Below are 576,716 nucleotides of genomic sequence, written 5' to 3' on the forward strand. Positions count from 1 at the left end.
CACGACTGTGTCACTGGACCCTTGCTCTTTTTGGGCTTCCAATCTGGATAAATGGCCGGAGCTAGCCACTTACGCCTTGGAGATCTTGTCATGCCCCGCAGCCAGCGTTCTGTCTGAACGTGTGTTCAGCGCTGCTGGTGGTGTGCTGACAGATAAGCGCACGCGGCTCTCCACTGATAATGTAGACAGACTCACGTTCATAAAGATGAACAAATCATGGATCCGAAACGACTTTTCTACCCCTGTGTCATCCTGGGGAGAGTAAAAGCTTGATGATTGGTTAAAATCACCCTACCAACCGTTTTAAGCTTTCAAATTACTAATCATGTTTATCTGTATCTTGGCTGGAAAATAATTTGGGCTTTGTAGCAGTGTGCAGCACTGATCCTATTAGGCCATCTATACTAAAGCTTCACCAGATTTAAAATTAATAATAATTTTTAGCTGCATCTAGCCCGGAAAATAATTTTGGGGCTCCGAGATGCGCAAGACACATAAGTGCTTTCTTGCTGCACTACCTGCAGCATGACCCTCATATTGTCAGAATTCGAAGTAATCATGACTACTGGGTTGCCACACTCTTAGATCCCCCAAACTTTTCGATCAACCTTTTCATTTTAATAAATTTTTGAAATTATAAGCATTAGCAGGTTGTTAGAAACTGAAATCAAATAGTTTTCAACTCAAAACTTTATTCTAGGTGATGTTACATTTTCACATAGGACCCCTTGTTCGAAAGGAGCTTCTGAACTCTCTCGTCCATTGAATTTGTCAGGTTTTGGATGGTTTCTGCTTCAATTGTTTTGCATGAGGACAGAATACCCTCCCAGAGCTGTTGCTTAGATGTGAACTGCCTCCCGCCATCATAGACACTCCTTTTAATGATGCTCCAAAGGTTCTGAATGGGGTACAGGTCAGGGGAGCATGGGGGTCACACCATAAGTTTGTCCCCTTTTATGCCCATATCAGCCAGAGATGCAGATGTTTTATGTGCAGCATGAGATGGTGCATTATCATGCAGAAAAATTATCTTGCTGTGAAATACACGGTTCTTCTTCTTGAACCATGGCAGGAAGTGCTGTTTGAGAAAATCCACATACATTATGGAGTTCATCTTTAGCGCCTTCAGGGATCCTAAAGGGGCCGACAATCTCTCTCCCCATGATTCCAGCCCAAAACATTGCTCCACCTCCTCCTTGTTGGCGCTGTAGCCGTGTTTGCGTGGGGTGTCCATCAACCAGCCATCCTCCACTCCATCCATCTGGACCATCGAGCGCTGCACGGCACTCATCCGTGAACAAAACAGTTTTGAAATCAGTCTTCATGTAATGTTTGGCCCACTGGAGCCGTTTCTGCTTGTGTGAAGTGGATAGAGGAGGTCGACAGGATGGCGTATGCACAGCTGCAAACCTCTGAAGGACCCTGCATCTTGTTGTTCGGGGGACGTTGGAGGCACAAGCAGCTTCAAAAACTTGTCTGCTGCTATGACAAGGCTTTTTTGCCGCTGCTCTTTCAACCTGACGTAATTGCCTGTAGGAAAGAGTCCTCAATTTGCCCTTATCAGCACGCACACGTGTGTACTGTGAATCAGCTACATACTTCTTGATTGCCAAGACAGCTTCATCCTGATCATCGCACAATGTTGATTGTAGTCATGCCTTGACCTAAACACTCCACAATTTGTTGCTTCTCAGCAGCCGACACATCCTTTTTCTTTCCCATTTTGGCAGAAAATGTAGGCTGCTTAATAATGTGAGACAGCCTTCTTAAGTAGTCTTGCCTTTCATTGGACACACCTGCCAAACTAATTAGCACAGGTGTCTGCAATTGCTTACAGTGATATAAAGAGCCCTGACACACATCACCATCAATGAGTTTAACTGACAAACAAACAAATTCTTCCCTTATCACTCCTAAACACTTTTTGCATAATAATTTGGAACGCAGTGTACATGTGCTTTTCCACAAAACACCAGTGGTTCACGTAGTGAATCTTACAGTTCTAACTTGCCAACCGTGGTCTGTATGGAGTTGTTCAATAAAGGGCCCAAAATTAAGATAACTTAGATGGGAGAGGTCTCTATGAATAGGAATTCCTAAGTATTTGATACCCTGTGAGGGCCAGGCAAAGGGAAAGTTGGACTGGATGGAATCCTATATGGATTTGGGGAGGGAGACATCGAGGGCCTCAGACTTCGCTGCATTGATTTTAAAATTTGACCATGTAACAAAGTGATCTATTTCAGCCATAACAGCATGGATGGATATATGTGATTGAGTGATATATACTAGGACATCATCAGCAAATAGAGAGCACTTGTACTCGGTGCCTCCCACCTCAATCCACCTAATATTGGGGTTATGGCGAATTGATGAGAGCAGGTGCTCCGTCACTAGGATGTATAAGAGAGGGGACAGAGGACATCCCTGCCTTGTCCCATTGGTGATTGTGAAAGGTGATGAAAATGTTCTGATGCACCCCCTGGGCCTTGGGACACCCGGAGCCGGACCCTTTTTGGTGGATGCTGGTGGTTGTAGTCTTCGTGGCGGCGACCCGGTTCCGTGGCTCAGGGTGGTCAAACCAGTGGCGGAACTATTTATGTGGTTTTGATGTTTAAATGTCCGACTACGCCACCCGTGGATTGCGGTCAGAGTGAACCGCCGCTACAGGGCAGACCACTGAGGCTGGTGTTGTGGATGCAGCAGAGCGTAGCATAACTCCCCACGGGAGGAGTATAGCCTCAGGGCAGTGCATGCGGAGGATGGGGGTGATGGTGCAGGGCAGCAGCAGTAACGACACGGAGTCAGTGATGCAGTCCAGGGCCTTTACTCACAGTTCTTATTATCCAGACCACGTCTGCAGGTAACGGCTGCCCACGTCGTACTGTGCTCACCAGGTGAGGGGCTCAGACAACTCCCAGATAACTTTGGAGCGCTTCACAGGACCCCCTTTGTGTGTCCTTTGTCTGGCCTTTCTTACCAACCCTTCTGTCCGGCTGCCTCGGGCCTCCTCTTGGTAAACTTGGCGCCAGTTTCCCTGACCCTATGTGGTGCCTTCCTAGCGGGTGTAGCGAGGGGCTGCGCCACATAAAATGTCACAGCCTCCGGTTTCTAGCTGAGGGTCGTTTCCTGCCTCCACTAGTTTCGGGGACCGGTCTCCCCCTTTGGCCTGACCCCTCCACGCAGGTGGATTCGGGCGTGCGGTGGCGACTCGCCCGTCCGCACCCCTGGGATCCCTTCATTCCTCATTCCTGGAGCCTTCTCCGCTCCTCTTCCTTCCTTCTCCCTCTTCCAGGCCTGGGCCTCTGTTACTAGGCCCACCTCCGGAGCAGAGCTCATGCAGAGCCCCTGCTCCCTGCCACTTCTGCTCAGACTTCTCTGCACTGAACTAAGATGGTGCCCACCTTTTATACTCCCTTCTCAATGCACCCAGGAACTGCTTCCTCCCTGCTCCTGCACTACAGGGTTCCCCTTCCTCAGTGTTCCCTCCCCCCACTCCAGCCAGGGACAGGGACTGTCGTGCCCATCTCAGAGGCATATTGGTCGCCCTGCCCCACGGCAATGTGGTGTAATGCATGCAGGTGTCGGGTCCTGATCCACACTCCATCCTTACCTGAGAGTGAGATATCACACCTCTGGGTGAGGTGCAATACCTCTGTAGCAACCGAGCCCTCAGGGTGCTACAGTTCCATTTATCTTCAGCCTAGGTGACGTATTGTGATACAGGGCCGTGATTTTGGCTATAAAAGGGTCCCCTAGACCCCTACCCCAAGCTTTTTAAGAGAATCATATATGGCGTGCCAGGAGACTCTATGGAATGCTTTCTCAGCATCCAACGAGAGTATCTAATTACAAATTTTTAACTGCATCTAGCCCAGGAAATACTTTGTGCCTAGTAGCAGTGTCTGCTAGTCAGCGGATTATCCCGGCTGTTAAGCAAGCTACACCACCTGTAGTTTAGACACTTAATTTTTTCAAAGGAAATGCTTCGGGACCATGGGATACTCCGTGAAGAGCATCAGGAGGCACCCCAAGGCATAGGGGCTGGGACTGGCAGTAGGATGCCTTGCGGTGGACAGCCGAGCTCGATCCTTATAAAAGCTTTTTAACTGCAGCAGCTTTAGTGGACGCTACTGGAGCTGGAATTACGCGGCTGCTGGCATGAGACTTGCCCTCCAATAGATCCTTGTAAATGGATTTAAAGTGTATTCATTCAAATTAGAGAGACAATTTAAATTAAAAAGCTTAGAGCTGCCTCCACCACAAGGGGGCTCGCTCGACCCACCAGCGGACAGGCACCAGTATTGGGAGAGGGGGGCTGGCCATCAGGGTTCACCGCGGCTCTGGCACAAACCCGGCGACACGGAGGTGGCACGGGCAGGAGCGGACTGGCCGTGTCGGCTTCTCACTTTTTGGATTTTAGAAGGGCATGACATGCCTATATCTGTGTCTCCCCCTCCTTTTACTCCTCCACCTCTTTTATTTTCGCATGACTATATGTACTTGTCACTTTTCCATGTGTTAGTTATGTCTTCTGAGCAGTTTGTCAGCTTTTGGACACCTTTGAAGGTGTTTTCTATGTGTTTCTATGTGTTTTTGTTTGCCTGCCATTGGTTTTAACGGTGTTCGAAGGTGTTCGACGAACAGTTCGACGAACAGTTCGGCGAACACACGGGTGTTCGACGAACCGAACCGAACTCGAACACTACGGGGGTGGCTCAACACTAATCTCCACAGCTTCTGCAATGGTTGCACATGAAATTGCAACACGTACTTGGTTCATGGACAAAGGGATGAAGATGTAAAGGTGGAGAAGATGACGTAACACCCCTCTGAAGACCCCTGTTGTTTTATTGTGTGTAAATTGTATTTTATTGCATGTTTTACTCTCATGAAGGCTGCAGTTTCCTGTTAGTCAGGGGTAACAGGGTTAACTATAGGGCCAGCCCATAGTTGGGGAGGAGTAGATGGGAACTAGTGTTTTTGATCCTGTTTTTTAGATTAGTAGAGAGAGAGCTGAAGAGAAAGAAAGGACACCCTCAGAGTTCTGTCATCATTGGGTGTGTGTGGAAGCAACAGACCGGCAAGGGAGCAAGGAATTTAGCACGCAATCTAAAGTGGCGGAAGTTTTCCTCATAGCAGGCACGTTGGTACACCTAATCAGGAAGACTGAAAGGAGGTCACAGTGTTAGCCAGACTTGGAGATCAGTGTGAAAGAATACAGGGTCAGCCAGGCTGGGGCACGTCAGTAAAGTGGTAGTTAGTAAGAGCTCCCTTACATTGTTCACAAGAGTGCTGGTAGGGTGCAGTCGGCACAGCATAACACATTGACCCGTGTGTTCCTGTACCGGTCAGATGGAGCTCCCCAGCGTAACCTGTTGTATATCTTCAATGTGCCGCCGTCAGAAACAGTTATGCCTAAAACTCTGTCATGTAATACAGGCGAAAAAGCCAAGCACTGTTCCTGCTACCCTTTGTATATATGTTCTCACCTCAGTAAACAAGACTTTATTTTTGTAAAACCATCCGTTTTCTTCATCGGGAAGATGAAGGGGTCCAGTGCCTCAAAAACTGTGCCAAAACGTATCCTGAAGGTGTCTGTAGTGGAACCGCAACCGTATGCACACACCCAGGGGCCCCTATCTAAGGTGATTAGGGGTGCAGGATTAGCTGCACGGTCCCACTGTCTGTATTTGGTCAGTATTTTTTCTCAGGAGTGGGAGCCAAAACCAGGTGAGGAACAATCAGAGAAAAGGTATAATAGAAACAAGTCACCAATTCTGCATTTATCACCCACTCCTGGTTTTGGCTCCCACTCCTGAGAAAAAATACTGACCGAATACTGATAGTGGGGCCGTGGCCTTACAAAGGCACTAAAAGCTCCTGTCCCATGTAGTAAAGCCTGTGTTTGTTCAAAAAAGTCCCTGAAAGAACTCCTAATATTATCTTCCCTATGGGCCACCTGTCCTCTATGTGCTCCACTGGTATAGATTCCCTGAGTAGTTCCACAGGTTGCACATATTGCATGTCTGCCCTTTGTATTGTTACGTGTTACAACCTTCCTATATCTGTTTCAAGCTTATTAGTTCTCATCAGTGTTTCTTCTAAGCGCTCGTTCAGACATCAGTCTTTCATGTATGAGTTATATCTGTTTTTTTACCTGCATAGAACTGGTACCTATCATAGTCTATGGATCCGTGTATTTTTGTGTGCCGAATGGTCCTCACGAAATCACTGACATATGTCCAAGTCACAGATCAAACTCGCCAAAGCAAGTCTTTGAGTCTCTAAAGAAATCGGACAGCACTCGGACGCCATCAATGTGTTGTCCATTTTTCATGGACTGTTTTATAGGAGGAGCTGGAGAAATCTCCATCAGTTTTTAGAAACTGATGGTAACACCTGGCACACCGGCCAAACCTGCTTAAAACCTCATCAAAATACTCATGAGATTCAGACCATTTTTTTGCATATGAGAAAAATCACTGCAGTCTGAATGAGCCCTTAAACGGGTCATTACACAATGGTGTGAATTGTTAAAATAGCAGGTTTGTGAATCTGTGGGCAAATAATGTTACAAAGAACCTGTTTCTTTTGGTATCGGACGGAGGAGGACAATGTTACTGCATGATCTGACTGCTGTAAAACCCGCTTATTCTCTTTCATCAGTACGATAGATGAAAAATGAAAATGCTATGAAGAATGCTAAAGAAAATAGATTTTATACGTTTCCAAGGTGTATTGTTGCTGTATTCCGTTATCATTTCCTCAGCCACCCGCATAGTAAAGTCCTCTCTAATGATACAGAACTGTTCACATGGTTATGTCAGCTACGGTATATCCAGCATGAAGACTACATCCTGTCAGTAAGAACACAGATATTAGGAGTAGTTGTCAGACTCACATCAGTGACATTACAATGTCCCAGCACATTGATCCATAAAATGATCATCCACGTATGTGGTCTCCAATCTGCAACTCTCCAGCTGCAGTAAAACTCCCACTGCCGGTACGACAGGACCACATCCCGGATGTAACTCTGGATACAGAACATATACACAGTGGCGACCAAAAGTTTTACATTTGTTGAATTGATGAATGGCAAGAGCATGAAGTTGTCATCATGCAAGACCTTAATTTTAACCACAATGCTTTTGAATATAGGTATGGTGATTTAATTAAAGAAAACTGACTGCCAAAAGTTTTGCATGTACTATTTATTGATCACAACATAGAGAATAATTAATTGATTACAATGCCATAACTTAGTATTTTATAGCATAACCTCATACTTTAATTATCGCACCACACCGCCGGGGCATTGAAGCCACTAGGGTATTCAAGACATCTTGAGGTATCTTTCTCCATTCCATTTGCAAATCTGCAAACAATTCATCTTTATTGCTATGGGTACAGGCCCCAACTCGTCCCCTAACTCATCCCAAAGGTGATCTGTAGGGTTTAAATCAGGTGATTGGCTTGGCCATTGCAACAGGTGAACATTTTTCTTTGCTAACCAATTTTTGATTAAATCGGATGTGTGCTTAGGATCATTGTCTAGCTGGAATTTCCATCCCCTGCCTACTTTGGTTTTACCATGTGGCAGCATTACATTCTCCAGTATATCCTGGTAGATGGCAGCATTCATATTTCCATCAATTCTATGCAGAGGGCTAATGACAGATGCAGAAAAGCAGCCCCAAACTATGACATTGCCACCACCATGCTTCACTGTAGGTGTTTGGTACCTTACATCACTACGTTTTCCAATTGGGCGGTATATAGTGCTTGCCATCACTACCAAACAGATTGAACTTGGATTCATCCGACCACAACACCGTAGACTAATCTGTCTCTTTCCATTGACTCTGTTCTTTGGCAAACTCAAGTCGGACCTTCCGGTTCTTTGCAGAGATGAAAGGCTTCTCCACTGGAACTCGTGCATTCAATCCTACTGCTCTTAGCCATCACACCACAGTTTGGCGATTCACTTTGACCCAATATTCTTCGTTCATTTCCTGCGAACTCTGTACAGCACTTTTATGGACATCACATACTGTTTTTTTTCTTAATAATGTTATCAACTCTGGAGGAAGTTTTCTATGGTCGTCCACTTCTAGGTTTGTCAGCTGTTCCATAACCTTCTCTTTCTTTCTTTAATACACGTGACACTTGACTCTGAGAACAGTTGAATTACATAGCTACCTCTTTCTGGCTTTTGCCTGACTTCACTCTCAGAATAATAATCTTCCTGACATCTGGTGATAAATTTGGCTTTATTTTTGCCATGTTTTAAACTAAAAACACCAAAAAAGAAAATTTCTGTAAAATTTGACCACCCATGATAAAATATGCAAAACATTTAGCCCAGCAAATGCTGAAAACTAACACATAGGGATAAAACAATGACAAACACAATTTTTGTCCTTATAGCTGACAACCATTTGCTTCCAGTTTACTAAAATCACCTAGAAAATGGACAACAACAACCGGACAGAAGTAATGAAACTTTAAAAAAAAAAGTAAAACTTTTGGTCGCCACTGTGTATATGTTCTGTATCCAGAGTTACATCCGGGATGTGCTCCTGTCGTACCGGCAGTGGGAGTTTTACTGCAGCTGGAGAGTTGCAGATTGGAGACCACATACGTGGATGATCATTTTATGGATCAATGTGCTGGGACATCGTAATGTCACTGATGTGAGTCTGACAGCTACTCCTAATATCTGTGTTCTTACTGACAGGATGAAGTCATCATGCTGGATATAGCGTAGCTGACATAACCATGTGAACAGTTCTGTATCATTAGAGAGGACTTTACTATGTGGGTGGCAGAGGAAATGATAACGGAATACAGCAACAATACACAGTGACTCCAGCAGAATAGTGAGTGCAGCTATGGAGTATAATACAGGATGTAATTCAGGATCAGTACAGGATAAGTAGTGTAATATATGTACACAGTGACTCTACCAGCAGAATAATGAGTGCAGCTCTGGAGTATAATACAGGATGTAACTCAGGATTAGTATTGTAATGTATGTACACAGTGACTCCACCAGCAGACTAGTGAGTGCAGCTCTGATCAGCTGCAGCTCAGTGTGCTGATTACGGGTGTGGTGGCTGCAGATCCTGCTGTGTGCTCCTGATCTCTCTGAGAACCAACACCTCTCCACCTGGGGACCTTCTCTCTCTCCTACCCAGGGAGGGAGCGGGTTTCTGGGATGAGTGATGGAGCCAAGTCCCAGGCTTCTGCTTCCCGAACCAGGCCGGCGGGGGGCAGGAGAAACCAGCAACCGGCCTGCACATCGGAGGACTCGGGGGTGAGACGCTCCACCAGGAGTCGCAGCAATGTGGCTCCTACTCCCCCCGGGACTGTGGAGACTCCCAGAAGCCGCAAGGCTTCCAGCATGGAGGTAAAGCCTGACAGCGGCGTGCATGATGGCGCTCCTTCAGGAGGAAAGCTGAGTGCTCACGGAGGTGAGGCCGACCTCACTGAGGGGGGTTGGGCGCTGCAGGTACCCCGGGAGTCTGTGTCCACCTATGCCTCCCGGGTCATGATCCACCTCCGTAAGTATGAAGATGCAAGTAAGCTGGTCAGGAGACTTCGGGAGGAGCTGCGCTGCACAAGCGCAAATGCTGCAGGGGCCTCCAAACAGAGGAAGGCTAAACTCCAGGCTAAGGTAAAGAGGCTGAGCAGTGAGATTCACCTGCTGGAACTAAGGAAAGCCACCATCAGGGAGCAGAGTGGTCCATTCAAGGAAAAGCTGATAAATGAAGACCGCTACAGAGAAATGGCTGATACCGGAGAGCAAAGGCTGATGGGGCTGCAGCCTGAGAGCGAGGTGGATGATGAGAGTGATGATGACCAGCAGGAAGCCCCACCTGGCAGCCTGCAAAGTCACCCGCAGGCCACGTGCAGCGAGCTCCCTGCAGGACAGGCAGCAATGGCATCCGGTCGCAGTTCTGCCGGCTCTGGGGAGGACAGTGACAGCAGCGGCCAGGGAGGGGTGCTAATGGCCGAGATAAAGCTCCTGGAGTCCCCAGTGTGCCTCCAAAACTTCCATCTTGGTGATGATCTACCAGAAGAGGCACCTGGGGGCCACAAAAAGGCAAAGAAGACCAAGCCAAAGCTGCAGGAAGCGGTAAGCTATGTCTATGCCCCCCTCCCTGTACCCCCTGAGTCGGCGGCAGGCTCAGCTCGCTGTATAAGCCCCGTTGCCCAGCCCAGCCCGGGTTCTGCTGTGGATCCGGTGCAAAGGCGCGGGGAGATTGCACAGCGCGGTAGTGAGGCGTAGAGCTCCGTCTCTGCTTGTAGTAGCGGGGACGCAGCAGGAGGTGCATCAGCCGAGAGGCTGGACAGTGAGGGCGGCCCGGCGGCGGGCTTTCCGTCAGGCCACGATGCTGTGGTGCACTCCTCAGTGGGAGGGTGGAGCGGCCCGGTGTCGGGGGCAGCTCTGGTAGCCTCGGCGCCTCTGAATGCTGTTGCCGCTGATCACTTAGTTGAGGAGCGGCGGCAGTGTGAGGGGGCTGTCGGGGCTGAGCGTTCCAGTCCTCCCACCAAAGTGCTATTCTGTGTTGGCGCCGCTGGTCAGGAAGATCCTGATGCTGAAGATCAGCGACGCCTCACAGCGGCTAAAGATCAGCGGCGCATCACTACAAATTCAAAACAGCGGAAAATACCGACTGATGATGTGGAGGGCACACACAAGACCAGGGGTGAGGTCGCCTCCAGTTCTATGGAGGTGACTGAGCCCCTTGTGCCTGATGCGGAGGTCAAAAGGTCATCCACCATTGTCACTGGTCCAGCAGGAATGAATGTGGTGGTGGGTGTGAATGAGGCCAATTCATTGTCTAGTGGTGTTGTTGCTGGTTTGGTGGAGGGTGAGATGGAGGTGGGTAATAGTGATGCTGTTGGGGCTGATGTAGTCACTGGTCCGGTTTCCCCCCCGGGGGTGGCAACGCCTGTCCAGAGTTATGCCAGTGTCACCTCCGGGGCAAATAGGGCATCCTCCTCGTCTCCGGGCTTTGAGGACGGCATGTTGCAACGGCGCCTTGTGGAGGCTCTAAAGAAGGGGGAGAGATCACTAATGGTAGAGGGTCGAGAAGTTGATCTATCCTTCTGGATAGAGAGGCATGGCCTCGGGGCCTTCCGAGAGCAAAAAGGGGGGGATACCGTGTGGTCCCTCCCAACAGCCGGGCCAGGCAGTGTGCTTAGGAATGTGGTCCATCTTCGGTGGAGGGGCAGTGATGCATGTCCTCCAAGGTCTAAAGTTGTGGAGCTCCTGCTGAGGATGGGCTTCAAGGCGATTGACATCTACGCCTTGATACATCCCTATTCCACGCCTGAGTTTGATGTCAGCTTTGTTCGGTTGGAGGGGCTTGAGCTCTTCTGGACGAATTATGAGTTGGCAAAAAATGAGCCCGGCTGGCGAAACTTTGCCGTTCAGACAGTGTCTCGCCAAAACCAGATCAAGAAAGTGATCGTGATGACTCGTAACGAGTCGCTTTCTTGTTATAACATCATGACGTGGCTTGGTCGGTATGGAGAGGTGGTGGAGATGCTAAAGAAAAACCGCGACGAGTTTGGTATCTGGTCAGGGGCCTGGACGTTTATGGTAAAACTTAAGCGTTCAGGTGGTACGGTTGCCCACATTCCATCATCTGCCTTCCTGGGTAGGGATCTTATCCTGGTCTTCTACCAGGGGCAACCGAAGCTCTGTCACAGGTGCGGCGACCCCACACACTTCAGTGCAAACTGCACTGTGCAGAAATGTGCGGTGTGTGGGGGTGTCGGCCATCTTGCTGCCTCTTGTGTGGAGATTAAGTGCCACCTGTGTGGTGAGTTAGGTCACCAATTCAGCCGTTGTCCTCGCTCCTTCGCTAATGCAGTCGAGACCCCGGTGGGGGAAAGCCGTGAGGCCGATTCTGCTGGGGAGGGGACTAGCAGGTGTGGGGTAGCTGAGGGACCAGGGAAGAAAAGCAATAAAAAGACGCCTGCCCAGCTGAGGCGTCTAGACAAGCGCAGACAGGAGAGGGAGCGAGGTGAGCCACAGGATACTGGGGCGGCCCCTGTCCTGGATGCCAGTGTTGCTGCTGAGGCCCCGAGGGATGATGAGTTGGATGAGGAGGTCAGGAGGATCCACAGGGAGAAAACTGCCTCTGCCTCAGAATCCTCCCATTATGAAAGTATGGATGAGGATAATAAGCGGTGGCTAGAGAACAAGCGTAAGCTCGGCACCAAAAAGAAGAGAAAGAAGGGAGACTAAACATCTTCTACCGCTCTGACCAAGGTACCTAAGGAAGGTAAAACTGACTCCCCTCTAGTTGGTCTTTCTAACCGGTTCCAAGCCCTTGATAATATCTCTGCCTCAGAAGAGGAGGCTGAGGGTGAGGTTCCGGCTTCGGCGGAGCTTACAGGGGGCGCCGAGTCTCCTTCTCCTGGGGATGCAAGGTCCTTGGGGGGAGGGACTGGCCCAGAGTCCGGAGACGAGGACGAAAAAAGAAGGAAAAATGTGGGAATGGACACCTCTGTGTCATTAAAGAGGGGGAAGGAATCCTCCTCTGAGGCAGAGGATAAGGGGAGTGGGAAGAAGAAAGCCATCTAACTCAATCACCAATGATGGCGGTACCCACTCCGTTGACGCTGGCGTCCATCAATGTGGCCAGCATTAAGTCAAATATGGCTAGATTTGCGGCCTTTGATTTTCTCAGCCGGGTTGAAGCTGACATTTTCTTTTTGCAAGAGACCAGGCTGCCAAATATGGCAGAGGTGTTTATAGCTAAGAGGGAGTGGAGACTCGGGCCCTACTATTGGTCTCTTGCGGCCGAGCCGTATAGCGGAGTGGCGGTCCTTTTTACCGCACCGGTAGAATGTCGACGGGTTATTGAGTTAGAAATGGGGAGGTGCCTGATATTAGATGTCCTCATGAAGGGACAGGAGCTTCGGCTCATTAACATATATGGTCCGCAATCTAAGTGGGACCGGATGTGTCTCTTTATGAGGATCAAGCCCTACCTTTTTACGAGTCGGCAGGTCGTTTTTGGAGGGGACTTCAACACTGTCACGAGGCCCCGTGATAGAGGAGGTTCCAGAGACAAGCTGACTTATGATAGTGTCGCCCTTAATAGTATAGCTAGTGAGGCACGGCTGGTGGTTGTCCACATCCGGCACACCGCAGGCCACGAGGGGTTCACCTATCATAGAGGTAACTGTAGGTCCAGGATAGACAGGTTTTATTTAAAGGAGGAAGCCATCTCTTCAGCAGTATCTGTTGTTGAGGTGGAGTTCTCCGATCACTGTATGATTTTGTTTTCCCTGAATGTTACAGAGACCCCCCGGATGGGAAGATGCTTTTGGAGGCTCAATTCGTCTCTCTTGGAAGAAGCGGAGATAAGACAGTCCTTTGAGGATTTTCTTCAGAGCCAGGTACCCTTACTGGATCTTTGTAGTAGTAAGTCAGAGTGGTGGGAGATGTTTAAGAAAAGGGTGGCGAGATTCTTCCGCCAGCTCTCGAGCCTCAGGAGCCTGGACAGGAACCGCCTGTATCAGGGACTGAGGAGGAAACTCGAGCATCTTGTCTCAACTGGAGGTAGCCGCGAGGAGATCTGCAGAGTGAAATCTTTGCTAATGAGGTGTCAGTATGATAGACACGCATCTTTGGTTTTTGAGAGGGATTATGGGAAGTACCGCTCGCCCGACCCTTACAGAAACTGCAAGATGTCAGTGAATAGTAAAGTTGTTACAGGACTGGTTGGCACTGCGGGGTCCTTGAATAGATCCAGATCTGAGATCCTGGAGGTCGTCAGATCCTTCTACTCGCACCTCTTGGGGAAGAGGGATCTGGATTGGGATGAGCAGAAGCCGTCCCCGAACCAGGGATAGACCCCTCTCTTGGCGTTTTGACAGAGATGATCAGGGAAGAGGAAGTTAAGTTGGCGATTGAAGGGCTTGCCCTAAAGAAATCTCCCGGTCCAGATGGCTTAACATCTGAATTCTATAAGACCTTTAAGGACGCCTTGGTTCCCCTCTTGACTGAGGTATTCAATGAGTGTCTTTCCTCGGGCACTCTGCCAAAGTCAATGAGGAGGTCTGCCCTGATCATCTTGTCAAAGGGTAAGGACTCATCTTGCATTGAGAATTGGCGTCCCATAGCGCTTCTCAATGCAGACAGGAAGGTTTTGGCAAAGGTGCTGTTTAATCGGCTGGTGAAATTTGTGCCCCGACTCCTTTCGGGAGCCCAGCATTGCTCTGTTCCGGGCCGCAGTACAATTAGTGCTGTACTCTGTGTCCGAGAGGCAGTGGAGCAGGGTAGGGCTGGCCACTGGAAGGGGTATATGCTGTCATTGGACCAGGCAAAAGCGTTTGATCGGGTTAATCATAAGTACCTCTGGTCTGTCCTTCTGAGGTATGGCCTGCTGGGGGGGTTTGTTGATTGGCTTAAGACCTTGGGAAAGGATAAACCTAATCAAAACTTACCTGCTTCCTTTGCTGATCTATCTGGGCAGTGTGTGCATCTTGCCGGAGCCTCTCTGGACTCGGGTCTACAGTTTGTTCTTCCAACTGTTATGGGGGAATAGACTGAACCTGGTCAAGAGGGAGGTTACTTACCGTACGAGGAGACTAGAAGGGTTGGGTATGGTCAACCCTGTGGTATTCCTTGTGAATACCTTCATTAAGATCAATATTGCAAACCTCTGGAAAGAGAGGGCTCCTCCGTGGGTATTCTCCTGTAGGGGATGGTTTCAGCCTTTCTTCCAGGAATGAGAGACAGGAGGGCAAGTGAAGGATCTACGTACACCGCATGGACATCTCCCGGCTTACGCTACCGTGGTTCTGAAGGTAATTCGACGGTGGGGTCTGGGAATGTGGGAGGTCAGCTCCTTGACAAAAGGGTTCTGTTGACCCATTTTCAGAGGCCTCTGGTGCTCAGGGATTGCCCAAGTCGGGATCTTGGGGTGGGTCTGCATCTTTTGAATTCTATCAGGATCCCCTCGAAGTTTTGGGGCTTGGCTTGGCGCTGCTTCCATGGGAAACTGTGTGTGAGGGACAATCTGAAGTGTAGGAGCTCTGAAGACAGGAACTGTCCTCGGGAGCAGTGTGGTACCATGCTTGAAAGCATGGACCACTTCCTGCTTCGTTGTCCCTTTAACACAGAGGTGTACAACAGGGTGGGCGCCTCCATTGGCTGGCCCCGGCTGGCCGGTCTCTCTTATGCGGAATGGGCCTATGGAGCATTCGGGGACCTGGGTGGTCGGGACCGCTGCACCCTATTTCTAGTTAGCGCAGTGGTTAGGTATCACACGTGGAACGCACGGTGCTTAGTATCGACGCAGCGGAAAATCCTCCCAGTGGACGATGTGTTTAGGACCATACTCGGTGACCTGGTGAAGGTGCGTTCTCTGGAGTATGAGAGACTGGGTACACGGAGGGCCGCTCTCCTCTGGAGGGGCTTTTCTTTTAGTGTGCCCTAGTCTGGTCATCTCCTCTCTTGGTGGTGGGCTGCTGCTGACACCATAGATTTTTGTTTTGTTTTGATCAGTAGACAGTGATGTAGGGCTGCAGGCGCCGAACTTGGGCTTTGTCAGTTGTGGTTATTGTATTGTTTGTTATTGTATTGTTTGTTTCTGTATATATTGTATATATGGGTTTGGGTGTAGGTGTTAGGTTGGGTGGTGGGAAAAGGGGGGAGGTGGGTTCATCTTGAGGGACACTGGTTATTTGGGTGAAAAACTGGCACTGCCTGATCTGGCCTATGGACGTTGGATATAGGCATGAGGCGCAGGACCAGCTCTCAGGTCAGTGCCGGGGTTGGGAATGGTGGGCTTCAGTGTGGGGTGTTTTGTTTAGTATTGTATATATTTGTATAGTTAGTATTTATTTTATATTCATTTAAAAAAAAAAAAAAGTTTGTATATATTTGTCAGCTATTGTTTATTTTGTTTATGTTTATTTTATTTATTGTTTGTGGTTATTATTTTCTTTGGTAACCGGACCAGAAGTCTGTAGTGTAAGTTTTTATTATTGTGTGTATATGTATAATATGTGTGTGAGGAGAGGGAGCGGCTGGACCAGTTCATTACATTGTTTATTTTCTGGTTATTAATTTTATGTTTTTCATTTTTATAATAAAAGATCTACAGGATGTAACTCAGGATCAGTACAGGACAAGTAATGTAATGTATGTACACAGTGACTGCACCAGAAGAATAGTGAGTGCAGCTCTGGAGTATAATACAGGATGCAACTCAGGATCAGTACAGGACAAGTAATGTAATGTATGTACACAGTGACTCCACCAGCAGAATAGTGAGTTCAGCTCTGGAGTATAATACAGGATATAACTCAGGATCAGTGCAGGATAAGTAATGTAATGTATGTACACAGTGTCTCCACCAGCAGAATAGAGAGTGGAGCTCTGGAGTATAATACAGGATATAACTCAGGATCAGTACAGGATAAGTAATGTAATGTATGTGCACAATGACTGTACCAGCAGAATAGTGAGTGCAGCTCTGGAGTATAATACAGGATGTAACTCAGGATCAGTACAGGATAAGAAATGTAATGTATGTACATGGTGACTCCACCAGCAGAATAGTGAGTGCAGCTCTGGAGTATAATACAGGATGTAACTCAGGATCAGTACAGGATAAGTAATGTAATGTATGTACACAGTGACTCCACCAGCAGAATAGTGAGTGCAGCTCTGGAGTATAATACAGGATGTAACTCAGGATCAGTACAGGATAAGTAATGTAATGTATGAACACAGTGACTGCATCAGCAGAATAGCGAGTGCAGCTCTGGAGTATAATACAGGATGTAACTCAGGATCAGTACAGGACAAGTAATGTAATGTATGTACACAGTGACTGCACCAGAAGAATAGTGAGTGCAGCTCTGGAGTATAATACAGGATATAACTCAGGATCAGTACAGGCTAAGTAATGTAATGTATGTACACAGTGACTGCACCAGCTGGATAGTGAGTGCAGCTCTGGAGTATAATACAGGATGTAACTCAGGATCAGTACAGGATAAGTAATGTAATGTATGCACATGGTGACTCCACCAGCAGAATAGTGAGTGCAGCTCTGGAGTATAATACAGGATGTAACTCAGGATCAGTACAGGACAAGTAATGTAATGTATGTACACAGTGACTGCACCAGAAGAATAGTGAGTGCAGCTCTGGAGTATAATACAGGATATAACTCAGGATCAGTACAGGATAAGTAATGTAATGTATGTACACAGTGACTGCACCAGCAGGATAGTGAGTGCAGCTCTGGAGTAGAATACAGGATGTAACTCAGGATCAGTACAGTATAAGTAATGTAATGTATGTACATGGTGACTCCACCAGCAGAATAGTGAGTGCAGCTCTGGAGTATAATACAGGATGTAACTCAGGATCAGTACAGGATAAGTAATGTAGTGCATGTACACAGTGATATCACCAGCAGAATAGTGAGTGCAGCTCTGGAGTATAATACAGGATGTAACTCAGGCTCAGTACAGGATAAGTAATGTAATGTATGTACACAGTGACTGCACCAGCAGCATACTGGGTGCAGCTCTGATCAGCTGCTAGTCAGTGTGGTGATTGCGGGTGTGGTGGCTGCAGATCCTGCTGTGAGCTCCTGATCTCTGAGAAACCAACACCTCTCCACCTGGGGACCTGCTTTCTCTCTTTCCCAGGGAGGGAGCGGGTTTCTGGGATGAGTGATGGAGCCAAGTCCCAGGCTTCTGCTTCCCGAACCAGGCCGGCGGGGGGCAGAAGAAACCAGCAACCGGCCTGCACATCAGAGGACTCGGGGGTGAGACGCTGCACCAGGAGTCACAGCAATGTGGCTCCTACTCCCCCCGGGATTGTGGAGACCCCCAGAAGCTGCAAGGCTTCCAGCATGGAGGAAAAGCCTGACAGCGGCGTGCAAGATGGCGCTCCTTCCGGAGGAAAGCTGAGTGCTCACGGAGGTGAGGCCGACCTCCCTGAGGGGGAATGGGCGCTGCAGGGACCCCGGGAGTCTGTGTCCACCTATGCCTCCCGGGTCATGATCCGCCTCCGTGAGTATGAAGATGCCAGTAAGCTCATCAGGAGGCTCCGGGAGGAGCTGCGCTGCACAAGCGCCAAAGCTGCGGGGGCCTCCAAACCAAGGAAGGCAAAACTCCAAGCCGAGGTAAAAAGACTGAGCAGTGAAATTCAACGCCTGGAACTTAGGAAAGCCACCATCAGGGAGCAGAGTGGTCCTTTCAAAGAAAAATTTATAAATGAAGACCGCTTTAGACAAATGGCTGATACCAGAGAGCAAAGGCAGATAGGGCTGCAGCCTGAGAGCCAGGTGGATGATGAGAGTGATGATGACCAGCAGCAAGCCCCACCTGGCAGCCTGCAAAGTCACCCGCAGGCCACGTGCAGCGAGCTCCCTGCAGGACAGGCGACAGTGACATCCGGTCGCAGTTCTGCTGGCTCTGGGGAGGACAGTGACAGCAGCGGCCAGGGAGGGGCGCTAATGGCGGAGATTAAGCTCCTGGAGTCCCCAGTGTGCCTCCAAAACTTCCATCTTGGTGACGATCTACCAGAAGAGGCACCTGGGGGCCACAAAAAGGCAAAGAAGACCAAGCCAAAGCTGCAGGAAGCGGTAAGATACGTATATGCCCCCCTCCCTGTACCCCCTGAGTCGGCGGCAGGCTCAGCTCGCTGTATAAGCCCCGTTGCCCAGCCCAGCCCGGGTTCTGCTGTGGATCCGGTGCAAAGGCGCGGGGAGATTACAGAGCGCTGTAGTGAGGCGCAGAGCTCCGTCTCTGCTTGTAGTAGTGGGGACGTAGCAGGAGGTGCATCAGCCGAGAGGCTGGACAGTGAGGGCGGCCCGGCGGCGGGCGTTCCATCAGGCCACGATACTGTGGTGCGCTCCTCAGTGGGAGGGGGGAGCAGCCCGGTGTCGGGGGCAGCTCCGGTAGCCTCGGCGCCTCTGAATGCTGTTGCCGCTGATCACTTAGTTGAGAAGCGGCGGCAGTGTGAGGGGGCAGTTGGAGCTCAGCGTTCCGGTCCTCCCACGAAAGTGCTATTTTGTGTTGGCGTCGCTGGTCCGGAAGATCCTGATGCTAAAGATCAGCGGCGCCTAACTGCAGCTAGAGATCAGCGGCACATTATACCAAATGCCAAACAGCGGAAATTACCGACCGATGATGTGGAGGGCACACATAAGACCGGGGGTGAGGTCGCCTCCAGTTCTATGGAGGTGACTGAGCCCCTTGTGCCTGATGCGGAGGTCAAAAGGTCATCCACCATTGTTACTGGTCCAGCAGGAATGAATGTGGTGGTGGAGGTGAATGAGGATAATATATTGTCTAGTGGTGTGGTTGCTGGTTTGGTGGAGGGTGAGATGGAGGTGGGTAATGGTGATACTGTTGGGGCTGATGTGGTCACTGGTCCGATTGCCCCCCCAGGGGTGGCAACACCTGTCCAGAGTTATGCCAGTGTCACCTCCGGGGCAAATAGGGCATCCTCCTCGTCTCCGGGCTTTGGGGACGGCATGTTCATAGAATCATAGAATCATAGAGTGGTAGAGTTGGAAGGGACCTCCTGGGTCATCTGGTCCAACCCCCTGCTCAAAGCAGGATTCACTAGATCATCTCAGACAGATGTCTGTCCAGCCTCTGTTTGAAGACGTCCATTGAAGGGGAACTCACCACCTCTCGTGGCAGCCTGTTCCACTCATTAATCACCCTAACTGTCAAAAAGTTTTTTCTAATATCTAATCTGTGTCTCCTCCCATTTAGTTTCATCCCATTGCTTCTAGTCTTTCCTTGTGCAAATGAGAATAAAGATGATCCTTCTACAATGTGACAGCCCTTGACATATTTGTAGACAGCTATTAAGTCTCCTCTCAGTCTTCTTTTTTGCAAGCTAAACATTCCCAAATCCTGCAACCGTTCCTCATAGGACATGGTTTGCAGACCAGTCACCATTCTGGTCGCTCTTCTCTGAACTTGCTCCAGTTTGTCTATGTCTTTTTTAAAATGTGGTGCCCAAAACTGTACACAGTATTCCAGATGAGGTCTGACCAAAGAGGAGTAAAGACCGATAATGACTTCACGTGATCTAGACTGTATGCTTCTGTTAATACATCCCAGAATTGTATTTGCCTTTTTTGCTGCTGCATCACACTGTTGACTCATGTTCAGTCTATGATCTATTAGTATACCTAAGTCTTTTTCACATGTACTGTTGCTTAGCTCTATTCCTCCCATTCTGTATATGCTTTTTTCATTTTTATTGCCCAGATGTAGTACTTTGCATTTTTCCCTGTTAAAAACCATTCTGTTGGTTGCTGCCCACTGCTCCAGTTTATTTAGGTCTTTTTGAATCCTCTCTCTCTCTTCTCTAGTATTAGCTATCCCTCCTAGCTTTGTGTCATCAGCAAATTTAATCAGCTTACCCTCAATTCCTTCATCTAAATCATTGATAAAGATGTTGAACAATACAGGTCCCAGGACGGAGCCCTGTGGTACCCCACTTGAGACATTCATCCAGCTGGATGTGAAGCCATTTACAACCACCCTTTGAGTCCGATCACTAAGCCAGTTATGAATCCACCTAACAGTTGCCTGGTCCTTTGCATACTTGGTCATTTTTTCAATAAGGATGGTGTGAGATACTTTGTCAAATGCTTTGCTGAAGTCAAGATATACTATATCTACAGCATTTCCCTGATCCACCCAGTCAGTGATTCTGTCATAGAAGGAAATTAAGTTAGTCTGACATGACTTGTTAGTTACAAACCCATGCTGACTCTGGTTAATCACTTCATTCTTATCCATGTACTTACATACATGTTGTTTAATAATTTGTTCAAAGATCTTTCCTGGTATAGAAGTCAGACTCACCGGCCTATAGTTCCCTGGGTCCACCTTCTTCCCCTTTTTGAAGATAGGAACAACATTTGCTCTTCTCCAGTCTTCTGGGACTTCTCCTGTTCTCCAAGAATTTTCAAAGATTATGGAGAGTGGTTCTAAAATTTCTTCTACGATCTCCTTCAGTACTCTGGGGTGTAATTCATCTGGACCTGGAGACTTGAAATCATTTATGTTAGCTAAATATTCCCTCACAATCTTTCGGTTTACAGATAACTTGGATTCCTCTATTCCTTTAAAAGGACAGTGAAGATCAGTTGATGTTACATTTTCTTTCTGAGAGAAAACAGATGCAAAATAGGAATTAAAAAGTTCGGCCTTCTCAACATCCTCTCTTACCATTTCTCCATTTTCATCCTGTAAAAATCCTATAGCATCTTTGACTTTTCTTTTACTTTTGACATACCCCCAAAATCCTTTTTTATTGCTTTTGACATCTCTTGCAAGCCTTAATTCATTGTCAGCTTTAGCTAACCTGATACGTGCCCTACAGGATCTGCAGACTGCATTATAATCTTCTTTAGATATGCCTCCCTCTTTCCATTTAATAAACATTTCTTTCTTTCTTTTTAGCACGTGTTTAAGTTCTGTGTTCATCCATCCTGGTTTCCTTAAATGCTTCCCATTCTTCCTACTTTTCGGGATTGTTAACGATTGTGCTTTGAGAATCTCATTTTTAAAAATTTCCCATCCTTCCTGGACATTTTTGTCCTTTAAGGACATCCAGCCATTGGATCCCTAATATTCTCTTTCTCAGTCTCTTAAAATGTTGCAACGGCGCCTTCTGGAGGCTCTAAAGAAGGGGGAGAGATCACTAATGGTAGAGGGTCGAGAGGTTGATCTATCTTTCTGGATAGAGAGGCATGGCCTCGGGGCCTTCCGAGAGCAAAAAGGGGGAGATACAGTGTGGTCCCTCCCAACAGCCGGGCCAACCGAAGCTCTGTCACAGGTGCGTCGACCCCACACACTTCAGTGCAAACTGCACCGTGCAGAAATGCGCGTTGTGTGGGGGTGTCGGCCATCTTGCCACCTCTTGTGTGGAGATTAGGTGCCACCTGTGTGGTGAGTTAGGCCACCCATTCAGCCGTTGTCCTCGCTCCTTTGCTAATGCAGTCGAGACCCCGGTGGGAGAAAGCCGTGAGGCCGATTCTGTTGGAGAGGGGACTAGCAGGGGTGGGGGAGCTGAGGGGCCAGGTAAGAAAAGCAATACAAAGACGCCTGCCCAGCTGAGGCGTCTAGACAAGCGCAGACAGGAGAGGGAGCGGGGCGAGCCCCAGACTACCGGGGCAGCCCCTGTCCTGGATGCCAGTGGTGCTGCTGAGGCCCCGAGGGATGATGAGTTGGATGATGAGGTCAGGAGGATCCACAAGGAGGAAACTGCCTCTGCTTCAGAATCCTCCCATTATGAAAGTATGGATGAGGATAATAAGCGGTGGCTAGAGCACAAGCGTAAGCTCGGCACCAAAAAGAAGAGAAAGAAGGGAGATAAAACATCTTCTCCCGCTCTGACCAAGGTACCTAAGGAAGGTAAAACCGACTCCCCTCTAGTTGGTCTTTCTAACCGGTTCCAAGCCCTTGATAACATCTCCTCCTCTGAGGAGGAGGCTGAGGGTGAGGTTCCGGCTTCAGCGGAGCTTACAGGGGGCGCCGAGTCTCCTTCTCCTGGGGATGCAAGGTCCTTGGGGGGAGGGACTGGCCCAGAGTCCGGAGACGAGGACGAAAAAAGAAGAAAAATGTGGGAATGGACACCTCTGTGTCATTAAAGAGGGGGAAGGATTCCTCCTCTGAGGCAGAGGATAAGGGGAGTGGGAAGAAGAAAGCCATCTAACTCAATCACCAATGATGGCGGTACCCACTCCGTTGACGCTGGCGTCCATTAATGTCGCCAGCATTAAGTCAAACATGGCTAGATTTGCGGCCTTTGATTTTCTCAGCCGGGTTGAAGCTGACATTTTCTTTTTGCAAGAGACCAGGCTGCCAAATATGGCAGAGGTGTTTATAGCTAAGAGGGAGTGGAGATTCGGGCCCTCCTATTGGTCTCTTGCGGCCGAGCCGTATAGCGGAGTGGCGGTCCTTTTTACCGCACCGGTAGAATGCCGACGGGTTATTGAGTTAGAAATGGGGAGGTGCCTGATATTAGATGTCCTCATGAAGGGACAAGAGCTTCGGCTCATTAACATCTATGGTCCCCAATCTAAATGGGACCGGAAGTGTCTCTTTATGAGGATCAAGCCCTACCTTTTTACGAGTCGGCAGGTCGTCTTTGGAGGGGACTTCAACACTGTCACGAGGCCCCGGGATAGAGGAGGTTCCAGAGAGAAGCTGACTTATGATAGCGTCACCCTTAATAGTATAGCTAGTGAGGCTCGCCTGGTGAATGTCCACATCCGGCACACCGCAGGCCACGAGGGGTTCACCTATCATAGAGGTAACTGTAGGTCCAGGATAGACAGGTTTTATTTAAAGGAGGAAGCCGTCTCTTCAGCAGTATCTGTTGTTGAGGTGGAGTTCTCCGATCACTGTTTGATTTTGTTTTCCCTGAATGTTACAGAGACCCCCCGGATGGGAAGAGGCTTTTGGAGGCTCAATTCGTCTCTCTTGGAAGAAGCGGAGATAAGACAGTCCTTTGAGGATTTTCTTCAGAGCCAGGTACCCTTACTGGATCTTTGTAGTAGTAAGTCAGAGTGGTGGGAGATGTTTAAGAAAAGGGTGGCGAGATTCTTCCGCCAGCTCTCGAGCCTCAGGAGCCTGGACAGGTACCGCCTGTATCAGGGCCTGAGGAGGAAACTCGAGCATCTTGTCTCAACTGGAGGTAGCCGCGAGGAGATCTCCAGAGTGAAATCTTTGCTAATGAGGTGTCAGTATGATAGACACGCATCTTTGGTTTTTGAGAGGGATTACGGGAAGTACCGCTCGCCCGACCCTTATAGAAACTGCAAGATGTCAGTGAATAGTAAAGTTGTTACAGGACTGGTTGACACTGTGGGGTCCCTGAAAAGATCCAGATCAGGGATACTGGAGGTCGTCAGATCCTTCTACTCGCACCTCTTGGGGAAGAGGGATCTGGATTGGGATGAGATGTCGGCTTTTCTGGCTGAAGCCGTCCCCGAACCAGGGGTAGACCCCTCTCTTGGCGTTTTGACAGAGATGATCAGGGAAGAGGAAGTTAAGTTGGCGATTGAAGGGCTTGCCCTGAAAAAATCTCCCGGTCCGGATGGCTTAACATCTAAATTCTATAAGACCTTTAAGGACGCCTTGGTTCCCCTCTTGACTGAGGTATTCAATGAGTGTCTTTCCTCGGGCACTCTGCCAAAGTGAATGAGGAGGTCTGCCCTGATCATCTTGTCAAAGGGTAAGGACCCATCTTGCATTGAGAATTGGCGTCCCATAGCGCTTCTCAATGCAGACAGGAAGGTTTTGGCAAAGGTGCTGTTTAATCGGCTGGTGAAATTTGCACCCCAGCTCCTTTCGGGGGCCCAGCATTGCTCTGTTCTGGGCCACAGTACAATTAGTGCTGTACTCTGTGTCCGAGAGGCGGTGGAGCAGGGTAAGGCTGGCCACTGGAAGGGGTACATGCTGTCATTGGACCAGGCAAAAGCGTTTGATCGGGTTAATCATGAGAACCTCTGGTCTGTCCTTCTGAGGTATGGCCTGCCGGGGGCGTTTGTTGATTGGCTTAAGACCTTGTACTCTGGGGCAGAGAGTTTCCCGCTTGTGAACGGTTGGATTGGCAGCTCTTTTGAGGTTGGGTGTGGTGTTCGCCAGGGTTGTCCCTTGAGCCCGCTACTGTACGTGTTTGCGATTGACCCACTTCTTAGGAGGGTGGAGCGTGGACCGTTGACTGGGATCGGGATGGACCGGGCAGCACCGGAAGCCACTCTGAGCGTGGTGGCGTATGCCGATGACGTTACCGTTTTTGTTTCCTCTGATGGGGAGGCAGAATGGCTGATGTCAGAGGTAAATCGCTACTCGGAGGCATCCGGGTCTAAGATCAACCGGGATAAGTGTGAGAGTCTCTGGCTGGGAGGAGGAGATCCTGGTTTTGATCTCCCGGACACCCTTCCAGAACCCAAAGTCTCTGCAAAAGTTCTTGGCATCAAATTTGGCCAGGGGGATTACCCCAAACAAAATTGGGACAGCAGGCTAGAGATCGCCACTCAGAAGGTGAACCAATGGAAGGGTTGGTCTTTGACCCTAAGGGAAAGGGTAAACCTGATCAAAACTTACCTGCTCCCTTTGCTGATCTATCTGGGCAGTGTGTGCATCTTGCCAGAGCCTCTCTGGACTCGGGTCTACAGTTTGTTCTTTCAACTGTTATGGGGGAATAGACTGAACCTGGTCAAGAGGGAGGTTACTTACCGTACGAGGAGACTAGGAGGGTTGGGTATGGTCAACCCTGTGGTATTCCTTGTGAATACCTTCATTAAGATCAATATTGCAAACCTCTGGAAAGAGAGGGCTCCTCCGTGGGTATTCTCCTGTAAGGGATGGTTTCAGCCTTTCTTCCAGGAATGGGAGACAGGAGGGCAAGTGAAGGATCTCCGCACACCGCATGGACATCTCCCGGCTTACGCTACCGTGGTTCTGAAGGTAATTCGACGGTGGGGTCTGGGAATGTGGGAGGTCAGGACTCTGCCAAGGAAGCTCCTTGACAAAAGGGTTCTTTTGACCCATTTTCAGAGGCCTCTGGCGCTCAGGGATTGCCCATGTCGGGATCTTGGGGTGGGTCTGTATCTTTTGAATTCTATCAGGATCCCCTCGAAGGTTTGGGACTTGGCTTGGCGCTGCTTCCATGGGAAACTGTGTGTGAGGGACAATCTGAAGTGTAGGAGCTCTGAGGACAGGAACTGTCCTCGGGAGCATTGTGGTACCATGCTTGAAAGCATGGACCACTTCCTGCTTCGTTGTCCCTTTAACACAGAGGTGTACAACAGGGTGGGCGCCTCCATTGGCTGGCCCCGGCTGGCCGGTCTCTCTTATGCGGAATGGGCCTATGGAGCATTCGGGGACCTGGGTGGTCGGGACCGCTGCACCCTATTTCTAGTTAGCGCAGTGGTTAGGTATCACACGTGGAACGCACGGTGCTTAGTATCGACGCAGCGGAAAATCCTCCCAGTGGACGATGTGTTTAGGACCATACTCGGTGACCTGGTGAAGGTGCGTTCTCTGGAGTATGAGAGACTGGGTACACGGAGGGCCGCTCTCCTCTGGAGGGGCTTTTCTTTTAGTGTGCCCTAGTCTGGTCATCTCCTCTCCTGGTGGTGGGCTGCTGCTGACACCATAGATTTTTGTTTTATTGATCAGTAGACAGTGATGTAGGGCTGCAGGCGCCGAACTTGGGCTTTGTCAGTTGTGGTTATTGTATTGTTTGTTTCTGTATATATTGTATATATGGGTTTGGGTGTAGGTGTTAGGTTGGGTGGAGGGAAAAGGGGGGAGGTGGGTTCATCTTGTGGGACACTGGTTATTTGGGTGAAAAACTGGCACTGCCTGATCTGGCCTATGGACGTTGGACATGGACTGAGGCATGAGGCGCAGGACCAGCTCTCAGGTCAGTGCCGGGGAGGGACTGGTGAGCTTGAGTGTGGGGTGTTTTGTTTTGTCTTGTATATATTTGTATAGTTAGTATTTATTTTATTTCATTTATTTAAAAAAAAAAAAAAAAAAGAATGTATATATTAGTTTGTATATAATTTGTCGGTTATTGTTTATTATATTGTTATTATTTGTTTGGTAACCGGACCAGATGTCATGGTGTAGGTAGTTATTATTGTGTATATATCTATAATATGTGTGTGAGGAGAGAGGGAGCGGCTGGACCAGTTCATTACATTGTTTATTTTCTGGTTATTAATTTTGTTATGTTTCTGTTATTATTATTGTTATGTTTTTCATTTTTATAATAAAAGATCTACAGGATGTAACTCAGGCTCAGTACAGGATAAGTAATGTAATGTATGTACACAGTGACTCCACCAGCAGAATAGTGAGTGCAGCTCTGGAGTATAATACGGGGTGTAACTCGGGATCAGTACAGGATAAGTAATGTAATGTATGTACACATTGACTTCACCTGCAGAATTGTGAGTGCAGCTCTGGAGTATAATACAGGATGTAACTCAGGATCAGTGCAGGATAAGTAATGTAATGTATGTTCACAGTGACTGCACCAGCAGAATAGTGAGTGCAGCTCTGGAGTATAATACAGGATAAAACTCAGGATCAGTACTGGATAAGTAATGTAATGTATGTACACAGTGACTCCACCAGCAGAATAGTGAGTGCAGCTCTGGAGTATAATACAGGATATAACTCAGGATCAGTACAGGATAAGTAATGTAATGTATGTACACAGTGACTCCACCAACAGAATAGTGAGTGCAGCTCTGGAGTATAATACAGGATGTAACTCAGGATCAGTACAGGATAAGTAATGTAATGTATGTACACAGTGACTCTACCAGCAGAATAGTGAGTGCAGCTCTGGAGTATAATACAGGTTGTAACTCAGGATCAGTACAGGATAAGTAATGTAATGTATGTACACAGTGACTCCACCGGCAGAATAGTGAGTGCAGCTCTGGAGTATAATACAGGTTGTAACTCAGGATCAGTACAGGATAAGTAATGTAATGTACACAGTGACTCCACCAGCAGAATAGTGAGTGCAGCTCTGGAGTATAATACAGGATGTAACTCAAGATCAGTACTGGATAAGTAATGTAATGTATGTACACAGTGACTCCACCAGCAGAATAGGGAGTGCTGCTCTGGAGTATAATACAGGATGTAACTCGGGATCAGTACAGGATAAGTAATGTAATGTATGTACACAGTGACTCCACCAGCAGAATAGTGAGTGCAGCTCTGGAGTATGATACAGGATGTAACTCAGGATCAGTACAGGATAAGTAATGTAATGCACACAGTGACTCCACCAGCAGAATAGTGAGTGCAGCTCTGGAGTATAATACAGAATGTAACTCAAGATCAGTACAGCATAAGTAATGTAATCTATGTACACAGTGACTCCACCAGCAGAATAGTGAGTGCAGCTCTGGAGTATAATACAGGATGTAATTCAGGATCAGTGCAGGATAAGTAATGTAATGTATGTACGCAGTGACTGCACCAGCAGATTAGTGAGTGCAGCTCTGGAGTATAATACAGGATGTAATTCAGGATCAGTACAGGATAAGTAATGTAATGTACACAGTGACTCCACCTGCAGAATAGTGAGTGCAGCTCTGGAGTATAATACAGGATGTAACTCAGGATCAGTACAGGATAAGTAATGTAATGTATGTACACAGTGATTCCACCAGCAGAATAATGAGTGCAGCTCTGGAGTATAATACAGTATGTAACTCGGGATCAGCACAGGATAAGTAATATAATGTATGTACACAGTGACTCCACCAGCAGAATAGTGAGTGCAGCTCTGGAGTATAATACAGGATGTAACTCAAGATCAGTACTGGATAAGTAATGTAATGTATGTACACAGTGACTCCACCAGTAGAATAGGGAGTGCTGCTCTTGAGTATAATACAGGATGTAACTCAGGATCAGTACAGGATAAGTAATGTAATGTATGTACACAGTGACTCCACCAGCAGAATAGTGAGTGCATCTCTGGAGTATAATACAGGATGTAATTCAGGATCAGTACAGGATAAGTAATGTAATGCACACAGTGACTCCACCAGCAGAATAGTGAGTTCAGCTCTGGAATATAATACAGAATGTAACTCAGGATCAGTACAGGATAAGTAATGTAATGTATGTACATAGTGACTGCACCAGCAGAATAGTGAGTGCAGCTCTGGAGTATAATACAGGATGTAACTCAGGATCAGTACAGGATAAGTAATGTAATGTATGTACACAGTGACTCCACCATCAGAATAGTGAGTGCAGCTCTGGAGTATAATACAGGATGTAACTCGGGATCAGTACAGGATAAGTAATGTAATGTATGTACACAATGACTTCACCAGCAGAATAGTGAGTGCAGCTCTGGAGTATAGTACAGGATGTAACTCAGGATCAGTACAGGATAAGTAATGTAATGTACATAGTGAATCCACCAGCAGAATAGTGAGTGCAGCTCTAGAGTGTAATACAGGATGTAACTCAGGATCAATACAGGATAAGTAATGTAATGCATGTACGCAGTGACTTCAACCTGCAGAATAGTGAGTGCAGCTCTGGATGCTGAGCTCCATTCAAGATACTGTAAGTTTTTGCAAAGTAACTTAATTTATTATTCACATTATGTGAAACATAGTTCATTTATTTATCTGTCTATATAATCTGTGTATATACTAGACTAAGTGCTAGAGCTACACAATGACTAAGTCACTTACAATATACATTGATATTGTCGCATTACGACGACTTGGGGTCAACTTTAATGATTTACTATGTGGAAATAGTTGCAAAACAGCCACGATCAGATTTTTTGCAGACCTACTCTTTACAATATTAAAGTCATGTGAGAGTCATAATAATGCACCAGATCCCCACACTAAAGGTTTTCAGTTGGACCCATCACGCAGAAGCTTTTCTTGCCCCATAAAGATTACCAGTAGAGCTACCGGGCTCATCTGAATATTTTCTATTGCGGATAAGTGATTGTACGGCTGCGGCCCAAGTCACTGTACTTCTCCAGGCCTTGTATTGCAGGATAATCAGTAGTGACTGGTCACAGATACGTCACCTTCAGAAGGAATTTTGAAAAAGAAAAGACGTCAATAGAAAATCAGTTTGAATAGATTTCAATCACGGACTACTTGATTAATTATGTTCAGTATCCTACTTCCTGAGTGTTTCATTGGATGTTGTATCTGCATACGCCTCCATTGGCAGTTTTAGATTGTGAAATGATACCCCAAAAACCCGTGTTCAGGCTGATTAGGTGAGTATTTTATGTTAATAGGGGAGATTAGGTTCAGTTGGATGAGAACAAGCATAACTTGTCTGATCATTGTGTCACCTAATATGGGACCATTGGACTTTTCCCATGTTGGATTGATAGAGGACTCTGTGTCATCTAGGTCGGTTGACACAAGGTGAGGTTTAATACTGGAGATAGGACCATTCTGATGGGTTCACCTTGTCGTGGTGGGATGGATTTTATGCTTATTTGATCAAAATAGTGTTAACTAATTACCCAATGTTATTTACATGTACTATTAATATTTATTTATTTACTTACTGCAGGGTATATTGTTCATTTTGTTTTTATCCTAGTTTTTTTCCTGTGTCATGTGTGCATGTACAGTTTATGTAAATGCTTTGTGACAGCTTTGTCATACTCCCCACTAAACAAATCATTCCCATGCCTGTCAGATTAGGGCTTCATACAGCAGATTATTATAGCTCCATACGAGCCCTGAGTTGTAGGGAGCAGTAGCACAGCTCTCCTATGGAGGCTCAATCTTTACCTTTCTCCCTCCTTCCAGCTTTCCTTGCTCTGTGCCAACTGTCAGCGTCTCATTCTCAACCCACGTCTTGTTCTTTCTCTCCACATCCTCTTTTCGCCTGTGTCTTTGCTCTTTTTTTCTTTGCCCTCTCCTGCCTTTTTCTTTTCTTTTCTTTCTCTGCTGCTCTCTCCTTGCCTCTCTGCTTCTGCGCCTCTCTTAACTCTTTTCATGTTATCTCCTCATCCTGCTCTCTGATTTCTCTGTTCTCACCTTCTTTCCTGGCTTTCTCCTCACCTTTCTCTGCTCTCGTCACTCACTTCTCCTCTTCCCATATCTCTCTCTTCTCTTACATTTTTCTACTTTCTGTCTCTCTTTGCTGCACTCTGCACTTATCAATCGCTTTCCTCCTCCTCTATCCTCTCCATTCTGCTGTTATCGCTTTTTTCTGGTCCTCTCCTCATCTAACTCTTCTTTCCATTCTCTCATTTCACCTTTCCCTGGCCACTCCTAGTCCATTTCTGTTCCTTTTCTCTTCCTTCTCTTCTTTCTTCTCCCTAATCCGCTCTCACCTCTCTCTTCCTGCTCCTCTCTTCTAGTTTCTCTGTTCTTTCTTCCTCTATCTGCTCTTTCTACAACTCTTTTCTCTTACTTCCTTTTCTTCTCTCCTCTTCTCAGTCACTTTCTGCTTTTTTAACTACCTCTCTTTTCCTGCTCTTCTCTCCTTATTCCTCTATGGTTCTCTAAATCTCTCTGCTTATACCATTGTTCTCCTGCTCTTCTCTCCTCATTCCTCACTGTTCTCTAAACCTCTCTGCTTATACCATTGTTATCCTGCTCTTCTGCCATCACTTCTCTCTTTGCTCTCTCTTCCAACTCATTACTCTTCACCTTTCACTGCCCTCATACTTCTTTTCCTGCTCCTCTCTCCTCACCTCCTTCGTTTTGATCCTCTCTCCTCTTTTGTCTCTGCTCTCTACTTGTCTCTCTGTTCTGGTTCTCTCAGTTTTTTTTCTGTTTCTTCCTGTTCCTCTCTCTCCTCTTTACTTATTTCTCCTCCCTTTACTTCTCACATGTTCTTTCTTTTCTCCATCTTCCAAATATCAAAAACAATCCAGTTTAGCTACAAATATCACCAATGATTTTCTCTGCTCTTCAGAAGTTGATAGGCGTCAATTTTTCTTCTGTTCGTGTTAGTGGTTCAATGAAGCCGCAGAAGTTGGCCGAGGTTTTGAACCAATCCTATAAAATCTGTCAATGTATCTGAAACAATGTGTTAGAGCATAAAGTGTCAATGAGTACAGGTCGATCTCAGAAGCTGGCAATACATTGCATGTGCTTCTTTTAAGGCCTCATTGAGATGTAATTTTTTAAATACACATTTTATCCATGTTTTCGATGGATTGAATGCGAATCCCATTATAGTCTATCAGGCTGTATTTTTATAGCCTATAGTTTATCCTTGTATTTTTATGGTCAATCTCACCTTTGCAACTCCACGAGTCCGTGATGAAATTGCACAGCAATCCGATGCCATCTATGTGCTGTCCAATTTTGACAGACTATTTGAAAAGAGAAGCTTGAAAAACCAACATCATTTTTTTTTCATTTTCCATACAAAAACAACTGATGAGACTCTGATAGTAAAACCAACACAATGACGAAACTTTGCTGAAACTGTGATCAAAAACACTTAAAAGTACAAAGGAAAAGCAACAACACTGGTAATCTGAAATAGGGGTGCACGCTTCTATGGACTTGATCCAGCCGTCACCAAGAATCAACAAATATGGTGAGGCAGAACACAAACGTCTACAGGCACTGTATGTGACTGCAAACTGCCGAATTGTGCCCGAGCTGTCACGATTCCCCAATATTCCCCGTGCAAGCGGGTGGTCACATAACCGAATATATGCGATTTGCTAACTTGCGATCATGTTCAAATTAGACTCATCTGGTTTGTTTTAATTCAGATCCAATGAGAGAAACGAAGGGAGTCATGCGCGCACCAGGTATGCCAGGGAATCGTGACAGTGTGCGCACCGCATGCTGTCACAATTCAGAAGTCTGAAGTCACATAGAATGACTACAGACTTTTGTCCCAAGCCTGGACAACAACTTAAAGATATTCCAGCACTATCAAGTCTCATTTCCATTGATACCCTGTAGAGCTTCCCCTGAAGCTATCTAAGAACAAAAACACAAAATCTTCAATAACAACAGCAGACAGATGTAAATTAATTTCTTGTTATATTCTTGTACATAAAGGGAAAAAAACTAAAAAAGTGAACTGGGATATAATTGTTTTTTTTTCAGTTAGTGTGTACTCTGTACATATAAAGGTGTGGTCTGCCTTTTCCATGAGCTGGAAACTCTATTCATCGTGCTCCCCATGTCTGTGTGTCAGGTTCGGTCTTTCTTAGCCCTTATCCACATGCATGTCACTTGACAAACAGTAAGGTTTTAAATATTAGAGTTAGGACTGTCCCGAATAGGGTCACCCTGATGTGGTGGGATGGCTTTTGCATTATTTTAATCAAAATTTTGTTAACTAAGTACCCTATATTATTTTCATGCACTATTGCGTATTATGTTTCTGTCTTTGTTTTGTACATAAAGGGGTAGAATTATAGTAGTTACAGTATAATCTTCATTTTTTAGTAGTTGTATTCTAGTGCATAGTGAGCAGTATTATAATAGTTATATTCTTGTACATAGGAGCAGTATTATAGTAGTTATATTCTTGTACATAGGAGCAGTATTATAGTAGCTATATTCTTGTACCTGGGGGCAGTATTATAGTAGTTATATTCTTGTACCTGGGGGCAGTATTATAGTAGTTATAGTCTTGTATATAGGGGTCAGTATTATAGTAGTTATATTCTTGTACATAGGAGGCAGTATTACAGTAGCTATATTCTTGTACTTAGGTGGCAGTATTATAGTAGCAATATTCTTGTACTTAGGTGGCAGTATTATAGTAGTTATATTCTTCTACATAGGGGGCAGTATTATAGTAGTTATATTCTTGTACATAGGGGCAGTATTATAGTGGCTATATTCCTGTACATAGGAGACAGTGTTATAGTAGTTATATTCTTGTACATAGAGGCAGTATTATAGTAGTTATATTCTTGTACATAGGGGGCAGTATTATATTAGTTATATTCTTGTACATAGGGGCAGTTTTATAGTAACTATATTCTTGTACATAGGAGACAGTGTTATAGTATTATATTCTTGTACATAGGGGGCAGTATTATAGTAGTTATATTCTTGTACATAGGGAGCAGTATTATAGTGCTTATATTCTTGTACATAGGAGACAGTATTATAGTACTTATATTCTTGTACATAGGAGACAGTGTTATAGTAGTTATATTCTTGTACATAGGGGGCAGTATTATAGTAGTTATATTCTTGTACATATGGGGAAGTATCATAGTAGTTATATTTTTGTACATAGGGGCAGTATTATAGTAGTTATATTCCTGTACATAGGAACAGTATTATAGTAGTTATATTCTTGTACATAGGGGACAGTATTATAGTAGTTATATTCTTGTACATAGGGGACAGTATTATCGTAGTTATATTCTTGTACATAGGGGCAGTTTTATAGTAACTATATTCTTGTACATAGGAGACAGTGTTATAGTATTATATTCTTGTACATAGGAGACAGTATTATAGTACTTATATTCTTGTATATAGGAGCAGTATTATAGTAATTATATTCTTGTACATAGGAGACAGTATTATAGTAGTTATATTCTTGTACATAGGGGGCAGTATTATAGTAGTTATATTCTGGTACATAGGGGGCTGTATTATAGTAGTTATATTCTTGTACATAGGAGCAGTATTATAGTAGTTATATTCTTGTACATAGGGAGGCAGTATTATAGTAGTTATATTCTTGTACATAGGGGGCAGTATTATAGTAGTTATATTCTTGAACACAGGGGGCAGTGTTATAGTAGGTATATTCTTGTACATAGGGGCAGTATTATAGTAGTCATATTCTTGTACATAGGGGGCAGTATTATAGTAGTTATATTCTTTTACAAAGCGGCAGTATTATAACACTTATACACATAGGATGTGGTAATATATTTATATATGTACTATATATACAGTATATGATCACATTTTTAATCCCAGTGAATTCCTATGAACATTTAGGTCCTTGGCTTTATCCTGTAAACTTGTGACAACCTGACAGATTGCCACCTCAGGTTGTGGGTGACTTTGCATTGTCAATAAGTCGAGTAACAAGGATAAAGAATAATGAAGGAAATCTTGTGAACATGATGGTAATTACTGCATCTTGATTCATGACCCTCAAACTGTTCTTGTGCCCTGAGGTGTAATTAGAATGTCTGTTTAATTCCTGTATGATAGAACAGGTTCAGGAGATCAAAAGATGCACGTACTCTCAGACCTGTGTACAAATTTGTCATACAGAAGTTTATAGTCTTATGATTATCGCCATCTATACATAAATAAAACAATAAATAAAAAAGATATAAATTTATATACAAAGCAGTAATATCGTAGTTGTATTCTTGTCATTAGAGGCAGTATTATAGTAGTCATATTCTTGTACATAGGAGGCAGTATTACAGTATTATAGTAGTTATATTCTTGTACATAGGGGGCAGTAGTATAGTAGTTATATTCTGGTACATAGGGGGCTGTATTATAGTAGTTATATTCTTGTACATAGGAGCAGTATTATAGTAGTTATATTCTTGTACATAGGGAGGCAGTATTATAGTAGTTATATTCTTGTACATAGGGGGCAGTATTATAGTAGTTATATTCTTGTACATAGGAGCAGTATTATAGTAGTTATATTCTTGTACATAGGAGCAGTATTATAATAGTTATATTCTTGTACATAGGAGCAGTATTATAGTAGTTATATTCTTGTACATAGGAGCAGTATTATAGTGGTTATATTCTTGTACATAGGAGGCAGCATTGTTATTATTATTTTTATTATTATGAAGGGGTTATGTGGCGCCCCTGAGGGTTCAGTCGCCACAGAGGTACTGCACCTCACCCAGAGGTGTGGTGTCTCCCTTCTCTCAGGTAAGGAGGGAGTGCTGCACGGAACCCCAACACCCGCATTCAACACTACACTGCTCCAGGCCGGCTGGAGGGGCAACATGCAGCGCAGCTGCTGAGCCCTGACCCTGGTTGGAGTGGGGGGAACCCAAAGGTAGGGGGAACCAGTAGTGGGTGTGGGTGGAGGAAGTAGTTAGAGGAAGCACTTTGGTAGGAGTATAAAATAGGGAAGCCATCTTAGGGTGGTGGTTAGATAATTCTGGAGAGCAGTTCAGAAGAACAGCTTGGGACAGTTCAGAAGAACAGTCTGGGAGCAGAGTCTCATTAGGAGATCTGCTCCACAAGTAGGGCCAAGTCAGGAGGCCCAGCAGGGGAGCAGGGAGTAGGCTCCGTTCTAAGAAAGGATCCTAGGGGGTACTTCGCGTGCAGGACGGCACCCTTACGCCCCGCATCTGTCAGAAAACAGAGGGATCGTAGCCGCATTCTAGTCCCCTGAGGGTCAAGCAAGTCTGTGTAACTCTGACGGACAGGAGGTACTTCAGAGTACCCGAACAGGATTCAGAGTGGGCAGCGCAGGGCAGGAGGGAGAAAGACCCAGTATGACTGAAGACGGTCAAAATAGGAACACGAGAAAGTGGGGTTCTGCCAGGTATTCCCAATCTGCCTGAGGAAGTGCCCGGTGAACGCAGCGCAACGCAGGAGGCCTTAACCTGTACAGTGCACCTGTGGACTGCCTTACGAACTGTGAGTAAAATCTCGGATGACTGCACTGTACTGCCTCCGTCCATTCTTTCATCGGAGCCATTGTTCCCCCTGCACTACAACGCCCAGCGCAACCCACGCTCTCTTACTTCACTGCCCTGAGGCCTGCTCCACCTGTAGGGAGCCGTTCCATCACAAGCTGCCCTAACATCGGCCTCAGAGGACTGTTGCAGTGCTGGTGATCCTCACCAGACACCACAGGTGGCGTCACAAACTTTCTAAAATATTCCCCCTTTTGCACTGACCGCCCTGGGTCACGGACCGGGCCAGCCACCGTGATATCCCCCGGCAACCAGAGACCCTGCTGCCGAGTACCCCACAGCCCTGGGGGCGCGTCAGATCACATACCAAATACAGATATCACTTACAGTGAACAAAACTAACAATAATAGACTGGTATGGAGGGGAGAGGAACCTGCCCTTGCGGGCTTACATTCTAAAGGATGTGGAGGTAGACAGTAGGTTGGGGGGGTTGCAGAGCTCCGGTGTTGTTGAGGTGGCAGCAAGCAAGGTCATGGCAGGCAGTAAGCTTGTTTGAAGAGATGGGTTTTCAGGTTCGTCTGAAGGATCCAAGTGTGGCGGATAATCAGACTTGTTGAGGCACAGAATTCCATAGGATGGGGGATATTCGGGAGAAATCTTGGAGGCGATTGGGTGAGGAACAAATAAGTGTGGAGGAGAGAAGGAGGTCTTAGGAGGACCGGAGATTACGTAAGGGAATGTATCGGAAGATTAGTTCAGAGATGTACGGAGGAGACAGGTTTTGGTTGGCTTTGTAGGTCAGTGTTAGTAGTTTGAACTGGATACGCTGGGCAATTGGGAGCCAGTGAAGGGATTTGCAAAGGGGGGTAGCAGAGGAGTAGCGAGGCGAGAGATGAACCAGTCGCGCAGCTGAGTTAAGGATGGACTGGAGGGGTGTGAGAGTGTTAGCAGATAGGCCCCAGTGGAGGATGTTGCAGTAGTCAAGACAGGAGATAATGAGGGCATGCACAAGCAGTTTAGTAGATTGAGGGTTGAGGAAAGGATGGATTCTGGCAATATTTTTGAGCTGGAGGCGACAGGAGGTGCCGAGGGCTTGGATGTAGGGTTTGAAGCACAAGGCAGAGTCAAGGGTTACTCCGAGGAAGCGGATTGCCGGTGCAGGGGAAAGTGTGAAGTCATTTATTGTGATAGAAAAATCAGGTGGGAAAGATATGCAAGATGGGGGAAAGATGATGACTTCAGTTTTGTCCACATTGAGTTTGAGGAAGCGGGAGGAGAAGAATGAGGATATGGCTGATAGACATGCTGGGATTCTGGACAGCAGAGAGGTGACGTCTGGGCCAGAGAGGTAGATCTGGGTGTCATTGTGGCACCCCTGAGGGTTCAGTCGCCACAGAGGTACTGCACCTCACCCAGAGGTGTGGCATCTCCTTCTCTCAGGTAAGGATGGAGTACTGCTCGGGACCCCTACACCTGCACTCAACACTACACTACTCCAGGCCGGCTGGAAGGGCATTATGCACTTCTTCTGCTGCCCCGTCCCTGGCTGGAGTGGGGGGAACCAAAATTGAGGGGGAACCAAGTAGTTGGTGTGGGTGGAGGACGCAGAACAGGACTTGAATAGGAGGTGTATATAAAGGGGGACCATCTTGGGGGTTTAGTCGGTTAGTTATTCAGTCAGAGAGAGAAGGAGAGGAGCAGAGTCTCCTCAGGAGCTCTGCTCCAGAGTGGGGCCTAGTAAGCGAGGCCCAAGAGTGAGAGGGGAGTCAGGGAGGAAGGCTCCAGTAATAGAAGGGATCCCAGGGGGTACGGTGAGTGCAGGACGGCACCCGTACGCCCGAATCTGCCAAGTGTCAGAGGGATCAGGCCGCAAGAAGAGAACCGGTCCCTGGACCAGCCGTGTTACTTCAAGTCTCGGCTGGAAAACCAGAGGCTTCTGCACTTACAGGGTGCAGTTGCCACTTTCGCACCTAAGCCGCCGAAAAGGGCACCAAGTCAGGTCCGGTAACTTCAAGTTGCCCAGAGGGATCTCAAGGTACCCGATCGGGACTTCGTGTGGCGAGGAGCAGGGCAGGAAGACCCAGCGCTGGAAGTCGGCTAAGCAAGGAACATAAAGAAAGGGGGTCCCGTTAAGTGTTTTTGAGATACTTGAGGGAGTGCTGAACCCCTGCCTGGTAAACGCAGCGCGACGTGGGAGGCTGACACCTGTACAGTGCCACCTGAAGAACCTAAATAACTGTGAGTAAACTCAGATGACTGCACCCCACTGTTTCTGTCAGTTATTTCCACCACGTTATCCCTCCTGCACTACAACGCCCAGCATCACCATCTGCACTTACACTGCCCTGGAGCTGTGCTCTGCCTGTGGAGAGCTGCACCAACCAAGCTGCCCTAACATCTGCTCCAGAGGTCGGCAGCAGCGCCGGTACCCATTACCGGGAACCACAGGTGGCGTCACGAGACAAAACTGTTATTCATCCCATCGAGTAACAACAACCCCTTTTTTAAGAGTGACCCCAGGGTACGGGCCCGAGACCCGACTGCCGTGAAATCCCAGGAAGGTAAAGGCCTGGGTACCGAGTTTCCCCCATATCCCCTGGGCTAGTCATCATCAGCGTACAGATGGTACTGGAAGCCATGGGATTTTATGAGCTGTCCCAGGCCAAGGGTATAGATTGAGAAGAGTAGGGGTCCTAGGACAGAGCCTTGAGGGATTCCAACAGAGAGGGGACGGTATGAGGAGGTAGTGTGGGAGTGGAAGACGCTAAATGTGCGGTTAGAAAGGTATGAGGAGATCCGAGATAGGGCAAGATTTTTGACGCCAAAGGAAGAGAGGATCTGTAGTAGGAGGCAGTGGTCAACTGTGTCGAAAGCAGAGGACAGGTCAAGAACAAGGAGTACAGAGAATTGTCTCTTAGCTTCGGCTGTAAATAAGTCATTGGTGATTTTGGTAAGGCGAGTTTCGGTGGAGATACGAGGCAGTATTATAGCAGTTATATTCTTCAACATAGGGAGCAGTATTATAGTAGTTATATTCTTGTACATAGGGGCGGTATTATAGTAGTTATATTCTTGTACATAGGGGACAGTATTAAAGTAGTTATATTCTTGTACATAGGGGTCAGTATTATAGTAGTTATATACTTGTACATAGGGGGTAGTATTATAGTAGAAGAAGGATATCCTTCTTCTGCTGTGGATGTTGCCGCTATCGAGTCCGTGCCCGTGATTTTCTGGTGATCTGATGATCCTTCTATTCAGTGCTCCAGTATTATAGTAGTTATATTGTTATACATAGTGCAGTACTATAGTAGTTATATTCTTGTACATAGAGGGTAAGTATTATAGTAGTTATATTCTTGTACATAGAGGGTAAGTATTAAAGTAGTTATATTCTTGTACATAAGATGGAGTATTATATTACTTAAATTCTTGAACATAGAGGACAGTATTACTGTATTTATATTCTTGTACATTGGATGCAGTATTATTGTAAGTATATTCTTGCACATAGGGGACAGTATTATAGTAGGTATATTCTTGTATGGTATGTGAAAGACATTAATATGCTAGTTGTAATCTTTCACATAGGGAGCTGTATTATAGTAATTATATTTTTATACATAGAAGGCAGTATTGTAGCAGTTAACTTCTTGTACACAGAGAGCAGGATTGTAGTTGTTATATTATTGTTCACTGGGGGCAGTATTATAGTAGTTATATTCTTGTCCATAGAGGGTGGTATTTTAGCTATTATTTCTTGTATATAGGAGCAGTATTATAGTAGCTATATTCTTGTACATAAGACACAGTATTATAGTAGTTATATTCTGTTACATAGAGGCAGCGTTATAGTACATATATGCTTGTTCAGAAGATAGAATATATAGTCTTATATATTCTATATTTTTTTTCTGCCTCTTTCCAATTTCATCAAGCTGTTTTATCAAGGCAAGGGTCAATATTCCAATTTGTAAATGAGATGAAGAGATCTCTGTGTATTAATAGATCATGGTGGTTCATTTGTGTGCAACTTCTCCAAGGGTCTATATGGGGCTGGATCCCACTATTGATGTTAAAGCTTCCATTTCTATTCATTACAGAGGTGGTGGTCTAGGGGAGATTCTAATATAATCAGCTCCAGTGTTGGAATCCATTACTCCAGCTCCAGCTACAATGATAAATGCATTCTGTCTTCTAATTAAAGCCATGTTTTTTCGTTGTTGCTCCTCAGGTCGGTCTATCTTCCGATTCTCTGTGGGATTATCGCCTTTTGATCTCTTCAATTTATAGCTCTGTGTTCTGTACACAATAGAGACAAAACAATTCACCCCATGAAGTGACGTAACAGGAGAGATATTGGAACATATCAATGGAAACATGGCAAAAACTCCATACAGGAGGGATTGTGTTCCTGTCCTTTCGGCCACTCTCCCCTCCTATGTCTGCCATCTGTACCTCGGCTTCTCAGCATTAATAAGATATATTTGATCTCTGTGCTGTCAGCCCCGGCTGTACAATGAATTGTTAAATCATATGTGAAGGGTTCGATAGATGTAGCAGAGCTCAGGTTACTTTAGTACAGATCACTGTGCTATCATTAAAATCTCTCCAAAAGACCAACTGTTTGAGAAGTCCATTCTCTCCAAAAGACCAACTCTTTGAGAAGTCCACTCTCTCCAAATGACCAACTCTTTGTGAAGTCCACCCTCTCCAAAGATCAACTATTTGAGAGCTCCACCCTCTCCAAAATGCTAAATCTTTGAGAGGTGTACCCTTTTCAAAGACCAACTCTTTGAGAATTCCATCCTCTCCAAAAGACCATCTCTCTGAGATATTCACCATCTTATCTGACAAAATCTCTTGTGAAAGATTTTTGATTCTACAATTTGTTATGTATACTGCCTACATTCTTTGAGAAGACCCTCCTTAGAAGACCACGTTTCAAAGCAATTTTTATGGTTGTGTCAGAGTTCTTACTGTATTACCCATGTTTTACTTAGGACTAATGGTAGATCATTCATTGGTGAGTAATTATGCTACACCCATCACAGTGAGAACAGGTCAATTCAGCTCTTCTACATCTATAGACATGTCAGAGCTGAATTTGTCATTTAACTATTCTATTTGTGCCATCAGAAGTTTTACCTGCAGTCCTATGTAAAAACCACACATGTTGTAAAAAATTACATTAATTCTGACAGTTGATTTTTTTTTTTTTTTTAGAAATGATCGAATAGGCCAAGAATTGAATTTGTCAAACCTCATTGATTGTACAGGAAAATTCAATTTGTAGTGAGGTTACTCTTTCAGAATTGAATGTTCCTTATTATTCACTTGGGTCTCTGCAGACCCCAGAACATAATAAACATAGGAAAACAAGAATAATTATAGTACTCAAATAAATGCGCTCACCTGTCCCGGTGCCCCCACAGCCGGCTGTCTGGTCCTCCATGCCTCGGTTTCTCTTCTTCATTGCACTCATTAATTTTGGCCACTTCACTTCCCATCGTGTCGTTAGTTGCACGATGTATGACGTAACATTGTGATGCACGAGAAGGTGCATTTTTTTAACTGCTTGTTTACTCTTTACGGTTTTGCAGAATGGTGGTCCAGCGCCTGCTATTTTGCTGATTGAATTGCAAAAAAATCTATTTTATGGAGATTACAGATTTTTGTAAAACCCTAGCAGAATTCTGAATAAATTTTCTCATCTCCAGTAACTTTCTATGTAAATGATTTACCCTGCAGATTCTGATATGTTGGAGGAGGGGAATGCGTTTCATGACCACATCCCATCTGCAGCCACAGCCCATCTGTGGACTATGGGATTGTTTTTGCTCAGGCACAGGAGGGATAAATTGCAGTTAATGTGACACGTGTTATGTAGTTTTATAACGGGGTAGTCACACAGTAAGGGCTCGTGCACAACACCGTAGTTTCCATTCGAGTGCGATCCAACAAAACATTGGATCGCACTTAGACCAATGTTATTCTATGGGGCCGTGCACATGTCCAATTTTTTTATTTAGGACCGAGCCAGTCTTAGGAAAATATTGCAGCATGCACAAGTTGCACATGATATCCAGATCACACCTGACCATGCAAGTCAATGAGTTCGTGGAAATCATCAGACTGCATTCCAATTTCCGCAAACTGGCACAATGCAGAAGATGGAGAAAAATTTTTCTCCATCTTCTCACCTGAGAGTATTAGATCACACTCTATTCACACTTGATCAGAGTTTGATCAGAGTGTCAGTTTGATAATAGACCTGCTTCTCGGGGATGAGAGAATCTACGGTCGTGTGACCCTACCCTTATGGTAAAATCGTATTGATTTTGCAGTACTGCCACAAATTCGGCAAATGTAACTATGGGTGTACCTCAATGTTACCCTATAGATAGAATGTGATTAGATTTATAATGCACTATATAATTGAATAAAACTTGGATGCAATACCAAAAACAGCCAGTAGACAAAAGTGGAGCTGTTTCCCTTATATATAATTATGACTTTAAAGTGAAGAACACTGGAAGAACATTGCTGTTCCTTAATCTTCCTGAGGATTGTACACAAGCAGACATCTCCCTTATTATCACTCAGTGGAAAACTTTTGCCCTGCGTTGCCTTTTATCTGGTGAGCGCAGGTCTATCATGCGCCTTGGAGGGGCTTACCCTGCATTCATGTCTTTTCTGCTGTTATTTATGGCATTAATACCACCAGGGGGGCTGACACTGAATCTCTTCATCACACACTAACCTCTAATTAGTGATAATACATCTTCTTATTCCTTAACACACAAGGAAATCTGACAAGTCTTTGAGGCTCTGGAAGAAACACTACCCAGACAACAACATATATGCAGCCATTTATTATTTAAATGCGTAAATCACTTTGTGCACTGCTTTGCATATGATGGGAGCACGCAGCATGGCCTGGGGTCAAGTGAAGAGATAAAAGTCTCATTTGGCCATATAAATGAGATGCAAATATAATGCAATAGAGCTATTTAGCTCCTTGATACAATCAGCCCAATTACTGCCATAGTTGGAAGATGACCATGTGCACAAATGTAAAGTTCCCCAGACATGTAAGGTTTACCATGGTTTTTGGAGTGCCAGACCTTCTCCATCCTGAAATAAGTGAGGTCAAAGGTGTTTGGTTGCTGCCCATGAGCTTAAAGCATTAAGATTCACATTTGGATTAGCTGAAAGCCCATGTAAATCAGGAACATCTCATTGACGGAATCTTTTTATGCATGTAGATAATCTGGTTGGAAAATGCCTAAAGTCATGAAATGATGACGTCTTCTGGAGTCTAAAGCCCCCCATACACTTTACATAGCTTTCGCCCAAATGATGGTTCAGCTGATCGTTCAACCGGCAACTATCTCGCCCAACTCTATCATACACGAGTGCTCCTGTGTTTTCTATGAGACATCTCTGGTGGTGACTTATCTCAGGGAAAACAAAAGGATCAGCAGTCCGAAATTGGAAATGCCGGATCATTATCTGTGCAACAATCATCTGTCGGTGGCCCCTATATATATCACAATGTTGGCATCAGCGGGCTCAGTCAACGTTAGTCTTATGTGTATGGGTTCATTAAGTGTGGCCATAAATGTTAGATAAGTGTCATCCTAACCCACCAATTTTGGTGGAAAATCACTGGTCAATCTCCGAAAGTCATTGAATGGAGCCACAGGATGGATGATCAATTCTCCATTTAAACTCTTCCGCAAAGGAGGCCCAGATTCTAGTGATCAGTGATGATCCCAGTGTTGGGATCCCCAGCAATCATAAATGTATAACTTGTCCTGTGGACCTTTACACCCCCATACTCAATCTATGCCCCAATACATTAGGTAATTCTGATCCTATATATTATCTCACCAAGATGACCAACCTTCTGGGAGATTTCATCTTAATTGATAAATTACATCTACTGGAATTGATATTGGTCTGAAAAGATGTAGAAGTCTAAATCCAACCTATGAATGTGTGGGTGGTATTGGTGCAAGTGGCGGTGGAGCAGATGGAAAGAGGGGTGTTCTCAAAGGAAAATACAAAACACATTTCTGGCATTCACCAGGACATGAGAAGATAAGAAGAGAAGATAAGTCATGCAAACGACCGTATTTTCAGTCCGAGTCTGATCCGAAAAAACATTGGATTGCACTCGGACCAATGTTATTCTATGGGGCTGTGCACAAATCCGAGGAAAAAATTGCAACATGCACTATTTTTCATCCGAGATTGCACTCAACCAATGCAACTCAATGAGTCCGTGGAAAAAATCGGAGTGCACCCCGAATGTCATCAGAGTGTGGTCCGATTTTCACGGACTGACTGAATGGAGAAGATGGAGACATTTTTTTTCCATCTTCTCTTCGTCTGAGAAAATCTGATCACACTGTCAGGGTAAAAAAGAATATATATTTTCTCTACTTTTATACTTTTATATTTTTATATGCTTTGCTTATGTACTAACCACCATTTTGTGTCTTATAACAATAAGCTTTCCTTGCCATGTGTTACTTAGATCGAAATTTATGCTAAGATGGCGCCGGTATCAGCCAGCACCTGTTTCAGAGAAATGAAACCGAATCATCAACTGACGGTTGTCTGCCCAGAGACTGAGTTAAGGAGACGTGGACCAATCAGGAGTGGCCGGATACTAGACATTTATGGCTTACCCCGCCCCGAACAACCCATTTATGGCTTACCCCGCCCCGAACAATCCATTTATGGCTTACCCCGCCCCGAACAACCCCTATCCCCTCCCCATTATGTAGTGTATTTAGGTTTGTGCATGCGGAAATAAAAGGGGAACATTGCTGAGATCGTGGCTTGCCAGTAGCCTTCTGAGCATGCTCTGAGTTTGAACCAGCTTGTTGTCTGACTCATTCTTTGAATGGTTGACCCATGCTCATAGCCTTAATTTGGAGTGACTGGAGGACGAGTGGAATGTCGCTACGACCCCGACAAATGGCGCCCAACGTGGGGCGTGGCTAGCGGTACGCCGCCCTCTCGGACCCATATTGCTGACTTCCCTGGTGGTGACCGCGGCGGCTGAATCTGAGGCCTGATCAACCTCCATCGAACACGGTAAGTCGAGATGTATTTTATATGTCTCACTTGCCTGTGTGTCAGCCGCAGCGGTTCCTGTGGGATTATCAGTTTGGATCTGGGTGGGTGACCGGTCGAGTGGTGAGACCTCAGGCGTCCCGCGCCACGTCCCGTACCAGCAACTGTGAGACCGAGTGACGTCGCATGCCTGCGCGTGCTCGTGTGAACACCACCTCCTCCTCCCCCGGTCACTGTTCTTTTCTTAGATAGCTGCCTCCCGTGACTGATAGTCGATTCCAAGCCATCCCTAGATTGTAGTGTAAGGAAGAAAGAATCTGTGACGAATTGAGAAGTGCTCTTCGTCTACCACAGAGACTGCTGTAAAGTCAAGGTTAGGAAAGGAGATAGATTGAGGTGTCTCTCTATCTCACCAGTGTATTGAGGAGTGCTCTACACTGACGGGTGGTGACCTGTAATCAGGGTGCCGTGGTGAGTCGCACTGTAAAGTCGCCATTCAAGGTTAGGGAAGGGGATAGATTGAGGTGTCTCTCTATCTCACCAGTGTATTGAGGAGTGCTCTACACTGACCGGTGGCGACCTGTGGACTGCACCAGTGATCTGAGTCGTGACAGATCATTGCATTCTATAAGAAAATGTTGCGTATGGTCAAATCTGAAAGACCTGGCAAGTTGCCGGATGGTGCAGTGGGAGTTATCCAGCTACTAGAGTCACGGGAAGGCAAGGAGGCTGTTAAGAATGTTAGGAATCTGTATTAAATGATAAGACTACCCAGTACGGGCAGACTTCAGCCTGCAGTGTAGAAGGAATGCGTTACAAAAAAAAAAAGGGAAGTTGAGTGATGAAGGACTCCTGCACCAGGCTCAGAATGCCGAGCCTTTGTTCGGATACATGAAAGCTGCAGAATGTGATTTGTTATGTGACCCTAAATTGGCCGTAACCCCGTTGATGCCTGTCACTACACCGAGCCCTCAGCCACCACCCTATAATGGCGCCGACGCTAAATCATCGGAAGGATGGACGTGTCGTATGTGCTGAGAGCAGAACCCGCCCTGGACGAAGTTCTGCTGTATCTGTGGGGCGGGCCGCCCATGGCACGATGCCCAGCCTGCCCCCAAGAACAATCCCACTCCCACTCCAACTCCTCCCTCCAACGGCCATCTTACTACACCTTTTACTTGTTGTGGGAGGCCCGGGAAGCCCCAATCCGGCCTATATCCACTACTAGATCCGTCCGGTGCTTATTACCAGCCACCAGCATGGGTGGAAAAGCCCGCAGTCCCAGAGCACCCATCTGAAACTAATGTGATACCCTCTGCTCCAGTCCACGATGCGGAGGCGCTCCCTCTGTTCCCCATGGGGGTCGCCCATAACTCTGGGGATATCCTCCTCAACTCCTCAGAATTTCAGGCCAGACTGCTCTCCCTCCGCCAACATACTGTTACTCAAGACGATACGGAGCCAGATGAGGGATGGGCTCAAGATACTCCAGCGCCCCTCCCTTTACCCCATACGTCTCCTATGGCATCCTCCACCCCACATTCATTACCCATACTCCGGCCCTTGCTCCAAGCAACTGCTGAAAGAGCACCACCCCCCAGCCCCTCAGAAGTCTGGGACCCCTGCCGCTCCCGGAACCTAGTAGACCCATCAGGATGCCCTGTCACTCTGTCAATAGGCTATGGTGACATCCTTACACATCGGGTGGGGGCCATAGTCAACCCTGCAAATACCCGTATGAGCCATGCTGGAGGATTGGCTCGTAAAATTGCCCTTGCTGCTGGTTCTACTCTGGCTGCAGAATGCCAGGCTCACTTAGCCGAAAACGGAGAGCTTTCAAAAGGCCATGGATTCCACAAAAGCAGGATCCCTTAGTACGTATGAATCCGGCCTAGAATACATGAAACAGTTAAAAGCCTGGGCTCAGGATCGCTTGTCAGATCAAGCTGGGTCTGTACAAGATGTTCAACAAGACCCTGATGAATCTGTGGAAGGATATGCTGCAAGACTCAGCATGCATTTTGAGGATCTCGGATACAGTCCTCAAGTCAAGACGCAGGCCGCCCTGTTGGTTCAGGCCCTAGTAGATGGCCTACAAGACGCTCTCAGAGATGAGGTTCTGAGGGTACGCCCCGAGATCCGTTCTTCTTCTTTTAACGATGCGGTGGACATTGTCAAAGCTTTCCAAAAAGCCATGCTAAAAATGGAAAAGGATACTAAGCCAAAGAAGAAAGCCGCTCCTGCCATGGTATATCAAGCTCAAGAAAGCTACCCACCCCCTGGCAACCAATATGGAATCAAGTGGGTAATTGTTAAAGGCACAGGTGATGATACTCCTCCCACATATAGAAAACAAGACAGAAGAAATGATAGGGGGCCACCTAGAGACAAGAGACAATCTCGTGATTCTGAAGGACGCATACTGTGTTGGGAATGTGGTAGCCCTAATCACATTCTCAGAGACTGTCCAACCCGCAGATAGTACCATGACCGCTCGTTTCATGACGGTCCACACAACCATGGACCTTCCCGTGAACCATCTCACCCACGCCAATGACGGCCCGGTCAACCAGTGTCCACTTTCCCGGCTACGCACCCCACGGCCGCCTGTGGGACTGTCACTTTACAGGTGGACCATCAACCATTGAAGTTCCTGGTGGACACTGGGGCGGCCACATCTGTCATTTCTTCTACACAGCTCCCTCCCTCGGTATCCCTATCACCGGATACCCTCACCTGTGTTGGGGTGGAAGGCCAACATATTTCCTCTCCACTCACAGTCCCTGTGTCTGCAGGACCATTCACTGGAGTACTCACAAGATTCTTGGTCTCAGAAACTTGCCCCGTTAATTTGTTGGGAGCCGATCTCTTAGAGCGGATGAAGGCAACTATTACCTTCGGAAACCATGGTATGGAGCTTCTTCTGCGAGACCCTCATTCCGAACAAGGGACTGAAGACCGCTGCGTTCTCAAAGCCTTCCCTCTCATGATGATGACCATACAACCTCACACTCTTCTTGATACCTCACAGTTCCCTCACTCTCTGTGGTCCAGCGGGCCAGAGGACGTTGGCCTCCTGCAGGTTCCCCCGGTCCAAGTACACCTCAAGCCTGGACACAGGTACCCACGGTTGCCACAATACCCCCTCAAGGCGGCACAAGAACAAAGCTTGGGTACCCAAATCGCTTCCCTCCTGGAGTCAGGAGTCCTTGTCAGGTGTGTATCTCCATGCAATACACCCCTCTTTCCTGTAAAAAAGAAAACCGCTCCGGGAGAGCCTCCAAGATACTGGTTGGTTCAGGATCTCAGAGCCGTCAATGCAGCTACCATTTTAGAAACTCCAGTGGTACCCAACCCAAACACCCTCTTGTCTCAGGTGCCTCCAACGGCCACCTTGTTTACGGTGTTAGATCTGGCCAACGCCTTCTTCAGTATACCCTTGCATGAAGATTCGTGGTTTCTTTTTGCCTTTACCTTTCAAGGAGCACAGCTTACATGGACCAGGACTCCACAAGGAGCCCAGAACTCTCCTAACCAATTCATTCATTCTATGAAGTCTATTCTGGAGCCATGGGTTCAAGAGAACCCTCAGGTCACTCTTCTACAATATGTGGATGATCTTTTACTCTGCGGCACTGAAGAAAATTTGCCAGAGATGTCAGCATCCCTTCTCTGGTTTCTTCACTCAGCTAACTGTAAAGTCTCGAAAGGCAAAGTCCAATGGTGTCTGCCCAAGGTCATTTTCCTCAGACATTGTATATCACAAGGTGCTAGACATCTGACTGAAGAAAGAAAACAAGCCATCATGGATATCACCTTCCCAACCACCTACTCCGCTATGCAGACTTTCCTTGGTCTCATCACTTACTGCAGGCAATGGATCCCGGATGCCTCAAAGCTTATGCAACCCCTGTATGACTGTTTTAAGGACGAAGGCTCCGTCTGGTTTCATGCTGAAGATCCACGTGTTTCTCACCAACGCAGACTATGTTTTGACCGCCTTAAACAGGCTGTTGTCTCTGCCCCGGCCTTGGGCTTACCAGACTATACTCAGCCATTTCACCTCTTTGTCTCTGAATCGGAAGGTCATGCCTCTGGAGTTCTAGCACAACGCTATGATCATAAGTATCGGCCTTTAGGCTACTACTCAGCCCGCCTGGACCCTGTCGCCCGAACTGCCTCCACGTGCCTTAAGGCGGTCCACGCTGCTCACATCATCCTTGACAAGTCAGCTGATATCGTCCTTGGACATGATCTAGTTATACAGGCTGGCCATGATCTCTCGGCTGATCTGCAACAAACCTCTCCGAAACATCTAACCAACCAAAGACACCTGCGGCTGCAGTGTTCCCTATTGTTGCCCTCCAATATAACATTTACCAGATGTCTGACTATCAACCCTGCCACTTTGCTTCCACCTTCTAGGGGGGAAGACGAACAGGGTGAAGGTCCATTGGTGGAACCTCATGATCCTCATGATTGTATAAAAATTTTGCAGGAAGAGACTTCTGCTCCAGAGAATATGGTGGCACATCCGCTCGCACACCCTGCCTTGCACCTATGGACTGATGGATCCCGTTTCGCAGACCCTCAAGGGAAGTTCCACACGGGATATGCTGTCACAACAGACCTAACAGTCCTCAAGGCTGAAGCTCTACCACCATACATGTCTGCACAAGAAGCTGAACTTGTAGCTCTCACAGAAGCCTGCCACCTGGCAGCTGGAACAACGGCAAACATATATACCGATTCTAGGTATGGACATGGAATTTGCAATGATTTTGGACTCTTGTGGAAGTCTAGAGGATTCATCACAGCTGCAGGTACACCAGTGAAACATGCCTCATGGATTAAGGCCCTAATGAAGGCCCTGGAACTACCCATTCAGGTTGCTGTTATCAAGGTCAAGGCTCATGGAAGACTAGATTCCAGGGAAGCCAGGGGCAACCACCTAGCTGACCAAGCAGCCAAGACTGCGGCAGTGGAGAATGTGTCATCAAAGTGGCAGGAAAAGGAAGAAGAGATGGGGGGAGACCCTGCAAACCGTAGCTGTGGCGCTCACTAGAGCAAGAGCCAAAGAACAGCCGGTGGAAGACCATACAAGTCCAGCGGAGACACGAGTGGAATCCAGGGGGGTCAGGATGCCTGAAGAAAAATTGTGTGAAGAACAAAGGAAGACCCCCACTGAAGAAGTCAAGCAATGGAAAGCGGCGGGAGCCGTGCTGGCAGGTCGCAAAGATTTAAAGGTCGACTCAACTCTTTACCAAGTGGACGGAAAACCTTGCTTGCCCAGACGCATGTACTCGGCCGTGGCAGCATGAGCTCACGGGCCTACACACAGAGGAAAGAATCAAGCCTTGGCATGTATCAAGAAACTGTACTTTGCACCCGGAATCTCTTCCACTGTGACTGCATACTCAAAAGCCTGCTCTGTCTGCGCTACCTGCAACCCAACGTGTACGGCACGGGTCCCTCTCCAACACCTGGCTAAACCAGACTACCCTTGGCAGAGAATACAAGTCGACCATATCCAAATGCCTAAAGCAGGAAAATATGAGTACGTTTTGGTAGCCATGGATATGTTCTCAGCCTGGCCCGAGGCCTACCCGGTTGTCAACATGACTACTAAAGTCACAGCCAAGAAACTGATCACTGAAATTGCCTGCAGATTTGAAGTTCCCCAAGTCATAGAATCGGATCAAGGACCAGCTTTCACAGCAAATATCTACAAAGAACTTTGGAACATGTTGGGAACAGATTTGGGCCTCCACACTCCATACCATCCTGCCAGTTCAGGCAAAGTGGAAAGGATGAATTCCACACTCAAGACCCAGCTCTTGAAAATGACCCAAGATCATCCCCTCCCCTGGCCCGACCTACTCCCTATAGTATTGTATCATATCAGACACACCCCACAAGCTAAACATGGGCTAACTCCCTATGAAATTTTGTTTGGGACCCCACCTAAAATAGGAGAAATTAGGCCCCAAGAGTTGTCTGAAACACATGATAGAGTAGTAAAATTTGTGATTGCTCTGTCTAAAGAATTGACTAACACCCGCTCTACAGTATCTGCTTCTCTCCCAGAATCCACAGGTGATGCGGTACATGATTTCACCCCAGGCGACCTGGTGTACGTAAAGAAGTTTGTCCGGAAAGACTGTCTCCAACCCAGATTTGAGGGCCCCTACACTGTGATCCTGACTACTCCTACAGCTCTGAAGCTTGAGGGCAAGAGCACCTGGATTCACGCCTCCCACTGCAAGAGAGACAAAACGAGCCTATAAAAGATGACTACCTTCTTCTATATGCTTTCCATATGCTTACTGTCTGTCCCAGGGTGGACAGCTACCACATTTTGGGTAGATACTCACGCAAAAATCAAGATGTATCGATTTGATTACTGTGACATAGTGGATTGCGCAGGAATGACATGGTATGCTGCATAGTCCCCTCATACAGGAAAGCTATAAACAATGCTGTTCCAACCCCCCATGACAGAGTCCAATTGAGAGATCTAGTTTAGGGTCAGTTGGGAGAACTCCATGTGTCATTTAGGGTAGGGCTCAATTGTTTGGGGGCGTCCCATAAGGGGGCAGCTTCTAAGATGATTGGGTGAAGAAATCCACCTCCCCTCTCCCCACACATGGACAGTCTCAAAGGCCCCGAAGCAAGGGAAAGCTTAGTGTTTAGGGGGGAATGTCAGGGTAAAAAAGAATATATATTTTCTCTACTTTTATACTTTTATATTTTTATACGCTTTGCTTATGTACTAACCACCATTTTGTGTCCTATAACAATAAGCTTTCCTTGCTACGTGTTACTTAGATCGAAATTTATGCTAAGATGGCGCCGGTATCAGCCAGCACCTGTTTCAGAGAAATGAAACCGAATCATCAACTGACTGTTGTCTGCCCAGAGACTGAGTTAAGGAGACGTGGACCAATCAGGAGTGGCCGGATACTAGACATTTATGGCTTACCCCGCCCCGAACAACCCATTTATGGCTTACCCCGCCCCGAACAATCCATTTATGGCTTACCCCGCCCCGAACAACCCCTATCCCCTCCCCATTATGTAGTGTATTTAGGTTTGTGCATGCGGAAATAAAAGGGGAACATTGCTGAGATCGTGGCTTGCCAGTAGCCTTCTGAGCGTGCTCTGAGTTTGAACCAGCTTGTTGTCTGACTCATTCTTTGAATGGTTGACCCATGCTCATAGCCTTAATTTGGAGTGACTGGAGGAAGAGTGGAATGTCGCTACGACCCCGACAACACTATGATCACATTCTGATCTGAGTGTGATTAGCATAATCGTATCAATATTCTCGGATGAGAGACAATGCTATCCTGTGACTCTTGCCTAATACTGCATTCACTGAAGTTGGACTTAGATGCAGTACCAAACTCAGCCATGTCTAACGGTGGTGCTATCCTAGGAAAGCAACCTATGCACAAGCAACAAGTGGAAATACTGTATGGAAATAATCTGTTGGAGAAAGAAACTGTAAAAATCTCCAGCTCTTGTCTGTACAAGTCTGCAGAGCCGCCTAGATTATTGGGCTGATCAGCCTCATCTGCTGAATTCCCTGGGCGCCTCTGCTCAGCTGAAGCCTGTAGTGTCTGATACATGTATACACAGTGCTGACGATCATGATGATTATTGATTTGTGTGGTTGGGATTTGGTATAAGGGTTACTATACTGGGTTTATGCCAATTTGGAAATATTTGATTCTATGGGGCTACAAAGAGGGATATCAGGATGTCCCCCTCGCTGACCCTTCATTGACAACCCAGAAGCTTGCAGCCAGTGCGATCTGCACATTCAGTGCTTGCTAATAGACTGCCTCCCTCTAACACTGCCTGTCACGTCTGTTTGTATGCTGGAATAAATGTGTCCTGCATCATAAAGCAGCCAGTCTGTTAGCAGGTCCCTCACTGCTGAGGGGGGCATAATCTTTAATAATGCAATTATTGTGTCCATTCATTCTAGTCCTAATGAGATTAGCCCTGGTGCACTTTAATGAGACATATTATGCCAGTATTAGGTGTGGGACTGGCACTCAGGAATCCAGAGGAAGGTGCAGAGAGAGGATGGAGGAGCTTGTCTCCTGGCACCTCTGAGTCCTACACACCTCTCCCTACCCTGTGCCCGAGGTGGGCAGGTCTTAGATTAACAGAAGCAGACTGCCCCTTCTCTGCCAGACACAGCTCTGTACAGAGCATCAAGAAGAAGCAAGCAGCCCTGAAAGCCATCACCCACATTAACTCTGAGGACACTGAGAATGTGAAATGAGAATTCTCCAAGAGACTGGAAGACTCAGGTGACATCAGCATATGGAGCACAGGGTCAGTCCCAGGAAGGTCCCATTACACAGTGACTGGACAAGGTGATGACAATCTAGTGGAGAAGACTCCAGGACAGTGCAGGTGTGAAGATCTGCCTATTCCCCCCATAGGGAACACTAGGTCATTGATGCAACATGAATTTCCTGGGTTCCTCTCCAACTCTTCTCTTGTTGTCTTGTTTTCTTCTGCCTCCAGGTGAGTCCAAGTTCTTTCTTGAAACTCCAATGCAATATTCAGCTCCTGTAGTGATAGAAGGCTTCAGATCTATTGTACTTTATCAAGGCAGCAGGTGATCACTGAGATATAATGTACCCAGCAGACAATGTATAGTAGGCTGCCTAGAAAGATGTGCTGGGGAGATATGATGGCACATTAGTGTGCGGCTGACAGGCATTCAATCCAGATTACGACGGGTCCTAAATACATCTGAACTCTGTTCTATAATCACCTACCCACACATTGTCACACAGTATGTCCTTCTCAAGCACAAGCAATTCGTCAGCACCATGGACAGCTCCTAAGTATGGCCATGGGCATAACATAGCAGCATAACTATCTTTTGGGACCTTGTCCCTTCAGCACCATGGTCAGCAATATGGACAGTTCGTAGGTGCAGCCAAATGGACATAACATAGCAATTTAAATCTTTTAGGACCTCGTTGTCCGTTCAGCACCATGGTCAACACCATGGACAGCTCATGTGTGCAGCTAAATGGACATAACATAGCAGAATAACTATCTTTTCGGACCCTGTTGTCCATTCAGCACCATGGACAGCTCCTAGGTGCAGCTATATGGGCATAACATAGCAGCATAACTATCTTTTAGGACCTTGCTGTCTCTTCCTCACCATGGTCAGGTCATAAATGGGACCAAATGTTCTGTTCAGACCATGGAAATCTCATACCGAACAGGATCTGCGAAGTCACTTAGCACTTTGTAGCTGTCTATGGTGCTGAAGCAACGTCCTAAAGAACAAGGGACTGACTTTTAGATAACAGGGATTGACTTCTAGATAAGAGGAACTGGATTTTCCTAATTTAGTAGGGTGCATACAATACCAGCAATCAGCAGAAAGCATACCTGTCCTATATAGTCCTTAGACACTATTCTACCTACAGAACCGAACACGTGACTCATCTGGTTCTCACAAATGCAGCCAGAAGGACTGTTCACATAGATTTACAAGGACTGATGGGAACGTATGACATAAGTTATTGTGCACACTAATATATCGAGTCCAGTTGCTGTCATCTGTCAGTTTTCCTTATCTACATCTCTGTGACCAGTCTCTTTGGTCTCACAGGAATTGTCCCTGGTGCTGAAGGGTCTTATAAGATACAATACGATACGATACAATTTATTGATCCTGAGGGAAATTACAGTATCTACAAGTGGTACAGCTGCATTTACAGATTTCTGACCAATCAGACTAATCTCGCAGATTATATAATTGGTCTGAGTTGGCCATTTACACTAACAGATATTTTAGTATTTTTCATCAGTTTGGATTAACCTAAAACTACAGCAGAGCGGTCTTTTAGATACCTGTTTACAAGCTACAATCGTTGACAGATTTTTAAGCACGTCAGATCAATTTCCGGCAGATGAGACAGATTTCAATCAGATCAGATGGCCATTTACACATAGCAATTTTGGTCTGATTGGTCAGATATCTGTATATGTAAATGCACCCTAAAGTCCTCCATACACATTAGTCTAACATTGGATGAACCCACCGATATCAACGGGTTTCGACTAACACTCTGTATGGGGTCTCCCAACAGATAATGTTAAGGATCACGTATGTCCGATTTTGGTCTGTCTGCTGATCCTTAGGTTCTCTAGAGATAAGTCGCCACCAGATGAGTTTTGGCTCTTTCTTAGAGAACACCGGATTGCTTGCTCTGCCTTTGGGAGAGTCGCCAGAGATAAATGATGGCCACCAGCCATCTGAGATGTGCGGGGGGCTTTAGTCTTATAAGACATGTATGCTGTTTGCCGATTGCCGTTATCTTATGAACTTTAATATATCAAAGTCCAGCTATTCTTATCTGGAAGTCAGATTGTCTTAGTCTCTCTTTTTAAGACGCTGCTGTCCCTTTGGCACCATGGACAGCTCCAAAGTGCAGTTGGTGGATGCAAAGCTTCTGTTCTCTGCGATAGAGATTTCCATCGACTGAAGTCTCCAGATAAGTAGCTGTATTTCATGTAGGAGATACCAGCAGCTGGCATGTGCCAGTACAATGGGCAGGTGCAGCTTTAGATAGGTAGAGCTGGTCTGTGATAAGGTAATGAGAGAAGTCCAATATTCAGAGTATCTGGATGGAGAAAAGCCATTTGACTCTTCGGGGGCCACAATATTTTTAATTACGGTTCCATGCAAGATTACAGATAACACTTTGTGCCAGGATGAAGCTTTCAGTCTTCTCACTCCAGGGATCCATGGGGTCTCCAATTTTCTTGTATCTAATTGTGTGGTATGGAAATCTGTTACGCTGACCATGCATATAGGTAATGTACAGACACAGCAGAGCTGAGTTTGTTATGTGACATATCTAGAACTATAGAACAACCTGCATCATTAGGACGAAGTAAAAAATTCCAGACTTTATTGAAGTGCGTTAAAATAGTGATTTTATCAGAAAAATGCACAAATCGGCGCCTAAGTGTTTCTTTTGCGTATAGGTGATTGAGGGTGCACCCGAAACGCGTAGGTGCTACTTGCTGATCAGCGCATTTTTTTCTGATGTTGTCACTATTTTAACGCACTTTTGGAATTTCTTACTTCATCCTCTATATCCTTAACCGTTTGATGTCCATGGCAGTGGTTACGTTCCAGGCTCCGGAGCACGTAGTGTTGCATTGGTGAGCTGTCTTTTTTTTTTTTGCTATCCTTAATTTAAGCCTTCAATAGTTAAACACTTACAGCAATGGGGAAAGGGTTAACCTGGCTCGCTTGTTCTATGTCACCATCCCTGCCCCCTCTCTGATCTGTGTGATTGGGGGCTCGCTGTACACATATATTATTGATGCCCACCCCCTCTTTTCTACTTAAAATCTTCAGTTCCCTGAGGTTGTTGGTTTAATAAGAGATGATTATTCCTCATTTTCATCTCTGGATCCCCGGGGGGACGACATCGGAAGCTGCAATATAATACTGATATTAACCTCCTCAACAACAAAACCGAGGACCCAGCACCCCCAAAGGACGGGACCCCCTATTGACTCTTCTTGTTTACAGGAGAACCAGTATGTCAGAGGGGAGCTGGTAAATGGCGCAGGCTTAATATAAAGTGCTGATATATTCCGTAGTGCTTTACAGAAAATAGAATCATTTAGACCATTTCCAGCCCCATAGGAGCTGACAATCTAATTTTACACTCACACCAGAGGCAATTTCATTGGATTAAAATGAATTTATTAGAGTCATTTTGGACTGCCTAGAAGAAAGTCCGGAGTCCATCTCTCCTGATCATACACTCGGTAGCTGACAACTATATTACCTCCATTATATACCTGCACGCGTAAACTGGCCGTTCATTTAAATGCCGTGAGGAAGAAAAGCAGATGCCAAATACCTCTGGTAACATACTCCCCAAGGAACCAAGGATGGGGCATGATGAAATCCAACATGCCTGATCCCTCTCTCCTTCTCACCCTGTAGACTGTGGAGTTGACTCCTAACACATTCCATTTTTGGGTCAGACAACCTCCATGGACATCTGGAATCAGTGGGGTCTTGTTTTAGTGAAACTTGAATTCCTATTATTTTGTTCTCACAACAGACCACAGTGTAGTCTGGAAATAATAGTGTTAAAATCCCAAATCATACAGTATTCAGGGTGCAATACTTTACTGGAACGTTCTTTTAACTATTCACTTTCCAGATGGCAACACCCAGACAGAATAGGTTGCATGAGATTGGAATTATAAGACTAGCGTTTTTTTTTACCCTAGAAACAGTGCCACTGTTGCCTGTTGGCTGCATGTGGAATTGCAACTTAGTCTCATTCATCTGAATCCTGCAGTACCAGAGATGGCCAGGAAATAAATATGGTGCTGTTGAGTTTCATCATAAAGTAAATACCCAACACTCAAAGTCTATGGTCATTAGGGCTAAGCTGCAATTCCAGACACAGCCTATGGACAAGAGAGGTGCTTTTTTGGAGGGGAGAGGGGTCTTTTTTTTATTTATATAACTTTATTTTAAGCGTTTTTTCCCACCATTTCAAATAATGACATTTTCCTAGGGTTCACCACTGATTCCCAGAGAAAAGGGGGTCACAATATTAATTTAGTCATATGACTCCTTCAGCGTTTTCCCTGCACAGTAGTGTTTGCGACCATTTTCCATGAAGGGAAGAGCAGCACGGATCCACTCCACTTCCATGGGGTGTGGTGCAGTTCTCTGCTCAGCGGGTGGCTGGGAGCGCTGCACAAGAGACTTGAATCCCTTCATTTTCTGGATCAGTGGTGGTCCCAGAGGTTGTACTCCCCCCAATCTTAGTGTAATTCCATATCTCAGTGTTACCCCATAGCATAATGTAATGGGAACAGTCCTTTATCATGTTGTCATCCTCCGGGGTATATATATATATGTCTACAGTACACCCATCCTCCAGCAGAGACTTGTACCATAGTGTCAGCTCCGGCTATAGATTTTGGAGGGTGATGCCTGAAATTCGAGAGGCGCGTAGAAATGTGCAGCCTAATCACATGAAAACAAACAGAAGCCGTAATGTTTAATCATCTCGTCGCCCAAAACCGTGAACACCTAATTGCTGCTTATTACCAGCTACATATGGAAACCCATTTGGCCGGATGCACCAGTAAGATTAATGTAGTGTATGATGGATAGGAGGAGGTCGAGGGAAGGATGTGAAAGAACATTGAATTTTGTATAGTTTATCGACACATTTGGCACAACGTGGGTTAAACATCCCAAAATCTGGCCAACCAATGAAAGCGCGACTGGTGCAGCGCCACCACAGGAGGAAAAAAGCATTGCACTGTGCTCATTGAGATCAAGCAAGGCTTGTATGCACTGTGTCCGCCAGAGCCAGATCTCTCTTTCCGTCCAGCTGATAAATAAATGGGGGTCCTGAACTCCCCTCTATGTACTCAAAATTCTCTAATACCGTGTTTGAAATTGATTTTGTAAATCAAACAATCACTTTTTTCCTCATAATAAAAAGTTCTGCAATTTTCTATTCTTCTCCATGTGTGCCGTCAGTGAATGGAGAGATACTTACTTACAGCCATGCTGTACTTGACTAAGGCCATGTGATGTAAATCACTGGGCTTTAAACGGGTGGTCCACTATTTTTTTTTTTTTAAATGGAGCCAATAAATATATATATATACAGTACAGACCAAAAGTTTGGACACACGTTCTCATTTAAAGATTTTTCTGTATTTTCATGACTATGAAAATTGTACATTCACACTGAAGGCATCAAAACTATGAATTAACACATGTGGAATTATATACTTAACAAAAAAGTGTGAAACAACTGAAAATATGTCTTATATTCTAGGTTCTTCAAAGTAGCCACCTTTTGCTTTGATGACTGCTTTGCACACTCCTGGCATTCTCTTGATGAGCTTCAAGAGGTAGTCACCGGAAATGGTTTTCACTTCACAGGTGTGCCCTCTCAGGTTTAATAAGTGGGATTTCTTGCCTTATAAATGGGGTTGGGAACATCAGTTGTGTTGTGCAAAAGTCAGGTGGATACACAGGTGATAGTCCTACTGAATAAATATGGCAATATTATGGCAAGAAAAAAGCAGCTAAGTGAAGAAAAACGAGTGGCCAACATTACTTTAAGAAATGAAGGTCAGTCAGTGCGAAAAATTGGGAAAACTTTGAAAGTGTCCCTAAGTGCAGTTGCAAAAACCATCAAGCGCTACAAAGAAACTGGCTCACTTGAGGACCGCCCCAGGAAAGGAAGACCAAGAGTCACCTCTGCTTCTGAGGATAAGTTTATCCGAGTCACCAGCCTCAGAAATCGCAGGTTAACAGCAGCTCAGATTAGAGACCAGGTCAATGCCACACAATTCTAGCAGCAGACACATCTCTACAACAACTGTTAAGAGGAGACTTTGTGCAGCAGGCCTTCATGGTAAAATAGCTGCTAGGAAACCACTGCTAAGGACAGGCAACAAGCAGAAGAGACTTGTTTGGGCTAAAGAACACAAGGAATGGACATTAGACCAGTGGAAATCTGTGCTTTGGTCTGATGAGTCCAAATTTGAGATCTTTGGTTCCAACCACCGTGTCTTTGTGCGACGCAGAAAAGGTGAATGGATGGACTCTACATGCCTGGTTCCCACCGTGAAGCATGGAGGAGGAGGTGTGATGGTGTGGGGGTGCTTTGCTGGTGACACTGTTGGGGATTTATTCAAAATTGAAGGCATACTGAACCAGCATGGCTACCACAGCATCTTGCTGCGATCTCCTCCCAGACCTGGACTAAAGCATCCGCCAACTCCTGGACAGTCTGTGGTGCAACGTGACATTGGTGGATGGAGCGAGACATGATATCCCAGATGTGCTCAATCGGATTCAGGTCTGCGGAACGGGTGGGCCAGTCCATAGCTTCAATGCCTTCATCTTGCAGGAACTGCTGACACACCCCAGCCACATGAGGTCTGGCATTGTCCTGCATTAGGAGGAACCCAGGGCCAACCGCACCAGCATATGGTCTCACAAGGGGTCTGAGGATCTCATCTTGGTACCTAATGGCAGTCAGACTTCCTCTGGCGAGCTCATGGAGGGCTGTGCGGCCCTCCAAAGAAATGCCACCCCACACCATTACTGACCCACTGCCAAACCGGTAATGCTGAAGGATGTTGCAGGCAGCAGATCGCTCTCCACGGCGTCTCCAGACTCTGTCACGTCTGTCACATGTGCTCAGTGTGAACCTGCTTTCATCTGTGAAGAGCACAGAGCGCCAGTGGCGACTTTACCAATCCTGGTGTTCTGTGGCAAATGCCAAGCGTCCTGCACAGTGTTGAGCTGTGAGCACAACCCCCATCTGTGGATGTCGGGTCCTCATACCACCCTCATGGAGTCGGTTTCTAACCATTTGTGCAGACACATGCACATTTGTGGCCTGCTGGAGGTCATTTTGGAGGGCTCTGGCAGTGCTCCTCCTGTTCCTCCTTGCACAAAGGCGGAGGTAGCGGTCCTGCTGCTGGGTTGTTGCCCTCCTACGGCCCCCTCCACGTCTCCTGGTGTACTGGCCTGTCTCCTGGTAGCGCCTCCAGCCTCTGGACACTACGCTGACAGACACAGCAAACCTTCTTGCCACAGCTCGCATTGATGTGCCATCCTGGATGAGTTGCACTACCTGAGCAACTTCTGCGGGTTTCAGAGTCCATCTCATGCTACGACGAGTGTGAAAGCACAACCAACATTCAAAAGAGACCAAAACATCTACCAGAAAGGATTGGTACTGAGATGTGGTCTGTGGTCCCCACCTGCAGAACCACTCCTTTATTGAGGGTGTCTTGATAATTGCCAATAATTTCCATCTATTGTTTATTCCATTTGCACAACAGCATGTGAAATTGATTGTCAATCAGTGTTGCTTCCTAAGTGGACAGTTTGATTTCACAGAAGTTTGATTTACTTGGAGTTATATTCTGTTGTTTAAGTGTTCCCTTTATTTTTTGAGCAGTGTATTTATACATATACAGTACAGACCAAAAGTTTGGACACACCTTCTCATTTAAAGATTTTTCTGTATTTTCATGACTATGAAAATTGTACATTCACACTGAAGGCATCAAAACTATGAATTAACACATGTGGAATTATATACTTAACAAAAAAAGTGTGAAACAACTGAAAATATGTCTTATATTCGAGGTTCTTCAAAGTAGCCACCTTTTGCTTTGATGACTGCTTTGCACACTCTTGGCATTCTCTTGATGAGCTTCAAGAGGTAGTCACCGTAAATGGTTTTCACTTCACAGGTGTGCCCTGTCAGGTTTAATAAGTGGGATTTCTTGCCTTATAAATGGGGTTGGAACCATCAGTTGTGTTGTGCAGAAGTCTTTTGGATACACAGCTGATAGTCCTACTGAATAGACTGTTAGAATTTGTATTATGGCAAGAAAAAAAGCAGCTAAGTAAAGAAAAACGAGTGACCATCATTACTTTAAGAAATGAAGGTCAGTCAGTGCGAAAAATTGGGAAAACTTTGAAAGTGTCCCCAAGTGCAGTTGCAAAAACCATCAAGCACTACAAAGAAACTGGCTGACATGAGGACCGCCCCAGGAAAGGAAGACCAAGAGTCACCTCTGCATCTGAGGATAAGTTTATCCGAGTCACCAGCCTAAGAAATCGCAGATTAACAGGAGCTCAGATTAGACACCAGGTCAATGCCACACAGAGTTCTAGCAGCAGACACATCTCTTCAACAACTGTTAAGAGGAGACTTTGTGCAGCAGACCTTCATGGTAAAATAGCTGCTAGGAAACCACTGCTAAGGACAGGCAACAAGCAGAAGAGACTTGTTTGGGCTAAAGAACACAAGGAATGGACATTAGACCAGTGGAAATCTGTGCTTTGGTCTGATGAGTCCAAATTTGAGATCTTTGGTTCCAACAACTGTGTCTTTGTGCGACGCAGAAAAGGTGAACGGATGGACTCTACATGCCTGGTTCCCACCGTGAAGCATGGAGGAGGAGGTGTGATGGTGTGGGGCTGCTTTGCTGGTGACACTGTTGGTGATTTATTCAAAATTGAAGGCATACTGAACAGCATGGCTACCACAGCATCTTGCAGTGGCATGCTATTCCATCCGGTTGGTGTTTAGTTGGACCATCATTTATGTTTCAACAGGACAATGACCCCAAACACACCTCCAGGCTGTGTAAGGGCTATTTGGCCAAGAAGGAGAGTGATGGGGTTCTACGCTAGATGACCTGGTCTCCACAGTCACCAGACCTGAACCCAATCGAGATGGTTTGGGGTGAGCTGGACCGCAGAGTGAAGGCAAAAGGGCCAACAGGTGCTAAGCATCTCTGGGAACTCCTTCAAGATTGTTGGAAGACCATTTCCGGTGACTACCTCTTGAAGCTCATCAAGAGAATGCCAAGAGTGTGCAAAGCAGTCATCAAAGGAAAAGGTGGCTACTTTGAAGAACCTAGAATATAAGACATATTTTCAGTTGTTTCACAATTTTTGTTAAGTATATAATTCCACATGTGTTAATTCATAGTTTTGATGCCTTCAGTGTGAATGTACAATTTTCATAGTCATGAAAATACAGACAAATCTTTAAATGAGAAGGTGTGTCCAAACTTTTGGTCTGTACTGTATATATACACAAATATATAAATATATATATGTATACCATATATATATATATATATATATATATATACACACATATATATACTGTGTGTATGTATGTATATATATATATATATATATATATATATATATATATATATATATATATACACTCAGACACCAGACTCCTGCCAATCCTTGGAACTGCTGTACCCTACCAGTCCCCCTTCGTTTTCTGGTAGTGGATGTCACATGACTGCTGCACCCAATCGGTGGGTTCTGATCAGCTGCAGTGGTTACATGATGTCCCTTGCTGGAAGAGGAAGCAAAGAGACTGGTGGCTCTATGTGTCATGAAAAAAAATGCTAAAGTTTTGGTAGCCCACGATACATGAAAAGTTACAACCAATCAAAACACATTTGTCATTAAAGGGAATCTGTCAGCAGGTTTTCGCTAGACCCTGATTCCAGCAATGTATCACTCATTTTCCTGGGCTGCTTGCTGCAGTTTTGATTAAAAACTATTTTATCTGCTGCAGATCTAGCAGTTCTCTGAATGTTGAGCTGTGTATGACCCCGCCCACACCACCATTGGCAGCTTTGTATGTACACTGTACATAGGCAGAAAGTTGCCAGTCAGTGGTGGGGGTATGGCTGGACTACATGGCAGCAGGTTTACTAGTCCTCTAGTGATAATCTCTTGCTGATAAAACTGTGATTTTTAAAAACTACAGCAATCAGCCCAGAAAGTGACACATCACTGGAATCAGGGTATCTGCCTCTACTTTATGCAGCTCTCTGATTAGGTGGCAAAATCCTGGTGACAGATTCCCTTTAAGTAGTTAAAAACATGTTATTAAGTAATACTTTTCACAAGTGAAGGTTTGCTACAATTGTTCCGAGACCAAGTGATCAGCAGCACAAATATTTGTCCTGCCCTGGTAGTTTGTTATAATGTATCAGTGCAGGACTTGAAGTAGTCTTGCTTCTTAGCTCACCATGGATGGTGTAAGCTGGGTACAATAGTAACAAAGCCTCAGCTCTGAAAAGTATCAGATTGATGTATTTTTTTTAACATCTGCTTGGAAGGAGAATATTTTCATTCATTGACAGCAAACAGATACCTTGAATGTGTTGAGCAATTGAAAGACAAAGATATTAGAAAATTGCATCTGTTTTCATCTGTTTATGGCATTGTTTCTCCGCATAATGTTGCCAGCTGGTGCGGCTGCTGCATGAATGGCTGGCATGTGTATGTTGGCATGGGATTGTGCATTATGCACACGGCACAGGGCTCACAGTAGCCATTCTCTCCTCCACATATCTACCTTTAAATATCAAGCCACCATCCAAATCATCTTACTCTTCCTCCGGATTTCCTACCTGCTGCGTCCATAATATCCTAACATCTGCTCCCCCTCGCCGCTGCCCCCTGTGCCATCACACATCTGTGCCACCTTGTACTCCAATCTCCTTCCTTCCACCCGCTGTTCCTCTCCACACGGATGATTGTATATTTCTGCTTTTGTGACAAGTTTTAAAAAAATTTGCATTAACATTTGGAAAATGTCATCTGTAATTACTTTACAACCTTGCACTGTATTTTCTACTCACTATATCCTTATGGCTGCTGTTTTCTGACGGACTTTCCTTTTCTTTGAAATTAATAAAACATATGAGAAACAGTGTTGTTGGCTTCCAGAGGACGTGTGGGCTGTCATGTGGACAGTTCTATCTCTATGTGGTTTCTAAGGTGTCACTGGATAATTTGGCCGCGGAAACTGAAATATTCATCTAGAAAACAGTACAATTCTGTTTGATTTTCTCTATTTTCGGATGCCTTGGTGGTCTGCAGTATGGGCAGATTATAGTCTAAAGCCACGGCCCCACTATCAGTATTTGGTCAGTATTCGGTCAGTATTTTTCTCAGGAGTGAGAGCCAAAACCAGGTGAGGAACTATCAGAGAAAAGGTATAATAGAAACTAGTCACCAATTCTGCATTTATCACCCACTCCTGAGAAAAAATACTGACCGAATACTGATAGTGGGGCCGTGGCCTTACTGGACAACTCCTATTGCAGTCGGAGCAGTGGGGCAGGGCTTCTGCTGCAGTCAGTAGCCTGACAGCCATACAGAGGTTGACGAGAAGAAGGAAGAGGAGGGATAGCCGATATCCTCAGACCTACAGTATCTCTTGTGGGTTTTCAGTCTGACATGTGAGATGATCAGGAGAAGAGGACATTAAGGGGTTTGGACCAAGTTTGGATGTTATCCCATATCCACAAAGTAAAGAATAACTTCCCAATCGCTGGAGATCCGACCAGTGGCATAACTTGAGGCTGATGGGCCTCAATGCAAAAGCTCCAACGGGACCCAAATTATTGCAGATCATTAATAGTAATGGTCTTCTTATATGAGCCAAATAGACCACGGCCCAGCGATTGCAACCCCTGCACCTATTATGGTTACGCCCCTGGATCCGACTACTTGGAACTGTATTGATCCAGAGAAACGGGGTTTTTAAGAGCCCCATGGTCTCGATAAAATCTGCTCCGTTCATTCTTATGGGAGTGCTAAAGACTAGCCGAGCCCTAAACTAAGCTATCTTCAGCGGTCCCATTTAGAATGAATGGAGCCGAGTAGATCGGCCACCGGTCCATTCACATGGGGCTCTTCAGACCTCAGGTTCTCAGGATCGGTGGGAGTCCCAGAGATTGGAAAATTATCCCCATATCTTAGAAAAAGGGGATAGCTTCCAAACTTGGTACAACCCCTTTAAGGGAAATTAGTATTTTTTGTCAACTGATTTACTCATAAAATGGAGCACATTGATTCATTTGAAGCTTCATTTGGGTCATGAAAGACCTCACACCTCTCCCAATATGGCCGTGGTCTCCAACCTTTGGCTTCTCAGCACGTCCTGACGACTTGCTGGGTGTTGTGGTTTCACCAGAGCCCTACTGTAACACCCCTGTGCCTTATGTAGGCTTTCATGTCTGGTGTCAAGCACAAGCTGTGCCACATCCCGGAGTTCATACATCTGCCTTTCTCCTGCCTCAGTGTTGCAGGCAATCATTAGGGTCACGGCTTACATTAGAGGACATCAATAACTGGCGACCCAGTATTTTCTCTCCTCTTCCCTCATGTAGAAGGCGTCTGGCTGTACACAGTCTTATATTGGACGCTCGCGGAAGAATCAGGTAATGTCCTTGACAGTGTTTGGTGCATTGTATAATTTGTATGGGAAACGCAATATCTGTAGTTGCTATGTAGAATCCCCCCCAGTAACTGCATTATTAATGTAAAAATAAACAGCATATTGCATGTAAATCTGCAGCAGGTGCCTCATACCATTCCTAGAGGGGGAGACCTTTACCCTTGGACTAATTAACCGGACATTGAGGAGTCATGTCCCTTTGTATGACCACCAAATGCAATGCAAAAAGACGCATAGGTTCATATGACGATCCAAAGCCCTCTTTGTTCTGGAAGCTTAAAAAAAGCGAACTTTGCACTGATTGTGACGTCATATAACAGGGATGCACAGAGAAAGAATAGCAGTCTTTTTCCTGTAGAAATTATTTCCTAAAGGGATAAAATAGAAAAAATATCTGGAGAGGGGTTCACTTTAACTTTTCTTCTGCTTCGCCCCACCTGTGTTATGGCATGAGGTCAAATCTGTTGGAAAACGATGGGATTTCAAGGGAATCTGTCGCTGGGTTTTAGTTACCCCATCTAAAAGCAGCATAAAGTAGGGACAGAGGCCCTGATTCCAGCAATGTGTCACTTACTGGGCTGCCTGTAGTCATTTTGATAAAATCGCTGTTTTATCTGCTGCAGATCTAGCAGTTCGCTGAATGCTGAGCTTTGTATAACCCCAACCATACCACTGCCCATGTACGCTGTACACAGAAAGCAACCAATCAGTGGGAGGGGCGGGGTTATGCAGAGGTCATAAATATGCTTGACTACCTGGCAGCAGGTTTACTAGTCTTTTAACAATAATCTCCCACCGATAAAACTTTTATCAAAACGACACTAAGAAACCCAGTAAGTGATACATCGCTGGAATCAGGGTCTCTGTCTCTACGACATGCTGCTCTCAGATTAGGTGGCAAAAACCTGATGACTGATTCCCTTTAAGCTATGTTGTCTATGGCTGGGAAGGAGCTTGCTGAATAAGTAATATGTACCCTCTGCATTGTACAAAATATGATTCAACAAAACTAAGCTCTGGCCAATTTTGCTAAACTTTGCCCCTTCAATACTCCAATACATGGAAAAGACCATTTGTTGCCCCATATTGGGACATGGAGTCTTAAAATGTTGATAATAGGGAGCTGTTTGACTTTTGTAGATCTGTTTTCACTGTCTCTAAAACATTCTGGTCACTGGTGACTTCGTTGGCCATTCTCTTGACCCTTCAAGCAAGGAATGAAGAATATGTGGACCTGATCTGATAAATATGACATTGGTGGAATAGGATGTTGGGGTTAACAGCGGTCTTAATTTTATTTCTCTTGAGTATGTATTTACCCGTTACGGAAAACTTTTAGATTATGCATGTCCCTCCTTAGAGACCGATGACCCACATACTGTACCTTCCGTAGCTCCTGCACTTTCTCCAAAGACTTTTTGTTCCACGAGGCTTAAGTTGAATTCATGAGTATTTTGATGCTGAGAATGTCAAGTAGGGATGTCATAATGGGTTAATTCTGCTTGATATTACAGTAAATTAAATCTTAAAGAATCCTATTCACACAATGTGCCACATAACCTTGAGGTTTCTATGGTTCTCTTCTCTTAAAAAACACAACATTCCCTCTTCATTGTATTCTTCTCGCTTCATCTTGCTTACATATTTCTTTATACTGACTTTAATACATTTTTTCAGCATTAAAAATTCAATGAAAAAATTAAATTGGGCTTTTTGTCCTGCACATGGGGCTGTTGGAAGCCCTGAACCTCCATCCTTTAGTGTCTCATATGTCCCAATGACCTTTCATACAGAAGCAAGCTATTTTAGAAAACCCCTGAAGACCAGCATCAATTGGGCATGATATGGGCATATTTCTGAGCCAGTATTGCAGCTGGAAATCTCAGCACAGATACACATCTAATGAATCCCTATGATGCAGTTAATTCAGGTCATCAGACTAAAGGTCGGCCAGAATTGGTGGCTGTGGTAGGAGTGCAGACTTTGTGGTCATGCAACTTGAAGGTCATGATGAAGCCTTTGGCCAGATTTCTTCCCTCTTCCCCCTTTAGTGGTAGAAGAATTATAATACATGGGCCCATCAACATGAAAGTTGTGGTTTCCAAAATTAATTTATTCCCCTAAATTCCCACCAGAAAGGCAATGCTAAAGATTTTGGTTGGTTTTCTTCTAAAGTGCAAATTACCAATTGAAAACAGGTTCTGAAATGAGAGTTGTATAGACAATCTGAATGCTCCGAGACATTTAAAACTTAGGTGAAATGTAGACGTCTTGAGAAAAACTTTCAGAAATTGGGTAATTAACAATTGGAAGCTCATATTCTCATATCAGTGTCTAAAAATAACGTGGTGCCATTAATGCTCATTTACGAGAGCTGCTGTCAATTTGCATTATGTTCGTTTCCACAATAAATGACGTTGACTTATGGACACAGGGGGTTTTTATTGAAAATTGGAGAAGATATGTATTGTCATTTTACATTATAGGAATGTTTTGGAAGTTGCCTTCCATACATCTGACCAGACATCCATCCACCATCATTATCTAACTAATGTGTTTGATTCAGTGGTATGGCATCTGTTCCTCCTCACAAGATGGACCAAACCCACCAAGATCAGCAATGACAATGTAATTTATATTGGGGATTCTGCCTGTCTACAAATAACAGAAGTAAAGGGAAAGAAGGATCCACCATATTATCGCTTAACATGTCCAATCCTTTGTTTCCCTAACCAAAGCACATTTTTTGGGGGAAGATAGATGTCAATTACCATGGCTATCTCCTGTGTATGGCCACTTGTCTCAAAGAAGAAAACAAACCATTCTCAGTTATTCATCTCCCACTCCTCCAGCAATGTGCCAAAAATGAAATCTATGGTTGGTTGGCTATTATTGATGACTAAAGTTATATTGATATATACAGAAGTACTCCGATTTGAGGGTGTAAGTAGTGGGCTAGTTGGCCTATGACCTGGGTACTATGTGTGACCATGGAAGGGAGTGATAAGCAGCTTTGCTTTTGGCAAGGTAGGTAGATATAGGACTTGGGCAATGAAGTCAATATTGACCCCAGGATATGGAAAGCTTAACTGTGATTCCTCAATCAAAATATAAAAAAACTATTTTTTTATCATTTTGGTAATTTGAGGGTATGATTTTCAGAATTAAAGTCAATGTAGCATTACCAGTCTCACCATCGAGTAACACTTAATTGTTCTTTCTTATAGCTGTGTGTCACATCGAGACCCGCGCTCATGCAGAGGAGAGATTGCTGAAAAAGCTTTTCATGGGCTACAACAAGTGGTCCCGTCCGGTGGCCAACATTTCCGATGCAGTTCTTGTGCGGTTTGGCCTTTCCATTGCTCAGCTCATTGATGTGGTAAGTGACCCGTTCTTTAACAAGAGGAGATTCTACTTTTTGATCTTAAAGGTGTTGTATTTTGATAGAAAATCATGGCCGCTTCCTTCCTAACACTGTCAACAGGTTTTGTTTGGTATTTATACTCAACCTCATTCAGTTCTATGGAGCTGAGCTACAATACTGGACACAACCCATGGACCGGTGTGATGCTGTTTCTAAAAGCTGTTTCAGTGAAGGAGGATTCATCACTCCTTTACCCCCCATGAGTATGATTGGGGGATAGTAATGATCAGAACAAGACTTGGTTCAGTGTAGGAACATCACGTTAGTAGCCTCCTTTTATTTCCCATCCATTAGATATTCCCTGATAGACGCCAACATTCCTGAACTGACTTGATAGAATTTTTCCTTAAAAACATGTTCAGGGTTAAGAGTTGTCTTATATTCTTGAACTTCATCAATCAGCTGGAATGGAGAATGGCTTTAATGACTGTCTCTTGCTCTGGAGGACCAAATATGTCAATGCATTACACAAACAGTCCATTGATGTTAATTTGAACCATGCAATGCTTCATTCCACCTGTGGAGGCAATGTTTCAGAATTGAACACTTGTGTGTTAAATCCGCTTCCACCTTTCAGCCAATCACTGAGGATCTGTGCAGCAGGATATACTGTGATTAGTTTATTAATGATGGACTCTTCTAATGAAAATCCATTGGCCCAATAAGATAACCCCTTTAATCTGATTGGACATTATGGTCTTACAAACACTCCAAATTGGTAGGCCACACCATTGCATCCTGCGGATTGGTGGACTATCCGATGGATCAGGAAGTTGTCCTTGAGTAACTTTAAGGTGGCGTCAACCAACTACTTTGCAGATGGTCAATCCTAGATGAGGCTTTATTCGGTCGATGATAACGTAGGCGTATTTGAGCATCCGTATACGGTTACACTGTAGCATGACCCAAAAACACAGGTTTTATAACCCAAACTTAGGATTTATGACGCTGTTAGTGCAGGGAGGCAGACTTACAATAAGGTCATGACGTGTGATCTTTAAGGGGGTTAAAAACAAGATATCAGCTGTCCACAGGATAGGTGATAACTTGCTTATCGGCGAGTTTTCTATCAGCACCGTTCGGCACAGTGGGGAACATTTATCCCTGTTGGGGAATTTTCATCCCTATTACATTATGGTGCAGAAAGTTGGACACCTGACCACCGCTCCTTTTATTCTCTATGGAACTGCCAGAAAACCGAGCGCACCCCCATAGGAAATTAATGGAGCACAGGTGACACATGTGCACTGCAGCTCCTTTCTGACGGTAATAAAAGTTCCCTATTCTTCCCATCGGTGGGGGTCCCAGCAGCCAGACCCTCACTTATCAGCAAATTATCACCTATCGTTGGATCCTAAAATGCGCCCATAATACGGCCATCTGAATGACGCGTAGGAGTTAAAGACTAAACCTTGTTATTCCAGAATGAGATACCACCAAGAGAGGTATGGTCGCTACACGTCGTTACTGCCTGGGCAACTATGTTCTGAATTAAAGGACTTTCCTCATTCTTCATAAAGAAGAGCTCCGTATTCTATACATTTCGGAATATTGCTGGTTCCACCTTAATAATTCATTTTTTCCCCTTTCTTTTTTTTTATCATACTGGCATCTACAGCAGCAAATGGGAGAAATGTTTCCGCAAGACTTCTCTTTAATCTCCCCCTGCTCAATCCCAAGACTTTGACTGATGCATAAATAAATATTTGGGCTCTTGTACAGATGTGGGTTTTCCCTGGAGCCACAATTAAGATGTATTTATAGTAATTAAAACACTTGTTTTTACTAATTAGTCAGGAGCTTACCCAATTTTTTAGAATCCCAGAAGGCTCCTAGGGGATAAGAGTAAAAGTCAATAAAACACAGCGGGCGAGATATGTCAAACTTAGTCAAGAGATTACAAAAAAATCATGTGTATGGCAACTAATCAGCTTGTGAGATATATAGTGGTAATGGGAAACGCCACCGTCATTTATCTTTAGCCATGAAAGCCAGTTATTTTTATAGTTAAGGGCTATGTAGATCTTGGCACTGTTTTTTTTTATGTTGTTCATTTGCTTCCTATATGCAAAGTTAAGCTACTTTCTAAATAAATGTCATTAACATTTTCTACCATTTTGCTGCTCCACAGCGAATGTAAATCTTTTATCTAGCAGGGTGATCTGCAAAAATGTTACAAATCTGTCAAAACTTCTGTTTCTGACTGCTCTTTCAGCTCTCCTTCTCCCAATGTTGGAGATAGCAGAAAGGAGGGAGAAAGGGTTGTATACAGATTTCCATGGTGTGGAGAGAGGAGAAAGTAACTACAGCCTTAGGGAGGGCAGAGAAAACAGGCCACGGATAAGTCAAGAGGAAAAATAATTGCAAGATAGAAGCACTGCTGATATATGAGCTAATAAAGATAGAAGCTCCCTTGATACTATCTTTACAACCAGCCTATATTACTGGGAGACACTGAAACTAGGATCAGGCTGCAAACTGCATATCAAGGGGTCTAGGAAAGAAGATTGCAGACTATGAAACAGTGCAATTTTATTAACTAGAGCTAACTACTAACATATGTACAAAGCCTTTGACATTAGTTGGTTACCATTGGGATCACAAGGCATTATTGAATTCAATGGTGTTTCCAAAGTAGGATATCTTTTAACTATAAGTAGGGGTAAGGTTAGGGTTTAGATGACTTGCCAAGCAGTGACACCTCCTCATATGAGAAGTCTATGAGGGTCTTAGTTCATGGATGTCATCTACAGGTATATCACCCATTGTCTTCTGGACCTTTCAAAAAAATAAGTCAAAAACACTTTGCATGAGTGGTGAAGGACATGGTTTATCTACATCTGCTGGACAGATCTTCCACCAATGGGACATAACTGGTCATGATGTTGAAGGCCAAATCATTGGCCTAGTTGATGGATCTTTAATGTGGACTACCCAAAGCTTCACATTTCAAATCTTGATCACAGGTAGTCCAAAGGATCATGTCTATATTATAACTGTGTTATGCATTGCTAGGTCTGTGCCACAAGTTTTTCATATCATATACTGTATGTGTAAATGATGGTAACTAACTCCACTCTTGTTAGGATGGGTCATTAATATCCGATTAGTAGAGGACCTGCCTCCCGCCATCCCAACCAATTAGCCGATCGCAGGGGCTGCGGCTCACCGGAAGTGTCACAGCTCCATGCGTTGTATAGTGGTCATGAATGGTAGTACAAGCTCTCATTCATTTGTATGGAACAGAGCAAGCCATAACATTCACTACCACTAAGGAGCTGTACCATTCAGAAGTTTAGGATTGATTAAGCCCATGGAGAAGCTTTAATAAAGGACCATATTGATTGTCACCCTACTTTTCAAGCCCACTTCCTTGTTATGTATTGAATGATACTTGTGTCACATATTACTCCCTTCCTGGCCACAATTATATTAATACAAGGGTTATAATATTAGTAGCCAAATATTGGAAAATACAGAAACAGAAGAATAAATGCAAATGACAGTATACAGTTAGGTCCATATATATTTGGACAGAGACAACATTTTTCTAATTTTGGTTATAGACATTACCACAATGAATTTTATTCAAAACAATTCAGATGCAGTTGAAGTTCAGACTTTCAGCTTTCATTTGAGGGTATGCACATTAAAATTGGATGAAGGGTTTAGGAGTTTCAGCTCCTTAACATGTGCCACCCTGTTTATAAAGGGACCAAAAGTAATTAGACAATTGACTCCAAGGCTATTTCATGGACAGGTGTGGGCAATCCCTTCCTTATGTCTTTCTCAATTAAGCAGTTAAAAGGCCTGGAGTTGGTTTGAGGTGTGGTGCTTGCATGTGGAAGGTTTTGGTATGGAGTAAACATGCGGTCAAAGGAGCTCTCCATGCAGGTGAAACAAGCCATCCTTAAGCTGCAAAAACAGAAAAAAACCATCCGAGAAATTGCTACAATATTAGGAGTGGCAAAATCTACAGTTTGGTACATCCTGAGAAAGAAAGAAAGCACTGGTGAACTCATCAATGCAAAAAGACCTGGGCGCCCACGGAAGACAACAGTGGTGGATGATCGCAGAATAATCTCCACGGTGAAGAGAAACCTCTTCACAACAGCCAACCAAGTGAACAACACTCTCCAGGAGGTAGGCGTATCAATATCCAAATCTACCATAAAGAGAAGACTGCATGAAAGTAAATACAGAGGGTTCACTGCACGGTGCAAGCCACTCATAAGCATCAAGAATAAAAAGGCTAGACTGGACTTTGCTAAAAAAAACATCAAAAAAAGCCAGCACAGTTCTGGAAGAACATTCTTTGGACAGATGAAACCAAGATCAACCTCTACCAGAATGATGGAAAGAGAAAAGTATGGTGAAGGCAGGGTACAGCTCATGATCCAAAGCATACCACATCATCTGTAAAACACGGCAGAGGCAGTGTGATGGCTTGGGCTTGCATGGCTGCCAGTGGCACTGGGTCACTAGTGTTTATTGATGATGTAACACAGGACAGAAGCAGCCGAATGAATTCTGATGTATTCAGAGCCATACTGTGTGCTCAGATCCAGCCAAATGCAGCCAAACTGATTGGTCGTCGTTTCATACTACAGATGGACAATGACCCAAAACATAAAGCCAAAGCAACCCAGGAGTTTATTAAAGCAAAGAAGTGGAATATTCTTGAATGGCCTAGTCAGTCACCTGATCTCAACCCAATTGAGCATGCATTTCACTTGTTAAAGACTAAACTTCAGACAGAAAGGCCCACAAACAGAAACTGAAAACCACCGCAGTGAAGGCCTGGCAGAGCATCAAAAAGGAGGAAACACAGCGTCTGGTGGTGTCCATGAGTTCAAGACTTCAGGCAGTCATTGCCAACAAAGGGTTTTCAACCAAGTACTAGAAATGAACATTTTATTTACAATTATTTAATCGGTCCAATTACTTTTGGTCCCTTTAAAAACAGGGTGGCACATGTTAAGGAGCTGAAACTCCTAAACCCTTCATCCAATTTTAATGTGGATACCCTCAAATGAAAGCTGAAAGTCTGAACTTCAACTGCATCTGAATTGTTTTGTTTAAAATTCATTGTGGTAATGTCTACAGTAGAACCAAAATTAGAAAAATGTTGTCTCTGTCCAAATATATATGGACCTAACTGTATAATGGCTGTAATATACAAGTAGATCACAATGAATATAGTACAAAAAGGAGTAAACATAAGTATAAACCATAGAAAAAAATAGGTGTGGTACCTATAAGTTATAAACCATAGATAACACATATAAGGGAGAAAGAAGGAGCCCGAAGCGTTACGCCAGCGAATGTGGCTTCTTCAGGGGTTCTATCACTCTGGTGATATAGTCATCATTGGCTGTTAGTTCTATGAGTACCATGGACTGCACGCGATAAAGATAAGCTTAACAGGGTGAGCTCTTCTCAGAGTTACCCTCTAAGTCATGCCCCAATGTTGCATAGGTCTATATTATCCCTTCAGGACCTTAGGAAAGATGGATGACCATAACACGGATTTTATCAGAGGGAAAAAAAAGAGACTTATTTTCCTTTCTAGGTAACTTAAATGTCGTCAATCACAGAGTTCTGTTGTCAAGACAGTGATGGCGTCCCCCCCTCCAAATTTTCATTCTTGTAAATAATAATGACAGCGCTTTGTGGTGTGAAGCCGCCTCAATAATTGATAGTGCTTGAGATGAGTCACTTAATGGTATTAAGGCCGCCCCTAGCTCTGTGTGTGTTTACCCATTACATCCCTCAGCCGGAATAATCAATTATCTCCGCTCTTCGTTGGCAAGTACAGAATAGGCCCAGCGTTACTGTACACACCCAGCACTACTGGCAGAACACTGTCTCACTGCACCAAGTGTTTATGTAGCAGGTGGTGTAATGGCACGAGCAGAAAAAAGCCTAGGCCTAGGGCGGGCATGAGAAATGTATAGGAGAAATTAGCTGGCACCTTCTAACTTATTCTATGTGGGGGAGGATATGTGAAGGAATGATATAAAGGCCACAACATACAACAGATGTATGAATGATCGCGCTGTGGCCATCAGGATTGGAGCCACAGATGCCAGCATGCCCTGCCAACTGAATATCATAATAATTACAAGCTAGCATTGTAAATTAAAGGGGTTCTCCACTTTACACAGTATTTATGTGGCAGGCCACGGCCCCACTATCAGTATTCGGTCAGTATTTTTTCTCAGGAGTGGGAGCCAAAACCAGGTGAGGAACAATCAGAGAAAAGGTATAATAGAAACAAGTCACCAATTCTGCATTTATCTGCCACTCCACAGTGGGAGCCAAAACCAGGAGTGGGTGATAAATGCAGAATTGGTGACTTGTTTCTATTATAGCTTTTCTCTGATTGTTCCTCACCTGGTTTTGGCTCCCACTCCTGAGAAAAAATACTGACCGAATACTGACCAAATACTGACAGTGGGGTTGTGGCCTTAGAAGAGTCATTCAATAGGCTGAATACAAGGTGTCCCACTGCTGGACTCCTAGTAACCAATTTATCAAATGTGGGGCAACTTACTGTAGCTGTTCACTTTCCCTGCAGTGCCCCCACAGGGAAAAATAAATATTACACAGGTCCTCTTAAAATAAGTTGGCTTACCTTGTAATACCTAAATATTTTGGATTTTCCCATGATCTTCATTTTGACTAATAAATGAAAGTTCTGAGCCTCTATCTTAAAGGTCAGGGGAGCATTTTTATTTTACTTAAATGCATAAGTTTTGGGTTAAAAATATTATTTGCAATTAGGTTTCATTAATTTTTTTACTTTTTTCAAGCTGTTTCACTGCTTATTGCCAATAGCAGAATGAGATTAATCAAGAGTCCTTCAGTGAGCTCGTTCAGACATAGAGTTTGTAACTCTTTTATCTGTCTTTTAACTCCTCTTTTTTCAGCTGATTTATGATCCACAAACCACATCAAAGGAAATACAGTACATCCTAAATCCACTGAGAGGAGCTCAGTACAAGGCTTAAATGAGTTACAAATAGTGTTGAGCGAGCATGCTCGACACTGCTCAGTACTCACCCGAGCATTTCACTACTCGGGATGTTCGGCGAGCACCGAGCATTTCCGGGTTACTCGGGCGGGAGCTCGGGTCTCCGCCCTGCATGTTTGGCGCTCTTTACAGAGCCAATGAACATGCAGGGATTGCCAGCCAGTCACTGTAATGCTGCAGCCATGTTGGTTGTGGGCATTACAGTGATTGGCTGGCCGCACAGCGTCACCTCGAGTATTTAAAACCGGGCGCCGCCATCTTGGATACAGTGGCTCCGGATCAGACAGTGTAGGGAGAGTGCTGCTGAGCTAGGGAGAGATTTATACTGTGAAATAGGTAGTGTAGGGTCTCTAAAGCCTGCAAAATCAAACAAACAGTCCTTCTCAGGACTAATATCCATCCCAGATATCAGGCAGGCAGGCAGGCAGGCTGTATAGGAGACGCAGTGGTTATACCAACAAACACTGCACTACAGTCCTGTGTGCTGCTGCTCTAATTGCTAGACTTAGCCCCAGGTCTCAGGGGCCAGGAAAAATCCTTTTTTTTTTTCATCTAAATCCTCTTTTTTTTTTCCTCAGTCAGACTGTACAAATACCTATTGGTATTACCCCCCCCCAAAAAAAAAAAAATTGAGTGTGTCTGTGAGTGTTCAGACACAAATATATCTGTTTAAAAGAGTCTGGTTTCGGCCAGATAACTAGAACTGTGGTTTTGCAGTTCCACGGTTCAAATCTCTGTATTATCCACTTTTTTGCCTTTTTTCCATAAAAAAAAACAATTTGATTGTCTCGCTAACTGTTCAGACACAAATATATCTGTTTAAAAGATTCTGGTGTAGGCCAGAGAACTAGAACTGTGGTTTTCCTCTTCCATGGTTCAAATCTGGGTGTAATCCACCTGTTTGCCTTTTTTACATAAAAAAAAAACAGTTTGAATGTCTCACTGACTGTTCAGACACAAATATATCTGTTTAAAAGATTCTGGTGTAGGCCAGAGAAATAGAACTGTGGTTTTCCTCTTCCACAGTTCTAATCTCCTTTTTATTACCCTTTTGCCATTGATAGTGCGAGTGTAAGCTATTTTACTTCATTTACAATGGGCAAGGTGCGTGGCAAGTAACGTGGAACTGGACGTTCTGGTGATGGTGCATGTAGAGGACAGGGCCGTGGCCAAGGGGAAAATGTGCCACAACCAACAGCCACATCTTCTCGCTTCCAGTTCTTGACCGAATTCCTAGGGAAGCACACAGCAACACCACTATTGTGAACTGATCAGTGTGAACAGGTTATTAATTGGATAGCAGATAATACTTCCAGTCACCTGGGCACCACCACCTCCAGTCTGTCTTCCACACGGTCAAGTCTTAGTAGCCGTGAGTCTCGACCGCATACTCCTCCTCACCCTGATGCTCCTTCCTCCCACCATGCCGAGTGTCGTCAGACAGCAACTGATCCCACAGTTGGACACTCTGAAGAGCTGTTCACTGGTCCATTTCCATATTTGGGCCCCTCGCCTGCTCCGCTTGAAGTGGTGGAAGAGGAGATCCCATGTAGCGATGGCCAAATATTTGAACAGCCACGGCCACAGGAAGGCGACGCTGGCAATTTGTCACAAGAGGTGGACGATGACGAGGCACGATTGCCACGAAGTGAGGAGGAGGACCGTGGTGCGGAAGTGGAAGAGGAGGAGGTGGTGGATGATCTAGTAACTGACCCAACATGGCAGGAGGACACGCAGAGCGAGGCCAGCAGCACACAGGGGGAGGGAGGCAGAGTACCCCAACAGGCAGGAAGAAGAAGCAGTGTGGCGGCCGCAGACAGAAGGCGGGCAACCGTTCCCCGTAACACCAACACGAGGGACGTTGCCAGTACAACCGGTAGGTCTTCCAGAGTCTGGAATTTTTTTAAAGACTCTTCTGATAACCCCAAAAAGGTCATTTGTACCACCTGCCAGGCCAGCATCAGCAGGGGTGACAAAATTACCAGCCTGACCACCACCAGCATGATCAGGCACATGTCAGCAAAGCACCCGACTTTGTGGGGCGAACCCCAGGGTCCACGACCAGTGTCAGCGGGTGTCACCACTGCTTCTTCCGCTGTTGTGCGTGTAAGAGAACCCCCTGTTGTGCGTGCAAGGTAATCCCCTGTCCATACTGCATGCAAAAATGCCCCCTCCTCTCAGTCTTCACTTGTTATGGCAGTTTCTCCAGAAACAGCATCAACGTCCACATCCCACCGCAGCGTTCAATTGTCCATATCCCAGACCTTTGAACGAAAGCGTAAATTCGCAGCCAACGCCCCACAGGCCACAGTCCTAAATTTGCACATTTCACGACTGCTTGCATTGGAAATGCTGCCTTTTAGGCTGGTGGAGACGGATTCCTTCCGCAACCTTATGGCGGTGGCCGTCCCTCGGTACTCGGTCCCAAGCCGACACTATTTTGCCCGGTGTGCCATCCCCGCACTACACAAGCTTGTGTCCCAAAACATCTGCCGTGCCCTCAACAACGCAGTTACTGGGAGAGTCCACCTGACAACGGACACGTGGACAAGTGCTTGTGGCCAGGGACGGTACCAGGGCCGGTGTCAGCACCCGGCGCACCCGGGCAAGTGCCGGGGCCCCGGCAGCCGGATACTTACCTCTCCCCGTGCCTCCGCAGATCCGCTGTCTTCCTGCTCTGCGCTCCCTGTGACGTCTCAGGTCAGAGGGCGTGGTGACGTCTTTCCACCGCGCGCTCCCCTGAGCCGTCACAGGGAGCGCAGAACGGGACGACGCCGGCAACGCTGGAGTCCGGACCCGAGCAGCGGGCAGCAGGTGAGGAGGAGGGAGGTGAGTATTTGATTTTTTTTTTTTTTTAATGTATGAAGGCATGGGGCATAATATGGGGGGGTAACATCTTGCATGGGGCATTATAAAGAGAGGGGGGGTGACATCCTGCATGGGGCATTATAAAGAGAGGGGGAGTGACATCCTGCATGGGGCATTATAGGGAGAGGGGGTGACATCCTGCATGGGGCATTATAGAGAGAGGGGATGACAGCCTGCATGGGGCCTTATAAAGAGGGGGAGTACATCCTGCATGGGGCATTATAAAGAGAGGGGGGTGTGACATCCTGCATGGGGCATTATAAAGAGAGGGGGGTGACATCCTGCATGAGGCCTTATAAATAGAGGGGGTGACATCCTGCACTGGGCATTATAAAGAGAGGGGGTGACATCCTGCATGGGGCATTATAAAGAGAGGGGGTGACATCCTGCATGGGGCATTATAAAGAGAGGGGGTGACTTCCTGCATGGGGCATTATAAAGAGGGGGGGTGACATCCTGCATGAGGCATTATAAAGAGAGGGGGTGACATCCTGCATGGGGCATTATAAAGAGAGGGGGTGACATCCTGCATGGGGCATTATAAAGAGAGGGGGTGACATCTTGCATGGGGCATTATAAAGAGGGGAGTGACATCCTGCATGGGGCATTATAAAGAGAGGGGGGTGACATCCTGCATGGGGCATTATAAAGAGGAGGGGTGACAGCCTGCATGGGGCATTATAAGGTGGGGAACAGCCTGCATGGGGCATTATAAGGGGGGGGGAACAGCCTGCATAGTGCATTATGTGGGGGGAATAGCCTGCATGGAGCATTATAAGGGGGGGACAGCCTGTATGGGGCATTATGTGGGGGGTAACAGCCTGCATGGAGCATTATAAGGGGGGCACAGCCTGTATGGGGCATTATGTGGGGGGTAACAGCCTGCATGCAGCAATATATGGGGGCCAGTATTCTGTATGGAGCGTTATAAGGGAACCAGTATCCTGTATGGAGCTTTATAAGGGGACCAGTATCCTGTATGGAGCGCTATATGGGGGCCAGTATCCTGTATGGAGCGTTATATGGGGGCCAGTATCCTGTATGGAGCGTTATATGGGAGCCAGTATTCTGTATGGAGCCTTATATGGGGGCCAGTATTCCGTATGGAGCCTTATATGGAGGCCAGTATTCTGTATGGAGCCTTATATGGGAGACAAGTATTCCGTATGGAGCCTTATATGAGGGCCAGTATTCCGTATGGGGCCTTATATGGGGGCCAGTATTCCGTATTGGGCCTTATATGGGGGCCAGTATTCTGTATGGGGCCTTATATGGGGGCCAGTATTCCGTATGGGGCCTTATATGGGTGCCAGTATTCCGTATGGGGCCTTATATGGGGGCCAGTATTCCGTATGGGGCCTTATATGGGGGCCAGTATTCCGTATGGGGCCTTATATGGGGGCCAGTATTCCGTATGGGGCCTTATATGGGGGCCAGTATTCCGTATGGGGCCTTATATGGGGGCCAGTATTCCGTATGGGGCCTTATATGGGGGCCAGTATTCCGTATGGGGCCTTATATGGGGGCCAGTATTCCGTATGGGGCCTTATATGGGGGCCAGTATTCTGTGTGGAGCGATTCGCTAGTTTCTGAGCTATTGTGGAATTTACAATAGATATCGCTCATGTAATGTAAGAAGTGAAAACTTTGCATTGTACTATATATATATATATTTCTCTGCGGTATCTGTGCATCATGAATCGTGGTATGTATTAAAGGGGCCCACTGAGACTCTTTCACCCGGGGCCCAGAAAAACCTGGAGCCGGCCCTGGACGGTACATCTCCCTGACGGCACACTGGGTAAACATAGTGGAAGCCGGGACCCAGTCTGACCTTGGGACGGAACACATCCTCCCCACACCGAGGATTGCGGGCCCTATGTCAGTCAGAGTTGCCCCCTCAGTGTACAGCTCCTGCGCATCATCCTCCTCCTCCTCCTCCTCATGTTCAGCCTCCATCTCAGATATCACCACATCAGTTACAAGCTGGAAGCACTGCAGTACTGCCTCAGCCAAGCGGCAACAGGCTGTGCTGAAACTCATAAGCTTAGGTGATAAACCTCACACTGCCTGTCAGTTGTGGACAGCTGTGAAAGAGCAGGCAGATCTGTGGCTGAGACCACTGAACCTAAATCCAGGCATGGTCGTGTGTGACAATGGCCGTAACCTGGTGGCGGCTCTGAGGCGAGGCGAGATCACACACGTACCATGCCTGGCTCATGTGCTTAACCTCGTGGTTCAGCGGTTTCTTAAATTGTACCCCCAGTTGCCAGATCTCCTCTCAAAGTACGCCGCCTGTCATCTCATTTTCGGAAGTCGGCTACAGCTTCCGCCGCCCTTGCTGTGTTGCAGGAGCGTTTGCAGCTTCCAGCACACCAACTGGCGTGTGATGTCCCCACACGTTGGAACTCTACCCTCCACATGTTGCAAAGGATTTGTGAGCAGAAAAGAGCAGTTGTGGACTACCAGCTGCAACAAGGCCGTCGATATTCAGGTCATACTCCACACATAAGAACTCAGGAGTGGACCTGGATGTCTGACATATGTACCATCCTGACAAACTTTGAGGAGTCCACCAAGATGGTGAGTGGCGATGATGCCATCATTAGCGTCAGCATCCCACTTGTCTGTCTTTTGCAATGCTCTCTGCAGAGAATTAAAGAGGAGGCATTGCATCCAGAGTATGATGAGATGGATCAAGAAGCCGTAGCGGGCGATTACACTCAGCCCAGCCTCATCTCATCCCAACATGCATTGGGGGACAATGAGGGAGAGGAGGAGGAGTAGACGGTAGTACCTGTACAACTGTCATACCGTCGGTTCAGCGTGGGTGGCCTGAGGACAGGGGGGAGGAGGAGGAGGAGGAGAGCATGGTCAGTCGTCATCTTAGTGAGGACACGGAAGTCTTGCCCGTTACCAGTCTGGCACGCATGGCTGACTTTATGTTACGCTGCCTTAACTGTGACCCTCGTGTTGTCAAAATGTTGGGTGACAGTCATTACTGGTTGGTGACACTTTTAGACCCCTGCTACAAGGAGAACTTTCACTCTCTTATTCCTGAGGTGGAGAGGTCTACAAAAATGGGGCAGTACCAGAAGGCCCTGCTGCAGAACTGTTAAAAAAATTCGCATCTGAACACGCTAGCGGCAGAGGTCACAGTTCGTTGCCCAACCAAGGCGTACAGGTGAGAGAGACGCAACTCCAATCCAGCAGAGGCAGGGGAACACTGTCAACGTTCTGGGACAGTTTTCTGAGATCCGCCCAGCTTACAGGCCCTGAGGCGCGGGGTACTCTCACAAGGAGTGGAAAGTTTCAAAAGATGGTGAGAGAGTACCTTGCCGACCGTACCAGCGTCCTCCGTGATTCCTCTGTGGCTTTTGGGTATCCAAGCTGGATACTTGGAATGAACTCGCTCTGTACGCCTTGGAGGTCATGGCCTGCCCTGCCGCTAGCGTGTTATCGGAGCGTGTTTTTAGTGCCGCTGGGGGAATTATAACTGATAAGCGCACTCGCCTGTCAACTGACAATGCCTCCACCACCACTATACCACCAGGGTGACCGTGGTTCGTGTTGCCAGCATTGCAAGTACCTCCGTCCTAATTTTTGGCAGCTTTTGCTTGGAAGGCATAGGCAAAGACTATGGGAGACCCACTCCCCAATAATGGGAATAATGTTTTAATATGCTGTACTGCATGGCTCTTGTAAGGGGCATTAAAATCGTCTTGTTAAGCTACTGTGACCTCCACGTCTCTTCCAAGGGTCATTGATATTGTCTTTTTATCCCACTGGGACCTCCACCACTCTTCCAAGGGGCATTGATATTGTCTTTTTATTCCACTAGGACCTCCACGTCTCTTCCAAGGGGCATTAAAACCGTCTTGTTAAACTACTCTGAACTCCACGTCTCTTCCAAGGGGCATTAAAACCGTCTTGTTAAGCTACTGTGACCTCCACGTCTCTTCCAAGGGGCATTAAAATCGTCTTGTTAAGCTACTTTGACCTCCACGTCTCTTCCAAGGGTCATTGATATTGTCTTTTTATTCCACTGGGACCTCCACCACTCTTCCAAGGGGCATTGATATTGTCTTTTTATTCCACTGCGACCTCCACCACTCTTCCAAGGGGCATTGATATTGTATTTTTATTCTACTGGGACCTCCACCACTCTTCCAAGGGGCATTGATATTGTCTTTTTATTCCACTGCGACCACCACCACTCTTCCAAGGGGCATTGATATTGTATTTTTATTCCACTGCGACCTCCACCACTCTTCCAAGGGGCATTGATATTGTCTTTTTATTCCACTGAAACCACCACCACTCTTCCAAGGGGCATTAAAACCGTCTTGTTAAGCTACTGTGACCTCCACGTCTCTTCCAAGGGGCATTAAAACCGTCTTGTTAAACCACTCTGAACTACACAGCTCTTCCAAGAGGCATTGAAATGTTGTTTTTAATTAACTCTAACCTCCACGACTCTTCCAACGGGCATTGCATTTCCTCCTAATTTTAGTCAGCTTTTGCTTTTCAATGCATAGGGGAATACTAAGGGAGACCCACTCCCCAATAATGGGTAGAAGCTTTTTAGTACGCTGTAATCCACGTTTGTTTCAAGAGGCATTGCAGTTCCTCATAATTTTTGGAAAGCCTTCCAGTCACTGCTTAGGCCAACAGTGTACAGGAGACCCAGTTGCTATAAATGGAAAAAACGGTTTAGTTAAGGCCCTCTGACCTCCATGTCACTTCCAATGGGGCATTGGAGTGCCTCAAAATTTTTGGTAGGCATTGCACTCACTGTATGCCCTATAACTGTGTAGCCAAACCGCTCCTTTTGGTACAGAAACATATCCTACCAGACATGTGTGGTTGACTGGCCTGATATTGATGTGAATGGTCCCTGTTCCTCCTGCTCTTTCTCCTTTGCCACCACCTCATCCATCATTCATCACCTGAAGCTTTGTTTTAACGGGAGTCATAGAGCTGGGATAGTAGCAGGAAAACATCCAGCAATCCTTGGAGGAGGTAGGATATGCGCCAAAACACTGACCACCTCAGGCCTAGCCGCTACTACATACATGGGCTTGCATTCCAAGGAACAGAAAGCTAAGGAGATGGATGGCCTCATGATCATGAATAATTTACTCATTGTGTAGGAGGCCGACCCTTGCTGCTGTCTACCTTCTGAACTTTGTGTTGAAGCCTGATTGACCCAGGACCTGCAATCCTCTATGTCTGGAGGACGTGTTGCATCCCAGTGTCCAACTGTGTCCCAGCTTCCACAATATTAACCCAGTGTGAAGGCGTCAGTGAGATGGACCATCCCTGGCCACATTCACTTGTCCACGTGTTTGTGGTTAGGCTGTCCTTCCCACTAAATGCACTGGGGAGGGCACAGGTAATGTTTTGGTATGCGCGCTTGTGTATAAGGCGCACCGGGACAAATAGGGGCGGCTGGGGACCGTTTATGGACACCTGGCCGCGGGGCGGCTGGGGACCGAGTATGGACACCCGGCTGCCCCCTGGCGGCTGGGGACCAAGCGTGGACACCCGGCCGCCGGGCGGCTGGGGACTGAGTATGGATACCAGGCTGCCGCCGCAGCCATGACGTGGTGGCCAGATTCCGCCTCCACATGCCTAAAAGGCCAAATTTCAAGTGCAAGCAAGCAAGCAGTATGGTATTGCAGCCTGGGGGTGGGTGGGTGGCAGGCTGCATACTTGCGCTTTCATTGCAAGGAGTGGGGAAGGTACAATTGAACAGTGCCCTGGGACAAGGAACGGGGATAGTTGCAAGTCTGCAACGACAGGTGCAGGACGGGAGGCATCTTCACATGTGCCATGAACAGGGGGTTGGCGTGCTCACACTACAGCGGAATAGGATGTCCCTCCCACTAAATGCACTGGGGAGGGCACAGGTAATGTTTTGGTATGCGCGCTTGTGTATAAGGCGCACCGGGACAAATAGGGGTGGCTGGGGACTGAGTATGGACACCCGGCCGCCCCCTGGCGGCTGGGGACCGAGTGTGGAAACCTGGCCGCCAGGCGGCTGGGACTGAGTATGAATACCAGGCTGCTGACACAGCCATGACATGGTGGCCGGTGTTTGCCTCCACAAGCCTAAAAGGCCTCATTTCAAGTGTAAGCAAGCTAGCAGTATGGTATTGCAGCCTGGGCGTGGGTGGGTGGCAGGCTGCACACTTACGCTTGTGTGGCACCCCAGGGGTCTGGTTTTCCACAGTAATGTAATGTTATGTCTGAGAGCAGGTGGGAGGTCCTTTGGTCAGGGATCCTGTGCATGCCACACCTCCTGCCCAGTCTTGGGAGGGGAAGAACTTCCCCTGTATAAACCCGGGGCTGAGGCAGGGTGAGTCAGACAAGTGGAGTAGAGACAAGAAGCAGCATAGGAAACAGCAGAGTTACAAGGAGTCAGGGGCTGGCAGCCGCAGAGCTCGCCCTGACTAAGAAGACTTCTTTCCGGACCCGGAGTCCGAGGCTGTGGGGACTAACTCCTACCCAGCAGCAGAATCCGTCAGGCAGGGGATTTCAGGTCCTCTGGCCCAGAAGCCCGAAGGCACGGTCACACGCGTGGGACCAGCACCGCCATCGTGGAGCGGAAGCCATTAGAAGGCCCCGAGTCACCGGCCATACGGGTGAGCACCACACGGTACACTCAGGGACGTGGGCTACTTACATCAGCTTCTAGCAAGGTAGCCAGAAGAGTACAGTCAGTTTGGGAGGCCTACAACTACGCCTGGCCAGGGGAGATCCCATCTGCTCAAGGACTGACCAGGCCCCGTTCGCTAGCAAGTACTCCGGGAGGGTCTATCATTGTCACCAGTAAAGACCCTGAACTACACCGTACCGTCTCTGAGTGGTTCCTGCTACCCCCATCATCCACGTCGGCTGCCCTGAGACCATACCCCTCCCGTTGGGGGTTATACTATCACGCTGCATAATCCTACCATCGGCCTCAGCGGTCTGCCCCGCAGCAGCAGCTCCCTGGCTGCACTCAACGGGTGGCGTAGTCATCAACTATTTACTACTAGTAGACTGCCGTCCAGTTTGACTCCCTGGGCACGGACCGGGTCACCGCCACGAGACTACAACCCTCCACGGATCCGGCTCCGGGTAAGCTCCCGCGTGCGCACCGCAGCGCGACACAGGCCCAGGGGCGCGTCACTTGCATTCCAAGAAAACAAAGCAGATGCTAACTTCTATCATCATCATCATGCTCCTCACCTTGGCACTCTCAACTCCCCTGATGGAGAAGCCAGGGCCCACCGGAGGAGTCTCTGGTTGTCTGATGGGCTCGTCCAATGCTGCCCTAAAGCAGGCCAGGCTAAGAAAAGTGTGGGGAAGGTTCCTGGGACAAATAGTGGTGGCTGGGGACTGAGTATGGAGACCTCGCCGCCGACGCAGCCATGAGGTAGGTAGTGGCCAGCTTTGGCCTCCTCCAAACTAAAAGGCCCCATTTCAAGTGCAAGCAAGCTAGCAGTATGGTATTGCTGCATGGGGGTGGGCGGGTGGCAGGCTGCATATTTGCGCTTGCATTGCAAGGAATGGGGGAGGTACAATTGAACACTGCCCTGGGACAAGGACTTGCATGGGGATAGTTGCAAGTCTGCATCTTCTGATGCGGCAAGGATCACTTTTGATGGGCACTCTTTTAGGCAGTGACCTGGGTGTCAGAGATGCTTCCAGGGGTCTTCCCCATGCTGTTCCCATGTCTTTTCAGCACTGAATGCATGTGTCACACAGCACATGGCCAGATAAGGTTGTAAAATGTTAAAATGACATTTCCCGGTGAATGCATTTGTCACGGTTGAAAGCAATACAAAAGTGCAAAAACGCATAAAAAATGCTACTTGTGAACATGACCCAAGGTGTGGAGGAGTATTTTTGTTTTTGTTTATTTATTTTACCTTATACACAAATTTTTACCCTGGAAAGGATGTTCCTTAACATATTTCACAGGAAAACAGTTTCAGTTTCGTTTTTGAACATTTTATTGTGAGCCCGTAAAAGTGGCTTAATACCTCTGACCACGTTGTTGACAGCAGTGACCTGGGGGTCAGAAATGCTTCCTGGGGCGATCCCCATGCTGTCCCCATGTCATTTGAGCACTGTCACTATCGTTTTGGGCTCTTTTTAGGCTTTCTACAGACTGCCGGAGGGGCCGCCGCAAAAATGCTCGGGTCTCCCATAGACTAACACTGGGCTCGTTGCTCGGGTCGAGCACCCGAGTATCACGGTGAGCTCGGCCCGAGCTTCGAGCACCCGAGCATTTTAGTGCCCGCTCAACACTAGTTACAAACGCTTTGTCAGAGCTCACTGACAGACTCTTATTTAACTTTTTCTGTAGCCTGTGCAACATGAACTACAGAAGGCAAAGGGTGTAAAATTCTTAATGAAACCTAATTGGAAAAAAAATTTCTTAGCCTAAAATACATGCATTTATGTATAAAAAAAGGTCTCCATATTCTTTAAAATTCACTGATGGGCTGTATTAAAGGGAGCCTGGCATGTCCCCAAAATGTATTAATCTGCAGATAAAGGTTTAATCTGCAGGTTAATAGCATAACGCTGTTACCTGGAGAAATTTAACTTTATTCCTCCCGGGAGCCGCCGGCTTTCAGTTATAAAGACGTGATTGTAGCCGCTTCAAATACACATGCATGACTGAAAGCCGGCAGTGCTCTGGAGGAATACAGTTAATTTTTTTCCCAGTAGCCACGCTTTCAGTATAATAGCTACTTGGGGTCACCTGTAGGAGAAATTATTACATTTCCTGCGGTTCCAACATATTCCATAGCCCTGTACACAGATTTTTACCTTTGGGTCATAGTTGTGGGTGTAGAGAACACTGAATGAGGAAACAAGGTACAATGGGTGGTCCTCAGAATGAGTTCCTTAGTTGACCCAAAAAACCATCCTGACTACACTCCCACAAGAAAAAAATCAGCTGTAATGTACAGTGATAGGAGCCAAGTGTCGCACATTTAGTGCGCTGTGAGCTGAGCGCCATCATCCTCACGCTGGAGCTGGTGATCAAGACAAGCCCAACAACAAGCCTAAAAAGAAAATACACCAGAAACTCAAAATAACCCAAAACATCACATAGCAACAAGAATGAACATGTGCAATTCATATCTATGAGAGCAATGAGGCAGAAATGGAAAAACAAGCCGACAGCCAAGAGTAACAATGCCGAGGCAGATAAGTGGCACCATATTGTGGAGATGGGTCAGTGGCCAAGAGCTCAGTGTTACATTGTCTTTCCAGTAGTAGATTATATATGATACATATAAGGTCAGACAACCTCAGCCCGGGTGTTTGATCTTTGTCCAGGTTGTCATTGTCATGATCCCTATTATTATGTCATTGACTCGTTCATGTTCTCTGCAGGATGAAAAGAACCAGATGATGACCACCAATGTCTGGGTCAAACAGGTGAGTTTCCTCAGGTGCCTTCACATGATATGGGGCTCATTGACCTAAGAAGAATCACTGCCCAAATAATCTAAAGGGGAATGTTTCTCCTTGTGGAGAGTGCCAAGCTGGCGGCAAAGGAGACTTAGGCTGCGTGCCCACTATGCGTTTTTCAAGTGTTTTTTCCATGGAATTTCCGCAGCGAAAACGCTTAAAAAACGCTTGGTAATACATGCCCCATGGTCCCCAATGATAATCCGCATGTGCTGTGCACATGTTGCGGAAATTTCCGCTGCGGATTATCATTGCGGAAAAATACGCAGCATGTCCATTCATTTTGCGGACACGCAGCGTAATTGCCGCCATTGACTTGCATTGAATCGCATAATATCCGCATCATTACATGTGCACACGCAGATATTAAGCAATTCAATGTGCGGATGGTACCCGGGTCTGGAGAAGAGGAAACTCTTCTCCAGACCTGGGTACCATAGTACCTGTAAAAAAAGAATTTAAAATAAAAAATATACATTATACTTACCTTCCGATGGGCCCCGGTCTCCATAGAGATGCATCCGGTGTGTTGGGCAGCTCGCGATGGTCTAAAAGGACCTTCCATGATGTCATTTAGTCGTGTGACAGGTCACGCGACAGCTGACGTCAGCGGTCGCGTGACCTGTCACATGACTAAATGACATCATGAAAGGTCCTTTTACACCACCGCGAGCCATACAAGAGACCGGACGCAGTGGAGAAAACACCGGGGGCCATCAGAAGATAAGTATAATCTTTATTTTTTACCATTCTTATTCTTTTTTTTAAACTATTACTTGGTCACACTATATATGCCGGTGGCATGGATTTATATAGTGTGACCAAGTTGTCAAGCACTTTCCAAGTGATGCTAAAATCTCTTGGAAAAGCGCTTGATAACCCGCATGCAGAAATGCATGCAAAGACGCTTGACAAACGCTTCTACCTGGCGGGAAAAACACATGTAAAATCCGCATGGGTTTTTCCTGCCAGGGAGAAGCGTAAAAAATATGCAGCATTTCTGCATCGTGGGCACATAGCCTTAAAGGCTATGTGATGCTCCTCTGTGAATTTAAATATGCAAATAGCCTCTTCAGTGAGGAGGCGGACTAGAACTCTAGCGTCACCTACTGGATGTAGCAATCGTAAAAATCAATATGAACCCCTTTAACAATCCTTGCCAAATGACTTAGAATAAGAAGCCAAACCAGACACTCTATTTGCATATGTGTTTCTGGATGTTTTCCCCTCATAAGTGTAAGGCCACGGCCCCACTATCCTTATTTGGTCAGTATTCGGTCATTATTTTTTCTCAGGAGTGGGAGCCAAAACCAGGAATGGGTGATAAATGCAGAATTGGTGACTTGTTTCTATTATACCTTTTCTCTGATTGTTCCTCACCTGGTTTTGGCTCCCACTCCTGAGAAAAAATACTGACCAAATACTGACCAAATACTGATAGTGGGGCCGTGGCCTTACTGGACAACTCCTATTGCAGTCAGAGAAGTCTGCTGGGCGTCTGCTGCGGTCAGTTGCTTGACAGCCATACAGAGGCTGATGTGCAGAAGAAAAAGGGGGGATAGCCGATATTCTCAGACTTAACTCTAGCTCTATTCCCCACCCAGTTCCAACTCCTTCTGCTTGACTGACAGCACAGAGGCTGTCAGTCAAGCAGGAGGAGGTGGCTTTGGGTATGCAATAAAGCTGGAGTGACTTCAGATTTACTTGAAGGCATCAGGTTTACCATAGCCATTTGCATATCAAATCAAATGCAGATTTTTCAGTAACAGAGGAACAGACTGGCCATGTAAAGGTATTTCTGGACTTGTCTTTGATAGAGCTTCATGTACATATAAATAGTTTGGGGTGTTAAATCCTGCTGATCGATTCCCTTTAATGAGTCTCACACACTAGTATTTGTAATGGTCTAGGCTTTTTTAACCATTAACACAAGATAAAAATTGAAAACTAATGTATTATAATATCCATCAAGAGCCTGTTGATGACATTTTCTATTAAAACCGATTTATTTCTAACAATGAAAATTAAACCATCTAGAAAGATGATAAATATATTACAAAAATTCCAGATTATACTGTAGAGTGCATCGCATCTAAAGAGAGCTGGTGATTTACCAATGTGTTATCTGTGCTCCCTCCTGCAGGAATGGCATGACTACAAGCTTCGCTGGGACCCCCTGGAATATGAGAATGTCACATCAATCAGGATCCCCTCAGAGCTGATCTGGAGGCCAGACATCGTCCTGTATAACAAGTGAGGCAGTCTCCATAATCTGCATTTCATAGGAATCTTATGTCATTGCTAAAGCATGACCAGGAGGGGACAACTATTGGGATTTAAGGTGGTCAATTCAGTTTGTGTTAAGAAGCCTAAATCTCCTTATAAAAGAGTTGAAGGATGGTATGCCCCTCTAATTTTAAAAGCATGTTGTGGCTGTTTAAGGTATAGTGGTTCCCCAATCTGAAATGGCAGAAGGATGCAGGCAGACACAGGAAATAATAACCTTACTTATAAGGAGACAACGCGCTTGATGGTTTCACAGTCTCACAAGAGGCAATAAGATTACTTGAACAGAGGTAGGTAATTGCCTCTTACGGCAATTTGCTGGCACTCTCATCAGCAGCACCTCCTTCACTCTGCAACAGTCTAAGTATCTCTATCTCAGCAGTACTCAAAGGACTGGTCACAACCACTCTTATGGTCACCTTTCTTATTTAACAGTTTCCTACAGTAGCTTATCTGTCACTTTGCACAATTTTGTGGTGTACTCTTCACAGTTTCTGTGACCCAGTTCCTCACAGTCAAGCACCTGACTTCTCCAACTCTGGTGTGGAACTCTTCTTCACACCAAGGCATCAGGTTACAGAATCCGCTGGTGTGGCTTCTCCTACTCTGCCTGGTCTAGCCTGATCTCCTCTCCCTGGATCAAACAACATTTGAACTACTTTATGCTCCACTGTGGCAAAGTCCTGGCATTTTGCATCTTAATGACTAGTGCCTACTCATCCCTATTTGCTATCTACTAGGATGCAGACAGTTTTTCTCTGCTGCACAACTTTTCCTGTTTTGCGTGAGTCAGTCTGACCTCAACTGGGGGGAACGTTTTGGCTTTTTTAACCCTCTGGATTCTATAGATATGTGAAGGCGCATGCAAATGCCAACCATGTGCTGCCCTCAGACCCAAGCATGTCACAAAAAACTCACATTAAATATAAAGAGTCATTCCCATGTCAACTGGAAGAAACATTGTTGTGCAGCTGTGCTTGGCTGTTTCCAGAGCCCCATAATCTGTAGCCATTGTTTGGATACTGATGCTTCCATTTCAACCATTAAAAGCTGAGATAGGAATAACCCTTTAAATGACACGGGGCAAAACCGTCGCTTCTGCTACGTACCAAACAAAACCTTTCTAAAGGCATTTCCCCTGTATTCTCACTAGCTCTGACCTTACTATTCACTCACATCACACATGCTGTGTATTCATGGTGTTAGGATGTTCTGCAGCAGCTGAAGTTTGTACTATGAGTCTAAGCAGCAGCTCAATTGTGTATTAAGGGGTTCTGCAACAGCTCAGGTGTGTAATATAAGGTTTTGCAGTTGCTTGTGTGTAATAAGAGGTTCTGCAGCAGCTTGGATGTGTATCATAATGGTCTGCAGCAGCTGAGGTAATACACACTACAGATTTTGAAGAATTCCCTTAAAGCGTGAAGGAAAACTACTTATCACTCAGTCCATGGTTGAAACTGTAGAATGAACTTCCTAGAAAGTAATCTGAGACATAAAGATGAGCAGCTTTTATGTGGCGCCGCTTATCTCTATATAATCAGCAGGCCTGACATAGAAATGGAAATTGTGATGTCAACATTCCAAAATGTGTTAAATTGAAATGTCCGATATAAGGAAATATCTCTATACTGAGGCAGCGCTGGTGCGTTTCATGTCATTTATTTCATCTGTCTGACATTTCATTTACAAAATGCGTTATCTGAATGTCATTTACTGCATGAGGAATCTTGTGAATTTAGTAAAAAGTACAAGATCCCTGCAGGGGAATAGGAAGGAGAAGAACGTTAACATGTGCTGAGTACTTTGTAGTGGGAAAGACTTTACAGGAACCCTTATAACATTTGGAGTGGACACCATAAGAAAAGCTCAAGCCGGGATTCTGCTTTATTAAAATAATCTCTTATCCCTTTTCACCCATTAACATACAGTGGAGGTATTCACATGCACTGAGGATAAACTGGATTATCTGGAGATGTTCCGAAAATAGAACATGTCATATACAGTATTTCCGAAAATTAAAGTGACCTTGGCAGGAGACTAAACCATGAGCCCAGCTAAATATACAGGTGCATCTCACTAAATTAGAATATCATCAAAAAGTTAATTTATTTCAGTTCCTCAATCCAAAAAGTGAAACTCATATATTATATAGAGTCATTACAAACAGAGTGATCTATTTCAAGGGTTTATTTCTGTTAATGTTGATGATTATGGCTTACAGCCAATGAAAACACAGAATCCCAGTAAATTACAATAATTAACAAAAAACACCTGCAAAAGTTTCCTAAGCGTGTAAAAAGGTCCCTTAGTCTGTTTTAGTAGGCTCCACAATCATGGGGAAGACTGCTGACTTGACAGATGTCCAGAAGGCAGTCATTGACACACTCCACAAGGCAGGCCCGTCGCCAGCACCCAGCGCACCCGAGCAAGTGCTGGGGTCCTAAGCAGGCGGGGGAGGGACCCGTGAGAGGAGGAGAGCAATGCCAGTGCCCGCGCCCGCCGCTTGCTCAGGGCCCCGGCACAATACTTACATCTCCCCGTGCCTCCACAGCAGCTCTGGTGTCTTCCGCGGCTGCAGCACGGTGACGTCTTTCCACCGTGCCCTCTGCTGAGCCGTCACAGCGCAGAGCGGGAAGACGCTGAGGAGTCCGGAGCAGTGGCAGCAGGTGAGAAGTGAGATGAGTATCTGATTTTTTTTTTTAATGTATGGAGGCATGGGGCATTATATGGGGCGGGGGAGAGTGACATCCTGCATGGGGCATTATATGGGGGGGGTGACATCCTGCATGGGGCATTATATGGGAGGGAAGTGACATCCTGCATAGGGCATTATATGGGGGGAGGTGACATCCTGCATGGGGCATTATATGGGGGAGAGAGGTGACATCCTGCATGGGGCATTATATGGGAGGGAGAGGTGACATCCTGCATGAGCCATTATATGGGGGGGAGTGACATCCTGCATGGGGCATTATATGATTGGGGGGAAGTGACATCCTGCATGAGACATTATATGGGGAGGTGACATCCTGCATGGGGCATTATATGGGGGGGTGACATCCTGCATGGGGCATTGTATGGGGGGGTCACATCCTGCATGGGGGATTATATGGGGGGAGAGGTGACATCCTGCATGGGACATTATAAGAGAGGGAAGTGACATCCTGCATGGGACATTATATGGGGGAGAGGTGACATCCTGCATGGGGCATTATATGGGAGGGAAGTGACATCCTGCATAGGGCATTATATGGGGGGAGGTGACATCCTGCATGGGGCATTATATGGTGGAGAGAGGTGACATCCTGCATGGGGCATTATGTGGGGGGGAGAGGTGACATCCTGCATGGGCCATTATATGGGGGGGAGTGACATCCTGCATGGGGCATTATATGATGGGGGGAAGTGACATCCTGCATGGGACATTATATGGGGGGCGTGACATCCTGCATGGGGCATTATATGGAGGGGGGTGGTGACATCCTGTATGGGGCATTATATGGGGGGGTGACATCCTGTGACTCGCCCCCTGGGCCATGGGACACTTGGGACCGGGCTTCAGGGCAATGCTGGGAGTAGTAGTGGCGACCCGGTCCCATGGCTCAGGGTGGTCAGACCAGTGGCAGCCTTTTATATGTTTTAGGTAATGTCCGACTACGCTACCCGTGGATTGCGGTCAGGGAGGACCGCCGCTGCAAGGCAGACCACTGAGGCTGGTGTTGGGGATGCAGCAGGGAATAGTACAACTCCCCACGGGAGGAGTGTAGCCTCAGGGCAGTGTAATAGGATGTTGGAGGTGATGGTGCAGACGCCGCAGTAATCACACAGAGTCCAATAATGCAGTCCAGGGTCTTTTACTGCAGGACTTATCACAGACCCACTAGGAGTACAGGGTAGGAATGGACCTGGGTGTCTGAGGGCATTCGGGTGAGCTCCACTGGCCAGGGTGAGTGGGTAGGCCTACCGTTCTCTCTCTGCCCTTGCTGACTATCTCCCCCTTTAGTGGTATGATAGCCCACGTCCCTGAGCTTGCCGTGTACTACGCCTGTATGGCTTGCGCCTCGGGCCTTAGGTACCTGTAGCTTCTCCGTGCTGTACCAGTCCCTCTGTGTGGTGGAGCCTCCAGGCTTCTTAGGCCAAGGGACCTGAAATCCCTTGCGGGTTGGTTATCTGCTGCAGGACCTGAAACCCTGACAACCTCGGACCCCAGTGTCCGGTTGTGTAGTCTCTCTCTGCCAGGACCGGCTCTCGTCGCCTCTGTCCCTGGCTTTCTGTTCCTCCTTTGCCTCCTGGACTCCTCAGCTGTGGCTGACCTGTCCCTCTCTTCTGGGAACCCTTCTGGATGCTTCAGAAGTGGGTCCTGGTCTCTCTAACCCTGCCCTCAGTTCCAGCTTTTATAGGGGCAGCCTGCTCCCCCTACTGGCCTGGGACAGGAGGTGCTGCATGCAAATGGTCCCTGGCCAGAGAACCTCCCTCCTGCTCTCAGACACAGCCTTACAAGTTTGTGGCATCCAGGCCTGGGGTGACACATTCCCTGCTAGTGAAGCTTAGTACTCCGGGACTAAACAAGAAACACGATACAGGGTATAAATTATAACATAAACATAACAGAGAAGAAAACAACAAACAAGACCACGTGCTGAGTTCTTTAGGTCACAGTATGGCCTGTGACCGGGTGTCCATTTCACCCAATAAGGCGAAGTCTCAACCGGTGCGGGGACCTGTCCAAAGCAAACCCCAAAGGTTGGCCCTGGGCGTGGCTGCAAGGTGAAGCAAACTACTTTGGACCACTCGGGACCACGCCAGACAGGTTTTTCTTCCGTGGCCGTCTTCGCAAAAGGCACAAAGTGCAACTATTTACAACTTGGTCCGGTTATCCAAAGTTCATAACCTGTCAGTCCATATATCTAGAAAAACTGGAGAAAACACTATTAGTTACAGGTAACAAACATATTAAATATATACATGGTACATTTAGATCTTGTACCTATATCCTCCAGCAAGCTGGTGTTTGACCCCTAGTGCTCCTGGTTGACCTCCTTAACCCACTGTCTGGTGGTGGACCAACCTGGCTTTCCCCACTATCATTGAGGGTACAGCTACTAGCTGGGTGTACAGGCAGGGCAGGCAGCTGTCTGCGGGTCCTTTGGCTTACCGCAGGCATGGCAGGCTCACTGTCAGCAGAGGGTTGACTCTCCTGGGCTGCTGGCGTGGGTTCTTCCGCCTCTGGGGCCGCTTGCTCTTCTTGTTCTTCCTGCCCTCCTGTAGGCTCCTGCTGGGTAGGCTGAAGGAAGTGTAGGACCGGTACCACTATTGCGCCATTTATCTGAGTCCAGGTCCGGGGGAACTCTCCGAGAACTGTGCTGATCATCTCTTCCTTGTCCTCTGCGGATTCAAGGTCATCTTGATCTTCACTTGGACTCTGTAGTTGCTCGGGGTACCGTTTTAGGTGGTCTCTGGAGACGGTGCTAGTGGTTTCTCCTCCATCCTTGGTAATCACACATACCTTCGGGTTGTCGTGGTCAGACTGCAGTACTGTGTACGGGTCTCTCTCCCACTGGTCATCCAGCTTGTGTAACCTTCTCTTCCGCTTCAGGACCTGCTCACCAGGTTCTAGGGGACCAGCAGGGGTGTGTTGGTTGAAGAGCCTCTCTTGCTTTTCTGTCGCTTGAGCCAGACTCCTCTCCACACTCTCCTGTACCTTCTTGTACTGTAGCCGCCGTTCCGTATCCCAATCCGCGTCTGGGGAGGTGTCCTCAGGTGTCAGGACTCCCATTTTCAGGTCGATCGGCAGCTTACCTGGTCTTGCTCGCATCAGGTAAGCCGGTGTGCAATTTGTAGCATTCCCCGGGATATGGTTGTACAAGTCAATCAGGTCTGGCAGCTTCTCCGGCCACAGGCTGCGTTCTTCCAGGGGTAACGTCTTGAGGAGATCAATGACGATATTGTTCATCTTCTCACACAGCCCGTTGGTTTGCGGGTGGGAAGGCGTTGTCCGAATCTTCCTACAGCCGTAGAGGTTGCAGAACTCCTGGAATACTTCAGCCTCAAACGCTGGACCTTGATCTGTCAAGACCTGTTCCGGATACCCATGTGGATGGCAGAACATAGTAACATAGTTTGTAAAGCCGAATAAAGACTTGCGTCCATCAAGTTCGACCTGTTAGTTCTGTATTTGCTAAAGTTGATCCAGAGGAGGGCAAAAACCCCAAATGATTTGGCCAATCTTCACCTGAGGAAAAATTCCCTCCCGACTCTGAAACCAGCAGTCAGAATAAATCCCTGTATCAACCTACTATTTTATTTTATTTTTAAGTATATGCTGAAATCTGCCTGGTATCTAGAAATGCATCCAGTCCCCGCTTGAACTGGTGTAGTGAATCCGACATTACCGTCTCCTCACTCAGTGAATTCCATATTCTCACTGCTCTTACCGTAAAGAACCCCTTCCTATGCTGGTGCTGAAACCTTTTCTCTTCCAGTCTTAGTGAATGCCCTCTTGTTACCGTAATATCCCTCCTTTTGAACAAATCCCGGGCAAGATCTCTATACTGTCCCCTAACATATTTGTACACATTTATTATGTCCCCCCTCAACCTTCTCTTTTCCAGGCTGAATAGTCCTAGTTTTGACAACCTCTCTGGGTATTGCAGTCCCTCCATTCCCTTTATTAATTTTGTTGCCCTCCTTTGTACCTTTTCAAGCTCATTTATATCCTTTCTATATATTGGGGCCCATAACTGAGCACAGTATTCCAAGTGTGGTCTGACCAGTGCTTTGTACAGTAGAAGAACAATGTTCTCATCCTTTGCAGCTATACCTCTTCTGATACATCCCATTACCCTGTTTGCCCTTACAGCAGCAGCCTGACTTTGGGCACTCCAATTTAGTTTGCTATCAATCAAGATGCCCAAGTCCTTCTCCATCTCTGAATTCCCCAATGATTTCCCATTCAGTGAGTACTGGTGACTTCCATTTTTCCTTCCCATATGTATGACCTTACATTTCTCCTCGTTAAACCTCATTTGCCATTTAATGCTCCACCTACCCAGCTTATCCAAATCCCTCTGTAGGTCTGCACTGTCCTCTTTTGTATTAATTGTTTTACATAACTTTGTGTCATCTGCAAATATTGATATTTTACTATTTATCCTGTTGACTATGTCGTTAATAAAGATATTAAATAACATTGGGCCTAGTACAGACCCCTGTGGTACCCCACTAGTGACGCTTACCCAATCTGAGTATATTCCATTTATAACCACCCTCTGTCTTCTATCCTTTAGCCAGTTAGCTACCCACTTGCAGACATTTTCCCCCAGCCCCATCATTCTCATTTTGTATACCAACCTATTATGTGGCACGCTATCGAACGCTTTTGAGAAGTCGAGATACACGACATCCACTGGTTCCCCCTGATCTACTCGAGAGCTAACCTCCTCGTAGAAGTCAATCAGGTTTGTTTGGCAGGAGCGATTCCTCATGAATCCATGTTGGTTCGGGATTAAAAGATTATTAGCATCAAGATGCTCCGTAATTGCCTCTTTAATGAAGCTTTCAAAAATTTTGCCCACAACGGACGTCAGACTCACCGGCCGATAGTTTCCGGCGTCACTTTTCGCTCCCTTTTTGAATATTGGCACTACATTCGCCTGTCGCCAATCAAGTGGCACAGACCCAGTCTCAACAGAGTCCTTAAATATAAGATATAACGGTCTGTCTATCACATTACTTAGTTCCCTTAGTACCCGTGGGTGTATGCCATCAGGTCCTGGTGATTTGTTTATTTTAATGTTACTGAGGTGTTTCTCTACCCCAGCTTGGGTTAGATTTGTCATACTTAGTGGAGGATTAAGCTTGTCACTTCTCATTTCTCCTGTTAGTTCTATTTCCTTTGTGAAAGTTGTCGAAAAAAAATTATTTAATAGATTAGCTTTATCCTCATCTTTCTCTATGATTTTGCCTTCCTCACTTTTTATCGGTCCAATATTATTCGATTTAATCCTTTTACTATTTATATACGTAAAGAACAGTTTGGGATTTGATCTACTTTCCATAGCAATACGTCTCTCTGTTTCCTCCTTTGCTATTTTTATTTGTTTTTTACAGGTTCTCGTTTTTTCCTTGTAACACATTAGTGCCTCCTTACTGTTTTCCTGTTTTAATCTCTTGAATGCCTCTTTTTTGCTATTTAACGCCCCTTTTACGTTCTTGTTCAACCATATTGGTTTCCTCTTATTTCTGGCCCTTTTATTCCCATACGGTATATATCTCTCGCACTGAGTATTCAGAATTCTTTTGAAGGTTTCCCATTTACTATTCGTATTCCTTTGATTAAGAACTTTGTCCCAGTCAATAAGTTGAAGGCTTTCTTTCAGCTGATCAAACTTCGCCCTCCTAAAGTTTAATGTTTTTGTTGTTCCCTTATTGATAACCCTACTGAAGGGCATTTTGAAGTCGATAATATTATGGTCGCTATTACCTAGGTGCCCCCCTATCTGTACCTCAGTTATTCTATCAGGCCTATTAGTCAATATTAAGTCCAACACGGCCTTCCCTCTCGTTGGTTCCTGCACTAGTTGGGAGAGATAATTATCCTTAATATTTGTCAAGAACCTTTTTCCTTTCTGAGATCTACAGGTTTCTGTTTCCCAGTCAATATCCGGGTAGTTGAAATCCCCCATTACAATCACTTCATTATGTTTTGCTACTTTGTCTATTTGTCCTAATAGCAGATTCTCATTCTCCTCTGTTATATTTGGTGGCTTATAGCAGACCCCCAGTAATATTTTATTATTATTTTTAGTTCCCTCTATCTCTACCCACATGGACTCGACCCCCTCTTCTCCCTCTCCTATATCTTCCCTTAGTCTGGGTTTTAGACATGACTTTACATATAAGCAGACTCCTCCGCCTTTCCCCTGTTTCCGGTCCCTTCTAAATAAACTATAATCTAATAAATTTACCGCCCAGTCGTAGCTATCGTCTAGCCAAGTCTCTGTTATACCTACGATGTCATACCTCTCCTCCGATATAAGCGCCTGCAGCTCATCCGCCTTGTTGGTCAGGCTTCTTGCGTTGGTCAGCATGTAAGATAAAACTTTGGGGTTATTTAGCATCCTATTCTTCTCTAACGATCTCTCCCCGTCCCCCTTGCTTTACATCCCACCTATTTCCTTGGTTTCCCCCCCCGTCTCTAGTTTAAAAACTCCTCCAACCTATTAGCCATCTTCTTCCCCAGCACCGCTGCACCCTCCCCATTGAGGTGCAGCCCGTCCCTACGGTAGAGCCTGTAGCCGACCGCGAAGTCGGCCCAGTTCTCCATGAACCCAAACCCTTCTGCCTTGCACCAACTCTTTAGCCACTTATTCACCTCCCTAACTTCCCGTTGGCGCTCCTGTGTGGCTCGCGGGATTGGTAGTATTTCTGAGAAAACTACCTTGGAGGTCCTTGCCCTAAGCTTCCTACCTAGGTCCCTGAAATCATTTTTAAGGACCCTCCATCTACCACTCACTTTGTCATTGGTGCCGATGTGGACCATGACCGCTGGGTCTTCGCCAGCCCCACCCAGTAACCTGTCAACCCGATCCGCGATGTGCCGGACTCGAGCGCCAGGGAGGCAGCACACCGTTCGGCGATCCCGGTCTTTGTGACAGATTGCCCTGTCTGTCCCCCTAATAATAGAGTCACCCACTACCAGAACCTGTCTTGCCTGCCCTACACTTCCCCCCTCCCCCTCATTACTGGAGCATACACTCCCCCGGCGGTCAGAGGATCTGTCGTGCTCCAATAATGCCAGTTCTGAACCAGCCTTCCTATACTTCTTCCCTCTATCCCTCCTAACTGTTATCCAGCTCCCTGCCTGTTCAGCCTGCACTTCCCCTCTATGTTCCACCCCCAGTATTGACCCATTGAGTGTCTGCTCGGTGAGCAGCAAACTCCGTTCCATGTTGTCGATGCTCCTCAGTACCGCTATCTGAGCACTTAGATCCAGAATTTGGGCTTCCAAGTGCACGATATGCTCACATCTCTCGCAGCAGTATGGATCCTCGAGCGGTTGCTCACGGAATGCATACATTGCGCAAGATGTACACTGCACGGCTCCGGCCAAAATGGACGTCATTCTAAATATGGGGATACAGTCAGTATATATATACAAGTACAAAACACAATTATTTATATATAGGTGTATGGACGGGGATCAATTAGGGATGTGCAAGTGTATCAATTAGATATCGGCGGGGGATCAGTTAAGTATCAAGTATGGACGGGGGAATCAGATAAGTAGGTCAGGTGGATTAATTAAGTAAAAAGTAAAGTAAAGTAAAGAAAGAATGAAATACAGTCAGCAATTCAGTCCTAAGTCCTCCCTTCCAAACTCCCTGAATCCAAAGTCACTGAAAAACAAGTCACACACTTACTTTCGTTCGCACTTACGCTCCGGACACATGCAGCTCGTTCACACTCGCAAACTAAGAGATTTAAAGAGTTTTTTTTTTTTCTTCCTTTTCCAGCAATGTACCCTTCACCTCAATGCACTTCCAAAAGTGTTGCTGGAAGGCTCTGGCCACTGTTTGGGCTGTCAGGTCTTTAACAGGAACCACTACCAGGAACCGGGAGTAATGGTCCACAATTGTCAGGGCATAGACGTAGCCCGACCGGCTTGGAGCCAATTTCACATGGTCCAGAGCTACCAGCTCAAGAGGCTGCCTGGTGACGATGGGCCTCAAGGGTGTCTGCTGGCTGGTACGGTCCTTCCTTCTGAGGTGACATGGGCCGCAGAATGCTCCACTTCTCGATGGCCCTTTTCATGCAGACCCAGTAGAACCGCTCTCTCAGTAGGAACTCCAGTTTCTTCCACCCGAGGTGTCCCGCTCTGTCATGGTAGGCCTCCAGGACCATTGCTGCATCTCGCCTTGGGACCACTATCTGCCAGGTCAACTCGTGCGTCCGGTGGTTGACAAGCCTTCTGCACAGCTTACCCTCGTAGAGGAATAGCCTGCTTTTCTCCTTCCATATCTGCTTGGCTTCCTCTGGAGCGTCCGGGCCAGGGCTAGCGTCTTCCTGGGTTAACATGTCTTTCACCAGGCATATTGCAGGGTCGCTATCTTGCGTTTCAGCCCAGCCGTGGTGGGGTAAGGGGTTGAACATGACGGTGGTTAAGTCTTTGTCTCTTATCCCGGTGAGAATGCTGAGTGGCCCCATACTGGTGGAACGCAGGGAGCTCTATTTCCTCCAGCTCTTCCGAGTCGTCTTCTCCTTCAGGTAGGTGGGGCATTCTTGATAGGGCGTCTGCGTTGGCGTTGGTTCTGCCCGCCCGGTATTTGATTGTGAAGTCATAATTGGATAGTCGGGCCATCCACCGCTGTTCTAGGGCACCTAGTCTTGCATTGTCCAGATGTGTCAACGGGTTGTTGTCCGTGTACACGGTGATCTTTGCGGAGGCCAGGTAATGCTTAAACCATTCTGTGACGGCCCTTACCACTGCCAAGAATTCTAGCTTGAAGGAGCTGTAGTTCTCCGGGTTTCTTTCAGTGGGCCTCAGCTTCCGGCTGGCATACGCGATCACCCTTTCTCTGCCCTGTTGGTTCTGTGACAGTACGGCTCCCAGCCCCACATTACTGGCATCTGTGTGGAGGATAAAAGGCTGGCCATAATCGGGGTAGGCCAGGATCTCATCCCCCGTGAGGGCCATCTTCAACTGGCGGAAGGACTCCTCTTCCGGCTTGTCCCACTTGAAGGGTGGCTTGTGACTTCTGGATTTAGATTGCCCTATCAGGAGGTCCTGCATAGGGGCTGCCATCTTAGTGAACCCGGGGATGAACCTTCGGTAGTAGCCTACCAACCCGAGGAATTGCCTCACTTCCTTGATGTTAGAGGGGCTTGGCCAGCTCTTGATGGCTGTAACTTTGTCGGGGTCGGGGGCTACTCCCTCTGCACTCACCACGTGTCCTAGGTATTGGACCTTCGGTTTTAACAGGTGGCACTTTGAAGGCTTCACTTTCAGGCCGTAGCCTGCCAGGGCTTCGAACACCTCGGCCAGGTGCTTTAGATGGTCCTCGTAAGTCTTCGAATAGACGATCACGTCGTCCAGGTAAAGGAGGACCGTCTCAAAGTTTCGGTGCCCTAGACAGCATTCCATCAGCCTCTGGAAGGTCCCTGGTGCGCTGCAGAGCCCGAAGGGCATACAGTTGAACTCGCTCAGTCCCATCGGGGTGGTGAAGGCGGTCTTCTCCTTGTCAGCCTCTGCCACAGGAACCTGCCAGTACCCACTAGTAAGGTCCAAAGTAGAGAAGAAATTAGCTGATTTTAGAGCTGCTAAAGACTCCTCTATCCTAGGTAACGGGTACGTATCTTTATGGGTGATACGATTGATTTGTCTATAGTCCACGCACATTCTCATGGTACCGTCTTTCTTTTTTACCAAAACCAAGGGAGCTGCCCAGGGGCTACAGTTATCTCTAATGACCCCAGCTTCTTTCATTTCTCTCAGCATACCTTTGGCGTTCTGATAATGTGCAGGGGGTACAGGCCTGTGTCTCTCTTTTATTGGTGGGTGGCTCCCCATGGGGATATGGTGTTCTATCCCTTTTACTCTGTCGAAGTCTAGCGGGTGCTTAGTAAAAATTCTCTCCTACTCCTGAACCACCCGGTAGACTCCTTGTTTTTGGTGCAGGGGAGTGGAGTCAGCACCCACATGGAGTTTCTGGCACCAGTCCTCCTTTTGTTTCTGGGAGCCATTACCCTCCGCCTGTGGAGATGGAGGCAACGGTTCCACGGCCCTGATAGCTTTGCGCTCAACAGCAAACAGTTTGGCAAGTGTAGCGTACCTGGGTAGGTGTACCTCCCTCTCCCCAATGTTGAGAATGCGAACAGGCACCCTCCCATGACGGACATCAACCACCCCCCGGGCTGTCAAAATGGTGGGCCTGCTGTCTGAGTACACGGGTTCTACCATGGCTTGGTAGTCTCTGCCTCTCAACCCGATTGCAGTCCGACACCAGATCATCATTTCACTTTTGGGAGGCATGGAAATGGAGAATGGGTCACTCATTCTTGCGCTACCGATCTCACCACCAGACAGTTCTACCTGCTGCCGTCTCATCAGGGCTCTTATCTCTTTCTGGAGGACCCTCTGTTGGCTGGAGCTCACATTCATCGCCACCTGCTGTAAAATCACAATTACTTCTGAAAGACAGTTTTCAATTACATTAGTACCCACAGTTATTTTAGGGTGACTTTCACGACGGTCAATGTCCACAATGATCACTCCCTGTGCCGGCAGTTCCACCTTACCAATCTTGATGGTCATCTCTCTGAACCCCACCTGCGGCATGGGTTGGCCATTGCTGGCAATGATGCTTAAGTCATCGTCTGGGTAGCGGGTTATGTCAGCGTCACTCCAGTACCGCTTGAAAAGTACGTAGGGGATGGTAGTCACTTGAGACCCGGTGTCCAGCAGTGCACTCATGGGGATACCGTCCAGCACCAGGGGTAAGACCGGGCGTCCCCCCACGTACTTATCACGCCAATTAGACGGAACTGATGACCTTATGCCTGGGGGTTGGCCCTCTGACCCAGGTCGGACCCATTTAAAGTACAGTACCTTGCAATGTGTCCTGGCTGACTGCAACGGCTGTCCATCCTCAGTGTAGCAGTCGGCGGGCCTCCCTCTGAACGGCAGGATCCTCCTCTGTCGACGCCACGGGACATCCTCCGGACTGGAAGCCAGCTCGATTGGTCTTGACGGTTCCACCTGCAACGACTGTACGGTCCTGGTTAATGCAGCCACACTCTTTGTTAGCTCCTGGACCTGATGGTGCAGGTCTGCAGGCTGGGATGGATTTAGGGCCTGTGCATCAGCCCCCACAAGGGGTAGGGCGCTGCCCCCTGGTGGTAAGTGATGGCAGGGCGCCGGGAAGCTACAGCGCCACCTGCTGCGGGTTCTCTGAGCACCCGGATGGCCCGATCCTTGAACTGCGCAAAAGTCAAATCGGGGTTCTGTAGGGCCATGAGGCGCAGCTGGGATCTGTGGGCGCTGGACAGCAGACCTTCTATGAACTGGTCAGTCAACAGTTTATCAGTGTCCTGCACGCTGCCAGGGTCAGCTTGTTTGATAGCTCTCAGGGCTTCTTGCAGGTTCAAGGCATAGTCTCTGATACTATCCTGGGCCCGCTGCTTACAGCCATAGAACCACATTTTTATTTCTGCTGAGGTACGGGTATCAAAAGTACTCCGCAGCCGGGTCAGAATCTCCTTTACTGTCCTTTTCTCCTCCTCTGACCATGATTTCACTTCCCGCTGGGCTGCACCGGTGAGCTGCCCCGTTAGAATGCTCACGTTCTGTTCTTCCGTCAGGGGATAAACTTTGAACAAACTGTGCAGTCTTTCCCTAAAGTCAGTTAAGGTATGGGATTCCCCTGAGTATTGGGGCAGCCAGGCTGCTCCGGGGATGTAGGGCATAGAGAACGGCATTACCGCTACTGCAGCCCTGCTGGTTGTAGAAGGCCCCTCCGTGTCCGTCATCTTCCTCCCCCCTAGTTAAGCGTGGCCTACCTTCCGACGATCCTCTTCTGTAGGCCGCGGCTCCGCTGGTGCTGTTCCATGTCAGGACCTTGCGTCGCGTCCTGGTGACGTCAGCGTCGCGCTCTCTCCCTTCCAGGACCTTGCGCAGCGTCGGTGCGTAGGGCGGGGCTTCAAGTCTCGCGCGCTTTGGATGTCCACGCCCCTCTTCTTCCCGCGCGGCGTCCTGAAGATGGCGTCCGATGGCGGGAAAACGGCTGAAGATGGCGGGAGACGGCCGAAAACGGCGGGAAACGGCTCCGAATGGCGGGAAACTTCTTTTTAAGGTAAGTGTACAGTCTTTTTCAGGCACGCAATACCCGTTTGTGGCGGGTTGGTGACAATCCTGCCGACTACGCCAAAGCTGACTCGCCCCCTGGGCCGTGGGGCACTCGGGACCGGGCTTCAGGGCAATGCTGGGAGTGGTAGTGGCGACCCGGTCCCGTGGCTCAGGGTGGTCAGACCAGTGGCAGCCTTTTATATGTTTTAGGTAATGTCCGACTACACCACCCGTGGATTGCGGTCAGGGAGGACCGCCGCTACAAGGCAGACCGCTGAGGCTGGTGTTGGGGATGCAGCAGGGAATAGTACAACTCCCCACGGGAGGAGTGTAGCCTCAGGGCAGTGTAATAGGATGTTGGAGGTGATGGTGCAGGCACCGCAGTAATCACACAGAGTCCAATAATGCAGTCCAGGGTCTTTTACTGCAGAACTTATCACAGACCCACCAGGAGTACAGGGTGGGAATGGACCCGGGTGTCTGAGGGCATTCGGGTGAGCTCCACTGGCCAGGGTGAGTGGGTAGGCCTACCGTTCTCTCTCTGCTTTTGCTGACTATCTCCCCCTTTAGTGGAATGATAGCCCACGTCCCTGAGCTTGCCATGTACTACGCCTGTATGGCTTGCGACTTGGGCCTTAGGTACCTGTAGCTTCTCCGTGCTGTACCAGTCCCTCTGTGTGGCGGAGCCTCCAGGCTTCTTAGGCCAAGGGACCTGAAATCCCTTGCGGGCTGGTTATCTGCTGCAGGACCTGAAACCCTGACAGCCTCGGACCCCAGTGTCCGGTTATGTAGTCTCTCTCTGCCAGGACCGGCTCTCGTCGCCTCTGTCCCTGGCTTTCTGTTCCTCCTTTGCCTCCTGGACTCCTCAGCTGCGGCTGACCTGTCCCTCTCTTCTGGGAACCCTTCTAGATGCTTCAGAAGTGGGTCCTGGTCTCTCTAACCCTGCCCTCAGTTCCAGCTTTTAAAGGGGCAGCCTGCTCCCCCTACTGGCCTGGGACAGGAGGTGCTGCATGCAAATGGTCCCTGGCCAGAGAACCTCCCTCCTGCTCTCAGACACAGCCTTACAAATTTGTGGCATCCAGGCCTGGGGTGACACACCTGCATAGGGCATTATGTGGGGGGGTGACATCCTGCATGGGGCATTATGTGGGGGGAGGGGAGAACATCCTGCATGGGGCATTATGTGGGGGGGGGGACATCCTGCATGGGACATTATGTGGGGGGAACAGCCTGCATGGGGCATTATGTGGGGGGGAACCGCCTGCATGGGGCATTATGTGTGTGGGGGGGGAAGCCTGCATGGGGCATTATGTGGAGGGGAAGCAGCTTGCATGGGGCATTATGTGTGGGGGGGAAACATCCTGCATGGGGCATTACGTGGGGGGAACAGCCTGCATGGGGCATTATGTGGGGGGGGGGACAGCCTGTACGTGTTTGCGATTGACCCACTTCTTAGGAGGGTGGAGCGTGGACCGTTGGCTGGGATCGGGATGGACCGGGTAGCACCGGAAGCCACTCTGAGAGTGGTGGCGTATGCCGATGACGTCACCGTTTTTGTTTCCTCTGATGGGGAGGCAGAATGGCTGATGTCAGAGGTAAATCGCTACTCGGAGGCATCCGGGTCTAAGATCAACCGGGATAAGTGTGAGAGTCTCTGGCTGGGAGGAGGAGATCCTGGTTTTGATCTCCCGGACACCCTTCCAGAACCCAAAGTCTCTGCAAAAGTTCTTGGCATCGAATTTGGCCAAGGGGATTACCCCAAACAAAATTGGGACAGCAGGCTAGAGATCGCCACTCAGAAGGTGAACCAATGGAAGGGTTGGTCTTTGACCCTAAGGGAAAGGGTAAACCTGATCAAAACTTACCTGCTCCCTTTGCTGATCTATCTGGGCAGTGTGTGCATCTTGCCGGAGCCTCTCTGGACTCGGGTCTACAGTTTGTTCTTCCAACTGTTATGGGGGAATAGACTGAACCTGGTCAAGAGGGACGTTACTTACCGTACGAGGAGACTAGGAGGGTTGGGTATGGTCAACCCTGTGGTATTCCTTGTGAATACCTTCATTAAGATCAATATTGCAGACCTCTGGAAAGAGAGGGCTCCTCCGTGGGTATTCTCCTGTAAGGGATGGTTTCAGCCTTTCTTCCAGGAATGGGAGACAGGAGGGCAAGTGAAGGATCTCCGCACACCGCATGGACATCTCCCGGCTTACGCTACCGTGGTTCTGAAGGTAATTCGCCGGTGGGGTCTGGGAATGTGGGAGGTCAGGACTCTGCCAAGGAAGCTCCTTGACAAAAGGGTTCTGTTGACCCATTTTCAGAGGCCTCTGGCGCTCAGAGATTGCCCAAGTCGGGATCTTGGGGTGGGTCTGCATCTTTTGAATTCTATCAGGATCTCCTCGAAGATTTGGGACTTGGCTTGGCGCTGCTTCCATGGGAAACTGTGTGTGAGGGACAATCTGAAGTGTAGGAGCTCTGAGGACAGGAACTGTCCTCGGGAGCATTGTGATACCATGCTTGAAAGCATGGACCACTTCCTGCTTCGTTGTCCCTTTAACACAGAGGTGTACAACAGGGTGGGCGCCTCCATTGGCTGGCCCCGGCTGGCCGGTCTCTCTTATGCGGAATGGGCCTATGGAGCATTCGGGGACCTGGGTGGTCGGGACCGCTGCACCTTATTTCTAGTTAGCGCAGTGGTTAGGTATCACACGTGGAACGCACGGTGCTTAGTATCGACGCAGCGGAAAATCCTCCCAGTGGACGATGTGTTTAGGACCATACTCGGTGACCTGGTGAAGGTGCGTTCTCTGGAGTATGAGAGATTGGGTACACGGAGGGCCGCTCTCCTCTGGAGGGGCTTTTCTTTTAGTGTGCCCTAGTCTGGTCATCTCCTCTCCTGGTGGTGGGCTGCTGCTGACACTATAGATTTTTGTTTTATTGATCAGTAGACAGTGATGTAGGGCTGCAGGCGCCGAATACAGGATGTAACTCAGGATAAGTAATGTAATGTATGTACACAGTGACTCCACCAGCAGAATAGTGAGTGCAACTCTGGAGATCAGCGGCACATTATACCGAATGCCAAACAGCGGAAATTACCGACCAATGATGTGGAGGGCACACATAAGACCGGGGGTGAGGTCGTCTCCAGTTCTATGGAGGTGACTGAGCCCCTTGTGCCTGATGCGGAGGTCAAAATGTCATCCGCCATTGTTACTGGTCCAGCAGGAATGAATGTGGTGGTGGGGGTGAATGAGGCTAATTCATTGTCTAGTGGTGTGGTTGCTGGTTTGGTGGAGGGTGAGATGGAGGTGGGTAATGGTGATGCTGTTGGGGCTGATGTGGTCACTGGTCCGGTTGCCCCCCCAGGGGTGGCAACACCTGTCCAGAGTTATGCCAGTGTCACCTCCGGGGCAAATAGGGCATCCTCCTCGTCTCCGGGCTTTGGGGATGGCATGTTGCAACGGCGCCTTCTGGAGTCTCTAAAGAAGGGGGAGAGATCACTAATGGTAGAGGGTCGAGAGGTTGATCTATCCTTCTGGATAGAGAGGCATGGCCTCGGGGCCTTCCGAGAGCAAAAAGGGGGGGATACAGTGTGGTCCCTCCCAACAGCCGGGCCAGGCAGTGTGCGTAGGAATGTGGTCCGTCTTCGGTGGAGGGGCAGTGATGCATGTCCGCCAAGGTCTAAAGTTGTGGAGCTCCTGCTGAGGATGGGCTTCAAGGCGATTGACATCTACGCCTTGATACATCCCTATTCCACGCCTGAGTTTGATGTCAGCTTTGTTCGGCCGGAGGGGCTTGAGCTCTTCTGGGCGAATTATGAGTTGGCAAAAAATGAGCCCGGCTGGCGAGACTTTGCCGTTCAGGCAGTGTCTCGCCAAAACCAGATCAAGAAAGTGACCGTGATGACTCGTAACGAGTCGCTTTCTTGCTATGACATCATGACGTGGCTTGGTCGGTATGGAGAGGTGGTGGAGATGCCAAAGAAAAACCGCGACGAGTTTGGTATCTGGTCAGGGGCCTGGACGTTTATGGTAAAACTTAAGCGTTCAGGTGGTACGGTTGCCCACATTCCATCGTCTGCCTTCCTGGGTAGGGATCGTATCCTGGTCTTCTACCAGGGGCAACCGAAGCTCTGTCACAGGTGCGGCGACCCCACACAGTTTAGTGCAAACTGCACTGTGCAGAAATGCGCGTTGTGTGGGGGTGTCGGCCATCTTGCTGCCTCTTGTGAGAAGATTAGGTGCCACCTGTGTGGTGAGTTAGGTCACCCATTCAGCCGTTGTCCTCGCTCCTTCGCTAATGCAGTCGAGACCCCGGTGGGAGAAAGCCGTGAGGCCGATTCTGCTGGGGAGGGGACTAGCAGGGGTGGGGGAGCTGAGGGGCCAGGAAAGAAAAGCAATAAAAAGATGCCTGCCCAGCTGAGGCGTCTAGACAAGCGCAGACAGGAGAGGGAGCGGGGCGAGCCGCAGACTACCGGGGCAGCCCCTGTCCTGGATGCCAGTCTTGCTGCTGAGGCCCCGAGGGATGATGAGTTGGATGAGGAGGTCAGGAGGATCCACAGGGAGGAAACTGCCTCTGCTTCAGAATCCTCCCATTATGAAAGTATGGATGAGGATAATAAGCGGTGGCTAGAGAACAAGCGTAAACTCGGCACCAAAAAGAAGAAAAAGAAGGGAGATAAAACATCTTCTACCGCTCTGACCAAGGTACCTAAGGAAGGTAAAACCGACTCCCCTCTGGTTGGTCTTTCTAACCGGTTCCAAGCCCTTGATAACATCTTTTCCTCTGAGGAGGAGGCTGAGGGTGAGGTTCCGGCTTCGGCGGAGCTTACAGGGGGCGCCTAGTCTCCTTCTCCTGGGGATGCAAGGTCCTTTGGGGGAGGGACTGGCCCAGAGTCCGGAGACGAGGACGAGAAAAGAAGGAAAAATGCTGAAATGGACACCTCTATGTCATTAAAGAGGGGGAAGGATTCCTCGTCTGAGGCAGAGGATAAGGGGAGTGGGAAGAGGAAAGCCGTCTAACTTAATCACCAATGATGGCGGTACCCACTCCGTTGACGCTGGCGTCCATTAATGTCGCCAGCATTAAGTCAAATATGGCTAGATTTGCGGCCTTTGATTTTCTCAGCCGGGTTGAAGCTGACATTTTCTTTTTGCAAGAGACCAGGCTGCCAAATATGGCAGAGGTGTTTATAGCTAAGAGGGAGTGGAGACTCGGGCCCTCCTATTGGTCTCTTGCGGCCGAGCCGTATAGCGGAGTGGCGGTCCTTTTTACCGCACCGGTAGAATGCCGACGGGTTATTGAGTTAGAAATGGGGAGGTGCCTGATATTAGATGTCCTCATGAAGGGACAAGAGCTCCGGCTCATTAACATCTATGGTCCCCAATCTAAGTGGGACCGGAAGTGTCTCTTTACGAGGATCAAGCCCTACCTTTTTACGAGTCGGCAGGTCGTCTTTGGAGGGGACTTCAACACTGTCACGAGGCCCCGGGATAGAGGAGGTTCCAGAGACAAGCTGACTTATGATAGCGTCGCCCTTAATAGTATAGCTAGTGAGGCTCGCCTGGTGGATGTCCACATCCGGCACACCGCAGGCCACGAGGGGTTCACCTATCATAGAGGTAACTGTAGGTCCAGGATAGACAGGTTTTATCTAAAGGAGGAAGCCGTCTCTTCAGCAGTATCCGTTGTTGAGGTGGAGTTCTCCGATCACTGTATGATTTTATTTTCCCTGAATGTTACAGAGACCCCCCGGATGGGAAGATGCTTTTGGAGGCTCAATTCGTCTCTCTTGGAAGAAGCGGAGATAAGACAGTCCTTTGAGGATTTTCTTCAGAGCCAGGTACCCTTACTGGATCTTTGTAGTAGTAAGTCAGAGTGGTGGGAGATGTTTAAGAAAAGGGTGGCGAGATTCTTCCGCCAGCTCTCGAGCCTCAGGAGCCTGGACAGGTATCGCCTGTATCAGGGCCTGAGGAGGAAACTCGAGCATCTTGTCTCAACTGGAGGTAGCCGCGAGGAGATCTCCAGAGTGAAATCTTTGCTAATGAGGTGTCAGTATGATAGACACGCATCTTTGGTTTTTGAGAGGGATTACGGGAAGTACCGCTCGCCCGACCCTGACAGAAACTGCAAGATGTCAGTGAATAGTAAAGTTGTTACAGGACTGGTTGACACTGCGGGGTCCCTGAAAAGATCCAGATCAGGGATCCTGGAGGTCGTCAGATCCTTCTACTCGCACCTCTTGGGGAAGAGGGATCTAGATTGGGATGAGATGTCGGCTTTTCTGGCTGAAGCCGTCCCCGAAACAGGGGTAGATCCCTCTCTTGGCGTTTTGACTGAGATGATCAGGGAAGAGGAAGTTAAGTTGGCGATTGAAGGGCTTGCCCTAAAGAAATCTCCCGGTCCAGATGGCTTAACATCTGAATTCTATAAGACCTTTAAGGATGCCTTGGTTCCCCGCTTGACTGAGGTATTCAATGAGTGTCTTTCCTCGGGCACTCTGCCAAAGTCAATGAGGAGGTCTGCCCTGATCATCTTGTCAAAGGGTAAGGACCCATCTTGCATTGAGAACTGGCATCCCATAGCGCTTCTCAATGCAGACAGGAAGGTTTTGGCAAAGGTGCTGTTTAATCGGCTGGTGAAATTTGCACCCCAGCTCCTTTCGGGGGCCCAGCATTGCTCTGTTCCGGGCCGCAGTACAATTAGTGCTGTACTCTGTGTCCGAGAGGCGGTGGAGCAGGGTAGGGCTGGTCACTGGAAGGGGTACATGCTGTCATTGGACCAGGCAAAAGCGTTTGATCGGGTTAATCATGAGTACCTCTGGTCTGTCCTTCTGAGGTAGATCGTCACCAAGATGGAAGTTTTGGAGGCACACTGGGGACTCCAGGAGCTTAATCTCTGCCATTAGCGCCCCTCCCTGGCCGCTGCTGTCACTGTCCTCCCCAGAGCCAGCAGAACTGCGACCGGATGTCACTGTCGCCTGTCCTGCAGGGAGCTCGCTGAACGTGGCCTGCGGGTGACTTTGCAGGCTGCCAGGTGGGGCTTCCTGCTGGTCATCATCACTCTCATCATCCACCTGGCTCTCAGGCTGCAGCCCCATCTGCCTTTGCTCTCTGGTATCAGCCATTTCTCTGTAGCGGTCTTCATTTATTAGTTTTTCTTTGAATGGACCACTCTGCTCTCTGATGGTGGCTTTCCTTATTTCCAGCAGGTGAATCTCACTGGTCAGCCTCTTTACTTCAGCCTGGAGCTTGGCCTTCCTTGGTTTGGAGGCCCCTGCAGCTTTTGCGCTTGTGCAGCGCAGCTCCTCCCAGAGCCTCCTGATGAGCTTACTGGCATCTTCATACTCACGGAGGTTGAATCATGACCCGGGAGGCATAGGTGGACACAGACTCCCGGGGTCCCTGCAGCGCCCAACCCCCCTCAGGGAGGTCGGCCTCACCTCCATGAGCACTCAGCTTTCCTCCGGAAGGAGCGCCATCATGCACGCCGCTGTCAGGCTTTTCCTCCATGCTGGAAGCCTTGCGGCTTCTAGGGGTCTCCACAATCCCGGGGGGAGTAGGAGCCACATTGCTGCGACTCCTGGTGCAGCGTCTCACCCCCGAGTCCTCTGATGTGCAGGCCGGTTGCTGGTTTCTTCTGCCCCCCGCCAGCCTGGTTCGGGAAGCAGAAGCCTGGGACTTGGCTCCTTCACTCATCCCAGAAACCCGCTCTCTCTCTGGGAAAGAGAGAAAGCAGGTCCCCAGGTGGAGAGGTGTTGGTTTCTCAGAGATCAGGAGCTCACAGCAGGATCTGCAGCCACCACACCCGTAATCAGCACACTGACTAGCAGCTGATCAGAGCTGCACACAGTATGCTGCTGGTGGAGTCACTGTGTACATACATTACATTACTTATCCTGTACTGATCCTGAGTTACATCCTGTATTATACTTCAGAGCTGCACTCACTATTCTGCTGGTGGAGTCACTGTGTACATACATTACATTACTTATCCTGTACTGATCCTGAGTGACATCCTGTATTATACTTCAGAGCTGCACTCACTATTCTGCTGATGATATCACTGTGTACATACATTAGATTACTTATCCTGTACTGATCCTGAGTGACATCCTGTATTATACTCCAGAGCTGCACCCACTATTCTATACTTTGTATTTGGAAACAATTGGAAACATCGTATTTCTTATATTGAAGGTGGCCAGCTACAAAGTTGCTTTTTTTCCTTTCATGTATATGCACCTTTTCTTCCCTGTGTAAACCGTTTTATGATCCACTGATGGTAAATTTGTAAATAACACAGTTCAGTATTTTTAATACAGATGTAATAATCCTCAATGTGAAGGTGTCAGTCCGGGTGAGATCCTGGGTCATAGCTATTGAATTCAGCTTTCATGCTTCAATTTACCCGCATTGTCAGAGACGAAAGGTTTCTAATTGTGCATTCTCAGAGTGTGTTATGCAGATATGGAACCGGCCCAAGACAAAGACCAGGCAATGACAAGATCCAGAACTCGCACACATCCTCATTATTGTTCCCGAACAAGCAAGTTCTTAATGGCCCTTAGTTTTGTCTTCGCAGGCAGCTCCCACTGGAGATTGTGTCTCCTTCTAGTTAAATAACCTGCTCCTGTTTGGAAATGCTTGGAACGCACTTTAAATGAGCCTCTAGTTCTGCTCCAGTCATTTAGATTCCACTGTAATTAACACGGGAAGGCTGAAGTAGAAAATACTGCTCCTGCAGCAAACCTTCTTGTGGTCTTCATTTTCTAAGAATACTACGGGGATGCAAGGGAGGCCGGCTGCTTCGATAAGTGCTAGCGAGGGAATTACCACTTATCATGAAAGAAGCTTGTGATTATCAAACGGACCTTTCAAGATCTGCTAAAATTGAGATGGGAATGTTTGTATGGGACAAAGTCTCTCTGTATTTTTCTGGATGTGTGATCGCGATTCTCTTATCTTTCTCTCTCTCAATTTGTGATTAACTTATGAATGCAAAGATCAGGCATCAGAGGAGGCGGAGGATAATCTCATAAGAACTACGTAACTATTACATTGCCTGAGAGACCGAGGATAGGATTTTATTTCTTTCTAGAAATGTTCTGTATTTTTATAATCACTTTTTATGGGATTTATCTCCATAAGAAGGTCAAGAACTCAATCAGAGCAGAGAATTATGGAGGTTACGGTAAAAGACTAGTAAAGCCAATCAATGGAGGGGTGTAAAAGGTTACATCCGAGTGTCTGGAAGACCTAACCAATGCCGTAAGTAGAGGATTGTAAAAAGTTCTAGTGGACCAAATCGATACCTTTGAAGGTTTAAGGAAAAGTGGAGTGGACCCAGTAAATGCTTTTCACAGATGGCTGCAGATGGTTACAATTTGTGACATAATTAATGATTTTGGTAGAAGATGATTTATAGTTGATTTATAGTAAAATTCTAGTACACTGAATTAATGTGTTGAGTAAAGAGATGGAAACGTTTGGTAAGAGTCTAAAAGGTTGTCTAGTAAAAGAGCCTGATAGAAAAAATAAATGCCATTCATTGGGGCTGTCGAAAGTCACAAAGATAGATCCAATCAGTACTTATTGTAGATAGCTCTGTGAGGAATATAACAAAAGTTTAATAGGCCCCATAAATCCATTTAGTAGAGGATTGTAGAAAGTTCGAGTGAGGTTCTCATAGACTAAATCAAATCCTTTAGGAGAGGATTGTCGAAGGTTCAAGGAAAAGTGAAGAGGATCCTGTCAATGCTTTTAGTAGATGGTGGATATGGTTACAGTTTTTGATCCTATCATTCATTCTCTCAGAAGTTTGTAGATAGTGTATAGTAAAAGTCTTGTATGCTTGACCAAATGCCTTGGGTAAGGTGTTGTAGAAAGCTCTACTGATGATCTAGCAGGCAATATGTCATTAGGAGTTGTTAAAATTTGTAGAAAGTTATAAAGATAGTCTGATAGACCCATTCACCACTAACTCTAGGAAGATAACAGTAAAAGTTTAACAGACCCAATCAAGACTTTGAGTAGAGGATTGTAGAAAGTTCTAGTGAGACTCAAGTAGACCAAATATACACTTACTAAACTCTTCTTCAGTCATCTATTAAACAACACTAGGTCAATTAGACACTTAGTAGAACCCTCTAGAACTTGAGATTTTCCATCCTTCTTGTACAAGTCTGGAAGATCCAATCAATGCCATGAGTAGAGAGTTGCAGAAGGATGTAGAGTACGTATAGTAGACCAAATTAATGTCTTTATTGGGGTAGTTGTAAACGGTCACCATGAGTCTGGTAGACCTAATTAATACTAAGGACACTTGGATACTTGAAGAGTGTTGTAGTTATCTTGTAAATGTCTACTAGACTTGAATCAATATCTTGATTGTAGAGAGTTGTATGAAGCATAATTAGAGTTCTAGTAATTAAATCAATATTTCTAGTTGAGGATTGTTTAAGATTGAAGTCCAATTATAATGGACCCAATTAACATTTTTAATGGGGATGATTACAAAGAGAATCTGATAGACATAATCAAATGGTGCTGTAGAAGTTTTTTAGCAAAACTTTAGTAGACCCAATCAATGTCTTGATTAGAAAATTGTAAAGTGCGGGGGTCTGATAAACCAAATCAATACCCTTCACGAATAACTGGAGATGGTTACGAGTCTGGCGGACTCAATCAATGTTTGTCATAATATTGTAGATTTATAGTAAAATATTAGTAGACTCAATCAATGTCTTGATTGGAGTTCTTCTGAAGGTTTTACTAATGGATTAGGAGAATAAATCAATACCTTTGATACAGGATTGCAGAAAGTTAGAATAAAAGGGTTGTGGGCCCAATCAATGAAGTACATAGAAAGTTACAGTAGATCAAAAAGTTACAATCAATGCCTTTGGTGGAGTTGTCGATTTAGGTCTGGTGTTAAGGTTAACTTAATGCCTTTGAAGATGTTTAAAGAGTCCTTTTCGGAACGGTTTGGCATCAACTGTATATATCACTCTAGCTATGAACTGGATTACATAATACATTCAATTAAATTCATTTAGGAGATCTATCAAATTTTTTGCTTTTGATTTTCCTCTTGACAATGAAATGCTCAGCTGACGAAGAAACGGATGTATTGGTAGCATTGATGCTCATGTACTGGTGCCTCGATGGACACAAAAGCCACATATCAGGTGGGGGCCCTGGAACAGATTTTGCATTAGACAGGAGTTTCAAGTTACACCTCTGGGTGACAACCAATATGACCACCATTAACATCCAAATGGGTCGCCCATCTTTACTAGAGTCCTGTATTACATACTGTATTTGCTTAGTTCTGCCCTACCATGTTAACTATGATACATGGACTTTACTATGCCGCTGTTAATTTAAGGTACTACCTGAAGGATATAAATTAAATGGAAGCACTCAACTAAAATGACCTAGTTCTCTCCTGTAAACATGCGGCATAATGCATAGTGTTTATTCCTTGCACACAGCATCTTAAGGTGCACCGCTAAGTGGAAAAAATGCTTTTCACATGTCCTAGAACCAGCGAGAAAACCTGAGAAAGGGCAACTATTTATAGGGAGATAATTCCCCCCTTCCTTGCACTGGCAGTTCTTCTGGGCCTCCATCTCTCTTATACACAAGAGGTTCATCCTTCTCCATCCTCCCTCCTGTAGAAGGCTTATTGTGGGGGTCAGGAAAGTGTTGGTTGTGTTATCATTAGTGGGGAATGACGGAAAATCTGCCTGTACCGGATGATAGTGACAGAAGCCTTGGAATAGAGAAGCATCTCCCTGTTTCATCATGGATTCTGATAGCGTAGAGAGCATCAGATGTCAACCTGTCTTACCCGGGAACTGAGGGATATGCTGGTGGATATAACAGACGTGATCTTCACAGACCGAAGAGCGAAACAAACTTCAGCCTCGTTATATACATATTGTCATGTCATTAATATTATATGGTATGCCAATCTGTGGCATGTCTACAAAGACAAGGAGAGTTTACAGCAGTGGTCAGCAATGAGCTTCATATGTGGCCCTGACACCGCAATCAATTCTGTGTTTTGGTAAATCACAGACCAGTTAGAAAATTATAATGGGGAGTAAAAATTGTTGGGTATTTTGGCTACCTACCTTCAGGCTTAATTTGACATCAATGGTATGTCATCAAGGACAAGCTCTACAGGTAAAATGCTAAAGGACGGCAAATAGGGCTCTATATGGACTTTTGATACAAAAGGTGTAGCATCGGCGTCTCTGCCCCCTGACAGGCAGAGACGCCATCCCCCTTACCGCCGCGCTCCTGGCCCGGCGTCTTCCGGCCCTCCTGCTGCTGCTGCCGGCGCGTGCAGCGTCCCGAGCACTGTGCTTAGGGCGCGTGCGCTCCCTCCCTCTTAAAGGGGCCGCGCGCGCCGTCCTAATGAGTCCCCGGCCAATGGCCGGAGGACCTCTCATATAAAAGGCTCCTCCTCCAAAATAGAGGTGCCCGTGCAAGGTTGTAGCTCTGTGTTCTAAACTCTGCTTGAGCCCTCAGGTCCCGCTGCTAGTCTGACTACCAGTCCAGTCCGCCAGCCTGACTACCAGTCCAGTCCGCCAGCCTGACTACCTGTGTCCGCCAGCCAAGTACACTCTCCAGCCCGACGGTCTGCCTACGGTCCTAACCCGCCAGACTGTCTATGGGCCAGGCTTGCCTGCCTACCTGGAGAACGTACCAGTTACCTGCCGTGCCTACCAGCCAGCCTACCTGGAGGCTCCTGTCAGTTACCCCTGGTGTCTGCCAGTCCGTTTTCCTGGATCACCCGTCAGCCTGCCTGCCGTTCTCATCTGCTGTACCGGTCAGTCCCTGCCTTCTGACCCGTGGGAGTCACCTGCTCTCATACAAGGACTGGTCCAGAGTAGCACCTGGTCCCTCTGCTTGGTCTTCCCTGGTTCACGGAGTCGATTGAGCCGCCGCGCGACCTTGGTCAGTCCGAGTTGATACCTAGTTACGCCCCTCTGGTCCCTCCTTGCACCGCAGCACAGAGGTTCCACCACCCGGATCCGTAACAAAAGGTTCATCCTTTCGCATCTTTCGTCCTGTAGATATAGTTGAGTATTTGAATACATGGTTTGGGCATAGAACTAAAACGTTTCTCTTTCTGAAGGAAAGCCAAACTTAGCCTTATGTAATGTATTATAAGATGATTGGAAATGTGTACTTATTGGGCATGTAGAAAGTGGACCACTGGGCTCTTGTACCAAAGAGTCACTTAACTTTTGTCATTTAGAGTATGGAGATCACAGTGACCATTTTCCTTGTGTTTCATGCCAGCAAGGAAAATATCTAGACCTTAATACATTGGAGGCAAAAGGTTATCTGAATTTTTGGGATTTACTTCCAGATGCCCCCAATAAATGACCCCTCCTCATAAATATCCACCTGCATGGATCACGCACAGTTATTCTCTTGGACTAATGTCAATAGTAATTGATGAAGTTCTCTATACAAAGTGTACATTCCTGTATATAAAAGTCATTAGATGTGATTTGGGATCACAGGTCTCGTTGCTTATAGAAATGCTGCATAGGATTCAACTATTTAGCTGTAATTTTTCATTAATGAAACCAATACACATCTTTTATTATAACGAAGAGCTGCCAAACAGCTTTTGAGTGGTCAATACATCTGAATGACCACAGGCTCCAAACCACTGGGTCCGGTGATATACTCACTGAAAGGTGTTTTCCTACTCGACAAGCCAAAAGCTTGTTCTAAATGCAGAATTACGGAAAACCTTTTACTGAGCCTTTTAAATATGCAAGACAGCGAAGGATCTAATAAGTCAACACAGAAGGATTTGTGGGGCTTAATGCGTAAGTTTTAAAATTCGAGAACGCCGCTTGGAATAAATGCCTGAAAATTACAAGTCCAGAGTAAAAACAATTTAATAAGATGCTGATACACAGCTGTACATAACCCCCTGGAGCTTAGTACTTGGACTCATAGTGTCGGCATTACCTTTCAGCTATCATCACTCCAAAGGGTTAAAGAGTTTACAGGGTTAATTGAAATTTAAAGGGGATGTCTATAATTAGAAGAACAAGGCTGCTTTTTTACTAAAACAATGCTACAACTATACACAGGCTGGGCAGAGTATTGGAGGTAAGCCTCATTCACTTCAATAGATGTGAGCTGCAATGCCATAGACAGGCGTGAAACTGGCTTATGAAGAAAACAGCAATTTTTTTTTCTAATTTTAGATTTTAGAAAAGTTGAAAAATCTATGACCAAAGGAAAAGCAAGTGCTTGGCAAAGCAGTGTATATGGAGCCTGCATGGAAGCACAATGAGTCCCAGTGGCTCCATATTGTCCATGTGACGGTGTATCTATGGGTATACGTATGGTATAGTATTATGGGGATATGCTTCAGAAATAATGCTATTGGTCAATCCCTCAGTAATATGTCATTCAATGGAACAAGCCATACAGTCCTTATCCATTTTGTCCAATATACTAAAAGCCATTTTTCACTTTTGTGATTTGTACATCCTATGAAATGTTCTCCAAGGTCAAATCTTCTAAAAATTGTTCTTTTTTTCCCTTAAGTGCTGATGGAGACTTTGCTGTAACTCACTTGACAAAAGCTCATCTCTTCCACGATGGCCGCATAAAATGGATGCCTCCTGCCATCTACAAGAGTTCCTGCAGCATTGATGTCACATTCTTCCCCTTTGACCAGCAGAACTGCACCATGAAGTTTGGCTCCTGGACTTATGATAGAGCAAAAATAGATCTAATTAGCATGCACAGTCATGTTGACCAGCTCGATTACTGGGAGAGCGGAGAATGGGTCATTGTTAATGCTGTCGGCAATTACAACATCAAAAAGTATGAGTGCTGCACAGAAATCTACTCGGACATCACATATTCCTTCATCATTAGAAGGCTTCCTTTATTCTACACAATTAATCTCATCATCCCATGCCTTCTCATCTCCTGTCTGACAGTGCTGGTCTTCTACTTGCCCTCTGAATGTGGAGAGAAGATAACATTGTGTATTTCAGTGCTACTTTCTCTGACCGTCTTCCTCCTACTCATTACTGAGATCATCCCGTCCACTTCTCTAGTCATTCCCTTGATTGGTGAATACCTTCTGTTCACTATGATCTTTGTTACGCTGTCTATTATCATCACAGTGTTTGTGCTGAATGTGCACCATCGCTCTCCTCGCACACACACCATGCCAGCTTGGGTACGAAGAATATTCTTAGATGTGGTTCCCCGAGTACTATTCATGAAGAGACCAGCAAAAGATAATTGCAAGAAACTAATTGAGTCTCTACTTGTTAGAAGGCTTAGTCCTCCCCAAAGACTGTGGACCGAGACTGAAATTGAACCAAACTTCCAGAGCTCATCTTCAGCCAGTCCCACCAGTCAGAGAGCTTCACCTACGTCTTCATGTTGCCACCAGTTGGAACAAACTGCCAACACCCAAGTGATCTGCAAGTCACCATCAGGGCAATATTCAATGCTATGTGAAGAATCAACACTGACCAGCTGTCCTTCTCCACAGAATAAGACCCATCTTCTTGGAGAACCTCAGACCAACCTAATGCCAAAAGTACGTTCTATAAGTGTCCAACAGATGTACACCCCCAAAGAAACCAATGAGGGTACAATTCGTTGTCGTTCAAGGAGCATACAGTACTGCTACCTTCATGAGGACTCTTCACAGACCAATGGCCAATCCAGCAATTCTCCATTGTCTCAGAGATGCCAAGTTAATGAAGGACAACAAGGGAGTCAAAGTTCCCAATGTAAATGTAAGCCCAAAACCCAAGAAAAACCAAGTGGTGCCAGTCAAGTTACCAAAACGATTAGTGCCAAAGAGCAGCATGTACTCCTAATGTCTCCGTCTCTCAAGCTGGCCATAGAAGGAGTCCACTACATTGCAGACCACCTGAGAGCAGAGGACGCAGACTTCTCTGTGAGTATAATAATGACAGATTGTTGAAAGTGCATTATGAAGTAATGAGCAATGCATCTCTTTATAAGCAAAATGGAAAAATATTTGTATGTAATACATACAGGAGCCCTCACTAGATGCATGCATCCCGAAGATCAATATATTGATAAGTATGCATTACTCTGAAGTAATGTGAGTACATTAAGATAAGTGGATAAGCATATGCCCCTCAGACGGAATAAAAAAGGGATAATAATTAGCAGTAGGTTTGTAAATTACAAAAGGGCAGACCCCCTTCACTTCTTCCACTTATTGGATGCATTCCTACCAAGTCACTGCTTACACAAGTTCTCCAGTTCGGACAATCCTTATTTGTTGAAACTTTAAAGGGTCCCTTGGACAAAGTGATCCCATATGAGGGTAAGTGGCAGTGTAAGGAAACATGTCCATAAATGTTCAATTTCCCTGCAGTGCCCCCATAGGAGAAATTAAGTATTACACAGCACCCATTCAAATCAATAGTATTAATGCAGGGCAGCACAATTCTTCATGATTGAGAAACTCCTTTAATAACCACATTCCACTCTAGCCAAGAAATGAGTATCCTAAATAGGGCACCTGCAGTATAACTCAGAATTCCCTAATACATTGTGTAGAAATAGACTTTCTAAACTGGAAAACCCATTTAAAGGGTTGTCTTGGATTAGGAAAATATATATATTTAGATCTATCTATCTATCGATCGATCGATCGATTTTTTTTTTTCCCCATTAACAGTGCCACCCTTACAGAATTACAGCTTAGCCCCATCCACATGAATCCCAGCAATACCAGATATAACCCATGACTTAGAGGGGTGCTGTTCATGCATAAAATCAGACAATTTTTTGTATAATCCAGTAAAACATCCTTAAGCTGGGGTCATACGACTGTATAAAAAATAGGTCTGATTATCATCCAGAAAAGTGGGATGATTTTTTTCTCATTTGTCATCCATATATAATCCGTGTTTTTACTCAGCAGCTAATTATTTACATGACCATTTACAGTAAATTAATTGCTTTGTATCTGTAAAAATTGAATACCATACTGAAGGTCCGTATGGCGTCTGATATTTTTCTCGCACCCATTCGATTTCGGAGTGAAATCGCAGCATGCTGCGATTATTTTCTCATGCCGAATACAGTTGAGAAAAAAACGCAGATCTGCACTGTCTCATAGAATAACTTTGGTCCTAGTACATTTTTCTATTGGATTTCACTCGTCTAAGTTATACGCTCTTGAGAGCAAGCCCTTAGGCTAGGGCTACTCAACAATCAAAGTTCGCTAGGTGTTGCTGCTGCATCGCGGTACAATACAAGTGAATAGGAACGCATTTCAACCCTAAAGGTACCACGACAAGCAAGTTGCAAGAAGTCCAGCTAATTCAGATTTTTTGCAACTTGTTTGTCGCAGAACCCTTGGGATCACAATTTGACCCCATTCACTTGTATTAAGCTGTAATGTGACAGAGACAACTTTGGTCACGGGACAACTGTCACTGCCAAAGTCACCATTTAGCCCCAGTCTTAAAGTTGTCTAGTATTGTCTAGATCTCCTTCACATCAGCACCATTCCAATATGATTTCCTATCAGTGGACCTGATCATGGGAACCCATGTATACAGTGTGACACATTAGACCAGTGGGAGAGGGATATGTCTATATGGTGATACTTATGCTCTTTTACCCTGAGCCACCACAGTTGGCGGTATGTATAGCAGCTCTTCATTGTTTAGTATCGGTCTGAGCAGAAGACGCTACTGACCTTGCCTCTCCATACTGGCCTGTATGATTCAGCTTCAGTCATTATGCGGCAGGTGCAAGCTGTGCTGTCTGATAACTTTAAATGGAGGCCATTGTCAGCGAGCTACTCACAGTGTGATAAAATGAGTGCACAGCCTGCAATCATTTAGTCTATTTCCATCTCAAGTGGCTGTTATCTGTCTTTCTCTCGGCGTCTTTCTCCATAGCTATCAACCCCCTCTACCTTATGGATTGTGTATGTCACATCTTCATTTTTTTTCACCTTCTCCCCACACGTCGCTTCCCTCTCTTTTTTACATTCTGCTGTTGACTGCTGTAAAAAAAGCACAGTTCTGCTTGACTTCTGAAGGCCTTCCCTTGTGTCAATCCTTGGCCATGCCTGTAGCACACATAACTCAAGACTTGTTATTGGTGCCCTTCCTACGATTGCTGTTGTGCTGCATACCCAACTGAATTCTTCATACTATAGATTGTAGAAGAAGTGTTCGAGGGACAAAGCACAGACACATAGAGCAGTATTGCCTGGTAGAGATAGTGTAACTGCTGCTGTGGTCTCATGGAGAAAAACTTCTTCCAGATGAATAATAGTAGAGGAAGACGATATCACGTGGAACAGGCTGCACTGCAGTAAATGAGAAGCCCTTTGTGTTCCAAAATATTTTTATTGTCCCAATGCATTTCGGAAATGCAGATAAAACGTCTGGTCCATCATATCATACCTAATATTTACTAAATATTTTCAAATTTGATTTGCAGCAATCTCTATACTGCAAAGACTACAATTGCCCTGAAAAGATGTAAGTAACACTCTGAGGTCAACTAGGGCTGTATTGAAACACTTTAATGCACACATTTACAGTAATGTTAAAGTAGCCTCAATATTTCTGGCTATGGGTAAATGGATGTTGACCGGTGGAAACTACAGTCAGTTTAATAACACACAGCACTGTTGCACTTTTTATGAAGTGCAAAAATGGTAAAAAAAAATACTCCTTGCAGTAGTGGGCAGATGCCTTCATTGCCGGGGTTTATACGCAGGTGGCGTACACGGAAGAAGCAATGGGTTTTTGGTAACCAGTGGTCAAAAAATTCACAACAAGTTTGTTTGGTAAATGAAGAAGCTATAGTTTTTAAAAAACCTTCCAAATATTATCCCTTTTTGGGAGCAGTTTCAGGTCCATCTACACTGTACAGGGTAGGGTTCCCAGCAGCAATACAGTATAGCTATAGAACACAATGGACAAGGAGGAGGGGTGCACTGTTTAGCGGCAACGGCAATATCAGCGGCAGTGGCAATATTAGCGGAAGCAACCGCACAGTAAACAATCTGATAGGACAGGCAAGGAGATGTTCTGCTTTGTAGGGCCAGCATCGGCAGTAGCAGCTATATACTATAGCTTTACAACACTTTTTACAGGCAGGAAATGTGTGGCTGTCTATCAGCAGTAGTAGTGGCAGAGGCTGAAAAGTATAGATTATGAGGAGAAGGGCATGGGAATGACTGACTGTGTAGGGCCAGCACAAACAGCCCCAGCAACAGCAGCAGTAGCACAGTATAGATATAACTTGATGGACAGGCAAGAGATGCCTGGCTGTGGCATTAGCACTGGCAGCAGAACTGCTTAGAACACAATAAACAGGAAGGCAGATGCTATGGCCAATCTAATCATTGACATCATACATAGGTGAATGAAAATCAGCACTGATCCATGGTTAATTCATTTTGACAAATGTAAAGTTTTACACAGTTGCGCAGGACATCCTGGTCTGCTTGGGCATGACAAAGCCACCTGCCACGCTCAACACTCTCTCTGGCAGTACACTGGAGGCTGAATATCCATGGCATACTGTGTAAGGTGGCGCGTCTCTGTTTGCTGAAGTACGCCAGTTGGTCTGCTGCAGATAAAACATCTGGTCCATCATATCATATATGCTGTAATCACTGTTGCTTCCTCAGCTACTTGTTTCAGCCCTAGTACTGACACAGGCTGGGGAATGTTGGCTTTGCGGTGACCAAAGAAGGGGTCTCCTGGTCAGATGTGTGGTCGGCAGGCGTTTGCTCAGTGAAAGCTTTTGCAAGCATTGAACATAGCTTTTCCTAATAATGCACAAACTTTCACTTGAAAAAATTCCCCAATTTTGCTTTTTCTAGCAAGGGTCTAAAAACATGGCTAACCAAAAGTCATACCTTTGCTTGATGCTAACTACTGTATATGCCTGTCATCCCACAAGTATGCAGCTTGCCATGCTCGCTTGCAAGACTGAAGGCCCCATTAGTTTTAATTTTTACACACCGCTGTTCCGGTTAGTCTTCATAGTCAGCATCGTCATCATTATCAATTTCACACTAACTGTCAGCCTTGTCATCTGCTTGTGCATGTTATAATATATTCCTCTCCGCATCCATTTGATGTTCCTCCACATCCTGCTGCAGGTAACATTGACTTTGAGAGTACCCATCAGCCAAAGGGCAACCATGAACATGTAGTAGAAGTTGCTGTTCTTTCTCAATCCTCTGTTGCATTCTTGTGAGAGTATTTTTCCAATATTAATATGAGAGGGATGGTATCTTTGATGTCACATTCTCCCTATTGATAAATTTAGTAGCCTCTTTGAAGTGCTTCTGTAGGCATCATGAGTCCTTTATCAGCAGCCAATGGTGGATTTCAAAGTAACCCAAGCTCCAGCATGCTGCATAATTAGTCACTACTTTATGTAGTTCATATAGCAGTGTTGAATTTCATTGCATTGTGACATTGCAAATCAGACAGCTCTCAGGCAGACCATTGTTTTTGCAAAGCATGGATGGCATGCTTTGCTACATAAGACCAGTTGAAATGCCCAGACACTCTCCTGGTAATGGCTACCTTCTTCTTCAAGCAGGTGGTATATTTAAGAAAGTTTTCATGATTAAATTCAGGATGTGCACCAAGCAAAGAGCATAAGTTACTTTGCCCAACCAGAAAGTTTTGGACATTGTTACTTACAACAATGCCCGTTGCAGTTCATGGGTAGCCATTCATTATGACATTTACTGATTGATACAATTGATATTCAATTGACCCATGTGAAAACTGATTAAGCCCAACATTTCGGCCGTATAAGGCCTTTCTCAAAGGTATATCTTTCTATGAAGAGGTCAGAGGGTCCTGGTGTGCGGATCTAGTCCAGCCATGACAGCCACGGCGCTACTAGATCTGCACAGCAGGACCCTCTGACCCTTTCCTACAGAGATATACATTGAGAAAGGCTTTATACGGCCGAAACGTTGGTCTTAATCTGTTTTCACATGGATCAATTGAATAAAGTTACCTTAGTGCCGAAATTTTTTCTACTTATCTGAAGACTACTTCTGACTTCATAATTTTCATATACTATCAGCCTCAAATGATGCCACAGTTAGTGCTGCACCCATATTCCCCACTATTTTATATACAATCCTATGATAAGTGAATAATTTATGTACCTCTGACTCCTTTAGGTAAAGCAGGACTGGAAGTATGTTGCAATGGTGATTGACCGGATCTTCTTATGGATGTTCATCATCGTCTGCCTATTGGGAACGGTTGGACTATTCCTTCCACCTTGGCTAGCCGGAATGATTTAATCTCAAGTACCCAAGACCATACAGACCCACATTGCCGACTGTGGGTAGGGAACATTGGACTAGGGTGGGAATATAGGGGAGCATGAATGCATGGTGTATGGAGGCAGCCTTGACCGGACCTTAGAACGGACTAAGATGCAGTCAAATCTAGGATAAGAAGAATAGGAAGAATGACCGGAGCGAGAAAGCGTGTGACAGTGTCTGTAGTATATAAATATTTAATCTTATGTCTGACTCGCATGAGTGGGCTCGGGAAGCTCCTGGGAATACCCTAGGGCAGAAAACCATTTCAGAGGCATTCCCTGCTTCTACGGACAGGGATCCTTCATTAAATATTTGCTGTACACAGCTCACTGCACAAAGCAATGGTGTACTCTAAACATGGGCAAACTCTGCTGGACCCCAGCAGGTAAGTGAATAAACATGAATTGAACCTTCAGACTTCTGTAGTTTTTCCATCAGAATCTATCTACAATTTTCTATTCATTTTTATAGCCTGTTATGGCATATCGTGAAAAGCAAAGTGCCTAGCAGTGGCTTTGAGATATCATTAGGAGGGCCTAAAATGATAAGTGTAACGACTTTAAAGTAACTATCATTTTTTTTATCGTCATGTCATTTTAGGTCCCTCATTCTGTAGTGACTTATTTATTAATATATCTTTATAGCAGTAACAGCTCCATTTTTAGATGTAGAGCTTCAAATCTCCTGTATAGACTTAGCCTGCTTTGTATCTTTTAACTACCAGCCACTACCACTAGAGGGAGCTTAGTAGCTCACTGCATACTGTGTTATTAATGAATTCAATGTATGAACTGTATGCAGTAACCTCCCTCTAGTGGTGACTGCAGGAAGACAGTATTTAAACTTTATATAGAGCATTTAGAGTGCTATAATGGTGCTCTCATTGCTATAGAAGATACTAAGTAATTAATCAGCACAGAATTTTGATGTTTGATGGACATTCCCTTTAAGTAGAAGAAAGAATCTTCTATGAAACCTTGAGCGCGCGCCAGGCCATTTTAACTCACTTTTTTAGTGCACGGCCATATCATGACTTTATACTATTACAGTGGCGGTGGGATCTTGTGCTGGTGTGATAGTCTCCATGCATTTGTTCTTTGTGGTATCCCCATGCACAAAAACAGTTTTAAAGGTCAAAAGAGAAAACTACCAAAGTATTTGCCTTTAAATCCTAATGCAAAGATGGCACGTACAAGTGTGATCACTACATCAGGTCGTCTTTTATCGGCTGCTCTGGTAGATCTTGGTAGGAGTGTAGAACAGCTCATGTTGTATGAAGGACATGTTCAAACCTCAGATGCATCCCTCACCGCAGGCAGCCTAGGCATGTGACAGCAACAAACGTTCAACTTACCAAACCCATAGGGAATTGGAGAGGAAAAAAGAAGCATAGCTGTTTAATCTGTGAAGGGCACAGTGAGTTGTAATGTTGTATTCAGATCATCTGCCTCATTGACTGTGATGTGTTAATGAGAAAGAAATAGATTTCTCCCTTTAATAATTCTCACAGTCTCCACTCCAAATTGCAACAAAAAGTGAGAAATGACTTAATGGACCTGACGTCATTTACAAGTAATTTTGCATGCACTAGTTAACACCAATAGTGTACAAGAATATAATTACAGTAAAGTGCACCATATATGCAGGAATATAACTGCTATAATACTGTCCTCTATGTACAAGACTATAACTACTATAATACGGCCGCCTATGCACAAGAATATAACTACTATAATACTGCCCCTATATAAAAGAATATAACTACTATAATACGGCCGCCTATGTGCATGAACATAATTACTATAATACTGCTCCTATGTACAGGAATAAAACTACTAAAATACTGACCCCTTCGTGCATGAACATAATTACTATAATACTGCCTCCTATATACAAGTATTTAACTACTATAATACTGTCAATATGTACAAAAATATAACTACTATGATACTGCCCACTATGTACAAGAATATAACTGCTATAATACTGTCCTCTATGTAGAAGACTATAACTACTATAATACGGCCGCCTATGTGCATGAACATAATTACTATAATACTGCCTCCTATATACAAGAATATAACTACTATAATACTGCTCCTATGTATAAGAATATAACTACTATAATACTGCCCCCTATGTGCAAGAATATAACTACTATAATACTGTCCCCTATGTGCAAGAATATAACTACTATGATACTACACCCTATGTTCAGCAATAAAATGACTATAATACTGCCCTCTACATGCAAGAATAACACTACTATAATACTGCCCCTATGTGAAGGAATAAAATTATTATAATAATGTTACCGATGTGTAGGAATAAAACTACTATAATACTATCTGCTATGTGAAGGAATACAATTACTATAATACTGCCCTTGTGTACAAGAATATAACTGCTATAATACTGCTCCTATGTACAAGAATATAACTACTATAATACTGCCTTTATGTACAAAAATATAACTACTATAATGCTGCCCCATGTACAATATAACTACTATAATACATAATACGTAAAAGAATATAACTTCTATAACACTGCCCCTAAGTACAAGAATATAACTACTATACTGTTATACTTCTCCTACGTACAAAAATATAACTACTATAATACTGCTCCTATACACAAGAATATAACTACTTTACTACTGCTCGTAAGTAAATTAATATACTATAATAATGCCCTCTATATATAAGAATATAACTACTATAATACTGCCCCTTTTATACAAGAATATAACTACTGTAATACTGCCCCCTATGTACAAGAATATAACTACTATAATATTGCCCCCTACTTACAAGAATATAACTACTATAATATTGCCCCTATGTACAAGAATATAACTACTATAATACTGCCCTCTATGTACAAGAATATAACTACTAGAATACTGCCCTCTATGATGTACAGGAATATAACTACTATAATACTGCCCTCTATGTACAAGAATATAACTACTATAATACTGTTCCTATGTACAAGAATATAACTACTATAATAATGCCCCCTATGTACAAGAATATAACTACTATAATACTGCCCCCTATGTACAATAATATAACTACCATAATACTGCCCTCTATGATGTACTGGAATATACCTACTATAATACTGTTCCTATGTACAAGAATATAACTACTATAATGATGTACTCTATGTATAAGAATATAATGACTATAATAATGCCCAAATGTGGACAAGAATATACAGTACATTCACATTACTAATTGAAACACATGCCAGCCTTAAAGGAAAAGGGAGTATATTCAAAATATAATTTTATTGTGAAGAATAATCAGTTATGAAGAGTATTTGCACAGATCCTTGTCCTAATTGAAATACTTAACTCGTGAATGGCGCTAATCTGCAATACCAGACATAGCCCTTTGACAAGAGTGGCGCTGTTTTTTGAAAAATACAAAATTCAATTCCTTCTAGTAATCTTTAGTCAATATCTGTACATTTTTGCAGTTAGATCTGAAAACATTAGACTTGGGAAATTCGAAATACTCCAGTATGGGATGTCAATTGGCCTGTCTGTCGCCCATGAGTTGTCCTAGTATTTTGGCAAATTTATTAGCATAATTGTAAGATAATGAATATTAGCGGTTTTAGTGCATAGGTCACAATCAATGCCTTTTATGAAGACATTGTGCTCAGTACAAGATAACAGAAGATATATAAAAATAATAATATAATGTGAGAGAAGGAGGCCACTAGCACACCTCTACATACAAAAGAAACATCATCCCTCTCTTCAACAGGTTCTACAGGATTAGAAAAACATGGCTGCTGTCCTCCTAAAATAGCGCCACCTTTAAACACAGGTTGGGATTTGTATTGCAGCTCTGCTTTATTCACTTCAAGCTGCGCAGCAATACCATAGACAACCCATAAACAGGAAGGCACTCTCGGAAGAAAGAAAATATATTTTCCTAGTCTTGTTCAATCTACTAGCATTTCTAACATTTCTGTGGTAATATTTGATCATCTCTTCATCCTACTTTCATGGCAGTCATACCTATCATATCTACCTGAACCCAAAAAGGTCATCATTTATGGTGAAATACAAGGTAAAGACTGAACTCCCAACTTTAAGAAAGGTGTCTTGGTTGTCGATGGATCTCCTCAAGACAAATATATATTCATCCATCCTAAAAAAGTGACATGGTGGATTCATGGAATGAAGCTTGGGTTTTGATCACCTAGAGAAGGAAGGGAGAAATGTGATGATCAACTAAAAGTCAGGGTGCACATAAAAGGCTATATTTATCAAGCTAGCCTAATTCGTGCCAAAAAACTGTCTTTCTAGACTTTCACCAGCTTTATAATGCCAGTCTTGATGAATTGGTACCTGCGTTTACACCACCTATTAGTTAGCTTAGAAATGTGAGCCACAATTTTGGTGCATTGTGTAGCATGTCAAGCCATGAACCTTTTCGGAAAAGCCATGCCCCTTTTGAATAAGGCCACACCGCCGAGCCGGGGCTAAGGGGGATAACCTCATTGAAAAGGGATGTGGCTTATCAGAAAGAGGATATGGTTTGACATGTGACACAATGTGCCAAAATAGTGGCACACATTTCTGAACCAAAGTAGGCCAAATAATAGGTGGAGTAAACGTAGGCACCGATTCATCCAAGAATGTATTTTGTACGATGCAGTAAAATGCACCATATTCATTAAGAGGGATTCGCGTCCTAATAAATTCGGTGCATCTTTTAGCTGGTAAGTGCCACCACAAGAAATGTACTCCAGTCTGACATAATCAATGCCACTTTTTGCAACGTAAATTGGATTGAGATGGAAAGAGATCAGTTGATATTTATTATGGTGACAACTTTGATTTTCCCTTCTATCCTTGTCTCATTGAATTCAATATTTAAAGTGTAACTGTCAGATGAGGAGAACTTGCAGCATAATGTCTGTGTCTGCCTCTAGCTCCTGCCCTCTCCATAGAATCTTATGAGCAGCAACTGTCATCTCCTACCTCAGTAATGGAAAAATCAGCTTTCACTAAATACCGATTTTACCCATCGACTGAGAGTAAAAGATCAATCCACGAAGGGGAAGAAGTAGATTTCTTTGATAAGATATATTACAAAGCTGCTTATTTTCACTAGCATTATTTATCTATAAAATAAGAATTAAAATGTCAGTTACTCTTCAATGGACAGGAGAACCATCAAGGCTTCAGTGACTAAGTGGTAGAAAACTGATGTTAATGGGAGGAAAAATAGAATTAAAAACAGTGTTTGTCATCTGTCTCCTCCAGTTTTAGCTATTCGACATTTTTCATGACTACCAGAACAAGTGATCATACAAAGAGATACAAGACTGTGATGTCCATAGCAAGCAGTAATTGTTTTTCTTTGCTGAAAGTACCTAGAAAGCATGGAGCTGAATGACATTCCCCTGCTGCTCCCGAAGGTCCATGATGGCCAGGGATCCCAGTAGCTCCAGGAGGACCAGGTACCCCAGGAGAACCTATAGGTCCAGGATTTCCAAAAATTTCTGTTCCTGTTTGACCTATAACATATATGAAAACCTAAGAACCTGAAGATCTTTCTTATTACAATGGACCTATGACAAAAAGAGGCTGACCTACTACACCTGGAGGTCCCGAGGGTCCTTCTTTGCCTTGCCCCGGAGCACCTTTCTCTCCCTGATATCCTTTAGGTCCTACAATAAATTGAGACAAAGACTACAGTTTGTATATTAGGAGAAGAAACACAAAATACATTCGGCACATGAGCAGAAGGACCACCTATAAATTGTGTATCTAGTAGTTTCGAACTTTAATCGAGATGGTCAAAGAAACAATGGACAGGTAAAAGTTTTGACTGTGTATGGTCAGGGTTGGTTTCAGACAAAGTGGGGCCCTGGGCAAAAGTTAAAAGTGGGGTCCCAAATGCTCACATAGTGCACCATCATACATAAACATTTGGATTGCATTTACAAGAGCCGAGTTCAGGCTGTTCAAGTCGTTGGGCTCTTGTTTCCCGGCCTCTGTACACAGGTTGACGAAGAATGATGGGCACAGAATAATCACTAATAGATCAGTCTGTCCCCATACAGTATCATGTTATCGGCAGCACATACGCAGTTTTAACCGGGCGATGTGCTGCCGAGAACAATGATTTTGTTTTGGCATAAACAACCAAATCATCCGATGAATGAGCAGCATTTTGCTCGTTTGTTGGCAGATTGCCAACATGTTTACACCTCTCATCAGCACTGCTGGTATTTATAAAATATAATTATCCACATATTGCAATCCAATTTCAAAATGTGATGTGTCCCCATCGGGCAGCAAAATACATAACATCAAAGAGAGACATACGTGCCAGGAACAAAATAACAAACAAATAAATATTAATAAAAAATATCAAACTTTCATTTAAATACAATTTAAAAAACAGCAAAAGACATGTATAAACATTGGATATAGGTAGATTAAAATTTGGCGAGTGAGCTATTGTGGGAAACCCCTATATATGATTAGAAATAAATACATGTGCAATTCTAGAAATATATACAAGTATACATATGAACACATCCCTGCAACACGCGTGTTTAATAAATATATAGCACTTCAGGGTAAACAGTGCACATAAATATACAGTAGACAAAGTAATATCAGACACTGAAATTTCCCAAATATGTCATGTCAAGGGTTAAATATCAACATCAGTCATTCACCAAACACCAGTATATCCATTGATATACATGGAGCACATATATACAAACACGTACATACAGGGACACATGTATACACAGAGCACATACATAAAGACAGGTGCTTACATAGAACACATACAAACAAATGTATACACAGCAAATACATGCATATACATACAGACATAAAAGTATACACAGAGCACAAACATGAAGACATACATGTATACCCAGGGCCCATATATATATATATATATATATATATATATATATATATATATATATATATATATATATATATATATATATATATATATATACAGAGCACATACATACAGACACATGTATACACAAAGCACATACACACTTATATCTATACACACAGTACATACAGTACATACAGAGTCATGTATACATGGAACACACACAGTACAGACCAAAACTTTGGACACACCTTCTCATTTGAAGATTTTTCTTTATTTTCATGACTATGAAAATTGTACATTCACACTGAAGGCATCAAAACTATGAATTAACACATGTGGAATTATATACTTAACAAAAAAGTGTGAAACAACTGAAAATATGTCTTATATTCTAGGTTTTTCAAAGTAGCCACCTTTTGCTTTGATGACTGCTTTGCACACTCTTGGCATTCTCTTGATGAGCTTCAAGAGGTAGTCACCCGAAATGGTTTTCACTTCACAGGTGTGCCCTGTCAGGTTTAATAAGTTGGATTTCTTGCCTTATAAATGGGGTTGGGACCATCAGTTGTGTTGTGCAGAAGTCTGGTGGATACACAGCTGATAGTCCTACTGAATAGACTGTTAGAATTTGTATTATGGCAAGAAAAAAGCAGCTAAGTAAAGAAAAACGAGTGTCCTTCATTACTTTAAGAAATGAAGGTCAGTCAGTGTGAAAAATTGGACAAACTTTGAAAGTGTCCCCAAGTGCAGTTGCAAAACCCATCAAGCGCTACAAAGAAACTGGCTCACATGAGGACCGCCCCAGGAAAGGAAGACCAAGAGTCACCTCTGCTTCTGAGGATAAGTTTATCCGAGTCATCAGCCTCAGAAATCGCAGGTTAACAGCAGCTCAGATTAGAGACCAGGTCAATGCCACACAGAGTTCTACCAGCAGACACATCTCTTCAACAACTGTTAAGAGGAGACTTTGTGCAGCAGGCCTTCATGGTAAAATAGCTGCTAGGAAACCACTGCTAAGGACAGGCAACAAGCAGAAGAGTCTTGTTTGGGCTAAAGAACACAAGGAATGGACATTAGACCAGTGGAAATCTGTGCTTTGGTCGGATGATTCCAAATTTGAGATCTTTGGTTCCAACCACCGTGTCTTTGTGCGACGCAGAAAAGGTGAATGGATGGACTCTAAATGCCTGGTTCCCACCGAGTAGCATGGAGGAGGAGGTGTGATGGTGTGGGGGTGTTTTGCTGGTGACACTGTTGGGGATTTATTCAAAATTGAAGGCATACTGACCCAGCATGGCTACCACAGCATCTTGCAGCGGCATGCTATTCCATCTGGTTTGCGTTTAGTTGGACCATCATTTATTTTTCAACAGGACAATGACCCCAAACACACCTCCAGGCTGTGTAAGGGCTATTTGACCAAGAAGGAGAGTGATGAGGTGCTACGCCTGATGACCTGGCCTCCACAGTCACCAGACCTGAACCCAATCGAGATGGTTTGGGATGAGCTGGACCGCAGAGTGAAGGCAAAAGGGCCAACAAGTGCTAAGCATCTCTGGGAACTCCTTCAAGATTGTTGGAAGACCATTTCTGGTGACTACCTCTTGAAGCTCATCAAGAGAATTCCAAGAGTGTGCTAAGCAGTCATCAAAGCAAAAGGTGGCTACTTTGAAGAACCTAGAATATAAGACATATTTTCAGTTGTTTCACACTTTTTTGCTAAGTATATAATTCCACATGTGTTAATTCATAGTTTTGATGCCTTCAGTGTGAATGTACAATTTTCATAGTCATGAAAATAAAGAAAAATCTTAAAATGAGAAGGTGTGTCCAAAGTTTTGGTCTGTACTGTACACAAAGACACATGCATACACAGAGCACAGATATATAAACTGAGCACATACATACAGACATGTAGACTAGTGTTGAGCCACCCCCGTAGTGTTCGAGTTCGGTTCGGTTCGTCGAACACCCGTGTGTTCGCCGAACTGTTCGTCGAACTGTTCGTCGAACACCTTCGAACACCGTTAAAACCAATGGCAGGCAAACAAAAACACATAGAAACACATAGAAAACACCTTCAAAGGTGTCCAAAAGCTGACAAACTGCTCAGAAGACACAACTAACACATGGAAAAGTGACAAGTACATATAGTCATGCGAAAAGAAAAGAGGTGGAGGAGTAAAAGGAGGGGGAGACACAGATATAGGCATGTCATGCCCTTCTAAAATCCAAAAAGTGAGAAGCCGAGACGGCCAGTCCGCTCCTGCCCGTGCCACCTCCGTGTCGCCGGGTTTGTGCCAGAGCCGCGGTGAACCCTGACGGCCAGCCCCCCTCTCCCAATACTGGTGCCTGTCCGCTGGTGGGTCGAGAGAGCCCCCCTGTGGTGGAGGCAGCTCTAAGCTTTTTAATTTAAATTGTCCCTCTAATTTGAATGAATACACTTTAAATCCATTTACAAGGATCTATTGGAGGGCAAGTCTCATGCCAGCAGCCGCGTAATTCCAGCTCCAGTAGCGTCCACTAAAGCTGCTGCAGTTAAAAAGCTTTTATAAGGATCGAGCTCGGCTGTCCACCGCAAGGCATCCTAGTGCCAGTCCCAGCCCCTATGCCTTGGGGTGCCTCCTGATGCTCTTCACTAAGTATCCCGTGGTCCCGAAGCATTTCCTTTGAAAAAATTAAGTGTCCAAACTACAGGTGGTGTAGCTTGCTTAACAGCCGGGATAATCCGCTGACTAGCAGACACTGCTACTAGGCACAAAGTATTTCCTGGGCTAGATGCAGTTAAAAATTTGTAAGTAGATACTCTCGTTGGATGCTGAGAAAGCATTCCATAGAGTCTCCTGGCATGCCATATATGATTCTCTTAAAAAGCTTGGGGTAGGGGTCTAGGGGACCCTTTTATAGCCAAAATCACGGCCCTGTATCACAATACGTCACCTAGGCTGAAGATAAATGGAACTGTAGCACCGAGGGCTCGGTTGCTACAGACGTATTGCACCTCACCCAGAGGTGTGATATCTCACTCTCAGATAAGGATGGAGTGTGGATCAGGACCCGACACCTGCATGCATTACACCACATTGCCGTGGGGCAGGGCGACCAATATGCCCCTGAGATGGGCACGACAGTCCCTGTCCCTGGCTGGAGTGGGGGGAGGGAACACTGAGGAAGGGGAACCCTGCAGTGCAGGAGCAGGGAGGAAGCAGTTCCTGGGTGCATTGAGAAGGGAGTATAAAAGGTGGGCACCATCTTAGTTCAGTGCAGAGAAGTCTGAGCAGAAGTGGCAGGGAGCAGGGGCTCTGCATGAGCTCTGCTCCGGAGGCGGGCCTAGTAACAGAGGCCCAGGCCTGCAAGAGGGAGAAGGAAGGAAGAGGAGCGGAGAAGGCTCCAGGAACGAGGAATGAAGGGATCCCAGGGGTGCGGACGGGCGAGTCGCCACCGCACGCCCGAATCCACCTGCGTGGAGGGGTCAGGCCAAAGGGGGAGACCGGTCCCCGAACTAGTGGAGGCAGGAAACGACCCTCAGCTAGAAACCGGAGGCTCTGACATTTTATGTGGCGCAGCCCCTTGCTCCACCCGCTAGGAAGGCACCACATAGGGTCAGGGAAACTGGAGCCAAGTTTACCAAGAGGAGGCCCGAGGCAGCCGGACAGAAGTGTTGGTAAGAAAGGCCAGACAAAGGACACACAAAGGGGGTCCTGTGAAGCGCTCCAAAGTTATCTGGGAGTTGTCTGAGCCCCTCACCTGGTGAGCACAGTACGACGTGGGCAGCCGTTACCTGCAGACGTGGTCTGGATAATAAGAACTGTGAGTAAAGGCCCTGAACTGCATCACTGACTCCGTGTCGTTACTGCTGCTGCCCTGCACCATCACCCCCATCCTCCGCATACACTGCCCTGAGGCTATACTCCTCCCGTGGGGAGTTATGCTACGCTCTGCTGCACCCACAACACCAGCCTTAGCGGTCTGCCCTGTAGCGGCGGTTCACTCTGACCGCAATCCACGGGTGGCGTAGTCGGACATTTAAACATCAAAACCACATAAATAGTTCCGCCACTGGTTTGACCGCCCTGAGCCACGGAACCGGATCGCCGCCACGAAGACTACAACCACCAGCATCCACCAAAAAGGGTCCGGCTCCGGGTGTCCCAAGGCCCAGGGGGTGCGTCAGAACATTTTCATCACCTTTCACAATCACCAATGGGACAAGGCAGGGATGTCCTCTGTCCCCTCTCTTATACATCCTAGTGACGGAGCACCTGCTCTCATCAATTCGCCATAACCCCAATATTAGGTGGATTGAGGTGGGAGGCACAGAGTACAAGTGCTCTCTATTTGCTGATGATATCCTAGTATATATCACTCAATCACATATATCCATCCCTGCTGTTATGGCTGAAATAGATCACTTTGTTACATGGTAAAATTTTAAAATCAATGCAGCGAAGTCTGAGGCCCTCGATGTCTCCCTCCCTAAATCCATATAGGATTCCATCCAGTCCAACTTTCCCTTTGCCTGGCCCTCACAGGGTATCAAATACTTAGAAATTCCTATTCATAGAGACCTCTCCCATCTATGTTATCTTAATTTTGGGCCCTTTATTGAACAATTCCATACAGACCACGGTTGGCAAGTTGGAACTGTGAGATTCACTACGTGCACCACTGGTATTTTGTGGAAAAGCACATGTAAGATTCTGCAACAGTCTCTGCTGATACTCCTGCATGCGTGCATCCCTTTCTATGACAGGAATAATTTCTGCAAATTTACTTTTGTACCGGGGATCTAACAGTGTGGCAACCCAGTAGTCAGGATTATTTCTAATTCTCACAATTCGAGGGTCATGTTGCAGGTAGTGCAGCAAGAAGGCACTCATGTGTGTTGCGCATCCAGGAGCACCAAGTCCCTGTTGTGTTGGTGGCGAGGTAGCAATCATGCTTCCTTCCTCTGTCCTCTCCCCCCAACCTCGCACAACAGAAATGTGATCAAGGTCTCCCTCATCTGATGAGTCTTCCATCAGTTCGTCCTCCACTTCTTCCTGGGCTCCTGCACCTTCCTCACTAGTTTGGCTGCTACCATGCGCCCTGGTAAAATCATCTCCCCCACCCTCACATGCCTGCCGCCCTGGTGCTGCCGACCGTCTGGACCTTGCAGATGTTAGCCCTTCCGCATACAACTCCTCCTCCTCTACTTCCTCCACCTCCTCTTGTGCCACCACCTGACTCCGAATTCTGTTTAACATGTGCTCCAGCATGTAAATCACCGGAATAGTCATGCTGATAATGGCATCGTCAGCACTAAACATCTTCGTCGCCATTTCAAAACTGTGCAGAAGGGTGCATAGGTCCCTGATCTGAGACCACTCCTCCAGCGTGATTTGCCCCACCTCTGAATCTCGTTGGCCCAGGCTATACGTCAGAACGTATTGCACCAGGGCTTGTCGGTGCTGCCACAGTCGCTGCAACATGTGCAGAGTTGAATTCCACCGGGTAGGCACATCGCATTTTAGCCGGTGAAGTGGCAGGCCCAACGACTTCTGTAGAGATGTAAGTCGCTGAGCTGCGGGATGCGAACGGCGGAAGTGAGCACACAGCGGCCGTGCCCTCTGCAGAAGGCCATCTAGTCTGGGATAGTGGGCTAAAAATTGCTGGACAACCAGGTTCAACACGTGAGCCATACAAGGCACGTGTGTGACATTGCCCCGGCGAAGGGCCGCACCCAGGTTTGCAGCATTGTCGCACACGGCCTTCCCTGGTTTCAGGTCCAGTGGAGACAACCATTCATGAAATTGGTTCTCCAGAGCTGACCACAACTCCTCAGCTGTGTGACTCACATTTCCCAGACATTTCAATGTAAAAACCGCCTGATGACGTTGAGCCCTACTGCCAGCATAGTAAGGAGGTGTGCAGGATCCCTTCTGCGCAGTTAGAAAGCTTGTGGCATGACCAGACAGGCTTTGGGTGCAGGTGGAAGACCGAGAGGAGGTTGAGGAGGCAGAAGCAGTGGAGGAAAAATGACATAAAGAGGATTGACGCACAACTCGTGGGGACGGCAAGACTTGGACAGCAGCCCCTTGTCCTGCTGTCACCATAGTTACCCAGTGCCCAGTCAGCGACATGTAACGCCCCTGTCCATGCCTACTCGTCCAAGTGTCTGTGGTGAAATGCACCCTGTCACACACAGAGTTTCTCAAAGAAGCGGTGATGTTGTGTGCGACATGCTGGTGGAGCGCAGGCACACCTTTCTTTGAGAAGTAGTGCCGACTGGGCATCTGGTACTGGGGCACTGCGACGGACATAAGGTCTCGAAAATCCTCTGTGTCCACCAGGCGGAAAGGCAGCATTTCTGTAGCCAAGAGCTTGCAGATGGTGAAATTCAACCTCTTAGCTTTCTCATGGCTAGGAGGAAATGGTCTTTTACTTGTCCACATCTGAGGGACCGAGGGCTGGCTATTGTGCTTAGACGGGGTTGATAAGGGTGTCCCCGGCAAACTGCCGGTCTGTGAGGAAGATGCAGGCGGACATGTTAGGTTGCCTTGATCCAAAGGTGGTGCTATCGATGTCGGACAGCGCTCAAGACCAGCTGGTGTTACCACCTCCAAAGAAAATGATGACCTGCCAATCACGCTGGCTGTTGCGGGTAAAGAGGTGGCAGGTCTGCGCCCCAAAACAGGTGTGACTGCTGTCCCCCCAGTCACAGAGGATGAAGAGGCCGCGGATGCACAAGATATGGCAGACGGTGGTTGGCCCGGCCGGCTAGACCGCATTGTAGCACACTGAGCTTCCCACTGCAACTTATGCTTCATGTCCATGTGCCGGTTCATGCATGAAGTACTCAAACTATGTATTTTTTGGCCTCTACTTAGCTTTTGCTGACAAATGTTACAGATAACACGAGTTGGGTCATCTTTATCGATCTGAAAAAATGCCCAGGCTATGCAAGGCTTAGCACCCATGCGACCTGAAGAGCCACCACGACTTGTGGTGAGAGGCAGAGTTGTGTTTGAGGATGCAGTTGTTGACGTGCTTCCAGTACTACGTCTCTGTCCAGGAAGGCGCAACCTGACCTCGTCGTCACTAGCATCTTCCTCCACCTCCTCTGCTGACCTCATCTCTTGGCTGACTGTGGGTTGACAGTAAGTGGGATCTCCGACCTCATCATCATCACCCTGTGCGTTATCACACCCGTCGTCCTCAGAGCCAACCTGTTCCTGCCCTGACAAAAAACTAAAGTTGTCGCTCCAATCAGGTATTTGAGTCTTATCATCGTCTTCCTCATTGTCTCCACCAACAGGAGTTACAGTTTGGGAATGAGGGTCTACATTATGGTCAGAACCTTCTGCGTCTGGTCCTGGATCCGACTCATAAAGATTCTGGGCATCAGTGCAGATCATTTCCTCGTCTGGATTCACAGAAGCGCTGGAGTCGACCTCTGATTCCCAGGCTATAGTATGAGTAAACAGCTCTGCAGACTCAACCATCTGTTCTACCTCATACTCAGACGGGCAGCTGGAGATTTGGGAGCTGTGAGGAAGCAAGTGCGATTTGGGTGACACCTTTGAGGACTGGAGTATTTGTGATGTTGAAGTTGATGTGGAGGAGAGCCCACTTAAAGGAGCACTTGATATCCGTTGAAGCACCTGCTGTTTTTGTGCCTCATCTGGAATTTGTAGCGATTGGCGTGGCCATAAGAAAGGGATCTTATCACATTGTCCGCTAAAAGAAGTAGACATTTTAGTTTGGCTGGAAGATGGTCTTTCTTCTGCACCTACCCCACGGACACAACCTTTTTTCCCCTTCCCAACACGCCTATTCCCCTTTCCACCAGCAGCAGGCTTTTTTCCACTCATTTTGGTGGTTAACTAATTCACAACTCTGGAGTTGTTTGCACAAAAAAACAATGGATGGTAACCGAGCAGAGCTGAGTGGCCAAACTGTGGTATTAGGCCAAAACTATTGGCTGGGTTAGATGCAGAAAAAAATTATTTTTAATTTGCAACCTGATGGAGGTCAGTATAGATGGACTAATAGACCAAGTCCCACACACCGCTAGAAGCCCAAATATTTTTTCAGAGCTAGATACAGAAAATTTTTTTATTCAATTTGCAACCTGATGGAGGTCAGTATAGATGGACTAATAGACCAAGTCCCACACACTGCTAGAAGCCCAAATATTTTTTCAGAGCTAGATGCAGAAAAAAATTATTTTTAATTTGCAACCTGATGGAGGTCAGTATAGATGGACTAATAGACCAAGTCCCACACACTGCTAGAAGCCCAAATATTTTTTCAGAGCTAGATGCAGAAAAAAATTATTTTTAATTTGCAACCTGATGGAGGTCAGTATAGATGGACTAATAGAACAAGTCCCACACGCTGCTAGAAGCCCAAATATTTTTTCAGAGATAAATGAAGAAAAAAATTATTTTTAATTTGCAACCTGATGGAGGTCAGTATAGATGGACTAATAGAACAAGTCCCACACGCTGCTAGAAGCCCAAATATTTTTTCAGAGATAAATGAAGAAAAAAATTATTTTTAATTTGCAACCTGATGGAGGTCAGTATAGATGGACTAATAGACCAAGTCCCACACACTGCTAGAAGCCCAAATATTTTTTCAGAGCTAGATGCAGAAAAAAATTATTTTTAATTTGCAACCTGATGGAGGTCAGTATAGATGGACTAATAGACCAAGTCCCACACACCGCTAGAAGCCCAAATATTTTTTCAGAGCTAGATGCAGAAAAAAATTATATTCAATTTGCAACCTGCTGGAGGTCAGTATAGAAGGACTAATAGAACAAGTCCCACACACTGCTAGAAGCCCAAATATTTTTTCAGAGCTAAATGAAGAAAAAAATTATTTTTAATTTGCAACCTGATGGAGGTCAGTATAGATGGACTAATAGACCAAGTCCCACACACTGCTAGAAGCCCAAATATTTTTTCAGAGCTAGATGCAGAAAAAAATTATATTCAGTTTGCAACCTGATGGAGGTCAGTATAGATGGACTAATAGAATGATGCTATGCCCAAAAGATTTTACTTCACTAGGTGCAGTAAAAAAATTGGTATTCTATACACAGGTGGTATATCTTGCAACACAGATAGGCTACTCCACTGACTAACACACTCTGCAATAGGCCAAAAAGGATTAGCTTTGCTAGATTCAGCCAAATGCTGTGAAAAAAACTTGCACAGCACTGGCACAGACCTGCCTGGCAAAAACTGATAGGAACTGATGTAACCTAGTCCTGAAAAGGACTCCAATTACAATTAGTCTTTACTCCCACAATCTATCTATTTAAGAGCACAGACCTGCCTGATAAAAGTCGTAGGAAATGCTGTAACCTAGTCCTTAAAAGGACTGCAATCACAACTATTCCCTACTCCCAAGCTATCTGTATATTTGTGCGAAAATTGGCTTGAAATTAACAAGGTATAGCGCACACAGCAACAGCGGTGCCGTCTAACACGCAGCTGCAGCAGTGAGAAAATGGTGGCGACGGGGAAAATGGCTTGGTCTTATAGGGCAAGGACATGTGACATACACTGCCAATCACACATGCCCTTGCTTGTGTGAAAAAAAGCACTTCGCTCCGTGTGTGCGCTGCTGATAGGCTGACAGATTGCACCTCCCCACTGCAAATGCGGGAAAGAGAAAAAAAAATGGAGATCTTCATTGTTCCTGCAGAGATCCATCCCCTGCCCCTCCCCCCGCCCCGTGTACACTCAAACTGCGTATTAACATTAATTTTCATCATTACTGAGAAAAAATCCAGTTATGATTTTGGTGCACGAACAGTTATCGAACATAACCTCGAACAGCCGAATTTTTCTCAAATTGTTCGTGTTCGCCGACTGGCTCGAACACCGCCCAAAACAGCTCGAATTTGAGATTGGCGAACAGTTCGAGTAGAACAACGCTCATCTCTAATGTAGACATATGTATACACAGAGAACATACTGTACATACAGACACATGTATACACAGAACACACATACACACATGCATACACAGAGCACATTCATACAGACACATGTATTTAAAGAGCACATACAGGCTGTAATGCACACGCCCGGGCTGAGCGGCGTGTGCGTGTGATTCCACTGGACCGTGCCGGAGAGTGAATGCCTGGAGGGGCGTAACTAGGTATTCACCCGATCCGACCAGGGTCGCACGACGGCATACGACGCCAGTGCACCAAGGAGGAACCGAGCAGAGGGACCAGGTGCTACTCCAGGACAGACCCCGGACACGGCTGTTGACCCACACAGGGGAATACAGGAACAGGCTGGTTAGGCTGGAGCACAGACTGGTATGCAGGCAGGCGGGTATGCAGGCAGGGGGGTACAGGCAAGCACAGCTAGAGTGCAGACAGGGAGGCACTAGCAGGTAGGAACACAGGCGGGATAGGACCCAGTACACACTGGGACTCAGGAACAATACAGGCAGAGGGGTACAGGCAAGCACAGCTAGAGTGCAGACAGGGAGGCACTAGCAGGTAGGGACACTGGCGGGATAGGACCCAGTACACACTGGGACTCAGGAACAGAACCACAGATGCGGCGGACAAACACAGCAGAGTGAGGCCGCCCAGAGAGGTGAGCGAGAACAGGGCAGGACCAGACCGCCTGGAGCGGTGAGCAAGAGTAGAGCATGACAAGGCCGCCAGGAGCGGTGAGCAAAGGGTCAGAGCTGAGCGAGACTGCCGGAGCAGTGAGCAAGAGTAAAGCAGGACGGGACCGCCTGGAGCGGTGAGCAAGAGTGGAGCAAGACTGCCGGAGCAGTGAGCAAAAGGCTAAGAGCGGAGCGAGACTGCCGGAGCAGTGAGTAAAAGGGTCAGAGCGGAGCAAGGCTGCCGGAGCAGCGAGCAAAGGAGTCAGAGCAGGCTAGAACCGCCGGAGCGGTAAGCAAAGGAGTCAGCAGGCTAGAACCGCCGGAGCGGTGAGAAAAGGAGTCAGAGCAGGCTAGAACCGCCGGAGCGGTGAGCAAAGGAGTCAGAGCAGGCTAGAACCGCCGGAGCGGTGAGCAAAGGAGTCAGAGCAGGCTAGAACCGCCGGAGCGGTGAGCAAAGGAGTCAGAGCAGGCTAGAACCGCCGGAGCGGTGAGCAAAGGAGTCAGAGCAGGCTAGAACCGCCGGAGCGGTGAGCAAAGGAGTTAGAGCAGGCAAGGCTGAGCAGGGGGGACAGGGCTCTGTTCACACGGAACAGACAGGAAGAGAAAGGCAGAGCCAGATACCCACAGGGTACTAGCAGTGAAGTAGCGAGTGGACCACAAACTCACAAACGGGAGTACAGAGACAACAAGCAGGAGTTAGGTACGAGTTCAGACTCTGCAGAAAAAGGAAGGGAACGGACATAGAGGCAAAACAGGTAAAGAATAGGAGAGAGTTCAGACTGGAACTGAGTGTACTGAGGAGACCGACACTGCAGCGGGATACAGGAGCGGGTCTGGGAATACGGCCCTCAGAGAGGCGGGACGAACAGGCAAGGAGCGTGTTCAGACAGGACAGACAAGATACAGGAGCGGGTCTAGGTAATCGGCCCCTAGAAGGCGGGAGGAACAGGCTAGGAGCGTGTTCAGACAGGACAGACAAGATACAGGAGCGGGTCTAGGTAATCGGCCCCTAGAAGGCAGGAGGAACAGGCTAGGAGCGTGTTCAGACAGGCCTGGAAATACAGCCTCCAGGATAGGCAGACAAGAGAACACAGAACGGGACCTGGCACCTTCAGAGTGCAAGCACACACTGAATGAAACACTATGCTCAGGCAGGGATTGATTGGAGCAGCTGAGTTATATACCAGGTGACAGACAGCAATAGGCTGAGGACGCACAAGGGGTGTGACCCACAGCAGGTACAAAAAGCAGGAAGTGATCGGGCGCCGCCCTTAAGCAGCAGAAACAGACACAAACAGACAGCATGGAGGGAAGCCAGAGAGACATTCTGGACTGGAGATCAAGTGCGCGCTCTTGCACAGTGGGAGATGGACCACTATGCAAGGTCGCCGCCAGGTATGTTACACAGACACATGTATACACAGAGCACATGCACACATCTACACAGTGCACATGCATACATGTACACACAGAGCACATACATACAGACATTTACACACACTTACCAGACTGTCACTTTCTTTTAGATTCTGCGGGGTACAGGACTTTAGGCAACATCACGGTCACTTGACCGTGATGTCAGCAAAGGTCCTGATGCACTCTCAACATCAGAAACTACACCGATAATGTAGGACTGCTATTATCAAGCTAGTTTCTGCTGTAAATGCTGTGAGCCCTCGGAAATTGCCCAATTTCCACCCTAACTCAAGCCCTGCATATGGTAATAGCAATGTACTAAAAAACAACCACAAACCAAACCTACAACAGATACCTTCATAAATAGAAAATTATAGGACTGGAACAACCACATATGTACAGTACAGTGCAAAAGTTTTAAGAAAGGTGTGGAAAAAATACTGCAAATTAAAAATGTTTTTAGAAATAGCAGTGTCAATAGTTCATTTTTATCAATAAATAAAAAGCAAAGTGAATGAAAAAAAGTGAAATCTAAATCAAATCAATATTTGGGGTGCCCATCCCTTCATTTGTCTTCAAAACTCTTCTAATAACACTTTCACACAGTTTTTGAAGGAAGTTGGTAGGCAGAACGTTCCAGAGAAAAACTGTGGTTAGTTATCAGAGATGTTTGGATGTAGGCTTTTGAAAATTCTTCTGTGTCTTCAATTAATCACACACAGACTCAATAATGTTGAGATCAAAGCTCTGTGGGGGCAATATCATCACTTCCAGGGCTCCTTCTTTACTCTGAAGATAGTTCTTAATGACATTAGCTGTATGTTGGGGGCAACTGTCCTGCTGCAGAATAAATTTGGAGCCAATTAGATGCCTCCCTAATGGCATTGCATGATTGATATTTCTCAGCACTGAAAACACCATTAATCCTGACCAAATCCCCAACTCCATTTTCTGAAATGCAGCCTTCACTGCCGCCTGCAGACACTCATTATTGTGCCATTTGCCAGATCTTCAGTGAACAAACTGCCTTCTGTTACAACCAGATATTTTACATTTTGACTCATCAGTCCGGAGCACCTGCTGCCATTTTTCTGAACTCCAGTTCCTATGTTTTAGTGTATAGTTCAGTCAATTGGCCTTGTCTCCCTGTTAATGCTATGGCTTTTTGCCCACAATTCCTCCATGAAGACCACCCCTGGCCAGACTTCTCCAAAGAGTAGATGGGTGTAGTTGGGTCCCACAGGTTAAGGGCAGGTCTGAAGTGATGGCACTGCTGGGCATCTTCTGATTTTAAAGTGAAGTGAACATGATTTGTGTTTCATCTGTCATTTCCTTGGCCAATCAATGTATCTACGATCCTCACCGTTGCCCATTTCTTGGTTCTTCTTCAAAAACCTTGAACAGCACATCTTGGAACCCCACTGTGCTTTGTAATCTTTGCCTGGGAGAGACATTGCTGTTGCAGTATAACTACCTCGCATCTTGTTGCTGTGCTCAGCCTTGCCATAGTGTTTGACCTGTGACATGAAACTGTCTTCCACAACCTCACCATTGTAGCAATGATTGTCTGTTCCTCACCCAGCTTTAATCCTCCTTTTAAGTTGTTTTTTTTTTGCAAACCACAAATCGAATCTCAAAATGTTTGAATTTGCATGAAACTGCAAATTTCAGGAAATTAGACTTTAACTTGATCCTCTGCGGATCGATACACTCATCTTTATCTCCTACACACCAGCTTCTGTTTCAGTAAATGACTGTGTTTCAACCTAGATTATAAAATGATGATCATTATCACCTGTTTGGTATAACTGCTTACTCATACACTTGCCTATAATCCTACAAACTCCCTGGCTTTGCGCAAGAATACCTAGAAGAATTTATGTTGTTTTGCAGGCAAAAGGCGGTCACAGCAAATATTGATTTGATTTAGATTTCTCTTTTGTTCATTCACTTTTCATTTTGTTAACTGATAACACTTCTATGTTTGAAAGCATTCTCATTTTACAGACCTGCCTAAGACTTTTGCAAAGTATTGTATAATGATGGCCTTGAGGGCTTGAAGGTGACGTCAGAGGGGGCATTATGGCAGTGAGGGACATTCAGCAGACCTCAAGGGACAGCAGGACATAGACCCAAATCTGGGATCTTCCCATGTGTATCCGAGATGGTTGGGACCCATGGATTTATTTTTTATTCACTCATAGTTGTAGCAGCCATAACTTTTTCATTTTTATGTAAGCTTCACTATATGAGATCTTGTTTTTTTGTGAGACAAGCTTTTTTTCTTTTTTCAAGAACTATTTTGTTATAACTATATGTAAGGCCATGTTATGGCAAATGTTGCATTTTTTTCTGCTGTTTCTTATCTGCATGTTTTCTGCAGGTGTCAGCACCAAATCTTCTCTGCTTATTGTATTTTTGCTGCATTTTTTACGCATTTTCCCCCTTATTTGGTGCAGATTTGAAGCAGCATTTTTAATGTGATTTTTATAGTGTAGAAAAGCTTGGATTCTGCTCTTGCAGGGCACGTCAATCTTCAATTGAATGCCCCTGACTGCTGTGCCCCGCTTAAGGGGTTAAAATGTGTCCCATGTTCTCTCTCCTCCCCTCCTGGCTGTCACCCAATACCCTTCTTCTTCCTCCCTCTTCCCCCCTTTATAAATTTAGACCCTGCCTCTTCCTGCCTCATTTTGGCTACGCCCCTTCCGTTTGGCCACACCCTGTCCGTTCCGGCCATGCCCCTTTTTTTTTTACACGCGGCAGCTGCAACCCTCCCCTCTTCTAGGGAAAAAGCAGCGCCACCATTACTGCCCACCACAAGTCCCCAAATCATCACAGCGTTCCCCCCAAACCTACTGTCCCACCTTGCAGCCTACATGGAAGGCCAGGCCAGCAGCAGTTCCTCCTCTGTGGAGGAAGCTGCCAGCACAGTGCACGCTCCTCCTGTGCTCTCTCCTCCCATGCAGAGAGCAGATGCTGCAGCTCCTGCACAGGCTGCTGTTTCTAGTGTGCTCAGTCTAAATAAAAATGTCCCCATGCCACCTCCACAACCCTTACCTCCCCTGCCAGCCTCTGCTCAACCTCAACTACCTGTGCCAAGTCACCCCCTTGCAGTGCCTCCCCCATGCCATCCACGACCCACGCCATGGCGGGTGCTGGATCCAGGGCCCTGTCTCTGCGCCGTCACGGGCGTGGTAACCGCACCGCAGGGTCACCATCTCCCTCATCATTCTACAGCCCCGATCGGCGCGGCGCCGCCGTTCCGTTAGAGGTAACAGCAAGTGGAGCAGGCATTCGTCACGCCGCTCCAGATCCTCTAGGCGTAGTCGTAGGTCCAGATCCTCACGATGGCGATCACCTTCATCCTTGGAGGTTTCATTGGATCAATCGGCAAGTTCACACAGGTCATCGCGTCACAGGTCTGGCCGTCATCACAGATCCCCCAGAATTTCTCCAGTCCGCGTTCATACCGAAGATGAGGTCAGTTCGGCGCAGGCGGCTCCGGTCCACCCTGTCCCATTGATTCCACAAGGTATCGGTAAGTACCAGTACTCGGGTGCTTGGGGGGATGGTGCGGGTGTACTTACAGCTCTTAAATCACTTTTGGGTCAGGGTGGTAACTCCCTCCCTGGCCATAAAATTTTGGTTAATCCTTTTTTACTAAATCAGAATCAACAAAAAGAACCCCCCCCTCGCGCAAGCATACATAAGGACGCCTTTTTTGTGGCATTTCCCCCCTCGGCTCACATTTAGATGACCATTAATAAAATCTGGTTCAACGATTATATTAATATTTGGTCACTTGTATCACCTGGCCAACATACGGTGGATAAAGAACGCCAAGCTGCAGACAGGCCGTTTGAACGCAAACCAAGAATCGCAAGAACCCTGAATAATTGGCTACATGCCTTTTTTGTCATGGGTTGCGTTATGGGTCAAAAACACCCAGAGCGTTGTTCTGAGATGTTCATTTACATGGACACCATATATAATTCTTACAAGGCCCATGGTGGTAGCGCCTGGTGGCGTTATGATGACAAGTTTAGAAGGCGTTTAGCCTTACAGCCTCATTTGGGTTGGGGGGTTAAAGCTACAGATAGACGGCTTTGCCTTATGCTAGCCCAGAAAGCCGCAACTCCCTTTCATGCACCGGCCCCTGGTCACACCGCCGGCACAGGGTCGGCGGCCGTCCGAAGGCCCGGCTCCTGTTGGCTATTCAACGAAGGACACTGCTGTTTCTTCAGTCTGTGCAAATACAAGCACGAATGTTCAGCCTGTGGAGGCCCCCATACTTCAGTCAAATGTCCCTGTCCTTCCACAAAGTTGCCAACGAAACCCCTCAGCCAAACAGAGCCTAAGGACCCCATGGCTCGACCTCTATCCCAATAAGGAAGCAGGAGCCCAATTACGGTTTGGTTTTTCTTACGGTTTTTTGATCCCCTTCACTTTCAATAGACATCCGTCGTTTCCATCCAACTTGAAATCAGCAAAAGATTTTCCGCTAATTCTTCTGGAAAAAGTTCAAAAGCAAGTTTTCCTGGATAGAATGGTAGGCCTTTTCCAACCCCCCCCCCCCCCCATTTTACGCACTTCCCATCTGGGAATAGTCCCCAAAAAAGACACCGGCAAGTTTTGTCTAATCCAACACCTCTCCCACCCCAGAGGGTCATAGGTTAATGACGGAATTGCTGAAAGCGACGCGTCCGTGACGTACGTTTCATTTGATCGTGCCATTACCTTGATCAGGAAGGCTGGCCCGGGGGCCCTAATGGCTAAATCTGATATTGAGCCTGCTTTTCGCCTTTTGCCAGTGCATCCAGATTGTCATCACCTCCTAGGTTGTTTCGTAGACGGTTCTTATTATTATGACACCTGCCTTCCCATGGGTTGTTCCATCTCTTGCCATTATTTTGAATTATTCAGTTTTTTCCTAGAATGGGTGGTCAAATATGAAACAGGTTCCTCCTCTATAATCCATTACCTTGACGATTTTCTTTTTGTGAGTCCACTAGATTCCGGCTCCTGTCAATTTTTGCTGGAAACTTTTCGTTTCTTCGCTTCCCATTTCGGTGTTCCTTTATCCACCAAAAAAAAACAACTTTTGGTCCCACTACGTTGCTATCCTTTTTAGGAATTGAGAGTGATTCCGTTGCCATGGTTTTTCACCTTCCCCCAGAAAAAATTTCAAAATTGCTGTCCCAGATTGAAGGTTTCTGTTCTGTCCACAAAGTAACACTACGTCAAATGCAGTCCATGCTGGTCCTCCTTAACTTTGCTTGCAGGGTAATGCCTATGGGGAGAATTTTTTCCAAACGTTTATCTCTCTCGACCAAAGGCATCAATCTTCCCCATCATAGAATTCGGATAAAACCTCCTTTAAGAGCAGACTTGCTGGTTTGAAAGGAGTTCCTCTTGTCCTTTGATGGACATACATGCTTTCAGTCATCGGAATTCACTAATGAGGATATTTCTCTTTTTTCTGATGCCGCCGGATCCACTGGCTTCGGTGTCATCCTTGGCGACCAATGGCCAGAATCTTGGCTCAAAAACCTTACTCTGTTAGAGTTATTTCCTATCGTCACAGCCATTTCTTTATGGGGCCCGTCCCTCAGGGATAAACGGATTTGTTTTTGGTCTGACAATATGAGTGTCGTGCATGCCATAAATCACCTGTCTTCCTCATCTCCCCCGGGTATCAAATTACTCAGGTTCCTGGTATTAAAAGGCTTAAGTTTTAACATCTGGTATCAACCGCGCCATGTTCCGGGTGCAAATAACGTCATTGCTGATTCCCTTTCTCGTTTTGATTGGCAGAAATTCCGGGAAGTTTCCCCCGCGGCCAAAGCGGAGGGACATCCATGCCCATCCCACATGTGGGAGGTGGTAGAGAAGGATTGATGGAGTTGGTGAGATCTTCAGTCGCCCCGTCTACATGGCACTCTTACAATAAGGCATGGAATGAGTGGCATAACCTAGTTGGGGATAAATCAGTAGCGTCATCCGACACTTCCCGTCTGGAGGTCACTATTGAATATTTACTTTACTTGTGCAGCGTGGGTGTTTCTGGAGCCGTTGCACAGAACCGCCTATCTGATGTCGGTTTTTATTTTCGCCTCTTAGGTTGGAATGATGTTACTAAGGATTTCATCATTCGCCAGGCTATTAGGGGTTGGAGGAGGGAGCACACTCGTCAGGATAACAGACGGCCCATTTCTTTCAATTTACTTACACGCCTAATCAATTCCACCCCCTCCGTCTGCTCTTCTCCTTTCGAGACTGCTCTCCTCTTCGCTGCTTTTGGTCTCGCGTTTTTTTGTGCTTTGCGCATTAGTGTATTGGTATCCTCATCTAAGCGCACTTCAGGAGGACTCCAGCATGATGATGTCACCCCCTGTGATCGAGGTCTACGTATCCGCATTCGGAAATCAAAAACTGACCCGTCTGGTATTGGTTCATGGCCTAGGGTTCACCTTCTTGCCATCCCCGGTCCAATTTGTCCTGTAACCCTTGTCAATAATTATTTATTGTTCCGGCGATCTGGGGACTCCTTTTTCTCACATGAGGATGGTTCTCCTGTTACGGTTTTTCAATTTCAATCCCTTTTTCGGAAATGCTTAGCTCTCTTAGGTCTTCCTGCCAAGGAATTTGGTACGCACTCCTTTAGGATAGGAGCTGCTACTGAAGCAGCCCGTGCTGGTTTGCGCAACTCAGACATCCAGCACACTGGTAGATGGCGTTCCTCCTGTTTTGCAAGATACATCAGACCAAATTTATTGCTTCACTAACTTTATTATATCTTTATAGGTGATGTAAAACCCACGGTGTGGATACTCAGCCACTCTTACATCTTCTGGGCATCCCAGAGAGCAGAACATCGGCCAGGTGGAAGAGGCTTTGGGTTCCACGGCATCAATGTTTTTTGGAGATGAATAAGAGGCTTGACCTGGCCTCAGGTTCTTCCTGAGGTTGTGCGTATAGCTCAGACCGCTTCCTCTTCCGTAATTCTCATCCTGCATGCGGGCGGGAATGATCTCTGCTCCTTTCGACTTGCGGAACTCCTCACAATTATGCGTTCCGACATGGATAAATTCCACGGCTTTTTTCCAGAGCTTACTCTGGTTTGGTCAGAGGTCATTGCATGCGTTCCATGGCGGGGCGCAAGAGATGCGGCGGCAGTTGACCGTTCGTGGCGCACACTTAATGCCCGCTTGTCCTGCTATATTCGTTTTAAGGCCAGAGTGGTCATCAGGCATCGCCAACTTGAGGGAGACAATTCCAGCCTTATGCTACCCGATGGTGTCCACCTGACGGAGACTGGGCTGGATATTTTTCTCTCCGGTCTCCAGGATGGAATAGAGCAGGCCTTGTTCCAAACGGGTGGGGGTCGGAGCGCAGTATGAATACTTTGCTCCTTCTTGGCGGTCATTTGCCTTATCTGTATGTTTTTCTCTGGTACGAAGTCTGACTTGCGCCTGGAGTCCGGCTGTGGCATATGGATTCGTACCTGTTTCAGTTGGCCAATAGTGCCTTAACAGAGTTTTATACCAGCTACGTGCTGAGCTCGTCTTTATGACTGTGACAGACCTCCACCCAATAAAAGGAGTTTTTTGGTTTAAAATCTGTGTGTTGTCGTTATTTCATGAGACGTTTTTGGGAAATATTGTTGTTGGGTCTCAGCAGTTTGCAGGGTATGTCAATCTTCAATTGAATGCCCCTGACTGCTGTGCCCCGCTTAAGGGGTTAAAATTATGTGTCCCATGTTCTCTCTCCTCCCCTCCTGGCTGTCACCCAATATCCTTCTTCTTCCTCCCTCTTCCCCCCTTTATAAATCTAGACCCTGCCTCTTCCTGCCTCTCTCTTCACAAGCTTGGGACCCAGAGGCTGCGTTTCCCACCCTTCCTCCCCTTTTGCTATGTACAGTGTGTTTTAATTGGTATTATTGGTTGTTTTGTTATTAAGTCACAGCAGCGGTCATTTGCCTTATCTGTATGTTTTTCTCTGGTACGAAGTCTGACTTGCGCCGGGAGTCCGGCTGCGGCATATGGATTCGTACCTGTTTCAGTTGGCCAATAGTGCCTTAACAGAGTTGTATACCAGTTGCACGTCTTTATGGCTGTGACCAACCTCCACTCAATAAAAGGAGTTTTTTGGTTTAAAATCTGTGTGTTGTCGTTATTACATGGGACGTTTTGGGGAAACATTGTTGTTGGGTCTCAGGAGTCTAAAAAAGCAACTGCTTTTTTCTCGCCCCCTCCCCTGAAGAAGCTGGGCGAAACGTGCGCATCAGGGCAGCACGGTAGAGCCATCTCATCTTTAACACCGTGTTCTACTTTATAGGTACATAAATAGCCATTTGATTATCACAAGCCCTTTGTGAATTCTGCCAAATTACATGATTATGTCACACAGCGATCCTCAGCAGTTATATTCCCTGCTACAAGGTAGGCCTAGATAATAAGCATGTGTCTGCTTTGCACATTCCACACATGCAAACATCCCTTTTAGCCAAACCTCGGTCTTAGGCCACGGCCCCACTATCAGTATTCGGTCAGTATTTTTTGTCAGAAGTGGGAGCCAAAACCAGGTGAGGAACAATCAGAGAAAAGGTATAATAGAAACAAGTCACCAATTCTGCATTTATCACCCACTCCTGGTTTTGGTTCCCCCTCCTGAGAAAAAATACTGACCGAATACTGATAGTGGGGCTGTGGCCCTAAAGGAACAGTAGGCTAGAGTTCCATATTTACTCATAGATGTTTAATACTAACAGGAATAGGAGTTGTTCCCCCCTAGGTATATCTTCTATACAGAGTATTAATTGATTCTGATTCTTTTTGCACTAAAGCACTTTAGAAATGGTTACTATTCTGGTCCCTAAGGATTCATTTTGCATAATTGTGGTATATAGAGTATATAGCCTAATCCATAACAACATTGCACAATAGCACTTTGGAGATAGTTATTATTGTACTTTAAAAGGAATTATTGGGCCTAATCTTGTGTATAATTGTTTGTACATGTAACTAGAGACCACTGCAGGTTTACCTTTAATTAAAAGGGGTTACTGACTATTGCCAACTATTTGATCTAATTCGATATATCTAATCAGAGACAATTAGGGTATGTGCACACGATGCATAAATGCTCAGGATTTTTTCCTGAGCGTTTCTGCATCTCTCTGGCAGGAAAAAATGCATGCGGATTGTACATGCGGTTTCCTGCCAGGGACATGCGGAAATGAAGCGGTCTTCACTTTCATTTCCGCATGCGGGTTGACAAGCGCTTCCCAAGCGATTTTAGCATCACTTGGAAAGTGCTTGTCAACTTCACACTATATAAATCCATGCAGCCGGCATGGATTTATATAGTGTGTGATGTCAAAAAATAAAAAATAAATCTATACGTTACCCTCTGATGGCCCCCGGTGTCCTGCTTCATCGGTCCCGGCTGCCGGCAGTGAAGACTGTAGGACCTTCCGACGTCAGCGTCACGTGACCCGTCACATGACTCAGACATCAGCGAAGGTCCTTCATTCAACCGCGAAGTGCGCGGGAAGCCGGCAGGAGCGCTGCGCGGGCCGTCAGAAGGTGAGAATTATATGTATTTTTTATTTTATTCTTTTTTTTTTAATGGTACCTGGGTCTGGATGAGAGTCCTCTCATCCACACCCGGGTACCATCCGCACATTAGACCGCATGAAAAGCGCATCAACATATACAGTGATGCGGATTCCATGCGGTCTAATGCAAGTCAATGGCGGCAAAAGAGCAGCGTTTCCGCAAAATTAATTGACATGCTGCGGAAAAATCCGCATCATGGGCACAGTACATGCGGATTTCCATTGGGGAACATTGCTGCCCTTCTACCATGCGTTCACATGCGTTCACACGATGCGTATTTCATGCGTTTCCGCGGCGTTTTTGCAGTTGCGTAAACGCCGCGGAAACGCATGAAAAACGCATGGTAGAAGGGAAGCAATGTTCCCCAATGGAAATCCGCATGTGCTGTGCCCATGATGCGGATTTTTCCGCAGCGTTAACGCTGCGGTCAAAAATCCGCAGCATGTCAATTAATTTTGCGGAAACGCGGCGATTTCGCCGCCATTGACTTGCATTAGAACGCGCCAATTCCGCAAGACAGCATTTGTACTTGCGTTATTGGCGCGTTCTAATATGCGGATGGTACCCGAGTGTGGAGGAGAGGAGAGTCTCATCCACACCCAGGTACCATTAAAAAAGCTGTAAAAAAAAGAATAAAATAAAAAATAAATGTATTCTTACCATCTGTCGGCCCGCGCAGCGCTCCCGCTTGGTTCCCGGCACTTGCAGTGAGTTGTAGGACCTGCGGTGACGTCAGAGTCATGTGACGGGTCACGTGACGCTGACGTCGGCAGGTCTTTCAATTCAAAGTTGCCGGCAGCCGGGAACTTTGTAAAGCAGGACAGCGCGGGCCATCAGAGGTAAGTATATACACTCTCTCGGGTCACACTATATAAATCCATGCTGTTTGCATGGATTTATATAGTGTGACCTAGTTGTCAAGCACTTTCCAGGTGATGCTAAAATCGCCTGGAAAGCGCTTGTCAATCTGCATGCGGAAACGCATGTCAATCTGCATGTGGATCCGCATGTATTCTGCAGGTTTTTTCTGCCAGGGAGATGCAGAAATGATGCAGAAATTTTCTGCTTCATTTCTGCATCGTGTGCACATACCCTAAGGCTGAATATCAATGATATATCATTTGCTATTTATTCTCATGCTTAGTATATATATATGTACGTTGAGCTCCAGTGCTCTTTTTTTTAGCACCTTTTCCTGTTTTATGCCTTTATATATATATGTTGTCAATAAAAATAAAAAGTATATTTTACATTTCATTTACATGTCACTACTAGCGCTTAACAGGCCATACCTGGTAAGTTTTGTTGATAATGTATTTTTTTTTTTACATGTACAGTGGCATGTAAAAGTTTGGGCACCCCTTGTCAAAATTACGGTTATTGTGAACAGTTAAGCAAGATGAAGATGAAATGATCTCTGAAATGGCTAAAGTTAAAGATGACGCAAAGTTAAACATCGTCTTTAGATGAACAGTGAATAGGAATTTTCAGAAAATCACATCCACTTTACTTGGACAGTTAAAACAGACAGATTTTCTGCACACAAAGAAATGCAGCATGTGAACTCGGACAAACTCTACAAACAAAATGAATGTGATTTCCTACCAACTGTGGTTCTAAAAAAGCGGTTTTGGTGCATTATATTTCTCTATATACTTCTGTGAGGAGCCTGAAAAAAAGTATGAAAAAAGGCGATTTTAGGTGAAGAATCAAAGCTTTTCTGTACTATAAAAAAGTATTAAAAAAGCTGCTTCAAATCTGCATCAAAACACATCAAATGGAGGGGAAAAGGCATAAAAAAACATGGCAAAAACACCATAATCCAAGAAGATTGTTATTGCGTATTGTGTTGCTGACACCTGTAGATATAAAACAACAGAAAAAATGCAGCATTTAAACTACATGTGAACACGGCCCCAGCGTTACATTTTTCTAACAATTTTTAGAAGTTTAATGTAGAAAATAAACATTCACGCATTTTTTTATGCCATTTACAGATCACCATAAATAATCTGTTCACTGTAGTGTATGGGTTGTTATAATTACAGAGATGCCAAATATGTCTGTTATTTGCGGATATGTGATATTTATTATTTTTAAACCCTTCACCCAGGGGCGATTTCTATTTTTTTGTTTTTTTCCTATCCTTCTTCAACAAGCCATAAATGTTTTTATTTGTCCATTCGCATAGTCATATGAGGGCTTCTTTTTTGTGGGACGAGTTGTACTTTTGAATGACACCATTTATTTTATCATGTGATGCCCTGGAAAGCAGGAAAAAATTCCATGTGAAATTGCAAAAATAGTTCTATTACACAATTGTTTTTGAGGTTTTTTTTACTTACTATGTTCACTATATGGTAAAATTAACCTGCCAATATGATTCTCCAGGTCAGCACGAGCATGCAGATACTAAACATAAATGCTGAAAAAAATATTCAGGAATTAAAAAAAAAAAAAAAAATTGGTAGATACGATGTTTTCATTGCCTCTTATTGCATTTTATTGCAATAAAAAAACAGCAATTCTGGCGTTTTGATTATTTTTTCGTTACTCCATTTACTGATCAAATTAATTTATTTTATATTTTGATAGATCAGACTTTTGTGATGATCCCAGCGATACCAAACATGTGTAGTTTTTTGGTGACAAAAAGGTGACACCCATTATGTTAATTTTTTTTTTATTTGAAAAGGGGGTTGATATGAATTGTTATGTTTTTTATACATATATTCTTCATAGAAGGACAAAGAAAGCAGACAGTAGACTCCTGGCTGCCATAAAATGTTATGCTCCAGCCCCTTAGGCAATGCAAGAGGCATAGCACAATGTATCAATTTTGACTGGAGTGTCCCATTAAGATACCAAAGACATCATGCCTATAGCGATTAATCATGTAAATCAGAGCCAGGCAAAGTGTGCCCCGTGGGCTACATCCAGCCCTCTGACTGTTCCAGTCCAGCCCATGGAACAAGACAAGGGTCAAAAACAGTGGTCCACGGACCGCACCCTGCCCTAACCCGCCACCCGTCTGCTGGTGCCTGTTTCCTGATGTCACCGCTATCTGCATCCTCAGATGCTGACAGCGGTGAATACATTGGTAGAGGACAGAGCCTCCTTCTTCCACCAATCAGCGAGTGCGAGTGACACAGCAGACATGACGTCATTACATAGCGCTGCTATGAGAAGTCAGTGCACCAGAGACTTGAGCAGAGCAACGGGGGATCGGGAGCAAGGCATGTGTTTTTGTTTTTTTTTTCATATTTGTATGGGATATTTGCATGTATATAGGAGGCTATGTGAGGGCTCATAGTGTATACAGAGAGGCTATGTGGGGGCTCATACTGTATGTATGTAGGAGGCTATGTGGGGGCTCATATTGTATACAGGAGCTATGTGCGGGTTCACACTGTATATAGAGGCTATATATAGGGGCTCATATTGTATATAGAGAGTATTGAGGGTGCTCACACTGTATGTAGGGGGCTGTGTGGGGGCTGCATGTGGGCTCATAAGGTATACAAGTGGATGTCAGCATGCTTAATTCTGCTTAATATTAAGTGATATTATAATAATTATTTTGTATTAATATTAATTGTAATGAATATGTTAATAATATTAATATTGAGCAGAATTAATTTCAGCCTATTGGTTCAGCCCCCCACAACAGTCACAGTCTCTCATGTGGCTCCTCGGGAAAATGAATTGCCTACCCCTGATGTAAATGATTCCTAGAGACTACAGTACCTCTCTTTCCTGGATATCCATTCCTTGCTGGTTGTCCTGGTGCACCGTTAACACCTGGTTCTCCTTGTTCCCCCGGTGTCCCTGGAGGTCCTGGTGGTCCTGGCTCCCCCACTTTTAATTCAGTATCCCAGACAGGAACAGGTTGAATATCTTGTTCTCTAAGCACCGCATCCAGCTTTATTAAGTGAGCTACAGAAAAGAGATAAAAAGCATGGTGAGCGGGGGAATAAATTACAATGTTAATGCGATTATTGTATGAGTTTTAATTATGTACTTACTTATACATTATGTGTCTGTAAGGGTGGTGGACAATGACTGTTGCGTTCCTACTCTTGAAGACACACAGTGTCATGTGTATTGCGTAATGTGAATTATGTTGTGCGTCTTTTGTAAATATCATGATGTAATGTGCCCTGTGAAGTGTAATATATAATGTAGGATGTGATAATGTAAGGTATTATAATGTAAAGTTTAAGATAGGATGTAGTTTAGATAGTGAAGTTAGTGTAAGATAGGATAAGGTTAATGTTGGGTATAGCCCACAGTGGGAGGGGCTTACTGTTAGGGAAAGAGACCACTTCCTGTAGTTAGTTGGAGTACTAGTTCAAGTGCGAGTAGGAGGTGCAGAGTGAGCAGAGCTGCCTTAAGGGTGAACCAGAACGAGAGCAGACTAAGGGCAAGGGAATAGCGAGATCCTGAAGTGATGCATGAGACAGAGTGGCCTTTTGGAAAGGGGTCCCTGAACAGGACGAAGAGTCACGAGAAACCCTGAGCTTGCAAACGCTTCAGATAACGGGCCTAAACAAGACTGAGTTCATGGGACTAATGAAGGTCCCGAGCAGTAAATCCAGGGCGCCAGTATTGGAAGAAATAGGAACCGCTGAGCGAGTAGAGAGACTAGTTGATTACGACTGTGTTATAGAAGCTGGGTTGTGACAAAGTAGGGCAAAACAGTGTGCCACACCTGCCCTGGAGTAGACTACAGGGGAAGGATACTGTGTGAGTGAAAATGCTTTGTACTGCAAAAGAAACTTCCATAAGATTTTGTACCCACTATCCCTTGTACATAACCCTTACCAAGTTACTGTTCAGTAAAGACTGGGTTCTTGAAAGGGAGTCTCCTTTTTTGAACAGCGGAATCCATGGTCTTGGCCAGCCAACACCACCGGCCTGCACAGGTGGCCTGCACTGGAACAAAGCCCTCACAACACGAGCACAAACACCCAGCCAGGACCCACACTTTCATGTAGCGTGACGGGGCGTAAAAGGAGGAGACGAGTGCCTCGCCCGCGGCTACTGCCCCACGCCACTCTACATGGACACCTCCATATTACACCTACAGGAGCTTTTATTACATGTCATTCTACAGCCATAAGCAAAATATGAATATGGTCCCTTTGCAGCTATAACAGTCCCGCTCTTCTGGGAAGTTTTTCCACAAGATTTTGGAGGTGTTGGTGGGATTTTTTGCCCCTTCATCCAGAAGAACATTTGTGAGGTCAGATATTGATGTTGGTTGAGAGGGACTGACACCCAAAGGTTGAGGTCATGGCTCAGTGCGGCCAGTCCAGCTCCTCCACACAAAAAATCCCCATCTATGCCTTTAAGGACCTTGTTTTTTACACTGGGGTACAGTAAAGGTGAACAGAAAAAGGCCTTCCCCAAAGTGTTCCCACATAGTTGGAAGCTACAATTGTACAAAATATTTGGCTATGCTAAAGCATTAAGATTTTGCTTTTCTGAAAACAAAGGGCCAAGGCCGACCCTTGAAAAACAAGTCCATAGCATTATTAGTCCACCATCAAACTTTACAGCTGGCACAATGATGTCTGGTAGGTAACGTTCTGCTGACAATCGCCAAACCCAGAATCAACCATCAGATGTTAAATAGAGAAGTTTAATCGGTCACTGTACAGAACCTGTTTCCACTGCTCCAGAATCCAGTGGTGGTGGCTTTACACCACTTCACCAGACACTTGGCTTTGTGCTTGGTGATGTAAGGCGCATGAAGCTCCTTGCCACAGTTTTCCTGGTAATGTTAATATCAGAGGTGTTATTGAGTCAGCAGAGTGTTGGTGACTTTTGTGCACTATGCTGCTCAGCATTCGGTGACCTGGTTCTGTAGCTCCACATGTTCTCTGCTTCGTGGTAGAGTTGCTGTGGTCCGTTCCACTTTTCCATGATACCAGTCACAGGTGATTGTGAAAAATTTAGAAGAGAAGAAATCTCATGAAAGGTCTTGTTACCCCGGTGATGTCCTAATACAGGGCCACGTTGGCATCAGTGAGCTCTTTAGAATGAGCCATTCTGTCACAGATGTTAATAAAGGCGAACGGCATTGCGAGCGGCTGAATGTTATACACCGGGGGCAATGGGACTGAATGAAAAACCCAAATTCAATTATTCAGATGTACCCCAATACTCTTGTACACAAGTTGCAGGCAGTTTGGAGTCTGGTTAGTAGAAAGGTATTTTACAAGAACGCCCCAGAAGGAGAGTGTTTTGCCAAGTGCTGAGCCTGCGGGGGTGGAGCATGACACGAGGATTCTCTCTTTAGTGGTCAATGAATTTTAGTGTCACGCTCCACCCCACAGGACCAGCACTAGATATAACACAGTGTATTAGTGGTGGGTATGGATATTGGGGAGGGGTGGTAACTGAGACCCACCTTGAATAAGCCTTTCGCACACCTGGTGCACCAAGTGGTACATTGTGGCAACGGACTGAGGTTCTCCCTGCGATGACAAGATGTGACCTTTACATTACACATCAGTGACATTTTTACAAGTGACCGGCAATCGATAACAGGAGCTCCGTGATGAGGACTCAGCTGGTGAGCAATGATTTCCTGTCCCTTCACATTGTACAGGATGAGGAAGATGTCTTTTATCAAGAGATGAGCAATTAGTCTTGTGATAATTGTTACTCACCTTCTCGCCCTTCTCTCCACGGGTGCCAGGCAGACCCTACCAAGGGAGAGAAAACAACAAATGATTACAGAGGGAAACAAATCAAAAGAAATAATGTGGACAGTCTTGGGGATTTTAGCCAGAGTTCCAAAAAAGGGTCTCAGAAGTTCAAGCCATTGGTCGCAATTAATATTGACACTGCATGGTGAAGGTAGTGACTATTTCTGCCCCCAGAGGTCACTACTGAGCTAATGGTTATACAAGGGGTGCCCAATGGTGGACGCAGAGGGTGTTTACCTGAAAATAAAGGGGTTATCCACTATTATAAAAACTGCCCCACTTTGGTCCATGTCTTATAATACACCTTGGCTCCATTAAAGTGAATGGTATTGAGCTGCAATACCATACCTGACCTGTACACAGGTGTGGCACTATTTATGGAAGAAAGAAGCCATAGTTTTCTAAACTCATAAACTGAGGGGTATATTGGGGTAAACTGATAAAATGCCACCTGGGACTTTCCTTCTGATAGAAGGTTGCGTGGGCACATGAAGTATGGGCGTTGCTCTTCGGGAAAGATGATGATGAGCGAAAAACACATTCGATTCTGGCATACTAATAAATTGCCCATCCAGATGAAGAGAATTCTTAATTTAACTTCTGACTCAGCCAATTTTTATTTTGTGCATTTTTAGTTTTTTACCCTCCTTCTTCCAAGAGCCATAACTTTTTTATTTTTCGACCATATAAACATATAACAAATTGCTTTTAGCGGGACGAGCTGTACTTTTACAATTACACCATTCATTTCACCATATAATGTACTGGAAAAAAGAAAAAGAACTCAAAGTGCGATGAAAAAAAAACCCGCAGTTCCAACATTGCTTTTTGGATTTTGTTTTTGCAACGCATATTGTATGGTGAATAAGACCTGGAATCATGATTCTCCAGGACACTACGGTAACAGCGATACCAGACTTGCACAAATTTTTCCCTTATTTTAGTGGTGACAAAAAATCTGAAACATCTAAAAGTAAAAAATGTGTGGTTTGTGCCTCTGTTTTCTGAGATCCGTAACATTTTTATTTTTTAATTAATACAGCTTAATTTTGTGGAACGAGCTAACGTTTTTATTGAAACTATTTTGGGATAGATATGACGTTTTGACTGCATATTTTTGCACATTGTGGTGACCCAAAAAAAACTTAAATTTTGGTGCTTTAAATTTTTTGTGTATTTACTGATCGGGCTAATTAATTTTATATTTTGATGCATCAGACATTTATGGATGCAGCAATACCACACATATACTTTTTTTTTGTTTTGTTTTTTTACCATTCTTATTTTTAATTGGCAAAATAATTTTTACGGGAGTTTTTTTATATTTTTTAAAACTTTTTACTGTCTGTAAAGACCCGGGGTCTTCCGTGGGCGTAACGCTACTCAGACAACACAGGGTGAGGGTAAAACAGCGTGGCAATACTTTATTGAACCACAAAGCATACAATAAACACACAGAACAGTCCCAGCAAACACCCAAGATGGTACAACATTACACAATCTCACCCTTCCTTCTCCGCCCGCCTGGGATAGAACAGCTGCGACTTTGGAGACTTCAAGGGCCGACTACCTCAACCAGTAGCCCCCCGCTTCTGGCGGGCCCCCCATAGAGAAGAGGTTGGGGTAAGCTTAGGAAGCTAGCAGTCCATCGAAGTACAAGGCCAGGAGACCCGAGGGTCCCAACCTGGCCTCTCCTAGAGTATCCATGAGGACAGATGACAGGTGGGTCCCAATCTGGCTTCTCCGAATGTCTCTGTGGGTTGCAGGCGACCGGTGGGTCCCTCCTGGCAACCCCAACAACATACCATAGTCTTTCCGATGGTCAAATGGAGCAGATCTGTATCTTTCCAGTCAGGACCGATACCCTGAGACTAGAATCTTGTAGAGTACAAATCTGTGTCTCTTTGGATGCCATGCAATCCATCTACTTTCCTGAAGGATGTCTCTCATTCTCCTTGTAAAGTCTTTCTCCAATCTCTGTTTCAAATCTGACTGCTACAAAAAACACATGTCCCTTCTGCTTCTCTGGGCTCAGCCCCCTGAATGGCAGAACTGCTTTCACCCTCCCCCCCCCAAAGCTAAGTGTGCATTAGTGGAGGTATTTTTCTCAGGTCGACCACATCACCTGGGTCTACATGTGAGACTCCCTGTGGTGAAGGCTCCGCCGGATCTTCTTTCAACACTTACACAATTGGCCTAGATGATTTTTGAACAATGGTTAGAGGCTCCTGAGATACTAATGAGATTAGTGGAATGCTGGACACTTTACAAGTTAAATTAGTTTACATAAATTGACCAGCAAGCAGAACATTAATAAAACACAGCCAGCAATCTCTAATAAAACACAATAAGGTGTTTCTCTTGGATTAGCAAATCTAATCGTCTGGCTAATTAATATTTTAAGTTGTATCGTCAGATTGCTCCCACAATCTTAATTAGTTAGACATGATAGGATCCCAATCATCCTTCTCCACTTATTGGAGACAGTCCATCAGCATGTCTTGAAGCACAGACACGAATGTAAGAGGTCTCACCATCATGAGAACAAAATTTTGCATCATCCAGTTTCCTCAGAGCATATTCCATGTCTTCTTTGCGAATAAACTCCACACAGAATTGACGAAAACAGACTGGTATCCTTTGCATCCACACATGCCGTCCTCTGCATCCTGTGGTTCCTGAATTAAATCTGATGAGTGTGGGTGGCCTGATATTCAATCCGTTGAAGCTGGCACAGCTCCTGTAGTTGCTGTTTCTTGCTGCTGCTGTATATCCTCTCCGGTCCTCCTCCCAAGGCCGGTCTGGTAGGGTTGGACATGGTAGCATCCGAAACCCGCTGTGTATGCCTCAGCAATGGACTGCTTGGTCTGTCTATACGCCTCCCTGGTTGTGGAACCCTTTGGATGGTGTGTGTGAACACCAGTTCCCTACAGCTCCCACAGCTCTGCTGGGCTGAGTAGTATCCCACCGCTGCCACCAATATGTGAAGACCTGGGGTCTTCCGTGGGCGTAACGCTACTCAGACAAAACAGGGCGAGGGTAAAACAGCATGGCAATACTTTATTGAGCCACAAAGCGGACAGTAAATACACAGAACAGTCTCAGCAAATACACAAGACGGTACAACATTACACAGTGTAACCATTCCTTCTTCGCCTGCCTGGAATAGAACAGCTGCGACTTTGGAGACTTCCAGGGCCAACTACTTCAACCAGTGGCTCCCCCACTTCTGGCGGGTCCCCACAGAGAGAAGGTAGTGGCAAGCTTATGAAGCTAGCAGTCCATAGAGGTACAAGACCAGGAGATTCGAAGGTCCCAACCTGGCCTCTCCGAGAGTTTCCATGGGGCCAGATGACCCACACCGGGAATACAGGAACAGGCAGGTTAGCTGGTATGCAGACAAGTGGGTACTGGCAGGCACGGCTGCTATGACGGCAGGTGGGTACATAGCAGGCACGGCTGGTATGAAGGCAGGTGGGTACTGGCAGGCACGGCTGGTATGCAGACAGGCGGGTGCTGACAGGCACGGCTGGAATGCAGACAGGCAGATACTGGCAGGTATGAACGCAGGCTGGATAGGGACCAGTATAGACTGGGATACAGGAACCGAGCTGCAGGTGCGGTGGACTAGCAGAGCAAAACCGCAGGAGCGGTGAACAAGCAGAGCGGAGCAAAACCGCAGGTGCGGTGAACAAGCAGAGCGGAGCAAAACCGCAGGAGCGGTGAACAAGCAGAGCGAAGCAAAACCGCAGGTGCGGTGAGCAAGCAGAGCGTAGCAAAACCGCAGGTGCGGTGAACAAGCAGAGCGGAGAAAAACCGCAGGTGCAGTGAACAAGCAGAGCGGAGCAAAACCGCAGGTGCGGTGAACAAGCAGGGCGGAGCAAAACCGCAGGTGCGGTGAACAAGCAGGGCGGAGCAAAACCGCAGGTGCGGTAAACAAGCGGAGCAGAGCGGAACCGCCGAAGCAGTGAACAAGCAGAGTAGAACAGAACCGCAGGTGCGGTAAACAAGTGGAGCAGAGCGGAACCGCCGGAGCGGTGAACAAGCAGAGCAGAACAGAACCGCAGGTGCGGTAAACAAGCGGGAAGAGCGGAACAGCCGGAGCGGTGAACAAGCAGAGCAGAACAGAGCAGAAGGTGAAGGCAGACAGGACAGGGCTCTGTTCACATGGAACAGACTGGAAAATACAGGAAGATGGTTAGAACACAGGAGGTAGATACGGAGGCAGGGAAAGGGTACAAGCAGAACCAGATAGACACAAGGTACTTACAATGAAGTAGCGAGTGGACACAAAACTCACAAACAGAAGTACAGAGACAACGAGATGGAGTTAGGTGCAGGTTCAGACACTGCAGGAAAAGGGAAGGTACGGACATAGAGAGAAACAAGTAACGGGCTAGGACACTTTTCAGACAGGAACTGAACCGGGAACAAGATACAGGAACGAGCCTGGGAACTCAGCCCCCAGAGTGGCGGAAACAGACTAGAAGTCAGAGATACAGGTAGCGGCCCTGGGAACTCAGCCCCCAGGGTGGCGGGAACAGACTAAAAGTCAGAGGTACAGGTAACGGCCCTGGGTACTCAGCCCCCAGGGTGGCAGAACAGACTAGATACAGGACAGGACCTGGCAACTCAGTTGCAAAAGACAAACTGAGTGAAAGTGTTGCTCAGGCACCTCCTACTGGGTGGAGGGGGTTTTAGTATCCAGTGACTCACAGCAATAGGCTGGGGACGCATTAGGACTGTGCACACAGTAGCTATAAGAAACAAGCAGAAAGCCGCGCCGACGCCCTAAGCAATCAGACAAGAGACATGGACACAGCAGGTACTGGAGCAAAGAGTGCAGCATGGACTGACAGGTAAGATTGCAGTCTTGCATGGTGGGAGGTGGTGCACCATGCAAGCACGCCGCCAGGGATGTTACACTCTCATTCTCCTTGTAAAGTCTTTCTCCAATCTCTGTTTCAAATCTGACTGCTACAAAGAACACATGTCCCTTCTGCTTCTCAGGGCTCAGCCCCGTGAATGACAGAACTGCTCTCACCCTCCCCCCCCCCCCAAAGTTAAGTGTGCATTAGCGGAGGTATCTTTTCTCAGGTCGACCACATCACCTGGGTCTACATGTGAGACTCTCTGTGGTGAAGGCTCCGCCGGATCTTCTTTCAACAGTTACACAATTGGCCTAGATGATTTTTGAACAATGGTTAGAGGCTCCTGAGATACTAATGAGATTAGTGGAATGCTGGACACTTTACAAGTTAAATTAGTGTACATAAACTGACCATCAAGCAGAACATTAATAAAACACAGCCAGCAATGTCTAATAAAACACAATAAGGTATTTCTCTTGGATTAACAAATCTAATCATCTGGCTAATTAAGATTTTAAGTTGTATCGTCACACTGTCCATTAAGGGAACTTGATCCTGTGATCATCAGATCGCTTGTACTATATACAGGAATACTTTAGCATTGCTGTATGTAAGTGCTAAAAATCATGGTCTCCTTTGAAGCTCAGCCACAGGTTGGGTTTCAATGGACCACTGTGATTTTGTGCACAGGGGTCTTCAGCAGACTTGCGCCGTGCATGTATGGTAGATGTTGGGAAAGGGTTGAATGACGTTTTGGCATGTGACCATGCTGACAGATTTCTCTCCCGACCCCCCATATACATGAACGCTTGGTTCAGTGAACACGCATATGATCTGAAAGAGGAAAAGGGGTGAACTGCACCGACATCTCTGTCGGCAGCCTGGGGACAAAAGGTTCATGCGTTAAAGTTCAGCATGGCTGTGACATCACCTGTTGGGGAATAGTGGGAAGGACACAATATAAATTAGATGGTTTGTGTGTCTGGCTAAAAACAGCATTATTATTGTGTATAGTCAGCTCTTGGTCCCTATACAGCTTTATATGACCAATAAAACTGTAGAAGGCCAAATAAATGAAAGTCTACATGGTTAATTTTGACACATTTTTTTAACATTATCTATAGCTATCTAACCAGTAGGTATAATTAAAATATGTCACATACTGTGCTATAGCTATCTAATCTGCTTACCGTAGGGCCAACATCTCCAACTGGTCCTCTCTCCCCGGTGTTGCCTTTAAGACCATGAAGTCCTTGAGTGCCCTGGGGAGAATTGAACAATAATTCATCAGTCCACCATTGAGTTCTTGAAGGTTCCTCAAGGATTACACAAATTGAAAATAAGTATTGGAAGAGTAATAAATAAGGGCAGGGGTCAGATGTCATCTGGGCCATTAGGTGATGCAGGTAAATCTACTCTTAGGTTCTTCAGACTTTATCCTCTCTTAGGGTATTGTCTCCTAGAACAATTTATGGTCTAAAATCTGACATCTTGTACATCACTTGAGGGCAGGTTATATCAGCCTAATGTTGATTGATTTCTTGAAGTATGTCACTAAAGCATTGGATGAAGGTGGTGCTGTGGATATCTGGGTTTCAGCAAAGCCTTTGATACCTAAAGAGCTGATCCTTAAATTATTGATTGTACCAAATCCCTGGATAGTTGGGTAAATTTGATATCCTTTAGCCAACTGCAGAGTGATGGTGACACTGTGCTCTGTGGGGCCACTGGTCCACATGATCATGTCTGGATGTGCTCCTTTGTTTGGATTTCTACTGTGAATGTCCTAAATCCTCTGTTTGTCGCATGCGTAGTAGCTGTGTCTCAGCATCGCTATCATTTAGCTTCTACTGCACAAATGCAATAGACATAAATATTTCCCTAATTAGCACATGTACAGCCAAAATTGTCTTCTGCAATTAAGGTTCTATTTTACACAAAAAGTGCTATTTCTGCCATGCATGTGCAATGCAGGAAGATTGGCACTTGTGCAACAAAAGCAAAATGTTGGCGGCGCTGAGACATGTCTTCTATATCTTCTGACGACTTGTTCGGTGCATGCTCTATCATAGGGCATGTGCAATAGAAACCAAAGGATGGCCATACAGCCACAACAAGCCTTGAGGCCATTGGTTGTAACCCTACCTGTGAAGGAATGGCAAGAGGGAGACCCCGCAGAATCTCGCCGTTGCCACCACTTGTGATGGGTCCACACCCGCCTGATGTCACAATTACGTCAGACAGAGCACGTGGTACGGACCTGCCCTCTGCACATACGTGACGTTCCGCATCCCCCTTGAGGACGCGTAAGGTCAGATTGGTACCGTTCTGCACAGACACCCCCAGTCCACACGGGTACAAGAAGGCACCAGTGAGTGAGAAGAGGAGGCCCACTCAGTCACTGATGTGGCACCACACTTGCTCACACCCCTGACAGGCTGAGAGGCTCTCTCACTAGATTCTGTGAAGCAGAGCCTGCTCGGCCTGGGAGAGCTGCCACCAGTTTCTATTTGATATAACAGACTTATATCGGGCCAGAAACCAGCCCGGTAGTGTGTTCGTTGGACGTAAGGTTTGTGGACCGAGATAAAAGAACAGCCCAGGGTTAAATTATATATTTAATTGCCGTAAGGGCACACTAAACAGTACACTATGTACACAAGGATTATATATACACAGTGGTCAGACATGAAAGTATGGGTACAAAAGATATAAAGCAGTTATTACAAGTCATTTACCGGTTATATGGAAAGGTCTGGCTTTCGGGGGAAGGGCTGCCACATGGGAGGTTTGTGGCCTTCTCTTTGTTGTTGCAGGACTTTTGCCACATGACTTGATGTCACAACCTCCCCAGGACGATGGGGCCAGGGCTCCTGGCGTTCTTAACCCCTCTGGATTACTCCCAATCCTGCCTCCTGCTGCACCCACATTTCCTCCCCTGGTCTCTCTTAGCTAAGAAACTCCCAAAACTAAAATGGGCCATACGTCCTTACAGGACGGTCTTAGGGAGCCGGTTCTAGTGTCATCGGATGCCGCCGGGCCCCTGCTACGCATGGATACCAAACACCGGGGTCCTAGGGGCCCCTGCAAGGCTGTGTCGGGTATCTCCTCATCCGTAGGCGCTGGAGTATGCTGACAGCTAGGGTGATATTACCTATTATCCCAGGTTCCCAAAAATCGGGTTGGTTTATCTCTGAGAGATATCGTATTCCCATAACTTGGTGTTGAGTTATAGTTTCTTAAACAAAGGGACACAAGGCCGGGCTGCAGCAGCAGCACAGCTGCTGGTGGGGGATTTTGTCACTCAGGGCCTGCAGTGTCGAATTACACTGTACATGGAGATCTCCATAAAACCTGCCACGTAGTGCACAGTGATGGTCATGGGATTGTCTTGAATATTCTTCACACTACCTATAGATGACAGAGGGTGAACTCTGCCTCTGTCAGACCACTTAGATGACTGCTGACACTGTTAACTGTGGCATCTAAAGGCTTGAATGGCCACGGTCAGAGTTAACCTGATTTTTGTTCGTATAGCAGGAGCCTGGGCTCCAGTGGTGATTGTACTGGCACCACTACTGTGCCCGTGCGATCCCAATAACGTAACACTATGCCATTCCATGACTTACGGTTATGCTATTGAGGCTAAAGAAATTAATAAGAAACTAAACACAAAAAGAAGAAGACACACTCTGAAATAAGTTGGGGGAAAAACAGAAGCAAAGCCAAAAAATATCACATAATTCAAAGAGTAGTAGATGCTTGGAACCAACTTCACGCAGATGTGGTTGGAAAATGTTAAGTAATTCAATGTAAGTATGTATCTGTCAAAATAAAAAGTAAATTGGGTGGACTACATGGACCAGGTGTTGTTTTGCTGCCATCAGTATTCTGTGTTTCTATGACCGATCATGGAGGTTTTATAGATGTGATACCGCAGGCCAGCCTTCCATAGAAGCCGTTTTAGAATCATATCCCATTGCTGCTTCATCTTCCCATAATTATTTTTTGGGTAGTAAGATCAGCATGACTACTGCTCTGTACAATCCAGGCCTTGAAGGATTGCTTTGAAGGTGTTGTATAGGATACGGACAGGTAATGCAATTGTTCTGCTTGATGTTGAGTTGCCCATAGCTGCCTAACTAACAGCAAAAGTAATTTTACAAGTACAACTTATAGTATTCAAAGTCACATTAAAAGCTGAAATTTAAGTGAATCTGGTTGGTTTATAGTGATAACCCCACCAATGCTGAGCCTTGTTGATGGGGGGAGGGGTACAGATGACTTAAATTACCACAAGTAACTCATATAAGCAAGGTAAGCATAAAATCTCACCTGTATCTAAGGAAATGAGGGACCCAATGCACAAGCTCCAACTCAGTCTCACTACAAAACACTGAACTCTTTGGGAGACGCATCAAGTTGCACTGGGTTCCTTTTTCCAGGTGGCCACAAATATGTCTGAAATCACGAAGTCTGGTCTCTGCCTAACAGCCTAACAACTCAGTGGATAGAAAGCAAGGTCTAAGGGGTTTTGTGACAATCTTTGGATCTGCAAACGCGTTTCAGACCTGGGTCTTTAATCATTGCCACGCAGGTCTGAAACGCGTTTGCTGATTATACATTTTGGAAGGTTGTTGACTCGTGATGATTTTATTAATATTTTTTCTACAATAAACTTGGATTTTTTATTTAATTCTGATGCTTGAACACCATGTTCTTTCAATGTTTCCTGGAGCACAACTGGTTCCTGGCATCGGACTGTATAGTGGGTGAGCTGACTTAAACCTTGTTTGAATCTTTGGATCTTGTTCACTACACATTTGACACCTACAACATATATATTTCTATATATACTACATCACTTAAAGGGGGGTTTCCAACTAAAGAAAAGATGTAGTTTCATGTGACTACATTAGTAAATTATTCAACATTTACTAATGTGTGGGAACACGGCACAGCAGTCCTTAGGTATGGTGCTCAAGTAGGGTCCTACCCCTTCTACTCCATTTCTAGAAACGCCAGGTAGGCTAGGGTTAAATCCTAACACTGTAGGTCTTAAGTAGATGCACCTGGCTAGCTTTGACTAATTATCAGTGCATGTGTTCAACTGGAAGGTGTCAGTCTGCTAGATGTTGAGCAGAGTGGAATGTGTTGAAGCTGGTGAGTGACCAGCCAAAATGTGAGTTGTAGCTGGGATAGCGATAAGTCAGAGTCTCTCTATGAGTGGAGACTGCACAGGTCAGCTAGGAAAGCTGAGCAGTCTGTGAGTTGGAACTGCAGTGTAACGTGGGGAAGCTGCAGGATGTTCAGTGTGAACAGTGTGTAAGGAAGTAGACAATAGAGAAGAGGAGTACAAATGAAGTTGATGCCTAGCTGAGTGATTGCAAGCAAACACCGCCATCTGCTGGTCAAAGGCAAAAGTGAAAGTAAAGAAAGAATTACAGTAATAGGAACTTAATAGTGGGAACCCATGTTCCCACAGGAAGAGTTTAAAGACAACACCAGGTCAGGTGACACCTGTGTCGCAGTTATTAATTATAAAAGGCCAGGCCAAGAAGAGGCAGTTGTTGACAGTACCTGTACCAGGACAGGTCGTGCGGCTGTTAGGTGGAATTACAGTCACCATAGTCACAGAAGGGTCCGAGAGTGGTCAGATGCCGGAGAAGGCCTGAGCTGTGAGGAAGATCCGTGCCCAGCGCCAGTAGAAGTCTGTGAGCAGTGCCAGTAGAAGTCCGTAACCAGCGCCAGTAGAAACCCATCACCAGAACCAAAGAAGAACTCAGTAATCTTTTTCAAATTGCATGGTATAGTTGTTCTGTTTATTGTTCAGGAATCCCAAACCGTGACATCTTGGCCAGATTATATGACTTTAGGAGCTTATTACTCTAGAAAAAATGCGCAATGAGTGGCGGTATAACTGCTCTGATGACCGGAGCTCTCATCAGAATAGTAATACTGACACTCATTGTACTTTTTTCTGTATTGTATTCATTGTAATAAGCTCCGGTAATTTAATTTACTAATATAAGCACCTTTAACTACATTTTTTTTTCATCTGGGCAACCCCTGTACCATCATTTTTTTCCCTATCCCAATGCAAAAAACTATCCCAAGAGACAAAAAAGAACCTCTGCCTATCACTCCAGGCATCACTTACTAAAAGGGTTCAATAGGATAAGAAATAGATATTTCTCCATGAAACAGTGCCACTCCTGACCATGGGTACTGACTACTATAACAGCACAGCTGCACTGAAGGGAATGGAGCCGAGCTGCAATACCACACACAACCTGTGGACTGAACTATGGAATCTCTTTTGAAAAATTAATTTAAAAAAAAGGCCATGTTTTTCTATTCCAGGACAACCTTGATGAAGTTTCTACAGAGTCCACAGAGCGGGGAAAGACCTCAAATGATGATTATCTCACAGATTTCCCCTCCAAATAATAAGGAAGCGACTGTGGGTAAAAAAGTCATTAATTTTAGTCATCTTCCCTGGTACAGCACCAATATATCTCAATGTACTTATTTCTGACTTATCTGGATGTGCTGGTGTTCTAGCTCTAAATGTCTGTAATATATTATATATAATGAGACCAATTTCAGATGTCTAACTTAGTATTTTCCCGACCTCGCTTCCCTGGTCTCTGGCTATGTATTAGAGGAATGCTATAAATAAAATCTGCCCTATATAGAAGGCTTGTTGCCACAATGACAAATAGGCATTCGGTTCGAGTCTAGATCTTGTTTAAGAAGTCAAAAATTGTCAACTATGAATGAACCACATTATAACAGAATTTAGTCTGAAGACTACCAAGTGGGCACTAGCCCAAAGAGTCAATCCTACCTGGTTTCCTAAATGTAGGTTCACAAAACTCAACTTAGTCTCTGTGCACATTGCACGTGAACCTTTCATCACTGGTACACATCGGGTAGATTTTTCAAGGATACCTTTGGGGACATTTTTTAATTACTTGCTACTGTTTATCTTTGCAATTGTTTTTTCCCCTATTTTTTTGGTCATTTGGCTTCTACAGCCTCTAAGTATAAACGTACATACAGTAGCAGACAGTAGAAGGATTCATTCTGTAGTCAGTTATGTACTATGATACATAGAGGCTGTAGAAGCCAAATGGACTAGAAGTTTTAATTAAATGCCAATGCAAATATGTGTTTTTTGCCAAAAATAAAAGCATTAAAGTGAAAAAATATACCACCAAAAGTATCAAGACTAGATTCAGTAGATACTTTATCATTTCCCTTTTATCCCTAGGTCTTCATATATCTATAATCTGCTCTGCATACAAAAATGTACTGTATATCCTATATATCATGGGAGCACAAGATTCATCACAGGGACCACATACCGCACACTATGCCATCCTATGTGGCTCCTAACCATTTGATCACAGACATACCATACTTGCCTGTGGCATCAAATGTGTATTTTCCATGCTACAGAGTGTGAGAGCAGGGCTGGGTAAGTACTAATGGGGCACTGTGTGGCCATCTCACATACTAACAGAATGGGATCTCCTGACCCTTGAAGAAGCTAGATGAGATGGAGTGGCAGAAATCCAGTTGCAATTTTATTAAAGTATTGAAAAAATCAGTAGTCATAAATAGTGATGAGCGAGTATGTTCGGTTAACCCTTTTGGTGAGTATGCTCGGACGAGTACCGAGTATCTTCAGCGTACTCGGTGATATTTGTTGAATCGCTCCCGTGTGCATGATTTGCGACTGTTTGACAGCTTTAATACATGTGAGGAATGCTTGTTTCTTTCGCCTTCCTTACATGGATTAAAGCTGTCAAACAGTCGCAAATCATGCACACGGGAGTGATGTGCTCATCGCCTCTGCAGCAGAGCCGATCAGATAACTGCAGCTTCTAGTCTCCTATGGAGACTATTGAAACGTGCAGAAAGTGGAGAAAAAATATTTTTAAAAATATGAAAAAAATATAAACGTTTAAATCACCCCCCTTTCGCCCCATTCAAAATAAAATGATTAAAAAAAAACTACATACACATATTTGGTATTACCACGTTCAGATTCGCCCGATCTATTAATATAAAAAAAAAATGAATCCGATTGGTAAACGGCGTAACGAGGAAAAAATTGTAAACGCCAGAATTACGTTTTTTTTGGTAGTCACAAAATTGAAATAAAATGCAATGATGGGCAATCAAAACATCGGATCTACCCAAAAATAATATCAATAAAAACATCAGCTTGATACGCAAAAAATAAGCCCTCACTTGGCACCAGATCCCGAAAAATGGAGACGCTACGGGTCTTAGAAAATGGGGCCATTTTTCTAATTTTTTTTTTTCGCAAACTTTGGAATTTTTTTTCACCACTTAAATAAAAAAGAACCTTTAGGCTATGTGCCCATGATGCAGAAATACTCCGGATTTTTTTCCTGAGCGTTGCAGCAGCTCCCTGGCAGAAAAAAACGCATGTGGATTGTACATGCGTTTTCCTGCCAGGGACATGCGGATGTGAAGCGTTCTTCACATGCATTTCGGCATGCGGGTTTACAAGCGCTTTCCAAGAGATTTTAGCATCACTTGGAAAGTGCTTGACAACTTGGTCACACTATATAAATCCATGCAACCGGCATAGATTTATATAGTGTGACCGTAAAGAATGGTAAAAAATAAAAAAATAAATCTATACTTACCTTCCGATGGCCCCCGCAGTCTTGCTTCGATCCGTCCTGGCTTGCCGGCAGCGTGCGGTACACTACACTGAAGGACCTGCCGTCACATGACTAAATGAGGTCAGCGCAGGTCCTTCAGTCCACCGCGAGCTGCTGGCAAGCCAAGACAATGAGACCGGAGGCTATCAGAAGGTAATAATAATAATAATCTTTATTTTTATATAGCGCTAACATATTCCGCAGCGCTTTACATACATTATTGTCGCTGTCCCCATCGGGGCTCACAATCTAGATTCCCTATCAGTATGTCTTTGGAGTGTGGGAGGAAACCGGAGAACCCGGAGGAAACCCACGCAAACACAGGGAGAACATACAAACTCCCTGTAAGTATGGTATTTTTTATTTTATTCTTTTTTTTACAGGTTCTATGGTACCCGGGTCTGGAGGAGAATCTCCTGTCCTCTAGACCTGGGTACCATCCGTACATTGAAACGCATGGATTCCGCATGTACAGATCCAGTGATGCAGATTCCATGCGTTTCAATGCAAGTCAATGGCGGCGAAAACGCAGCGCTTCCGCAAAATAATTGATAGTGCTGCGTTTTTTTCCGCAGCGGAAATGTCCGCAGCATGTACACAGCACATGCGGATTATCGTTGGGGAACATGGCAGACATTCTACCAAGCGTTTTTTAAGCGTTTCTGCAGCGTTATTGCCGCTGCAGAAATGCTTAAAAAACGAATCATGGGCACACAGCCATACATGTTTGGTGTCAACGAACTCGTAATGACCTGGAGAATAATAATGGCAGGTCAGTTTTAGCATTCAGTGAACGTGTTAAAAAAAAAAAAAAAACAACCGTGAAATTGCATTTTTTTTGCAATTTCACCCCACTTGGATTTTTTTTCCCCGTATTCCAGTTTATGATATTGGAAAAACCAGTGATGGCGTTTAAAAGTACAACTTGTCCCGCAAAAAATAAGCCCTCACATGGCCATATTGACAGAAAAATAAAAAGGCTATGGCTCTGGGAAGAAGGGGAGCAAAAAATGAAAACGCAAAAACAGAAAATGCTCCGTTCATAAAGGGGTTAAGAAAGTAAAAGTGCGGTTTTGTCTTTCTTAGGAGTATATCTATGTGTGCAGAATTATCAGGAAACTATTAGTGTGCAGAATTATCGGGCAACTAAGTGGAAAACATCAATTTTCTCATCTCAGTTGTTTATTTCCATCTGTTAAAGTGAGAATAATAGCCAAACAACTCAATGTACAAAAATACATTTTTGACATTTCAAAAATAATATCAGGACCAATGTAGCCCCCCTTCTGTTCAATAACAGTTATAAAGCTTTCCATCCATGGAGTCAGTCAGTTTCTTAATCTGGTGATGACGATTAACTTTTTGGCCAGCACCGACCACAGCTTCCCAGACACTGATCAGAGAGGTGACTGTTTTCCTTTACTTTAAATTTCTCATTTAAGAAGAGCCCACAAGTTCTGAACAGCATCTAGGTCAGTTGAGAAAGACGCCATGTCATTATTCTTTCATCTTTACACTGTGTGCAGAATTATTAGGCAAGTTGTATTTTAGAGGATTATTTTTATTATTGATCAACAACTATGTTCTCAATCAACCAAGAAGACTCATAAATATCCAAGCTTAATAGTTTTGGAAGTTGGAGGGTTTTTTTTTAGATTTGGCTATCTTAGGAGGGTATCTGTTTGTGCAGGTAACTATTACTGTGCAGAATTATTTGGCAACTTAATAAAAACCAAATATAATCCCATCTCACTTGTTTATTTTCACCAGGTAAACCAATATCAGTGCACAAAATTTAGAAATAAACATTTCTGACATGCAAAAACAAAAAACAAAAAAATAGTGATCAATATAGCCACCTTTCTTTATGATGACACTCAGCCGCCTTCCATCCATAGATTCTGTCAGTTGCTTGATCTGTTTTCAATCAACATTGCGTGCAGCAGCCACCACAGCCTCCCAGACACTGTTCCAAGAGGTGTACTGTTTTCCCTCCCTGTAGATCTCACATTTTATGATGGACCACAGGTTCTCTATGGGGTTCAGATCAGGTGAACAAGGAAACCATGTCATTATTTTTTCTTTTTTTAGACCTTTACTGGCCAGCCACGCTGTGGAGTAGTTGGATGCATGTGATGGAGCATTGTCCTGCATGAAAATCATGTTTTTCTTGAACGATACTGACTTCTTCCTGTACCACTGCTTGAAGAAGTTGTCTTCCAGAAACTGGCAGTAGGTCTGGGAGTTGAGCTTCACTCCATCCTCAACCCGAAAAGGTCCCACAAGTTCATCTTTGATGATACCAGCCCATACCAGTACCCCACCTCCACCTTCCTGGCGTCTGAGTCGGAGTGGAGCTCTCTGCCCTTTACTGATCCAGCCTCTGGCCCATCCATCTGGCCCATCAAGAGTCACCCTCATTTCATCAGTCCATAAAACCTTTGAAAAATCAGTCTTAAGATATTTCTTGGCCCATTCTTGACGTTTTATCTTATGTTTCTTGTTCAAAGGTGGTCGTTTTTCAGCCTTCCTTACCTTGGCCATGTCCCTGAGTATCGCACACCTTGTGCTTTTTGATACTCCAGTAACGTTGCAACTCTGAAATATGGCAAAACTGGTGGCGAATGGCATCTTGGCAGCATCACGCTTGATTTTCCTCAATTCATGGACAGTTATTTTGCGCCTTTTTTGGCCAACACGCTTCTTGCGACCCTGTTGGCTATTTGCCATGAAACGCTTGATTGTTCGGTGATCACACTTCAAAAGTTTGGAAATTTCAAGACTGCTGCATCCCTCTGCAAGACATCTCACAATTTTGGACTTTTCAGAGCCCGTCAAATCTCTCTTCTGACCCATTTTGCCAAAGGAAAGGAAGTTGCCTAATAATTAAGCACAGCTTATATAGGGTGTTGATGTCATTAGTCAACACCCATCCTCATTACAGAGATGCAAATCACCAGATTTACTTAATTGGTAGTTGGCTCTCAAGCCTATGCAGCTTGGAGTAGGACAACATGTATAAAAAATATCGAAGTGATCAAAATAGGCATTTGCCTAATAATTCTGCACGCGGTGTAAGTTCTTTACTGGCAGCCGAGCAGTGGAGACTTCAATGCTGCGATGGAGCATTGTACTGCATAAAAATCATGGTTTCCTTGAAGGATGCAGACTTTTTCCTGTAACTGCTTGAAGAAAGGGGCAGTAGGTTTGGGAGTTCATTTTAAGCCCATCTTCAACCCAAAAAGGTCCAACTAGCTCATCTTTAGTTGTACCAGCACATAGCAGTACCCCACCTCCACCTTGCTTGAGTCTGAGTAGAATTGGAAGTATGTGCCTGTTCCAGATCCAGCCATTAGCCCATCCATCTGGTCCATCAAGAGCCATCTCATCTCATCAGTACATAAAACCTGTCTTCAGATCTTTCTTGGCCCAGTCTTTAAAAAATGCAAGAGCGCAATAGGGTTTTATCCAGGTTAACAGCTTAATGAAAGATCAGTAGAATGACTCACCTTATACGGTTGTGTGAGACACAACACTGAAAGAGCCTGGAATCCAAATGCAGCAGCTTCCATAAATAATATCAGATTAAAGTACCTGGACTGGCAGTGTTTCTGCGTTCTCTGGAGACATGACAAAACCAGTGGTAGGTAAACATGCAGGTTTATATAAATATCCAGTCTTGACATTTCAATTGGCCCAGTCTTGACATTTCACTTTCCGTGTCTTGTTCAGTGGTGGTCGGGTTTCAGCCTTCCTTACCTTGGCCATGTCTCTGAGCACTGAACACCTTGTACTTCTGGGAACTCCAGGGAGGCTGCAGTTCTGGAATATGACAGCACTGGAGTATAATGGCTTCCTGGTCGCTTCACGTTTGATTTTCCTCAAATCTTTGGCCGTTAATAGACATCTGTGATGATACAGCTTCTAATCTTAATTAGCCAGAAGTCTAGATTTGTTAGGCCAAGAGAAATACACTATTGTGGTTGTGTTGACTTTTGAATGTATGTGTTTCCTTGGCTAGTCAAGAAGGGCAGCGAGTGTTGGGAAACAATGATGTTTGTTACTATGCTAACTGCATATTGTACTAAGCCAGATAGTTGTTTATTTACAAGAGCAGGGTGATACCAACTATGCAAATTAATTAAATGACCAAACAATGAGACCAGAGCCCTGCATCTTTCCCACAGACCTGCGACCGATGACTTTAGCCACATATGTAAATATAAAAAGGGTTTTCTATCCTGCTGCATGGCTCCATCCAGAGAAACACAGATTTTGATTCTACAGAATTCCAGCCTAAGGGTACACGGCCCTGACTGGAAGGATACAGATCTGCTCCATTGACTATCAGAAAAGCCATATATAAATTTGGGGAAACCAGGTTGGAACAATGAGGTCACACGAGACCCAATGAATATGTTGTTTGGGGTTGCCAGGAGGGACCCTCCAGTCGCCTGGAACCCATGGAGACGCTCGGAGAAGCCAGGGTGGGACCCTTGGGTCTCCTGGCTTGGTATCTCAATGGACTGTCAGCTTCCTAAGCTTGCCACTACCTCCTCTCTGTGTGGGCCTACCAAAAGCGGGGCTACTGGTTCAGGTAGTTGGCCCTGGAGGTTCCAAATTCGCAGCTGATCTATTCCCAGCGGGCCAGTGGAAGGGTGGGACTGTGTAATGTTGTACTGTGGTGCCCTGCTGCGCATTGGTGCCACAGAACCCAGAAGGGTGCATGGATGGACTTGTCCACAAGAGTCCCTCACACATTCACACACTTCCACCCTACCACCTCAGACCAGCAGAGGGAGCCCTGATAGGGATATATATATAGCGAGGATGGAGCCAGGCAGTAGGGAGTTTAGAGTCGGAAACAGAGAGGAACAGAGCTCAGAGTGAGCTGAGAGAGTGCTGTGCTTAGGCGAGCCAAGGCCTACAGCACGTGTGAAGGCCTAGTGAGGGCCTTGAGTGGGCCGAAGGCGAGAGGAGAAGGAAGAAGTAGCAAGGGGGGCAGATGAGCATACCAGGCTCACCTCGAGATATATACCGGACACCGGGTCCGCGCCTACAGGGACTCTTTACACCCAGTAGGGACTACCGGAACCCCTGGAGGACTACAGGTCCCAGAGTTGCCAAACGCTGACTACAGTACCAGGGCTAGGAGTCACGGAGGTCCCAGCGTCCAGGGAGAGTGATCTCCAAAGAGAAGGCCTTACCACCAGGTCAGCAGGTGCAAGGGAGAGAGAGACAGTAAGCAAGCTAGGCTTAGTTCCAGGCAGGCCAGAAGCTTAGCGAGAAAAGACACGGATCAGGAGGCCCTATACCAGCTCACTGGGGAGAGTCCAAAAGTGCACCCTTCGCCCGGAGTACCCTGGACCGTGCCTGCACCATCACCAGTAAAGGTACTGAAGTTTACCCCCGTGTGAGTGTCCGTCTTTCCTCCAGGACCGTCCTGCCGTCTCTCCCCAGCATCCTCCATTACACCCCACGCTGCCCTGGAGCTAGCTCTACCTGTGGAGAGCCACACCATCACTGCTGCCGTAACACCAGCTCCAGAGGACTGCTCCGCAGCGGCAGCTCCCTTTTGCCGCATTCCACAGGTGGCGTCACGAACTTTCCAAATCCCCTATAAATTTCCCTTTTTTTACTGACCGCCCTGGGTCATGGACCAGGCCAGCCACCGTGATATCCCCCACCGGCATACGCAGAGGCCCGGCTGCCGAGCACTCCCACGGCCCAGGGGGCGCGTCAGCCTCATCTTGGGTATTTTCTGGAACTGTTCTATGTGTTTATTGTCCATTTGGTTGTTCAATAAAATGTTGCCACACTGTTTTACCCTCAACCTGAGTTGTCTGAGTAGTATTACGCCCACGGAAGAACCCGGGTCTTCACAACATCTTTTTTACTCAACACATTTTTGCGGCCCTGTTGACCATTCGCCACAAAACTTTTAATGGTTCTGTGATCATGCCCCAATATCTGAGCAATTTCAGGAAATTTACCAATTTGTGACTTTTCAGAGTCTGTTAGACCTTTTTTTTGACCCATTTTACCTAAAGAAAATAAGAAGCCTAATAATTCAGCAAACCTCGATAAAGAGTGTTGATATCCTGAGCCACACCATCCTCATTACACAAATACACATCTGCTTCCTCCAATAAGCAGTCAAGTTTATACATCTTGGAGTTGAAAAATCTGCATAAAATGGTGATATGGCGAAAATATTCACTTGCCTAATAATTCGGCACACAATATAGTTCTACATAACCCAGTTTAGATGACCTTGGTAATCTACTTGGGTTCACTAAAGCTAGGAACAGGTCTGGGGGTTACAGCTGTAATTCAGTTGTCTGAAACAGACCTTATGATAATAACTACATCTTCAGTTGGGAAGTCAATTCGCACAAAGAAACCAATTAATTGCAGTCATGGGGTAAGAGAATCGATATTAAGAAAGGGTAATAGATCATTTTAGGCATCTTGTCCATAAATATTCTAACATCGAGCACCAAAGTATAAAAATCTACACTGAAGCGATGGTTCTTACCCGAGATCCTGGTGGTCCTGGCATTCCAGATATCCCTTCCACACCACGAATGCCCTGGAGATAAATATCAGCTAAATAATATAGTGTGAGTACACATGAAATCCACACAAGACGTGGGCACCAGCATATGGTTAATGATGTATTGTACAAGCTTTGTCTTGCTATGAGTCAACTCGACAAGTTCATGGCTATTAGCATTTTTTATCAAAATTACAAAAAAAAAAAGTGATTTATAGAAAACCCAGCTGCCGTTCTCTGCAGTAAGCAAAATCCAACTGTATATTAAAAGGTCACATTTGTCTGGAGAGTTTCAGAAGCATAATGAGCTGTCACCATGATGCGTGGCTCGCTGCAAATGTTGACAATTTAGAAAACTGCGTGGAAAAAAAGTTATAAAGAAGAAACTACATGTACCCTACTGGAAGCTTGGAAAAAGTTATTTTGGCAGGATTCTCGCTCTCCGTGTTCATTCAGGCAGCTGGTGGCTTTGGGAAATGGGATAGAGAAAGTGATAAACACATGGCCAACCCATAAGAAAAAGACTTAGCCATAAGCAGTTGGCTCTAAATTCATTGCTGAATGTGGCTTTCTTCTGCTAAACATTTGATGGCTACTATTGTGTCAGAACTCCAGCCCATAATTGGGTAGAATGGTAGACAGTGTTGGCAAAAAATATTGGCCATAGACATTTTAAGCAATAATGACTAATCATTTGGACAAACAGTCATTGAGACCAAAAAATAATCACCATATTGGACTGATATTGGCCTATAAAGTACACTACAATCATCATTGCAAAAGTTCCGTCACATATATTGGCTGCCATGTTTTCATGAGTCGGCAAGCAAATGCCAAGTGCCAGGAGGGTACCAACAACTCACTACATCTTGGAAGAGTATTTACAGTAGGTACATGACTAGGATGGATAACTGAATCTTTTCCCCTGGTGAATATGAGTCTAGTTTTTGCATTTAGTGTCATTGTTATGGTTAAATGAAAAGAGATACAAGAGAATTTTTTATCTTCAACCCAACCCTAGAAGATCACTGGGTATGGATGCTCTTGCATGGACTAGCATTAGGTTGGATGTTGGCCACAGCCCCCCAAATAGCACAGGTCACAAATGTCAATGCCGGATAGATGTCTTTATACCCATTTGCCTAATCCATAATGAAGAAGACAAATTCTCTTCCGCTGTATTCCATAAGCTCAGGAACCACGGAATTGGGGTCACAAGCTCCAGTTGCCCAATTCATTAGGGGCAGTGGCACTCCTTCAATAATAACAAGAGAGGTTGCACATCCCTAAATCTATGTTTGCTTTCTGCCTTACTGAAACAAGCATGTATGTATTTATTATAGCCAAGATAGCCTGCAATACAAAATCAGATGTAGAGGACTTAATTCGGTAATTATTTGACCAGAAATGGCCGGGAGTGGAGTGGGCCCCAAGTCTGTCTCTTTCCCTAGCAGTTGGAGCATTGTAGTATAATTTTACCCCCATCCAGTGTATCTGGAATGATTGAGTGGCAATAAGGAAACTAAAGGTGGCCAACAGCTCTCCCACCTCCCCCCCTCCGTACACACACAGGCTCAGTTTAGTAGTCTCTTAAAAAAGTGGTCAGAAATATCGCTCATTAATTAAAAACATGGCAAATCACAAAGATCCAAAAATAGTTAAAGTCACACACAAGTCATATATATAGTCACACACATCTAGATCTGTGATTACACATGTTCGGCATCATTAACAGGTTCTCATACCAAGCCTTATATCCAAACACATTACAAAATTTCGAAGAGCCATACATACCTTAGGTCCCATCGTCCCATCTCTTCCTGGAATGCCCTCAGGACCAGGTGAACCCTAAAAGCATCAAAAATAAAAGACAGGTGTAATTGGAAGCTCCTTCGTCTCAATGCAAAACTGGAATAGGGCTCCCGACCTACCATGCAGCATTTATAATACTGGTCTCTCTTAGTAGGCAGAGGAGCCCTTTGTCCCTTGTCAGCTCTAGGACCTAGTTATGGCTGCTAGCCTCCCCCACCCCCATATCTCTACAGAGTTTAGTGATAGGATCCCCAATATTATCTTCTTATAATTACCCAGGTATGCTTGTTTCACAGGACCAAGAGTGAGAAGACAGATGTGTACTGTAGATGGCCTACATTACCTGCAGTCCAGGACTTCCTGTGTCCCCCTTGTCGCCTTTCATACCTGGAGGGCCCTGTAATAAAACAGAATTTTTTTGTGATTTAGGACAATTGCTCTGGAACCTACTGAAAAGCGCAATTTGGAGACTTCCTCCATACTCAATTTCATACAGGACTAAAACTGGGCGGTATGATGCTTCCATGTCTGTAAGTGCAAAGTTATTGGGCCCCTTCCAAAAATACAATTGGGATGTAATTAATATAATAGTGACATTTTTGCTGGTTCTGGAAGCTTGTGATCAGATTAAGTCCTAGTTCTTGGGAGGTTTGGATCCATCACATAATCTTATGGAAACATTAAGATAGTAGATGGAAATATCACCTTCCTTACCAGGTGACATGCTCACAAGACTGGACTTTTTTGTGGTCCCATAAACCTATCTATGATAAAATTTAGTCATTATTTTTTACAGTCTTGAGATCCTTCAGATCATTTAGTGGAAAGATCAGGTGTAAATGGAAGCTTTACGTAACCGTTACCTACTTCCTGGTTGGTCGCATCTATTAAACATTGACTTTTTGTGGTTTCCAAGTATGAAGATCAGAAACCTTCATGTAATGTTCTGAAAATACCAAGTGTAGGTGGAATCCGCATGCTACTTATACACTACTTACGAACTGGCCACGCTCATCAGACATTGACTACTTTGTGGACCCACTGGTGTGCCTGTGATAATATTCGGTTATTATCAAAAGGTTTCAAGGGTTGGTACCAACTTAACAGGGGTTGTCGAATACTAATATAATTTTTTTAAGTATGAATATTTTTTAAATAAAAAACGGAGGCACACTCACCTTCCAGTCCCTGGAGGATCCAGCCCAGGCAGCTTCGGAGGTCTCCAGCAGCTCCAAAAGACAAGCCTGCTCTGTTCAGGAAGTTACCAGGACCGCTGTAGCCTGTCACTGGCAGCAGCGGTCAGGTGACTAGAGAAGCGTGCTATTGGATGTTTCTCTGATGACGAGCTCTTCTAGTCACCTGATTGCTGCACCGGTCCTGGTACTTTCAGAAGGAAGCAGACATTGTTTCCAAAGCCTGTAAAGACCTCCAGAGTCTTCTGCGCAGGACTAGTGGGGGTGCTGAAAGTTGAGTATGCCTTTGTTTATTGTTATAAAACCATTCATTCCTAGAAAAAAATATTGAAGTGTTTGACAACGTCTTTAAACGTGTAGATGAAAACCCCATGTTATCTGTACTTTACTCGCTAGATGGTCCTATAAGATCTTCACTTCTTCATGGTCCAATCAGGGAGTTTATGATCAGATTTGGCTTTGAGAGTGCAATGTTCTGTCTCCTTACTAGTTGTTTATGGTCAAAGAAGCAAATTAAGGGATATGAACAAGTTAGAGGCATATTTTTACTTAAATATATGCATTTTTGGCTAAAAACAATTTTTGCGATTCAGTTTTGCCTTCTATTATATCTCTGTTGCACTGTCTATTTGCTGGCTTCAGAATGAGTTAACTGAGAATCCTTCACTGGGCTTGTTCTGAGATTTTACCTTCCTTCTTTGTAGCTCCTCTCTGCTGAATTATGATCACGAGAAAACCCTTATACCCCCTCCCGGCTTCAGTTTACAAAAAAAAAAAAAACTGTTCTTTACACGCCCTCCTTAAGTACAGCGCTGAGTCTCCGCCACTGCTCCCGATGATGGCAGCGCTGCAGCCAATCAATAAGCTCAGCAGCTTTGAGCGGCTCATGCTGTCAACTTGGGCTGCAGCGCTGTCGACGTGACATCAGTGTGGCAGGTAATAACAGATATCAAAAGCAGCAGCGGAAACTCGGTGCTGGTCCCAGGGAGGGTGGGGGGCAGAACAGTTTGGGGGTATTTTAAACAAACTGCAGCTGAGTGACAGAGGTTTTACGAAAGTTGAACATTGTGATCAGCTGAGAGGAGCTCAGAAGACGTTATATAAAGTTATAGATAAACCATCTAGTTAGAACGAGATGACTGGTAGATTCTCAGTTAACTGTTTCTGCAGCTAGGAATAAACGGTACAAGAACTTAAAACATCTAAAAGGAAAACAATGACAATTTTTTTTTTTACGAAACCCAACCACAAAAATGTTTTTTGCCAAAAATACATGCATTAAAAAAAAAAAGTAAATTAAAGTTTTTAATTTCTCCCTAATGTGTCCATATCCTTTACACTTTAGGAGAATACATGAAGTGTTGATTAAGGGCTCAGATGGTTGTAGATCTAAGGAGACTGATCTAATCTTATATGGGTGGAGGCGCACAGTGTCAAACTCTCCTAAAAAGGGTTTGGAGCCAATAATCACAGCACACGATGCAGGTACTGTAGAAGTCTGAAGGCAATTTCTACTATGTTCTCATGTGCCCATAGAAAATGACTATGGTCGTGGTCGGTAATACCATTGGCCCAGTCATCATCATCCCACGAGCTCCAGGAGACCCCGCTCTCCCTCCTTGACCCTCGGGTCCCATCTGTCCAGATACACCAGCTTCACCCTACCAAACATAGAGATAAAACAGATGGTTCAGACTGTACGCTATGGAAAGTAGAAAAAAAATAATGCGTCCTACGTCATCTTCGCAGATATTGTCACCTTGTTTTACATTTCATCAACATTTAAGCCCGGCGCCTCCCTCGTGTTGATTACATTCCCTCTCAGCTCGTTCCTGAACGTGTGATGTGCTGATTTAATGCCGGTGGATGGGGAATAGAAAGTTTTATTCAAATCCCAGAGCGCAATCTACTTCACAGCATGAATCGGGCGAAAAAAGTGTAAAAATAAAATATTCCATGTTTATGGGTCACGATGGGTGAAAAACACCAGAAAATACTGCACGGGGGGTGGTCTAGGATAGCAAAGACCCCATTACCTGGGGAATGGATGATGTGGGGGTATTCTTCTGTCTTTCTCGAACAGTACATACATGTAGATAGGTAAAAAAGTCTAAATAATTCCCTTGAAAACTCAGGTGTGTTACCATGACAACAATAAGCCACCTCGGGAGATATTTGGGGAAAAAAATCTTGTCGAAGTTTCAGGTGCGAAGACTAAACTCAGATGTCATAGCATGAATATCTATGTTAGTATCTTCCCTTAAAGGGGGTTGTCCAGTTTGGAAAATCTGTTCTCAGATCCTCTATTAGTGAATCCTGAGATAATAAATGAAGGTACTCTGTTTAGGATTAGAAAAATCGCCATTTTCCTTGGAGGACCTGTCCTGTCCTGCATCACACAGATAAGAAGGAAAATGAATGGACACTGTGTAATGCCAAGTTTTCCCTGTGGTGGCGCTGCAGGGAAATTCAACACTTGCTGCCAGGTTTCCTGATTAGAGCAGTTCCATGCAGGAGTGGAGCTGGTTGTCATGGGAACCTTTTTTACAAGTAGGGTTTATTTAAAGTAGAGCCCCCTATAGGCAAATCTCAAAATTCTGATGTGACCCCCTAATTCCTGAAAAACGACATAACTTGTTCTTCACAGTCTGAGATAATTGAGTGACACATAGAGGAGGTCCACTTCTATGACATAGGGTTGTCATAATGGGTCAACTTTTCTCTATTGTGGTCAAACATTGGGACGAGGTCTCTTTTGAGGGGCACAGATACATCTGCTGTCACAGATAACCAGGAGAGAAGGAATGAGCAATTCAAAGTCTCTTTTCTTCTTTTTTAATTCCCAAGGTTCAAGGCGAATATCAAACTACGTTGGGTCCTCCTAATTACATTCCTCCAATGAATCGTATTCTGGAATGATATTGCAGACGATATGTCTACCAAAATAAAATATTCCCTGCGTCTAAAAGACAAATAAAATGATACCATATACCATGGGTCCTGCTTCACCCTGCTCCCCTTTGGGTCCTCGAGGTCCAGGTGGCCCCTGTAGAAAGTAGAGATAAAATTACAGGGTACAACCCAGGTGGACCACCACCATCAGAGGAAAGTATGGTTCTTACAGGGAGTCCAGGTGGTCCCGGGGGCCCTTGAACATCTGAGGTGCAGGTACAAGCAGAAGGTGGAGCTGGACAGCTGTCTTTATCCCTCTAAAAGAATAGAAAGGTCATTTGAGAAGATCTAAGGATCTGACCAAAGCACGAAATGACTACGAGGTGCTGAGACCAATGGATAAACCTACAATGTAGCTGCAATCTTTGATGCAATATATACTCGGCCGGCATTACGTGATATCTCTTCACATATAATAAAACATATGATGTTGTGTGATTCTCTGAGAAAGAGGTCAAGAATGTGTTTTATAACTGTGGTTTCCATCCATTGCAATGTATAATATACAGAGCAATGAATGCCCTCGCTGCATAGACCTATATAGGGTTCATGGACTTGGGTATAGGACCTCGCCTCGCACTCACAGACCTCCTCGATGGCTTTTATTTTTCAGTACCTTGCTGCATTTTAATACTCTTTACATATTCAGTGCAACAAAAATGTCAATGTAAAGATCCCACTTCATGTTATAATTAGGAAACTTGTGAAGTCTACGAATCCGAGGAACCTATAATCCTCAGAGGGGATAGTTACAGAACTGCAGAAAGGTATTCTGTAGTTAAACTTGACATTGGGATGAGCTATCGAGCAGCACTGGGTAAGGTAGAGCAGAAAAAATAGCAGAGTACGCATTTACTTCTTACCTTGCCTGGAACATCACAGCACCCCTCTCCTTCTGGGATCTCTGAAGCGCAGAATACCAAGAATGACTGGAGCTCCAGCTACCGAACAAGTACAGAAAGATTTGGTCTAGGGTGAGAGTGACTATTGGGGTATTACAATAATGCCTAGAGATCCGTGTCCACTAAGGGGTGCACTAATAACTTGGAAGCACCACTCCAGCATTTTTTTTGTATTATTCTCAGCGCTGTAGTGGTGCTACTAATCTAAGGTCCCTTTCCCTAGTCTTATACTTACCAGCTGCTATCTTCACCTTATATCGGACCCGCTCTAGACCCGTGGCGCCATCTTGTGACCACAACATTTGATTGGCTGGAAGTCAGAGGTAACAGTCACAATTGCTCAATGCAAGTCTATGAGAGCCAGAATGAGGCTTTCATAGACTTGCATTGAAGAGTGACCTCCGGCTTGCTCCAGCAAACACTTGTGGGATCCGACAGGTCACAAACTGCTGGATACCGACAGGAGCGGCAGTGATAGAAGGTGAAGACAGGTAAGTATAAGACCAGGGGCAGGGATCTTAGATTAGAAGCACCACTCCAGCGATGCAATAAGTGGTGCTTTAATAAATTGTGTATAAAAAATACAGTGATTGCTTATATTAGTATATTAGAAAGTAGCTAACTGCTCCTCTTGTTTGGATTTTAACTTAAAAAATGACTGTGTGAAATGAAAAGATTTCTCCTGTGCTGCACCTAAGCTTTGGAGTACTCTACCTCTGACAGTAAAACTAACTTTTCTTCAGGAGTTTCATCTTTCAAGACATACAGTATATCACAGTTCTTATTGACTTACCCCTGGTTATACAATTGGTCACAAAATAAGTAACATCAGAAACTTGCTCTTTAATACTTTTGCCCCTAAAAACTCTTTATTTCAGCCTCTCCTCTGGATGATGCTGCATTATATACAAACTGCACTGTCTACGTCTATATAATAGAAAGACTAGAGAGACTCGGCTACTCTACCAAACCTTCACTTCACATTCAGATAGTAAACTCCAGGGACAAAAGTTCTCTTGTCCATATAGCATTTTGGCCTTCCTTGATGGTGCTTTAGAGATGCTCTTTCAGTTGCAACCATAGTCAGCCATATTGGACAGTGGAGAGCTGTCTCTGGTCACCCGGTCACACAGTGCCTACTAACCAGAGATGCACCTCTGCTTTCTCTTAGTTTGTCCATATCTTCTTTCTCCATGTTTGTCAATCGGTCTACTGTGTCTTTTATATATGATTAAAAATTCCAATAGGTAAGGCGCTCCTACTCAACGGCCTCATGACAGCCCACAAAAATGACCAGAAGATAAGTTGTGTAATCAGTAGCTGTGTATTCGGATGCGTTGTGATGGTATTTAAGGACAGATGCTACCAGGCAGGCAGCTCCCACAGTTAATAATTAAATGAACACGTTGATTTAGCAAGGCGTTCTTCTCATTTTGTCATTTTGTGCCCTATTGGCGGTCCCCTCTCCACTGACCCACGCCGCTATAAATAGCCAGATGCTATCGCCTCTCTTTAAACGCCCTCTGGAGAGCTGGACTCTTTCTTCTCCATTCCCAGAGATGCGGGGAATCAGTCTGAGGCTGAATCTCTTCCAAATGAGACCCATTGATCACTGGAAATTTAAAATGTCTCAGGTTAAATAAATCTGGATGACGGATGGAAATAAGGCGTTCTGCGCCGGGGCTGATATGCCGGGAGGCTGCGCCGACACGAGGGTGACATTGCATTAGGGAGAACAATGAATGACTTACTGATGTCGGTTTTTGGACATTATCAGAAAATAGGCACAGGTTAACCCTTCCTTTGCTGCGAGAGGAATAGAAGAAATTGCCATAGTAACGGTGATATGGAATATGGAAGAATTCACTAGCTGGAATAACCTGGGCATCTCCTAGTATACACAGTGGTTATTTATGTATCGTTGGTATAAGTTGTAAAGTTTCCTGCATATATAGTCAGAAGACAACATAGTAAAAGGAAGACCATATCGCCATAAAGGAATATAAAGAAAGTGGAGGTGACTTGAGGATCTCACCCTAGGTATACTTACTGCTGAGGAGCCACTTTTTGGACCTCTAGTTCTTGTTAGTTTTCCCAACATCTCAAATCCCAAAGTGGTCACCTTCCCCATGGTCCTGACTTGCTTCTCTGCTACCATCTGACAATCCACATGGAGTTTGATATTCACTCTGCTAACAGCCAATTGTACCTGGACCAAGAGAACACATAAGTTCAAGGGGAAATCTACTTTTAAAGTTGAAACCCCCATAGATACCGGAAAAATTGGTGCAATAAAACCCTACATCAGTGATTAGAGGTTCCCTTAACGTGTTAGTGCTTCTTCTTTCAATAAGCGTCATTATCATAATTTGTGATACCACTGTCACATCCGAGAGCTTAAAACATGGAAACCTATTACTAGGCTTTCAGCTCACTCTAAAAATCAATGGAGTGGTTACCCATAGACCAACACCATGTCAGTTTTTAATTTTACTGAGATGCCCTGATGTGGCTTACCACATAACTGAGTAGACAATGGAGCTTGAATCTGGAGTAATCCTTTAGAATCCGTATAAATTCATACACACAATTTACCTTATGGAAACTTCCATAGAAGATCTTCTTTACTTCATGCTGATCAAAGGTTTCCTCCTGTAATCTGCCCTCACTATCAGGGTGGAAGTACGTCAGAGACTGCTTTGTCGCTGTTGATGAGACATAGAAAGATGCCTAAGAAAACAATACATAGACCATACCTGTGACCCAAAGTGACCATCCAATTTGACCAAAAAGGTTAAGATCAGATCTTGGGTCATGTTGACTTGTTTGAACCAATTTGCAAGGTTGTGATCAGTTTGTGGGACAGCGCCACACCTGGACTTGGGTTATATAAGTATTGAAGCTCAGTTCCATTCTCTACAGTGGACATGAACTGCAACACAAGCCATGGACTTGTGAGATACTGTCCTGGAAAACCCATGTAGCCATTTCTACTTAGTACACCCCAGCCCCTAGCCAATCCTAAACTAAGATTTAAGCTCTTATATATTTCTATATTTGGAACACCTTACGGTCCAGGATAATCCCCATGACGGGCTGGAAATCTTCATCTGTTATCTGCCACACAGCAAAGGGTTCCTGAGCAGCATTTGGTGGCAGACGAAGAAGGAAGCTGAGGCTATGCTCTGGGGGAAGTCCATTTGGATGAACTTCTCTAGGAAGGAAAACAGAACGGCATGGTAGACCGGGCAGAATCTGTTTACTTATGGCAAGCAAAGCATGTAGATTTTCCAGAAACAATCGATACACCGTAATGGACTAACAGGATAAGAACAAGAAAATTTGTATTTATTAACAATAAAGAGAGCTCTTAAAAAGGTGAAGTGATGGGAGATTTATGAAAATGGTCTTAAATGGGTTATCCCATAAACAACATATGTCCATAAGATAAATATTGTATCCATGATTTCTGGGGTTAGGGCTTCTGAAATGCTCACTGATTCCAAAAATTGGGAAACCAAAGTTCCCTGTGGGAATGAAGCATATCAATTGTATACAGTGGGTACGGAAAGTATTCAGACCCCTTTACATTTTTCACTCTTTGTTTCATTGCAGCCATTTGGTAAATTCTAAAAAGTTCCTTTTTTTCTCATTAAAGTACACTCTGCACCCCATCTTGACTGAAAAAAAAACAGAAATGTAGAAATTTTTGCAAATTTATTAAAAAAGAAAAACTGAAATATCACATGGTCATAAGTATTCAGACCCTTTGCTCAGACACTCATATTTAAGTCACATGCTGTCCATTTCCTTGTGATCCTCCTTGAGATTGTTCTACTCCTTCATTGGAGTCCATCTGTATTTAATTAAACTGATAGGACTTGATTTGGAAAGGCACACACCTGTCTATTTAAGACCGCATAGATCACAGTGCATGTCAGACCAAATGAGAATCATGAGCTCAAAGGAACTGCCCAAGGAGCTCAGAGACAGAATTGTGGCAAGGCACAGATCTGGCCAAGGTTATAAAAGAATTTCTGCGTTACTCAAGGTTCCTAAGAGCACAGTGGCCTCCATAATCCTTAAATGGAAGAAGTTTGGGACCACCAGAAGTCTTCCTTGACCTGGCCGTCCAGCCAAACTGAGCAATCGTGGGAGCAGAGTCTTGGTGAGAGAGGTAAAGAAGAACCCCAAGATCACTGTGGCTGAGCTCCAGAGATGCAGTAGGGAGATGGGAGAAAGTTCCACAAAGTCAACTATCACTGTAGCCCTCCACCAGTCGGGCCTTTATGACAGAGTGGCCCGACGGAAGCCTCTCCTCAGTGCAAGACATATGAAAGCCCGCATAGAGTTTGCTCAAAAACACATGAAGGACTCTCAGACTATGAGAAATAAGATTCTCTGGTCAGATGAGACGAAGATAGAACTTTTTGGTGATAATTCTAAGCGGTATGTGTGGAGAAAACCAGGCACTGCTCATCACCAGCCCAACACAATCCCAACAGTGAAACATGGTGGTGGCAGGATCATGCTATGGGGGTGTTTTCATGACTCGTTGCAATTGAAGGAAACATGAATTCGGCCAAGTACAGTATCCGGGATGAAAACTTCTTCCAGAGTGCTCTGGATCTCAGACTTGGCCGAAGGTTCACCTTCCAACAAGAAAATGACTCTAAGCACAAAGCTAAAATAACAAAGGAGTGGCTTCAGAACAACTCTGTGACTATTCTTGACTGGCCCAGCCAGAGCAATGACCTAAACACAATTGAGCATCTCTGGAGAGACCTGAAAATGGCTGTCCACCAACGTTCACCATCCAACCTGACGGAACTGGAGATGATCTGCAAGTAAGAATGGCAGAGGATCCCCAAATCCAGGTGTGAAAAACTTGTTGCATCATTCCCAAGAATAATTACTCAAAATCTGTATAGGGGTATATACAGACGTTCATGTGTCTGCAACTATAATAACCTACATATATGACACAAGAACTAGGGCAATATAAAATATAACATTTATTGATAAATAAAGACAATAAAAAATATATATATACAGTACAGACCAAAAGTTTGGACACACCTTCTCATTTAAAGATTTTTCTGTATTTTCATGACTATGAAAATTGTACATTCATACTGAAGGCATCAAAATTATGAATTAACACATGTGGAATTATATACTTAACAAAAAAGTGTGAAACAACTGAAAATATGTCTTATATTCTAGGTTCTTCAAAATAGCCACCTTTTGCTTTGATGACTGCTTTGCACACTCTTGGCATTCTCTTGATGAGCTTCAAGACGTAGTCACCGGAAATGGTTTTCACTTCACAGGTGTGCCCTGTCAGGTTTAATAAGTGGGATTTCTTACCATATACATAAATGGGGTTGGGACCATCAGTTGTGTTCTGCAGAAGTCTGGTGGATACACAGCTGATAGTCCTACTGAATAGACTGTTAGAATTTGTATTATGGCAAGAAAAAAGCAGCTAAGTAAAGAAAAACGAGTGGCCATCATTACTTTAAGAAATGAAGGTCAGTCAGTGCGAAAAATTGGGAAAACTTTGAAAGTGTCCCCAAGTGCAGTTGCAAAAACCATCAAGCGCTACAAAGAAACTGGCTCACATGAGGACCGCCCCAGGAAAGGAAGACCAAGAGTCACCTCTGCTTCTGAGGATAAGTTTATCCAAGTCACCAGCCTCAGAAATCGAAGGTTAACAGCAGCTCAGATTAGAGACCAGGTCAATGCCACACAGAGTTCTAGCAGCAGACACATCTCTTCAACAACTGTTAAGAGGAGACTTTGTGCAGCAAGCCTTCATGGTAAAATAGCTGCTAGGAAACCACTGCTAAGGACAGGCAACAAGCAGAAGAGACTTGTTTGGGCTAAAGAACACAAGGAATGGACATTAGACCAGTGGAAATCTGTGCTTTGGTCTGATGAGTCCAAATTTGAGATCTTGGGTTCCAACCACCGTGTCTTTGTGCGACAAAGAAAAGGTGAACGGATGGACTCTACATGCCTGGTTCCCACCGTGAAGCATGGAGGAGGAGGTGTGATGGTATGGGGGTGCTTTGCTGGTGACACTGTTGGGAATTTATTCAAAATTGAAGGCATACTGAACCAGCATGGCTACCACAGCATCTTGCAGCGGCATGCTATTCCATCCGGTTTGCGTTTAGTTGGACCATCATTTATTTTTCAACAGGACAATGACCCCAAACACACCTCCAGGCTGTGTAAGGGCTATTTGACCAAGAAGGAGAGTGATGGGATGCTACGCCAGATGACCTGGCCTCCACAGTCACCAGACCTGAACCCAATCGAGATGGTTTGGGGTGAGCTGGACCGCAGAGTGAAGGCAAAAGGGCCAACAAGTGCTAAGCATCTCTGGGAACTCCTTCAAGATTGTTGGAAGACCATTTCCGGTGACTACCTCTTGAAGCTCATCAAGAGAATGCCAAGAGTGTGCAAAGCAGTCATCAAAGCAAAAGGTGGCTACTTTGAAGAATCTAAAATATAAGACATATTTTCAGTTGTTTCACACTTTTTTGTTAAGTATATAATTCAACATGTGTTAATTCATAGTTTTGATGCCTTCAGTGTGAATGTACAATTTTCATAGTCATGAAAATACAGAAAAATCTTTAAATGAGAAGGTGTGTCCAAACTTTTGGTCTGTATTGTATGTACGCTATGTGTGTATGGGAAAAGTAACACAACAAAAAAGTCACAAAGGGGTAGTAGCTATTGCATTATATTCATACAGAAATCAATCAATCATATACCAAAACAAGACATAGGTGTACAACAGGGTCCCTAAATAAATTGCAAGATAAAGTGCATAGTGCTGATTGTAAAGTCTATAGAGACAAGAACATAGTTACACTGTCCTTGGAAAGGTAATATAAAGCAAATGTATGTATGAAAGAAGTAAGATAGCCAACACTGACCCAAGTGACCAGATCGCCAGAGGCTTTGACGAGGATATGTATATCCGCGCGTTGGATCTGGTCACTTGGGTCAGTATTGGCTATCTTACTTCTTTCATACATACATTTGCTTTATATTACCTTTCCAATTACAGTATAACTATGTTCTTGTCTCTGTAGATTTTACAATCAACACTATGCACTTTATCTTGTCATTTATTTAGGGACCCTGTTGTACACCTATGTCTTGTTTTGTCATATGATTAATTGATTTCTGTATGAATATAATGCAATAGCTACTACCCCTTTGTGACTTTTTTTGTTGTGTTACTTATCCCATACACACATACATATACTGTATATATATTTTTTATTGTCTTTATTTATCAATAAATGTTATATTTTATATTGCCCTAGTTCTTGTGTCATATATGTAGGTTATTATCATTCCCAAGAAGACTCTGGCTGTACAAAGGGTGCTTCTACTCAATACTGAGCAAAGGGTCTGAATACTTATGACCATGTGATATTTCAGTTTTTCTTTTTTAATAAATTTGAAAAAAAAATCTATATTTCTGTTTTTTTTTCATTCAAGATGGGGCGCAGAGTGTACTTTAATAAGAAAAAGAGTGAAAAATGTAAAGGGGTCTGAATACTTTCCGTACCCACTGTATATTACCTATAGAAAATAAATGGAGCTGTGGTCATTCCAACAGGGTTCTTTGGGTCCTTTTCTTCTGACCATTGATCATTTATAACCTATCTTGTGATATAGGTGATATACACTATATGGAGAAAACTATTAGGACACACCACTTAATCACTAAATTCTGCTTTTCATTCAGCCCCATTGAACCCGGTGTATAACATTTGGTACCTCGCCATGCCGTCTGCCTTTAATAACATTAGTGACTGAATGACCCGTTCTAAAGCGCTCACTGATACAAGTGTGGTCCTGTAATGGGACTTCACCATTGTAGCAGGTCCGATCATGATAATTCTTCTTTCCTAAATATTCCACCATCACTTGTAAGTAGTACTATGGAAAAGTGGAAGGAACCACAGCAACGAAGTAGAGGCCATATAGTTATAGACTAGGGTGACCAAGTGCTGAAGAGCATAGGGCATAAAAGTCTCTGCTGACTCCATAACTGCAGAGTTTAAACCTCCTCCGGCATTAAATTCAGCACAAAAACTGTGCACCCAGACCTTCATGTCATGGGTTTCCATAACCGTGCAGCTTCATTCATGCCTTACATCACCAAGCACAATGCCAATCATAGGATGAAGTGGTCTAAAGCCAAGACTGGACTATGGAGCAGTGTTCTGTGGAGTGTTGGATTACTTTTCTCTAAATGGCATCTGATGGACGAGTCTGGGTTTGGTGAATACCAGGGGACGTTACCTACCTGACTGCATGGTGCGCACAGTAACGTTAGATGGAGGAGAGGTGAAGGAGAGATAATTTTATGGGGTTGTTTTCCTGGGGGACTGTTCTAAGCCCCTTAGCTTCATTGAAGGGAAATCTCAATGCTTCATTATACCAAGACACTTTTGACAATTGTAGCTTCCAGCTTTGAGGAAACAATTTGGGGAAGGCCCTTTTCTGATCCTCAGTGCACAAAGCAAGGTCCATAAAGACATGCTTCGGGGAGTTTAGTGTAGAAGAACATGAGCCCAGACCTCAATCCCATTCAACACTTTTGGGTTGAACTAGAACGGAGATTGTGAACCGTCTCATCCAACATCAATGTCGGATCTCACAAATGCAATTTTCAATGAATGAACAAAAATTCTCACAGACACCTCCAGAATCCTATAGAAATCCTTCCCAGAAGAGCGGGAGCTGTCATAGCTGCAAAGTGGCCAACTCCAAATTAAGGCCTATGGATATAGAATGAGGTGTGATAAAAGCTCCTGTAGGTGTAATGTGGAGGTGTCCCAATATTTTGTCAATTTAGTGTATGCTGTTTATTGAGCAGTGGTCATATATGCTCACTATCGATTCATTCAGACAGGAACTTTTGGGACCCCTATTCCTCTAAAGAGTGGGTGTCTCAGCTGCTGGACTCCTAACGATCACACATCAATCATCTGTGGATAGGTGATAAATGTTGATTATGGGACAACCTTTTGAAAGAAAGACACTTCATTGTCAACAGCAACCAATCACAGCACAGTTTACATTTCAAATTCTTCTGCTAAAAAAAGAAAGCTAAGCTGTGATGGGTTACTAATGACAACAAAGACAGTTTTTCCTTTCGAGATCTCTATATACCTCCCTCATTGAGGAAATTGTATTTACTGGAAGTTGTACATGAAATTCATGAAAATTGTTCAACAGATAGGGCCGATTCACGTGTAGCAATTTTGATGCTTTTTTCCCACACTTTTTTTTAGCAGAGAAAATGTAGAATTTTACAGTACCATCAAAATCAATGTCATTTTTTAACCTGTGGTTTTTTTTTTGTTTGTTTCTTTTATATGCAACATGTCAATTCTTGATGGGTTTTCCCTTCAATTTTTCCCTATTGAGATCAAAAACGTATAAAAATGATCATAATTTACATTGTGGTTTGTCTGCGTTTTTCATGCAGAAAAAAAAAACACTCGTTAAATATGAAGACACCCTAAGAATTAACAAAAATGCCAGGAGGGTACTTGGCGGGATCGTATGTTTGCTCTATGGCCACTTTTGAACATATTTCCTGCATAGGTTACCATTTTATTATGTGCCGCAGAAGCTGTTGCTAGGCAACCTGATGCATAACGGCCTGCACGATACACTGATATATACCTTTGTGATATCAGCAATACTGGTCATGCTATGTGTCTGGTTTGCGATGGAGTTACACCTTAAAGGAATATGCTGCAGACACAGACAAGGCTGCCGTATATAGCAGCATCGGAGCGCACACGGTTCAGGCCAGCAGAGTGATGGAGGGGTAGGCCCAAACTGTCAATTAAAGAGGAGCACCTGCCTCCCCCTCCTCCTACCCCCTCCTCGCCTCCAGCAATCTGGAAGTTGGATGGCTGGGGAACAGTGTGCTTCTGAAACTTCAAGATCAGAACAACTCTGTACGGGGAATAAGTAGGTAAAAAATAGCCTATTGTGTAAGGAGATGGATATATTGCCCTGTTCCCCCTTGAAGACATCAGTGCTGTGTCCAATGTAAAGTGTAATGTGTATAATGTCATGCGTAATTGTGAAGGTGATCTGTAATGTGAATTGTGTCGTGATGCATTGCAGTGTTCTGCCCAGCAACAGACAGTGAGTAGGGTAACAGAGTTCAGTGTTGGAACTAGCCTATATTGGGAGGGGCTAGTGCAAGGGAAAGACACAGTTTCCTGTTAGAAAGTCAGTTAAGGCCCAGCGAGTGACAGATACAGACCTAAGGTCCAATGTGTGCAGTGCCACAGTTTGTGGGTGTCCCTTAGCGGAGAGAGGATACCAAATCAGGGGATAGCGAGATTCTGAATACCGAGAAAGAGAGATAGAGTTGACCAAGTTATAGAGTTATCAAGGTGAGACGGGTCAGCAGACTGACCGGAGAACGAGGAGACTGAGTAAGACTGGTCCTGGTACTGGACGGAACAGAACGTGGAACGAAGTGAGTGTCCCGGGGCGGGGGTTCCTTAGGCGTCAACAAGCGATAAGCTAGTTTCAGCCATATTGGCGATATTACTTTAAAAGGGAAAAGACATGGAACCGAGGGAGGAAAAGATGACTATCACAAACTGTAATGTGGCAATGGGCTGGGTTGTGCAGAAATAAGTGGGATTAGTGGAGACTGGAACCAGAGAAGTGAAGAGAACATGTATAGAGATGCTCTGTGATGTTGAAACGTATGAGAAGAAATGTGCCAGCTACCTCATGTATATAGTTGTCATCAGACTTTTGTTAAGTCAAACTACGTTTTCAAAAAACTGGTGGTCTCCCTTGATGAACTGTAAATTATCTGGTCCTGGCATGCCAGCAACATCTGGTAACATGCATCCTGTGTAGGAGTACTGTCCCTACAACAAAAGTCCACACACCCAGCCAGGACATCCACCCTCATGTAAAGTGGTGGGGCACAAGAGACGAGTACCTCGCCCACGGCTACTGACCCGTGCCACGTTACAATTGCGTAAATCTAATTTTTATCTTGGAAAAAAAATAAAATTCATACCACTATCTAACTATCTATGTATTTTTAAAACTTGGAATATTCACATTGGCCACTAGGCCCAACACTAGTCTCCCAATACCTGGTGTACCCATGAATCTTAGCAGCAATAAACTGACTCAGACCCAATTTATTTGTAAACAAGGTCTGATCATGCTCTGATCTGTAAAGGTCATTGTGGAAGGAAGGGGAGGAGGTGAGCTGTAACATCAGCTATTGTCAATGGTAGATTCTATTTTATCTAATGTATATAGGTACAGTGGTGTGAAAAAGTGTTTGCCCCATTGCTGATTTCTTATTGTTTTGCATTTTGTCACACTTAAATGTTTCAGATCACAAAACAAATTTAAATATTAGACAAAGATAACACAGGTAAACACGAGATGCAGTTTTTAAATGAAGGTCTTTATTAGCAAGGGAAAAAGAAATCCAAACCTACAGGGCCCTGTGTGAAAAAAAGATTGCCCCCCTCCACCTTAAAACATAAATTATCTGTGGTTTATCACATCTTTGGGAAGCGGAGTTCAATTTCCCTAGCCACACACAGGCCTGATTACTGCCACTCCTGTTCTCAATCAAGAAATCACTTAAATAGGGCCTGCCTGACAAAGTGGAGTAGATGAAAACATCCTCAAAAGCTAGACATCATGCTGCGATCCAAATAAATTCAGGAACAAATGAGAAACAAAGTAATTGAGATCTATTGGTCTGGAAAAGGTTATAAAGACATTTCTAAAGCTTTGGGACTCTAGTGAACCACAGTGAGAGCCATTATCCACAAATGGCGACAACATGGAACAGTGGTGAACCTTGCCAGGAGTGGCCAGCCAACCAAAATTACCCCATGAGCGCAGAGACGACTCATCCAAGAGGTCACAAAAGACCCCATGACAACATCCAAAGAACTTCAGGCCACACTTGCCTCAGTTAAGGTCAGTGTTCATGACTCCACCATAAGAAAGAGAATGGGCAAAAATGGCACGCATGGCAGAGTTCCAAGACGAAAACCACTGCTGAGCAAAAAGAACATAAAGGATTGTCTCAGTTTTGCCAGAAAACATCTTGATGATCGCCAAGACTTTTGGGAGAATACTCTGTGGACTGACAAGACAAAAGTTTAACTTTTTGAAAGGTGTATGTCCCATTACATCTGGCGTAGAAGTAACACAGCATTTCAGAAAAGGAAAATCATACCAACAGTAAAATGTGGTGGTAGTGTGATGGTCTGGGGCTGTTTTGCTGCTTCAGGACCTGGAAGACTTGCTGTGGTAAATGGAACCATGAATTCTGCTGTCTACCAAAAAATCCTGGAGGAGAATGTCCGGCCATCTGTTTGTGACCTCAAGCTGAAGCGCACTTGGGTTATGCAGCAGGACAATGATCCAAAACACACCAGCAAGTCCACCTCATGGCTTAAGAAAAACAAAATGAAGACTTTAGAGTGGCCTAGTCAAAGTCCTGACCTTAATCCGATTGAGATGCTGTGGCATGACCTTAAAAAGGCGGTTCATACTCGGAAACCCACCAATGTGGCTGAATTACAACAATTTTGCAAAGATGAGTGGGCCAAAATTCCTCCAGAGCGTTGTAAAAGACTCATTGCCAGTTATCGCAAACGCTTGATTGCAGTAGTTGCTGCTAAGGGTGGCCCAACCAGTTATTAGGCTGATGGGGCAATCACTTTTTCACACAGGGCCCTGTAGGTTTGGATTTCTTTTTCACTTAATAATAAATACTTTCATTTAAAAACTGCATTTTGTGCTTACTTGTGTTATTTTTGTCTAATATTTAAAATTGTTTTGTGATCTGAAACATTTAAGTGTGAAAAACATGCAAATGAATAAGAAATCAGGAAGGGGCAAACACTTTTTCACACCACTGTATATAGGTTCTACCTTAAAGGGAATGTATAGTCAGAAAATGACCTATTGTTTAATTCAGGTTTTTGTGCTACATGTATTTTTTTAATGTTTTTTTTACATATTGGAGTCTTTTAAAAGTATTTTTTTTTATCGGACAGCCCTAAGCCCAATGTTATACTATGGCCAGTGAAGATCTGCATTTTTTTTTCCTCATTCGGTAAGAGAAAAAATTGCAGCATGCTGCGAGTGGCTCCGCAAATCGGATCACGCGCACCAATACAAGTGCATGGGAGCCTGTAAAACATTGGACTGCATTTGGATGTCACCCGATGCAGTCCGATTTACGCCAGTAGAGACAATGGAGAAGATGGAGAAATTAAGTTCTCCGTCTTCTCCCCACCGGTGATCCCATTCTCTCATTCAAGAGAATCGCATCACAGTAAACTGATCAGAGTTTGAGCCGATCCACCATCCACAATAGGCGATGTCACAGCTTACCCTGCCATCTCTCTCCACAGTGACCTTCACACACACTAATTAGATGCTTCAATACAAAAGATAGGATCAGAGTCTGTTCATTGTAGATAATGTACAAGTGGATTTCCTGAAACAGGAAGTTTAAAGCCCCCGTCACACTAAGCGAGATCACTAGCGAGATCGCTGCTGAGTCACAAGTTTTGTGACGCAACAGCGACCTCAGCAGTGATCTCGCTACGTTTGACACTTAGCAGCGACCAGGCCCCTGCTGTGAGATCGCTGGTTGTGTCAGAATGGTCTGGACCTTTTTTTGATCATTGAGGTCCCGCTGGGTAGCATGCATCGGTGTGTTTGACACCTTACCAACGACCTTGTTAACGACCCAGACACAGAAACACATAGGCGTGCATCATTATACAGATCGTTACGGGTCGCCGCATCGTTGCTGCGTCGTTGGGAAGATCTGACTGCTTGACATCTCACCAGCGACCACACAGCGATGCAGCAACGATCCCTGACAGGTCGTATCGTTGTCGGGATCGCTGTAGCGTCGCTTATAGTGTGATGGGCCTTAAGTCTAAAAAATCCCCAGTAGCCAGTGTGAAATGGCAAGATTTCTAATTTGTATTTTTAATATAGACTGTGATATGCAAAAAAACACATTCCTTATAATCCCGTCTGTGATGATAATGAGACTGCTGAAAAGTCTTTTGCACCGAACAGAAAGTGTAAGTCTAATATTAGGCCTAGTGACCAATGTAAAAATTGCACATTTTTTATATAGATAGTAATATGGGAAATTGAAAAAAAAAATTGCCATAAAAAAACATAATTTTTTAATGAAATGACCCATTTAGAGGGTTTGCCCAGCATTAGATAAACCTGGCAGATTTGTCCCAGAAACAGTGCCACGCCCATTCCTGTGGTTGTGTGTGGTACTGCAGTCCAGTCCTATTCACAACCCCAGGGACAGGTACGGTACTGTATCTGAGAGTGAGCAGCCATGTTTTTCGTATCTTGGACAACCCCATTACAGCAATCAATGTAGTGCAGGGGTGTAATTTGAAGATTCTAGACCTCAATGCAAAATTTGTGAGAAGTTCCCCATAAATCATGGGCCACTTATGATACTGGTGCCCTCTAATGAGCAGGGGGACCTTAGGACCCCCTTCCTGGCATTAGATCTGGGTGTGATCGCTACTTCTGCATTCTCTGTACCCATCTCCCTTATACAATGGAGTGGATAATGAATTGTATGCTTTTGCTTGGAGTTGGCCAATATCTTATATCCCATCATTGCGGAATAATATAAACGGAAAATTAATAATGGAAATGTAATTCTTTCCAGCAAAGTCATTCATTCACTGAGTACTCGCCCCCTGTACCTGTGTGGCACCCACCGCAGACCCGGAGTCGAGCACGGCCTATCTTCACAGAGCCAAATGGCTGCAATACTGTCAGCAATGATTGATCAACCATGTTGCATTTAACGAATGGGGAAGGTTTCTATTGCTAAGAGAAGCGAGTCGAAATAGTAGATTATCCCCAAAGCAGGAGGCGATCACAATCTGCAAGCCGCATTCATAGATAGCGGAAATAGTCTGAGATCCTGAGATGTATATTAGATGGAATTAACATATCAAATGGCGAAACCCAACATGTGACCTGCGAAACGGGGCGATGCAGCAACAGGACCATGGATGATGCCATATTGTCACACCGGGATATTTGACTGTATAGGAGTCGAATTACCCCTTCCTTGCCCAAAGGGGGCAAATGCCAGTCCAGGATACAAAGGTCTGTGGGATTTGTGCCTTCCATTGCTATGTGTTCAGCGGATTCCTCCATATAAAGGAGATTTGTGTTATCAGAGCTGTGTAGGATTAAGAACTGAGGCGACATAAAAAGAGCGAGCCCATCGCCGTTCTCTGGGACGCTCCCGGCTCACGCTGCCAATTAACTTCATATCCACCAGAAAAAGGGTCTCACATAGGCCAGGAAAATGAGATGAAAAGTGAAGCGGAGCGATGCTGGAAATGACGGGGAAAGAGGTTTCTGGAAGATGAGAGCAGCAGGGAGAAGGAGACGTAGCGTGGAGAATATAGGAAATTACAGAGAGGACCTGATAGTGAGGGGGAAGCTGCCGTGCTGAGGGTGAGAGGGGGCGAGAGATTAGGACGGTGCAGCCATGTGTTGTGCAGAGATTATGTAGCTGCACCACAGCACAACCTGACCGGGGACAATTCAATTCCAGTCATTTAAACCACATCATTGTGTTCTGCAGCTTTCTAGTGATACTTATGCTTCCTTCCTTTTTAAGATCTCTGCTTGCTGTCCGAATGGAAGCAATCTTACATGGAAACCGGATACTTCTTGCAGTTGGATGTCTAGCCAATCCCACACTCAGAGGTGCCACTTGAAGCTCCTAGTCTCCAATGTAAGACATGTAGCTAGACCCCCACCTGCCATATTTTATTGATACCGTTGGTATTGTCTATTGTGGCAAAGGGGATTTTGAGACCATACATGTCAAACTGTGGCCCCCAGGGTATTTTTTTTTGGTTCGCGATACCAGAACCACCACCACTATGTAGGGCTATTATTCTGTATGGAGGACTATGTGGGGCCATTATTCTGTATGGAGGACTATGTGGATCCCATTATTCTGTATGGAGCACTATGTAGGGCCATTATTCTGTATGGAGGACTATGTGGTGTCATTATTCTGTATGGAGGACTATGTGTAGCCCATTATTCTGTATGGAGGACTATGTGGTGCCATTATTCTGTATGGAGGACTAAGTGTGGCCATTATCCTGTATGGAGGACTATGTGGGGACCATTATTCTTTATGGAGGACTATGTGTAGCCCATTATTCTGTATGGATGACTATGTGGGGCCCATTATTCTTTATGGAGGACTATAAGGGCCATTAATTATACTGTACACTTTTTCTCCAAGCTTTTCATTTTGGCCCTCTGTGTGTTACAGTTTGACATCCCTGCCTTAGACAGAAGGGGGTTGGTGTGACTTTGCACTCCTATAGCTATGTCCCTGTCTACACTATTCCACTTGATGGTACAGCAGAATATAATGTAACAGTGGTAATCCCAAAAAAGCTTTCATCCACACTAACACATAATAAAAAAGTCAGTAATGTGAGCGGGACCAGGTCTGGAAAAGTTTGAACCTCTGAATGTAAACTGTAGCGTTTCCAAATATTGAAAGCAAGCAGAGATCTTGAAAACGGTAAGAAACTGAAACACAAAGGGGCCAATTCATCAAACAGCTTGCAGCAGAAATCTGGTGCAGAATTGACATGTTGAAAATATTTCCATAACTTGTAGTTGCATATAAATTGGACCACTTTTTGAAAAACCTAAAAAGTTTACCAGGAAGAATGTGTGGTCCGACCAATTCATCATAACTTGTGCCGCAAAAGTTGTATGTAATATAGCAGAACTGGAATACATTCATGACGCTGTGGCAGCTGAAAGATGTGACAAAGACTATATAAAGTAATTAAAGGGATTGTCTATTAGGGCGTATGGACGTCATAGAAGGCATTTTCCTCACTCAGGCCTGTTCTCAAGATAGGGCATAAATATTATTCATCAGCCAACCCCCATTCATGTCATCTATTTGTGCAAGACACAATTTATCCAAACATTACATGGAATTGCTATCACCTGGTCCACAAGGTCAACTGGATATTCTCAGCAATTGTATATATCCTGGAGCCTCCTAAAATAAAAGCATCAAGGGAGACGCCGCTGATCGAAGAGTAATGCTTCTCATCCAAACCAAATGCCGCCAACATATTGTAACCTAACAGAGGAGAAGGTGAGAAGATCAGTGCCCTGTATTCAAATATATTATTACATTATATATTAAATAAATATATAAAAAATCTACACACCCCTGTTAAAATGCCAGGTTTTTGTCTTGTAAAAATATCACACAGAGAAGAATGATTTCAGAACTTTTTACTCCTTTTACGGTCACCAATAATCTGTACAAATCCATTGAGAAACATCCTGAAATCATTTTGGAGGGGGAAAATATAAATAAAACTAATATAACGTGGTTGCATACTGTAAGTGCACCCTCCTATAACTGGGGATGTGGCTGTGTTCAAAATTAGTCAATGACATTATACTCATGTTACATAGTAGTCAGTACCAGGGGCGTACATAGAAATCACGGGGCCACATAGCAGAAGCTCTAATCCCCCCCCCCCCCCCGCACACAAAAAAAAATAACTAAATATTTGTCTGTGTCACAGAAGAGCAGATCTCACAACTTTCCAGCCTTTACATAGTAATTTTCCTGCTGCTGAAGTCCCAGATTCCTCTTTCATTGCCCTCATAAAGTATGATGCAAATAAAAGTGCCCCCAAATACAGTATGATACCCCCATGGTGAATTCCTCCGCATTAGCCTCCACATGCCCAGTATGATGACCCTACTGTACCCCACTTCAACTCCCAAGTCAAAGTATGGTGACCCCAACACAGTATGATCCCCCAACTGTGACTCCCACACAGCCCTCCATACAGTATAATGGGCCTACATACTGCATAATGGCCCACACTAGCCCTCCAAACAGTATGATGGACCCCACACAAACCTTCACACTGTATAATTGCTTTCATACAGTATAATGGCCCCCACATATCCCTTCATAAAGTATAAATGTTCCCACATAGCCCTCCAAATATTATAATGACCCCATATAGCCTTCCATATAGTATAATACGCCACCATAATCCTCCATATAGTATAATGCGCCCCCCATAATCCTCCATATAGTATAATGTGCCCCCCATAATCCTCCATATAGTATAATGTGCCCCCCATAATCCACCATATACTATAATGCGCCCCCCATAATCTTCCATATAGTATAATGAACTTCCCATGGTCCTCCATAGAATATAATGCACTCCCCATAGTCCTCGATACAGTATATTACACACCCCATAGGGTAAAATGCAGCCCCCATATAGTATAATGCACCCCACAGTCCTGCAGAATTACCACGTACTCACTGATTTTAAAATACCATATAGGCCGAGGCCCCTAATTTTACCACAAAAAACTGGGAAAACTTATTGACTTGAGTATAAGCCTAGGGTGGGAAATGCAGCAGCTACTGGTAAATTTCCCCATCCTGGTACGCATGGCTCCCTCATCACCAATCCTGGTATGTATGGCACCCCTCATCCCCAAATCCTGGTATGTGTGGCCTGCTCATCCCCCAATCCTGGTATGTGTGGCCCCCCTCATCCCCCTATCTTGGTATGTGTGGCCCACCTCATCCCCCAATCCTGGTATACATGGCACCCCTCATCCCCCAATCCTGATATGCATGGCAGCCCTCACCCCCAATCCTGGTATGCATGGCCTTCTCATCCCCTGGCCCCCTGATCCACCAATCCTGGTATGCATGGCACCCATAATCCCCAATCCTGGTAGGCATGGCACCCCTCATCCCCCAATCCTGGTATGCATGGCCTCCTCATCCCCCAATCCTGGTATGCATGGCACCCCTCATCCCATAATTCTGGTATTCATGGCACCCCTCATCCCCCAATCCTGGTATGCATGGCCTCCTCATTCCCCAATCCTGGGTTGCATGGCCTCCTCATCCCCCAATCCTTGTATGCATGGCCCCCTCATCCCCCAATTCTGGTATGCATGGCAGCCCTCACCCTCCAATCCTGGTATGCATGGCACCCCTCATCCCCCAATCCAGGTATGCATGGCCTCCTCATCCCCCAATCCTGGTATACATGGCACCCCTCATCCCACAATTCTGGTATGCATGGCACCCCTCATCCCCCAATCCTGGTATGCATGACCTCCTCATCCCCCAATCCTGGTATGCATGGCCCCCTAATCCCCCAATTCTGGTATGCATGGCACCCCTCATCCTCCAATCCTGGTATGCATGGCACCCCTCATCCCCCAATCCTGTTATGCATGGCCTCCTCATCCCCTAATCCTGGTATGTATGGCACCCATCACCCCCCAATCCTGGTATGTGTGGCCCCCCTCATCCCCAATCCTGGTATGCATAGCCCCCTCATCTCCCAATCCTGGTATGCATGGCACCCCTCATCCCCCAATCCTGGTATGCATAGCCCCCTCATCTCCCAATCCTGGTATGTGTGGCCCCCTCATCCCCCAATCCTGGTATGTGTGACCTCCTCATCCCCCAATCCTGGTATGCATGGCCCAATCACTGCACACATAAAAGAAATAAACACTTATACTCACCTTCCTTCCTCACATCTGCTCCAGCTCTGCGTCCTGTCTGCCAGCAGCTCATGTCAGCATCTGAGCAGCGCTCGCTCTCAGACGCTAATGTGAGCTGCCAGCATATTCACTCCTCTCCATGCCGGGACTATGGGCGTGGAGAAGAGTGAATATGCATTATTTTTAGTAGCGGGCACTGTCAGCAGGAGCCGCGGCTCAGCGCTCCTCTGTGCCTGCTATTAAAGAGAATGAATATTCCCTCTTCTCCACGCCCATGGGAGTGGAGAAGAGGGAATATTAATTTCCCTTTAGCAGCGGGCACACATGGTAGCTGCAGCAGCCGGCTACTGCGTGTGCCCGCTCCTCCGCCGCCGCAACCTCCCCTCCCCCCGTAAATACAATACTCACCTATCCTCCTCGTTCCCCTGCTGCTTCGGGGACCCCCGACTCACAGGCCCCCCCCCCGGCGCATTGGCATGGCCTGGCGTCATTGGCGGTATGCCACTGGTCAGTACACAGCAACAATAACTTACAGTGATTCTGATTAACCTCATATACAATCTAGCTGTTTCGAGTAGGAGTTTCCTGACAATTTCTTAGTTGCATTTTACAGCAAAAGCCATGGTCCATAAACAACTTACAACACAGCAAGGAGATCTCATTGTTATCAGTCAGGAGAAGGATACAAAATAAAATTTGCAAAACATTAGATAAACACTGTGAAGACGGTCATCAAGAAGAGCATACATTTTTGCGCAATTATAATTTCAATTGACATTACCTTGAACTTGATGACCTTCATAAATTGATGAAAAGACATCAAAAATTGGTCTGGAAGGCTGCCAAGAGGCCTACAGCAACATTAAAGGAGATGCAGGAATTTTTGACATGTACTGGATATGTACTGCATGTGACAGCAATCTCCCTTAATCTTAATATGTCTGGTCAGTGAGGTAGGGTGGAAAGACGGAAGCCTTTTCTTACAAACAAAAACATCCAAGTTCTGCTATGTTTTGCCAACAACTACATCAAGTTTGCCAAAACTGTGTGTGATAAAATGTTATGGTTTGATGAAACCAAATTTGAACTTTTTGGCCATAATTCCAAAAGATAAGTTTGGCACAAAGCCAACACTGCGCATCACCAAAGAACATCATACCCACAGTGAAGCATGGTAGAGGAAGTGTTGTTTTGGGGCTGTTTTTCGGAAGCTGGAGCTTTGGCTTTAGTCAAGGTGGAGGGCATTATGTACAATTTCAAATATCAGTCAATTTTGCATCAAAACCTCCAGGCCTCTGCTAAAAAGCTGAAGATGAAGAGGAATTTCACCTTAAAGCACAACAACTACCCTAAGCATACCTCCAAATCAACAAAAGAATGGCTTTGTCAGATCAGTTTTGAATGGCCCAGCCAGAGCCCAGACCTGAATTAAACTGGAAAATCTGTGGGTGACCTGAAGAGGGCGCTGTACACAAGGGATGCCCTCTCAATCTGACAGATGTGGAGCTACTGCAAGGAAGAATGGGCATTGGGCAAAGATTGCCATCTTTAGATGTGCTGTACTGAAAGACTTCTACCCAAAAAGACTGAATGCTGTCTGAAATTCAAAGGTTACTTCTACAAAGTATTAGTTAAAAGGTGTGCATATTTATTCAACCACATTATTTTAGGTCTTTATTTTTTTTCCACCCCAAAATATTTCAGTTTATTTTTCAATTGAATTGTGCAGATTATAGGTGACATTAAAAGTGGAAAAAGTTCTGAAATGGTTCTTCTTGGTAGGATTTTTTTTCAAATTACAAAAACCTGGCAATTTAACAGGGGTATGTAGACTTTTTTTTATACCCATACACAATCAGTCACTTATATCCAAATATATTATTATCTGGTGTGATTGCTGCCTCTGAATGCCCTAATCTACATCCATACCTATATGTCACATAGGTATGCCCCATAGAAACATAGGTATTTCCCTTCCCGGGTATCTAAAGTTTGACAACTCCCTTGTGCCATAGCTATAAGTTCCCTGGCATGTAACTCTCCAGAAGGAGAACCATTACTGCAGTCAGAGGCCTCTCATACAGCCAAATCAGATGTCATGCTTTGCACTGACGAGGGGCAACATCACGAAACATGTGTCTGCAAATTGAGATTCTGGTTTGGCTTTTATCCTAAGTCATGTGGCAAGGCTCATTAAAGGGTCAATATTTACTTTTATGATTGATACTTTCAATACGTAGCGCTAGAGTTCAACTCCTCTTCCTCTCTGAAGAGGCAATTTGCATGGATAGAAGAGGTGCATACTTTTTTTTGTCCACGTCTAAAAGTGATGAGTGAATTAACTTGCTACTAAATCATTGACATTGAACCCCAAATTTGATTTACCAAGCCAGACAACTGACCATCCATCAATAAGAATAAAAAAAAGATATCGCTGTAGCCGCCCCTTTAAGAATTCTTTTTCTTGTGGCTGCACATTTTTTTTATGAAATTCTCTTCTCACTATATGTCCCTATTTTCTGGAACAGAACAGATGAAGACAATCTTATTACGGTCGCTGATTGACACGTGGATATAATGTTGAGACAGATTGAATTGGCTGTAAAGATAAGAAGTACAAGACTCCTCAGAGCAGTTCCCGAAAAGACAAAGTCATTATTTCACTTAGAAGAACCATTTCAAACTTAAATGAAAAAAAAAATAGAAAATTCTCAGTAAATACTTGCTCTTCAGTCGTCCTCGGAGATCAAGCTGGTAAAATAATATTCACACATTTTTATCATATTTGTTTCGAGTGAAAAATTTGAGAAGGTAAAAATCAAGGACTGGATATTTGGCAGTTGCAGAGTTAAGAGATCATTAAAAATCAATCTTGAAATTGGGTTTCATTAAGAACAAATGTCTAAATCCTCTATGTTGCACTGTCTAATTCTGGTTGCAGAATGAGTTAACTGAAAATCTGTCAGTGAGCTTGTTATGACAATCTAATGGGAGAGTTGGTAGATTTTTTATCTGTCTTTTTTTGTGCACCTCCCTACTGGTTTATGATCACAGTCCATTTCAAAGTTGAATGGGCAGGGACACAAAAAGTATGTAAAAGTCAAGAGGTGCAAAACTGTAATAAAACGTAATTGCAAAAATATTTATTTTTGCCCCAAATACATTCATATAAGTAAAAAAATATATATTGTCTCCCAAAAGTGGACAACCCCTGCAAAAGACTGTACGGGAAAGCTCTTTGCATCGAGAACTGAACTCAATAGAAGCTGTAAAAATTTGTATACAATGAGCTCCCCCTAGTGGCAGTGACAGGCAAATGAGAAACAAGAGAAACATTGATTGGCAAGTTCACCCCTAGCAGTTGACATTGCATCATATATAACGAATAAGACCACCTCTTTGAGAAGGCCACCCCCAAGAGGATAACATTGCATTGCAATTTTTGTGTCATCTTCTATTCAAAACTTCTTAAAAAAAAAAGTTCCTAAATTAAGGAGGAGTCATCAGAGTTCAGTATGAGGCAGTTGTGCCCATATCCTTGAGGCTCTTACCATGAAGTACGTTGTCCACTTCTGTGTCTTCAATCAGTGGGCACAAATCTGAAAGAAGCAAAGACAAAATATAGTAATGCTATATATAAAACATGGGGGGGCAGCACCACCACTAGGACCATAGGTTCAGTTCTGTTCCAGGCATCATTCATATGTATTCTGTATGGTCTATCCTGGAGCTTACATGGATTTGTCTAGGGTATATTTTCCTATTTTTCCTGCTCAAACACAAACCATTTCCTTTGTTATTAATCATCTTGGACCTAAAGAAATAATCCAAAAAGTTTAACACGTGTGTGTAAATGTGGTATACCTGAATCCTGAAAGAGGAGAATACAAAGTACAACCAAATGGTTTAATTATCAGCACCTGGTGGCCACAGGTGGAATTGCAGCTGTTGCCTACATTTAACATACAGTACATGAGATTTCATTATCGACACCTGGTGGTCAGAGATGGTACTGCAACTTTTTTTTTTTTTTTTTACACTTTTCAGAAAAAAGCTATAAATTTCCCATTAGTCTATCAAATCTGATCTGAACATAATTTATGAGATTCAACCAGCAGCCCATAAATCAGGTTCATGCTCATACTTAACCCCTTCCCATCTGGTCTGCTTAGGGGTCACTGTTCATGCCCAGGTGGAGCGTTGTATGGATGTTTCATATCAAATCTTCAGGACAAAAGAAGCAATTTATTCCCCAATTTTATGGTAATTATTCATATCCGGAAGCGCAGAGCGAGCCATATCATGATGAGCTCGGCTCATTTCCCCGCATTTCCCTTCTAGGAAATAAATAACTTTTCTAAATTGTAATCAAATTGTCATTTGTGTTCCAGTAAATCCATCCTAACCCCCGGACGCAAACACAGGAATTTTAATGTGAAATTACCAGAAACGATTAGACTGAAAATACATATTTTTAATGTAATTTATGTTATAAAAAAACTTTCAATATATCTGATGTTTTGATTGGACGACAGCTGTCATCTGACCCAGAGGGACTGGATTACTCACCGTCCGTACGGCTCAGGGTGAACCCACCTCGGGCCACAGGCATCTTCCTGAGATTCTCTCCTGCACAGGAGAAAGATGAGGGGTTATACTTTTTCCTTTCTCCATAAATAATGGGGGCCCATAGCAGAGACGGGGCCCCTTTTCAGTTCTGTTTGACACTAACAGACTCAAGATCACCCAAGATGATAGAGATTCTCAAGACCAACCTGGTAGTAGGCCCCCTCTCTCCAAGAAACCCAAAGTGGCCTTATCTACGGCTATGGAAAAAACAACATTCTGGAGACTGAAGGGGCCCGAAGGTCCCTCCGCCATATATGTAGAGAAGCCTCATAGTTGGGGCCCCTGTTAAACATTTTATTGAGACCCTGGAGCTTTAAATTACATTGACTGCATATGTATAAAAGAGAGGTCTCTAAGGGGCCCTATCAGAGGGGCCACATGTCAATTCAAATCAATATAGACAATGAACAGAAGCTGGCGCCAACTCTCCACCTATATCAAGCTTGGCATTATGGGAACAAGATTGGGGAAGACATAGGGTGATGCGCCAGCAGTGTCTGACCCCCGGTTCCACAATGGGGGTAGTGGTGAGTTTTACACCCATCCCGGGAGCCCTTCACTTATAAAGCTCCTCTACCAGTTATGAGACTGTGACACTGGGAGATTGAGGTCCGGAAGAGGCCAATTACTTATTATTACCGGGACTAAGAACCCTGATAATTAATGAATGAAGGACAGTTTTCTTCAAAGAAACTATAAAGCCTCATGTTCTGGCTGCTGTGACTGCGAGAGCGAGATCAATCTCTGTCTGACTGCGAAGTAAATGGGGGCTAAATAGTGTAAGAAGCTCGTGTGTCCTCCAAGAGGTATGTAGACCAGGCACGTACAAATCCAGAGATGGACAGTAAGAGATTAGATAGATAGATGGATATGAGATAGATAGACAGATAGATAAATACAGTGCCTACAAGTAGTATTCAACCCCCTGCAGATTTAGCTGGTTTGATAAGATGCAAATAAGTTAGAGCCTTCAAACTGCAAACGAGAGTAGGTTTTATGAACAGAAGCATAAATCTTACAAACCAAAAAGTTATGTTGCTCAGTTGAATTTTATTAAATTTTAAACATAAAAGTGTGGGTCAATTATTATTCAACCCCTATGTTTAATATTTTGTGGAATAACCCTTGTTTGCAATTACAGCTAATAATCGTCTTTTATAAGACCTGATCAGGCCGGCACAGGTCTGTGGAGTTATCTTGGCCCACTCCTCCATGCAGATCTTCTCCAAGTTATCTAGGTTCTTTGGGTGTCTCATGTGGACTTTATTCTTGAGCTCCTTCCACAAGTTTTCAATTGGGTTAAGGTCAGGAGACTGACTAGGCCACTCCAACACCTTGACTTTTTCCCTCTTGAACCAGGCCTTGGCTTTCTTGGCTGTGTGCTTTGGGTCGTTGTCTTGTTGGAAGATGAAATTACGACCCATCTTAAGATCCTTGATGGAGGAGCGGAGGTTCTTGGCCAAAATCTCCAGGTAGGCCGTGCTATCCATCTTCCCATGGATGCGGACCAGATGGCCAGGCCCCTTGGCTGAGAAACAGCCCCACAGCATGATGCTGCCACCTCCATGCTTGACTGTAGGGATGGTATTCTTGGGGTCGTATGCAGTGCCATCCAGTCTCCAAACGTCACGTGTGTGGTTGGCACCAAAGATCTCGATCTTGGTCTCATCAGACCATAGAACCTTGAACCAGTCTGTCTCAGAGTCCTCCAAGTGATCATGAGCAAACTGTAGACGAGCCTTGACATGACGCTTTGAAAGTAAAGGTACCATACAGGCTCGTCTGGAACGGAGACCATTGCAGTGGAGTATGTTACTTATGGTATTGACTGAAACCAATGTCCCCACTGCCATGAGATCTTCTCGGAGCTCCTTCCTTGTTGTCCTTGGGTTAGCCTTGACTCTTCGGACAAGCCTGGCCTCGGCACGGGAGGACACTTTCAAAGGCTGTCCAGGCCGTGGAAGGCTAACAGTAGTTCCATAAGCCTTCCACTTACGGATGATGCTCCCAACAGTGGAGACAGGTAGGCCCAACTCCTTGGAAAGGGTTTTGTACCCCTTGCCAGCCTTGTGACCCTCCACGATCTTGTCTCTGATGGCCTTGGAATGCTCCTTTGTCTTTCCCATGTTGACCATGTCTGAGTGCTGTTCACAAGTTTGGGGAGGGTCTTAAATTGTCAGAAAAGGCTGGCAAAAGAGATCTTTAATCCACACATGTGAAGCTCATTATTCTTGGTGCCTGAACTACTTCTTAATACTTTAGGGGGACCAAACAGAATTCTTGTGGTTTGAGGGGTTGAATAATAAATGACACTCTGAATTAACTTTTAAGGTTTTAAAAAAACAAAAAAACAAAAACAAAACCAAAATTTGCTGCAGTGCATTTCCCACTTCCAGGCTGATCTACAGTACAAATGTCACAATGCCAAGTTAATTCCGCATGTGTCAACCAGCTAAATCTGCAGGGGGTTGAATACTACTTGTAGGCACTGTAAATAAATAGATTGATAAATGATTGATAGATAGATAGATAATGAATAGATAGATAATAGATAGATAGATTGATTTATAGATATGAGATAGATAATAAATAGATAGATAGATAATAGATAGATAGGAGATAGATAATAGATATTAGATAGATAATAGATAGATAATAGATATTAGATAGATAATAGATAGATAATAGATAGATAATAGATATTAGATAGATAGATGATAGATAATAGATAGATAATAGATATTAGATAGATAATATATATTAGATAGATAGATAATAGATAGATAATAGATAGATAATAGATATTAGAAAGATAATATATATTAGATAGATAGATAATAGATAGATAGATAATAGATAGATAATAGATATTAGAAAGATAATATATATTAGATAGATAGATAATAGATAGATAATAGATATTAGATAGATAATAGATAGATAATAGATATTAGAAAGATAATATATATTAGATAGATAGATAATAGATAGATAATAGATATTAGATAGATAGATAATAGATAGATAGATTGATAAATGATAGATAATAGATAGATAATAGATATTAGATAGATAATATATATTAGATAATAGATATTAGATAGATAATATATATTAGATAGATAGATAATAGATAGATAATAGATAGATAATAGATATTAGAAAGATAATATATATTAGATAGATAGATAATAGATAGATAATAGATATTAGATAGATAGATAATAGATAGATAGATTGATAAATGATAGATAATAGATAGATAATAGATATTAGATAGTGAGAGAGAGATAGATTTATAGATATGTGATAGATAATGGGTAGATTGATCCTTTTACCAGTACTGTAGCGCACTGAGGACGCATCACTCTGGGATCCATCCATGTACCGTGCAGATATGGCCACCTGGTATTCTGTATTATACTCCATATCATAGAGGACAGCTGTGTGCTCGCTGCCAGCGGTGGACATCTGGTAAACATGGAGGACTACAATGACCAGCATGCCTCCCAAGTTTAGGGAATTATTTTCAAATGCATAGATGTTTACATTTGGTAGAAATGCATAAGTTTTCACACCTGGTTGAGCCGTCCTCCGCTCAGTGGAATCCACTTGATGAGATAGGATGTCACATCATCTGCCCCGGGATCCCATGATACAGTCGCCTTGTCTCCAGAGACATCTGTCACTTTCACACCAATAGGGGGCGGAACTTTTACTGCAAAACACAACATCGGTACAGGCTAGACCCAATCATCTCTACCTGAGACAGTACGGGTGTAGGGCGCTTTAAGAGGGGGCAAAGAAGAGAGTAAAGGGTGAGTAAAAGAGTGCTGCATGAGGGGGACACATGCCTTGTAGTAAGACCGGGCATTTTTGGTATCCAGATTTATGCACATACTCCACATAGCAGAGGGACTGTCATATAGTAGTGTTCAAAATAATAGCAGTGTGTTCAAAAGTTAAAGGAGTATTCCCATCTCCAAGATCCTATCCCAATATGTAGTAGGTGTAATAATAATATTATTAGCAAATATCTCCAATTAGATATGTTGTACAGTTTTTTTTATTGGCTATGTCTCTTTCCTCATGAGCACGCATCGCAGGACCTTGGGTATTCATGGTTACGTCCACTGATAAAGTGACAGTTAATTAGCTAGCTGCTAGTGGTCGTAACCATGGATACCTAAGGTCCTGCGATGCGTGCTCATGAGGAAAGAGACATAGCCAATAAAAAAAACTGTACAACATATCTAATTGGAGATATTTGCTAATATTATTATTATTACACCTACTACATATTGGGATAGGATCTTGAAGATGGGAATACCCCTTTAAAGCACAAAATCTTTATACTATTTTTTATTTCCATGCATTGGGAACATTGCACACTGTTTTCTAATTCAAAACATGAAGAGAAATGTATATAATTTTTAACTACTTTACAGAAAAGAACAAAAAATTAACATTGGGCTGTTCTAAAAAATAGCAGTGTCTGCATTTGTCTTTACAAACTCACAATATGTACTTTTTAGCATTCCTGTGAATCACTAACCTAATATTTAGTTGTATACCCACAGTTTTTTAGAACTGCTTCACATCTATGTTGCATAGAGTCAACCAACTTCTGGCACCTGTCAACTGTTATTCCAGCCCAGGATGCTTTGACTACATCCCACAATTGTTTGGCATTTGTTGGTTTTGCCTCAGAAACGGCATTTTTGATGTCACCCCACAAGTGTTCTATCGGATTAAGGTCCGGGGATTGGGCTGGCCACACCATAACCTCAATTTTTTGGACTGGAACCGAGATTTTGCTCGTTTACTGGTTTGTTTAGGGTCGTTGTCTTGTAGAAACACCCATTTCAAAGGCATATTCTCTTCAGGGTAAGGCAACACTGTATTCAAGTATTTTAATATATGCAAACTAATCCATGATCCCTGGTATGCGGTAAATAGGTCTGGTACCATAGTAAGAGAAACATGCCCATATCATGATGCTTGCACCACCATGCTTTACTGTCTTCAGAGTGTACTGTGGCTTGAATGCAGAGTTTGGGGGTCGTCTGATGAACTGCCTGTGGCCCTTGGACCCCATAAAGAACAATTTTACTTTCATTAGTCCACAAAATGTTTCTCCATTTCCCTTTAGGCCAGTTGATATGTTCTTTGGCAAATTGTATCCGCTTCAGTAAATGTCTTTTTTTTAACAGTGGGGCTTTGTGCGGACTTCTTGCTAAGAGTTTAGCTTCACACAGGCGTCTTCTAACTGTCACAGTACTCACAGGTAACTTGAGACTGTCTTTGATCATCCTGGAGTTGATCATTATCTGAGCCTTTGCCATTCTGGCTATTCTTCGATCCATTCGAATGGTAGTCTTTCGTTTTCTTCCACGTCTCTCTGGTTTTGCTTTCCACGTTAAAGCATTGGAGATCATTTTAGCTGAACAGCCTATCATTGTCTGCATAAATTAAATCAAAGTACGCTGTTCTTCTGAACAATGTCTCGAACAACCCATATTTCTCAGGCTTTCAAGGAGAAATGAATGTACAGCATGTGCTGGCTTCACCCTTATATAAGGGCCAACTGATTCACACCTGTTTCTTCCCAGAATGATTGACCTCACTAATTGAACTCCACACTGCTATTATTTTGAACACCCCCCCCCTTTCAATTAATTATTCAAACATGAATGCTGAGTCTGTTGGTTTTCTTAGAATCTACTGCACCAACTGGTAAATTGTTTGACATGTGGTAATATAATTTATATCAAAAACAGTGATTAATCTGGTTAATCATATTGGACTGCTATTATTTTGAACACTACTGTAAGTGACTGTTGCCTGATCCCTCCTGCTTCCTGTTATTTTGCACATTCATTACACAAAACGCTCAGTCCCAATGACAACTGCCCTCCCTTACATTATAGGAGCTCAACCAAGCTATATAATTACAAACTTGCTGACTGTCTCCAATAACAGCCAGCAGAATAGTGAGTACAGCTCTGGAGTATAATACAGAACATAATTCAGGATCAGTATACAATAAGTAATGTAATGTATGTACACAGTGACTGCACCAGCAGAATAGTGAGTGCAGCTCTGTAGTATAATACAAGATGTAACTCGGGATCAGTACAGGATAAGTAAGGTAATGTATGTACACACTGACTCCACCAGCAGAATAGTGAGTATAGCTCTGGAGTATAATACAGGATGTAACTCAGGATCAGTACAGGATAAGTAATATAATGTATGTACACAGTGACTGCGCAAGCAGTATAGTGAGTGCAGCTCTGGAGTATAATACAAGATGTCACTCAGGATCAGTACAGGATAAGTAATGTAATGTATGCACACAGTGACTCCACCAGCAGAATAGGGAGGGCAGCTCTGGAGTATAACACAGGATGTAACTCAGGATCAGCACAGGATAAGTAATGTAATTTATGTACACAGTGACTCTACCAGCAGAATAGTGAGTGCAGCTCTGGAGTATAATACAGGATATAACTCAGGATCAGTACAGGATAAGTAATGTAATGTATGTACACAGTGACTCCACCAGCAGAATAGGGAGGGCAGCTCTGGAGTATAACACAGGATGTAACTCAGGATCAGCACAGGATAAGTAATGTAATGTATGTACACAGTGACTCTACCAGCAGAATAGTGAGTGCAGCTCTGGAGTATAATACAGGATATAACTCAGGATCAGTACAGGATAAGTAATGTAATGTATGTACACACTGACTCCACCAGCAGAATAGTGAGTATAGCTCTGGAGTATAATACAGGATGTAACTCAGGATCAGTACAGGATAAGTAATATAATGTATGTACACAGTGACTGCGCAAGCAGTATAGTGAGTGCAGCTCTGGAGTATAATACAAGATGTCACTCAGGATCAGTACAGGATAAGTAATGTAATGTATGCACACAGTGACTCCACCAGCAGAATAGTGAGTGCAGCTCTGGAGTATAACACAGGATGTAACTCAGGATCAGCACAGGATAAGTAATGTAATGTATGTACACAGTGACTCTACCAGCAGAATAGTGAGTGCAGCTCTGGAGTATAATACAGGATATAACTCAGGATCAGTACAGGATAAGTAATGTAATGTATGTACACAGTGACTCCACCAGCAGAATAGTGAGCGCAGCTCTGGAGTATAATACAGGATGTAACTCAGGATCAGTACAGGATAAGTAATGTAATGTATGTACACAGTGACTCCCCCCGAAGAATAGGGAGGGCAGCTCTGGAGTATAATACAGGAAGTAACTCCGGATCAGTACAGGATAAGCAATGTAATGTACAGTTATATGAAAAAGTTTGGGCACCCCTATTAATCTTAAGCTTAATGTTTTCTTAAAATTGGTGTTTTTGCAACAGCTATTTCAGTTTGATATATGTAATAACTGTTGGACACAGTAATGTTTCTGCCTTGAAATGAGGTTTATTGTACTAACAGAAAATGTGCAATCTGCATTCAAACACAATTTGACAGGTGCATAAGTATGGGCACCCTTATCATTTTCTTGTTTTAAATACTCCTACCTACTTTTTACTGACTTACTAAAGCACTTTTTTTGATTTTGTAACCTCATTGAGCTTTGAACTTCATAGCCAGGTGTATGCAATCATGAGAAAAGCTACTTAAAGTGGCCACTTGCAAGTTGTTCTCCTGTTTGAATCTCCTCTGAAGAGTGGCATCATGGGCTCCTCAAAACAACTGTCAAATGATCTGAAAACAAAGATTATTCAACATAGTTGTTCAGGGGAAGGATACAAAAAGCTGTCTCAGAGATTTAACCTGTCAGTTTCGACTGTGAGGAACATAGTAAGGAAATGGAAGAACACAGGGACAGTTCTTGTTAAGACCAGAAGTGGCAGGCCAAGAAAAACATCAGAAAGGCAGAGAAGAAGAATGGTGAGATCAGTCAAGGACAATCCTCAGACCACCTCCAGAGAGCTGCAGCATCAACTTGCTGCAGATGGTGTCACTGTGCATCGGTCAACTATACAACACACTTTGCACAAGGAGAAGCTGTATGGGAGAGTGATGCGAAAGAAGCCGTTTCTGCAAGTACGCCACAAACAGAGTCGGCTGAGGTATGCAAAAGCACATTTGGAGAAGCCAATTTATTTTTGGAAGAAGGTCCTGTGGACTGATGAAACCAAGATTGAGTTGTTTGGTCATACAAAAAGGCGTTATGCATGGCGGCAAAAAAACACAGCATTCCAAGAAAAACACTTGCTACCCACAGTAAAATTTGGTGGAGGTTCCATCATGCTTTGGGGCTGTGTGGCCAATGCCGGCACCGGGAATCTTGTTAAAGTTGAGGGACGCATGGATTCCACTCAGTATCAGCAGATTCTTGACAATAATGTTCAAGAATCAGTGATAAAGTTGAAGTTAGGCAGGGGATGGATCTTTCAGCAAGACAATGATCCAAAACACCGCTCCAAATGTACTCAGGCATTCATGCAGAGGAACAATTACAATGTTCTGGAATGGCCATCCCAGTCCCCAGACCTGAATATCATTGAACATCTGTGGGATCATTTGAAGAGGGCTGTCCATGCTCGGCGACCATCAAACTTAACTGAACTGGAAATGTTTTGTAAAGAGGTTCCTCAAAAATACCTTCATCCAGGATCCAGGAACTCACTAAAAGCTACAGGAAGCGACTAGAGGCTGTTATTTTTGCAAAAGGAGGATCTACTAAATATTAATGTCACTTTTCTGGTGAGGTGCCCATACTTACGCACCTGTCAAATTTTGTTTGAATGCAGATTGCACATTTTCTATTAGTACAATAAACCTCATTTCAAGGCAGAAACATTACTGTGTCCAACAGTTATTACATATATCAAACTGAAATAGCTGTTGCAAAAACACCAATTTTTATAAAACATTAAGCTTAAGATTAATAGGGGTGCCCAAACTTTTTCATATAACTGTATGTACACAGTGACTGCGCAAGCAGTATAGTGAGTGCAGCTCTGGAGTATAATACAAGATATCACTCAGGATCAGTACAGGATAAGTAATGTAATGTATGTACACAGTGACTCCACCAGCAGAATAGGGAGGGCAGCATTGGAGTATAATACAGGATGTAACTCAGGATCAGTACAGGATAAGTAATGTAATGTATGCACACAGTGACTCCCCCAGAAGAATAGTGAGTGCAGCTCTGAAGTATAATACAGGATATAACTCAGGATCAGTACAGGATAAGTAATGTAATGTATGTACACAGTGACTCCACCAGCAGAATAGTGAGTGCAGCTCTGGAGTATAATACAGGATGTAACTCAGGATCAGTACAGGATAAGTAATGTAATGTATGTACACAGTGACTCCCCCAGCAGAATAGGGAGGGCAGCTCTGGAGTATAATACAGGAGGTAACTCCAGATCAGTACAGGATAAGTAATGTAATGTATGTACACAGTGACTCTACCAGCAGAATAGTGAGGGCAGCTCTGGAGTATAATACAGGATGTAACTCAGGATCAGTACAGGATAAGCAATGTAATGTATGTACACAGTGACTCCACCAGCAGAATAGTGAGTGCAGCTCTGGAGTATAATAAAAGATGTAACTCAGGATCAGTACAGGAGAAGTAAAGTAATATATGTACACAGTGACTCCACCAGCAGAATAGTGAGTGCAGCTCTGAGGTACAATAAAAGACGTAATTCAGGAAATTGTATGGAGCAGCTGGAGGTCACTGCATGCTTTACAGAAGCAATGGAAACACTCAAGAACTGCGCGGCTATTCCTTGTTATCAGCCATTTCAGTTTGTGGGGGGTGCCGATAATTAGTATAATCATATCCGTGCTGAAAACTTAGTTCTCACATTGTAGCAAAGCTGCTGACATAAAGGCTTTCTGCCATATGTCTGTCCTCACTGGTCAATTCGCCTTTGTCCCTAAGCGCCTGATGGGTCTGCCATTAAAAGTGACATCCAGAGCTCTGTAATTAAAACTAATTGACCGAGGAGCCTGAAGTCTAAACACAAGAGCATGTGGCAGCAAAGACTGCGAAAGGCACACACCCTTCTCCAGCTCTGAGGACAGACAAGGGCACGGCTCCTCGGGGACCATGGCAGTGCCAGGAAGAGAATGGGCATGATGGGAATCGCCTGTCACTCACAAGTAATGATGTTCCCGGTCAGTATAGACAATGCCTTTGGATCGCTGTGTGGGAAGGTGACGGTGACAGTGTAGGGCGTCTGCGAGGTCAGTGACTTCAAGGTCACGGAGGAGCCACCATCAGAGACTTCGATCTGCAGAGAGGAGATGAAGAAACAAGGTCAACTGTCTACTGTCTAGACTGGACAAAATAGTAACAAACCCTCAACTGTTTTCAGCATCTTTAACACGTTTCACCACCTAAAAAGCCTTTTATCTCACTTGGCTGGGTGACCTATGCACCTCCATCCTGCAGGGTCTTTCTTGTAATTGCTCTCTTGAAAAACCCTATAATGTCAAACCTAAGCATAACCCTATGCTAAGACATACTGCCAACCTTACGTGCTGCCTATAGATATCAGACATTGGTTTTATAGTGGTACCCACCGACCGTCGGATTTTAGAGGGGTTGGCAGAGCTTCTTCTCAGCTGTTATTTTGCAGCCACACATCTCCATAAAATTACCGTGAATGGGGAATATCTGGCTTGAAAAACACACTTTAAAATACCCTTTTGGGGAGTAAAGGGCTTAACCAGCGCCTCTAACTTATGCATCGGAAGATGAGAGGAGCTGCGGGCTGAGGTGGCATCTGTGGCTCGTTTGCCAGGCATTGTGCATGCCCGACACATATCCTAATTAGTAAGAAGAGGTGCACAATTCCTTCCAGCTCTGCATGATACCTGGCCAATGGCCAACGGACGCCATGCTAGCATTGCCTGTCACCTGGTGATGAGAAAGTGTGAGTCACTGGTTAACCCCTTTATTAAAGGGAGTTGCCACAGAAAGGATGCCTCCTGCTCTAGGACCCAGCCCTGTCATACATTACTCAGGCAGCCCATTGATTTCAATGAACGCTGTGTAATACTTAATTTCTCCTATGGGAGTGCTGCAGGGAAATTGAACACCTACTATTGTGGGCCCCAAAGCAAAATCTGTAATAGGCTGCCACCCATATTGTATGTGCTATTACTAATACTGGTTTCTTCCTCTGAGATAGTGGGGTCTTTGGGCACTAGGGCCAGAATACAACTGCCACACCTGCATTCCCTATAGCTACACCCTTGAGGAGACCCTTTTAAAAAACTATATATATTTCCGATATTCTTTCCAATATTATTTCCAATAATGGTAACCTTAGCATTGGGGATGCCGGTATTGATAAAATGCAATGGTGTAGCATGGGGAGAGAGACAGGTGCCCAGGACACAAATTTTGTAGGAGCTCAGCATTTCAACAGAAAAAAAGTAAATAGCAGTGGTATCACTAACGTCGGTGCCCCGGATCTCTTTGCGAGTGACAATTTGAACTGATGCATTAGGTTTGTATAAATGTTATTTTTTGTGCCATACGGAACAAAGGTGGCATTATTACTTTTGGAGGGGGCATCATTAATTTTAAGAGCTTTCTAAAGGAGTCACTATTTCCTCCAAGAGGCACTAAGAGAGAATTATTTGTTTTAAGAGGCATTAAGATGGCATTACTTGTATTAAGGGAGCCCTCAGGATGCATTATTTAATTTAAGGGGACACTCTGGCGGTATTATTGCTGGTTTAGGCGATACAATACTTGCCTTGCCCCAGGTGCTGGCAAGCCTACGCTACGCCCCACTGGTATAATGGCTCCTCCAGTGCTGTATACAGACACATGATGAAAACTAAGGGTTAAGTTCTGTACCAGATTTAGAAGCCGAGATCCTGGGAAGAGCCTCATGTCATGGGGATGAATCACAATATGAACAGTGTCACCTTTGGGGGATGGATAATGTAGAGGCATCAAGCCTGTCATGCAAAGGATTAGCTGTGACTAGATCCCGGGGCCTCCTGATATCATCATCTCTGCTCGGAGGGGATGTGTGTCACTCTCATCATCTCCACAGAGCAGCCCTGGAATATGAGAGATATGCCCATCGACAGCCGTGAGGACCACAAGGCGAAAACTTCACACTCACCTCTCCATTACTGCCGTCATCTATGTGAGGTGTGTATGAGACGCGCTGGACGGGTCCGTCATCAGGCATCTTTTCCCAGTTAATGGTGACAGCGCTGTGTGTCACATTGGTGAAGTCTAAATTTCGGGGTATCGGTTCTGTAAGATGTTCAAAATACCGGTAGATTGGGTCACATTTACAAAATTATGGCTGCTTTCCTCTAAAAAATAACGCCGCACTACAGTTTTTGTTTGGCATTGTAGTCTAGATACAATCACTTTAATGAAGAGGAGCTGCAATACCTGACACAACCTAAAGACAGTGGTGGCACAATTCCTGAAAGAAAACAGCAATAGTTCTCTAGCCCTTTAAAGAGAACCTGTCAGGCCCACTAACCGTTGGAAACTGCCACTATGATATATATATATAAGCTGATAGTGGCATTATAATGAAGCTTTTCATGTTTCTGTGTTTTATAAAAGCTCTTTTCTACATCTTGTTATACATGAATAATCCAGGACTGGCGTTGCTTCCCCCCAGACTAGTCCTGATTTGGATCTGATATTCACGCTCCCCTGGGCATGATTGACATCTTCTATACCACCTACTTCATGGCAGGACTGCCAGAAATCTCGCACGTATCGGTGGTCCTGCCATGAAGTGGGTTGTATAAAGGATGTCGATCACACCCCCCACTTCATGGTAGAACCATCGGCAGCTCAAACAAATGCAAGATTTTACGCGGTCCTGCAATGAAGTAGATTGTATGGAAGGTGTCAGTCATGCCAAAGCCAGGACTACTCTGGGGGGACTAGTCTGCCGCACTAGTCCTTGTGTATGACAAGCTGTAGAATAACAGAGCTTTTATAAAATACAGACACATCAAAAGCTTCATTATCATACCGCTATCTGCATATATATAACACTAATGGCGGTTTTCAACGGTCAAGAGCCTGACAGGTCTCTGAATATTATTAACAACACTGTTATGTGGGCACTACACAAGACTGCAATGTGGGCACTAAGAAACACCATCGTGGGAACTACACTGTATTGTGGGCATTACACAACACTGTAATGTGGGCACTACACAACACTGTAATGTGGGCACTACACAACACTGTAATGTGGGCATTACACAACACTGTAATGTGGGCACTACACAACACTGTAATATGGGCACTACACAACACTGTAATGTGGGCACTACACAACACTGTATTGTGGAAAACTGTAATGTGGGCACTAAACAACACTAACGTTGGATTACACAACACTGTAATGTGGGCACTACACAACACTGTAATGTGGAAAACTGTAATGTGGGCACTAAACAACACTAACGTTGGATTACACAACACTGTAATGTGGGCACTGCACAACACTGTAATGTGGGCACTACCCAACACTGTTATATGGGCACTACCCAACTCTGTAATGTGGGCACTACACAACACTATTATATGGGCATTACACAACACTGTAATGTGGGCACTACACAACACTGTAATATGGGCACTACACAACACTGTAATATGGGCACGACACAACACTGTAATGTTGGCACTACACAACACTGTAATGTGGAACACTGTAATGTGGGCACTAAACAACACTAACGTTGGATTACACAACACTGTAATGTGGGCACTGCACAACACAGTAATGTGGGCACTACACAACATTGTTATATGGGCACTACCCAACTCTGTAATGTGGGCACTACACAACACTGTTATATGGGCATTACACAACACTGTAATGTGGAACACTGTAATGTGGGCACTAAACAACACTAACGTTGGATTACACAACACTGTAATGTGGGCACTGCACAACACTGTTATATGGGCACTACCCAACTCTGTAATGTGGGCACTACACAACACTGTTATATGGGCATTACACAACACTGTAATGTGGAACACTGTAATGTGGGCACTAAACAACACTAATGTTGGATTACACAACACTGTAATGTGGGCACTGCACAACACTGTAATGTGGGCACTGCACAACACTGTTATATTGGCACTACCCAACACTGTTATATGGGCACTACCCAACTCTGTAATGTGGGCACTACACAACACTATTATATGGGCATTACACAACACTGTAATGTGGGCACTACACAACACTGTAATATGGGCACTACACAACACTGTAATATGGGCACGACACAACACTATAATGTTGGCACTACACAACACTGCAATGTGGAACACTGTAATGTGGGCACTAAACAACACTAATGTGGGATTACACAACACTGTTATATGGGAATTACACAACACTGTAATATGGGCACTACACAACACTGTAATATGGGCACGACACAACACTGTAATGTTGGCACTACACAACACTGTAATGTGGAACACTGTAATGTGGGCACTAAACAACACTAATGTGGGATTACACAACACTGTTATATGGGAATTACACAACACTGTAATGTGGGCACTACACAACACTGTTGAGAAAGCCAACAAACTGCTAGGAAAAATGTACGTTGGGGCACCTTCCCAGCGCTCTCCATCTATCCCTTGGTAAGGCATTTGTTACTTACTGACCAGGGCTACATGTTATTATGGCAGACTCCTGCCTTAAATGGATATTGTGTGCACCCCTGGTTTATATTTGATTTCTTCTTTTTTGCCTGCCGTGCTCTTTCCCATCTTCCTTGCCTTTACCCAATGCAATGGTCTGGGGGTTATGAGCTTATGAGTACTGGGTGTTCCGGATAGTATGCACTTTTCTGTCGTTCCATGCTATGACTATATTACCTATGTGATGATGTTTATTTATTGAACTTAATTATTAAAATTTCTATTGCTCTTTACCATTTAGCTCCTTGTTCCTCCTTTTTATCACTGTTATATGGGCATTACACAACACTGTAATGTGGGATTACACAACACTGTTATATGGGAATTACACAACACTGTAATGTGGGCACTACACAACACTGTTATCGATTAATATTCTGGGGACCACAGCCTGGGAATCTACCTGAAGGAAAGTCCACACCTATTTTCAGAGTTAAGCGTGAAGACCAGCGATTCCCTCCTGTACCATAGTATAGTCTGAACACAGTATGACACTGTCATATAGACACTGTACGGCATTATTACTAGGCACTACATGACGCTATTAGATTGCTATTATTTGGGGCACCGTATATTAATATTAACTACAGGATGAATGTATGAAACTTTTGTGTAAATGGCACTTATATTGGCACTTTTGTATAGATATTATTGTGGCGCGCCTGAGGGTTCGACCGCCACAGGAATGCTATGCTGCACTTCTCTAATGGAGTGTAGTGTTCCTCCTCTGAGGTAAGGCCAGTGCGAAGGTTATGACCTAACCTTTTGCATCCAACACCACACTTCTCCACCAGAGGGAGCTAGTATGCACTAGGTGCTGCTCCCCTGGGTACAGGGAGACTGGGGAACACAAAGTGGTAGGAACCAGTTAGTGGGTGAGGGTGGAGGACTTACCAGTAAGTTACACTTTAGATTTCATATTTAATAGAATGCCATCTTTGATCTTGGTCCAACTTGTTCAGAGTTCTTCTCTGGTTCTTCTGTCTAGCCTTTGCTAGTCTGTTGGCTGTCACTGTGCTGTCCAATTACTGTGTGTAATGTGACTCCCGCCAGGGAGCGCAGATCCTGTGTGGGCCTGCACCGGCATGGGACACAGCCCTCGTACCCTGGCCTTGGGACGAGAGGTAGGTTGTAGACAAGGAATGTCTCAACCCGGCCAAGGACCAGGATAAAGCAGGCTCCGGGAGCTTTAGAGTGCGGCTCCCCAGCAAATGGGTCCCGGGGAGGATGCAGACGGAGCGGAGCACGCCACCTGTCCTCGCCAACCTGATCTATTCAGAGGGATTCCGGCTGCAAGAGGGGTACCGGTTCTCGACACCCGACCTTGTACTCTATGTCCTGGATGGGAAAGCCCGGTTAGGCCCTGAGGATCCCACCGGGCATCGGATGGAGAGGAATTGCCACCCGTGCCCTAGTCCTGAGAGGAGCTCAGAGGGAGACCCGGCCTATCTACACACGCACAGACGGGAAAGGGTGAAGTCTGTAGTGCAGGAACACTCTGGTGTAGGGTCGCTACCGAACACTGGACTTCCTCGGAGGTAGTCGGACCCCCATCCCTGGTGGCCGCAGGACTCCGCGGGGAGCAGGGAGTCGCCTTCCCGCTGTCATCTCTGAGTGAGTAAAAGCCTTGGAAGTTCACCCCTATGGCCTCCGGACTGTTCATTACGCGCCATACCATGCGACGCGGTGCCCGTACTCCCCGCACTGCTACCCCCTCTCTTTCCTGTTTGCCTGCCCTGAGGCCTTGCTCCGCCTGTGGGGAGCGGTGAGAACTTTGGCCGCCGCGACACCTAGCCTCAGCGGACTGTAGCGGCGCTGGTGACCCTTCACCAGGCACCACAGGTGGCGTAGTCGTTAATCAGCCACTCAACCCGGACAAGCCCACACCATCTCTTTCTAATGTGACGGCCCTGAACACCGAGTCCCCCAACACCCAGGGTAAAACACGGGCTTTACGAGTAGAGGCGTCACATTATCATCTAGGGTTGTACAGTTGCTTGCAAAAGTATTCACCCCTCTTGGCATTTTTCGTGTTTTGCTACCTCACAACCTGGAATTTCTCTGTTTTTTTAGGGTTTGCATCAGTTCATGTAAAGAACATGCCTACAACTGGGAACATTTGGTTTTCTTTTTATTGCGAAGCAAACAACAAACAGGACAAAATAACTGAAAACTTCAGTGTGCATAACTATTCACCCCCTAAAGTCAGTACTTTGTGGAGCCCCCTTTTGCGGCAATTACAGCTGCAAGTCGCTTTGGATAAATCTCTACGAACTTTCCACATCACACCACTGCGATTTTTGCCCATTTCTCAAGACAAAACTGCTCCAGCTCCTTCAAGTTAGATGGTTTCCTCTGGTGAACAGGAGTTTTCAAGTCTGACCACAGATTCTCAATTGGATTAACGTCTGGGCTTTGACATTTACACGTTTCTCCTTAAACCACTCGAGTGTTGCTTTAGCACTAAACTTTGGGTCATTGTCTTGTTGGAAGTGAACCTCAGTCCCAGTCTCAAGTCACTGACAGACTGAAACAGGTGTTGCTCAAGAATATCCCTGTATTTCGCACCATCCATTTTCCCCTTGACTTGGACCATTTTCCCTGCCCTGCTGCCAAAAAACATCCCCACATGGTGTTCTTGGCGTGATGGGCTGTGCTGGTTTGGCGCCAGACATAACAGTAAGGGGTGCAGGACGGTAGTCATGGTCGAGGGGCTGCCCTGGCACCCCACAAATAAATCTTGGCCCAGTGTGCCATCTTGTGTAGGATGCATTATACTCACTTGCCTGCCGTAAGCCTCCACTATCTTCAGTTCTGAAAACTCAGGAACAGCCGCACACAACTCAGGGGACACCCAGTTTGTTTCAACATTCAGCACATGGTTCCACGTCCAACTTCCTCTGTACAGAAGGGGTGTCGACGCTCTCTATAGCCACCGACTCGAGCCATAGGCTCCAGACATTGCAGGAATATCCACAGAGAGTTTGGCAAGGCCTCATACCACCTAGCACAACTTGTACTAGCCTCTCAGTGTACCTTGAACTCCCCAAAGCAACTGTCGCCAATGAACTCTCACCAACTGACTAAAACCAGGAAGTGGTTGCCTTTTACTGGCCCTAACCCCTCCCACTTTGGGCTGGACCAATCATTTTAACTGTATACTAAACTGTGCACTATACTTCCTATATCTAGTATGCACACAGCTGAATCTTTCCCCTTTCTAGCTTAATCCCTATGTCCTATGCTATGCCTTATACACCAAACCTAACCCTAGGCTTTCCCTATGTACTATGGATTGTTTACATTACACATTAATCACATTGTATTACAGTAACTGTATCACTTAGTGCCTATTAAACGAAATATAATAAAATCACGTCACAACACATATTTGAACACACTCCTTGCAGATGTTGTCTTTAGGGGGAGAGGCATATGAAATCTCCTGTCACACCCTTACATAGCGTTTACCTTGGTGGCCAAAAAGTTCAATTTTGGTCTCTTCTGACCTCAGCATACATTTGGGGAGTCTCCCACATGTCATTTGGCAAACGCAGAACGAGCCTTACAATTTTTGTGTAAGTGAAGGCTTTTTTACTGCCCACTCTTCCATAAAGGCTACCTCTATGTAGTGTTCAGCTTATTGTGATTTTTTGGACAGATACTCCGGTCTCTGCTTGGAACTCTGCAGCTCCTTCAGTGTTACCTTTGGTCTCTGTGCTGCCTCTCTGATTAATGTCCTCCTTGCCCGGGATGACAGTTTTGGTGCGCATCCCTCTCTTGGCAGGTTTGTTGTAGCACCATGTTCTTTCCATTTGATGATAATGGATTTGATGATGCTCCGGGGAATCATTTTTAGGGGCTTTATAGCAAAAGGGGTGAATACATACGCACATGCCAATTTTTAATTATTTGATCCCAGAAATGTAATTTATGCCTATATTTTTCTCACTTCATCAACTTATACTATTTAGTGCTTCTCCATCACACACAAATTGGATTACAAAAATATTTAAACACAGGTTGTGATGTAACAAAATAGGTAAAAAGCAAAGGGGGTGAATACTTTCTCAAGCCACTATATGACATTATTTTGGCAGTTTTATATATATAGTATTGTATAGCACTGGTATATTTTTACTATATGGTACCATTATTTGGGAAGTATTAGGACACCACATGAAAGTTGATTGCGTTCATCACTGAACCTAATTACATCAATGTGTCATTATCAAGGTCATCAGATTAACTACCAGAACATACCTGTCCTCTGCTGAATAGTGACAGGGTCACTGGACTCCTCCCCGGACACGGCCACCACAGTCACACTATACAGGGTTCTCGGCAATAACCCAGACAGAGAGAACTTTGTGTCTTCCACCTTATTCTACAATGCAAACAGTTATTAAATATTGGTTCTGTCGAACTATAAGGAGACATGGAAGAAGCAGCATTACCTCTGTCACCTCCAGACCCTGATCAGTCTCTGTAGAGCAGGTCACTAGGTAGTGCATGGCGCCCTCCGATGGCTTCCAGTGCAACCGCATGGATGAGTCAGTCACTTGATCCACAGTGAGAGCACGGGGAGATTTCAGTGGTGCTGGAAAGGGCAGCAGACAATAAATTATAGACATTAGTCAAGTTAGTACAATTATCCCAAATGCAACCTAGAAATTTACAAAAACAAGCAAAGCAATTAGTATCACAATGACTGAGTCCTCTTCTTCCAATCCCTTCATGCCTTTTATATTTGAGCTGCAACTCAACATCTTGTCTTTGTTGACCTTTTGGGTGTAAGTACAGTGGTATGAAAAAGTGTTTGGCCCTTCCTGATTTCTTATTCTTTTGCATGCTTGTCACACTTAAATGTTTCAGATCACAAAACAAATTTCAATATTAGACAAAGATAATACAAGTAAACCCAAATGCAGTTTTTAAATGAAATTATTAGGGGAAAAAGAAATCCAAACCAACAGGGCCCTGTGTGAAAAAAATTATTGCTCCCCCACCCTAAAACATAAATTAAATGTGTTTTATCACATCTTTGGGAAGCGGAGTTCAATTTCCCTAGCCATACACAGGCCTGATTACTGCCACACCTGTTCTGAATCAAGAAATCACTTAAATAGGACCTGCCTGACAAAGGGAAGTCGACCAAAAGATCTTCAAAAGCTAGACATCATGCTGTGATCCAAAGAAATTCAGGAACAAATGAGAAACAACGTAATTGAGAGCTATCAGTCTGGAAAAGGTTATAAAGCCATTTCTAAAGCTTTGGGACTCCAGCGAACCACAGTGAGAGCCATTATCCACAAATGGCGAAAACATGGAACAGTGGTGAACCTTCCCAGGAGTGGCCGGCCGACCAAAATTACCCCAAGAGACAACTCATCCAAGATGTCACAAAAGACCCCACAACAACATCCAGAGAACTGCAGGCCTCACTTGCCTCAGTTAATGTCAGTGTTCATGATTCCACCATAATAAAGAGACTAGGCAAAAATTGCATGCATGGCAGAGTTCAAAGACAAAAACCACTGCTGAGCAAAAAGAACATAAAGGCTCGTCTCAGTTTTGCCAGAAAACATCTTGATGATCGCCAAGACTTTTGGGAGAATACTCTGTGGATTGACGAGAAACAAAAGTTTAACTTTTTGGAAGGTGTATGTTCCATTACATCTTGCGTAGAAATAAAACAGCATTTCAGAGAAGGAACATCATACCAACAGTAAAATATAGTGGTGGTAGTATAATGGTCTGGGGCTGTTTTGCTGCTTCAGGACCTGGAAGACTTGCTGTGGTAAATGGAACCATGAATTCTGCTGTACCAAAAAATCCTGAAGGAGAATGTCCAGCCATCTGTTCATGACCTTAAGCTGAAGCACAATTGGATTATGCAGCAGGACATGATCCAGAACACACCAGCAAGTCCAACTTTGAATGGCTTAAGAAAAACAAAATTAAGACTTTGGAGTGGCCTAGTCAAAGTCCTGAGTCCTGACCTTATTCCGATTGAGATGCTGTGGCATGACCTTAAAAAGGGGGTTCATGCTTGGAAACCCTCCAATGTGGCTGAATTGCAACAATTTTGCAAAGATGAATAGGCCAAAATTCCTCCAGAGCGTTGTAAAAGACTTATTGCCAGTTATCGCAAACGCTTGATTGCATTTGTTGCTGCTAAGGGTGGCAAAACCAGTTATTAGGTTTAGGGGGCAATCACTTTTTCACACAGGGCCCTATAGGTTTGGATTTCTTTTTCCCTTAATAATATAGACCTTCATTTAAAAACTGCATTTTGTGTTTACTTGTGTTATGTTTGTCTTATATTTAAATTTGTTTTGTGATCTGAAACATTTAAGTGTGACAAATATGCAAAAGAAAAAGAAATCAGGAAGGAGCAAACACTTTTTCACACCACTGTATTTGTAGGAAGCAGCCACAGGAAACTCTATCAGCTATACAATGGTCTGCCTCTGCATATTGCACAGACTTGTTTTAGATCCCTCCCACTTAGTTAAAAGAAGGTATGGGAAGCTTGAAATCAGCAACTTGGCTTCTTTTTCACTAGGAACCCACAGGTTGAGGTGATTCCACGAAGTCCTGCTCCGACACCACTGACATAGATAGGGAACACAGACACCAGGTAGTCCGTACGAGACGTCAAGTTCACCAGAACGGCAGAGGAAGAGTCTCCATCTAATACTACCTGGAAATCAATGACAGAATTATAGGATAAGGTAGGGAGGGTAAGACCTATGATAGTACATACTGTATGGGGTATACCACCAACTGAAGGTGCTTTAGGTAAAGAGAAGATATGGACCTGTTCATAGGGAATAATTACAATTATATGAACACGTCCATATCTTCTCTTTCCTAATAATTATTAGGCCCTACTACATGGTTGTATTATACCACATAGTACTGGTATTTGGTACCATTATTTAACAAGTATTGGCAGTTTTGATCCTCATCTGCCCACGGGTTGTGTGCGGTTTCGCAGCTCAGCCTTATATACTTTAATGGAGCAAAGGCTGAAAGGTGTGGAGCTGTTTCTAGAAGAAAAGGATAACCCTGTTAACAAGTGGTCCCACCTCTTGAGGGGTCCCTCCTCGGGATGGATAGTAAACTATACGATATTTCCTGACAGGCTGCTGAGGAGGAGTCCAGGAGACCCGCATGCTCTTAGCGGTTACATCTGAGACCACTAGATGTGTAGGACTGGGATGAGGGTCAACCAAACGTGGTCCAGCAATATGCCAGGATGCTGTAATAGAAGGACAAGTATTACTAAGAAGTCGAGAAAAAGTCATTACTAAGGTCCTATCCCCTCCAGACGTCTTACCGAGATCTGCTTCCCTCCTCCTCATCTTCAGTCTCATGCAGAGAGCTCGAGACACATCTCCCACCAAGGAGCTAAGCATTGGGAAGTCAGGGACCATGTGTAGAGTCAGCTCTGTTGGCTCAGAAACTATTTCTCTCAGTTCAGACTCATCTGCGTTCTTAATCCCTGCAAATCCAATATGTCCAGATGCATTTTTTTAATAGTTAAATGACATTGTCAATTGACAATCTGGCGCCTCAATGTATCCTTACCGATAGCAAATATGTAGATTCCTGATTGTTTGAGACTTTTAGAAACTATAATTGCATCATCTTGTGACTTCCCATCAGTTAACAGGATTAACACCTTCCCTGCCGAGGGCCGGGCCCCAGAGGCCTCTCTGAGATTTTCCTCCAAGACGTGGATAAGAGCCACACCTAGTCATACATCAAACATACTTGTTATAACGGTCCAAGACCCTGGCGCAATCTAAAAATCATCCATTGCGTACCAGTGAATGTGTTCCCTCCTTTGTATTTCACTCTCTTTATGGCATCTAAGACTTCGGCTTTAGAAGTAAATGTATTCAGGTCCCACTCAGTCTGTGGTTCTCTGCTATACTGAGAAAGACCTAAAGATGGAGGTCACAAACACATGTAAATCATTGGTGTGTATATTGGGTATGATCCAGATATCCAAATCGGTATTCAATTCATTCCTTCATTCATTTTCAGACGCCCTGATATGCAGTTTACACTCTGACCCAATTTTCAGATTTTTCTCTTGTGCGAGTGTCTCTCAAAGTAATATAGGCTGGATGGGAAGTCTGTGTGTATCAAGGTGCAGATCATATATCAGCACATCTTCTATCCTGCACTTATTTTGACTTCATGTGCTTTCCTTCCTCCTCTTCTATAGACTGGTTTTGCTTCCCTCCCTGAGCCTGCAGATACATACTCCGTTCTCCACACTGTGTACATCTGTGTATAACCTCTTCCATGCAGCTATCTTTGTTAGTGAGAGAACATAGGGGAGAGCAGAGTGCTGCCAGAATCAGGAGCAGTAGCGCTGATGGATTTGTATTAGCTGTGCAAAGCATTGAGCTAGATCAGGGATGTCAAACTCAAATACACAGATGGACAAAATTAAAAAATTGGACAAAGTCGAGGGCCATCTTAGCTATTTATTAAAAACAAGTCTACAATTGAGGACATTTTCCTTATCATCAAATATAACGATAAATCTTTTCCTATGGAAACAAACTTAAAGGGGTTGCAAAGCAAAAAAAAGCACATTTTAATTAATAGATCCTAAGAGTCAGATCGCATGACTGGAGCACTGGGTATTTCCTCGTGGGCAGGCGCGTACATAGAAATCATGGGGCCCTATGGCGGAAGCTTTAATTCGATTGTCGTCGTCTCCCCCCCTCCAAAAAAAAAACTTAATATTTGGGGAAGGTCACAGAAGAGCATATCAAACAACTTTGCAGCCCTTACAAAGTAATTTTCCTCCTATTGAAGCCCCTAGATTTCCTTTCATTGCCCCCAAACACACTATGATACCCCCACAGTGAATTCCTCCACAGTACCCTCCACATGCACGGCATGATGACCCTACTGTACCACCCCTCAACCTCTCCAAAAAAGTATTGTGATCTCAACACAGTATTATGCCCTAACTGTGATCCCTGCACAGTCCTCCATACAGAATAATGGGTCCCACATAGTCCTCCATACAGAATAATGGCCCCACATAGTCCTCCATACAGAATAATGGCCCCACATAGTCCTCCATACAGAATAATGGGCCCCGCATCATCCTCCATACAGAATAATTGGCACCACATAGCCCTCTATATAGAATAATGGGCCCCACATTGCCTTTTACAGTACAAGGGGCATAACATAGTCCTCCATACAGTATAATGGGCCCCTGTAGTCCTCTATACAGAATAATGTCCCCACAAAGTCCTCCATACAGTATAATGGTCCTCACATAGTCCTCTATACAGAATAACCACCCCACATAGTCCTCCATACAGTTTAATGGTCCTCACATAGTCCTCTATACAGAATAACCACCCCACATAGTCCTCCATACAGAATAATGGGCTCCACGTCATCCTCCATACAGAATAATGGGCCCCAAATAGTCCTCCATACAGAATAATGGGCACCACATAGCCCTCTATATAGAATAATGGGCCCCACATTGCCTTTTACAGTACAAGGGGCCCCACATAGTCCTCCATACAGTATAATGGGCCCCTGTAGTCCTCTATACAGAATAATGTCCCCACAAAGTCCTCCATACAGTATAATGGTCCTCACATAGTCCTCTATACAGAATAACCACCCCACATAGTCCTCCATACAGTTTAATGGTCCTCACATAGTCCTCTATACAGAATAACCACCCCACATAGTCCTCCATACAGAATAATGGGCTCCACGTCATCCTCCATACAGAATAATGGGCCCCACATAGTCCTCCATACAGAATAATAGGCGCCACATAGCCCTCTATATAGCATAATGGGCCCCACATTGCCTTTTACAGTATAAGAGGCCCCACATAGTCATCCACACAGTATAATGGGCCCCACATATTCCTCCATACAGAATAATGGCCCCACATAGTCCTTCATACAGAATAATGGGCCCGCATCATCCTCCATACAGAATAATGGGCCCCACATAGTCCTCCATACAGAATAATGGGCGCCACATAGCCCTCTATATAGCATAATGGGCCCCATATTGCCTTTTACAGTATAAGAGGCCCCACATAGTCATCCATACAGTATAATGGGCCCCACATAGTCCTCCATACAGAATAATGGCCCCATATAGTCTTTCATACAGAATAATGGGCCCACATAGCCCTCTATATAGTATAATGGGCCCACATTGCCTTTTACAGTATAATGGGTCCCACATAGTCCTCCATACAGTATAATCAACCTCACATATTCCTCCATACAGAATAATGGCTCAAAATAGTCATCCATACAGTATAATGGGCCCCACATAGTCATCCACACAGTATAATGGGCCCCATATAGTCCTCCATACAGAATAACGGGCCTCACATAGTCCTCCATACTCTAGAATGGGCCCCATAGTAACAAAAAAAAATACTCTCCTCTCCTTGTTCCCCTGCTACACCGGTCTCGGCAGCAGGTGTTCTAAAGCTATTCACTACTCGGCACAGAGGGCATGAAATAGTGATGTCATCGTGCCCGCTGTGCTGAGACATCAGACGCAGAGGGAGGATGATGGGGGAGTGAGCGTCAGCTGACGTTTCCTCTTCCATTATTGGTTTCAACTGTATCGGCATCCAGGATGCCGGGAGGGGGGGCGGTGCCGGCGCCGTGGGCCAAGTATAATCACCCTACGGGCCAGAGTTTAACATGTATGAGCTAAATGAATGACTTTCATGCCCTTAGCAGCAGCAAAATGGTAGACAATTTTTTATGACGATAATTCAGAATGTTGCTTAACTTTGCATTTTAGAAAGCAAATGAGCAATCTTAAAAATCTCTGTGAATATGTTATGTAACCTTTAAAGGAATTGATTTAACCCTTTGCCAATAAATGTGTTTTTTTTCCCAAAACCTTTCCCTTTAAGTTCCATATCACTCTCTTATACCCTGGACCTTTAACTTCTTCTCTACTCCCTACCTATATACCAATACCCACTTTTCACCAGTTATTGTCCCCAAGCACTTGGTCACCATCCTCACATTTTTAAGGGATGCTTTTTATCCTATAGAGTCAAATAAAAGTCACAGTACCAATGCGAATCTTGTCCCGTGAAATGTGGAGGGGGCTGAGTATTCCCCACAGGAAGTTTTTCACAAGTCTGAAGTTTGTACGTCCTACACTCCAAGAACTGTCCACCAGTAAAATGATGTCCCACTCGAGGGTTGTGTCACAGTGGTGCATTGGTGCTGAAGAGAGAGAAGAGGACAATTCATTCAGGAAAAGTAATGACCTCTGATTGACTGTCTAGCGGGCTGTGCAGGCCTTTATCACCTCTTCGTGGAGCACCAGCTGTCCCAGAAACTTCTCTTTCCATCTTGGAGGAAATCTTTTGAGTAGGTTTGGGAACCATAGTCGTACTCGAAGGGTTAGATCTCTTTATGTCGGTACCCTGTGTTTTGGTACTTTGGGTGACTAGTAGGTCACTGACAGTTGCTCTCTCTACAAAGAAAAATAAAGTTGGACTAGACAACATATCTATAGGGTTAAAGCCACCCAATGTCAGTTGGCTAGGGAAATGAAAGAAAGAAACGTGAAGAGGGAAGATAAAGGAGTGAGTAAAAGAGAAGAAGCGGAAACAAGTCAGTGTGTTTAGTAGGAAAAGAAATATAAAAAGAAGAACAAAAACTATTTAAGAAAGAAATAAGCAAAGAGAGGATAGCAGAAGAAAAGAGGTGAGAAGGAGGTAGGAGACAAAAAAGAAAAGGAGGAGACAGAAAAAAAGACAAAAAAAAGAATAAGGAAAAGCAGAAAAAGACAAGAAAAGAAATGGACAGAGGAAAAAAGTCAAGATAAGAAATATGAGATAAGGGGAGAGAGGAAACAAGAGTGGAGGAAAATGGAGAAATGGAAAGGAATAAGACGAGACAAGCAAAGGAAAAGACAAAAGAAATAAGTGGAGAAAATATGGTAAACAGAAGAAAAGGAGGAAAAGTAGAGGACAAGAAAAGAGGAAAGAAAAATACAGTAGAGACAAAAGAAGAGAGGAGGGCAGAGACAAGTGGAGAGATAAGAAAAATAAAGAACAAAGAGAGGAAACAAGAATAAAGCGAAAAAAAGAGAGATGAGCAAATGAGAGGACAAAAGAAAGCAGAAGGAGAGAAGAGAAATTGAAGGATAGAGAATAAAAGAGAGAAAAGGAGAGGACAGAAAAAGAGGAAAGCAAAAGGCAAAAAAAAGAGGGGAAGAGTCGGAAAAAGAAGGAAAGCAGAAGATTGTAGAAGAAACTGGGGAGAAGGGAGATAACAGTAGAGCAAAGGAAAAAAGAGCAGTAAATAAGAAAATATAAGAAAAGAGAAGAAAGGACAAAGGAAAAGGAAGAAAAGGTCATACAAAGAGAGAAGAAGAGAGGAGAGGGAAGAGAAGAGAGGACCGTATAGAAGAGAAGTAAATCAGGAAACCTATTTTTTGACACCCCCTCCACATCCCAGACCTGTCTCAGATGTGCTGCTTTCTACAGGTGGAGGAGAGTTCATCTCAGGAGTCCTCGGAGTTGTAGTTACTTCTGGTTTCTTTTTCTCATTCTTGACTTGAGCTTTCAAATCGTCTACTAAATCAGATAATGGGCAGAGGACCACGATCAGTTGTGACATTTCTCATAAATCCAAACTATTTATACTTTGAACCCTGAGTTAACCATGTTCATGAAATTTCCTCACAGTCTGAAACATGAAACATATCTTTGTACCATGTTAGCCAATAGATAGAAAAATATAAAAAAAAATTGAGAGTCCTCCTTGGGTGATACATTTTAATGGCTAACTGAAAGGATGTTAACAAATAGCAAGCTTTCATCAGAATGAAGAGACCTGGGTAGTCTGGAAAGCTCGGTATTTGTTACCATATTTTCAGTTAGCCAATAAAAGGTATAAAAAAACTGAGGACTTTCAATTTTTAACATTTTTCAGAGTCTCAAAAATGCCTAACAACTTTTTGCAAATCATCTTCATCACTGAAGATTTTTTTTTTACCAGAATTAGAAAATATGGCATCTTACTTTCCAAAACAGTGCCCCACCTGTCAACAGGTTATGTTTGGTATTGCAGCTCAGTTCCTTTCACTTTAAAGGCCCACTCAGATACAATACCACATCTGTGGACAGGTATGGAATAGTTTATGGAAGAAAGTAGCCATGTTTTTTTAATCTTGTACAATTCCTTTCCTAAACTTTTTGAGGTGCATGTACAGTACAGACCAAAAGTTTGGACACACCCTCTCATTTAAAGATTTTTCTGTATTTTCAGGACTATGAAAATTGTACATTCACACTGAAGGCATCAAAACTATGAATTAACACATGTGGAATTATATACTTAACAAAAAAGTGTGAAACAACTGAAAATATGTCTTATATTCTAGGTTCTTCAAAGTAGCCACCTTTTGCTTTGATGACTGCTTTGCACACTCTTGGCATTCTCTTGATGAGCTTCAAGAGGTAGTCACCGGAAATGGTCTTACAACAATCTTGAAGGAGTTCCCAGAGGTGCTTAGCACTTGTTGGCCCTTTTACCTTCACTCTGCGGTCCAGCTCACCCCAAACCATCTCGATTGGGTTCAGGTCTGGTGACTGTGGAGGCCAGGTCATCTGGTGTAGCACCCCATCACTCTCCTTCTTGGTCAAATAGCCCTTACACAGCCTGGAGGTGTGTTTGGGGTCATTGTCCTGTTGAAAAATAAATGATGGTCCAACTAAACGCAAACCGGATGGAATAGCATGCCGCTGCAAGATGCTGTGGTAGCCATGCTGGTTCAGTATGCCTTCAATTTTGAATAAATCCCCAACAGTGTCACCAGCAAAGCACCCCCACACCATCACACCTCCTCCTCCATTCTTCACGGTGGGAACCAGGCATGTAGAGTCCATCCGTTCACCTTTTCTGCGTCGCACAAAGACACGGTGGTTGGAACCAAAAATCTCAAATTTGGACTCATCAGACGAAAGCACAGATTTCCACTGGTCTAATGTCCATTCCTTGTGTTCTTTAGCCCAAACAAGTATCTTCTGCTTGTTGCCTGTCCTTAGCAGTGGTTTCCTAGCAGCTATTTTACCATGAAGGCCTGCTGCACAAAGTCTCCTCTTAACAGTTGTTGTAGAGATATGTCTGCTGCTAGAACTCTGTATGGCATTGACCTGGTCTATACTCTGAGCTGCCGTTAACCTGCGATTTCTGAGCCTGGTGACTCGGATAAACTTATCCTCAGAAGCAGAGGTGACTCTTGGTCTTCCTTTCCTGGGGCGGTCCTCATGTGAGACAGTTTCTTTGTAGCGCTTGATGGTTTTTGCAACTGCACTTGGGGACACTTTCAAAGTTTGCCCAATTTTTCAGACTGACTGACCTTCATTTCTTAAAGTAATGATGGCCACTCGTTTTTCTTTACTTAGCTGCTTTTTTCTTGCCATAATACAAATTCTAACAGTCTATTCAGTAGGACTATCAGCTGTGTATCCACTTGACTTCTGCACAACACAACTGATGGTCCCAACCCCATTTATAAGGCAAGAAATCCCACTTATTAAACCTGACAGGGCACACCTGTGAAGTGAAAACCATTTACGGTGACTACCTCTTGAAGCTCATCAAGAGAATACCAAGAGTGTGCAAAGCAGTCATCAAAGCAAAAGGTGGCTACTTTGAAGAACCTAGAATATAAGACATATTTTCAGTTGTTTCACACTTTTTTGTTAAGTACATAATTCCACGTGTTAATTCATAGTTTTGATGCCTTCAGTGTGAATGTACAATTTTCATAGTCATGAAAATACAGAAAAATCTTTAAATGAGAAGTTGTGTCCAAACTTTTGGTCTGTACTGTATTAATAAAGACAGTGACGATTCTTGAGGGCCTGTGCAGATTACTCACTGACAAATCTCTTTTTGGCTATCAGAGTGTTGTTCTCCCCCTGGATCACATGTATCTGGAGTATATATTCCTTTCCAGGGTCCAGGCCACCTACAGTCACTTTGGGGGTCTTGGTTTTCAGCATTACCTCCTGCTCTGGGTCCCCTGAAATAAAAGACTAGGCCTTAGTCTTGTCGGTTACACATTATGAGGAGAGAAGATCCATCAGTCTTCATAATCTCACCTGTCAGAGGTTTAACTAGGACCTTGTATCCATTGCTAAGTCCTTCTGCCTCCCTCCATTTCATCTGTAGTCTATCCTCGGCAAGAACTGAAAGCCTTAACCGTCCGGAGCCTGAGAGAGGACAAGAAGGGTCTCAACCAGGGCCGGCTCCAGGTTTTTGTGGGCCCTGGGCGAAAGAGTCTCAGTGGGACCCTTTAACACATACCACGATTCATGATGCACAGATACCGCAGAGAAATATATATATAGTACAATGCCAAAGATTTCACTTCTTACATTACATGAGCGATATCTATTGTAAATTCTACAATAGCACAGAAACCGGCGAATCGCTCCACACAGTATACTGACCCCCATAAAATGCTCCATACAGAATACTGGCCCCCATAAAATGCTCCATACAGAATACTGGCCCCCATAAAACGCTCCATACGGAATACTGGCACCCATATAACGCTCCATACAGAATACTGGCCCGCATATAACACTCCATACAGGATACTGGCCCCCATATAACGCTCCATACAGGATACTGGCCCCCATATAACGCTCCATACAGAATACTGGCCCCCATATAACGCTCCATGCAGGCTGTTCCCCCCACATAATGCCTCATGCAGGCTGTTCCCCCCACACAATGCCTCATGCAGGCTGTTCCCCCCACACAATGCCTCATGTAGGCTGTTCCCCCCACCTAATGCCCCACGCACGCTGTTCCCCCCACATAATGCCCCACGCAGGCTGTTCTCCCCACATAATGCCCCACGCAGGCTGTTCCCCCCATATAATGCCCCATGTTGGATGTCACACCCCCCCTCCCTTATAATGCCCCATGCAGGATGTCACCCCCCTCCCTTATAATGCCCCATACAGGATCTCACACACCGCTCTCCCTTATAATGCCCCATGCAGGATGTCACCCCCCCCTCCCTTATAATGCCCCATGCAGGATGTCACACCTCCCTCCCTTATAATGCCCCATGCAGGATGTCACCCCCCCTCCCTTATAATGCCCCATGCAGGATGTCACACCCCCCCTCCCTTATAATGCCCCATGCAGGATGTCACACCTCCCTCCCTTATAATGCCCCATGCAGGATGTCACACCCCCTCCTCCCTTATAATGCTTCATGCAGGATGTCACACCTCCCTCCCTTATAATGCCCTATGCAGGATGTCACATCCCCCTCCCTTATAATGCCTCATGCAGGATGCCACACACCCCCTCCCTTATAATGCCCCATGCAGGATGTCACACCCCCCCTCCCTTATAATGCCCCATGCAGGATGCCACACACCCCCTCCCTTATAATGCCCCATGCAGGATGTCACCCCCCTCCCTTATAATGCTCCATGCAGAATGTCACACCTCCCTCCCTTATAATGCCCCATGCAGGATGTCACACCCCCCATCCCTTATAATGCTCTATGCAGGATGTCACACACACCTCCTCCCTTATAATGCCCTATGCAGGATGTCACCCTCCTCCTCCCTTATAATGCCCCATGCAGGATGTCACACACCCCCTCCCTCCCTTATAATGCCCCATGCAGGATGTCACACCCCCCCCACCATATAATGCCACATGCAGGATGTCACACACAAACCCCCACCCCACCATATAATGCCCCATGCCTCCATACAATAAAAAAAAAAATCAAATACTCACCTCACTTCTCACCTGCTGCCGCTGCTCTGGACTCCTCAGCGTCGCGGTGTCTTCCAGCTCTGTGCTGTGACGGCTCAGGAGAGAGTGCGGTGGAAACACGTCATCGCGCCCTCTGACCTTAGATGTCACTGTGCAGCAGCCACGGAAGAGACTGGACCTGCTGCGGAGGCACGGGGAGAGTTAAGTATTGCACAGGGTGCCGGGGCCCTGAGCAAGCGGGGGGGGAGCAGGAACTGGCACCGCTCTCCTCCACTCACGGGTCCCATAGTGCGGCGGGGTGCCCGATGGCGAGTGGGCCCCCCCGCCTGCTCAGGGCCCCGGCGATTGCCCGGGTGCACCGGGTGCTGACGCCGCCCTGGTCTCAACAGTGCCCGAAGCTTAAAGAGTAATCGTTATTTTAATTTTTATTTTATAACTCAACAGTACACATGAAAATAAGTAACTTCGTAATATATATTATCAGAGAAATCTTCTTTCTCCTCAGGGATTCATAGATTACTCTTAACTCAAAGGCAAAAGCTGTAAAATCTGTTTTCAGTGAAGAAAGATTTTCCCATTACTAAGATAGGAGATGACAGCTGGTGCTCATAAAGTTCTATGAAAAGGGAAGGGGAAAGGAGGAGGAAGGAGCTAGAAATAGATAATCTGCTGCAAGTCCTCCTGAAAAAACTGTTATAATTTAAATGTATGTGACTCGCCCCCTGGGCCGTGGGGCACGCGGAACCGGGCAATAGGGAGACGCTGGGAGTAGTAGTGGCGGCCCGGTCCCACTGGCTCAGGGTGGTCAGACCAATGGTAGTCTGCTACTGTACTTTAGATAATGTCCGACTACGCCACCCGTGGATTGCGGTTATTAGGAACCGCCGCTGCATGCAGACCGCTGGGGCTGATGAGGTGTGCAGCTGGGGTAGTGTGACTCCCCACGGGAAGAGTGCGGCCCCAGGGCAGTGTAGTGGATGGTGAGAGTGATGGTGATGAGAGTCCCAGTACCGGTAGTGCTGGAGGAGCGAAAGAGCACACAGACAACGTACTGCAGTCCAGGGTCTTTACTCACGGTGAATATCCAAGTCACTTCTGCAGGGAATGACTGCCCGAGCCGTGCTGCGTCCACCAGGTGAGGGGCTCGGTCAACTCCCAGGCAGTTCAGGAGCATGGCACAGGACCCCCTTTAATCCTTTCTCTGGCCTGCCTCACCAGTGACCCACTTTTGTCCAGCTGCCGCGGACTTGTGCGGGTAAACGTGGGCCCCGTCCTCCGCTGTCCTATATGGTGCCTTCCTAGCAGGTTTGATGAGGTGTCGCACCAATAAATGATCACGACGACCGGTCTTTGGCTGAGGGTAGTTTCTCCTCCACCAACTTGGGATCCGGTACCCTTAATCTGCCTGACCCTTCACCCTGGATTCTCGTGGGTTCTTAGGGTCCCTTCCACCTTCTTGTTCCTGAGCCCTTCTGTTTCTCTCTCTCTTCTCCTTCTTTCCTGTTCTGTCTTCTCCTCCTTCCCTTGGCCTCTTCTCCAGGCCCACTTCTCCTTCTCCTCTCAGGCCCCGGCCTCTTCTCTAGGCCTGCCTCTGGAGCAGCACTCAGCCTGAGCTGCTGCTCCCTGTCAGCTCTCCTCTCCTCACAGACTGAACCCAGATCTAAGATGGTGCCCACCTTATATACCTCCCTCTGACCATGAGCCCAGGTGACCAGCAACCAATGAGCTCCTATCTACGCTCAGGAACCAACCCCTATCTGCCCCTACAGCACTGGGTGTTCCACCCCTCCCTCCCCACTCCAGCAGGGACATAGTCGGTCGTGCCTGCACTTCTGTCTAGTGGGAGCACCGTTGAGCTGTCCCTCGGAAATAGGGTGTGTGTGCTGTATGCAGCTAACTGAGCCCTGGTCCATACTCCATCCTTACCCGGGAGTGGAATATCACAACTCTGGACTGAGGTGCAATATCCCTGTAGCGGCCGAACCCTCGGGGCGCTACATATGGCAAAAGTTAAAGTGTAACTGTCATTTCAGTAGGACTTGCAGCAGCATGTCTGTGTCCGACTCTAGCTCCTTCCTCCTCCCCTTCCCCTCTCCATAGAATGTTATATGCACCAACTGTCATCTCTTAACTCAGTAATGTGATAATCTGTTTTGACTGAATACAGATTTTACCCATGAATTGAGAGTGGAAACTCAATCCAGGAGGAGAAAAAAAGAGATTTCTCTGATAAGATATATTACAAAGTTGCTTACTTTCATGTATACTATGGATTTATTAAATAAAAATGAAAACGAAGGTTATTTTTAAACCCCTTTAAAGCCTGGGGCGTATTAGTATGCCCCAGGCCATCATCCCCGGTTCAGTGAGGGCTCTGGCGGTAAGCCCGCACTGAACCGAGCACATGTCAGCTGATTATTACAGCTGACATGTGCCTGCAAAAGCTGCGGGTGGAATCGCGATCCACCCGCAGCTGTTAACCAGTTAAAGGCCGCTGTCAATCTCTGACAGCGGCATTTAACAGCGCCGCGCCGGAAGAGCGTCACTTACCACGCCCATCGGTGACCCCGTCACGGTTGTCATGTAATGATTGCTATGAGCGCCACCTAGTGGTCGGCACTCATAGCACAGGAGCATTTCTGCTACATAGAGGTGATCTGCTCATCACCTCTATGTAGCAGAGGCGATCGGACAGTTGCTGCTTCTAGTCTCCTATGGAGACTATAGAAGAAAGCAAAAAATGTAAAAAAATGTTTTTAAAAATGTTTAAAAAATTAAAAAAATTATAAAAGTTCAAATCACCCCCCTTTCGCCCCATTCAAAATAAAATAATAAAAAAATAAACCCCACATACACATATTTGGTGTCGCCGCGTTCAGAATCGCCCAATCTATCAATATAAAAAAATAATTAATCCGAACGGTAAACGGCATAACGAGAAAAAAATTCTAAATGCCAGAATTAAGTTTTTTGGTCACCGCAACATTGCAATAAAATGCAATAATGGGCGATCAAAACATCGGATCTACCCCAAAATGGTATCAATAAAAACATCAGCTCAGCGCCAAAAAATAAGCCCTCACCCGGGCACAGATCCTGAAAAATGGAGACGCTACGGGTCTCGGAAAATGGCGCCATTTTTTTTTTTTTTTGCAAACTTTGGATTTTTTTTCACTACTTAAATAAAAAAGAATAAAAAAGAACCTATACATGTTTAGTATCTACGAACTCGTAATGACCTGGAGAATAAGAATGGCAGGTCAGTTTTAGCATTTAGTGAACGTGGTAAAAAAAAAAAAAACATCTGTGGTACTGCACTTTTTTTGCAATTTCACCGCACTTGGAATTTTTTTCCTGTTTTCCCGTACATGATATGGTAAATCCAGTAATGTCATTCAAAAGTACAAAAATAAGCCCTCACACAGCCATATTGACCAAAAAATAAAAAAAGTTATGGCTCTGGAAACAAGGGGAGCAAAAAACGAAAATGCAAAAACGGAAAATCCCAGGGTCCTTAAGGGGTTAAATGGGAGTCTAGAATCCTGAATTATTAAGTAAGAACCCCAATTCAGAACCTTTATCTAATAGTTGGAGTAGAATGCGGCAACAAATATTGTCTCGAACTCTGGAGGACCCAACATGTTTCTCTATTACACTGACAGTCCATTGGTATTAATAAAAACCGTGTAATGCTTCATTTCACCTGTGGAGGTGCTGCAGAGAAATTGAACATTTGCTGTTGGGTTTTCGCAAAGTTCACAGTTGATCACCATGGGCTTCAGCATCATGATCAGCTTATACCTTTTATTTACTGTCTACTCGATACAGGAATATGTAACAGGGCCCCACCAGGGGTTTAGCAATAGGGGGTGCAGTGGTCTACTTGCGACATAAGTATGATAAATAACATGTGGTGGGGCTTAGAGTTGTACCTCGTATCCCTATTTACCACGGGCCTTTATAATACCGGTGTCCAGGGCTTTGGGTCTTGGTGCGACTACTACCTCTGCACCCCCAGATCTCAAACTGCACAAGAACCCTGTTTTCTACCTAGAAGTGAGATTTATGTCATGGTGACACCTAGTGGCTATTCTGAAGATTTCATCTTTACCCAAGAAACTTTAAACTTCTTGTCTGTTTTTTAACACATTATTCTACTAATTGATTATACAACAGGGTGGATCTCCCATGTTTTAGGCAAAGTATAGACAGGCTACAAAAAATATTTGTGTCACTGGAGGACCAGGTACATTCATGTGTTTCACAAACAGTCCACTGATTTTTAATGGCATGATGTAATACTTAATTTTCCCTGTAGAGGCGCTGCAGGAAAATGAAACTTTTTGATCAGCATCCACAGGGCACCTTATGATCAGTTTTACAGTTTTAGGGACTCATAATAAAAAGGCATTGAACAAAGTGGAGAACCATTTAAAACCAATCAACCTGCAACTTTATATGTTTGTTAGACATATGTTAGTAGACAGCTGAAGCATTCAATTTCCTGCAGCGCCTCCACAGGTGAAATAAAGTGTTACATGATGTTCATTAAAATCAGTAGAATTTCTGTGCAATGTACAGGTATATTGGATTCTTCGACGTGAGATCTGCTCTTTGTAACATCTCTCCAGCTAAAGTTTGAGAGTCAGACACAGGGATCCCCTCTTCTCTATTTTCTTGTTAGAATTTACTAATGCAGTCAAGAAGTATTCAATTTACCACCACTAGAGACATGAAATATTACATGGTGCCCATAAAAATGAATATGAGCTCCCTGGCCCCCAGCAATCAGCTGTAATCTGTCACTAACTTATCATTTCACCTGCAGCACCTCCACAGGAGAAATAGAGTATTGCATGGTGCCCATTAAAATCATTAGGATTTCTGTGTATTGTACAGACATGCCGCGTTTTAACCTCTCTCTAGCTAATAGGGATCTAAGCAGAAAACCACTCTGTGGGTTTTCTATACTGTACAACCCCTTTGAAGGAGGGAATATAGGATTAGTAAAATATGAGTGCTTTCTTCCAAAAGCAGCGCCACATCTGTCTGCAGGTCAGGAGTGGTATTTCAGGGATAGTCACTTCAATGAAGATGAGTTGCAATAACAGACACAACCTGCTGACAGGTATGGCGCTGTTTCATTGACCTTATAAATATATAGATACTGGTTGTATTTAGACTCTGATCATCCCTCATGGACTCTGTCTTTCACAACATTTTGTTTTTCCATATAAAGTCCTCTTAATGAATGCAGAAATCCAACCCACTGGAAATGTAATGGCTCTATTTAAAGCAGACTGAACTTTTAGCGCTATTTATATTATAAAACGGAATAATCAGTTTCAATTACCATCAGCCGAGTGTCATAATTGGCGGTATCTGGCGTCAAATTGGCAAATGCTTCACCATCAGCAGTCAACGATGATATATTACTAATGAGAGAAATTAAAACTACAAATAAACGTGATCCATGTAATAGGGGGGCACCCACATATAGACCATCCCATAATGCACTTCGAGCGCAAGCTCTCATCAGTCATGGACCGTTAGGCCTACTATAGAGCACCAGTGGCGGACATATCATTGGTGCAACCAGGACAGCCACACAGGGGCCCAAGAGATAAGAGAACCCATTTATATCTCCAAGGTGGAATTGTGCATTATGATGAGGTATTGGACTGCAAAAGGCCCATATATTTTCTTGCACAGGGGCCCTGTTCTGTGTGTGTCTTCAAGTGTATAGCACAGTATGAGTGTCATAGAGAAAAATTAAAATCCATAACACATTTCCAGGGAGGAGACATATCCACCTCACATTAAACAAATGGGAAACAAGAAAACTACTTATAACTGGAGAAGAGCTGACACTCAACCTCTGGCACTAATTATAGCTAGAGAGAAGGAGCTAATGTGGTGCCCCTGCGGGTTCAGTCGCCACAGAGGTACTGCATCTCACCCAGAGGTGTGGTACCCCACTCTCAGGTAAGGAGGGAGTACTACCCGGGACCCACACACCCACATCCAATACACTCCACTTCAGTAGGGAAGGGCAAGATTGGTCCTAAGGGAGAGCACAGTCCCTGGTCCCTAGCTGGAGGGTGGAAGTAGGTAGAGGAGGTGGGTGTAGGAAGTAGATCAGGGGAGCACAGAGGGTAGCAGTATAAAAGAGAGGGTAAAAAGTAGAGGGTGTGGAGAGTTAGAGATCAGAGGGAGAGCTGGGAGCAGGAGCTCAGGAGGAGCTCTGCTCAGGAGGAGTGGAGAGAGGAGCAGGACCCAGTGAGAGAGGCCCAGGAGAAGGAAAGAGAGAAGAGAGGAGCAGTGAGGAGGGCTCCAGGAGGAACTGAGGGGATCCCAGGGGCACGGTGAGGCTACATCCTGATCAATTATAGGCCAAGCTGGAAAACTCTCTAGATAATGAGTCAAGAGCAGATTTTTCTTTGAAACAGTCCTTCAGGAGATTGCAAAGAGCCGTATGTGGAAATCTTTTGTATAACCACTTCCCTTTTGTAAATGCCGTACATCCCAGCACCATGTGTCGCGCCCAGGGGATGGGGGGACTCGGCGCCCGGGCCTTGTTGTTAGTTTTGGGGGATGTCGCGGTAGTTGGCTCCTAGGGCCGTACCCTGGGCCTCTCTTTAAAAGGATGGAAAATTATATAAAAGTTTGTGATGCCACCTGTGGTGTCTGGTGAGGATCACCAGCGCTGCGGCAGCCCACTGAGGCCGGTGTTAAGGCAGCTTGCGTGGTATAGCTCCCCACAGGTGGAGCTAGGCCTCAGGGCAGCGGGGAAGAAAGGATGCAGGACAGATGGGACCCAGCCGGGTCGGAGCAAGAACAGGGACAGACACGATAGTCACTTCAGTACCTTTTACTGATGTTATTCAAGGCACAATCCGGAGCACTGTAGGGTGAAGGGTGCATATCAGGATCCTCCCCAGTGAGCGGGTATAGGGCCTCCTGTTTCTTGCCTTTGTGTAGTAAGTTTCTGACCTGCCTGGAGCTAGGCCTAACTTTGTCTCTGTCCTGCACCGGCTGACTTTGTGGTAGGGCCTTCTCTTGGAGTACGCGCTCCCAGCTTGCGGGGCCTCCGTGACTCCTGGCTCTGGTACGTATCAGCTCTTTGGTGATCCTGGGACCTGAAGTCTTCCAGGGATCTCCGGTTGTCTCTACAGGGGGGTATACGACCCTGTAGATGTGGACCCGGCGTCCGGTATATGTTTTCTGGGGTGAGCTTGTACAGCTCCTCTGCCCCCCCAATGCTACTCACTCCTCTAGCCTTCAACCTACTCGCGGCCCTCACTAGGCTATACACACTGGCAGCTAACTGGCTGCTTCTTCTGCTGCTCTCTGAGCGTCGGAAACGCTCCTAGCTCACTATTCTGAACTGCAACTGAGTCTGGACTGTGCTCCACTGCAGGCTGACCTCTCTCAGGCTTAACTACTGCAGGAACTCTCTCAACAGACTGAACTGAGCTCGACTCTGTATTCAGATCTGCACTTGCTGAACTCTCCAGAGGAACTACTGACTGCCTAGCTCCACCTTCCCTATTTATATCCCTGTCGGGCTCCCTCTGGTGGTCTGAGGTGGAAGGTGGAGGTGTGTGTGTGCTGTGGGGGCTTCTTGTAGAGGAATCTGTTCATGCACCCCTCTAGGATCTGTGGCACTCTTGCGCAGCAGGGGCGCCACACATGCACAGGAAATCTTTCAGAAGTGCGGTTTTCCATTAAATTTTAGCAGTCTACAATGCCAGATCGGCATTTGCCAGCTCTTTCGGGAGTCCAGGCGGTTTTCACTTTTCCTGAGCCTCTCAGACATTCCAAAAGATCTGGCGTGCATGATAAAAGGTCTGTAGTGATGGCACATGGTAGGTGGAGATTTTACACTGGGAACCATCAGTTTCAAGTTTCCCTGTGGCCCTCCTCTAAAGTATTAATGGAGAGAAGAATTCCAGAACAAGCTCCAAGTCTATCTGGGCCCTCTGGATCACAATTGGCCCCAGTCTTCATTGAACAAGCACAGACCATGTCTAGCCATCCAGCCAAATTGGCACCTGTCCATGTGTGCCGGATGTCGACACTGGCCCTGATGGCTCTTCTTTGTACCATTGGCAAATAAGTGCAGAACAACAGCACAAGGAATAACAAAATTAGGATAAGAAGAAAGTTTATAATAGGTAATATCATATTTGTATGTCTCAGAGGATATGTGTGAACTCTAGCCCCCTCTTGCTAATTAGGGTGTCATTAGTGTTTTGGGCATGTTACTCTCATAATTTTGCACTGTATATTTCTATATGATATGTGAGAAATGCTGTAGGGCCCAGTGACAAAAGGCTGGGCAACTATCCTGTGAAACAAGTGTGTACTTGTGTCTGTCACTTTGCTATTTAGCCAAGCAAGACACCAGCACAGTGCACTTGTCTATGTTTCATTACCTGTTCATCTTCCAGTTCTGTTTTCTATGTGTGGCATGCACTTGTAGGGACTGCGAGATACCCCTCAGAAGCTTAAGAGTTAAAATCTATGTTTTCTAGGAGACCAAAAGAGCTGACACAGTCAGTGACAGAGGTAATTTAGGGACTGCATGTCGCCCGACAAGGCCCGAGGCCACTGGCTTGGGACACTGATTGCGAGGCGCAGGGCAGGAGGGCGAGAGCCAGCGCCGTGATACGACCTGGAGAGGTACATAGAACGGGGTCCCAGCAAAGTACTCCTGAGAGACTTGAGAGATTGCTGAACCCCTTCCCCGGAGGACACAGGATGACATGGGAGGCTACACACTGGTCATTGTAACCTGGAGAATTGAACAACTATGAGTAAAACCTGAAGACTGTACCCTACTGTGTCCTTGAATAATTGCTGCGCCATCACCAGCCTTGCACTACAACAGCAACATCTACCTCCACAATTAATCGTATACTGCCCTGGAGCTTAGCTCTGCTTGTAGAGAGCTGAACCAACTCTGCTGCGTCACCATCAGCTCCAGTGGATCTGCACCACAGCGGCTGCCCCATATAGCCGCATACCACAGGTGGCGTCACGAACATTATCTCTAAAAACTTTATTGCCCTTCTAATTTCCCTTTAATTGACAGTCCTGGGTCACGGACCGGGTCACTGCCACTGTGACATCCCCAGCACCGATGGGCCCGGCTACCGAGTACCCCACGGCCCAGGGGGGGTGGACAGGTGATTAAAACAGGATATCTGCTGGGGAGAAAGACAGTAAGCCTGCAATTTACGCAGAGGAGGAGAAGTGCGTGGGCTGCCTTTGTTCCAATGAAGAAACATCTTGGGTTCAAAGCATTTTTCTGAGAGTGTTCCAGACGTTGTGTCTGCATTGTGCAGATATGAATATTGGGGTTTTGCATCGATCCGATATTTATGGGATATAGATTTTTGGTGTCGTAGCGTAGGGACGAACAGAACACATTCACTCACATCACTGTAGGGCCATTAGAACCCCTCCACCTTAATAACGTACCAAGGGATGGTGCTATACATGTCGTGTTTCATCTCTATAAAGAGATAAAATGATAATGAACATGACGACAATATCTACCGCCTGGGACTTTCCAGGGGCAAAGATATCCTGTAAGTTGGGGATCTCATAAAATTCTAAAGGGCCGCGAGCCCATCCCGCAAACAGCCCCCATCAAGGGGAGGTGTGTGGGCGTAAGTTTGAGCTAATAAAAAGCAGTATTTGGGTCTGGGTCATTTGTCAGTCCTTGAAAGACATAGTTCACTGCGGGTTCTGTTCATTTTCCCAATCAGAGTGCTTCCATCCGCTAAGCTCTGAGCCATTTCCGTGACACAGGTTTAGTAATTTTCTTTCTTTATTCCTTTTTATTTTATGTAATTGTATATATCGTATTGTTTGTTCTCATTTTGAATCATCTTGTGTATTTTTTTTATAAGCACTGCCTATCTTTCTGGATTAAATGTATCATTTTAATAGCTCTGTTCTTCTTTCTCTGTATAAATGATTGGTGGTGGCAGCTAGTAGTTCTTCTGTTATTGCGAAGCTGGCAGTTACCATATGGGGTGTATATACATATATTTCATTCCATTCGTTGGAATCGGAGGTGAATATACCATAAGCTTACTGTGAGTTCCCCAATAACTGGGCTAGTAGTGGAAGTAGCCCCGGTCTCGTCCATTACTCATCAGCCAAGTTCGTAATTTTTTTGTCTGGACGATTTGAGGCAGCGGAGTTGCGTCCCCTAACAAATTGGTGGCAGCTGTGGGATCTGGGTGATCTCTCAGGTGTCATCTAGGACAAAGTGGTAATAGTGGCGGGATCTTCACAATCCCCCCCAGCTGTTATCCTTGACAGTGGTGGCAGCGGTGGGATCGGCTGTTATCCTTGACAATGAGTAAAGAGTAATGAGTAAGTCCACAGTGGCAAACATTTCTGCCCCAAGCATCCCCTCTAAAAGAATGCCCCTATCCCTCCCCCGTATCCTCCCCAGTAACGTCCCCCACCCCCTCGGAATGACCATTTTTGTGCAGGGTTTACGTAACCCAATAGTCCAGTATAGATAACCATCTATAAGATAATAAGATGTATATGTTCTCCATTTTCAAGATCTCTGCTTACTGTCAGTGAATGGAAGCTTTCTAGATTGTAGAGAGTGGATATATGGCAACACACACCCTGTTATGAGAAATATTAGGTCTGTACAGGTTTTCAGCTTCTAGATCAGGGAAGTACAACTTGCGGGTCGGGGGCACATGTGGTCCTCAACAATATGGACAGAAAAATGGTTGTCTGACGGGTTAACTACATGTGAGAAGCCATACACAAGAGTAGAGGCAGCAGCTGAGGAGCAGGGACTGGCAAGTACTAGTAGTGCATGGTGTAGACATCTTTGGATGCCTCATACATAAGGAGAATGGGGTCTCGTCACCTGATGGGCACCCCAGAGAGGAGTATGTGAATTAGGCCACAACCCCACTATCAGTATTCGATCAGTATTTTTTCTCAGGAGTGGGAACCAAAACCAGGAATGGGTGATAAATGCAGAATTGGTGACTTGTTTCTATTATACCTTTTCTCTGATTGTTCCTCACCTGGTTTTGGCCCCCACTCCTGAGAAAAAATACTGACCGAATACTGACCAAATACTGATAGTCGCGGCCGTGACCTTAGACACGTGGCTTTACTTCCGTGTCTGTGCACTGTAGTTTATGTGAGTTCAGAAACATCAGGCAATAAGCAAAAAAACTATGATCCTGTGCGCATGCATCACCTCTTCCTCTTTAGGGCCTATTCACACTGTTTTTTTTACAAGGAAAATATAGAAACTAATTTTACTTCAAATCCACATAAAAATACTTCAAATACTATCTGAATAAGCTTCCTGCTTGTTTTACCGCAAAATGAGCAAAATAACGTGAAAAAAACAGCACTGTGTTCAGTAAAGGACGATCAGTCGGAAATGTATCGAAAGAGGATTTGACAAGTTTTTTATGTGGATTTGGGGCCATTGAATATTTGGTCAGTATTTCACATCACTATCTGTAAGCCAAAACCAGGAGTGGGTGATAAATACAGAAGTGGTGACGTGTTTCTATTATACTTTTCCTCTGATTATTCCTCTCCTGATTTTGGCTTACAAATACTGAGGTAAAAAACTGACCAAATACTGAGTGTGTGAACGTAGCTTTAGGTGAGTATTTGATGTTACAGATATTTTGCAGCATTTCTGCACCTAATATATATTTTTTTTGATACATGTGTCTTTATTGTGTTTTTTCATGCTGTGGTTTTTGTCTCTTTTTGGGGTGTTATACTTTAAATAAAGCTGTTTTGTTTTTGATACTTCTTGGTATTTGCCTTTGACAAAACTTTATGTGCAGATAAAAAGCATTCTTTATCTTCTGGATTTTCCGCATCTAATGCAGTTCTATGGGGTGTAAAACTCAGCGTACACAGAAGAGAAATTGACACGCTGCGGATTTGAAACTCGCACTGCAGATCACTGAGTACAAAAATCACAGTGGGCAGGAGATTTCTAGAAATTCCATCCACTTTTCTGGAACTGTGAGACGCTGCGTTTTTATGTGCAGCGAAAATACACAGCATCAAAAACTCACCAAAAAAATCATGCAGCTTGGTGGAGGTAAGGCTATGTTCACACGTTGCGTTTTTGCAGCGTTTTTTTGCTGCGTTTTTCATGCAAATTTTAAGCTGCCTTTTACAGGATCAGCAAAGGCTATGAGATTTCAGAAATCTCATGCACACACATTGTTTTTTTTCCCTGACTGATTTGGAAAACTGCTGCGTTTTTGCAAACTGCAGCATGTCACTTCATTCAGTGTTTTTGCAACGTTTTTCACCCATAAAAAGCAATGGGTAGTGCAAAGGCGCTGCAAAAAACTCAGCAATAAACGCAGGAATCTGGTTTTGCTGCGTTTTTGATGCCAAAACCTGAGGAAGTTGAATCATGAGACAAATGTACCCTGGCAAAAACGCAGTAAAAAAATGCAGCAAAAACTGCCTTTTTTGTCATTGCTTCTTTACTGCCAAGAGAGCAGGTTTTGCTTGTGGAAAAAAAAAATGCAGCAAAAACGCAACGTGTGAACATAGCCTAAGAGTCCTGTAAGTAGAATTTGTACCTATCAGACACTTATGGTATATACTTTCTATATGCCATAAATGTCACAGAGGGTAATATCCCTTTAATTTTTAGTGCGGCCTCTGTGCTGGCTCAGTATGGCAATGTGGCCACTGGGCCAAAAAAGGTTGTATACCCGACTCCTGCTCTTGATGTAGCCTCTGATGATCTCTTTGCTAACTACTGAGCATAAACAGGACGATGCCCTCCATTCATTTCTGTGACCGATCAGCAGAACGCTTTACAGGAGCTGCAACATACAGGTAAGTGAAGGGAGGAGAAAAACTGCAGCCCATTTGGAAAGCCCAGCAGTGTTAGCGGCTATGAAGGTCTCTTTGCAAATGGCCAATAACTCCCATGGTGTGATCTGCCGTGGACAGCTGCTTTTATAAGAAGGATCCCACACAAAATAAATTGATCACAGGACATCTTGCTGTTAAGACTCTATAGGAGAACGTGACATCAAGTATTGATTTTTTCCCACAGTGCCCCCACAGGGGAAATAAAGCATTACATGGTATTTATTCAAATCAATGTGCTGTGTCATGAACAAACTAGTTGTATCCTCTAGAGCAGTGGTCGGCAAACTTTTTTGCACCAGGGACCGGCTTTAAGCAAGACCAGTTTTCAATGGCCCGGTGGGGGTGGGGGCGGGGCTTTGGTCATATGTGGGTGGGGTTATGGAGGGGTGGAGCTTAGTGCATACTTATCATATAATTATGACATTTATAATGAGAATGTGATTCAACTTAGCATAGGTTCAGAATGAGTGGGAGCACCAGGCTTGTTTCCCTGGATCAGTGGGAGCACTGGGCTTGTTTTCCTGCAACAAGACGGTCCCATCTAGGTCCCATCTGATGATGATGACCACTACTGCTGCTACTGGACACAGCCACTGCTGCTATGAATTTTCACTGTTATTTGCTTTTTTCACTTTAACCAGAGAATCTGCTGCTGGGCCGCACGACACCAGAACACAGCTACAGGAGTCATAAAGGTGGGACACCTGACGTCATATCTAGCTGCCCATTAGCATCCAGAGCCCCTCCCCCTCCAACTCGCAGCTAGCAGGAGGGGAAGGAGCGCTGGACACACATGACCTGCTTGTCCCTGCTCCTGCCTGAGCACATTCTGCGAGTGGGGTCGCATGGCTAATTATCTATTCACTGCCAGTCCCTCCTCCTCTTTTCTTATAGGCTACTGATCACATGCTGGCTTTCTCCCTGCTGATCCTCTACAACTGTCAGCGGCGCTGCGGACCGGCTGAAAACCCCCAACGGCCCGGTCCTGGTCCGCGGACCGGCGGTTGGGGACCTCTGCTCTAGAGCAGGGATGTCAAACTGAAATACAAAGAGGGCCAAAACTAAAAGCCTGGACAAAGCCACGGGCGACCCTTGATATTTCTTAATAAAATATTCACAATTGAGGAAGTTTTTCCTTATCATCAAATATAATAATTAACTTTTTCATATGGAAACAAACTTAAAGCGGTTGTCCCACGGACAAAGTACATTTTAATTAATAGACTTTAAAATAAAGTATTGGAATAAAGTATGATGCAGACAAAAGTGCCCCCAAACACATTATGATACCCCCACAGTGAATTCATCCACAGTACCCTCTACACACATGGTATGATGACCCTACTGTACCCCCTCCCTCAATCCCCCCGACTGTGACCCCATCACAGTATGATTCTCCAACTGTAATCCCCACACAGCTCTCCATACAGTATAATGTCTACAAAAAGTGCTCCATATAGAATAATGGCACCACATAGTCCTTCATACAGTATAATGGCCCCACATAGTCCTCCATACAGTATAATGGCCCCACATAGTCCTCCATACAGAATAATGGACCGCACATAGTCCTCCATACAGAATAATGGGCCCCACATAGTCCTCCATACAGAATAATCGGCCCCATATAATGCTCCATACAGTATAATGGGCCCCACATAGTTCTCCATATAGAATAATGGGCCCACATAGTTCTCCATACAGTATAATGGCCCCACATAGTGCTCAATACAGAATAAAGCACCCCACATAGTGCTCCATACAGTATAATGGCCCCACATAGTGTTCTATACAGTATAATGGCCACACATAGTGCTTCATATAGTATAATGCCCCACATAGTGCTCCATACAGTATAATGGCCCAACATAGTCCTCCATACAGTATAATAAGTCTCACATTGCAAAAATAAGTAAATACTCACCTCTGCCCATTCTCCCGCTTATCCAATCTCTTAATGGTGTTGTCACAGGTTTACTGTGACAGAGAAGAGCCAGAAGACCACAGCGTCTGATTCCTCTCACCCCTGCACTTACTAGAAGCCTTTCACCTTCATATTAAATGGTGCAGGTTTCTTTCAGCAGTGCAGGGGTTAATCTGCTCAGTTGTGAGCTCCTGGAAGCTTACCTTCATTAAGGCTCCTCTCAGCTGTCCAGTGTTAGCCACTCCCCGCTCCTATATATCGTGGGCTTTGGCTTGGTATCATTGCCAGAGCTAGCTTCATGCTGCATGGCGCTAGGAGTGTGGTGGAGAGTTGTTTGTTTGAGAAGGTGCTTGGAGGTTTTAAGCTAAGACTGTTGCGTGGTTTAGGTTGTGTGTTAATCCTCTTCTCCTATTTTGATTTTTACCCATCCTTAACTCCCCGGTGTTAACCTCTGTTATTTGTGTGCATATATTTGTATGATTGGTATTTTCCTTTAGCCCTATTTGTATTACCTAGTTAGTCTGGCATACCCCACTGCCATACACTACTGCCATACACCAGTACGGTGAGCAGCAGCCATGTTACTAAGTAGTGACTAGCAGATGAGTATTGTGAACAATTTGAACGGTGTGCTGTACCTGGTTACAGAGGGGAAATTGCCTCTGTGACTGTACCGGGCGTTGCAGACTAGTTACTCATAAAGGAAAGTAGGAAGAGACCACTGTACTAGAGAACTCTGAAAAGAGATAGGAGTTAAGGAAGGAGGGTGAATGCATGTTGAATGCTGCCTGCTCCGTACTCCACTGTGTGAACTCAGGCACGAGCTGTGCGCTCCTGCCTCCTGAGCCGTGCGCTCCCGCCTCCAGAGCCGTGCGCTCCCGCCTCCAGAGCCGTGCGCTCCCGCCTCCTGAGCCGTGCGCTCCCGCCTCCTGAGCCGTGCGCTCCCGCCTCCTGAGCCGTGCGCTCCCGCCTCCTGAGCCGTGCGCTCCCGCCTCCAGAGCAGTGCGCTCCCGCCTCCAGAGCCGTGCGCTCGAGCCTCCTGAGCCGTGCGCTCGAGCCTCCTGAGCCGTGCGCTCCCGCCTCCTGAGCCGTGCGCTCCCGCCTCCTGAGCCGTGCGCTCCCGCCTCCTGAGCCGTGCGCTCCCGCCTCCTGAGCCGTGCGCTCCCGCCTCCAGAGGAAATAAGGAATCGAAGCTGCACCAATCTGCGCACTTCAACAAAAAGAATTCAACAAAAGTTTAGTTACTCTTTAAGGTGAGATGCACATGGGGCAGAAACATAGCAGGGGGAGTTGTGGAAATCCACTGTATATTACAGCACCAGCATTTTACGAAATCTCATCCATATGCTGAAGAAAACATCAAACTTCAGATAGATAGATAGATAGATAGACAGCGATGAGATGGATGGAGAATAGTTGATGGATCGGTGCTGCGCTTGTCTGGCCCCATTAGCCTCTGAGCTCCATCAGGGTGGAAAGCGCCATATATTGGTAGCACAGATCTCACACTCGGCTGGAGAAGTCTTGAGGACTGATACAGATGTGATTTTACTACCAGTCTGCACTGTCGCTCAGCTCTCACCACCTGCGGGCACCATGAGTTGACAATGCCCAATCTTGTTACATCCAGGAGGTTAAGCAGCTGTACGCTTGGTCAGCAGGAGCCGAGCCACGGAGCTGTGTGGTGGGACATCACTGCTGCAGGGGCCGGGAACACATTTCAAAGTGCAGAACAATCCAAATGAGATCTGATATGTAGTGATGGGGAACAACCACTCCCCTCCTCCGCCGCTGGGAGTAATACATGAATAGTCAGAGCATCCATTATGATTTTGGCCTGGGGGGTGACGTCTCTTCTTCCTTCCATCTTTACAGACAAACTGAATTCTTTGTCCTCAAAAAGCTACATCTTCTCTTCCGCAAGAAATTAACCCTTCTGGATGTGTAAATGTCACGGCTACTGGTGTAAAGCGGCTCTGTGTTACACAAAGTCAGGATGGGAGTATGTGGGATAGACTGGCAAACGCAAAATATACACAGTCCTGGTGATGCCGATTTTAGGACTACCAAGAAAATAAAAAATACATATTTGCGAAGAGATCTGTGGGGGGACCGTGATCACAAATCAATGATCATAATATGAGCACTATCAACTGATTTGAATGCTGCAGAATATGTTGGTGCTGTAAAAGTAAAATAATTATTATTATTGGTAATGGTATAAGTAGTTGTATGAGTAGACTGCGTAATGATTTGGGCTAGACTATGGCTAGTGGTAGAGATAAACTATGGATAGTGGCACAGGTGAATGAATCGGTAGTCCAATGGTTAGACAAAACATAGCTGAATAGGTAGATTTGGGCTAAAGGTATGGGGTATATTATAGGTAGTGGTATGGGTTATACTATAGGTAGTGGTATGGGTTATACTATAGGTAGTGGTATGGGTTATACTATAGGTAATGGTATGGGTTATACTATAGGTAGTGGTATGGGTTATACTATAGGTAATGGTATGGGTTATACTATAGGTACTGATATGGGTTATACTATGGCTGATGGTATGGGTTATACTATAGCTGGTGGTATGGGTTATACTATAGGTAGTGGTATGGGTTATACTATAGCTGGTGGTATGGGTTATACTATAGGTAATGGTATGGGTTATACTATAGGTAATGGTATGGGTTATACTATAGGTAGTGGTATGGGTTATACTATAGGTAGTGGTATGGGTTATACTATAGGTAATGGTATGGGTTATACTATAGGTAGTGGTATAGGTTATACTATAGGTAATGGTATGGGTTATACTATAGGTACTGATATGGGTTATACTATGGCTGATGGTATGGGATATACTATAGCTGGTGGTATGGGTTATACTATAGCTGGTGGTATGGGTTATACTATAGCTGGTGGTATGGGTTATACTATAGGTACTGGTATGGGTTACTATAGGTAGTGGTATGGGTTATACTATAGGTAGTGGTATGGGTTATACTATAGGTAGTGGTATGGGTTATACTATAGGTAATGGTATGGGTTATACTATAGGTACTGATATGGGTTATACTATGGCTGATGGTATGGGTTATACTATAGCTGGTGGTATGGGTTATACTATAGCTGGTGGTATGGGTTATACTATAGGTAGTGGTATGGGTTATACTATAGGTAATGGTATGGGTTATACTATAGCTGGTGGTATGGGTTATACTATAGCTGGTGGTATGGGTTATACTATAGCTGGTGGTATGGGTTATACTATAGGTAATGGTATGGGTTATACTATAGGTACTGGTATGGGTTATACTATAGCTGGTGGTATGGGTTATACTATAGCTGGTGGTATGGGTTATACTATAGCTAGTGGTATGGGTTATACTATAGCTGGTGGTATGGGTTATACTATAGGTAGTGGTATGGGTTATACTATAGCTGGTGGTATGGGTTATACTATAGGTAATGGTATGGGTTATACTATAGCTGGTGGTATGGGTTATACTATAGCTAGTGGTATGGGTTATACTATAGCTGGTGGTATGGGTTATACTATAGCTGGTGGTATGGGTTATACTATAGCTGGTGGTATGGGTTATACTATAGCTGGTGGTATGGGTTATACTATAGGTAGTGGTATGGGTTATACTATAGCTGGTGGTATGGGTTATACTATAGGTAGTGGTATGGGTTATACTTTAGCTGGTGGTATGGGTTATACTATAGGTAGTGGTATGGGTTATACTATAGGTAGTGGTATGGGTTATACTATAGCTGGTGGTATGGGTTATACTATTGCTGGTGGTATGGGTTATACTATAGCTGGTGGTATGGGTTATACTATAGCTGGTGGTATGGGTTATACTATAGGTAGTGGTATGGGTTATACTATAGGTAGTGGTATGGGTTATACTATAGCTGGTGGTATGGGTTATACTATAGCTGGTGGTATGGGTTATACTATAGGTAGTGGTATGGGTTATACTATAGCTGGTGGTATGGGTTATACTATAGCTGGTGGTATGGGTTATACTATAGGTAATGGTATGGGTTATACTATAGCTGGTGGTATGGGTTATACTATAGCTAGTGGTATGGGTTATACTATAGCTGGTGGTATGGGTTATACTATAGCTGGTGGTATGAGTTATACTATAGCTGGTGGTATGGGTTATACTATAGGTAGTGGTATGGGTTATACTATAGGTAGTGGTATGGGTTATACTATAGCTGGTGGTATGTGTTATACTATAGCTGGTGGTATGGGTTATACTATAGCTGGTGGTATGGGTTATACTATAGGTAGTGGTATGGGTTATACTATAGGTAGTGGTATGGGTTATACTATAGCTGGTGGTATGGGTTATACTATAGGTAGTAGTATGGGTTATACTATAGGTAGTGGTATGGGTTATACTATAGCTGGTGGTATGGGTTATACTATAGCTGGTGGTATGAGTTATACTATAGGTAGTGGTATGGGTTATAATATAGCTGGTGGTATGGTTTATACTATAGGTACTGGTATGGGTTATACTATAGGTAGTGGTATGGGTTATACTATAGGTAGTGGTATGGGTTATACTTTAGCTGGTGGTATGGGTTATACTATAGGTAGTGGTATGGGTTATACTATAGGTAGTGGTATGGGTTATAATATAGCTGGTGGTATGGGTTATACTATAGGTAGTGGTATGGGTTATACTATAGGTAGTGGTATGGGTTATACTATAGCTGGTGGTATGGGTTATACTATAGCTGGTGGTATGGTTTATACTATAGGTACTGGTATGGGTTATACTATAGGTACTGGTATGGGTTATACTATAGGTAGTGGTATGGGTTATACTATAGCTGGTGGTATGGGTTATACTATAGCTAGTGGTATGGGTTATACTATAGCTGGTGGTATGGGTTATACTATAGCTGGTGGTATGAGTTATACTATAGCTGGTGGTATGGGTTATACTATAGGTAGTGGTATGGGTTATACTATAGGTAGTGGTATGGGTTATACTATAGCTGGTGGTATGGGTTATACTATAGCTGGTGGTATGGGTTATACTATAGGTAGTGGTATGGGTTATACTATAGCTGGTGGTATGGGTTATACTATAGCTGGTGGTATGGGTTATACTATAGGTAATGGTATGGGTTATACTATAGCTGGTGGTATGGGTTATACTATAGGTAGTGGTATGGGTTATACTATAGCTGGTGGTATGTGTTATACTATAGCTGGTGGTATGGGTTATACTATAGGTAATGGTATGGGTTATACTATAGGTAATGGTATGGGTTATACTATAGGTAATGGTATGGGTTATACTATAGCTGGTGGTATGGGTTATACTATAGCTGGTGGTATGGGTTATACTATAGGTAATGGTATGGGTTATACTATAGCTGGTGGTATGGGTTATACTATAGGTAGTGGTATGGGTTATACTATAGCTGGTGGTATGGGTTATACTATAGGTAGTGGTATGGGTTATACTATAGCTGGTGGTATGGGTTATACTATAGGTAGTGGTATGGGTTATACTATAGGTAGTGGTATGGGTTATACTATAGCTGGTGGTATGAGTTATACTTTAGCTGGTGGTATGGGTTATACTATAGGTAGTGGTATGGGTTATACTATAGGTAGTGGTATGGGTTATACTATAGGTAGTGGTATGGGTTATACTATAGCTGGTGGTATGAGTTATACTATAGGTAGTGGTATGGGTTATAATATAGCTGGTGGTATGGTTTATACTATAGGTACTGGTATGGGTTATACTATAGGTAGTGGTATGGGTTATACTATAGGTAGTGGTATGGGTTATACTTTAGCTGGTGGTATGGGTTATACTATAGGTAGTGGTATGGGTTATACTATAGGTAGTGGTATGGGTTATACTATAGCTGGTGGTATGAGTTATACTATAGGTAGTGGTATGGGTTATAATATAGCTGGTGGTATGGGTTATACTATAGGTACTGGTATGGGTTATACTATAGGTAGTGGTATGGGTTATACTATAGCTGGTGGTATGGGTTATACTATAGCTGGTGGTATGGTTTATACTATAGGTACTGGTATGGGTTATACTATAGGTAGTGGTATGGGTTATACTATAGCTGGTGGTATGGGTTATACTATAGCTAGTGGTATGGGTTATACTATAGCTGGTGGTATGGGTTATACTATAGCTGGTGGTATGAGTTATACTATAGCTGGTGGTATGGGTTATACTATAGGTAGTGGTATGGGTTATACTATAGGTAGTGGTATGGGTTATACTATAGCTGGTGGTATGGGTTATACTATAGCTGGTGGTATGGGTTATACTATAGGTAGTGGTATGGGTTATACTATAGCTGGTGGTATGGGTTATACTATAGCTGGTGGTATGGGTTATACTATAGGTAATGGTATGGGTTATACTATAGCTGGTGGTATGGGTTATACTATAGGTAGTGGTATGGGTTATACTATAGCTGGTGGTATGTGTTATACTATAGCTGGTGGTATGGGTTATACTATAGGTAATGGTATGGGTTATACTATAGGTAATGGTATGGGTTATACTATAGGTAATGGTATGGGTTATACTATAGCTGGTGGTATGGGTTATACTATAGCTGGTGGTATGGGTTATACTATAGGTAATGGTATGGGTTATACTATAGCTGGTGGTATGGGTTATACTATAGGTAGTGGTATGGGTTATACTATAGCTGGTGGTATGGGTTATACTATAGGTAGTGGTATGGGTTATACTATAGCTGGTGGTATGGGTTATACTATAGGTAGTGGTATGGGTTATACTATAGGTAGTGGTATGGGTTATACTATAGCTGGTGGTATGAGTTATACTTTAGCTGGTGGTATGGGTTATACTATAGGTAGTGGTATGGGTTATACTATAGGTAGTGGTATGGGTTATACTATAGGTAGTGGTATGGGTTATACTATAGCTGGTGGTATGAGTTATACTATAGGTAGTGGTATGGGTTATAATATAGCTGGTGGTATGGTTTATACTATAGGTACTGGTATGGGTTATACTATAGGTAGTGGTATGGGTTATACTATAGGTAGTGGTATGGGTTATACTTTAGCTGGTGGTATGGGTTATACTATAGGTAGTGGTATGGGTTATACTATAGGTAGTGGTATGGGTTATACTATAGCTGGTGGTATGAGTTATACTATAGGTAGTGGTATGGGTTATAATATAGCTGGTGGTATGGGTTATACTATAGGTACTGGTATGGGTTATACTATAGGTAGTGGTATGGGTTATACTATAGCTGGTGGTATGGGTTATACTATAGCTGGTGGTATGGTTTATACTATAGGTACTGGTATGGGTTATACTATAGGTAGTGGTATGGGTTATACTATAGGTAGTGGTATGGGTTATACTATAGCTGGTGGTATGAGTTATACTATAGGTAGTGGTATGGGTTATAATATAGCTGGTGGTATGGTTTATACTATAGGTACTGGTATGGGTTATACTATAGGTAGTGGTATGGGTTATACTATAGGTAGTGGTATGGGTTATACTTTAGCTGGTGATATGGGTTATACTATAGGTAGTGGTATGGGTTATACTATAGGTAGTGGTATGGGTTATACTATAGCTGGTGGTATGAGTTATACTATAGGTAGTGGTATGGGTTATAATATAGCTGGTGGTATGGTTTATAATATAGGTACTGGTATGGGTTATACTATAGGTACTGGTATGGGTTATACTATAGGTAGTGGTATGGGTTATACTATAGCTGGTGGTATGGGTTATACTATAGCTGGTGGTATGGTTTATACTATAGGTACTGGTATGGGTTATACTATAGGTACTGGTATGGGTTATACTATAGGTAGTGGTATGGGTTATACTATAGCTGGTGATATGGGTTATACTATAGGTACTGGTATGGGTTATACTATAGGTACTGGTATGGGTTATACTATAAGTACTGGTATGGGTCATAATATGGGAAGTGATATAGGTTAGACTATGTGTAGTGATTTTGGTAAAACTATAAGTAGTGAAATCGGACAGACTATGGGTAGTGATGTGTAGTGATATGGGATAGACTATGGGCAGTGATATTGGTGATATGGTTAGCTCCATAGGAGAATTTTAGACCATTCTAGACCCTCTCAGGTAAACCCAGTGGAGCAATCCCAATGGTACTTGCTACTTTTACATGAGATCCACGCCTCTTTAGGCCATGTGCTCACGTAGCGTTTTTGTAAAACAGTCTGCCATGCAAAGCAATGTGAATTCGGATGTGCTGTGCACATGATGCGCTAATTTGCGCGCCGAATTCGCATTGCGTTGCAAAACGCAGCATGACCATTTCTACCGCGATTACGCTGCAAATTCCCGGCCATTGAGTAACATTGAAACGCAGCAAACCCGCAGGTATATGTGGATTTGCTGCGTTTCAATTAAATTCAATGACTGCAAATTTGCAGCGTAATCGCGGTGCGTGTGGTACCCGGGATGAAGAGGAGACTATAACTCCTCTTCATACCGGCTACCACGCGGTGAAAAAAAGAAATAAAAAAGTTAAAAATAAACAAAACCTGTATATTCACCTCTCCGGCGGCCCCCGGTCTGCTCCTGGCCACCTCCTCTCTCCTTGGCGTCCCGCGGTGTACTTTCAGGACCTGCGGTGATGTCATTTAGTCACCTGATGGTCACACGACCACTGACGTCGGCGGTCAGGTGATGGTCGCGTGACCATCAGCTGACTAAATGACGTCACCGCAGGTCCTGACAGTACACTGCAGGACGCCGAAGAGAGAGGATCGCAGGATCGCCGCCAGGAGGAGACTGGAGGAGACCGGAGAGGTGAGTATAAAGGTTTTTTTATTTTTCACGTTTTAATTCTCTTTTTTTTACTATAGATGCTGCATTTAAAGCATCAGTTGTTCACACATTATAAATCCATGCCGGTTGCATGGATTTATATTGTGTGACCAACTTGTCAAGCACTTTTCAAAGTGATGCTCAAAATCGCTTGGAAAACTGCTTGAAAAAACGCATGTAAAAACGCTGTAAAAACGCTTCTCTCTGGCAGAAAAAATGCATGTAAATCTGCATGCGTCTTTTTCCGCCAGAGAGAGGCAAAAACGCTCTGCATCAAATCTGCTACGTGGGCACATAGCCTTACACACACTTTTGGGTATGTCGTCCATACAATGAGCCATTCTTTACATGTGGAGTCTAGATGACGTGCCCCCAGAGCCGTGGGGTACTCGGCAGCCGGGCCTCTGGTTGCTGGGGGATATCACGGTGGCTGGCCCGGTCCGTGGCCCAGGGCGGTCAATAAAAAGGGGGTTATTTATAGGGGATTTGAAAAGTGTTCGTGACGCCACCTGTGGAATGCGGCTAAAGGGAGGCGCCGCTGCGGAGCAGTCCTCTGGAGCTGGTGTTACGGCAGCAGGGATGGTGTGGCTCTCCACAGGTAGAGCTAGCTCCAGGGCAGTGTAGGGAGGGTAAGTTGCGCTGGGCGTTGTAGTGCCAGGAGGGAAGGATGGCACAGATGAAAGAATGGACGGAGGCAGTACAGTGCAGTCATCCGAGCTTTTACTCACAGTTCTTATGACAGTTCCACTGGTGCACTGTACAGGTGTCAGCCTCCCACGTCGCGCTGCGTTCACCAGGCAGGGGTTCAGCTCTTCCTCAGGCAGATTAGGAGCACCTGACAGAACCCCACTTTCTTGTGTTCCTAGCTAGACCGTCTTCACGCTGGGTCTTTCTCCCTCCTGCCCTGCGATTCCCACTCTCAATCCCGCTCGGGTGCTCTGAAGTCCCTCCTGTCTTGTTGGAGTTCCCGGACCTGCTTGACCCTCAAGGGGATTAGAATGAGGCTTCGGCAACTGACTATAGAAGCCAGAAGCCTCCGGTTTTCCCAGCCAAGACTTAGAGTAACACGGCTGGACCAGGGGCCGGTCCCCTTCTTGCGGCCTACTGTGGCGCCCTGCTGCGCATTGGTGCCACAGAACCCAGAAGGATGCACGGATAGACTTCTCCACAAGAGGCCCTCACACATTCACACACCTCCACCCTACCACCTCAGACCAGCAGAGGGAGCCCGTTAGGGATATATATAGGGAGGGAAGAGCCAGTCAGTTTCAGTTCTAGTTTAGAGTTTAGTGTGCTCAGTGAGAGAGCAGCACGCAGGCTGCTGTGTGAGGCAAGTTGAGGCCTACAGCATGCACTGAAGCCTAGTGAGGGCCCTGAGTGTGGCCGAAGGCGAGAGGAGAAGGAAGAAGTAGCGAGGGGGCAGAGAAGCATACCAGGCTCACCCCGAGATATATACCGGACACTGGGTCCGCGCCTACAGGGGCCCTTCATACCCAGTAGGGACCACCGGAACCCCTGGAGGACTACAGGTCCCAGGTTTGCCAAACGCTGACTACAGTACCGGGGCTAGGAGTCACGGAGGCCCCAGAGTCCAGGGAGAGTGATCTCCAAGAAAAAGCCCTACCACCAGGTCAGCAGGTGCAAGGGAGAGAGAGACAGTAACCAAGCTAGGCCTAGTTCCAGGCAGGCCAGAAGCTTAGCGAGGAGGTCAGGAGGCCCTATACCCGCTCACTGGGGAGAGTCCAAAAGTGCGCCCTTCATCCGGAGTACCCTGGACCGTGCCTGCATCATCACCAGTAAAAGTACTGAAGCTTACCCCCGTGTGAGTGTCCGTCTTTCCTCCGTGACCGACCTGCCGTCTCTCACCGGCATCCACCATCTACCCTTATACTGCCCTGGAGCTAGCTCTACCTGTGGAGAGCCACACCATCCCTGCTGCCGTAACACCAGCTCCAGAGGACTGCTCCACAGCGGCGGCTCCCTTTAGCCGCATTCCACAGGTGGCGTCACGAACACTTTCCAAATGCCTTATAAATCACCCCCCCTTTCACTGACCGCCCTGGGTCAAGGACCGGGCCAGCCACCGTGATATCCCCCACCGGCATCCACAGAGGCCCGGCTGCCGAGTACCCCACGGCCCAGGGGGCACGTCAGCCTTGGCGTCACCAACAGGATTCCGTGCCCGTTGCCACCGGGTACTGTGCGCCTTAAGAGACTGTAATACTCAATGTGGTGAAGTTTTCCCGCCATTCCCGAGATTTCCCGCCATTGTCCGCCATCTTACTGTCGCCGCGCGGGAAGAAGAGGGGCGTAACCATGGGAATCGGAGAGGCGTAACCGCTGAAAGCGCGCGAAGCCTAGGACATGCCCCGCCCCTGACGTCGAACCAGGAAGCGTCAGGTCCTGGAAGGAGCCCAGAGGACGCTCTGACGTGGAGCTGCAGCCTACCTGATAAGGAAGTGAAGAAGGTAGGCTCCGGTTCACTAGGGGGGTGCAACCATGGCCAACGACCAGCAAGCCGCCGGAGCACCGGTTAACGCTCCAGATGCCCAACCTGCGCCCGGCGCTGCACAGGCCAGAGCGGCCGCTCCACCAGCAGGGGTCGTGACCCCGTTGATACCCATGGCCCTGCCAAATATCCCTGGAGCGAAATGGCTTCCCCAGTATAATGGCAAACCAGACATCCTGTCCGGATTCAAGAGAAAAATATGCCGTGTGCTAGACATCTATTCTCTGACTGGTAAACAGAGAGCTGCTGTTGTGCTGGGACAATTGACTGGTGCCGCAGAGCGGGAAGTTGAAACTTGGCCAGCCGCAGACCAGGAATCAGTATCCATCATCTTTAAGAGACTGCAAACTGTGTTTGAAAACCGCACTGAGACAGATCTCCGGATGAGGTTCTACCACTGTGTCCAGAAACCTGAGGACAGTGTCCAGGACTATGCCTGGCGCTTACAAGAAGCTCTGTGGGCCCTGAAACAGGTTAGTCCAGCCAGCATACAAAGTGAAAATAAAATGCTGACGGAACAGTTCATCCGGGGGTTGAGGTCCCAGGAGGAGAGCAGAACTGTACGGTGGTGGGCCTTAGACCATCCAGATGCCACCTTTGACAGCCTTAAGGACATGGCTATAAAGGGGCTGCAGCCCCTGGAAACAACAGATACTGCTATCCAGCATTACCAGGGTGGGGCCACCCCAGTGCCCGCAGCACCCACTGCTCCTTCATTAATGGCAGAAACAGAGACGCAAACAGTGCCTCCTAGCGAGCTGGACAGCCTACGCTCTGAAGTGCGCCAGTTAAGTAAAACCCTGGCCACTGTCCTGAGCACCCTGCAGCTACAGGAGGAGCCCGAGCCAGAAGGAAGGATACTACTCGCCGACAGCCCTGAGGATGTCCCCTGGATAAGAAGAAGAAGGAGGACAACGCCACCCCGTAGGAGGACAACACCACCCCGGCGGAGGACAAGGCCACCCCGTGGGAGGACCAACGACCAACGTCACCCTCCAGGAGAGTTCATCTGCTACCGCTGCCAGAAGGCAGGCCACACAGCGCAGAACTGTCCTTTAAACGAGCAAACCCTGGGGTCGAGGGCCGACACCCAGGAGTAAATCAAGCAGGCCCATCAAGCTGGTACCATCGGTTCGTGGGAGGAAGACCTTTCCTGTCCATTGTGCTGGATGGCATTGCGACACCTGCCCTGCTGGACACTGGATCGCAGGTAACCATCATACCTGATGTCCTCTACAAAAGGTACTGGTCCGTAGATGAACTCCAGCCGCCAGCCCCGAACCTCTCCGTGTATGCCTCTAACGGCCTTCCTCTTAACCTAGTAAGGGTTAAGGATGTGACAGTGAAGGTGGGGAGAGCGGAACTAAAGGACCAAGGGCTGATTGTAGTGGAGTCTAATCCTGGTTATACAGACTTGTATATGATACTCGGTACAAATATTGTCGGTAACTGTTTGAGAGAAGTGTTGTTTTTGCTCCAACAGATTGCTGACACTGCCAAACCAGGGCAGAGGAAGGTGCTCCAGAGAGAGATACGGGGCCTCCTGTACCAGCAACAGGTAAAGCTAACAGGTGGTGAAATTGGTAATGTACGGGTGACAGACCCGATACCCATTGTGATTCCCCCAATGAGTGAAATGCTGATTTAGTGTAGGGCAGCAATAGGTCTCAAAGGAGTGGAGCCCATTAGCTCGGAGCACAGACCTACACTCTTAACTGCTAGAGGGGTAGTTGATGTACGCAATGGGAGGGTACCCATACGTCTCCTAAATTGTGGGGAGGATGAAGTTAAATTACCAAGATACGCCACTGTTGCCAGGTTGTATACTGTGAATGATGAGGCCATACACACAGTGGAATCCTTGACCCCACCAGATACAGTGGAGGACAATGACTCCGAAGCTCAGTTGGAGGATTGGTGTCAACAGCTCCATGTTGGGACTGACACCACTCCTGTCCATCAAAAACAAGGTGTATATGTGTCACCCTGGCCTGGATGCCACAAAATGTATTAAAGCTGTGTCTGAGAGCAAGGGGGAGGTTCTCTAGTCACGGGAACATTAGCATGCAATGCCTCCTGTCTCAGGCCAGTAGGGGGAGCAGGCTGCCCCTATAAAAGCTGGTACTGGGGGCAGGGTTAGGGAGAACTTGATGACCTGTCTCAGGACTGAGACGTGTCCCAGAGCAGAGCAGGGACAGACAGTTGTACTGCACCTAAGAGGAAGTGTGGCAGGAGGAGAGCCACAAGCCAGAGACAAGAGGCGACGAGAGCCTGTCTTGGCAGATAAAAGACTTACTTTACCAGACTTTGGTGTCTGAGGCTGGGAGGATTCTACATCCTCCAGCAGAGAACCAGTCCGCAAGGGACTGTATATTCCTTGGCCTAAGAAGCCTGGAGGCCCTGCCACAACAGAAGGGACCAGCAAAGCCGTACAAGGCTGGGAGCAGAAAGGAACCCACGTCGCAGGTCATACAGGCGAGAATACACGGAGAGCTCGGAAACGTGGGCTGTTACCCTATAAGGAGGAGATAGCCAGAAGGAGCGCAGAAAGCACGGTAGGCCTACACCCTCACCCTGACCAGGGCCAATTTCCCCGTTGCTCTCAGACATCCAGGTACCCTCCTAGCTGGGACTGTTTATGGGTCAGTTTACCTGTTTCAGTAAAGACCCTGGACTGCAACCTATTGTCTGTGTGCTCCTTTGCGCCTCCAGCACTACCAGTACTGGGACTCTCACCACCATCACTCCCACCATCCACTACACTGCCCTGGGGCCGCACTCTTCCCGTGGGGAGTCACACCATCCCAGCTGCACACATCATCAGCCCCAGCGGTCTGCCTTGCAGCGGCGGTTCCTAATAACCGCAAATCCACGGGTGGCGTAGTCGGACATAACCAATAACACATAACGGACTACCACTGGCCTGACCACCCTGAGCCACGGAACCGGGTTGCCACTACTACTCCCATCGTTCCCCCTATTGCCCGGATCCGAGTGCCCCACGGCCCAGGGGGCGAGTCAGCTTTGCCGTAGTCGGCAGGATTTCGTGCCCGCAACCACCGGGTCCTGCGTGCCTTCAAAAGACTGTCATACCTGCCGTGGTGAAGGTTCCCGCCATCTTCTGTCGGTTCCCGCCATCTTCAGCTGTTTTCCCACCATCCGAAGTCGTTTTCCCGCCGTCGGACGCCATCTTCAGGACGCCGCGCGGGAAGAAGAGGGGCGTGGATGCCGAAAGCGCGCGAGACCTGAATCTCCGCCCCACGCACCGACGCTGTGCAAGGTCCTGGAAGGGAGAGAGAGCGACGCTGACGTCATCAGGACGCGACGCAAGGTCCTCGTCCAGAGCAGCAGCAGCGGAGCCGCGGCCTACAGAAGAGGATCGTCGGAAGGTAGGCCACGCTTAACTAGGGGGGAGGAAGATGTCGGACACAGAGGCGCCCACTACCACCAACGCAGCTGCAGCAGCGGTGATGCCCTTTTCCCTGCCCTACATCCCTGGAGCGGCCTGGCAGCCCAAGTACTCAGGGGAGCCCCATGCCCTAACTGACTTTAAGAAAAGGCTGTACAGTTTGTTCCAGGTTTACCCCCTGACAGAGGAACAGAAGGTCAGCATACTAACAGGGCAGTTAACTGGCGCAGCCCAAAGGGAGGTAAAATCATGGCCCACTGAGGAGAAAAGGACTGTGAAGGGTATTCTGGCCCGGCTGCGGGGTACCTTTGACACACGTACCTCCGCTGAGATTAAAATGAGGTTCTATGGATGTAAGCAGCGGGCACAGGACAGCATCAGAGACTATGCCCTAAATCTGCAGGAAGCCTTGAGGGCTATTAAACAAACTGACCCTGGCAGTGTGCAGGAAACGGATAAGCTGCTAACAGAACAATTCATAGAAGGTCTGCTGTCTAGCGCCCACAGGGCCCAACTGCGCCTCATGTTCTTTCAGAACCCCGACCTGACCTTTGCCCAATTTAAGGACAGCGCCATAAGGGTGCTCCGTGAATCTGCAACCAGTGGCGCTATAAACCCCCGGCGCCCTGCTCTCACCTACCACCAGGAGGCGGCGCCCTCCTCTATGGACCCCGTGGGGGCTGATGCACAGGCCCTGAACCAAGCCCCGTCGAAAGACCTGCACCACCAAGTCCAGGAGCTGACCAGGAGCGTCGCGACATTGACCAGGACCGTCCAGGCGTTGCAAGTGGACCCGTCAAGACCCATCGAGCTAGCTTCAAGTCCGGAGAATGTCCCGTGGCGTCGACAGAGGAGGATCCCGTCATTCTGAGGGAGGCCCACAGACCGCTACGCAGAGGATGGACAGCCCATTTGCCGTCGATGCAACCAGCCCGGACACATTTCCAGGTACTGTAATTTAAACGGGTCCAACCTGGGGCAGAGGGCCAACCCCCAGGCATAAGATCACCAGGCCCTTACAATTGCCGTAATAAGTACGTTGGGGGGCGCCCGGTTTTACCCGTGGTGCTGGACGGTATCCCCATGAGCGCCTTGCTGGATACTGGGTCACAAGTAACCACTATCCCTTATGTACTTTTTAAGCAGTATTGGACTGATGCTGATATCACACGGTATCCAGACAGTAACTTGAGCATCAAGGCCAGTAATGGCTTACCCGTGCCGCAGATGGGGTTCAAGGAGATGACCATTAAAATTGGTAAAGTTGAACTGCCGGCACAGGGAGTGATTATTGTGGACATTGACCGTCGTGAAAGTCACCCTAAAATAACTGTGGGTACTAACTTAATTGAAAATTGTCTTTCAGAGGTAATTGTAATCTTACAACAGGTGGCGGTGAATGCTAGTTCCAGCCAACAGAGAGTCCTCAACAAGGAGATAAAAGCCCTGATGAGACGGCAGCAGGTAGAACTGTCTGGTGGTGAGATCGGTAGCGTAAGACTGAGTGACCCATTCCCCATTTCCATGCCTCCCAAAAGTGAAATGATGATCTGGTGTCGGACTGCAATCGGGTTGAGAGGTAGAGACTACCAAGCCATGGTAGAACCCGAGTACTCAGACAGCAGGCCCACCATTTTGACAGCCCGGGGGGTGGTTGATGTCCGTCATGGGAGGGTGCCCGTCCGCATCCTCAACATTGGGGAGAGGGAAGTACACTTACCCAGGTACGCTACACTCGCCAAACTGTTTGTTGTCGAACACCAGGCTATCAGGGCCGTGGAACCCTTGCCTCCATCTCCTCAGGCGGAGGGTAATGGCTCCCAGAAACAAAAGGAGGACTGGTGCCAGAAACTCCATGTGGGTGCTGACTCCACTCCCCTGCACCAAAAACAAGGAGTCTACCGGGTGGTACAGGAGTACGAGAGAGTCTTTAGTAAGCACCCGCTAGACTTCGGCAGAGTAAAAGGGATAGAGCACCATATCCCTACAGGGAGCCACCCACCAATAAAAGAGAGAAACAGGCCTGTACCCCCTGCACATTATCAGAACGCCAAGGGTATGCTGCGGGAAATGAAAGAAGCTGGGGTCATTAGAGATAGCTGTAGCCCCTGGGCAGCCCCCCTGGTTCTGGTAAAAAAGAAAGACGGCACCATGACAATGTGCGTGGACTATAGACAAATCAATCGTATCACCCACAAAGACGCATATCCGCTGCCTAGAATAGAGGAGTCTTTAGCCGCACTAAAATCAGCTAACTTCTTTTCTACTTTGGACCTTACTAGCAGGTTCCTGTGGCAGAGGCTGACAAGGAGAAGACCGCCTTCACCACCCCGATGGGACTGAGTGAGTTCAACTGTATGCCCTTCGGGCTCTGCAACGCACCAAGGACCTTCCAGAGGCTGATGGAATGCTGTCTAGGGCACCGAAACTTCGAGACAGTCCTCCTTTACCTGGACGACGTGATCGTCTATTCGAAGACCTACGAGGACCATCTAAAGCACCTGGCCGAGGTGTTCGAAGCCCTGGCAGGCTATGGCCTGAAGGTGAAACCATCGAAGTGTCACCTGTTGAAACCAAAGGTCCAGTACCTAGGACACGTGGTAAGCGCGGAAGGAGTGGCCCCCGACCCTGACAAGGTCACGGCAATCAAGAGTTGGCCAAGCCCCTCGAACATCAAAGAGGTGAGACAGTTTCTCGGGTTGGTAGGCTACTACCGAAGGTTCATCCCCGGGTTCACTAAGATGGCAGCTCCTATGCAGGACCTCCTGATCGGACAGTCTAAGTCCAGGAGTCAGAAGCCACCCTTCAAGTGGGATAAACCGGAAGAGGAGTCCTTCCGCCAGCTAAAGATGGCCCTCACGGGGGATGAGATCCTGGCCTACCCTGATTATGGCCAGCCTTTCATTCTCCACACAGACGCCAGTAATGTGGGACTGGGGGCCGTACTGTCCCAAAACCAACAGGGCAGAGAACGGGTGATCGTATACGCCAGTCGGAAGCTGAGGCCCACCGAGAGGAACCCGGAGAATTACAGCTCCTTCAAGCTAGAATTCTTGGCGGTGGTGTGGGCCGTGACGGAACGCTTCAAGCATTACCTGGCCTCCGCAAAGTTCACCGTGTACACGGACAACAACCCGTTGACACACCTGGACAATGCAAGACTGGGTGCCCTGGAACAGCGGTGGATGGCCCGTCTCTCCAACTATGACTTCGTGATCAAGTACCGGGCAGGCAAAACCAATGCCAACGCGGACGCCCTATCAAGAATGCCTCACTTACCTGAAGGTGACGAAGACCCAGAAGAGCTGGAAGAGGTAGAACTCCCTGAGTTTCACCGGTATGGAGCCGCCCAACACTCCCACCGTGTGAAGGAGGAAGATTTGACAACCGTGATGATCAATCCCCTACCTCACCACAGCTGGGCCGAGACCCAAGATAGTGACCCTGCCGTCCGCCTGGTGAAAGATCTGCTGACCCGGGAAGACGCCCGCTTAGATCCAGATGCCCCAGAGGAAGCCAAGCAGCTATGGAAAGAGAAGAGCAAGCTGTTCCTCTACGAAGGCAAGTTGTGCAGAAGGATTGTTAACCAGCGGACGCACGAGCTGACCTGGCAAGTCGTGGTCCCAAGGCGGGATGCAGCTATGGTCCTGGGGGCTTACCATGACAGAGCAGGACACTTCGGTTGGAAGAAACTGGAGTTCCTGCTAAGAGGAAGGTTCTTTTGGGTCGGCATGAGAGGAGCTGTAGAAAAGTGGTGCAGAGACTGTGGCCCTTGTCACCTAAGGAGGAAGGACCACACCAGCCAGAAGACACCCTTGAGGCCCATCGTCACCACGCAGCCTCTTGAGCTGGTAGCTCTAGACCACGTCAAGTTGGCTCCAAGCCGGTCAGGGTACATCTACGCCCTGACAATCGTGGACCACTATTCCCGTTTTCTCGTGGTGGTCCCGGTAAAAGACTTGAGAGCCCAAACAGCGGCCAGAGCCTTCCAGCAATATTTCTGCCGTCCACACGGGTATCTGGAACAGGTCCTGACAGACCAGGGTCCAGCGTTCGAGGCTGAAATCTTCCAGGAGTTCTGCAACCTCTATGGCTGTAAGAAGATTCGTACAACGTCTTACCACCCCCAAACCAACGGGATGTGTGAGAAGATGAACAATATAGTCATTGATCTCCTGAAGACGTTGCCCCTGGAGGAACGCAGCCTGTGGCCAGAAAAACTGCCGGACCTGATAGACCTATACAACAATATCCCGGTGAATGCTACAAACTGCACCCCGGCTTACCTGATGCGAGCTAGACCAGGTAAGCTGCCCGTAGACCTGGAGATGGGAGTCCTAATACCTGAGGATCCCGGTTGCGGACTGGGATACGGAAAGGCAACTGCAGTACAAGAAGGTACAGGAGAGTGTGGAGAAGAGCCTGGCCCAGGTGAGAGAGAGGCAAGAAAAACTCATCAATCAACACGCCCCTGCTGGTCCCCTAGAACCTGGTGAGCAAGTCCTAAAGCGAAAAAGAAGGCTACATAAGTTGGACGACCAGTGGGAAAGGGAACCCTACACCGTACTGCAGTCTGACCACGACAACCCAAAGGTGTGCGTAATCACCAAGGACGGAGGAGAAACCACTAGTGTCGTCTCCAGAGACCACCTCAAAAGGTGCCCCGAGCAACTCCGTAGTGCAGAAGAGGATCAGAGTGACCTTGAACCCGCAGAGGACAAGGAAGAAATGATCAGCACCATTCTCGGAGAGTTCCCTCAGTCCTGGACTCGCATAAATGATGCCATAGTGGTACCCGTCCTGCATTTCCTGCAACCGGCACAGCAACAACCAACACCAGAGCCGGAAGGTGAAGAGGAGCAAGCAGTTCCAGAGGCAGAAGAGCCTGTACCAGCAGCCCAGGAGAGTCAACCCTCTGCTGACAGTGAGCCTGCCATGCCTGCGATAAGCCAAAGTACCCGCAGACAGCTGCCTGCCCTACCTGTACACCCAGCTGGTAGCTGTACCCCTAACGCTAGTGGGGAAAGCCAGGTTGGTCCACCACCAGACAGTGGGTTACGTAGGTCAACCAGGAGCACAAAGGGACAGATACCCGCTCGCTGGAAAATATAGAGTGTGCTAAAATTGTAAATAATCCTGTTGCCAAATGTTGAAATGTTTGCCAAGTTACGTGCATGTTTGGTAATTCTGTGTTTCAGTTTCTTGCAGCTACCGTAAGGACTCAAAGGTTATGGACTTTTTATAACCGGGACCTGGTATGGACTGCGTTCGAAGCCTAACCCAGGAATGAACTAAGACTGTGCAGGACTTGGGGTAGGACAGACCCTCACCTGGTTAAGGCTCCCCGTTGTATTGATGATATGGACACCCGGTCACAGGCCACACTGTGACCTTAAGAACTCAATTTGTGCGTCACTTTACTGATAATGTTTTATGGTTATGCATGTTATTCTTTATTTACTGTTTAGTCCCGGAGTACTATATTTTACTAGGGGGGAATGCGTCACCCTGGCCTGGATGCCACAAAATGTATTAAAGCTGTGTCTGAGAGCAAGGGGGAGGTTCTCTAGTCAGGGGAACATTAGCATGCAATGCCTTCTGTCTCAGGCCAGTAGGGGGAGCAGGCTGCCCCTATAAAAGCTGGTACTGGGGGCAGGGTTAGGGAGAACTTGATGACCTGTCTCAGGACTGAGACTTGTCCCAGAGCAGAGCAGGGACAGACAGTTGTACTGCACCTAAGAGGAAGTGTGGCAGGAGGAGAGCCACAAGCCAGAGACAAGAGGCGACGAGAGCCTGTCTTGGCAGATAAAAGACTTACTTTACCAGACTTTGGTGTCTGAGGCTGGGAGGATTCTACATCCTCCAGCAGAGAACCAGTCTGCAAGGGACTGTATATTCCTTGGCCTAAGAAGCCTGGAGGCCCTGCCACAACAGAAGGGACCAGCAAAGCCGTACAAGGCTGGGAGCAGAAAGGAACCCACGTCGCAGGTCATACAGGCGAGAATACACGGAGAGCTCGGAAACGTGGGCTGTTACCCTATAAGGAGGAGATAGCCAGAAGGAGCGCAGAAAGCACGGTAGGCCTACACCCTCACCCTGACCAGGGCCAATTTCCCCGTTGCTCTCAGACATCCAGGTCCCCTCCTAGCTGGGACTGTTTATGGGTCAGTTTACTTGTTTCAGTAAAGACCCTGGACTGCAACCTATTGTCTGTGTGCTCCTTCGCGCCTCCAGCACTACCGGTACTGGGACTCACCACCATCACTCCCACCATCCACTACACTGCCCTGGGGCCGCACTCTTCCCGTGGGGAGTCACACCATCCCAGCTGCACACATCATCAGCCCCAGCGGTCTGCCTTGCAGCGGCGGTTCCTAATGACCGCAAATCCACAGGTGGCGTAGTCTGACATAATCAACAACACATAATGGACTACCACTGGCCTGACCACCCTGAGCCACGGAACCGGGTTGCCACTACTACTCCCATCGTTCCCCCTATTGCCCGGATCCGAGTGCCCCACGGCCCAGGGGGCGAGTCATATACAGGGTGGTCCAGGAATTCGAACAGGTATTCAGCAAACACCCACTTGATTTTGGGAGGATTAAAGGGGTACAACACCATATACCCACAGATGACCATCCACCCATCAAAGAACTTTACAGGCCAATCCCACCAGCACACTACCAGAAAGCGAAGGAAATGTTGCACGACATGAAGAAAGCAGGGGTAATAAGAGATAGCTGTAGCCCCTCGGCAGCTCCCCTGGTCCAGGTCAGGAAAAAGGATGGAAGCATGAGGATGTGTGTAGATTACAGACAGGTAAATCGCATAACACATAAAGATGCATACCCTTTGCCCCGTATAGAGGAATCCCTGGCTGCATTAAAGTCTGCAAATTACTTCTCTACCCTTGACCTCACTAGTGGATACTGGCAAGTAGCAGTTGCTGAGGAGGACCGGGAGAAGACGGCCTTCACTACCCCGATGGGACTCTGCGAGTTCCACAGTATGCCGTTCGGACTCTGCAACGCCCCTGGAACGTTCCAGAGATTTATGGAGTGCTGTTTGGGACACCGTAACTTCGAGACCGTACTGCTATACCTGGATGACGTGATAGTGTACTCCAAGACGTATGAGGACCATTTGAAGCACCTGGCGGAGGTATTTGAGTCGTTGTCCCGGTATGGGATGAAATTGAAGCCTTCCAAGTTCCACCTGCTCAAACAGAAGGTCCAGTATCTGGGGCACATCGTCAGTCCAGAAGGAGTAGCACCAGACCCGGAGAAGGTCACTGCCATCCATAAATGGCCAGAACCAAAGAATCTCAAGGAGGTACGTCAGTTCCTGGGATTGGTCGGATATTACCGGAGGTTTGTAAAGGACTACACCAAGAAGGCAGCGCCTTTGCAAGATCTCCTGGTAGGACAGTCCCACAGAGGCAACCCCCCCCCCTTCCAGTAGGTTAAAGAGCAGGCTGAGTCCTTTGCAGTGATGAAAGAGATCCTGACTGGCGAAGAAATCCTGGCCTACCCTGACTACAGCCAACCATTCCTGCTGTACACTGATGCCAGCAGAGAGGGACTAGGAGCTGTGTTAAGCCAGAAGCAGTACGGCAAAGAGAAGGTGATTGCCTATGCCAGCAGGAAGCTCCGTCCTACCGAGAGGAATCAAGAAAACTATAGCTCCTTCAAGTTGGCGCTTCTGGCCTTGGTCTGGGCCATCACCGAACGATTCAAGCACTACCTGGCCTCCACTAAGTTCACGGCCTATACTGACAACAACCCCCTGACACATCTAGAGACAGCCAAGTTAGGAGCCATGGAACAGCGTTGGATGGGCCGACTGTCGAACTATCAGTTCACCATCAAATACCGGGCAGGCCACAAGAACGCCAACGCCGATGCCCTATCCAGAATGCCTCACCAGTTGGACACTGAAGAAGAAGTGGATGACCTGGAGGAGACTGAGCTACCTGCCTTCCATAGAAATGGGATGGTCCACGAGCAGCGCACCTCCAGGAGGTATCGTGGTAAGACACTAAACCCTTTGCCTCACCACAGTTGGAAGGAGACCCAGGACAGCGACCCAGTTGTCAGCCGTATCAAAGAACTGATAACCCAGGAAGGTTCCTCCCTGGAGAAGGACGCTTCTCCACAAGCCAAGCAACTGTGGAATGAGAGAAGCCGGTTGTTCATCTATAGAGAGAAGCTATGCCGAAGGTACGTTAACCCCAGGACTCATGAGATGGTATGGCAGATCGTAGTGACCAGGACAGACATCCAGATGGTGTTGGAGGCCTACCACGATCAAGCAGGGCACTTTGGCTGGAAAAAGCTGTAAACTCTCCTGAAGAGTCGGTTTTATTGGGTTGGAATGCGGAGCTCCAAAGAGACGTGGTGCCGGGATTGTGGACCCTGCAGTCTCAGAAGAAAAGACTACGGCAGCCAGATGGCACCCCTGCAGTCCATCAAGACAACCCAGCCCCTGGAGATCGTCGCCCTGGACCACGTCAAGCTGTCACCCAGCAGGTCAGGCTACTCGTATGCCCTGACCATGGTGGATCACTACTCCCGGTTCCTGGTGGTAGCCCCCGTCAAGGATCTGACGGCAGAAACTGCAGCAAGGACGTTTCAAGCCTATTTCTGCAGGCCGCATGGATACCTGGATACCTGGAAAGCCCTGCCTTTGAAGCCGAGCTGTTCAAACAGTTTTGCCATCTGTACAGGTGTAAGAAGATTCGGACTACGCCGTACCACCCTCAAACTAATGGTCTATGTGAAAAGATGAAGAATATCGTCATCAACCTGTTGAAGACATTACCTCTAGAAGAAAGAAACCAGTGGCCAGATAAGCTACCCGACCTGTTAGACCTCTACAACCACATACCTGTGAGTTCCACCAATTGCACTCCAGCGTACCTCATGAGAGCAAGACCCGGAAAGTTGCCCATGGAGTGGTAGAGCCAGAAGCAGACATGTCCACTGAAGATTGGGATGTGACGCGACAGGAGCAGTACAAGAGAGTACAGGCCTGTGTCGAAGACAGTCTAAGTAGGGTGAGAGATAAGCAGGAAGCACAGTACAACAAGAGTGCACCAGCCGAACCCTTAACACCTGGAGAGGTTGTGCTGAAACGAAAGAGAAGAAGCCACAAGCTTGACGACCAGTAGGAAAGGGAACCTTACACTGTGTTGAACTCCAGATTCGATAATAGGAAAACCTGTCTAATTAGCAAAGACGGAGGAAGAACAACTGCAACGGTATCAAGAGACCATCTGAAGTTGTGCCCAAGTCCGCTGAAGCCCCAGGAGGAAGTGCCTCTCACCGGACCGGAGGAGCCTAAAGAAGAAGTACTCCATACTGTCTTAGGAGATTTCCCGGCAGATTGGCCTCAACTGGATGGAGCGGTAATAATACCTGTGCTACACTTCTACCAACAGCCAGAAGACCCTCCACTGCAAGTAAGACCTGTAAGTGCCCCGGAAGAGCCTGCTCAGGAAGAATCCCCGGAAGAAGGATCACCGGTAGAAGCAGAGCCAGTAGGCCCAGTAACCAGTGTACTTGCCAGTCCCGTAGAGCGGAAAATAGCGCAAGCATCCACACTACACGCATCCCAGTACTACGTAGGTCATCACGTAGCACAAAAGGCCAGACCCCTGTCGGGTATAGAGAGTGAATAAAGAAATACTGACAGTATAAAAAGTTACCCCGTAGGGTATGTTCTTGTCATAATTTCATGTATTTATTTATCTTGCCTTGCTAATGGACAATTTATGTGTCACGGACACTTCTAATTGCATTTAGTTACCCGTAAGGGTATATATAAAGGACTCGGTGGCTGAGGACTGTGAGCAACCCAAAAACTGTCATGTACATAGTTGCACTCCCAGGAGTGCCCCTTAAGTGACCACAGAACAAAAACCCGTTTGGCGTGGCGGAAGACGTGGTCCAGCACCTGGATCACCTATGCCCTGTAGCCACGCCTAGGGCCTACGTTGAGGGTTTTCAGGCGGGTCCCTCATGTTCCTTCATCGGTGAAATGGACACCAGGTTACGGGACTTACTGTGACTTAATTAATGTTATTTATATTATTGTATTATAATGTTACCTGTAACGTTCAAGAAAAGTGCCTCCCATAAAGGGAAGAAATGTTATTGTTTAAACCTGTTTTAAGAAAAATGCTTCAGTCCAGGAGTACTGAGTTTTACTAGGGGGGATGTGGCGCCCTGCTGCGCATTGGTGCCACAGAACCCAGAAGGGTGCACGGATGGACTTCTCCACAAGAGGCCCTCACACATTCACACACCTCCACCCTACCACCTCAGACCAGCAGAGGGAGCCCGTTAGGGATATATATAGGGAGGGCAGAGCCAGTCAGTTTCAGTTCTAGTTTAGAGTTTAGTGTGCTCAGTGAGAGAGCAGCACGCAGGCTGCTCTGTGAGGCACGTTGAGGCCAACAGCACGCACTGAAGCCTAGTGAGGGCCCTGAGTGTGGCCGAAGGCGAGAGGAGAAGGAAGAAGTAGCGAGGGGGCAGAGGAGCATACCAGGCTCACCCCGAGATATATACCAGACACCGGGTCCGCGCCTACAGGGGCCCTTCATACCCAGTAGAGACCACCGGAACCCCTGGAGGACTACAGGTCCCAGGTTTGCCAAACGCTGACTACAGTATCGGGGCTAGGAGTCACGGGGGCCCCAGCGTCCAGGGAGAGTGATCTCCAAGAAAAAGCCCTACCACCAGGTCAGCAGGTGCAAGGGAGAGAGAGACAGTAACCAAGCTAGGCCTAGTTCCAGGCAGGCCAGAAGCTTAGCGAGTAAAGCCACGGATCAGGAGGCCCTATACCCACTCACTGGGGAGAGTCCAAAAGTGAGCCCTTCGTCCGGTACTGAAGCTTACCCCCGTGTGAGTGTCCATCTTTCCTCCGGGACCACCCTGCCGTCTCTCACCATCTATGCATCCACCATCAACCCATATACTGCCCTGGAGCTAGCTCTACCTGTGGAGAGCCACACCATCCCTGCTGCCGTAACACCAGCTCCAGAGGACTGCTCCGCAGCGGCGGCTCCCTTTAGCCACTTTCCACAGGTGGTGTCACAAACACTTTCCAAATCCCCTATAAATCACCCCCCCTTTTACTGACCGCCCTGGGTCACGGACCGGGCCAGCCACCGTGATATCCCCCACCGGCATCCACAGAGGCCCAGCTGCCGAGTACCCCACGGCCCAGAGGGCGCGTCACTACGATACCTCTGTCTTCTGACAGATTCGGGGCGTACGGGTGCCGTCCTGCACTCGCCGCACCCCCTGGGATCCCTTCTTTACTAGAACGGAGCCTACTCCTCTGCTCCCCTCCTGGGCCTCTAGGTCCCGGCCCTGCTTGTGGAGCAGAGCTCCTAAAGAGACTCTGCTCCCTGACTGTTCTCCACTGACTGATCTGATCTGTTCCGCCACCCTAAGATGGCTTCCCTTTTTATATCTCTCTCTATAGTGCTCCCCTAAACTGCTTTCTCCACCCACACCCACTACTGGTTCCGGCTACCTTTGGGTTCCCCCCACTCCAGCCAGGGACAGGGCTCAGCAGCTGCGCACATGCATGTTGCCCTTCCAGCCGGCCTGGAGCAGTGTAGTGTTGGATGCAGGTGTTGGGGTTCCGGGCAGCACTCCCTCCTTACCTGAGAGAAGGGGATACCACACCTCTGGGTGAGGTGCAGAACCTCTGTGGCGACTGAACCCTCATGGGCGCCACATAGACAATTGATGTACTGATGTCATATGGACCCATCTAGTTAAGGTAGAAAAGAAGATCGTCCAGTAGAATCTTCCTAATGGCGCGTAGTAGAAAACTACCATATATCATCCACCACATTTGTCTTTGTCTGACTACATAGCTCAGGTCAAGAAAAAGTACAAACATTATAAACCTAAGGTATCATTTATAGAACATGTCTGTAGATGTGAGGCACCGGATGTGTGAGGACTGAGGACATAACTGGGATAATGTCCTTTTCACTCTCCAAATATCTCTCTAACATTAACTACAGAGGAGACATCTGTCTATCCAACACGGTGAGGCCGTTATATCAAATGGAGATCTACAAATTGTGTCTGTGACTCAGGAGGACCCAGAGTGTCCACACAGTAGTAGCACAGCTCATTGATTTCCATGGGTACCATGTAATGCTTCTTTTTCCCTGTGGGGGCACTGTAAAGAGATTATACACTTCTCTTGCAGATTGTAGCTGATCACTGGTGATCCTAGTAGTGAGAAAACCTTGGGGCAGCTTATTTTGGGGTTAATCTAATAAAAAGAGATTGTCCTAAATGGAGAATCCTATTAAAAGCGCTGTTTATTGTAAAAAAAAAATCTTTGATTTGTCATCGGTTGAAAAATAATTTTTCTGAAATTTTTCATTATGTTTCTTTTTGGGAAAACTGGGTGATATGCAATGAGGACGGATATAAAGCTCCAGAGTGATAACTACTGAACACCTCCTCTTTCGCCTTACAAACCACATAAAAAATACTCAGATCCGATGCCATCTCTAGGATTTCCGCTCTTTGCCCACTTAGAACAGATGCCCTCTCAGGATAAGAACAAGGGCAGCCTGTCTGTAGGGAACAATGGTGGACATTATCTCCAGCTCACACTTCGGCACTTGCCGTTTCCCATCTGGGCCATTACCCAGCCTCAGGGGTCGGAGACAGTGTGACATTGACAGGTCCAGGGCCCCCTCCTCACACCCTGTTACTGCAGACACGACCCAAGAATGTGTCAGTAATGTTCGGTCCGACTCTAATTGTAGCAGAATGGCTGCCCAGGGGTCAGAGAAAATCACAACGCTCGGAAGTAAACACATTTTAGAACTTTTGGCTCGAAATTTAGATGTCAGCAAACTTTCTCCTAAATTATTTCTGACAAGTGTCCTCCAAGATGTCAGACAAACTATGGGACAAGATCAGCGCAAATACGCGTACGCCGACCGCTAACAGCGCTGGAACATAATCATTGCGGGTGATATATCCATTACTGCTGGATCAACACAGACACAAAGCGGGGGGACGCAGGGGAGGATGGTGGTCAGACAAATACTCAATGGTCCATGACATCTGTAGGCCCAACGTGGGTCTGAATAAGGAAGGGAAAGCACCTGAAATTAGGATTGGACACAGTGAGAGAGCATACACACAGCAACTAAATATACGCCAAAGTGCCCCCATAATGGCAATATCCACAGTGCCTCCTGAACAATGGCAGACAGCGCACATATTTGTAACAATTAGTGTTGAGCGAGTATGTTCTATCAACCCTTTCGCCGAGTATGCTCGGGCCGAGTATTTACAGCTGCTCGGTGATATGTTTAAATCGCTCCCGTGTGCATGATTTGCAACTGTTTGACAGCTATATTACATGTGAGGAATGTCTATTTCTTACACATTCCTCACATGTAATAAAGCTGTCAAACAGTTGCAAATCATGCACACGGGAGCGATTCAACCATATCACCGAGCAGCTGTAAATACTCGGCGCTCGCCCGAGCATACTCGGACAGAACATACTCGCTCAACACTAGTAACAATCTCATTGTCTTTATAATGGTGACAACCACCGTTTCCCCATAACAAAGCCACCCACAGAATGGTAACAACCACTGAGCTCCCATAACGATGTCATCCACAGAACAGTGACAACCACTGTTCCCCCATAACAAAGCTACCCATAGAATGGTGACAACCACTGTGCCCTCATAATGATGTCATCCACAGAACAGTGACAATCACTGTTCCCCCATAACAAAGCCACCCACAAAATGGTGACAATCACTGTGCCCCCACAACAATACCATCCACAGAACAGAGAAAACCTCTGTTCCCCCATAACAAAACTACCAACCGAATGGTGACAACCACTGTGCCCCATAACAAAGCCACCCACAAAATGGTGACAACCACTGTGCCCCCATACCAAAGCCACCCACAAAATGGTGACAATCACTGTGCCCCAATAACAATATCATCCACAGAACAGTGACAACCACTGTTCTCCCATAACAAAGGTACCAAGAGAATGGTGAAAACCACTGTGCCCCCATAACAAAGCCATCCACAAAATGGTGACAATCACTGTGCCCCCATAACAATATAATCCACAGAACAGTGACAACCACTGTGCCCCCATAACAAAGCCACCCACAGAAAGATGACATGACAACCACTGTGCCACCATAACAAAGCCACCCACAGAAAGATGACATGACAACCACTCTGCCCCCATAACAAAGCCACCCACAGAAGGGTGACAACTACTTTGCACCCATATCAAAGCTGCCCATAGAACGGTGACAACCACTGTGCCCCCATAACAAAGCCACCCACAGAAAGATGACATGCAACCACTGTGACCCCATAACAAAGCCACCCACAGAAGGGTGACAACTACTGTGTCCCCATAACAAATCCACCCACAGAAGGTTGTCATCCGCTGTGCCCCCATAACAAAGCCACCCACAGAAGGGTGACAACCACTGTGCCCCCATAATAAAGTAATCCACAGAACAGTGACAACCACGGTTCCGACAACCACTGTGCCCCCATAACAAAGCTGCGCACAGAACGGTGACAACTACTGTGCCCCCATAGCAACCAGCACAGTATCTTTGGAGAACATTGCACATATAATATACCACTCAGGGTCTATGTAAAGCTGAGTTAGAATTCCTTCAGACTCTATGATATCTGCCATTAGTGGTTTTCCCCTGTGGAGGAGACACAGCTGTAGATGAATACAATATGAGAAGACTTAATAGAGGAGAATAAGTCACATGGGTGGACTGCAAGTCTCAGGCCTGGGGGCACGGTCTACCCTCCCTTCCCCGGGGTCTCATCATCTTACCTGAGTTCTGGTGACTTCTGACAACCTGGATGAAAATGGCGGCAAACAGGAGCATACAGGGTGGGAGCGCCATAGTGAATGATCTGTGAGGACGGATGGAATGAGACAGGTGAGACGGAAAACCTGAAATATCTCATATTCATAGACCTGAGTGTAATGCGCCCCCTCCTCGCTATCCTGTGTGGGCAGCAAATATAAGCCTGTCAGCCTTATCTGTCTCCGGGAAAGCTGAGTGGCCAGCAATATGGCAGCAAAACACCCAGCTTTCCCATATTACTGCCTAACTAGGCACAGTTTCCATTTAGGAATCCGGGTAAGAACCATTGTGACCCTATATATGTTACCACCCAGCTTATAGGCGGAGAGATATACCTGACAACCTGTAGGGCTAAAGCTATGGCCCTCATAAAAGTTATCATACAGCTTTCCCAGGATCCGGAATAGCAAATGTTCACCATAAGAGGGCACAACTAGGCAGACATTCACCCACTATAGTTACACCCCTAGTCCCTGCTCTGCCAAGTGTAGGGTCTTCCTCTATCCCTGGGACGGTCGTATTTCCTACTACAGCATATAGAAAGGGTTTGTGACATTGGTGCAGATTTATAAAAACTGTCTCTAACACCTTCCGCTATCCCTTTCAGTGCTTCCCCCTGGAGCGGCAGGTAGTGTATATAGGGGTGCTGTGTCTGGGACAGATTGCAATCAATTAAGGAATTTACATAGAAGCAAAGGAGGCAGCCCGGATCTGAGACACCTCACCAAGCATATACAGGGGTCCAGGGATACAAAAGCCCACCTGTATAACAGCAAGAACTGATATGGGGGTGCAGACTGCTGCTAACAATTACCCCTGCGATCAGATTGGTGTCACATACACCAGTTTGAAGTATGCAGGAGAAAAACAGGTGCAGAAGATGAAGTTATAGCTGCTATTGGGCAGATGTAAACTTCTGCTGCATATAGTGTTTAATCTGTAATAACTTTCTTTGCCACCCCCCCCCCCACACCAAAAGTCCCACCCCGATTTAGAAAAGGCGCAAACTACTGTAAAAAGAAAAGGGCGCCATGTTTTGGGAATTTTTTATGTAACAAAAGTGGTGGAGTGAATGATCCAATAAATTCATCTCTCTGTGTCTCAATACCGCAATATTTTCTACATCTCTTTGCAGTTAGTGAATAGAAACAGTCATTGCTGTTGTATATAGTCCACATAGCAATAAAATATGGTGCTGACATAATACTGCTGCACAGCGCTCGCATAAAATAGGGAGCAGTAAAAGACAAAGAAGAGCACAAAATGTGTCGAGGATCATCAATAAAGTATAATTGTTCTTTATACGCAAAATAGTGCAACCACATAATGCTGCTATATAGTGTGGCCACAAAATTCTCCCATGCAGTACCCAAATAATGCTGCTGTAGAGTGCTTATATATTAGTACCCCCATGCCGTAGAGTGCCTACACAAAGCTTATATACGAAGTGTTCACATAATACTTCTATACAGTGCCCACCTAATTCTGTACAGCGCATACATAGTAGTACCACACAGTGCCCACATAAAATTGACAGGGTAACCACATACTAAACAATGTGCCCCATGCTTCCTCCCATACAGAACCCTAGTAATGCTGCCATAGAGTGCTTATATACTAGTGCCAATGCTCACATAAGAGTGCCATAAAGTGCCTACAGAATGCTTCTATATGGTGTGCAGATAATACTTCTATATAGTGCACATAGAAGGCTGCTGTATAGTGACCACATAATTCTGTACAGGCCACACACTGTACATAATAGTACCACACAGTGCCCCATAAATATGACATAGTGTAAGCACATAATGCTGTACGTAGTGTGCCCACATAATCCTCCAATACGGTACCCAAATAATGTTGCTATAGATTTGTTATATATTAGTGCCTCACAGTGACCATATAAAAGTGCCATAGAGTGCCTACTGTCTACAAAAAGCTTATATACGAAGTATTCACATAATACTTTCATACAGTGCCCACCTATTCTGTACAGCGCATAAATAGTGGTACCACACAGTGCCCACATGAGAGTGCCATAGAGTGCTACTAACTACACAAAGCTTATATATGAAGTGTTCACATATTACTTCTGTATTGTGCCCGTAGTATGGTGCTGTATAGTGCCACCTAATTCTGTACAGTGCATACATAGTAGTACCTCACAGTGCCCACATGAGAGTGCCATAGAGTGCCTACTGTCTACACAAAATTTATATATGAAGTGTTCACATATTCCGTATCATGCCCGTAGAATGTTGCTGTATAGTGCTCACCTACAGTAGTGCCACACAGTGCCCACATAAAATTGACAAAGTAACCACATGCTAAGCAATGAGTCCACATAATCATTCCATACAGAAAGCAAGTAATGCTGCCGTAGAGAGCTTATATATTGGTGCCACACAGTGCCCATATTACAGAGCTAGTGAGTGCCCACATATGCCATAAATGCCGAAATAATAATACCAGGGCCAGTTTTCTTTCCATATAAGTACCCCACAGATGCTGGTGGAGGACTCCTACCAATGCAATAAACTGATCCTGGGCCATAACCTATTACTTATCATAAGCATACAGGTAATACTATTCCCCCACCCCAGACCCCCTTTAATTACCAGTGTCTGTGTCTCCTCACTGTCCCACCAGTCATTCCATGACATGAAGAGGGTCCCGGCTCACTGTCTGTGGGATATAGTAGAGATGACAGATTATATCTTAACACCTCCCACTGCCCAACCCTGATGCACATCTGCCAGACACCACATCCCACTCCTACTGCACACACCATGCGACAGCAGCAGCGGCTAAAGGAAAACTTTCTGTCATTCAGAATATTAAGAGCTGTCACCCAACTTTCTTATACCCATAAGGACAGGTGTAGACGACCGTATTATCGGTCAGAGTGCGATCTGACAAAACATCGGATCGTACCCGGACCAATGTTAGTCTGTGGGGCCGTGCACATGTCAGATTTTGATCTGATATTCGTATCGAATTCGGCCTTATGAGTCAATGAATGCGTGGAAATCATCGGACTGCACTCGGATGACACCGATTTGTGATCATTGACACAATGGAGAAGATGGAAAAATTTTATTCTCCATCTTCTTCGCAGTGTGCTACAGTTCTCTCATCCAAGAGAATCGGATCACACTAAGATGACACTCTGACCAGAGTTTGATCAGAGTGTCTCTTGCATAATTGACCCAATTCTCTTGGATGAGAGAATTTACGGCCGTCTACACCAGCCCTAACCATACAAGAGCGAGCAATGTGTCATTAATCATGGAAGTTGAAAGAAGAGGGTCTGGGAGGGCCGGAGAACAAAAATATAATCAATTATGTTTTCTAGACACCCAGAAAGTCATTTAGCCTACATAAGGGAATGTGCACTCAACGTCTTTTTCAGATGGATTCTGCTACGGAAACTGACTGAAAAAAACTATCAGAAAACGCTCCAAAGAGTGAAAATAAGCATGTTGATGTAAAAACAACCTGAGTTCATATGTTCAGTCTTTTGAACATCTTTTATAAATCACTTCAGGTTTCCAGAGACACCAAGCTGTTAAAAGAGGTGATCTGTGCACTCTTCAAGTGTTTTCCACTAGGGTTGCCTGAATTTAAAAGACGTTGCATGCACATAACCTAAAGGGGTGTTCTCAGTCCAAACATTTATGGCATATCCACAATTCATGCCATACATTTCCATAGATGCAATAGGCAGGACTTACATCTATCTCAAATACAGGGTCCCATGAATGGAGAGGTGGCCGATCATGTGCACCTCTTTTTCTTTTCAATTTTATGGGAGGTCCAAAAATAGCCCAACATATAATTTGCCTAAAATCCGGGAACAATAGGTGGCAGTGTAGGCCTCGGGTGCCAAGGGCCCACAAGTAACCAACTCCAGGGGCCCCACTTTTCAGCTACATGCAAATGTGACATTATCTTCAATCACAAATGTATATACCAATGAACTGGGTAGATTGTTAAATGAATAAGATGCTGCCTTTGTCTGTACATAGTGATTCAAGTATATAGTGCCAAGTACTACTCATATAAGAGGGTGGTGGCCCACCAGAGGAATCTCCTGTTCTCCTGTGGGCCAGTCCAAACCTGGGTCTAATATGGTCTCCAATGCAGCTAACAAAAATAGTTGTTACCCAGTGGTCCTAGACTCCGAAACTCTGAAAAGACAATTCTCTATTACATCATCAAAAGGCCACAAATATTACAAAAATACTTAAAGGGAATCTGTCAGCAGGATTTCACACCCCACACACTATTTATATGCACATTTAGCCCTTTCGAAGACAAGTCCAGCAACACCTTTTTGGGAATTGGATGTTTTGCCCCCAGCAGTTCACCCCCAGCAATTCGCCCCCGGGTACATTTCGCCTCCGCACATTTCGTCCCCAGCATTTGGCCCCCAGGATGTTTTGCCCCCGCACATTTCACCCCCGCACATTTCGCCCCCAGATGTTTTGCCCCCGGGGAATAACATGCGGGGGCGAAATGTGCGGGGGCTCATCTTCCTGGAGGCGAAATGATAGGGGCGAAATGATAGGGGCGAAATGTACCTGGGGGCGAACTGATGGGGGCGAACTGCTGGGAACAAATTGCTGGGGGCGAACTGCTGGGAACAAATTGCTGGGGGCAAACTGCTGGGGGCGAAACTTCCTATAACCCAGCTTTTTATGGCCAGTTCATTCCTCCAGTGTTTTTTTTACCTTGAAAAAGGAGCCAGTCTGGAGTGAAGCGCTTTGTGTAATAAAAATCTTCATTTTATACCATCAAGGATTCTTCATTTCCACAATCGCAGCCCATGTACCATGGTTTCTCCACCTGAAGTGAATAGCTATCTGGAAGAATTTTTCCTTCAGCCAAGGGGCTGCGGCCACAGATTCTAAGGCTCTTATAGGTGTTGTGTCCATACACAATCACCCCAGGTGAGCACCACCATCACTCTCATCCGCTCTCATTTCTCTTGTGGTATTCCCTATTGTGCGCTTCTGTCCCAACCAGATCTCAGCTGTTTCGTTACAATGTATCAGTGCAGTTGAAATGTATCAGTCTGGTGTTGCCCACAGAGGACGGCCTGGACTGGTAACATTTGGAAAAAATCCTCATCAAGGTTTCATTGAAAACTAAAGTTCTCTAAAGCACTGACAGCAAGTAGAGATCTTGAAAAACTTTTCGACAAATCGCCGACATGAAAAACATATATGCAGGGAGCAATGTGACAGAAAAATGTTACAAAAGATGTCGCCTTGATAATATTAGTGTGATCTCGTCTACCAGGGGCAGAGGACAGAGATTTTCCTGTATTTATTGAATGATCCTGCAGCGGTTGATAATACAGAGGAGGATGAGTGGGAAGAGATTTAACAAGATGCGAGAAGCAGCTAAGCCTCCGCTGCGCAGCATCACACAAGCGCGGAGCAGCGCTCATTAAACTCTGCTCAACAGAGCAAAAGTTACGAGCAATAACTAGTTCTAATCATCCAGAAATCCCACGCACATAAGACCAATGTCTACCGCTCATTACCTTGACCTGACAAGGCTCCCTAAAGCAGATCTCTCATCAAGTTTTACTATTCAAGCTACATAGATTTCTCCACATCCATAACCCAAAAATAATATGTTGCAAACACTTTTTCCTAGAATACCTGACACTAGGTGGCGACGCAATCCAAATATGCCACCTATTAACATGGGATCAAGTTCTGATTTTATAGTATTTGACTTATGTACTTAATCAGCTGGATTTACTCACTGAGGCACTGAGGAGGCTCTTCTAAGGGACCAAAACCACCTCAGTAATGTCCTAGTACTCCTCATTGCTGCCCGTTATACCTGGTATTGGTAGACATGGTCAGGATGGGGTGAGGGTCTGAAGAAAACAGGGGAGGACAAGATCAGTCAACAGGCTCCAGCACTGCTATGATTAGGGTCCGAAGAGGACTGACCACTTGTAGATGGTCTGGTAATGGACAGTTGGCTTCATTGACCGCCTTGATAAATGTGCGGACCTGGACAACATGACCAGAGGACATTCAAAATATCAATATAGGATATTCATAGGGTTAGGGCTATCAATCCTGTGTCTGATGACCACCCAGCATCTTTGTCCTTACATCCAAGCAGCAGCTCGATCACCTGTATCCAAAAGTGACCAGAGTCGATCACTGGGACCACAAACCCCCAACCTATGTCATCAACCATGATCTGAAAGAGAAAATAAGAGTTGTATTTTATTTTTTCATGAGGAAAATTCAGAATCCAAGTGAAAGTGGAGGAGGAAATTAAAGGGATCAAGCATCAAGGGATCTTTGCAGATGTATAAGAAAGAAGATCGATCTCTTACCTTTAACCGTCCACTGGTACCACCACGTGCTGCACTCATTATGGAGACCTTCAGTTTATGTTCTCACTAATCATTTTTCAAAGATATAATTCGGCCTGGCATTCGATTCGGGCCACCAGCCTATGCCCTGACTTAGAGTTGCCGACTTTCATCAGCTATGCAGGGAAGTTCCTGAGAGTCAGCCATATTCCCCAGTTGAGAGCTGTAGCTGAGATTTCTAGCTCACTTGGCAGAGATTTAGGGCACAGCCCTGTACCTTAATACCCTGACCAAGGTGAAAAATAGCTTGTTGGTGCCACCCCTGTCACCCAACACTGGACTATACCCCTTTATTAAGGTCATAGGTGAAGATTTAAGTTTCCAACTATCTTCACCATGAGGCATCTATGACCACATATTACCTAATCATGGCTGTTTTATTACAAAAACAGTGCCACCCCCAGGTTATGGTTGGTATTACACGTAATACATGTAATGGAGCTGGGCTGCAATACCAAACATAAATGCACAGTGTTACAGTGTCTGGAAGAAAGCATCCATGAAATGTATTCCTATACCTCCCCTTTAAATTTAGGAACCTTTCAACGGGACGTGTATGATCATATAGACATCTTTGTGCTTCGGTAGAGTTCAAGGGGGTTTACTGTTTTGGAAAACCCCTGTGTCCTTTGAAAAAAAAAAGACCGATTAGCTCACACTCCCCAGATCAAGTGATGAGTCTCTCTGCTGCTCTCAGTATCTGTTATTGTTTGCAGCAAAGGAGCTAATCATTGCACTCAGCTCACTGATTGGCTGCAGTGCTGTCTATGTGACGTCAATGCTGCAGACAATTACAGACACCAGGGTCAGCTGCAGAAACTCAGTGCTGGACCTGAAGAGGATAAGTGAAGTACAGTTTTTCTTTTTTTTAACAAACTGAAGCTGGGGGACACAGTAAAACCCTTTAACAGCTTTCTCTTGCAATCACTAGAGAGTGAGCCCTCTACCGCAAACCCCCCTGCAACCAGCAACACATAATTTGTGTGCCAGGGAAGAGAAGTATGTGTGGCACCCCTGAGGGTTCAGTCGTCACAGAGGTACTGCACCTCACCCAGAGGTGTGGTGTCTCCTTCTCTCAGGTAAGGAGGGAGTGCTGCCCGGTACCCCAACACCCGCATTCAAAACTACACTACTCCAGGCCGGCTGGAAGGGCAAGATGCACTGTGTTCCTCCTGAGCCCTGTCCCTGGTTGGAGCGGGGGGAACCAAAGGTAGGGAGAACCAGTAGTGGGTGTGGGTGGAGGATGTAGAGTAGGGGAGCACCATGGTAGGAGGTACATAAAGGGAAGCCATCTTAGGGTGGCAGGTCAGTCAGTGGAGAAGTGAGTGAGAAGTAAGGAGGGGAGCAGAGTCTCTTTAGGAGCTCTGCTCCACACTTGGGGCCTAGTGATAGAGCCCCAGGAGGGGAGCAGAGGAGAAAGGCTCCGTTCTATAGAAGGTATCCCAGGGGGTACGGTGAGTGCAGGACGGCACCCGTACGCCCCGAATCTGCTAGGTGTCAGAGGGATCAGGCCGCAAGAAGGGGACCGGCCCCTGGACCAGCCGTGTTACTCCAGGTCTCGGCTGGAAAAACCGGAGGCTTCTGCACTTCCATGGTGCAGTCGTCACAGTCTCACCGTAGTCACTGTGAGGGTCAAGTAGGTCCGGGAACTCCAGGTTGCCCAGAAGGGACTTCAGAGCACCCGATTGGGACAGTGTGTGGGAAGCGAAGGGCAGGAGGGAGAAGACCCGGCGCGAGAAGTCGGTCTAGTTAAGAACATAAAGAAAGTGGAGTTCCGTCAAGCGCTCCTGACACATCTGAGGAAGAGCTGAACCCCTGGTCTGGTAGACGCAGTGCGATACGGAGGCGGACACCCGTACAGTGTACCTGAGAACCTTGAATAAGAACTGTGAGTAAAATTCGGATGACTGCACTTCACTGCCTCCATCAGTTATTTGTGCTGCGCCATCCCGACTGTACCACAAGTCCCAGCATCACCACCCACCATCAAACTCTACACTGCTCTGAGGCCCGCTCCACCTGTGGGGAGCTGTTGCATCCTAGCTGCCCTATCAACTGCCTCAGAGGTCTGCAGCAGCACTGGTACAAATTACCAGAAACCACAGGTGGCGTCACGATCAAACTACAAATCCCATATAAACTTTTCCCCTTTTTGTTGACCGCCCTGGGCCACGGACCGGGCCAGCCTCTGTGACATATTCCCCCCAGCATCCATAGGCCCGGGCACCGAGTACCCCACTGCCCTGGGGGCGCGTCATCTTCAAATTGCCTCTTCAGAGAGGAAGAGGACTGGAACTCTAGTGACACCTAATGAAAGAAGCAATCCTAAAAGTCAATACCCTTAACGAGCATTGCCATATGACTTAAGATGAAAGCCAAACCAGAACCTCAATTTGCAGACACGTGTTTCGGGGTACTGCCCTTCCTCAGTGCAAAGCATAAGCTCTGATTTGGCTGTATGAGAGGCCTCTGACTGGGTTCTAAGGGGTAACGTTTCTCCTTTTGGAGTGTGACATGTCTGAGAAACGTTATCCCTTAAACCCCAGTCAGTAGACTTCTCATACAGCCAAATCAGATCTCACACTTTGCACTGAGGAGGGGCAGCACCCCGAAACACTGTGTTCTGCAAATTGAGATTCTGGTTTGGCTTTTATCCTATTCCTAAGTCATGTGACAAGGCTCATTAAAGGGTGGATATTGACTTTTAGGATAGTCACTTCCAATAGGAGGCATTAGAGTTCAAGTCCTCTTCCTCTCTGAATAGACAATTTGCATATTTAATTTCCAAGAGGAGCATTGCATGGCTTATAAGTCTCCTTACACTGGTATGTCATTAAATGCATTAGAAAATAAATCCATATTTTGTTGTCTTTATTATTATTTTTTTTTATGATTGGAACTCTGAGACCTTGCTTTTCACACCGCTGATGACTATACAGGACGAGTGCAGTGACTCAATATTTCGAGGAGGGGTGCAAGTCTGGATGTAGAAATGTGTCCATAGCCCACCAGACTTAGTAAAATGTCTGGAGCCTACGTTTAACTTTTCAATGCACTTTTAAACTGTATTTTGCAAATTTGCAAACACTTAAAAGGGTTTTTACATATTTAGCCAGCCACAGTACAGGAGATAAATGTCTAATTACTAGTAGGGCCTCCAGATCAGACTTCCACCAATTACTAGATCAGGGTCCTGCACCCCTATGTTCCTCCTCATTGGCCCTCCTCCTCCACCATACGGCCACTAAAAGTATATGGAGACGGACAGCAGAGCGCATGAGTATTCTGCGGTCGTGTGATGGTAGGAACCCCACCTCAGTGACACTAGTCAGTGGCTGCTCCTGCCAGATGTGGACGCTACATAGCAGTCAGAAGACCTCAAAGGGGAGTCATTTTTGATTTGTTGATTCATGGGTAGTAACTAGTGATGAGCGAGCATACTCGCAAGTACTCGGTACTCGCTCGAGCATCTCAGTACTCGAGATGCTCGGAGCTCGCCGAGTACTTCCGAGCTGCTCGGGCGGATGCTCAGGTCCCCTCCCTGCATGTTTTGCGCTCTTTAAAACTGTGGTTTGTTCGTCACACGGATCACATATAATTGCGCTGAAAATTCTGCCATTTCTGGCCTCCATTGAAATTTTGTTGCAGTGTGTCAGCGAACTTATTGACACGAGGACGCTGTTAAAAATAATTACCTACAGGCCAGCTATTTAAAACTGTGGTTTCTCCGTCCCACGGATCACATATAATTGCACTGAAAATTCTGCCATTTCTGGCCTCCATTGAAATTTTGTTGCGTTGTGTCAGTGAACTTATTGACACGAAGTCGCTGTTAAAAATAGTTACCTACAGGCCAGCTATTTAAAACTGTGGTTTCTCCGTCCCACGGATCACATATAATTGCGCTGAAAATTCTGCCATTTCTGGCCTTCATTAAAATTTTGTTTCAGTGTGTCAGTGAAGTTATTGACACCAGTTTGCTGTTAAAAATAGTTACCTACAGGCCAGCTATTAAAAACTGTGGTTTGTCTGTCACACCGATCACATATAAGTTCGCTGAAAATTCTGCCATTTCTGGCCTCAATTAAAATTTTGTTTCAGTGTGTCAGTGAACTTATTGACACGAGGTCGCTGTTAAAAATAGTTACCTATAGGCCAGCTATTTAAAACTGTGGTTTGTCTGTCACATGGAACACATATAAGTTCGCTCCAAATTCAGCCATTTGTAGTGAGCGTAGAAGATATTGTCCTCCATTTAAAATGGGCAAGGCGCGTGGCAAGGGACGGGGAACTGGATGTGATGGTGATGGTGCATGCAGAGGCCGAGGCCGTGGGCAAGCTGAAATTGTGCCACAACAAACACCCACATCTTCTCGCTCTACCTTCTTGTCCCAATTACTATGGGACCGCAGCACATCACTATTGAACCCAGAGCAGTGTCAAAAGGTTGTTGGTTGGATAGCGGATAATGCTTCCTGTCACTTTGCCAGCACCACCACCACCCTGTCTTCCACATGGTCAAGTCTCAGTAACCGAGAGTCTGGACCGCATATTCCTCACCCTGATCCTCCTTCCTCACACCATGCCGAGTGCCCAGAGACAACTGATCCCACACTTGGACACTCCGAAGAGCTTTTCACTTTTCCATTTATAGATTCGGGCCTCTCGCCTGGTCCACTTGAAGCGGGGCAAGAGGAGATCACATGCATCGATGCCGAAATATTTGAGCAGCCACGGTCATACGAAGGCGACGGTGGGAAAGTGTCACAAGAGGTGGACGATGATGAGACACAATTGCCAGGAAGTCAGGAGGAGGACCAAGGTGCGGAAGTGGAAGACGAGGTGGTGGATGATATAGTAACTGACCCAACCAGGCAGGAGAATATGCAGAGCGAGGACAGCAGCACACAGGGGGAGGGGGGCAGAGCACCCCAACAGGCAGGAAGAAGCAGTGTGGTAGCTGCAGACAGAAGGCAGGCAACCGTTCCCCATAACACCAACACGAAGGAAGTTGCCAGTACAACTGTTAGGTCTTCCCGAGTCTGGTTGCTTTTTAAAGACTCTGCCGATAACCCCAAAAAGGCCATTTGCACCACCTGCCAAGCCAGCATCAGCAAGGGTGGCAAAACTATCAGCCTTACCACCACCAGCATGATCAGGCACATGGCAGCAAAGCACCCGACTTTGTGGGCCAAACCCCAGGGTCCAGGAACAGTGCCTGCGGGTGACACCACTGCTTCTTCCGCTGTGCGTGAAAGCCAATCCCCTGTCCATAGTGCATGCAAAGATGCCTCCTGCCCTGCACCTGTTGTTGCACACTCTCAACTAGCACCACCATCAAGCACGTTCTTGTCCCAGCACAGCGTTCAGTTGTCCATACCACAGTCCTTGGAACGCAAGCGCAAATACGCAGCCAACAACCCACAGGCCACACGACTAAATTCCCACATTTCACTACTGCTTGTGCTCGAAATGTTGCCTTTTAGGCTCGTGGAGACGGAAGCTGTCTGCAACCTGATGGCGGCAGCCATCCCTCGGTACTTGGTCCCCAGCTGCCACTATTTCTCCCGGTCTGCCGTCCCCGCATTACACAAGCACGTGTCCCACAACATTAGCTGTGCCCTCAACAATGCAGTTACTGGGAAAGTCCACCTAACCACGGACACGTGGACAAGTGCTTGTAGGCAGGGATGGTACATCTCGCTGACGGTACACTGGGTTAACATAGTGGAAGCCGGGACCCAGTCGGACCTTGGGATGGAACACATCCTCCCTACGCCGAGCATTGCAGGCCCTAGGTCAATCAGGGTTGCCCCACAGTCTACAGCTCCTACACCTCATCCTCCTCCTCTTCAGCCTCCATCTCCGAAATGACCACATCAGTCACAAGCTGGAAGCACTGCAGCACTGCCTTAGCCAAGCGGCAACAGGCTGTGCTGAAGCTAATATGCTTAGGTGACAAACCGCACAATGCTGAAGAGTTGTGGACAGCTCTGAAAGAGCAGGCAGATCTGTGGCTGACACCGCTGAACCTACAGCCAGGCATGGTCGTGTGTGACAATGGCCGGAACCTGGTGGCGGCTCTGAGGCGAGGCGAGCTCACACATGTACCATGCCTGGCCCATGTGCTTAACCTTGCAGTTCAGCGGTTTCTCAAAAGCTACCCGGAGCTGCCGGATCTGCTTGTCAAAGTATGCCGCCTGTGTGCCCGTTATAGAAAGTCAGCTACAGCTTCCGCCGCCCTTGCCGTGCTTCAGCAGCGTTTGCAGCTTCCGGCTTACCAACTGGTGTGTGATGTCCCCACGCGTTGGAACTCTACACTGCCGATGTTGGGAAGGATTTGAGAGCAGAAGAGTGCAGTTGTTGACTACGAGCATTAATAAGGCCGTCAGTATTCAGTTCAGACTCCACACATGAGACCTTAGGAGTGGACATGGATGTCATGGATGTACCATCCTCCAAAACTTTCAGGACCCCACCAAGATGGTGAGCAGCGATGAAGCCATAATTAGCGTCACTATCCCGCTTTTCTGTCTTCTGAAACGCTCTCTGCTCACAATCAAAGAGGATGCATTGCAGGCAGAGCACGATAAGATGGAGCAAGGAACCATACAGGGTGATTACACACAGCCCAGCCTCATCTCATCCCAATGTGGATTGGGTGACAATGAGGAAGAGGAGGAGGAGGAAGAACAGGAGCTAGTTTCATGCGCTATAGACGGTACTACCTGCACAACTGTCATACCGTCTGTTCAGCGTGGATGGCCTGAGGACAGGAAGGAGGAGGAGAGCATGGTCAGTCGTCCTCTTGGTGAGGACACGGAAGTCTTGCCTGTTAGCAGTCTGGCACGCATGGCTGAGTTTATGTTACGCTGCCTTTCACATGACCCTCGCGTTCTCAAAATTTTGGGTGACAGTCATTACTGGATGGTGACACTTGTAGACCCACACTACAAAGAGATGCCCCCGGAAGCAGCATCTAGCGAAACACGTGTCGGGGCTGCACTTTGACACGGAGGGATGCACGACTCCTGGATACAGTATGGGTGAGCAATAATTTACATTTGGAGACCTATTAGCACTTTAGAGAGGGCTATAGGGACGGATTCTTCTACCCTGGTCATATCCCTTGTCATAATACTGGGACCCAATTTTGCTACTTTGCACAAGGACCCTTAACTGTACCAGATGCACTTTATTTCCCCTCTGTTGCCTTTGTGTTATTCTTTTCCCCTATCTCGCCTCTCTGCTCAGTCCTTTGCTTATCCTGTTATTGTCTCCAAGATTTGTATAAGCTGTCCACAATGTAACCGATTAATAAACGGAATTGCATCTTGAGCACTAGCATGGACATTCTTGGTGTTCTTATTTGGGCCATTATGTACTCATTATTTTCTGGTTTAAAGTCATTAGTGGTTGGTGACACTTCTAGACCCACGCTACAAGGAGAACTTTCTATCTCTTATTCCTTAGACGGACAGGTCTACAAAAATGGGGCAGTACCAGAAGACCCTTGTTGCGGAACTATGAAAAAAATTCCCATCTGATGGCGGCAGAGGTCACAGTTCGTTGGACAACCAAGGAGTACAGGTGAGAGAGACATAACTCAAATCCAGCAGAGGCAGGTAAACACTGTCAAAGTTCTGGGAGAGCTTTCTCAGCCCTTCCCATCGCTCAGGCCCTGAGGCGCAGGGTTCTCTCACAAGGAGTGCAAAGTTTGGGAAGATGCTGAGGGAGTACCTTGTCGACCGTACCAACGTCCTCTGTGATTCCTCTGTGCCTTATAATTATTGGGTATCCAAGCTGGATACGTGGAATGAACTGGCTCTCTACGCCTTGGAGGTCCTGGCCTGCCCTGCCGCTAGCGATTTGTCAGAGCGGGTTTTTAGTGCCGCTGGTGGAATTATAACTGATAAGCGCATCCGCCTGTCAACTGAAAATGTTGACAGGCTGACTCTTATAAAAATGAACAAGGGCTGGATTGGGGTCAGCGTAACATAAACTCAAATCCAGTGTCTTTTTTTGGGAGGTGTATTCCCATGCACATTTTCACACCCACATATGGGTATACGCTTCTTGATTTTGGCTATTTGCTCTTGTCCTCCTCCTTCTCCTCATCCTCCACCACCATATCACCAGGGTGACCATGATCCGTGATGCAACACCCACATAATTTTTTTAAAGGGTGTTTATGATGCCCGTAAAAAAAAAAAATTTTATACAGTATGTCCATGTATACCCCCCATGGTTAAATGTTTGTCAGCCCATACACCTAATGCATGGGCATTACAAGTATAGGAGACCGGCTCCTTTCTAATGGGAACATTTTTTTATGAGGCCCTCCTCCACATCTTTTCCAAGGGGCATTGGAGTGCCTCCCAATTTTTGGCATCCCTTGCATTCACTGCATAGGCAAACACAATGGGAGACCCACTTCCTAATAATGGGAACATTTTTTTTCAGGAGGCCCTCCTCTAAGTCTCTTCAAAGGGGTATTGGGGTGCGTCCAAATTTTCAAAGGGGTATTGGGGTGCGTCCAAATTTTGGGCAGCCCTGCCACTCACTGAATATGCAATAACAGTATAGGAGACCCACTCTTTAGTAATGGGAACAACGAAGCATAGCCGGCTGATGGCTCTCTAAGAATAGTGAGGGCCGACTGCTGGCCCTTTAAGAATAGTAAAGGCCGCCTGATGGCCCACAAAAATAGGCTTTGTGACTTTCAGAGTCCCTCCTTCATAAATGAAACAGGATGTGTCTGATCATGTCTCACACACCACATGGCCAGATAAGGTTGTAAAATGTTAAAATGACATTTCCTGGTGAATGCATTTGTCACGGTTGAAAGCAATGCAAAAGTGCAAAAACGCATCAAAAACGCCATGTGTGAACATAGCCCAAGGTGTGGAGGAGTATTTTTGTTTTTGGTTATTTATTTTGCCTTATATACAAGTCATTACTTTGGAAAGGATGTCCCTTAACGTTTTTCCCAGGAAAATCCATTTTGGTTTTGTTTTTGTATGTTTTATTGTGAGTCCGTAAAAGTGGCGTAATACCTCTGACAACGTTGTTGACACCAGTGACCTCTGAGTCATAAATGCTTCCAGGGGTCTTCCCCATGCTGTTCACATGTCATTTGAGCACTGTTCCCATCGATTTGGGCAATTTTTAGGCCCTCTGCAGACCGCCGGGGGGAGCCGCCTGAAAAATGCTCAAGTTTCCCATAGACTTACATTGGGCTTGTTGCTCGGGTCGAGCACCCGAGTATTCCAATGTGCTTGACCCGAGCATTGAGCACCCGAGCATTTTAGTGCTCGCTCATGACTAGTAGTAACCAGTGCCAGTCCACTGCATCTTTATGGAAATTGCTGTAGCAGAGGCAAGGAGCGCACTTACAAAATGTTGCTATATAGCATTTATACCAGCCCAGCATTAGTGTCTCTGCAGATCTCCGATGCCGCCACTTGTAGCATCAAAAAGTGAGCAGTTCGGCCAGCGAATTAGAAGTGACGCCAGACAAAACTATCAGTTTTCAGGAGCGCACCGATTCCCACGTCAGACAGGAAACCGGGACAGGACCTTGAGACAACCTTTTAAACTTTTAAGATATAATACAAGGGAAAATATCAAGCAGTAAAAAAAAAATGGACTGCAAAACTGTGTAGCTATTAAAGTCCTCTTCTGCCACCTGGTGGTCAGACCTTGCACAAGCACCACTCAATCACCGAAGGTGTGTAAGGCCTCATTCAGACGTCCGTTTTTCACGTATGAGTGCTATCAGTCTATGGTGCCGTTTACATGTTCATAATTTTCTGCGGACCCAGTGGCCCGTGCAAAATTACACAGATATGTCTGATATTGATCAAAGTGTCGACTCAAAAAAGGCAATGCAAGTCTATGGATCTGTGGAAAAATCAGACAGCACTTGTATGGCATCCGAGTGGGGTTTTATTTTCACAGACTATCACATATGAAATATTTTTGTGCACTTGTGGGTTATGGCTGATTTGCGTATATGTCACATTTTTTAAATAAAAATTGCTGTAAACTGCACTTCATCATCGACAGAAAAAACTGAATTGACATAATGTAGAATATAAATTTCCCTCCAGGAAAATGTTAAGTTCTTTCAACTGGAGGGACGGACATATTTGTAATGTCTGAAATGTCTGAAATCTCATGGAAAAGAAGATTATTTTTCCTTACAGATTTGAAGCAGTTTCATGTCTGCAGCGTCGATTCTTTCAGCATTTTTCACTCATTCTAAAGAACAGGAAAAAAAATTCTTAAAAAACACAGCAATATCAAGGCGATTTTCCTGCCAAGAGACAGGTTTCTGGTGATGTCCACAGTTGAAGTTATGTGCTGTATAGATTCTCATCATCTTCTCTCAATGTTCTTCTCAGTAAAGCAGATGACAATCTACTCAGAACATGTCCCCAATTTAGCGCAAATCCGATTCCTGCAGTGACAACCGACCGTCAAGCAGAGCCGAATCCTAACATTGTATACACTGCACACTGTCAGTTATTCCGTAAGCTGTACTGCTTGCTGACAGTTTCCTTTGGGTGAAGAACCCCTGTGGTCAGCCAGGGTAAATGCGCCTTAAGGAGAACCTGTCAGTAAGTAGAGCCCTGGCTGTAATGGCGCTGTAATACTGATTACACTGTTATCTTTTGTGAAGAAATCCGCTTTGTTGTTTCTCTTTAATCACCATGAGATGTTTTCTGCTGATGAGATTTCGGTGCACAGGGGCCGGACTGTATAACTGGTCAGTTTTCCATAGACTTCAATGTTAAAAAAAAAACAGATCCAGATAAAACCATTTTTTTTAGCTGGGCAAAACTATTGTGTCTGCACCACTTTTTAGTTAACAAATTGCTGCTGGATCCGTTCTAACTGATGGTTACCGGACATGTGAACATAGCGTCTTGCTTTTTCTGCCCTTCATGGTCTTATCTCCTCACTGTTTGGACTCGCTGAGCTCATTCTAGAGGTCATTAGTCTCAATATCTTTTTTAAGAGATTTCTTTTTTGCTTATAATTTATGTTATATAGAGTTCCTCAGTATATTTTGTATGTCATCTTACCTTTTTCATCTCTCCTTACAAGCATGTCTTGTATCTTAGCTAAACCATGGTAGCAAGTAGCACATTAGACACTTTTATAATGGGTAGTGTATAATCACTGCATATTTCAGGGTTATGTGCTCCTGAGGACTAACTAGTGCTGCCTTTTTCTGTTTGCTTTGATGTTTTACTCATTGTTTATTATGTTTACACCCCAAATCCCTCGTAATCCTGGAGATCAAACCTATGAAAGCAATTTCTGTATGATCATAACCCTTCTATGAAGGTAATTATCATCTCCTTAATATTTGCTTCCCTGTGCCCCACATTGCCACATGTAATACTTAATAGTCTGGCTGGGCAGTGTGGGCTCCAGTAAGCAGCAGAGATGTAACCATTAAATGGAATCTGTCAGCAGGGTTTTGTAATCTGAGGACACCATGAGGTAGGGATTAAGGCACTGAACGCAATGATATGTCACATATCCGGCTGTGTGCTGTTGGTTACTTAGACTGAAGCTTTAATCATGTTGTGATCAACATTGCTGTGACTATCTGGTCTTGTGAGCCCTGGTCTGACTCCTTCTGTGATAAGCACCTCACTGTCTATAGCTATGTACACTGAGAGCCTGGTGAGGGCGGAGTTAGCTGTGGTGTGGGCAGGGTTAGCTTTCTCAGCTCTGCTGCATTGCTAAATCTAAAAACTCTGGTTGTGTCAGAACAGCTGCACCCAGTAATCGAAGTGATATATCCCTGGATTCAGGGTCTCTTTTCCTACATTATGCTGCTCTCAGATGAAATAGCAAAAAACTGCTGACAGATTCCCTTTAAGTACAAATTATTTTAACTCTGCAGCTGTTCTGAATCTAAAAGTAATGGATCAAGGCAATACACAAGAGAGAGTGATCCAGCTCAGCCACTTTGAACTAGCCAGCGAATCCTCAGCTCGGATGAAAAAACACTCCTTCTTGGTAGCAATAGGAAAAGATAGGGATACCCAGCCGTTTTTGGATAAGAAATGTCAAAACAATTTTATTAGTATAATTCAATAAAAACAGAACATTCCCAGTACTATAGAAAAAACGCGAGACCTTTTCCAAGGGATTACAGAACTGGAGAAGGACTTGGGTATTCTGGTTACAAGTAAGCTGAACAGCAGTACTCAATGTCAGGAAGCAGCTGCAAAAGCAAACAAGCTTTTAGGGTGTATAAAAAGAAAGATAAAATCATGTGATCCAAATGTATTATTACCCCTCTATAAATCCCTTGTAAGGCCACATCTTGGATATGGGATCCAATTTGGGCTCCACAATTTAAGAAAGATATTTGGAACTTAGAGTCAGTTCAAAGGCAGAAACTAGATTATTACATTATTACAAGATCTCATTTACTGTATATGTATAAATACATATGTGCTCAATGCATAATCCCGGCATACGATTTATCAGTTTCCAGGACCTTACAAAGGGTAATGGAACATTTGTTACACATGGAGGAAAGTCAATTCTGGCAGCTAAATAGGAAAGGCTTCTTTACAGTCAGAGCAGTCAGACTGTGGAATGACGACCACAAGAGGTAGTAATGGCCGACACTATAACAGCTTTTAAAAAAAGGTCTGGATACTTTTTTAACAAAACATGACATTGGGGGTTATAAATAATCTAGCAATAGAAAATGTATAACTTTGAAGATAGTTTGAACTTTATGGTCCAAGGGCTTTTTTCAACCTATATACAGTACATACCAAAAGTTTGGACACACCTTCTCATTTAAAGATTTTTCTGTATTTTCATGACTATGAAAATTGTACATTCACACTGAAGGCATCAAAACTATGAATTAACACATGTGGAATTATATACTTAACAAAAAAGTGTGAAACAACTGAAAATATGTCTTATATTCTAGGTTCTTCAAAGTAGCCACCTTTTGCTTTGATGACTGCTTTGCACACTCTTGGCATTCTCTTGATGAGCTTCAAGAGGTAGTCACCGTAAATGGTCTTCCAACAATCTTGAAGGAGTTCCCAGAGATGCTTAGCACTTGTTGGCCCTTTTGCCTTCACTCTGCGGTCCAGCTCACCCCAAACCATCTCGATTGGGTTCAGGTCTGGTGACTGTGGAGGCCAGGTCATCTGGTGTAGCACCCCATCACTCTTCCCCTTGGTCAAATAGCCCTTACACAGCCTGGAGGTGTGTTTTGGGTCATTGTTCTGTTGAAAAATAAATGATGGTCCAACTAAACGCAAACTGGATGGAATAGCATGCCGCTGCAAGATGCTGTGGTAGCCATGCTGGTTCAGTATGCCTTCAATTTTGAATAAATCCCCAACAGTGTCACCAGCAAAGCACCCTCACACCATCACACCTCCTCCTCCATGCTTCACGGTGGGAACCAGGCATGTAGAGTCCATCCGTTCACCTTTTCTGCGTTGCACAAAGACACGGTGGTTGGAACCAAAGATCTCAAATTTGGACTCATCAGACCAAAGCACAGATTTCCACTGGTCTAATGTCCATTCCTTGTGTTCTTTAGCAGAAAAACAAGTCTCTTCTGCTTGTTGCCTGTCCTTAGCAGTGGTTTCCTAGCAGCTATTTTACCATGAAGGCCTGCTGCACAAAGTCTCCTCTTAACAGTTGTTGTAGAGATGTGTCTGCTGCTAGAACTTTGTGTGGCATTGACCTGGTCTCTAATCTGAGCTGCTGTTAACCTGTGATTTCTGAGGCTGGTGACTCAGATAAACATCCTCAGAAGCAGAGGTGACTCTTGGTCTTCCATTCCTGGGGCGGTCCTCATGTGAGCCAGTTTCTTTGTAGCGCTTGATGGTTTTTGCAACTGCACTTGGGGACACTTTCAAAGTTTTCCCAATTTTTCGCACTGACTGACCTTCATTTCTTAAAGTAATGATGGCCACTCGTTTTTCTTTACTTAGCTGCTTTTTTCTTGCCATAATACAAATTCTAACAGTCTATTCAGTAGGACTATCAGCTGTGTATCCACCTGACTTCTGCACAACACAACTGATGGTCCCAACCCCATTTATAAGGCAAGAAATCCCACTTATTAAACCTGACAAGGGCACACCTGTGAAGTGAAAACCATTTCCGGTGACTACCTCTTGAAGCTCATCAAGAGAATGCCAAGAGTGTGCAAAGCAGTCATCAAAGCAAAAGGTGGTTACTTTGAAGAACCTAGGATAAGACATATTTTCAGTTGTTTCACTATTTTTTGTTAAGTATATAATTCCACATGTGTTAATTCATAGTTTTGATGCCTTCAGTGTGAATGTACAATTATCATAGTCATAAAAATACAGAAAAATCTTTAAATGAGAAGGTGTGTCCAAACTTTTGGTCTGTACTGTACTTTGTAACTATGTAGAATGTACATTAGGAAAATGCTTGAAATGCAATTCCCTATAATATTATTGTACAAGTAATTTTCTCTTAATTTATTCTTTGTAAAGTGCTAGTTATACGTCCAATCTCTGTATCTAAAAAGTGCAAAACACTTCTGACACACTTGCATGTTTAATCTGTAATCTGTATTTCTTATGGTGCCTAAGGGAAGCCATAATGATAAGGCTCCTGCTTGGCAACAAGTGCAGTTATTTGCCTCTATAATGAAAGCGAATTACCAATGATGAAAGGGTTAATACTTGGGCCCTGCATCAGTAATAGCCCCTGTAGTAACTATTACAACTGTTATGAGGTCATAAACAAGTGTCATAAAGAAGATTCCATAAAAGAAGGATGTACTGCCATGATCAGCGCCATTACTGATGCGCCTGAGGACCTTGAGCTTGACCACCCCATGTAATGTGCCAACCTTGGTGTAATTTGGAGGTTCTAGCAGGGAGAGGGGTTGTCTGTTTTAGACACCCCCAGGGCATGGTAAGGTAACAGAGGGGGGTCCCAAGAGTAGTATTCCCTTCTGTTACACTCTACAAAGAGCTGCTCTCCTTTGGAAGTTCATGGACGGATCTATGATTTTAATGGGTGATAAATTGGGAGGGGGAGGAGAAAGGATGGATTTATCCTATTAGGGGTTATCCATAACTAACAATCCTTTTAACCAAGTGTCCAACTTTTGAGAATGGGACCTGGATCTCTAAGGGAGAAATGGTACATCCACCTTGGCAATCAGATCAACCAAATTCGTTCTAGCAGTGAATGTGGTGACAGATATCGCAGCCAGATCTCTCCCACATCCAGTTTATCACATTTATAGTCTATATTTGATATGTCGTTCTCTGTTAATCTGGTAAAATGTACAAATTGTAAATCTCTGCAGTTACATCTGTTATATATTGGCACTGACTCTCTAAGCCCAAAGGAAGGGCAATCATCCAGCCATGGTTCCCTAGAGGTTTCCTCCACAGGGAGTTTTCCTCTCCTGAGTGCTGGAGGGTGACTCTTCGTGAGTCGGGGGTTGTGCTATTGCCCGGTGTCATATGAATTTAAATAAAGTTGAGAACCTTTGACACCTAATTGCAATGCTTTGTGTATTTATTTTGTATGCTCCTGTCCGATTCATTTTGTTTGGGAGTCTGAGTCCATCACATATCACTGAGTCATATGTCTGGACATCTGCCGGCCGCAGTTTTGCCCCAGGGGTTGCCCCTGCTCTGGGAACTATGATGCGGCAGAGAAGACAAGCATTACAGCACAGCACCTGCAAGTGTGCACTCATCCTTGGAGTAAGGAGTTCTATTACAGTATTACAAGCAGCTTCCTCACCTCATTCACACAGTGAGTATTTTGGGCAGTAATTTACATCAGTATTTGTAAGCTAAAAACCAGAGGGGAACAAACAGAGAGAAAAATCATAACTGAATCACTTTCACCTCTTCTGTGTTTTGGATCCACTCCTGGCGTCTGTTAACAAATACTGATGCTGAATATCGCCATGTAAAAGTGCCCTAAATCCTCACTGACTGATTTGACAGTGTGAGTTGCAGATAAGCAGCAGAGGTTGCAGCATTAAAGGAGTTTTCTGGTTTCAAAAACCCCTGTCCCCCCGTTGCCGTTTTAAAAACAAACAAACTGTACTTTCCTCACCCTCCCCAGGACAGACTGTGCAGCATATGATCACTTCTATGATAACGGGCTCCCTAGCCTCACCTCACTTACAACCAGCTGCTGCATCTGAGTATGAGACGCTCTCATTTAGGCCAAGTTCTGCTGCATATTTTCATGCAAAAAAATATATTACAGTTCCATCAAAGTGGATGACATGTACAGTATATAATCAAAAAGGCAAAAAATGTCAACTCAGCCATAAGAAGATCCATGCAGGGAGACTTGTATTGCGGCGAGAGGTAGGAAGACGTAAAACAGTGATCCAGCATCAGAATCTGCTATTAAAGCCAGACTTTACTGTGCAAAAATAGAGAAAGGAAGTTGCAATGTCATCTCTAAAATCCATTAAAAAATTATGTAAATGCATTTCAGATGACTGTCGTAATCACTGCATGTTTTTGCTTCTGACATGTAAGTAAATCTCACGCCCCCGGGCCTTTTTTAGCACTAAAAAATGTGAAATACATTGAGTTTGTGAGATCTGCAGCGTCATTTTCTCTTGTGGTTAATATGTGTTTTATTTGCGGGTTTTCCCCATAGACTTTAATGAGATGCAGAAAATCAGCATATAAAAAATGCATATATGTTTCTATTGTGTTTCTACAGCAAAAATGGATGTAATCTACACGACATTATCAGTAAAGCTTTATCAAAGCTCAGCAGAAAGGAAGTTTGCAAAACAAAGTAGTTTTATTAAAAACACGATATACAAAAAGAAGCGAAAATGAAAAAAAAAATGCTATAAAAACACATAAAATAAACACTCAAAATGGCAACAAAGAACACAAGTAACCTGATGTAGCTAATTGAAGCATGAAATGCTGCAGAAAATCTGCAGCGTCAAAAACTCACCAAATAATCACTGTGTGCACATAGCCTTAGAGGGTAATTCTGCTGATTGTGAGACGGGTGATTAGAGACAGGTCTGTTGTCAATAGGAGAGAATTTATGGTCTGAATTATGGGGGTTCTCCAGCTATAAAAAAAAAAACAACAACAAAGTATTTTGATATAGCCTCTTGAAGACTCCTAGGGAACATAGGGGTGTCCTTTGTCCGTGGTCCTCGTGGTCAGTGTGGTTACAAAGAACAGGCCTTGTTGTAGCCTCCGGACGGCTGTTGTGCCTCGCTGTAACCGACAATCCACAGATATGAATAAGCGCTGTATAATAAATCCATGCTGTGCTGGTGCTAAAGGAACAACTGAACAGTAACGCTGATTTCCTCATCGTTCTGTGGCACCAAATTATATATTTTTTCCACCTAATTCAAGAGTACCATTGTATGTAGACAGAGACCCTGATTCCAGTGATGTGTCACTGGGCTGCTTGCTGTAGTTCTTATAAAACTAAGTTTTATCAGCAGGAGATTATCACTACAGGACTAGTAAATCTGCTGTCATGAAGTCTTCTATATTTAAGAGCTCTGTATAACCCCGCCCCCACCACTGATTGGCTGATTTCTGCTTATGTACAGAGAAAGCAGGCCAATTAGTGATGTGGGTGGGGTTATACAGAGTTCTGCATTCAGAGAACAGCTAGATCTACAAAGATAAATCAGGGATTTTATCGAAACTGCAGCAAGCAGCTCAGAAAGTGATACATCACTGGAATCAGGGTATCTGCCCCTACATCACACAGCTCTCAGATGGAGTAGCAAAAACCTGGTGTGAAGACTCGGGGTCTTCTGTGGGCGTAATACTAGTCAGACAACACAGAGTGAGGGTAAAACAGTGTGGCAATACTTTATAGAACCACCAAACGGACAATAACACATAGAACAGTCCCAGCAAATACCCAAGATGGTGTAAAATTACACAGTCTCACCTTTCTGCTGGCCCGACTTTGGGACTTCCAGGGCCAACTATCTCAAGCAGTGGCCTACCGCTTTTGGCGGGCCCCCACAGAGAGGAGGTAGCGGCAAGCTTAGGAAGCTGACCGTCCATCGAGGTACAAGGCCAGGAGACCCGAGCGTCCCACCCTGGCCTCTTTGAAAGTTTCCATGGGGCCAGATGACCGGCTGTTCCCAATTTGGCTTCTCCGAATGTCTCCATGGGTTCCAGGCGACCGGAGGGTTCCACCTGGCAACCCCAAACAACATATCAATGGGGCTAGGTGACTTCATCGTCCCAACCTAGTTTCCCCAAATGTATTCATGGGTTCTCTGATGGTCAATGGAGCAGATCCGTATCTTTCCAGTCAGGGCCACTACCAAGCTGATGTCCTGAAGAATCTGTCTGATCTTTGATTCTCCTTGTAATGTCTCTCCTTCAATTCTCACTGCTACAGAGGCATATGTCCCTTAAATAGTTACAACTGTCCTTTCAAGTACACATCCACAGGTCAAGGATTAGGGATGATATTATTCCACAGAGCTAAGGTCTCATTGTTTGGCATTTAATCAATTTACATAGTTGATATAGCAGGGGGCTCTTGTAAATCAACATCTAGCTCGATTTAGGACAATATGCAATTAGCATATTAACAAACATTATTGTTTCCAGATGAAGAGAAATCAACATTCAGGTTTATACACATAATAGTATGTCCTTCTTGACCAGCCACAGAAATACACATACATTCACAAGTCAACACAAACACAATACTGTATTTCTCTTGACTTAACAAATCTAGACGTCTGGCTGATTAAGATAACAAGCTGTTTCGTCACACCTGGTGATAGATTTCCTTTAATGCTCAACAAGGACTAATCATCATCTGGGATATTTTGCTTACATTATGTTCCTCTGATCTTTAGTCCATGGCAAAAATGATGTAATCATGATCAGAGAATGTTTACCCAGCTACCTCAAATAGCTGAAATTAAAATACATTTTATTTTTTTACAAATCAAGTAGAGGAAAAAAATGATGACATCTCTTTGAAATGTGCATTTTTAAATAATTTCTGTCCCTTGTCTAACAATGCACATCAGCCTGAAGTTAAAGGGCTCAGGTAGATGTAGCAGCGTCCACTGGAAGCCTAAACCTCACTCCTGGATGAAGAGGACGCTAACCCCATCTGCAGCCTGGAGGACTGGTGTCTCTTTATATACTCTGTGTGCTGGAGTGTTGTATAGATTTCATGTGTTAAGGGAAACTGGGGATTATATAGTGATGTAAAGATTGTGGCAGTAGCGGCTCCATTGTCTCTGAATCAGAACGGCGCCAACACATGGAATTGCTAACAAGTTCAACTTTTACTGTATCTGCATCCTCAGGACCTGGATTTACTTGGAAACTATAGAAAACATTGACATTGGCCCCCTGACCCCCGACTTATATTGTCACAGACTTTTTAATAAAGTTTTTCCAGCTCCAGAAGTCCATGTAAAAACTTCCAGGCTTTATTTGATTCATCCAACTCAAGTCCAAAATAGGAAAACACATGCATTGGTTACCATGATGAAGACCATAGGGGGTGCTCCACCATAGCATAGCTAAGTCCTGGCTCCTACCACCAGGCGTTTTCTTCCTCAGACCCATCTCCAGGATGCTATGTGCAGTGATACCTAGGTGCAAGAATGACTGCATGACCCAATCAAGAGGAGATGGAACGGAGCGTGTTGTCTGGTGTGGGGGCTGCAAAACACTTTGGGGTTTGGTTATGAATCTTATTTAATTTTGGGGTGGAGGTGCAACCTTTAAAAAAGGAAGGACATATATTAATAATATAGTAGCAGAGCTACCAGGACACTAAACATCAGGAAAGCAAATTTCCATCTGCTAATAGATGATCTGGATACTGGGCAATGTGCTTGAAGATAAAATACACAAAAAGGAGACTTTTATAAGCATCTTAAATAGGACCTGTGCACAATATATACCCTATGGGAATGAACAAGCTAGAAATAGGAGGAAACCACTAAGGCTAAATAGAGCTGTAAGGGGTGCAATAAGTGACAAAAAGACAACATTTAGGGAATTAAAGCAAGTGGATAGTGACGAGGCATTAAATATTATAGAAAATATAACTAAATTATGTAGAAATAAAATCAAGGCAGCAAAGACTTAGTCAGAGAGACTCATTGTCTAGGAAAGTAAAAATAATCCAAAATCATTCTTCAATTACATAAACAGTAAGAAATTCAAAAATGATAGTGTTGGCCCCTCAAATTAATCTGGGAAAAATGGTGGAAGAGGATGAGGGAAAAGCCAATTTACTAAACGCCTTCTTCTCTACAGTATGTACACAAGAAAATCCCATGACAGATGACATGATCAGGGATACCATACATGTTCTACTAAATGTCACCTGCTTAATACAGCAGGAAGCACAGCGCAGCCGCAAAACCACTAAAGTAGAGAAAAAAAAAGACCATGATGACATTCACCCCCGAGTACTGCAGGAAGAACTGCCATCAAAGTTTTTATTCTCTTAATTTATAGCAATCATCATATTATATAGCTCTGTGTACTTACAATTGCTCATTTTGCTCTTTGACTCAGCTAATTTTTCTGTTTTCCATTAGGTCTATGATTAAAAACTGACTAGCTGAATCTTTCTAAGCTCTATGTAGAAACAGGAGATCAATTTTCTCTGCACAAGTAATGTGTCACTGCAAAAGTCTATGGTGGGGGGGGGAGGGAGCATTTGGGTCATGAGTTGAAGCGGGGAATGGTTCAGGCAGGGAAAAGAGACTTCCTGCTTCTATATAGATCAGAGAAAATAGAAAAATTAACTGGGTAAAAAGGCAAAATGAGCAATTGTAAGTACACAGTGCTATATAATATGGTGACTGCAATATATTAAGAGTATAAAAACTTTGATGGGAGAAGGAGTGCTTCTTTAAGTACCATGATAGACAGACCACTATTTCTAATATTGAAGGACCCTATTATAACAGGGTCAGAATCACAGGACTGCCACAGTCGTGGCAGTAACTCACATGTTTCCTCAGCGCCGTCCTGCAAACTAATCTGATCAGATTCTATGAGGAGGTAAGTTCTAGATTGGACCAGGGGAACACAGTGGATGTTTTCTATCTGGACTTTTCAAAGGCATTTGATATGGTGCCACGCAAAAGGTTGGTACATAAAATGAGAGCAATGGGAAGAGGGGGAAAATACGTGAAACTGGGTTAACAATTGGCTCAGTGATAGGAAACAGAAAGTGGTTATTAATGGAACACACCCAGATTGGGTCACAGTTAAGAGTGAGGTGCCACGGGGCAGACATATCGCCGGTGGCAGGGGCAGACATATTGTCAGTGCAGACCCAGAGTTGAAGGGGTCCCGCGACAATGGCGCACATCCAGCTGAAATGTATTGCAAAGCAGAGAATCCACCGGCTCCTTACGCTGCCCATATACACCGCTGGCCAATCAGAGGCTGGCGGCTGATGTCTGTGTGCCCCTGACTGGGGGAACATGGAAGGGACGTCATGCGTAATGGCTCGCGGGCCGAGGATCATAAGATCATGTGTACACACGTGGTCAAAATTGTTGGTACCCCTCGTTTAATGAAAGAAAAGCCCACAATGGTCACAGAAATAACTTGAATCTGACAAAAGTAATAATAATTTAAAAATCTATAAAAATGAACAAATGAAAGTCAGACATTGCTTTTCAACCCTGCTTCCACAGAATTTAAAAAAAAATCTTGATTTTGACATGTCCTTGTTGTCACATTATTTTCAGGGGCACCATCATTTCGGTCCAGGCCTATTTCATGAGTTTAATTTTTTTTTAAATTCTGTGGAAGCAGGGTTGAAAACCAATGTCTGACTTTCATTTGTTCATTTTCATAGATTTTTAATTTATTACTACTTTTGTCAGATTCAAGTTATTTCTGTGACCATTGTAGGTTTTTCTTTAATTAAACGAGGGGTACCAACAATTTTGACCAAGTGTGTAGCAAGATGGGAGCAGCAGATCAGAGGCAGGAGCCACTGGACAGAACAAAGGACAAGCGTTTCATCTAACACGTCCTCCCGCACAGAGGGAAAAAGTCCTTCTCAGCAGCTGGACTGGGGGAAAGTTCCTGCACTAATGTGCTGCTGCTCTTCAGTGTGTGGGAGCTACGTACCTCAGCCTGCTCCTGCGAGACAGGCCGGCCGTAGGTAATGATCATGCTGACTGGCTGAGGCCTCATCTCCTCTTTCATCATTCACGTGCATAATGTGAATGTGAAGTAAAGGAGGTCACATGGAACTCGTGGGAGAAGGGGCGAGCCGTTGATCCCTACGCAGCGGGAGATACCAGGAGACACCAAGTGAAAGATCGGCCCAGTGCAGGTACCAGCCCATCTGGCAATTGCCAGATGGCCAGTCCGGCCCTACTTTCAGGTATGTTCACACTGCATCCTTTTCTGCTGATTTATGAGCAGGTCCACTCATAAAAACTCTGAAAAAATGCTCACAAAAGGCTAGTAAGAATTGTCACATTAATTTCTATGGAAAAACCACTTGCTGTTCATATTTTCAGGCTTTTGAGTTCTTTTAAATGACGTCAGGCTTAAAAAGACAAGTGGTTATAAGAAGTAACATGAACTCTTCTGGCATTTTCTACAAAGAAGATGTTCAATACTTTATAATACAAGTTAATGGGAGGCTAAAAATATGCCTGGAAGATGCCTGTGTGTCTTTTTGAGCATTTTGTTGGCATTTTCTTCATTGCTTTATGGATTTTAAAAAATGTCAGGAAAATGCTAGAAAAAGATGCCCAAAAAGGACTGACAGAAAAAAATTATAAAAAAGTGCTCCAAAAAGGACCAAAAACATGAAAAAAAGTCTTCTGCCTGAAAAACATAAATCATTCTACCACTGCATTGAAAGCTCCATTAAAGAGGTCTTTCATCCCAAACTGACAGTACAAACAAAGCATATATAGTGGTGTGAAAAAGTGTTTGCCCCCTACCTTATTCTTTTGCATGTTTGTCACACTTAAATGTTTCAGATCACAAAACAAATTTAAATATTAGACAAAGAGAACACAAAATGCAGTTTTATTAAGGGAAAAAGATATCCAAACCTACAGGGCCCTGTGTGAAAAAATGATTGTCGCCTAAACCGAATAACTGGTTGGGCCGCCCTTAGCAGCAACAACTGCAATCAAGCATTTACGGTAACAGGCAATGAGTCTTTTTCAACGCTCTGGAGGAATTTTGGCCCACTCATCTTTGCAAAATTGTTGTACCTCAGCCACATTGGAGGGTTTCTAAGCATGAATCGCCTTTATAAAGTCATGCCACATCATCTCAATCGGATTTAGGTCAGGACTTTGACTAGGCCACTCCAAAGTCTATTTTGTTTTTCTTGAGCCATTCAGAGGTGGACTTGCTGGTGTGTTTTGGATTATTGTCCTGCTGCATAACTCAAGTGCACTTCAGCTTGAGGTCAAACAGATGGCTGGATATTCTCCTTCAGGATTTTTTGGTAGACAGCAGAATTCATGGTTGCATTTACTACAGAAAGTCTTCCAGGTCCTGAAGCATCAAAATAGACCCAGACCATCACACTATCACCACCATATTTTACTGTTGGTATGATGTTCCTTTTCTGAAATGCTGTGTTACTTCTACATCAGATGTAATGGGACATACACCTTCCAAAAAGTTCAACTTTTATCTTGTCAGTCCACAGAGTATTCTCAGAAAAGTCTTGGCAATCATCAAGGTGTTTTCTGGTAAAATTGAGACGAACCTTTATGTTCTTTTTGCTCAGCAGTGGTTTTCATCTTGGAACTCTGCCATATATGCCATTTTTGCTCAGTCTCTTTCATATGATGGAGTCATGAACATTGACCTTAATTGAGGCAAGTGAGGCCTGCAACTCTTTGGATGTTGTTGTGGGATCTTTGGTTGGCCGGCCACTCCTGGGAAGGTTCACCACTGTTCTATGTTTTTGCCATTTGTGGATAATCCCTCTCACTGTGGTTCCCTGGAGTCCCAAAGCATTAGAAATGGTTTTATAACCTTTTCCAGACAGATAGATCTCAATTACTTTGCTTCTCATTTGTTCCTAAATTTCTTTGGATCGCAGCATGTTGTCTAGCTTTTGAGGATCTACTTAACTTTGTCAGATAGGTCCTATTTAAATGATTTCTTGATTGAAAAAAGGTGTGGCAGTAATCAGGCCCTGTGTGTGGCTGGGCAAATCGAACTCAGCTTCCCAAAGATGTGATAAACTACAGTTAATTTATGGGGGTTTTTTTTGGGGGGGGGGCAATCACTTTACACAGGGTCTTGTATGTTTAGATTTCTTTTTCCCTTAATACTAAAGACCTTAATTTAAAAACTGCATTTTGTGTTTACTTGTGTTATCTTTGCAAATATTTAAATTTGTTTTGTGATCTGAAACATTTATGTGTGACAATCATGCAAAAGAATAAGAAATCAGGAAGGGGGCAAACACTTTTTCACACCACTGTAGTCTTGTAGGGACTTGTAATTGCACCTTTAAGGTATGTTCATAGTACATATTTTTCCATCTGTTTTCAAGCAGAAGACACTTCAGGAATTGCCTTTTCAGCGTTTTGTAAGTCTGAGTATTTTTCTTTTGTTAGTGTGAACATATACTAAAGCAAAAAAAAAAGTTTTTTTAAGAGTTTTTTTTTGGTGCTGATCCTCTTTAAAATCCTCCTTAAAGACTGCTTCAATAATTTTTGAAAAACTCTTCCAATTAATTTCTATAGGAAAATCTACTTTGCTGTTCACATGAGGAATTTTTGGGAGCTTTTTTTGTCCTGAAGAGGTTTTGAAAGTGGATTCTATGAAGTGGATACTGGAGGAAATCTCTCCAAACTAAACAGTGACCAATCAGAAAATCGCCCCAAAAACTCCCCAAAGAAGGAGAGTTTCCCAAAGCAGTGTCTGTATGAAAAACTCATGATCTTTGAGCTACTGGGCAGCATGGTGGCTCAGTGGTTAGCACTGCAGCCTTACAACATCTGGAAGGAGTTTGTATGTTCTCCCTGTGTTTGCGTGGGTTTCCTCTGGGTTCTCCGGTTTCCTCCCACACTACAAAGACATACTGATAGGGAATGTAGATTGTGAGCCCCATTGGGTATAATTTATGTAAAGCGCTGCGGAAAATGTTAGCGCTATATAAACAATGTATAATAAATTCTCAAAAATGTCAGCGTGAACATATCCTAAGGCTATGTGCTAAGTATTTTTGCTGAGTTTTTCAAGGAGAAACGGAGCAGAAGCCCCAAGTTTTTGAGGAGGATTTTGAGAGTTTCAGCTCAGTTTCTACTCCAAAAACTCCTCAAAAGTGTGAACACACCCTTATGGTATGTGCACATGTTGAGTACTTGCAGCAGATTTTTTGCAGCAAAAACAGCATGCTGTAGATTAGGAAAACACTTGGTATATTCAAATCAGAAAGGCAAAAATAAGCAGCATGTGTTTGAGATTTCACAAAGTAAAAGCCTGCGGCTACATGTACAAGTTAATCCTTTATTTTCTCGTTGCTCCATCTTCTACAGGGAACGTCCCCATGTGTTACCAGCCATGTGACAGTCCGAGAAAGACCTTCTATATTGCTCAGAGCCTTCTTCCCGGACATAGAGGATGAAGTCTTACTCAATTATTGTTCTAATTAAACAGGAAGGAGTGATAACCATTTTTAGGGGGATTGAATAAGACTAGCACTTTATATGCCAGTCTTGATCAAGAGTTAACTGGAGTTGGTAAGTTCATTAAAGGAAACCTGAGAGGGGATTCATGTTGCCTGAACCTCATTGGCTACTCCCTGCCTGGCTCTCCATGATGGACAGGTCCCTATGTGTGTGTACAAAAAGAGACTTGTCAATTCTGGGGAGCAGAGTTGGGTGACGCCGCTGTGGACCTGCCTCTAGGACTAGTCATCCAAGAATCTCATCTCCGGCCGGCTCTTCGAAGCATGTTTTCTCTGAAATGACACAGAATAAAACATACAAGACTCTGATAACACAGCCGAGGTCTAATTCATACTGCCCATGATTTGAGCAACATGAATCAGCAGGCAGGTTCCCTTTAAGAGACATGTGCCTCTTAATGAATTTGGTGCATCTTTCGGCTGTCCATGGGCCAGAGTCATAAAATAAATATACACCAGGCGTGTACACCAAGTACGTTTTTCCATAATTTATGTAATGTGACGCGGGGCAGCAGCTGTGGGCAAGGTACGCGTTTTTAACGCCCCAGCACAATACATAAAGATGGAGGTCCTGGCTGGGTGTGTGGACTTCTTCAATGGGGGTGCAACGCCCTTGCAGGCCGCATGTTACCAATTACTTTGGTTGGCCAGGAACAGTTGTAAAGTTCAATGAGAGAGACTACCAGTCAACAATAAACAGTTTTTTACTGAACAGCAACTTGGTGGGAACTACGGTCATGGCCGAAAGTGTTGGTACCCTTGAAATTGTTCCGGAAAATTAAGTATTTCTCCCAGAAAATTATTGTAATTACACATGTTTTGTTATACACGTTTATTTCCTTTTTTTCAAGCATGTGATGCTCGTTCAAACTCACCCGTGGCAAGTAACAGGTGTGTGCAATATGAAAATCACACCTGAAACCAGATAAAAACGGGAGAAGTTGATTCAATCTTTTCATTGTGTGTTTGTGTGTGCCACAATAAACACGGAGAACAGAAAAAGGAGAAGAGAACTGTCTGAGGACTTGAGAACCAAAATTGTTAAAAAATATCAACAATCTCAAGGCTACAAGTCCATCTCTAGGGATGTTAATGTTACTTTGTCCATGGTGCGCAACATAATCAAGAAGTTTCCAACACATGGCACTGTAGCTAATCTCCCTGGACGAGGACGGCAGAGAAAACTTGATGAAAGGTTGCAACACAGGATAGTCTGGCTGGTGGATAAGCAGCCCCAATCAGGGCGGTCACCGCAAACTATCCGTTGATCTTTGAATTAAATGAAATGCTATGGCAGGAGACCCAGATGGACCCCACTGCTGACATAGATACATAAAAAAACTAGACTGCAGTTTGCCAAAATGTACATGAAACAAAAATCCAGGAATGAGGCACTTCCACCTAAGTGATTGTAATGAAAAGACCATGGCGAAGCGTTTGCTCCAAAAAACAAGATTTCGCACGGGTCTTTTTCATTACTATTACCTTGGTGGAAGCGCCTCATTCCTGGATTTTTGTTTCTGTTGCTCTGTGACGCTGGGACTCCAATGGAGAAACTTCCATGATCCACCAGGGGGGCTGCAAACCATAATCTTGATCCTAAATTGGGTTTCTTGCTAGTATTGTACCTCAATACGCACAACGTGAGCAGATGAGCACATATTAATTTATTAATTATCTCACACCACTTCCATCCACTAAATCAATCACTAAATTACTGTTATTGTGAACAAATAAGCAAGTTGAAGATGAAATGATCTCTAAAAGGCCTAAATTTAAGGATGACACATTTCCCTTGTATTTTAGGTAAAACAATATATACTCTATATTGTCATTTTTTATTTTTAAATTAAAAAAGGAAAATGGGCAGATGCATAAGTGTGGGCACCCTTGGAGATTTGTGTGCTCAGATAACTTTGACCAAGGTTTCAGACCTTAATTAGCCTGTTAGGGTTATGGCTTGTTCACTATCATCATTAGGAAAGGCCAGGTGATGAAAATTTCCCAGCTTTATAAAAACCCAGCCTCCTCTAACCTTGTGCCAAAAAACTGCAGCCATGGGTTCTTCTAAGCAGCTGCCTAGCACTCTGAAAATGAAAATGGTGGATGCCCACAAAACAGGAGAAGGCTATAAAAAGATAGCAAAGTGTTTTCAAATTGCCCTTTCCTCAGTTCAAAATGTAATTAAGAAACGGTCTGGAAGACCAAGCAAAATTTCAGTGAGAGCTGCTCATTGAATTGCTAGAGAGGCAAATCAGAACCCCCGCTTGACTGCAAAAGACCTTCAGAAAGATTTAGCAGACTCTGAAGTTGTGGTACATTGTTCTACTGCTCAAAGACACCTGCACAAATATGGCCTTCATGGAAGAGTCATCAGAAGAAAACCTCTCCTGCAACCTCACCATAAAATTTAGCGTCAGAAGTATGCAAAAGAACATCTAAACAAGCCTGATGCATTTTGGAAACAAGTCCTGTGGAGTGATGAGGTTAAAATAGAACTCTTTAATCAAAGGTAAGTGTGGAGAAAAAAAGGGCACAGTATTTCAGGAAGAGAATATCTTGCCGACCATTAAGCATGGGGATGGATCAATCAAGCATTGGGGTTTTGTTGCAGCCAATGGCACGGGGAACTTTTCACGGGTAGAGGGAAGAATGGATTCAATGAAACTTCAAAAAATTCTTGATGCACACATAACATCATGTGTAAAAAAGCTGAAGTTGAAAAGAAGATGGATTCAACAAATGAAAACTAAACACAAGTCAAAATCCACAATAGACTACCTCAAAAGGCGCAAAATGAAGGTTTTACAATGGGCCTCACAGTCCCCTGATCTGAACATCATTGCAAATCTGTGGCTAGACTTCAAACTAGCAGTGCATGCAAGACAACCCAGAAATCTCACAGAACTGGAAGAATTCGCCAAAGAAGAATGGATGACAATACCTCAAACAAGAATTGAAAGACTATGGCTGGCTCAAAAAGTGTTTACAAGCTGTGATACTTTCAAAAGGGGGTGCTACTAGGTACTAACCATGCAGGGTGCCCAAACTTTTGCATCTGCCCATTTTCATTTTTGAAATTTTTAAAATGTAAAAGATTATATATTATATATATTGTGGTAGGTTGAGTCATTCAGCTGCTCTCCGAGATAGACACAGGAACACTTGGGGTCAAAGTCCGTGGCTGGTTTATTATTTTCATAAACCAGAAAACAACATAAACATGGCCTTTCCGGCAAAACAAAAGATAAATGATAGCACAGTTCATATGTATGCGGGATTCACCCACTCAGGTTGCAATACATTTGAGCTCCTACTGAAGTTCCACACAGGAGACTTCCTGGTCTCTAAACACACAACAGCCAAAAAAAATCAGTAGCTGGAGATTTAACTTCTCCAGCCACACCCTTGAGGTGGAGATATGGTGAGAGGGAATCCACATTACCATGTAACTTTCCGGGTCTATGCTCTACGTGGAAACTAAAGTCCTGGAGACCAAGAACCATCTAGTAACCCGGGCATTCTTACCCTTATTTTTCCTTAACCATCTCATAGGGGCATGGTCTGACACTAGATTAAACTTCCGGCCTAGTAGGTAATACTTAAGCGTATCTATGGCCCATTTTATGGCTAAACATTCTTTCTCAACAATAGCATAGTTTTTCTCGCAGTAAGAGAGCTTCCTGGTCAGATACAGGATGGAATGTTCCTCCCCATTTATCTCTTGAGACAGCATGGCTCCTAAGCCAACTTCTGAAGCATCTGTCTGGACCATGAATTGTTTACTAAAGTCCGGTGCGACAAGGACCAGTTGCTTACATAGTGCCAGCTTCAGCTCTTGGAATGCCATCTCCATTTCAGCCATCCATTTGGCCATCGTTGACTTTCAGAAGATAAGTCAGTAGTGCGGCCATCATGGCGAAATTTGGGATAAAGTGCCAGTAATATCCCACAATTCCAAGAAACGCCCTCACCTGCTTCTTGGAGAGCGGTTGCAGCCACTTCTGGATTGCCTTGACCTTGTTTACTTGGGGCTTGATTTCGCCTCTGCTGACGATGTAGCCTAAGTACTTGGCCTCTTCCTTCCCAATGGCACATTTTTTTGAATTTATAGTAAATCCCACCTTTCTCAGAGCATCCAGAATCGAATGTACCTTTGGTAGATAATGATCTCAGTCGGGGCTAAAGACCACAATGTCATTGAGGTAGGATGCGGAATACTTCTTATGTGGAGCTAGGATCTGATCCATGGCCGTCTGGAAGGTGGCTGGGGCCCCCTGTAGTCTGAAAGGCATTCTAGTGTATAGAAAAAACCCATCAGGTGTCGAGAAAGCCATCTTCTCCTTGGCCCTCTGGGACATGGGGCTCTGCCAGTAGCCCTTTGTCAGGTCGAGGATGGTAATGTACCTCGCAGGTCCAAGCCTCTCATTGAGTTAATCGAAACAGGGCATCGGGTATGTGTCACACTTTGATACTTCATTCAGCCTGCGGTAGTCATTGCAAAATCTCCACTCCCCGTCGGCCTTTGGCACGAGAACGATGGGACTTGATCATCCGCTCTTGGAATCCTCTATCACGCAAAGGTCTAACATTCTCTTCACCTCAGTTGAGATCACCTCACGGCGTGCTTCGGGAATCCTATAGCGCTTAAGGTTCACACTTATATGCGGCTCTGTCAGCACGTCATGTTCCATCATGTGCGTACGCCCTGGCAACTCCGAGAACAGGTCACGGTTCCGCTGCAGCAGTTCTCGTCACTGTTGCTTCTGGGCTGGTGATAGAGTATCCGCTATTGTGACTGGATCCCAGGCAAGGAGCTCCCACGGTGTCCCGATCTCGCCACGGCTTGAGCGAGTTTACATGATATACTTGGTGCGGCTTTCTTCGTCCTGGCTTGTGGACTTTGTAATTAATTTTGCGGAGTTTCTCCACCACCTCATATGGGCCTTGCCACTTGGTCTGGAACTTGCTTTTGACTGTGGGGATAAGCACCAGAATGCGGGCCCCAGGCTGGAACTGCTTCAGCCTTTCTGTTCGGTTATGCACCCTTGCCTGTGCCTCCAGCGCCTCGCGGATGTCGACCAAACAGTAGCTTGAACGGGTAGAATCCAGTAGAGGCTTGAGAAACTTCCCAGACAGAGAAGAGCAGGAACAGAAGCAGGTAGTCCCAGTCTCGACCATCCTTCTCAATGACCTTCTTGAGCATTGCCTTTAAGGTCCTATTAAAGCGCTCCACTAGGCCGTCTGTCTGCAGATGGTAAACCAAGGATCGCAGCTGGGCAATCTGGAGGACCTTACACAGCTCCTTTATCACCTTGCTCATGAAGGGGTTTCCCTGGTCTGTCAGTATCTACTTTGGCAGGCCGGTTCTGGCAAAAATATGGACAAGTTCCTGGGCTACACTCCTGGCCAATGAGTTCCTTAGTGGTACCGCTTCTGGGTACCTGGCCGAGTAGTCCATGACCACAAGGATGTATTGGTGTCCTCGTGCCGATTTAACTGAGAGACCCACTAGGTCCATGGCAATAATCTCAAATGGGACCTCTATTACAGGTATAGGGACAAAGGACTGCGGAAGTGAGAAGAGGGAGCAGTTATCTGGCAGGTGGGGCAGGACCTACAATAATCCAGGATCTGCCAGTAACATCCGGGCCAATAGAACCTCTGCTTTATCCTCTCCTGAGTTTTCTCGACCCCCAGATGTCCCTTTAAAACATGTGAATGAGCAATGTCCAACACCCTCCTCCCGTAGGGTCCTGGAACCAACAGCTGCTCCGCTATCTCACCACGCCTCAGTTTGTTCACCCGATACAATAACTCCCTATTAATGGCAAAGTGTGGGAATCTGGTGTCTGCCCTTGGCTCTTGAGCAACCCCATTGCAGACAGTAACATTGTCAAAAGCCCCCTTTAAGGTCAGGTCCCGAACTTGTGCAGTCTCAAAGTTCTCTCCGGACACTTCTAACTCGGGGAAGTCGGACTCCTTGGTCACAGTCTCATCCTCTTCCCCAGCAAGGACACACAGGGGTAACTTATCCACCTTTGAATTCGACAAGGTTTCTTCCCGAGGGATCTGGCTTTTGTCCGAGCAACTCGATATGGTCCCCTTTTCCCACAAGTCCCAAAATAAGGAAATAATCTTGCCCTAATATAATGGGATGTATCAGGTCCTTGACTACCCTGACCTCATGGGACTGGGCACCACACTCTGTTCCCATGGTTAATCTGGCCACAGGGTAGTCCTTGGTGTCCCCATGTATGCAGCGAATACCCATGGCTTTGGCAGGGATCAACTGATGGAGAAGGGTAGCACTGATTAGGGTCACTAGACTCCCAGAGTCCAATAGTCCAAGTACCCTCCCCCCATTAATGGACACAGCACACGCCGGCGGCCCCTCGCCTGGTTGACAGTCCACACAACAGGCCATATAGACATAATAGGAATGTCTGCCTAGGCTGCAGTCCATTGGTTCAGGGGACATAACCACCCTCTCAAAAACTGTAAGAAAGGATTCCACATCATCCCCAAGGGTCTTCTTCTGCATGACCCGCCTTACCGCGCTTCCGGACGTGGGAGTCATCAGTAGGACATGGGGTTGGGGCGATCGTCCTGCCCTGGATGGCGGTCACCAGAAGCTGCATCTGCTTCCGCTGCTCCTGCTGTTGGATTTGCTGTAGCAACATCCTGTTGGTCTCCTGCTGCTGCTGCGACTAGATCAGGTGCTTAATTATGTCCTCCCTGCTGTCGGACGTCCTTTGGATGGCGGCCTTCATCCAGGACATATACCATTTCCTGTAGCAGCTACATGTGTTCCTAGAGCATTTGCCCGCATTCTCCACCAACTGTGGTAGATTGACTCATTCAGTTGCTCTCCGAGGTAGACACAGGAACACTTGGGGTCAAAGTCCGTGGCTGGCTTATTATTTTCATAAACCAGAAAACAACATAAACATGGCCTTTTCAGCAAAATGGCTAAACAAAAGATAAAATGATAGCACAGTCCATATGTATGCAGGATTTGCAAGCTCAGGTTGCAATACACTTCAGCTTCTACTGAAGTTCCACACAGGAGACTTCCTGGTCTCCAAACACACAACCAAAAAAACTCAGTAACTGGAGATTTAACTTCTCCAGCCACACCCTTGAGGTAGAGATATAATGAATAGGTATCTCACCTACTCACAGAAAACCAAACCCAAACATAGCTGATTAACCTCTTCAGCACCTAACATGCTGGAGAAAAACTTCTGGGTTTCACATCACAGAAGATAGCAACCTTCGTGACACATATAGAATCATAGAATCATAGAATGGTAGAGTTGGAAGGGACCTCCTGGGTCATCTGGTCCAACCCCCTGCTCAAAGCAGGATTCACTAGATCATCTCAGACAGATGTCTGTCCAGCCTCTGTTTGAAGACGTCCATTGAAGGGGAACTCACCACCTCTCGTGGCAGCCTGTTCCACTCATTAATCACCCTAACTGTCAAAAAGTTTTTTCTAATATCTAATCTGTGTCTCCTCCCATTTAGTTTCATCCCATTGCTTCTAGTCTTTCCTTGTGCAAATGAGAATAAAGATGATCCTTCTACAATGTGACAGCCCTTGACATATTTGTAGACAGCTATTAAGTCTCCTCTCAGTCTTCTTTTTTGCAAGCTAAACATTCCCAAATCCTGCAACCGTTCCTCATAGGACATGGTTTGCAGACCAGTCACCATTCTGGTCGCTCTTCTCTGAACTTGCTCCAGTTTGTCTATGTCTTTTTTAAAATGTGGTGCCCAAAACTGTACACAGTATTCCAGATGAGGTCTGACCAAAGAGGAGTAAAGACCGATAATGACTTCACGTGATCTAGACTGTATGCTTCTGTTAATACATCCCAGAATTGTATTTGCCTTTTTTGCTGCTGCATCTCACTGTTGACTCATGTTCAGTCTATGATCTATTAGTATACCTAAGTCTTTTTCACATGTACTGTTGCTTAGCTCTATTCCTCCCATTCTGAATATGCTTTTTTCATTTTTATTGCCCAGATGTAGTACTTTGCATTTTTCCCTGTTAAAAACCATTCTGTTGGTTGCTGCCCACTGCTCCAGTTTATTTAGGTCTTTTTGAATCCTCTCTCTCTCTTCTCTAGTATTAGCTATCCCTCCTAGCTTTGTGTCATCAGCAAATTTAATCAGTTTACCCTCAATTCCTTCATCTAAATCATTGATAAAGATGTTGAACAATACAGGTCCCAGGACGGAGCCCTGTGGTACCCCACTTGAGACATTCATCCAGCTGGATGTGAAGCCATTTACAACCACCCTTTGAGTCTGATCACTAAGCCAGTTATGAATCCACCTAACAGTTGCCTGGTCCATTGCATACTTGGTCATTTTTTCAATAAGGATGGTGTGAGATACTTTGTCAAATGCTTTGCTGAAGTCAAGATATACTATATCTACAGCATTTCCCTGATCCACCCAGTCAGTGATTCTGTCATAGAAGGAAATTAAGTTAGTCTGACATGACTTGTTAGTTACAAACCCATGCTGACTCTGGTTAATCACTTCATTCTTATCCATGTACTTACATACATGTTGTTTAATAATTTGTTCAAAGATCTTTCCTGGTATAGAAGTCAGACTCACCGGCCTATAGTTCCCTGGGTCCACCTTCTTCCCCTTTTTGAAGATAGGAACAACATTTGCTCTTCTCCAGTCTTCTGGGACTTCTCCTGTTCTCCAAGAATTTTCAAAGATTATGGAGAGTGGTTCTAAAATTTCTTCTACGATCTCCTTCAGTACTCTGGGGTGTAATTCATCCTGTAAAAATCCTATAGCATCTTTGACTTTTCTTTTACTTTTGACATACCCCCAAAATCCTTTTCTATTGCTTTTGACATCTCTTGCAAGCCTTAATTCATTAATTATCTCCCCTCACATACAGTACAGACCAAAAGTTTGGACACACCTTCTTATTTAAAGATTTTTCTGTATTTTCATGACTATGAAAATTGTACATTCACACTGAAGGCATCAAAACTATGAATTAACACATGTGGAATTATATACTTAACAAAAAAGTGTGAAACAACTGAAAATATGTCTTATATTCTAGGTTCTTCAAAGTAGCCACCCTTTGCTTTGATGACTGCTTTGCACACTCTTGACATTCTCTTGATGAGCTTCAAGAGGTAGTCACCGGAAATGGTCTTCCAAAAATCTTGAAGGAGTTCCCAGAGATGCTTAGCACTTGTTGGCCCTTTTGCCTCCACTTTGTGGTCAAGCTCACCCCAAACCATCTCGATTGGGTTCAGGTCTGGTGACTGTGGAGGCCAGGTCATCTGGCGTAGCACCCCATCACTTTCCCTCTTGGTCAAATAGCCCTTACACAGCCTGGAGGTGTGTTTGGGGTCATTGTCCTGTTGAAAAATAAATGATGGTCCAACTAAACGCAAACCGGATGGAATAGCATGCCGCTGCAAGATGCTGTGGTAGTCATGCTGGTTCAGTATGCCTTCAATTTTGAATAAATCCCCAACAGTGTCACCAGTAAAGCACCCCCACACCATCACACCTCCTCCTCCATGCTTTATGGTGGGAACCAGGCATGTAGAGTCCATCCGTTCACCTTTTCTGCGTCGCACAAAGACACGGTGGTTGGAACCAAATATCTCACATTTGGACTCATCAGACCAAAGCACAGATTTCCACAGGTCTAATGTCCATTCCTGGTGTTCTTTAGCCCAAATAAGTCAAATAAGTATCTTCTGCTTGTTGCCTGTCCTTAGCAGTGATTTCCTACCAGCTATTTTACCATGAAGGTCTGCTGCACAAAGTCTCCTCTTAACAGTTGTTGAAGAGATGTGTCTGCTGCTAGAACTGTGTGGCATTGACCTGGTCTCTAATCTGAGATACTGTTAACCTGCGATTTCTGAGGCTGGTGACTCAGATAAACTTATCCTCAGAAGCAGAGATGACTCTTGGTCTTCTTTTCCTGGGGCGGTCCTCATGTGAGCCAGTTTCTTTGTAGTGTTTGATGGTTTTTGCAACTGCACTTGGGGACGCTTTCAAAGTTTGCCCAATTTTTCAAACAGACTGACCTTAGTCTATTATCTTATTATCTATTATTATATATTATCTATTATTATCTTAGTCTTAGTCTATTCAATAGGACTATCAGCTGTGTATCCACCAGACTTCTGCACAACACAACTGATGGTCCCAATCCCATTTATAAGGCAAGAAATCCCACTTATTAAACCTAACAGGGCATACCTGTGAAGTGAAAACCATTTCCGATGACTACCTCTTGAAGCTCATCAAGAGAATGCCAAGAGTGTGCAAAGCAGTCATCAAAGCAAAAGGTGGCTACATTGAAGAACCTAGAATATAAGACATATTTTCAGTTGTTTCACACTTTTTTGCTAAGTATATAATTCCACATGTGTTAATTCATAGTTTTGATGCCTTCAGTGTGAATGTACAATTTTCATAGTTATGAAAATACAGAAAAATCTTTAAATGAGAGGGTGTGTCCAAACTTTTGGACTGTACTGTACTGTACATCGCCAGTGACCCTGTCACATACATATATACAAATAAATATATTTTGCCTAAAATACAAAGGAAATGTGTCATATTTAACTTTAGACCTTTTAGAGATCATTTCATCTTCAACTTACTTAACTGTTCAAAATAACAGTAATTTTGACTAGGGGTGCCCAAACTTTTACACGCCACTATATATGTATATACAGTGCCTACAAGTAGTATTCAACCCAGATTTAGCTGGTTTGATAAGATGCAAATAAGTTAGAGCCTTCAAACTGCAAACGAGAGTAGGTTTTATGAACAGAAGCATAAATCTTACAAACCAAAAAGTTATGTTGCTCAGTTGAATTTTATTAAATTTTAAACATAAAAGTGTGGGTCAATTATTATACAACCCCTATGTTTAATATTTTGTGGAATAACCCTTGTTTGCAATTACAGCTAATAATCGTCTTTTATAAGACCTGATCAGGCCGGCACAGGTCTGTGGAGTTATCTTGACCCACTCCTCCATGCAGATCTTCTCCAAGTTATCTAGGTTCTTTGGGTGTCTCATGTGGACTTTATTCTTGAGCTCCTTCCACAAGTTTTCAATTGGGTTAAGGTCAGGAGACTGACTAGGCCACTCCAACACCTTGACTTTTTCCCTCTTGAACCAGGCCTTGGTTTTCTTGGCTGTGTGCTTTGGGTCGTTGTCTTGTTGGAAGATGAAATTATGACCCATCTTAAGATCCTTGATGGAGGAGCGGAGGTTCTTGGCCAAAATCTCCAGGTAGGCCGTGCTATCCATCTTCCCATGGATGCGGACCAGATGGCCAGGCCCCTTGGCTGAGAAACAGCCCCACAGCATGATGCTGCCACCACCATGCTTGACTGTAGGGATGGTATTCTTGGGGTCGTATGCAGTGCCATCCAGTCTCCAAACGTCACGTGTGTGGTTGGCACCAAAGATCTCGATCTTGGTCTCATCAGACCATAGAACCTTGAACCAGTCTGTCTCAGAGTCCTCCAAGTGATCATGAGCAAACTGTAGACGAGCCTTGACATGACGCTTTGAAAGTAAAGGTACCTTACGGGCTCGTCTGGAACGGAGACCATTGCGGTGGAGTACGTTACTTATGGTATTGACTGAAACCAATGTCCCCACTGCCATGAGATCTTCCCGGAGCTCCTTCCTTGTTGTCCTTGGGTTAGCCTTGACTCTTCGGACAAGCCTGGCCTCAGCACGGGAGGACACTTTCAAAGGCTGTCCAGGCCGTGGAAGGCTAACAGTAGTTCCATAAGCCTTCCACTTACGGATGATGCTCCCAACAGTGGAGACAGGTAGGCCCAACTCCTTGGAAAGGGTTTTGTACCCCTTGCCAGCCTTGTGACCCTCCACGATCTTGTCTCTGATGGCCTTGGAATGCTCCTTTGTCTTTCCCATGTTGACCATGTCTGAGTGCTGTTCACAAGTTTGGGGAGGGTCTTAAATAGTCAGAAAAGGCTGGCAAAAGAGATCTTTAATCCACACATGTGAAGCTCATCATTCTTGGTGCCTGAACTACTTCTTAATACTTTAGGGGGACCAAACAGAATTCTTGTGGTTTGAGGGGTTGAATAATAAATGACACTCTGAATTAACTTTTAATGTTTTAAAAAAAAAAAAAAAATTTGCTGCAGTGCATTTCCCACTTCCAGGCTGATCTACAGTACAAATGTCACAATGCCAAGCTAATTCCGCATGTGTCAACCAGCTAAATCTGCAGGGGGTTGAATACTACTTGTAGGCACTGTATATATGGCAGAATTATACACTGTGTTCAGAATTATTAGGCAAGTTGTATTTTCGAGGATTATTTTTATTATTGATCAACAACTATGTTCTCAATCAACCCAAAAGACTTATAAATATCCAAGCTTAATATTTTTGGAAGTTGGAGTGTTTTTTTTTTTTTAGATTTGGCTATTTTAGGATATCTGTTTGTGCAGGTAACTATTACTGTGCAGAATTATTAGGCAACTTAATAAAAACCAAATATAATCCTATCTCACTTGTTTCTTTTCACCAGGTAAACCAATATCAGTGCACAAAATGTAGAAATAAACATTTCTGACATGCAAAAACAAAAAAATTAGTGATCAATATAGCCACCTTTCTTTATGATGACACTCAACAGCCTTCCATCCATAGATTGTCAGTTGCTTGATCTGTTTTCGATCAACATTGCGTGCAGCAGCCACCACAGCCTCCCAGACACTGTTCCCAGAGGTGTACTGTTTTCCCTCCCTGTAGATCTCACATTTTATGATGGACCACAGGTTCTCTATGGGGTTCAGATCAGGTGAACAAGGGGGCCATGTCATTATTTTTTCTTCTTTTAGACCTTTACTGGCCAGCCACGCTGTGGAGTAGTTGGATGCATGTGATGGAGCATTGTCCTGCATGAAAATCATGTTTTTCTTGAACGATAGCGACTTCTTCCTGTACCACTGCTTGAAGAAGTTGTTTTCCAGAAACTGTCAGTAGGTCTGGGAGTTGAGCTTCACTCCATCCTCAACCCGAAAAGGTCCCACAAGTTCATCTTTGATGATACCAGCCCATACCAGTACCCCACCTCCACCTTGCTGGCGTCTAAGTCGGAGTGGAGCTCTCTGCCCTTTACTGATCCAGCCTCTGGCCCATCCATCTGGCCCATCAAGAGTCACTCTCATTTCATCAGTCCATAAAACCTTTGAAAAATCAGTCTTAAGATATTTATTTCTTGGCTCATTCTTATGTTTCTTGTTCAAAGGTGGTCGTTTTTCAGCCTTCCTTACCTTGGCCATGTCACTGAGTATCCCACACCTTGTGCTTTTTGATACTCCAGTAACGTTGCAGCTCTGAAATATGGCAAAACTGGTGGCGAATGGCATCTTGGCAGCTTCATGCTTGATTTTCCTCAATTCATGGGCAGTTATTTTGCGCCTTTTTTGGCCAACAATCTTCTTGTGACCCTGTTGGCTATTTGCCATGAAATGCTTGATTGTTCGGTGATCACGCTTCAAAAGTTTGGAAATTTCAAGACTGCTGCATCCCTCTGCAAGACATCTCACAATTTTGGACTTTTCCGAGCCCGTCAAATCTCTCTTCTGACCCATTTTGCCAAAGGAAAGGAAGTTGCCTAATAATTAAGCACACATTATATAGGGTGTTGATGTCATTAGTCAACACCCCTCCTCATTACAGAGATGCACATCACCAGATTTACTTAATTGGTAGTTGGCTCTCAAGCTTGGAGTAGGACAACATGTATAAAAAATATCATGTGATCAAAATACTCATTTGCCTAATAATTCTGCACACAGTGTAGTAGTAATATTTTTGTACATAGAGTGCAGAATTATAGTAGCTATATTCTTGTACATAGGGGGCAGTATTATAGTAGTCATATTCTTGTTCATAGAGGTCAGTATTATAGTAGTTATATTCTTGTACATAGGAGCAGTATTGTAGTAGTTAGATTCTTGTACTGAGCAGGCAGTATTATAGTAGTTATATTCTTGTACATAGGGGGCAGTATTACAGTAGTTATATTCCTGTACATAGGTGCAGTATTATAGTAGCTATATTCTTGTACATAGGGGTCAGTATTATAGTAGTTATATTATTGTACATAGGGGGCAGTATTATAGTAGTTATATTCTTGTACATAGTGGGCAGTATTATAGTAGTTATATTCTTGTACATAGGAGCTGTATTATAGTAGTTATATTCTTGTGCATAGGAGGCAGTATTATAGTAGTTATATTCTTGTACATAGGGGCAGTATTATAGTAGTTATATTCTTGTACATAGTGGGCAGTATTATAGTAGTTATATTCTTGTACATAGGGGCAGTATTTTAGTAGTTATATTCATGTACATTCTTGCAGTATTCTAGTAATTCCATTACGGTTTTCCCTTAAAAATGATCTATGATCTGAAGTACCCTTAAAGGGGTTGTCTGGGACTAAATAATTGATGGCCTATCCACATGATTGAAAGGAAGAGAAAGAGAAGTACTCAGTAGTGGCCACAAAGCAATGGTTGGAGTTGGCGCAGATTTCAGCTGATCAGCATGGGTGGCAGGTGTAGGACCTTCAACAATCGCATATTCATGAACTATCCTATAGAATTGTTCAGTCCCATACAACCCCTTTAAGGATGAATAATGCTTTTCTCACATCCATATTATCTTGTATAAGTAACATCCTTACATAGAGCTCAGATAAGGATCCTTCTGACGCCATTATTTTGTATATAAGATTAGATGGAAGTTGCACAGAGCAGATCAGGAGGCTCATCCATCACTGTCAGGATATAGTGACTCAGAAAGCAGTGTGAGATTAACTTAATAAAAAACAATATAATTATATGATCTGCTGTAATATAATATAAAGCGCTGTCATCCAAACTGAAGAAGTGGAGAAAGTTCAATACTTTTTAATAAGCTTCATCGTAATAAGAAATTCTTCACAGAACATCTCGTACCAGAACTGGAAATAACCTGACACATGTGGAGGCCACTGGCTTAAGCATCGTGCTGCGCACGTGCCGCAGAGTGCTGGCGTCTGGGCCCTCAGGAGAGCAAGTTACTGCACAGTGACAACGGCACCGCTGGGCACCTGCGCGAAGTCCTGGCTGGTGCCAGATGTTCATCAGCTATTGACAGACAGAAAGAGATCTACAGAGGGATCATAGGGGCAGTATTATAGTGGCTATATTCTTGCATATAGGAGCAGTATTATAGTAGTTATATTCATGTACATAATGGCAGTATTATAGCAGTTATATTCTTGTACATAGGGAGCAGTATTATAGTAGTTATATGCTTGTACATAGGAGGCAGTATAGTAGTTACATTCTTGTACATAGGGTTAGTATTATAGTAGTTATATTCATGTACATAGGGGGCAGTATTATAGTAGTTACATTCTTGTACATAGGGAGTAGTATTATAGTAGTTATATTCATGTACATAGGGGGCAGTATTATAGTAGGTATATTCTTGTACATAGGGGCAGTATTATAGTACCACCCTCATGGAGTCTGTTTCTAACAGTTTGTGCAGACACATGCACATTTGTGGCCTTCTGGTCATTTTGCAGGGCTCTGGCAGTGCTCCTCCTGTCCCTCCTTGCACAAAGGCGGAGGTAGCGGTCCTGCTGCTGGGTTGTTGCCCTCCTATGGCCCCCTCCACGTCTCCTGGTGTACGGGCCTGTCTCCTAGTAGCGCCTCCAGCCTCTGGACACTACGCTGACAGACACAGCAAACCTTCTTGGCGCAGATCGCATTGATGTGCCATCCTGGAGGAGATCCCACAGGAGACCATCCGCAACCTCATCAGGAGCATGCCCAGGCGTTGTAGGGAGGTTATACAGGCACATGGAGGCCACACACAATACTGAGCCTCATTTTGACTTGTTTTAAGAACATTACATCAAAGTTGGATCAGCCTGTAGTGTTTTTCCACGTTAATTTTGGGGGTGACTCCAAATCCAGGCCTCCATTGGTTAATAAATTTGATTTCCATTGATGATTTTTGTGTGATTTTGTTGTCAGCACATTCAACTTTGTACAGAACAAAGTATTCAATGAGAATATTTCATTCATTCAGATCTAGGATGTGTTATTTGAGTGTTCCCTTTATTTTTTTTGAGCAGTGTATACATTCAAGAGAATGCCAAGAGTGTACAGAGCAGTCATCAAAGCAAAAAGGTGGCTACTTTGAAGAACCTAGAATCTAAGACATATTTTCAGTTGTTTCACACTTTTTTGTTAAGTATATAATTCCACATGTGTTAATTCATAGTTTTGATGCCTTCAGCGTGAATGTACAATTTTCATAGTCATGAAAATACAGAAAAATCTTTAAATGAGAAGGTGTGTCCAAACTTTTGGTCTGTACTGTATATATACTGTATACACACAGGTGCTTCTCACTAAATTAGACTATCATCAAAATCTTAATTTATTTCAGTTCTTCAATACAAAAAGTGAAACTCATATTATATAGTCATTACAAACAGAGTGATCTATTTCAAGTGTTTATTTCTGTTAATGTTGATGATTATGGCTTACAGCCAATGAAAACACAAAAGTCATTATCTCAGTAAATTAGAATACTTTATAACAACAGCTTGAAAAATGTTTTTAAAATCCGAAATGTTGTCCTACTGAAATGTATGTTCAGTAAATGCACTCAATACTTGGTCGGGGCTCCTTTTGCATCAATTACTGCATCAATGCGGCGTGGCATGGAGGCGATCAGCCTGTGGCACTGCTGAGGTGTTATGGAAGCCCAGGTTGCTTTGATAGCAGCCTTCAGCTCGTCTGCATTGTTGGGTCTGGAGTCTCATCTTCCTCTTGACAATACCCCATAGATTCTCTATGGGGTTAAGGTCAGGCGAGTTTGCTGGCCAATCAAGCACAGTGATACTGTTGTTTTTAAACCAGGTATTGGTACTTTTGGCAGTGTGGACAGGTGCCAAGTCCTGCTGGAGAATGACATTTCCATCTCCAAAAATCTTGTCGGCAGAGGGAAGCATGAAGTGCTCTAAAATTTCCTGGAAGACGGCTGCGCTGACTTTGGTGTTGATAAAACACACGACCTACACCAGCAGATGACATGGCTCCCCAAACCATCACTGATTGTGGAAACTTCACACTAGACCTCAAGCAGCTTGGATTGTGGCCTCTCCACTCTTCCTCCAGACTCTGGGACCTTGATTTCAAAATGAAATGCAAAATGTACTTTCCTCTGAAAACAACACCTTGGACCACTGAGCAACAGTCCAGGTCTTTTTCTCCTTGGCCCAGGTAAGACGCTTCTGGCGTTGTCTATTAGTCATGAGTGGCTTGACACAAGGAATGCGACACTTGTAGCCCATGTCCTGGATACGTCTGTGTGTGGTGGCTCTTGAAGAAATGACTCCAGCAGCAGTCCACTCCTTGTGAATCGCCCCCAAATTTTTGAATGACCTTTTCTTAATTCTTTCAAGGCTGCGGTTATCCCGGTTGCTTGTGCAACTTTTTCTACCACACTTTTTTCTTCCAGTCAACTTTCCATTAATATGCTTGGATACAGCCAGATTCTTTAGCAATGGCCTTTTGTGGCTTAACCTCCTTGTGGAGTGTGTCAATGACTGCCTTCTGGACATCTGCAAAGTCAGCAGTCTTCCCCATGATTGTGGAGCCTACTGAAACAGACTAAGGGACCTTTTTAAACGCATAGAAAGCTTTTGCAGGTGTTTTTTGCTACTTATACTAATTTACTGAGATAATAACTTTTGTGTTTTCATTGGCTGTAAGCCATGATCATGAACATTAACAGAAAAACACTTGAAATAGATCACTCTGTTTGTAATGACTCTATATAATATGAGTTTCACTTTTGTATTGAAGAACTGAAATAAATTAACTTTTTGATATTCTAATTTAATGAGAAGTGCATTATACACATACATATATATGTATACACACACAGCCAGTAAGTTATGCATCTTGTATATAGTGCACTGTCGGATACCAATATAACCAGGGAATCAGTGGTGTAAGATAAAAAGTCCTATGTGCCCCAGTGAAAAACTTGAAGCTGGGCCCCCACCAGCATCTTGGTTGGCTGTACGGGTCCCCATGCTGTAATAATCTCCCCATCCAGTAATGTTTTCCATCCTGGCCCCTTTCTTTTAATAATGCTCTCCCTCCTGGTCTCCATACTGTAATAATGTCCACCACCGGCTTCTAGGATGGCCAGTGAGTATATCCATTGCAGTGTAGGGAGCTGGTGGCTCTCTGCACCACAATACATTTCAGCTGAATGTGCATCCAAGGACACATTCAGCTCAATCTGGCGCCAGCGTGCCCTCTGACTCTATGGGTCTGGTCTCATCATCTGCAACTGCATAGCGTTACACCCCCGCGGGGCATCTTCGGTATATAATTATATATCTAAGCTGGTATATCGGGATAACCATCTAAAGTATTCAGAAGTTTGCTTCTTTATTATAATAATGAACACAGAAGCTGGGATTCTCTAAGATGAATTTTATTTTCCATTCTTCTTGGATCTCATCATCATCTCTGAATATGACAGCAGAGCAATTCCTAGGATCTTGACAATAGGAACATCGAAATACAGCACTCCACATTAATGCAAGCACCATGAAAGGGGAGGGGGGCACTTGGAATAAAAGATGGGTATTGGAGTGCCAGTGACAGCCCTCATCCCCCACCACGAGTATATTCACATTTAAAAAGTAATACTCAGTACAAAGCTAACAAAATAAATTAAAACAGGAGCGGTAAAAACATCAGCACGTATCTAGTTTTGATGGGCCCCAAACCTATATAAGGGGTATTCAGGGCACCCAGCTTCTAAAACTTTTCTGCCAAATCCATGCAGTCCCTTTTGTGACACACAGGTGGCAGTAGAGCTCTCCTGTCTTCACACCTTTTAAACAGGCAGGATTTATTTTAAAGGGATTGTACAGGATTAGAAAAACATGGCTGCTCTCTTCATTCACGTAAACGGTGCTGAGCTGCCATACCACACATGACCTGTGGACAAGTATGGCGCTATGTTAGGATGAAACCCTGTTCTTCTAACCCTCTTAATTGCACGATTTATTTTTTTTTAGATTTTAAAGTTGAACCAGCATTCGCTAAGTGTAGCCATGCATTAATAAAAACTGCAGCAAATTGTGGTCACAAGGAATGACACAAAGCTGATTCTTTGATCACAATTGGTTACACAGTCCGCAAGTGTGAAATCCATCACTTTTTTACTGGCCGCAAAAGAGGGGGTGGGGTGAGTCTGTTCCTAAATGGATCCAGTATTCTTGATGTGCCACATGTGACTGTGCTGCCGTCCTGCTCATAGTTATAATGTGGACTCGGAATGAGTTCTTATCCGGAGTGTAACTCCCAGTCTGACCGTGGCTCTAAGGACCCAAATTTGCAAAATCAGAAGGATTTTGGCAAATGTCACAAAAAAAAAAATAAAAATCTAGAAATGTGGAAAATGCACAATTTTCAAGATCAATGAGACTTTTTTATTTTTCTAGATTGGACCAGAATTATACCCTGCTTTTCCCATATGACGAAAGGTCATCAAGCAGCCCTCACCTTGTGAATTTACACAAAGGGGTTTTCGGGATTCAGCTAAAGCTCTGTAAGTGCTGAACCCAGTCATTGTGTAATATACGCACTGTCAGGATCCGTCCTGTTACCTGCTCGGGTGATCATCAGACTAATTGCATAGTTCTGGTCACGTGCCAACGGGCCCCTAATCAGCTTCACTCAACAGATCATTGACAGAACCAGGAAAAGTAGCTGGTTGGCTCAGGGCTGCAAAATGCATTGTTGCAATCACTGACGACCACTTGAGAGGTCAACAGAGCGGAATCCGGACAGTGTGAATATTACACAATGAGAGGATTCAGCAATCTGCAGTCACTGAGTGACGGCAAAAATTTAAGTTGAAGCCCGAAAAAAAAAAAAAAACTTCCTGACCTCCACATGGCGCACATCAGGTGCCACATTTGCCATACATAGGGGGTTTACAATTTATACCAGCGCCCCATCTCGTTAACAACCAAAAGACAAACCGCTCCACCCAAAAAAAAAAAAAAAAAAAATTGTAATTGAAGGCTTGACAATCACCATTTACACTTTATTTAAAGTGGCAGTTTGCTGTTGAAAAAACCCAATATGGCTGCACCAAGATCTTCCACAGATTCATTCAGAACTTTTTCTCTGGCTAAAGGGCAGATGCTTCAATCCCCCCGACCCCTTACATGTGTCTCAGCTATATACTAGGGACACTAAGCCTAAAGCCTATTTTCTCTTCCTGCTGGTGTTCCCTGTTATCAGCCTCTCAGGCTCACTGTAACGTTCTTGATTGGGAGCCATCAAGAGACTTCCCCCACACGCACTAGTTTTATGTCCCATATCGCCGTTGCCGAGAATATTTACATCCATCACCGTAACTCAGATTTAATCTCCAAAAAGAAAAAAAAAAAAAGAGAACATGATGTTGGGGGCGTCCAATCACACTTTATTTCTGAATGACATGATCACTAGGTAATAAATATATATAATAAATGACATTAGAACCCTTCAATGAGAGACCAGCGACATATTGCACAGCGAAGATCCCTCTCCTGTAGACGAGGGATGACATTTCCATAGTTTGCAGCAACAAGGGTGACATGATGGGTAAAAAGAAAGATTCACGGAATGTAGAAAGGATCAGGGGGCGCCGCTCTGCAACCTACCGCTGTCACAGCATATTGGGAGTTGTAGTTTTGCAGCCAATTGGTTGTGCAGTTTGCGGAGTGCCATCCTAGAGCACAATCAAGTTTTTTCCAGCTAGCAGCGCACATTGGGAGTTGTAGTGCAGATCTAGCTGGGAGGCCATGGGGTAGCCTCACACAAGGCCATGGGGTACCCTCACCCAGATCTATGGAGGTTCATTCAATACTCTTCAGCTTAAATTTTATCAAAATATCTATTAGTATATAGAAGCTATGATAACTTTTAAGACAACGGGACTCCCCATCCCCAACGGAGAATAAAACAGCAAAATTATAAAAGTTCTCTCACCGGAGAGAGTGAAAGCCCACCTCATCCCATGATGCTGGGAGATTTCCCCAAAAACTAAAGTAATTGCATTAGTACATCTCGTCAATAGCTCTAGCTATACAGTTTAGTACCAGTAGGGGGAGATAAACCCATTGAACACTGAGTGGAGATCATGTGACATATAAACTTAAAAGCCAACCAGGACAAGCAGAGCTGCAGTGTAAAGTACAGTGTCAAGAGAGAACAGCCATAGCCTATAAAGAGGCAGAAGATGAATTTCAGACAACTTCAAGACTCCAGCAGACAGCTAAGCCGGAGTCACTGATCAGACCTCAGCCTTGATGGAGCAAAAAGTGTTCCTGCACTTTTTCATTTAAATATCTGTTAACACATCAGAAGCTGTAATTAATGGGGAGCAGATCCAGAGACCTCCAAATCCTTCGATATGTCTCAATGGCATGTGAAAAAATATTTAAACGTGTAAATTCACTTTAAAAAGAGGCAACATTAAAGGGGTTATCCAGCTTTGGAAACATGTATTTGGGGCTAAAATTAATAATTTTTACAACTTGGTTTCAATAAAAATTTAGCACCATTTGACCTCTATAACCTGTGTGTTGCATTGTGTATTGTTGACTGTAGGATGAGTTAACGGAGTATCCATCAGTGAGCTCAATCTAAGGGTCTGTTGGAGAGTTTGACTTATCGCTCCTCTCAGCTGGTTTATGACCTCAGACCACAACAAAGTTAAATGTGCAAGGAAAACATGAGCCTGTAAAAGCCAAAAAGGTGCAACATTTTTTAATGGAACCAAATACAAGAATAATTTTTAGCCCAAAATACATGCATGTAAGATGGAAAAAAAAATATATATAGCCCCAAAAGGTGGACAACCGCTTTACATATATATATACTTGTTGGTAGATTGCACTTTACCTGGTGTATACTACAGTATAAAAGAGAAAGCAGCAGCACAATGGGTTAAAGGCTATTATGAGGTATATGGGGGACGGGGGGCACAGGGATGTAAGACGTCACATCTTCCGCAATCACGACTGAAGTCATCCAAGCTACTTATACACTGGAGGAGAAGCACAATGTCCACTTGTTACAGACTATGAACCTCTGAATGACACAGAGCGATCTCTGCACATCACCATACAGAAGGGGGAGCTACATATCGGCAGAGAGGAAACACGTGGGGTACTTTCCCGCAGCTTAAATACAGGGATGGGAGATCCAGAGGCGGTCAGCAGAGAGATGGGGGTGATACTCGACCGGGAGGCAGAATATAATGTGCACGAGCCATGGATGACTTGATTCATGGAAGGACCAATTGGGGGCGCCAATGCTGAACAGACCCAGTGAGCCCCACATTCCCAATTATCAGTAGAGACAAACACTGATTATGTATTATTTGCTCGAAATAGACAGACGACAGCCGCCATGTCCCTTCCACAGCTCGTGATGAAATAATTGGAAATTGGGTTCCCCTCTGCTCTATATCGCCCATCTGATACCACTCCCCCAATACTCTACCAGTTGGAGTTCTCCCACCCCTCATCTGCAGCGGGTGCCTGACTACTGCCACCCTTCTTGCCCTTTCCTTCGGATTCCCAGTGGCTGTCCCAGTTCTCCCAGCTGTCACTGTTGCTGTTCTTGTTGTTAGAGGTGGTCCCGGACCCCCAAACCTCCCAGCTGTCAGAGCTCTTCCTCTCGGTGGCGTTTTCAGGGAAGGTCCAGCTGTCCCCGCTGGGCGATTTTGTTGGCTTCTTCAATTCTTCTGAGCTGCCAAATGTCTCCCAAAAGGATTTTCCTGGGGTGGCATTCTGGTAACTATCGGCACCGTCGCTGCCCTGCTGGTAGCCCTCTCCAGAATGGGAGCTGCGAGAAAGGGGCGACCATGAACAAAATCAGGAATAGTCACATTATTAGCCATATCTGCAGCCCCTGGCCTCCAGGAATTAATGCCCCCATAAACATGAGCGCTCCTGCATTCTCTACAAGACAGCCGCTGCCAGACTTCTCTGGCGGCAGCTTATGGCAAAATGATTGGCAGTCAGATATCGGTGGGATCAACCGACAGTAATGTGAATGAGGACCCCCCGAAAGATGATATTAGGGCAGAGTAAGATCCAGCGTGTCCGATTTCAGACTGCCTATCCTTTTGTTCTTGGCGACAAAAGCCGCCGCCAGAGTAATCTGGCAGCGGCTCTCTCTTAGCGAACACGATTATACTGATGGGATGGGGAGAGGGATTACTGACAGACAGAGGTCACTCACCTTTCTGTGTTGTCCTCACTTTTGCCTGAAAAAAACGTGGTGACATCTTTCCAGCTCTTGGAACTGACACCCTGGACCTGCAAAATGCACCAGTGTTAGGTGTCGTTCACACCCAGTGCAGATAATGTGGCAGCGAGACCCCTGGGGCCGTGTGTATAACACTAATATAATGCACTGTACGTCTTAATCTATGAGCCACTTACATAGCGGAGGACAAGACTCGATCCTGGTTCACAAGAGCCAAGCTTATGCTACATGATCGCCCAAACTCTGGGGTTTGTGCCCATAGAAAGAGATTGAGGCCTACCCCAAAATATGCAGCTCTTGGGCTTATAAAATTTATGAGCTGCCATGGATGTCAAATTAAACAGGTAAAATGCGATTACAAAAAGGTGGCTTGCTTTTCTCCCCTTGAACAGCGCCACTTTTGCCCATTGGTCGTGCCTAGTACTGCGCTACAGGCTAGGGCTTCGGGCCCCGCCGCTACAGACTAGGGCTTCGGGCCCCGCCGCTACAGACTAGGGATTCGGGCCGTGTCCAAGCCAGAGCTCACGGTGAGTCAATGTCGTGATGTTGACGCTGCGACCTTATGACGCGCAGCGAGCTCCACCTTGGATGTGGCCGGAAGTTCTAGCCTATAGTTAAGGTGCCAGAGATGCGGCGCACCGGAAGTAACGGGGCGACCAGAAAGATCAGCACTGAGATGAGTATTGGTTTGGTTATTTTTTTTTTTGAACATCCGACATTTGCAACTACGGATCGTACCAGAGTCAGATTTTCGTAAGTCGAGGACGGCCTGTGTACAACATACTTGCATACTGTGAATATAAAAAGCCTACACACCCATGTTAAAATACCAGGTTTTTGTCATGTAAAAAAAAATCATTCCAAGAAGAATAATTTCAGATTTTTTTCCACCTGTAATGTCACCTATAATCTATACAAATTGATTGAGAAAAATTGAAAATCAATTTTGAGGGGGGAAATAAATATAACAAAAAGAAAATATCTATATGATTGCATAAGTGTGAACACACTCTTATCATTGGGCATGTGGTTGTGTGCAGAATTAGCCAATTTAAACTCATGTTACATAGTAGTCAGAACACAGCTACCATCATTTACAATGATTCTGATTAACCCCATATAAAGTTTTGATGTTCTAGGAGGATTTTTCTGACTTTTTCTTAGTTGCATTTTATAGCAAAAGCCGTGGAGCGTAAACAGTTTACAACACAGCAAAGGAATCTCATTATTGAACGTTAACAATCAAGAGAAGTGTATAAAAAAAAATTGCAAAGGCATTTAGATATACCATGGAAGATGGTCATCAATTAGTGGCTTACATTTGCCACAACAGTGACATTACCTGAAACTAGATGTCCCTCAAAAATTGATAAAAGATAAGAAAATTGGTCCTGGAGGCTGCCAAGAGGCCTACAGCAACATTAAAGGAGCTGCAGGAATATTTGGCAAGTAGTGGTTGTGAACTGCGTGCGACAACAATCTCCTACATTCTTCATATGTCTGACCTGTGGTGTAGGATGGCAAGATGGAAGCCTTTTCCTACAAAGAAAAACATTCAAGTTTGGCCTGGTTTTGCCAAAACCTACATAAAGTCTGGCAAAAACATGTGAGAACAGGTGTTCTGGTCTGATCAGATCAAGGTTGGAGTTTTTGGCAATAATTCCAAAATATATGTTTGGCACAAAGCCAAAACTGCGCATTACCAAAGAACACCATACCCACAGTGAAGCATGGTGGAGACAGCATTATGTTTTGAGGTCATTTTTCTATAGCTGAAACTGGGGCTTTACTTTAGTCAATGAGGATTTAATTATGTACAGTTCCAAATAGTCAAATTTTGCATCAAAACCTTCAGGGCTCTGCTAAAAGCTGAAGATTAATTTCACCTATTAGCATGACAATGACTAAACTTTCCTCCAAATCAACAAAATAATGGCCCAAAAGTTTCGGAATGGTCCATCCAGAGCCCAAACTTGAATCTAATTGATAATCTGTGGGTGATGCAACAAAGAGTGGGCAAAGTTTGCCAATTCTAGATATGCCATGCTGATAGACTCCTACCCAAAAACACTGAATGCTGTCAAATTCAAAGGGTGCTTCAACAAAGTATGTTTAAAGGAGTGCATATTTATGCAACCACATTTTATTTTTCACCAGATTTATTTTTCAATTGAATTGTACAGATTATGGGGGACATTAAAGGCGGACAAAGTCCTGAAATGATTCTTATTGGTAGGATTTGTTTTACATGACAAAAAAAACAACAGAATTTTAACAGAGGAGTGTAGATATATATTTATATATCCGTCTGTATGTGTGTATACGTCTAATATCCAGGATACTGGCTACTGTACATAGAGCCTTCATTATGCCGATACATGTCATAACTCACCAGCATCATGACCGCAGGGGGGCAGCATGGACAGTAAAGGACAAATACAGATTAGACAAGGATTTGGACATGTACAATGCGGCACAAAGGGCATCTCCCACTCCAAAGTCGTATTAAGGAATAATGTTCTCACAGAGAAATAGGACTTGTTATTAATAGGTTTCCTACAGAGAATGGGGCTGGCTTAGCCAGTCAGCCCCCAGCCGGCCCCATTCACCATCAGCACTGATGTTAAATCCAAGCCAGATGTAGAACTACCGGAGCCAATAACTTAAGGTCAGGGCACCTTCTTATCGGATCAATTCTAACGTTTGTATTAAGAATAAGTGCATAGAGTGAATGGGGGGGCGATTGCCCAGACGACAGCTTGGACTGGAGATGCCTACTAGGTGCCAGCATAACTCCTACCTTTGATGCTATAACAGACATTGAACTGGTGACATCTTCTAAGATACGACCATCCTTCACCTGTTGGGTTGGAAAAGGGGAGGACAAGGTATATGAGCTCATGGACGGGTGAGGATGGCAGGTGGAGGGGGTGGCACCCTCCTAATCACAGCTATGCTTTTAAACATCTCATTCCCAGGCATAGCTCAATGACTTTGCAAATACTTTTTTTTTGCCGTTACATCTCATCTCTAGTCACATCCAGAGCTACATTTATGGGATTGTCCTCTTTCCGATTCAGCTGCAAGGAGCAAGCACATCCCACATCCTCCTGCTGCCCCGGTGTGTGCTGCGCTGCCAGAGATGCAGCCTTTGTGCCACACACCGTGCACTACAGCGTGCAGGGGAAAAAGCAAAAATCAGCATGCAGCTCTGGATCTGAATGGACTAGAAGATAGCGGAGTATATGTACTTGACATATTAGCAAAATGTTTAAAAGTAAAGCTGTGATGTAAGTGATAGCAGTGCAGTGTGCGGGTTGTGATTAAAAAGGATATAGCCACAATGCTACACAGTACACAAAAGAGGAGTCATTGCATACTAACATTACGTTTCCTGTCCTCACTATTCTGCTGGTGGAGTAACTGAGTACATACATTACATTACTTATCCTGAGTTACATCCTGTACTATACTCCAGAGCTGCACTCACTATTCTGCTGGTGAAGTCACTGTGTACATACATTACTTTACTTATCCTGTACTGATCCTGAGTTACATCCTGTATTATACTCCAGAGCTGCACTCACTATCCTGCTGGTGGAGTCACTGTGCACATACATTACATTACTTATCCTGTACTGATCCTGAGTTACATCCTGTATTATACTCCAGAGCTGCACTCACTATCCTGCTGGTGGAGTCACTGTGCACATACATTACATTACTTATCCTGTACTGATCCTGAGTTACATCCTGTATTATACTCCAGAGCTGCACTCACTATTCTGCTGGTGGAGTCACTGTGTACATACATTACATTACTTATCCTGTACTGATCCTGGGTTACATCCTGTATTATACTCCAGAGCTGCACTCACTATTCTGCTGGTGGAGTCACTGTGTACATATATTACATTACTTATCCTGTACTGATCCTGAGTTACATAGTGTATTATACTCCAGAGCTGCACTCACTATTCTGCTGGTGCAGTCACCGTGTACATACATTACATTACTTATCCTGTACTGATCCTGAATTACATCCTGTATTATACTCCAGAGCTGCACTCATTATTCTGCAGCATTTCAGGATGAGAACAGCCTGGATTTCATGACTTATGTCCAAAGTGACTTAACTCTTAATGTACTTTATACACGTGAACATATCCTTTAAGCAAGCGTGAAAAAAGCAGTGTATCTGGGGTTAGAGATGCAATACGGATTAAGAAATGGCAGCAAATTGCCAATAGATCTGGTAGAGATAAAGATCTGCGGTGAGAATGGTTTACAAAGCAGTGATGGGATAGAGGGAAGGAGGCGCCATGCAGCCGGACGGCACGGATTGGCATGTGGCTTGTGAGTCATCACCGCGCGGAGCCCCACAACCAGCAGCGATCATCTTAGCACACGGTTAAGACACCGGGAAGTTACCTTCTCTTGGGCAGGTTTGACAACTGTTTCATTAATAGTCTGGCCTAGCTCAGAGGCCTATCCAGGAGAGAAAGAAGAGGGCAGGCGTCAGGGAGGCGGGCGAGGCTCCGACACACGCACGGACCACACATGTAAACCAGATGGATGGAGACCAGTCATGCACAGGGATAGCAGACACGGCCGGGCAGGTGGAGGCACATCTAGGGGCCGGCGGGTCCACCATAAAGGTGGTGGAGGTTTATAGACTACATCTACATATAAATGTTCAGGAAATCCCAGACTTGTGTCATTTACTCCAATCACGTCCAAAGCTGCATTATGGGCTCAGTACTGGACTCCCCATATTTGGTGTAAAGACTACATCGCCCACAATGCAATGCAGCAGTGCACAACCTATATATGCCCCGAGTTACATCAGGTCATAGAAGGAAACCAGAAGCATTTTGTATGCAGCTCTGGATGTGAGTGGAGTAAAACACGTGATTATATGTAGATATACCCTGTAAGATCACAAAAAATCCCTGTGCGTCATTCGGCCCCTGGGATATGACCTGCAGAAGAAGGCACAGGCAGATGGAGATGTGACAGGAGAAGGGGGTGCTTTAGCAGGGCTTGGAGGAGAAAAGGGTGAGACGGAGAGAATACTACATACTTGCTACAAAGACCAGGCCTGGGCTATGGAAAGTAGGAAACGGATGAAGGCAGAGACCTTGGGGCCTGGCTGGACAGACAGACAGCGCACAGACAGGACGGCCACAGACGGACCATGCACACATCTATATATATGATGCCTGGATTACCGAGTCCGCTGGATGCTTGTTCCCTCCCCAAAACTGCACAAGGGCAGTGATGGCGGGGGAAGGGGAGAAGAGACTAACTTTAGTAATTATACACGGCGGAGAACTTACTGATCCCCTAATAATGCTGTACCCACAAGACAGTCAGCAAGTAGGGCCCAGAAACCTGTCCTCCCGGCCAATACGCAAACTCAAGAGGGGTCCCATGTTACAATCCTTTGAGTCTTATTTAGGAGGGGGTCAATAGGGAGCGGCTACCCCACCTCAAATGGCACTTATTGGGGGTAAGGGCAGTGCTGAGGACATTTTATAGGGGCATTGTACAAATACACTTATCGAGAAACCTGAGAAAAGATTAGTGGGAATTTTTTACAGATACCTGGAAACAATCAGCAAGTTGATATTGATGGATCTGCATTCAGAAGTCTTGCCACAAATAGTTATTACACGTGAATGGACGATCCTAAGCTCTATAAGATGCTTCCTATACTTCCCTTCACATCAACACACCATTATTCCTGCAAATCCTTATGGAAAACACCATGAGTACCCCACACCCATCAACTACAACTTGCTGATGGTTTCCATGTGTCAATGTAAATACATTTTAGAACTTCTTCCCAAAACGCAATCCCTTCCTTCCTTTACCCTACGCCCCTCCTCCCCGTGCTTATTAGCACAAAAAAAGCCGTCTGCATCATATAAAGAAGTGGGACGCAGGAAGGTATTATTGGGGTACAACGGGGAAGTTAACTCATTAATGACCATACACTAGGAAATAAAACATTTCACAAACGGGGAGAGAGGGGATTACAAATGATGAACCCTATTACAGGTTGGATGAGATTAGAACAGCCTGACAGCGCCACCCAGAGGCTGCATAATTTTATTCAGCTAATCCCATACAACCCCTTTAACAGTATTGTAATACACAGTGCAGATGTAATGACAGCAGGTTGCCCATTAGGGATCCAGTAGTAACATACGGTGGTATATACACGGGCCTTATTCCCTGTGTACTCTACAGACCCCGTATATACAAGTCTGATCCGCTCACTGGACGCTATGGCCCCGTATGTGCGCAGCGGACGGGTCAGCGATGCATCCCATAGAATCAGATGCTATCATTTATATGGAAAGTATAGTGGTGTGCACATACGTTAATATAGGGGGTGGGGGGTGGGATTATTCTGTATCCCTAAGTATTTAACCCTTTGGTACCAACCTTCTGTGTTGCTTGAGTTCCCAGCTTGGATGCCTGAAAGAAAAGAAAAAGAAAAACTAATACCATACGCATATTATTTTTTGGGATAATGAAGACCCCCTTCACCACCATATGAGGCATATGTTATCACCCGCTCCTTTTCTTGAGATTCCAGCTAATTTCCGGTTGGACTGGACAACCTTTCCGAGGGCAGAGGGCTGCCCCAACGCAAAACCACCAAGAACGCAGAGGCACAACCCAATACCCGTAACATTACAACTAGTATTCAACGAAGACTTAAACTGGAAAGACGTGTGCAATACCAGATCTGGACACTGGATGGAGCAGCAGTGGGTAAATACCAATGTACTTACACTTTCCTTCGCAGCGGAGGCAAATTTACTAGCTCCAACAGTGAAGCTGCTCCAGCCCTAAAGGGGGTAAGACAATGATGAGCAGTGCGGCAGACGGCAAAACAGGGGAGTAGAAAAGCCCCCGGAGGAATATATCTGCAGCCAGTGCACTACAACTTCCAGACGTACCGAGTACAGTGAGGTCATTGCGTTGTTCAGAAAATCATCTTCCTTCTTTGGAGGATTAACGGTGTTCCCGAAGCCGACATATCTGTTCTCCTGGTTTCCACCACCCCCGCCCCTGGAAGGAAAGAGTTAATTAGCGGGGAATCCGGATTAATAAAGAGACCACTTTAGGAAAATTTGCTACTTAAAAGGCTTAATTTTATTAAAAGGGTTTGTCCAGAACTAGGAAAACATGGCTGCCCCCTCCCCCCAAAGTGCCACCCCAGTCTAGAGGATATATGTGGTCCTTCAGCACGATTAATCCCTTCACTGTACATGTACCATGCATGATGGAAGCAGATGTATGGGCCACCCCATACCCAGCAGGTGACGGCTGTGTGTTACAGCCAGGACCGGCTGCTACCAATCACGGGTGGAGTGGTGCTGCCCCCGCGATTGGCAGCAACATTTAACAGGTTAAAAATCTCTGACAGCGGCATTTAACACGCGCGAGCATCATTTTCTTCGTCCATCATCACAGTCATGACGTGATAGCGGGTCTCCGATGGGTTGTCATGACAGCCGGCGGTCTACTGATGACCCCTGTGCTTGTCATTATGGAGCTCCTTTGAGACCCTGCCTGTGGCCGAGCTTCAAGGGAGACCGTGATTTCTGATATACGCAGCGGTACTGTGGCATCGCTGTATATAGCACAAGCGATTGGATCTTCAAGTCCCCTAAGGGGGCTATATAGTACAGTAAAAAATGTAATAAAAATAAAAATAAAGTTCAAATCACACTACTTTTTCCTTATTGAAAATAAAGATATTTAAAAACAAACAATCAAAAAAAAAAATACACGTGGTATCGCCACGCCATTGTGGTATAAAAACAACCTGATCAGTAATTGCTGTAAATGAAAAAAATTCAAGAACGCAAAAAGTTTTCTTTTGGTCGTCGTAATTCCATAAAAAAGGCTGCAACAAGCGATCAGAAAGTCACATCTATCCCAAAATGGTATTAAAAAAAACATCAACTCGCCCCCGCAAGAAAATAAGCCATCACACAGCTCCATCGGCCAAAATATAAAAATGTTACGGGTCTCGGAAAATGGCGACAACCCCAAAAAATAATTTGTGCACCACCAAAATAATATAAAAAAATAACAATAAAAATAATAATTTTTATTTTTATACCGCCAACATATTCCGCAGCACTTTACAATTTTAGGGGGGACTTATACAAACAATATAGAATAAACATATCTCATATCGAAAGGAGTGAGGGCCCTGCTCGCAAGCTTACAGTCAGTATGTGTGCAGTCCTGACCGAGGCTATTATGTGCATGGATGGTATGAACCTGAAATTGAAGAAGATTTTAATATGGGGGAAAACTGGGACGGACAACTGGGATGGACAGATAGTGTGTGGAGGCGTTTGATATCGCCGTAATTGTATTGATGAGTACAATCATATGGCAAGGTCATTTTTACCATAAAATGTACACCATAAAAACAATTCCCAAAGAACAATGTCAGAATTAAGTTTTTTTCACAATTTCACCGCACTTGGAATTTGTTTCCCACTCCAGTATATTATGTGGTAAAATGAACGGTACCATTCAAAAGTACAACTCATCCAGTAAAAAACCCCAATGGGGTTGTCATTCATTCATCTACAAGCTGCTCTTCTTCTCCCACCGCAATGTAACTGTCTGTACATCATGAATGGACCAGGAGGATCAGGATGAACAGGACAAGTAATATGAGGAAGGGGAGGAGAAGTTCCTGGAGAAGAAAACCCAAAAGAGAGAAAATCCAAAGTGACCACAGAGAACCTACCCTTGATAGGAATTGACATCATCGTTCAACCAGTCCTCGAAGGCTTTGTCCCCTGAGGGGGCTCCGACGTGACCTCCGGTGTGTGAGCTGTGAATGTACAAGTTAGTATCAAACTCTGGAAAATCCGCAATGAACGAAATCCAGGTGATCCTTACCGGTGAGATGAGCCACCCATCATCTTAGGCTGAGGGGGAATCCAGTTCTTGGCAGAAGAAGTCTCCTCAGACCATTCCTGACCTTCAGCCAAAGTAGCAACCTGTCCAAAGATGACTAGGACGTATAAAAAAACTCTCATCCATACACACAACATATATAGGGGACTTGTAATAGATCATTTATGGTACACGGTGGGTTCATTATCCTATATGAATCATCTAAAAGGGCAGGACAGCTATGAGGTCACCTTGTCCCGGTAGAGGGCAGCAGCTTTGCTGTTGTACTTCTCCTGCAGACTCCAGCAGGGGTCATAGTCCTCCTGGGACTCCAAGAAATGGTGGAACTTGCCGTTCCCCCCGGCCTTCATCTTCTCCAGCTCCACATCCTTCCACTTGTCCATAGTGACCGAGCGCACAAAGCTGCAGAAAGAAAGCTGGGTAACTTCTGGTGTTTGGCAGTGGGGGGTCACGCTTTTAGCTTATCTCCACCGTCCCCCTATGTAATGAAGCATCCTAGTGCCACTGTGGTGGATTTTTAAAGGAACCTGACAGCTGATACATGCTGCCTGAACCAGAGATGAGGTAAGCGGGGCTTGGAGAAGCCACCAGAAACCAGCCTCTTGAACTAGTCTGCTGAGCGGCACAGGCCCCGAACAGTTTTCAAATGCAAAAAATTCCAGCCAGTGTCGGATTTACTCTGCTTGTCGTTCGGGTAGCAAATATCAGCCATCAGGTCTCCCTTAACAAGTCTACTGTCCCCGAAGCAAACAAACTGGGGTATCAGTGTAAAGCAAGAATACAATGAAGGTCTCAGTTGTAGCAGCTTTGTGCTGTGGCTATATACGAAATAGATCCTGTGAACCCCATCAGACATCTTATTTTTTTCTGGTATTTTTTTTGTGGATCCATTTTCTTGCACTGGTGAGTTTAGTCTGTGGCTCAGATCTAAAACTGACATATTGGATTTTTGGGGATTTTTTTTTTGCAGTTACACAGACACATGAACAGTCCCATGGACTATTATAGATGCGAGTTAGATCAGTGAAAAATACAGAACACGTACAGGAAACAAGGACGTCTGGATGAGGCTGAAACTCAAATGCATTCATAGCACAAGAATATCTTCGACATCTATAACTGTGGCCAAATGTTTTGAGACCAACACAAATTTTGGTATTCACAAAGATTGCTGCATCAGTTTTCATAGTCGGAAGAAGTTGCATTAACACCAGATTGTCAGATTAATTGAAAAAAAATTGCAAACTCATTCTTTGCCATGAAAATTAACTTAATCACAAAAACCCTATTTAAAGAGAAAGGTTCAATAGCTGTGAAGAAGCCTTCAGGGAGCCCAATAAAGTCCGGCAAGTGCCAGGACCGTCTGCTAAAGAGGATTCAGCTATGGGATCGGTTAAGCACCAGTGCAGAGCTTGCTCCTGAATGGCAGCAGGCGTCAGTGCATCTGCACACAGTAAGGTGAAGGCATTTGGAGGCTGACTGGTGTCAAGAAGGCCAGCAAAGAAGCCACTACTCTCTAAGAAAAATGTCAAGGACAGACTGACAATCCCCAGGAAGTACAGGGCTTGGACTGCAGAAGACTGGGGTTGTTATTTTCTCTGATCAAGACTGTCCCCTATCAAACATACAGAAAAACGATTGTCCGGAGAAGAAAAGGTGAGCACTACCATGAGTCCTGTGTCTGCCAACAGTAAAGCATCTTGAGACCATTCAGACGTAGAAGACGTCAGTCTCAAAACTTCTGGCCACAAGTGCAGAGAATCCGTTAACTGCAGAGAAATTCCATAAACGCTATTTATTTTTACATTTAGAGACCATGTCCTGCACCATCTGCCCTGAGCTACAACATATGGGAATACTACCTGAGGTGGACGCCGAGCCCCCGATGCTTTCCAGAGCACTCCAGACACACCCAGATGCCATAAGTGACGCTGACCCACTGGGGGTTAAAGGCTCCACATTCAAAGCAGGTCTGCAAGAGGAAAGAAATAAGGTCTGAGTACACACTCAGCACCCTGTTCTTGTACTGGGGTCCCCATTATATGGATGACACAAAGGAGAACCCATCCTCCTATGAGAGTGGAGAGAGCCTCCCATAAATATGCACCATCTTGTAAAGATCAGCTGATTGCTGACAGTAATGAAAAGACATCCCTTTAATACAGTCCACTAGTGTCTGTGGCCCGTGGGTACGGTGCAGACTTACATTGTTCTCATCCTCTGATCTGACCTCCTTCAGCACCTTCCTGGTCCGAGGACTCGCCATGTCTCTACAACAGAAGAAGACGACATCATCATTATTGTCTGCTTTGGGCTTCATCATTTTCAAGATCTCTTCTAGCTTCCAGTGAATGGGAACTTTTATGGTGACACACAGAGGCTGGAAACCTGGAAGGATCTAATACAAGTCTGCAGTCCCATTACCCCTGATACACTGTGAGCACTATGAGGCCAGGAGAGGTCCATGCTATTTATCCACCCAGAGGATTGCCTACACTGGACACACCAGGAAAGCCACAGCCTGAAAGGGGTTGTCCACTATTAGGACAACCCCTATGTTTCCCCCCAGAAAAATAACACTTATACTCACCTCCGGTACTGGTGCCGTTCTAAATGACAGCCATCTGATGTGTATGGTTGGCTTAAAGGGATTGTCCTCTGCTCAGACAACCCCTTCTCAATCTCTACGTTTCCTTTCAGTAAAATAACACTTATACTTACCTCTGGTGACGTCATGAGATCCCTGCGGCCAATCACATCATGTCACGCAATCCCTGCGGCCAATCAGTGCTAACTTCACTCTCCCTGCCTTCGGACAAATAAAGACATCCAGAGGAAGTGAAATGGCAGCCACAGCTCTCAATTCCTCCAGACTTCAATTACGTCCGTAGGAGACAGAAGCCAGCGCCGATTAGCCACAGGGATTGTGTGACAGCCAGTGTCGACACTGCTAGAATGGCGCCAACACCAGAGGTGAGCATAAATGTTAATTTACTAACGGGAAACAGATTGAGAAAGGGTTGTCTGACCAGTGGACAATCCCTTTAAGCCGCCCATACACATTAGATGGCTGTCATCTGAATGAATCCTTCATCCAGCAGCCGACTCTCCCATACACAGGAGCAATCAGTCGGCCGAGCGCTCGTGTTCTTTACAAAAAAGCCACCGACTGACACATTGGCGGCTTATCTCCAGAACAATGTGATCGCTCCCCCGACCATCAGTCAGCCAGCGCCCCCATAGACCGTCCATACTGGCAGGTCCGGCCGGTATTAGTGTAATGTGTGCGGGGGGCCTTCGGTCCATACTGGTTTCAGCCTTGGGGTGTAAACAGGAAATGTTACCGCTCCCTGACAGCAAGTAGAGATCTTGAAAAAGGATGAGAAATTGCCCCACACCGCTCATCAGAAATGTGAAGAGTTTTTCATTACAGACACACTTGTTTTTACCTCCCCTTCTTCCAAGAGCTAAAACTTCTCAGTTTCCCACTGACAAGGAAGTATGAGGGCTCGTTATAGCAGGACGAGTATGGTGGAGAGAGCAGAAGTGGGGCAATGGAAGCCCCCCACCTTGTCAGTGATTAACCATTTAGATGCCATGGTCAAACACCAGTGATGGGAGCTGGCTCCAGTTGCCACTGTAACAGGCAGGCGCCGGCTGTATGACACTGCTGTCACCCACCATGTATGGAGCAGGCTGTATGTCAGAGTGCGCAAAGGGGTTAATATAAGTGAGGAGGACAACAACCCAGCCTGGTGACGTCATCAGGAGGGTTCAGGTGATGAATGGCCAGGGGAATGCAGCAGGTGTACACTAGCTGCCAAGTGAAGCCGCCAGACAGGCATCTAACCATGTACAACCCAGGGTTCAGGGGGCAGCGGGATCACATCAGGAGAGAGGCGCAGAGTGGTCACCCACTAATCAGAACGTCTGTTACTAGGTAACAACCCCTCCATGGCAGAAGCAGATCAGTAGTCACGTTGTTATCCAATCACAGCGCAGCTTTCATCTCTTACTGCTCCTTTATAAGATGGGAACTGCGCTGTGATTGGTTGCTGTAGTCAGTCTCGTCCACCCGCACGGGGTCTCCATCACGGGCTTTCATTCATATGGAAGTCTCAGTGAAAACGGGAGTCCGGACATGTCATCGCTGCTTACGACTACATGGATGTCACAATAACCCACGCACAGATCGCAATAGCCGGGAGTAATGGTGGACGTGGCAGGTAGGACGACTGTCCAGGTGTCAGCTCTGGGCTACCTGCTGTATCCCGACGTGCAGCTCTCTGAGGACCGGATGAGGGAGACGAGCGCTCTGTGTGTCGCTGAACGGCCGCCGGTGCTTGGGATCTCACTATACGGCCGCCATCTTCCGGCTACGTTGCAGCTTCGCAGAGGATTGTGGGGCGGCCGCGGGTTAACCCTCTGTGTGCAGAACGCCGAAGTGGGAGGGGCTGAGTGTGTGTGAGATGTAATGGCGGCGACAGCTGGGAGGGGGCACCTCATACATGTCTAGCCACACTAGAAGGGGGGAGGTAGAGTGTGGTGTCTGCGCCCACCATCAGCTCAGGAATACTGACGGTCAGGTGTGCACAGGTCTGAGGGGGTCACACAGGACCCCGGTAATACTGCCACACATGGCCCAGGTAACACAGCCTAAGTAATGCTGCCTCTTATGGCCCAGCTATACCGCCACACAGGGCCAACTGGTAATACCGCCGCATACGGCCCGGATAATAGCGCCGCATACGGGCCGGATAATACCGCCGCATACGGCCTGGATAATACCGCCGCATACGACCCAGATAATACCGCCGCATACGGCCCGGATAATAGCTCCGCATACGACCTAGATAATACCGCCACATACAGCCCAGATAATACCGCCACATACAGCCCAGATAATACCGCCGCATATGACCCAGATAATACCGCCGCATACGGCCCGGATAATAGCTCCGCATACGACCTAGATAATACCACCACATACAGCCCAGATAATACCGCCGCATACGGCCCGGATAATACCGCCGCATACGGCCCGGATAATACCGCCGCATACGGCCCGGATAATACCGCCGCATACGACCCGGATAATACCGCCGCATACGGCCCGGATAATACCGCCGCATACGACCTAGATAATACCGCCACATACAGCCCAGATAATACCGCCGCATACGACCCAGATAATACCGCCGCATACGGCCTGGATAATAGCTCCGCATACGACCTAGATAATACCGCCACATACAGCCCAGATAATACCGCTGCATACGGCCCGAATAATAGCGCCGCATACGGCCCGGATAATACCGCCGCATACGGCCCGGATAATACCGCCGCATACGGCCCGGATAATACCGCCGCATACGGCCCGGATAATAGCGCAGCATACGGCCCGGATAATACCGCCACATACAGCCCAGGTAACGTCTCCATATATGGTCCAGATAATAGACGGCAAGGGCAGGGTCTTCTTCCCTCTGTACCAGTCTGTTATTGTTACTGTAAGTGATATCTGTATTTGGTATGTAACCCCTTCTTATGTACAGCGCCATGGAATCAATGGCGCTATATAAATAAATAATAATATTGCCACGTACGGCCCAGGTAATGCCGCCAGGTTAATACCGCCGATATGGCCCAGGTAACGTCACCACATATGGTCCAGATAATATCGCCACATAGTCCAGGTAATGCTGCCACGTATGGCCCAGATATACTGCCACACATGGGCCAGATAACACGGCCCAGGTAACACTGCTACATACACAGCAACAAGAACAAAGAGGGGAGAAGGCCGACCATAAAGTCCCAAATATCAAATATAGTGAATAATTTCATGTTTATTAGCAACAGGTGACAACAATGAATAACGGATCAGATACATGATTAAAATAACTAAAAACATCTAAAGGCAGGGGCGAGTGTCCGGGTAGTATATAACAGTTCTTGTGGGAAGAAAGGAAATGGAAAAAAATAAATAAATAAATAAATAAAATGAATAAATAGTCTATAAATTCATTGAATAAGTTAAATGAATAATTATAGATAAGGTGCACAGGATTCCAATGTATGAGAGTGATAATTATATATATATTTGAAAGTGTCAGTGCTTTAAGTATTTTAATGTCTACCCCAGGATTGTATATAAAATATATAGTATATATAAAGATATATAGTAAATCAGTAGCAGCATCTATGCATAATCTATGCCTAGCAATATATATACAGTGGAAACAGGGCAGAGAACCAATGCCATAATCAAAATACAAAATAAATCATCAGTGCAGATGCCTGAAGGTAAGTAATTAGACCAATGTGCACCTGAAGTAAATATCTATCCTAACATAATAGACATGTAGCGAAGTTGAAAGTTACTTAAAGGTATGTAGTGGAAAGCTCCCACAGACCAGACACGCGTCCACTCCGACGCGTGTTTTATATATATATATATAAACGGGTCTGGGAGGTGGAACCACAGAGCAACTATGCAAAGGGGCAGTCCTTGTAAGGAAGCGGGTGACACCCAGGGAAGGCGGGCAGGCAGTCACGGCTAGTGACGGGGACAGTCTCTGGGCAAGAGGGCAGGAGATCACGGCCAGTGACGGGGACAGTCTCTGGGTAAGAGGGCAGGAGGTCACGGTAAGTGACGGGGGCAGTCTCTTGACAGGCGGGTGGTCACGGCAAGTGATGGCTAAGCCTCCAGGTAGGCTAGCGGGCAGGTAGCAGGTGAGCGCTCCCAGGTGAGCGGGTAAGATTCTCTGGACAGGCAGGTGGTCACAGCACGTGACGGCAGAGCCTCCAGGTAGGCTAGCAGGCAGGTAGCAGGTGAGCGCTCCCAGGTGAGCGGGCAGACGGATCCATAGACAGACTGGCAGGGCTGGTAGGCAGACTGTCGGACCGCAGGAATAACAGCAGATAGATACGAGTCAGGCAGGTATCAGACAGGAAACTGGCAGGAAACTGGTAACGGGACCTGAGGGCTGAAGCAGAGTGATGAACTAAGCTACAACATCGCTCGGGCACCTCCATTTTGGAGGAGGTGCCTTATATATGGAGAGATCCTCCGGCCATTGGCCGGGGACTCCTTAGGACGGCGCGCGCGGCCCGTTTAAGAGAGGGGGAGCGCGTACGCGCTCCCTAAGCACAGTGGCCGGGAAGGAGCGCGCGCTGCCAGCAGAGCGGGAGGAAGACGCCGGGCACGGAGCGGAGAGGTGAGGGGAACAGCGTCGCTGCCTAGCAGGAGGCAGGGACGCCGATGCTACAGTACCCCCCCCCCTTTAGGCCCCCCCTTCTTTAGGCCAGACAGAAATTTATCAAGGATCAGAGGGGCATGGATGTTCTCCCGGGGCTCCCACGTTCTCTCCTCAGGACCAAACCCCTTTCAATCTACTAGAAAAAAGGTCTTTCCTCTTACCCTTTTGGTGGCCAGAATGTTCTCTACCTCAAACTAGTTTTCAGTGGAAACCGGAGCAGGAGGCATACCTGTAGACTTGGAAAAAGAGTTAAGTACCACGGGTTTGAGGAGAGATACATGGAAGGAGTTAGGGATCCGCAAGTTGGCCGGGAGTTTCAATTTATAGGCCACCGGGTTGATCTGTTTGATAACCTCCAGTGGGCCGATGAACCGAGGCCCTAACTTGAAGGAAGGAACCTTGAGCCGGACATACTTGGACGAGAGCCAAACTTTATCTCCAGGACGGAATTGTGGAGGATCCAGGCGTCTTTTGTCAGCGTGTTTTTTCATCCGCTCAGACGACTGAAGGAGTGCGGATCGGGTACTCTCCCAAATGGAGGAAAACTCGCTAACGAGGGATTCCGCAGCCGGATTGTCCACTGAGGTGGAGACGGGAAATGGGATCCGAGGATGCTGACCGAAGACTACAAAAAACGGGGATTTGGAGGACAATTCGCTCTCGTGGTTATTGTAAGAGAATTCGGCCCATGGTAGGAGATCCACCCAGTCTGAATGGTGGGCATTAACGAAGTGCCGGAGGTAACTGGTCAGGATCTGATTGATCCGCTCCACTTGACCATTGGACTGTGGGTGGTAAGCGGAGGAGAAGTCCAGAGTGACGTCTAGCAGCTTACATGTGGCTCTCCAGAAGCGTGAGGTGAATTGAACCCCACGATCCGACACGATGTGGAGAGGCAGGCCATGGAGACGGAAGATGTGGCGGATAAAGTCTTTAGCCAGCTCGGGTGCAGACGGGAGGCCCGGCAGGGGAATGAAGTGAGCCATCTTGGAAAAGCGGTCAGCGACCACCCAAATGACCGTACAACCGGCAGAGACAGGGAGATCTGTAATAAAGTCCATAGCTATATGCTGCCAGGGGGCAGCAGGTACTGGAAGAGGAAGAAGGCGACCGGCTGGCAGGTGTCTTGGAACCTTGTTGCGGGCGCAGGACACACAGGCAGAAACAAAGTCTATTACGTCCTTGTGCAGGGTAGGCCACCAGTAGTGCCGGGTAATAAGCTGGAGGGTCTTTTTCTGACCGGCGTGGCCAGCTAGCTTAGACGAGTGACCCCAGTGTAGGATCTTCTCCCGATCAGGTACAGTTACGAACGTCTTACCGGGAGGGAGACGATTTAGATTCACGGGAGCCACCTGCATTACTCTGGCGGGATCGATGATGTGTTTAGGTTCCTCCTCGAGATCAGACACCAGGAAGGATCGGGACAAGGCGTCAGCTCTGATGTTTTTGTCAGCCGGGCGAAAATGAAGAACGAAATCAAAGCGAGCAAAAAACAAGGACCACCGGGCTTGGCGCGGGTTAAGTCTCTGGGCACTCTGGAGGTAAGCCAAGTTCTTGTGGTCCGTGTAAATTATTACCGGGTGAAGAGCCCCCTCGAGCAGGTAACGCCACTCCTCCAATGCCAGCTTAATGGCCAATAACTCTCGGTCTCCTATAGAATAGTTGCGCTCAGAAGAGGAGAAGAGTTTGGAGAAGAAGCCGCAAGTTACCATTCTTCCGGAAGACGATTTTTGGGTAAGTACCGCTCCGGCTCCAGAGGAGGAGGCGTCAACTTCCAGGAAGAATTGCTTGTTGCCGCCCGGGCGATGCAGCACCGGGGCGGAAGAGAAAGCCTGTTTTAAGGAAAGAAAGGCTTCCTCTGCTTCGGGCGGCCATTCTCTGGGATTAGTGCCCTTACGGGTGAGCGCAGAGATTGGGGCAGTCCGGGAAGAGAAGTGCGGTATGAAGAGGCGGTAGTAGTTGGCGAAGCTCAGGAACCGCTGAATAGCCTTCAACCCCTCTGGTCGAGGCCACTTCTCGATGGCAGACAGTTTCTCAGGATCCATTCGTAGGCCGGTCTGAGAAATTATGTAGCCCAAAAACGGAAGCGAGGTCTGCTCAAAGAGGCACTTCTCATATTTAGCGTAGAGGTGGTTCTGCCTGAGCAGGACCTGACGAACATCCCTCCGGTGAGTGAGAAGATCCGGAGAGAAGACCAAGATGTCGTCCAGGTACACCACTACGCAGGAGTAGAGAAGATCACGGAAAATGTCATTGACCAACTCTTGAAAGAGGGCGGGAGCGTTACAGAGACCAAAGGGCATTACCAGGTATTCATAGTGGCCGTCCCGGGTGTTGAATGCCGTCTTCCATTCATCCCCCTGACTGATACGGACCAGGTTATAGGCCCCACGGAGGTCCAGCTTGGTGAAGATTCTAGCCCCCCTCAGACGGTCAAATAATTCTGGAATGAGCGGAAGGGGGTATTTATTCTTCACCGTGATCTGGTTAAGGCCTCTATAGTCTATACAGGGACGGAGTGAGCCGTCCTTCTTTTTGACGAAGAAGAAGCCTGCTCCCGCCGGGGAGGTAGATTTCCGGATACATCCCCGGGCCAGATTCTCCTCAATATATTCAGACATGGACCGGGTCTCAGCAGCGGACAAAAGGTAAATACGCCCACGAGGAGGAGTAGCGCCGGGTAACAGGTCGATTGGGCAGTCGTATGGTCTATGAGGGGGTAATGTCTCTGCCTCCTTTTTATTAAAGACGTCCGCATAAGACCAATAGGGAATCGGAAGTCCAGGTAGATTAGCAGGAGTAGGAGAAGGATGGACGGGAACTAAACAAGTCTTATGGCAGTCCTGTCCCCAGCGAAGGACTTCTCCGGTCTGCCAATCAAGCACAGGTGCATGTCTCTGAAGCCAAGGTAGGCCTAGCAAGAGGGCGTGAGAGAGTCCAGGCAGAACATGAAAGAAGATGCTCTCAGAGTGCAGCATTCCCACCTGCAGAGTAATGGATTCGGTGATGAGTTGGATGGGACGTGGTAAGAGGCCCCCATCCACGGCAGCGACAGATAAGGGTACAGCCAGAGGTTTGGTGGGAATGCGTTATTTTTCTACCAGGGACTGAGAAATGAGATTTCCGGCAGCTCCAGAGTCAAGTTGGGCTAGTTCAAAATAACGGTTCTCCCCGCAGATGATAGAGACCGACAGCAACAGAGATGGAGAGGGTTTATTCTTGTCTAGGACGACTTCTCTGAGCGATCCTAGACACAGGCGTTTCCCGACCTCTCTGGGCAGGTACGGATCCCGTGCTCCTTACTGCCACAGTAGAAGCAGCTCCCCTCAGCTCGGCGTAACTCTTGACGGGTTTTGACCATCTTGGTCTGGTCGACCTGCATAGGTTCGGATGAGTGCGCCTGGGGAGTAGCGGGAGAAGAGATGGGTTTCTGAAAGGTAGGGGCTAGACGTGGAAACCTCCTCTCACGGGTGACCTCTTTGGCGCGCTCCTGGAACCGGATGTCAATCCGGGTGGCAAGAGTTATTAAGTCGTCGAGAGTGGTAGGAATGTCCCGACCGGCGAGTTCATCTTTAATACGGCCGGACAGACCCTCCCAAAAGACAGACACCAGGGCGTCGTTATCCCAGGCCAGCTCCGAAGCAAGGGTACGGAACCGTATGGCATATTGGCCCACGGTGAGATTTCCTTGATGGAGGCGTAGCAGAGATGATGCGGATGAGGTTTTCCATCCGGGTTCGTCGAAGACTTTCCGGAAAGCCGTGAGAAAGGCTGGCAGGTCAGTCACCAGGGGGTCTCCTCTCTCCCATAGAGGATTTAGCCAAGCCAGTGCCTCCCCCGTGAGATGGGACATGATGAAGGCTACTTTGGCCCGGTCGGAGATAAACTGGTGGGACAAGAGTTCAAAGTGCAGGGTGCACTGGTTTATGAAGCCCCGAGCTTGAGCGGGGTCGCCCCCGAAGCGAGGAGGTGCAGAAAGCCGGGGTCCGGGGCAGGATACCATGGTATTGGTGGGCAGCGGCGCTGCTGGGTTGCGAGTCATGACACTAGCGGTGGTTGCTGGTGGAGCAGTCAGAGTGTCCAGGCGAGAGTTGACATTCCGCAGGTGACTCAGGATGGACTCCTGTTGGGACCTCTGACGGGACAGTTCATGACATAGGTTCGAGAGCGAGGGAGCTTGGGTGCCACCGGGTTCCATGGCCCGAGCAAACTGTAACGGGTCTGGGAGGTGGAACCACAGAGCAACTATGCAAAGGGGCAGTCCTTGTAAGGAAGCGGGTGACACCCAGGGAAGGCGGGCAGGCAGTCACGGCTAGTGACGGGGACAGTCTCTGGGTAAGAGGGCAGGAGATCACGGCCAGTGACGGGGACAGTCTCTGGGTAAGAGGGCAGGAGGTCACGGCAAGTGACGGGGGCAGTCTCTTGACAAGCGGGTGGTCACAGCAAGTGACGGCTGAGCCTCCAGGTAGGCAAGCAGGCAGGTAGCGGGTGGACGCTCCCAGGGGAGCGGGCGAGAGTCTCTGGACAAGCGGGTGGTCACAGCAAGTGACAGCTGAGCCTCCAGGTAGGCAAGCAGGCAGGTAGCGGGTGGACGCTCCCAGGTGAGCGGGCGAGAGTCTCTGGACAAGCGGGTGGTCACAGCCAGTGACGGCAGAGCCTCCAGGTAGGCAAACAGGCAGGTAACAGGTGGACGCTCCCAGGTGAGCGGGCAAGAGTCTCTGGATGGGCAGGTGGTCACAGCACGTGACGGCAGAGCCTCCAGGTAGGCTAGCGGGCAGGTAGCAGGTGAGCGCTCCCAGGTGAGCGGGTAAGATTCTCTGGACAGGCAGGTGGTCACAGCACGTGACGGCAGAGCCTCCAGGTAGGCTAGCAGGCAGGTAGCAGGCGGACGCTCCCAGGTGAGCAGGTAAGAGTCTCTGGACAGGCAGGTGGTCACAGCACGTGACGGCAGAGCCTCCAGGTAGGCTAGCAGGCAGGTAGCAGGTGAGCGCTCCCAGGTGAGCGGGCAGACGGATCCATAGACAGACTGGCAGGGCTGGTAGGCAGACTGTCGGACCGCAGGAATAACAGCAGATAGACACGAGTCAGGCAGGTATCAGACAGGAAACTGGTAACGGGACCTGAGGGCTGAAGCAGAGTGATGAACTAAGCTACAACATTGCTCGGGCACCTCCATTTTGGAGGAGGTGCCTTATATATGGAGAGATCCTCCGGCCATTGGCCGGGGACTCCTTAGGACGGCGCGCGCGGCCCGTTTAAAAGAGGGGGAGCGCGCGCGCGTCCTAAGCACAGTGGCCGGGAAGGAGCGCGCGCTGCCAGCAGAGCGGGAGGAAGACGCCGGGCACGGAGCGGAGAGGTGAGGGGAACAGCGTCCCTGCCTAGCAGGAGGCAGGGACTCCGACGCTACAATATATATTTATATATATGTGTATTTACACTCACACTTCTCTAACCAATACATCTCATTCCAAATTATTATGCAAATTGGCTTTAAGTGTCAAAAAGATTAAATTTTTTGTTTTTCAAATACTCATTGATCTCTCTGCTGCCGGAAAGCATCAACTAGTGCAATGCTGTGCGCAAGGTATGAAAACATTAGATATTTCACAAAAATCTAAGCATGATCATTGTACTGCGAAGAAATTTGTGGCTGATACAGAACACAGATGGGTTTGTGCAGATTTAGGCATAATGAGGAAGGCTTCTGCCAGACAAATTCATCAGATTAAGAGAGCAGCTAGTAAAATACCATTACAAAGCAGCAAATAGGTACTTGAAGCTGTTGGTATCTCTGGAGTCCCTTTAACCTCAAGGTGTAGGATCCACCAGAGGCTTGCAGTTGTGTATAAACCTATTATTTGGCCACCCCTAACAGTGCTCACGAGCAGAAACAGTTGCAGTGGACCCAGACATACGTGAAGACTCATTTTAAAACAGTGCTGTGCAACCCTGGACAGTCCAGATGGATGGAAAAGTGGATGGTTGGTAGATGGCCACCATGTCCTAACAAGGCGGTGATGTCAGCAAGGAGGTGGCAGAGTCATGTTTTGGGCCAGAATCATAGGGAGAGAGTTAGTAGGCCTATTTAGGATCCCTGAAGGTGTGAAAATTACCTTGGAAAAGTATATAGAGTGACTGACCACTTTCTTCCACTGTACAAAATGAAGAACCGTGCCATCTGTAGCAAAATCATCTTCATACATGACCATGCACCATCTGTTGCTGCAAGACTACCTCTGAGGCATTGGCTGCTATGGGCATAAAAGGAGAGAAAATTATGGTGTGGCCACCATACTCCCTGACCTCAACCCTATTGAGAACCTATGGAGTATCTTTGAGTGTGGGAGGCAATTCACATCAAAATATCAACTCTGGGAGCCATTCTGACATCCTGCAAAGAAATTCAAGCAGAAACTATCCAAAAACTCACAAGTTGAATGGATTCAAGAATTATGAACGTGATATCAAAGAAGGGGCCCTATGTTACCATGTAACTTGGCCTGTTCAGGTGTTTTGGATTGAAAAATATTTTGCTTTCAGTAAACATGGCTTCTTAATGCTGAAAATTTAACAAATTACCATTTTCAGTTCTTTACAACCTATAAAATGTTTGGAAACTCTGTTTTGCATTTTAAGTTGTTTTAGTTTTGAAAAAAATCCTGTTATCATTGGGAGGTTTGTCCAATAAAATATGATTTATCCTCTAATGGTTGATGATTTGAACATTATACCAACCCATTTGCATCGGCCATTTAGGAAAATCAGAGAAGGATAGCAGTTGCATCATAATTTGGAACGCGGTAAAGTAAAAATGTAATCTAATACATGAATACTGTAATGCAATATATGGTGGTATCAGAGATATGTAAAATAAAGAATAATAATTCTAAATATGGTTACAATAACCTTACACATCTAGTGAAGCAGGTAATTGTAAAATTACACAGAAATAATGACATAATCATTCATCTGGCAGATAATGAGAAAGCATAATAGTCAGGAATACTTCCACCTACTATGAGTTATCTTTGTGTCTTTCGGGAGATACCAATACATATATAAAAAAAAACAACTTTCAAATGACCCTACTAGGGGACTTATCAATGTACTTGGTATATTAGTAAGAAATGGCACGTATTTGAGAATTTTAAATAAAAAGTAGTATAATTTTATTTTTGATAATGTTCCTAAACTTGCAGTGTTCAATCATATTCCAAAAAATCCATAAAGACCTCACAAGTTCCCCTGGAACACCAATAGTATCAGTGATTGACTGTCTCACAGCCAATACGTGGAGGTCCACTTACAACAATTGGTAACCAAATTACCGGGATACCTTAAAGACACATATTAAGAATATTAGAGAATGTGGGATGGAATAATGAACATCCTGGGGAAACTTGATGTTATCAAACAGCAAAAAGCCTGTGAATCTGTCCAAATTTTGCTCCGTTGAGGAAATATAATTCCATCCAAATTGAGTATTATAGTATGCATCCAATTCATACTGGTCATAAATAGTTTTGATTACAAAAAAAATTATTTCTACTTACAGACATGGGGCACAGCAATGGGGACCACATTTGTGCCCAGCTATACTAATTTCTATGTAGGCTGTTTGTGTTAAGAGTCGGTTATTTACCCAAGGGGTCAATTATGGAGTGACCTGGTTTTATGGCATCATCATCAACAATGTTATTTTTATTTGGAGTGGTTCAGTGACTTCCCTTTTGAATATCTTTAGTGAAATCGATAATAATGACTATATTAAAAAATGTATGCCCACTTACAGCTCTGAGAGTGTTCACATTTATGGAGCTCACAATATTTTAGTTCCAAAATGAACAATCAAAAGCTACCGGAATGAAGTAGATTCTAATAGTTTCCTCTGGACTTGTAGCTGTCACCACTAGTGATGAGCGAGTATGTTTTGTTAACCCTTTCGCCGAGTATGATCGGGTGAGCACCGAGTAGTTACAGCTGCTCGATGATATGTTTGAATCACTCCCGTGTGCATGATTTGTGACTGTTTGACAGCTTTAATACATGTGGGAAATGTCTGCTTCTTACATTACACATTCCTCACATGTATTAAAGCTGTCAAACAGTTGCAAATCATGCACACGGGAGTGATTCAAACATATCACCGAGCAGCTGTAACTACTCTGTGCTCGTCTGAGCATACTCGGCGAAAGGGTTAACAAAACATACTCGCTCATCACTAGTCACAACTCATCATGGTTGGTAAAGATCCCTTGTGGACAATTCACCATAGTGCAATGTAACTGCAAGAATATCAAGGATTATATTATAGAAGCAAATTTCCTGCAAGAACAGTTATAAGTAAGGGGTATGATCCTAATTCACTGGAATCTGTAATGGAGGAGATGGATGAAACAACCCCAAGCTGATCCAAAAGGTGAATGCTGTCATTGCCCCTACAACTTATGGGAATCAAATAAACACAATCTCTATCATAAAACCGTTCAATACTAAAGTGGGACTTTTAAAAAAAGCAGTAGCTAGGTATTGGCAAATCCTTAAACAGTATTGGATGATTGGGCAATATCTCCCAGAGGCCCCCAAGTTTGATTTAAGAAAAGCAAACATTTGGAAAAAATATGGTGGCCCCTTCAATCAAAGGCTATAGTATAAGTAAGGCTGTGTGCCCACGATGCGGATTTAATGCGTTTCCGCGGCACCATTTCCGCCGCGAAAACGCATTAAAAACGCATGTTAAGTTGTCTGCCATGTTTCCCAATGATAATCCGCATGTGCTGTGCACATGCTGTGGAAAGTTCCGCTGCGGATTATCATTGTGGAAAAATCCACAGCATGTCCATTAATTTAGCGGAATCGCAGCATTTTAGCCGCCATTGACTTGCATTGGACCGCATGACTACACGTACACATGCGGATATTATGCAATTCAATGCACGGATGGTACCCGGGTCTGGAGAAAAGGAGACTCTCCTCCAAACCCGGTTACCATAGTACCTGTAAGTAAAAAAAGAATTAAAATAAAAAATAACATTATGCTCACCTTCTGATGGCCCACGCTCTGCCAACGTCAGCGGTCGCATGACCTGTCACATGACCGCTGACATCATGGAAGGTCCTTTTACATTCCCGGACCCACCACAGAGCCAGCAGCAACGCCGGGAGCAGAGCGGGGGCTATCACAAGGTGAGTATAAGGTTATTTTTTACGTTCTAATTCTTTTTTTTTTTTTTTTTTTTACATTATGTTGGTCACACAATATAAATCCATGCCGTTTGCATGGATTTATATTGTGTGACCAACTTTCAAGCACTTTTCCAACTGATGCTAAAAGCGCTTGACAAAAGCATGCGAAATCGCATGCTAACCACGCTTGACAAACGCTTGTCCCTGGCAGAAAAAACGCATGTAAAATCCACATGCGTTTTTTCTGCCAGGGAGATGCAGAAACGCTCAGGAAAAATCCGGAGCATTTCTGCATTGTGGGCACATAGCCTAACAAGATTCATGAGATTAATAAAGCCAATAATGAAATTACACCAGTGATAGCTGGGATTGATCCATGTGGAGGCTGCTATGAATGCAAGCAGCAAAAAAAACAATAATTTATGAATTTTTATGATCTATGGTGCATAAAATTAATCAATGTATCACACGTCATCCTGAGGGAATAAGTTATGTCATCCTCACACTAAATGGACCCTTGCAGTAAGAAATGGGGAACACTTTAATAACATCGAAAATGGCTTCAAGGGCCACCCATTGTTAGGAACTGACCTCGGTTGGAGTAGTGGAATTGCAACCACTAGAGGGGCAGTATCAGCAGGTAGCGTAGTCAAGAAAAGCCAGGAATCAGTGCACAGGAAAAGCGGTATAGTCTTGAAGGATTTAGCAGGTTGTGTAGTCAGGAAAAAACAGGAATTGGTACACAGGAAAAGCAGTATAATCTTGTATGAGGCAGCAGGTGAAGGGAGGGCTTGACTAGAGGCTGGGAGCTCAATAAACACACAAGGAAGCGAGTGCCAGGCCAGATTTAAATAGGGTGTTCAATCAGGAACTCACAGGATGTAGCCAATCAGGAACAACACAGTGTGCAGTCGCTCAGAAACAACACAGGTAATAGAATTTAGGTTAGCCAGGAACTGTCCAACGAGCTGAATAGCCCAGAGGGAAGAGCTGCCGCCTGGTGCACAAGACCTGCTGGGTTCGCGTCCTGACAGTAGTCCCCTCCATCCAAGATGGCCTCTGGACATCTCAAGTGCTGGCTTCTCTGGATGTCTCTGATGAAAGTCTCTTGTAAGCTTGGGTGCATGGACATTGCACTCTGGCTTCCATGAATTATCTTCTGGTCCTTAACCTTTCCATTGCACTAAATTCTGTAATCTTCCTCTGAATCTTCTAGAGTCCAGAATTTTATCCACGATGTACTCTTCTTCACCATGGACTATTTCTGGTGTAGGAGGTGGCTGAGTTCTTCCTGGAAATGGGTTCTCACTGAAAGGTTTGAGCAAGGATACATGGAACACAGGGTGAACTTTCATGCTGTTAGGAAGTTTTAAACAGAAGGCAACTTGGTTAGTTTGTGCAGAAATTTGAAAAGGTCCTATGAATTTTTGACCCAATTTCGACGATGACGTTTGTTTTCAGATTTTTTGCAGATAGTCAAACTTGTCACCGATCTGAAGGAAAGGAGAGGCTTTGCAATGCTTATCTGCTTTTTTTTTCTAATTTTCTTAGGGCCTTCTGTAACAGTTCTTTCTGGGCTTCCTGCAACTTTGTCAGTCTGTCAGTAACAGTAGGAACCAAAGTATTAAATGGAAGATTAGGTATAAATACTGGATGCAAGCCATAATTAGCAAAATATGGACTTTGGGATGTAGAACTGTGTTTGGCGTTATTATAGGCAAATTCTGTTGTTGGTAAATATTCCACCCAGTCATCCTGCAAGAATTAAATAAAACAGCGCAGATATTGTTTGAGAGTTTGGTTTAGTTCTTTCAGTCTGGCCATTGGATTGTGGATGGAAGGCAGTAGACAAATTGACAGTAACTCCTACAGCTGTACAGAAGCTTTTCCAAAATTTTGATGTAAATTGAACACCTCTATCAGAAATTACATTGTCAGGAATTCCATGCAGCCTGAATATCTGTCTGACCATTAATTCTGCGGTTTGTTCAGTGGTAGGAATCCCTTTAGTTGGAATAAAATGGGCCATCTTTGTGAGCTGATCCACCACAACAAGGGTAACAGTCATTTCCTTAGATGGAGGTAGGTCTACAATAAAATCCATTGAGATTGATCGCCAAGGCTTGGATGGAACTGGAGGAGGTTGAAGGAGTCTTAAAGGAGAAGATCATGGCGTCTTGTTACCTGCTCATGTTAAACAGGAGGAAACATTTTTTCACATCTCTCCTACAATTAGGCCACCACAAATAACAAAGTAGTAGTTCTTTAGTCATCATGACTCCAGGGTGTCCTACAAGTTTGGAATCATGGATAAGTTTGAGGACTTCAAGTCGAGCAGATTCGGGGACATATATTTGGTGCTTCTGCATCCAAAACACCTCCTTAAAAGAAAGATCAACATATTTAGAAGGATGGTTAAGAAAAATGTCAGTTTGGTATCCATCTTTAATTTTTGTAAAAAATTCTTTAGTGTCCAGTATTCCCAAGAAATTTTTTGGATGAAGAATGGTAGTCAGTCTTAGACCTCTCCCGAGGTTCGTGCTTGTCTCGCACACAACCTTTTAGCAGTATGTATGAATTCTACTTTTTTGTGGTCATTAAGGACAGTCACCAGATGATTGGCCCCTTCCAAAAAATGTCTCCATTCGGAGATGGCGACTTTAATAGCTAACATTTCTTTATTTCCAGTGTCATAGTTCTTTTCTGAAGATGGCATGGTATGAGAAAGGAATGCACATGGATGAAGCTGCATTTTGTCTCCAACATGCTGTGACAAAATGGCTCCCACCACAGAGTCTGAGGCGTCTACTTCGACAACAAACGGCAGTTCGGGATTTGGATGGACTAGTAATGGTGCAGAAGTGAAAAGAGTCCTTGGAGACCAGAAAAATACTTTAGTTTTCTTTGTGAGTGAAATAATTGGCAGAATGATTTTTGAAAAGTTTTTAATGAATCTTCTATAGAAATCTGCAAATCCTATAAAGCGTGGGACGTCTTTTAAATTTCTTGGGGTAGGCCAGTCAACTACCGCTCTGATTTTACTAGGCTCTATGCTCAGACCTTCTGGGGAGATGTTGTATCCTAAAAATTGAGTCCTGGTTTGTTCAAATTCACATTTTTCGAGTTTGAAATAGAGATGATTCTCCTGTACACGTTCCAGAATTCACTGGACATGCCTGCGATGCTCCTCCAAGGTGTCTGAAAATATAAGAATGTCATCGAGATAAACAACAATAAATTGATGCAAGAAATCTCGAAAAACATCATTAATTAAGTGCTGAAAGGTGGTGGGGCGTTGCTAAGGTCGAAAGGCATAACCAGGTATTCAAAATGTCCATATCTAGTTCTAATGGTGGTTTTCCACTCATCTTCCTGGCGAATTCATATGAGATTATAAGCCCCTCTCCGATTGAGTTTGGTGAAAATCTTGGCAGAACATAGTCTCTCCAGCAACTCAGGAATTAAGGGGAGTGGGTAGCGATTTTTAATGGTAATCTTATTTAATTCTCTGTAATCAATACATGGACGTAGGGTTGAGTGCTTTTCTGTACAAAAAACAAAAGGTACTCCAGCTGACGAAGAAGAAGGTTGAATGAAGCCTTTCTCTAAGTTTTCATCTATGTACTCTTAGTACCTTTTGATTCTGGTTCAGATTGTAAATTCGCCTAAAGGAATGGATGCTCCAGGAAGCAATTCAATGGGACATTCGTAAGAATGATGAGGAGGCAGTTGATCGGTTTTCTTCTTACTGCACTGGTAATGAGGTGGTAGTTTATCTTAATTCTGATGAGAAATCTCAGATACTTGAATTTGTTTGAGAACAGGTAAATTAGCATGGCAATTGTTCTTACTGTACTCAGAGGGGAACGTAATGGTCCTCGATGCCCAATTGATAAAAGGGTTATGGGTTGAAAACCAGGGAATTCCTACAAAAACTGGACATTTTGGAGAGGAAATAAGATGAAAACTAACAGCTTCATGATGATCTGGTTCAATACAGATTTCAAGTTCAATTGTCTCGTGGGTAACCAGTCCAGAAGATAAAGGTTATCCATCCACCGTTTCCATATCGATTGGCATGGATTTAGTCCTACTTGCAATGTTATTATCAAGTGTGAATTGTAAGTCCATGAAATCCCCTACTGCTCCAGAATCTAACATGGCAGAACATTGTATTTTTGGCTCCCGATTATGACCTGTATGGGAACGACAAAATGAGACGATGGTGATTGCTCTTTGCCTTTATCCTGAATTATAGATGAGATGGTCTTCATAACCAGATCTAGATGTTCAGAAAGGTCTAAACTGCTTGCGGTTCTGGCAAAATGTTCAGAGTCCCCACAATAGAGGCATCATTTTTCCATATGTCGCCTCTCCTTCTCCACTCCAGAGAGAGGTTTTCGGGTGACATCAATTTGTATAGGTTCAGGTCTAAGGGGTAACGCTTCCAATAGGTGGCGTGATAGAGTTCAAGTCCTCTTTTTCTCTGAAGAGGCAATTTGCATATAGGTTCAGGCACACTTTCCATTTCCTGTTGGTTTTTAATGCTGATTGAGTAATGGAATAGTTAAGATTGTTTTCAAATACTCGCAGTATTTCCTTTCTTCGTTCAGTGAGTCTCTGATCAATTCAGATGCACAATTGAATAAAGTTCTCTAAATTATCAGTGGTCTTGACACTTGCAAGTTCATTCTTTATTAGCTCTAATAATTGTCGTAGAAATTGACTCTTCTGGGCAGCTAAATGCCATGTGGTGTCTGCCACCCAGCGGCGGAATTCTGAGGTATATTCAGCTACAAAGCGCCGCCCTTAACGTAAATTATGCAATTTGGTTTTAGCTGTAGCACAACGATTTGTGTCATCAAACACTTGATCCATATTTGTGATGAAGGAAACTAAATCATTTTGGAGATTGATGATGAAAAGAACCTTTTTCCTGTCACTAGTAAACGGAGAAGGTTGTATTTGGAAATAGATACGACATTGATTAAGGAATCCACGGTAATGATGATGATCCCCACTGAACTTTGCGGGCAGTGGTATGCGTGAGTTTGATTCCGGGCCTGAGTTGCGCAAATCCAGAAGTTGCCTCTGCAACTCGATAATTTCTTTTTACTGACCCAACACCTGTGTTTGCAACTTAGAAAATTTTTCTTGGTATGTGGCACCAAAATTCTGAAGTTCAGCAATTTGTTGTCTCAGGGTGGCTGCAACTGACTCCATATTGTGTGTGAGATTATTCTGTTAGGAACTGACCTGGGTTGGAGTAGTGCAATTGCAACCACTAGGGCGTATCGGCAGGTAGCGTAGTCAAGAAAAGCCAGGAATCGGTACACCGGAAAAGCAGTATAGTCTTGAAGGATTTAGCAGGTTGCCTAGTCAGGAAAAGCCAGGAATTGTGTTACGCACACGCCCGGGCAGACTGGCATGAGCGTGATTAGTGATCCCACTGTACCATGAACCGAGGAGTGCCTGGAGGGGCGTAACTAAGTATCAACCCGATCCGACCAAGGTCACACGGCGGCTCAGTCGACTCCATGAACCAGGGAGGAACCGAGCAGAGGGACCAGGTGCTACTCCAGGTCAGACCCCGGTCACAGCTGTTGACCCACACCGGGGAATGCATGAACAGGCAGGTTAAACTGGCATATTGACTGGTGGGTACTGGCAGGCACGGCTGGTATGCAGACAGGTGGATATTGACAGGCACAGCTGGTATGCAGACAGGTGGGCACAGGGAGGCACGGCTGACATGCAGACAGGCGGGTACTGGCAAGTAGAAACGTAGGCAGGATAGGGACCAGTACAGACTGGGATATAGGAACAGAGCCGCAGGTGTGGTAGACAAGCAGAGCGGAGCAAAACCCGCAGATGCGGTAAACAAGCAAAGCAGAGCAAAACCCGCAGATGCGGTGAACAAGCAAAGCAGAGCAAAACCGCAGATGCGGTGAACTAGCAAAGCAGAGCAAAACCCGTAGATGCGGTGAACCAGCAAAGCAGAGCAAAACCACAGATGCGGTGAACAAGCAAAGCAGAGCAAAACCCGCAGATGCGGTGAACAAGCAAAGCAGAGCAAAACCGCAGATGCGGTAAACAAGCAAAGCAGAGCAAAACCCATAGATGCGGTGAACAAACAAAGCAGAGCAAAACCGCAGATGCGGTGAACAAGCAAGGCAGAGCAAAACCCGCAGATGCGGTGAACAAGCAAAGCAAAGCAAAACCCGCAGATGCGGTGAACAAGCAAAGCAGAGCAAAACCCGCAGATGCGGTGAACAAGCAAAGCAGAGCAAAACCCGCAGATGCGGTGAACAAGCAAAGCAGAGCAAAACCCGCAGATGCGGTGAACAAGCAAAGCAGAGCAAAACCCGCAGATGCGGTGAACAAGCAAAGCAGAGCAAAACCCGCAGATGCGGTGAACAAGCAAAGCAGAGCAAAACCCGCAGATGCGGTGAACAAGCAAAGCAGAGCAAAACCCGCAGATGCAGTGAACAAGCAAAGCAGAGCAAAACCGCAGATGCGGTGAACAAGCAAAGCAGAGCAAAACCGCAGATGCGGTGAGCAAGCAGAGCAAAGGAAAACCCGCAGATGCGGTAGACAGGACAGGGCTCTGTTCACATGGAACAGACTTTAAAACACAAGAAGATAGATGGAACACAGGAATTAGATACAGAGGGAGGGAAACAGAACGAGTAGAACCAGAAACACACAAGGTACTTACAATGAAGTAGCGAGTGGACACAAGACTCACAAATAGAAGTACAGAGACAACGAGTTGGAGTTAGGTGCAGGTTCAGATGCTGCAGGAAAGAGGGAAGATACAGACATAGAGACAAACAAGTAACGGACTAGGACACTGTTCAGACAGGATCTGAACCAGGAACAAGATACAGGAACGAGCCTGGGAACTCAGCCCCCAGGGTGGCAGAAACTGGCTAGAAGTCACAGGTACAGGTAGAGGCCCTGGGTACTCAGCCCCCAGGGTGGCAGAAACAGACTTGAGTCAGGACAGGACCTGGCAACTCAGTTGCAAAAGACAAACTGAGTGAAAATGTTGCTCAGGCACCTCCTACTGGGTGGAGGGGGTTTAAGTATCCAGTGACTCACAGCAATAGGCTGGGGACCCATTAGGACTGTACACACAGGAACTATAAGAAACAGGCAGAAGCCGCGCTGACGCCCTAAGCAGTCAGACAAGAGACATGGACACAGCAGATACTGAAACAAAATGTGCAGCCTGGACTGACAGGTAAGATTGCGGTCTTGCATGGTGGGAGGTGGTGCACCATGCAAGCACGCCACCAGGAATGTTACAAATTGGTACACAGGAATAGCAGTATAATCTTGTGTGAGGCAGCAGGTGAAGGGAGAGCTTGACTAGAGGCTGGGAGCTCAATAATCTCGCAAGGAAGGAGGTGCCAAACCAGGTTTAAATAAGGTGTTCAATCAGGAACTCACAGGATGTAACCAATCAGGAACAACACAGGGTGGAGCCGCTGAGGAACAACACAGGTACTAGAATCTAGTTTAGCCAGGAAGTGTCCAGCGAGCTGAATAGCTCAGAGGGAAGAGCTGCCGTGTGATGCACAAGAGCTGCTGGGTTCGAGTCCTGACACCCATTGTCCCCGACGCTATGCAGAATTTTATAAATGATCCTATATGAGGACACAATTTTTTGGTTGACAATTGGTATATAAAAAATGGAGAGGAGGGAAGCATTTGAATAAAATATCCGGGATCGAATCCAAATGGGTTTTTAATCTGAACACATTAGCCCCCAGTGAGTTATCTATGATATTGAATTTATTGCTTTTTAAGAGGGTTATTGATTTATCTACATCTAAGGCCACTGTCGCATTTCTGAAGAACAGGGTAAAAGGTGAATCTTTGCCCAAGTGTCTCCTGATCTGAACCCAACCGACTATCTATGAGGAATTCTGAAGAGACAAGTGGTCATCACTCTTGATCCAGTATCCAGGCTCTAAAAGAACTTGTTCTTGAAGAATGGAAAAAGATAGATGCAAGTTGTCACCAACTTCTTCATTCCAAGCCTAGAAAACTTGGTGTTGTCCTTAAAACTCATGGAGGTCATACAAAATACTAGAGGTAGTAGCTTTTGATGTGGGGTGTATTCATTTTTGCATCAACTAATTTCAGTAAAACTGAAGGTTTTGTAATAAAAGTTATACAGTGCGGAAAATAAGCATTTGATACACTGCCAATTTTGCAAGTTTTTCCACCTACCAGGAATGGAGAGGTCTGTAATTTTTATCGTAGGCACACTTAACTGTGAGAGACAGAATCTAAAAATAAAAACCAGAAAATCACTTTGTATGATTTTTAAATAAATAAATTGCATTTTATTGCATGAAATAACTATTTGATCACCTACTGTCAGAATTCCTTCTGCAGTTTGACCTCTAGTGGCAGCTATTGTTAACCTTTATAATTGTGCTCCAATCCCACTCCTTACCACTGGAGGCTGCGGTTGTTTTCTGCAATTGCCCTTTACTAAGATGGCAGATTCTGAACCTGTGGGATCCATCTTGTTTCCTGTTTGGGCCTACTTAAAGCCACATGGATCTCTCACTCATTGCTTGAGTATTGTGTCTATGTAGCGTCGGTGTCCCTGCCTCCTGCTAGGCAGAGACGCCGTTCCTCTCACCTCCCTGCTCCGTCCTCGTCGTCCTCTTCCCGCGCTGCTGGCAGTGCTTGCCGCTTCCCGGGCACTGTGCTTAGGGCGCGCGCGCTCCCTCTCTCTTAAAGGGGCCGCGCGCGCCGTCCTAAGGAGTCCCCGGCCAATTGCCGGTGGAGCTCCCATATATAAGGCACCTCCTCCAAAATGGAGGTGCCCGAGCAAAGTTGTTGCAAAGCCTTTCACCTCTGCTTCAGCCCTCAGGTCCTGTTGCCAGTCTGCTTTCCAGCTCTGTCTACCTGCTTGCATTCCTGCGGTCCGACAGTCTGTCTACCTGCATCCGCCAGTCTGTCTATGGACCAGTCCGCCGGCGGATCAGGAAGCACCTGCCTGAGACCACCTGCCAGCCAGCCGAGAGACTCTTACCCGCTCACCTGGGAGCGCTCACCTGCTACCCGCCAGCTAGCCTACCTGGAGGCTCTGCCGTCACTTGCCGTGACCACCTGCCTGTCTAGAGACTCTTACCTTGCTGTCACTTGCCGTGACCATCTGCCCTTCTACCCAGAGACTGTTCCTGTCACTTGCCGTGACTACCTGCCCGCCTTTCCTAGGAGCCACCCGCTTCCTTACAAGGACTGCCCCTTTGTATAGTAGCTCAGAGGTTCCACCTCCCAGACCTGTTACAGTTTGCTCGGGCCATGGAACCCGGTGGCACCCAAGCTCCCTCGCTCTCGGACCTATGTCATGAACTTTCCCGTCAAAGGTCCCAACAGGACTCCATCTTGGGCCAACCTGCGTAGTGTTCACTCCCGCCTGGACACACTGACTGCCTCGTCGGGAGCTGCTTCCACTCGCACAACTACTACCCCGGCAGCGCCGCTGCCCATCAATACCATGGCATCCCTTCCCGGTCCCCTCCTTTCCGCCCCGCCTCGTTTTGGTGGAGATCCCGGTCAGGGGATTCATTAACCAGTGCACCCTGCACTTCGAACTTTTGGCACACCAGTTTTCCACCGACCGAGCCAAAGTGGCCTTCATCATGTCTCATCTCACTGGGGAGGCGCTGGCTTGGCTAAATCCTCTATGGGAGAGAGGAGACCCCCTGGTGTCCAACCTGCCAGCCTTTCTCACGGCCTTCCAGAAAGTCTTCGACGAACCAGGACGAAAGACCTCATCCGCCTCATCTCTGCTATGCCTCCGTCAAGGGAGTCTCACCATGGGCCAATATGCCATACGCAGGGCCGGCGTCAGCACCCGGCGCACCCGGGCAAATGCCGGGGCCCTGAGCAGGCAGAGAGGCCCACTGGCGGTCGCGCACCCCGCTGGGCTATGGGCGGAGGAGAGCGGTGTCAGTGCCCACCCTTCCCCCCCGCTTGCTCAGGGCCCCGGCAGCTGGATACTTACCTCTCCCCGTGCCTCCGCAGATCAGCTGTCTTCCTGCTCTGCGCTCCCTGTGACGTCTCAGGTCAGAGGGCGCGGTGACGTCTTTACACCGCGCCCTCCCCTGAGCCGTCACAGGGAGCGCTGAGCGGGAAGACGCCGACAACGCTGGAGTTCGGACCCGAGCAGCGGGCAGCAGGTAGCAGGTGAGGAGAAGGGAGGTGAGTATTTGATTTTTTTTTTTAATGTATGGAGGCATGGGGCAGTATAAAGAGAGGGGGGGACATCCTGCATGGGGCATTATAAGGTGGGGAACAGCCTGCATGGGGCATTATAAAGGGGGGGGCAGCCTGCATAGTGCATTATGTGGGGGGGAACAGCCTGCATGGAGCATTATAAGGGGGGGGACAGCCTGTATGGGGCAATATGTGGGGGGTAACAGCCTGCATGCAGCATTATATGGGGCCAGTATCCTGTATGGAGCGTTATAAGTAGAGATGAGCGTTGTTCTACTCGAACTGTTCGCCAATCTCAAATTCGAGCTGTTTTGGGCGGTGTTCGAGCCGTTCGGCGAACACGAACGATTTGAGAAAAATTCGGCTGTTCGAGGTTATGTTCGATAACTGTTCGTGCACCAAAATCATAACTGGATTTTTTCTCAGTAATGATGAAAATTAATGTTAATACGCAGTTTGAGTGTACAGCGGGGTGGGGGGAGGGGCAGGGGATGGATCTCTGCAGGAATAATGAAGATCTCCATTTTTTTTTCTCTTTCCCGCATTTGCAGTGGGGAGGTGCAGTCTGTCAGCCTATCAGCAGCGCACACACGGAGCGAACTGCTGTTTTTCACACAAGCAAGGGCATGTGTCATTGGCAGTGTATGTCACATGTCCTTGCCCTATAAGACCAAGCCATTTTCCCCGTCGCCACCATTTTCTTACTGCTGCAGCTGCGTGTTAGACGGCACCGCTGTTGCTGTGTGCGCTATACCTTGTTAATTTCAAGCCAATTTTCGCACAAATCTACAGATAGCTTGGGAGTAGGGAATAGTTGTGATTGCAGTCCTTTTAAGGACTAGGTTACAGCATTTCCTACGACTTTTATCAGGCAGGTCTGTGCTCTTAAATAGATAGATTGTGGGAGTAAAGACTAATTGTAATTGCAGTCCTTTTCAGGACTAGGTTACATCAGTTCCTATCAGTTTTTGCCAGGCAGGTCTGTGCCAGTGCTGTGCAAGTTTTTTTCACAGCATTTGGCTGAATCTAGCAAAGCTAATCCTTTTTGGCCTATTGCAGAGTGTGTTAGTCAGTGGAGTAGCCTATCTGTGTTGCAAGATATACCACCTGTGTATAGAATACCAATTTTTTACTGCACCTAGTGAAGTAAAATCTTTTGGGCATAGCATCATTCTATTAGTCCATCTATACTGACCTCCATCAGGTTGCAAATTGAATATAATTTTTTTCTGCATCTAGCTCTGAAAAAATATTTGGGCTTCTAGCAGTGTGTGGGACTTGTTCTATTAGTCCATCTATACTGACCTCCATCAGGTTGCAAACTGAATATAATTTTTTTCTGCATCTAGCTCTGAAAAAATATTTGGCCTTCTAGCAGTGTGTGGGACTTTCTCTATTAGTCCATTTATACTGACCTCCATCAGGTTGCAAATTAAAAATAATTTTTATCTGCATCTAGATCTGAAAAAATATTTGGCCTTCTAGCAGTGTGTGGGACTTTCTCTATTAGTCCATCTATACTGACCTCCATCAGGTTGCAAATTAAAAATAATTTTTATCTGCATCTACCTCTGAAAAAATATTTGGGCTTCTAGCTGTGTGTGGGACTTGTTCTATTAGTCCATCTATACTGACCTCCATCAGGTTGCAAACTGAATATATTTTTTTTCTACATCTAGCTCTGAAAAAATATTTGGCCTTCTAGCAGTGTGTGGGACTTTCTCTATTAGTCCATCTATACTGACCTCCATCAGGTTGCAAACTGAATATATTTTTTTTCTGCATCTACCTCTGAAAAAATATTGGGCTTCTAGCTGTGTGTGGGACTTGTTCTATTAATCCATCTATACAGACCTCCATCAGGTTGCAAACTGAATATAATTTTTTTCTGCATCTAGCTCTGAAAAAATAGTTGGCCTTCTAGCAGTGTGTGGGACTTTCTCTATTAGTCCATCTATACTGACCTCCATCAGGTTGCAAATTAAAAATAATTTTTATCTGCATCTAGCTCTGAAAAAATATTTGGCCTTCTAGCAGTGTGTGGGACTTTCTCTATTAGTCCATCTATACTGACCTCCATCAGGTTGCAAATTAAAAATAATTTTTATCTGCATCTACCTCTGAAAAAATATTTGGGCTTCTAGCTGTGTGTGGGACTTGTTCTATTAGTCCATCTATACTGACCTCCATCAGGTTGCAAATTAAAAATAATTTTTTTCTGCATCTAGCTCTGAAAAAATATTTGGCCTTCTAGCAGTGTGTGGGACTTTCTCTATTAGTCCATCTATACTGACCTCCATCAGGTTGCAAATTAAAAATAATTTTTATCTGCATCTAGCTCTGAAAAAATATTTGGCCTTCTAGCAGTGTGTGGGACTTTCTCTATTAGTCCATCTATACTGACCTCCATCAGGTTGCAAATTAAAAATAATTTTAATCTGCATCTACCTCTGAAAAAATATTGGGCTTCTAGCTGTGTGTGGGACTTGTTCTATTAATCCATCTATACAGACCTCCATCAGGTTGCAAACTGAATATAATTTTTTTCTGCATCTAGCTCTGAAAAAATATTTGGCCTTCTAGCTGTGTGTGGGACTTGTTCTATTAGTCCACCTATACTGACCTCCATCAGGTTGCAAATTCAAAATAATTTTTTGTCTGCATCTAGCTCTGAAAAAATATTTGGCCTTCTAGCAGTGTGTGGGACTTTCTCTATTAGTCCATCTATACTGACCTCCATCAGGTTGCAAACTGAATATATTTTGTTTCTGCATCTACCTCTGAAAAAATATTTGGGCTTCTAGCTGTGTGTGGGACTTGTTCTATTAGTCCATCTATACTGACCTCCATCAGGTTGCAAATCGAATATAATTTTTTTCTCCATCTAACTCAGCCAATAGTTTTGGCCTAATACCACAGTTTGGCCACTCAGCTCTGCTCGGTTCCCATCCATTGTTTTTTTGTGCAAACAACTCCAGAGTTGTGAATTAGTTAACCACCAAAATGAGTGGAAAAAGGCCTGCTGCTGGTGGAAAGGGGAATAGGCGTGTTGGGAAGGGGAAAAAAGGTTGTGTCCGTGGGGTAGGTGTTAAAGCAACAGTAACATCTGCAGAAGAAAGACCATCTTCCAGCCAAACTAAAATGTCTACTTCTTTTAGCGGACAATGTGATAAGATCTCTTTCTTACGGCCACGCCAATCTCTACAAATTCCAGATGAGGCACAAAAACAGCAGGTGCTTCAACGGATATCAAGTGCTCCTTTAAGTGGGCTCTCCTCCACATCAACTTCAACATCACAAATACTCCAGTCCTCAAAGGTGTCACCCCAATCGCACTTGCTTCCTCACAGCTCCCAAATCTCCAGCTGCCCGTCTGAGTATGAGGTAGAACAGATGGTTGAGTCTGCAGAGCTGTTTACTCATACTATAGCCTGGGAATCAGAGGTCGACTCCAGCGCTTCTGTGAATCCAGACGAGGAAATGATCTGCACTGATGCCCAGAATCTTTATGAGTCGGATCCAGGACCAGACGCAGAAGGTTCTGACCATAATGTAGACCCTCATTCCCAAACTGTAACTCCTGTTGGTGGAGACAATGAGGAAGACGATGATAAGACTCAAATACCTGATTGGAGCGACAACTTTAGTTTTTTGTCAGGGCAGGAACAGGTTGGCTCTGAGGACGACGGGTGTGATAACGCACAGGGTGATGATGATGAGGTTGGAGATCCCACTTACTGTCAACCCACAGTCAGCCAAGAGATGAGGTCAGCAGAGGAGGTGGAGGAAGATGCTAGTGACGACGAGGTCAGGTTGCGCCTTCCTGGACAGAGACGTAGTATTGGAAGCACGTCAACAACTGCATCCTCAAACACAACTCTGCCTCTCACCACAAGTCGTGGTGGCTCTTCAGGTCGCATGGGTGCTAAGCCTTGCATAGCCTGGGCATTTTTTCAGATCGATAAAGATGACCCAACTCGTGTTATCTGTAACATTTGTCAGCAAAAGCTAAGTAGAGGCCAAAAAATACATAGTTTGAGTACTTCATGCATGAACCGGCACATGGACATGAAGCATAAGTTGCAGTGGGAAGCTCAGTGTGCTACAATGCGGCCTAGCCGGCCGGGCCAACCACCGTCTGCCATATCTTGTGCATCCGCGGCCTCTTCATCCTCTGTGACTGGGGGGACAGCAGTCACACCTGTTTTGGGGCGCAGACCTGCCACCTCTTTACCCGCAACAGCCAGCGTGATTGGCAGGTCATCATTTTCTTTGGAGGTGGTAACACCAGCTGGTGTTGAGCGCTGTCCGACATCGATAGCACCACCTTTCGATCAAGGCAACCTAACATGTCCGCCTGCATCTTCCTCACAGACCGGCAGTTTGCCGGGGACACCCTTATCAACCCCGTCTAAGCACAATAGCCAACCCCCGGTCCCTCAGATGTGGACAAGTAAAAGACCATTTCCTCCTAGCCATGAGAAAGCTAAGAGGTTGAATTTCACCATCTGCAAGCTCTTGGCTACAGAAATGCTGCCTTTCCGCCTGGTGGACACAGAGGATTTTCGAGACCTTATGTCCGTCGCAGTGCCCCAGTACCAGATGCCCAGTCGGCACTACTTCTCAAAGAAAGGTGTGCCTGCGCTCCACCAGCATGTCGCACACAACATCACCGCTTCTTTGAGAAACTGTGTGTGACAGGGTGCATTTCACCACAGACACTTGGACGAGTAGGCATGGACAGGGGCGTTACATGTCGCTGACTGGGCACTGGGTAACTATGGTGACAGCAGGACAAGGGGCTGCTGTCCAAGTCTTGCCGTCCCCACGAGTTGTGCGTCAATCCTCTTTATGTCAAAGTTCCTCCACTGCTTCTGCCTCCTCAACCTCCTCTCGGTCTTCCACCTGCACCCAAAGCCTGTCTGGTCATGCCACAAGCTTTCTAACTGCGCAGAAGGGATCCTGCACACCTCCTTACTATGCTGGCAGTAGGGCTCAACGTCATCAGGCGGTTTTTACTTGGAAATGTCTGGGAAATGTGAGTCACACAGCTGAGGAGTTGTGGTCAGCTCTGGAGAACCAATTTCATGAATGGTTGTCTCCACTGGACCTGAAACCAGGGAAGGCCGTGTGCGACAATGCTGCAAACCTGGGTGCGGCCCTTCGCCGGGGCAATGTCACACACGTGCCTTGTATGGCTCACGTGTTGAACCTGGTTGTCCAGCAATTTTTAGCCCACTATCCCAGACTTCTGCAGAGGGCACGGTCGCTGTGTGCTCACTTCCGCCGTTCGCATCCCGCAGCTCAGCGACTTACATCTCTACAGAAGTCGTTGGGCCTGCCACTTCACCGGCTAAAATGCGATGTGCCTACCCGGTGGAATTCAACTCTGCACATGTTGCAGTGACTGTGGCAGCACCGACAAGCCCTGGTGCAATACGTTCTGACGTATAGCCTGGGCCAACGAGATCCAGAGGTGGGGCAAATCACGCTGGAGGAGTGGTCTCAGATCAGGGACCTATGCACCCTTCTGCACAGTTTTGAAATGGCGACGAAGATGTTTAGTGCTGACGATGCCATTATCAGCATGACTATTCCGGTGATTTACATGCTGGAGCACATGTTAAACAGAATTCGGAGTCAGGTGGTGGCACAAGAGGAGGTGGAGGAAGTAGAGGAGGAGGAGTTGTATGCGGAAGGGCTAACATCTGCAAGGTCCAGACGGTCGGCAGCACCAAGGCGGCAGGCATGTGAGGGTGGGGGAGATGGTTTTACCAGGGCGCATGGTAGCAGCCAAACTAGTGAGGAAGGTGCAGGAGCCCAGGAAGAAGTGGAGGACGAACTGATGGAAGACTCATCAGATGAGGGAGACCTTGATCACATTTCTGTTGTGCGAGGTTGGGGGGAGAGGACAGAGGAAGGAAGCATGATTGTTACCTCGCCACCAACACAACAGGGACTTGGTGCTCCTGGATGCGCAACACACATGAGTGCCTTCTTGCTGCACTACCTGCAACATGACCCTCGAATTGTGAGAATTAGAAATAATCCTGACTACTGGGTTGCCACACTGTTAGATCCCCGGTACAAAAGTAAATTTGCCGAAATTATTCCTGCCATAGAAAGGGATGCACGCATGCAGGAGTATCAGCAGAGACTGTTGCAGAATCTTACATGTGCTTTTCCACAAAACACCAGTGGTGCACGTAGTGAATCTCACAGTTCCAACTTGCCAACCGTGGGACCGTCAAGTGTTCAGCACTCAAACCGTAACAGAACCACAGTATCTGCTGGTAACATCAATTTTGCGGAATCATTTCACCACTTTTTTAGCCCATCCTTTGCAAGGCCACAGGAGACAAGAAGTCTGACACATAGTCAACGCCTAGAGACGATGGTACAGGAGTATCTCCAAGTAAACATTGAAGCCATGACTGTGTCACTGGACCCTTGCTCTTTTTGGGCTTCCAATCTGGATAAATGGCCGGAGCTAGCCACTTACGCCTTGGAGATCTTGTCATGCCCCGCAGCCAGCGTTCTGTCTGAACGTGTGTTCAGCGCTGCTGGTGGTGTGCTGACAGATAAGCGCACACGGCTCTCCACTGATAATGTAGACAGACTCACGTTCATAAAGATGAACAAATCATGGATCCGAAACGACTTTTCTACCCCTGTGTCATCCTGGGGAGAGTAAAAGCTTGATGATTGGTTAAAATCACCCTACCAACCTTTTTAAGCTTTCAAATTACTAATCATATTTATCTGTATCTTGGCTGGAAAATAATTTGGGCTTTGTAGCAGTGTGCAGCACTGATTCTATTAGGCCATCTATAATAAGCTCCACCAGATTTAAAATTACTAATCATGTTTATCTGTATCTTGGCTGGAAAATAATTTGGGCTTTGTAGCAGTGTCAGCACTGATCCTATTAGGCCATCTATACTAAGCTCCACCAGATTAATAATAATTTTTAGCTGCATCTAGCCCGGAAAATAATTTTGGGGCTCCGAGATGCGCAAGACACATAAGTGCCTTCTTGCTGCACTACCTGCAACATGACCCTCATATTGTCAGAATTCGAAGTAATCCTGACTACTGGGTTGCCACACTCTTAGATCCCCCAAACTTTTCGATCAACCTTTTCATTTTAATAAAGACCAAAAAAATGGTCATTTTTGAAATTATAAGCATTAGCAGGTTATTAGAAACTGAAATCAAACAGTTTTCAACTCAAAACTTTATTCTAGGTGATGTTACATTTTCACATAGGACCCCTTGTTCGAAAGGAGCTTCTGAACTCTCTCGTCTATTGAATTTGTCAGGTTTTGGATGGTTTCTGCTTCAATTGTTTTGCATGAGGACAGAATACCCTCCCAGAGGTGTTGCTTAGATGTGAACTTCCTCCCGCCATCATAGACACTCCTTTTGATGATGCTCCAGAGGTTCTGAATGGGGTAGAGGTCAGGGGAGCATGGGGGTCACACCATAAGTTTGTCCCCTTTTATGCCCATATCAGCCAGAGATGCAGATGTTTTATGTGCAGCATGAGATGGTGCATTATCATGCAAAAAAATGATCTTGCTGTGAAATACACGGTTCTTCTTCTTGAACCATGGCAGGAAGTGCTGTTTGAGAAAATCCACATACATTATGGAGTTCATCTTTAGCGCCTTCAGGGATCCTAAAGGGGCCAACAATCTCTCTCCCCATGATTCCAGCCCAAAACATTACTCCACCTCCTCCTTGTTGGCGCTGTAGCCGTGTTTGCGTGGGGTGTCCATCAACCAGCCATCCTCCACTCCATCCATCTGGACCATTGAGCGCTGCACGGCACTCATCCGTGAACAAAACAGTTTTGAAATCAGTCTTCATGTAATGTTTAGCCCACTGGAGCCGTTTCTGCTTGTGTGAAGTGGATAGAGGAGGTCGACAGGATGGCGTATGCACAGCTGCAAACCTCTGAAGGACCCTGCATCTTGTTGTTCGGGGGACGTTGGAGGCACCAGCAGCTTCAAAAACTTGTCTGCTGCTATGACAAGGCTTTTTTGCCGCTGCTCTTTTAACCTGACGTAATTGCCTGTAGGAAAGAGTCCTCAATTTGCCCTTATCAGCACGCACACGTGTGTACTGTGAATCAGCTACATACTTCTTGATTGCCAAGACACTTCATCCTGATCATCGCACAATGTTGATTGTAGTCATGCCTTGACCTAAACACTCCACAATTTGTTGCTTCTCAGCAGCCGACACATCCTTTTTCTTTCCCATTTTGGCAGAAAATGTAGGCTGCTTAATAATGTGAGACAGCCTTCTTAAGTAGTCTTGCCTTTCATTGGACACACCTGCCAAACTAATTAGCACAGGTGTCTGCAATTGCTTACAGTGATATAAAGAGCCCTGACACACATCACCATCAATGAGTTTAACTGACAAACAAACAAATTCTTCCCTTATCACTCCTAAACACTTTTTGCATAATAATTTGGAACACAGTGTACATGTGCTTTTCCACAAAACACCAGTGGTTCACGTAGTGAATCTTACAGTTCTAACTTGCCAACCGTGGTCTGTATGGAGTTGTTCAATAAAGGGCCCAAAATTAAGATAACATAGATGGGAGAGGTCTCTATGAATAGGAATTCCTAAGTATTTGATACCCTGTGAGGGCCAGGCAAAGGGAAAGTTGGACTGGATGGAATCCTATATGGATTTGGGGAGGGAGACATCGAGGGCCTCAGACTTCGCTGCATTGATTTTAAAATTTGACCATGTAACAAAGTGATCTATTTCAGCCATAACAGCATGGATGGATATATGTGATTGAGTGATATATACTAGGACATCATCAGCAAATAGAGAGCACTTGTACTCGGTGCCTCCCACCTCAATCCACCTAATATTGGGGTTATGGCGAATTGATGAGAGCAGGTGCTCCGTCACTAGGATGTATAAGAGAGGGGACAGAGGACATCCCTGCCTTGTCCCATTGGTGATTGTGAAAGGTGATGAAAATGTTCTGATGCAACCCCTGGGCCTTGGGACACCCGGAGCCGGACCCTTTTTGGTGGATGCTGGTGGTTGTAGTCTTCGTGGCGGCGACCCGGTTCCGTGGCTCAGGGTGGTCAAACCAGTGGCGGAACTATTTTTATGTGGTTTTGATGTTTAAATGTCCGACTACGCCACCCGTGGATTGCGGTCAGAGTGAACCGCCGCTGCAGGGCAGACCGCTGAGGCTGGTGTTGTGGGTGCAGCAGAGCGTAGCATAACTCCCCACGGGAGGAGTATAGCCTCAGGGCAGTGTATGCGGAGGATGGGGGTGATGGTGCAGGGCAGCAGCAGTAACGACACGGAGTCAGTGATGCAGTCCAGGGCCTTTACTCACAGTTCTTATTATCCAGACCACGTCTGCAGGTAACGGCTGCCCACGTCGTACTGTGCTCACCAGGTGAGGGGCTCAGACAACTCCCAGATAACTTTGGAGCGCTTCACAGGACCCCCTTTGTGTGGCCTTTGTCTGGCCTTTCTTACCAACCCTTCTGTCCGGCTGCCTCGGGCCTCCTCTTGGTAAACTTGGCGCCAGTTTCCCTGACCCTATGTGGTGCCTTCCTAGCGGGTGTAGCGAGGGGCTGCGCCACATAAAATGTCAGAGCCTCCGGTTTCTAGCTGAGGGTCGTTTCCTGCCTCCACTAGTTTCGGGGAGCGGTCTCCCCCTTTGGCCTGACCCCTCCACGCAGGTGGATTCGGGCGTGCGGTGGCGACTCGCCCGTCCGCACCCCTGGGATCCCTTCATTCCTCGTTCCTGGAGCCTTCTCCGCTCCTCTTCCTTCCTTCTCCCTCTTCCAGGCCTGGGCCTCTGTTACTAGGCCCGCCTCCGGAGCAGAGCTCATGCAGAGCCCCTGCTCCCTGCCACTTCTGCTCAGACTTCTCTGCACTGAACTAAGATGGTGCCCACCTTTTATACTCCCTTCTCAATGCACCCAGGAACTGCTTACTCCCTGCTCCTGCACTACAGGGTTCCCCTTCCTCAGTGTTCCCTCCCCCCACTCCAGCCAGGGACAGGGACTGTCATGCCCATCTCAGAGGCATATTGGTCGCCCTGCCCCACGGCAATGTGGTGTAATGCATGCAGGTGTCGGGTCCTGATCCACACTCCATCCTTACCTGAGAGTGAGATATCACACCTCTGGGTGAGGTGCAATACCTCTGTAGCAACCGAGCCCTCAGGGTGCTACAGTTCCATTTATCTTCAGCCTAGGTGACGTATTGTGATACAGGGCCGTGATTTTGGCTATAAAAGGGTCCCCTAGACCCCTACCCCAAGCTTTTTAAGAGAATCATATATGGCGTGCCTGGAGACTCTATGGAATGCTTTCTCAGCATCCAAAGAGAGTATCTAATTACAAATTTTTAACTGCATCTAGCCCAGGAAATACTTTGTGCCTAGTAGCAGTGTCTGCTAGTCAGCGGATTATCCCGGCTGTTAAGCAAGCTACACCACCTGTAGTTTGGACACTTAATTTTTTCAAAGGAAATGCTTCGGGACCACGGGATACTCAGTGAAGAGCATCAGGAGGCACCCCAAGGCATAGGGGCTGGGACTGGCAGTAGGATGCCTTGCAGTGGACAGCCGAGCTCGATCCTTATAAAAGCTTTTTAACTGCAGCAGCTTTAGTGGACGCTACTGGAGCTGGAATTACGCGGCTGCTGGCATGAGACTTGCCCTCCAATAGATCCTTGTAAATGGATTTAAAGTGTATTCATTCAAATTAGAGAGACAATTTAAATTAAAAAGCTTAGAGCTGCCTCCACCACAGGGGGGCTCGCTCGACCCACCAGCGGACAGGCACCAGTATTGGGAGAGGGGGACTGGCCATCAGGGTTCACTGCGGCTCTGGCACAAGCCCGGCGACACGGAGGTGGCACGGGCAGGAGCGGACTGAACGTGTCGGCTTCTCACTTTTTGGATTTTAGAAGGGCATGACATGCCTATATTTGTGTCTCCCCCTCCTTTTACTCCTCCACCTCTTTTCTTTTCGCATGACTATATGTACTTGTCACTTTTCCATGTGTTAGTTGTGTCTTCTGAGCAGTTTGTCAGCTTTTGGACACCTTTGAAGGTGTTTTCTATGTGTTTCTATGTGTTTTTGTTTGCCTGCCATTGGTTTTAACGGTGTTCGAAGGTGTTCGACGAACAGTTCGGCGAACACACGGGTGTTCGACGAACCGAACCGAACTCGAACACTACGGGGGTGGCTCAACACTAGTTATAAGGGGACCGGTATCCTGTATGGAGCGTTATATGGGGGCCAGTATCCTGTATGGAGCGTTATATGGGGGCCAGTATCCTGTATGGAGCTTTATAAGGGGACCAGTATCCTGTATGGAGCGTTATATGGGGGCCAGTATTCTGTATGGAGCCTTATATGGGGGCCAGTATTCCGTATGGAGCCTTATATGGAGGCCAGTATTCCGTATGGAGCCTTATATGGGGGCCAGTATTCCGTATGGGGCCTTATATGGGGGCCAGTATTCCGTATGGGGCCTTATATGGGGGCCAGTATTCCGTATGGAGCCTTGTATGGGGGCCAGTATTCCGTATGGAGCCTTATATGGGGGCCAGTATTCCGTATGGAGCCTTATATGGAGGCCAGTATTCCGTATGGAGCCTTATATGGGGGCCAGTATTCCGTATGGGGCCTTATATGGGGGCCAGTATTCCGTATGGTGCCTTATATGGGGGCCAGTATTCCGTATGGGGCATTATATGGGGGCCAGTATTCCGTATGGGGCCTTATATGGGGGCCAGTATTCCGTATGGAGCCTTGTATGGGGGCCAGTATTCCGTATGGGGCCTTATATGGGGGCCAGTATTCCGTATGGGGCCTTATATGGGGGCCAGTATTCCGTATGGAGCCTTATATGGGGGCCAGTATTCCGTATGGGGCCTTATATGGGGGCCAGTATTCCGTATGGGGCCTTATATGGGGGCCAGTATTCCGTATGGAGCCTTGTATGGGGGCCAGTATTCCGTATGGGGCCTTATATGGGGGCCAGTATTCCGTATGGGGCCTTATATGGGGGCCAGTATTCCGTATGGAGCCTTATATGGGGGCCAGTATTCCGTATGGAGCCTTATATGGGGGCCAGTATTCCGTATGGAGCCTTATATGGGGGCCAGTATTCCGTATGGAGCCTTATATGGGGGCCAGTATTCCGTATGGAGCCTTATATGGGGGTCAGTATTCCGCATGGAGCCTTATATGGGGGCCAGTATTCCGTATGGGGCCTTATATGGGGGCCAGTATTCCTTATGGGGCCTTATATGGGGGCCAGTATTCCGTATGAAGCGTTATATGGGGGGCAGTATTCCGTATGGAGCCTTATATGGGGGCCAGTATTCTGTGTGGAGCGATTCACCGGTTTCTGAGCTATTGTGGAATTTACAATAGATATCACTCATGTAATGTAAGAAGTGAAATCTTTGCATTGTACTATATATATATATATATATATATGTATATGTATATTTCTCCGCCGTATCTCTGCATCATGAATCGTGGTATGTGTTAAAGGGGCCCACTGAGACTCTTTCGCCCGGGGCCCAGAAAAACCTGGAGCCGGCCCTGGCCATACGGTTCTGTACCCTTGCTTCTGAGCTTGCCTGGGATAACGACCCCCTGGTGTCTGTCTTCTGGGAGGGTCTATCCGGCCGGATTAAGGATGAACTTGCCGGTCGGGACATTCCTACCACTCTCGAAGATTTAATAACACTTGCCACCCGGATTGACATCCGGTTCCAGGAGCGTACCAAGAGGTCACCCGTGAGAGGAGGTTTCCTCGCCTTGCTCCTACCTTCCAGAATCCCGTCACTTCCTCTGTTACTCCCCAGGCGCACTCACCCGAGCCTATGCAGGTCTACCAGACCAAGGTGGTCAAAACCCGTCAAGAGTCACGCCGTGCCGAGGGGAGCTGCTTCTACTGTGGCAGTAAGGAGCACCGGATCCGTTCCTGCCCGGAGAGGTCGGAAAACGCCTGTGTCTAGGATCGCTCAGAGAGGTCGTCCTAGACAAGAATAAACCCTCTCCATCTCTGATGCTGTCGGTCTCTATCATCTGCGGGGAGAACCGTTACTTTGAACTAGCTCAACTTGATTCTGGAGCTGCCGGAAATCTTATCTCTCAGTCCCTGGTAGAGAAATACCGCATTCCCACCAAACCTCTGGCCGCACCCTTATCTGTCGCCTCCGTGGACGGGGGTTTCTTACCGCATCCCATCCAACTTATCACCGAACCCATAACTCTGCAGGTGGGAATGCTGCACTCTGAGAGCATCTTCTTTCATGTTCTACCTGGATTCTCTCATGCCCTTTTGCTTGGCCTACCTTGGCTCCAGAGACATGCACCCGTGCTTGATTGGCAGACCGGAGAAGGCCTTCGCTGGGGACAGGACTGCCATAAGACTTCTTCAATAGATTCAGCAATAAAGGTGCGGTAGCAGCAGGGAAGGGGGAGGAGGCCGGGGAACAACTAGCTAAATTAACAGGGGGTGAAATAGATCATTTCTCGGTCTCCAAAAATGACGTGAGGGACCAGTTTAGTAAGCTGGTCATTGGCAAAGCAGCAGGACCTGACGGTCTCAGTCCACGTGTCCTCAGAGTGTGTGCAAATGAGTTGTGTACTGTCTTCCAGCATCTCTATAACCAGAGCTTACAATCAAAGAGAGTACCAGTGCTATGGAAGACTTCCTGCCTGGTGCCGGTTCCCAAGACTACCTTCCCGGCTTCCCCGGGGGACTATAGACCGGTGGCCTTAACATCGCATGCGACTAAGTCCTTGGAGAGAATAGTACTTGCTCACTTGTGTCCGAGGGTGATGGCGCATACTGATGCTCTTCAGTTTGCGTACCGGCAGGGACTGGGGGTGGACGATGCTGTAGCTGTACATTCCTTTTTGGACAATGATGGAACCACAGTGCGTGCTTTGTTCTTTGATTTCTCTAGTGCGTTCAACACATTACAGCCACTCTTACTGCGTGGAAAGTTTATTAAAATGGCGGTGGATGAGGGACTTGTGAATTGGATAATTGACTACCTGTCGGATAGGCCACAGTTTGTTAGGTGGGGGACGGCTACATCAGATAGTGTACTGAGCAGTGTCGGAGCCCCGCAGGGAACAGTGCTGTCGCCATTCCTCTTTACATTGTACACAGCTGACTTTCAGTATAAATCAGACCGTTGTCACCTCCAGAAGTACTCGGATGACTCTGTGATAGTTGGCGGTATTGGGAAGGACCAGGATGAAGAGGAATATAGAAGGGTTGTTGCGGACTTTGTAGTATGGTGCCAGGCTAACCATCTAGAACTAAATGTTAAGAAAACCAGGGAGTTGGTGATGAGCTATGGAAGGTGCAAGAAGGTATGCCTACCTGTTACCATTGACGGTCAGGATGTGGAGATGGTGGACAGTTTCAAATATTTGGGGGTTTACCTGGATAGCAAGCTAGACTGGAAGTGCCACATGGAGAAGGTCTACAAGAAGGGGATGAGTAGATTGTACTTCCTAAGGAAGTTAAGGTCTTTTCATGTGTGTGGCAAAATGCTTGAGGTGTTCTACCAATCCATTGTGGCTAGTGCCACCTTTGCGGCAATAATTTGCTGGGGTAACTGTGCGTGTTGCTGACGCCAACAAGCTCAACAAACTTATAAAGAAGGCTAGCGCGACGGTGGGCCTACAGCTTGGGACTTTTGAAGAGGTGGTAGAGGATAGGATTAAGAAGAAGTGCAGAGCTATAATGGGCAACAACACACACCCGCTTTATGAACTGTTTGCAAAACAGAAGAGCACATTCAGCAATCGCCTAATACAACTAAGGTGTAAAAAGGAAAAATACAGGAGATCGTTTGTTCCAACAGCTATGGGGGTGTTTAACAAATGTCTGAAAAGCAATGTCTAAAGCATTCCAAATGTTATGTTATCATATGTGTCATGTTCGAGATCTGTGTTCTGCTGCTGTGATACCGCAATTTCCTCCGGGATAAATAAAGTATATCTTATCTTATCTTATCTTAAGACTTGTTTAGTTCCCGTTCGTCCTGCCCATCCTTCTCCTCCCCCAGCCAATCTACCCGGCCTGCCGGTACCCTATTGGTCTTATGCTGATGTCTTTAATAAAAAGGAAGCAGAGACATTACCTCCTCATAGACCATACGATTGCCCTATCGACTTGGTACCTGGCGCAACTCCGCCCCGAGGGCGTATCTACCCTTTGTCCGCTGCTGAGACCCGGTCCATGTCTGAATATATCGAGGAGAACCTGGCCCGGGGATTTATCCGGAAATCTACCTCCCCGGCGGGAGCAGGCTTCTTCTTCGTTAAAAAGAAGGACGGCTCACTTCGTCCCTGCATAGACTATAGAGGCCTTAACCAGATCACGGTGAAGAATAAATACCCCCTTCCGCTCATTCCTGAATTATTTGACCGTCTGAGGGGTGCTAGAATCTTCACCAAGCTGGATCTCCGTGGGGCCTATAACCTGGAATGGAAGACGGCATTCAACACCCAGGAAGGCCACTATGAATACCTCGTAATGCCCTTCGGTCTCTGTAATGCTCCCGCCATCTTTCAAGAGTTGGTCAATGATATCTTCGGTGACCTTCTCTACTCCTGCTTGGTGGTATACCTGGACAACATCTTGGTCTTCTCTCCGGATCTCCCCACACACCGGAGGGACGTTCGTTAGGTCCTGCTCAGGCTCAGGCAAAACCACCTCTACGCAAAATTTGAGAAGTGCCTCTTTGAGCAGACCTCGCTTCCATTTCTGGGCTACATCATCTCTCAGACCGGTCTACGAATGGATCCTGAGAAACTTTCTGCCATCCAGAAGTGGCCCCGACCGGAGGGGTTGAAGGCTATCCAGCGGCTCCTGGGCTTCGCCAACTACTACCGCGTCTTCATTCCGCACTTCTCTTCCCGGTCTGCCCCTATCTCTGCGCTCACCCGTAAGGGCGCTAATCCCAAAGAATGGCTGCCCGAGGCAGAGGAGGCCTTCCTGTCTTTGAAACAAGCTTTCTCCTCCGCTCCTGTGCTGCACCGTCCAGACAGCAACAAACAATTCTTCTTAGAAGTAGACGCTTCCTCCTCCTCCGGAGCCGGAGCGGTGCTCACCCAAAAGTCGTCATCCGGAAGAATGGTAACCTGCGGCTTCTTCTCCAAACTCTTCTCCTCATCTGAGCACAATTATTCTATAGGAGACCGAGAATTGTTAGCCATTAAGTTGGCACTGGAGGAGTGGCGTTACCTGCTCGAGGGGGCTCTTCACCCGGTAATTATCTACACGGATCACAAAAACTTGGCTTATCTCCAGAGTGCCCAAAGACTTAACCCGCGCCAAGCCCGGTGGTCCTTGTTCTTCGCCCGCTTTGATTTCATTCTTCATTTTCGCCCGGCAGACAAAAATATCAAAGCTGATGCCTTGTCCCGATCCTTTTTGTTCTCCGATCTAGAGGAGGAGCCAAAGCACATCATCGACCCCGCCAAGGTAATGCTGGTGGCTCCCGTGGATCTAAATCGTCTTCCACCCGGTAAGACGTTCGTAACAGTGCCTGATCGTGAGAAAGTCCTACACTGGGAACATTCGTCTAAGCTAGCTGGCCATGCTGGCCAGAAAAAGACCCTCCTGCTTATTACCCGGCATTACTGGTGGCCTACCCTGCACAAGGACGTAATAGACTTTGTCTCAGCCTGTGCGTCCTGTGCCCGCAACAAGGTTCCTAGACATCTGCCAGCTGGCCGCCTTCTGCCTCTTCCCATACCTGCTGCCCCGTGGCAGCATATAGCCATGGACTTTATAACGGATCTCCCTGTCTCTGCTGGTTGTACGGTCATTTGGGTGGTCGCTGACCGCTTCTCTAAGATGGCTCACTTCATTCCCCTCCCGGGCCTTCCGTCTGCATCCGAATTGGCTAAAGACTTTATCCATCATATTTTCCGTCTTCATGGTCTCCCTCTCCACATCGTATCCAACCGAGGAGTTCAGTTCACCTCTCGCTTCTGGAGAGCCATGTGTAAACTGCTGGGGGTCACCTTGGGCTTCTCCTCTGCTTATCACCCACAGTCCAATGGTCAAGTAGAGCGGATCAACCAAATTTTAACCAGTTACCTCCGGCACTTTGTTAATGCCCACCATTCCGACTGGGTGGATCTTTTACCGTGGGCCTAATTTTCCTATAATAATCACGAGAGCGAGTCTTCCTCCAAATCCCCATTTTTATTGTCTACGGTCAACATCCTCGGATCCCGTTTCCCGTCTCCGCCTCGGTGGATAATCCGGCCGCGGAATCTCTTGCTAGCGAATACTCCTCCATTTGGGAGAGTACCTATCCACTGCACACAAGCAGAAACGGCTCCAGTGGGCCAAACAATACATGAAGACTGACTTCAAAACTGTTTTGTTCACCGATGAGTGCCGTGCAACGCTCAATGGTCCAGATGGATGGAGTGGAGGATGGCTGGTTGATTGACACCCCATGCAAACACGGCTACGGCGCCAACAAGGAGGAGGTGGAGTAATGTTTTGGGCTGGAATCATGGGGAAAGAGATTGTCGGCCCCTTTAGGATCCCTGAAGGGGTAAAGATGAACTCCATAATGTATGTTGAGTTTCTCAAACAGCACTTCCTGCCATGGTTCAAGAAGAAGAACCGTGCATTCCGCAGCAAGATCATTTTCATGCATGATAATGCACCGTCTCATGCTGCACATAGCACATCTGCATCTCTGGCTGCTATGGGCATAAAAGGGGACAAACTTATGGTGTGGCCACCATGCTCCCCTGACCTCAACCCCATTGAGAACCTCTGGAGCATCATCAAAAGGAGTGTCTATGATGGCAGGAGGCAGGTCACATCTAAGCAACAGCTCTGGGAGGGTATTCTGTCCTCATGCAAAACAATTGAAGCAGAAACCATCCAAAACCTGACAAATTTAATGGACGAGAGAGTTCAGAAGCTCCTTTCGAACAAGGGGTCCTATGTGCAAATGTAACATCACCTAGAATAAAATTTTGAGTTGAAAACTGTTTGATTTCAGTTTGTAATAACCTGCTAATGCTTATAATTTAAAAAATGACCATTTTTTTGTTCTTTATTAAAATGAAAAGGTTGAAAACTCTGCTGTGCATAATAATTTGGAACATGCATTTTGAGTGCAGTTTGAGTGTTTTATTTTTTTAAAAATATACTGTAATCATAGGCAGTTTGTACAAAAACCTTTCAACTGTACTCTAATAGTTATTTGGCTGGAAAATTACAATGACTGCAATTCATATAGGTAATTTGGGAAAATCTGAGAAAATATTATTTGCATATTAATTTGGAACACAGTGTACACAGGAGCTCTGTATGTAGTGTCAATGTATAGGTAATACAGTGATCACCAGTGACATACACAGGAGCTCTGTAAATAGTATACTGTGTACAGGTAATACAGTGATCACCCGTCACATTATACACAGGAGATCTGTGCATAGTGTACAGGTACTACAATGCTCACCAGTGACATTATACACAGGAGCTCTGTATATAGTGCACAAGTAATACAGTGATCACCGGTGACATTATACATAGGAGCTCTGTACATAGTGTCATTGTACAGGTAATACAGTGATCACCAGTGACATACACAGGAGCTCTGTATATAATGTCAGTGTACAGGTAATACAGTGATCACCAGTGACATTATACACAGGAGCTCTATATATAGTGTATAGTGTACAAATAATACAGTGATCATCGGTAACATACACAGGAGCTCTGTATATAGTGTCATTGTACACATAATACAGGGATCCCCAGTGACATGCACAGGAGCTCTGTATATAGTGTATAGTGTCAGTGTACAGGTAACATACTGACTCACCAGTGACATCTCTAGTTGAAGACCTTTACTTGACTTTTCTTCTTCATCCAGGGCAGACGGCCATCACTTCTTCTTGCCAGGGCTCATCTCTGAAGAAAATAACACAGTTATCTAGAGCACCGCTTCCAGAGCACATACCCCACTTTTTCCCCCAACGTCTATACTATGCCAGATGAAGAAAAAAGTGACATATTGCTGCCCTGCACAGTAACATGACCCCCCTCAATTCATCATTTGCTCTTCCCCACCCTCAATTCATCATCATTTGCTCTTCCCCACCCCCCAGTCTCAATTCATCATCATTTGCTGTACCCCTTTCTCCAGTCTCAATTCATAATCATTTACTCTCCCCCACCCCCAATTCATCATTATTTGCGCTCCCCCACCTCAATACATCATCAGTTTCTGTCCCCCACCCTCAATTCATCATCATTAGCACACACATTTAATTAATTTTATTAAAACAAAACAAAAATTTTCATATGATCCCCTGCAGCTCCACTTCCAGTATCCAGTTTGCGTACATGCAGGCGCCGTCACCAGCATTCCACAGAAGACGCGGAGGGAGCTCCCCTGGAGTTGCACTGCTGTTCTGATTTGACGGCCGTGGTGCTCCAGGAAAGCTCCTTTCGCCGAGATGTGTGCCGCAACCATCAGGGCATTACTGCTCACCGGGCCCCATACAACTGTAAGGGCAGTAATGCCCTGATGGTAACCCTGGACGAAGGCATTGATACCAGTGACTGGTCCTAATGATCCCCATAATGTCCAACTGAAAATCTCAGGACATTATGCATCCAACACCGCCAAGTAGCGCTGTAGACTGTCCATGAGCTCACCGATGCCATTATCCAAGTCTGCCATCTCGTCAGGATAAAGCCCAGATATTGTTGAGCGTGCATGTGAGTCATATTATGAACTGCTGATTGGATCCGCCTGTGACTTCAATTGATTCAATTCAGTTATTTTGATTTTCATGATTATTTGGAATCCAGCCCTCAATAGGTTGATGATTTTGGTTTTCATTGACCACTGATACAAACTGTGTAACTCGTTGAAAACAAAATAATGTATCAGTAATACTGTTCAACTTGAGTCTTTCATTCATTGGGATCCGATTTTAGCTGTTATTCACCATTGCAGCCACTAGATGGCAGCAGCTACCTAAGCACAAGTCATGCTGCTTCTAAAGTGCCAGAACTCAGCAGTTGAGTTTGGATCTGCGGCCGATCCATGCATTGCAGTATGTACCTGTACTGGGATACACGTATGTATGAATCCCGCCGTAGGAAGGTGTGAGTTACCTGCAGGGGTGTAATTATAGTGGATGCATGGACTGTAGTTGCACCCAGGCTCCTGGAGTCTATGTAGACCCAAAATAAGACCATTACTGTTAAGTACTCTTGTTATTTGGGGCCCCTTTTCTAGATTTTGCATTGGGGCTCACAAACTTCAAGTTACGCCATTGAGCTTTGCCAACGCTTGCTCCATCAATAACCATCAGTCCCCTGCTCTAGGGAAAGCTGTTAGGTAAGCATAGTACAATGTGATCTTATTGGTGCCGCATTATCAGATTTTCTAAACTATTGGATGGTCATAGGAAATTTACTTGTAAAGAAGGGGGACCTTCAGGAAGTCTAAAGGGTATATTACCTTGTGATCAGATTTACTCATTGCTTTCAGGTTTGAGAAATTCTGTGTTAAAAATGGCAGATTGTCAGACATACTGGATTATTAGGAACTGGATTTGCCATACAGATAAGATCCTATTAATTGTTATTAGATCAGAATTAGCCATCAATAATCTAACAATAAAGGTGCTTTACAGAATTGCAAAAACAGCGCCACACCTGTCCACAGGTCGTGTGTGGTAACGCAGCTCAATTGACATGAATGCGACTGACCTGTAATACCATACAACCCATGGAGAGCTGTGGCATTGGTTTTGGAAGAAAGCAGCCATGTTTATTTTAACATTGTATATAGGTCTGACTCCTGACCCGTTGGACCAGACACAGCGATGGACAGGCATGGCGCTGATCCTTCCCTTTGATCTAACATCCTTTTTCACAGTAGCATGCCTACCGTACGTCGGCGAGGTGATTTTGGCGCTGTGGGGGTGATGTATGGTTATGTCACGTGATCGCTGCAGCCTATCAGAGTCTGCTGTTCATAGTTCCGTCAGACTACTGATAGGCTGCAGTGCTCATGTGACATAAAAAATGCCACGGGACCACTGGAAGACACAGCACCAACATCGCTGGCACTGCGCCAATTCGAGAGAGGAGTATGTGCTTTTTTCTTTAGCATTTTAAAAAGGGGGTGTGCAATAGTGGATTGACCGCCCCGTTAAAATTTTGGGGTGACAGTAAGAAAATGAAGTATACTCACTTTCTGCCATCCCTGTGAATCCGTCCCAGGCTGCTCTGGTGGTCTGCGCCATGGCATCACTGTTCTTCTGTCACAGTGCCGCTGAAGCCTATGATTGGTTGCAGCTGTCAGCTGACTTGAATAGTAATGTCATAGCGCAGACCACCAGAATTCTGGCATAAAACTGTATAAAATGGCTCAACATTTTTTTCAAAATTTTGGTGACTTTTTGTATTTTTACGTCAGTCCTGACAAGCTCTGCATTATTTTACCGTGGGTGGAGCTTCTCAGGGAGGGGCGTGGCCAAGTACACCCAACAAATTCATCCTAATTTATGCCACAAATCAGGCGTAAAGTACGACGACCCCTGACTATGGTAGATTTCTGAAAGATGCACCAAATTAGTTAAGAAACTCGCAACTCTTCATGAATTTAGTGTATGTTACTTCAGCGCACCCTTCATCAACACTGGCATGCAAAACTTAACGTGGGCCTAAGTGTTTCTCTGATGATGCGCTGTTCTAGTCACCTGGCCACAGCAGCCAATCACAGCTCCCGGTGCTGGCGCAGACTACTAGAGCGGCCTGCGTCGGATCCACAGCGATGACAGCAGGCGAAAATACATAATTTTTTTTTATTTTTCACTCCATCCACGGCGTAGAGTTTTCAGTGAGACTGGAGAACCCCTTTTACTAAACATTATATGGCAGCATTACTTGCCCATCCTATGGGAGTATTCGGTGTTGTAGGGCCCGAACCCATTTTACATACAGTCATGGCCGAACGTGTTGGCACCCTTGAAATTGTTCCAGAAAATGAAGTATTTCTCCCAGAAAATTATTGTAATTACCCATGTTTTGATATACACATGTTTATTTCCTTTGTGTGTATTGGAACAACACAAAAAAAATTAGAAAAAAAGGCAAATCGGAAATAATTTCACACAAAACCCCAACAATGGGTCGGACTAAATTGTTGGCATTGTGGGTAAACAACTTTGTTTCAAGCATGTGATGCTCGTTCAAACTCACCTGTGGTAAGTAACAAGTGTGGGCAATATGAAAATCACACCTGAAACCAGATAAAAAAGGGAGAAGTTGACTCAATCTTTGCATCGTGTGTCTGTGTGTGGCACACTAAGCATGGAGAACAGAAAGAAGATAAGAAAATTGTCTGAGGACTTGAAAACCCAAATTGTTGAAAAATATCAACAATCTCAAGCTTACAAGTTCATCTCCAGAGATCTTGATGTTCCTTTGTCCACAGTGCGCAACATCATCAACAAGTCTACAACCCATGGCACCATATCTAATCTCCCTGGACGTGGATGACAGAGAAAAACTGATGAAAGGTAGCAACACAGGATAGTCCGGATGGTAAATAAGCACCACCAATCAAGTTCCAAAAAATGCAAGTTGTCCTGCAGGCTCAGGGTGCATCAGTGTCAGCGCAAACTATCCATTAACATTTGAATGAAATGAAATGCTATGGCATGAGACCCAGGAGGACCCCACTGCTGACACAGAAACATAAAAAAGCTAGGCTGCAACTTGCCAAAATGTACGTGAGTAAGCCAAAATCCTTCTGGGAAAGAGTCTTGTGGACAGACGAGACCAAGATAGAGCTTTTTGGTAAAGTACACCATTCTACTGTTTACTGAAAATGGAATGAGGCCTACAAAAAAAAAGAACGCAGTACCTACAGTCAAATATGGTGGAGGTTCAAAGATGTTTTAAGGTTGTTTTACTGCCCCTGGCACTGGGTGCCTTGACTGTGTACAAGGCATCATGAAATCTGAAGGTTACCAAAGGATTTTAGGTCGCAATTTAGTGCCCAGTGTCAGAAAGCTGGGTTTGCCTCTTAAGTCATAGGTCTTCCAGAAGGACCATGTCCCCAAACATACTTCAAGAAGCACCCAGAAATGGATGGAAACAAAGCAGTGGCCAGCAATGAGTCCGGATCTATATCCCGCTGAACACCTGTGGAGAGATCTTAAAATTGCTGTTGGGAGAAGGCGCCTTCAAATATGAGAGCTGGAGAAGTTTGCAATAGAAGATTGGTCCAAAATTCTAGCTGAGAGGTGTAAGAAGCTGTTGATGGTTATAGGAAGCGATTAATTGCTGTTATTTATTCCAAAGGGTGTGCAACCAAATATTAAGTTGAGGGTGCCAACAATTTTGTCTGGCCCATTTTGGGGGTTTTGTGTGAAATTATGTCCAATTTGCCTTTTTTTTCTCTGTTTTTTTGTGTTGTTACAAAACACACAAAGGGAATAAATATGTATAACAAAACCTATGTAATTGCAATAATTTTCTGGGAGAAATACTTCATTTTCTGGAACAATTTCAAGGGTGCCAACACTGTTGGCCATGACTGTATATTCTGCCGGTAATAGGAGTATAATAGGGAAGAGCTTTCCAATCTCCCATAGTGCCTGTAGTAATAATATAATACCACATAATGATATATTTCATGTACCCCGGTGTCTATGAAGTCTTTGTCTGCGACTATTGGCAGCAGACATTATAACACACATTCATTATCGATTCTAGGGCTCCGACCATTGTCAAGCTCTTTTGTCTGGGATTAGTTCAGCGTGGCTCCTTTAAGGAGCATCGGGCCCCCTCCCTCCTCCTTGCAATTGTGAGAAAGGGAGATTAAGGGGGAGCGGCTGAGCATCAGTTGATCACATTGTGAGAAAAGCATCTGTTCCTACATATCAGTGTGGTGAAGGCTGCTACTCCCCGGTGGCTCTATCCAGACCATGGTCCCTGGCAGCAGGACCTCATAACCATAGGCGACTCACTGATCAAGGGGTCTGCAAAAGGACTGCGTACCCCCAACCCAGGCAAGAGGATGGGATGCTGCACGGGAAGATGCACCTTAATTCTCCTCTGCACAGTCCAGCTGGTGAGTTCCCATTCACTTTCTGCTACCACTTTGTGACATAGCGCTGCACGCGCCAAGACGCCGCTACCCATCATATTATATAGTGTGGATAAAGGCAACAAGGCTTAAAGGGGAATTCTACTTTCAGGGGGTTTATGGGATAGGATGAAATATGTACCAGAACACTCGTCAGGTGGTCTTTATTCAGAACAACCATAAGGGTCTGTCTACATGCAGCGCAGTGGGAAAATCCCTTACTGGTATATCCCCATCACAGAATAGAGAACCAGTATTATAGAAAAAGTAATGTCAGGAGAAAAAACACTGCGAGGAAACTTCATATACAGGTGGGCAGTATTATAGCAGTTATATTCTTGTACATAGGGGCAGTGTTATAGTAGTTATATTCTTGTACATAGGGGGCAGTATTATAGCAGTTATATTCTTGTACATAGGGGCAGTGTTATAGTAGTTATATTCTTATATATGAGACAGTATTATATTAGTTATATTCTTGTACATAGAGGGCAGTATTATAGTAGTTATATTCTTGTACATAGGGGCATTATTATAGTAGTTATATTCTTGTACATAGGGAGCAGTATTATAGTAGTTATATTCTTGTATATAGGGGCAGTATTATAGTAGTTATATTCTTGTACATAGGGAGCAGTATTATAGTAGTTATATTCTTGTACATAGGGGGCAGTATTATAGTAGTTATATTCTTGTACATAGGGGCAGTATTATAGTAGTTATATTCTTGTACATAGGAGGCAGTATTATAGTAGTTATATTCTTGTATATAGGGGCAGTATTATAGTAGTTATATTCTTGTACATAGGGGCAGTATTATAGTAGTTATATTCTTGTACATAGGGGGCAGTATTATAGTAGTTATATTCTTGTATATAGGGGCAGTATTATAGTAGTTATATTCTTGTACATAGTGAGCAGTATTATAGTAGTTATATTCTTGTACATAGGGGGCAGTATTATAGTAGTTATACTCTTGTACATAGGGGGCAGTATTATAGCAGTTATATTCTTGTACATAGGGGCAGTGTTATAGTAGTTATATTCTTATATATGAGACAGTATTATATTAGTTATATTCTTGTACATAGGGAGCAGATATTCTTGTACATAGGAAGCAGTATTATAGTAGTTATATTCTTGTACATAGGAGGCAGTATTATAGTAGTTATATTCTTGTACATAGGCGGCAGTATTATAGTAGTTATATTCTTGTACATAGGGGCAGTATTATAGTAGTTATATTCTTGTACATAGGGGCAGTATTATAATAGTTATATTCTTGTATATAGGGGCAGTATTATAGTAATTATATTCTTGTACATAGTGAGCAGTATTATAGTAGTTATATTCTTGTACATAGGGGGCAGTATTATAGTAGTTATATACTTGTACATAGGGGGCAGTATTATAGTAGTTATATTCTTGTACATAGGGGGTGGTATTATAGTAGTTTTATTCTTGTACATAGTGAGCAGTATTATAGTAGTTATATTGTACATAGTGAGCAGTATTATAGTAGTTATATTCTTGTACATAGGGGGATGGTATTTTAGTCATTATATTCTTGTACATAGGAGCAGTATTATACTAGTTATATTCTTGTACATAGGGTGCAGTATTATAATAGTTAGATTCTTGTACATAGGGGCAGTATTATAGTAGTTATATTCATGTACATAGGGGACGGTATTTTAGTAGTTCTATTCTTGTACATAGGGGCATTATTATAGTAGTTATATTCTTGTACATAGGGAGCAGTATTATAGTAGTTATATTCTTGTATATAGGGGCAGTATTATAGTAGTTATATTCTTGTACATAGGGAGCAGTATTATAGTAGTTATATTCTTGTACATGGGGGCAGTATTATAGTAGTTATATACTTGTACATAGGGGGCAGTATTATAGTAGTTATATTCTTGTACATAGGAGCAGTATAATAGTAGTTATATTTATGTACATAGGGGATGGTATTTTAGTAGTTATATTCTTGTACATAGGGGCATTATTATAGTAGTTATATTCTTGTACATAGGAGCAGTATTATAGTAGTTATATTCATGTACATAGGGGATGGTATTTTAGTCGTTATATTCTTGTACATAGGGTTCAGTATTATAGTAGTTATATTCTATATAGGGGCAGTATTATAGTAGTTATATTCTTGTACATAGGGTGCAGTATTATAATAGTTATATTCTTGTACATAGGAGCAGTATTATTGTAGTTATATTCATGTACATAGGGGACTGTATTTTAGTAGTTATATTCTTGTACTTAGGGGGCAGTTTTATAGTAATTATATTCTTGTATATAGGAGCAGTAGTATTATGGCAGTTATATTCTTGTACATAGGGGCATTATTATAGTAGTTATATTCTTGTACATAGGAGGCAGTATTATAGTAGTTATATTCTTGTACATAGGGGGCAGTATTATAGGGGGCAGTATTATAGTAGTTATATTCTTGTACATAGGGGCAGTGTTATAGCAGTTATATTCTTGTATATAGAGAGCAGTATTATAGTAGTTATATTCTTGTATATAGGGGCAGTATTATAGTAGTTATATTCTTGTACATAGGGGGCAGTATTATAGTAGCTATATTCTTGTACATAGGGGGCAGTATTATAGTAGTTATATACTTGTACATAGGGGGTAGTATTATAGTAGTTATATTCTTGTACATAGCGGGCAGTATTATAGTAGTTATATTCTTGTACATGGGGGCAGTATTATAGTACTTATATTCTTGTACATAGGGGGCAGTATTATAGTAGTTATATTCTTGTACATAGGGGGCAGTATTATAGTAGTTATATTCTTGTACATAGGGGGTAGTATTATAGTAGTTATATTCTTGTACATAGGGGCAGTATTATAGTAGTTACATTCTTGTACATAGGGAGCAGTATTATAGTACTTATATTCTTGTACATAGGGGGCAGTATTATAGTAGTTATATTCTTGTGCATAGGGGGCAGTAGTATAGTAGTTATATTCTTGCACATAGATGGCAGTATTACATACATAGTAACATAGTAACGTAGGTTGAATAAAGACCTAGGTCCATCAAGTTCAGTCTTTCTCCCCCAATTGTAGAGTTATATTCTTGCACATAGGAACATTGTTATGGTAGTAGTATAGCAGTCATATTCTTTTATATAGAGGAGTTACTTAGCAATGAATTCTGCGTGACCCATGCTAATATCGCTAGAAGGTGTATTGCCCTGGGTGTTATGAGAGTTGCACCTGCCTATCAGAGCACTGGAGATGTCAGATTGATGCTTCGGGAATGTCCTGATCTCAGTAGTTAGTATATGAGGAGAAATCTCACTTTTACAGGTTGTCACTATGTGAGTATCCAGACTATCAGTCCTCTCGCCCCTCCCCCTTATGATCACATTTATTTATGAGCTTGGACTAGTCCCTCGGCCAGTGATCTGCTGTGACTTGCGGTGATTTATCGCTGAGTTTTGGAATTTTATGTCCTAAGGGATGAGTTTTCTCTCAATAAATAAAAATGTAAAGACTGTTATGTCCGAAAGGCGAAAATACGATAAAAATGTTGTATAGTTCTGCTGCAGCTGTAATGATGGAAGCCGCATGGATGTGTGGGGTGGGGGACACCTGCCGGTCAGTGCCAGGGGGCATTCTCCTGCCCAGAGACTGTGCACAGGTGATCAGCTGTCATTGTGAGGAACTCCAGACTGATACATTTTATCTGCACTGATACATTGTAGCAAACTATCAGGACAGTAAGGATTTGTGCTGATGATGTAGATACATGTGTAACAAGCCCTGGGTTTCAGCTTCTGGATATGAACAGGAAGGTTCCCATGGACGGACAGCAAGCGGAGATCTTGAAAATGGCGAGGACTTGAAAGGCGAAGAAGAGGTTGTCTGGTCCCACGTCACTTACTGGGATGGTGGTTATGTGCGTGGACAGGTCTGTGGGATCTATGTGGCAGATGATGGAGGACCTCCAGTGTAATGTACAGACGCCTATTGTGTGAAGTCAGGGTGGTCTCGGTGGTTGGGGGCTGGGCTGGTTTCCTAGCACTATGTGCAGGACCGCCAGGCTTGTGCAGCATTCATAGCCTTTACCAACACAAAAATCGGATTGGTTTTAACCTTTTAATCCCTGTGAGGTCTCCGTGTAACATAGTATATAGGCCACTCCATGTGACATATATAATAAGATGGCACCATTTATTTATGCGGCATGTGGGCTCCTCTGGGCACCAGTGCCCGGGTACATCTTCTACCTTTACAGTGGTAATGAATTTTAATCAGAATTACTTTCTAGAATTGCCCTTTAAATATCCCAGAACTGAGTGACTACCTCCATGTACAAGGAGGGACGTGTATCAGAGGAGGATGGGGGTCACGTCAGGTCGCACCCGTACGTTCAGACCACTGTCACACCGCTGCTCACTCCAGCATTGGGGAGAAGTGGAATTCCCCAAAAGCATTTTGCATCTTTTGATTGCTGCCAGTATTTTTTTCTATTGCCAATGATTGAGGTTGCAATGGCGATGCTGCGGTACGTTACCCAGCCCCCACCCAATCTCTCCCTCCTCCATCATCGCCCCTTGTTACTATAACCAGCCTTTGTGCAAAGGTCTAACAAAACCTCGTGGTGGGTTCTGATCTTCTCTGTAATTGTATCACACAGGATAGGCTTAGATACAGCTCAACGGACTGTATGACACATGATAGGCTTGCATACAGGAGCTCAGTGGACTGTATCATACAGGATAGGCTTAGGTACAGGAGATCAGAGGACTGTATCACACATGAGGGGCTTAGGTACAGAAGCTCGGCGGACTGTATCACACATGATAGGCTTATATACAGGAGCTCAGCGGACTGTATCACACAGGATAGGCTTAGGTACAGGAGATCAGCGGACTGTATCACACAGGAAAGGCTTAGATACAGGAGCTCAGTGGGCTGTATCACACAGGATAGGCTTAGATACAGCTCAACGGACTGTATGACACATGGTAGGCTTGCATACAGGAGCTCAGTGGACTGTATGTATCAAACAGGATAGGCTTAGGTAGAGGAGATCAGAGGACTGTATCACACATGAGAGGCTTAGGTACAGAAGCTCAACGGACTGTATCACACATGATAGGCTTATATACAGGAGCTCAGCTTGCTGTATCACACAGGATATGCTTAGGTACGGGAGATCAGCGGACTGTATCACACAGGAAAGGCTTAGATACAGGAGCTCAGCAGGCTGTATCACACAGGATAGGCTTAGATACAGGAGCTCAGCAGACTGTATCACATAAGATAGGCTTAGATTCCGGATCTCAGTAGACTGTATCACATAAGATAGGCTTAGGTACGGGAGATCAGTGGACTTTATCACATAGAACAGGCTTATGTACGTGAGATCAGCGGGCTGTATCACATAGGATAGGCTTAGGTACGGGAGATCAGTCGACTGTGTCACACAGAATAGGCTTAGATACAGGAGCTCAGCAGACTGTATCACATAAGATAGGGTTAGATACCGGATCTTAGTAGACTGTATCATATAGGATAGACTTAGATACGGGAGCTTACCGACCTGTAACACCCAAGATAGGCTTAGATACCGTATCTCAGCAGACTGTATCATATAGGATAGACTTAGATACGGGAGCTTACCGAACTGTAGCATGCAAGATAGGCTTAGATACCGGATATCAGCAGACTGTATCACATAGGATAGGCTTAGATACGGGAGATCAGCGGACTGTATCACATAGGATAGGCTTAGGTACGGGAGATCAGTGGACTGTATAACACAGGATAGGCTTAGGTACAGGAGATCAGCGGACTGTATCACATAGGATTGGCTTAGGTACAGCAGATCAGCGGACTGTATCACACAGGATAGGCTTAGATACAGCTCAGAGGACTGTATCACACGGGATAGGCTTAGATACAGGTGCTCAGCGGACTAAAACAGAGGATAGGCTTAGATACAGAAGTTCAGCGGACTGTATGACACATGATAGGCTTACATACAGGAGCTCAACGGACTGTATCACATAGGATAGGCTTAGATACAGGAGCTCAGCAGACTGTATTACACAGGATAGGCTTAGATACAGGAGCTCAGCAGACTATCACACAGGATAGGCTTAGATACGGGAGCTCAGCGGACTGTATCACACAGGATAGGCTTAGGTACGGGAGATCACAGGATAGACTTAGATACAGAAGCTCAGCGGACTGTATCATATAGGATAAGCTAGGGAACAGAAGCTCAGTGAACTGTATCACATAGGATAGGCTTAGATACGGGAGATCAGCGGACGTTATCACATAGGATAGGCTTAGGTACGGGAGATCAGTGGACTGTATCACATGGGATAGGCTTAGGTACGGGAGATCAGTGGACTGTATCACATGGGATAGGCTTAGGTACAGGAGATCAGCGGACTGTATCACACATGATAGGCTTAGGTACGGGAGATCAGTGGACTGTATCACATGGGATAGGCTTAGGTACGGGAGATCAGTGGACTGTATCACATGGGATAGGCTTAGGTACGGGAGATCAGTGGACTGTATCACATGGGATAGGCTTAGGTACGGGAGATCAGTGGACTGTACATGCACTTAGTTTCACAGACGAGAGACTTAGATGCACAGGCTCAGAAAATAGTATCACACAAGAATAGATTACATACACTGTCTTAGACTTTATACTAGAATGGGCTTAGATACATTAGCCGAGAAGACAATATAAAAAAGGATAGGATTGTATACATGTGCATATACCGTATCATAAAGGAGAGACTTCGATACACTGGCTCCGCAGGCAGTATCACAAATAGAGGCTTAGACAAGCGCAATCAGCAGATAGTATCACAAAGAGAAGCTTAGATACAGGCAGTATCACAAAGATGCAGGCAGTATCACAAAGAAAGGCTTTGTGATAAGGAGAAGGAGGAGGCTGAGATACACTGGTGCAGTACCCATGTGCTGAATGACCATTTAGGTCCCATGCACATTCAGGCTGTCTTTGTGTGATATCCCTTTCATTACTCCACAGCTATAGGTCCCACGTGGTCCCTCCTATGGCCACCGCAGCAGATGGTCTTATTACACGGCCCGTCACTCATCTCATTCCATTCTGACAAATTAGGATCATTTCCAGGTACGCCTCAGACAAAGGCTCCGCAAGTCAGAGCATAGTACCAGTGGAGCAACCTGCAGGCCCGATCAGCAGCTAGTAGGCATCACCTGCCATGAGAAGATTGCGGGGCTGTCACCTGGGACCCCCCGCCATTGCCTCCATTCTCCACCAGGCAGCAGGGCACAGATGCTCTGTAATATTCCCAAATTTTATCATTAATCTGGGATCTCATACAGAATCAACCTGTCAACATCTCAGCTTCACTGTCCCAGATATTATTAGGGGTCACTGCTTTATGTGAAATACAAGAACCCTCCCCTTCGCCCCTTCCCCATAATCAGACCATTCCAGATTGGACCCTGCTTATTTTAATAGACTTCACGTTTCAATTTCTCACCATTTTCAAAATCTCTGTTTTTGACTGATCGGAAGCAAAATGCTGAGTATAGGTACAACTTCTAACAGTACTATAAGGCCGTGTTCCCACATAGTGTAAATGCTGCGTTTTTCCCACTGCATTTTGTTTGTGCAGGAAATCTCCTGCATTTAACTGTCCAAGGAAAGTGGATGTGATTTCATGAAAGCTTACGGCCATTGTGCCCTTAAGGACACTGTTGAACTGTGCGGTTTTCGGTGCATTGTTTTTCTATAGGCTTCCATGGGGAGCCTGAAAAAGTGCATTGAAAAAATACCACTTCAAATCTACATCAAATAAATAAATAAAAAAATTCATTAAAAAAATAATCAGAGAAGATTTATTGTGTGTTTTGGTGCAGACACCTGCAAAAACCGTGCAGATAAAATAAAACGCATGATAAAAAAAAGAAACAGAGCATTTACCCTATGTGTGAACACGGCTTAAATCTCCTTACCTGATAATTTGCCACAATGGTTAATTGCTGGTAAACTGTGTCAGCCTGGGGTCCAGAGTGATTAGCTCACATTCGATTAGGTTGTTGTGGGCACTTTCTATAGTTGTATTATGGGCACATACAGCTGTAACAATATTGGGGACAGTTATCTCCATTATGGGGTACTTGGTATTTGTGGCTGAAACTGTTATGGGGATACTGAATTTTGGAAGTTGGCTCAATAATGATGGTATTGTGGTGGCTAGTATTATAGAGGCACTGTGCCAGGCTCTCTGGCTGGTGTATGGTTGTGCTGGATGTATCATGGTTGGTTATGCTATGAAGGCACGCATGTTATGTAATGGGGCCATTGTGGCTGGTGTGTCATGAGACATTGTGGCTGGTGTGGCATAGGACGTTGTGGCTGGTGTGTCATGAAGCATTGTAACTGGTGTGTTATGGGGCATTGTGACCGTTGTGTCATGGGAAAGTGTGGCTGGTGTGTCTTGGGACAGTGTGGCTGGTGTTTCAGGGGACATTGTGGATGGTGTGTCGGGACATTGTGGTTGGTGTGTCAGGGGACATTGTGGCTGGTATGTTAAGGTGGAATTGTAATTGGTGTACTATGGGGGAATTGTGGGTAGTGTGTAAGGGGGGGCTTTGGCAGGTTATGTACTTGGGCTTTAGCTGGTGATATATGAGGGCATTATGGATGCTATGTTATGGGGGCACTGTGGCTGGTGTGCTCTGAGGACACTAGCATGTTAGGTAATCGGGCACTATGACTGGCTCTGTTCAGAAAGCATAGCGAATGTTGTGTTATAGGCACTGCGGCTGTTATGCTATGTTCACACTAGCAGGATATGTAATGGTGTATGGTGGCTGGCCTTTTATAGGAGAACTGTGCTGGCTCTGTTATAGGGCACTGCGACTGTTGTGCTACGTTCACACTAGCAGGATATGTAATGGTGTATGGTGGCTGGCCTTTTATAGGAGAACTGTGCTGGCTCTGTTATAGGGCACTGCGGCTGTTGTGCTACGTTCACACTAGCAGGATATGTAATGGTGTATGGTGGCTGGCCTTTTATAGGAGAACTGTGCTGGCTCTGTTATAGGGCACTGCTGCTGTTGTGCTATGTTCACACTAGCAGGATATTTAATGGGGCATGGGGGCTGGCCTTTTATAGGGGAACTGTGCTGGCTTTGTTATAGAAGCACTGTGGATGTTGTGTTATGGGGGCACTAGCAGGTTATGTATTGGGGCAGTGTGCATGTTGTATTATTGGGGCACTGTGGCTGGTGTTACGGGAACACTGGCTGGCCCTGCTATATGGGCACTGTGTGCTGTGAGGACATTGGCAGTTATGCAATGGGGCTCTGTGATTCCATTGTGGGGTATGGTGGCTGGCTCTGTTATAACGACACTGGCAGGTTATGTTATAGGACATTTTGATTGTGAAATAATGGCACTGTTGCTGGTTATTGTATTGGGCACTGTGGCTCTACTTGGCTAATCCCCCCATGACGCTCAGCGAGCTCTGATCACCAGAACTGCGGTAATGAGTTTTAATTTTCCATTGAGATACTAATGTTCTTGTTTGACAATGCTAAGCTTTAGGTAATAGGATTTGTCCAGCTCTCTGCCCGGGCACAGCACAGGGAATGTGGAGAGAAGAGGAGGGTCTGGCACAGGTATCCGGCACACTACCAGGAGATCCCCATATAAACTGATTAATGAGGCTCAGAGAGATCTTTGATGTTGATCCCTTATATCACAAGTCATTACCACCTGCTCATCCCTCCATCCTGAAATCCACCCTGGCATTAATATAACTCAGGGCACAATCACCAGGGGGCAGAGCGGTCACTGACTGCAGTACATCACAGCACGGTTCGCTATACTGTAAGCACGCCCCGGCTCTTAGATTGGCAGCTCGCGGAGCAGCGCATCTGTGCAGAGACAGCTGTCAATCAAAGTGCCGGGGCGTGCTTACAGTATAGCGTGACTATAGCGTGACTGTAGCCGCTCCGTGGACGCCCACCGTGGCTGAAATAATAGTTAATTTTCTCCCTGTAGCCGCACTTTCAGTAAAGCGGCCGGGCAGCATTGTAATTCTACTTACTTGGAGATTAACCCTATACCTGCAGGTAAATGGCGTTTTCCGAGATGACAGGTTTCATTTAATACTTCCCCCATCTGAGGTTTTTGCAGGGCTTTAACCAGTCCTCTGTAAGGACACAGCAGTACCAGCACACATCTCTTTCCTGTCCTGATGTTTACTACATTGTATCAGATCAGATAAAATGAATCATCCTGGAGTAAACAGGAAGACTCCTAAACACAACCATAATAGATATACAGTATACTGTATATGTATATTGCTCGTTAGTGTCTCCCCCACCCCTGCTTCTGGGGGAATGTGTGGTCTAGGTGTGACACATTATTGCTCAGGGACCCTGTTAATTCACTGCTGTCAATCAGATTCTGATCGTAGCATAGCTGCTTTGAATTCTGGCTTCCTTTTTTCCATTATAATTCTCATGCCCCATTGACAGAAGCAGAGAAAGGGTCTTTGTTTTGTTATTGACTGTTTTATTCCTAAAGTAGGGCTCCTATACTGTGCACAGCAGCTAAGAAGCGGGCATCAAAGTGAGAACTGCAGTAAGCACATCTATGGGGCTTCTATAATAGTGCCCCTCATTGACTCTGTCATCTGACATGTCATATGATGAGTCACCTGACTAATGTGACTGGTGGGGTTGGAGGGGTCACATATCAGGTGGCATGTCACATGACAGGTCATGAGATGAACACATAGATCCTCAGATGTACATTTGAGAGGCAATAAATGGCAGTTTTTTTTATTTTCTTATGCATAGCCCTACCTACATCATTTGTCTCCTCAAAATAGAAATCTAACACACCGCAGCCTAAAGCAAACCACATACAGAGGCATCAGTCAGTGTATATAATGAAGGAGGACACTGTATATATTAAAGGTGGACATTGTAACAAAGCACAATGCTATACATAATAAGTGAGGCATTATAATAATGGACAGATTATACATAGTAAGGAAGGACACTATAAATTTAGTTATGGGGCTATACATGAGAGGACAATATATAACAATACACAGCGCTATAGATAATAAGGAAGGACTTTAATAAGGAACAATGCTATACATAATAAGGTAGGGTACTATCTTAAGGAATGGTCCTATACACACTAAGAGAGTACGTTATATAGTGCTATACATAATGAGGTAGGGCACTATCTTAAGGAATGGTCCTATACGCACTAAGAGAGTACGTTATATAGTGCTATACATAATAAGGTAGGGTACTATCTTAAGGAATGGTCCTATACACACTAAGAGAGTACGTTATATAACAATGGACGGTGCTGCGCACAATAGAGGAGTACATTATAATAAGGATGGCACGTTACATCTTTCCAAAATCAGAAAAGACACTACATAAGAATGGACAGCACCATACATAATAAGAGAGCACACTATGTAATGAGGGATGGTGCTATGGATAATAAGATTGTTTTACAAACAAAACTGTTATTACTGTCATCTCTCTGCAAGTTTTTCAGAAGATATACAGAATAAAAATGTGCATCCAGAAACTTATTAGTGATGTCTCATCTTTCATTACATCAGCTGCTCCAGACCTTCATGTTGACTTCTTTCAGCTAGGACTCAAAGTCTGCCGCTCCTCACTATTTCAGCAGATCAATGTGCCCCTGAAAAAAACAAAGTCACATATACATATATACAACGCGTGCAGAATTACTAGGCAGTTTGTGATTTTGTTGATTCATTTTATTATTGAACAACTACAGGGCTGTCGGAGAAAAAAAACGTTCATAAACATGACACCTGAATATTTTAGAACGTAAAAGTGAGGTTTTGTCTTTCTTCTGAGAATATTGACGGGTGCAGAATTATTGGTCAACTATAAGTGTACAGAATTATTATGCGATTAAATGAAAAATGTAAATTTTCCATCTCAATTGTTTATTTTCAGCAGTTACAGTGAGAATAATAATCGAACAACTCAAAGTACAAAAATACATTTATGACATTTAAAAAAAAATATATCGGTGACCAATATACCCCCCCTTACTCTCAATAAGGGTCATACCTCTATCCATGGAGTCTATTAGTTTTTTAATCTGTTGAAAAATTTTTAGGCAGCACCAACCACAACTCCAGACACTGATCAGAGAGGTGACTGTTTTCGTTCACTGTAAATCTCCCATTTAGGAAGGGCCCCTTAGAGTTTAAGTCATCAATGTAAAAGTAGTGGACAACCCCTTTAAGGCCTTTACTAGCAGCCAAGCAGTAGAGAACTTCTATACATGCGATGGGAGTGTTGTCCTGCATAGAAATTATGGTTTTCTTGAAAGATGTAGACTTTTTTCTGTACCACTGCTTGAAGGATATATGAACCGATTACCCACTCTCCTCCTTTCCCACCCAATACATTACCCACTGTCCTCTCTCAACCCTCCCCAGTTCATAACCCACAGTCCTATCACCCACTGTACTCATCTGCAGAGAAATGTAAAAAAAAAAAAGAAAAATGACTAAAAAAAATTTCTTGCCTACTGATGATCCTTCGCAACGCCACTTCTGGGGGCTGCAGCATTGGTTGCTTATGGTTGGGATCCTACAAAAATAAATAAGGCACCGTGGGAGGGTCAGAGAACAGCGTCCTACTGCAGTGCTGCTATTTGTACATCCCTGGCTCCATGCCTCGTCTTGCTCCACTTAAAGGGAATCTGTCACCACATTTGACCTATCTAAACTATCTATATGGGCATGCGGGTTATAGAATACTTGAAAAGTCCTACCTGTATGCCTCGTACCACATATACATGAAGGAGGCGTTACCAGTGTGATGTGTAATGGCTGCTCTCCTGACCTCACTGCAGAGCTGTGTGTGATTATAAGGCCACGGCCCCACTATCAGTATTCGGTCAGTATTTTTTCTCAGGAATGGGAGCCAGAACCAGGAGTGGGTGATAAATATAGAATTGGTGACTTGTTTCTATTATACCTTTTCTCTGATTGTTCCTCACCTGGTTTTGGCTCCCACTCCTGAGAAAAAATACTGACCGAATACTGACCAAATACTGATAGTCGGGACGTGGCCTTACTGACACATCTGCAGGTTCCTCTCGGCTTCAGCTTCCATCTCACAAGCAGACAGGGTGTAATATTGTTACAATACAGCAGAGCTCAGAGAGCTGCAAAAAATGTGTTTGCAAGAAGACAAAGTTCATTTCTTCTGTTCTGTGTTAGTTACTTGTTTCACACTGGTAACTCTCCCCCTTCATGTAAAATAAGCTCTGGAGGCAGAGTTATCTTCCAGGCAGCATCCTCCTCATTGCCTGGAAGAAGTCATTTACATATAAAAAAATGTGGATTTCTCTGGCATAAGACATCAGATCGCAGATATCAAGGTATAATTTTATTCAGCTTCCTATGATCTGAATGTCCATATAGATGTTTTAGGGGGATTGATCCTACTGAAAGATTCTCTTTAAGATTATAAGGGGGGCAATCTGAACATTAGCCTCTTCAGAGTTTGGTGCCTTTAGTAGTAGCCCAGACTGACCTCATTATCTGCCACTGCTGCCCTATATATGAGAATATAACTACCAGAATACTGTTTCTATGTACAAGAATATACTGTACTATACTACGGCTTCTATGTACAAGTATACAACTATTATAATGCTGCCCTTATATACAAGAATATAACTATTATAATACTGTCTCCTCTATACAGGAATATAACAACTATAATCCTGCCTTCTACGTACAATATGTCTACTCTAATGTTGCCTTCTGTATAGAAGAATATGATGACTTTTATATTACCCCCTGTATGCAAGATCATAATTACTATAATACTGCTCTCTGTTTACAAGAATATAACTACTATAATACTGCTGCTATGTACAAGAATATAACTACTATAATACTGCTCCTATGTACAAGAATATAACTACTATAATACTGCTCCTATGTACAAGAATATAACTACTATAATACTGTCCCCTATGTACAAGAATGTAACTACCATAGTACTGCCCCCTATGTAAAAAAATATAACTACTATAATACTGCCTCTTATGTACGAGATTATGACTACAATACTACCTCTATCTATAGGAATATAACCACTAAAATACTGCATCATATGTACAAGAATATAACTACTATTATACTGCCACCTATGTACAAGTATATAACTACTATAATTCTACTCCTATGTACAAGAATATAACTACTATAATACTGCTCCTACATACAAGAATATAACTACTATAATACTGCCCCATATGTACAAGAATATAACTACTATAATACTGCTCCCTATGTACAAGAATATAACCACTATATTACTGCCCCCTATGTACAAGTATATAACTGCTATAATACTGCCCTTATGTACAAGAATATAACTACTATAATACTGCCTCCTATGTACAAGAATATAACTACTATAATACTGCCTCCTATGTACAAGAATATAACTACTATAATACTGCCTCCTATGTACAAGAATATAACTACTATAATACTGCCCCTATGTACAAGAATATAACTACTATAATACTGCCCCCTATGCACAAGAATATAACTACTATAATACTGCCCCCTATGCACAAGAATATAACTACTATAATACTGCCCCTATATACAAGAATATAACTACTATAATACTGCCTCCTATGTACAAGAATATAACTACTATAATACTGCTGCTATGTACAAGAATATAACTACTATAATACTGCCTCCTATGTACAAGAATATAACTACTATAATACTGCCTCCTATGTACAAGAATATAACTACTATAATACTGCCCCCTACATACAAGAATATAACTACTATAATACTGCCCCTATGTACAAGAATATAACTACTATAATACTGCCCCTTATGTACAAGAATATAACTACTATAATACTGCCCCTTATGTACAAGAATATAACTACTATAATACTGCCCCTATGTACAAGAATATAACTACTATAATACTGCTCCTATGTACAAGAATATAACTACTATAATACTGTTACTATGTACAAGAATATAACTACTATAATACTGCTCCTATGTACAAGAATATGACTACTATAATACTGCCTCCTATGTACAAGAATATAACTACTATAATACTGCTCCTATGTACAAGAATATAACTACTATAATACTGCCCCTATGTACAAGAATATAACTACTATAATACTGCTCCTATGTACAAGAATATAGCTACTATAATACTGCCTCCTATGTACAAGAATATAACTACTATAATACTGCCTCCTATGTACAAGAATATAACTACTATAATACTGCCCCCTACATACAAGAATATAACTACTATAATACTGCCCCTATGTACAAGAATATAACTACTATAACACTGCCCCCTATGTACAAGAATATAACTACTATAATACTGCTCCTATGTACAAGAATATAACTACTATAATACTGTTACTATGTACAAGAATATAACTACTATAATACTGCCCCATATGTACAAGAATATAACTACTATAATACTGCCCCTGCATTGCACCTGTTGAAGAAATTCCTTTGACTGGACTTGATCTTGTATATCTTGCCTTACAGTATGATTTTTTTCATTTTTTGACATTTTCACAATTGCTCATTTTTCCATGACATACCCACTACACGAGTGGCATACGGAGATGTGTGGTATATTCTGCTAATATGACTGCAGGGTAAAAGTTAACGAGCTATGAATACATTCTCTGCGCCACTCTGCACTCATGCAAAGCTTCAAAGATTTGTCCCTTTGCAAGGGGTTAACTGTGGCATTGACTTCCAGCATCTATCACACATGACCTTTGGTTTCATGCAATGGATACTAGGAAACAAATCACAAATTGCTGGACCCCCATAGGAATGTTACCATAGCAACCTCAGCGAGGGGGCGATAAATCAATTAAAACAATCCCGGTTAGGCTGCAGGTATGATTTTTAGGTGCACAGCATCCTTTCCTATCCACTTGCAGATAGACTGGCACTGCCAGGGCTTGTCATGCCGCCTCTATTGCAATAGTGCTGGAGGCATTTTTTTTTTTTTAAAGGAAGGTACCAGGGTGATGAATCTATCTTGTATCAGCGCACAAGGGCACCAAGACAGGATGATGGATCCATTACAAGGGAAGTGGACGCGGACATCCATCATGTGCAATGAGAGGTCCTGAGTGGCGGGGTACACAACCGGTGGCTAGCTCCCAAGGGCATCGCTATGCAGGAAGTAATTGGCACACGCTGCGGCCACTGCTGAGCAAGGGTAAACCTGATAATGAGAAGAATGAAAAATATGTGCCCCCAAGCTACAAAGGCAGGCAAGCCGTTTTATGTACGCAGCCTCCTGAGGTTATCGCATCATCATCACCCTGCTCTATCAACAGCATTTTCTCCCAAAATATCAAAATCCACACATAAAAGTACATCTAACATTCAGGAATATCTGCTTCTGAGAAACCTGAGCTAAAAAAGGATACAAACATTATATTTAGCTGGTTCTTTTTCCATTTTTTTTATTTAATCTTTTTTTTTTTTTTTTTAGATATTTTTAATTGTTTAGCATTCTTATTTTATATTATTTTAGATTTTTTTTTAGGTAACTTTAATTATTAAATAATTTCCAGTTATATTTGACAGACAATGTTTGTTTGTTTTTTTCCCCAAAATATTAATTGTTTAATTCTTTACTAGTTATTAGTTAAAAAAGACTATTATTATATATTTATTTTATTACCATTAAATTATTATAACTTAACATAGATAGATTGGTAGATAGACTTTATTAGATAGATCTTGAGTTATTTATCTTATGCTATTGTGTTTGTACTATTGTCCTCTTTTTTTCTCTCTCTCTAGATCGTCGCATTAGAGCGTCAGGTCTTCGACTTTCTCGGATATCAATGGGCTCCAATCTTGGCAAACTTCCTGCAGATCGTCGTCATCATATTAGGTCTATTTGGGACTCTTCAGTACAGACCTCGCTATGTGGTGGCTGTAAGTACATACCCTAAAGGTAGACACTTTACTATGCAATTCTCTATAATACAAGAAGCATTAAAGGGAATCGGTCACCCCCTGGGAGATATCAGACCTCTACTATGGCCATACAGGTGATAGAAATGTAAATCTATACTTACCTGTATGGCCCATAGTAGAGGTTTGATTGCAGAGAAAAGTGTTTTTATCCACTCTGTTTTCCACAGGCTTGGCGTCCGGGGGACTCTAAGAAATCCCCGCCTATCTGCTTATTATTCCCCCAAATCCCCGCCTATGTGCTAAATTATTCCCCCAAATCTATATGCTTAATTATCATATTCCCCCCTCCCCTGCACGTCACAGGGCCCTGTGACGTGCACTGTGCTCCGCTCACATAGAGCTCACATAAAGCACGCTTTGCTTCATCCTGGCCCCTCTCTCCGTGCACGGCGCCGCAGGTTTCTATTGCGCAGGTGCAGGGGGTCACTGTCATTTCCAGCCGCCTGCGCAATAGAAACCTGCGGCGCCGTGCACGGAGAGAGGGGCCAGGATGAAGCAAAGTGCGCTCTATGTGAGCTCTATGTGAGCGGCGCTCTGCGCATGCCCGGGAAGTCAGGGAGCACAGTGCACGTCACAGGGCCCTGTGACGTGCAGGGGAGGGGGTAATATGATAATTAAGCATATAGGTGGGGATTTTGGGGAATAATAAACAGGTGGGGATTTCTTAGCGTTCCCCAGACGCCAAGCCTGTGGAAAACAAAGTGGATAAAAATACTTTTCTCTGCAATCAAACCTCTACTATGGCCATACAGGTATATCTAGATTTACTTTTCTATGCCCTGTATGCCCATAGTAGAGGTCTGATATCTCCCTGGGGGGTGACAGATTCCCTTTAAAGAATTTACAGTTGTTCCAGTGTCAACATTTATAGTCAGTTACAGTCAGATGCTATATTCTTATATATTGGGGCAGTGCTATAGTGGTTGTAATCTTGTATATAGGAAGCAGTATTATAGTAGTTATATTCTTGTATATAGGGGCATATTATAGTAGTTATATTCTGTTACATAGGAGCAGTATTACATTAGTTATATTCTTGTACATAGGGGGCAGTATTATAGTAGTTATATTCTTGTACCGAGGGGGCAGTATTATAGTAGTTATATTCTTGTACATAGGAGCAGTATTACATTAGTTATATTCTTGTACATAGGGGCAGTATTATAGTAGCTATATTCTTGTACTTAGGTGGCAGTATTATAGTAGTTATATTCTTGTACATAGGGAGCAGTATTATAGTAGTTATATTCTTGTACATAGGAGCAGTATTATAGTAGTTATATTCTTGTACATAGGAGCAGTATTATAGTAGTTTTATTCTTGTACATAGGGGGCAGTATTATAGTATTTATATTATTGTACATAGGGGGCAGTATTATAGTATTTATATTTTTGTACATACAGGGCATTATTATAGTAGTTTATGACTAGAAATCCACAGCTATCCACAGCTATTATTTTCCATTAGTAGTAACCACTTTCTTGCTTCCGATCACAATGTGAACAAGCAGAATATCTGTAACCAGACCTGTTATACATCATTGTTGTTGAGTTGTGACCCAGATTGCTCTTTATATTCATAACTGCTCTGCGTTGCATCACGTCGCGTACAAAGCGGCTTTCCCGTCATCAGCAGAATAAGAACTTTATTTCCTTTCCTCTATTCAGTAATAAAAGAGGATTAAAAGGAGCTCAGTCACATGTCTTAGCTCCAATTCCCTAATAATATGGCTCCGGGAACATAACTGGAGATCCAGCGTTTCAGACTCACTTGTATTTTTATATTCTCTGTATCACACATAATGAGACAAATTTGTGTAATATATTTTCTATACATTTTATGTAATTTTCCCTTTTGACACAAGCCTAATTCTTGTATGTATATACAAATTGTTCATGTCATTAAGCCTATTCTCTCTCTCTCTCTGCCAGTATGCCATCTGGGCAGCCGTGTGGGTGACCTGGAATGTTTTTCTGATCTGCTTCTACATGGAAGTTGGAGATCTGTCTAAGGTGAGACGTACAGCCATGCACCTTGTATTTCTGGATGACATAGTACCTGGTTGGGTAATTTAGAAGGTGCACTTGTGTCCCTGTAGTGCCCATCAGGCATGGCACCTCTGCCCAGGTTACTTGCTATACAGCACTGACTTGTAACAGTGAAATGCAATATAGAGATATTAAACCTGAAAGATGGGATTGTGCCCACGCCATCAATGCCAGAGCCGATACGTCTATGTGGGTAATGGCATTGAATTATTTTCTTACAGGAGCGGTATCGCTGGTGGTGTAAAATCCCTGGCTCCCAATGATAAATAATCTAAAAAAAAAGTGCCCATTGGAATGAGGAAACATTTAGTGCCCATTACAGGCTTGATCAGGAAGGATGTAGTGACTTTCATGCATCCACGCTGCCACGCGCTCCTTGTGCCAAGCTTCCTCCATCAGCTGCTCCTGGAATGTCAGTATTTCCCCAGCTGTTACTAGGCATGCCTTCCCCGCACACGCAGCGCCCGGACTTGGGTGTTTCTAGGGTATCTGCATTACTATGCCAGAGATTTTCTAAAGGAGAGGGGAATTTTAGTTGGTGTTGAATTTTTCAAAATTGCATCTGTGCCCATTTAATGCCAGTGGTTTACATCATGCCATCAATGTGGGCTATGTCAATGCTACAAGGGACGGGAAACTATGTGGATGATGGGGGATGTTGATGGCTAGAGGAACTGTGGCAAGTGCTGGGGACACTGTTGATGGAGGGCACTGTGATTGGCTGTGGGCACAATGGGTGTCTACAGGAACTGTGGCAGATATTCAGGGAACTGTGATGAGGGGGAATGGATGACTAGAGGCACTGGGGACACTGTGGATGATGGAGGGCACTGTGACTGGTTGTGGTCACAGACAGAAACTGTAGCAGATATTGAAGGTACTATGGATGATGATAAAGATAGAATGACTAGAGGAACTGTGGCAAGCACTAGGGACACTGCAGATGACAAGGGGCACGGTGACTGGCCATGGGCACAGTGGGTGACTACAGGAACTTGGGAACTATAACCATTATTGAGAGCACTGTGAATGATGAAGGGGTGGGATGACTAGAGGAACTGTGGTTAGTAGTTTGGATGATAAGTGGCATTGTGAATGGGGGCACAATGGGTGACTGTGGCTGGCACAACTTCAATGATGAATGAGATAACTAGAGAACTAGCACCAGGGACACTGGGTGACATTGTGGCTGGGGGCACAGTGGATGACTGTACCAGGTATTGAGGGCACTATGACTAGCCATGGGCACAGTGGGTGACTACGGGAACTGTGGCAGTTATTTAGGGCACGGTCGATGATGGCATAACTACAGGAACTATGGCAAGCACTGGGGACGCTGGATGAAGAGTGGCATTATGGCTGGGGGCACAGTGGATGGCTTTGACAGGTATTGAGGGCACTATGGCTGGCACTGGTCATTTGGAGATGGGATGACTAGAGGAACTGTGGCAAGCACTAGCGACACTGTGGATGACGGGTGGTACTGTGTTTAGGACACGGTAGATGACTACTTGTAGTGTGGCATATATTGATGACACTGTGGCTGGCACCGGCGATTCCTTTTGCCTTGGCCAATATAACTGGATATAATCTGACTATTCCCATATTTTTACCATTTACAGGACAGTGACCTCCTCACATTTCACGTGTCTCAGCATCAGTCTTGGTGGAGTGAGCACGGTCCAGGATGTGTGCGGAAAGAGTCGCCCGTTACTGGCATGCCCGGATTGGAAAGTCACTCTTACGTCTCAGTGGTTGGATGTACCATAGAATACCAGTACATTGAGGTGTTACACAGTGCCGCACAGATACTGCTGACGGTAAGATTATGTTTCCCATACAGCTTCTGTACCTGCATCGGTTACAGATCAGGATAAAACATGCTTCTATCAGAAGCAGGACCTATAGCAGGGTTCATCCTGAGCCTCCTGGTTCATAAATCTCAGCACTAAATTGAACAGCACAGTTTTGGAGACGGATCCAACACAAGACGTCTCATATTAAATACATATTTAATCACCACTCAGGAGCTGTGGTAAGATGGATGACAACCGTATGTCTGGTCTCATGGCTGCCTTTGGGTGTTGTCAGCAAATATCCTCCTGACATCGGCACATGGATGGGGCACTGTCACAGCGCTGTACTAGGGCTGGGGCGCCAGTACCCCTACTGATACAATGATACCCCCAGTATGGAGAACAGCAGTTGGAATAAAATTCATTATTATTGGATGGCAACGGAAAAATGCTTTCTCCTTGTAGTTGTGGGAACATTTTCCAGATTATTGGAAACATTTTTTCTTCTCCTCTTCCCCTTTTGCTTTGTTTTTAGTTATTAAGCATTTTCTTTCACATCTTTCTATCCCTTGTTCTATGGTCGTCAGCCGCCCTGATGAATTATTCACAGACTAATAATCTAGAATACCCCGCTCCCTGTAGCTGGCGCCCCTCCCCCGCTCTTGCCTTTGTGTTTTGGATGGCTCCCATTCTGCACCTCTACTGAGGACACCGCCCAGGGCTGGCACGCTGCAAAATGAATGGCAACAGATGAGGACCCCCACCAAATGCCATTTGTCTCAGTAGCAGCCTGGATTGCAAACACAGCAGCAATGCAAATTCTACAGTCTTTTACTGGTAAAGACGGAGAAATTGTTTTCCTGCGGATGTGCGACATTGAAAGCACCATTATTATTATTATTATGCTTTGCTTATATAGCGCCATCATATCACTTTATACATATCATCATCCCTGTCCCCATTGGGGCTCACAATCTACATTCTCTATCAGTATGCCTTTGGAGTGTGGGAGGAAACCGGAGAACCCGGAGGAAACCCCGCAAACACGGGGAGAACATACAAACTCCTTGCAGATGTTGTCCTTGGTGGGATTTGAATCCAGGACCCCAGCGCTGCAAGGCTGCAGTGCTAACCACTGAGCCACCATACCGTGCTAACCACTGAGCCACCATACAGTGCTAACCACTGAGCCACCATACAGTGCTAACCACTGAGCCACCATACAGTGCTAACCGCTGAGTCCCCATACAGTGCTAACCAATGAGCCACCATACAGTGCTAACCACTGAGCCACCATACAGTGCTAACCGCTGAGCCACCATACAGTGATAACCGCTGAGTCACCATACAGTGATAACCGCTGAGTCCCCATACAGTGATAACCGCTGAGTCCCCATACAGTGCTAACCACTGAGCCACCATACAGTGCTAACCACTGAGCCACCGTGCTGCCCATTATGTACTGCGAAAAAAAATTCTTGCTGTCATGAATTTTCAAAATCATTTTTTTTAATATATAATCAGCACCTAGATGAATCAGTACAGTAATAATAATAATAATCTTTATTTTTATATAGCGCCAACATATTCCGCAGCACTTTAGATAGATTATCTTCCCTGTCCCTATAGGGAATCTAGATTCCCTATCAGTATGTCTTTGGAGTGTGGGAGGAAACCGGAGAACCCGGAGGAAATCCACGCAAAATGGGGAGAACTTACAAACTAGTTGCAGATGTTGTCCTTGGTGGGATTTGAATCCAGGTCCCCAGCACTGCAAAGCTACAGTGCTAACCACTGAGCCACCGTACAGTAGTATATACTGTGCATTAATAAGAAACCAGGAGGCTCAGGATGAGCACAGCTATAGGTACTGCTCAGAAGAGGTAGTGTGATACAGTGCATCATTTTTCATCACTTGTGCCTACAGCGCCCCCTAGGTAGCACTTGATCAACTTCTTATCCTTGGTAAGTGCTTCTTCTTCTTCTCCTTTTATCTATGATGTATGGCAGTTATGGTAATAGCTGGACGCGCCTCGGACCCTCATTGTTTTTGGCCCTTTCTGTAACTGCTATAGACTACAGATAATAAATAGAGCCACTGGTGGACACAGGAGAGGGCCCCTGTGCAAGAACAGTAAACGGGCCCTTAGGAGCCCAATAGCTCCTAATAATGCTCAATTCCTCCTGCTTTGGAGGTAGAAATAGCCCCCATTACCTCTTGGGCCCCTGTGCAACTGCCCAGGTTGCACCAATGGTATGTCCAGCAGACTTACCTTACTGCATAACTGAGGTCGGGGAAACCTAACTCCCCCAAACCTCGTACATTTTAGGGAAAGGTGGGTTCTTGTTACCCCCCATCATGCATATCACTTTAATCCTTCCCAATAACAAGAGGATAAACCCTATGTCTGAACATATACAATGAGTGTGAATAGGCCTTTATTAGGGGTGAAAGCTGCTATTATACCGGTTGCCTACAGATGACTAGTGAATCCCCAGAAGAATGGTGGCTAGTAATTCTATCTCATGCTAACATTTGCATAAACGGCGTCCAGACTCATCTTGTTTGACTTAATTTATTAGTGTAATAGACGTCCTGCCCTGTATACTGCCCTGCAAACAACCCCCGCTGCTTGTGACCTTTCTAGATCTGAGCTGTGCCTTGCAGAAGACTCCTACCAGCTCCCTCCCTGACACCTCCTGTCTCCAAAACATTCCTCAGCCGATCCCCTGTCATCCCCACATCCAGCTGTGCGGGGTCAGGAATTCCTGCTGCTGCAGCCACTTTCCCTACATATTTCTGCCACGTTCCCAGCTTCTTTTAATTACAAAATATTGGATTACATCTGCAGACATCAGCACAGACGGAAATATTTTAGTCACAGTTAATCTAAATGAACTGGTAAATATTCCTGGGTTACATGATAAAGACATTATGTACAAGAATATAACTACCTACTATAATACTGCCCCCTATATACAGGAAAATAACTACTACAATACTGCTCCTATGTACAAGAATATAACTACTATAATACTGCCCCCTATGTACAAGAATATAACTACTATAATACTGCCCCCTATATACAGGAAAATAACTACTACAATACTGCTCCTATGTACAAGAATATAACTACTATAATACTGCCCCCTATGTACAAGAATATAACTACTATAATACTGCCCCCTATATACAAGAATATAACTACTATAATACTGCCCCTATATACAAGAATATAACTACTATAATAATGCCCCTATATACAAGAATATAACTACTATAATACTACCCCCTATGTACAAGAATATAACTATTATAATACTGCCCTCTATGTCCAAGAAAAATAACTGCTATAATACTGCCCCAATGTACAAGTATATAACTACTATTATACTGCCTGCTATGTAGAAGAATATAACTACTATAATACTGCCCCTATATACAAGAATATAACTATAATACTGCCCCTATATACAAGAATATAACTACTATAATACTGCCCCCTATGTACAAGAATATAATACTATTATACTGCCCCCTATATACAAGAATATATCTTCTATAATACTGCCCCTATATACAAGCATATAACTACTATAATACTGCCCCCTATATACAAGAATATAACTACTATAATACTGCCCCCTATATACAAGAATATAACTACTATAATACTACCCCCTATGTACAAGAATATAACTACTATAATATGGAGGGACTAGAATACCCAGAGAGGTTGTCAAAATTAGGCCTATTTACGTTGGAAAAGAGAAGGCTTAGGGGAGACCTCATAAACATGTATAAATACATCAGGGGGCAGTACAGAGATCTCTCCCATGACCTGTTTATACCAAGGATGGTGACAAAGACGAGGGGGCACACTATGCGTCTGGAGGAAAGGAGGTTCCTGCACCAGCATAGAAGGGGATTCTTTACGGTCAGAGCCGTGAGACTCTGGAACTCTCTGGGAGAGGAAGTGGTGATGTCCAACTCACTTAATGAGTTCAAGAGAGGCCTGGACGCCTTTCTTGAGAACAATAAAATTACATCTTATGCTTAGTGATAGTTAATTAATCCAGGGATTTAATCTGACTGCCAGATTGGTGTCGGGAAGTGAATTTTTCCTCAATGATGTAAATTGGCCTATATCGCATGTTTTTTTTTTGCCTTCCCCTGGATCAACGCTGCGGAATAGCTGCAGTGCACAAGAAATAGGCTGAACTGGATGGACGCTTGTCTTTTTTCGGCCTTATAAACTATGTAACTATGTAACTATAATACTGCCCCAATGTACAAGTATATAACTACTATTATACTGCCTGCTATGTACAAGAATATAACTACTATAATACTGCTCCATATGTACAAGAATATCAGTACTATAATACTGCCCATATTTACAAGAATATAACTACTATAATACTGCCCCCTATTTACATGAATATAACTACTATAATACTGCTTCCTATGTACAAGAATAGCTACTATAATACTGCTCCCTATACAAGAATATAACTACTATAATACTGCCCCAATGTACAAGAATATAACTACTATAATACTGCCCCCTATGTACAAGAAAATAACTACTATAATACTGCCCCTATGTAGAAGAATATAATTACTATAATACTGCCCCCTATGTATAAGAATATAACTACTATAATACTGCCTCCTATGTACAAGAATATAGCTACTATAATACTGCTCTTATGTACAACATATAAGTACTATAATACTGTCCTCTATGTACAAGAATATAACTACTATAATACTGCCCCATTGTGCAAGAATATAACTACTATAATACTGCCCCTATGTACAAGAATATAACTGCTATAATACTGCCCCATTGTACAAGAATATAACTACTATAATACTGCCCCATTGTACAAGAATATACCTACTATAATACTGCCTCCTATGTACAAGAATATAACTATTATAATACAGCTCCTATGTACAAGAATATAACTACTATAATACTGCCCCCTATGTACAAGAATATAACTACTATAATACTGCTCTTATGTACAAGAATATAACGACTATAATACTGCCCCTATGTTCAAGAATATAACTACTATAATACTGCCCCCTATGTACAAGAATATAACTACTATAATACTGCCCCCTATGTACAGGAATATAACTACTATAATACTGCTCCTATGTACAAGAATATAACTACTATAATGCTGCCTCCTATATACAAGAATATAACTACTATAATACTGCTCCTATGTACAAGAATATAACTACTATAATACTGCCCCCTATGTACAAGAATATAATTACTATAATACTGCCCCCTATGTACAAGAATATAATTACTATAATACTGCCCCTGTGTACAGGAATATAACTACTATAATACTGCCCCCTGTGTACAAGAATAAAACTACTATAATACTGCCCCCTATGTACAAGAATATAACTACTATTATATGGCCTGCTATGTAGAAGAATATAACTACTATAATACTGCCCCCTATATACAAGAATATAACTATAATACTGCCCCTATATACAAGAATATAACTGCTATAATACTGCCCTCTATGTACAAGAATATAACTAGTATAATACTGCCCCAATGTACAAGAATATAATACTATTATGCTGCCCCTATATACAAGAATATAGCTTCTATAATACTGCCCCTATATACAAGCATATAACTACTATAATACTGCCCCCTATATACAAGAATATAACTACTATAATACTGCCCCTATATGCAAGAATATAACTACTATAATACTACCCCCTATGTACAAGAATATAACTATTATAATACTGCCCTCTATGTCCAAGAATATAACTGCTATAATACTGCCCCGATGTACAAGTATATAACTACTATTATACTGCCTGCTATGTAGAAGAATATAACTACTATAATACTGCCCCTATATACAAGAATATAACTATAATACTGCCCCTATATACAAGAATATAACTACTATAATACTGCCCCCTATGTACAAGAATATAACTACTATAATACTGCCCCCTATGTACAGGAATATAACTACTATAATACTGCTCCTATGTACAAGAATATAACTACTATAATGCTGCCTCCTATATACAAGAATATAACTACTATAATACTGCTCCTATGTACAAGAATATAACTACTATAATACTGCCCCCTATGTACAAGAATATAATTACTATAATACTGCCCCCTATGTACAAGAATATAATTACTATAATACTGCCCCTGTGTACAGGAATATAACTACTATAATACTGCCCCCTGTGTACAAGAATAAAACTACTATAATACTGCCCCCTATGTACAAGAATATAACTACTATTATATGGCCTGCTATGTAGAAGAATATAACTACTATAATACTGCCCCCTATATACAAGAATATAACTATAATACTGCCCCTATATACAAGAATATAACTGCTATAATACTGCCCTCTATGTACAAGAATATAACTAGTATAATACTGCCCCAATGTACAAGAATATAATACTATTATGCTGCCCCTATATACAAGAATATAGCTTCTATAATACTGCCCCTATATACAAGCATATAACTACTATAATACTGCCCCCTATATACAAGAATATAACTACTATAATACTGCCCCTATATGCAAGAATATAACTACTATAATACTACCCCCTATGTACAAGAATATAACTATTATAATACTGCCCTCTATGTCCAAGAATATAACTGCTATAATACTGCCCCGATGTACAAGTATATAACTACTATTATACTGCCTGCTATGTAGAAGAATATAACTACTATAATACTGCCCCTATATACAAGAATATAACTATAATACTGCCCCTATATACAAGAATATAACTACTATAATACTGCCACCTATGTCCAAGAATATAACTAGTATAATACTGCCCCAATGTAAAAGAATATAATACTATTATACTGCCCCCTATATACAAGAATATAACTACTATAATGCTACCCCCTATGTACAAGAATATAACTATTATAATACTGCCCTCTATGTCCAAGAATATAACTACTATAATATGGAGGGAATGGAGGGACTAGAATACCCAGAGAGGTTGTCAAAATTAGGCCTATTTACGTTGGAAAAGAGAAGGCTTAGGGGAGACCTCATAAACATGTATAAATACATCAGGGGGCAGTACAGAGATCTCTCCCATGACCGGTTTATACCAAGGATGGTGACAAAGACGAGGGGGCACACTATGCGTCTGGAGGAAAGGAGGTTCCTGCACCAGCATAGAAGGGGATTCTTTACGGTCAGAGCCGTGAGACTCTGGAACTCTCTGGGAGAGGAAGTGGTGATGTCCAACTCACTTAATGAGTTCAAGAGAGGCCTGGACGCCTTTCTTGAGAACAATAAAATTACATCTTATGCTTAGTGATAGTTAATTAATCCAGGGATTTAATCTGACTGCCAGATTGGTGTCGGGAAGTGAATTTTTCCTCAATGATGTAAATTGGCCTATACCGCATGTTTTTTTTTTGCCTTCCTCTGGATCAACGCTGCGGAATAGCTGCAGTGCACAAGAAATAGGCTGAACTGGATGGACGCTTGTCTTTTTTCGGCCTTATAAACTATGTAACTATAATACTGACCCAATGTACAAGTATATAACTACTATTATACTGCCTGCTATGTACAAGAATATAACTACTATAATACTGCTCCATATGTACAAGAATATCAGTACTATAATACTGCCCATATTTACAAGAATATAACTACTATAATACTGCCCCCTATTTACATGAATATAACTACTATAATACTGCTTCCTATGTACAAGAATAGCTACTATAATACTGCTCCCTATACAAGAATATAACTACTATAATACTGCCCTTATGTACAAAATATAAGTACTATAATACTATCCTCTATGTACAAGAATATAACTACTATAATACTGCCCCAATGTACAAGAAAATAACTACTATAATACTGCCCCTATGTATAATAATATAATTACTATAATACTGCCCCATTGTACAAGAATATAACTACTATAACACTGCCCCATTGTACAAGAATATAACTACTATAATACTGCTCCTATATACAAGAATATAACTACTATAATACTGCCTCCCTATGTACAAGAATATAACTACTATAATACTGCCCCTATGTACAAGAATATACCTACTATAATACTGCCTCCTATGTACAAGAATATAACTATTATAATAGAGCTCCTATGTACAAGAATATAACTACTATAATACTGCCCCTATGTACAAGAATATAACTACTATAATACTGCCCCTATGTACAAGAATATACCTACTATAATACTGCCTCTTATGTACAAGAATATAACTACTATAATACTGCCCCCTATGTACAAGAATATAACTACTATAATACTGCCCCTATGTACAAGAATATACCTACTATAATACTGCCTCCTATGTACAAGAATATAACTACTATAATACTGCCCCCTATGTACAAGAATATGACTACTATAATACTGCCCCTATGTACAAGAATATACCTACTATAATACTGCCCCCTATGTACAAGAATATAACTACTATAATACTGCCCCTATGTACAAGAATATACCTACTATAATACTGCCTCCTATGTACAAGAATATAACTACTATAATACTGCCCCCTATGTACAAGAATATGACTACTATAATACTGCCCCTATGTACAAGAATATACCTACTATAATACTGCCTCCTATGTACAAGAATATAACTACTATAATACTGCCCCCTATGTACAAGAATATGACTACTATAATACTGCCCCTATGTACAAGAATATACCTACTATAATACTGCCCCCTATGTACAAGAATATAACTACTATAATACTGCCCCTATGTACAAGAATATAACTACTATAATACTGCCCCCTATGTACAAGAATATAACTACTATAATACTGCTCCTATGTACAAGAATATAACTACTATAATACTGCGTCCTATGTACAAGAATATACCTACTATAATACTGCCTCTTATGTACAAGAATATAACTACTATAATACTGCCCCCTATGTACAAGAATATAACTACTATAATACTGCCCCTATGTACAAGAATATACCTACTATAATACTGCCTCTTATGTACAAGAATATAACTACTATAATACTGCCCCCTATGTACAAGAATATAACTACTATAATACTGCCCCTATGTACAAGAATATACCTACTATAATACTGCCTCCTATGTACAAGAATATAACTACTATAATACTGCCCCCTATGTACAAGAATATGACTACTATAATACTGCCCCTATGTACAAGAATATACCTACTATAATACTGCCCCCTATGTACAAGAATATAACTACTATAATACTGCCCCTATGTACAAGAATATAACTACTATAATACTGCCCCCTATGTACAAGAATATAACTACTATAATACTGCTCCTATGTACAAGAATATAACTACTATAATGCTGCGTCCTATATACAAGAATATAACTACTATAATACTGCCCCTATATACAAGAATATAACTACTATAATACTGCTCCTATATACAAGAATTTAACTACTATAATACTGCTCCTATGTATAAGAATATAACTACTATAATTGCCCTGGTTCTGTTTTTCAGCTCCTTGGATTTGTGTACGCCTGTTATGTCACCAGTGTGTTCACGGAGGAGGAGGACAGCTGTGAGTATATCCTTATATATGAGTAGTTTTTATTCTCAGAGTTACGGATGGAAGTGAAGGCTGTGATTCGGCTCAGGTGTAGTCATTGTACAGCTAATGATGAGAGGACAGAGCCGCCTCCACCGATGCAGCAGAAGGGGCCCCAAAATCTGTATTGTAAAATGTCACCTGACTCTGACCCTCCTCTAATAAACCTTCTCTCCTGAGCATTTATATCTGCAGCCTTCTATGGATCTTTCTGTTCACTTTATCTCTTCTTCCTTTTGACGGGGTGCCATAATAGTATGATGTATAACTACATAACATTCCACAATGGACTTCAGTTGTTGCAACTTTCTGGTATCCTATGTGATCCACCATTTCTAAGATCTCTGATTGCTGTCAGTCTATGTGAACATTCATGGCTAATATCCAAAAAATGAAAAGAAAAAAAAAAAACCATTCTACCCTCTTACTGCTCAACGCTAAGTGTGTGGGTTTTATTTTTCTTTGAGAAAGAAAGTGGACCCCAGAATTTATCTGCACTGATACATTGTAGCAAACTAACAGGACAGGAATGTGCTGTAGTAATAATGTTTCCATTCACTGACAGTAATCAAGGATCTTACAACTGGTAGGGAAATAAATCAAAGTATTTCCAAAATGACATTAATTGAACAATGACTAATCTGTCCCTAAATAAGACATGGATAAATATCACCTTCCACACCATAAAGGCCCTAGGTAGAAAAACTGCCAGGTTATTCTCCTATGCCAAGAGCAAGGCATCAGCTGGCAGGGGCATCCCTACCATAGTGGCAGGACATACAATTGCTATACAGCCTGCAGTGGATGTCAGCCTGCACCCAATTGCTTCCCTTGCTTACCATAACGCTTTCTAAGCAACTCCCTGCAGTCACCACGAGAGGGAGCTCACTGCATACAAATGTAAAGGGCATGTACATGTAAAGGGCTCTCCCTGAGTCTAATGGGTGTAAAGCCCCCGTCTCACATAGCGAGATCGCTAGCGAGATCGCTGCTGAGTCACGGTTTTGTGTGACACTTTGCAGCGATCAGGCCCCTGCTGTGAGGTCGCTGATCGCTGCAGAATGTCCTGGACCATTTTTTGGTCCTTGCCCTCCCGCTGGTCAGCACACATCGCTGTGTGTGACCAGCGGGACCAGCGATCAGGCTGGTAACCATGATAAATAGCGGGTTACTAGGGGCACACGCGCACTTAGTAACCCGCTGTTTATCATGGTTACCACACTGCTTTGGTGAGCGGTAACCTCCTGCTCACCGTAGCAGAGTGGTAACCATGATAAACAGCGAGTTACTAAGTGCGCGTGTGCCCCTAGTAACCCGCTGTTTATCATGGTTACCAGCCTGCTCCTGCTTCAGCAGGCTGGTAAACAGGAGCAGGACATCGTGGAAAGATTCTTTCCACGATGTCGCTGCTCCCCTGATCGCTGGTGAGCCTGCCTGTTTAACAGCTCACCAGCGATCACTTAGCGACGCACCAGCGATACCGGCCAGGTCACATCGTTGTCGGGATCGCTGGTGCGTTGTTATGTGAGACGGTACCTTAAGGCTATGTGCCCACGATGCAGAAATGAAGCAGAAAATTTCTGCAGCATTTCTGCATCTCCCTGGCAGAAAAAAACGCATGCAGATTGTGCATGCGTTTTTCCTGCAGAATACATGCGGATCCACATGCGGGTTCACATGCGTTTCCGCATGCAGATTGTGCATGCGTTTTTCCTGCAGAATACATGCGGATCCACATGCGGGTTCACTTGCGTTTCCGCATGCAGATTGACAAGCACTTTCCAGGCGATAGCATCACTTGGAAAGTGCTTGACAACTAGGTCACACTGTATATATCCATGCAAACAGCATGGATTTATACATTGTGAACCGTAAAAATTAAAACAAATAAAGCTATACTCACCCCCGAGGCCCCGGCGTGGCTGCAGCGCTGCTTCCTTGCTGGTTCCCGGCTGCCGGCATATCGCGAGACAGAGCGGTGAAGGGCCTGCGGTCACATGACTGTGACATCACCGAAGGTCCTTCAGCGCTGCTGGCATTCAGAGAGAAGACGCCGGACAGGTGAGTATAAACTTTATTTGTTATTTTATTCTTTTTTTACAGGTACAATGGTACCCAGGTCTGGATGAGAGTCTCCTCTCCTCCAGACCTGGGTACCATCCGCACATAGAGACTCATAGAAGCCGCTTGTAAAAATGTCCAGTCGCGGTTTCTGTGCGTCTCAATGCAAGTCAATGGCGGGAGTTCCGCTGCACTTCCGCAAAATTAAATGACATGCTGCGGATTTTTGTACACAGCATAAACGCTGCGGAAAAATCCGCAGCATGTGCATAGAACATGCGGAATCCCCTTGGGGACCATGGGGTGCGGATTACCTAGCGTTTAACAAGCGTTTCCGCTGCGGAAATTCCGCAGCATAAACGCTTGAAAAACGCTACGTGGGCACCCAGCCTAAGAATCCATATGACACTATCTCCCCCTAGTGGTGGCCACATGCAACCAGATTTTAATAATTAATTAGAAGGCAGAAAAATGCACCCATTTACGTCATAAAAGCAAAACGATGGGTATTTAACTTTAATAAAGTTGTAGATAAAACTTTTATTGGGGAGTAAAATCCATTCCTAATTTTGTGATGGGGGCTGAGCTATGATTTCTATGTATGCCCCTGCTGGGTGGGTAAAAACATCAGGTTCTCTATTCTTCTTATCGTCTATCAGTTACTTTAGTAATATTTTTATTCACATGAATTTTGAGTGCACATTGATTCACTAAGGTTATTGCCCTATTGTGTCTTTCATTCTGATTTCCTTATCTTGGCCACCAGACATGCTAAGGCCACTTCATGGGAAGCCATTACACATAAGTATGCTTATGAAAAATTGGTACACCAATACACTTCCTATATACAGGGCCGATATATTGCCAACGGTATATGAGCCCATGGGCGCAGTGCTGCCAGTATGCCAACTATTATCCTGTGATTATCTTCATTATTCTGCATTATCTTACATATGCTGGAGGAGCAAGCACATCACAATCTTCCTGTGCAGAATTTATCAGGTCATTGAGTTACCCCAATTTCATGGAGAGCCAATTAACCTGTCATTATATGGAGAGAAGAGCAGGAGAACCCAAGGGAAATTTGTGCAGACACAATTAGAACATGTAAACTGCTTGCAGATGGTGACCTGGTCAGAGCCGAACCAGAGGCCACAGTGTATCACCCCTCCCCCGCAGCAACCACTGTCACACATTGTCAATTGTGACACAAGTTTTCAACATCTCTCCAACAACAATAATAATATTAATTATGCTGTAAACATAAGATTAGTCCATGGATAAGAAAAGTTTAATAATACTGCCTCCCTATGTGCAAGAAAATCAGTACGATAATAATGCTCCCTATATACCAGAATATAACTACTAAAATACTGCCCTCTATGTATAAGAATATAACTGCTATAATACTGCTCCCTATATACAAGAATATAACTACTATAATACTACCCCTATGTACAAGAATATAACTACTATAATACTGCCCATATGTACAAGAATATAACTACTATAATACTGCTACTATGTACAAGAATATAACTACTATAATACTGCTCCTATGTACAAGAATATACCGGTAGCTACTATAATATGCCCCCTATATACAAGAATATAACTACTATAATACTACCCCTATGTACAAGAATATAACTACTATAATCCTGCCCCCTATGTACAAGAATATAACTACTATAATACTACCCCTATGTACCCCTATGTACAAGAATATAACTACTATAATTCTGCCCCCTATGTACAAGAATATAACTACTATAATACTGCCCCCCTGTGTACAAGAATATAACTACTATAATACTGCCTCTTATGTATGAGAATATAACTACTATAATACTGCCCCCCTGTGTTCAAGAATATAACTACTATAATACTGCCTATGTATGAGAATATAACTGCTATAATACTGCCCCTATGTACAAGAATATAACTTCTATAATTCTGCCTCTTATGTACAAGAATATAACTACTATAATACTGCCCCCTATGTACAAGAATATAACTACTATAATACTGCCTCCTATGTACAAGAATATAACTACTATAATACTGTCCCCTGTGTACAAGAATATAACTACTATAATTCTGCCCCCTATGTACAAGAATATAACTACTATAATACTGCCTCCTATGTACAAGAATATAACTACTATAATACTGTCTCTTATGTATGAGAATATAACTACTATAATACTGCCCCCCTGTGTTAAAGAATATAACTACTATAATACTGCCTATGTATGAGAATATAACTGCTATAATACTGCCCCTATGTACAAGAATATAACTACTATAATACTGCCTCTTATGTACAAGAATATAACTACTATAATACTGTCCCCTATGTACAAGAATATAACTACTATAATACTGACCCCTATATACAGGAATATAACTGCTATAATACTGCCCCCTATGTACAAGAATATAACTACTATATTACTGCCTCCTATGTACAAGAATATAACTACTATAATACTGCCTCCTATGTACAAGAGTATAACTACTATAATGCTGCCTCCTATATACAAGAATATAACTACTATAATACTGCCTCTTGTGTACAAGAATATAGCTACTATAATACTGCCCCCTATGTACAAGAATATAACTACTATAATACTGCTCCTATATACAAGAATATAACTACTATAATACTGCCTCTTGTGTACAAGAATATAGCTACTATAATACTGCCCCCTATGTACAAGAATATAACTACTATAATACTGCTCCTATATACAAGAATATAACTACTATAATACTGCTCCTATATACAAGAATATAACTACTATAATACTGCTCCTATGTACAAGAATATAACTACTATAATACTGCCCCTATGTACAAGAATATAACTACTATAATACTGCCCCATATGTACAAGAATATAACTACTATAATACTGCCTCCTATGTACAAGAATATAACTACTATAATACTGCCCCCATGTACAAGAATATAACTACTATAATACTGCCTCCTATGTACAAGAATATAACTACTATAATACTGCCCCTATGTACAAGAATATAACTACTAGAATACAGCTCCTGTATACAGGAATATGGCTACTATAATACTGCCCCTATGTACAAGAATATAACTACTATAATACTGCCGCTATGTACAAGAATATAACTACTATAATACTGCCCCTATGTACAAGAATATAACTACTATAATACTGCCCCATATGTACAAGAATATAACTACTATAATACTGCCCCATATGTACAAGAATATAACTACTATAATACTGCCTCCTATGTACAAGAATATAACTACTATAATACTGCCCCCATGTACAAGAATATAACTACTATAATACTGCCTCCTATGTACAAGAATATAACTACTATAATACTGCCCCCATGTACAAGAATATAACTACTATAATACTGCCTCCTATGTACAAGAATATAACTAGTATAATACTGCCCCCATGTACAAGAATATAACTATTATAATACTGCCTCCTATGTACAAGAATATAACTACTATAATACTGCCCCTATGTACAAGAATATAACTACTATAATACTGCCCCATATGTACAAGAATATAACTACTATAATACTGCCCCATATGTACAAGAATATAACTACTATAATACTGCCTCCTATGTACAAGAATATAACTACTATAATACTGCCCCCATGTACAAGAATATAACTACTATAATACTGCCTCCTATGTACAAGAATATAACTACTATAATACTGCCCCCATGTACAAGAATATAACTACTATAATACTGCCTCCTATGTACAAGAATATAACTACTATAATACTGCCCCCATGTACAAGAATATAACTACTATAATACTGCCTCCTATGTACAAGAATATAACTACTATAATACTGCCCCCATGTACAAGAATATAACTACTATAATACTGCCTCCTATATACAAGAATATAACTACTATAATACTGCCCCTATGTACAAGAATATAACTACTATAACACTGCCGCCTATGTACAAGAATATAACTACTATAATACTGCCTCTTCTGAATGAGAATCTAACTGCTGTACTACAGTAGGCGTAGCCGCCCCTGTCCAGCTCTTCTGATATCGCGTAGCCGCCCCTGTCCAGCTCTTCTGATATCGCGTAGCCGCCCCTGTCCAGCTCTTCTGATATCGCGTAGCCGCCCCTGTCCAGCTCTTCTGATATCGCGTAGCCGCCCCTGTCCAGCTCTTCTGATATGTGAGCTCTCTCCTCCATGCCTGCTCGGATCACTTACAACCCCCACCCTCTCCTACACTGGGACTGATCATTAGTAGAAATCTGGGTCATGTGGGTGACACAAGCTGTTAACCATTCGGTGCCATGGAACATGTAGAAATCCAGGTTAATGAACATTTTCTGCATCCATTTTTCTTTTCCATATAATGACAAATCCTATCAATACTGATCCCTGCGGAGAGGAATCAGCAGCGGCGTGGACGCAGACCTCTAATGCCTTCCCACCCCCTGCCCGTACAGGCAGCAATGGCATCATTAAGGGCTGCCCTATCTAACATGTTGTACAGATGCGATTTATTTTCCCAGGACCTTTCTTCTTGCTTAGATGTGTTTCCAGTTTGTCTGGATTACGGCCCCGTTTAGGGCACCTATATAAGGTCAGTTCAGATGGGGTCTGTATATGGACCAGAATGCACGGACTGACCGCAGCTCTTCAGGTCAGGAGTCTCACGGTCCATATGCAGAAACATGAAATATGGCCATCTAAACCTTGTCTAAAGGGGAGCTAGTAGGTGCATACAAGTCCCAATCAGGGGTGAAGACTAGAGGTGTAAATCCTAGCACCCAATGTATACAATATACTATGCCGCTCTTAAAGGGGTTGTCCACTACGATATGGATGGCCTATCCTGAGGTTATCAGTGTGAGATAGGTGGGTGTCTGACAACTATCATCCCAACCTATTGGCTATTACCAGCTCCGCTGGATGTTAAACAGAGAACAAAACCGGAATAGCACAGCGCCAAGCTCTGTTAGTGGCTGCTTTTGGGTACTGCAGCTCAGCGCTTCTATCAAAGCTGCATTACCAGGAACAGCCACTATACAGAGTGTGGAGCTGTTTATACTTCAGGAGCTAGTGACAGCTGATCGGCGGTGTGCCGGGGTTCAACTCCCCTCAGATCCGATACTGATGTCCTATCGTAGCAGTGGACAACCCTTTTAAACTGCTCTTACACATGAGATAACTGAATGATTAATCGAGTTCCTGAATTTTCAATAGACAGAGGGGACAAAGCTGCTACCAGACAGCTCTAAAACAGGATTGGGTTTGAAATTTTGACATGCCCAATCCTCACCTCCCCCGACACCATTTGTCGAGAAGCCCCCATACACATCACATGGTCGACCACTCCCGTTTGCGCCCGATTGGTCATTCTAAGGCTTTGTGGGGGCAAGCAGGTAGGCCTTACAGTGTCCTAGGTCACATTCAGAGCCGGTACTTCTCCTAATAAATCTATGGGTCGCCATGACATGGTGTGACTGGTGCTATGTGCTCTTGAGAATACCCCTTCCCTATTGGCAGACATATTTTGCCCCCACCATATTTACATCTCTTAAGTTCATTTTCGGGGTGCCTAAGTAATTGGAGACCTCATAGTAAAGCATTGGGATGGTGCCCTAGTCCTCCATGATCAGTAAGTGCTCCTTTAGTTGGTCTCCCTGTATTTTTCTTTCCTGTTGGGCCCCATATCATCTGCCATAGCTGTGATATATTGTACGCCCATGGAGATGCCCTCTATGTCGCCCTGCATCATTCATTCCTTGCATTCCTCCTCACTGATTCATCCCCTTTTCTCCTCTCCCTCCTCCTCCATCTTTTCTCTCCTCCTCCTGCATGTCCATGTCATTGGTTTTTCTTTTATTTTGAGCATTTATTTCTTTCAGTTGATTTCATTGGTGGATATGATCCATTCCCTCTCTACCATGTCAATGAAAAGTCCAATCACCTGCTGTTCAAGCAGAGTTACCTGTAAGTATCAGCCAATGAGAAGGAGGCGACACGGACGCCCATCTATGACCCTACTGGGGTCACACTTGCTGCCATCAATATGACACATCGTACCTCCCTATTGCCAATGTTTGGCATTTGTCACCACCACCACTATCGCACTGCCTGGATTATATGGATTATGCCTCATTTATTTCCCAAAGGTCATTATATCAAAGTTATATCCCCTTCAGATGCGTACAGCCACGGCCTCCAGCGTATATAGCTCAGGGATCTTTCCATATCAATCAAGTGATAGATGTTCACCAGGATCACCTGGGTATGGTGGTTCTCCAGACGTCTGAGAATGTGGTTCTTTGGGATTCATAAGGCGACACTTTATCTCAGGGATCTCCCTTTAATTGTCATAGGTGATTTTTAGCAGAATAGTGAGTGCAGCTCTGAAGTATAATACAGGATGTAACTCAGGATCAGTAATGTAATGTATGTACACAGTGACTCCACCAGCAGAATAGTGAGTGAAGCTCTGGAGTATAATACAGGATGTAACTCAGGATCAGTACAGGATAAGTAATGTAATGTATGTACACAGTGACTGCACCAGCAGAATAGTGAGTGCAGCTCTGGAGTATAATACAGGATGTTACTCAGGATCAGTACAGGATAAGTAATGTAATGTATGTACACAGTGACTGCACCAGCAGAATAGTGAGTGCAGCTCTGGAGTATAATGCAGGATGTAACTCAGGATCAGTACAGGATAAGTAATGTAATGTATGTACACAGTGACTCCACCAGCAGAATAGTGAGTGCAGCTCTGGAGTATAATACAGGATATAACTCAGGATCAGTACAGGATAAGTAATATATGTACACAGCGATTCCACCAGCAGAATAGTGAGTGCAGCTCTGGAGAATAATGCTGAGGTTGGACGAAAGTACTTTTGGCCAAAACACGTTGTGCTGCCCTAGTTCGCTAAGTGTCAATGCTACATTGCAGTGCAATACAAGTATATGGAGCACATTGTGACTCTGAGAGGACTGTGATTACTATATCTGAAAAAGTCCAACCGCGTCAGACTTTTTGCGACTTGCTTGTCGCGGTACTGCCCTATTTACTACAATGTAGCAGCGTCACTTAGCGAATTCTGTCCATGCAGTTAAAGTCTCCATGTAGCCCCAGCCTAATATAGGATGTAACTCCTCAGCATGAGTACTGACTATGTAATGTATACAAGATGGCTGAGCCGAGCAGACTCTAAATATGTGCAGATTTTGATCCATGGAGGTGAGTGATGGGTTATGCAGGGAATATGATTGCCGTCATTCATGGAAGGGGATGACACATGGTAGGAGCTTCATTACACCATCAGGGCAGGAGATTGAATATTGATCGTTCTCCTATGGGAAGGCTTGATGAACAGCTGGTATCACTACTGCCATGCTATGGTGTGCCATCAACACCTCGACAGGCAGGTCTGATTAATAGCAGATTTACTGTCTGGATAATACATTAGTAAGAGTGAGTCCTATGAGAAACAGTAAAATAAAGGCGGTAAATACAGGTTGGGTGTACAAGTATGTAGTGGTGGGGAACCTCAAGTAATGGCAGCATCATGGCTCCATACACCCCCACCATTGTGGAATATTCTGTAGGGGGGTGTTTAGAACTCGTTCTCATTGTGCTTTTCTTTGTGAGTTTTCTGGTTCACGCACGGCAGATTTGTTGCAGATATGACAGCCTCATTCAGTTGATAGATGCTACAGAAATCTATATTCTCACTCAGACACACGGAAGGGATTCATTCGCAGAAATGTCTGTAGTAAAATCTGTCACATGTGAATGCACCCTTACAGCTCATGCAGGGCCTCTGAAAAGCTGGGATGGTACAGCGGTCTCCAGCCTAAACAACGTTCTCACCATGGATCCCACTCCCCACGGCTGGTCCGGCCCAGAGGAGCAGAATTGGGCAGCAAATCTCAGGTTGGCCCTGCTGATCACATGAAGACCACGCTGCAGATAAAGCTAGCCGAGCTGTCTTCAGTGGCAGCGATGTCATTGTCACGGCTAAACGCACACACGACGTGCCGCAACATTCACCTCTCCCTGGGTGCAGACCTATAGCCAGAGGAGTACAAGTACCCCTGTCCTAGCAATCAGTGGGGGCCAGAATAATCACTTATCTGTTCCTTGATTAGGTGATAAGGGGCTTTCAAGTCAAATAAAAAAAAAGTACAAGCAGCTTTTTATTATTTGTTTTTTTAATGTCAAAATTCTAACACTTTCCTGCAGCAGAGAACCCTCCCTTGTAATGCATCACATCTGGAGGGGACGGAGTAACAATGAGGGTGTTGTGCAGATGTGTAAAGGGGATGGTGGCTCATTAGTGTAATTACAAGCAAACAATCCAGATTCTAATCCTTCTGAGAATTGGACACAATACATTTTATTCACAAAATGAGGACTATTTCCCCCCACCCCCCTCCATCTAAAGTAGGACACAACCATCCATGGTGATCTCGTCACTACTACAATGATCCAAAGGAGCTTGTAAAATAAATCTTTTACTCAAACTTCATTAAAATCCACAAACATTAATAACCGCAGACACGTTTCTGACAAGTATCCTTATTCATTATGTAAGGACACGGATCAGAAACGGGTCTATGGATTTTAATGGAGTTTCAATAAGATGTTTTGCTGGATCTTTGCACATTTCAGTTGGTGGAATCTTGCTGCACTACAAGGCTTTCTGGGCATTAGAGATCCCTTAATCCATGGCTGAGGTGACCATCTGTGCCCCCCCCAAGGGGTGTTCACATTATTCATACTACAATACTGCCTCCTATGTACAAGAATATAACTACTATAATAAAAGTCTTTTGTAAAAATAGTGTAGCATATTGACAAATGTTACATAGAATTCTGACATCTTTTTTCTGCTCCAGGCCGTCGTAAATGACATGTTGTGGCACCATGTGCAGGAAGCAGAAATCCAATTGCCGACTGTCTACGGGATACAAGATCGCAGTGACCCGCAGCATAATGGCGGCTCCTCATTACAGACATCAGGTATAGACTGATCAAATAACAGAGTTGACTTATGGAGACAGACTGCCACCTCGTTACCTTGCCAGGTTGGAGCAGCACAGACTACATTGGCACTGCCAAGCTCTGATTTCTGCCATCCTTGAAGAGGTTGTGACTCTTCCATCTGCAGTATTGGCCCTTACTCATCCAGTCATTGCCACGTCATCTTTTTGAATTGCACATGGACCAGCCAGAAAAGTCCACAGACGGAACAGTACCTGTCAACGGATGGGATGGTAAACTGGAGGACTACAGGACCAGTGCCCCTCCATGCTCTGGGTAGCCAGAACCCTCTGCTCTGGATGTTATTAGATTTCTACTCTTCCCTCTCACAATACAAATAACTTGTTCTCTCCCAAAAAAAAAAAAAAAAAAAAAAAAAAAAAAAACAGTGTCTTTTATTAAGGTCTTTGGATGTCAATTATTTCAGAATAAGAATGCGAGAGACTTCAGCTTTTCTGAACCATGTATTGGAATTTGAAGGTAGTCTGAATTTCAGCCCATCCCTCAGATGCTCAGGTTGCCCACTGCAGCGTGTATGTGTGTATAGTACATGCTGCTTTTGCCACAATATGGATTATAATAGTAACTATTTAAATGCTAAATTTTGACTGTGGCTGCAACTTGTAGTTCTACAAAGCCCTGATATGATAAATAATTGAGATTAGTCTGGTGGGTTGCAGGTGTAAGAATATAGGACCCCCAGATATGCAGGGTAGACTTGTGCTATGATTAGAACATGTCAACACTGCCCCCTGGTGGTCATGCCAGCATCTACAGCTCCTTCTGTAAGTGCATTGGACAGCACAATATAGTCTTGTATCTGCAAGGAATCCATCATCTGTAGGTGTTTGGGGCATTGAAAGGGCAGTTAGTTCCTTATCACATGTGATGGGCATTAAGTGGGCATCATAGGTTAACCAATTGGGACAGCAAGTACCCAATTCCCCCACTGGGGCCATATAAGCAGAAGGACACCATTTTATAAAACATTATAATACTTTATTGCAAAACTTCCCACATCATGTTAACATCTTTTATTAAGCAAATATTAAATATAAAGAACCTTCTAATATTTGGTCAGTACAGGCCGCTCTGTCACAAATGCAGAAACTGGAAGGAGACCAGTCCGTTGTCTAGAAGTCAGAGATTAGCAAGCAGCAGCGGGTAAGATCCTCCTTGGCATCTGTGATACAATTACAACATAGCTGTCATTAGATTTACTAACTGACCTCTGACTGAGGGGCGCTTAGACTTGTGATCACTGAGGGTCAGGTTAGAACAGTTTAAAGGGAACCTGTCATGTCTAAAACAGCCATTATCCTGCAGGTCAATAGCGTTCTGAAGCCATGTGGCTACTGCACTGAAAGCCCTGCTGCCAGGAGGAAGTGAATCTTTTCTCCCAGAAGCCTCTGGGTTTGTCAGAGATGTGTCTTCAATCACTGCTCAGCACTTAGTAAGCGGTGGCTATATTCACACCCTGGCACTGACTGACAGCCAGCTCTGAAGCTGCCGCTCACCACATCCTGAGCAGTGACTGAAGGCCAAAGGCTGCCATGAGAAGGTGCCAAGTTTCCTCCTGGTAGCCCAGCTGTGCAGCAGTCGCTCGGCTTCAAAGTGCCATTAACCCCATGTCTGCAGATTTAATAGAGTTTGCTTTTTAATATTTGATATATTGGAAAGCACTGAAATTTTACTCACCAGTCCTAGACATCAGGACATGAAGGCCCGTACGCTGCCTCTGATCGTTGCCCTGCAGATTGGGCATTGTCTAAGATTGGGGGCACAATCCATACAGACCACCAGGTGTCCACATGGCACAAAGACCATGGACACGTCCTTATCCAGGCACACCTTACAAATTCTTTCCTCCTGCAACCTCCGGAGCTGCTCTTCAGTGCTGAGTGAATTGTCTGGGGAAAGGGGATAAAAATATATAATGATTCATGCAGCAAATCCCATTCTGGGGGCCATAAACAATACACATCAGTTATATTGTATGCAACCATTCTAATGATGCCCATTACATACAAGAATATTAGTACTGCCTGTATGTACAAGATCACCACTATTATAATAATGCCTCTACATACAAGATTACCGCTACTACAATACTGCCCCCTATGTACAAGATTATAGCTACTGTAATACTGAATCTACTCCACCTAATGTAGGTACCTTACTATAATACTGCTTCTATGTACATTGCACCTTAACGCCAATAGCAAAACCCTTACACATTAGGGCACTATAATCAATCCCCTAGTGGATGAGAGCAGCATTACCTGGCTCTTTTGAAGGTTGGCGGTCTGCAGTTGCCCTTTGTGCTGGAGCCTCAGGAATCCTTACGAAGTCTAGAGGGAGAGCAATGGTCACAGCAGCACCACACAATGCACTTGGGTATGGCAGGGAGCACCAGATTTGGAATTGCATCCAGACAATTCTACTCCACTCACATCCAGAGCTGCATTTAGAAATATGACTACACATAGGCAGATGCGTCAGTCATACTCTGCTGGATCACATTATGGTCACTGCCGGTAGCGACAGCAAACAGGAATCCATAGCTTAGAATGCAGCTCTGGAAGGGACTACAGAACAGCACATCAACTCAAGTGCAACAAAACACCACTCCATCATACGGGGGACTACAACTCTCAACATCCACACAGGCCAACACTTTGCTTTGCGCAGGCTGTGTATATACCTGTTGTGTGTGCCCGACTCTCCTCTTCTGCCTGGACTAGATCATGGACCAGGTCAGAGACAGAGCTGTAAGGGGCTCCAGTCAGCAGGAATTGGCTTTGAACCAAACTAGCCACCAAGTCCTCATCGAACCCCATCTGCAGAGCACCCTGGGCTACTGATGAGTGAAGGAAGGCCTGCCTGTCACCAGGAGAATCTGCAAGGGAGGGGTTAATCCAGTTACTCAAACCCCCAATATCCTGGCATGTTCATCCTACAAACTCAGTGGCTGCAGTATAGTGCCCACTCACATCACATTGCCCACCACAGCTGTAGGGTGCACAGGTACCACCCTGGCACAGCAGCCTCCGCTACATGGGTCTTCTCAAATCAAGTCCTCTGTATTGGTGAGGGGTGCAATTTCCAAACTCAGAAGATGCAAAATTAACCATGTGACCATGGAGTAGCCCATACTATATCTGAAGGAGATGGCTAGGATGCCATAAGAGCGCATATAACCAAGCACCTGCCACAAGCCATAAACACAATTGGGGGATTGCAATGTAAAAAGTGAGATGGTCGTGTGACCATGCATGGTCACCACAGTCAAGGCCAGAAACCTCTTATTTTTGGGAGTCACAGAGAGTCAGGTGGTATATCTGTGTATAGCGCTGACCTTCAAACTGTTGGCCTCTGTGGTACAGAGAGAAAGACACTCACCACTGCGGCTGTCCGAGCTCCTTTCCACTGACCTCTGAGATTCAGGCTATGGATATAATTGTAAAGAGGTTTGACAGTTATCTAGTGTTATATTGTATTTAAATAAACAGTCAGGTCCCCTCCATCAGCTAAAGAGGTGTTGGCTTTACTGATAGCTCCACCTAGTGATGACCAGGAGGCCATGCAGCTGGGTTATCTCTAGTAGACAGTTCATCAACTTTGCAGCAATGGTTTATTTTTTGTGGGATGAGGAGTAAAAGCCCTCTTCTGAGCTACATCATGGAAGAGAAACAAAGAAGCTTGGCAGCCACATACTCACTGAACTCGCTGTACTTTCTGGGCTGAATAAAGTGTCCTGCACGCCACGGACATAGGCAAGACCCATGGAGTGTACGAGGAATTCACACCTGCAATGATAGTTTGTTGTGAAGGCCAGGGACACCAGTGCCGGAGTCATATACCCAATGCACACAAAACTGAAGACTGGTTAACACGATTGCTCCACGCTTACCTTGGGAACCACTTTGCATGCTCCCTCCAGGGGTCGTCCCCCCTCTCCCAGTTTCTCAGTCCACCATCACAGTGAAAACATTTGACATTATCCCTGTGTCCTGCACAAGATGGGAGACATCAGAAACATGAGCCACAGATGAAGCTTCTACAATGCACTCTACATATTGGGCATTGCCCACTCCCCATTTAGCCTTTTGTTCCCTGCTGGTCTAATGACTGACTAGTGATTTCTCCCCACCAGTGACCGTAACGTGTCCAGGACCCAACACTTGACCCTAGGCTACAGGACCTTCCGTCAACATTTATTCACTCAGCACAAGCAGAGATACTGAAGAGATTTACATCCAGAGGCTAAAATCCAACTAAATATTGAAGACTTCCCATAGACGAGGGCCTGTTAGTAGAGCCTAGATAAATTCAGGAGTAACACAGCCTGGACCCAAATTGCCGATGTACATAGATCAAACCAAAGACTTTGAGCACTCCCAACCCCACCTACAGTTCAAGAAATTGCAAAAAAAAAATAAAAAAATAATGATGCTGCCCTTTGGATGGTGGAGGACAACAAACACCAAAGCAGAAGCTGCCCTCACTTGTGTGTCACTTGGCTCCATGTACCCCACTTTCTCATTTCATTTATCAAGCTTTTTCTACCTTCATATACTATGCAAGTAATCAAAATCTATATATCCTAAACACTTCTGTTAACGCAGTTTGACCTGTCTTCTCCATTGTGCAGGTCTCCTAATAAGTTAGAGTTAGTCATTAGGGCCAACAGCACTGGGGTGACCACTAGTTAGAGAACCCATACAGCAGTAATCCACCAGCAAGATGCCCCCAGCTCAGGGTAATTTAAGGGGTATAATGAATGACCATCAGGCAACCACAAGCTGTGGAGAGGCACTTACCAGTGTAAAAGAAGCCTGCCCGGGCCAGCACATCGGGGGTCACCTCAGCATAAGGAGGCCAGTTACGATATGTTGCTAATCTTTCCCTTTCCTCCACCAAGTCAGGGTACACCGCCGGCCAAGTCTCCTCTTCCTCCTCCCCAGGAAACCGATGCAGTTGTCCAAGAATTTGCCCATCCACAGAGTCCCTGCCACCTGCACAGGGGATATTGCCCACCTCTCTACCCAGCACAAAGGGGCATGAGGGAAAGAATTTACGGTGTTCGCCTTGTGGTTCATCTCCAGGTTCCCAACATCTCAGGACTCCTCCACAGCAGAAGCACTGAACCCGGTCACCAGGGCCCAGGTAGTAGAAGCCAGCCCTGGCAAGGTCACGGGGGCACATGGTGCTGGGCCCAGGCCACACTGTAAAAGTCCGCAGTCTGCTTTCTTCACAGCACATACTGGGCTTCACCAGAGCAGGGGTCTCAGGAACCATTGTGGTGGGTCTCCAGGAGCCCAGGATGTGGTTGAGCACCTCGTCCTCCATCGAGAGGTCCACTCTACTCCTGCACTGTGCCCTGTGCTCAGCCAGTGGGCTGGAATCCCAATGCCAACAGCTCATCACAACAGGTGATATTCTAGAAGAGAGAAACGAGTCAGCATCACATGGATCAGGGGACACTCACCTGTACACAGGGGGTCACAAGGGCTGTACACAGTGTGTGGGAGGGAGTTACAATGCCACTAATATATATGCAGGAAGCAAAGGAGGCTTCTCACCTGGATGCAGGAGGAGGAGGGTGAGTGGGGTGGTCATAAGTTCGAGGACCCCGATCTCCAAAGCAAACAAGGGGCAGTTTTGAGTAACTTGCAACAGAGCACCCATAAGTAATAATGGTCTACACAAATACCAGATCCTGGGTGATAACCCTAAAGTGGTAGATACATTTTTTTCCCCCAGAACCAGACATCACTAAAGAACACCATAGAGATCCCCAGGTGGGAGATCTTTAGTCTAACTGTGCTGCCAACACCGACCAACAGTGCCCAGGTCCAGGAACACTACGCAGTGAGCCAAGTCCTCAAGTGGACGGCAGCGGAGCCCTCAGCCCAAAAGAAAACACCATCTCCCTGTATGGTCCAGATAAAGCTACGCACAGGTCACAATCCTGGACACATGGCTGCTGACTCAGCGGCAACCACAGTTATGACCACTGTGACTTAACCCATACTGCACAGACATCCCATCAAGTAATTAAAAGGAGCCAAGTACTTCACAGCTGAGTCTGTTACAGTTGAATCCAGATTGATTCCTGATAATTTACAACAATACAAGACTAGCAATCAGATGTTAACAGATCCAGCAGCAATCTGGTCACAACTTTTTTGTTAAGACAATTTTTTTTTTTTTTAGCTGGACAAGAAGTTTGTCTGCACAACTTTAACATGTGAACATAACTTAAGGTTGAATATATATATATATATATATATATATATATATATATATATATATATATATATATATATATATATATATATATATATATATATATATATATATATATATATATATATATATATATATATATATATATATATATAATCTGTCATAGAAACACCTGGATGCATCCAGTATAGAGTGGGCATTTTACAATTGGGAAGAAATAAAAAAAAAAAGTTAGCTCTGTGCAAAGACATGGAGAGAGGCAGCATTGTAGCAATTATGATGGGAATAGTATTCTAGTAGTTATATTCTTATACATAGGGGCAGTATTATAGCAGTTATATTCCTGCCATAGGTAGTAAATCCACCAACACATTAGACAGGGTAATAGGTGGACAGACACTAGTGATGGGTCATTCACAACCAATCCAGCAGCAAGAGTCCATTCCCCTTAGTGAAGGATGGGATTCAGCCCCCCACCCCACATGTAGAGCAGCTTGCACTCTTTGAATGTGCCACACATCTATAGTAGCTGCAGGGGGTTGCAATCACACCCAGGCACAAGAGCTTAGGGGGCCCCAAAAGCTGCATTTGGCCCATATGAAAGGACCACTACCATTATAGATGTCCAATATCAAAGGCCCTTTAAGATCTTGATCTGGGGCCAACATGCTTCAAGTTACACTACTGCTCACTGGGAAGGAGGGAGAGAAATAAAATATTTCAGATGCCATGAAAAACAAAAGCTCACCAGCCCATCCTAGAAAATGCTCCATTAATGGCTGGCTGTAGGTGAACGGAGACTCAACAGAATCAGACTACAGTGATTTTTACAGGGTTAGCTTGTGGTGCACACACATTAACTAGGGACCCAGACTGCCCATCACCACCAGACAAGGGGAAGGTGACACACAACAGACCTAACTTCTATAGAGGAACCAAAGCACCTTCTGCCATCCAGCACTAGGCACCACCTATACCATGCCCACCCCTGGTCACCAGCTGCAGGTACTGTACCATAGTGCACCCACTCCTCTACTGACCTGACCACAGACTGCAATTCTGTACAAAGTACCATCAGGTGGAGGCTTTTAAAGCACTGACCTCCCAGCAGGGAGAAATCACATGATATCATTAACCCCTAAAATGCCATAATTGCAGGTTTATGTTATCAAAACTAGTGCAAGGGAAAAGTGGATTATGAAGCAATCAGGCTGTATAATAGGACAGTGAAAGGAGAAATGAAATTGGCTGCTATGGGCAACTGCTCCCCGTATTTTGCACTAGTTTTGGCAAATATCCACCTATAGATTTTTGCCCTGCTTCTCAGGGTCAGAACTATACTACAGATTAGTGGTCACCAACTTGTGGCTCTTTAGCTGTTCAGGAACTACAACTCCCAGCATGCTCTGATTGTGTGCCGGTGTGAACCTGTGATTTCTCAGCTTCACAACGTGAAAACATTTTTTTTTTTTTAAAATTTAAAACGCTGGGTGGGTTTTTTTCATAGTTGTTTTGTTGTTTTTCCATTGACTTGTGCTGTGAGTTTGGTGGAAGATGGCCTCTTTGGAAACTTGTACAAAGGAACCCGCAAGTGTTTTTACATGTAAACGATGTGTATATATAAAATATATATATATATATATATATATATATATATATATATATATATACAGTACAGACCAAAAGTTTGAACACACCTTCTCATTTAAAGATTTTTTTGTATTTTCATGACTATGAAAATTGTACATTCACACTGAAGGCATCAAAACTATGAATTAACACACGTGGAATTATATACTTAACAAAAAAGTGTGAAACAACTGAAAATATGTCTTATATTCTAGGTTCTTCAAAGTAGCCACCTTTAGCTTTGATGACTGCTTTGCCCACTCTTTGCATTCTCTTGATGAGCTTCAAGAGGTAGTCACCGGAAATGGTCTTCCAACAATCTTGAAGGAGTTCCCAGAGATGCTTAGCACTTGTTGGCCCTTTTGCCTTCACTCTGCGGTCCAGCTCACCCCAAACCATCTCGATTGGGTTCAGGTTTGGTGACTGTGGAGGCCAGGTCATCTGGTGTAGCACCCCATCACTCTCCTTCTTGGTCAAATAGCCCTTACACAGCCTGGAGGTGTGTTTGAGGTCATTGTCCTGTTGAAAAATAAATGATGGTCCAACTAAACGCAAACCGGATGGAATAGCATGCCGCTGCAAGATGCTGTGGTAGCCATGCTGGTTCAGTATGCCTTCAATTTTGAATAAATCCCCAACAGTGTCACCAGCAAAGCACCCCCACACCATCACACCTCCTCCTCCATGCTTCACGGTGGGAACCAGGCATGTAGAGTCCATCCGTTCACCTTTTCTGCATCGCACAAAGACACGGTGGTTGGAACCAAAGATCTTAAATTTGGACTCATCAGACCAAAGCACAGATTTCCACTGGTCTAATGTCCATTCCTTGTGTTCTTTAGCCCAAACAAGTCTCTTCTGCTTGTTGCCTGTCCTTAGCAGTGGTTTCCTAGCAGCTATTTTACCATGAAGGCCTGCTGCACAAAGTCTCCTCTTAACAGTTGTTGAAGAGATGTGTCTGCTGCTAGAACTCTGTGTGGCATTGACCTGGTCTCTAATCTGAGCTGCTGTTAACCTGCGGTTTCTGAGGCTGGTGACTCGGATAAACTTATCCTCAGAAGCAGAGGTGACTCTTGGTCTTCCTTTCCTGGGGCGGTCCTCATGTGAGCCAGTTTCTTTGTAGCGCGTGATGGTTTTTACAACTGCACTTGGGGACACTTTCAAAGTTTGCCCAATTTTTCAGACTGACTGACCTTCATTTCTTAAAGTAATGATGGCCGCTCGTTTTTCTTTACTTAGCTGCTTTTTTCTTGCCATAATACAAATTCTAACAGTCTATTCAGTAGGACTATCAGCTGTGTATCCACCAGACTTCTGCACAACACAACTGATGGTCCCAACCCCATTTATAAGGCAAGAAATCCCACTTACTAAACCTGACAGGGCACACCTGTGAAGTGAAAACCATTTCCGGTGACTACCTCTTGAAGCTCATCAAGAGAATGTCAAGAGTGTGCAAAGCAGTCATCAAAGCAAAAGGTGGCTACTTTGAAGAACTTAGAATATAGGACATATTTTCAGTTGTTTCACACTTTTTTGTTAACTATATAATTCCACATGTGTTAATTCATAGTTTTGATGCCTTCAGTGTGAATGTACAATTTTCATAGTCATGAAAATACAGAAAAATCTTTAAATGAGAAGGTGTGTCCAAACTTTTGGTCTGTACTGTATATATATGTTTAGATAGATAGATAAATGTGTGTGTTTATCTATCTATATAAACATAGATATATAGTCATGGCCGAAAGTGTTGGCACCCTTGAAATTGTTCTAGAAAATTAAGTATTTCTCCCAGAAAATTATTCCAATTACATGTTTTGTTATGCACATGTTTATTTCCCTTGTGTGTATTGGAACAACACAAAAAAACTGAGAAAAAAGGCAAATTGGACATAATTTCACACAAAACCTTGAAAACTTAATATTTGGTTGCACACCCTTTGGAATAAATAATTGCAATCAATCGCTTCCTATAACCATCAACAAGCTTCTTACACCTCTCAACTGGAGTTTTGGATTACTCTTCTGTTGCAAACTGCTCCACGTCTCTCAGAGTTGAAGGTGCCTTCTCCCAACAGCAATTTTAAGATCTCTCCACAGGTGTTCAATGGAATTTAGATCTGGACACATTGCTGGCCAATTCAAGACTCTTCAGTGCTTTGTTTCCATCCATTTCTGGGTGCTTCATGAAATATATTTGGGGTCTGTGTCTTGCTGGAAGACCCATGACCTAGGATGCAAACCCAGCTTTCTGACACTGAGCACTATATTGCAACACAAAATCATTTGGTAATCTTCAGATTTCATGTCTTGCACATAGTCAAAGCACCAAGTGCCAGAGGCAGCAAACCAACCCCAAAACATCTTTGAATCTCCACCATATTTTACTGTAGGTACTGTGTTCATTTCTTTGTAGGCCTCATTCTGTGTTCGGTAAACAAAAGAATTATGTGCTTTACCAAAAATCTCTATCTTGGTCTCATCTGTCCACAAAATGCTTTCCCATAAGGATTTTGGCTTACGTACATTTTGGCATACTGCATTCTGGCTTTTTTATGTCTCTGTGTCAGCAGTCGGGTCCTCCTGGGTCTCATGCCATAGCGTTTAATTTAATTCAAATGCCGACAGATAGTTCGCACTGACAGTGATACACCATGAGCCTGCAAGACAGCTTGAATTTCTTTGTAACTTGATTGGGGCTGCTTATCTACCATCCGGACTATCCTGAGTTGCAACCTTTCATCAATTTTTCTCTGCCGTCCAAGTCTAGGGAGATTAGCTACTGTGCCATGGGTTGTGAACTTCTTAATTATGCTGCACACCGTGGACAAAGGAATATCAAGATCTCTGGAGATGGACTTGTAATTCTTGAGATGGTTGATATTGTTCAACAATTTTGGTTCTCAAGTCCTCAGACAGTTCTCTTCTCCTCTTTCTGTTCTCCATGCTTAGTGTGGCACACACAAACACACAATGTGTGTTTCAGGTGTGATTTTCATATTGCCCACACCTGTTACTTGCCACAGGTGCGCTTGAACGAGCTTGAAACAAACTTGTTTATTTTGGAAAGGTGCCGACAATTTTGTTCGGCCCATTTTGGGGTTTTGTGTGAAATTATGTATAATTTTCCTTTTTCCCTCAGTTTTTTTTGTGTTGTTCCAATACACACAAAGGAAATAAACACGTTTATAACAAAACATGTGTAATTGCAATAACTTTCTGAGAGAAATACTTCCTTTTCTGGAACAATTTCAAGGGTGCCAACACTTTTGGCCATGACTATATAGATAGTGATAGAGATCAAATGCGCCAATATTCAGAAAAAAAGCATTATTTTTTAATCAAAACATAATAAGAAGGAGGGTAATTAAATGCGAAGTCACAATGGAAATAAAGGAACATTGCCTGGGACCAGTGAAGAATAAAAAAGGAAATTAAATTGAAATCATAGTGTGGTTCATAGAAATGGGATATGAATAAGTGCAGTATTGAATCATGTCTAGGTATAATGTATAAATATAAATGGAACCTCAATATAATATTACTATAACATGATAGTTTATGTAGTTCCTGCGTCCCTGCGCGATTCCCATCCTCCTCTGCCCCGGTAGGAGCATCAACTCACCCACCGCCCTGGCCCTCGGCCCGTGCTTCCTCCTGCGGTCTGCCGGGGTCTGTGCACGTCTGGCAGATCCCCGGGCACTGCACTTAGGGCGCGCACGCGTGTGCTCTCGGTCTTTTAAATAGACAGCGCGAACTGTCCTAAAGTGTCCCCAGTCAATGGCTGGGAGACACTTATTATTTAAGGCACCTCCACTTGTTAGGAGGTGGCTGAGCAATGTGTTGTTAAAGTTTTCTGCACGTTTGCTAGTTGTCAAGTCCCCTGTTCTTGTATACCTGCCAGTACCTGCCTGTTCCTGCCCGTACCTGCCTGTACCTGCCTGGACCCACCAGTACCTGCAAATGCCCGTCAGTACCTGCCGTGCCTTCCTTTATACCAGCCGTGCCCGCCAGCACCTGCCTTGCCTTCCTGTATATCAGCCATGCCTGGCTGCAACTGCCGTGCCATCCTGTATACAAGCCTTGACTGCCAGCAACTGCCATGCCTTCCTGTATATCAGCTGCGCCTGCCCGTACCTGCTGTGCCCACCCAGACCTGGCCTTTCCAGCTTCCTACCCCTTTGGGGGTCAGCTGCGGTGTGTCCAAGGTCTGTCCTGGAGTAGCACCTGACATCCATCTGGAGCCAAGTTTAACCACACCATCAGGGGTTCTAGCAAAGAGTCAGGTGTTCACCTAGTTATGCCCCTCCAGGCTCCTTGGTCCACAGCACAGTGGTTCCACTACCACATGCATTACAGATTGTGCAAGCCATGGAACCCGGTGACTCTCAATCCCCTCTAGTCTCTGAGTTGTACCAGGAGGTCTCCCGCCAGAAAGACCAGCAGGACAAAATCATGTTCTATCTTCGGACATTGAGCACCTGCTTAGACTAGCTGACATCTGCAGCCACATCTGCTCCTGTCGAAGCTGCGAAAACCTCTGCTGTGACACTCCAGTCTACTAGTTATGTTCCTGGTTCCAGACCCCGTCTGTCTGCTCCTCCACGATTTAATGATGATCCTACTCAATGCCCCCATTTTCTTAACCAGTGCACGCTGCACTTCGAGCTATTGCTACATCAGTTCTCACCTGACCTGGGCAAAGTGACATTTATCATGTCCCACCTAGGTCACGAGGCTCTTGCATGACTCAACCCCTTATTGAAGAGAGGTAATCCCTTAATCTCCAACCTCCAAAGTTTCCTAGAGCCCTTCTGCAAGGTCTTTGATGAGCTGGGCCGTGCTTCTTCTGCAATATACTCCCTCCTCAGACTGCGCCAGGGAAATCTCACTGTGGGCCAGTACACTGTCCATTTTCGTACCCTGTCCTCTGAGCTCGCTTGGAATAACGAGGAGCTGGTAGCCGCCTTCTGGTAGGGCCTGTCTGGGTGAATTAAGGACGAACTGGCCGGTCGAGATGTTCCTGCTTCTTTAGATGACCTGGTATCCTTGGGTACTCGAATCGACCTCAGGTTTCAGGAGCGCTCCAGAGAGGTGATCAGAGAGAAAAAACCTATGCACTTGGCTTCTACCTTCCAGAGGCCGATCATGCTGCAGACCTCAGCTTTGACACCCCCACTCTAAATCTATGCAATGAGACTGCGTGAAGCTGGCTAAGCATCATCAAGGGGTCCATCGTTCCGAAGGGGGGGTTCTTCTCCTGCAGTATTCAAGAACATTTAATTTTCTCCTGTCCTGAGAAGCCAGGAAACTCCAAAGCCTAGGGTCAGTAGGAGAGGCTGCCCTAGGTGAGAACTACTCTTCTCCCTGCTGACAGTGTCCGTTTCCTTTGGCAACGCCTGTTTCATTGAGTCGGCCTATCTTGACTCTGCTTGCTCAGGAAATTTCATACAACAGGCCATGGTGGACCAGTATCCGAACCCTATCCAACATCTTCAGAGTCCTTTGGTGGTAACATCCATAGATGGGAGACCAGTATTCGAAGCCATTCTTTTAGTTTCCTAGCCAATAGAACTTTGGGTAGTAATGTCCCATCCTCTGCTCCTCGGCCTGCCATGGTTACGAGCGCATGAGTCAGTCTTGGATTAGAGATCCGGAGAAGTACTTCATTGGGGACAGTCCTGTCACGAGAAATGTCTTGTCGGCATCTGTCCTGCTTGACCTCCGGCTACTCCAACAAATGTATCTGGCTTGCCTCCCGCTTATTGGACTTACGAGTACGTCTTCGATAAGAAGGAGGCGGAGACATTACCACCACACAGGCTGCACGACTGCCCTACAGACCTTCTTCCTGGTTCCCCCCCCCCTTGTAGGCTGCATCTACCCTCTGTCCCAGGCAGAGACCTGAGCCATGTCCGAATACATCAAGGAGAATCTAGGTAGGGGATTTATCCGGAAGTCATCCTCCCCAGCTGGTGCAGAATTCTTCTTTGTTAAGAAGAAGGACGGCTCACTCCGTCCCTGTATTAACTATAGGGGCCTCAATCAGATATCAAGAATAAGTATCCTCTCCCCTCATTGCGGAGTTGTTTGATCGTCTCAGAGTCTTTACTAAGCTTGATCTTTGGGGGCATATAACCTGATCCGAATATGCCAGGGGGACAAATGGAAGACTGCCTTTAACGCCCGGGATGGCCATTATGAGTATCGTGTAATGCCGTTTTGCTCTGCAATGCCCAAGCCATCTTCCAAGAACTGGTGAACAATATTTTCTAGCATCTACTCTACTCCTGTGTGGAGGTCAACTTGGAAGACATATTGGTGTATTCTCCCGATCTGCCCATGCACAGGAGGGATGTTCACCAGGTTCTGCTGAGGCTGAGGTAGAACTGTCTGTACACCAAGTTTGAGAAGTGCGTCTTCGAGCAAACCTCTTTTCCATTCTTTGGATACATTATCTCTGAGACCGGACTGAGGATGGATCCAGAGATGGTGTCTGCTGTTCTAAAGTGGCCCCATCCTGATGGTCTGAAAGCAGTCCAGCGGTTTCTGGAATTCGCTAATTACTGCTGCCAGTTCTTACTACATTTCTCCTTTCGAACCACCCCAATTTCTGCTTTGACCCGCAAGGGTGCTAATCCTATGGTATGGACTCCAGAGGCTGAAAGCACCTTTGTCTCAGTAAAATGGGCCTTCTCTTCAGCTCCAATGCTGCACAGACCTGACAGTAATAAGTAATTCCTCTTGGAAGTGGATGCTTCTTCCTCTGGGGCCGGTGCCGTTCTTACTCAGACAGAAATCTTCTACCGGACGTATGATAACCTGCGTTTTTTTTCCAAAGCATTCTCGGCTCCTGAATGCAACTACTTGATTGGCGATCGAGAACTGTTGGCGATTAAATTGACATTGGAAGAGTGGAGCTATCTACTTGAGGAACCAGTTCATCCAGTAATTATTTACACCAACCACAAGAATTTAGCCTACCTGCTGTTAGAACCTTGCTCTTAGGTTTTTTCCTTTGCTGGTCACATGACCTTGTTGGCCTATTTAATCCTGCTCCGCCCTTCTGGCTTTGCTGGACTTCATTGTATAACTACTTTCTAGCTAGCCTGTGCTCTGTATCTAACTCTGTTAGTTTGCTTGGTCTACGGACCTCTATGTTCTATATATTTTGTTTGTTCGTCTGTCTGCTACTATTTCTGTTAGGAGGTGTCCCATTTTCCTCCCAGTCCTTAGTACTTGTAGGGATTCCTTCCCCACATCTATAGGTCTCCGTACAGACTAGCTTAGGACTTTAGCAGGTCTGATCGCAGGATCAGGTCCCCTGTTACATCGTAGGGATTCAGCTGAGTTCTATCGTAGGGACAGATCTCCTCTCTTTCCTTAGCTCTGGTAGCAGAACATAACAGTAAGTCCAGCCTGCAAATTCTCTAAGGAAAGATTTTTCTGTTCCATCATGGTGTCGGTTCAGGATTTGGCTCATCGCCTGCAGGGACTCTCTCTGGAGGTGGCCGAGCTCCATCAGCACGTGAGTAACTGTCCTGGAGCACATTTCTTGGAGCCTAAGGTATGTTTGCCGGATTTATTTTTTGGTGAACACCGAGAATTTTTTTCATTTAAAAATGCTTGCTTATTGTATATTCGTTTGAGACCCAAGTCCTCTGGGGATGAATCCCAGCGCATAGGGTTCATAATGTCACTTTTGCGCAAAGAGCCTCAGGAGTGGGCATTTTCTTTGCAACCTAGTGATACATGCTTTAGATCAGTGGATAGTTTTTTTTCTGCTTTGGGACTATTATATGATGATCCTGACCGTGTCGCATCAGCTGAGACTGAGTTGAGACGTTTGAAACAGGGATCAGGTAATGTGGAAAAATATTGTACTCATTTCCGTCGTTGGTCTACTCAAACAGGGTGGAACGATTCTGCTCTGAAAAGTCTATTTCTTGCTGGGCTCAATGAAAGGGTTAAAGACCTGCTAATTGCTTATCCTACACCTGAAGATTTGCAACAGGCTATGCAATTAGCTATACGGGTGGATAGGAGACTGCGTGCAAGGGTTAATGAGAGCAAATCCTCTGCTATGTCAGTGTCTGGTTATGAGAATGTGTGTACTAACAGTGGTGAACCGATGGAGATTGGATCGGTGGCACCTCGCTCTCAAGAAAAAGACCGTAGATTTTCTGAAGGCTTGTGTTTCTATTGCGGAAAATCTGGTCATTTGATTAAAGGCTGTGAGCTTCGTATGAAGAAAGAAAAAAAAATGGTCAGTCATGCCCGTATTGCCTGTTTAAATTCCAAGGGTGTATTTTTAGCTGCTTCCACGATTGCTCAGGAAAAATTAATGGAATTTCGGGTGTTTGTTGATTGTGGGTCTACTCTGAATGTAATTGATGGGGGATTCTTGGAAAGACTCAATTTAAAACCCGAACCTTTATCATCCCCCATTGCTGTGGTTTCTGTGGATGGTTCCCCTTTGAAGAATATTACTCTCAAGGTCTGTGAATTTCCTCTCACTATTAATGGTGTTCACCATGAGAAATTGGATTTGGTGGTATTGGATAATTTGCCTTCTCCAGTAATATTGGGATTGCCCTGGTTAAAATTTCACAATCCTGTACTGGATTGGTCTACCAGTGAAATTAAATCCTGGAGCCATAAATGTTATGACAAGTGTTGTAACGGGCGTATTGCAGCTGTGGATAGAGGGGAATTGCCTGTACCTATTCAGGATTTTTGGAGAGTTTTTTCTGAGAAGGAATCGCAGGTTTTGCCTCCCCATAGAGACTATGATTGTTCTATTGAATTTGTCCCTGGAGCGACTCTTCCTAAAAGTCGTTTATTTAACCTTACTATTCCTGAGAGGAAGGCTTTGGAGGAATACATACAGACAAGTTTGGCCGCCGGTCACATTAGGCCCTCTAAGTCTCCTGTGGCGGTTGGATTTTTTTTTGTAAAAAAAAAGGACGGCGGTTTACGTCCTTGTCTGGATTTTCGTGAGATTAACAAAATTACTGTACGCAATCCTTACCCACTGCCATTGATTCCTGATCTGTTTAACCAGTTAATGGGGGCCAAGTGGTTCTCTAAAATTGACCTTAAGGGGGCATACAATCTGTTGCGCATGAAGGAGGTTTTGTTCGCTGTTGGTGACATGGTTTGGTTGTCCTCTAGGAATCTGCGGTTGAGGATTCCTTCTAAGAAATTGGGTCCCAAGTTTGTAGGGCCCTTTAAGGTGCTTCAGGTTGTCAACCAATCTGCTGTTAGGTTGGAGGTTCCTACCTCCTGGAGAATTAATCCGGTATTTCATGTCTCTCTGTTAAAAAAAGCTGTTGTGTCGGATGGTGACGCCTCTGCCTCTGTTCCTCCGGTGGTGGAGGACGGGGAATATGAAATTTCTCGCATCCTTAACTCTAGACGGTATAGAGGTAGTTTGCAGTATCTTGTGGCCTGGAAAGGTTTCGGACCCGAGGATAACTGTTGGGTGAGGTCAGATGATGTTTCCGCGTCCAGACTTATCAGAGCGTTTCACAGGAGATTTCCTGATAAGCCTGGTCCTAGGGGATCCGGAGGATCCTCTTAGAAGGGGGGGTACTGTTAGAACCTTGCTCTTAGGTTTTTTCCTTTGCTGGTCACATGACCTTGTTGGCCTATTTAATCCTGCTCCGCCCTTCTGGCTTTGCTGGACTTCATTGTATAACTACTTTCTAGCTAGCCTGTGCTCTGTATCTAACTCTGTTAGTTTGCTTGGTCTACGGACCTCTATGTTCTATATATTTTGTTTGTTCGTCTGTCTGCTACTATTTCTGTTAGGAGGTGTCCCATTTTCCTCCCAGTCCTTAGTACTTGTAGGGATTCCTTCCCCACATCTATAGGTCTCCGTACAGACTAGCTTAGGACTTTAGCAGGTCTGATCGCAGGATCAGGTCCCCTGTTACATCGTAGGGATTCAGCTGAGTTCTATCGTAGGGACAGATCTCCTCTCTTTCCTTAGCTCTGGTAGCAGAACATAACACCTGCAGTCCACACAGAGGCTAAATCCGCATCAAGCCAGGTGGTTATTATTCTTCAACCACTTTGATTTTGTTCTACATTTCCGACCGGTGGACAAGAACGTCAAGGCGGATGAGCTTTCTAGGTCCTTTCTAGGATGCTTACTGTTGCTCCTGCGGACTTGTCTCTGGTTCCATCCGAGAGGACCTTCGTCACGAAACCAGACAGGAGGCGGATTCTTCAGTGGGGTCACTCATTTAAATTGGCTGGTCATGCAGGGCAGAAGAAAACGCCTCTTCTAATTTCACGGCATTATTGGTGAACATCTCTGCGCAAAGATCTTGTGGATTTTGTCACTGCCTGTCCATCCTGTGTCTAGAATAAGATTCTGAAACAACTTCCACCCGGAGTTACTGCCCCTGCCCATAGCATCAGTTCCCTGGTGCCAGATTGCAATGAACTTCATTACCGATCTTCCAGTGTCTAACGATTGTACCATCATCTGGGTAGTTGTGGATCGCTTCTCGAAGATGGCGCAGTTTACTCCGTTGTCCTGTCTCCCTTCTGCTCCTGTGCTTGCTGAGACGTTCATCCAGCATATCTTCCATCTTCACGGGTTACCTCTCCATATAGTTTCTGATAGGGGAGTCCAGTTCACATCACGCTTCTGGAGGGCTACCTGTAAGCTACTGAATGTAACCCTGGACTTCTCTTCAGCCTACCATTCTCAATCCAAAGGCAAGATAGAATGGGTAAACCAGATCCTAACCAATTTCCTGCGGCATTCCGTCAATGTTCACCACAGTGATTGGGCCAGACTCCTGCCTTGGGCCGAATTCTCCTACAATTACAATGTGAGTGAGTCCTCTGCTAAGTGTCCGTTTTTTTATTGTGCATGGTCAACACCCCAATATTCCATTCCCTGTAGCTATTACCTCCGACATATCTAGGGTCGAAGCTCTCACTAAGAGCTTCTCTAGATTTGGGAGGATACCAAGACTACATTGTTGAAGTCTTCAGAATGGATAAAGAGACACGCGGACAAGAGGCATTTGGAACTGCCTCTGTTTCATCCTGGGAACAAGATTTGACTTTCTTCGAAGTTTGTCCATCTCAAGCTACCTTCGTACAAGATGGGTCCTCACTTTATCGGTCCTTTCGAGGATGTCAAACAGATAAATGCTGTATCCTACAAGCTCAAACTCCCGGCCTCTTTTCGTATCCCCAACTCATTCCGTGTGTCTCTCCTCAAGCCTGTCATCTTAAGCTCCTTCTTCAAGGACCCAGGAACCATTCCTGCTCCAGTCAGTTCTGAAGATGTCTTTGAGGTAGAGATTATTCTGGCCACTAAAAGGGTAAGAGGAAAACCCTTTTTTTCTAGTGGATTGGAAGAGGTTTGGTCCTGAGGAGAGATCATGAGAGGAGAACATCCATGCCCCTCTCCTTCTGACAGATTTCTTTCAGGCTTGAAGAAGAGGGGGCATAAAAGGGGGGAAATGTAGCGCTGGCGTCCTTGCACAATTTCCATTCTTCTCTCCTCCGGCAGGGATGCCGACTCACTCACCGCCCTGGCCTTTGGCCCACTCTTCCTTCTGCTCCTGCAATCTCCCAGGGTCTGCTCACGTCTGGCAGATTACCGGGCACTGCGTTTAGGTCACACATGTGTTCTTGGTCTCTTAAAGAGACAGCGCGTACTGTCCTAAAGTGTCCAAAGCCAATGGCTGGGAGACACTTGTTATTTAAGGCAATTACACCTTTTGAGAGGTGCCTCAGCAACGTGTTCTGTCAGTTTTCAGCACGCCTGCTAATTGTCAGGACCCCTGTTTTTTTATACCTGCCTGTACCTGCATGTTCCTGCCTGTACATGCCTGTTCCTGTCAGTACATGCCTCTAGCCAGCAGTACCTGCTAGTGCTCGCCAGCACCTTCCGTGCCTTCCTGCATACCAGCTGTGCCTGCCTGCGCCTGCCGTGTCTTCCTGTATACCAGCCGTGCCTGCCAGCACTTGCCGTGCTTTCCTGTATATCAGCTGTGCCTGCCTGTACCTGCCATGCCCACGCATTCCTGGCCTTTCCAGCTTCCTACCCCTTTGGGGTCAGCTACCGTGTGTCCGAGGTCTGTCCTAGAGTAGCACCTGGCGTCCATCTGAAGTCAAGTCTAACCACACCATCAGGGGCTCTAGCAAAGAATCAGGTGTTCACCTAGTCAAGCCCCTCCAGGCTCTCCTTGGTCCACAGCACAGTGTTTGCACTACCACGTGCGCTACAGTTTACAGAGAAATGGTGCATAAGTGCATGTGCAATTAATAATCAATAAACTTAGACATGGTAAAACTAATACCAAGTAAGTACTCCAGAGGTCCCTACGATGTTGTCACGTGTTTCACACATGTCTATGGTTTTTCTCACCAGCACTACTCACTTTATAAGAGTTGTATCAAATATATGGTAGCTAGATTAACTTATGGCACAGGCTTCTTACTTTAAAACTTGTCATACTGTATTGCTGACTACAGTGGTGTAACTAGAGTCCAATGGGCTTCGGTTCAAATTTTGGACTTAGGTCCCCACCTCCATGTTGGTCAGAAGTATGGGCCTTTGTAGCATTCTTGATCCTATAAAGATATACGTGTTCACCCTCCATGTAATGGTGTCCCCATCCTTGCACTTTCCTGTAGTAATGTCACCCATACTGACCCTTTCTGTAATAATGTCCCTTGTCCTGGCCCCTTTCTATAATAATCTCTCCCATCCAGTGCCCCTTCCTGTTATAATGTCCCCATCCTGGGACCCTTCCTGGTATAATGTCCCCCATGCTGAATCCCTTCCAGTAATAATGTCCCCCATTCTTGGCCCCTTAATGTCATAATGTCCCCCATCCTGGTCCCCTTACTGTACTGTAATAATGTTCCCAATTCGCGCCCCTTCCTGTAACAATGTCCCTCATCCTGGTATAATGTCTCCAATCCTATAACAATGTCCTCCATCCTGGGCCCCTTCCTTGTATAATGTCCTCCATCCTATAACTATGTCCCCCATCTGGGGGTCCCATATTGGTACAATGTCCCCCATCCTGAGCACCTTACTGGTATAATGTTTCCCATCCTATAACAATTTCCCTTATCCAGGGCACCTTCCTGGTTTAATGTCCCCCATCCTGGGCCTCATACTGGTATAATATCCACCATCCTGGGCCCATTACTGTAATAATATTCCCCATCCTGGCCTCTTCCTGTAACAATGTCCCCCATCCTGATATAATGTCCCCCAATCCTGGGGCCCTTCTGTGTATACTGTCCACCATCCTATAACAATGTCTCCCATTCTGGGCCCCTTCCTGGTATAATGTCCCCCATCCTATAACAATGTCCCCCATCCGGGGCCCTTTCCTGGTGTAATATCCTCCATCCTGGGTACCATACTGGTATGATGACCCCCTTCCTGGGCCCTATACTAGTATAATGCCCCCCATCTTGGGCCCCTTCTGTGTATAATGTCCCCCATCAAGGGCCCCTTCCTTGAATAATGTACTACATCCTGGGCCCATTCTGTGTATAGTGTCCCTCATTCTGGTTCCCTTCCTGGACCCATTTCCTTGTATAATATCCATTCTAACACTCTTTTCCAACACATAAAAAAAATACCATTCTTCTTACCTTCCTTCGCTCCCATGACGTGTGGCATACTTTTCTACAGCCTGCAGCTGACTTTGGCAGGCCAACCATGGGTGGCGCATGATGTCACTGCCATGCGCCACTTGTGACGAGCACGCTGATGTCAGCTGCCGGTCTCTGATTGGCTGGCAGAGTGTATTGCAGTGCAGTAAGCAGGCGGGTCTCTGCACATCAATACACATCAGCTTAATGTGCGCCCTTGGATGGACATCCAGCTGAAATAGGTGCTGGTGTCGGCGGGCCTCCCTCACGCCCTGACCCAGGCGCACACTCTTCGACAGCGATCGGTACGCCCCTGGCCATCTATTTAGACGCTATTTTGCATTGTTGCACTTGTGAAGTTCAGCGCCATCTTTTTTTTCCTTTATGTATTATATTCACTGTGATTTTATATTAATTTATGTTATATGATACCTTGATTATTTCTTGCACATGCTCTTTATTTCTCGGTAAACTATCATATAATAGTAATATTACTTGCCTTGCTATTTATTTTATAGGTTTATACCAGTAGAATTTCCCAACTTCTCACGGGTTTATTTGTTTTAACTGTTTGTTGCTTGTGTGGTTAAAACTTTGTTTGCTACTGTTTTATAAAGCCAACAAGCGCAGAAATTTTACATCTCTCTAGTGGTGTCCAGAAGAGATGCAAATTACCTAATATTTGCTTTTGTATTCCTTTTTTGTTGCAAATATATAGAGAACAGTAGGTCCTAGAGAACTAAAACCTTCCAAAACGTTCAACTTACCTGTGTGACAGATTTGGGGCAGATTTAACCTGTTATTTGGCCATAAATCAATATTTACTTTCGTATTACGTCTTTTGTCGAAAAACACTTTTGTGTTCATTTTCTTTGCCAAACAAGAGAGCTAAAACCTGGTGTAAACCTTTCCAAAGTGCCTGATTTATCTATGTGAAAAATTTGCGGCAGATTAGTCTAGTCCTTTAGTTGTAAATTAATATTTGCTTTTGTGTTCAGTTTTTTTGGTGAATATATTGAGAACAGTATGTCCCAGAGAGCTGAAACCTGGTCTAAAACCTTCAGAAGCGCCTGATTTACCTATATGGCAAATTTGGTGCAGATTGGTCCAGTTGTATGACAGGCCCCGCACTACACATGGAGGACAGGTAGAGAGTGACAGACCCCGCACTACACATGGAGGACAGGTAGAGAGTGACAGACCCCGCACTACACATGGAGGACAGGTAGAGAGTGACAGATCCTACACTACACATGGAGGACAGGTAGAGAGTGACAGACCCCACACTACACATGGACGACAGGTAGAGAGTGACAGACCCCACACTACACATGGAGGACAGGTAGAGAGTGACAGACCCCACACTACACATGGAGGACAGGTAGAGAGTGACAGACCCCACACTACACATGGAGGACAAGTAGAGAGTGACAGACCCCACACTACACATGGACGACAGGTAGAGAGTGACAGACCCCACACTACACATGGAGGACAGGTAGAGAGTGACAGATCCCACACTACACATGGAGGACAGGTAAAGAGTGACAGATCCTACACTACACATGGAGGACAGGTAGAGAGTGACAGACCCCGCACTAGACATGGAGGACAGGTAGAGAGTGACAGATCCCACACTACACATGGAGGACAGGTAGAGAGTGACAGACCCCGCACTAGACATGGAGGACAGGTAGAGAGTGACAGACCCCACACTACACATGGATGACAGGGAGAGAGTGACAGACCCCGCACTACACATGGAGGGCAGGCAGAGAGTGACAGACCCCACACTACACATGGAGGACAGGTAGAGAGTGACAGACCCCACACTACACATGGAGGACAGGTAGAGAGTGACAGACCCCACACTACACATGGACGACAGGTAGAGAGTGACAGACCCCACACTACACATGGAGGGCAGGCAGAGAGTGACAGACCCCGCACTACACATGGAGGACAGGTAGAGAGTGACAGACCCCACACTATACATGGATGACAGGGAGAGAGTGACAGACCCCACACTACACATGGAGGGCAGGCAGACAGTGACAGACACCGCACTACACATGGAGGACAGGTAGAGAGTGACAGACTCCACACTACACATGGAGGACAGGTAGAGAATGACAGACTCCACACTGCACATGGAGGACAGGGAGAGACAGACCCCACACTACACATGGAGGACAGGTAGAGAGTGACAGACCCCACACTACGCATGGACGACAGGTAGAGAGTGACAGACCCCGCACTACACATGGAGGGTGTAACATACCTGGCGGCGTCCTTGCATAGTGGTCCATCTCCCACTGTGCAAGAGCGCGCACTTGATCTCCAGTCCAGTCTGCTAGCCTGGCTTCCCTCCATGCTGTCTGCTTGCCTCTGTTTCTGCTGCTTAAGGGCGGTGCCCGATCACTTCCTGTTTCTTGTACCTGCTGCAGACACACCCCTGATGCGTCCTCAGCCTATTGCTGTCTGTCACCTGGTATTTAACCCAGCTCCTCCCAAGAAACCCTGCCTGAGCATTGTGTTCTGTCAGTTGGCTTCTGTCACTCATGTGCCAGGTCCTGTCTATGTTTCCTGCCTTGCGGTATCCGTTCCTGTGTCTGAACTGTGTCCTGTCTGAACTATCTTCTAGCCTGTTGTCTTCTGCCTATCCTGGAGGCTGTATTTCCAGGCCAGTGTGAACACGCTCCTAGCCTGTTCTTTCCGCCTTCTAGGGGCCGCATACCTAGACCCGTTCCTGTATCTTGCCTGTTCCTGTCTGAACACGCTCCTAGCCTGTTCGTTCCGCCTTCTAGGGGCCGCATATCTAGACCCGCTCCTGTATCTCGCTGCTCCGGCAGTCTCGCTCTGCTCTGACCCTTTGCTCGCTGCTCCGGCAGTCTCGCTCTGCTCTGACCCTTTGCTCGCTGCTCCGGCAGTCTCGCTCTGCTCTGACCCTTTGCTCGCTGCTCCGGCAGTCTCGCTCTGCTCTGACCCTTTGCTCGCTGCTCCGGCAGTCTCGCGCTGCTCTGACCCTTTGCTCGCTGCTTCGGCAGTCTCGCTCTGCTCTGACCCTTTGCTCGCTGCTCCGGCAGTCTCGCTCTGCTCTGACCCTTTGCTCGCTGCTCCGGCCTTCTCGCTCTGCTCTGACCCTTTGCTCGCTGCTCCGGCAGTCTCGCTCTGCTCCGACCCTTTGCTCGCTGCTTCGGCAGTCTCGTCCTGCTCCTCTCTCGCTCACCGCTCCAGGCGGTCTCGTCTTGTTCTGATATTGCTCGCCGCTCTGGGCGGCCTCACTCTGCTGTTTGTCCACCGCGTCTGCGGTTCTGTTCCTGAGTCCCAGTCTGTACTGGGTCCTATCCACTCGGTGCTCCAACCTGTCGTACCTGCCAGTACCTCCCTACCTGCATACCAGTCGTGCTTACCAGCATCCGCCAGTCTGCATACCAGCCGTGTCTGCCTATACCCAGCAGTCTGTGTGCCAGCCTAACCTGCCTGTTCCTGTATGCCCCTGTGTGGGTCAACAGCCGTGTCCGGGGTCTGTCCTGGAGTAGCACCTGGTCCCTCTGCTCGGTTCCTCCTTGGTGCACTGGCGTCGTATGCCGTCGTGCATCCTGGTCGGATCGGGTGGATACTTAGTTACGCCCCTCCAGGCATTCACTCTCCGGCACGGTCCAGTGGAATCACTACATATACACGCACACGCCACTCAGCCTGGGCGTGTGCATTACAGCGGGCAGGCAGAGAGTGACAGACCCCGCACTACACATGGAGGGCAGGCAAAGAGTGACAGACCCCGCACTACACATGGAGGATAGGTAGAGAGTGACAGACCCCACACTATACATGGATGACAGGGAGAGAGTGACAGACCCCGCACTACACATGGAGGGCAGGCAGAGAGTGACAGACCCCGCACTACACATGGAGGGCAGGCAGAGAGTGACAAACCCCGCACTACACATGGAGGACAGGTAGAGACTGACAGACCCCACACTACACATGGAGGACAGGTAAAGAGTGACAGACCCCATACTACACATGGAGGACAGGGAGAGAGTGACAGACCCCACACTACACATGGAGGACAGGTAAAGAGTGACAGACCCCATATTACACATGGAGGACAGGGAGAGAGTGACAGACCCCACACTACACATGGAGGACAGGTAGAGAGTGACAGACCCCACACTATACATGGATTGCAGGTAGAGAATGACAGACCCCACACTACACATGGAGGGGAGGTAGAGAGCAACAGACCCCGCACTACACATGGAGGACAGGGAGAGAGTGACAGACCCCGCACTACACATGGAGGGCAGGCAGAGAGTGACAGACCCCGCACTACACATGGAGGGCAGGCAGAGAGTGACAAACCCCGCACTACACATGGAGGACAGGTAGAGACTGACAGACCCCACACTACACATGGAGGACAGGTAAAGAGTGACAGACCCCATACTACACATGGAGGACAGGGAGAGAGTGACAGACCCCACACTACACATGGAGGACAGGTAAAGAGTGACAGACCCCATACTACACATGGAGGACAGAGAGAGAGTGACAGACGCTGCACTACACATGGGGGGCAGGGAGAGAGTGACAGACCCCGCACTACACATGGAGGACAGGTAGAGAGTTACAGACCCCACACTACACATGGAGGACAGGGAGAGAGTGACAGACCCCACACACACATGGAGGACAAGGAGAGAGTGACAGACCCCGCACTACACATGGAGGACAGGTAAAGAGTGACAGACCCCACACTACACATGGAGGACAGGGAGAGAGTGACAGACCCCACACTACACATGGAGAGGAGTCAGAGAGTGACAGACGCTGCACTACATATGGTGGTCAGGTAGAGAGTGACAGAACCCACCTTACACATGGAGGACAGGGATAGAGTGACAGACCCCGCAATACACATAGAGGACAGGTAGAGAGTGATAGACCCCACACTACACATGGAGGACAGGGAGAGAGTGACAGACCCTGCACTATACATGGAGGACAGGTAGAGAGTGACAGACCCCACACTACACATGGATGGCAGGTAGAGAATGACAGACCCCGCACTACACATGGAGGGGAGGTAGGGAGTAGAAATGAGCGAATGTTTCAATGTTCGGTTTGGATTATGATCGTCAAATTTGCAATATTCGCCGATTTATTCGTCGAATATTCGTCGAATATTGTCAAACGCCATAGGTTTCAAAACAAACGCATACACAACACCTTCAAACGGGCCGAAAAGCTGGCAAAGCACATCAAATTAGGGGTAGACACCAGGAAAGTGCCAACAAGTACTATAATTATTATTATTACTACAGAGACATTTATTCCGTGGCGCTTTACATATGAAAAGGGGTCATCGACTGGTACAAGAGGAGATAGAACCCTGCCTGCGAGGGTGCACAAACAATCTCAAAGGGATGAGTGAGGATACAGTAGGTAAGGGTACAGCTAGTTGTGCAGCGGTATGCTGGAGCTAGGGTTACCTTTGATTGTACGCGAGTCAGACGAATTATAGCACGACATGGTATTAGCATTGCTTCCAGTACCAGAAGCGAAGCCATCCACAATTTCCTTCTCAGGAATTTTATTTGGTAGACTGAGTGGCTGCCCAAACATTAGTTTCTCACAAAGGAGCTGAAGACACTGAGTGGCAGTAGGTGCAAGTTTCCCCAGCATGTTAGATATCAGAGGCAGAGCAGAGAGAGCAGCACGGTGCCTTGCAGCGCTGGGTTCCTGGGTTCAGATCCCACCAAGGAAAACATCTGCAATGAGTTTGTATGTTCTCCCCATGTTTGTGGGGGCTTTCCCCGGGTTCTCCGGTTTTCTCCTCAGTAAAAAAGCAGCCATGCAGTGTCCGAGAACTTTCACACAGACTTCTCTTAGGCAGGGCTGCTTCTCGGCAGGGTTGGAGAGGCCACCAGAGAACCGGAGACTCCTCCGGTGGGTCCTGGCTTCTCTTTCAGGAGAGTTCATAGAGCAAACCTTGCAGCTGCTATGGGGCTCTTGAGCGGGGAAGAAAGGTGGGCTCTCAGAATCAAATCCTCTGGTGGGCCCAATGTTCTTCAGTCTGACACCGCTTCTCGGTGACAGTTATATTTCACCTCAGCCATATTCTTTAGGTCGGTGAAAGGACTGGCATAGAGGGAAACCGTATCTACTCCGGCTGTCATTTCTCCCAGGAAGTCCTCTAATGCAGCTTGTTCCATAAGCAATGGCAGCCCATCCAACATCATCTCACACTTCTCGGTGGTGCTTAGTCACACACAAAGATCTTTCTTTACGCCTTGAATTTTATGACTACAGAGTTGGGAAATGGCTTGATCTGCTATGCGTTTTGGGAAATAACGTGCATAAGCAAAGCCACGGTTTAGGCTACTGAAGGTCATCATTAAGCGAAACTCATACAGGTTTTCCACAGACAGAAAGAGGGGTATCAAGACTTCCAAGGCAGCCAAGACTTCCCTGTCCTCACCAAGAGGACGACTGTCTATATTCTCCTCCTCATCCTCCTCATTATCATCCAGTCCACGTTGAGATGAGATGAGGCTGGGCTGTATAGTTCCTTGCTCCGCCTGCAATGCCTCCTCTTTAACTGTGAGCAGTGAGCGTTTCAGTAGACAAAGTGGGATGGTGACGCTAATTATGGCATCAACGCCGCTCACCATCTTGGTGGAGTCCTCAAAGTTTTGGAGGACGGCACAGGTGTCAGACATCCATGCCCACTCATCAGCTGTTATGTGCGGAGGCTGACCTGAATTCCAACGGGCATGTTGAAGCTGGTACTCAACAACTGCCTTCTGCTGCTCACAAATTCATCCCCACTCTGCAACGTTGATTTTCAACGTGTGGTCACATCGCACTAGATTTCACTAGAGTAGAACTAGTATAATGGGGACAGACAACTCTTCCACTACAGCCAATCCAGCAGATGGAGACTCAACCAGGAGTGCTCACATTTCAAAAAATTAGGGTCTGATTCCACCATTTCCGTGACCAACAGATTGAAGATGGTGGAGTTCAGGAGGAAACAATCTTTTACGTGACCACAACTATGGGACAGAGGTTTGGCTTCAGTGCGGAGAGAGGGCGGAGTATGGTGAACGGGACAAACTGTTGGACCGTGAGTGAGATGCAGGCAGAGCTGTTACGATGGATTGATAAAGTTGTGGTGTGCTCGTTCTCTGAGATCGGTCAAAAACAGCAGGCAGGTTCGCTTCCGTTACACATGAAGGGGCTCTCACTCAGCCTGACTGGAGCGGGTAAAGAACCAGAGGTTCTGCGGTGGGAGACCTGCGTGACAATACTTGGCACGGTAACAGAGGAAGAGGAAAAAGCAGCAGATGCGGTTCAAGGGGCGGCTGATGGTTGTTGAGGTCTTCATTTTATCGCCGTTAGACTGCCAGAGTAACGCATGTTGATTGTGCATGTGAAGGTTCATGCATGTAGTAGTCAAATTATTGCACTTTTTCCCTCTACTGACTTTTTTCTTGTAAAGTTACCAGATAACGTGAGTTGGCTCATCCTTTGCGGTGTCAAAAAAGGCCCAGGCTAGACAACCGTTGCCGCCCCTGCGAGCTGCAGACCCGCGACCGCTGCTGGTCACTACCACGGTTGTGGCTAAGGATGCAGTGCTTGTCGCGGTTGCATCACTCTGTGTCTGCGCCATAGGATGCAACGTAACCTCCTCGTCTTCCTCCTCCTCCACCTCCTCAGATGAGCTACTCAGCTGCGTGCCTCTGGATTTAACCAAGTGGGATCTACAACAGTACAGTACAGTCGAGGGTCAGGAAGCTGCTTGAACCCAAATTTTTTTTTTTACCCTGTATGGAGAACAATATTTGCCCCAAAGAATTTTAAGCTGAGATGTAGCCTGCTTTATATACCTCGGTAGTAAGAAAACCAATTTTGAATTTATCATGTCTGTGTACCTGTAGGGGGCGCCGTCCCTCTCACCTCTCCGCTCCTCGCGCGGCGTCCTCTCGCACTCCTCTCTCTTAAAGAGGACGCGCGCGTCGCCCTAAGGAGTCCCCGGCCAATAGCCGGAGGACCTCCCATATATAAGGCACCTCCTCCAAAATGGAGGTGCCCGAGCAATAGTTGTTGCACAAGTATTCTTACCTCTGCTTCAGCCCTCAGGTCCAGTTACCAGCCTGATTACTCTCCAGCCCGACAGTCTGCCTTCCTTCCGTTCAACCCGCCAGTCTGTCTATGGGCAAGCCCGCCAGCTTACCAGGAAGCACCTGCCAGTTACCTGCCTGCTACCTGCCGTGCCTGCTAGTCTGCTCACCTGGGAGCACTCGCCTGTTACCTGCCTGTTACCTGCTAGCCTACCTGGAGGCTCTGCCGTCACTTGCTGTGACCACCTGCCTGTTAACCAAGAGACTTCAGCCTGCTTGGCCGTCACTTGCCGTGACCACATGATAGCCTACCTGGAGGCTCCTGCCGTCACTTGCCGTGACCACCTGATAGCCTACCTGGAGGCTCCTGCCGTCACTTGCTGTGACCACCTGTCTGCTAACCTAGAGACTTCAGCCCGCTCTGCCGTCACGTGCCGTGACCACCTGTCAGCTAACCCAGAGACTTCTGCCTGCTTGCTGTGCCCATCCGCTATACCGGTCAGTCCCAGTCATCTGACCCGTGGGAGCCACCTGCTCTCTTACAAGGTCATCCCCAGAGTAGCACCTGGTCCCTCTGCTCGGTCCCTCCCTGGTCACAGAGTCGTTAGCCGCCGTACGACCAGGGTTGGTCTGAGTTGATACTTAGTTACGCCCCTCTGGGTCCCTCCTTGCACCGCGGCACAGAGGTTCCACCACCCGGATCCGTAACAGTACCCCTGTGTGGAGAACAATATCTGCCCCAAAGAATTTTAAGCGGAGATGTAGCCTGCTTTATATACCAATTTTGAGTTTATCATGTCTTGTACCCGTGTGGAGAACAATATCTGCCCCAAAGAATTTTAAGCGGAGATGTTGCTTGCTTTATATACGAATTTTGAGTTTATCATGTCTGTGTACCCCTGTGTGGAGAACAATATCTGCCCCAAAGAATTAATTTAAATAGAGTATAAGTATTATAATGGGGACCAACACCTCGTGCTTGTCGCGGTTGCATCACTCCGTGTCTGCGCCATAGGATGCAACGTTTCCTCCTCCTCCACCTCCTCAGATGAACTATTCAGCTGCGTGCCTCTGGGTTTACACCAAGTGGGATCTACAACCTCATCATCATCCAATGTGTTATCCCATTCCTCGACCTGAGAGTCACCTTCCTCCTCTTCTTGCCCTGACAGCATAGTACATTCCATGTGACCCTCAGGTATCTGAGTCTCATCAGGATCACCGCGCCCCCCCCCCCCAGTGGTTAACATCTGGTGACAAGGATCAGGAAGCTGTGCGGACCCTACTTTTTTTTCCCCCTGTATGGAGAACAATATTTGCACCAAAGAATTTTAAACTGAGATGTAGCCTGATTTATATACCACGGTAGTAAGAAAACCAATTTTGAGTTTATCATGTCTGTGTACCCCTGTGTGGAGAACAATATCTGCACCAAAAAATTAATTTCACTAGAGTATAACAATTGTAAAGGAGACCAAAACCTCTTCCACTGCATCCAACCTAGGAGATGGAGACTTAACCAGGAGTGTTCACATGTCTCTAAATTAGGGCCTAACACCACCAAAGTGGCATAGATTTCACCAGACTAGAAGTAGTTTAATGGAGACCAAAACCTCTTCCACTACAGCCAACCTAGAGATGGAGACTCAATCAGGATTCCACATTTCAAAAAATTAGTGGCAGACACCAGCAAAGTGGCATCAATTTCAGTACAGTAGAAATAGTAGAATTAGGAACGACACCTCTTCCACTACAGCCAACCCAGTAGATGGAGACCCAATCAGGATTCTCCACATGTCCCAAAATTAGTGGCAGACACCAGCGAAGTGGCATCAATTTCACAACAGTAGAAATAGTAGAATTAGAGACGACACCTCTTCCACTACAGCCAACACAGTAGATGGAGACCCAATCAGGATTCCTCACATTTCCAAAAATTAGTGGCAGACACTAGCAAAGTGGCATTAATTTCACTACAGTAGAAATAGTAGAATTAGGAACGACACCTCTTCCACTACAGCCAACCCAGCAGATGGAGACGCAATCAGGAGTGTTCACATTTTAAAAAAATAGGGCCTAAAACCTGCAGCAGCAGCAAGAGCAGGCACATAAGCCATATCACAGACTGCAATTCCACAAGATCAATGCAGCATACTAAAAACTACAACATCACCTAGTCTGTACAGTCTGCGATTGGGGTGCAAAAGTCCTTGGAGATCCATGACTTGCTCATCTTCATGAAAGTTAGGCGGTCTACACTCTCAGGGGACAGCCGACTTTGCTTATCCATCGGGACACCACCAGCAGCGCTGAAGACACGTTCTGAAAGAATGCTGGCTCCCGGGCATGATAAAACCTCCAAGGTGTGACAGGCAAGCTCAGGCCATTCATTCATTTTTGAAGACCAAAATGTAACAGGGTCCAAATCCTCCCTGATGGTACTCATATTGAGTTCTAGATACTCCTGCAACATCCTCTCCAGTCGTTCACCTCGTGTCATAATTGTACTCTGTTGTGCTGGTGCACGAGCTGTTGTAAAAAATGTGTGAAAGGACTCAAAGAAATTGCTTCTGGCACTTATGCTGCTGCTGCAGCTAATGTTTTGGTGTTGATGAACTGACGTGCCGGAAGAATGAAAGTCTACAGCTGCGATGCACACTGTGTGCCTCACTGATATCTTGGGGAAAACCTCTATTAAGGTTGCTTAAAAGCTTGTTTCGATACTCCAGCATTAGCAGGTCCCTTTCCAGGGTGGGAAGCATCTGGCAAAATTTACTCTGATAACGTGGATCTAACAGAGTGACAACCTTGTAGTCATCATTATTTCTAATCATAACTATATGGGATCATGTTGCAGAAAGTGCATCAAGAAGGCACTCATATGTTGGGCTCTTCCAGGAGGTCCAAAGCCATGTATTGATGGCTGGATAACACTGATGCTTGTTTCCTCCATCCCCACCCACCTACCACAATCAACAGAGAGGGGATGATTATCCTCTTCATTTTCTGACTGTTGCTCGCCCATCACCTCTTTCTCCTCCATTTGTTCCTCGGCTCTTGCACATTCACTAATAGTTTGTCTTGTATCACCAACCCTCCTCGATCGCAGTAATCCACCATTACTTGGCATCCGCCTGTGTGACGACAGTCTGGAACTTTGAGACATTGTTATCCCTTCCGCAATCTCCTCTTCTTCTGGGACCACCACCTCCTGCCGCAGGTTATTCAAGGTCTGCTCCAGCATCTAGATGACCGGAATAGAGATGCTGAGGATGGCATCGTCAGCGCTAAACATTTTAGTAGCCATTTCAAAACTGTTCAGAAGGGTGCAGAGGTCCTTAATCTGTGCCCGCTCCATAAATGTGATATGCCCCACGTCTGTACTGCGTTGGGCCAGGTATACGACATGACATACTGTGTCAGGGTTCGTTGCTGCTGCCACAGTCGCTGCAACATGTGCAAAGTGGAATTCCACCGTGTTGGCACATCGCATATCAACCTGTTAACTGGCATGGACAAAGACCTCTGAATCGATGCAAGTCAATGACATTAGGGGTGCGAACGGCGGAAGTGAGCACACAACTTCCGTGCTATGACAGAGAAACCGCTGTCCCGCCAGGTTTAGGACGTGAGCCATGCAAGGCACCAGGGGCGGACACAGACTGTAGTGGGCCCCTGTGCAAGAAATTTCTGCCCCCCACCCCCCTGCCCTTCATAAAAAGTTATGGAAACATAATCCCCCCATGTGCATCTCGCACACCCCCATGTGCAGCTCTCATCCCCCCCATGTGCAGCTCTCATCCCCCCATGTGCATCTCATCCCCCCCGAGCATCTCTCATCCCCCCCATGTGCAGCTCTCATCCCCCCAATGTGCTGTTCTCATCCCCCCTATGTGCAGCTCTCATCCCCCCTATGTGCAGCTCTCATCCCCCCCGTGTATCTCACCCCCCCCGTGCATCTCATCCCCCTCGTGCATCTCACCCCCCGTCCATCTCATCCCCCCCGTGCATCTCATCCCCCCCATGTGCATCTCATCCCCCTGTGCATCTCTCATCCCCCCGTGCATCTCTGATTCCCCCCACTCCTAGTTAATTGTATTACAAAAAAAATAAAACTTGTTATACTTACCCCCATGCGATCCCTGCAGAATCCTGGCGCTCGTCCACATCGCTGCCACCAGGTTCTCCTGACTTCCGGCAATGTGACAGGAATCATGAAGGCGATGCCGCAGCAGCGCTGCACTGCTACACAGAGGAAAGCAGCGCTGAGATGTCCCGGCGCTTAGCGCTCAGCATGGGGCCGGGGGCCCAGGGCCGGCTCCAGGTTTTTGTGAGCCCCGGGTGAAAGAGTCTCAGTGGGCCCCTGGCGAAAGAGTCTCAGTGGGCCCCTTTAACACATACCATGATTCATGATGCACAGATACCGAAGAGAAATATATATATAGTACAATGCAAAGATTTCACTTCTTACATTACATGAGTGATATCTATTGTAAATTCCACAATAGCTCAGAAACCAGCAAATCGCTCCACACAGGAGACTGGCCCCCATAAAATGCTCCATACAGGATACTGGTCCCCATAAAATGCTCCATACAGGATACTGGTCCCCATAAAATGCTCCATATAGAATACTGGCCCCCATAAAAAGCTCCATACAGGATACTGGTCCCAATATAACGCTCCATACAGGATACTGGCCCCAATATAACGCTCCATACAGGATACTGGCCCCCATATAACGCTCCATACAGGATACTGGCCCCCATATAATGCTCCATACAGAATACTGGCCCCCATATAACGCTCCATACAGGATACTGGCCCCCATATAATGCTCCATACAGAATACTGGCCCCATAAAATGCTCCATACAGAATACTGGCCCCCATATAACACTCCATACGGAATATTGGCCCCCATATAACGCTCCATACAGGATACTGGCCCCCATATAATGCTCCATACAGAATACTGGCCCCCATAAAATGCTCAATACAGAATACTGGCCCCCATATAACGCTCCATACGGAATACTGGCCCCCATATAACGCTCCATACAGGATACTGGCCCCCATATAACGCTCCATACAGAATACTGGCCCCCATATAACGCTCCATAGGGGGTACTGGCCCCCATATAATGCTCCATACAGAATACTGGCCCCCATATAACGCTCCATACCGGATACTGGCCTCCATATAATGCTCCATACAGAATACTGGCCCCCATATAACACTCCATACAGAATACTGGCCCCCATATAATGCTCCATACAGGATACTGGCCCCCATATAATGCTCCATACAGAATACTGGCCCCCATAAAATGCTCCATACAGAATACTGGCCCCCATATAACGCTCCATACGGAATACTGGCCCCCATATAACACTCCATACAGGATACTGGCCCCCATATAACGCTCCATACGGAATACTGGCCCCCATATAACGCTCCATACAGGATACTGGCCCCCATATAACGCTCCTTACAGAATACTGGCCCCCATATAACACTCCATACAGGATACTGGCCCCCATATAACGCTCCATACGGAATACTGGCCCCCATATAACGCTCCATACAGGATACTGGCCCCCATATAACGCTCCTTACAGAATACTGGCCCCCATATAATGCTCCATGCATGATACTGGCCCCCATATAACGCTCCACGCAGGATACTGGCCCCCATATAACGCTCCATACAGAATACTGCCCCCCATATAACACTCCATGCAGGCTGTTCCCCACACATAATGCCCCACGCAGGCTGTTCCCCCCACATAATGCCCCACGCAGGCTGTTCCCTCCCCCACATAATGCCCCATGCAGGCTGTTCCCCCCTTATAGGATGTCAATCCCCCCTTATAATGCCCCATGCAGGATGACACCCCCCATTCCTTATAATGCCCCATGCAGGATGTCACCCCCCCTCCCTTACAATGCCCCATGCAGGATGTCACACACACTCCCTCCCTTATAATGCCCCATGCAGGATGTCACACACACCCCCTCCCTTATAATGCCCCATGCAGGATGTCACACACACCCCCCTCCCTTATAATGCCCCATGCAGGATGTTACACCCCCCTCCCTTATAATGCCCCATGCAGGATGTCACACACACCCCCCTCCCTTATAATGCCCCATGCAGGATGTCACACACCCCCCTCCCTTATAATGCCCCATGCAGGATGTCACCCCCCCCCCCTTATAATGCCCCATACAGGATGTCACACACACCCCTCCCTTATAATGCCCCATGCAGGATGTCACACCCCCCTCCCTTATAATGCCCCATGCAGGATGTCTCACACACAGCCCTCCCTTATAATGCCCCATGCAGGATGTCACACACACCCTCCCTCCCTTATAATGCCCCATGCAGGATGTCACACCCCCCTCCCTTATAATGCCCCATGCAGGATGTCACACACACCCCTCCCTTATAATGCCTCATGCAGGATGTCACACACACCCTTCCCTTATAATGCCCCATGCAGGATGTCACCCCCCCTCCCTTATAATGCCCCATGCAGGATGTCACACACACCCCCCTTCCTTATAATGCCCCATGCAGGATGTCACCCCCCCTCCCTTATAATGCCCCATGCAGGATGTCACACACAACCCCCTCCCTTTTAATGCCCCATGCAGGATGTCACACACACCCCCCTCCCTTATAATGCCCCATGCAGGATGTCACACACACACCCCTCCCTTATAATGCCCCATGCAGGTTGTCACCCCCCCCTTATAATGCCCCATGCAGGATGTCACACACCCCCTCCCTTATAATGCCCCATGTAGGCTGCTCCCCCCCATATAGGATGTCACCCCCCCTTAAAATGCCCCATGCAGGATGACACCCCCCCTTCCTTATAATGCCCCATACAGGATGTCACTCACCCCCCCTCCCTTATAATGCCCCATGCAGGATGTCACACACCCCCTCTCCCTTATAATGCCCCATGCAGGATGTCACACACACCCTCCCTTATAATGCCACATGCAGGATGTCACACACACACACCCTCTCTTATAATGCCCCATGCAGGATGTCACACCCCCATATAATGCCCCACGCAGGATGACACACACACCCCACCTCCCTTTTAATGCCCCATGCAGGATGACACACACACCCCCTTCCTTTTAATGCCCCATGAAGGATGTCACCCCCCTCCCTTATAATGCCCCATGCAGGATGTCACACACACACCCCTCCCTTATAATGCCCCATGCAGGATGTCACCCCCCCTCCCTTATAATGCCCCATGCAGGATGTCACACACGCCCCCCTCCCTTATAATGCCCCATGCAGGATGTCACACCCCCCTCCCTTATAATGCCCCATGCAGGATGTCACACACCCCCCTCTCTTATAATGCCTCATGCAGGATGTCACGCCCCCTCCCTTATAATGCCCCATGAAGGATGTCACACACACACCCTTCCTTATAATGCCCCATACAGGATGTCACCCCCCCTCCCTTATAATGCCCCATGCAGGATGTCACCCCCCCTCCCTTATAATGCCCCATGCAGGATGTCACACACCCCCTCGCTTATAATGCCCCATGCAGGCTATTCCCCCCCATACAGGATGTCACCCCCCTTATAATGCCCCATGCAGGATGACACCCCCCCTTCCTTATAATGCCCCATGCAGGATGTCACCCTCCCCTCCCTTATAATGCTCCATGCAGGATGTCACCCCCCTCCCTTATAATGCCCCATGCAGGATGTAACCCCCCTCCCTTATAATGCCCCATGCAGGATGTCACCCCCCCTCCCTTATAATGCCCCATGAAGGATGTCACACACACACCCTCCCTTATAATGCCCCATGCAGGATGTCACACACCCCCTCCCTTATAATGCCCCATGCAGGATGTCACACACCCCCTCCCTTATAATGACCCATGCAGGCTGTCCCCCCCCCATATAGGATGTCACCCCCCCTATAATGCCCCATACAGGATGACACCCCCCCTTACTTATAATGCCCCATGCAGGATGTCACCCCCCTCCCTTATAATGCCCCATGCAGGATGTCACCCCCCCCTCCATTATAATGCCCCATGCAGGATGTCACCCCCCATCCCTTATAATGCCCCATGCAGGATGTCACACACACACACCCTCCCTTATAATGCCCCATGCAGGATGTCACACCCCCATAAAATGCCCCATGCAGGATGTCACACCCCCCCTTATAATGCCCCATGCAGGATGTCACACACCTCCCTTATAATGCCCCATGCAGGATGTCACACACCTCCCTTATAGTGCCCCATGCAGGATGTCACACCCCCCCATATAATGCCCCATGCAGGATGTCACACACCTCCCTTATAATGCCCCATGCAGGATGTCACACACCCCCTTATAATGCCCCATGCAGGATGTCACACACACACACACACACATCCTCCCTTATAATGCCCCATGCAGGATGTCACCCCTCCTCCCTTATAATGCCCCATGCGGGATGTCACACACACCCCCTCCCTTATAATGCCCCATGCAGGATGTCACACACACACCCCCTCCCTTATAATGCCCCATGCAGGATGTCACACCCCCATATAATGCCCCATGCAGGATGACACACACACCCCACCTCCCTTATAATGCCCCATGCAGGATGTCACACACACCCCCCTCCCTTATAATGCCCCATGCAGGATGTCACCCCCCCTTCCTTATAATGCCCCATGCAGGATGTCACACACACACCCCTCCCTTATAATGCCCCATGCAGGATAACACACACACCCCCCTCCCTTATAATGCCCCCATGCAGGATTACACCCCCCCTCCCTTATAATGCCCCATGCAGGATGACACACACACACCCCTCCCTTATAATGCCCCATGCAGGATGTCACACACACCCCCTCCCTTATAATGCCCCATGCAGGATGTCACCCCCCCTCCCTTATAATGCCCCATGCAGGATGTCACACCCCCCCTCCCTTATAATGCCACATGCAGGATGTCACCCCCCCTCCCTTATAATGCCCCATGCAGGATGTCACCCCCCCTCCCTTATAATGCTCCATGCAGGATGTCACACACACACCCTCCCTTTTAATGCCCCATGCAGGATGTCACACACACCCCCCTCCCTTATAATGCCCCATGCAGGATGTCACACACACCCCCCTCCCTTATAATGCCCCATGCAGGATGTCACCCCCCCTTCCTTATAATGCCCCATGCAGGATGTCACACACACACCCCTCCCTTATAATGCCCCATGCAGGATAACACACACACCCCCCTCCCTTATAATGCCCCCATGCAGGATTACACCCCCCCTCCCTTATAATGCCCCATGCAGGATGACACACACACACCCCTCCCTTATAATGCCCCATGCAGGATGTCACACACACCCCCTCCCTTATAATGCCCCATGCAGGATGTCACCCCCCCTCCCTTATAATGCCCCATGCAGGATGTCACACCCCCCCTCCCTTATAATGCCACATGCAGGATGTCACCCCCCCTCCCTTATAATGCCCCATGCAGGATGTCACCCCCCCTCCCTTATAATGCTCCATGCAGGATGTCACACACACACCCTCCCTTATAATGCCCCATGCAGGATGTCACACACCCCCTCCCTTATAATGCCCCATGCAGGATGTCACACACACACACACACACCCTCCCTTATAATGCCCCATGCAGGATGTCACACACCTCCCCTCCCTTATAATGCCCCATGCAGGATGTCACACACACCCCCTCCCTTATAATGCCCCATGCAGGATGTCACACACACCCCTCTCCCTTATAATGCCCCATGCAGGATGTCACCCCCCTCCCTTATAATGCCCTATGCAGGATGTCACCCCCCCTCCCTTATAATGCCCCATGCAGGATGTCAAACCCCCCCCCTCCCTTATAATGCCCCATGCAGGATGTCACACACCCCCACCTCACCCCCCTCCCTTATACTGCCACAGGCCTCCATACAATAAAAAAAAAAATCAAATACTCACCTCACTTCTCATCTGCTGCCGCTGCTCCGGACTCCAGAGTCACCGGCCTCATCCCACTCTGCGCGCTGTGACGGCTCAGGAGAGAGCGCGGTGTAAAGACGTCACCGTGCCCTCTGATCTGAGACGTCACAGTGCTGCAGCTGCGGAGGATGCAGGAGCTGCTGCAGAGGCACGGGTAGGGGTAAGTATTGTGCCGGGTGCCGGGACCCTGAGCAAGCGGGGGGAGCGGGCGCTGACACCGCTCTCCTCCGCTCACGGGTCCCATAGCGCGTGGGGGCCCCGACGGTGAGGGCCCCCCCACCCGCTCAGGGCCCCGGCATTTGCCCAGATGCGCCGGGTGCTGACGCCGGCCCTGCGGGGGCCCATGAGCAGACGCACAAGAGGGGGGCTCCGAGGGGGCCCCCGACCGGCCTGGCCCCATACTGGAGTCAGGACAGTCATGCCCTGATGGCGGCCCTGCTAGAGGGGCCCCCTCTCCCTCGGTGCCCCCGTTCAATGAACGGGCTGCATGGGCGGTAGGTCCGCCCCTGCAAGGCACGTGTGTGATCTCGCCTCAGCGTAAGGCCACCACCAGGTTCGCACCGTTATCGCACACGGCCTTCCCTGGCTCCAGGTTTAGCGGAGACAGCCATTGCTCAAACTGGAGAGCTGTCCACAAGTCTTCAGCTGTATGACTGTGATCTCCAAGGCATATTAATTTTAAGACAGCCTGATTGCGGTGAGCCCTGGCTGCGCAGTACGGAGGTGGTGTGGATTCGCTCTGCACTGTTGGAATGCGTGTCTTGTTAAGGCAGAGGTTGAGTGCACAGGTGGAGGCCCTAGAGGAGGTGGAGGAGGCAGAAGCAGTGGAGGAAGTGTGAAATACAGAGGTTTGTTCTGCAAGCCTTGGGGATTCCAAGATTTGTCGAGCAGCCCCTTCCCCGCCTGCCCCCACAGTCACCCAGTACCCAGTCAGCGAGATGTAACGCTCTTGGCCATGCTTACTCGTCCAGGTGTCTGTGGTGAAGTGCACCCTGGCAGACATAGATTTAGTCAAGGAACGGGTGATGTTGTCTACGACATGCTGGTGTAGCGCAGGCATAGCTTTCTTAGAGAAGTAATGGCGACTGGGCAACTGGTCCTGGGGGCTGCGACGGCCATCAGCTTTCGGGAACCCTCTTTATCTACCAGGCAGAAAGGCAGCATTTAAGTGGCTAACAGATTGGAGATGGTGGAGTTCAACTTCTTAGCTTTCTCATGTGTAGGATGAAACAATCTTTTACGTGACCACAACTGCGCGACCGAGGGCTAGCTGCAATGCTGAGAGAGAGTGGAGTAAGGTGAACCGGATAAACTGGTGGACCATGAGTGAGGTGCAGGCAAAGATGTTACCGTGGATTGAGAAACATGTAGTGTGCTCGATGAAACAAACACAGCAGGCATGTCAGCTTCCGTTACAGCTAATGGGCTCTCACTCAGCCTGCCTGGAGCGGGTAGAGAACCGGAGGTTCTGCGGTGGGAGACCTGCGTGACAATACTTGGCACGGTAACAGAGGAGGAGGAAGAAGCAGCGGATGCGGTTGATAGGGCAGCTGATGATGGTGAGGTCTGCTGGTCCGCATTTCAGCGCAGTAAGATTACCAGAGTAACGCATGTTGATTGCGCATGTGAAGGTTCATGCATGTAGTAGTCAAATTATTGCACTTTTTCCCTCTACTGAGTTTTTTCTTGTTAAGTCTGCAGATGTGAGTTGGCTCATCCTTTGCGGTTTCAACCCTTGCCGCCCCTGCGAGCTGCAGACCCGCGACCGCTGCTGGCCACAGCCACAGTTGTGGCTAAGGATGCAGTGCACTCTGTGTCTGCGCCGTAGGGTGAAACGTAACCTCCTCGTCTTCCTCCTCCACCTCTTCAGATGAGCTACTCGGCTGCGTGCCTCTGGGTTTAACCAAGTGGGATCTACAACAGTACAGTACAGTCAAGGGTCAGGAAGCTGCTCGAACCCCCCCAATTTTTTTTTACCCTGTATGGAGAACAATATTTGCCCCAAAGAATTTTACTCTGGGTTCACATCAAGTAGGATCTTCAACCTCGTCATCATCCAATGTGTTATCCCATTCCTTGCCCTCAGAGTGACCCTTCTCCTCTTGTTGACCTGACAGCACAGTACAGTCCACATGAGCCTCTTGTATCTGAGTCTCATCAGGATCACCTCATTCCCAGGTGGTTAACGTCTGGTGACGAGTGTCAGGAACCTGCTCGGACACTACTTCGTCCTGCCCCGAATCCAACCTAAAAAAAATTTCGGCATCGGTGCATATGCTTTCCTCCTCTTCACTCTGTGAATGTTTGGAGTACACTTTTGATGCCCATGGTATAGAATGGGTGAACAGTTCTACATACAGACTCGCCCATCTGAGGTTCGCTAGAATCAGTTGGTCAGTTGTGACGTGGGGGGAAGCAAGGGTAATTGGGGTGCCACTTCTGTGGACTGTAATGTGTGTGATGTTGAGGTGGAAGAAGAAGAGGAGAGGCCACTTGAAGCAGCGCTTGCCATCCACTGGAGCACCTGCTCTTTCTGGCCCTCATCAACAAGGCATATCGCTGTGCGGCTGCCAAAGAAGGGGAGTGGAGTAGCTCGTCCAGTAACAGAAATTGTCAGTTGTCTTCAGATAGGACATGACGGTGTTGGTTCACTGGTGCTTTCACTAACATTGCCACATACCCCACGTATACATTGAAGACCAAGCCTATTCCCCCTTACACACGACCTCTCTTTTTCCTACTCATGTTGCTCAGATAGTGTGGTAGGACCACGCTATTAGCAAAAAAAAATTTGATTTTTTTTTCCTCTGCAACAGCTCTGCACATAGCTGAGTTTCAGCGGCACTAAATGACAAGGTAAGATATGGCTTGCTGTATAACATTAGTAACAGAAGAAAGTACTCTTTAGTGTGGATGAGGCCGTATAACACACAAGATATTCTCCAAACTATTTAAAACTGAGATGTTGTCACAGGTGTGTCAGAAGTGACAGACAGTTGCCCTGCAGTTGGTTGCAGTAGATCTCTACGTTTGGCACTATAGACATCTTTTTAGAGGCTGTCCCAAGGACCTAGCGACTACCTTCCTCTGGCTAATTAACTCCCTGGTTTGGGTGTATAAATACCAGCTGTGTACAGAGGGCGATATTCATTACTCCTTGTGAGACTTCAGCAAGAGCAGTACTCCCTCCTCTCTGGTGTTTGAGGACGAGTGTGCATTTGTCTAGAGTCGTCTAAAAGATAAGCGATTTCCCGTTTGTCCCTCCTTTATGTCTTTAGAGTTCAGTGGAGATCGACTAGTGCTCATCTCCTCCCTTCCCTAGCCTGAGTCTAATGCCAGGGAAAGACAGGGAGAGGAACGCGTAAGGCAATTGGTTAAGAGCCAATATAGGGTCGATAGTTGAGACAGGGTGACACTAGACCAGACCAGGAGGTCTCCACTCCCCTCTTTCCCTAGTGTCTGAGCTCCCTTTCCCTCTGTGTTGCACTAAGTCTTTCCCACACCTTGCGTGACAGATGTCCCCTGCTGTATAATGTTAGGAACAGAAGAAAGTATTTTTTTAGTGTGGATGAGGCCTGTATAACATAGGAGATATGCTACGAACAATTTCAAACTGAGATGTCCCATACTGTATCACGTTAGTAACAGAAGAAAATATTTTTTTTAGTGTGGATGAGGCCTGTATAACATACAAGATATTCTCAAAACTATTTCAAACGGAGATGTGCCCTGCTGTATAACATTAGGAACAGAAGAAAGTATTTTTTTTACTGTGGATGAGGCCTGTACAACATATGAGATATATTCCAAACTATTTCAAACTGAGATGTCCCCTGCTGTACAACATTAGTAATAGTAACAGATATGCTACGAACAATTTCAAACTGAGATGTCCCCTACTGTATCATGTTAGTAATAGTAACAGAAGAAAGTATTTTTTTAGTGTGGATGAGATCTGTATAACATATGAGATATACTCCAAACTATTTCAAACTGAGATGTCCCCTGCTGTACAATGTTAGGAACAGAAGAAAGTATTTTTTTAGTGTGGATGAGGCCTGTATTACATAGGAGATATGCTACGAACAATTTCAAACTGAGATGTCCCCTACTGTATCATGTTAGTAATAGTAACAGAAGAAAGTATTTTTATAGTGTGGATGAGGCCTGTATAACACACGAGATATTTTCCAAACTATTTCAAACTGAGATGTTCCCAGCTGTATAACTTTAGGAACAGAAGAAAATATTTTTTTAGTGTGGATGAAGCTTGTATAACATAGGAGACATGCTACGAACAATTTCAAACTAAGATGTCCCCTGCTGTATAACGTTATAACGTTAGGAACAGAAGAAAGTATTTTTTTAGTGTGGATGAGGCCTGTATATCATAGGAGATATTCTTCAAACTATTTCAAACTGAGATGTCCCTTGCCGTATAACATTAGGAACAGAAGAAAGTATTTTTTAGTGTGGATGAGGCCTGTATAACTTACAAGATATTCTCCAAACTATTTAAAACTGAGATGTCCCCTGCTGTATAACGTTAGGAACAGAAGAAAGTATTTTTTTAGGGTGGATGAGGCTTGTCTAACATACGAGATATTCTCTAAACGATTTCAAACTTGAGATGTCCCTTGCTGTATAACATTAGGAACAGAAGAAAATATTTTTTAGTGTGGATGACGCCTGTATAACGTATGAGATATTCTCCAAACTATTTCAAACTGAGATGTCCCCTGTTGTATAACGTTAGGAACAGAAGTGGATGAAGCCTGTATAGCATAGGAGATATGCTACGTACAATTTCAAACTGAGATGTCCCCTACTGTATCACATTAGTAACAGAAGAAAATATTTTTTTAGTGTGGATGAGGCCTGTATAACATACGAGATATTCTCCAAATCATTTCAAACTGCGATGTCCCCTGCTGTATAAAGTTAGGAACAGAAGAAAGTATTTTTTTAGTGTGGATGAGGCCTGTATAACATATGAGATATTCTCCAAATCATTTCAAACTGCGATGTCCCCTGCTGTATAAAGTTAGGAACAGAAGAAAGTATTTTTTTAGTGTGGATGAGACCTGTATAACATAAAATATATGCTTCAAGATATTTCAAACTCAGATGTAGCCTGCTGTATCACGTTAGTTACAGCAAAAAAGTTTTTTTTACTCTGTATAAGCTCTGTATACAGCTGAATTTCACTGCTAGTAAAGGACTAGGTGGCTTATGGAAGACTCTGTCACGTTTGTCACAGAAAAATTAATTTTTTGTAGCCTGGCTAGCAACATAAAAAATATACTTTTTTTACTCTGAAAACAGCTGAAGTTCAAAGCCACTAAAGTACTAGGTGGCTTATAGCAGAGTGTATCACGTTTGCAACAGAAAAAAAATATTTTTTGTAGTCTGGCTAGTAACAGAAAAAATAATTTTTTTTTACTCTGAAAACAGCTGAAGTTCAATGCCACTAAAGTACTAGGTGGCTTATAGCAGAGTGTATCACGTTTGCGACAGAAAAAAATATTTTTTGTAGTCTAGCTAGCAACAGAAAAAATATATTTTTTTACTGCGCATACAGCTGAATTTTATCCTCCAAAAATGACAAGGTGGGCTACTATAGCTTGCGCTATCACATTAGCAATTGAAAACAAAAGATTTTTGTGCTCTGCACTCAGGAGCTCTGCATACAGATGAATTTCAACCCTACAAAATGAACAGGTGGGCTACTAAGGCTTGCTTGCTGTATCACATTAGCAAGTGAAAAAATAGATTAAAGGGATACTCGTACATGGAGCACAATAGAAGCAGTGCACAACACAGTTCTATGACGTGAGCCCTGTTGTTTTTGTCTGAACCTCAGAAAAAAAGCACAAGAAAAAAAAAATTTGCTGCAAGGTTGATTTCACAGGCACACAGCAGACTACTTATCTAACCAATCTGTCTTCCAAGCAACCGCCTAACTATCTAGCCAAAATCTCTCATTACACAGGAGCACAGTCAGCAGCAGCATCTGTGACCAGTTACATGCATAAAATGGCGCTCAGGGAACATGGCCGCTCTTTATATATAGAGGACATGTGTTTTCAGCATCCCATGGCAGAGGGCTTAACATGCGTATATCATGCGTTTACGCTGCGGAAATTTCCGCACCAAATACGCATCGTGGGCACATACCCTTAAAGTTACAGAAAAAAAAATTTACAAGCGCGACGCTCCTCTGAGCTCTCCCCAGCCCCTTCCCTCATCAAACACGTCTCCCCGCTCATCATTCACAAGCAGTATGCTAGCCAAACTGTTAAAAACACTTCTGTTGCACAGCAATAATTTTCCCGCCCTTGTTCGCCGAATGTTACAGATTTTAAGTAAAAATGCTCGCGTTTCCGATCACGAATCCGAATGTGCCATATTTGTCTCGAATTTAACTTTTGAGATCGGAATTCGAACATATTCGCTCATCACTAGTAGGGAGTGACATACCCCGAACTACAGATGAAGGTTTCAGGCAGTAAAGCAGTTTCAGTCAGCACAGACTGGAACCATTCTGTCACAGAACCTTGTTTGCAGGTCGCTGGGCAGGATGGCACAATGGATATGAAGTGCTCTGCTGTTATTACTCTCTTATAGTAGCAAATCCTATCTCGTGCGGTTGCTGTACAAGCGCAAGGTGAGGGCTTTCACTTGGGGGTGCTACAATATTAATAATAATGTATATAATTAATATAGCTGTAGTTTTATATATAGAACATCCAGTATGTCTTTGGCTGACTGTAGGGTACTCCAAATTGATGACTATGACTCAGTCACCTTGTGTCACATTCTAATAGAAGAGAGCGGTAAATTCACATGACATTTATCAAGTGCAGTCACTATTTTAGCTGTACAGTGATGGATGCTATAGAAGTGAGAGCTGGGAGTGTGGAGAGTAAGTATATAGTCTGGTCTAGGGTTTCATGTAAGTCAGGGATCTTTAACCCCAGTAGGACCATGGGTTTTTCCGTTTTTTGCTCCCCTTCTTCCCAGAGCCATAACTTTTTTATTTCTCCGTCAATATGGCCGTGTGAGGGCTTGATTTTTGCGGGACTAGTTGTACTTTTGTAAGACTCCATTGCTTTTACCATATCGTGTACTGAAAAACGACAAAAAAAGTGCAATTCCACAATTTTTTTTTTCATCATGTTCACTAAAACTGACCTGTCATTATGATTCTCCGGGTCATTATGAGTTCGTACGTACCAAACATGTATAGGTTATTTTTTTATTTAAGTGGTGGAAAAAAATCCAAAGTTTCTCAAAAAAAGAAAAGAAAGAATGGCGCCATTTTCCAAGACCCGTAGCGTCTCTATTTTTCGGGATCTGGGGGTGGGTGAGGGCTTATTTTTTGCTTGCCAAGCTGATGTTTTTATTGATAACATTTTGGGGTAGAAACAATGTTTTGATCTCCCGTTATTGCATTTTATTGCAATGTTGCGGCGACCAAAAACACTTAATTCTGGCTTTTCGATTTTTTTCCCCCATTACGCTGTTTACCAATCTGATTAACTATTTTAATATATTGATAGATCGGGCGATTCTGAACGCGGCGATACCAAATATGTGCATATTAGATTTATTTTTATTGTTTTATTTTGAATGGGGCAAAAGGGAGGTGATTTGAACTTTTAGATATTTTTTTTTTACTTTTTACCTTCTGCAATAGTCTCCATGGGAGACTAGAAGCTGCGATCTTTTAATCACTTGTGCTACACATAGCAGGGCTACAGTCCTGCTGTGTGTAACAAAAATGCTCATCTGCTGAGCGTCAACCGCGCTCATAGCAGTTTAGCAATGACAACCATAGGGGTCTCCTGTTGACCCCGCATTGTCATGCCAACTCATTGGCGCCCCGCGGCTGTTAGGGGCATATGTCAGCTGACCTGATCAGATCAGCTGCCACATGTCAGAAAAGGTGTGGGCTCATCGCCGGAGTCCGCACCAAAAAGGGGGAGGTGACCTATGACGTGTATAAACATCATTGGTCGTTAAGGGGTTAAAGGGAACCTGTCATCTGCAGATATAGGGCCAGTATCTGTCTTTTACAGTTACCAAGTGCTATTGGGTGCATGGAGGATGTAGAGACAGATGAATATGAGGGACCAGTTTATGGGGAAAATTTGGAAAGAAGGTACAGCAAAAAATTAGAATAGTGAAGTGAGGCTATAGGCTTGTGTGGCGCCCCCGAGGGTTCGGTCGCCACAGAGGTATTGCATCTCACCCAGAGGTGTGGTACCTCACTCTCAGGTAAGGAAGGAGTATGGCTCAGGACCCTAACACTACATTCACTACACCACATTTCCGGGGGACAGGGTGACAATGCTCCTGTGGGGAAGCACAACTGTCCCTGATCCCTGGCTGGAATGGGGAGGAACCACTTAGAGAGGGGGAACTAGGTAGTGGATGGGTGGAGGACGTAGATCCTGGGAGCACTGGAGTAGGAGCATATAAAATAGGGAACCATCTTGGTTCAAAGGGAGAGTGTGGAGTTCGTTCAGTCAGAGGGGGGGGAGTGTAGGAGCAGGGGCTCTGTACGAGCTCTGCTCCGCAGGCAGGCCTAGCCAAGAGGCCTGAGCCTGAAAGGAGAGGAAAGAGGGAGCAGGAAGGCTCCAGGAAAGGAACAGAAGGGACCCCAGGGGTACGGGCCGTGCAGCTGCCACCCGTACACCCGCCACTGCCAGAAGGTAGGGGGGTCAGGCCAGAAGAAGGGAACTGGATCCCTCAACCAGCAGAGACTACAGGGCTCAACTGGGAACCGGAGGCTGCAGCACTTTAAGTACAGCAGGCCGCCCACACCAGCCATCAGGAAGGTAGCCACATAGGGCCAGGGGACGGAACACACGTCGCCCGCCAAGGCCCGAGGACACTGGACAGAGGTGCCGCTAGGTGTGAGGTACAAGGAGAGAGGCCAGAGAAAGGTACACAGAACGGGGTCCTGAAAAGTTCTCAGGAGATACCTGGGGGTGGACTGAGCCCCTCACTGAGTACGCACAGCACGACGTGGGAAGTTATGATCTGCAGTGTAACTTGGAAACTGATAACCGTGAGTAAAGACCCTGGGACTGCATCACCTTTTCTCCGTGTTTCTTACCGCGCCAGCACTCACTGCATCGGGACACCCCGCACAACCACCATCATTCACCTGCGCTGCCCTGAAGCTACACCCTTCCTGTGGGGAGTTATACTACACTTGCTGCGCATATCACCAGCTTTAGTGGACTGCTCCGCAGCGGCGGTTCTTCATAACCGCAATCCACAGGTGGCATAGTCGGACTATATAAACCTTTACACATAGACTGCCACTGGCTTGACCGCCCTGGGTCACGGACCGGGTCGCCTCCACGGTGACTACAACCCCCAGCATTTACAAGGCCCGGCTCTGGGTACCCCCACGGCCCAGGGGGCACGTCACTTGTCTAAAGAGATGTATTTTTAAAGCGTGCTTAAAAATGTGGGGGCTATGTATTACTTGGATTGTCTGGGGTAGTGCATTCCAGAAAACTGTTGCAGCACAGGAGAAGTTGTGGAGATGGAAGTGGGAGATCCGGATGAGGTCTCTGCAATCCGGTGACCTTCATGAGAGAATGCCACACCAGTCCTAAACCTGAGATTATGGTGTGGGGTGGCAATCACATAATTTACGGTAGCCGGACCAATTAATCTCCATTCCAGATACACTAATAGCTCAGGGTTACATTGATTTGGTTGTGGAACGAGTGGTACGGCCATTTCTCCAGTGTCCCAGGAGCTGTTTTTCAATATGACAATGCCAGGATGCATGTTGCTGGTGCTACTGTGAGCAGCCTGCGTCGTCTAAGCATGCTGTCATGGGCTGCAGCGTATCTCAATAAGCACATCAGAGACATCATGGGTCAGCAATTTCACAGGGAGCTGTCAGCAGAGGATCTTGATGATTTGCCCAAGTGCATGCAACGTAGCAGAATATTCCTCAACCTTTAATAACTTCACTGACAGCAGCCAATGCTGTAAGTGCAGGGATTTCTGTATGTAGTGCTCATATTCCATACCGAATAAATCGAGATATTTTTAAATTTTTGCTTCAATTTTTTTCCCTAGATGGATGACATTCACTGACGGTAAGCAGAGATCTGGAGAACAGCGAGGCGCTGCATTGCCGTTAGATGACCGGTCCCCAGCCACTTGGCTGTGGGGCAGATAGTTTCCATGGTGACAGGACGTGGTCACCTGACCACACAGCACTATGGACACTGCTTTACCATTCAGATTTGAACAGCACATTCATTTTTTTGTTTTCCTACAGGTTTTATGACATAATCCCAAATCTGGTACAGCCCCTTTAAGGGGTTAAACATGCTGTCAGTATCCCGTGCAGATGTGGGGTGTTCCGTCCCGTGACGGAGTGGACATAGCGGAGAAGTGACCACGGAAAGTCGCGGATTAGGAATAGGAAGAATAGAATGGTGAACCGCTGTGGAATGGCTGCTCGTCACGTGGTGGGCCGTTCCCACACTTTCACTTCCGCTCGCACGCCTGACGTCACTTCCGATGGGAAGCCGCGCTGACTGCCACTGGCCTGAGAAGCGCCTGCGCTGTAGCAGCTTAATCCGGCATGCAATGCGCTGTTGCTGACGTCAGCCGCACTCTGCCCAGTCCCCTCCGCCATTGGTGAGTGTGAAGTCTGTAACTCCCGGGCCAGGCCTGAACCAAGACACCGAGCGGGGCCCCGGCTAATAAGCGTAAGCAAACCTTCCCGACCAGGCCTGGAACTGACGCCCCGAGCCCGGCGCCTCCGGACCGAAGCCTGCACCGAGTGACCGCCTGCGGCCTATCCCCGCTTTCCGGGCCCCGGCCTGAAGTGAGCCGCCCGCCCCTTCCCCATCCGGACTGTGAGGATTCTCAGTATCCGCTCTTCATGAATGATGTCTGCCACAAGCGTGGACCCGCAGGTGAGCGGATGTGCGCCGCCCCGGGCCCGCTCCATGCTGCGGCCGCCTCCCTGCATCCATCCATCCCCGCCGGCGGCTCTCCCGCCCCCTCTCCCCGGCGGCGCTGCTCAGCCCCTCTGTATAACGCATGTCGCCTGGCGCAATGTGCAGCGGCTCCGTGTCCTGCCTGTGCTTGCTGGCACTCCTCAGACGTCTGCAGGCAGGGTGGATGAGGACAGCGGGTCCTATTACTATCAGGACAGCGGGTCCTATTACTATCAGGACAGCGGGTCCTATTACTATCAGGACAGCGGGTCCTATTACTATCAGGACAGCGGGTCCTATTACTATCAGGACAGCGGGTCCTATTACTATCAGGACAGCGGGTCCTATTACTATCAGGACAGCGGGTCCTATTACTATCAGGACAGCGGGTCCTATTACTATCAGGACAGCGGGTCCTATTACTATCAGGACAGCGGGTCCTATTACTATCAGGACAGCGGGTCCTATTACTATCAGGACAGCGGGTCCTATTACTATCAGGACAGCGGGTCCTATTACTATCAGGACAGCGGGTCCTATTACTATCAGGACAGCGGGTCCTATTACTATCAGGACAGTGGGCAGAGCTCGTGGGAATGTATTTACCTACAGTGATGTCTCACGATCTACATCCCCATCAGTCAGACACAAACAGGTGACACTTGGCTCCGCTGTATATTCCACTGCCTGCGGCCTATCCATCATGTGCTTATCAATGCTATAACACTTAGCCGTTGCTATAGCAGAGATGAAGAGGAGCCGAGTTAGTGATTTGTAGGAAAAGTTCTGTTATAAGTCGTTAGCCGACTGTGTACACACAGCGCACTCAGCTCTGCTACATCTGTATCCTTTCATCATTCTGTTTGCACCACTATAGATATGTTCATACCCAGCATGTACATCACGTCCTCCCTGTATACTGTGATTTGTCACTATTGCTATTTTCTCTCCATTTTCCTTTGCTTTTCCTCATGTTCTAGAAGCCTCTAACTTGTGGCTGTTGCTAAACTCCAACTCCCAGTCTGCATGGATCTGCTTGTGGCATTCTAGACATGCTGAGAGTTGTAGTTGGGGGGGGGGGTCCCCTATATTATACGTTTCCCCCCACTTCTCCCATGTCTGTGCTGTCTGGATACTCGCATGCAGGTTCCTTCCATATATGGGATCTCTGGATTTTGAGGTTATGTTCCTCTGAGGTCTATTTGGCTCTGATGTGTACATCTCTTCCTCCTTATGCTTCAGTAGATCATTATGTCTTTTCTCCATCATTATCCTATTTCCAGATTATTATAATGCTTTGCTTTATATAGCACCATTAATTCCACAGAGCTTCAGACATCATCATCACTGTCCCCATTGGGGCTCACAATCTACATTCACGATCAGTCTTTGAAGTGTAGGGGGAAACTGAAGAACCCGGAGGAAACCCACACAAACTCCTTGCAGATGTTGTTCTTGGTGGGATTTGAACCCAGGATCCCAGTACTACAAGGCTGCAGTGCTAACCACTGAGCCACCATACAGTGCTAACCACTGAGCTTATAATCTTCCCTTTTAAAGGGATTCGCTATCGGTCTTTTTTTTTTTTTTTTTTTATATCCCCCATAGCCTTAATCTTGGTATGAAATAAAAAAAAATTACTCCCCTTCCACCGCTGCCCCGGTCTTTTGTTGACAGTCTGCAGCAATGATGTCCCGACTTCGTGACCTCTGCAGCCAATCACTGGCTCAACTATGTCAGCACTCTGCCCAGTGATTGTCTGCCGAGGGGAAATAACGCTAATATATCTTCAACTAGAGAGAGCCTATAGGGATTAACGTATTTATGGAAACAACCCTTTGATTCCTAATTGAATTGCTCATTGTATTCATGGGAAATCCTGAAAGTGTAACAGGTTTTTATAAAACTTATTATTATAGTGACCTGTTAGAAGTTTTTGATCTATGGGGGTCTGGGTGCTGAGAGCTGTGACTTTTCCAAGCCAATGAAAGTGGAAGAGGCACAACACTTTCGCCTTACTCAGATTTCCAATTATCAAATCTTCTGTTATGTGAAACATTTCTTAATACAATGTTTATATTTTATTTAGTATTTCCTTAGTATCACTTCTGATCTCAGATCTAAATGGACACTTGTGCAATGTGTCTGGTGATTGTTCCTGTGGTCTCATCTTATACCGTCCCTTCCTGTGGTTCTACTCAATGGAGTAGCAATAGAGCAGAAGGGGATGTCTGCCTCTTAATAGGACATATGGGGCAGTGGGGAGGGGGGTACAACTATTGATCAGAGGAAACGCTGCGAAGAATGGCTCTGCGTGTCTATATTACATGAATGACTATTGATCTCCACACATGGCTAAATGGTCTTTTACTGTACTAAATCAGTGCTTGACTGCAACCCCCGCTTTGCTGCTAGTTCCCCATGAAAACACTTCCTGTGACATCCAGTGCATACTGTTGTACATGGATATTCACATTGTTCAAGCCACGTGGGATGTGATGCATGATTTGGATGCTGATTCAGATCCACATAGTGTTCCTGACACTGAACTTCTTATGACAACACTTCCTGTACTGATTCATAAGGACATCACTCTGGTGCAACAGGCTTTGGGTTGTAAATTTTAAATGCTATTTTTATTGAAGCTGGTAGATCAGTGCAGGTAATGCATGGAAGCCATTGGGACCACCACAGTGAGAGACTCTCCTATATTAGAGCTTTGCCTATAAACTCTAATAAGACGGCTGGGGGTTCTCTTCTACAGGAAGAAGGGAGGTGTTATATGAAACAGTCACACTGCAGATCTTATTTATCAGAAGCCTTTATGAAAAAATGGAAGCAGCAGCCTGATTGAAGGGAGTCTGTCAGCAGGATTTCACCCCCCAAACTATGTGTTCATGTAGCTCTTTCTAAGACAAGTCCAACCATACCTTTACATGACTAGTCTGTTTCTCCGGTTACTGAGAAATTGATATGCAAATGAGTCTGAGGAGCTATTGTAGATCTGAAGCCTAGGTCACTCCAGCTCTGTTCTCCACCCACTGTCCGGCTCCTCATGCTTGACTTACAGTCTCTATGCTGTGTGACTTCAGACAAAAGAACTGTAATTCAAGCAGGAGGAAGTGGCACTTGGTGGGGAATAGAGCTGGAGTGACAGGCATCAGATCTACAAATGGCTCTTCAGCCTCATTTGCATATCAATTCAACCACTGATTTCTCAGTAATGGAGGGGCAGAATGGCCATGTAAAGGTATCACTGGACTTGTCTTTGAAAGAGCTTATAGGTGCATATAAATAGTGCAGAGGTGAAATCTGCTGACAGATTCCCCTTAATATGGGCAGCTGCTCCGTCCCACATGTGATAACATCACAAGCCTTGCAGTCTTATACAATATGTCTACAAACATGGATCTAATTTACCTTTTACTTTTTTTTTTTTTTCCCCTCTTAATTTGTTCATCTGGAAACGGCACAGAGACCAAAAGGACAGGACAATAAAGGTAATGACTCTTCATCACCCCATCTATAGTTAGAATAAAAAGCCACATTTTGGGAAAATGACACAAAAGCAGCTTAAAGGGGTATTCCAGTTTCCAAGACCCTCTCTGAATATGTAGTAGGTGTAATAATAATATTAGCAAATGCCTCCAATGAGAAATATAGTGTACTTATTCAGATTCGCTAGGTCTCTTACCCCTTGTGCAGGGCATTGCAGTAGCTTAGGTATCCATGGTTATGGAGCTGACTGGCACTATGTGAGTGGTCATAACCATGGATACCTAAGCTACTGCAATGCCTGGCACATGGGGTAAGCGACATAGTGAATCTGAAGAACTATGCTAAATTTGTTATTGGAGCTATTTGCTAATATTATTACACCTACTATATATTGAGATAGGATCTTGAATATTGGACTGGTGCATTCACACAAATTGTCTAAAATACAGAAATTATAATCCTGCTTCCCTGTGCCTTGCTGTTCAGTCCCATTCCTAGAGCAGCTGGCCCTTCATAACAGCTTATTACCTATTCACAAAATCACTAATAAGTTGCTGATCCCCAGAAAAAGGTTTCTAGAAAACCCCCCCCCCCCCCCATTTGTAGTAACTGTGGGGTAGCACCTTTAAGTACTGTTAAAGGGGTTTTGTGGGCTTATAACATTGATAGGTCATCAATATAAAGATCAATCGGGATCCAACACCCACCAATCAGCTGTGTTCAGTTCTTGTGGTAGCCGGATGTACAGAACGAGGATACCACAGCTCTATATACTGTGTAGTGTCAGTTCTTGGGTACTGCATCTCAGCTCCTATAAATGTGAATGGGAACTGAGCTTTTGTTCTTCATATTACATCCACTACACTGGATACATTTGGCCTGTAAATAGAGCTGGAAAAAGGCTGATCAGAAAGGCTGCCGGTATTCAGACCAACACCTGTAATATATTGATGACGTGTTCTTAAGTTAGTCATCAATCTCAAGCCTAGACAATCCCTTTAACTGGATCCAATGAATTGTTGTCTCTCATCCATGTAGTGTTGGATGTTCTGACACCCAGTAATGTGCCAATGTAGCTCCGCTGCAAAAAATATCAGGAACGCTAAATGAATACTTTATTTCTTTAATTTAAAACCAGATTTGGAACCATTGACATAACCAGCTGCAGTTTGAGCCTCTGCTTAGACTCTGTCATCTTAGTTTGCAAACTAAAGTTTTTCACTTGAGTGCTCAAACCATGATCTTATTTCAGTTCAAAATGGATCCTTGCACCAGAAGGACAACGTCCATGACAACGACTTTGAGCAGTATCTGTCCGGACAGTCCAATCAGGTCAGTGTGGTCATCTCAACTCTTCTGCAATCTTAAAGGAGTGATCCAGTGGCAAAATTTAAAATTGTATCTAAATATCTATTTGATGCGATAATCTAAGATATTTTCTAATATACTTTAAATATTTCCTCCCTTTCCTACTGTTAGTCTATTTTTTTTTTTTTTTTTTTTTTTTTTTTACTTCCTGTCTTTTGATTCATTTGAGAGCCCCCAGCGCATCCTAGGATAATCAAACGAAGCGTCATCAGAGCGGAGGGCAGAGGCTGCGGTCACTGTCACAGCCTCTCCGCAGGTGACAATCACTGGTTTCTGCCGAGTCTTGTAATAGCGCTGTGTTGCCGGCTCATTACTGCAGATCTGAGTTGACGAGAGCGGGCGCTGTCACTGCACAGCGCAGGGACCAGCCGCTGAAACAAGTCACTGGTGACTCTTCATTTGAGTATACCAGGATGCACTGGGGGCTCTCAAAACAAATCGTCAGACAGGAAGTAAAAAAAAAAGGCCGTTAAATAGAATAGTTAGGGAATTTTTAAAGCAAGTGTATAAGAAAATAGCTTAGATTATGGCGCTAAATAGATAGGGTTTTAGATAAAATTTCCTTTTGCCTTTGGACCACCCCATTAATTATACCTGTAGAGAACTGCTGTATATGGGGTGTGTCTTGGTGGTGGTTTGTCTTTCGAGTGCAGGTTCATAGTCCTGGGACTTTCCTCTGTGCTGAATTAATAAAGGGTGCTGGGAGGCATTGCCAGTGTGGATACATTGTGGTAAAATGAACAAAAAAATCTCAATGACAATTCTGCATCTTTCTATCCATTTCTCACTGGTTTCATGATATATGCTTGCTGTCAGGATAAAGACATTTGTTACAATCAGCAACACAAGTCCTATTCACTGACAACGAGCAAATATTTCACTCTCTTATTCAGTTAAGGCCGCTCTCTGCTTTCGACAATCCCACTTGGTAAGCTCTTTTGCTATTAAGCTGATCATCTTCTGGGACCCCTGCGATGATCTTTGATCTGTGGGGAAAGCCTGGCAGTAGGTGTTCAGTTTGTCCGCGACGCCACCACAGGGGAAGAAGAGTATTACACAGTGTCTATTCTCATCAGTGGGTTTACTGTGTGTTGCCGTGCTGGACAGATTCTACAGAGCAAGAGATGCTTTTTGTAACCACTCTCCACGCTGACAAGAGATGAGGATCCTAAACATGATTTTCAGGATAGGCAATCAATTTGTTTTCCTGGGAATTAATCATATGTAGGGTTAGTATTTTGCTGTTTATTAAACAGGTTGTAATTTTCTACTTTTTTCTGCTAACAGAGTAACAGCTACCCATCCATGACAGACCCGTACCTTTCCAGCTATTATCCTCCATCAATCTTCCCGTACTCGCTGAGTGAAGCGCCGTGGTCAACAGGTGGGGATCCTCCCATCCCATATCTTACCCCATATGGACAGCTCAGCAATGGAGACCATCACTTCATGCATGATGCAGTGTTTGGCCAGCCAGGGGGTCTGGGAAATAACATCTACCAACATCGCTTCAACTTTTTCCCTGAAAACCCTGCATTTTCCGCTTGGGGCACCAGTGGCTCTCAGGGTCAGCAGACTCAGAACTCTGCCTATGGGGGCAGCTACAGCTATCCTCCCAGCTCCTTGGGCGGGACGATTGTGGATGGACAGACCGGGTTTCATAATGAGACTCTTAATAAAGCACCGGGCATGAACAGCATAGAACAGGGCATGGTGGGACTTAAGATAGGCAGCAATGTGACAGCATCAGCAGTAAAGACGGTGGGTTCTGTGGTGAACAGCGTAGGAATGCCAAGTGCTCTGTCTGGCAATGGTGGCAATAGTATAAGCATGCCACCTGCTAAACCCACCTCATGGGCAGCCATAGCCAGCAAACCTGCCAAACCACAGCCTAAGACGAAAACTAAACCCGTGACTATCATTGGTGGGGCACTGCCCCCACCACCCATCAAGCATAACATGGACATTGGCACCTGGGACAATAAGGGTCCGGTCACTAAGCCCCCAATGTCTCCTCAGATCCCATCTCCTCAGTCCATCCCTCAGCAGCAACCCCAACAGCAGCTGCTGCAGCCCATCCCGGCTCAACCCCCACCTCTGTCCCAAGTCCCTTACCAAAATCCCCCAGCGCCACCACAGCAGCAGCAGGCCCCACAGAACCGCTGGGTAGCCCCTCGTAATAGGAACGCTGCCTATGGGCAAGGTGGGGGACCTGACGGTAATCCTTTGGGTGGGCCTCAGCCTCACGCTGTCCCTGGTAGTGACTCCCATCCAGTGTTGGAGAAGCTTAAAGCCTCTCACAGCTACAACCCCAAGGACTTCGACTGGAACCTGAAAAACGGCCGCGTGTTTATCATCAAGAGTTACTCCGAGGACGATATTCACCGCTCCATCAAGTACTCTATCTGGTGTAGCACGGAGCACGGCAATAAGCGTCTGGACAGCGCTTTCCGCTCCATGAACGGCAAAGGCCCCGTCTACTTGCTCTTCAGCGTCAACGGCAGTGGACATTTCTGCGGCGTGGCCGAGATGCGGTCACCTGTCGATTACGGCACCAGCGCTGGTGTCTGGTCACAGGACAAGTGGAAGGGCAAGTTTGACGTCAAGTGGCTCTTTGTCAAGGACGTCCCCAACAACCAGCTGAGGCACATCCGTCTGGAGAACAACGATAATAAACCGGTCACAAACTCGCGAGATACGCAGGAGGTGCCCTTAGAAAAAGCAAAACTAGTGCTTAAAATCATTGCCACTTACAAGCACACGACCTCCATCTTTGATGACTTTTCTCATTATGAGAAGCGCCAGGAGGAGGAAGAGGTCGTGCGCAAGGTAATCCACCCGACTTGTTAACCCTTCTCGCTGTCTGATTCTGGTTGTCGTGTGAATGTGAGTTGACTCTGAATGTGTCGGGGGTCCTTTCTGGAAATTCATGTTATAATTCTGGTTCCCATTTTGAAGAGCTCTGTCAGCTGTCATTGAATGAAAATAGGCATTTACATATATCTCATCCTGTCACAGTGTATCGGAGCACTGTTTGGCAGCAAGTGGGACAAGTTTTCAGCCATTGAGAGAAAGCAAGGTTTTCACTCACTGACAGCAAGCAAAAAAATGGTGGATTGTTATTAAAACAAAGATTAGTAAGTTCTTGCCTATAAAATGGTGCATGTATTTTTTATGTAATGCAAACGTATGGCTCCCTATTCGTGGGGCAGAGGTATCGGGATGTTCCCTGTCCTTCATAGTGGCCTTAATCCTACTCAATGTTCAGTGTAACAGGAGATGTTATCCCCCTACCCCATCTTTGTGCAGTGGTTGATTCCACACTGAGCAGAGGTTCTCTTGTCACATGTGGAATAGACCACTGCTCAATGATATTGGGGGCTCTGACTACATGAAATGTTTTTTTATTAATGCCTATGAAATATAAGGTAACAATTATAGAAGAAATCTAGATATCACATGAGATATTCTGCTAAGCTTGTAGATACAAATCCCCTTTATAAATCACTTCTGGGGTTGTGATGGCTGCTGCAGATGGAGTGGCTGTTGTATTTGCATCCTGATTGGTTGTGTCTGATCCTAAGCGGGTCATAGAAGTGAACTCTCCTGACCCCCGGTAGCTTATCTACCTTGAGCACAAAAGGTTTGCTGTTCCTTCTTTTCGCCAACATCACCTGCTGGGAGACCCCCATACACATCAGATGGTTAGCAGGTTTGGCTGACTTTCATCTACCGTATATGGGGGTCCGTGATGTGTATGGTGCATACAGGACCCCTGTAGCGATCAGACCTGACCAATCCAAACTATTGGGAGCAGCCATGGTCCTGGAAGGCAACATTCTGCAGCCTAGTAGTAAGCTTAAATCTGAATTATCTAGTGTATTCTTCACTGCATGTAATGTAAATTCTAGAATAAACATTGTTCACTCCCATATAAGAACAGTTTGGGGTAGGATGTCGCTCATTGGCTTATATTCTTACTTTTTTTTTTTTTTTGCTTGTAAAATGAATGTTGTCTGATGGATTGTGACTGCAGTTCTTATTGATCCTGAGATTGGGGCTTATTTAGTTTCCAATGGGAAAATTAGCCATTCATCAACTCCTGCTTCAGCGCAGCTTCTCCCTTGCTCCCCAGCTGTCATGAATAGGTAGACGACATGTCCCCACCAAAGAGCAGCTGTTGGCTGTTAAGGTTGGCCTGAAATGCCCAAACTGATGGCGAGTATACTGACCCCCACAAACAGCCTCCGTACACATATGAGGATGATCGTTCAGGTCAGGAGACTTGCGGTTCACGCATGGACCGTATAATACTCTTGTGAATGTAGCCTTAAATGGATTCTTGTCAGCACAGAATGACTGTTCAACCCAAGTACAGGCGCACGGTGCATCATGACTGAGCCAAACATTTAAGTGCACCTTCCCTCCTGCTTGATTTCCATCTGTCTCCACACTTCTCTGGCCCTATGTAGCCAGAGCCTTCAATCAGAGGTAGGCATGAAGATGGATGGAAAACAAGCAGGTGTGAAGGTGTATGTAAAGAATTGTCCCTGCCATGAAGCACCGAGCTCCTGTGCTTGGTTTGAACAGTCATTCTGTTCTGACAGTCCCCTTAAGCTGATTGATATTTGTAGTTTTGGCCACGGCTGGAGTATCTGTGCATGTTGTGTGGAACTTGATGAGGATGTGATTACACACTTATCCCTAGGACACAGAGTATATCTGATGATTGGAATCTTGTCCTCAGACGTTAAAAACTGCAATTTACGTAAAAAAAAATTTTCACATTTACAAATGTTCCCTGCCGGGCGGCGTGGGCCTTGCCCTTGCCCTGTCTTCCCACAGCACAACATGCAGCTTCAGAATCTCTGTGGATTTGCATCTCCCTCTTCTATTACAGCAGCAATGGGTTTTTATAGAACTGTGGTTTTAGGAATTTGCATGCAGACAGGGATGTGGAAGCCACAGTCCTCAGGAAGGAGAGGAAGATGCTTTCCACTTAATCTATTGCTATGGATTCATGAAGGGGGTAGAATTTAAAAGGAGCTATCCAGCGCCTCACTTCTGCATCGTGAGGTAAGAGGTTCTGCTCACTTTACATTGACGGCTGTGGGCCAGGTCTCGTGCTCGGCCAGCTGCTCTTGTGCGTGCATCCTATTCTAATAGAATGGGGGTGCAAAACCTGGCGCTACCTGGCAGGCAACCATTGATGCAACATTGTGGCACCTCCTGATGTAGAAATAAAAGGTCCTGGAGAATCCACTGAAGGAATATACTTAAATCACTTGGCAGTGGAGCCCCATAGAAACTAATATGGCTGAGGACAGTAGATGCTAGATTGCTATGTCATATGCTAGAAGACTGAGCTTTATAGACAATAATAGGGGCTAATTCTTTAATAAATGTGCTCCCTTACGTGCAATACTTCAAAATAACTTCACGGTTTCTTGATGTCTTGGAGCAAAAAAGCAAGTAAAATCTATGCTTTCTATGAGCAGGTGTAGATTGGCCTTGGTTTTCACCCCATTTTCCAGCTTTTAAGGTTGCTACTTTCCGTGTGGCTTTTCCAAGGTTGGGAGAGGAGGGAGCCGTTTCCTATTATAAAGGAAGTATGGCCCCAAAATTTACATCTAAGAGTCCCAAAGCTGGCAGAAATGAAATGTCAGGAGTGCTATTATTTGTCATTGTGTTCAGATTCGATGTAAATAAAGAGCTTTCTGCATGGAAACCGAAACACAAAATTGCAGTACGTTTCACCAAACTCTGTTTGCTGTAAGTGAATGGAAGCGTTCTTTTAAAACAATGGAGAAAAAGAAAACGGTGCAAGACTAGATCAGGGTAGGTTTTAAATGTGTTGTCCAGAACTTGGATATTTGCCTATCCATAGGATAGGTCAGCAGTATCGGATTCCAGGGGATGTCGGACGCTGCTCCCACCTGTACAGTTATACTGAGCAGTGTAAAGATTAGAGGCCCCATCAAACATCTGACTGGCTGGTAGTGGCGTCGGACCCCCACCGATCTGATATTAATATCCTATCCTGAAGATACGCTGTCAGTATTATGGTTTAGTAAAACCCCTCTTAGACCCCAGTAGCATCACATTGTTACAGTATATCTGTAGGGAAGCATTTTCAGCCCAGGGTTCAGGACAGAATGACTTGCTGTCAATGTGCACAATTCTTGGACTATTCACAACCAGGCATTTCTCATCCATGTGAACGGTGGCATCGATAGGCCTACGGGTAAGTTTACATCCGCCCGATGTGTTGTAGAAATTTCTGCAAATAAAAACGATCTCTGTACATCCAAATGGGGCATGGATTTCGGCAAGTCACAGAAGCACCACTGGGCTATGACTGAAAGAAACAAGAAATCTTTTATTTTTACATTGTATATTTACTGTAGTTTTTCAGCTGGAAACCATCAGCAAGTAGATGCTGATGATAGATAGCTGTGATGTTCATTTTAAGAATTTTTTTTTTTTGTGCATGCCTGGGGTCACAATGCTCATTAACCTTGTACTAAAGAAAATGTGAGCCAGCCAGTGGCAAGTCGTTCTGCAAAGTGACACATTTGTGGTATAAACGGACGGAGGCTGATACGCCTTGAAAGATGCGCAATAGCTTGTTTGTAGAGACTGTGTCTGTAAAACGCTGCGGAATATGATGGAGCTATATAAGCAAAGCACAATAATGTCCATCAGCCAACCAAGTAAAAGGGGAAACTAATTGTTACAGTAGTAATGCTCTATTCCTAATCTAATTTGCATTGTTCTCTGAACACTGCTGCCAGCAGTTTAAAGAATGGAGGTTTTCTCTGACGCATGGGCCTGTAGAGACGCATCTGTCCTGTAGTTATTTTACATGTACACTTCACCTCTGTCATGTATCTCTGTAACTGAGCTGTCCTCCATAAGGAAAGAATTGCTGCTCTAACGCCCTCTCTTGGAGGTAACTAATCTATACGTCCACTGTCTGTTCCTTTTATGATCTTTGCAACATAAGGGTTTTATTGGCCAAACCAGTAACCCCTCTTTATAACGGTTTCAAGGTACTTTCCCGTCGCTGGTGATGGATACTGGTCAGTTAGATGTAATGTCTCTTTATATATTGCCCCTCCAGAGCAGGGCTGTGGAGTCGGTGTCGATTTTGGTGGAGTCTGTTTAAAATGGACTGACTCCAACTCCTAAAATATATAATAAATTGGGTGCAGTCGTTCAATGCAGTTTTTGGGGAATATTTTTTTCATAAGAATTTGGGAAAGTTCTGAAATGTCCTATTCCTGATCTAAGGGTCTAGACTTTTAGCTGAGATGAATCTGTGCTGCACTTTATGTACGTGCTCGGTAGTTAGGCAGGGCTGTGGAGTCGGAAGTTTGACTTTTTGCCTCCACAGCCCTGGCTGGAACCCTTACTGATCTCTAGATTGGGGAGCGATGGTCAAGGGTGCATACTGATGCTTCATTCATTGTCTGTGGGAAAGAGCTGGACTTGGCCATCCACCCATCCTATAGACGGAGAAAGTATAGTGGCACGCATGACATGATTAAATCCAGGCTGAATGGTGAACGAATAAATGATCAGGACGCCATTTTAGTGACCGAGACCTTCTACAGTCAGGTTTATCCAGTCTCGTGGAGAGGTAATTAATGTCTTTAGTGTGAAAGTCTCTTTGAGTAGATGCAGCTGGAGTATACGGAATAATAGGCAGGGCTGTGGAGTCGGAGCCCATATTGGTGGAGTCGGTATAAAATGGACCGACTCCTAAAATTGGGTACAGTAATTCAATGCAGTTTGTGGGGAGTATTTTTTTCATAAGAATTTGGGAAAGTTATGAAATGTCCTTTTCCTGATCTAAGGGTCTAGACTTTTAGCTGAGATGAATCTGTGCTACAGTAAATTTATCATTTAAACAGCCACATATGAGGGAGTCTTGGAGTCGGTCTCATGGAAATTGAGGAGTCGGAGGTTTGGCTTACCGACTCCACAGCTCTGGCTGTGGAGTCGGTAAGACAAACCTCCGACTCCTCAATTTCCCCGACTTCTGGCTCCGAATCCCTTATACACGGTTCATGTTTGTGATAAATTTACTGTAGTAAAATGGCAACATCAGGTTTTTAATCACCATTATGATACAGTAATCAATCGATTTAGATAGAACATAAAATATATTTAATGGAATCCAACTTTAGAACACTAAAAAGTTTAATAAATTGTAAATATGCAATACACTATGCAGTAAGTGGGGAAAAATCAGTTTTCAACAAAAAGGTACTGAAGAACATTTGTGCAGTCTATGAATTTGTTCTGAGCAGGGCTGTGGAGTCGGTAAGCCAAACCTCCAACTCCTCAATTTCCCTGACTCCCGACTCCACAGCACTGCCGCACTGCTGAGTGTGTACATAAAGTGCAGCACAGATTCACCTTAACTAAAAGCCGAGATCCTTAGATCAGGAACAGAACAGACATTTATAGAACACTTTATAACTTTCCCAAATTCTTATGAAAGGAATATACAGCACAACCGGCATTGTACTACTGTACCCAATTTATTATATATTGTCGGAGTCAGTCCATTTTATTCCGACTCCACAGCCCTGGTTCTAAGAGCTAGTGTCGCCTCCATCAGATCCTCCTTCATGGATGACCTCAAATCTGATTTAATCAGGTTTTCCTGTTCACTCTAGCAGTTCTGAGATGAGTACAGGCATTCCTTTCCAGTGCCTTTTTCCTCTGATCAGTAGAAGAGGTGTTTGCTACTGAGCATGTACAGTTGAAACCAGAAGTTTACATACACTGTATAAAAAGACACTTTATTATTATTGCGCTATTAATTACATGGAGGTTTACATGTTTAAAAGGGGTATACATAGCAAACAACAAGTACAATAATTTGAGCAAAAATGAGTCAGCGACTGGTACAGGAGGAGAGAGGACCCTGCAAGCGAAGACTCAGTCTACAAGGGATGGGTGGGGGTAGAGCTGGTCGTGCAGCGGTATGGTGGAGCGAGGGTTACTGCAGGTTGTAGGCTTGTCGGAAGAGGTGGGTCTTCAGGTTCCTTTGGAAGGTTTCCACGGTAGGCGAGAGTCGGATGTGTTGGGGTAGAGTTCCAGAGTAGGGGGAATGCACAGGAGAAATCTTGTATGTGATTGTGGGAAGAGGAGATAAGAGGGGAGTAGAGAAGGTGATCTTGTGAGGATCGGAGGTTACGTGCAGGTAAGTACCGGGAGACTGTCACAGATGTATGGAGGACACAGGTTGTGGATGGCTTTATATGCCATGGTTAGGGTTTTGAACTGAAGTCTCTGGGCAATGGGGGAGCCAGTGAAGGGATTGACAGAGAGGAGAAGCCTGGGAATAGCGGGGTGATAGGTGGATTAATCGATCTGCACAGTTTAGGATAGATTGGAGGGGTGCGAGAGTGGTAGAAAGGAGGCCACAGAGCAGGAGGTTGCAGTAGTCAAGGCGGGAGATAAATGAGGGCATGCACTAGTGTTTTTGCAGATTCATGGTTGAGGAATGTGCGGATCCGGGAGATATTTTTGAGCTGGAGTCGGCAGGAAGTGGAAAGGGCTTGGATATGAGGTTTGAAAGAGAGATCAGAGTCAAGGGTTATCCCGAGGCAGCGAGCTTGTGGGACTGGCGAGAGTGAACAGCCATTGACTTTGACAGATAGGTCAGATGGTAGGGTTGAGCTAGATGGTGGAAAGATGATGAATTCAGTTTTATCCATATTAAGTTTTAGGAATCTAGCAGAGAAGAAAGATGAAATAGTGGGCAGGCAGTTTGGGATTCTGGTTAGTAAGGAGGTGATATCGGGTCCAGAGAGGTAGATCTGTGGGTCATCAGCATAGAGGTGATACTGAAAGTCGTGAGACTGAGTTGTCCCAAGCTGATGGCGTAGATGGAGAAGAGCATGGGTCCTAGAACTGAGCCTTGGGGAACACCGACAGGGGGCGAGATGAGGAGGTGGTGTGAGTGGGAGACACTGAATGACCGGTCTGTTAGGTAAGAAAAGATCCAAGATAGGGATAAGTCTGTGATGCCGAGAGATGAGAGGCTGTAGTAGGAAGGAATGGTTTACTGTGTCAAAGGCAGATGACAGGTCCAGAAGGAGAAGGACAGAGTAGTGTCACTTGGATTTGGCAGTCAGTAGGTCGTTGGTGACTTTAGTCAGGGCAGTTTCAGTAGAATGATGCGGTCGGAAGCCAGATTGGAGGCGGTCAAAGAGGGAGCAGGAGGAGAGGTGGGAGGACAGCTCAAGATGGACGTGTTGTTCCAGTAGTTTTTAGGCATAGGGGAGAAGTGATATGGGGCGATAGCTAGACACAGAGGATGGGTCAAGGGATGGCTTTTTTGAGGATGGGTGTGATCGAGGCTTGTTTGAACCATGAGGGGAAGACACCAGTTGCTAGTGACAGGTTGAAGAGGTGGGTTAGGGTTGGGAAGAGGTGGGATGGGATTGGGTCAAGTTCTCAGGTGGTGAGATGAGACTTGCATGTTTTTCTCAATATCTGACATGAAATAAGAGGTAACATTTCTCCTTATGGAGAGTGACACACCAGCTCTAGCACGTCAAGGTAAGGAGGCTTATTCACCATGCAACCACTCGTTAAAGGGTTGATTATGACTTGTAGGATTGCTGCTTCCGATAGGTGGCGCTATAGAGTACAAGTCCTCTTTTTCTCTGAAGAGTCAATTTGCATATTAAATTTCCCAGAGGAGCGTTGCATGGCGAATAAGCCTCCTTACCTTGACGTGCCAGAGCTGGTGTGTCGCTCTCCATAAGGAGAAATGTTACCCCTTAGACCTCAGTCCAGAGCCTCTCACTTAGCCAAATCAGTTCTCATACTTTGCACTGACGAGGGCCAACAGCCTGAAACACAGTGTCTGCAAATTGAGATTCTGATTTGACTTTTATCCTAAGTCATATTGCACGACTCGTTAAAGGGTTGATTGTGACTTGTAGGATTGCTGCTTCCAATAGGTGGCGCTGTAGAGTACAAGTCCTCTTTTTCTCTGAAGAGGCAATTTGCATATGAAATAAGAGTAAACCTTTCCCGTTTTAGGGCAATTAGGATTACCATAGTTTTTAATATTTGCCAAATTCCAGAATAATGAGATAATGATAGAATGTTTTAAGGCATTTTTATTACTTACTGCAAAGTCAAAAGTTTACATACACGAAGATTACTATGCCTTTAAACAATTCTGGACTGCCCGTTTGATGTCATGTGTTTGGAAGCTTCTTTTTTTGGGGGCAAAATCTGAGTTAGAGATGCACCTCTGGATGTATTTTAATGCACACCTGAAACACTGCTTCTTTGTGTAGCATCATGGGATAGTCTAAAGAAATCAGCCAAGATATCAGAAGAGAATTGTGGACTTGCACAAGTCTGGCTCATCCTTGGGTACAATTTCAAGATACCTGAAGGTGCCTCGTTCATCTGTACAAACAATTATAAGCAAGTACAAACATGATGGGAATGTCGAGCCATCATACCGCTCAGGAAGGAGACAGGTTCTGTGTCTGAGATGAACATGCTTTGGTCTGACATGTGCATATCAACCTAAGGACAAAAGCAAGACCTTGTGAAGATGATGGCTGAAGCTGGTAAGATTGTGTCAGTAACCACAGTGAAACGAGTACTGTATCAACATGGACTGAAAGGTCACTCTGCCAGGAAGAAGCCATTACTCCAAAAGAAACATAAAGCCTGATTAATGTTTGCAAATGCACACAAGAACAAAGACCTTAATTTTTGGAGACATGTCCTGTGGTCTCATGAAACTAAAATTTTAACGTTTTGGGCATAACAATCATTATGTTTGGAGGAAAAAGAGAGAAGCTTGCAAGCCTAAAACCACCATCCCAACTGTGAAACAGGGTGGCAGCATCATGTTGCGGGGTTGTTTTGCTGCAGGAGGAACTGGTGCACTTCACAAAATAGATGGCATCATGAGAAAAGAAGATTGTGGCAATACTGAAGCAACATCTTAAGACATCAGCCAGGAAATTAAAGCTTGGGCGGAAATGGGTCTTCCAAATGGACAATGACCCGAAGCATCCTGCCAAAATAACAAGTCAATGTTTTGAAGTGGCCATCACAAAGCCTTGATCTCAATCCTATTGAAAATTTATGGGCAAAGCTGAAAAGGCAGATGTGAGCAAGGCGACCTACAAGCCTGGATCAGTTCCACCAGTTTTATCAGGAGGAATGGGCCCAAATTCCGACCAACTATTGTGAGAAGCTTGTGGAAGGATATCCCAAACGTTTGACCCAAGTCATTCAGTTTAAGGGCAATGTTACCAAATACTAATGAAAATGTGCTGTACCTAAGAGCCGCTATATTGCTCATTTTGTAACTCATCCTTGGCTTTTACAATTTGAAATTAAAAGTGAAGTTTTAACAAGATATATACAACCCTGGTCCTGCTGGAGACATCTTTGCTTGCTTTCAAATACTAATGAAATGTATGAAAACTTTTGACTTTGCAGTAAGTAATAAAAATGCCTTAAAACATTCTCTCTCTCATTATTCTGGCATTTGGCAAATATTAAAAATTATGGTAATCCTAATTGACCTAAAATGCGAAAGGTTTATTCTGATTTCATGTCAGATATTGAGAAAAACATGCATATGTGTCTTTATATATAGTGTATGGAAACGTCTGGTTTCAACTGTACATAAGGTGCAGCACAGATTCATCTGAACTAAAAGCCGAAATCCTTAGGAATAGAACGGACATTTATAAGACATTTCATAACTTTCCCAAATTCTTAAGAAAAAAAAAAAATTTACAGCACAACCTGCATTGAACTACCCTACCCAATTTATATATTTTCGGAGTCTGTCTATTTTATACCGACTCTGACTCAACAGCACTGCTAATGGGCAGGTTCCATGGGAATAAGTATGCAAATTAGCTCTCTAAAAGGAAGAAACCTGCTCCTCTGGTGCCACCTATTGGAGGCAACATTACACTGCTCAGTGCTGAGAGACAGGTATTCCAAAACCACAACCTACAGATGGCTTTGGCTGACTCTTGACTGCTAGTGCTTAGGAATGTCACTTTTTCTTGGGCGAGTTCTGTGCATGTTTTTCATGGATATCTATCATAGCCTATGGGGCTGTTCACATGTCTGTGTATTGTTACTGACAGAGTGGCACAAAATCACGGAGACCTTTCTGGTTTTCAGCAGAGTCTCAGATCAAATGTGCTAATACAAGTCTATGGTTTTTTTTTGGGAAACAAGAAGATGGCATTCTAATTGCATTCATGGCCTGTTTCATAGAAGTTTTAGCAGTTGCCATCAGTTTGATCAGTTTTTCGTAGATGGAAGAAGAAAAAAAGCACTGATGGTAAAAATAGACACCCAGACCACGCTCTGTCCCTACTTTACAGAGTCACTGATAATGATTTCTATTAGCGAAGTGTAAATGTTAATGAAGTGTAAGCTCCTGTCCTCACTCACCTGCCGGCTATTCCGACTTGATGGATCACGCTGGGTGATATGGAAGTGGCTGTTACAATGTAAGCCTGTGGTGCCCTGTTGTCACTCCATAGACTTACATTGTAAAAGAGGCTTCTAACTCACACATAGACAACCCACGCCCCCTATGATCCAGGGAGTTGGAAAATAAGGTCCAGTTTCTCTGGTGCTATTTCACTCCTATACTTGCGACAGGATACAGGACCCTACAGGTTCTGCGTCACACACATCCATACCCCTATAACTCGTGGCAGTCTCCAAGCAGACCCTCAGTGATGGGCGCCATAGACCTTATGGGTACTAGTGTAAGGTCATAGTACCATCACCTGCTTATGGGATACAAGAGAGTTTCTTTTCTCAAAATGCAAGTTCCTAATTAAGTGTTTCCAAACAGAAGGCAAAACAGTGCTGTAAGCGCGGCATCTAGGAAACAAATGAGAAGGCAGCATGTGACACAAATAGACCCATCCTGCACAAACAGACTTTTTCCTGGTAGTCCAGAACATATGGTGCTGACAATGGCGACACGTCTTCTGCGGGTACAACCTGCTGAATGTTAATGTGCTGTTGGGCATGTGCCAGTGCTGAGCTGTTTAATCATTGCCATAGTCAACAAAAGCGTTGGCACATGTGAGCGCCAGAGGAAGAGGTGAGTATAATGTGTATGCACCTCTGGTGGTCTGTCATTTTTGATTTTGGGCTAGTGGATTATTGGAATGTTACTGTACACGGTGTGTGCATATATCCCTCCTCACAGGGGAGAGGACTGTATTTTTCCCTCTGCTTCATGACTCATTCTGTCTTCTCCCCCTTCGTTTGCATAGAATGGCAGTGGCATCAGAGAGAGGAACTGCTAGCGAAAGAGAGGGAGAAGACTTTACAGAAGGTAAATCCTAGTGGACCTGGCACTGTGTGATGACGGCGGCACCGTCTGGGTTGTTGCCATATGTGAAGTAAAAAGAGACCGTTACTGATTTATTGCACTTACAGCCGACTCCAGCTTTTCTGCGTTGCCCATCGGAGACAGATATAACCTAAAATTAATTTTCTGTCTCATCAGACTACAAATTTTACTTATTTTGTCTTCCCTTACTTTACACTGCAGCTCTGCTTAATGGGAGTTTTTTTATGCACAAGCTCAGCAGGAAGTTAGTGCATGGAGATAGGATTTAATCCATAATCGGCCCAATATTGCTATACTACAAACCCCTAAACTGCAAGTGGGAAAAAGACCCAAGAAAACAGGGGAATGAGTCTGCAGGACTCATCGTAATAGCAAGGCAAGAGCCCCTGGGGCTCTGATGGATCTCTTGGGGTCATTAGTAAATGGCTTATTGTTAAAATCAAGTTAATGTTTTAATATTAAAAAAAAAAAAAAAAAAAAATCCTGAAATCGGGGTTTAATAGGTTTTTATTTCCCGTTCTGTAGAGATCTTGCTGGATTCCAATGACAGGCAACACCATTCCCTACAGGTGATATCACAGCTCCACTCCCCACCACCTATACAGACAGGCAACGCCTCTATACACAATAAATAACACAACTCTCCGTCATTCAACCGATCATCGCTTGCCAGGCAGTTCTATGACTCTATATATAGTAGATAACACAGTATTCACCATTAACTACAGGTGATGTCACAGTTCACCTCCTCCCCTTCCTATACAGATCGGTACCGCCTCTATACACAGTAGATAACACAGGGTTCACCATTCACTACAGGTGATGTCACAGCTCACCTCCGCCTCCTGTACAGACAGGTAGGTAACGCCTCTATACACAATGGATAACACAGGATTCATCTTTCACTACAAGTGATGCCACAGCTCACCTCCTTCTCTTATCTGTTCTGTCGAGTACGACTCTCGGTCATTGTATTGATCATCACTTGCCAGGCAGCTCTATATCTATATATAGGAAATAACACACCATTCACTACAGGTGATGTCACAGCTCACCTCCTCCCCTTTCTGTACAGACAGGTAACACCTCTATACACAGAAGATAACACAGGGTCCACCATTTGCCCGTGATTAGTACACGCTCATTAGATGCTTCTATTCAATGAAACGGGGTTAGTCAGTCTATTGCTGCTAATGTCCATGTCAAGAACAGGTAGTAGGAGCCTTATATTAGGCCTTGCCACCAGTGTGACAACTGCAAGGTTGTTTTTTTTTTGTAATTTTTTTTTTACATAGTGATATTTGTTAATTTTTTTAGATATCTGATTTTTGACAATGTCACTTCCCTTTGACCCCTTCCTAACATAGGATGTACCAGTACATTCTGTGCCATGTGCAGGTGTATGGGGCAGGTTTACGGTCCATCTGTGTCTATTGTGCTGTCACCTCTAACAGCGACAGGAGCTGAGCTCTGATCACTGCTGTTCGTAACCATTTAGATGCAGCTGTCAATATCTGATAGCAGTATTTAAATGGTTGCTATCCTGCAGAGCCTGTTCAGGAGTACCTCTCTTCCCCCAGGCTGTGAACATGATGGACTGATGGGTCACCATAGCAGGTGGGGCCCTACTGAAGACCCTCGTGTTGCCCCCATCTTTGTACTCCCATGAAGGCCTATCTGGGCTTCATCCTTATAGGAGACCTTTTTACGTTATATAGCAATAATGTAGTAATGCACTATATAGTACAAGTTCAGTGAAAGTTAATAAGTTTTAAAAAAATATAAAGTCTGAATCGCCCTCTTTTCCCCATACAAGAATAAAGGAAAAAAGAGCATATTTGCCATCTTTGTGCCATAAAGGTTTAATTTATTAAATTATAAAATTAATTAACCCATGTTAAATAAATGTCCTGGTTGTCAGAAAACGGTGACACACAACTTTGAAGTAAAATGGATAAAAATACTGCCCTCTTAAACACCAGGGCGTCACATGCAGCAAAATATCTCCACAATGGCTTAGGGAGGAGTGCAGTGTTTTGACCACAGGAGGAGCACTTTCTATAAAATATTTAAGCATTTGGACATCCTATAGTGTCTCACACCGGGCAGATTTACTACATGTTCAGCGCCAATTAACTGATCACAAGCTATTCCGCGTTTTGAGAAGGTTGTCAAGCTCTCTTCCCCCCACTAGAGGGAGCTATGTAGCTTCATCATTGGATGCTGTATAAATCCATCTGTAATGTGCTCCCCCTAGTGGCAGAACTTAATCAATTAATTGTTTTTGCTGGAGAGTTGGACCTCTGTGCTGGTAAGATGGAAGCATGCTAGAATTATGGATGGAGATGTGGTCCGCAGCATGTTCTGGACCATGGGACGTTTACTGTGCCCCTCAGTCGTTCACAGCTTTTCTCGTTTCTTTTTCTTGTGTCTTTCAGGAACGCCAGACCCGAAGCAAACAGTAAGGACGTCACTTCAACTTTGACTAGAACTGATCTTAAAAAAAACAAAAAAGAGAAAAGAAAAAAAAAAAAAAATCAAATCTAAAGTAACTTTGAAAACACGCTAAAAAAACTGAATAGACTTTGTGGTGCCACCTGTAGGCTTGGGACTGAGATGACTTTCAGTATCTGTATCTTCTAACGCGAGCTACAACGTAACTTCCACCCTCTCCTCCTAAATTTCATATTTTTTGTTTTTAGGTTTGTTTTTTTTTTTTTTGGCCAGTCCACTGTATCCCTATATCATTATATACCTGTAGTTTTCTAAGTGTATTCTGACCCCCGGCCCCTCTGGCCCAATATCCGCTCTGTATTTGCCCTGAAACAATAATGAAAGAGATTATCGTACGTCAAACTGCCCCTGTATGACAAAGGACGATTACTTTTTTTTTTATTATTATTTTCTTTCAAAGGGTCAATTAACCCTCCAAACTTTTCGCCACCATCAATCAGTGCGACAATCCATGAAGTTGAGGTGATCTATTGAAACGAGTGCAAAATAAAAATGTCAGCTTCGCCCATAGCAGCCAATCCAGAAACTGCTTTATTTCCCCTCCACTTAACGTTAAAGCTGCTCTATGATTGGTCCTTATGGGTGGCGCCAGCATTTCTCCTCCGTACCCTCCTCCTCTTGTACCACATCCACCTCTGGACTGTCCGTTCATGTTGGCATCTAATCCTGTGAATGGGCGCTTGGCCACGCTTCCCGTTTGTCATACTGCTGTTTTTATTGTTATGCACAGTCTTAGAGGGGAGTTCCTATAGGGCTGCCACCTAGAACTACGGCTATGGATGTACATGACATGGGGGCGGGAAGGAGATCTTGCAACCTCGAACACATTGGTCAGGACGGTCCCTGATGTGGGTCCATATCCTAAATAAAGTTGCCCGTCCTCTCGCTGGTGACCCCTGATATTCTCTGCTATTGCATCCTAGCCAATCACTTTCACAGTGTACTAGGAAATTGCATAAATAGCAGTTCCCTAAACCTATACATGGTCCGTCCAAGGGATGTGCAAACCCTGGCGGGTGATGCCACCTTCTTGGAGCCCTTGGCCACAACCCAATTTTACAATTTCTGATAGACATATCAGTTTCCCCCATTCTTATAATCTATGGATCATGTGTTTGCACCCCCCACCCTCGCTCTCCGGCTCATTTTTTGACAATGAATTATTTTGGACAACTGGTCTCTGTTTCTGTTCACCATATTCATCTGTGTTCTCCTATCATCCGCCTGCACCGCCTGTCCTGTTACATTATAACCTCATGATGCATGTTCTTCCTGTAAAGACCAGCGTGTGTGTCTTATTGATCGGGGGCTGGGAGGAGGGTTAGTGCTATTTCATGGGTATAACCAAATCCCTCCTCTTCGCCTCCAGCTGAATTTTCAGGGGGTCTGTACTAATTCCCTGCTCTGAATCAAACATTTCTCTTGCTCCTGATTAAACGATGGAAACAGAAAAAAACAAACTTATATTGACCTTTCATTGTGTGTCTGTGTAGAAAAGTTGCAGTTCCTGCTCTGGTCGTGCTGCGTCACTGGTGATGTTGCCTCTCTCCACTAGGGGGCAGTGGTTAGCAGCTGTTGCATCATATTTTTCTCTAGTCCCAACTAATGCTTTGGTGCCCATTGGGCCTATGTATATATTAGGCTTTGGTGACAAGTGTTCTGTCCAGTTACTGAGTCTGGGTGTACACAGGCCTGATGGTGGCGGTAAGTATATTGCAATATTTGCCCATATTTAGTGCAACGCAATGAAGTGATTTTCTTTGAGCAATCTGGTACGTGGGCATGCTGTAAGGTCAGTCTGTGCCCAGATTAATTCGTTTTGAAGGGTTTGTTCATTAGAGACCTCTTGCAAAAATGCAACCGCTGGGTTGATCCGCTAATCACTGTAGGTCCTGGACTTGGTGGATTTCGCTGGAGGAATCCAGAGTCGGCCGAGCATTTCTGCTGGAGTAGTCTCCGATAAAAGGGCAACTCCAGGCCACAGCGGGTGACCCCCTTTAGTGGAATGAGGCCTATGGGCAAGGGTTGAGTTTACACCCCTAATGCAATGTTTCTAACAACTTTGACAAAAAAAATAAAAATTAGTTTTGTGTATACAGCTCCTATGCAAATCTATGTGTTAGAGGCTACAAACTCACCCCAGTGAGGAATCTCACTTTAGGGAAGAGTCAGACGGCCGTATTATTCGGATGAGGATCTCAACGCAATGCTCTGACCGACCCGAGCTGCATAGGAATACATGCTGTCATGCGTTGCAATCCTCGTCTGACTCTTCCCTAACATTGATGCTACAGCCTGCGTACACCATATACATTAACATTGGTTGGACCTTACCATATCGGGCGACCAGGCTACTTTTTCCTGAATTATGGATGAATGACTGACTGAGCACATTGAATTACAATTTCTGATTCCTCCTCAGGATATAATTCCTCTGGCAATATCTTGTTTCCCTTTATTGACAGTGCACGCTCTCTGCTGAGCTGAACATATATGGAGTAGATGGAAGAGACTACTTAAATGGGGAGTCACACTGTAAGATAATCACGAATGAATGTTGTTAAAGCCACTCATGATTATCTTGCCACGTAAACAGGCTGCCGATCAACGAGCAAAACACTTGTTCGTCGGATGAAATGATCTTGTGTTCAACATAAAAGATCATCCTACTCAGCAGCGCATCGTCCTGTGTAAACAGTACTCGTGCTGCCGAGAACCATGGCAGCCTATGTGCACTGAGTGATATAGTAGAGATCACTCTGTCTGCATCGTTTACTTTGGTCTGCCTGTGTAAATGGGCATTTAAACTACAGCTGATCTGTAAAAGTTTACAGATCGTTGGTCACTCCATGAAGTTGACCTTTTAGCCTTTTTGTTAGGTTAAATCGAGAAACTTTTTTGCTACATTTTGTCACAGGATTGGCACAATTACTTTTTTTTTTTTGCTAAAATGTTGATGCATTTGATGTCCCCTTCTGGTGTATGTGACAGAAGATTGCTACAGCAATGACCATGGGCTGTAACCATTCGATAATCTCCAGAGAAATTGGGGTCTATGCTGAACGGAGGGTCCTCCTTTACGATGGGTGGGGAAACCATATACCAGTCCGATGCAATCCTGGTGGGAGGGATGACCCGGTGATCAGCAGCCCTCCAGCTGTTAACTACAACTCCCAGTAAACCCTTAGTCTGTGGATGTCTGTGTATGCTGGGAGTTGTAGTTTCATAATGACTGGCTGATCCTTGCTGCCAATATTCAAGGATGCCAATTTCTCTCTGTACCCTTGCCTGCTGTTATGTTAGTATTGATAAAACCTGCTGGGAGATGTAGTCCCATAGCTTAAGATGGTTCCTAAAATAAGAAATATGGTATTAAGATATCTTATCTGTTTCTTTGATCAGAGCCGCCTGTATGTCAGTGCCCCATGTACAGGAATGGGAACTGCTGCTTTTTGCTACCGACAACTATCATAATGACCTCCTTTCTTTATATAATTATCATTGTTAACCCATTGTCTGTCACATGCACTTGTTTTCCTTCGTGACCATCATCCCCAGCATCATTCAGGCCACAATTCCAGTTTTTGCATGCATAGAGCCCCATTCCCCCACTTTCTCTCTTTGATAAGTCCAGGGGTTCAGTTTGACTCTGAATGTAGCCAATGAGCATCTTTTTCCTTCCATATGTTTTTTCCCCCTTTCATCATGCGTTTTTGCAGCCAGCCCCCTGCACTGGCCACTCTGCTCTGCTTGTCTAGACTAATAAAGATTCAATAATCTCATGAGTCCTGCTGTTTCTTACTTTATTACACTGAGTGAATTGACTTCAGACCAGAGAAAAAAGGAAAACTAATCGCTGTAACACAACGAATGGCCTGTGGGATTGTTATCACCAGTAAGTGGCACTAGATGTAGAAAACAGAATTACTGTGTAATAATAATGAACATACATTACTTATCCTGTACTGATCCTGAGTTACATCCTGTATTATACTCCAGAGCTGCACTCACTATTCTGCTGATGCAGTCACTGTGTACATACATTACATTACTTATCCTGTACTGATCCTGAGTTACATCCTGTATTATACTCTAGAGCTGCACTCACTATTCTTCTGGTGGAGTCCCTGTGTACATACATTACATTACTTATCCTGTACTGATCCTGAGTTACATCCTGTATTATACTCCAGAGCTGCACTCGCTATTCTGCTGGTGCAGTCACTGTGTACATACATTACATTACTTATCCTGTACTGATCCTGAGTTACATCCTGTATTATACACCAGAGCTGCACTCACTATTCTGCTGGTGCAGTCATTGTGTACATACATTACATTACTTATCCTGTACTGATCCTGAGTTACATCCTGTATTATACACCAGAGCTGCACTCACTATTCTGCTGGTGCAGTCATTGTGTACATACATTACATTACTTATCCTGTACTGATCCTGAGTTACATCCTGTATTATACTCCAGAGCTGCACTCACTATTCTGCTGGTGGAGTCACTGTGTACATACATTACATTACTTATCCTGTACTGATCCTGAGTTACATCCTGTATTATATTCCAGATCTGCACTCACTATTTTGCTGGTGGAGTCACTGTGTACATACATTACATTACTTATCCTGAGTTACATCCTGTATTATACTCCAGAGCTGCTCTCACTATTCAGCTGGTGGAGTCACTGTGTCCATACATTACATTACTTATCCTGTACTGATCCTGAGTTACATCCTGTATTATACTCCAGAGCTGCACTCACTATTCTGCTGTTGGAGTCACTGTGTACATACATTACATTACTTATCCTGTACTGATCCTGAGTTACATCCTGTATTATACTCCAGAGCTGCACTCACTATTCTGCTGTTGGAGTCACTGTGTACATACATTACATTACTTATCCTGTACTGATCCTGAGTTACATCCTGTATTATATTCCAGATCTGCACTCACTATTCTGCTGGTGCAGTCATTGTGTACATACATTACATTACTTATCCTGTACTGATCCTGAGTTACATCCTGTATTATACTCCAGAGCTGCACTCACTATTCTGCTGGTGCAGTCATTGTGTACATACATTACATTACTTATCCTGTACTGATCCTGAGTTACATCCTGTATTATACTCCAGAGCTGCACTCACTATTCTGCTGGTGCAGTCACTGTGTACATACATTACATTACTTATCCTGTACTGATCCTGAGTTACATCCTGTATTATACTCCAGATCTGCACTCACTATTCTGCTGGTGCAGTCATTGTGTACATACATTACATTACTTATCCTGTACTGATCCTGAGTTACATCCTGTATTATACTCCAGAGCTGCACTCACTATTCTGCAATATGGGATTTAGTTACTTGAATTGAGCAGGATGACTAAACTAAAATCACCACAGCCCTGTTTTCATTGTTATTAAAAGCCGAAAAAGAAGCTGCAAAGTGATATGTCCCTGTTTAATCATAGTGGTTCTCCTGCAAAATGGCTATATCAGCCTTCCGTGCCCTCAGTTCCTGTAAGGTAATTCTTCTCTTCCTGTGATAGTTAAGCCCCCTCACATTAAGAGAAATTAAGCAAATCATCGGGAATGACAAAATGGGGAACAATGTTGAAGTATACACTAGCTCGAGGCGGCACCTAGTCTCGTCCCTCAGGGCTCCATGGGGATATATAACATTTCTGCCTTCATAAGAATCACCATTTTCTTTAACCCCTTCACGACCTTGGGATTTTCCGTTTTTGCATTTTCGTTTTTTGCTCCTCTTGTTCCCAGAGCCATAGCGTTTTTTTTTTTTTTGGGGTCAATATGGCCGTGTGAGGGCTTATTTTTTGCGGGACGAGTTGTACTTTTCAACGCCTTTACTAGTTTTACCATATCGTGTACAGGAAAACGGTAAAAAAAATTCCAAGTGCGATGAAATTGCAAAAAAAAGTGCAATACCACAGATGTTTTTTTACCACGTTCACTGAATGCTAAACCTGACCTACCATTACTATTCTCCACGTCATTATGAGTTCGTAGACCCCAAACATGTATAGGTTCTTTTTTATTTTAGTGCTGAAAAAAAATTCCAAAGTTTGCTTTAAAAAAAAAAAAAAAAAAAAAAAAAGGCGCCATTTTCCAAGAGCCGTAGCGTCTCCATTTTTCGGGATCTGGGGCCAGGTGAGGGCTTATTTTTTGCGCGCTGAGCTGAAGTTTTTATTGATACTATTTTGGGGTAGATCCGATGTTTTGATCGCCCGTTATTGCATTTTATTGCAGTGTTGCGGCGACCAAAAAACGTAATTCTGCCGTTTAGAATTTTTTTTATCGTTACTCCGTTTACCGATTGGATTAATTATTTTTTTATATTGATAGATCGGGCGATTCTGAATGCGGCGATACCAAATATGTGCATGTGTTTTTTTTTGTTTGTTTTTTTTATTTATTTTGAATGGGGGTGAAAGGGGGGTGATTCAAACTTTTATATTTTTTTAATATTTTTAAAAACATTTTTTCACTTTTTGCTTGCTTCTATAGTCTCCATGGGAGACTAGAAGCTACACTTATCTGATCACCTCTGTGTAGCAGAAATGGTCCTGTGCTATGAGCGCCGACCACTAGGTGGCACTCATAGCGATCAGCTCATGACAACCACTGGAGTCTGCTGCAGACCCAGGGTTGTCATACCCACGCACCGGTGACCCGCGATCACGTGACGGGGTCACCGATGGGCGGGGTAAGTGACACGCTTCCAGCGCGGCGCTATTAAATGCCGCTGTCAGATTGACAGCGGCATTTAACATGTTAACAGCCGCGGGTGGATCGCGATTCCACCCGCGGCTGTTGCGGGCTCATGTCAGCTGTAATAATCAGCTGACGTGCCCAGTGAGGGCTCATCGCCGGAGCCCTCACTGGGGGTTACTTTTCAGACCGCTAATATGTCAGTGTAGTGTTGTGCAGCAGGGAACTTGTGCGCAGGCGCTGGGAAGGCAGAGTGGCTCACCTGCACCCGCGCACAAGTTCCCTGCTGCACAACACTACACTGACAGCAGGGAGAAAAGCGCCGTCCGTACAGAGGAAACAGCGAGGAATCCGGCCGGAAACTGCACGTCACAGGGCCCTGTGACATGCAGGGGAGGTGGGGTGAGTATGGAAATAGGGCTAGTACGCGGGCATTTCTTGGCGTCTGGGGGACGCGAAGCTTAGCTTTTTTATTAAATTATTTCTTCTATTATACAGCAACCAGACCGCTAATATGGGCCATACAGGTAAGTGTAGATTCACATTTCTATTACCTGTATGCCCATATTAGCGGTCTGACAAGTCCCAGGGGCTAACAGATTCCCTTTAAGGAGGGTTTGTCAGAGGGGAGAGGGAAACACAAGAAGACATATGGAAGACAAAGCCTACAATAAAAAGTGAAAACATATAGAGGTTAGTGATGAGCGAGTATGTTCTGTTAACCCTTTGGGCGAGCACGCTCGGGTTCTCACCGAGTATCTTCAGCGTGCTCGGTGTTATGTTTTAGTCACTCCGTGCTCATGATTTGCGACTGTTTGACAGCTTTAATACATGTGAGGAATGCCTAAGAAACAAGCATTCCTCACATGTATTAAAGCTGTCAAACAGTCGCAAATATGAGCACGGAGTGACTAAAACGTAACACCCGAGCATACTGAAGATACTCTGAAAACATCCGAGCATGCCCGTAAATCTCTAGTTACGAGCATGCTCGCTCATCACTAATAGAGATATGTTTCACAAAGTTTCCAGGGAAAATCATACCTGGAGTAGCGTCGCTATTGTGGCACAAAGTGAGCCCACTTGCTTTGTAGACAATAGGATGCTACTAAAATAGTCTGCAAACCGTAATAAAAGGCAACCCCAAATAGAGCTATCTCGGGAGGAGCCCAGGAGAAACCCGAGTAGGAGGAACTAGATCCTAACAGAGTGCCTATCAGAGTGCGCAGTAGAAATGGACTATGGATATTTCACATGGAGGAACAGCAAAGTGAAATAAAGCTTAAGATAAAGTAATGTCCAGTACTATTTAAACAACCCTTATGAGAGCACAAGGAATTTTATTTGACCTCAAACAGCAACTAGGTTTTATTCTGCGGGAACTGATGGGGGGAGGAGGTGTCTACTCACTCCATGAAACCCCTTTTCCTCTCCTTCAGCCCTGACACCACAGTGGAGGAAAGTCCCAGTCTGGAATTTTCGGTAAGGGCATCACAAAAAGAGGGCAGGTCATCCAAAGAACGTAGTGTCGACGATATCCCATCCTAATTTGCAGTCAAGTCTAACGGAAATCCCCACTGGTAAGTAATCCGCTGTTCCAGTAAAATGTTCAGCAATGGTTTAAGGTGCCTTCTTTGCTTGAGAGTAATGCAGGACAAGTTGGGGAACAGCTGCCATTCAGAACCCATGTAGCTTGTAGATTTCTGAAATCTTGCTTTCATCATTATTCTCTCATTGGTCTCATAGTCATGCAAGCAACAAATGATGTCCTGGGGGTGCACTGTGGAGCCTTTGGGTTTCAGGACCCGATGAGGTCTGTCAAACTTGAGGGTGAGGATGGTGGTTGACCCAGAATAGAATTAAAGATGGCTTGGAGAGTTTCTTTTTGGTCCTCCTGGTCATTTGATTCAGGTAGTCCTCGTACACTAATATTGCATCTCCTGCCCCTTTTATCGAGATCCTCGATATGAGTGTGCAAGACCCGCCCTGCCCCCTTCTGGGACTTTATAAACTACTGATGCCTGGCCACTTGAGATCTGGTGGCATCATGATCCCCACCTAAAGTATTCATTTGGCCTTCAAGTTGCTGTAAATCCTGTCTTAAAGCTATAATAAACCAAAGACTGTTTTGCACTAGAACCAAGAGCCTGTGTGTACCGCTTATCGCTGCTAGGAAGCTTGAATCGCTACAACTGGATGAACTGCGCGCAGTAGGTCCCTAAAATCACAGGCGAGTGCAGCGTAAAAACTGAATATCCTGGGTAAAGGCAGCTGGAGCAGTGCAAACACAGTCTGAAGACATGGAGGAGCTCATTAAGCAACTGATCCAGGCCAATATCCAGCTGCAGCAGGCCGAACAAGAAACCAATAAACTTCTGATGCAACAATATCCAGCTGCATCAGATGAATCTCTTGGCAGAGACTGTCCAGGCCAGAGAGCCAGCACCACCCGCCAGCCAAAGTGATGATAGCCGGATGAAACGAACAGTAGGAGAGGCCCTACTGAAAATAACTGTGGATGATGATGTTGAGTCTTTTTCCTGATGGTCTTTGAGAAAGTGGTAGACGGAGAAATTGCCCCCAGAAAAAAGGGCAGAGGTCCTGGCTCCATACCTGACTGGGGAATCGCAGAAAGCCTACTATAACCTTGACCTCCAAGATTCCACGAAGTACAGCAAACTGAAGGCAGAGATTATAGCTCATTTGGACGTAACCCTGGCCATCAGGGCGCTAAGAGTACACCTCTGGGGCTACCATAGGGACAAGGCTCAGAGGTCCGAGATGTTTGACTTACTGCACGCTGTGCAGAAATGGCTGCAGCCCGAGACCTGTTCCCCCCCACCCAGATGGTGGAAAGAGTGGTGATGGACCAGTTTATCCACTCACTGCCTAGGTTGGTGCAATGCTGGGTTGCCCAAGGAGATCCCCAGAACGCTGATGACCTGATGTGCCATGTGGAGAGATACCTGGCTGTGGAGAACTCTCTGAGTAGTCAAGGGAATGTGAGGTCACCTTACTTGGATACTCAAAAGAAGGCTTCCAAATCTTCGCTTGTGGGCCGCCTAAAGACCCAGGAGGGGTCAGAGACGCTTCTTAGGAATCCCTCGTACCGTGGTCTGTTGGCGATGTCATACTCCGGAAAATATGGCTGCCCATTGTCAGGTGGCCACAGAAACTATGGATTGCAGCATAGGCTGGAGCTGCTCCTACTTTGCCTACCCTGCCTGCAGTGCTGTTCCTCATAGAATCATAGAATGTTAGAGTTGAAGGGGATCTCCAAGGTCATCTGGTCCAATCAACTGCTCAATGCAGAATTCACTAAACCATCTCAGACAGATGTCAGTTCAGCCTCTGTTTGAAGAGTTCCATTGAAGGAGAACTCACCAACTCTCGTGGCAGACTGTTCCACTCGTTAACCACCCTCACTGTCAAAAAGTTTTTTTTATAATATCTAATCTGTATTTTCTCCCATTCAATTTCATTCCATTGCTTCTAGTCTTTCTTTGTGCAAGTGAGAATAAAGCTGATCCCTCTACAGTGTGACAGCCCTTGAGATATTTGTAGACAGCTATTAAGTCTCCTCTCAGTCTTCTCTTTTGCAAGCTAAACATTCCCAAATCCTCTAACCGTTCCTCATAGGACATTGCAGACCGGTTACCATTCTGGTAGCTCCATTCTCTGAACTTGCTCCAGTTTCTTCATGTCTTTTTAAAGATGTGGTACCTTGAGCTGATCACAGTATTCCAGATGAGGCCTGACCAAACAGGAGTAGAGAGGGATAATTACTTCACGTGATCTAGACTGTATGCTTCTGTTAATGCAACTCAGAATTGTATTTGCCTTTTTTGCTGCTGCATCACACTGTTGACTCATGTTCAGTCTGTGATCTATTAGTATACGCAAGTCTTTTTCACATGTGCTGTTGCTTGCCCATATTCCTCCCATTCTGTATATGCTTTTTTGATTTTTCTTGCTCAAATGTAGGACTTTGCATTTTTCCTTGTTAAAAACATTGTTAGTTGCTGCCCACAGTTCCAGTTTGTTTAGATCTTTTTGAATCCTCTCTTTTCTCTAGTATTAGCTATCCCTCCTAGCTTTCGTGTCATTAGCAAATGTAAGCAGTTTACCATCAATTCCTTCATCTAAATCATTGATAAAGATGTTGAACAACATAGGGCCCAGGACAGAGCATTGTGGCACCCCACTTGAGACATTCTTCCAACTGGATGTGCAACCATTTATGGCCACTCTTTTTGGGTCTGATCACTAAGCCAGTGTTAGGATCATTCAGCCATGGAGGGTCCTTGTTGGAGTCGGGGTATCCCCGTAACAAGAAATACACAGACACGTAGTGTATAATCAAGTACTGGGAAGCCCCTGAGCGCGTCTGCGTCTAGAGGTGCGGTCCCTTTATTTATACTAATAATCATAATTTTTTTTGTCACACATGCGCAGTAAAATGCCTTTGTTTCACAAGCAGTGAAGTGATGATTCATAGCAGTGGAATGTTGATAAGAAAGTTTCATAAACAGAAAAGTGATAATTCATAGCAGTAGAAGGTTGCTGAGACAGCTAAAAACAAGTTACAATCTAATTTCTGGGCGTCAGTCCAAATGTCCAGATAAGGGAAGAATAACTTCATCTGTGTCTTACATCGTAGTCTTGGGTGAAGTATAACTCCTATCATCCTCTCAGTCCCCCCTTTGATTCTTCCTTATGGACTTTTGGTAGAAGACCTGGTCCGGGAGTTCTTTTCTTTCATATTCTTGAGTCCGTGTTACAAAGCTTATTTATGCATATTAAAATAATTTTTAATCCTATTTTAAACACTACATATATGACTACTATAATTAGCACAATCTGTAATATACCTTGCAGAATTCCAGCCACCCAACCTCCAATACCCTTAAACCAGTTCTTTGGGTTGAGAAAGGAGAAGGTGTCTGACCACCAGCTATCTTTATTTTGGTCATTGTGTCTGTCATATTCATCCCGTAATTGTTGTATATCTGCCAGCTTGAACCTCATACTCATTGTACTGTTTGGATCTATGTAATGACAACAGGTTGGACCAATAATTTGACACATTCCTCCCTGGGCCGCAGTTAGGTAGTCTAACACTACAGTATGTTGATTAGTAACAATTATAAGTTGATTTTGGACAGCTATACTAGTATTAAGTATATCCATAATATCCCATATCTGATCATCTAGATAGTCGGTGGCCTGAACTAATTTATCCCACATCTGCATCAACATTGGATACACAAAGAAAGTGCTGAATATTTTATTAGGAATTCCCATTTGGACCACATGTGGCCTACCTGAAGGTCTAGGCGAGTTGTCGGCTGCTCTTTTGTATAGTGTGTGTTTAGGTACTGCTTGCATATCTACCTGCTGATTCTGAACTATAAATGTGGCCGGTGTTAAGCGTCCTAGAGTACATGCACCTTTTATTCCTACTGGGAGCCATTTGTATGCTCCATTTCCACAAATCCAGAAGGTTCCTTCAGGCAGATCCCATATTGCAGAGTGTTGGAGCACCAACCTATGTACCAAATCTAAAAATTTAGATACATTCTGAAGTATACACCAAGGGGGTTTTTGACCTAATGGACTACAGTATCCTGCATCTGGATTTTCACAAGTCGGTGTACCTGGGTCATATGCACTTGACTCATTACATAATATATTACCTGGTATCTTTGAACATGTATCATTGTTTCCATCGGGGAATAATTGTGAATATTTCCAACCATTATTGTGTATGTATTTTTCTACTATATCAGGTTTAAAAGGTTGAGAAGAAGATACTGTGCTACTAAAACTGAGTTGTATATTTTCTGTAGGAATTAACCCTAAGTCTGTTAGTCCCGTCTTATTTCTAGGAACCCATACACCTCCTTTAAACGCTAAATATTGTAAGTTGTTTATTTTTCCGGTCATATTACCTTGCCACCAGGGAAATCCCACCCACCCCACAACTGGGATGGCAACAGTGGTGTTCCATAATCTAGAATTAACGGTTTGGTTATTTGCTAATTTGTCTGAGCAATTAGTCCATGTAAACACTTCCTCAGGGGTCATGGGTACGGCCAGGAAGGGTATGCTCGTGGCTGATATTGGAGAATGCGTACAAATCCAACAGTCTGCTATTTTCTGTCCGCCATCGAGCAGCCCGTTTACCAATGTCTCATGATGTTTTATAAATTTATTATCTGTAGGTTTTGGGGAACTTAGTTTATCCCACAGGTCTCCCTGATCTATCGTTATAGCTAACACAAGTACAATCACCACTATTTCTTTTTGCAGTGGCTTGCATGTACCCATGCTGATTTTCCTTCCAATTTTACTGCAGTTGGAGTTGTCAATAACACCTGATATGGACCCTCAAATCTGGGTTCTAGCGTTCTTCTGTTATGTTTTTTTACGTAAACTTCGTCTCCTGGTTGCAGCTTGTGCGTTCCCTCGATGGAATCTGGATCTGGAATGGAAGAGAACACTAAAGAGTGTATTTTAGACACATGCTTACATAAATTTTGTACATAAGCAGTTAAGCTTTCAGTTTCTAACATTAAAGTCTGTGGGAAATACAATCCTGTATTGGCAACTCTACCAAACAATATTTCATGGGGGGTGAGTTTGCTCTTTCCCTGGGGGGTGTTTCTGACTGAATACAATGCTATTGGGAGACACTCAGTCCATGGTTTCTGTGTTTCTGCCATGGCTTTCTGTATTTTTAACTTAAGTGTTCCATTCATTCTCTCAACCTTACCAGAACTCTGTGGGTGGTAAGGGGTGTGTAGTTCACTTTTTATACACAACATTTTCATTACATTCTGAAAGATCTCTCCAGTAAAATGTGTACCTCTATCTGACTCGATCACTTCTGGGATACCATAACGGGGTACCAGTTCATGTGCTATTTTTACTGCAGTGGCTTTAGCCGTGGCTGTATGAACTGGATAAGCCTCTGGCCACCCCGAAAACATGTCCACACATACCAGTACATACTCATAGTGTCCATGCTTAGGCATCTGGATGTAATCGATCTGAAGTCTCTGGAACGGATATAGTGGTCTTACATGGTGCTTCTGGGGGGTCTTAACAGTCTGTCCTGGATTGTGGGCTAAACAGATTTCACAAGAACCACATTTTGCTCGAGCTACCTGGCCGAACCCTGGGGCTAACCACTTCTGTCTGACCCTCTGTATCATACCGTTTGCAGACACATGTGTAGGTCCGTGGGCTTCACTGACCACAACAGGGTACCACGCTCGGGGGAGACAAAGCTCATCTCCTTTTCTCCATAGTCCTTCTTTTTCTTCTGCCCCCTGTTTCTGCCACTCTTCTTTTTCTTCTCTACTCACCTGCTGGTGGGCTTCTTTGAGCCGTGTAATTAAGTCAAATTCTGATACTGCACTAATAGTGTGGTCAGTTGTCAGAGGTTTTACTGCAGCTCGCTTAGCAGCCTTGTCGGCTCGGTCATTACCCCTAGCTATCTCGGTGTCGAGTCTTACATGTGCAGGTACTTTTATTACTGCTACTTGTTTGGTTGAGGCAGCTGATTCTAGGATTTGTCTAATCATTTGTCCATGTTTTACTGGTTGACCTGAAGCTGTCATGTAACCTCTAGCTCTCCATATACATCCAAAATCATGTACAATACCATATGCATATCTAGAATCAGTAAAAATATTAGCGGTTTTTTCTTTTGCTAACTGTAATGCTCGTATTAGAGCTAATAGTTCAGCTTCCTGGGCTGAACAGCTGGCCTGCATTGGCTCAGCTTCAATAACATCATAATCTGATACAATGGCATAACCTGTGTGAAAGTTACCAGTTTCATCTGCATACCTACTTCCATCTATATACATATGTAGGTCTGGATTGTCAAGAGGGGTGTCCTGTACATTAGGTAGCCCTTGTGTTTCTTGTTCTATACACTGTAAGCAATCATGTATTATATTGTCTTGTTCGTGGTATTGTAAAAAATTTTCATCTTCGTCTTCCTGACCTCCTTCCACTCCCCCCTTTGTCTCTAGTGGTAACAGAGTGGCTAAATTTAGAGACAATATGCGGCGAAAAGTGAGGTTTGGTGGCATTAGTAAGGAGCATTGTAATCTAAGATGTCTAGCCATTGAAATGTGTTTTGGCAATACCTGATTCAGTATGCCATGTACATCATGTGTAGTTTGTACTATTAAGGCATGGTCTAGTACTATTTCTGAGGCTTTTTCTACCAAAAGAGAGACAGCTGCTACTACTCTGACACATGATGGTGCAGCTTTGGTAACATTATCTAATTGAGCAGAATAGTATGCGACAGGTCTTTGTTTATTTTCATGTTTCTGTGTTAGTACTCCTGTAGCATGATTAGACATTTCCGCAGCCATTAATTGGAATGGTTTGGCGTAGTCTGGGATTCCCAAGGCCGGGGCTGACATGAGACCTTTCTTGAGGTCTTGAAAGGCTATGAGCGCTGATTCAGTTAACTGAAAAGGCTCGATTTTTAAACAATCATATAGAGGTTGCATAAGCTGACTAGCATGTATAACCCATTGTCTGCAGTGTGATACTATTCCCAAAAATGCTCTTAATGTTTTGTAGTTCTTGAGAGGAACAAGATCTCTAATGATTTTTAGTCTGTCGGCGGTGAGGTGCCGAATACCTTGTGAAATGCAGTGTCCTAGAAATACTACCGTAGTCATACAAAGTTGTACTTTTTTCTTGTTAACTTTACAGCCCATGTCTGCTAGAAATATTAACAACCTTATTGTGTTGCTGTTTGCGGACTCTTGAGCAGGGGCACATAATAATAGGTCATCAACATATTGAAGAATTACAACCTCATCCGTAGGTTTGAAATTTTGAAGAACTGATCTCATAGCTTCTGAGTACAAGGTAGGTGAATGTATCATACCCTGTGGTAATCTTGTCCATGCTAATTGTCTATTCTTAAATGTAAATGCAAACAGTTTGTAACAGTCTGGGTGTAATGGTACTGAAAAAAATGCATTTGATAAGTCTATGACAGAAAATACTCGTGCTGTTGCTGGGATCTGTGATAGCAACGTGTGTGGATTTGGTACAACAGGAGTAATAGGTTCCAAAATTGTATTTATCTCTCTTAAATCATGTACCATCCGGTATCTAGCAGCTGACCCCTCAGTAGATTTCTTTTTTACGGGGTACAACGGTGTATTGGCTGGTGACTTTACTTCTATCAGTACTCCAGTTTTTAGATAATCTTTTATCTGTTCTCCTGTGGCGTGTTCTTGTTGGGCACTAATAGGATACTGTCTCAATTGGGGTAGTGTCACACCTGGAACAGGAGTGACTTTTACTGGAGCTATTGGCATTAGTCCTACATCGGTGTCATGTTGTGCCCATAATTTTTCTGGTACCTCAGAAAGATCTAAAATAATTTGGGTAGGGGCAGGATCTTTCTCATCCTCTAAGGCTTGGACTTTTACAATGTTTTCTAGAGACTCTTGGTCATCAGGCACCAAAATTTGGACTCTACCATCCTCCAAAAATTGGATATTCATTTCTGTCTGCTTTAATAGGTCTGTACCTAGAAGACAAGTAGGTGCCCCTTTGACAAAAAGAAATTTAGATAAAAATATTTTAGATCCTATCTTTGTTTCAAGGGGAATACTATATGGGAGTGGCCTGATTCCTCCATCATACCCTTCGGTATAGGTTACATCATCTGATAAACAATCAGCATTTGGTAAGGCGTCTTCATTGAGGACGGAGGAAGTTGCTCCGGTATCTATTAGAAAAGGGCATTGTTTTCCTGCTACTTTTACCTGAATTATTGGGCGCCTTCCAGTCAAAGTGGTTTGCATCACGTCTAGTCACTCGCTTGCTGCAGGAGCAGAAGCCTGTACTGTCTTTTCTTGTGATTCTCTTGGGACATAGGTACCATCTTCTATATCCCTGGCTTTTTTCCTGCATTCTCTAATCCAATGTCCTGGTTTCTTACAGTAGTGACATGGATTAGTTTTCTTATCCAAGTTCCCTTTGTCATAGGTCTGATTTGATCTGTTGTTTTTATTGACCAGACTATTATTTGCTGCTACTCTGATGGGTTTGGATGCTGCCTCACGCATATCCATTTCTATCCCTAATAGTTTTTGTCTGACTATCTGGGGATCATCTAGGGTTCTCCAATCAGGAGTTGCAGCCTTGAACTTTTCCCTAAGTTTTGGGTTAAGATTCTCTATAAAAGTTTTTGTCATCAGGCGAATGACTCCTTCATTGGTAAGGTCCATTCCCTCGTCTCTGTAACTGTTTTCTACCGCTAAGTAGTATTCATCTACAGGCTGTCCTGACTTCTGGGAGACAGTTCCTGAAGTCCCTCTCATTCGTTGTTTAGTTCTCATAAACTCCATAAGTCTGATCATAAAATTCTGTCCTGACAGTGCGGTATTTGGATCCTCACCATCTACTGGTTGAGGTCTATGAGGTTCTATAACTGTCATCAATTCCTGATACAACCCTGGTGTCATTTTCATTCTACATAATTCTGTCCCATCTGACCATGTTCCATTATGGGTGTGTATTATCTGCTGTATGTACGTAGCAAATCTTAGTGGGCATTGTATTGGATCTGGTGCATTCTGAAGTAGGGACATTCCCTCAGCGGGGGTCCATGGAAAATATTGTCTAGTCTGATGGTATCTAGTTACTCTACGCGGTGGATTGCCACCATCTTCTTCTCTGTATGGTCGACTGAGGATACGCACTGGTGCCAACATATCATGTGGTCGTGGTGCTCCACATCCTGCACATGTGTCTCTCCAGTCTGGATTCTGGAGTCCACAGTTTGTACATGTCCATCCACCCGGACCCCGAAAATCAGGATACAGTGTGGGTTCTGACCTGGGCTGATATGGTGGTGCCAATGGGTTCATTTGTTTACTATTTTCTGTTTGTACAATGGGACCCTGTCTGACTGGAGTTCTCCATAATCCATTGTCTTTATTAAAAGTCCAATGGTCTGTCTCTGCTGTTTTTGATAGTTCGACCATGGCCTCTACTTGTTCCTGCCATCCTTTGTCTCTTATCACTCCTGCTTTTCTAACCCGAATGTCCTCCCATAGTTTCCTGTTAAACCTGTCATGCCTTGCTACCTGAAAAGTTTTGCAAACTTTCCCTAAATTCTTAGTTGCTTCTACACCACACCTTTCTTTCACGATCGTATAGACATCTTGTTCATCATTTGTGGTCTTAGTCTGTTTGTTGCCCATTTTTCCTGACTATTCCTACCTTAGGAGGCTTTTTGGGTTAGATAAAATATATTCTATATTTTACCTTTCCTCGTTACCTATTCTGTCCTAAGGAGCCAGTATCTGAAACGGTTTCTCTGGACCGTTTTGTCTGAAGTGTAGAGTAATTCTAACACATATATATATGGCAACAAGGGCAAGACCAACAATACATAAAATGAACCATACAGTCTCCATTATATATCGTGTCCCTGGAGTATTATCATTACTTCCATGGGCTCATTCTGTCAATCTCTTATCCGTCAAAAAGGAGGACAAAGGTTCGGGAGTTAAGCGTGAGCGAAGGTTTCCCCGAAAGGACACAACCTTATGACTCAGTTAGGCAATCTCCGTAATACTTATGTCATCTACCTTAGTGCGGCTTATGAGGCTATTCCCGACATCCACATCTCTTTCATACCATCCGTTTCATAACCTTCTCTGACCTCTCCTTCGGCAGATCCTACAGTATATACATGAATGACCCGAGCTATAGGTATCCTTCTCTACTAGTTCCTCAATCCCAACACAAGATATGCATGAAATTTACGGACTATCGCAGAGCAGATGTAAGAGAACTAACAGTGTCTCTTACCTGGCCAGGTTTGTCATCTGCTGTTCCGATGTCCCAATCTCAGCGGTTACTCGTGCCGGTCGATGAACTTGAAGGAATACGCAGACCTCGGGTCCCTGTTTCGGGCGCCAGGAATTGTTAGGATCATTCAGCCATGGAGGGTCCTTGTTGGAGTCGGGGTATCCCCGTAACAAGAAATACACAGACACGTAGTGTATAATCAAGTACTGGGAAGCCCCTGAGCGCGTCTGCGTCTAGAGGTGCGGTCCCTTTATTTATACTAATAATCATAATTTTTTTTTGTCACACATGCGCAGTAAAATGCCTTTGTTTCACAAGCAGTGAAGTGATGATTCATAGCAGTGGAATGTTGATAAGAAAGTTTCATAAACAGAAAAGTGATAATTCATAGCAGTAGAAGGTTGCTGAGACAGCTAAAAACAAGTTACAATCTAATTTCTGGGCGTCAGTCCAAATGTCCAGATAAGGGAAGAATAACTTCATCTGTGTCTTACATCGTAGTCTTGGGTGAAGTATAACTCCTATCATCCTCTCACCAGTTATGAATCCACCTAACAGTTGCCTTGTCTATTCCATAGTTGGTAATTTTTTCAATAAGGATGGAGATACTTTGTCAAATGCTTTTCTGAAGTCAAAATATACTATATCTACTGCTTTTCCCTGATCCACCCAGTCAGTGATTCTGTCATAGAAGGAAATTAAGTTACTCTGACATGACTTATTAGTTACAAGCCCATGCTGGCTCTGGTTAATTACTGTATTCTTATCCAAGTACTTGCATACATGCTGTTTAATAATTTGGTCATAGATCTTTCCTGGTATATAAGTAAGGGTCACAGGCCCATAGTTCCCTGGGTCCACCTTCTTACCCGTTTTGAAGATAGGAACAACATTCGCTCTTCTCCAGTCTTCTGGGACTTCTCCTGTTCTCCAAGAATTTTCAAAGATTATGGAGAGTGGTTGAATAATTTCCTCTGCTATCTCCTTCAGTACCCTAGGATATAATTCATCTGGACCTGTAGAGTTGAATTCATTTATGTTATTTAAGTATTCCCTCACTATCTCGTTTATAGATAGTGTGGATTCTTCTATTCCTTCATTCTGGCGAGGGGCTTCAAGCATGCTGTGTAACTGTGAACGGTGTCCAAATGACGGGACTCCTGGTCTCAGCAAGTTTGGAGGCCCTGATAAGGGCCACACTTCCACATGCCCCAATCCCTGGGAAGGGGGGAAGGGTAAGGTGTATACATGGTGACACAAAAACCTATCCCTTGGTTCGGTTTGAGATACGAACAGATAGTGTTACTGTGTCCCACGAAGTGGGAGTGGTCAAAGATGTATTACATGCTGTAATTGTCGGATATGACTTTCTGTTATTCTGGGACTTGTGGGGAAAAGCGTTAGTGCCTGGTAGCTCGACTGCCAACCAGGTTTCGGCTAAGGAATTTTCATTTTCTATACTGGCTAGAAATGGGGATGGTGAAGCTTTTCCTGATGTCAATATCCCTGACCTGGAGGTCTGCAAGGAAAACCTTGGAACTGCCCAACTCAGGGATTTAACTATGAAAGGTGCACGGGAAAATGTGACAGTGGTGAATGGTGTACGGTTCCCGTATTTTGCTATGATTGGTGACCTGTTGTATAGAGTGACCAAAGTGAAGGGCGAGGTAATAGAGCAATTACTTGTGCCTCGGATCTATAGGTGCTCAGTTTTAGATCTGGCCTATTCTCAATTGTGGGGTGGTCATTTTGGGTAGACAAGACCCACCAGCGAATACTACAGAGGTTCTATTGGCCGGATTGTTTTAGGGAAATATTGAATTATTGTCAGTCTTGCCCCACATGCCAGTTGACATCCCCCGTGCGGTGGCTCACTTTCACAGTACGTTGGAATCATTACCAATTATAGAGGTCCCATTTGAACGGATAGCCATGGATCTAGTGGATCTTCTCGTAAAGTCCGCCAAAGGACATCAATACAGCTTGGTAGTGTTCGATTATGCCACCAAGTACCCAGAGCTAGTACCTTTGAGAAATGCATCTTCTAAGTGTATTGTGTGGCTCCCCTGCGGGTCCAGTCGCCACAGATGTACTGCATCTCAGCCAGAGGTGTGGTACCCCACTCTCAGGTAAGAAGGGAGCACTACCCAGGACCCACACACTCACATCCAACACACACCACTCCTGAGTGAAGGGCGAGATTGCTCCTGAGGGAGAGCACAGTCCCTGTCCCTGTCAGGAGGGTGGAACTAAGTGGAGGAGGTGGGTGGAGGAAGTAGTTTAGGGGAGCACAGACAGGAAGAGTATAAAAAGACTGGTAGAAACATCTAGAAGGGTCCATTTTCCTGGCTCCAGTGCTTGGAGCAGGAGTTTAGTGGAGAGTGAGGAGTAGGGCCCAATGAGAGAGGGGCCCAGCTGTAGGAGAGTGAGGAGAGAAGACTGGAACAGGGAGGAGGGCTCCAGAGACAGAAGGGATCCTAGGGGCAAGGTGAGTGCGGGAAGCCACCCGTGCGCCCGAATTCACGCTGACCGTGGAGGGATCAAGGTCGCAGGAGGGGACCGGCCCCAGACTAGTGGAGTACTTTAAGGCTCAGCTAGCAAACCGGAGGTTGTGGTATCTTTATGTGCCATAGCCAAAATCCACACATATTTGCTGAAAAGGTGGCCATATAGGACCAAGGGGACAGGCCGGACGTCGCCCAACAAGGCCCACGGCCACTGGCTCAGGACACTGTGTATGAGGCGCAGGGCAGGAGGGCGAGAGCCAGTGCAGAGAGAGTGACGACTTGGAGAGGTACACAGAAAGGTGTCCCGTTCAAGTGCTTCTAAGTTATCTGAGAGTTGGATGGATCACTTCCCCGGAGGATACAGGACGACGTGGGCGATTATAATCTGGCAGTTGTAACCTGGAGCATCCTAATAACTGTGAGTAAATACTTGAAGACGGCACCCCACTGTGTCCTTGAATAATTGCTGCGCCACCACCTGCCTTGCACTACACCAGCAACATCTACCTCATCAATCACCATATACTGCCCTGGAGCTTAGCTCTGCCTGTGGAGAGCTGAACCATCTTTGCTGCGTCACCATCAGCCCCAGTGGATCTGCACCACAGCGGCGGCCCCATATAGTCCCATACCACAGGTGGCGTCACGAACATTATCCCCAAATCTTTATTTCCCCAAATTGACTTTCACTGTTCTTTATTTGACCTCCCTGGGCCACGGACCGGGTCACTGCCACCGTGACTACCTCAATACAGGACCGGCCCGGCTACCGAGTACCCCACAGCCCCAGGGGGCGCGTCAGTTGCTCAATAGTTGGTCTGTATATTCTCTCGAATGGGCCTTCCTAAGAAGATATTAATGGATCAAGGGACACCGTTCATGTGAAAAGTCATGAGGGAATTGTGCAACGTTTCACAAATTTTGCAGCGCCGAACCTCGGTGTACCACCGGCAGACAGATAGCTTGGTGGAAAGGTTTAACAAAACCTTAACAGCCATGTTAAATAAGATGGTATAAAATGATGATTGGGATTGTCTTCCCAGAGTCTCCTGTCTCTCTGAGATTTGAAGCTACCTTTTAATACCAGTAATTTCATGTCCATGATACTGTGATCAGGGATACAAAAATGTTTGGCTACATGTCGATCTATTCTTTTTTCTTTTATTGTGTGGCGATGAGAATTCATCCTTGTTCTACGTTTTTGACCTGTCTCCCTAAATACAAACCCCCAGTTGGACATTTGGTACATTAGATGTGATGCAGCTGAAAGTACCTGGGATCTTGTAGTCCTGATGTGAGCTACAGCTCACAGTTCCTGTAGCAACAACTACAGGAACCTTTCCCTTCAACCAGAAAAAAATGTAAAACCTGTCCATTTATAATAACCACCGACAAGACAAAGATCCCCAACTCACATCAGACCCCAGACTACAAGACCCCAGGTACTTTCAGCTGCATCACATCTAATGTGGTGTACTTCATTATATGATTTGATACACTGCTGAATTTTTGTTTGCAATTACAGAGGTTAGACGTTTCCTGTAGTTCTTGACCAAGAGTGCACACACTGCAGCAGGGATTTTATCCCAAGCCTCCATAAAGATCTTCTCCAGATCTTTCAGTTTTCGGGGCTGTCGCTAGGCAACATTAAGTTTCAGCTCCCTCCAAAGATTTTCTATTGGGTTCAGGTTTGGAGAATCCAGGACCTTGAAATGCTTCTTATGCAGCCACCCTCTTAATTGCCCTGGCTGTGTGTTTCGGGTCATTGTCATGTCAGCCATGACCCATTTTCAATGCACTTACTGAGGGAAGGAGGTTGTTGGCCAAAATTGATACAAGACCCCATCCATCCTCCCTTCAATACGGTGCAGTCATCCTGTCCTCTTTGCAGAAAGTACCCCGAAAGTATGATGTTTCGCCCACCATGCTTCGCGGTTGGGACGGTGTTCTTGGGTTGTACTTATCCTTCTTCCTCCAAACACGTCGAGTGGAGTTGATACCAAAAAGTTCTATTTTGGTGTCATATGACCACATACCCTTCTCCCATGCCTTCTCTGGATCATCCAGATGGTCAATGGCAAACTTCAAACAGGCCTGGACATGTGCTGGCGTGAGCAGGGGGACCTTGCTTGCCCTGCAGGATTTTAATCCATGATGGCGTAGTGTGTTACTAATCGTAATGTTTGAGACTGTGTTCCCAGCTCTCTTCAGGTCATTGACCAGGTCCTCCTGTGTAGTTCTGGACTGATTTCTGACATTTCTCAGAATCATCCTTACCCCACAAAGCGAGATCTTGCATGGAGTCCCATACCAAGAAAGATTGACAGTCATCTTGTGTTTCTTCTATTTTCTAATAATTGTGCCAACAGTTGTTGCCTTCTCACTAAGCTGCTTCCATATTGTCCTGTAGCCCATACCAGTCTTGTGCAGGTCTACAATTTTGTCCCTGGTGTCCTTAGATAGCTCTTCGGTCTTGGCCATGGTGGAGAGGTTGGAGTGTGATTGATTGAGTGTGTGAACATGTGTCTTTTATACAGGTAACAAGTTCAAACAGGTGCAATTAATACATGTAATGAGTGCAGAGTAGGAAGGATTCTTAAAGAAAAACTAACAGGTTTATGAGAGCCAGAATTCTTGCTGGTTGGTAATAATAATAATAATTTTTATTTATATAGCGCCAACATATTCCGCAGCACTTTACAATTAAGCGGGGGCATATACAGACAATAAATTCAATACTAGTTAAGACCGTTTAAACAGTTACATTAGGAGTGAGGTCCCTGCTCGCAAGCTTACAATCTACAAGGAAATGGGGGGACACAATGGTGAAAAGTGCTTGTTATTTCAGGTCTGGCAATTATAATAAATAGGGATTTTCGTGTAAAGCTGTATGATCCGGTCATCACCCAGTATGTTTAAGTTCAATACTCAAGTACCGAGTGCAGTTATCTTGTGCATGGAGGGTGTGGAGACAGATGAAGAGTAGGGAACAGATTCTGAATAATATTTAGAAGGATAGTTGGTGAAAGTTAATTTACTGAGTAGTAAGGTGGTAGGCTTGTTTAAAGAGATGGGTTTTTAAAGCGCTCTTGAAGATATGGGGGCTAGGTATCAGTCGGATCGCCTGGGGTAGTGCTTTCCAGAGAACTGGCGCAGCACGAGAGAAGTCTTGGAGACGGAGGTGCGAGGTTCGGATTATGGGGGATGTTAGTCTTAGGTCATTTGTTGAATGGAGGGCACGTGTAGGGCGATAGGCAGAGATGAGAGAGGAGATATAAGGCTGTGCAGAACTGTGGAGAGCTTTGTGGGTGAGAGCGATGAGTTTATATTGGACCCTGTAGTGGATGAGCAACCAGTGTAAAGACTGGCACAAGATGGAGGCATCAGTGAAGCAGCTGGACAGAACTACGACCCTGGTTGCTGCATTCAGGACGGATTGGAGGAGAAAGTTTGGTAAGAGGGAGACCGATCAGAAGAGAGTTGCAGTAGTCCAGACGAGAGTGAATAAGAGCGATAGTCAGAGTTTTAGCAGTTTCAAAGGTGAGAAAAGTCGGATTCTGGAGATGTTTTTAAGATGCAGGTGACAAGAGCGAGTGAGTGATCGGATATGGGGAGTAAAGGAAAGGTTAGTGTCGAATATGACCCCAAGGCACCGGGCATGCTGCTGGGGGGTTATGGTTGAACCTTCCAAGGTAATTTCGATCTTAGGTAGAGTTGGGTTAGTAGAGGGTAGAAACACAAGCAGTTCAGTTTTAGAGAGATTCAGTTTAAGATAGAGGGATGACATGATGTTAGAGACAGCGGACAGACAATCCTTGGTATTTTGTATTACGGTAGGGGTGATGTCAGGTGAAGAGGTGTATAGTTGGGTGTCGTCAGCATAGAGATGATACTGGAACCCAAATCTGCTGATTGTTTGTCCAATAGGGGCAGTGAATAGAGAGAAGAGGAGGGGGCCTAGGACTGAGCCCTGCAGGACCCCGATAGTAAGGGGACGAGGAGAGGAAGAGGAGACGGCAAAAGATACCGTGAAGGAGCGGTCAGAGAGGTAGGAGGAGAACCAGGAGGTGTCCTTGAGGCCTATAGAGAAGAGCATAGTGAGGAGGAGCTGGTGATCCACAGTGTCAAATGCGGCAGAGAGATCCAGGAGAATCAGCAGGGAGCAATGACCTTTGGATTTAGCTGTTAGTAGATCATTAGAGACTTTAGTGAGGGCAGTTTTAGTGGAGTGTAAAGAGCAGAAACCAGATTGTAGAGGGTCGAGGAGAGAGTTATCTGAGAGATAGCGGATTAGACGGGAGTGGACCAAGCGTTCCAGGAGTTTAGAGATGAAAGGAAGGTTAGAGACAGGTCTGTAGTTAGCAGTGCAGTTCTGGTCCAGGGATGGCTTTTTAAGTAAAGGGGTTATGATGGCATGTTTGTAGCATCGGCGTCTCTGCCTCCTTCAAGGCAGAGACGCCGTCCCTCTCACCTCCTCTCTCCCCGCTCTCCTTCCCAGCCTACTGTCGGCGCGCGTAGTCCTGTAGCATCGGCGTCTCTGCCTCCTGCCAGGCAGAGACGCCATCCCTCTCACCTCCTCTCCCTCCGCGCTCTCCTTCTCAGCCTGCTGTCAGCTCTTAAAGGGGCCGCGAGCGCCGCCCTAAGGAGTCCCCGGCCAATAGCCGGAGGACCTCCCATATTTAAGGCACCTCCTCCAAAATGGAGGTGCCCGAGCAAAGTTGTTGCACAGTTACTTATCTCTGCTTCAGCCCTCAGGTTCCGCTGCTAGCCTGACTCCTCGTCCTGCCTGCCAGCCTGTTATCTGCCCGTTACCTGCCGAGCCTGCCAGCCCGCTCACCTGGAGCGCTCACCTGTCACCTGCCTGTTACCTGCCTTGTCTGACAGCCCGCTCACCTGGGAGCACCCGCCTGTTACCTGCTGTGCCCGTCAGTCCGCTCACCTGTTACCGGTATGTTACCTGCCTGGCCTGTCAGCCCGCTCACCTGGGAGCACCCGTCCGTTACCTGCTTGCCTACCTGGAGGCTCCGCCGTCACTTGCTGTGACCACCTGCCTGGTAAACCTAGAGACTACTACTTGCTCTGCTGTCACGTACCGTGACCACCTGTCAGCTAACCAGAGACTTCTGCCTGCTTGCTGTGTCCATCCGTCTTACCGGTCAGTCCCAGCCATCCGACCCGTGGGAGCCACCTGCTCTCTTACAAGGTCGTCCCCAGAGTAGCACCTGGTCCCTCTGCCCGGATCCTCCCTGGTCACGGAGTCGTTAGCCGCCGTCCGACCAGGGTCGGTTCGGGTTGATACTTAGTCACGCCCCTCTGGGTCCCTCCTTGCACCGCGGCACAGAGGTTCCACCACCCGGACCCGTAACAATGTTTAAATGAGGAGGGAAAGATACCCAAAGAAAGAGAGAGGTTAAATATTTTAGTCAGGTGAGTGGTGACCACCGGTAAGAGGGACTGCAGGAGATGTGAAGGAATGGGGTCCCTGCTGCAGGTTGTAGGTCGAGAAGAAATGAGGAGCTGGGTAACTTCTTCTGTAACAGGCTCATAGATGGCTAGTGAGCTTGAAGTGCGGCAGGGAAGGGGATCCAGGCACTGAGGAGATTGGGCTGAGATGTCCTGATGGATGTTGTTGATTTTTTCAAGGAAATAAGTGGCCAGATCCTCACCGCTGAGGTTGGTGATGGGGGCCTGTGCTTTAGGTTTAGGAGCGAGTTTAAGGTTTCAAAAAGTCATTTTGGATTGTTGGACAGTGAAGTGATGAGAGTGGTGAAGTAGCATTGTTTGGCTAGATGAAGGGCAGAGTTATAGGTTTTGAGCATGAATTTATAGTGGATGAAGTCCTCTGCTAAAAGAGATTTTCTCCATTGACGCTCAGCACACCTTGAGCAACACTGAAGAAAACGTGTTTGCATTGTATGTCAGGGATGCTGTTGTCTGTGTCGGGTCTTTCTGCATGTAGAAGGTGCTGCTTCATCAAGGGCGCTCTTCAATGTATTATTGTAGTGTAACAATGCTAAGTCTGGACAGGAGAGGGAGGAGATGGGGGCTAAAGATGTGTGTAGATTGTCCATAAGCTGCTGGGTATTAATGGTACGTGTATTCCTATAAGTGTGGTAAGTGGGGGTGTCCCGGGTGAGGAGACCATTCTTGACAGAGAAGGAAAGAAGGTTGTCGTCCGAGAGCGGGAGAGGGGAGTTAGTAAAGTCATGCAGCGAGCAGAGACGGGAGAAGACCAGGTCCAGAGTATTCCTGGTATGTGATCAAATACTTATTTCATGCAATAAAATACAATTTAATTATTTAAAAATCATACAATGTGATTTTCTGGTTTTCATTTTTAGTTTCTGTCTCTCACAGTTGAAGTGTACATACGATAAAAATTACACACCTCTCCATTCTTTGTAAGGTGGGAAAACCTGCAAAATCGGCAGTTTATCAAATACTTATTTTCCCCACTGTATAATCCAGTGCTATATATAAAATATATATATATATATATATATATATATATACATATATATATATATATATATATATATATATATACATATATATACATACATACATATACACAGTGCTGTGCACAAGTTTTAGGCAGATGTGGAAAAAATGTTGCAACTTAAAATTACTTTCAAGAAGTATTAATAGATTATTTATCAATTAACAAAAAGGAAAGTACATTGACAAAAGAAAATTCTACATCAAATCAATATTTGGTGAGTCCACCCTTTGGATTCAAAACAGCATCAAAGCATTAATTTGTCAAGGTACACTTGATCACAGTTTTTGAAGGAATTCAGCCCTTTGACAAACAAACTTACCGTATTTTTCGGACTATAAGACACACTTTTTTCCTCCAAAATCTTGGAGGAAAATGGGGGGTGCGTCTTATAATCCGAATGTTGGGGGGAGGGGGTATATATATGTTGTGTGTGGTGTGGGGGGAGCGGTAGCGGTGGAGGAGCGGAGCACAGCCTACACTGTCTCCGCTACTAAAGAAAATTAATATTCATGCTCCTTAATAGCGGCACACAGTGTAGGCTGCAGCAGGCGGCTGCTACCTCCTGTGCCCCGCTCCTCCACTGCTACCGCTCCCACCATACCCCACACAGTGTATATATATATATATATATATATATATATATATATATTATATATATATACCCACACACAGCAAATATACAGTATATACGCTGTGTGCCGGCTATTAAGGAGCATGAAATCACTGCTCCCCACGCTCACAGTCCCGGCGTGGGGAGCAGTGACTTTCGGCAGCTGATCTCTCCTTGTGAGCTGCGCATGGTAGTGACGCCATGACCGGCTCACATGGCGAGATCAGTGCGGGCAGACAGGACGCAGCGCTCGAGGAGAGAAGAAAGGTGAGTAGAAGTGTTTATTTTTTTATGTGCAGCGTGATGGGGATTAGGGGGACCATGCATACCAGGATAGGGATGAGGGGTGCCATGCATACCAGGATAGGGATGAGGGGTGCCATGCATACCAGGATAGGGATGAGGGGTGCCATGCATACCAGGATAGGGATGAGCGGTGCCATGCATACCAGGATAGGGATGAGGGGTGCCATGCATACCAGGATAGGGATGAGGGGTGCCATGCATACCAGGATAGGGATGAGGGGTGCCATGCATACCAGGATAGGGATGAGGGGTGCCATGCATACCAGGATAGGGATGAGAGGTGCCATGCATACCAGGATAGGGATGAGGGGTGCCATGCATACCAGGATAGGGATGAGGGGTGCCATGCATACCAGGATAGGGATAAGGGGTGCCATGCATACCAGGATAGGGATGAGGGGTGCCATGAATACCAGGATAGGGATGAGGGGTGTCATGAATACCAGGATAAGGATGAGGGGTGCCATGCATACCATTATGGGGATGGGGGCCACGTATAAAAGGAAGAAGGGGGGGCATATATACCAGGATGGGGCATATTGTCAGAATTGGGGCACATTACCCCTATACCAGGGTCAGCAGAAGACCCCCTCCCCCTTAAAAGTGCATCGTGAACACATTTTTTGCTTACATTTTTTTTTCTATTTCCCTCCTCTAAAACCTAGGTGCAATTTCACTCATCACTCTGGAGCACCTGCTGCCATTTTTCTCCACCCAATTCCTATGTTTTTGTGCATTGTTGAGTCACTTGACCTTGTTTCCATGTTGAAGATATGGCTTTTTGGACGCAATATTTTCATGAAGACCACATCTGCTGCACTAAGTTTCCTTGGCCGACCACTGCGTATAGAGTCCTCAATGTTGCCCATTTATTGGTGCTTCCTCAAAACAGCTTGAACAGCAAATCTTAAAACCACAGTCTTTTGAAATCTTTGCCTGGAAGAGACTTGCTGATGCAGTATAACTACCTTGTGTCTTGTTGCTGTGCCATTTTGCCATAATGTATGACTAGTGTCATGAAACTGTCTTTCACAAACTCATCTTAATAGCAGAGTTTGGCTGTTTCTCACCCAGTTTTAAGTCTCCTACACAGCTGTTTCTTTTTAAATCAATTACTGTGTTTCAGCCTACATGTGAAAATAATGATCCTCATCTGTTTGGTATGATTGGCTATAATTCTACTAAATCCCTGGCTTTGTTTAAGTGTAACTAGAAGAATTGATGTTGTTTTGTAGGCAAAGGGCGGTCACACCAAATATTCATTTTATTTTGATTTCTCTTTTTTTTTTTTTTAATTCATTTTACATTTTGTCAGGTTGATTAAAACAAACACTTAACACCTCTATTTTTAAAAGCATTCTTATTACTTTGCAGCATTTTTTCAACACCTGCCTAAAATTTTTTTACAATTCTGTATATATCAGATTTCAGTAAGAAAAAAAATAATAAAAGAAATGCATAAAGTTCATAGTATATAAAATAGGAAAATAATTAGGAAATTAGAAAATTTGGTGAAGTAAATGGTTACAGACTGTAGATGGCACTGTAGATCAGTAAGTAAAGATGCATCATCAATGCATCATGATTTAAAAAAAAAGGGAGCATTGTAGAAACAAGTTAGTTTCTTTTTTTATTTTTATGTGTATTCTGGTCTGGAGAAACAGAATTATATGCTAAATTGAGTGAAAATACAAATGTGGCTTTCACTGTGGACTCCCCGGCGCCTACGCAATAGAGCACTGTGGCACTGTGTTCAGCCAAACGGGCCCGGGAGGAAACAAAGCGCGCTCCCTCTGAGCCGAACATTTGCGCATGCGCCGGGAGGTGAGGGAAAAAAGCACACGTCAAAGGGACCTGTGATGTGCGGGCAGGGGGGGATATGGTAGATGTGGACATAGGCGGGAAACTGGTGGAATAATAAGCAGATTGGCGGGGATAGCCATTTTTCTGCATTTAGATCTCTACTATGGGCCATACAGGTAAGTATAGATTTACTTTTCTATACCCTATATGGCCATAGTAGAGATCTGATAACTCCAAAGTGGTGACAGATTCCCTTTAAAGGAAATGTTCAATGCTGAACTCCGATGGCCTATCCATAGAACTAAGTGATGTATGAAGCATAGTAAAGCACTCCTATACATTGGGGAGAAAGCTGTCCTTCACAGTTGGGAGGTATTCATGTATTCTGTACGCCTTCTCTGTACATGGCAGATGTCACCAATGGGAATCTGGCACAAGTGGACTCACCAGGCGCAGTGGCCCCTTAACTTGCCTAAGTTAGCCAGGTGTTTTTGCCAGCCTTGAATATATTTCAATATGTTTTCTTTATTGTCATACAACCCACTAAAACATTATAATAATAATTTTGGACGCTGTTCTCTTCCTGGGCACATGGTATATTGCAGTACATTTTCTAGCTATAGTACCTGAATGTTGTATTGCAACAAAGGGTTCCAGGTGGTCTAGGTGATGATCTCTATATAGCAGTCTGAAGGACAAGTCTTGGTTTGGTGAATGCCAAAAGAACGTTGCTTGCCTGGCTGCATTGTGCCGGCTGTGAAGTTTTGTGGAGGAGGAATAATGCTATAGAGTTGTTCTTCAGGTGTTGGCTTAGTCCTCTTAGTTCTAGAGAAGGGAAGTCTTAATGCTTCAGCCTATCAAGACATTTTGTTGAGAATTAGTGTTGAGCGATACCTTCCGATATCAGGAAATATCGTATCGGATTGGATCGGGCCGATACCCAAAAAGTATCGGATATCGCCGATTCCGATACCGGAAACCAATGCAAGTCAATGGGACACAAATATCGGAATGAAAATAAACCCTTTCTTTCCTTGTAGGTTAATTCTACATGAAGTAAAACAACTAAGAATAATGTAGAATGACATGAAAAGCCGGCAATTCATCAGCGGCATACACCGGTACCCGACAATTTACAACAGAAAGAATAGAGCTTCACACATAGATTAGATAGATAGAAACATGTCAGTCACATATATATAAGTACAGTGACAGTGTTGCTTACTGTACTTGTCATTTAGTGTAAAGGATTTATTAAAAAAAATATTAGTGTTTTCGTGCACCGTCTCTTTAAAAAAGCCGGCCGGCAATTCAGCAGCAGTACCCGACAATTTATAACAGACAGAATAGAGAATCATACATAGATTAGATAGATAGAAACATGTCAGTCACATATATATGAAGTACAGTGACAGTGTTGATTACTGTACTTGTCATTTAGTGTTAAAATAAAGGATTTATTTTAAAAAAAATTGGCGTGGGGTTCCCCTTAATTTTAGGCTCTAGCGGAGGTTAAGCAGACGGCTGGGGCAAATGTTTGAAGCCTGGGAAGGGGGTAATACCCACGGAGCTTCCCAGGCTACTAATATCAGCCCCCAGCTGAATACCTAGCCTTTACTAGCTATTAAAATGGGGGAACCCCCCAAAAAAAATAACGTGGGGTCCCCCCTAATTTAATAGCTAGCACAGGCTAGGCAGACAGCTGGGGGCTGATATTAATAGCCCAGGAAGGGTGCCATGAATATTGGCCCCCTCCCAGGCTAGAAACACCAGCCGTCAGCCGCCCCAGAAATGGCGCATCCATAGGATGCGCCAATCCTGGCACTTAGCCTCGCTCTTCCACGCTGCCCTGGTGCGGTGGCAGGGGGTAATAGGGTTGGGGTTGATGTCAGCTTATAATGCCAGCTGACATCAAGCCCAGGTTAGTAATGGAGAGGCGTCTATAAGACACCCCCATTACTAACCCCATAGTCAAAGTTAAAAGAAAACACAAACACCCAGAATAAAGTCCTTTAATTGAAATAAAGACACAATTCTTTATTGTTCTAAATTAAACCATACTTACCATCACGCCCATTCCAGCTGAAGCCAACGATCTCCTGCAATAAAAGTAAAATAATAAAGCAACCTCATCCTTACCTTTCCATGGTTCCCACGACAGCTTCAGCTCTGCTACATCGAGATGACAGGCTGGACCGCAGCAGAATGCTGCCATCCAGCCTGTCATCCCGCAGACACTGAGAAGCGCAGGCATGCTTGCGCTCCTCAGTGTCTCTCTGTGACGTCATCCAGATGAGCCGAGTTCATGTCCAATGAACTCAGCTCACCTCATGCACGTCACTGACAGCGTGGGAAAATTCTCCTGCACTCAGCGCTTCAGCGTGAGAATTCTCCCACGCTGTCAGTGACATACATGAGGTGAGGTCATGTCCAATGAACTCAGCTCACCTCATGCACGTCACTGACAGCGTGGGAAAATTCTTACGCTGAAGTGCTGAGTGCAGGAGAATTTTCCCACGCTGTCAGTGACGTACATGAGGTGAGCTGAGTTCATTGGACATGACCTCGGCTCATCTGGATGCCGTCACAGCCAGACACTGAGGAGTGGAAGTATGCCTGCGCTTCTCAGTGTCTGCGGGATGACAGGATGGATGGCAGCGTTCTGCTGCGGTCCAGCCTGTCATCTCGATGTAGCAGAGCTGAAGCTGTCGTGGGAGCCATGGAAAGGTAAGGATGATGTTGCTTTATTATTTTACTTTTATTGCAGGAGATCGTTGGCTTCAGCTGGAATGGGCGTGATGGTAAGTATGGTTTAATTTAGAACAATAAAGAATTGTGTCTTTATTTCAATTAAAGGACTTTATTCTGGGTGTTGTGTTTTTTTAAATACTTTACTAGAAATTCATGGTGGTCATGTCTAATATTGGCGTGACCCCATGAATTTCGGGCTTAGGGCCAGCTGATAATGCCAAGCTGGCCTTAACCCCTTTATTACCCAGTGAGCCACCGCACCAGGGCCCTGGATGAGTTGGGTACAGCGCCAGAAGATGGCGCTTCTATGAACGCGCCATTTTCTGGGGCGGCTGCGGACTGCAATTTGCAGCGGGGGTGGCCCAGAAAGCTTGGGTCTCCCTGCGCTGCGGATTCCAGCTCCCAGCTGCCTAGTTGTACCTGGCTGGGCACAAAAATAGGGCGAAGCCCCACGCATTTTTTTTTTAAATTATTTCATGAAATTCATGGAATAATTAAGAAAAAAAGGGCTTCCCTATATTGTTGTGTCCAACCAGGTACAAATAGGCAGCTGGTGGTTGGGGGCAGCCCATTCCTGCCTGCTGTACCTGGCTGGACACAAATATAGTGCGAAGCCCCACGTCAATTTTTTTTTAATTATTTCATGAAATAATTTTTTTAAAAAAGGGCTTCCCTATATTGTTGTGTCCGGCCAGGTACAAATAGGCAGCTGGTGGTTGGGGGCAGCCTGTTCCTGCCTGCTGTACCTGGTTGGACACAAATATAGGGCGAAGCCCCACGTCAATTTTTTTTAAAATAAATCCTATATTTTAACACTAAATGACATTTGAGGAGTTAATAAAGATGCAGTCCCTAAATTATTATTTATTTTTTAATTAATTTTTCCCAAAACTTTTGACGTGGGCTTCGCCATATTTTTGTATGCCAGCCAGGTACAGCATCCAGCTTCTATGAACGCGCCATTTTCCGGGATGGCTGCGGACTGCAATTTTCAGCGGGGGGGGGGGGGGCAGAAAGCTTGGGCCTCCCTGCGCTGCAGATTCCATCCCCCAGCTGCCTAGTTGTACCTGGCTGGACACAAAAATAGGGAGAAGCTTCACGTATTTTTTTTTTTTAATTATTTCATGAAATTCATGAAATAATTAAGAAAAAAAGGGCTTCCCTATATTGTTGTGTCCAACCAGGTACAAATAGGCAGCTGGTGGTTGGGGGCAGCCCGTTCCTGCCTGCTGTACCTGGCTGGACACAAATATAGTGCGAAGCCCCACGTCAATTTTTTTAAAATCATTTCAGGAAATTCATGAAATAATTAAAAAAAATTGATGTGGGGCTTCGCCCTATATTTGTGTCCAGTCAGGTACAGCAGGCAGGAACGGGCTGCCCCCAACCACCAGCTGCCTATTTGTACCTAGCCGGACACAACAATATAGGGAAGCCCTTTTTTTCTTAATTATTCCATGAATTTCATGAATTTAAAAAAAAAAAACGTGGAGCTTCGCCCTATTTTTGTGTCCAGCCAGGTACAACTAGGCAGCTGGGGGCTGGAATCTGCAGCGCAGGGAGGCCCAAGCTTTCTGGGCCCCACCCGCTGCAAATTGCAGTCCGCAGCCGCCCCGGAAAATGGCGCGTTCATAGAAGCGCCATCTTCTGGCGCTGTACCCAACTCATCCAGGGCCCTGGTGCGGTGGCTCACTGGGTAATAAAGGGGTTAAGGCCAGCTTGGCATTATCAGCTGGCCCTAAGCCCGAAATTCATGGGGTCAAGCCAATATTAGACATGACCACCATGAATTTCTAGTAAAGTATTTAAAAAAAACACAAACACCCAGAAAAAAGTCCTTTAATTGAAATAAACACACAATTCTTTATTGTTCTAAATTAAACCATACTTACCATCACGCCCATTCCAGCTGAAGCCAACGATCTCCTGCAATAAAAGAAAAATAATAAAGCAACCTCATCCTTACCTTTCCATGGCTCCCACGACGGCTCCAGCTCTGCTACATCGAGATGACAGGCTGGACCGCAGCAGAACGCTGCCATCCAGCCTGTCATCCCGCAGACACTGAGAAGCGCAGGCATACTTCCACTCCTCAGTGTCTGGCTGTGACGGCATCCAGATGAGCCGACAATGAACTCGGCTCACCTCATGTACGTCACTGACAGCGTGGGAGAATTCTCCTGCACTCAGCGCTTCAGCGTGAGAATTTTCCCACGCTGTCAGTGACGTGCATGAGGTGAGGTCATGTCCAATGAACTCGGCGCACCTCATGCACGTCACTGACAGCGTGGGAAAATTCTCACGCTGAAGCGCTGAGTGCAGGAGAATTTTCCCACGCTGTCAGTGACGTGCATGAGGTGAGCTGAGTTCATTGGACATGACCTCGGCTCATCTGGATGCCGTCACAGCGAGACACTGAGGAGCGCAAGCATGCCTGCGCTTCTCAGTGTCTGCGGGATGACAGGCTGGATGGCAGCGTTCTGCTGCGGTCCAGCCTGTCATCTCGATGTAGCAGAGCTGAAGCTGTCCTGGGAACCATGGAAAGGTAAGGATGAGGTTGCTTTATTATTTTACTTTTATTGCAGGAGATCGTTGGCTTCAGCTGGAATGGGCGTGACTGTAAGTATGGTTTAATTTAGAACAATAAAGAATTGTGTCTTTATTTCAATTAAAGGACTTTTTTCTGGGTGTTTGTGTTTTTTTTAAATACTTTACTAGAAATTCATGGTGGTCATGTCTAATATTGGCGTGACCCCATGAATTTCGGGCTTAGGGCCAGCTGATAATGCCAAGCTGGCCTTAACCCCTTTATTACCCAGTGAGCCACCGCACCAGGGCCCTGGATGAGTTGGGTACAGCGCCAGAAGATGGCGCTTCTATGAACGCGCCATTTTCCGGGGCGGCTGCGGACTGCAATTTGCAGCGGGTGGGGCCCAGAAAGCTTGGGCCTCCCTGCGCTGCGGATTCCAGCCCCCAGCTGCCTTGTTGTACCTGGCTGGACACAAAAATAGGGCGAAGCCCCACGTATTTTTTTTTTTAATTATTTCATGAAATTCATGGAATAATTAAGAAAAAAAGGGCTTCCCTATATTGTTGTGTCCGGCTAGGTACAAATAGGCAGCTGGTGGTTGGGGGCAGCCCGTTCCTGCCTGCTGTACCTGACTGGACACAAATATAGGGCGAAGCCCCACATAATTTTTTTTTAATTATTTCATGAATTTCCTGAAATAATTAAAAAAAAATTGACGTGGGGCTTTGCACTATATTTGGGTCCAGCCAGGTACAGCAGGCAGGAACGGGCTGCCCCCAACCACCAGCTGCCTATTTGTACCTGGTTGGACACAACAATATAGGGAAGCCCTTTTTTTCTTAATTATTCCATGAATTTCATGAAATAATTAAAAAAAACAAAACGTGGAGCTTCTCCCTATTTTTGTGTCCAGCCAGGTACAACTAGGCAGCTGGGGGATGGAATCTGCAGCGCAGGGAGGCCCAAGCTTTCTGCCCCCCGCTGAAAATTGCAGTCCGCAGCCGCCCCGGAAAATGGCGCGTCATAGAAGCTGGATGCTGTACCTGGCTGGCATACAAAAATATGGCGAAGCCCACGTCAAAAGTTTTGGGAAAAATTAATTAAAAAATAAATAATAATTTAGGGACTGCATCTTTATTAACTCCTCAAATGTCATTTAGTGTTAAAATAATGGATTTATTTAAAAAAAAAATGGCGTGGGATCCCCCATAATTTTAGTCTCTAGCGGAGGTTAAGCAGACAGCTGGGGCAGATGTTTGAAGCCTGGGAAGGGGGTAAAACCCACGGAGCTTCCCAGGCTACTAATATCAGCCCCCAGCTGAATACCTAGCCTTTACTAGCTATTAAAATGGGGGACCCCCCCCAAAAAAATGACGTGGGGTCCCCCCTATTTTAATAGCTAGCAAAGGCTAGGCAGACAGCTGGGGGCTGATATTAATAGCCCAGGAAGGGTGCCATGAATATTGGCCCCCTCCCAGGCTAGAAACACCAGTCGTCAGCCGCCCCAGAAATGGCGCATCCATAGGATGCGCCAACTCTGGCACTTAGCCTCGCTCTTCCACGCTGCCCTGGTGCGGTGGCAGGGGGTAATAGTGGTGGGGTTCATGTCAGCGCCAGCTGCCATGAAGCCCAGGTTAGTAATGATGGGCGTCTATAAGGCACCCCCATTACTAACCTACAAAGTGTTAAAAAGAAAAAACACACTACACCCAGAAAAAAATAATTTATTTGAAATAAAACACACAATTTTATTTAATTCTTAGTTTACTAAAAATAATAGTTACCTGTCCACGTTCCTGCGCTGATCTCCCATGCACAGCTGTCACATCTGGAGATGGTGACAGCTGTGCATGGCTGCTGTAAGCTCACGCTGCCGGGAACACGTCCGCTCCCGGCAGCGGGAGCCACTGACTGAGGTCACCGGAGTGCATTCAGGCAGCGCAGCTCCGGAGACCTCCTTTACGGCACTGCTGTACCGTGGGAATTTCTCACGATACAGCAGGGCCGTAAAGGAGCTAACCGGAGCAGCGCTGCCTGAACTCCGGTGAACCCTTACGGCCCCGTCATTCTAGCGGCGGCAGCGGTTCAGAGCGGTCACATTCTATGTGGCTGCTCTGAACTGGAGATCTTCGTGGGACACTCGTGGACTGCTACGGAGGGGTAAGGATAAGGTTGTGGTTTATTATTTTATATTTTATTACAGGAGATCGATGGCTTCGGGGAATTAGGTGTCTAGGTGAGTATAGGTGTAGTTTTTTATTTTTTACTTTATTTTAGGTGGCGATCGGCGGGGACAGGTAATGTATGAACTAATTTATTGTAGGTAACCACTGGCCACCAATGACATGTATTTAACATTTATTGGGGACACAGTAGGGCAATTTAAATAGCAGGATCAGTCTGATGGGAACTACTGCTCCCATGGAGCTGATCCTGCTGGCAGGAGTGGACGGGGGACAGACATAGGCCGATGGGAGTAGTAGTGTCACATCGGCCTATGTCTGCCTGCACGCACACACCCGCACAGACACCGCACACACCCGCACACATCGCACAGACACCGCGCACACCCGCACAAACATCGCGCACACACCCCGCACACACACCCCGCACACACACTAATCATGACGGGCTGATGGTCTGGGAGGTGTGGCTGACCTGTGCGGCCGTGGGAAAGTTCATGTGAGTTCATGCAGTCAAGCATGAACTCACATGAACCCTCTGAGGGCACCGCGGCGACTTCAAATGAACAGCTGATCGGCATCAGCTGATACCTCAGCTGTTCATTTGAAATAACTGGCGGGAAAGCGCAGCACAGAACGGGAAAGCCGGCGGTGAAGTCCTTCACTCCCCGCTCCTTGGAGCTGCGCTCCCCGCCCGGTCCTAACTTACGATCGGGATGGGAGGTGGCGAGGGGAGAGGAGGATCGGGGTGGGAGGCTGTGGGGAAGCAGTATGGGGCTGTGTGATTGTTTAAAAGCCGGCGGCTTTATACCGCCCGCCGGCTTTTAAACAATCAGGAGAATTCTCCCCCGCTGGGATGGCATTCTGATGACAGGCTGGATCGCGCTGCCATCCAACTTGTCATCCTTCACAGACACTGCAGAGCGCAGGCATTATGGGAACTTCCGATTCCGGTATCCGATATTGTAAAAGTATCGGAATTAAGTATCGGAATTCCGATACCGCGAATATCAGCCGATACCCGATATTACAGTATCGGAATGCTCAACACTATTGAGAATAGTTTGGGGAAGGCCCTTTTCTGTTACAACTTGTCTATGTCTAAGTGCACAAAGCAAGGCCCACAAAAGTGCAGTTGCACACTGAGCCCTAACCTCATCTCCATCAAACATTTTTGGGATTAACTAGGATAGAGATTTTGAGCCCAGCCGTCTCATCCAACATCAGTGCCTGACCTCACAAATGCTCTTGTGGATTAATGGCCAACAATTCACTGAGACACTCCAAAATCTTGCTAAAGGGGGATGACCAAATCCATATTAACCCCTTTCTGACCCAGGGCGTATTAGTACGTATCTGTGCCCTGGGCCTTATGGGCCTGATACGCATTAATGCGCCCTGGCGATTTCGCCCGCACACAAGTGGTGCTGGCGAGATCGCCGCCGGGAGTCAGCTGATTGTTACAGCTGACATCCTGTGCTATGTGCAGGGAGCGGTCCCGGCACATTAACCCCCGAAATGCTGCGATCGAAATCGATCGCAGCATTCCGGTGGCAAGAGGAGGTAAGCGCGATACTTACCTTCTCTGCCGGCGTCCAGCGGCGTCTGAATCCGGTCCCGGATGTTGCCATGGTGACCCGACGTCATAATGACAACATCCAGGTCACCAGGAGGCAGGAAGTTGCTTTGGTCATGCGCAGTGCACGACCAAAGTAACTTCTCCCTGTGCAGAGCTGACAGGCTGCATGGCATAGGGAGCTGCTGCTCTCTATGCCATGCAGGCGATCAGGCTGCAAAAAGTGAAAGTCCCATAGTGGGACAATGTGAACAGGTAATAAAAATGTCAGAAAGTGAAAAAAAAAAAAAAATTGTAAAAATATTTAAAAAAAAAAATGAAAAAAATAATAAAAAAAATATTTATATTGTACCCATAAATAAATAATCTTATGAAAAAAAACAAAAAAAAAAACAATAAAAGTACACATATTTGGTATCGCCGCGTCCGGAACTACCTGACCTATAAAACTGTCTCACTAGTTAACCCCTTTAGTGAACACTGTAAAAAAAAAAAAAAAAAAACGAAACACAAAATGATGTTTTATCATCATACCGCCAAACAAAAAATGGAATAAAACGCGATTAAAAAGACGAATGTAAATAAAAATGGTACCGCTGAAAACGTCATCTTGTCCCGCAAAAAACAAGCTGCAGTACTGCTCCAACAACAGAAAAATAAAAAAGTTATAGCTCTCAGAATAAAGCGATGCAAAAACAATTCTTTTTTCTATAAAATAGTTTTTATTGTGTAAAAGCGCCAAAATATAAAAAAATAAAAATAAAAAATAAAAAATGCGGTACCGCTGTAAACGTACTGACCCGAAGAATTAAGCTACCTTTATCAATTTTACCACACGCAGAACGGCATAAAAAAAAACAAAAAAACAATTCTTGAATTGTTGGCTTTTGTTTATTCTGCCTCCCAAAAATCGGAATAGAAAGCGATCAAAAAATGTCATTTGCCCGAAAATGATACCGATAAAAATGTCAACTTGTCCCGCAAAAAACAAGCCGTCGCATGACTCTGTCGGCTGAAATATGGAAAAATTATAGCTCTCAAAATATGGCGATGCAAAAACTAGTCTTTGCAAAAAAATGCGTCTTTTAGTGTGTGACAGCTGTCAATCATAAAAACCCGATATGAATCTGGCATCGCTGTAATTGCACTGACCCGAAGAATAACGTTGTCTAATCACTTATAACACACCAGGAACGGCGTAAAAAATAAACTTTAGGGTTAGGGTTGTTTTCAAAAATAAACTTTAGGGCTAGGGTTGGGCTAGGGTTGGGGTTAGGGTTGGGCTAGGGTTGGGTTAGGGTTGGGCTAGGGTTAGGGTTAGGCTAAGGTTAGGGTTGGGCTAAGGTTCGGGTTGGGGTTTGGATTTTTTCAGGAGTAAAGAAAAAAAAAATTACGACGATATGGCGACTAGTGAGCGCAAGTACTCGCTACTTGAGTTTGCATCGGGTGCTTGGGTATGCACCGAGTATGGCGGGTGCTCGAGTGACATGCTCGAGTCTCCTCCCCAAATGTTTTGCAGCTGTTATACAGCCAAAAAAAACCTTGCGGGGATTGCCTGCCATGCACGAGCGATCCCCGCATGTTTTTTTTTGGGTGTCTAATAAAAAAAACATGCGGGGCAGGGACTCGAGCATGTCACTTGAGCACCCGCGATACTTGGTACATACCCTAGTACCTGATGCAAACTCAAATAGCGAGCACTTGCACTCAAGACTAATGACAACTTATTCAATATGATGACCTAATGTTATCAAATTCTGTGTCGTACCTATGGGTTCAAAATCCTGGAGGGGTGTGGCTTCCAAAATGGAGTCACTGGGGGGAGGGTGGGGTGGTTTCCACTATTTAGGCACATCAGGGACTCCCCAAACACAACCTGTTACCCTTGTGAAAATGCGCCCAAACAGTGGTTTTCCCCCACATATGGGGTATCTGCTTACTCAGAAGAAATTGCACAACAAATTGTATGGTGCAATTTCTCCTGTTACCCTTATGAAAATGCAAAATTGGGGGCTGAAAAACATTTTTGTTGGAAAAATGTGAAAATTTTATTTTTACGGCTCAATGTTATAAACTTATGTGAAGTACCTGGGGATTCAAGGTGCTCACCACACGTCTAGATAAGTTCCCTAAGGGGTCTAGTTTCCTAAATGGGGTCACTTGTGGGGGGTTTCCACTGTTTAGGCACATCAGGGGCTCCCCAAACGCAACATGGTGTCCGCTAATTATTCAAGCAAATTTTACATTCAAAAAGTCAAATGGCGCTCCTTCCCTTCCAAACCCTGCCGTGCGCCCAAACAGTGGTTTTTCCTCACATATGGGGTATCTGCGTGCTCAGGGGAAATTGCACAACAAATTTTGGGGTCCATTTTTTCTTGTTACCCCTGCGAAAATAAAAAAATTTGGGTCTAAAGTAACATTTTTGTGAAAAAAGTTAAATGTTCATTTTTTTTCTTCCACATTCCAAAAATTCCTGTGAAGCACCTGAAGGGTTAATAAACTTCTTGAATGTGGTTTTGAGTACCTTGAGGGGTGCAGTTTTTAGAATGGTGTCACTTTTGGGTATTTCTGTCATAAAGGCCCCTTAAAGTCACATCAAATGTGACCTAAAAAAATGGTTTTGTAAATTTTCTTGTTAAAATGAGAAATCGCTGGTCAACTTTTAACCCTTATAGCCCCCTACTAAAAAAAAAATTTTGTTCCAAAATTGTGCTGATGTAAAGTAGACATGTGGGCAATGTTATTTATTAACTATTTTGTGTGACATATCTCTCTGATTTAAGGGCATAAAAATAAAAATTTTGAAAATTGCAAAATTTGCAAAATTTTCGCCAAATTTCCGATTTTTTCACAAATAAACGCAAGTGATATCGAAGAAATTTTACCACTATCATGAAGTACAATATGTCACGAAAAAACAATCTCAGAATCAAGGGGATCCGTTGAAGCGTTCCAGAGTAATTACCTCAAAGTGACAGTGGTCAGAATTGTAAAAATTGGCCTGGTCATTAACGTGCAAACCACCTTGGGTTGTAAAAGGGTTAAAGAAGTTCTCCACTACCATAACTCATTTCATTTTTAAGTCATTAATCTTTATATTAAGTGCTAGTAAATGCATCTGACTCACCCCCTGGGCCGTGGGGCACTCGGGACCGGGCTTCAGGGCAATGCTGGGAGTAGTAGTGGCGACCCGGTCCCGTGGCTCAGGGTGGTCAGACCAGTGGCAGCCTTTTATATGTTTTAGGTAATGTCCGACTATGCCACCCGTGGATTGCGGTCAGGGAGGACCGCCGCTGCAAGGCAGACCGCTGAGGCTGGTGTTGGGGATGCAGCAGGGAATAGTACAACTCCCCACGGGAGGAGTGTAGCCTCAGGGCAGTGTAATAGGATGTTGGAGGTGATGGTGCAGGCGCCGCAGTAATCACACAGAGTCCAATAATGCAGTCCAGGGTCTTTTACTGCAGAACGTATCACAGACCCACCAGGGGTACAAGGTAGGAATGGACCTGGGTGTCTGAGGGCATTCGGGCGAGCTCCGCTGGTCAGGGTGAGTGGGTAGGCCTACCGTTCTCTCTCTGCTTTTGCTGACTATCTCCCCCTTTAGTGGTATGATAGTCCACGTCCCTGAGCTTGCTGTGTACTATGCCTGTATGGCTTGCGACTCGGGCCTTAGGTACCTGTAGCTTCTCCGTGCTGTACTGGTCCCTCTGTGTGGCGGAGCATCCAGGCTTCTTGGCCAAGGGACCTGAAATCCCTCGCGGGTTGTTTATCTGCTGCCGGGCTTGTAACCCTGACAGCCTCGGACCACAGTGTCCAGTTGTGTAGTCTCTCTCTGCCAGGACCGGCTCTCGTCGCCTCTGTCCCTGGCTTTCTGTTCCTCCTTTGCCTCCTGGACTCCTCAGCTGCGGCTGACCTGTCCCTCTCTTCTGGGAACCCTTCTGGATGCTTCATAAGTGGGTTCTGGTCTCTCTAACCCTGCCCTCAGTACCAGTTTTTATAGGGGCAGCCTGCTCCCCCTACTGGCCTGGGACAGGAGGTGCTGCATGCAAATGGTCCATAACCAGAGAACCTCCCTCCTGCTCTCAGACACAGCCTTACAAGTTTGTGGCATCCAGGCCTGGGGTGACACACATCCATACACTTATTAGGCTGTGTGCCCACGTAGCATTTTTCAAGCGTATATGCTGCGGAATTTCCGCAGCGTAAACGCTTGAAAAACGCATGTATATCCGCACCCCATGATCCCCAATGGGATTCCGCAAGTTCTATGCACATGCTGCGGATTTTTCTGCAGCGTTTATGCTGCGTTCAAAAATCCGCAGCATGTCATTTAATTTTGCGTTTCCGCAAGCGGAATTGCCTTTGTCCAATGCATAAAAAAACGCAAGGCAATTCCGCATGTGGAAAACGCGTGATAAACGCGCGAAAAATGCGCGATAAACGCGTGCGGAATTCCGCATGCGTTTTTCCGGGAGAGGACTTGCATTTATGCAGCAGAAATTTTCTGCTTCATAAATGCAACGTGGGCACATAGCCTTATAGTACTATATACCTTTATCATGCAGATAGCATCACTTGGTGTCTGCCAGCTGATTGATGCTGACATCAATCATGTCCTGTCCCCAGGCTTACTGTGTTCTAATACTACAAGTTCCATCATGCATTGCAGTGGCCTGTGAACCAGCACTTATCAGCCCCCTCCATTCTCCAGCCAACTCCTCCCTCCTCACTCTTCAGGAATCAGGCTCAGGCAAGCTGTCATTCAATCCAAAACATCTACACCCACCACCAGAAACACAGTGACAACTTCCTCTCATTTTGTATGATTCCTGTGCCAGGAAAAGGAAGTATCAGAGAAAACAGAGGAGGAAGAAGAATCTCCATTAACAATTCGGCACCATGTGATCCCTGCTGAGATGTGATCATAGAAGCTATACATTTAATACAAGTATATTACAAAAGGTATTGTTTTAAAGAGCTATAATATATAATGGGGGGGCGTAGTGGAAAACCCCTTTAATGCCCATGAATTTAGCTAGCATGTGTAGGCATCTAAATACCTTTGTCCTTATACAGTGGTGCTTGAAAGTGAGCCCTCTCAGAATTTTCAATATCTCTGCATAAGGATAACCTAAAACTACTTCAAATTTTCACACAAGCCTTAAGGCTATGTGCCCACGATGCAGAAATGCTGCAGATTTTTCCTGAGCGTTTCTGCATGTCCCTGGCAGAAAAAACGCATGTGGATTGTACATGCGGATTGTACATGCGTTTTCCTGCCAGGGACATGCTGAAGTGAAGCGTTTTTCACATGCGATTTTGTATGCGGGTTGTCAAGCGCTTTCCAAGCGATTTTAGCATCACTTGGAAAGTGCTTGTCAACTTGGTCACACTATATACACTGTGTGCAGAATTATTAGGCAAGTTGTATTTTAGAGGATTATTTTTATTATTGATCAACAACTTTGTTCTCAATCAACCCAAAAGACTCATAAATATCCAAGCTTAATATTTTTGGAAGTTGGTGTGGTTTTTTTTTTAGATTTGGCTATCTTAGGAGGATATCTGTTTGTGCAGGTAACTATTACTGTCCCGAATTATTAGGCAACTTAATAAAAACCAAATATAATCCCATCTCACTTGTTTAATTTCACCAGGTAAACCAATATCAGTGCACAAAATTTAGAAATAAACATTTCTGACATACAAAAACCCAAAAATTAGTGATCAATATAGACACCTTTCTTTATGATGACACTCAACAGCCTTCCATCCATAGATTCTGTCAGTTGCTTGATCTGTTTTCGATCAACATTGCGTGCAGCAGCCAGCTCAGCCTCCCAGACACTGTTCCGAGAGGTGTACTGTTTTCCCTCCCTGTAGATCTCACATTTTATGATGGAACACAGGTTCTCCATGGGGTTCAGATCAGGCGAACAAGGGGGCCATGTCATTATTTTTTCTTCTTTTAGACCTTTACTGGCCTGCCACGCTGTGGAGTAGTTGGTTGCATGTGATGGAGCATTGTCCTGCATGAAAATCATATTTTTCATGAACGATACTGACTTCTTCCTGTACCACTGCTTGAAGAAGTTGTCTTCCAGAAACTGGCAGTAGGTCTGGGAGTTGAGCTTCACTCCATCCTCAACCTGAAAAGGTCCCACAAGTTCACAAGTTCATCTTTGATGATACCAGCCCATACCAGTACCCCACCTCCACCTTGCTGGCGTCTGAGTTGGAGTGGAGCTCTCTGCCCTTTACAGATCCAGCCTCTGGTCCATCCATCTGGCCCATCAAGAGTCACTCTCATTTCATCAGTCCATAAAACCTTTGAAAAATCAGTCTTAAGATATTTCTTGGCCCATTCTTGACGTTTTATCTTATGTTTCTTGTTCAAATGTGGTCGTTTTTCAGCCTTCCTTACCTTGGCCATGTCCCTGAGTATCGCACACCTTGTGCTTTTTGATACTCCAGTAACGTTGCAGCTCTGAAATATGGCAAAACTGGTGGCGAATGGCATCTTGGCAGCTTCACGCTTGATTTTCCTCAATTCATGGGCAGTTATTTTGCGCCTTTTTTGGCCAACAAGCTTCTTGCGACCCTGTTGGCTATTTGCCATGAAACGCTTGATTGTTCGGTGATCACGCTTCAAAAGTTTGGAAATTACAAGACTGCTGCATCCCTCTGCAAGACATCTCACAATTTTGGACTTTTCAGAGCCCGTCAAATCTCTCTTATGACCCATTTTCCCAAAGGAAAGGAAGTTGCCTAATAATTAGGCACACCTTATATAGGGTGTTGATGTCATTAGTCAACACCCCTCCTCATTACAGAGATGCACATGACCAGATTTACTTAATTGGTAGTTGGCTCTCAAGCCTATGCAGCTTGGAGTAGGACAACATGTATAAAAAGTATCATGTGATCAAAATACTCATTTGCCTAATAATTCTGAACAGAGTGTAAATCCATGCAACCGGCATGGATTTATGTAGTGTGACCAAATTATAGTAAAAGAATGGTAAAAAATAAACATTATACTCACCTTCTGATGGCCCCCGGTCTCCTCCGGTGCATCCGGTATGTTGGGCGACTTGCAATGGTCTAAAAGGACCTTCCATGACGTCATTTAGTCATGTGACATGTCACGCGACCGCCTACGTCACTGGTTGCGTGACCTATCACATGACTAAATGACGTCATGGAATGTCCTTTTAGACCATCGCGAGCCGCCGGGAAGCCAGCACGCATCGCTATTGAGACCGGGGGCCATCAGAAGGTAAGTATAATGTATTTTTTTATTTTAAATTCTTTTTTTTTTTTTACAGGTACCATGGTACCCAGGGCTGGAGGAGAGTCTCCTCTTCTCCAGACCCGGGTACCATCCGGACATTGAATCGCTTAATATCCGCATGTGCACATGTAGTCATGCAGATATTAAGCGATTCAATGCAAGTCAATGGCGGCAAAAACGCCGCGATTACGCAAAATAATTGGTAGTGCTGCGGATTTTTCCGCAATGATAATCCGCAGCAGAAATTTCCGCAGCATAGCACATGTGGATTATCATTGGGGAACATTCCAGACCTTCTACCATGCTTTTTTAAGCGTTTCTGCGGCGGAATTGCCGCTGCGGAAACGCTTAAAAAACGCATAATGGGCACACAGCCTAAACGTAGATAAAGAGAACTAAATCAAACAATTAAGTAAAAAATATGATCCAATATCACGTCTGTGAGAGGCAAAAGTATGGGAACCTCTAGGATTAGCAAATAATTTGAAGGTGAAATTAGTGTCTTGTATTTTCAATCAATGGTATGGCAATTGGGTGTGCGTGGACAACATGTTTGATTTAAAGAAGAAGGATATATCAAAGATCACATCACATGATTGTAGAAGTGTATCATGGCACGAAGAAAGGAGATTTCTGAGGAGTTCAGAACAAGAGTTTTTGATCAAAATCAGGCTGGAAAAGGTTACAAAACCATCTCTAAAAAGTTTGGATTACACCAATCCACAGTCAGACAGATGTTGTAGAAATGGAGGAAACGTAAGACCATTATTATCCTCTTCAGGAGTGGTCGACCAATAAAGATCACTCTAAGGCTGTGTGCCCACGATGCGGATTTAATGCGTTTCCTCGCCACCATTTCCGACGCGAAAACGCATTAAAAACGCATGTTAAGTTGTCCCAATGATAATCCGCATGTGCTGTGCACATGCTGCGGAAATTTCCGCTGCGAATTATCATTGCGGAAAAATCCGCAGCACAACCATTAATTTTGCGGAATCGCTGCGTTTTAGCCGCCATTGACTTGCATTGGACCGCATAATATCCGCATGACTACACGTGCACATGTGAATATTATGCGATTCAATGCGCGGATGGTACCCGGGTCTGGAGAAGAGGATACTCTCCTCCAACCCGGGTACCATAAAAAAATAATTAAAAAATAATAATTAAAATAAAAAATAACCTTATACTCACCTTCTGATGGCCTCCGCTCTGCTCCCGGCGTCGCTGCTGGCTCTGTGGTGGGTACCAGTAATGTAAAAGGACCTTCCATGACGTCAGCGGTCATGTGACAGGTCACGCGAGCCAGCAGCGATGCCGGGAACAGACCGAGGCCGCCGAAAATGTGAGTAGAAGGTTAGTTTTTATTTTTTACGTTCTAATTCTTTTTTTTTTTTAACATTATGTTGGTCACACAATATAAATCTATGCCGGTTCCATGGATTTATATTGTGTGACCAACTTTCAAGCACTTTTCCACGTGATGCTTAAATTGCTTGGAAAAGCGCTTAACAAAAGCATGCGAAAAAGCATGCTAAAAACGCTTGACAAACGCTTGTCCCTGGCAGAAAAAACGCATGTAAATTCCGCATGCGTTTTTTCTGCCAGTGAGATGCAGAAATGCTCAGGAAAAATCCAGAGCATTTCTGCATCGTGGGCACATAGCCTAAGAGTAAGGCATATAATAGTCAGTGAGGTCGCAAAGGAACCCACGATAACCTCTAAGCAACTAAAGGCCTTCACATTAGTTAATGTTCATGATTCCATCATCAGGAGGACACTGAACAACAATATTGTGCATTGCAAGATTGCAAGGAGAAAGCCTCTGCTAGCTAATAATAACATTGCTGCCCAACTGCAGGTTGCTAAAGATCCCTAGAGCCTGTGCTGGAGCAGGACAGAAGGCTATTGGAACAATATTTTCCCATCCCCACGACAGCACCATGCCAGAGAGTGGATCTACCCCCAAGGACAGGAAACCTACAGATATAATAGGCAGAGCCTCTTTTCAGTGGTTTCCTGACCTTGGAGGGAGACCTACAGCCCTGGAAATTCCAGGGATTCCGGACTCGCTTCTCTGCTAGTTGGGGGGGATGGGAGACAAGGTAAAAATGCCGCTGTATACTGGGGAGATTGGACAGCTATCCTCGGTATGGCAGATAAGATTCCCCTCTCACTTGTCAGTTTGGGATCGCGGGAATCCCTGTTAGATCGTCCGAGAGTGGAGGGGATAGGGGCGCTGTCCGCAGTCTAGGACACTCACCGGGGCCCCTGACGGTCCGTTGCACAGGAGCATGCCGCAGTCGTGGCTTGAATAAGCCAGTATGTCGCGCTCACATGCGCGCAGGAAGGAAGTGGCCGGCGTGTGATGTCACTTCCGGGGGCATGACTAAGGGGTACGGTTGCCACAGAGGCGGGAAATTTGAAAATGGCACCTATTGATATAAAAGGTGCTGCTCCCAAACCATTCTTGGCTGCACCACCAGTGATCTTGTGGAAAGAATGGAGGAAGAGAGCCAAGCCAAAGATCCTGCACAAGTAGTAGCCCCTCCATGCACAGTAGTTGCCTGTTACTGGGGTGGATGAGTTAAACAACCCTCTTTTCTTTACCTATAATCTAATACTGTGCCCTTTGGATGTATTTAATAGGACAAGCCTAGGAAAACACTATAAATCAAAGAATAAGGAATGCGCTCTGTGTAAAATAAAGCTATTGTCATCCTATAACAAAAAGTTGTGCCAACCCTGCATAGAGAAAACAGTAGCAGAAGAATCTTCGTCCCTTATGAGTAACTTAAAAGCTATTGTGAAGACGGATGTCAGGAATTCTCTTAAGGGACTTAAAAATAGGACCCCTTACGCTCCGGCAGAGAAGTTGGATACTAGCTCTGATGAGGACTTAGAAGACAGTGAACTAGAGTTGTTTTATTCAGATGTCTCATCTTCATCCTCCTCCTCGGACGATAATGATGGCCATTCTTGTTTCCCAGCAGAGGACACAGATAGATTAGTCAAGGTGGTCAGGGCCACAATGAAAATTGAGGACATTAAGGAGCCCAGAAGCGTACAGGACATGATGTTCGGGGGGTTGGAGGGGAGGAAACAGAAATCTTTCCCAGTTCATAAGAACGTATCCTCCCTGATAAAAAAGGAATGGAAGAAGCCGGATAAAAGAGGTTTCATTCCAAAAGGGGTTAAAAGAAAGTACCCTTTTGAAGCGGATATCACTGAGAGTTGGGAAAAGGCCCCAAAAATAGATGCAGCCATCTCTAATGTATCCCGTAAATCGGCATTAGCTTTAGACGACTCAGGGCTCTTGAAGGACCCCTTAGACTAAAAAGGCAGAAAGCTTCCTAAAAAAGGGCCTGGGAGTCAGGGGCGGCTGCATTTAAACCAAATATCGCTGCAACTTGCATGGCAAGGTCACTGATTGTATGGTTGGATCAGCTGCACTCAAATAAAGAACAAATGCCCGCGGAATCAAATCTTAGCCAGTTTCCCGTCCATACAGAAGGCAGCGGATTTTTTAGTGGACGCCTCTGCAGATGCAGTAAGGCTGACGACTCGTTCATGAGCCCTATCCAACTCTGCTTGCTGTGCTCTTTGGCTTAAAAACTGGCAGTAGATCTGCAATCAGAAAGCAAACTGGGCGGTATTCCATGCCAAAGAGAGTTCTTTTTTTGGCCAGCCTTAGACAAAATACTGGAAAAAGTGGAAGATGCCAAGAAGGGATTCCCCACTAATCCATTTCAGAGGAGGTCTGTAATAATTATAATGGATACCACAGGAGTCTCTTTGCGTGGAACAAAGATAATACAGAACACAGTTTATAGGTGTCAAAGTTTATATTATAAACACAAGGTGTTTCAAACAAGTGCAGACGAAAACTCAAAGTCCATAAACACTCAGGGGAAAATGCAACCTGCAGCAGAGCAGTCTGTAAAGCACAGTTCACACAAGAGGATGCTAGAAAACAAGTAAGTCTTTCTCAAGTTCATACACAAATATATATATGGATGCAAGGAAGTCCATACAATATATATTAGATAATCCAGGGAGGCCTGGGTAGGAAGTCCCTGATAGTGCAGCACCGACCTGTGCTCTGCAACTATCTAATGAAGGTGAGTCAGAGCAGAAACCAGCTTACTTGTTAGCAAAATGCAGGTGAGGACTGAGGCTCTGAGGAAGCAGCAGGAGCAGCCGGGAGAAGGAGGAATGCTGGTAACAAGTGAATGCAGCAGAATCTCTGAGAGCAGGTAACAGGAGATCCACACAGGTCTGCAGGGGAGAGCAGGAAACTAGGAAACCACCAGGAACAGGTCACAGGCAGAATACTCTAGCACTGACTAGAGGCTGGGGTGGAGTTATAAAGCAGGAAGACAAGGGGCACATGAGACAAAAGACACCATCTTGAAAGAGGGCAAAAATGGCCAAAATGTAATCAAAAATATTCGAAGTCCTGACAAGGTCCTTTCGTCCCTCAGTTAAAAGACAGTTTTCCTCTACAAGAACCAGGGACCCAAGATGGAAGGCCCAGAGTAGAGGGAAAGGATTTAACTACGGGTCCTTTCCCGCTGATCCCCAGAAAAGACCAAGAAGGCAATGACGCAAGGCCCCAGGTAGGTGGAAGGTTAAAAATGATTATTCCTGCCTGGGCAGAGATTTCAAAATGCAGGTGGATCTTAGATACAATAGGGCAGGGGTTAAAGCTAGAGATCAGCCAACAGAAAAATTCCAGATTATGAAAATCCAGTCCTCAAAGGCAAAACAACAGGGCTTAGAACAGGAAGTCTTGTCCTTAGTGCAGAAGGGGGTTCTTACTCAGCTTCAGGAGTCAGAAAAAGGGAGAGGATTCTACAGTCTCTCTTTTTATGAGAAAAACCAGATCACTCCTTAAGAACCATTGTAAACCTGAAAGATTTAAATCATTGTTTAAAAATCAGATATTTCAAAATGGGGACAATAGGAACAGCGGTGAAACTCATTTTTCCAAAATGCTTCATGGCAATATTAGATCTCCAGGATGCGTATGACCATGTACCTATTCTTCAGGAACACCAAAAATTCCTAAGAATGGCAGTAAACAACCAAGGAGATTGGCAGCATTTTCAGTCTCAAGGCCTTCCCTTCGAGTTGTCCATGGCCCCGAGGGTTTTCACAAAAATAATAGCGGAGATGTTAGTCCATATCCTAGAAAAAGACGTATTTTTCGTCCCATATTTACACAACTTCCTGATAGTGGGAAAAACAACTTCAGACTGCAGTCTGGCAGTGGTCTATGTCAGAGGTCCCCAACCGCCGGTCCGCGGACCAGGACCGGGCCGTTGGGGTTTTTCAGCCGGTCCGCAGCGCCGCTGACAGTTGTAGAGGATCAGCAGGGAGAAAGCCAGCATGTGATCAGTAGCCTATAAGAAAAGAGGAGGAGGGACTGGCAGTGAATAGATAATTAGCCATGCGGCCCTACTCGCAGAATGTGCTCAGGCAGGAGCAGGGACAAGCAGGTCATGTGTGTCCAGCGCTCCTTCCCCTCCTGCTAGCTGCGAGTTGGAGGGGGAGGGGCTCTGGATGCTAATGGGCAGCTAGATATGACATCAGGTGTCCCACCTTTATGACTCCTGTAGCTGTGTTCTGGTGTCGTGCGGCCCAGCAGCAGATTTTCTGGTTAAAGTGAAAAAAGCAAATAACAGTGAAAATTCATAGCAGCAGTGGCTGTGTCCAGTAGCAGCAGTAGTGGTCATCATCATCAGATGGAAAACAAAAACAGTAGGAGCGCCAATGGTGAAGAGCCTGAGGTTTGGGGGGGGGGAAATGAAGGGGAAGATGTTGTGACCACTCACCTGGTCCTGTTGTGCAAAGGAGCCCCGCACAACAAGGGAAAACGCTTCCAGGTGGGAGTCTGTAAGATGATCACAACTTAGCAGGAACTGTTGTAGGGAACTTCTGTCTGCTTCAGCGGTCACATGACCAGGACCGTGTGACCGAAGTGGGCATTCCACAATGACATCACGGCAGGTCCTGTAGTAGGCTAGTTGTAAACAGAGCAGCTTCCACCGCTCTCCACAGGGGAGATTAGCAATCAAGAAAGAAGGAATTGTGCGGTGTTAGTGAAGCGCTAGAACAACTAGACAGGGGATTAGGTTATAACACACAAACCTTTTATTGTTTAGTACGCTCTCTAACGCCACGACGCGTTTCGATAGCAGACGCTATCTTCCTCAGGTAGATTAGAGAGCAAATGAAAGAGCAACCATTATATAGGGTAGGTGCACCAATCAAAGGACACTAACAATTATGACAACACAGGAACTACAAAACAGGAAGTAAAAAAAAAAAAAAAGGTAAGTAAAAGAAATGAATATCATATAAATATGAATATAAATACTACATTAGATCAGCAGGTTAAAAGAGAGGAAAAAAGATGCCACAGTATACCCAATAATGTCATGATGTACTAAAAGCAGGGATTATGAATAAAATATAAAATTAATAAAAAAAATAAAAAATGAAATAAAAACTAGTAATGCATGAATAAGAACCAAGAGAGAAATAGGGTTAATGAATCGCATTCTCAATTGTTAAATTAAGGCCCTCAGGGGGCAGAGTGCCCAATCTAAAAATCCAATAACTCTCACGATTAATTAAACGACCCAAGCGGTCAGTCGTGGTTTCAGCAATCTGATCAATAATTTTAAGCCTTAAGTCAGTAGGATCCTTACTATGCGCCACAGAAAAATGTTTAGAAACGCTATGTAGAAGGAAACCACTACGAATATTAGACCTATGCTTATTCATCCGTGCATGCATGGCCTGTATTGTACGGCCCACGTATTGTAGGCCGCACGTACATTCAAGAAGATATACCACGAACATGGAGTGACAGTTTAAAAATTGTCTAATGGTATATGTTTTGCCAGTGGTATTCGAGGAGAAAGTCTTTGAACCACTAAAGATGCTCTGGCAACACATGCATTTTGGGGACCCACAAGAGAAACAACCACTGATCGAATTGCCCATGCTGGTAGATTGGGTTGGAGAGGATTCACATAGCGTATTGCTAGGAGCCACCATATTGCGGAGGTTCTTACCCCTTCTGAACACCACCCTTGGTTTATCAGGAAGGTGCCTAGAGAGGACCGGATCGCTCTTAAGGATAAACCAGAATTTGTCTAGTAACTTCTGGATGTTCCTGTGAAGTTAGATCTTTTAACCTGCTGATCTAATGTAGTATTTATATTCATATTTATATGATATTCATTTCTTTTACTTACCCTTTTTTTTAACTTCCTGTTTTGTATTTCCTGTGTTGTCATAATTGTTAGTGTCCTTTGATTGGTGCACCTACCCTATATAATGGTTGCTCTTTCATTTGCTCTCTAATCTACCTGAGGAAGATAGCGTCTGCTATCGAAACGCGTCGTGGCGTTAGAGAGCGTACTAAACAATAAAAGGTTTGTGTGTTATAACCTAATCCCCTGTCTAGTTGTTCTAGCGCTTCACTAACACCGCACAATTCCTTCTTTCTTGATCATCATCAGATGGGACCTAGATGGGACCGTCTTGTTGCAGGAAAACAAGCCCAGTGCTCCCACTGATCCAGGGAAACAAGCCTGGTGCTCCCACTCATTCTGAACCTATGGTAAGTTGAATCACATTCTCATTATAAATGTCATAATTATATGATAAGTATGCACTAAGCTCCACCCCTCCATAACCCCACGCACATATGACCAAAGCCCCGCCCCCACCCCCACCGGGCCATTGAAAACTGGTCTTGCTTAAAGCCGGTCCCTGGTGCAAAAAAGTTTGCCGACCACTGGTCTATGTGACCAACGTCCTTACCTCCCTGGAATGGCTGTTAAATACAAAGAAATCAAGAATGATTCCAGAGCAGAGAAGTATTTCTGGGGATTCTGTTAGATTCATACAAACAAAGATCTTTTCTCCCAGAGGAGAATATGGACAAAATAATGAAGATAGTTTCCAGTCTGATCAGCAATCGAATAGTATCGCTGAGGAGGGCCATGTCCATTCAGGGGTCTCTATCGTTGTGCATCCCAGCAGTTGCGAGGACACGAGCGCATTTCAGAACGTTCCAGTGGGAGGTTCTGGGAGCAGGGAAAAGATACAAGGGACACCTAGACAGCAGAATACATGTGTCAAAAGCAACTCGGGAGTCCCTAGTTTGGTGGCTGTCGGAAGTATCTGTTACAGGGAGTTCCCTGGGAGATTCCGAATCTGCCTGTCATCACCACAGATGCAAGTCCCTTCGGTTGGGGGGCTCATGTGGAAAACAGAGCGTTTCAGGGGCAGTGGTCACTGACTTTGAGGCAGTCTTCCTCAAATCTGAAGGAACTGACAGCTGTCAGCTTGGCTCTGGTAGAGGCATTACCTGGCCTAAAAAAAACGAAACATAAAAATCCTTTCAGACAACAAGAAACAAACAAGGAGGTACAAGGTCCAGGTCACTGATGGCTGAAACAGGGAAACTCATGGCAGTGGCAGAAGAGAATCTCCTGTCTCTGTCAGCAGATTACCTGAAAGAAAAAGACAACATCAAAGCAGATTATCTAAGCCACCACCAGCTATGTCAGGACGAGTGGTCACTAAACCAATCGATATTTCAGAAGATAGAAGCACTATGGGGTCAGCCTCAGATAGACCTTTTTGCATCCAAAACCAACAGAAAAGTGGCAAAATATTTTTCCCTAGATACGAGGGTATCCCCCTATGGGGTGAATGCTTTGCTCAACAAATGGTCACAGGAGCTAGCGTATGCATTTCCACCAATCTCCCTGATCCTGTTAATGCTAAGGAAGATTCGGTTGGACCAAGCTGAAGTGATCCTGATTGCCCCTTTTGGCCCAAAAGGACATGGTTCACCTGGCTAAGGCTAATGGCAGAGGGGGATCCATGGGTTCTTCCGGAAATTCCGGACCTACTATCCCTGAGTCCAGTGGTTTGGGTTAGAGAATTTCCAACTGACGGCATGGCGTTTGAACAGCAGCTCCTGGAGACAAAGGGGTTTTTGAAAAATCTAGTTTCTCCCTTATGTAGGAAGAAAGTAACAACTAAGATTTATGCAAGGGTCTGGAAGAGTTTTTTTTTAAATACTCCTAGATAAATCCCTTTGTAAGTAACCCCATACCATGGGCTAAGATCTTAAAATTCTTACAGAAAGGACTAGAGCTGGGTCTGTCTGTCAATACCCTGAAAGTACAGATATCAGCCTTGAGCGTCTTGTTTGACCAAAAAATTGCTAACCACCCATGGGTAGTGAGGTTCATAAGGTCTGTAGGCAGGTCTAGACCAGTGGCTGTGTCTCGGGTTCCACCATGGCACCTTAATCTAGTCTTAGATGCTCTAACTAGATCCCGATTTGAGCCTTTAGCAGATATACAGACTAAAATCCTGACCTATAAAACTATCTTACTGGTGGCCCTCACTTCATCTAGGATAGGGGAATTACAAGCACTATCAGTTAGCCTACCGTTCACCAATATCCTCTCTGATAGAGTGGTCATTAGACCAGACCCGGCTTTTCTCCCTAAGGTGTCCTCAGCCTTTCATAGGTCTCAAGAGATCATTCTGCCTTCTTTTTGTGATAACCCCAAAAATGAGAAAAAGCTTATATTCCATTCCCTAGACTTCAGAAGGTGTTTAATGCAATACTTAGAAAACACATCTGAGTGGCGGAAAACTACTTCTCTTTGTTCTTTTTCAGGGTCCAAACAAACGCCAGGCTATGTCTAAAGGGACCCTTGCTAGATGGGCTAGATCGGCAAACTCTAGCCTATTCTTCAGGCGGACACCCCACTCCTGAAAATTTGAAAGTCCACTCTACAAGAGCAGTATCTACCTTGTGGGCAGAAAGGGCCAACGCCTCTCTTGAACAAATCTGTAGAGCAGCAACTTAGTTTTCATCATCCACTTTTTTTAAGCTCTATCTGTTGCATTTGGGTGCTTCTGATCTTTCCTTTGGGAGAAAGGTGCTTCAAGCGGTTGTCCCTCCCTAAGGCTTTCTTTGTCCTCTCTCGTATGGTGCTGTTGTGGGGATGGGAATAATGATACCTAATTACCGGTATTTTGATTTTCCAGAACC

At 45.1% G+C, this 576,716-nt stretch overlaps 6 protein-coding genes across 16 annotated transcripts; 3 read left to right on the top strand and 3 right to left on the bottom strand.

Moving 5' to 3' along the window:
• Window positions 1-52,367: 52,367 nt before the first annotated feature.
• On the top strand, window positions 52,368-127,574 carry CHRNA4 (cholinergic receptor nicotinic alpha 4 subunit). 2 transcript variants are annotated; one of them, XM_073682932.1, is made up of 6 exons: window positions 52,368-53,795; window positions 69,352-69,503; window positions 88,855-88,899; window positions 91,076-91,185; window positions 120,652-122,032; window positions 127,298-127,574. In XM_073682932.1, exons 1-6 carry the CDS (start codon window positions 53,735-53,737, stop codon window positions 127,421-127,423), a joined length of 1,875 nt encoding a protein of 624 aa, XP_073539033.1. In that variant the 5' UTR covers window positions 52,368-53,734; the 3' UTR covers window positions 127,424-127,574. The 2 variants fall into 2 exon arrangements, with proteins under 2 accessions (XP_073539033.1, XP_073539034.1); XM_073682933.1 differs by lacking the exons at window positions 52,368-53,795; window positions 69,352-69,503; window positions 88,855-88,899; window positions 91,076-91,185 and adding an exon at window positions 111,883-111,902.
• A 3,149-nt stretch (window positions 127,575-130,723) lies between these two features.
• On the bottom strand, window positions 130,724-292,970 carry COL20A1 (collagen type XX alpha 1 chain). Of its 3 annotated transcripts, XM_073682937.1 has the most exons (38): window positions 292,816-292,969; window positions 290,161-290,243; window positions 243,970-244,080; window positions 243,747-243,890; window positions 241,318-241,434; window positions 240,159-240,326; window positions 239,918-240,073; window positions 236,633-236,752; window positions 236,394-236,558; window positions 236,143-236,307; window positions 235,892-236,064; window positions 235,374-235,503; window positions 233,255-233,397; window positions 233,061-233,184; window positions 226,207-226,343; window positions 224,220-224,352; window positions 217,624-217,763; window positions 217,384-217,516; window positions 213,986-214,045; window positions 212,968-213,015; window positions 206,846-206,984; window positions 192,787-192,929; window positions 192,311-192,420; window positions 191,766-191,924; window positions 189,677-189,754; window positions 188,984-189,070; window positions 188,854-188,907; window positions 187,427-187,522; window positions 185,012-185,065; window positions 184,651-184,704; window positions 182,839-182,892; window positions 168,786-168,857; window positions 162,686-162,721; window positions 162,424-162,490; window positions 159,756-159,944; window positions 133,067-133,144; window positions 132,848-132,991; window positions 130,724-131,667 (listed from the first exon to the last, which is right to left on the bottom strand). In XM_073682937.1, exons 2-38 carry the CDS (start codon window positions 290,231-290,233, stop codon window positions 131,639-131,641), a joined length of 4,083 nt encoding a protein of 1,360 aa, XP_073539038.1. In that variant the 5' UTR covers window positions 290,234-290,243; window positions 292,816-292,969; the 3' UTR covers window positions 130,724-131,638. The 3 variants fall into 3 exon arrangements, with proteins under 3 accessions (XP_073539038.1, XP_073539035.1, XP_073539037.1); XM_073682934.1 differs by having other exon boundaries at window positions 235,892-236,307; XM_073682936.1 differs by lacking the exon at window positions 182,839-182,892 and having other exon boundaries at window positions 235,892-236,307; window positions 292,816-292,970.
• A 47,939-nt stretch (window positions 292,971-340,909) lies between these two features.
• Window positions 340,910-359,153, bottom strand: ARFGAP1 (ARF GTPase activating protein 1). 7 transcript variants are annotated; one of them, XM_073682939.1, is made up of 14 exons: window positions 358,994-359,153; window positions 356,939-357,002; window positions 356,595-356,704; window positions 354,963-355,134; window positions 354,715-354,815; window positions 354,560-354,646; window positions 352,743-352,854; window positions 352,575-352,631; window positions 352,222-352,254; window positions 351,000-351,032; window positions 350,200-350,256; window positions 348,569-348,628; window positions 345,742-345,812; window positions 340,910-345,342 (listed from the first exon to the last, which is right to left on the bottom strand). In XM_073682939.1, exons 2-14 carry the CDS (start codon window positions 356,996-356,998, stop codon window positions 344,994-344,996), a joined length of 1,302 nt encoding a protein of 433 aa, XP_073539040.1. In that variant the 5' UTR covers window positions 356,999-357,002; window positions 358,994-359,153; the 3' UTR covers window positions 340,910-344,993. The 7 variants fall into 7 exon arrangements, with proteins under 7 accessions (XP_073539040.1, XP_073539039.1, XP_073539041.1 ...); XM_073682938.1 differs by having other exon boundaries at window positions 345,742-345,818; XM_073682940.1 differs by lacking the exon at window positions 351,000-351,032 and having other exon boundaries at window positions 345,742-345,818.
• A 46,180-nt stretch (window positions 359,154-405,333) lies between these two features.
• NKAIN4 (sodium/potassium transporting ATPase interacting 4) lies at window positions 405,334-447,831 on the top strand. Of its 2 annotated transcripts, XM_073682946.1 has the most exons (7): window positions 405,426-405,621; window positions 422,592-422,729; window positions 424,704-424,784; window positions 426,443-426,640; window positions 436,227-436,287; window positions 444,307-444,391; window positions 447,320-447,831. In XM_073682946.1, the coding sequence occupies exons 1-7, from the start codon at window positions 405,568-405,570 to the stop codon at window positions 447,327-447,329; spliced, it is 627 nt and encodes a 208-aa protein (XP_073539047.1). In that variant the 5' UTR covers window positions 405,426-405,567; the 3' UTR covers window positions 447,330-447,831. The 2 variants fall into 2 exon arrangements, with proteins under 2 accessions (XP_073539046.1, XP_073539047.1); XM_073682945.1 differs by lacking the exon at window positions 444,307-444,391 and having other exon boundaries at window positions 405,334-405,621; window positions 447,320-447,827.
• A 651-nt stretch (window positions 447,832-448,482) lies between these two features.
• BIRC7 (baculoviral IAP repeat containing 7) lies at window positions 448,483-452,891 on the bottom strand. The gene is made up of 8 exons (XM_073682947.1): window positions 452,288-452,891; window positions 451,378-451,477; window positions 451,195-451,273; window positions 450,867-450,912; window positions 450,169-450,363; window positions 449,747-449,815; window positions 449,163-449,374; window positions 448,483-448,647 (listed from the first exon to the last, which is right to left on the bottom strand). The coding sequence occupies exons 1-7, from the start codon at window positions 452,889-452,891 to the stop codon at window positions 449,175-449,177; spliced, it is 1,293 nt and encodes a 430-aa protein (XP_073539048.1). The 3' UTR covers window positions 448,483-448,647; window positions 449,163-449,174.
• A 44,876-nt stretch (window positions 452,892-497,767) lies between these two features.
• Window positions 497,768-523,718, top strand: YTHDF1 (YTH N6-methyladenosine RNA binding protein F1). The gene is made up of 6 exons (XM_073682948.1): window positions 497,768-498,131; window positions 501,631-501,655; window positions 502,906-502,985; window positions 504,309-505,850; window positions 517,343-517,404; window positions 519,861-523,718. The coding sequence occupies exons 1-5, from the start codon at window positions 498,102-498,104 to the stop codon at window positions 517,373-517,375; spliced, it is 1,710 nt and encodes a 569-aa protein (XP_073539049.1). The 5' UTR covers window positions 497,768-498,101; the 3' UTR covers window positions 517,376-517,404; window positions 519,861-523,718.
• Window positions 523,719-576,716: the final 52,998 nt, after the last annotated feature.

This window comes from Phyllobates terribilis, unplaced genomic scaffold (assembly GCF_046119375.1).
Source record: "Phyllobates terribilis strain yellow unplaced genomic scaffold, ASM4611937v1 Scaffold_5__5_contigs__length_657084704, whole genome shotgun sequence".
Classification (NCBI taxonomy): domain Eukaryota; kingdom Metazoa; phylum Chordata; class Amphibia; order Anura; family Dendrobatidae; genus Phyllobates; species Phyllobates terribilis.

Coding starts and splice junctions, on each gene's coding strand:
- NKAIN4 (XM_073682946.1), top strand. CDS start 405,568: ATGGGATGCTGCACGGGAAGATGCACCTTAATTCTCCTCTGCACAGTC. Junction 405,622..422,591: donor TCCTCTGCACAGTCCAGCTG/GTGAGTTCCCAT, acceptor CTCTCTCTCTAG/ATCGTCGCATTAGAGCGTCA. Junction 422,730..424,703: donor GACCTCGCTATGTGGTGGCT/GTAAGTACATAC, acceptor TCTCTCTGCCAG/TATGCCATCTGGGCAGCCGT.
- BIRC7 (XM_073682947.1), bottom strand. CDS start 452,891: ATGAGCTGTTGGCATTGGGATTCCAGCCCACTGGCTGAGCACAGGGCA. Junction 450,913..451,194: donor TATTCAGCCCAGAAAGTACA/GCGAGTTCAGTG, acceptor TTATATCCATAG/CCTGAATCTCAGAGGTCAGT. Junction 449,375..449,746: donor CCAACCTTCAAAAGAGCCAG/GTAATGCTGCTC, acceptor CCCTTTCCCCAG/ACAATTCACTCAGCACTGAA.
- YTHDF1 (XM_073682948.1), top strand. CDS start 498,102: ATGATGTCTGCCACAAGCGTGGACCCGCAG. Junction 501,656..502,905: donor AAAAGGACAGGACAATAAAG/GTAATGACTCTT, acceptor ATCTTATTTCAG/TTCAAAATGGATCCTTGCAC. Junction 502,986..504,308: donor TGTCCGGACAGTCCAATCAG/GTCAGTGTGGTC, acceptor TTCTGCTAACAG/AGTAACAGCTACCCATCCAT.
- COL20A1 (XM_073682934.1), bottom strand. CDS start 290,233: ATGGCGCTCCCACCCTGTATGCTCCTGTTTGCCGCCATTTTCATCCAG. Junction 206,985..212,967: donor AGTGGACAACGTACTTCATG/GTAAGAGCCTCA, acceptor CTCCTCTGTTAG/GTTACAATATGTTGGCGGCA. Junction 189,071..189,676: donor GCTGTGATGTTCCAGGCAAG/GTAAGAAGTAAA, acceptor CTATTCTTTTAG/AGGGATAAAGACAGCTGTCC.
- CHRNA4 (XM_073682932.1), top strand. CDS start 53,735: ATGAATTTCCTGGGTTCCTCTCCAACTCTTCTCTTGTTGTCTTGTTTT. Junction 53,796..69,351: donor TTGTTTTCTTCTGCCTCCAG/GTGAGTCCAAGT, acceptor TCTTTCTTATAG/CTGTGTGTCACATCGAGACC. Junction 88,900..91,075: donor CCAATGTCTGGGTCAAACAG/GTGAGTTTCCTC, acceptor TCCCTCCTGCAG/GAATGGCATGACTACAAGCT.
- ARFGAP1 (XM_073682938.1), bottom strand. CDS start 356,998: ATGGCGAGTCCTCGGACCAGGAAGGTGCTGAAGGAGGTCAGATCAGAG. Junction 354,816..354,962: donor CTGCCCTCTACCGGGACAAG/GTGACCTCATAG, acceptor ATCTTTGGACAG/GTTGCTACTTTGGCTGAAGG. Junction 354,647..354,714: donor ATGGGTGGCTCATCTCACCG/GTAAGGATCACC, acceptor GTACATTCACAG/CTCACACACCGGAGGTCACG.